The following is a 452,092-nucleotide window of genomic DNA, read 5'->3' as shown; positions in this document are numbered from 1 at the left end:
AAACCTTACACCCATAGAGAGAAGTGTTTAATCTACAAGCCCTCATATTCTGTGTCTCAAAAAGAGACAACAAAAGGAGGCTCTAGATTTTGAAAAAGCATAATTTGCAGAAGATTAATCAAAGAGGACTGACTGATCTCCCGTGAACTTGGGGAAGTACAGGATTGGATTCCACAAGATGAAATACATAAAATGATGATGATTTATGTTTGATAATTTCTTCTGCAAGGTTTAGATAACTCATGGGGTTGTAGTATGTATTTGTGCACCATGAACCCTTACCCAACAGGAGAAAAAAACAATGCAAAGAAACAATAGACACACAACAAAATATGTTCTATTAAAAAGGCACATAGTATACTCACAATGGATTTACTTAGATGTACTGAATCTCCCAGGTACAAATGATAGAGTGATTAGCTCTCCATTAAATTTATATTTATTATCTGTATTTGGTTTCCTTCAATTCAGAATATTAAAAAATATTTTTGTGTGTATGAACCATTTTATGCTATTTTTGATGTTGATTGTGATTGTATGCTTCAACATGTTAAAACAATTTCTGTGGTCGAATATAACATTCTGTGTAAAGGAAGCAAATTGTCTACTTTTGCCTGCCAAGTATTGTCTAACTTGTTTTATTTTTATTAAATGAACAGAGATCCTGTTGTAATTCTTTAATTTTCAGAATTAGGCACTGCTTCCGTTTTATAGCAAAAACTAAAGATAATTTCCCAATAAATGAATGAATAAAGTGAAAGTATCTTCCATGTATAAATATAAAGAAGGCTGACCAATAACTAGGAATGATACCAAAGTTTTAGTCAATGACTGTCTCAGTATGGCGGATTTAAATATAATTCCATGCAATAATCATCTGGAATAGTTTTTGTATTTGCATATTCCAAGTCGTCTACCACTGAAACAAACATGAAAGATCAACTCCAAACAGAGATCTTGGTTACTTTTCACAGGCACGTATGTTGAATGCTTGCCAAACTGACCAGCATACATTAAAACACCATTGTGACCTTCGGGGAAGCCATACTGAGATAGAAAAACAGATAATTGAGATCTTCTCAAATAGTTATAAAAATGTTCATAAGTATTTTTCAACTACCAATCAAAAACCACATTGTTCTGATAAATTACTCTCAGATGGAGGTTTAGATAGAGGAGTACAATTGTTCCCAGTTTAACAGACAATGTTCCCTTTTTATCTGCCTTGGCTTTCGTTCAAGCTTGTCAGAAATGATCTACATAAATGCATTATGTAGTTTCCTCAAATATTCAGACTGAATGCCCCAGTGTAATGTTTGAAGTTTTGTAAAATGGAATCGACTGCCTCATGAATGGACAGTTTAAAAACTGTAAAGTGGTTAAAAAATATGTCCAAATGTTCACGGAAAATCACATTAGATTTCCAAATTTAAAAGTAATAGTTCAATATAGATGTATTTTTGGTTCAGCTCGTTTTTTCTTCACGTATATCCTTCCACATCCTTTAGAAATTAAAGTTCAAAGTACCCCAAAGTTTAATTTATGCTTTTCCAATGCAGGTGCAAATGCCAGGAGGCAAGACACACAGCCAATTGTACATTCACCTTTTCAATACTGGTTAGTTGTCTTGACAATCAATGCTATCATTTTTAATATATCTCATTTCCTTGGTCTCAGCAAAACAGGGTTTTGAATTTATTAACTAAAATAACACTAATAGGTTTAGTCAGACAACTACAGAATTAGGCACACATCCAACTGAGATGAATATATCAAATATGGCAAACTACAACAGATTAATTGGAATGGACACTGTGGTGTTAGAAGTGAAGAGTCATACAGCGCAAGAGAAGTAATTTAAAATACAGACAGTTCAAAATACTCAGTTCCTACATAAACAATACAAGCTGAGGTGGGGATTAATTTTAACCGTGCTTCAGTGATTCATTAGTTTAGTGATCACAAACATGCTCCGTTCAAATTATTTTAGTTAAAGATTTTGTACAATGTTAGATCTTTAAGGAGAACCGGTTTTGTATTTGTATTTGGCTTGTATTTTCCAATGGAGATGTATGGATGCAAGGTATATAAAAAAAGAAAGTATTGAATTAATTGAAGGTTCCTGCTTGAAACTGTTCCATTAAGCTATTCTGCCAAACAAACTGATTGGAAAATCAGCTGGTTTTGCCCTCTTCCTCTTGTAGGAGACTAGATTGCAAATAAGAGCCTTTAAATAGCAAGAAATAAAGAGGGTTGGCAGCAAGTGAAAGGTGAAATGTGTTTCTGTTTTGAGTTCAGATACAACAGTATACACATGACTACCTTTTCCTGTGACCTACCTGATTATAATTCAGGTGTGTTACGCACTGGTAAGATCACTTTCATTTGTTAACCGAGTTCACAAGACTTTCGACATAGATATAAAACCATCTCATAACACGGGATTGTCTATGCTTTAGATAACTTCTACATCATGGGGAACATATGACCGATGCGATCTACAATGTTATCTGGAGAACTTTAACATTAAATTTGTGCTTGGCACTTCACAGCATTAGGAGCTGGGTTTAATTACAAACCGTCTCAATTATAGGCGAGTCGATACTTGATATTTAACTGAAGCCTGCATGTACACATTACATTCATCAGCAGTGAAGTGCTTCAGTAACAGATGGTGCAGACTGTGCAGGAATCTTAAATAATGTTCAGAAACGAACATCCCTAGCCTGTATCAAAGCAACATTTAAACTGAAACATTCACTTAAACGTATTGATTGATTCAGCCCCTCCCACATAGAGTACTTATAATAATAGTTATAATTGCCATCTTCTTTCAATATAAGTTGTTACACATCACAGCCCTATTGCTGTACACATACTCATTTTGAGTTATATCCGAATGGTCCTCTCTAAATTTAAAACTCTGGGCTGCCCTCACTTAAAGAGATATATGTCCATGCTTATATGAATAAATTAAACCTTCAAATGATAAAGACACCATTTAATTTAATATAAGCTATACTAAGCTTTATAAATCTCCCCACTGGGAATCAAAAACAAACATTCTTCTTAACTGTCTTTTTCATATGGGAAATTACTGCATCATCCCCATCAAAGTGTGTTTATTTGACTTTTTATGATACATAGTAAATAATAATAAAGTGGATGAAGACCATGTTGATCAACTGTCTGCCATAGCCGGGGAACAGCTTTAAACTGATTCAAATCCCATCAGGATCAGTGGGAAGAAGACCAAGCTTTCCAAGAAGAAGCCACAGACACTGACAACACAATGAGAATCTCTCATATATGTTTGGTTCCACGAACTGACAGTTAATCACATTCAACAACTAATCTAATAAATTCCAGATAACTTGCTGTGCGTCAATTTAGGCGAAGAGTGGATCAACAAACCATTAGACCATGAGCAGCGGAAAAACAATGAAAACAAAAAGTTTGGGATATGATCATTGATGTGTATTTGGACACTATTTTATTTTCAACCAGTTATAATAAATAGATATTGTGTTATTGACTGTTATTGATAAATCCAAAGATTCTGTTTCACCTGAAACAAAGTTTACATCATAAGAAGATGCATTACTTAATAATTTGTGCAGTCTTCAATCAGCATGGGATTATTCAAACTTTTAATCAGGCTTGTTCATGATTTTATGTCTGCCCTGTGAAATTTGCATCTGTCTGTATTGCTGTGTTTTGTTTTTTGGAGGAGGAGGAGGAGTACACAAACAGTGAATGTCATTAGAGTCATATCACACTGATTTGCTCACACATGTGAATGGTAATTGAGCTGTTGCTACTGAATGATACCCTTTAACTCTGCAATTTAAACAGTTATTACTTTTGACATTTAATGGCAAAACCAAGAGAATGGAATCATTCGAATTTAATTGTGTTGAAACGAACGCACTTTGCTTATTACTGCACACAATATGCTCACATTTACTAAAGTAGGTGACTGCATTGCTCACTAACTGTAATTATTGAGAGGAACCTTGTGGATCATAGCCTTGATGATAAGGCATTGAAATTATGAAATTGTTTTTATTAGGTTCTACAATTTTTGTTTAAATAGGAAAGTCTGTTTCTTATGATCTCTCCCGTGACCCTGAGAACCCACAATGCTGGTTTAAAGAACATGAGGGATATGACACAATTGCCCAGCCGTGGGAGAGAATGGAATTACATATGAAGCTGAAAAACAAACTTCTCCAAGGGGCATTCCCATGAGCTCCTGCATGGAAGGATTTTATTCTGATGAATAATAGAATATCACTTTAATACCAAATGGAGCTGGTATTGGTATTCTTAAATAAAATGAAAAGACTTTGTTCTGACTTCTATAAATTGAAACATCCTGCTTTTTTTTTAGATATGTATTAATAAAACATGGGTCTGATATAGCCCTTATTAAAGCACAATTATGTATTTAATTTAAGTGATTGATTTATTATTTGAAACCTTGATTGATTTTCTTCTTTATTGCTTCCCCACTGTTCTTATTGCCTGATGGCTTCCTGATTTACTGGTGGCTTTTATGCACCTGTATATAAAAACACTTGGTTCCCTCTCCTGCACCAATTTTAGATATGTTGTGTGAATGTTTTTAGACTGATTATCTGGTGAACTAGATAAGTTTATACTTCTCTTGAAAATAAGCTGTTATATATTTAAGACTAATTGTTGCTTCTATTCAAATATTCATCAAAATGCCCTGATTGTACTGCTGTATAAACAGATGTATTATTTTGGCTCAGTGTGTCACACTCAGATTTAAATAACTATTTTGGGGATCTAGGTTGTATCTCTTAAGTTAGAAACTGTTTTGTATTTGTGTAATATATCTTTTGCAGGTTATTTAGAAGACCGTTTACTAGTTGGAAGGTAAATGAACACTGCAAGCACTCCAGAGAAACACATGAAGGGTGTTTCTTTCCATATTCCTGGCAGGGGCAGATAGTCTGCAGCTTCTTGAACTTCTTTAACCAGAAGAACAATTGCTCAGACCTAGAGCAGTAGCACATCTGTTAATCAGAAGCCATATTTCCAGCAAGTGTTCAGAGCAGAATAATCTGTCTCACGAACGATGGCTCGCAGTGGGCGCATCTAGTCCAAGTGTCTTGCTTGAGGTCGCTGGCTGGTGAAAGGACTTTTCTTGTGGAAACGTATCTTGTACTAAGGGGGAAGGCATATTGAAAGCAAATGGCGAAAATAGTAAACATGACTCTTGGGCATGGTGACACACACCCTCTGATTTTGGTGTCGGCCCATTTCTCCCCTTAAGCAGTTTAATTGCTCCGCTGACTAAGCACCAAAAGTGCTGGTGTGTAGTAGTCCCACTGTAAAAGCTAAGTGTGCATTTCCATTCTACCAACTTTCACAGCTGGAAATTAATAGCAGTGGCAACGGTGGGAGGAAAATTATATGTGCAAGTACATGCATTAATTCATTCTAATTTGGTATAACAAACACCTAATTTAATTACACAAACTAAAGTTTAACAGTAAGCCACCCAATTAGATTGAAGAAAAAAAAGCTAATCTTATTATATTGTGGGGTTTTGTTGTCTGCAACATGTGGTCCTATGTTACTGAGGCAATTCCTACCTCTGGAAATACTGCTCCCCGTGCTGGTTTCAATTCTATAACCTTTCAGATCCCAAAATAATGAGCCAAAATGGCTCACACATGCACATTATGCCCGCTGAATCATTTTCCACCAAACCAATTTACTTTCATGATTAAATATTTTTTTCCAAAGTGAGTCACAAAGCCCAGGCAGTTTTGGACGAGACCGAGGAGCCTTGCAGTGTGTGTTCTGGTGTTGGACGAATGCAAAAGGAGAGTCGTTCCATTAAATCAAGTACGACTTAAAAAAGAATAGCTTTAATAGCAGGTATTTCCTGCCTCTTGATCTAGGCCGGCATAACACATTTCTCTCCACAGGGTTCGCTTTATAATAAGTTGCGGTTTGATGCCAGCAGTTTATTATTCAATTTTTAGGGCAGCTCAGCGCAAAAAAACAAGGATTTCGGCACCAATTTGTGGCACATGAGGGTGTCTGGCTGAAAAGAGGTTGACGGCCAAAAACTTCTTCAGCTTTCAGTAATGATCACTCCCACACAGTGTGGAGCTTACAAAGTGGCTGCGAGCAGATTTGAACTCCTCAGACATTCTTACATGAGGTACTTTTCATTTTGAGGGAGAAGAAAACAGGATGTGAATTTTAAGACCACACTTAAGGAGTTTATGGCTGAGAAACATTGTTCTGATGTGTTTCTAACCTTGTATACAAGGCGAACACTGAAAACCCAGCAATAAACGTTTGAAGAAAATATATTGAATTCATATGTGTGTCTATCCAATACGGTTTAGCTGAAATATGTCCAATGTGCTCTTTAGAGATTACATTTGTGGAGTGAAGAACAAATAAAGATATTAAATGATACAGAACATTTTCTTCAGCAAAATATAGATGTATTTTTATATAATGTATATACATTTTATGCCAAATAAAGATTAAAACTGAGTTATTCCAACTGAGTACTACTACTGTCCTATGTAAGGTTTCGATACTACTGGGCATTTATAAGATAATGGCCAGACCTAGGTGATGCCAGTATCAATCAGTTCTGTTTCTTTATGTTACATATGCAAGTAATGTCCATGGTTGGGTATTATTAAGGTTAATTTACACAAATTGCTTTTAGTGCTTTCACAAAAACTGCCTCTTTTTTATAGAAATCTTAGGAGGGTGATCTCTTTTCACAACTGTTATTCAATTGACCGCAGACATGTTATTGAAAGTGTATAGAGCTCTGAACTAACACAGGATGTAAACTTTCTTTTATTCATTATGAATATAAGATGTAGCTACACTGCAAACACAAAAGGGCAAAATGTTTGAAAAGACACAGGCAGCATCACTAAAGGCTGAGGTATACTTTACCACAGAGAAGAGCAAGCCCACCTAAATATCACGTTTCTAATTCCATCACGTGACCTCTGACCTCTTTGGAAGATTCATCCATAACTGGGGGGAAATGCTGCACCTTCAATTATTGTCAAAACATTTTCATACAACACAGATTTGATGTATCTAAGGATTTGCCTCAATACTCAATTATCCATCATACCCCTAACTCCCAGCCTTTACCAAAGTGCCAAAATAAGTTGTAGCACAAACATATCGTACAGTAAATTACCATTCTGGGACTGTTCACCAACTGAGAAAGAGAAAAAACAAATTAAAAAACATCAGCTATGAAGAAAAGTATATGAACTGTTCGTTAAATTGAATTCAACAAAATTGATCTATGAGTCACAAGAAAAAGGACAATAAGTACTGCACCAATTTTGAAGAGACCCAATTTCTCAGAGGCATGTTCCTTGGCGTTGCTTTGGTGCATATGATTTGCCCCGACATGAAAAGCAGCTGCAGAGGCACTGGACATGTGAAAATGTCCAAATCTTTAATTTGTGACATCCAGTACTTAAAAATAGGTAATGTGATATTTAAATATACAAGGCATCTGAGACCTTATTCAAGATTTCAGTTTTTCTCTGTTGAATTACTCGTTAGACCTTTTACTCCAACCCTAACCCTAATCTCAATGCTAACTGGAATATAATCCTGAACCCTAACCATGTCACTGAACCTATTTCCAATCATAACCCCAGCCTAACCCTAATGCAACTCTACTCCCAGCCATACTCTCAGAGCTGACCCCTAATCATAACCCTATCTTAAACCCTCATACTCACACTCCAAACTAACTTTAACCTTTAAACCACCCCCCCAGTCTATCTATCAACAGTAACTGCTTCATAATAAATGGATAAAACACATTTCTAATTGTCTTCCAGTCTCCCTGGACTGAAGACATTGCAATGCCAAGTGTAGCTCTGCTTAAGTCGAGGAGAAAAGCACAATCCAACTAATTTTGATACTTTTTATTTGTTTTATTAACTGAGCTGTGAAATATGATTTTAATAATGGTTACAAATGGCAGGACTGCTGTCTGGTAGATAAATACTTCAGTGCAGTTTATGAAAAGGCCAACCATCCTGGCAAGCCTTTTATTATTAACGCAATGTGTAAATAGTTGTGGCGTGCCTGTTATGAGTATTGCAAACTCATTCCATAAACCCTTGATTAAATCACTGTCCTGCGGTTTCACATAATTAAATAAAAGGCACTTTTAAATAGACAGAGTCTAAATGACAGGCAGACAGACACATGGTGCCAACGACCACGTCTGAAGTCGGATTTTCTCTGGGTGCTACATGTTTGCATGCCTGCTTGTTTGCTTTCTTTAATAGTTCTCTCAAGATTTATTTTTAAGATTCCAAAAGCAGAATGTTTGAGTGTAAAGAGTGGGCTGTGATACAGTTACTTTTTTTTTATTAACATTGGGACTTTTTAATCAGTATAACCCCCCCCCCGCCAAAACCAATGCTTCAGAATTGAAAATTGGAACGAGAAATAAATAGATATGAAGATCACTTACTGCGTTTCGGGACATTTAAAACACGGCTGTGAAAGAGCAGTAATTACTACTGCAACGTATTGTGGAAGGAATAAAAACTAAAAAAACAGGAGAGTTATTAGATCAAAGTAGTAATTTACATACAGACATCTTGCAATTAAGTTGTTGTTCTATGTCCTATATATGACAGTACAAAACGATTCCCTTTTTATGCTACTGTCGATCAAACTATAGAAAATAATATGTATTCTCGAATGTTCTGCATGTAAGGCAGTTGGATTGTAAATGTTTAGTTCTTGCTCGGTTGCCCTGGAAAGAGTTAAGAAATGTTGTTCATTGTCACATGATGTTAAGAATACCGACAAAACTTGATCCCCTAGTATGCACATCTTGAATGCAGATGTGGCGATACCACAAACACTTCAAAGTGCCTCCCTCAGACCAGCTCAATATTCTGACGCCAACTGTAAATGTCCTGGACACGCAGAGTGGAAAATATTAAACATTTCAAACAGCCTAGATGCTGCTTCAAAAACATTTTATTACAAATCCTGTGTGATTTAGGGAAAATCGCAACAACAGAGTTATCTCCATGTCTTGTTTCAAAACAAGACCAAAACCCAGGAGGCGTTAGTCCTGCGCACGCAGTGGCATGCTGTGCTAAATGAACCTGCTTAGAAAATGATTCAGGCAATTGGTGCATTTTAGTGTTTCAATAACACAATTATCATTCTATCCTGGTACTTCACAAGTATTTTTGACTGTTTTCTCAAGCCAAGCTTGGAAATGTATTTACGGCTTTATAAAAAACACCACCACCACCAAGATCAACAACAAAAAACTCATAAAAACAACCTCAGTTGAAAGAAACTTTCAAATAAGTTGGATTGTGTGAGGAATCCTTGTATAATTCAGTGTCATAAATAAGGCCCTAAAAGATGAACCCATGTATTGAAGATCATAACATGAAAATGAAAAGGCAACAGCTGTACAATACATAGCAGCATTTCCAATCAAACTATTCAGAATATAACATTTTTCTGCATGTTTAATGATGGATATTAGAAATAGCATGTTTTATATTATGGATTCTATTGGACTGAAGTTGACTTTCCTTCTTTTCAATTGACACTGAAAGGAACTTTGACCTTGACCATTGCAGTGACGGCATCTTCCAAAAATCCCTCACCGCAAACCAACTCGAAGAATTTGAGTTACAACAAATCATTTGAAACAGAACCATTGTCTGTTTACCACCAGTGGTTAAGACAGCAGAAAGTTGTTCTGGGAACTCTTTTATTAGGTTACACAATAATTTTTTATAAACGGAAAGATGTATAATGCAATTTACTGATCATGAGTTCAAAGTCTACTTTTACAGAAAATACAACTTGTCTACTGGTACAGAAACGGTATACTCATATATTCAAAAAAGGAAATGATTGTGGTAACGGTGCTACATAATTGTTTTAATAAGAAGCACTGATATTCCAGATGTGTATGATTTAGAAATAATAATAATAATAATAATAATAATAATAATAATAATAATAATAATAATAACAACAATAAGCTTTAGTAGCATTTATTATGATTATGACATTTATTATTCATAGTAGAAGTAGTAATGGTAATAATAGCTTAAAAGTAGTAGCGGTATTAGCAGTATAATAGGAAAAGGATACTTATAGGGAATGGACAAAGGTTCGTAGCACAAAAGCTGTGATTGTCAAAAGTGTCATAATGGTAACACTTTACAATAGGTCTCCCTAGATACAGTGTATTAACATAGAAGGTACTCAGTAACTACATCTTACTCATAAGAACAGTGTAATTATGCATTTGTTAACATATACTTAGTGTGTAAAAATGATTAATGGTACATGTAAGTACACATTTGTCTGGTAAGAATGCCTTTGGAGCTATACCTGGGCATGGCCCACGTTTTTCTTAATGTTAACAAATGCATAATTACAATTTTCTTATGAGTAACTAAGATGTAGTTAGTGAGTATCTACTATGTTAATACACTGTAATTAGGGAGACCTATTGTAAAGTATTGCCATAATAATAATAATGTATTATAAATTATACATTATTGAATCATAATAATAACAATAATTGTTATTAATAAGCTATGTCTATAAAGATATGATTTACATACTGGCTGGATGCCTGTTTAAAACTATTTATTTGAGAACATTGATTCACCAGACATGAGGAATTCAAATGTCTAAACAGTTTCCTCTGTAGTTTGTGTGTAAGATAACTTCTAAGATACTCTGAGATGTTTAATCTTTTTGTGGTCATTCTCTTCCTTGGCAATACTCATCATCAAAAGGAAAAGCAGCTAGAATGTGGCACATATATGTATAATTTTAGTCTTTACTTTTTTCCATCTGGGAATCACACACATCTCCAAGACAATTCCTCCTTCATGTTCGGTTTGTCTTTGCTCCTCGGCTTGTTGTTTCTTTTACCCACATGACTACAGAAAAAAATATTTTGCCTGATGGCTCTATTCATTTTGAGAATGCTGAGGGGTAAAGCCCTGCTTTGAACTTATAAAGTAAAAAAACACATTTTAAACACTGTGTCAGTGATGGTGATGTCAGAAAGTATTTATACAGCCGGTCTGTTTGGGAACGGAACTGGGCAGCACTGACATGAATGTAGACCTGGCTCTGAGACAGAATAAGTTTACAAACACTAGTATGTACAAAACACACTTGCAGTAACAAAACAGTAGAATAGTACTGTGTCCTGGTGTAAGTGGGACAAAAGCACAACATCATCTACACCAAGAGAGACAATATTTACAAACAAGTAAATAAATAAAAGCGGTGAATATTTCGGACAGCTAGGCATTGAAGAGAATATGCCAAAATCTTGTAACAGATGTTGTTAGAGGTTTCCGCTTAGTGTGGGTTTTTTCTTTCCCTCAATAAGCACATCCCTCATTGATAAAGATGTTAGCACTGGCTAAAATTGTCACATTGACTTGACTGGCATGTGGTAAATGAATGAATCTTTTGTGTATATAAGTGATATGTTAGAGTCAGTGTGCTAATTTTCTGGTCATGTATAAAATAAATACAGACATGAATCACAACTTGTTCTGTTGCTTGTGCCTCAGAGAAGGTTTTGTTTGATTATTGTGATGGGATTGGGAGGAGGGTGTTAACCAACCCACACAGACAGCTTTTGTGTGTGACCGCTTCATATGGAAAGTGTATTATTCAAGCCCTCCATTTCCTATTACAATTATTTGCGTTCACACAACACAACTGGGTTACCGCATATGCACACAAAGGATTGTGGTGTATAAGAAATACATTACATTCTTTAACACTGCAGTAGTAATGACCTACTGTATTATTATCAAGTTCTACCCAAAGCCATTGTGTTACTACAATGTACATAAATCCTTTCATAATTTATGCTATTCAAGGTTTATAAACATAATCAAATACTTTCTCAATCTGATCTAAAGTTAAATATAAAATGGACACCAAGAGAAAGTGATGACACACATAAACATTCCACTAATTCTGGTTATAAAAATAGTCTAAAAACTAAATAAAATCAAATATAGAAGAGATTAACCACAATTTATATAATGCAATCATCACACTATGTCAAAAAAGTAAATGAAAGGAAGCTATTGGCTGCAAAGGGTTTTGGAGCTACATATGAAACAATGCTCTGTACTGTCTTCTTAATAACAAAATTCACAAAAGTCCATATGATCAAATAACCCCTTCAGTTTATCTAGAAGCATTTACCCCAGAAACACAAACAGGCAGCAGTGATTTAATTATCTTGAATATCACAAGGATCCAAGAACCTGGTCTTCACCTAATTTTATTATAGGTCACCCAGAGCTTTTTAATACTATGTGACAAGTGTTCCCCTGCCATAAAACTGCATTCATTTCTGTTAGACACAAAAGTGCTGGGTCACTGATGCTCTTTTCTGAGCGTTTTGCTGTCGTATTAGAGTTTGTGGCGAAGCGACATTCCTGCATGAAAGGCTTGGATATTAAAGTATACATCGCAAAAAACAAATCATGGCAAAAAATATTATTTGGGGTATTACTTTCTGAGACCACCCTCCAAAAACATTTGATGTGGTAGAAATATTAGTCAGTCTTCACTGGGTCCAAATACAGCTTTTAATATTTTTCATCTGGATGGCAAAAGCTGATGTTTTAAATACCACATGTATAGCTCCCAAAAATTCCAGAGCAAGTTTGAGGCAACTGTTTACGCCAAATACATAGAATGAGGAAGGCATATGAGGAAAGGTGTTGCTAGATTGTGAAACATTCTCACACGTTTACTTCTATCGTGATAAAACGGTGTTATTGGTCAAGTCCTTCTAGATTAAATGAAATCAAAGCAGGGTGAATAGGATATCACATGAAGAAAAGGATTGTCTTCAGCTGAACAACTTTAATTGCACTGTATGATTATTGATTTTAAAGCCACTTATTTATGTTAATCTTTAAAACGACAAGAACACTACATTAATACAAATAAAACCTGGCAGTAGATTTAATGTAATCATATGAGAAATCACAGCCAAATGGAGATCATGGATGACAAGAGAATATGATGTTCTATATATATTGACATTAATTGGAAGGAATAAATACATAATTTTAATATCAGAATGTAAAATATGCAGCATTATATATATATATATATATATATATATATATACATTTTTAAAGATACTTAACATACACTTAGTAATTTTTACCATCTAAAAACATCAATTATTTTTATTTTAGACAAAGGCTGGGATTAAATTAAAATTTGGACCCACCTGCTGATAGAAAACTACAAACCTGTACTCAGAGGTGGCTTAATTTTTAATCAGATGGTTCTTCCTTCTAATTATCAATATAATCACAATGAAGTACAAGTTTATAGTTTGCTATTGCTATTTGCTGTTTCCCAAATTGGAGGATTTAGATGGTGAAGCCCTATTCCACAGTGAGTTTTGGGGAAGCACAGGGAAGTGAACTCCTTGAGAAAGACAGCCTTTACATTCCTGACATTTAGGCAAGCCCTGTGGCCTCACTTCAATTGAATAAAATTATCTGCATTACATTTTCCACAAAATACACAAGACATACTTTTTTCTCTTTTTTGTTTTAAGCTGTAAACATTTAATTGGGTTCATAATAAGCTCTAGGTAATAAATTTGCTGCCTGTGTGTGTTTGTTTGCGTGTGGTTGAACGGTGGAGTATTAAACAATGGCTACAAAAACATTGAATATGCACTAATCTTTAGGGGCAGAGATCACACAACATTACCTCCAGGACCAAGACTATTGCCAGCTCTTTTTCTAATTAATATATAAAATCCTGCATAAACTACTTTCAGAGCTAAAAAAGAAAGCAAGAAATACAGAGAGGAAAAGCCACACAGAGTTGCTGTTTGTTTGCCAACTGTGTCTTGCTGATGGTTACGATTTAGTAATCATAAGCAGATGTTCATTAATGAGTTTTTAAAATATCTCAGGGTAGGAGCTGGGAGGCAGCCCGGAGGGGTCTGATCTGAGTCTGGCTCAGGGTGAATGGTCTTTACGTGATGAGAAGTGTAGCAATAGATACCAGCTGAATCTGGAGATGGAGCAAAATATGAAACATCTATGCCAATGTTTTCATATTGATGGTGTTGTTTAATACTAATGGAACGACAGCAAGAAAATACATTTCGAAATTAAAATATACTAAAATTAAACACAACATTCAACAAGCAATTCTGAATGACCAGACTCTGTCTTTTTGAACCATAAGTGCTTAATCCCTGGTTCAAGTGGACTTCGAGTGGTTTGAGTGGACTGGGGTCTTTGTGATAAAAGATGAACACTGTAAATGAGGCGCATATGAACGTATAGCCATGGATATGTTTCAGCGGATGATGTCCCCCTGCATTGAATTAAGCAGCTTTCTGTGTTTCCCTTGAGAATACAGATAAAGATAAGTGTGTGAAGCCGTCCGTCCCGATCTGCTGTCGTCGTAAAGCACGCCAATGAAATCAAGCTACTCTGACAGATAGAGTTACTCAGCATGTCGATTCAACAGTCTCCTCACGGTGAAGTTGGAAAACTATATTCCATGTGCAGCGTTACTTTTCTGAACCAAAATAAAGCTTTTTACAGTTCCCGCATATATAAGTTTGGTTGCTAGTAAATGTTTTATTCTTAGGATCAAAACCAGAGAATTCTAATGATTGACCTCATAATGGAAGCAGAATCCTGGTGCTGTTGAAACGTCACCGTCCGCCTCTGAGACGCACAGACAGGAACTTATGATCAATCTTCGGGAAAGTCTCGACAGGATAGCTGGACGAACAATAACATTTCACAGGCACCAGATTCACATTACTCTTCCTTTTTTAATCCCAAAAGCATTATTTCACTGGGCATTTTTGACAGCTATAGGATCAACAGAAGGTATAGAAAATATTACACACAACTTTCAGAGCCTGTTATCAAGACCTATCAGTACAGTTTCCCAGCACCAGAACTGTTGGCTCGGACCATTTCTGATTATAAACAAACATGAATGCAGACTGTTTCTATGACAGACACGTACAGGATACAGATCTTCATTGAGTAACTGTTAGCTATCTGAACAGGCTTCAAGTCAGATAGACACTGAAGAGATGAAGTGATAGAATATATCTATTTCATTTTTCAAACCAATAAATTCAATATGTGCCAAGAAGGCCCCCTTCATGTATCAAAATATGGGCCACAAAAGTATGAGATGCACAGAAGTAAAGGAGCACATGTACGTGACTCAAACAGGATGCATTACAAAGGCTAAATCTTGGCTTGGAGTTCAGGAAAGCTGGCTGGATCATAGATTCATCTCATAAAAGATAATTGTTTTGTCTATCAAACAGTCTGGTTATTCATGTGTTTTCAGAACGCTCCCTTCATTTTGGATTCCAAGACAAATGGGTTTGGGGTCATTAGAAAAGTGTTTGTATTCTGCTCATATTCCACATGTGTCCCAGCACACACAACACAGAGACCGGGAAGGGGGGAATTGAAGAAACTGGGTGGGATCTTTCAGGCAGTCAATATAATTTTATAATGAACTGGCAAAAATCTTGATGCTAGGGAGAATAGATCCAAGCCTGAATTATTAGACAAAGCATTTGGCTTTAAAATCTGTTTATTTGTAAGTTATTTAAAGTGAAATGCTTGGTTGCGGCAGCTTTGTAAATTAAAAGATCTATTTTTGATTATATTTTTCACTTTTATAATGCCAACAATTTTGTTTTAATAGTGTTTTACTCAAACGGCATGTAATCCCCTAAAGATGGTGAATTTTTGTTTTAATTGTGTTTGGAGAAACTGAGGGAACAATTAATTTTAAATTGATTGGTGCTTCGCCCCTTTTAACCCTTTTTTGGAGCTAGAATTTAATCAGCTTTTCTGAATGGCACAGACTCACCCCCATGTGTCTCCAATCAAAACCTTACTTTGCATCTCTGATTGACTGACTGGGTTTATTACTTTGCTCATTTGCGTTGAAGTCCATTACTAAAAATATCCCTATATTTCTGTAAGATATCCATATAGATAGGTGTCAACATTGATAATTAGCATTACATTAACAATTAATTCAATATTAGCTGCATATTTTAATGCATCTACAAATAACAAAAGGCAGACATTTTTATAACCATACTTTCCTAATAGGCTAATAAGTTAATATTTTGTATATACAAAAGCAGAGAGGGAGGAATATTTACCCTTAAGATGCAATGCAGTTTCTCCAATTAGGGAGTTTTTACGAAGTCATATCTCAGTATTGTTTTGAGAAGTGGTGCAATTATGTTACTGACAAACCTTGATTGAATAATTATTTCCCTTTGTTACCTCAGTTATAATGAATTAAATACTTAATAAATGACTCTATTTCTAAAAAGTTTGTTAAACATTAAAACCTAGCTAGCCATGACCCTATCCCCACCGCTCAACACAATGGCTCTTGTTGTACCTGCATGTCTTTGCCAAACCCCGTATTGCTGATGGGCAAAATGTTATGATTACAACCAGATGTCTGCAGTTGCTCTTTCAGAGAAAGTGGTAAATCTTAAGAAAGAATTATTCAGCCAAACCCATCATAATGTAATTAGTCGATTACATGCAAGATCCATTAGGTATGATAGTCATACTTATCCATTGCAGATTAAACAATAATACTGTTAATGAAAACCCTGTTTAACATTTTAACATGAATCTCACTTTTTTAAACTTATGTTAATGCTAAAATTTGCAGTTTCTATTCCTTTGCCTTATGTGAAATCCTATATTTTCGCACTTTTTCCACATATAAACAACCTGTACCTATGTACATATACTGTTTGATTGACAATGCATTGACATTAAAACTCCATCATGGATATCATATAATTTCACAAAAGATCAATTTAAACTTGCAGGATAAAGGTTACATTACATACATGAATTTAGCCACAAGATTAATCGGATCAGGGAAAGATGAGATTATTCCATTAATCTGCGGCCAATGTCCTCCACTTCCATATACATTTTCTTGTATTAAAGGACAAGTTTTGTTGAAACATTTTGGTAGAAATGAAGCTTACCGACTACATTGTTTGAGGACATGCTGATAGACATGCATAAGGTATGTACATCACAGTTGTGTATCTCTTGTTTTTGCAGTTAATTATGTCACTCCATTAAAGATCACCTGTCAGGTAATGTGAATAACATTCTCATTCAAAGTAGGCCTGACTATTCACATGCTCAGCTGTTGTGTTTAGGCACAGCTCAGAGTAAACTTATTTCTGATATGTGACATCTTTTCCTGGATTCCATCCATTCGCTGATTAATTCTGTGGGGTTCCTTCACATCTGAGACACATTGTTGGTCTTCAGACAAGACGACTGAAGACTTCTCCAAGCCAAAATAGGGAGAAGTTTCCAGTATTGCAAATGTGCACCTTGCAGCAATGAAAAGACAGATGGGAATTGTCTGAAATTGTAAGAAAGTAAATGTTGTGGCCATGAACTCCAGCACAATGATGCAGAGAGTATTACTTCAACAGACAGTAATGCATTACAGAGTACAAATTTTATGCTGTGTTATAGACTACTTATTAGCCCCTCATGTGTCATATCTTCTTAAGTAAGAAGAGTGAGGGATCAGGGTGGGGGTGGGTTTGAGGTGTTTAACTCTAGTGCACACAACTTTGACTTGTCATCATTATTATTATTATTATTATTATTATTATTATTATTATATCTGGGAAGGCTCAAAGCTAACAGCAGAGTGGCATGCACATTGTGAAAAGCACTGTGCATGGAAAAATAAGATATATTTTTATTTGTAAAGAAGTTGTCAGTAACGATAGAAAAATAATGTGCAGGTACTAGTCGAAATATAACAGTATACTTTTTGGAATTTACAACTTTCTCTGAAATTGTGAATGCACAATATAAATGAAACAATGTGGTGATAAATTATGTTTTATCCATTTAATGTGCCAGTAACAGCAGGTTGTTACTGCTGTCATGTTAAATGTCAGATCCTGGGAGCTGGCAAAAGAAAGAAGAGGCATCAAATTGAAGCCAGCCTATGAAGCCCTTGAAATTGACCTCCACTGTTGTTTTCAGTTTCCAAGCAGAATAGCAAGGGTTAGAACTGGGAGCACTGTTTTCATGAGAAGCAGAACTTATTTTTTTATTTTTTTTATGATAATTGAAAACATAAAACTTTCAAATCAAAAAGTGACAGCTGGAGGATATTCAGCTTCCTCCTCTTTTTAAACTATGCGTAGGAACTGAGTGGACTTCATTACTTTATTTATTTAAAAAACACAAATGTTTTCTGTTAAAAAATAGCTGTAAATGTCCCCCCATGGTAGCACTGAGTTCTGGGGCTGAACCAGTTGAATTGCAGATAATAAGCCACCAGCAGATTAGCAGAAGCAAGTGATACAAAGTCTTCTGATAGTTTATGACATTTATTTATGATGTATATTTTTGGTATATTTGTTTGTCTTGTTCGAATGGATTTAGTGAATTGTAATTTGTTTATGGCATGTATATATATATATATATATATATATATATATATTACTACTACAGATATTGTAATTGCCTTTATAGTAATTAATTTATTATGGATGATATCAAACACGTAGAATTTTTTTTTGTAGTTAACATTTGTTTCTATTCTGTTTGTATGAGTGATCCTTAAAAGCAAGTCAAATGTATTTATTTACTTATTTATTTTTAAGCTTCTTCTTTCACGTTTTGCACTTCCACACAAAAGTAGCCATAATTAACAGTGAATTAGTTATGATCTGTTGAAAGTGTACGACAGTGTTGTAAAATGTAACTGTAATCTCAAATGAGATCACAATTAAATGCATTTGAGATCATTGTGTTAAAAAAGCTATCACCCCCCCACCCCAGCTCAAACTGACAAGCCTGACTCCCAACTCAGTGAAATGTGGGAGAGAAGTTGTGTACATAATGTCAAGGCAGGGTTATTACTCGAAACTCAGTACAGATGGCAGGACCAAGGGTCAGAGATGGAAATTAAAGAACAAATTCAGAACAGAAGTTAGGAAGCATGTTTGTGTAGAAAAGAGAGCTGGCCTGAATGAGGTCAGGGAAACCGAAACATACAGATCTTTTACAAAGCAATTAGGTGTACCCCCAGTGAGACATTAAAATGGGACGGTTTTGATCATGTATTTTCCTTTGTATCACCCCTTTCAAGGTTTCTGACATTTTCTGCTGAATTTATTTAATTCCTATAAATATGATTATTATTTTATGCATCATAAGTAGCAGGAATATTTGTTCCTTCTCTGTGTTTTCAATTTTAACAATGAATGGCTGAAACAAATGTGCGGTTTGGTTCTCTAATGTTCATATACTTGTATTTCATAGTTTTCTTATTCGTCACACTTTTATTCCAAATCCACATGGAACAGTATATCTTAATCTCTCCCTTTCAGAGTAGGATGTATTTCACTAACTCCTTCCTGTATATTAATACAAAATAATGAATAAATAAAGCTGTTAGCAAGAATGCAGCTGGAATTTTTTTCTTAACTAATAGAATAAATGACATAGATATGACAATTGCAGAATTCTCATTAGTCAATGCAGCTGAATGGAGTATGTTATTGTTGGCAGTATGCACAATCTTTACACAAGATTTTGTAATAGATATTTTGCTTAATCAGCTGCCAGTGTTGATACCTTAAACCTTTCTAATGTATTAATCTGATCCATGATAAGTATCTTGAATTAAAAAATGGCACAAAAACAGCTGACGTCAATCCTACAGAAAAACTTGGAACTAGGTTCCCCATAATTAATTAGAGGCTCACAGTTCTGATTTTTTTTTCAGCTTGGCAGTCTATTATATAAGTAATTTTCAGCTATGTTTTCATATATGTTTCTTGACTTCATAATTCATAATGGATGAAAGGAAAAAAATGTCACAAAATCCTTTGTCTCTGTGACAAGCTGTATCAGTTAAAAATGAAAAACAAAAAAACAATTGCAAGGCAGATAAAGCTGAAACGAAAGAAAATATAATATCAATAATAATAATACAAATTTCATGTGCAGTGCCTTGCAAAGACATGCAGTTGTGCCATTGTGTTGAGAAGGGGGGATAGGGTCATGGCTAGCTAGGTTTTAATGTTTAACACACTTTTTAGAAACACAGTAAATCATTAAGTATTTAATTCATTATAACTGAGGTAACAAAGGGAAGTAAGTATTCAATTAAGGTTGGTCAGTAACCTAATTGCACCACTTCTCAAACAATACTGAGATATGACTTCGTAAAAACTCCCTAATGGGAGAAACTGCATTACATCTTAAGGGTAAATATTCCTCCCTCTCTGCTTTTGTATATACAAAATATTAACTTATTAGCCTATTAGGAAAGTATGTTATAATCAAGATAAAAACAAAATGTTCAAAGTGTATACGTTTTTCAAAAAATTATTAAAAGGTGTCAATAATCAGGATATGTCTTATGACAAGCAGTAAACTGTGTTTAATGATTCCTCAATAATGACATATTTTTCATTAAAAAGTTTACAGTACACAAATAACCATTTAAAACATGTTATAACATTATTATATCTCCAAGAACCATTGTTCCTGTTTGACATGTTTCAAAACTAGTAGCAGGTAGCCTGCTGAATGCCATTATTGGGCTGTCAGAGATATTTCCTTAAAGTGTTTTGCTGGTAATTAAGCACATCTGTTCCTTAACTTTGTATCAACACTATGTGGGAAATATCACCAGTATTCAGTCTTCCTAGAACTGCAGAACCAGAAACCAGATTAGTTATTTCTCTGGACTTATTTCCCAGCTGCACACTTCCACACCCACAGTGGTGGACAACTCATCTTCTCTTCGACTTGAACCCTTGAACTTCTGAACCATTGCCTAGCACCGAGAGCCTCTGCCCCTCCAATTCAACAACAAGGAGGTTTATAGAGACCCCACAGAGAATCTGCAGTCTTTAGTCCACATCTCACAGAGCAGGTCCTCTCTGGCTATGCGTTCAGTCTGACTGGACATTTATAGACCAGGCTCAAAGCCACTGGCGTCCTAGACATGCTACAAAAGACCATTAAACCTCTTGCCATCTGGATCCCATGTACAAGCCTGTCTCCCTGCTCCGCAAGATTTATACCCTCCTGAGGTGTTTTGCGTTTAAAGCTCAGAAATAATTGGCTGCCAGATGTGAAAAAGATGTGGGGTTGGTTTTATAAGGAGCTGGTTTTATTGTTTTGTTGCAAAGAACACTTAACCACGTTCTCCTCTTCAAGATCTATGGCACTGTGTATCTTATATGTAAATCGGCATACTGTCTATTAAGGTATGCATCCTTCTTTCTGTGGACACACTTATTTATCTATCTGCAGTATCCTTTCAACTATATTCTAACTGTTTAAGTGTAACTTGAGCAAGAAAATGAAGGTGTTTATTAGTTACATATATTTCTCAATAGACAATGTTCCAGTCAGAATGTTGTGTATCCACTTTGGCTTTGACAACATGGAGGAGGTGCTTAGTGTAGCCTTTAAGGGTTCATCATCTTCTCCAGCACCTCTCCAGCTTGTATTGACTTATATATTATTCTACTGGATTGTGTCCTGAGGATTGTGATGACTAATTAAGAAGAGGTCCCATCAGATTTGTTTGTAGACTTGGATGTGTTCATTGGATCATTATGCTGTTGAAAAGTCCATTTGTGACAAAGCTTTTGCGCTAATAGTCTACGTTTCTAGAATTTGCCAGTGAAGAAAATCTGAGAGGAAATAAGATGTAAGCTGAGTGTGTGATGTAAAATGGCTGACATGATAATGTCTTGTAAAATATAGTTTATTTCTGCTTGTCCTTGGGGTGCAGTAATGTACAAGAGTAGGAGTGAACACTAGGAGCTCAGGATGATGCATTCAGCTGCCAGGCCCTGGAACAGTCGGAGTGCTCAGTCTGATGTAAAATGTTATGAAACTCTATTTCCTGTTTCCTGTCTGGATAAATTATACTGCTACGGCAACACCCCCTCCAGGGCTAAGGTACACACATCACATCAGATTTGTCAAACAGGGCTGCCAATTTGTATGAGTTAATAGGTGATATTCATAAGTTTTACTTTTTGAAAACGTAGCATGCTTTAAATATAGCTTTTGGATAAAAAAACAACACACTTTGTTTCTGTTGGCAAACTACAAAACTGCATAGAAAGCTAAATTTGGAGAATGATTCCTTTCCCAGCTTAGCTGTTTTTCAAGTGGAAACTGAAATATGTAAGGGTTTGGTCGCACCAAAACAGAATGTTTAAATGAAGTTATGAGGGGTAAAAACAGGGCATGAGAGCTTTAGAATGGCACTTCACAAATAAATGTATGAAATTAGATTAGAATTTAGAATAATGTATAGTAAACTAGTTATGCTAACTATTCTGTGGTCATAAGGTTGTACAATTACTAGGGTATAATTCAGTAACCCTTTTCAGATTAAAAGGATAGTTACACTGGATTTAAACGTACATTACATAACACATAGTGGGCCTGCTCAACACTAGTTATTCAGTTACAATCTATCTGCACTTTTTAAATAGGATTTATTATATCAAACATAACTAAAATATTTGTTTATGTTGAGCTCGTAAATTAGAAATCTTATAACTAGATTTTGTTATAAAGAAATGTAATGAATTCCACAAACAATAGATGTGCTATGTAATTGAGTGTACAGTGTTTTTTTTCTAAATTCCTGCATAAGCAAAGAATCATATCATTCAAAAATCTTCCAGTATGTGGCAGACCCATTGTTTTTGATGAAATGCTTTTGTTTTAGTTCTATTCATAAGTTGAGGTCTGCATTGCCTTTCTTTCTTCTATTTTATTCCAACATAAACATATGCATTGGCTTTCCCAGCCGATGGCAATAACTGTGAAGACTTGAGGAAGAACAAAAGCTGGAAAATAAAGTTATTCCATCAATGTTTTAGTTATAAAAAAAATTAAGCCCACACATTAGAACGCCTGATGCATTCAGTGGATCATGCTTTGGAAAAGCAAAAATATAACAGAAATAAATAAATGGCCATCAGTGTTGCTTTTTAAAATAAATCAGGAATGGTATGGCTACTCCCCCCTGTAATGGTCTAACTTTGCCAAAGAAATATTATTACTTACTCATTGTTATTTTCTCATTACAGGGCTGACAATGTCATCAGTCCACCACAATCATACTTGCTTTCCCACATCACAGCTATAAAAATCAGAACAACCTTTATTTAAGTGCTACTGGATGATGGTGGTAATAACAATAAAACGTGGATTGGGTTTAATATTGCGTGACTTTTTGTTTTAATGGCTTTAACCTCACTCCTGCCAACTTGACTTCATATACATTTTGAAAACAATTACTACTTTCTCAGTTTGATTTATATAGTGCAGTACTTTTTCGTTCTTTTTTTTTTATAAAAACAACTTGTTTTCATATTTTTTTCGACAGGCCGCTTTTGTTGAATTCCCAACCTAGTCCACCCTACCTCATTTAGCCCCAGATGTTCCATATCAAATTTGCAATTGTGCCAGTAATGTTTGGCACAGCAAAAAAATATTGTGACTAATGATCTTTAAAAAGCACTCCTTTCCCCCTATTTCTGCAAATAATATTAGATGTTAATGGGTTCCACTCCGTGTCAGGCCTTGGAGGCAGTGGAGTCGGGCTGCGGGTGTCCAGTGGATTATCCTTCAGAGTAACAGGCGCCTGGGCACCAAGTTACCCTCGGGCCAATGTCTGGGGCACTAACCTTTCCACTGTTGTTACAGCATTTCCTGGTAATGCTTCTCCAATGATGACGGCGCTTGATTTTGAAATGCAAATCAGGTACATGTCCCTAATAATTGAAACAAGAGAATATTTGATTAGAGCCATGGGGGGGATGAGAATGAACCTCAGTCTCCAAGGCATGTTCTTTTGGTAAAAGCATTTTTTGCATTTGCAAAAACAAGTTCATTTATTTTATATAAGCCAGGAATAGTGTAATTCTATCGCTCTTTGGGGTTAAAAAAATATGCTTGATTCATGTTTCCTTATACCTGAAAGTATTTTACCTTTCTTGGCCTTACCAAAAATTGTTTTGTTTTGCAATAATTTGGAAATTACTGTTAGACTGCTTGTCTTGACATTGTAGAACACAGCAGATGAACAGCCATACTTAAAATTCAAAATCACCAATTACTGTATTTAAATGGACACACACACACACACACACATTATAAATACATAATTGCTACTGATTACACATAATAGGTTTCAGATCAGATTTCCTTCCCATCTTTGTATTAACCATTGTTTGTCTAAACACAGTTCCAAGAGGATGTAAAAGCTTGTGTTTAGGAACACCAAACATTCGATATTTAATCAATATCACTAATGAGTGACAAACGAGAGACAATTACCCCTCAATTGAAGGGCCTCAACCTGCTACAGATAAGCTATTCATGAAAACAAGAAAAGTGTCTACATACATAGGGTGACAGTGCTGTACATTATTACTGGCATGGTTCTGTTATGGTTTCTATAATCTGTGAGGAAGGTCTGCTTTTTGAAATACTGTGCAGCGAAATGCGGGAGCCGAGAAAAAGGGCACATCACTCAATTTCCAGGCTAATCACACAACAAATTTTATTAACAAATTACTCATCTACTATTGCTCCCTGAAAGGATAAATTATTCATTGTGGCCTAATTATGTTTATCTTTTCACGGTCTCTTCTCTTACCTACAGCCATCAATTAGCCTTTCCCCCCTAGCAGTCGATTCCTTGCCCTTGTGGCCAAGCAGGTCAGAGGTTAATAAAAGAATGAGTCCAATTCCAAACTGCGTGAAGTCCACTGGGAGTCCTGGAATTTGAAAGAGAGGTATTACACTGCGCTTGCCAAGCAAAGGCATACCAGTGCATGTGGTAAAAGGAAGAGCTGATCAAGCGCCAAGCCTGGCGTTTCTGCAGTTTAGAAAGACACATTTTTAATGGGCATTAATAGGGGTATTTTTTATGAATGTTTAAACTGAATAGAAATTATCTTGCCATGACAGGACTAAGGAAAATTGACCATGGTGTTTTAAACAGAGTATACTTCATTATCAAATGAGCTAAAAATAGACATTTAGAAATAAATGTATCAACTCGCTCTACATGCAGAATGTCTTAAGCATTGTTTTTAAAGTATTATCTATTAATATAGTTCTTAAAGATTCCCACAATCAAAAAAATATTTATTTATATTACCAAACACAGAAAAAATTATAACTGAATATAAAAATTAAACGGATTGCACATTCTGAATCAGTAGCTTAATATGGATAGCGCTCTGTGTAATTCACTCACTTTCAAAACAAAATTAATTTCCCAGTTTCTTTCCCAGTACATTTTAATGAGCCTGCCACAATACCAATTACTTTCCCCACATCAGAACATGTTTTTGTTTTTTAGTTTTTAAATACCAAGGGTTTATAGTGATAATTACAATGAAACCTTTCAGTTCAATTATTGCATTGCGTGACTTTTGTGATTTTCTTTGCTTTAATGAATTTCACTAACACTCCAGCAAAGTTCAAATGCATTTAAAAAGTAACAAACATCAAGCATTCACTTTTTATTTTGTATGTGTGTGTTTGTATATATATATATATATATATATATACACACACACACACATCACCATCAGCCTATATCGAGCCACTGCTGGGTCCCCAAGATGTTTCCACTCTACAGGTTCAAAGTAAAAATAGCTTACTTTGACAATCTGATCTGTTCTTCTGACAATGTGTTCAGCCCATTGCAATCTTAAGCTTTTTTACTCTTTCAAATATGTTACATATTCATATATGAAAAAACAAATCAATTACAAATAAAAACCTGAAAGCTCTTCATTAGATAAGTATTCACTCCCTTTGTTATGACATTCCTACATAAGCTCAGGTGCAACCAATAAGTTGAATGAAGTCCACCTGTGTACAATAAAAGTGGTTCACCTGATTTCAGATTAGATACAGCTGTCTCTGTAAGGTCCCAAAGTTGGGTAAGTGCATTCAAAGCAAAGATACTACCATGAAGACCAAAGAGCTTTCAAAACAACTCCAGGATAAAGTTTTGGAAAGGCACAGATCAGGGGAGGGATTAAAAAGAACATTTAAAAAGCACTGAATATCCCTTGGAGTACTGTCAAGTCGATCGTTTAGAAGTGGAAGGTATACGACACCACCCAGAATCTGCTTAGAGCAGGCCACGCTTCCAAATTGAGCAGCTGAGCTTAAATGCAAAGCGTTATGACTGGTGTAAACCCAATACTGCATATCAACCAGGTAACACCATTCCTACTGTGAAGCATGGTGGTGGCAGCATCATGTTATGGAGATGCTTTGCAGTGGCAGGGACTGGGAAGCTCCTCAGGGTAGAGGGAAATAAATGAATGGAACTACTTAAAGGCAAATCCTTGAGGAAAACCTGCTTTAATCTGCAAAAGACTGGGATGGAGAGTCACCTTTCAGAAGGACAAAGACCCCAAGCACAGTCAAAGCAACCCTGGAGTGGCTTGCAGTGACGATACAGTGGAAAAGAGTTTTTGTTTTCACATATTTCTTCCCATTACTTTCTTCTCTCTTGCTTTAGTATAAAAAATTATTTGTGGGTCCATAAACCGATAGACCTAACCCAGAGTCAGTGAAGTGAGGTCATTACAAGCCACTACTGTATCGCAACAGTATGAAAAGTGAACTCGCCTCAACTGCATCTGCCTTGCTAACTTGCTCTGTCAGTCACTACATGGAGACTTGCTAGACATCTCATAGCACTCCTTCATATTCTAGCACGCCAGCTGCCTTGGTCAATGCACACATCTCTCCAATCACTGTAGATCCCAGTCAACTCAGGGATCCAACACAATGGTGTGATCTCCTATCAGTGTCATCTGTAATCTCCAATCTCTGGGGTCATATGAATTACATGAATAATTAACCTGTATCTGTAAAGCCATTCCTATGTCTCTACTTTCTTCACACCAAATAAAACTTTAGGCTTCTCTTTTATGGCTAGGGATCATACTAGCCGTTACTGTCATGCTGATATATGGTAATTATGAATATACTTAAAATTAGCCCTGACAATTGCCCAAACCCTTATTTTAGCCACCAACCAAATTGGAAATTATGCCCAATGCACAACTCAATCCCTTTAGTCTATTCAGTACAAATTAAACCCTAAACGAATGGACGTCTACCTCTTCTCATAAAAATAAATGCATGTATTCAGTTCATCCATAGTTACAGATAGTTAATTTCTAAAATGTACAAGTATGTCTACAAGTTGAAGGTCTGTGTTTCATGTCGTTATTTTTGTAACCATACCAAAAACAAATTCCTGCCTAAATGTTTGCTCAGGTACGCCCTGAAACTGGTAAAGTTGAATCATTCACACGTCTGCAGTCCTTGGCATTTGTTAACCATAAAAACCAACTAAAGAAAACGCCTGTCTTTATTTTGTGTGCAAAATAAATTGATACTTTTTTTACACTGAATATTACGTGTATATATGTTTACTGATTAGTGATCTGATTTATCTTAACTTTAATCCAAATATGAAGTTAATTCATTCTGGCAACTTTTTTTAAATCGAAAGTGCAACTCAGGCTTCATACAAGACACCACAAAGGGGTCCTAGATTGGGACCTGTACGTGGCAGCTGCTCAAAAATGGTTCCCTAGTAATGCGGAATTGGAGTGAAGCTGTTTAGGGAAATGTTTCTGTTTTGTTTCAACGGTTTGTGTGTTTTTATTTTTACTTGACACTCCGAGTTGCTTTGCTGGGGAGCCGTGCAGAGATGGCTGCGTGGGCGGGCTTCTCGGAGGAAGAGCTCCGCCGATTGCAGTATAAAGGTAAATAGTTGGAATAATTGCTGCAGCTTCCGTGTACAAATTCACCTCTTTACTACTAGAGGTGAAATACTGTAAAACATTACTGTAATACTGTAAAAAAAAAAACGGAGCAGATCCATACAAAACCTGTGCAAACTAACATTGATTGTCACATTTTGAGCTTGTTGTGTTGTTTCAGAAAAAAATATTCCTCTAAAACAAAAATGGGGGTGTGACTGTTTTCACTTATCAATACTTAACTTTTTTTTTTGGTCTTTCTTCTTTAACTCATGTTTCCCCCTTCCAGTTATACTGAACCGCACCTCTAGTTTGAATCCGTTTTCTGGTTCTTTATGGTAGCTTTAGTGACCTAGAAATACATTCCAGTAATGTATATAGGGCCTATCTCAAAGGTATCTTTTATATTAAATTGATCCAGCTGCACAGTGCACACCCAACACGTTTGAAAAAACAAACAAATGAATACATAATGTAGGACTCCACACTTGACATGCTATTCTTGTGCTCAAAATGCTTCTTCCACCAGCAGATCAGGTGGCACTGAATGCCTCCAGCCGGGGCCGCAGACCACCTCCGACCAACAGGAGCCGCCAGCAGCTGCAGCGAGAGAAGGCCCTGCAGCTGGCAACCCAGCAGAACGGCCCGGCTCCTCTACCAGCCGAGCAGCAGCTTGCCAAGCCCAAAGTGCCGGCCCTCGCCCAGAGTCCTCCAAAGACACACCAGGAGAATGAGGCTCTCCAGAGGAGCAGGAGCGTGGAGAGCGAGCAGGGAGCCCAGGGCCAACGCATGGCCCTTCCCGAGGAGGTTGCTCCACTTGCCAAGGAGCTAGAGAAGCAGGAAGTGGAATTGTTAGTAAGTCTAGGATATTTACAGAGTGACAGGTGCATTTGCACAAATCATAAATCATTGGGTGTTCGCAGAAACCAGTTGTATTCAGTTATATGCATTGTTGTCAGTTTACATTTTCCCAGGGATATATGCAGGAAGACATGGTTTCTAGTGTCTTTCTATTTAGTTAGAAATGGACATATCAGGGTTTCTGAAGTATTGATAATGAGTAATGAGACCAAAAGCAGCAAACAAATGTACTTGTGAGAGCTGCTGACAAGATGGAAAACATTTTCTTATGTGGCTGTTTTGCAGGTTACTGATGTGCTGTATTGTTGAGTTGTTTTTATTTTATTTTAATGAAGCCCCCTGTCTCGATTGTAGGAGAGAGAAGACTCGACTGGAGCAGCTTCAACAGGAACAACGATTCATGGAAGAGAAGAATAAACGCAAGAAAGCCCTCCTATCGAAGACCATTGCTGAGAAGTAAGAGGAGCATAGTTTCTCCAATGCTGTCAATGGTGAAAATGCTAAAAAGTGAAGGAAGTACATGCAGATTACTGTGGGTTTCAAAATTGATGCACTTTACATTTATTGTCTATTTATTGCATGTATTGATTATTTATACTAGTAGATTAACAAAGTGAATAAAGGTTTACACATTGTACCTTAATAATATTCATAATCTATTGATTTAAAAGTGATTTACATTCAAAATAGTTTTATTCATTTAATTTTCTTAAGCATTGAAAGTTCTATAAAGTGTGGAATTTAACCCAATTACCATTTCATTATATTAAAGTAATCTTCTTACAAAAACTGACTGCTTTTATTCCCTTTGTTTAAGGTCCAAACGGACACAGGCGGAAGCTATCAAACTGAAACGGATCCAGAAGGAGCTCCAAGCCCTGGATGACATGGTTTCCAATGACATCGGTATCCTGCGAAGCCGCATCGAGCAGGCCAGCTGGGACTACTCGGGTGCTCGGTGAGTACGGGAACATAAGTGTGGGATCTCAATTGCTATGACTAAGGTGTTTATAAGCCATTAATTTAATTTCCTTCTTGTACACAGTCCTACCACATTCACAATGCATCACTGAAAGGTCTTTTGTTAGTTTGAGGATTTGTAATTGTTTTGTCTAATTTCTCATCTATGAGCCAGATAATATACAAACTTTGACCCATCTGCCACACATGTACTTGATGATGTTTATATGAAAGCATCTGACATACATTTTGCTGCAACCACTGAGTAGAGGTTTCACGTTTTCTGTTAATATAATGGTTGTGTTTTAATCTGGTTGTAGGTTATACTAGATTTCAGTTTTCTTTTATTAACCTGTGCATATTTGACATCGGAAGAAGCAGAATTTGTCTATTGCATGCCAAGCCTAAGCCATTGTTACACGTTTCATTGTGATGTCTCATCGATTCCCCAAAAAATAACGCTGCCCCCTGCAGGATTTCCTTAAACGTCTTCAGCATCTGGTTTCTGGTGATTGTTGTTTTTTTTTTTTTTTTTTTTTTGGTGTGTGTGTGAGTCTTCAGTCAAGTTTAATTCATGGACTAAAATGAAAGGAAAAAGCTTTATTCTAACGCTTTTTCGCAAAAAGGCAAATGTGCATGCCCTACATACAGAAGGCGGCTGTTTGGTAAAGGTGTTGTCTTCCTGTCAGAAAGCGTTTTGAGAAGGCAGAGGCCGAGTACGTGGCGGCCAAGCTGGACCTGCACAAAAAGACCGATGTGAAGGAGCAGCTGACGGAGCATCTCTACGCCATCATCCAGCAGAACGAGCAGCGCAAGTCCAGGAAGCTGGAGGAGCTCATGAAGCAGCTGGAGGTGGAGGCGGACGAGGAGGGGCTGGATCTCGAGATCGAGGTGGAGAAGATGCTTCATCAACAGGAAGAGGAAGCGAGGAGAGCCCAGGCGGCCGGGCAGGAGAACATGCCGGCTGCAGGGCAAGCCACGGGTGACTGCAGCGATGGTAGTGCCCGTACAGAGGGGGAAATACCAAAGGACATTCAGCCTCCCGAATCAGGGAACGAGAAGGCTGGTCAAGACACTAAATTACAAAACACTAACTCTCATCATGAAGCTGTAGGCAATGAAGTAACTGTCTCTGTGTCGTGAGTTTAAAACAAAAAACCAAGGAGTCTAGCCAAATTTGATATGCAATTTAAAAATCACATTTAGTCTGTTTAAATGGGTACTGTAATTCACCTGAAAAACTTCACTTAACTTGTGCAGTAAGTTTTTCTTCAGTCATTTTATTAATATGTGGGATTTATGTAATCGAGTATTATTCAAAAGGATGTACAAAGCTAGCATTTGTCACTTCATCTGTCTTTTTGCATTTTCTGAAAATATATTTTGGATCCTAACTCACCTGGACATATTCTGACGTGTGAGCCTTAGTGTGCGGGTCAATGTTTTATGTGTGTCTTGCAGTTGGGTAACGATGCATGCACTTGGAGTAAGTGTTCCTTGATTTCCTGTTCTTGCTTGTGTAGTTTACTCTAGTAACATGAATAGAAGCATGTCCCTTGAAATGTTTTGGATATGCATTCTAGATGTATACTGCAAAATACTTCAACTTTAAAATAGTTTAACTAAAAGCATTTGAAAAGCATTATTCATATTAGAGAGATCCTAGATGAATAACCCAGTTTACACTTTGAGAATCTCTTCAGTTTGCTCATCTGTTTGAGATCCTTACACAATTAGTTTCAACTCATCGGGAAAATGTAAGCAGCAGCAACCATTTATTATATTAAATCAGTATTTGCAGACCATAACAAAAATGTATGCTTCCTTTAAGACTCTTACTCTTAAAGGCATTATTTGGTGGCCATCTCTTTGCCGTAATAGGTGTGGTTTTAGATTATATTATTGTGTACCGAAGTGTCCTTTTTAGTTCAAATGAATGTAATACAACTGCTTCCTGCAGCTCACTCATGTTGTGCGTACTGCATAGTTTTGTGTATCAAACCTTAAAGTGAGGGCATTTCTAGACAGAATATATGTATCGTTTGAATGTAGGTGTCTCCTTGGACGAAATGGAAAAAGTAAGTTTCATGTTTTAGAGAAGCTTGGGATACTCTAGGTTTTATGGTATTAGAGGTAGAAGCAGATAGGCAATGTACATGCACTATTTCTGCTTTTGTCAAGGGACTTTATTTCAAATGTTTTTTAAATTGATTATTGTAATATTCATGTGAAATTGTTTCGTCTGTAGATTGTTGAACACTTTATATGTGGATCTCGCACATGAAAATGGTGGCTATACATATCACTGTAAATTAAACGTAATATACACTTCATATTCGATTGTGCTTTGCTGACCACAGGTACATTTGAATTACTGACACCATTATTTAAGATCATGACCTTCATTGTTATTGTAAATTTCTTATTTTGTATAATAAAATGTACCTTTTTCTTCAAGTTAAAGGGCAAATTGGATTTATTTGTATATGCTCTGGCGATCTCAAAGTGTAAGACTTGTGTACATGGTTATTTTGAGCAACTGATTTTTCCTAATTATGGAAATGTAGAAACCTGTATGGATTATACACAAAGTTAAACCCCGGCAGACAGCCCAGTCTGATTTATTTTCATTCACCAAATCGCTTTTTAGCTTTTTCCTTTCTTTCGGTTTTAATAGAATTTAGTGAGAATGATTAAAACATGTCAACGGCGTCTTATTTTTATAACTTTCACATGAGTTTTATATATTGTGGAAAATGCCCATAGGATGGTGCCAACCTTTCTCAGGATTATTTCCCCAAACATGGCCATACCAATTTACACCTTACCCACTTTGAATAGTCCTACAACACCTAACACTTTCCAATAGACACTTTCTTTCATTCTGTGGTAGAGACCTAATATAAATGCGACTCTTATTTCTTAGAAACCGAGAATTACACTATATGATTGCACAGTATTTTATTAAACCTGTCTGAACAATGGAACATTTCCAAAATGTAATGAATATACAAATAAAACCCCTTATTATACACTGAGAGACTTGAGACCATTACGCTGGTATATTGGCGCATATAGATGTAACATTCCGCAGTGCAGTTAATTTTTGTACCAACCTTAATCAAGATTCAGAAATGTAATTTATTTTACTATTGTTTCTTATAACTCATTAAAGTCGTACAGTTTGCTTTTGGGGGTGTGCATTTCTCGGTTTATGTGCAACAGCTCTAACTCCCTGCTATCGTTTAGGTGTTTGCATACTTTATCTTGCATAGTTATTTTGAAAAGCTAATTAAATTCTATTAAAACGGATCATAATCATCAAACAGCATGCTTTTGCAAACGCGACAAACCATTACAATATATCATGAATTGTACTCGGAAGCATCTTTAGTTGGCTTCAAATGAAATTGTTCTCCAACTAGACAAAGTTACTGTCACTCAATTAACAATGTGTTTAGTTGTTGCCAGGCCTAGTTCTGTGAAAGATTTGAAAAATACTGTCATACTCATTTTTTCCTTCTGCCACTTCACATTTGTGTTTTCCGTCACAGTCTGTTATCAGGGTTTATGTAGCAATTGATCTCTGGCAGGTACAGCAATGTCAAACACAATTCATCAGACTCCCTGAATAGGAACCGTTATTTTGGTAAACCATGCATTTCCCATGCAAATGTAATAACCGTCTTCCAAAACAATAATCATCGGCGGTGGACGCAGAAATGGGGGAGATTAACAGCTTGATTATAATGAGTTGAATTTTCCTTGCTCTAATGGAAACCATACGCCGCAAGAACAGGGGTTGTGTGGCTTTAACATAAATTAGGTATCAAGGTATACGATTTTGTCAAATGTAGGACTGGACTTCAGAGAACGGCATTCCCGTCGACCTGCTCTGATTTATGTGGAGCCAGCGTCTCCAGACAGGTTGGAAAAGGCTCTGTAACCCGAGACCTGAAAAGATGGTGAGATCAACTTTTACAGAAAATCTCTGCCTCTGGCCATGCATTAGTTCTGGATTTTGGACTTTGACACGCTGTGTATACGACATGAATTATATTAATTGGATTAACATAAATCATTAATAATTAGGCACATTGTTCAGTTCGATTTTGAAGTGCAGCACTATAAACTTTCTTAACCTTCGGCATAGCACCAGTGATTTTATAAAGCACATTGTTTAGCTGTAATCTACTACTGTAAACGATCAATTAGGGGAGTTTGGTCTGTGATATGGATTTCAGGCATATGCGTATAAGCTTAATTTGTATTTTAAGTGCTTAAACCCTTACTGTAATCACGTGCATTTGATTTACAGTAAGTTGTTAGAATATTTAGATATTGCATTTCTTAATCATAAATATTACCTCATGAAAAAATGAATTTAACGCAAAAGTAACCTGCGATGATTAAACAGAAACAGTTTAATTATTTGGTAGGGTCACTCAGATTTGAAAAACCTTCAAATTAAGTTTAAAAAGGGTAATTTTGTAAAATAAAAAATGTAATATTTGTGTTGTCGCTTACGGTGTTCTCTTCTAGAAACAATATCAGTATGTATTGTTTAGTCACATTGTTTATGTGCGTGTGTATATTTTTTCTATATTATTTATCTGTATGCCCTATTTATCCTAAATCATAATAAAACGTTGATGTCACACATTTACTCCCAAGTTCTTGAAATTCAATTATATGACATTGCTTGGTTACTTTCAGTGACACGCGTTATTAAGGGCTATTGTTACAGTAATTACCATAAGGAATGCACTTCATTGTGTATATATGTGTTACTAGAATTGCATAAACAAGATCAAACTTATGAAAGGCATGCAATAGAAACCAACACAAAAACACAAACACCTTCGAGCCAGATCACTGAATCGGATTGAAAGCGAAGGGATTGTGGCCATGCACTGAGACATGCAGTAAATTGGTGTGCACGGTAGTTGTAATTTAATGAGCTATACTTATGCATTAGAGTGATGACGTCAGTCGTTCATAGCAATTAGACCTCTCGTAAATCGTGGAGGCACAGCGTCGAGGAAGGAAAACCTATAATTTTATGTAGTCCTTCATGTTTTTGTTATTCATTCTTACCAACATAAATGTTTCCTAAGAGTAGCATTGTCAAAACAACACAACATTATTGGCCCATCTACTTAAATCAAACACTAATGTGTGTGATCTGTTTAAAATTGCGTTAATTGCAGATCAGTGCATTTTGCCACTTTCCCACAACAGCAACAACAAGAAATACATGTTCTGTATGATGGGCTGAAATATCTTAAAGACGTGTTCGATTGATCAATTTATTGTATTATATATAGTAATTATATTAACATCATCTGATTGTGCTGATTAAGTTATCACTATGCGCAAATTGTATATTGACTATTTATTACCTACATATTATACATTTCGAACAATCTGCTTTTTAACAAGACTTTTCACTTAAGGTAGAGTGTAGGTGGTGATTACTGCATTTAAAGCCACGGATAAAATGACATTTATCACTTTCCAGTAATAAAACTGTCAAAACACGCCGAAATAGGAACAGGCGGTGTACATAATTCCAAGACAGGAAAATCAAGCTTTCACTCACATATTCTTGTTTTTGTAATAGACTGTTATAAATCTGGACTTCGTTTATTATTATTATTATTATTATTATTATTATTATTATTATTATTATTATTATCACTAGTAATTTTAGAAATACTGTTGCAATTGCATGTGTTTCTTTGGTACGACAATGGAAATTCTGCTTTACTGTTAAACTTAAAATGTAACTGGAAAAAAAGCTTATTTGTTTCAGATTTTCATTAAATGTGAAGAATTTGCGGTGCTGGATGTTTTTTTTGTATTATTAATTTATAACACAGTAAGAACAATAATATATATTATTACTGTTTCGGGTGATGTTTTAAGTATTAAAAGTGTAGGGTTGTAGTTAATCGTAGTAAAATACGCATTTTGCAATGTCTATTTTTCCGATTTCTTCCTTTTATTATTTAATATTCAGTTTAGATTAATGGCATGCTTTTGTTTATAATCTATATGTTAAAACTGCAACTTACTGTGCTATGATGTTTATATCATATTCCACACATGGAGATACATAACTATTATTATCAGTAGCAGTATTGCTTATAATTTTACTGATAAATTGATTCAGATTTTTTTATTACTATTTATATATTTCTGATTAGTTATTTTACTGTGGTGCCAATTTGTCTGCCTAGACTTTGATTTTTGGATTTGGTATTCAGTGACTTTTGGTGGGAATTGTGTCCCCGGAGGCAGTTATTGGACACCAAGCGGGTCCGAGCCGAGCTTCCCTTTCGGCCTGAAAAAAGCCACTTGGTTGACTATAGAGATTAAAGCGAGCCCTTCATGGTACCTATTGAAGCTGTATCAATGTTAGAAGTCAATACAACATTACAAGTCTAGTACCGCACTTGTGTATTGACACCCCTCGCTGTCACAGCTGGCAGCATCCATCAGTGTCCTCCCTGCGTCTCCGCAGGCCAGCCACATTGAGTAGAGATAGCTGTGATTGCTGACCTGTCCATCTGATTGGATTAGCACGTAGTTTTAAAACTGTCAAGTGTTACATTTATTTCCACCCAATTTTCTGCACAGAAACATCTGGAGCAGAGATGCACTTAGCGCAGCAGACAATAAATTGAACGAGCACTTAAGGGGCTGCTAGTGAAGTTAGGAAGGTAGTAGAGACCCCCAATACTAGGAAAGCTCAAGAATAGTTTTAATTTCATTTGTATGTTTTTATTCTCGTGTTAGTGTGATCGGGTTTAAAGTTCAATGTTTATCAGTTTCCTCAGTCTACTTTGATTTGTGTGTTTTTAATACGAAAAATACACCTTATGATACATATATTTTCTCTCTCTTTAAAGTGCATGCTTATTTTATTGAATATACTTGCTTGCGTGAACAGCTTACTATGCAAACGAGTTGTCATATTGGTTATGCGTTAGCAGTCTGGTTTCAGTCTGACAGGGGGGTTAGTAAGGTCCTTCTTATTCTCCCATGAAAAATCCCAGGCCATACTTATAAGTTAGTCAAACAATGTAACAAAATACTTTGTACTTGTTATTCACAAGTTTGATTCCCCAAAGATTGACGCTGACTATTATTTTGATTTGCAATGTATGCATTTGTTATTGGCTGACCTTTTGGATCTGGACAAAATCAGGACATGTATTAATTTCCTGTCAGTAGTGTGGGGATGTCTTTCAGACAGGCGTCAGGTTGGAGGGTTTATTCATGTTCAATTTATATATATATATATATATATATATATATATATACACACACACACACACACACACACACACACACACTTTCCTGGTCGTGAGAAATTGACCATTGCATTTCAGCTTAAACTGGTCAATATGTTGTTTGCAATATTATAGTATTTAGTTAATTTGTTAGTGCACTTTATCTAGAAAGATATAACTCTCAATTAAATATTTAACATCAGGGGATCTATTGGATGTTTCAGATTAAATTGTTGGTGCAGTGTAATTTCATAAACATAACTGGTATACATGTATATTGGTGTGACTACTGAGAAATACTAAATTGTTTCATAGTCTTTAATTAAATGTGCTTATTAATTAGTAAAAATAATAATAATAAGTGTACATTTCATATTGACCAAAAATAGACTGTTTAGATGTTTAAAGAAAAAACAATTGTACAAATGTAAAATTTACCAAAAACTAACATTTAGACAACCATCAACCTTTATACTAAATATGTAAATAAACATTGCGGTGTACAAAGTTATGCATTTATTTATTGGGTGTTTTTGCTTTTTGTTTTTGCGCCATCGGGCTAATTATTTCTCAATTCGTTTATTGTTCTGTAGGGCAGTGGTATGATTTGTGTAATTGATCTGCTCTGTAACTGTGAAATGACCTGCCTGTGAGTTAACACTGCGCAACAGTGCTGTCCAGTGACCCCTGGTGCTGATTGAAGACGCGCTCTGACCTCAGACAGCTTTTATTTCCCCAATTAGTATTAAAGCACTTCCCGTTTACTCCGCTTGCCGTTTAAAACATACAATGTAGAATATCCAATGGTACTTTTCTTATTGAAACTAGGAAATCCAAGCCATTTACTTCAACAGAGACTTGAAAACTAAAGGGCTATATAAAATTAAAGAAATATAACATTAATTCAAATTTATATATATATATATATATATTCTCCACATTTTTCTTCCTTGTATGTCGGTAGGGTAAAATAATATACTCAAATTCTGACCTTCCCTGTGTTACAACTAACATGATATAGCCTATAAAAAGACTGAAGGACTGAACATTTAAATGTCTAAATTTAGGAAGAGGGATAGACGAGTCGAGTTGTTTTAAGTGTTGATTAAATCTGAAAAGAATAGATTCTAAACTCGAAATGTTTTCAATGCAGTGTCGTGGGAAACATCCTAGAGTATTATTTTCTCCCTGTTTCTCCCAAGTTCATGTCAATTGAATCCGGGTGGGGGTTTGAAGCCTGAGAGAGGCTGCTCACAGTACAGCTGCCTATATTAATCTCTCCGTGTTCAACACTGACTCTAAACACTAATTACAAACTGCTTGTGGTCTTCCCACATGAGATAAATCTGCTGTGAATTAAATTACATATATCGTTTACAAAGCTCTGTATGAAATTAATTTACCCCCCAATTTATTGTGATCTGGAAAACCAAACTATTTTTGTTATGACCGGTGAATTACAACAGCATTGCACATATTTTAGTTTTTAACTAATTCATTTTTAACTTAAAATTGAGAGTACCTTTTTTAATTTTTAATTTTAATTTTGTTAACAGTTTATAAGGGATAATTCAGATTTGTGATTAGTCGGTTTCTCACTGTCTTATAATGCCTAGCTGATACCCACAGCTTTATACCTTTATAATTTATGACATGATGTTTGTGTATACTGTTAAATAATACTATGTGCTCCAAAAACGCTGATACTAGACTTCCCTATGATCAATATTACAGATTAACATTTTTAAAACATTTACAGAAATATGCAAGATGTAAAGCAAACAAATAAAGGTCACCCATATGAAATCCCGAAAGCTAAGAATTCATAGAGGTTTTCAGACAGTAAAACTGAGACGTATTTCATTTTTAACATGATAAATAATTTGAACTGATGTATCACTCTTTGTAGTCATAAATGTGATGTTTTTATTTTGCGTCTTCCCAACATGTATGTGGAAAAATACAATAAATCACCTTTATTTTATGAAGCAGTAAATAATACCGAAAATGACCTGCTTACCCATTGTCATTTCTCGCGTGTGACAATTGTGTGATAACATGATGATCTGGAGGAATAAAGCTCCAGTTCAGTGAACTTGACCCTTCCACTGTACAGAGTAGAGTTGTGCATTGCACTGCCTTTGCTTCTTTCATCATCTACCATTGCTCCGGTGTACTGAGTGTCTGTGAAATATTCATACGTGCCTTAATAAAAGTAATCTGTACATATTACGATTTTAGTGTTAAATGTAATCGTCTAAAATAACGCAATAAAAGTGAGGTCACGTAGGAGCAAAATATGATGTGCCCAACTTCATTTATAGACAGTTATCACGGTTTTTATTTCAACAGGTATACCGTTATAATGCCAGAACTTCTCTGGGCATTGAATGTTCATAATATGTATTTGTATTCTTTATATTATTATGATTATTATTAACAGCAATATCACCAACAACAGTAATTATCATAATTAGTTGTTTCTTGAATTATATATGAGGGCTGGATTAGTTATTTATTTATAAATAGGGAATTAATAGTTCTGTGGTTACTGTACAATCAAATTAAATAGGACCCTCCAACAGAACCAAATACACATATTAAAATGAGATAACGCTGTATCATTGACGTTTCTTGCCCATTGTATCAAGTTAAACACTTGTTAATTAAACATAATATCTGGTGGTAAGATGGTTAAGAGTGTCTCCTTACTTCTTAAATCGTATGTATCCTTTTAGATGAGGGATGCAGGATATGTTACATGTATTAATCTTCGCTTGTTCACGGCTGTCACGGTGCAGGCGCAGCTCACTGGAAAAGCAGCATACACAGCACACACACACACACACACACACACACACACACACACACATATATATATATATATATATATATATATATGTAAAAGTTGCTAACTGATATTTTTTTCAATACTCCTGTCGAGAAGCATATATATATATATATATATATAGAGAGATTGAAAAAAATATTAGTTAGCAACTTTTACAATATAGGGTCCAGTCCCCCCACAGTCTTTACAAGGACCTAAGGCAAATGCAATCACCAGAAAGATATAAATGGGAAATTAGATTATGGTATATTTGCTAATATTTCTGTTTGAAGCCTGAATTGTGAGATACTATTTTGTAATCGCTGAAGGAGCAGGGGTGCTCGAAATATTGTATGTCATTATGGTTTTGGGAATGCCAATTAGTCAACTAATTGACTATGTTTTCTTGTATAACCAAATATTATTATGTATACCATTTAAAATATATCAGCAAAAAGATCAGACGTGTCCACTATAGGCTAGTAGCTCTCGTCGAGGGAATTAGAAAAGGGAAAAACATGTTCTTAGCAAAGCAATTACACAATTTGCGACGTGCACCTAATTTCAAACGAAAACAAAAGCAAGATTTAGATCAATCATAGCCAACAGTAAAGGGTATAAATGTAAGAACAAATATGATACAAATGTGCGTCCTGCCATTGCTTTTAAATTTAAATTTATCGTTTTAAATTCCACTATTCTTATTTGTGTTGAGCCTGTCCCCCAGAAATCATAAACACGCTCTAAAGTAGGCCTTTAAATTATGAGTTTGCCTGCCTAAACCACAAAGTTAAATCATAGTTTTGTCAACGTTTCATTTAAACACATGCCTGCTTATATGTGTACACATTGGTAGCTACTCGGGATATAACCGTGATTACCAGAATTATATATATTGCTTTTTATAGTAATGGTCATTTCCGCGGTTAAGTTCTGTCCTGGACGAATATATTTTAATTTATATTTTAATATCAAGATTTCTCACGACGCGCAAAAAATTATGAACACTTACTCAAAATCACAATTAAATAATTTAGATTAGGCTGTCATTGAAACCACTCAAGTATGCAAATATTAAAGTTGTTAATAAAGCTGTTGTGTAAGCGATATTTGAGCTCATAAAGGAAGACTAATTGAAATTATTTAGCAAATTTCTCCAAATAACCCTGATCTCAAAACGCCCAGGAACACATTTTAAAATCCCAACATCTGTTGTATTTTCTTCATACAAACGCTTTTTAACGGTGTTGCAAAAATAAACATCCACATTTTCTGAAAGGTGCAATTAAAAAAGCTCGGGCCAAAGCTGGTTAATAAACTTCCTGCCGACTTATTTGACGTTTCCTTCCTTGTCTTTTGGGCGAACGAGAAAAAGAAAGAAAACTTTCTCCAAACACATGGTGACAGGGTTTTGAATTTGGGCAGATTGGTAGATGAAAAAGACAGACGTATTGTGCTGGCACCAACATGGGCGCTTAGGCTGAAAGGGGGAAAGGGGATCTGGAGGAAAACTAATGATGAAAAAAAAAAAAGAAAATTCGACTCCTTCCCAGCGCCTTAATTAAATGCATGGAAAGAACGAGAGAGCCACATCTGGTTTCAATCTGGATCCCTTTGATGGCATCAAGTGTTCTTTTCCCAGATCAGGGGCTGGAAGCTATGGGCTGTCTATGGCAGCTTGGAGCCCAGACTGCTGCCATTTGAACACATGGACCCCCTTCTCTCCTGTCGGGACCCTCTCTCCAAGCGCACGCAACCATTGACTTTTAAAATCTTCTTTCAACGAGGTCTTGGATAGAGGACACTGGTCCACATAGGCAAGCACGGTATTTCAGCGTTTGGCAGATAAAAAAACGAGTTGATAATTAGAGTGAGAACGTTAACCAGAAAGTGTATGGAAATGATTGTCTCCGATTTTGCTTTTACGCACGCAGCGCACATCAAAACAACACAAAATAAAGCTTAATGCGCTCCCCCTCTTAGTAGGCTGACAATAAAAACCATCCTCATTACTGACGTGCTTAAAAGCAATGCATTTATGTTTTCCTAAAGTTGCAACACAAATACCTTTTAGGTTGTTTTCGCTAAACCTGGAAACATGAACGGTGCATCATAATACGTCCAGTAGTCATGCATATTTAGAAATGCCACAAAGTGTAACAGTTGAATGCAAGCACCGAGGGCCTCCGCTTGAAAACTACCATTTCACTGCAGCCTGTCTATTTGGGATTCTGCAGCTTTTTATATTCTCTCTAGCCCGGAGCGGAAAGCTGTAGAAACAGCAGGAAACAAGAAAGTTGATTGCATTGGATGTGGAATTTTTCCAAAGTCTCCCTGCAGCTCTTATCAAAACATGCAAATGAGATTTCTGACTAGGATCTAAAACAAATCAGGAGGAGTTAATTCCGAATCAAAATAAGCATTGTGTTTGAAGTGGACCGAGTATCCTAACTGTCAGGTTCTCTTTATTATATTAGGGGGCGAGATGATAATTAGGTCTCCCTTACGAAACTAAGGGGCTCCTTGCCCGGCTCAGATGTTGCCAAGGTTTCCTTAAGGTCCTTAATCAGGGTGTTTTAGTGGTGATGGTGCTGTGTATTGTGTAAAGGGAGGGGTGGCTTGTGATGGAGAGAGGGGGTCTGTAAAACGTCAGAAACAGCACAAAGGCATTGCCACGTAATTACAGGCTCCTATTAGGTCGATCTACCCTCCCAGGGGTCTCAAATTTTCATTTATTCCCCGTTCAGGCTCCCCCTGCATGCCAGTCTGTGCCGTTTGAAGTGCCAGAGAGTTCCTTGATCCGACTGAGAGAAGAACTCGCTCCAGAAAGCGGCGATATCCAGCCTTCTTCCACGCAGAGTGCAGCGAGAGCGCTTACTCACTTGGACATCTGTTAGACATCATCTTTTTTTCTGTAACCTTAGTCATTCGTGCTTGTGAGTCAACGGGAGTAAGAAAAGAGCAGCTTCCCCGGGAGATGTTGTGAGATCCAGAGGTGCTGTGTGAGGGAGCGTATGGGAGGCTGTGTGCGTGGAGAGGGGCTGAAGCAAAACCTGCGCAAAGACTCGCGTTTGGTCCCTGTGACAAACTCACCGAGAGCTCAGTAAAGCGTCACTGCATCTGGATCTGTACAACTTTGAACTGAGTTTTTTCTTCTATTTTTCTTGCTTTTGTAAAGAAATTGAGTTGGAGCTGGCGCCTGCACGCTTTGTATGTAAGGAATAACTTTGGGGGGATTATTATTAATATTATTACATACTTTTCTTGTGTATTCTGTTTGCGTCATGACTTCTAGTTACGCACATGTAATGGACAGACAGCCTTCGCTATCTAGCCGCTTGGAGAGCCCGATTACGGCCAATCTGGAAAACCTACAGGCAAAAAAGAACTTCTCTGTGAGTCACCTGTTGGATCTGGAGGAAGCGGGGGAGATGGTGGGCACCCAGGCGGAGGAGAGCGCCGGGGAGGCGGGACGGAGCTTGCTGGAGTCCCCGGGGCTGACGAGCGGCAGCGACACCACGCTGCAGGAGAGTAAGTGCGCCATGAACTCCCCGGGTAATATCTGGGGGGCTCGGCTTGTGATTAACACCTTAACGCAGAAAGCATCGTCACATTAGCACATGCATGTCAATTAGACGGCGCCAAATGTCCTGACATTGGCGAGAAAGGCACAGGAGGCAAAATACACATGAGGGAGAGTTCATCAGAGAAATGCACTGTACTGAATACAGCTTGTATTGTAGAAAACGCCAAAGCTGCTTGTTTTTTGAAGGTCGTAGTATGGTCATGAGGTTATAAAAATGAAGAATATATATAAACACGCATCTTTCGGTTATAATTAATCCATGTGTATGTGTGTGTCTATATATCTCCACATACTAACATATATATATATATATATATATATATATATATATATATATATATATATATATAATTGTTTATTTCTTTTAAGAGCACCAAAGTGTGTGAAAAGTGTCATTTTGCTTTAGGCTTACAAACATATAAATATAGGCCTATTGTTTTGTACTAATATTGCTTTCAAACTGAATAGTAAAACCTGATGCAGTACATCATTCCTGACGTCTCCGCATTGAATAACTGTTAATTTGCCATGCACACTTTTATGTTAATTAAGTGTAGCGATGTTAGTGGATAAGATCATTGCTTGAAAAAACAACAAATCTGAGCTAAAAACGTGAGCATGAGGATATACTAATTTCAGAGTGAAGCATATTTGGTCTGTGAGTATGTTATGGTATCCTAGTGAGCCACGATCAAAGGTCAGAGTCAATCAACCTTAGAAGGCACTAATAATAGGCTAATAATAATAATAGTGTAAGTTATATTTATATTTAATTTGAAGACTTAACATATTTATTTATTTATTTATTTATTTATTTAACGACATCGAAATGGGAAAGCATTTTTGTACTTTATTCATTAACGTATTTATCTTATATAACTTCATAAAGTACAAAAATGCTTTCCCATTTCGATGTCGTCTGCAAAATACCTATTCAATTTTTTATTTTATTTTTATTGGACTTTTAGATGTAGAGCTAAAGTCAATGTGGAAGTAATAGAAGTGCTAAAACACCTCCGAGGAAGCAGGGCAGCGGCGTCAGTTTGGGTCTCTTTCACTTGTCAAACACTTCGGGAAACATAAACACAATCATTTGTAACAATTACCGTACCTGCAGAATGACTGCATAGTTATCCTAGGATCTACCAAGGCAAAGTGTTGGGGGTTATTATTGCAATAAAGGAAGGTGGTCTACCAGACAAAACACCAACCATTTATTTGTTTGTTTGTTTGTTTGTTCTTTAACCCCGCATTCTGTTCTGCCGAATGGCGCGTTTTCTCCTCATGTAGATTCAGTTCTTGATAGGAAAAGACAGATGTAGAAAAGCTACATAGGTTCAGGCCTATCAGATCTAGATTAGCATTTCCCCCAAACTGTTTTTGTTTTGGGAATGGAAATCAAGGGTTTTACGAGAGAGAGAAAATACTTTAAAAAATGATATATTCAATTATTAAAAATGCATACACACAAAACAATTTAATATCCTGATCTCATGTGAGGAATGCATCAGGAGCTCGTTTGTATTTTTGCTATGTTTTCCGAGAGTACCGTAATGGTTATACATGTTACTTTTTTTTCAGATTTAAAACTTGTTTTAAAGGGTTGAATTATCACAGGCCTGTATCTTGCATGGTCAGATCCAAAGTGCGTCCTGTTAAGCGATTGTATCTTAGTCAGGGAATCTCTGGCAAATTAATAGGTTTTAAATAGAGTTAAAGGGGTTCTTGTTTCAGTATAAGCTGGGCACTGACTCTTATCTTTTGCACCCTAAACAATAGGTTCTATACCCTATACATTAATACGACATATAACATTCTGCTATATATAATATTTTGACTTTATATATTAACGTCAATATCAATTTCATAATAACAATCTGCTTAATAAAATGTACCCAATGGTATTTGTACACAGGCTTCTAATTCCAGATTACAATCCACTGACACTTACTTATGATCATGAAAAATACCCTGTTAATAGGCTACATGTTTACATGCATTTGCAGGTCGGAATCTATATGCTTTTAATTGCATTGATGTATTTTTAAAGGTAATACTATTAATTTAAAATCTCCATATTGCTGTTAAACGACTGACATGTATTCGTACACGCCTTAAAATTGTAGGATACGCTTTTTTTGTGCACGTTTTAGGAGAAAGCGTAGGGAAAGCAGAAAGTAGGATAAAGTATGCTATGTTGGATTCAAATACGTTCAAAATTAATATAATGAGATTTAGAATATATACGTTATTATAAAAAAAACAGCGAAAAGCTATGTATTTCTTATTATTCCGTCTTTTGCTTCAAGTAGTCACTCATCTATCAATGATACTAACCTGGACTGTGAGTGAGTATTCATGGGCAATTCTAGAAAACGGACAAAACAAACGTAAAAGGAAATAGGCAAAGTTATGGATCTTCACAACATCTCGCTTGCTAAAAAATCCAAATAGTTTTTTATGCATACGTTTAGTAGAGAGTGCCATTTCAGAACAAAGTAAACCGAGATAGGGTACAAGTTGTTATTTGCCATTCCTGGATAGGTCAAATTTTGCTTTGGTCTAGGCCAAAGTTTTAATTAGCATTTCCCCTACATTTATACGACATTCAACTCAAAAGCATATTTTTTCTAGTTGTACTTGTTGAATGGTATTTATGCTAATCGAATTAATTAATTCATTTTAGTTTAAATAATTGCATTCTTTAACTATGAACATTATGGCTTGCACAAGGCCTCAGCTCTGTGTATAGGTTAACTTTCATTTTGTATATGTATGCATGCCAATCTCGGGATGTAATCACTGATGTCTTACAAATTAAAAAATATAAATGTCTGCTATGCACTCATAACATTCCGAAATAAAGGCTGCTCAGCCTGTGCTGTACCACTGCTAAGACTGAAGTAATGTCATATTTTTCCACAAACACAACTTGTAACAGACAGTTTTTCAAATTTCTTAGAGAAATACATACATCAGTACATTACAGGATAGTTTTACATCACTGCTATACGATTATTTTATTTAAATGTAAATGCTCTCCTAGGCCATTCGCAAAAGTTCAGTTTCAATTACTTACATTGGATGTGTTTCTGTGGAGATCTGCATTTTAACTGGGGATTGTTTCATTTAAATATAACATTTAGCCTAATATTATTTTCACATATGTAAGTTACATTTAGTAGTATGATTTGTTAAACGAACAACGAGAACACGCTGCAAGTCCTCCTGGCCGTTAATTAAGGAGTGGTTTGATGAGTCCACAGTGGACACTTCAAGTGCATCATCTCCAAAACAACCGTGGACAACAATATATACTGTAAGTTTATATTGAATGGCTTTAATGAACGTGGAAAACGTGTCAAATTTGTCTCGAAACATTGCACCAAAATAGAGGACCTGTTTTGGTTTTCAAGGAAATGGGTTCTATAAAAAGTAAAAAAATTGTCCTGATTCGTTTGTATAAGCCAATTTCGGGAGATGGTGATGGTAATTTCACTAAATTAGTCTATCCAGGGGAAGGGTGTAGGCTAGCTTGAACACAAGTAAGAAAATAACAATTGACTTTGTAAACCAAAACATATATCTGTATAGTCTACACCAAATTGTTAAGGTATGAAGTCTAGCCGACACGGTTTATACCATGAAAACAATCGAAATACTATTACAATTACGCTCAGAATGTCTTGTACTTGTAATAAATGTGATTCTGAATATGTTTGTAGTCTAATGATGTGCAACTATAGGTTTCTTAGTATTTCTTCTTTGATTTGCGTTTTTCCATAGTTCTTTGGTGCTCCAGCTTCCCTGCTAGGAGTTGTTCTGAATGATCTTATATCAGGAAATCCAAGTTAAATACACAGAGCTCTAATAACCATTGCGAACACTCCCAATTCCCAATAACAAAATGAATACTTTCCTTAAAAGAAATGAAACATTGGCAAACGCAGTTGCTTTTTTTCATTGAAGACATTTGTTTCGACGGAATTTACACCCATTTCCCATACCTATACAATGAAATCACGAATAAAAAATATTTTAAAAGAGTTGCCAAATTCTTATAGTAACCATAAATTCGTAATAAACAATCAAAATCAACAGATAATTTAATATATTAATAATACGGATTAAAACGTATTTAATTATTATTATTATTAGTAGTAGTATTAGTATCACAGTTATTGCTGTTTATTACCGCCACTACTACAACAATGTGAAGAGATCAACCTCAATGAGAAAAAACAACAACTGCCACCAAACCCTGTCCCTACTGTTCCCTTTCATCTCTGGTTTGTGATAAAGGGTCTTGGAGTTCAGAGTGGATCCATCCATCACCAGTAGACTTTTCCTCTCTTCTGTGAAGTTTTATTGGAGTGATTTAGGAGCTGATTGATGTGTATGAGGAGTGCGTCCATGGCAGGACTGCCTTTCTCCTGAGACCTGGTGTCTGCAGAGATTTGAGAAAACATCTCCGACCCTGTCTGCAGGCTCCTCCACCACATTGCTAAGCAGCCAGGCTCGTATAAAAGCAGGCGGCAGTTGACACAAAATGAATAACCCATGTGTCTTCCAATTTTTCGGTCTTTTTACAATTAGCCGGCATGACAAACGTCTTCTTCTATTTTGCAAGCTCTTTTGATTCCCTTCTTGTTAGCACGAATGTCCCCTGAACGTTTTATATAGGTTGTGTAACATTAAAGGTCTCTGGTTATTCTCCGTGTATGAATATAATTGCGCAAATTGAGCATCTGGAAAGAGAATAGGCTTCGTGGTAATTTTTTTGTATACTTTGTTGTTCTTTAAATGGGAAATTATGTTTTGTTTGTTGTTGTTCTTCTGACCTGTAGGCATTTTTAACTACACGTTTCAGCTCATATATAGATTTTCAAATATTGAGAATATAAATATTTTTATGTATGAAGTGACTGCATTCAAAATAAGACAAATAACATTTACATTATTTTTGAATTATGATAATATTAGTGCCAATGTCTTTGCAATTGAATAAAAAGACAAAATGGCTATGGAAGCGGGACAGCTACATTTATTACACCTATTGCTTTTTATGTTTGTAACGTTTGACTAATTGTATTGGGGGGGGGGGATAACAAACAAATATCCAGCCTAAATGGTTTTGCAGTTGCGAATTTTCGGAAAACGATTATATGTTCATACAATTATAATGAAGATTACAAAATGAACAAACAAAAAAAACAGCCGTGAAATATGATGTGATCTTCGTAGCTCAAAGAGATTTCGGTTGAATATCTAGCAGATTATTTGCCTACTTTTATCTATTTACTTGTTATTATGTCGGATGAGGTATGTCATATTTTCCAACTTCAGAACTACATATATTTTAATAATTCCCTGATGCAAGAATCGTTGTTACCTGGACGGTATATAGATTGTTTTATAGACCCACTGACCTTCTTTAATGTTTGTAACGGTTCTGTATCATACAGTATTAATGACATACTTAGAATACTTTTTGATTCAATCCACGTTTAGAAAGTGCTCTTGTTCGGTCCATGTGTAGGCAATGTCTACGAAATAAACACATACACGAACATATCTTCCCACAGTCCAGAAACTGCAGATTTCGACATTCATTTGAATATAAATATTCTAACAACAGTGACAACAAACTATACAAACTATTTTCCACAAAGGATGAATTGTATCATGTAGACATGTTGACCTATTCAATACTTAGACTGTAGTGTGTTTTATTTGCTAAAATAGCCTGAATAAAGACAATATTAAGACCAAGGTAAAACAAAGTAAAATATGCTACAGTATAGGTATGTTTTAGCAGGGTGCTTATATGAAAGCATTTAGTTTCAGCACTTAAACATGTATTTATTTGTGTATGTATGCATATATCTATTAATTTGTTGACTTTGTGTGTTATTGTATTGGCGGTGTAATTAGGGTTAGTAAAAATGCAAAGAAAACTGGGTGAGGCAACGTTTTGTTTGTTTACTGTAATTTAACAACAATAAAATAGATGTATTGTGTAAATCTATGGTTTTATATATATACATTGCTTTCTTGGCCTGCACAGAATATTTATAAAATGAAACATTTCTGTGTGCATTTCTAACATTTTATGCCTAACTGCAGTGTTTTCTGTAAACAGCAAATACATATTTTTTTCTGTCTAGTGTGTGGAGCAGGAATGTAACATTTCACCATGCAGGAACTTGAAAACAACCTCAAGTTACAGAAAAACATTCTTCTCTCTGCATGATTGCTCTGTCACCATGTTGGTGTCAAACAGTCTTGCTGTCTTGCCTGCCGAGTAATGCAGTTCCCACCACCGACCAGGACTGAATCGTAAAGAACCCCTTTGCAAACCAAACGTATAATAACTGCTTTCCACCCATCACCATTTCAATTAGCATAGCTTCATAATTAGATTAAACTACCCATGTGTAAGAAGACAATGTTGAGAAGTTATGTGACCATTTAATTGTCAAATGACAGTTCAAGTGTGAGGGCAGGACAACAGCAACCAAACAGCTCCATTCTTTCTACATAGTGCAAGCATAAATAAGAGTAAATTAATAACATACTTAAGAGCAGTACTCAAACAGTGATTATATAAATGAAAGTTGTATAAAATATGTCTCTTAATTAGTAATGAGAGCAACACACTTTTTACAACACAAGGCTAATATTGGAAATGGAAACTGTTCTTATATATGAAACCAGATTACATTATCAGATTTTACAATGGTTTTCCAGCTGACGTTTGTTGACAATGGTCTACTCTCATAAGACCCAAAATACTTTAACGTAACTTTTTTGATGTAGGCTATTGTTAGGCATTCATGTTTTTTTTTGTAAATTATATTAAAACCCCAGTGTCATACTGTTTATATTTTTTCTTAGATAGCTATATTATACTGTTACCTTGTTAGAAGGTTTCCAAATTTAAATGTATTACTGTAGTAGAAATTATAAGCATAAATTACGTGTGCTTTTTCAATCTTTTTCTGGATGCTGGGATATCAGTTACAAAGTCATTTTCAAATTTTATGCAGTACATAGGTTTTATATAATTATTCAGTAAGATGGGAAAAGTGAGACTTCGTAATGATAAAGTTTGATTAATACACACTCAGGTTTGCAGTAGTTAATATCTTATTATACAAATTGGAGACTCAGTGATGTGAATGTAGTTCGTACCCGAGGAGTTGTGGTTTGAGATTTCATTGACCCCATTTGGCTGTATCACTGTATCTCTGAATGTCTCAAAAGAACACAACGGAAACCGAAGAATAACATTTATTTAAAATCATATAATAATACATGTTCGAGATTTTACTTTCTTATACTATTCATCAAGTGGCCTATATTGCTGTCTGTGTAACTTTGACAGAGGAACACAAGCCAAGCGCGACGTGAAGAAAACTTTTACATAAAGCCCACGAGTGATTTGCATCTACAGAAACTCTTTTCTATCGATAGTATGAATTATGTTCTTCTTGTTTTACTCCTGTGGGACAGAGAAAAGTTGCTTCTACTTCCCTGTATCTATTTCTTTGTTGTATGTCTGCAGATACAGTCTAGCTCTGTAAAACATGAGGTTTTGATGCAGCTGGGTTTTCTCTCTCCGGTTGCAGATGACCAGTTGAACTCGGAGGAGAAGAAGAAGAGAAAGCAGCGACGGAACAGAACCACTTTCAACAGCAGCCAGCTTCAGGCCCTGGAGAGGGTGTTCGAAAGGACGCACTACCCCGATGCCTTCGTACGGGAGGACTTAGCTCGCCGGGTCAATCTTACTGAAGCACGTGTCCAGGTAATGTACACAGGACTAATTACATTGCACCACCTTCTCTGTTCTGTGTCTTAGCACCCTTGTGCTATCAAGCCTGATTGTGCTAGTATTTTATGAAATGTCTCTTTCTTCTTCTGCATATCTCAATGGTGGTGTTAACACATCAGCCTTCTTGTGGGCAATATATTCCAGGTGTGGTTTCAGAACAGAAGGGCCAAGTTCCGCAGGAATGAGAGGGCCATGCTTGCCAGTAAGAATGCCTCCCTCCTCAAGTCATACTCCGGGGAAATGACGGCAGTGGAGCAGCCAATAGTCCCACGCCCAGCCCCCCGACCCAACGACTACCTGTCCTGGGGCACGGCCTCGCCATACAGGTAACACCGCCACTCTGGAATTACAATGGCCACTGAGAAAAGTGTTTCACACTGTACTGAGCTCTTTATATTTCCCCTCTCCGTGACTGCCTCTCTCGCTTCATCTGTGTTTGTACTACCATTCTCTCCCACCCTCTGTAACTGATAATTTTACCCCCCGTTTGTGTCTTGAAGTCATGGCTATTTTATAAGCTGTCTATACCCTTTTGAATGCATCTTGCTTTCTCTCTCTCTTTCTCTTTTGATTGCATGAAATCTCTGCCTGAAGATAGAGACATGATGTGCAAAGAAATAACACAAATCTGGTTCAAGATGTCCAGATGGTCTTAACGATGGGCACCATATGCATTGAAACAAGAAGCAGAAGGTCTTGCATGTTAGATTAAAGCCATGCTAAATTGAACTGTAAATGACTGTCAGTTCACCTTAAATATTTCCATTGACAGTGACTAACTTTTAGTTTAAAAGACCATATGAACCTCTCAAACCAAACTGAAAAGCTGATAATTTGAAAACAATGCTCATAAATCAGTTGCTTTTCTCTCCGAAAGCCTCAATTATGTGTTTATTAACAATCAATGAAGAAAATATGTATTTTGGGCAGGATTTTTTGTGACTCTGGTGACATTGGTTTGATTTTTTTTAATCCCTTTGAAATCAAAGAGAAAATACAGTATTTTATGATGATGTTCTGGCAAAAAATCTTTATAAAGTCACATGTTAGTCAGTCAGGATAGTTTTTGGCACAACAATATCTATTTTTTTTCACATGACCAGAAATACGAAAGGCATGTGAAGCCATTAAAACAAGTGAATGCAGGCATAACACAGCCATCACATGTTCACAATTTATATATTTTTAAGCTGGTATCCGAGTCCGGAAGGAGTGCCAATGCGAGTTTCACAGAAAATGCTGCCTTCAGAATGCAAGTACTTTTTGATTTTATTAACTGTGGTTTATGTTTGTTTTTGATGTCTCTGATCTTTGAAAAACAAAACATGCTTTTAATTGTTTTTAGTTCCTTCCTTGTCAGAAGATTGTTCTCTTGCTTGTCTGCATTTTACATTGCTGCCGTAACCCCAGGTTATCTGTGTTGAAGCCTTTCTGTTAGCAAGTGACATCTTTGAGGCAGACGACATCTGGGAAAACAGCCTAAAATGCTTGTGACTCATTTAATAATTTCAATTATTTAATTAACTTGACACAATGTCTTCCCGAAAACAGGTGCTAACTTTTACTTAACTGACATGCAGTGTGTGCTTCAGATAACTGATAGTTTGCCAATTATATCTAATTGATTTATTTAGATTTTTTCACATGAATGATTTTTTGTATTTTTCACCCCTTAGTGCCATGGCTACCTACACACCCACATGCGCCAACACCAATACCACCCAGGGAATGAACATGGCAAATAGTATCGCCAACCTGCGCCTCAAAGCAAAGGAGTACAGCTTAAACCAGGTGCCCACGGTCAACTGATGGGAAACAAAACCCAATTTGGCACCAAGGGATTATTATTCTACCAGTTTCACAGAGAAGATACTCACTAGACTCACCAAACTCACAACCAAGGTTGAGGCCGAGTCCTTGGCTGGTAAAAAAAAATCCATCCCTTGGGAATTACAACGAAAGCTTTCACTCGCTGGTATGTCTTTCTATTGACAAATTCTTTCCAGATGCTTGTTGTACAGTGTGAGACTGAACAAAACTTGAAATGTCTGAGAACATTTAGTCTGTGGAAGATCAATACATGTTTAAGTTAGACATTGAAAATTGTGGATGCAGTAACTTTGATAAATTTGGAACGAACATAAATACTTTTTTCCCATTCTGAGCATAGAAATCCTCACCATTTAAATCCACAACGGAACAATTGCGGTAATTACTTTAGCCACCTGAGCAATTTGCATCTCTGGTCATTTCTGGAGACTTTCAAACGGAAACCCTTACAGCTGTTTACAACACCAGACATCGTACACGACGAGAGCCTCCTACCCCGCCCTCAAACACCTCCCTTTGGATTAAAATATCTGACGCAGATAAGCATCTGAAATCGCAAAAATGGACACCACTGGGAGCATAGAAGAACAATGTAAAGACTGGGAAGTTATAAACATGTTTTATATTGTTATTATTTTGTATTTCGTCTTTACATTTTATACCACTGACAAACACATTTCATCATTGCATTGTCCTTTATGTAATGTACATTATACAGGCAAGCTTGTAACTCATATTGAACAAACAGGGAAAACAATTACGACATACTTTTGAGCACAAGACCAAGTTGCTGTTTTTCTTTGTATTAAATCATTATATGTATCTAAGAATCCAATATAATAAACTGTGCAGTTCAAGCCATGTAGTGAAACTGTATTACACAACGTCTGAACTGGACGCGGTCATCAGTGAGAGGGAAACCTGTCAGCTTTGAAGTGCTGATAGCATGTGTGTTAACTTTCTGCAGCCTTGGAATGGGAAGACTAGAAACACTGGCCAGCTAGAAAAATGCACTTGTATTTTTTCTTTATCTGTGTTATCTAAATGATATATTCCCATTGAAATGCAACTTCTCTACAAGGGTCTGTTGCTGGCAACAGTGATGATATGAAGGAAAATGAATCATATAAACATGGGTTTTGCTAATCATTGTACAGTATTACAGCAGTACAGAAAAAAGGTCATTTAGAATAAATATCTATAAAATAATGTTGTTGTGTTTTATAATGACTCTATGATTTTATTTTAATAATACATTACAGATGCATAAACATAAGAAGAATAAAAATACATAATTAGAAAGTACATGTTTCTGTGTCAGTTAAAAGTGCTCTGTTTTTCCTGAGGGAGGTTGACATCACTTTGTGAGCTGTAGCCACTATTCGTATTGTTTCCATTATTTCCAACATAGTTTCAAAGCATTTGTTCACATGTTTTCTTCGGTTAAATATTATGTTTTAGAAACAGGAAGTGGTTTATAAAATGAATATTTCTCTTACACAAGGTAATAGACCAGGACTGACAGATGAGCGAGAAATATAACATTTTAAATCAGCAGAACAATAAACACTTTATTTATAATGACATACATGCATCTCTAGTTCTGACTTTTAGATTGAGTTCCAGATGATGCCAGTTTATATAGAAACAAGGGCTGAGGACAGATCTCTTTAAAGACCATGTGCTCACTGAAAGTACTGAGTCGTCCTCTGGTCAAGCTTTTGCAGATTTCGCTGAATGGAAATATTTATTTTAAAAACAACATTTTTATGATGCAGGAAATCCTTATTTCTTTTAAGTGGACCCTGTGGCCTCATCTGGTTTAAATGCTGCTGTAATGTTATTTCTGCCTAATGTTCTTCTGATATTGCCACTTGCATGTGATAGTTCATGCTTTCTCCGCACACCCTGATGAGAGCTGCTTGATGTTGTAAGCCAGCAGGGGAATTCAGCCTCCCTGGGCTTCATCTGGCCTTAAAAACCTCGTGGCAGCTGATCTTTTCTGTGCTTCTTTGATCTCAGACTTTTTAACTTTTATTTTTGGAAGAAGAAATAAATGTTTTTCAGAAATATGCAGGTTAATGTTTAAGCAGTATGCCTTCATTGCCATGTTTTTTTTTTCTCTCTCTTGGTAATTCATTAAAATGCATTTATAGGCCTATATATAAACCAACATTATGGTTTATAGACATTCTGCAGCAGGATATTTGCTGAATTAATACATTCATATCTGTAATTAGGTCCGTTTCTGAACTGCCCAAATTCTGAGTTGTGCAGTCTTTCTCATGACAGGCTACAGCTGTCAGCATGGGATTCCTGGTGCCATCAGAGCCAGCCCAGAGCGCCATCACCTCTCTCTCGTGTCTGGGTGCTGTTTTAGCTGATACGGCACTTTGAAAGGAATGCTTCACTTCCCCAAAACGGGAATGTGTGCCCTCTTGACATCACATCAAAATTATACCAGCTGTACAGCAGAAGCTTCTATTTGAAAAATGAGACACAATTCTTTCCAGTACATTTTAAAACGTATCTTACTGAGGGGAGAAAATGTTAGAGGTTTGCATATAGGTGTGGAGAAAATTTGGGTTAGAATCATGTTTGCCTGCTGTACACTTAGACAATAATGCATTAGAGAGCAAAATCCATGATCCTATCTTTACATTACATGGTTCATTTATACCAGTCCCGTTCATTGCAAGTATGTTTTTTACTATTAAAATCCACAGTTCAGGGACTTGCTGGTGGGTGGGTGGGTAGGGAGGTGCTTTATAAGCCAGTGATGCATCCCATTATTCCATCAGCGCAGGAAAGCAGTCGATTTGAATCAGGCCCAAGTCAATGAAACTCTGTGAGACAACTTTGGAGGGGCACTGCATGAGTTTGTGTTTTTTTGTGGGTGTGTGTATTTTTGAGTTTAAATATCACTACCAATTTCATTTAGTATTCATTCAGATGTTGATCATTATATGACCATATGCATTTCATATACTAACATTTTACAGCACGATTAAAATAAAATTACATGATAAAGGATATTGATGTGAAATTAAAAGTCAAGCTAATGGACAGAGAGACTGGAGAGACCTTTGGCGTAAATCATAACTGGTGTTCTTTAGTTAAACGTTGTTATAGATGTAATAATCATCTGGTGTCACACTGTAGCTTCTCCCTTAAAGAACCATCAATATGTTCAGCTGTTTTACATGTCCAGTGAGTCTCTCAGGTTCATATTGTTATGGCAAAAATAGTTTCAAGTCAGAAAACTAGAAAGATCACTTCTGGTGAACAACATTAATTTAACAACCCCCTTTGTTACAGAAATAAGGGGACTCTAAAGGCCAGTTGCAGTTGTTTTCACCATTACATAATTTAATTCACATTGCACATACAATACAGTTCATATTAAATAGCATTCCACTCAAAAAATAATAATAATTAAAAGGCTTGTGACAGAAGACATGTAAAATATGTATATTTGTGTTCTTAAGAGGATGGCATGTGTTTAAATGTGTTCTTTGAAATGAAGTTTAAAGATGTATTAAATTCAGACAAATATAGAAAAGGTTATGCTTTTTATTTGCTCCTCTTGCAAGGCCAAATTAGTTGATCTGAAATGCTTTCTTTTTAAATGTTTTAACAAGTTACTATGTGAAGCCAAATCAAAATGAAAGGAGACCCAAAGGGGCTATTGGGTATTGGTATTTATTTTGGAGCATTAGTTTATTTTTTTTCTGTGTATTATATCTCTAGCTTGCATAATTATCTCACTTGGAAAAAAATAAATATTGTTTTTTAACAGATGTATTAACAATACTAAATCATGCAGAGGCAACTTGTGTAGTTGCCTCGTAGGTCAATGTACTTTTTCACATGACACAGTATATTTGACATGCCTATTATTCAGGAATACTCCAGGACAGTGAGATTTAAATGATTTAAAAACAAGTGACACATATACATTCACAAAGGCAGTATTTCCACTCACTAGGCTGGTAGGCGTTCCTTTTTCCTTTCTGTGACTGGCAAGAATGAGGCCACAATATAATCCCAGACTGTGTCCCTGTGGTCAGGATTTTCCTGCGCTATTACCTTTGCTGGGTCTCATTCAGTAAATGTAATTCCTCTCTAGGGGGATCTAAAGCTGCTCCCAGCGCAGCCCATCTCGTGCCTCGCTCGCCGGACTCACGTCTCACCTTTCATGGCAAGGCCGGGTGACCTGGAGTGTTTCCAGATGTGTGTCGTTCCTGACCCTGGCCACAGCCCTCCATCAGCCCTGACAGCATCCCCTCGGACGCCCGGCTCCTTCCACTGGTGGATGACATACAAGGAGTTCACCTCTTCAACTCCACATCTGGAGCCCATTAGCAGGGAGACAGTTATAAAGAGCCTAGCTATGAAACAGATTCTATAGCGGGCGCGGTAGCTGATAGATTTGACTTTTTCCCAAAGCCAGCATAGACCACCTTCCCCCAGAATGTATTTAATTTCTTTTTAAACAATTTTAATTACAGTTTTAGGCTCTGGATTGAAACAAACTAACAGAAAAAATGCATTTTCACATAATCAGAAACAGTATGGTGATGGTCTTGAAATTATTTCATTAAACTGTGAGTGAAAGATTTCACAGATGTGAACAGTGTGTGGTAAGTATGAAATGGTCCAAGTTTGCGATGGAGAATGAAGTACTGTCTGCAAAGTCAGTGACTATTAAATCTGCTCTGGTCACCCAAATGTTCATTTGCTATAAATACATGATGCAACTAGTTAAAAAAAAGACATCTGTACATATTTCTATGCATATAATCAAATCCTCTCAGTCCCTGAAGTTGAATAGATATATTGACTAGATATAGATATAAATGTAAATAATGGATTCAAACTGCTAAATGGTCAATTTCACAGAAATATATTTGCAACTAAATGATTTAAATTACAGAAAGACTTAAATCTGAACACATGGATCAAAAAAGTCCCACATGTAAAGCAATCTGAAAAATGTGGGGGAAGTTCCTTTCTGCATTGTAGCTGATATTGCACAGTGTAGATTTGTCCAAGAATGTATTATTTTTGGAAAAACACATGTAATTTCACTTGTGCAGTCTTAACATGGAAACACAAGCAAGATGAATGTATACATGTGGTACCACTACCTCACTTACATCTATTTTTATATTATTTTTAGTCAAGGAAGTCATTAAAAAGGATGTTACTTTTTCAGCTTCAAACGCTAATTTCTCCTGAAGTAGTAATGGAAAATGAATGAGGCTTTGTATTGTGCATGTTATACAACTGTAATGCAGGATAAAAATGCCCAATTCTGAACCAAATGCATTACATGGAAGAGATCTTGTAATCTTTCTGTTTGCCACCATATTGTTGGTTCATTCCTTTCCCACTTCTGGCATGCGATCCGGCCTGTCTGTTGGTCTGCCAGAAGACTGTGGTCTCCTTCACTTCAGGCCCAGACATGGAGTGTAAATACCATGGGTGTTAGGTTTTGTTCCTTACTGTGCATAATCACCCCCACAAGACATTTTCCAATAGTAATGGCTATTAAGGGATTTTTAGGTACCCAATGTTGATGCCGAACAACTTTCCATTTTCTTGTATTACAATACAAAACTATAATTATATTTTTTTTCAAAGAAAAGGGATTATACTGTAATAAACATTTTAGCCACTCTAACCAGCAGCTGTGCAACTCCAGTATTGGATGAATTAGCATTTTCATTTTCTCGACCATGAATAGACCACTAAATACAGTACTGGGGGCAGCAAATGGCAATTATGGTAGCTGACATGACGTATATTCGAGACAGCGTCACCATATAATCATCTTTAGACTGACTCCAAGAAATGTATTTTCCCCTGCATTTGAACTATTTAAAGTATTTGCTTTTTCAGAGCTTTATTCTCAACCACAGCATAGCAGTGTATATTAAAGTTGGTTTGCATGGCTCGGTGCAAACTGTATATGCATGGTGGCCCAAAACAGAGCACTCTGTCACTCTTTTCAAATAGGCAGCTGGCATAACACCGCGCCATAAACTAGCTGCTCTGATGAGATATGGGATGAAATGTGAGGTAGTGATGAGAATATTGCAGAATGGCCTTCATCTGGGAAATACATTATCACAAGACTGCCACCCAGAAGGTGCCATCACTTTTGTAAAAACAACACCTGTGATTGGTCAGTACAAAGAGCAATATACATGCAATGTGCCAACCAGGAAAGAGATGAGTTTGCATTGTGGCGTATCTAATGGCTAAGTAGATTAAGTAGCAACTATTTTCAATTTCAAACTACGTTCTGCTTTTTTGGCCCACCTTTTTTATCTTGATTTATATTTTTCCTTTGGATAATGTAGGCCATTATTGGAATGAATAAAGCAATTCAGTTTTAATTTAGTAATAATGATGACTTTTATTAGGTTGAAGGACACCATATTGAATATGTACTTTCTGTGAAAGTGTATATATTTCACACCTTCCATATGATCAGAATTACATTTCAATTAGCGAGGAAAATGTTGATATTTGTATTAGTGTACTGAGAAATAAATTAGCTTGATCATATACACCAGTGATAAAATCCTGACCGTTCACTTATCCACTGTAACCTTTGTCCAAATGTCATCATTTCAGCGCCCTCTGCTGTTTACAACGCCTTGATGCCTCTTGATTCAATTCCAGTACTTGCAGATACAGGTGATTTTACAGGCCATGAGGTAAGTGTAATACTGAAATTAACTTCATATTTATTTACTTACTTAAAAAAATATTTATATTGGTTTCCTCTGAGACATTACTTTAGATGAAAAATGAAATGAAATGAAATTAAAGTACTACGAAGCCAAAAGTAGAAGAAAGATTTTATTGACTGAAGTGTTTGTTTATTTTGTTTAAAACGCCTTTCCATTTCAAATATTTGCCACTAATGAGAGGGAATCTATTAAAGCTAGAACGTTGTGATCTATGAAGCAATGTAACTCCTTGGGTTAGAAGAAAATGTGAAACACTATTGTTGTTGGAGTTTAAATGTCATTTACACCCATTTTCTGCCAACCAAAGTTATGAAGTTAAGGGGAAAAAGATGTGCTATGAAACCCAGGATATGTTTCTTTGGCAGAATTTTGAGATTCGGCTGGAGGCAGATTTGTGCAGATTCAGTTCTTTTACTTTTTAATATATTTTTTTAAATTGTAGAGGCAGGAGTTCCTGAATTTAATTTGATCCAAAACGAAGACTGGGTTCTTCACAGTCAAGAAAATATGTAATAATATTCTCTGGAAATGTTCATTATTGAGCCTGGGGGGGGGGGGGGGGGCATTCTTTCCCACTGTGTTTCTAATGGGCTTCAGGACTGTCCTGACAGGACCTTAGTGAATGATGTTATATAAGCCCAATCTAAAGTCGAGAATAGAAAAAGAAAAAAGAAAAAGCTTAACTGACATCTCTGACTGAAGAGCGCTTCTGGAACAGTTTTAGCACAGATTACATTGAACGACATCAAAGCAAATAACCGCAAGCCTTTCTATAGAAGATCTTGCGAGTTATTCACCAGGGGAGAATGGCACTCCTCTAATCAAGTTTTAATGTTGATGATAACAAAACAAATGGAAAGTAAATAACACTGTGACCTACTTATTAGGCTTCTGAAGACAATTAGGTACATGCTTTCACATCCCTCTATTTCTGAAAGACCTCCAGAGGCATATTTGATAGAGTTTAAAACACTCACAAAGCCATGCAAGCATTTTCACTATGTTGCTTTGGAACAGCAGTTTGAACATATTCCTTAATTGGATTAATTGTTAGTATACAAATATGTAAATTGAACTATATGCTAAAAAAATAAATGTGTATTTAATATTTCTTTCAACTCATATATCGTATGTAAAATGTGGGAATGTGTGTGCAGGGGAGGTCCAGACTTGTAGGTAGAGCGACCGGTTCACTGAATTGTTCCAGTTACAGAAAAGGTCCCCTGTGATAAACTTTTACAACTTATTACATTAAACACCATTTTGTTTTAAGTACGTATCAATTCAAATTCTTTCTTCATTCAAAATAAATAAACCCCAAATGTTCAATGGCTTTTATTTTTCAGACAGGTTCTTTTAAACCGGACTAAATCCGTGCCTGGTGTGTGTGCGTGTGCGTGTGCGTGTGCGTGTGTGTGTGTGTAAGTGTTAAGTACTTTTAGCTCCTTAAAAAAATGTACACGATTCCCAAAAGCAGTTGTAGCTACAATCATGCCTGTACCGTTCACTGAGCGAGCTGACAGAGCGCGCTGCCTGTAACATGTCACTCTTGTTTGTAGAGCTATGCAAGGAGTTTGAAACAGGCTGATTTGATTGACCTTAGCACTTAACTATAACTAATTTAAGTTACGGCACTTCCGAGCCTCATTATTCTTGGCTTTTCCCTGAGATGGCAGGATCCGGCAGGGCTGCAGTTCGCTGAGCAGGGCCAGCCCCAGGTTTGGTTTTGCTCTGTGCAGAACAGAGCGGCGGCTCCAGATTTACCTCTCAGAGGAAGCTCCACCACATTAAAACTCCAGGAGAAGGAAAACAAGTCGGGGCATAGGAGGACCTGAAGCAAGATGTTTTTCTAACATGGTACCCCAACCGTAAATCTCTGAAACCTTACCTAAAAGTACTAATGGAATTTATATCTCTCGGGGGGTTAACACCTTCCTTCTCATTAACTTCAGTCATTCATAACATGTAAAGTAGGCTCTCTCCAATATTCATTTCCATAACTCACTTTTACTGTGCACATTATTAGCACTCTTCCATGAAGCTTTGGCTTTCCAGTTTTGTCCCTCGCAGGTATCCTTAGTTAATACAAACTATTTGATTTGACTATTGTTCTACATGACACTTGCTCCGTTACGTGTTTAATAAGAAAATAACTTGGAGAAACTTGCTTTTTGACAGGGTTTTGTAGAAATCTTTGCAGTGTCAGGGAAAGGGACACTTGACTTCTGTTTTAGCCAACTCTGGGATCTGAAATCTTTAAATGGATGCCCCCAGATTTAAAAACAGAGGAAATAGGAAAGTCACAGTCTGAATGTCGACAGTAACAGGACGAAGCTTTCCCTGAGATACAAGCAACAAAGAGCACAATAAGTTTGTACTGAGGCTGTTCAGAGTTCTCACTATAATAATATAGGTACCGTCCCAAACTTGGAGATCTACAGAGTTAAAAACAACAGAAAAAGAGCTGGTGGACCAGACAGAAAATGTCACCAGTGCTTATTCAGCTAACAGTGTCATTAGCATTTGTTTTCTGTAACAGTGTCCCAGTGTACTTTTATATGAGTGGTTGTACTTATGTTATCAGTTGACGAGATTTATGGATTTCTGAACGTTGTAAAGTGGTTCCAGGAGTCCTTCTCCTCACGTTGACAGACGACCGAAAACAAATGTTGCAGGGATAAAGTACTCTACTGACCACTTCATGTCCCTCATCGTGGCTTTGGCTAAAGATTGATTAACTAATTAAAAACAATTAAAGAAACACTGCAGAGCTTAAAACAATTATTTCAGGAAGTATCCACCAAAGCAGGATTTACATCTAAAAATGGGCACTTGCTTTTTTTTTTTCTTCTTTAAGGAGCTTGTTTCCATACATAATGTAATTGTTTTAAGGTTTTGTAAACCCTCTGTGCGAACGGGGAAAGCTTTGAAATTAATATCATTGTCACATCTTTTGCCAGAGAAAATTCACTCCAAACATGGCAATTTGGAGCTGACGCCTGCTTGAACAATCTGACTTTAATTTTCCCTTCTGGCGGCCGCCTGATGGACAAACTTATTCATTTCCACTAACAGAGAGAGCAGGCAGCTGGCCATTGGAAACTGGACCCCAGAGTTTATTTTTTCAATTATCCATTAAGTGTAAGTGGCACAGTTAAGATGAAATATCTGCTGAAAGGAAATTTTATTATTATACAATTGCATTTAACTTAATATGTGATTAGATCGAGTAAAATAAATTATATGATAACAATCTACCACTATTTTCTTTTTTTTATTAAAACAAGATGAAACAGATTTGGGTTAGCCTTGTGTTTTTATGCATTCAGGCTGACCATATACATTGTCTTTGCTTGAATTTGTGAAAATAAAATAGTTTTTTTTCCATCTAATCTGCTTCACTTCATGATTTCAGGCTGAGGCGTAGGTATAATAAAAGTATAAAGCGTGAAAGATACACATTTCTTTATTGAAAGCAGATGCTGAGAGTTACAAATAACTCATTACTTTTATATAACACGTGGAGTCCTTTTTCAGACACCACAAAAAAAACTTGAAAATAGAGAAGAACACATAGAGTTTAAGAACAAGATTTGGCTTTGCATAGAAGGAGGTGGACTGAGAGTTAATCCCCTTCTTTATTTAGACTTGGCTTATATTGGCCAATACTCTGAAAGTCGATATGCCAAAATGTAACATTTTACATTTCTACTTCTACTACTCTTGTTCAAGTTGAAATTCCTTTTAGAGAACAGACTAGGGGCCGATATGTTTATGTGAGCTGGCACCCAGGAGGCACAAACAGAATTCATTAAAATAAAATTACTGTAAGTTAGATAAACACACAAAACAAAACCACCACCACATTGGGCTGAACCAACAAAACACAAATAAAGTCAAAGTGCTTGTGCAGTCAGCGCCTTTCTCAGTCCGTCTCTCAGTCTCTGTGGATCTCTCTTGGTTGGGCACGGGGGGCTCCTTAAAATGGGTGTGGTGCCAGTCTAGGGGGATAATTGACTAACACCAGTTGCTGCTGCAAAAGGCATTGTGTGAATTTCTGTACAAATGGAGCTGAGACCCAGCACAGGATTATGGCATTTATTTTTCTTAACCATGTTTTGTCACCTTGTACCCTGGTCCTGCGTCCCTTTATCAAAAATGCCATATCATTAAGATGTTTAATATGTTATTTTTAAATAAATATTCATTGTATAACCTAAAGACAGAGCAGGACTCTAAACTAACGGCACCGCTGGCTTCTATTCCATTCAGCGGAATTGACAGTAACAAGGGAACATCTTTTCATGACATGGAGGGAAACTCCTGTCCAGATGACCAGGCCGATGATTGGCAGCTTCACCCCCTGTTTTTTCTCTACCCAGACTCCTCAGGCCACTGGTGATGAAATCAGGGTAAATAAGGACGCTGTCATCGCCCCTGTTCCTCCCTGACAATCACAGCATTGAAAGGATGAACATTGTCCACCACATGACCCAGATATCATCAAGCAGCGACTTCTGTCTCCCAGTCCTGTCATCACTGGGCTGTTTTTGCAGTTTGCTCTGATGCTATACAAGATGTGATCAAATCAGCTTTTGTGTTGCAAATGTGCATCTAATTCCCCCTTTTGTGTCCGGCCCCACATGACGATGTTTTTGCTTGTGTGTTCAAAACAGGCTTTGCTGTCATCGCAGTTGCTCTCTTGGTTGTATGTTTCTGCTGCCCTGGATCCTACAGATAACAATATCGTGGCAATTAAATGTAATCTGGCATTTGATTTTATTGACTTTTTGTTTGCTATAGGCCACTGGCGTGACATCTGTAATATCAATAGAAGATTCAGTCTTTGTTTATTATGTGGGTAAGTGTGTCAAGATTTTCTCCCCTTTCCCTGCGGTCACACAACAATGCTTTAGTTCGATGATTATTAAATCCTTCAACAGCAGTCATGTTGCTGAATTTAAAAACACATGCTGTTTGTATTGCATAATTCTTTGCCTAAAATAAAGGTCATTTCTTTTCCTATTACATTGCTTTGATTCCTCACACAAATGAAGGAGCTCTTACTTAAAAACACTAGGCTTGAGTGACACCATGTCCGATTAGCTTTTCTGTTCCTTTTTTAACTCGGTAAAATAAAAATTACACCCAGAAGTAAAAAGTCAAACAAACACCTTAATTTTAAGTTAATCCTGGTTTCAAGTGGGAAAAAAAAATCTAAACAAAACATATTTAAGTCATCTGCTTTGAATACATTGAAAATTGCATCCAATAGTATTTTAATGATGCTTTCTGCCCATATGGTCTAGTGAGAGTTGAAGTTAGCAATGAGGTTCTGATTAAAGCTGATTAAGAGAACTGCCAGCACATTTCACTAACCCACTGGCCGGCAGCTGTGCCAGTTTTTAAATTGGATTCCAATGTGCGTGTGTATTTTATTTACATGTTAGATTAACAAGATTTCCTAATTCACATTTCAGCTTTCTAGAACTGGAATTACTGTCCTAGTTAACTGCGATTTACAAAATGGTTGTACTGTACATGTAAAGTGGTTTGTAAAGGTTAAATCATCTATAATACCCCTAACAAGTCTCCCTACACATGAACTGACACTGGTAGACTTTGTTCAGCATTTTCTAGGACACAGTCTACCCTGACTGACTGCCTCGGGGGTATCCCTCAGTGGCCCCGTGTTCACACCACACTTTGCCCAGGAAGAAGTATTTAACTCAAAAACAAACAAGAAAGGTTGGAGTGACTGGTCCTGCAAGATAACATTGGCTCGCAGTCGGGCGGCCCCTTGGGCAACCCCAGGGGCCACTCACAACCCGAGGAAAAAATGGAACAACAACGCTCCGTGGAAAGCACAGCTTATTTTGAAACGTTTCAATCTTGTTTTCATGGGGCGTCTCCAAAGAGAAAATAAGAAAGCAGAGACCCTTTTCTGTGAATGCTCAACTGGTGGTGTCTTTATGATCGTCGGTGTAAAGTGCTGAGGAAGTTAAACATACTTGAGTCATGATGGAAAGAATTCCCCTTCATCTGGAAATTCTGATCACTTTGTCTGGGAGTGCTGTTGAGGGGTGGGGGGGGATTGAGGTTACATTAATGTTTTCAAACATGTTGCTAGTACACTGCATGACTAATAGTAGGGTGGGATCTTCCATGCTTTCCTTGCCATGTCAAAGAGGAAAACAGTCCAATTTTATACTATTTTTCAGCTTTTTATCACTCTTAATCGTTTCAATTGATAAACAGTTAACATTAATGTGGCGTGATCATGTTGCAAAAACTTAAAAGGCCATATGGTGGAAACTGTCTTGAATTAATTCAGTTTTTTTTCCATCTGCGTATGATCGTACAACATTACTGTGCATTTCTGCCTGAATCCAGCTTGCTTTCCTATATTCCACTACTGGTTTTGTTCAGGAATGAGGATTTCTTATGTGGCACTGAGTCTTCTCTCTCCTACACCACAGCCCTTTCACAGCCCTGCTCTGAGCTGGGGATCTCGTCACCCAGAAACCTAAACTCCATCCTAGCCCTACTGAGGCGTCTCGGCACTTTCAGAGACATTTTCAGTGGAAACAATCAGACGCTAACCACTGTGACTCCAAGTCAGTAAGAATGTGTAATTCAGCAACATACTAATATATTCTTCATTGTAAAAGCATCACACTACTAATTTACACTGTTTTCTTTTTCAGTCTGGTCCCCCTTTTATGTCTGCTGATGCAAAATTACTTCTTCTAAATTACAGCTGATACACGGGAACCCTGAGTGTCCGTGGGTTTACAGCTTTCTTGATTTTCTGTTATGTGTGGACAAACCACAGACTGCAGTCAACTGGCATATCAAGCTGCCGCTGGATTGTGGGTTTGTGTGAGTTTTATGTCTTGTAACCCTGCAATCCTTCCGTTGTGTATTCAGATTGTACCGCACGTTAGGGAGAGGTCACATTAACACAAGCTCAACAAATAATAATGTGCTGTATAGGAGACCACAAATGTGTGTGTAAAACCATACTACACCGTTTACAGGACGTGTACGAGATCTCTGAGAAACCTTAAGCACTACACTATTTAATTCCTTACATGCATGAGCTATACTCTCATTTTGTTTGCCCTAAATAGTACAGGATTGTATTCGAACAAATGAAAGCTTTGGCAGCATTAGTATCTATGATATGGCTATACACATTAGTCTTTTATGATGTAAATTATTCTCATATGCCAAAGGGGAAATACAAGCGTAGTTGTGCAAGGTTGCTTCTCAAACAACAACTGAGTACTTCGTGAGCAAATCTGGTTTGGAGAAATAAAAAATAATTATTGCTGTTCTGGGGGGTTTCTCTCAAGACTTTCATGCCTGTGTAAAAAAGCTTTATGGTTTTGAATGTGGAGTCATGTGGGGATCCGGTAATAACAGCATGGCAGTGTATTAAGATCAGCAGTATTTGTTTCAGCCCGGAGAAGCTGGTTCTCTGAGGGGAGAGAGGAGGAATGTAATGCATTTCCCTTCGTGAGCTCTCTGCCAGCCTGGCTCCAGCCCGTACCATGTGATCTATTCCCAACAGAGTTTCCACGGAAACCAAGGAATCAGTAATTAACCAAATATGGGAAAATATTAACACAGACCCTTCAAAGCACTGAAATATCACAGTTTTGTTATGACACTTCTAGGCCTAGCAGCAGCCAATGGGTTACTAGCAATGAAAGATGCTTGGTTTTGATGATCATATCCAGGAAAATGTGTTTATTTTAGATAGGGGACGGACCACTTTCTGCTGTGAAGCACCTGAACCCATTTTAACCCATGTGCTTAAAGAGCAACATGTAGAGATCCAGCTTTTCTATAACACACCCCTCTGTGTTGCTACAGCTGCTTGAGTAACATAACTGTAATTGTGTTTGTAATTGTGTATAGTCATAATCCTGAGAACCTAGCCTACTCAGTATCATGTTGAAGATTCCTATTTTTGAGATGTCTGGGGGTTGGGGGCAATTGTTTGTGTTTTTCACACCAAGCCCCCCCAACCCCCCGTACAGTTCATTAGAGAAGACATTCGTTTTACAGGAATAAATCTGAATAAATCAATCCGATCTGACTGCAAGTCCAACTCAATCAGATCGGCTACTTTACTCATCATACGTGACTGGATATAACTTATACAGTATGAGAAATGAACAGTATGTCCTGAAAGAAGAGAATTTTTAAACACAGAACATTTCCTTCCTAGCAGTTTGTTGTTCTTGGTTCACCCAGGGCAAGAGCCAGATGAAAACAGCTGGAGCTGGAGCCGCGGTGTGGCTCCCCAAAGCTGGTGTGAGTTCTGGAGCCAGCCTGGCATACCACAGCCGTGCCCGGGTTACACAATCGCCCTCACCTGCATTACACAAGCACCAGTGCCTATTTGGATTGCATTAATCTTGCTTGAATGTGTCACATGCTTCTGAAGAAGGCCATATCTGCAACATATATCTACAAAAGAAAAATTCATTCTGGTCTTTTAAAGTCTTAGTTTACATAACCAGGGACTCACGTTTTTTCATTATAGTTCACACATTGTTGGCAGGGAATTTGGGCAGATGGACTCAATGCTTGCTGTGACCACAAGGTGGTGCAATAAAAGCATGAAGCGGCCTCTGGGCGACAAGTGATCTGGGAGCAGATAGCCATGCATTTTATTTCCTTGTTGTTTTAGGAAATGTCCCTGAAATTGAATGATGAAATACACAATTTAGGAAGGGAGGTATTTACAATGAAAACCATGTCTCTGCATATTATACACATTTATGGAGGAATGTATGAAACGTGTTTATGGAATGGAAATGTCCATATGTGAAACTTATTATGATTATTAGGCTAATTTATTACATTAAATAAGTATTTAACAAATTACTGTGAACATATTTGGAATAATACGTGATATGTACTTGCACTTGATATAAGTATGAAAACAATAAGTATTGTGATGAAAACAATATAAAAACAAAGAAAAAATATTTTACTAACAACAAATACAAATAATTGTGTCACAGTCACATCAATTCAACAAGGATTTATGGAAATTGTGGTAAAACTACCATTTACAAGAGCTTATTGTGCACAATGTGCTTTAGTCAGCTAGTGTTCAAGCAGTGAGCTGCATCCACATGGGTATTAGCATGACAGTAAAGTCTTTGCATGAGAATGCACAGCAGAGACAGGTATAGTAAAGCACTTACAAATCCACTTTTCTATGCATTTAAGTCGTTCAGTTTCAGCTTGACAGCACATTAAGAAAAGCTGTTGGAAGCTCACATCTGGCTTCAAACGTTAGAACATTGGGTGTAATCCCAGTTCATCTCTTGACAAAGTCTGTATATTTTACCTATTTTCTTTGTGACCTGAGATGATATCCTCAGAAACCGTGATTGGACTATTCCGGCATGAGCATTTCTCTCAGATTATGAGTTATCCAGCATCTACTGTATGTGGTTACATAACTTCATCTGCCAAGTCATTCACTGCCCAGCAGCTTTTATTAATTTATATGCTACTTTTCTGCAGAGATGTAGCAAAGCTAAAGGGAACAACTGTGGTCTTCAGCTGACAGTAATGTAAATAGGAGAAGAAATATATTAGGCCTATTTTACATATATTTATATGCTTTTAACATGAACTAGAAAATGAAAGAGAAACAGAAATGAAATCCATATTTACACATTCATCATTCAATAATATTTCCTCTGTATGTAGTCAGATATGTACAAGAATTGACACTACAAAGTCCCTGTCCTATCCATGACTTTTTGTAACACTCATTTGCATATTCATGTCAACATCTATTGATGGTGAACAATAGAAACGCTTCAGCAAGAGACACTAGAAAGTCTTGTCTTGGTGGTTTGTGGTAATTTGAAATATCTTTGATGCCAACCAGATCCCTTTATTTAAATTCAGTTGAACCATCCTAGAATTGTCTTGAAGCAATAACTTCAGCACACTGTAATAACTCATCTCAACTCTAAATTTTAAATGTAAAACAAGGCCTTAAGGTGTCCCTTGAAGATGTGTTGCAAACAGCAGCGAGAAAGAGAAATCTACCAGCCCTTAACATTTATATGTGCCAGTAATATGAAAAAAAAGAACTGCATTTGCTGGTCTTGGTTACTCTTGAGGATGGAAAGTATGTGAAACTCTATATCCATTTAACATTTTACAATTCAAAATCCAAACAAACAATTATGTCACCCTGTATTCAGCACACAGACTTTGTTTTTTTTAAATACAGAATAGGGCAATCTTATTATAGAGCGGAAAGTGTAAGTCATACTTAATAATCCGTAGTGCTAAGAAACCATAAACTCTAGTTACCCAGAACCCAGTTTTCTTATATAAATACTCACACATTATCCTAAAGGACAGGGGGCTACAAGTAGGTCACCGACACAAGAAAACATACAAATAGACCTAATTATTAATTATTTTATACATTTAACCAAATAAACCACTAAATAATAGAATCCAACACAAACAGAACACATTACCCCCCCCCAAAAAAAATACTAATGTAAGAGATGATGGTGTTTGTGAATTAAACAGAAATGCAAATATCTGTGGCTTTATTGAGCTGCAGCCTGTAGTGCTGTGGACGGTGGCTGCACTACACACGCTTCTCCGGTGTGACCGGGGCCTCTCGGCGCATCCCCCGGATTAGCAGGTGCAGGAGCCGGAGAGACGGGACACCCGGGCCGCCTGCACAATCAGCCTGCGTGCATCCTTAACACAGGGGGGTGGGGGGCTGTGTGACAATGAAATCAATGCTGCATCCTTAGTTCACTTCCAGGCAGCATCTCAGGGCCTCTTCAGTTCAATGATAGCTGGAGACACAACAATGCACCCGTCCTCCTCAGCAACGTGCGCACGGATCCATGGCTGGATGATATAGGGGGCCGGGGGGATCCTGCAAGGTTAGCCTAGCATTGGGCTAGGATGGATCGGACTCCTGCACAAGAGCAGTCCTGGAGGGGGCTGGGGAGGTAAGGACCGTGCGGTTCGGGATAAATACAGGAGGCAGTCACAAAAGCAATGCATGGCATGGACTGGAAATGGCTTTTTAGACGGCTGCACAATTTGAATATTTTTGCAATTCACGGCAGTGCATATTGATGTTTGTTTGTTATGGAGCAGAAGCGGATGTTTAATCAGCATGTGAGTGATTTGTGTTGCTTTTGTAAATAGGCAACGTTACATTGTATTAAATTGTATACAAATCAACATACCTCCAGTATGGGATGTGAGTGCGGGGGGCAGCATCTTCGGGGCCCTAATGCAAGCTCTGTTCAGATACCTTCAGCAAAAAAAGGGGTAGCGTCTCCTTACATTGAAAGCAATGTAAATATTGCATATTCTATTATAAAGCATAATTAATATAATTGATGACGACGTTTTGGTCAATGCATAGACGCTACCGTAATGTATATGATTATCTGTGCGACACTGTGGTCATTTTGGTCAATGTGTAACAACTGGACACTGGTGAAATGATAAGGGTTTTTGTATGTATTTCCCATCCCACCGGTTTCATCGTGTGTACTTGACGAGCAGAAACAACTCTTTAAAAAAACAAGCATGTGGAGCATGCAAACAGCTGGAGTGCTGCAGGTCACATGACCCCTTTGGTGTCTATTCTGCACACAATCAAAATCTCCTTTTAAGTCTATTTTCGGTTATTTTAATATTGAGATCATTATTTTAAAGTTGTGTGTTTACAATCATGCCACAAAGGACTGGTCGATATTCACAGTTAAACAAATCAGTCTTCAAGTGTAAGAAATGCAAGATAATAGATGTAGGTAAACGTCTTACAATGAACAGCAATGATCTGCTGTTGTGCAGATGAGAGATTATTAACTTGGCACTGATAGCTGTATTTACAATAACCCCCATTTGTTTGCAACAATAATATAAGTGCTCCTAGCAGAACAGATGCCCAGTTGCAGGAGTTATTATCTGGTCTGATTGTGCCTGAAGGGTACAGTGGGTATAAATTAGGGTCATAAAATAGTCTAATTTCTTTTTCTCTTTTGCCTTTTTTACTTAATCAAAATGAGTATCACTTGTGAACAACCAGTACATTAATTGAATTCTCCATCTTTTTTTCTTCTGCTCCTCAACAAATAAACAAGCGACTCATTAGTGGTTAAAATACTAGCATACAATTAAAACAATGCCTGCTGTGATTGGTTTATACTGTAAAAAATAATCAAAAACATAACCTACATCCACTTGCAACTCATGCATGTGGCAACCAATGAACTAAAAGACCTTTTGCCTTGGGTTTGAATGTTGCAACAGATCAGAATGTGAGTTTTCTTTATCGGTTGTGCCTGATGCTGTTAGGCAGAGAATTAGTTGACGCAGCAATATTGATATTTGGTCTGTTGATTTTGGGGGTTTACAAGATCATGGAGCAATAAAATTTGGCTCAGGAGGTCTAGTTTAGTGACAAACCTCTGAAAGTCTGAGCAATCGCAACAAAAAAGCACAAAACAACCTGGGAGAAGATCTGAATGTCATATACTTTCTCTCAAATAACGCAGAGACCGCTCAGAAGCTGATCAGCAATGATACAATTACAACTGCAAAGACAAATCATTCCAGAGTAAAGTATAGCAGTCAGATTAAACAAGACTGAAAAGAGATAACTGGGATTAGATCAATGGTCTTGTGATGAATTGAATTAATCAGTCTGTCTCTGTTGTGAGACCCAATTCACCAGTCTCTGACAGACTCCACGAGTAAACATATTTATTTTGTTCAATCCTCTCATGAAATAATGATAAAAGACTCACCAATAAATTAATCAGCTCAGGGGAAAAAACAAACTGGTCCTGTTTCTAATTAGTTTGTCTGCACTGAAGTCTTGACTGCACTTGGCGATATGCAGATGGTGTTATTGCTGAAAGAAAATCAAATCTCTTTCACCAATAAAAACAAAGACAATTTTAGTGCTGCCAATGCAAAAGTCCTTGAGTTGGGTAGAAGGTGCTGTCTTGTGATCTGAGTGCCTTTAAGATCCAGCGTAGTCGAGGTTGCAGCGGCAGGCTACTACAACAGCTGGGTATAAACAGCTGTTCAAACAGCAGGAGAGAGGCAGGCCTTTACAAAAGCAGTCAAGGTAATTATAGGGTCACTGCTATACTGGGGTTAAACATGCACCACACTTTCTGAAGCCTATCTTTGCAAAATCTCCATGAATCATCTCCCAAATTGAAAAGAAAACGACACATTAATGGGGAAAAAAACCTCACATACTGTTTATTATTGTCTCTTAAAACTAGGACTTACAGGTTTCTCTTGCCAGGAATGTTCCATGTGATAACTCTTGGGGTTGTGTCCAAAAACAACATGAAATAAAGTGTCTTTTAAATAGTTATACACAACTTTCTTTTAAAAATGAAAACATTTACAGGATTCTGAGAGTCCCGATTTGTTCAAAGTAAGTGTTCTTTATTAATGCAGTTGCTTTGATAGAGCGTATTTTTGGCTGCATTGTTTATGAAGCACATTTTAACTCTCCAATGTTACTGACAGCATTTTACAGACCGATAGCACCCAGCAGGAATGCTTTTAGACTTACAGGATCTCTCTAATCATTTATATTGGCCTGCAAAAGATATGGCAGTATTTAAATAAATGATAACTACGTGCGTTCATCGGTTGCGTTTGTGATTTCAGAGAGAATACAAATTACTAAGTGTCTAATTGTATTTTTTCCCTATCTAGTGCATGGGCATGAGGCATGATTTTTGTTGTTTTTAAAACAATATAGACATTCAAAAATAACTTAGGGGAAAAAGACATGATTTCCCTTTCAAACTGCCCTTTTTCATTTAGTATTTTATAGGAATAAGTTTCCCAGAGATGGGGATCTTCTCTACAGTTTGTTCCCATTCTTTTTGAACTGCAGCTTTACCTGACACAACAGCATGTCTGAACTTGTGAGTTGTGTTGTGTAGTATGTGCTCCACCTAGCTCTTTTTTTTCCTTTACCTCAGAAGCGGTAGAGACAGTAAAATAAAGTGGTTGTCCTTCATGCCCAGACAGGAAGGCTTTACACTAACACAGTCATTTCATTGGGTCGCAAGGTAGCCCCTCCGAACAGACTTGCCGTTCTCTGCTTCCTACCTACAAAGCCTCTCTGTGCTCACTATTCAGTTCTTGGAGCGCCTCTGAGCACAAACTGTAATTGACTCAGGCCTGCCACGTCAAATGACTTTGTTTTTCTGCTCTTCTTGTGTAGAGGCTCAACCCGTTAATTTGGGTAAACAATTTTAAAGGAGACAGGGAAAAGGAATACTTCTCATGTTTAATCAAGCACACATAGACGACTTGCCATCTCTCATGGCGGACGTTTGGTTTTTGTTCCATGTGCTTGTTTAACCACTGGAGAGCAGTCCTATGAGATGAGTGGCTTCTTGTACAGGGGAAGGTGAGTGTTAAAGCAGCTGTTACTCTGAAAAAAGGAAGATGAAATAATCTGAAGAATGACTGGGGAGTGTGACAAACTGGCATACGGCCATGCATGTGTGTGAAATGGTCTTGGGGCAACACGTTATACAGTTAAATGTCTCCTATTTCTTTGATGTACATGAGAACAATGATATATGTTTCTAACTACACAGTATCTAGGTTTATGTCATAAAAAATGCACAGATAATTTCAAAATTATTTTCCCTCAATATAACATATAATTGAGTCTTTTGTGTAGTGATTTTGTGAAAACTTTCAACTAGAAGGCCTTCCTTTTCTAAAAAACGTCAATTTCAACTTATCATTTCTGTAAAAACTGAAAGGGTATGTAAAGTGTATTTTAAATGGGAAAAAATGGCACTAAACGATTTGTCCTGGCAAAGGGTAGGATCTGTCATTGTCAATATACTATTTTTACCTTTACTGTTGTCAAAAAATCTTCAAAGTAAAAAGTCAGTATATTCAAAGCAGCATTATTAGGAGTATTTCTCTACTAAATGAGGGAACAGTGCAGAGTTTTTTTCTTTTGGTAATGGCTGTGAATTATTATCCCTGCTGAGGGGAATATTAGTTTTTAATTGGGAGCCATCAAGTGGAAAATTACATAGCAGTAAGTCCCGTGCCTGTGTGGGCCACATCCCCTCACTCCGGTTTCTGCCAATTCTTCTAATCAACAAGAAATCAATTGATCGTAAATATGGAAATGGCAGCTGGTTAAAAGTTTGAGTTATTGCTCATGTAAACGGTTCTGTTCAACGTCAGTAGACTTAATCATTTCAGGCTTCGGGGAGAGTTTCTGTGTGAAGCAGATACTCTGGAGGTGGCCGCAGCAGGTGGAGAGGTGGCGTCTTGAATACAGAACGCACGGGCAGCGTGTCTTTGCAAGCCAGACGCACTCTTGGCCGTCAGTGTGGTTTTGGGGCTTTGTCCGTAGGGCACCCCCTGCGGAGCGTCAGAAGGCAGGATAACAAAAGAGCATCCTCCCGAATTTGGCTGTGGTTCCTCCGGGGATCATTCACACTATGCTGAGGTACATGACTCACAGCTGTGTTTATCTCCAGGGAGGACGCAGGATCTGTGCTGAGCCTCTAATGGACCTAATCTAATTTAACTGTGACCCCAGATTAAGCTACTGCAGGACACCCAGCTGCAGCCGCCTCTCGAGTTACCGACTGCTAATCGTGGTGTGTCTGTCAGCGGGTCAAGGAGAAAAATCTTTGTCCCAGCAGCCTTTTCTCCCACAGACAGGTGTCTCCTTCCTTCAGGCGACGTTCTTTCAGCGTTCCTTTTTCTCGTATGGAGAAGAACCCTGCAGAGGAGGCATATATCACGTGTATCCCCTTTAGATGTCTAAAGTGGTGGTGCTATGGTTTACAACGTGATTGTATTGGTAATTCATAGCAGGCCTCCATGGATGACATGAGATAATGGACACAGCATTATCAGGTCCTCAGCTTGGAGTTCAAATAAGGTTTTGACCTGATATACATTCCATAGGAGACAGATCATGGTGACTTTCCTCCCAGTGAACACCCTGGCAAATGTGCTACCGAAGGACATTTTGTGACGACTGCAAAGTCATGTTTTAGTTGTGTCAGTGACCTGGGACCCAGCATAAGCTTTTCAAAGCTCGTTTGTCATCTTCATTTCGGTTTACAAAGCTAGCATAGCCACACCACTGGATGCTGCATTCAACTAATGTGTTTTAATAGTTGACCACGTGAATAAGCTTTAACCTTGCATAATAACGGGACGTGTTCATATTGTTAGGCTCAGGGCTAGAAAAGCCACTCTACTGCTAGAATATTACATCTCTGGGAAACACTTTCAAAATTATGCTTTAGATTGAAAACTAAACACAATTTACAGGCATTTATATCGAGTATAATAAGAAACAATATTAACAGCAAACAATTCCCTATGTATACTTTTATGAAATACGTTGGTATCTATTTTTTCTGAAATGTAATAGATAGTGAACACATTTAAACAACTGAAAAAACAAGCAGATGTGATGTAATATAAAGACCCCTGTGGATGCAGATATTGGTTATGTTTTGAATTAATATAGGTTTCATATGGTTTTCTTCCATCCAGTGACTGTACGACAATATGAACTGCATCTGCCTGTTCTGCTTCCCTTTTTAATGTTTGAAAATATACAACTGATGAGGCTTAAAGTTAAGATAAGACAACTCATCTGTGAATCAGTAAATCAGGTGACGGATTGTGTTGTTTTTTTCCATGTTACCAAACACCCTGTCATTCCTTGGTAGGAGGCAGAGTCCTCACACATTCCCGCGCACATCCCTGATCACTGCAGCTCACTGTCGTCTGTATTGCAGGGATTATCTGGAGAACAGGGAGGATCTGTCCAGGAGCATGAGCCACATGGCAGGTGAGAACAATAACACACACGTCTCTTCCTTTCAGATTCGTCAGACTTCAGTTTCCTACTTCATAAGTTCCCTTCTCTCTATGTGATTGGAACAACTGGGATACCTTAATTCATATTTATTTTGTATGTATTTCCACACATTTTCCCCTCCCCACGTAGTAGGATTGGTTTGGGATTACCTTTGCTTCTTAGTGGGTTTATTTAAAACCTAAAAAGAGTTGTAAAACACTGAATGGCACTCAATAATGCAAACACAAGAATGTATGTGTTGTTATCCATTTTGGTTGATCCAAGAAGCAAATCTCAGTGTTGCAAATGGCCCAGCTGATTTGGCACTAGCAATAAAATCAATAACATACCTTACAGGTAAAGTCACATGTGCCTCACTGCCTGTCTTGATTTGTCCTAGCATTATAGTATTATAATTTAGGCACTGACCTCAGTATTAAATTGGAATTGTCTTGAATTCTCAAGGAAAATGTATGGTGTACAGAAAGAGAAAGGCTTTTCGAAAGTCATTAAAGTTTCCCAGTCTCAAGTGATGTATTTTGATTGGCATCCAGCAAGAAAATAATATTAATTTTAAGCTCATTAAGATTTTACACCATTGTTATTATTCAATGACAACTCTAATTTGCTTTTGATATACAATACTAAAATGAAATTTAATCAATAAACATTCTATAATGAATATAGCGTTGGATTACAAAGTTTTATGTCGCCGCTTGGGACTTAATGTTCTCTGACCATGTGTTTGATAATTGTAACATTAATGTACCTGGTAATGTTGTGCAATTTGAGAAAGCGTCCAAGTCAGCGCCTATCAAACTCCAGAGTCTGCCTCTAGTATACTTTTTGCTGTTTTTAATAACATTTATTAATGTTGTGTAGTAAAGTTTAGTAACTGTAAGATGTTTAATTGCTGCCAGTGAAACCGTGATTGTGCCCCATGGGACCCTTCAGAAAACCACATCACGTCATTTTATCTCAGTGAGGTTTTCCTGGAATTATTTTTTATTTAAGAATTATTTGCCATCTGGCATAATGCAGTTCCAGTTTGTCTAAATATATATCATGAGAAAAAAACACTACAACTTTTCATCAGATTCACACTGAAAGGTGACACATCAAATACAGAACCTCAAGCTTAAATAAGTCCTTGATCAGTAAGTGTGGATGCAATTTAGAAATCATTTGTTAAGCATCCAGTTACACTAGTTTGTCCCATGGCAGCTTTCATCATCACTGCTGCAGTGCTGTTAAAGATGCGGCACCATAAAATATGTAATGACACCACAATATGTTCTCCGGTAATCTTAAATAGCTTAGTTATCATGCTTTGTTGCTCTGTTGTGCTTTTTTTCTTTATAAGTGCGTCCCTAGGATTTTGAACAACGTTTTAATTTTTATGGGACTTAACTTTTTTCTTTCGTCTGGTTTCTGCTGACAGATTTCCTAAGCGATGAGACAGAGAAAGGTCCTCCACTACAGACACACACCCTGAGAGAGTTTGAAAAGGTAGGGTTATATTTGCATAGCTGTGTTGCAAGACTTTTTGTGCGATCATATTACAAACATTTGAATACTTGTTATGGATTTCTAAAACCTATTATTCAAATGTTTCAAACTGTATGATCTGTCCTTGTATAGCGGAGCACTTTATATTGGTAATTGACCCCTTTAACTGTGAAGAGGCTCATTTGGGACATTTATATTCTGATGAAGACTTATCGGTGAGGCTGCTAATTCCCTGTCAACTTTGACTGATGCAGTACACAGCACACACAGTAATTTTGTGCACAATATTTTGTTTGGCTTTAAACCTCAGTCATATGTTTATTCCCACTGAAGGTTGGGAATCATTAAATGTCATTGTGAAAGCACATCAGTCTGCTTTTAGCATTCTGCTTTTGTCAAACTTGGACACATGAGCTTGTCTTTTGCAGTGAATTGAGAAGGTCACAGTGTGTCAATACATTTCTCTACCCTGCTGTAAAGCTGTCTATATATACATTCTGGGATTTATGCCAGTAATATTTATGATATTACTGTAATGTCACTCTGCAAAATTGCTCTTCAGATTCCTTAAAAAAAGCCTTTTTGAGAGAGTCAGTTTGTTGGCCCCACTTTTGGCAGCATCATTGCTAAATGGAGCAGTGCCCAAGGTTTTAGGACGGGATCATGGGTAATAAAATCTGACCTGGTTTAATAGGGGCACCAATCTACAGATTCCGATCAAGCAGGACGTAATGAATCATGGCAAAAGGTAATTTAGCAAATTGCCTCTACCTGGACAAAATGTGCTTTTGTTTTCATTTGAAGTTTGATTTATTTGTCAGAGAGAAAGCAAGGAGTAGTGCAGAAGGGAATTGGACTGATCTGGTGTCCTGGTTGCACATAATTGTTGGGAAGACATTACTTTAAATAATTATTCAGGCAGAAAAAGTGAAAAGATGTCAATAGTCACCGTTCAGCAGAGTATTCCTCATGCTTCAAAACAACATGCTGGCTCTGCATTTTGCTTTAGCATGGGCAAGAGCAGCCCGGCAGTCTTATTAACTTCAGACACACCATATGCTTACTTGATTTACACCAGCAAAATCTGCAAGAACAACACGGACACAAAACATCCCTGTTTGTCTGTTAATAAAACAAGAAGAAGGCAACATCACTGATTTGCCAAGAAGTCTCAATGTTGGAAAAAGGACACAAGACTATGAAATTGTATTATATTTAGCCTAAATCCTTTGAGAAGGGTACATAACTTTGTTATCTGAAAAGCATGATAGCTTAAAGCTACTTAATATGACTGTGGATGTAATCCATATTCCACTTTTGTATCAATTTATGTGTGTTTCATTTCTCTTCCAGTTCCAGACATTCTCAGCTGCCAAAATAACATTTTTAAATGTCAAACTACTTTAACCTGCAATAGAAAAAAAAAAAACTATAATGGCCTTCAATAAGTCTCATTACCTTTTAAAAAACAAAATTGGAACATATGGTTCCTATAAACGTGAATATAGATTTACTGTGAAAAATGTAAATTGGCATAAAGAGAAAGATTGCATATAATTTAGGCTATTAAAACCTCAGGACAAATTACAAAAGTAAACCACTGATTTAGGCTCACATGGCATTTTCATTCGTAATTCCTTTTTTGAGGAGGGGTTTGTTTGTGATTAAATTTAAAGATTTGTTTTAAAAGATCTGCAGGGTACTATATATAGCCACGTGAAATGATTAGACAAGTACTTTGTGTCTCAATTGGCATTGAGGTATTCATAGTAAAATGTATGCTTATATATTTTCATGTAGCTCAGATTGCTTTTGTGTAAGTTAGCAATACAGTACATTCTAGTCCAACCATTATTAACTGTTGAGATGACAGTGAAAACATAATTAAGTGTAAAGTCCAGTCCTTCATTTCATCAATCACCTTTAAATGAGCAATAGAATAAACATAAAATATACATTCTTTAAATGTCCCTGAAGATCCCTAATATGCAGAGTCATTCCATTAAATAGTTATAATGAAGGAACATCTGGGAACAATCCTTACAATACTGTGAAGAATGGCATTTGTTGCAGTTTCCCCATAGGATGAGGGAAAAGTCTGTTTTTATGATGTTTCCTTCTAGAGAAGTTCTGGAAAGCATCTTCCTGAAATCTTTCCTAATTACATTTAGTTAAGAGTGGGGGCTTCAAAACCCTTTTATGCTCCATTTTCTTGGAAGGCTGACTTGTTATTGGGCCTGTAAGGTTTACAGTAGGATTTGCACCCATAGGATATTTTAATTCTCAGTTTGGAGTTTTGCCTGATATCAGCTCTTACTTACAGACATGAAGATATTAATACTGACTTGATTTAGATGCATGGTCCAACTGACAACTTAAAAAATCACATGTGGGAAAACCTGAGAGATTTGTGTGAATTTAGTCCAGCAAACAGCTATCATAGAGTGACAGGAGAATATCCGATGACCACTTATGCTATTGAGAGGAACTATTGTAACTACCTGAAGACTCATGCCTTATCCTTTAATGTCTTCAAAGCAGTGTTGGCTATACCAGTGCATTCACTTCAAAAGGATGAGAAGGCAGAATGTTTATTTTCTTCTAAAATACATTTATTCTCTTTAAAAAAACAAAAAAAACATGTTTAGGCTCAATTTGTTTTATCGGTTTCTGTCACAGAAGCCTCCTTGGATCTTGGCACAGGCATTTGAATCGAGATGCGGTTCAGGATTTTAATCACATTCTCTTGTCAGTGGATTTTCTGGGAGATGCTGAGAGAAAAGTAGCATCAATCACCCGTGGACAAATTTAACAGATACCTAACCTGTGTGCTCTGTGTCACAGAAAAAGCCGAGCTGGGGTGGCAGTTCCTCTGTGAGCAGCTGCTGGGCACATCGCTCGCTCTACACAGTAGAGATTGTGTCTGTTTTGAATGGGTAACTATTAGCATGTGTCCGACACGGGATCTGGCCCGAATTATATTTCATTTTCTTCCGTTTCACTTAAATTCGTTTTGATTGGTGGGTTATTATTTCCTGACATGAGAGTGATACTTGATACACTTAGTCTAAATTGCTATCATTTTCAATATTTGCGGCGCAGGGGGATGTGTGGCCCGGGATTGTGTGTTGCACACTGCTGGAGAGATTTAAACAACAGTAAAGGTATGTGAGCAGAATTCAGATCACGATTAGGGGGCGGATAGGTCTGAATAACAGCAGCGCCACCATCTGGAGAACATTTGACTGAGTACTCAGCTCTTTGATTGGGAACAGAATAGGACAGGAGAAAACCCTATTTAATTGCTCACAGGCACCTGCAATACATTTTAACAGAACGGTTTCTATGAAATTGTTGTCAGGGTCAGAGACATACTGGATGGTGGTTCAAGGTTGGAGATAAATATTTTCAGAGGGAAAACTGTTTTTGAAACTACCACAAGAAACTAGACCAGACCAACCCTTTAGTTGACTTCTCCTGCATTGTTCCTTGAAGTGTCCTGCAGATTAATATCAATTGTTATTTAAGAATCAAAAGAGTCACTCCTTTCTGTCTATAGTCTGATGATGAAGACACTAATGCCAATATGTGAATGCAAATAAGGTTTTCATTTGTTCATTTCTGTGCCCTGCTTTGTGCCAGTCCTGCTGACGTCAAGCTACATCATTCTGCCATCAAGTGATCAGACACAAATTCAACAGATACGTTCTATAAGAAAGCAAGTAATTGGTGCTTAACTTTATCTTCAATAATTATATTATATTATATTATATTATATATATTATATATATATATATATATATTATTTATACTACCATTTATACTATTTTTGTTCTCTCTAATCTTGGCAACACCTTCCACAACAGAATTTCTCTTAATCAATAACAGAGATTGATTCTGTTTCAAATTAGACAGATACGTAATCTGGCGATGTGTCAAGCTGTCCCAAGACCAGAGCTGTAGACGTCTCCTTCTGATTCACTCTGAATACCAGCACTCGCTTTAACATCTTTGGGAAAAAAATTAAAACTTGGAATGGCATACTGAGAAAGGCTTTCTTAACAAAAAAAAAAAAAAACGGGTAATTATAGGTTTCCTGTAAGCTGAGAAAGGTTATTACCGTAAGCAAATGACATATTTTCCTGCCCTTTGCCTTCACTTCGCTGAGATCCTAAATGATTTAAATGTGTGGTGTTTCTGAGATGTGAACGCAACGCTCGCTGGCAGTGCATACCTGTGGTTGTCTGATCTCACTACCTGTGCTTTGTTGCGATTCCTAATGAGTCAGTGGAATAATTTTGTTCCAGATTCATCTTTGGCCATTATTTATTTATTTATTTATTTATTTATTTATTTATTTAAGAATGTAGTTAATTTTTATAAAAATATCCAAATGGCTAGTTATGTTATTTTGTAAAATTCTGTTACCTTTGTACTTGAGAAATTTAATGTGCACATGAAACTGTCAGAATCCTTTTATAGTTTATTTTATTTTATTTTATTTTTTATTATTGAAATATAAAAGCACCTTGGCAACTCTGTATGGTGTTTCTCAGAAATATAAACCTCAGTCCTGTTCCTTTTAGTACCCAGTTCATTATCAGCCTGTCAAAAAGTGAGGGAAATAAAAATTAGGATGTAGTGTATATTCTGTTACCATTCTTCTCTTTTAGACTTTAACAACATTAATAGAAGGTATAAGGACAAAATGAACTTGTATTCTGAGATTGCTGAGTTAATTAATTTATTTAATTGTGCGCAGACCAAACAAAGCAGTATATTAATAATAATTAATAATATAATTAATAATGAACACAATTCCATTTTTATTCTCTTCTATATGTGTTTGTTTATTTTAATTAACCAGTATAATATAGTGGACAGATAACCCTGCTTAATCACAATGAATCCATTTGTGTTTAAAAGGCAAGTTTAAAAATTGGGTTTTGCCTAGGGACATGAAGTATCAACTCTTTGCCAAGGATCAAGGTTTATTGCGATTTTTCTTTTGCCAGCTTTTGACGAAACACACTTCGAAAAGGCAAAATGAATGCCAGCATGTATTTGCAGTGCCCCCGGTCCTATTAAAACCATATAAATAAATAAAATGTTTTTTTTACAACATCAATTTAGTATATCCTCTGAAAATACTTTTATAGACTATGAAACATAACTTCTAAACCATCAAAAGCCTTGTAAAATGTCTAGGAATTGCTGCAAAGGATGTTGTAGGGTTATTACTTGATTTAGTATTCAGCTCTCCTTAAACAACAAAAAATGCTAACACAATCAGTATAGTATAATTAAACCATTAGTCAATACTGCTTCAATTATATTTAATTGGGGATTAATATGAAATAGCTGGATATTTATTTAAATTGCTTTGGTAAGGTGTTATTAATAAATCGTTCTGATTTCCCCATAGTAACAGCCCCTTACCATTAATTGCTTTTAATATGGAGGAATGTTAATTTAATATGAACTTTAAAGCAATTATATTGTAATGCCTTTAAAGCAGCATCTAGCTATCTACCTATGCATCTGTCTCTTTATTTCTGTAATTAATTAAAATAATTACAGTGAAACCCAGCTGTCTTAAGTTTCTTATGCTGGTAGTTGAAAATTTATATAAATAGCTTTAGCATAAGCAAACAGCAGCTTGTTGCTTACAGTAATCAATTCACCGGGCTGATTGGAGATGTTGTACACAGCTTTATTTGTATAAACTATGTAATGGAACTGAGAAACTGCCTTGATTGTTGGGACTTGTTTTAAACACAGACACTCTTTCATTTGTCTATTGAGGTGTATCATGAGATGTATTTAATTGTATTTAATTTAATATTTGCAAGAAGGATTCATTTACACTAATTTCTGATTTTCTTATTCTATGTTTAGAAGACAGAATGTTATATTTAATAAGGATTTGATTTGAGAAATGAACACTTACAGGTCCTTAAATAGGTCCTGTTTATGGAACAGATATTGAGTATGCTAGTTTGATAAGTGTGAGCTTGCAGGAATGACCACCTGCAACATCAAATGTAACCATATGCACAGAAACTGGATTGGGATTTAATTGGAAGGACCTGTGGCCATCAGCTTTTACTTTTTTATGAGCACAAGGCTTTTCAGAATCAGGATTCAGAGGCAGCTTTTTGGGCTGTGAACTAACCATGATTAATACCATGAAATGTCCTTTTATAGAAAGTAAAGGGAGCAGAAGTCCCATTGACCATCTCAAGCCCCAGGCAGTCATATCGGTAGTTACTGTCTGGTGAATAGGTCTGTTAGTTCAGCACTGCAAAATTGTGAGATACCGCTGGAGAGATCTGACTGTCACTTTATTCTTCTACTGCAGAGGCAGTGAGGAAAAAAGCCTGTAAAACGTATTCAGTATCCCTCCCGTCGAATCACTGCTTACTTGCTTTGCACTCTTCACACGTGCTCATATGTTTAATATTGTGTTCAGTCATCTGTGTCTGGAGCTAATCCACAACTCCACACACTCGGTCACCCTCTGTGCCTGTTACTCGATATCTGTGTCAAACGATCTGTGTGTTAAAATGGAAAAGCCATGATGCGAGTTAGGAGTGAGATTCTCAATATCTAGGCACAATAGTGCGATATAGTGCACAAATTATATATACCAAGTATCTACCCGGAGAGGAGTGTCCTTTATTTCTGTGTGAGAATTGACTTATACGGCAAAGACGAGTCCTAATGTAGCGCTGTCTGAATGGTTTATAAAGATTATAAAGTTTGGAACAAAACATTTATTTCAGTCATCTTCCATACCATAATCACAAGCTGGTAATTGCCTACAGCTAATCTATATCTGCATGTAGAAATCTATAAAAGCAGTCTGTAGAGTTATTATCCCCTTATTAATTTCTGTGCTCAGGGATATAACTCACTGCATATGGATAATGGAAAAAAATACATTTTATTGTAATGTACAATTAACAGGAGGATTGTTTTGCTGCTTAAGACAGTGGTGACATCACCGTAGCCTAGAGGACAGATATGCTTTGAAGACATACAGACCCCGAATTTGTGGTAATGCTCTACTCCACCAGTCAGCTGGTGTTTATTTATACGTACATGGTATGGAATTTCCTTTTTTTATTTTTTATTAAGGGAACAAAGCAATAATAATTAGCTTTGTTCAAACTTTCTTTATTTGAAACAGTTTTTAATTGTAGACAAAAAATATGGCGAGAAAGAAATCTGTTCTCTTAGATTGTGTTACAGTCTGTAAAAGTCAAGTGAGTCAGCTGTTATAGTTCACAATAGTTAACAGCTGAATGTGTTGAGTGATATTTTAAATGACTATAAACAAGGCTAATTAAGGCTTAGAAGTAGGCACTGATCTGTTATGTTAACACATTTCCCTAAAATTCCTCATTGAAAACTATTTGTTTTTGCAATTTTCTTGCTAATCATCATTTTGCTTTTCCTACTTCAAATTGAGTAGAGTTAAATATGCATTCATAACTAATTATGTATAATTATCTATATTTATACAATAATATATATTTATCTGGTTTGAGAAATAATAACAATACCATACAGCAATTAAAATAGGATTTCTACCCCAGAGTATAAACACAAAGTGTAAGTTAAGTTTGGATTTGAAAAGTGTAACCAGATAACCAGTGTTAGGATACTGTATAGGTAATATTAATGTAAATGCTATAGTTTACTATAATCAATAATTAGTGAGGCAAAGCGTTTAAACAGATAATTTCTGATGGATTCTGATTCTCAGAAAGAGAAAACAGACGTGTTTTTGTTTTTGTTTGAGTTGCCCAGGGCTGGCACAGCATTTTGAACACATAGAGGCTTAATGGTCTCCTTCATAGCTATTGAGGTATTTTCTGGTGCTCAGAGCTGGGCAGGACGTTGTGGACTGTGCTGAGCTGCTCTTTGTTCTGTTGCTCTCGGGGACTCTGGTTGCCCCTCAGAAGCTCAGGGATGGAAAATGGTCCAGTACAACCACAGCCCAGGGGCGCTGATAATTGAAAGAATAATTCACCAAGAGGAAATACTATTTGTTTTTGTTTTTTGTTATACAAGCTGTTCTAATGCCCCATGTGGGCAATTATATTTTTGATTGGGTATTCATGTCCAAACATATGCATAAAAGACCCCTTTCTGTTGCCTGTTAATTCTGCCTGTGAAGTGAACACCTGTCCTCTCTGTACTGAGGTAAACCCAGCAGCTCTCGATCCGTAAAGCGTCTCACAGCTGCCAAATCAAAACAACTTAGAGTCATGCCTGACCTTCGCTGGAAATGACCCAAAACCCCAGAGTTAAAGGTGAACCTACTTAAACCATTTCTGCTGGTTTGTGATGTACAGCGCCTAAAAGAGTTTTATATTTCACCTGTCACGTGAGCTCCAGCTGCTTATTATTTTAGGTGCAACTAATTCGGATCAGTGATTTCTGGACACATTTGATCCTCTGCGAGACGTCCACGAGCGTCTTGTCACATTTCACCCACTTGGTGGCTCTGATCTGGGATTCTGATGGGATTCTGATTTGTATTTTTGTATTTTCTTCTAAGAATAAAGCTGAAGTGCGTGCCTTGGTGATTGCAGATGTTCTTTCTCCTCTTCCAGGCCGGGATGATGTAATCCCCTATTGTATTGGATAATGTGCAGCGCCCTCGCCATTATTGAACCGAGCTCTACTTAATAATTCAGCACCAGCTGGTAACAGTAGGACTTAATGGACAGAGCTGCAGAGATGTGTGCTAGGTTTTGGGCTCCATCTGAAGGCTTAGCGTGGCTCCTGATGAAGTCATATCCTGTCTGGCTCCTGTACCGTAGTCACTCAGATCTCGCAGTATTAATGTTTGTGTAGGAGTGTGTGTTATGAAACGCTACGCCCTCTGATCTCGCTCCAGAGAAGCCTTTCGGGCCCGGGCCGATGATTTTCACTCTGGGAGTCTGTTTGGGCCGAGCTGGCCTCTGGGTTTCCAGTGTCAGGATAGAGAATCGCAGCTCTTGTGATCTTCAGCAATTTTGGCTGAGTCTGACACTCAGTACACAGTTAGATCATGTTATTTCACTTTAGAGTACAAGCAAATATGAGCCCAGAGGTGCCATTCAAATATGTGAGGATGAGACATGGGAGAAAGATATTTGAATGGTTACCTCAATTAAGCATTTTCTCTCAGGATATAATAGAAATACTGTGGGTGTAGAATTTAATGTTAACTAAATGAACTTCAAGAAACGTGCATGATATGTATAGCAGTATATATTTCAGAACCACACTTTTTGCCCTTTAAGTTTTGCTTTTTATGATTGATAAATGATTAAACCAACAGGGAATCACCAGTCATCCAGATGTAATATTTCAAATTAAATTCTATGAAATGGCTTCTGAGCACTAGATTAGTTTAAAACCTAGTCATACACTAGCAATATTTTTGGACAAAAGTCACCTGCAGCAACATCCAGTTTTTCTGTTAGGTTTATATTTAAAAATAACTTTGTTCATCTTCGGGAGTTCGGGAGTCTTCGTCTTTTGTTCGTCTTTCTTTGAATGTATGACATACTGTACATGTATATTCCTGAGCATCTGCCTGAACAGTTTACCTTAATTTGACCTCTGGGTATAATAAACTAAAAACCCTGTGTGCGTTAGTGTTCCTTTTCTTGCTGATCGTTGTGAGGGTCTATATTACGATTACCAGGCTGTGTGCTTATCCAGTAATGTAGGAATTTATACTACTGACATGTTCTTGGTCACCTGACTCTATAGAGGAACACAAGAACAGAAACCCACAAGATGTAGCTTGTGCAATGTGTGATGAACGTGGGACCACAGAGGGAAGCGATTTCCGGTGGGCCAGGTGAGTCAGTAACTGGCTGCTCCAGGCTGATTACTCCAAAATGGAAGCATCCACAGCTAAACATAACGTTTTGTATTTATGTATTTTTTTAAATTGCTCTGTATTGGATTCTGTTTCTTATTGACATGTTTATATTGTAAAGGATGTTAAAACAGCTGAAAAAAAGCTGCAGATTATTAATTCAAGTTCAAGATCAGTAAGGAACATATGAATCAGTTATCATCTGTCTGGTGTCGTCGTATCTATTACCCTAAGGTGTAGTGCTCTGGGACTGAGGCCATACAGTCTAACTCTGGATAACACAGGAAGAAAATAGTCTCTACACGATTCAGAGAAGCCAGTGAAAGTCTCAGCAAAACAGGGCGCTTGTCCAGCTGTTTTCTTCCTGACCTTGCATTAGTGTGAATGTAAGGAGCTGACAGAAACAAGCCCGATGACTGCCTCAGTCCCGCGGGGAGTATTGCACTCCATTATTGATGGAAGCAAAGGTACATTATCGTTTTATCACAGTACTGGGCGGGGACGTCTCACTTCCTGTGCTAGATATTACATTCCTGGTCACTAAACACCTCTGTAAAATGATTGAGGGGATATTAGGTGGGTCTTTTTTGTTGTCAAGAATGAACTTTTTTATTTTATTTATTATTTAATGAGTCTGAAAGTTCAATCACTGTCACTCGGCATTGCCTAGCTCGGTATGACAAGTCCTCCTGTTCTCCAGTGTTTTGGTTCAGTGGTCAATGTCTGGTGTGTGCCTTTAAGTCAAAACTAAATGGTTGTTAATTAGAACAATACAAAATATACAATATCACCTAATTGCAGTAGGTCAGTGAATTGGAGAAATACAGGCCATTTGCAATAGCTTTATTAGTGGATATACTACAAAATAAATCCAACAGGAAGAAAATACAAATTCCTTCTTTAGAATCAACCAGCAGTATTGACACAGATTGCTGTTGGTCAGAGAAGTTTGTCTCCAGTCAGTGAAAGCCTAGAGTTGAGATTATGTGTATCAGGATTTTCTCTCATGTTTAATGGGATTGGGTAAGGGTGGATTTTTTTGTCTACTTTTGACTTGGAATTATTATCTCAATAGCTGAATTAATTGCAATTAAATACTCAGCTATCAAAATAATTTGCCTGGCGCAACCCTGGGTTTCCTGGAATCGAATTTTCCTCTTTTTCATCGCTTTGAGGCATGTTGATAAAGCAGTTACAGCCGTGAAGATGGGATGAGTCAGAATATGTTTTTTTGGTAATTAAACAAAATAATTTTGGTTTTCTTTTGGGAATGTGTGCCGAGTTACTGGCAAGGTCAGTGGAAAGTTCCCTGACAGGCTGCTGGCATGCTGCGGAGGCCATCCCAGCACAGTGCCTTCACGCAATTGGCACTTACACACCCTCATCTGGAAGTGATTTGGGGTGAGAGAGAAAGAGGGAAGGAGAGAACGCTGCCTGATGAAAGAGAGAAAAAAAGCAGCCCCCCACAGCACCGCCTCGGCTCCCCCCCGGCCTCTGGCTGGCTCCGCCAATTAACCCCTTTCTATTGTTTGTGAGTAATAATATGCCATTGCATCAATCATTGCGCACATGCTGCAGCCTCCCGGGTGACTGGCGGACGCTGACATGTAATCGGACGCCCGCAGTCCAGGGAAGGCATGAAGGGATACATGGCAGAGCCAAAGCCTCAATTTGTTTGCCTGCATAAACTGAATTTTATTTAATCCCAAAAAAGACATCTTTCAGAAATGATTTTTTTTATTGTTACATCATTAGTGGTAAGACTTCAGACTGCATTTGATTTGGGGCCTGTTTAATTGAATATGAAAAATCCCATCTCCCGACATTCCCAACGGAGATATTATAGGGCTGCAAATTCACACATCTGAGATCGTGAAAGCTTAACAATTGGTCAGATTGGAGAAGAAACCCTGAAAATAATGTCTGTAAATTTTCTGGTCGATTTAATTTCTCATAAATAGTGAACTGGTGGCCGTTTGATATGTCAGCCTGAATGCTTGCAGCCTTGGTTCCTTTTTTCTTTTCTTTTAGAAAACTGAAATGTATGTAGAAAAAAAATTGGATTATGAATTAAAATTAAACTATTAAACTAAAATCAACTATTTACTTGCAGAGTCAAGAGATGCATCTGTAGTTTAAATAACAATATATAAAATTTGTTTTTATATATCTCACAGGCAACAAGCAAACAAATATTTATTAAGTCTGTTTCTTTACTGTTGATGACTATAGAGTAAACATAGACCTTACTGACCCTTTTTTATAGTGACTTTTGTGGTTGCCCTGTGTGTGCTTGTTTATTTTTAGCTTTTCGTGTCTTTCAAATATTGCATGATTCATTGTCATGAGAAGCAAATTACCCAGTGGGATCTACTGAAAACAATCATGGCGCTTACTTTATGTATTTGTTAGTATATGCTTTAATGTGCATTAGTAAGGACACTGTCTATAAATTTACTTTGTGTCGTGATAGCGTGATACAGTGAAACTGAATTGAAAACCTATGTGTGGGAAATGAAAATGCAGTTGAACGAATAACAACAGTATAAGGATGTAAGACATGAGCACAAGAACAAACATGATCAATTGAAACACAGGGAATGATTTATATTTAATCATATTTTAGATTCTTATGATTTTTGTTTTTGTTTTGCTTGGTAAATTCCGAAGCACTTTCCAGTATTAACCACAACAAAGAGTTGTAGTCTGTAAATCGACAAATAAAACAGTTTTGGTGGCATCTGTTTTGCAAATGTTGTCACCTGCTGTGCAAGACTCTTGTTGTTCCCAGTGAGAATAGAAAGAACTGGCAGATGGAGTTTTATCATCAATAAATGCCAATATTCTGGTTTATACGATAAGAGCATAATAATAATGTGGTATTTTTATCTTTTAAGTGCAATTAAGTAAATTAAAAGCAATCTGGGTTCATATCTTATTCAATTGTGTCATAATAAAGTCAATCCTTGTTGTTGAGCTGTACTGAAATGGTATTCTAATGATTGAAAAATGCAGTGTTTCTCTCTGGCGTGTTTGTTGAGATTGTGGCGTAATACATGCGTGACACACCAGCGTGTGATCGGTGTTCGGGGCAGGGAGAGGAGGCTGTGATAGCCTGGCTCTCGCTCCTGTGCTGTGTACTGAAAAACATTGTCTCTTAGGCGGCCCATGACTTGACTGTGGTTCAAAGGTGCGGACAGAAAGGGAGACATTTCACAGGATTTGTCGTTTGTCCTAAAACTACCACTCCAGCCCCTGGCGGAGAAATCTGAGCCATCTTTGCAGCTCGATAGTCACAGAGGAGACATCAGCAACCAGGCAGAATAGTGGAAAAAACATTCCAAGTGGCTGTATTTATTTAATCAAGCCTTTTTTTTTTTTTTTACATTTTCACAAGCATTACTCTCTTGATTGAATCCAGAAGGTCAGCACTACAAACACATCAATCTGGAGCTTTTCGATTCATTCATGAATTTCACTGAATGGCAGGAATCAAGATTAAGTTAATTTTCCTCACCTTGTGTTTTCGTATCTCCCTCGTTCTTTTCCATTTCTCTCGAATTCTTCTGTTACAGTTTGTTCTCATTTGAATCATGTGTCTGTTTTCAATGGCGCCACACCAGACATAGGATATTAGCTCCAGAGGGAAGACCTTCAAACAAACTGCCTAACCAGAGAAGACCAGATATCTTGGGAGTTTTATGTCAATTTTAATTCAGTTCTTTGTTTCTGTATTTGTTTTAGTATACACACTAATGGAGGTGAAAAGGACTGTTACAAACCATGTGTCTGGTCATAACCCTTCCCTAACGTGTGGGTGTGATGTCACTGAACCCAGAGGAAGATTTATATGATATATGTCAAGGTTAATATTATCATTACTTTGGCTTTAGAGTTGACAGTACAGTGTTAAGCGATAGACCAGCACTAGTGTTACACAGCACATTTCAAATTGGTACTCAGTTTTAAACTTGCCTTGTCAGGGGTGACTGAACGCATGTCCTAAACAATAAGTCAGTATCTTGTTGTTCTCCTTCAGAACTGAAGCATGTAAAGCAACAAAAATATCTGCCCCAGATCTGACACATACACAATGACACACAATTGAGGAGCATTAGATTTCACAACAGCTCCGTGTACCACAGGCTTGTGATCCGGGCCAGCAGTGAGTCAGAGGGTGTTTTGATCCTTCCATGAGAAGTTCCAATCTGGAACTTCTGGGCTTGGGATGGGACTTACAGTAAATCTGGGACGCCTACCTAAATATAGCTCCGGCACTGAGCATCTCTTATTTCCAGAAATTGATTAAGTTAAACAGCTTCATTTTGTGGAGTTACAGTGCCCCCCTCAGATTGAAATATTCAGTCTACTAAGCCCTACACGCTGATGTCTTTGTTTTGTGTTTTCTGGAGCCAGTACTCTGATTCCTATAAAAACAAAAACAAGAAAATCCCACTTGTCTTATTCTGAGATTCTTGGCAGTGCTTTTGTCTGAGGGTCAGGAACTTCTCTAACCTCACCATGGAATTTGGGAAGATAAAATAAAATAGTGTTACACTGCTGTGAAACTATGTGTCAAACTTGGCTAGAAATGGTAAAGCTAGGAATACAACGGTGTTGCTTTGCTTTGTTTTACTGAGTGTTTTAAAGATAAAGGAATATAGTGTAAAAGGTTTGCTGAATTAGAAACTCAGATTATCAGTTGTATTAGCTTGACAGAGTCTCAGTCATCAATATAGTTGTTGAAAAATGTAGACAGTGTATAGAGTTTATAGGATATAGGGTAAGGATAATTAGAGGGGTTGGACAAAGGTATGTAGCCTATGTTTCTGATGATGTTACAAAGCACAAAGGTGTGACTAGTGATTGTTGGAATTAAATATTATAATAATATTAAGTCACATGCTTCTTTATTGTCCACATAAGTATAACTGCTACAAAGTACTTTCTTTTTTTTTAATGATCAGTTTATTTATTGAAGGAAAAAAGGTCTCCAATACCAACTGGCCCTGTGTGAAAAAGTGAAGCAGCATCTCAAATGCACAATCTCGTGGCCCGCGTGGTGGGCCGAGCCCTGCCCATAGTGCCCGGGGCGGGGGGGATGTTTCTCCTGGCCCGCGTGGTGAGCCGGCACATATTAGCATACAATTCTCAATGAATCTCTGTTGAATGTATCATCTCATTGGCCATGAATGTGCAAGAATATTTTTTTGATTCTTCCGCCACCCCCTCCCCCCAACTTTATTGTTTATTTAATCACTTAGTAAAAAAAGTCTACAAACTAAGATACGAACATAAAATTGTGCGCATATAGGAGACCAGTTGGGATGCATCACTCATGTCCATGGATAATACAAAAAAAAGAGTGTTTGGGGTTGTGTATGTGTGCATGTTTTCCTGGTTATTGTTGGTGGTTATGTCTTTTCCTGTTTAATATAATCTGTTAACAGGTTTGGCTATTGTGTGATGCTAAGTTTGTGTCTGCTTTTCCAGTTCAGGAGTATAGTCTTCTTGGCAGTAGTTAACGCTATGAGAACTTGAGTTTTGTTTTGTTCAGGGAGGTTGAGTGTGGTTAGGTCTCTGAGTAGACATGTGGAAAAAGAGAGCAGGATACTGCAGCCCAAGAAAGATGATGTTTTGTTGATCACTTCTTGTCAAAAGTGTTGAGTCGGTGGACGGAGCCAAAAGGCATGAAAGTAATTGTCAGGGGTTTTCAGCGTACAGTGTGAACAAGTATCAGACCCTATGAAACCCATTGTAAACATTTTGTGCTGGGTAATGTGCGTTCTGTGAATGACTTTGTATTGTATCAGTTATGTGAGGGTGTTATTACTCACTGTAAATATATTCTTGCAGATTTGTGTCCCAGTCATTTGTCATTTTTGGATAAGATAATTATATAATAATAATGGTTTCTTGGAGAGGGTTAATTTGTCGATTGTTTCCATGAAAGGGGTGGGTTGTAGATTTTTATTGATTATATTAATTTTTTATTTGATAGCATTTTTTAATTGGAGATATTTTTCTTTACCGATTCCAAACTTCTGTTCCAAATCATTGAATGCGAGGAGGTTATTATTTTCAAATATATGATGTAAATGTGTGATACCTTTCCTTTTCCAAATGCTGAAGACTATTGGCGTTTTATTAATCAGGAAGTCAGGATTAGACCATATTGGGGTGAATTTGCAGGGTGTCATGATAGAATGAGTGATTTTGTTCATTTTCCACCCAGCTGTCAGGGTTGTGGAGATTACAGTATTTTTAAAGCAGTTATGATGTTTAACAGTTGGGCTTATGAAAGGTAAGTCATTAATTGAAATTTAATTGGATACATACTGTTCAGTTTCTGTCCATTGATTGATCTGTTTATTTGAGTATAGCCATTTTGTAATATATTGTAGTTGGTTAGCCAGGTAGTAATGATACAAATTTGGTGCATCCAGACCTCCTTGTAGCTTACTTTTATGTAGTGTGGTTAACTTAATCCAAGGTTTTTTATTCTTCCAGTAAAATGTAGTAATTATTTAATCTAAATTTTGGAACCAGTTGGTTTTGGGTTGTACTGGGACCATAGTGAAGAGATAGTTAATTTTGGGAAGAATAGACATTTTAACTGTTGTAATTCTGCCAATAGTAGAGAGTGGTAAGTTCATCTGTCAGTTCAGACCATCTTCTATGGTTTTTATAAGTGGAGTGAAATTGAGATGGAATAAGTCTGACAAATTGGTGGAGATATTGATGCTGAGGTATTTGATATTGCCAGTGGTGAATTGAAGAGCAGGCGTGTGGACTGCAGCATTCCAGGAGTCTCCACATAAGAATTGTAGATTTTGTCCAGTTTATAGAGTAGTCAGGTATGTCAGCGAATGTGTTTATGACTGTAAAACTTCTTGTATAGGATTTTGAAGGTACAATAATATATCATCTGCATAGAAGCTAATCTTGTGATTTGTACTGAGAGTTTGAATTCTAGAAATGTTGTCATTTTGCGTTATTGCAGCAGCTAGTGGTTCAAGAAATATAGCGAAGAGGGATGGAGAGAGTGAACATCCTTGTCTGGTTCCCCTATGCAATGCAACGCTTTGTGATGTAATTCCATTTGTGATGACCGACGCCACTGATGAGGTGTAAAGTATCTTCATCCAGTGAATGAAGGATTCTCCAAACCCAATGTTTTTCAGTGTTGCCAATAGATATGTCCAGTTCAATCTGTCAAAAGCTTTTTCTGTGTCTAATGACACAGTTATTGTTTTTAATTAAAAAAAAATGTTGTATTCATTAAATTGAATAGGCGACACATGTTGTTTGAGGAATGTCTACCTTTGATGAAGCCGGTTTGATTGCGGTGGATAAGCAGCGGAGTTACAGAGTCTAATCAGGTGGCTAGAGCTTTACTAATAATCTTAAGGTCTGTAGCAGTGTGGGGTAGTGCTTAGGGCTCTAAACTCTGGATTGAAGGGTTGTGTGTTCAATCAGCAGTTGGCACTGCTGTGGTACTCTTGAGTAAGGTACTTTACCTAGATTGCTCCAGTAAATGCCCAGCTGTATAAATGGGTAAAATGTAAAAATAATGTGATATGTTGTATCAATTGTAAGTCACCCTGGATAAGGGATAATCTGCTAAGAAATTGGGTAATGGGGTGATAGCTAGAGAACAGTGCTTGGTCTTTGTCCTGTTTAAGTAGTACTGAGATAAGGGTTGTGTTGATGTGTGGTGGAATCGTTGAGGATTGTTTAATTTCAGATGCCATTTTGGTAAATAATGGTGAGATTGTTTGCCAGAAATGTTCATAGAATTCTATAGGGTACCGTCGCCTCCTGTGGCCTTATTGTTTGACATAGAGTTAATTGCTTTTTTGAAGTCGTTTGCTATGAGAGGTGTATCCAACTTATCTGCTTGTTTTTTATTGAGCTTTGGGAGTGTTATGCTGTTTAAAAAGGAGTCGATAGCTGCTATGCTTGGTATAGTTAGGGAATGATATAAATGACTGTAGAATGTGTGGATTGTGTGATTGATGTGCTCTGGAGTTTGAATGATATTTCCCCCTGTGTCCTTGATAACTGGAATGGTTGATGGTTGATTGGTTTTCTTGGTTTTGCTTGAGTTGGTTTGCCAAATATTTTCCAGATTTATCATTAAATTCAGAGTTGTTATGTCTGAGTCGTTGTATCAAGAACTGTGTTTTTTTATTTAAAATTTCATTGAGTTTGAATTTGGTTTCTCTTCATTCGTTTTGAACTGTTTCTGTGGGATTGTTAGCATATGAGTCTTGTAGTAGTTTTTGTTCTAGATCATTTTCAAGTTTTCATTCTATTTTTTCTTACAGTGAGGGAAAAAAGTATTTGATCCCCTGCTGATTTTGTACGATTGCCCACTGACAAAGGAATGATCAGTCTATAATTTTAATGGTAGGTGTATTTTAACAGTGAGAGACAGAATAACAACAAAAAACTCCAGAAAAACGCATTTCAAAAAAATTATAAATTGATTTCCATGTTAATGAGGGACATAAGTATTTGATCCCCTATCAATCAGCAAGATTTCTGGCTCCCAGGTGTCTTTTATACAGGTAACGAGCTGAGATTAGGAGCACTCTCTTAAAGGGAGTGCTCCTAATCTCATCTCGTTACCTGTATAAAAGACACCTGTCCACAGAAGCAATCAATCAATCAGATTCCAAACTCTCCACCATGGCCAAGACCAAAGAGCTGTCCAAGGATGTCAGGGACAAGATTGTAGACCTACACAAGGCTGGAATGGGCTACAAGACCATCGCCAAGCAGCTTGGTGCGATTATTCGCAAATGGAAGAAACACAAAATAACTGTCAGTCTCCCTCGGTCTGGGTTTCCATGCAAGATCTCACCTCGTGGAGTTTCAGTGATCATGAGAACGGTGAGGAATCAGCCCAGAACTACACGGGAGGATCTTGTTAATGATCTCAAGGCAGCTGGGACCATAGTCACCAAGAAAACAATTGGTAACACATTACGCCATGAAGGACTGAAATCCTGCAGCGCCCGCAAGGCCCCCCTGTTCAAGAAAGCACATGTACAGGCCCGTCTGTTTGCCAACATCTGAATGATTCAGAGGAGAACTAGGTGAAAGTGTTGTGGTCAGATGAGACCAAAATCGAGCTCTTTGGCATCAACTCAACTCGCCGTGTGAGGAGGAGGAGGAATGACCCCAAGAACACCATCCCCACCGTCAAACATGGAGGTGGAAACATTATGCTTTGGGGGTGTTTTTCTGCTAAGGGGACAGAACAACTGCACCGCATCAAAGGGACGATGAACGGGGCCATGTACCGTCAAATCTTGGGTGAGAACCTCATTCCCTCAGCCAGGGCATTGAAAATGGGTCGTGGATGGGTATTCCAGCATGACAATAACCCAAAACACACAGCCAAGGCAACAAAGGAGTGGCTCAAGAAGAAGCACATTAAGGTCCTGGAGTGGCCTAGCCAGTCTCCAGACCTTAATCCCATAGAAAATCTGTGGAGGGAGCTGAAGGTTCGAGTTGCCAAACGTCAGCCTTGAAACCTTAATGACTTGGAGAGGATCTGCAAAGAGGAGTGGGACAAAATCCCTCCTGAGATGTGTGCAAACCTGGTGGCCAACTACAAGAAACGTCTGACCTCTGTGATTGCCAACAAGGGTTTTGCCACCAAGTACTAAGTCGAAGGGGTCAAATACTTATTTCCCTCATTAACATGCAAATCAAATTATAACTTTTTTTAAATGCATTTTTCTGGATTTTTTTGTTGTTATTCTGTCTCTCACTGTTAAAATACACCTACCATTAAAATTATAGACTGATCATTTCTTTGTCAGTGGGAAAACGTACAAAATCAGCAGGGGATCAAATACTTTTTTCCCCCACTGTATATGATGAGTATAATACGATTTTCCCTGTCAGGACTACTTTTAATGATGATGATATTTCTGGAGAATTGATCATTTCCATGAAGAACGTCCACTCTTTCTTGAAGAATGTGTCAAATTCTTCATCTTTAAGCAGTGACGTATTGAGGTGCCATCTAGTGGGAGGTTTTTGTAAGAGTCGATTGTTAAAAGTGGATGTGAATGGTGCATGGTCAGATATTGTAGTCTGGTATATATATTGAGTTACTAGGAAGAGATAAATCAGTGCAAGATAAGGTTTTGTGACCAATTGGATGTTGCAATCGCCATCTATCACAGAGACCGAGATCGTTACTATACTGCCTGATTATTTCTGCAGAGCGCCACACTCTGGCATGATTATTAGTATTTGAGCGATCTATTCGGCTAGTGGTTGTGTTGAAGTCCCCTCCAATTACAATGATTGAATCTGCGAAATCTAGTAGTTTTGTGAAACAATTATGAAAAAAAGATGGGTTATCATTATTTGGCCCATAAATACTTGCAATTGTGAAATTGTTATTGTTAAGTATAGCATTAATTATAATGCTAAGCCCTCAGGGTCTGCCACAGTGGTTTTATGAATTAATTGAATGTTTTTGTTAATTCATATTGAAGCGCCTCTTTTTTGTGAGTTTAAGGTTGCTGAGAATACTTGGTTTAAGATTATAACTTTAGACAATCAGATTCTGAGAGGTGGATCTCCTGCAAAAGGCATATATCCACTTGCAGTTTATTCAAGTGATTAAATATTTTATTTCTCTTTGCCTGTGAACTAATGCCCCCTCGGATGTTCCAACTCAGAAATTTAAGTGCTGACAATGTGTATGCGTAGTAAGTCTATTTGGGTGTATGTGAATGATAATGATGTGGTAGTGCAAATTGCAAACTACACACATATAAACATATAACATAGAAAAATACTATAACTAGACCTAGATAGTATAGAGAAATAAACAGTAGTAGAGAGATAAACAGAGAGCGAGAGAGTGATAGTAGTATGCAATTAGCAGGTGGATCATAATTATGAGTTAATCCCTCCCTTTGTGGTTTAAAGATTACATAATCTCTTTAAATACATCAGATGTTTGGGTCGTGTGATCAAGATTTGTTTGTTTATGCTTTGGCTGGTGTTCATGAGTGTGAGTGAAGACTTCTGGGTATTCATCGAATTCACATGATCTTAATAGTCAGAACTCGGTTCCTAGGAAAGGGCTGTTATTATGAAGACATTCCCATTCCCAGCTGTGCCTAGACTAGTCAGCTGTGGCTTTATCGTCCTGAATGAGCTCTGTCACTCCAGCTCCGCTTGCCCGCACCGTGCACCAAGGTCAGTCTCAAGGGAGAGCGTTCACTCAGATCAATCTCCTGTTACACCTTAATAGTGTGATTGGGAGCAGCTGTGCACCCCTGCCCCTGGGGGATTAGCAAAGGCAGAGAGAGAGAGTCTCCCAGGCAGTTGTTTCCTGAGTCGGCCAACGAGTGACTTTAAATGTGTAAGACCTTCTCTCTCTCTCTCTCTCTCTCTCTCTCTCTCTCTCACTCCTGGCCTGGGTGCAGGATCAGTTTACACACCACTTGTGCCTGTGATCCCGTAGGCTGCCTTTCTGCCTGCCAGGGATTCCTCAGATACCTCCCCAAAGTAAAAAAAGCATTGCCGGCTCCCCTCCGCCCCAAAGCAGAACATGGAGATAGCGAGGGCTGAGCTCTGAGAGGAGGGCCCACAGCCCCTCAGCGCCATGTGTGCCATTTTTTAGTGTGTGTGTGTGTGTGTGTTGTTGTCATTTGTAGGGTTAGGGAGCTTCTTTTTTGATTAGTCTGCGCTGTTATGCTGCTGGACTGAGGGGCTGCAAGATGCCCCCCGGAGAGACCTGTCATGTCTAACGGTTACCGTACTCTATCGCAGCACCTCAATGACCTGAAGAAGGAGAACTTCAGCCTCAAGCTCCGCATCTACTTTCTGGAGGAGCGAATCCAGCAGAAGTATGATGACAGCAGCGAGGATGTCTACAAACGGGTGAGTGATTTAGCGGGGGCAGGGTGTGGGGGGTGCGGTTTGTTGGTTTCCATGCAAGGGGCCAATCCGTTGCACTCTGTGACCCTTCTGATCGAAAGCTGTTTGGCTCTGGTCTTGTTGGGTTTGTTAGTTTAACAACTGAGAGCAAGTCTTGAAAAGGGTTGTGGTGCAACACTGTCATCAATCACACAGACCAGCGGTAGGCCAGGTTACAGGTATTTGTCAGAGAGATGGCACCGTTGTGTAGCACTTCCTCAGTCAGACCTAACACGTTCTTTAGTGTTCGTCATCATTGTTGTTTGTTGTGGTTTGTTTTCCAATTGTCATCTGGAAAAGGGCATCTGAATTTATTTACATTTAACCCTACAGCTATAGTTTCACTTTCACGTTTATGCCTTTATTTTTCATTCAGATGATCTCATATTTTGCCATGCTTCAATTCTACATTGTTTATCCGTCTTCTATGATCAATATGGCTCATTCATTCATCTTTTTTCAGTCAAAGACGAGAGATCGTTTCATAACATTGTGATATTGCTAGAAATGAGCCTGTTTTGAACAAGTGGATTGTCTGGCCTGGCACATATTTGAGAAGAGAGATCAGGATTACTCATCCATGAAGAGAGTCAAGGATCAGTGCAGACAGCCCTTGATTTTTCTACCTTTAAGTTAAAAAAAAAAAAATTGAATAGAAATAAATACATCAATACATTTCCAGTGAATAAAAGCAACACATTTTACCATATTAAGTGTTTACTACTGCGTAATTACATTATATACAGTAAAAATAGCATGACAATATTTCTTCTTAATGGTGTGACTGATGGCTTCTGCTGTTTTTTTATTGAGTTTGGTTGGTCGTAGTTATAGGCTCCTGCCGAGTTTGCTTCGTGGTTGGCCGCAGTATTTTGTGTTTGATGTACTGCTAAACCTACAGTGGACAGATATATAATATTATGGAAAGAGTCAGTGTTTATCTACTTATCTTAATAGCCAAAAGATCAATCAACCTTGTCATTGTGCCTGCCAAAGACTGGAAAGTCTCATTTTGGATTTCTGAATGCTGCCTAATCCCTTCTGAAGGGGATGATATTGAGTTGGTGAAGCAAGGATGACACTTTCTGCACAGCTGTTTTCTCTGTTTAAGCCAGTTGAGGATATTTCAGTTAATAGAAAATGACACACAGTAGAAAATCAGCATTCAAACCATTCAAACACAAGTATACTGACAAGTCATGGTCACTGACCGTGTCTTACTTTCCATCAGATCCCCCCGCTTCCTTTCAAGTGGGTAAATGATCTCTATTAGTAAATCAAGCAAACAAACAAAGTGAAAATGAGAGCGATATGTTTTCACACCATGGAATCTTTAATTTGCACCACAAACTGAAATATTTTTATATACATTTAAAACATGATAGACTATTATATGAAATATGATTTAAGATTTGGTGTAAAGAAAGGAAAGAAAGTGATGTGTTTCCTGCTCCACATTACCCTGCTACGGAAATGTTTCAGACCTGTATTGATCTCAGAAATGTATAACCCAACCCTTCCTTATTTCACTGAGCAATAGCAGAAAATAAGGTGAATAGGCATTGTCTTCGACAGTTTAACACAACTCTACCAGACCACACTCCTGAGGTCATGCTAACACAGACAGGGATTGTAGCATATCTGAACTGCAGTTTGAGTGACATATCAGAACATAACGAAAGATACACGATCTAGCACTACTCCTATAATGGGCTATACTGCTGCTATTCTTTTTATTTAGTTATTTTTTTGGTCAAACTCAATCTCTCTCTTATACAAAAACACGTGTCTGTAGCTGAAGCTGTTTGGGAGTATAGATTATTTTCCTTTTTCAACTGTTTAGAAAATAGTTAGCCTAGATCACTAAGTACTGCACACATTCTGTTTGAATTGGCGTTGCTGCCATTGTGATCAGATTTGTCTTCAATGGTTTCAGTTTATGTTGAAATGTGCCTTACCACTTCAATGACAACTGCAGCATAACTGTGTGCACTCAACAGACAATTGCAATGACTATGATAGCTTTACCACTTTAAGGAGTATTTCAATGAAACCGGTTCCCCAATGTGCTTGTTGTGCTTTTTGTGAATGGAACAGAGTGCTCCAGCTAAACCATTATACTCTGTGGACAATGCAGTGTAATAGTGAGAAAAATCAATATAAGGGATATACTTACATGCTGCTAAGAAGGCTATATTTAATATTGACCTTGGGTTTACCTTGGATGATTGATTTATAACATTCTCACTATCCTGAATATTGACTGAGGGGAAATCCTCTCCTATGAGGGATATTTTAAGACTATTAAACTGAATTTATGTATGAGTTACAGGGGAGCCAAGCCTTTTTGTTGTTGTTCTGTGCTGGGGTGAGTTTGCCCTTTCTGCTGTTCCTTTGTGAATGTGAGTTTGGAGAGTAAACACTTGAACACTTATCTGATGCTGAAAGCCCATCCACAGGGGCCACTGAGTAACCAGCCAATCGCAGATGGCTTCTCCCTTGGCTTAGTGATTGAGTTAAAAGTGGACGTGTTGCTGTGGGTTGAAGGGCTTTAAATGGCAGGTGGCCTGACTATAGTCTATTTTTAGGCTTTTAGAGTAAGGCTGTATGAAGGAGAGTAAAAATAGCATTCTACTAGAAGATAGATACATTGAATATAGCTATCTGCCAATTTGATTAAAAATATATATATATATTATTCCTTCTTAGTATTTTTTTTGCAAGTGAAACTTTGTAGCACATTGCACCAGCTTTGTACAGTGGTGTCTTTCTCGTATAGACACCAAACTCCAAAATTTAGGATACATTTTTTGTCATTAAAGCATGCACCTTCTTTGAAAAACTGTCCTTTAACTGCTTTGCCTCATTAACCAATGTTGTCAGTGACTACGGTCTGATCTGCTTAATGATTTCCATGCAAGACTTTTAGATATCAGCTTAGGGAAAGCAAGTCAGAAAAGACTATGGATGACATTGTGTGAATTTTGTTGTTTGTACAAAGGGTCATAACTAGATGCATGTGTACCTGATACTGAACACATCCCTGTGTCTCCTCCACAAAGGTCAGTATGTTCAGCCACACATCCATACAGGAAGCAGTTGTGTTTAGCTTGAACTACACAGATATTGTCTCCAGTGTCATTCAGAAATTGAAATGCTATTGAAAGATTAATTAATGGCCACTCATAGAAAAGCACAGAAGAGTGCAATTAGTTTGTGTTGAGTTTTTCAAAGCATCAATAGACAAACTTTCCAACACGGGTGTCTCTTATCACAGGTAAATAACAGAGCAGCTGCAGGCTCCGGCACCAGAACCCTGTGCTGCATTTCTGGCGTCTAATTTTAAAAGTGATGATACAAGTGAAAGATGTCCCATGCTGGTGTTAAGTGACACACAGTTAGCCAGCACAAACTCCCGTCACAGATAAATCAGGTGTCTGTTTCACAGTCTGCATTCAATGTGACAGGCTCTCTACACGGCACGGCAAAATGGCTCAGTTCACAGTTCTAGTGAAAAGGTTCTTGATGGAAATTAGTCACAACTTTTCAGTCAGTTTCTCACTGGCTAAGCAGTCATCTTACCTCCTGTGCAAAGAGATTTGAATTCAGTTTTGGTCAGATGTGTCCTGGGTTTTGGGAATTAACACAGTTAATGGTATCTTTAATTATATTAAAATTAATTTCACCTTGAAAATGAAATTGCATAGAATGAAAAAGATTGCATTTGATTCCAATTTTCCTTTCCTTGTTTTCCTTTATTAATTCTAATTTGTTGGCAGCAATAACATTTAGTCTACTTTTGCTCAATAACAGGAATTGATCCATGACATTTTATTATACTGTTCAGCTTGTGATTGTTTGAGAAGTCTATATATCAAGATGTCACACCATACAAGTATCTATATGTGTGTAGTTCTTCTACCTCCATTTATCCCCCCTGCTATCCCTCTGGGAGACACTTGCACCCCCACCACACATCCTCCATCATTTCTCACTGAGCACTGGAATGTGACAGCATAACTCCCTTTCAAACTGGAATGCACACACCACTACATTTACACAAGTTCAAACTCTTTTACAGTTCTCTGCTTGTTCCCGTAAAAGAAAACCCATTATGAAATACTTTCTAAACATAATTCATAATTCATAATTCATAATTGGTTATGGCAGATATAGATGCCACGAATGCATTATGTGTTAGTAATTACTAATTTGGTTTACAGTAAATCAGTGTAGTACTGATGTCATAAAGAAAAACATGACATTTCAAAACATACCGTGTGCCAATGGAAGGTTCATTTTTACTTCTTAAAGATGTGTTTTTATATATTATTCATGCAGTGACTGATAAGTATTTGCATACATTTTTATATTTATCAGAATCTACCATTCCAGTAACGATTTTATAATCTCAAGCCTGCAAACTTCTAATAATCGTGTTTTTCTGTTGCAGAACATCGAGTTGAAGGTAGAGGTGGAGAGCTTGAAGCAGGAGTTACAGGAGAAACAACAGCTCCTTGACCAGGCTTTGTAAGTCAAGGCCTTGTTCTTTATTAATGACACTTCCAGCTGGTTTATGTGCAGGTCTGATTTTGGAAAAGGGGTCTGGCTTCATTAACCTGAAAATAAGGGTTATCTTTAAATAACTGATTTTCCAATAACTCTGAACAAAAGTACTTCATCAATAAAGTATTTTAAGCCTCTGAGTGCTCAGGCAAAAGGAATATGGACAATATGCCAAAACGGTGTTCAGAAACCCATGGGAAATGCCTGTGATATTAACCATATTCCTGGTATTCTCCCTGCACAGAAGTACTGTACCATAATGCACTACCACTCTGCCAGTTTATGTCCCTGTGTGTTGACTTGGCAAATACGAAAGGTCAAAACCGATTTCTTGGCATGGCTTTGGGGTTGGGAGCTGACATCTGACTGAGCATAACACAAACCACCACATCTTGATTGAAGACAACAGAAGGACCTCTTTTACATGGTGATCACCGCCATGGTTTCTGTGCTGAGTGAGGAACTATTAAGCCCCTCTCTCTGCCAACACCCCAGCTGTCAGTGACACTGATCATGACTGTTAGATAGCAACCAGAGACCTAATGCATCTTCTTTAGGTAAAGACTGGTTGTTGTCAGCTCTGGTTTGAGGTATCTCTGAGTATTGTATGAACCTGTGGTTGCTGTGCTTAATCATTTAATAGGGTATGACTGGCTAATGAGGAAAATGCTCAATTTTATTCTTCCTAGATATTATGTTTTCATCACTAATATCAATCAATGAAGGTCCTGCATCTCTCCATTAGAAAGAAAGGTCAACCAGTCGGGGTGTCAAAATTTGAAAGGAAGAACATCATATTTTATTTATCCTCAGCGAGAACAGCCTGCTGATTGTGGTGCATTTGGTTTGTGGCAAGGTTGATCATTGTTTCTCACTTGTGTGTCAAATCAGTATGGTAAACATGGTTTGTCATTGTATAATAATATACATCATCACATGGAGTTGCAGTTACTTAAAAATACTACCCCCAGTTTTAATTTTGATGACCTCATGATGGAATAACTGGTTCTGGCGCCCGGTGACTGGTCTTATATTTGGCGGAGGTCTAGTTTAGCTAGTTGAGCTCAGACATGATACAGTTTTCGGAGTCCTCCATGTCCACTTGAACACAGGGCTATGTGGTGCACGTTTGAGTGCGTGTCCAACAGCTGCGGAAAGATGAGCTTCCTGTCGTGCCTTGCTTCTCTCTTAAACTTGAAATGCTCTGCTCTGGAGGTGTCGCTTACTGAGGAATTTCCTAAAGCCCGAATATATTTAAAGGACAGATAGTTTGCTTTACCCAGACTCTCCAAATTAGTGTCCGTTGCAGGACTGGGGGTTCACACTAAGATTTATGCAGTTTTAAACAAAATAAAACAAGTCATTTGAGCCATGAAAGTATGCTAGCACCTTAAAATTGTGCAAGCATTATTGGAACTGCTAGGAAAGTGTACAATGGGGAGTTTGACAGTTTTTAGTTAGTGCTTTTAGAAGTTCAAAGCAAGGAGCCATATCACAGTACTTTGCAAGAAACTGTCTATTCTCATTATGTTTATTTCTCTCTACCTCATTGGGAAGATAATGAATCCAGACCCATTTATTTTCAATTCTATGACAGTCAGTAAGAAGGTAAAGTGGAGGAAAGCCATTGCAACTCTGAATGTCTCCTCAGGTTCCTGTTGTCTTTTCTGGGCTGCAGTGTTATACAATAAAAGGCTCCACTCAGGTTACAGGTATTGCGAGAGGTATCTGTGGCCTTCACTCCTGTCTTATTTCTGACCGTTGCCTGACCCCCTCAGCTGAACTGACCAGCTAAATCTGGATACACACATGTCAAAACGATCAACATACTAAGGAAGCACTGTTTGGCTGTTCTCATCTAGATAAATAATTGATACTATCCTACTTAATATGAACAATGTTCTGCAGAGGAGTGTCCGGATTCATTATTGTGTATTGAGTTGTATTTAATTGTGTGCAAGTGATGTTATGTAAAATCTGAGAACTGAAAATCACAAATGTGAAAACAAAGTAAATTGCAATGCTTTTATTTGTATATATGTATTTGCAAATATAAAAGCAGAGATTATTATATTATTAGTAATGTATTATCGTATTCGTAGAGGAAAACTTCTAATTTTCCAAGCAAGCAAAATCCTCCAGATTTTGTTATTGAGATTCCTGGAAGATCCTTCAATATGTATCCCATGGAGGAAAAGAAAAAAATATTCTTGTAGGATTGTGGCTCCGAAACCCTGCAGCGTTTTTGGATTTGTACTGCAGAGGAGTTACAGGAAATATGTAGAATGGTTTTGTATGGTATGTGCCATTCTGAAGTAAGTTAAGGAAGCTCATACTGTGATTGAAGACAATATGAAGGAAGAGAATGGCTGATGAAATCCCCTGAGCATGGCTGTAGTGGTGGAGCAGACCAACACATATTAAAATCACACTAGCTGCAGAAAATGTTTACTCTGCTAAAGGATTAATACATTAAACTTTTCAAAATAATTACCAAGGAGTTCTTCTTATGAATGTCAGTGCAAGCGTGATTTAAACGGGAGATGTGTAGTGCTAAAAGGCATGAATGACTGCTGCTACCCAATTTGTTTTTAAGAGCAGCAAAGCTATATTTACTACCAAGGTTTGACTTCCCTTCAGGACAGAACTGTTCCCAATATAAAATCTGATATCATAACCTACTGATTATGTAGTACTGATAGAGAGAGTATTATAAACAAAATACAAAACATATTCAGTTTCATTCCCTTCCTATGTGAAGAGGATGTTGTTGAACAGGGCAGAAATTCGTAGTTTTGCCTGTTTAAGACGTACAGGTATAATCAGTAATTAATTAACCAATTAGTGCTTTGTCTGTCTATTTTTAAAGTCACATGCTTCTCTCTGCCTCTCTGAAAGGACAACAGCAGAGAGCCTAACCAATCACAATGAGGCAGAGCTGCAGCGACGATGTGAGGAGAGGCAGCAGGAGATTGATCACATGCAGGAGATCCTGGAGACCAAGATACAGCTTCTGCAAGAGGTACAGCGGCGCTGCGGCCTTCACTGGCAACGACATCCCTCGGGTCCGCAAGCCCTCCCAACACAGCTCCCGGGACTCTGCACATATTTCACATTCCCTGATTCTTTGCTATTATCCGTTATTAAATATGTAACCAATTTATTTGAAAAGGCTTTGTTTTTCCCCAGAACAATGCATTCCAGTTTTGTCTGTTGGACCTAAATGTTGGCACTGCAATACTGAAACAACACAAAACTCTGGAGATAGTTCACACCCCATTTATCTCCTTCTGATTAAGCTCAGATGCTTTAGAAATTGATGTCAGCTTTCACAATTTATGTCACCCATTGGGGCGAAGAGACGTGCCTTTCAGGATGTTATCAACTTTGGGTGGAGATTAGAGTCTATATGAAGTGTAAGATTCATAATTGACAGCTGTTTTTCTTATTTTGGCTTTATTAAGACTAATAAACTACATACAGAGACGATGTATGTATTATAATTCCCCTATTTATCATAAATATTAGTCTGAACAATGTGTTGTGTTAGTTTAGATGGGGTGGCTATAATTTATTATACAATCAGTTTCAATTTCTTTAAATACGAATCTTCGCTAAATTGGATGAAACTCCTACCTCAATAAAAATAAAATTGTAAGTCTATAAAACGTTACTTTTTATCAAAACCAGGGACAAGGATATTAATTTTATATGGGAGCAGTGTTGCATGAAATAGCCCTAAATGTGAAACATTCACCAGAGCCTGTCTAATACAATTTGTGCTATCGGTGTTTAGGCTGACTGACTCCCAATTCCACTGTGCTTTGTAGGAAGCCAAGCTAGCAAAGAGCGAGGCGGACAGGATGGCTGCTCTTGCGGAAGCTGAGACCCTGCGCTGCCTGTCCCTGGAGCGGAGACTGAAGCAGGGTTCCCCGGAGAGCACGGAGAGCCCAGGCCGGCTCCACCAGCAAGCACTGGCTGACAAAGACCGGTAGGGCATGGACGCTTAGGGACCGAGCTGTTGAGAGTATGCGTCTCTCATAAGAACCCAGTAACCTGAGCCAGTTACATATTTATCAAGTCATGTCAATAACATTTGTATCCTCTGACACCGATATAAATAACAAAACCCCAGCGCTGGCACTGAGAAACTGAGAAAGTTCTTTGTGCTGTGAGTCCAAAGCTTGTGAAATGAATCCTATTCCAAGAGCCCTGCGTTCAGAATGTGGGTCGAGCAGAAGTCAGCCCCACCGATGTGCCGTTATTATGTCTTTTCACACAGCCGCTTGGACAAAGGTATTTTTTCTCATGTTCACGTTTTCCTGCATGTCTCTTCCCCCTCTCTCCTCGGCAGAATAATCAACGAACTTACTCAGGAGTTGCGCGCCAAAGACGCTCTAATCACCGAGCTCTCGGACGAGAAGACGTTCCTGAATGAGAGAGTGGGGGAGCTGGAGGATCAAGTCCATGACCTCACTTCCTCTGTGCAGCAGAAGGAGAGGGATGCTGAGGTAGGCTTGGCTCGCTGGACTACTATGAAGTTTCAAGTCTCAGTTCACGTTTGCCCTCTTCTCCTCTGGGATTTAATGGCAGTAGCACTTACTAATAAGTTTCTTCCACACGTGTTCCATGAAGCATGATAGGGCAGAACAAGATATTCTCATATTCACTCCTATTCAAAAACTATTAAGAAATATAAAATATACGCCTTGTTTTTCTGTCTCTAATACCAGATTCCACTAGAGCACAGTATTGGGTTCGTGTGTGTGAATTATGACCAGTTGGTTCTGAGAGGCATTCTTGTGTGTGCGACCCGATGTGATGGTAACATACCTAGGGGCCACACACTGGCAGCCTGACATTCCGGTCTGCAATGTACCGGCCTTGGAAACCATTTTTTGTTTAGATTGAAGTATATATAGAGACGGGACTTTAAAATAAGGGTCTCCAGTTGTCACATACATTCTCAACAGGTACTTAAGTAGTGTGTGTGGTTGGACCCCTGCCTGGATTTAAACCACCATTGCAGGCACACCCCCGGGTGCCCAGTCTACACAGCCTCACCCACACAGTGATAAATACAGCAGACTTTCCCCTGACACCAAGTTCAGAAGGCATAATATCACTTTAACAGGGTTATAAACTATGAGCTCTGATACACATATTTATTTGATCCCACTTAAGAGATATAATTACACTTATTGTTCACTGCTATACATTTGTTTTCTGATTTGTTTACACATGTTCATACATTTTTCTGTCATTTCCAGAATCATCAGGATAAATTAGATTTACATGAGTTTGGTCTTTCGAATTTGTAAAGACAAACAAATCATCAAACAAACACAAAAAACAATGTTATAAATAAAATCTTGTAGTTAGTAATACATGCCTTTGCTGAGAACCTAGTGTGTTGACATTTCACAGGTCCTGATTTTTCATTTTCGTTTCATTTTGAAACTGCAAAGACATATAATTAGAATAGAATCCGCATATCAACACATGTAGTCCTTTTGTATGAGCGGCTCTGAGGATTTCTTGCTGGGTCAGTAATTTAGCTCCATCTGAGGCATAGTATAATTACAGCACTCACAGAATACAATTCTAATCTCACAGCACAGCAATTATTTGTGCCTCTGGGGCTTTGTTTTTTCAAAAGCTCGTTCTGATTTGATCCCGTGGCACACTTAAACACGATATTTGATCCATTTCTGTTTTCCATCTGAAGTATTTCTGTATTCCAAAATTAGAAATAAATTGCTCTAATGTGAAATAAAATTCACTAGTAAAAGACCTAGACAAAGCCATGCATTTCTTTAAAAAAACTGTAATATCCTGCTGAACATATTTTATTTTATTGGAATGCCTCTGTGTTTTATGTTAAATAAAGCAGTTCTAACATGTTATGCTATGTTATGTTAAATATGAGCAGAGATTTCCTGAAGAATGCTGGTTAAGACCATTAAGGCAGCCAGAGTCGTCATTCCTGGGCAGACAGTATTTAACATATGACAAGTCTCCCGTCCGTTGCTTCGCTACAGTATCATTGTTTTCTCACAATCAAATCTCTTCTCTCTCCCGACTGCAGTTTTTCCAGGACGAGCTGGGCCGGGAGAAGCTGCGTATTCAGCAGGAGATGCAGGTATGTGGCTCAGAATCCGTCACATCACGACCCTGTGGTGGAGAGAGCATGCCCTCTCCTGGAGTGCCTGAAGAACAGCACGGCTTTGCGAACAGCTGATCTGTTAGTAATCCTGTCGTCAGTGCAGGGAATGCTTTCTGTTTTAAATGTGCATGTTGACAGGAACTGTCCTTTTCCTTCTCTGATCTTCATAGTTTGTGCTTATTCATTCCGATTTGTCTCTGAAAAGCACCGTCTTTAATTCCCACAGTGCTAGAATAAATTAAACCATTTTTAGCTTGTGTATTTTTAAACTTGAAATAGAAAAAGTGCTTTAATCTATCTCATGGAAAACAGACAATATTAACAGGAACCTTTCATATACAAGACCATTGTAGTGCACACAACATTGAAAGGTGTGAACTTGACAATAGGATCCCACTTTCTGGTTAACTGGAAATAAATTTGTGTTAAAGAGTAAAAGGTTAAGGAATGTGGATGAAAACAATATGTAACTACCTGTAAAACATTGACCTCCTGCTTACACAAGACATTCAAAATTGAAAATATTAAGCATGAGTGAAGTCATTTATTTCCAACCAGGGCACTTATCTAGCTTTTCTTCAAAGCTCTTCATAAGATTCAGATTTATAATCACCAGTCCAGCCAGGCCCTCTCTGACTTGAGTTATTAGAGTTAATTGTATCATAACTTCATGTCTCCAATTGTTTTGCTTGTCTGTAAATGAACAGTAGTTATGTAACCTGCAGTTCTGCTGCATTATGTTGTACTTCTCTGAGACAAGTAAAGCTCTGCCCACGCGCCTGAAGCACTCACATGTAAATTAATGTTCTAGAAAAATGCAAATCATCTGGAAAAATACTGGTCAGGTCGCATTGTTATTACATATTCTTGTAGCCCCTTAAGCAAATGATTGTATGACATATACCAGCCAGGTGAAATGGAAAAACAGACCGTATAACAGGCTATGGATATGTATAATTTGTATTTGTTTAAGATTTGTATATATATATTTTTTTTGTGTATTTTTTTTTTCTCCTTCAGTCTCTCTCTGCTTTTTCATCAGATTGTGAGTCAAAGTATTGGCTTCTGGGTTGTGGGAATGATGGGAAAGAAATTATATCTATAAATACCATTTCCGTTTTCTTTTTTTTACATTCAGATGGTTTATGTTACAGGGAGATGTCTAATAGAAACAGATGACAAGTCATGTAAACGTAATGGTGTTAATGATACATGGACACACAATCAGATAAACAGAGGTTGAACTAAGCCCCTTTACCTAGCTGTAATTAAATAAGTCTCATCACTCCATTAGAAAATTGTCAAGTAAAAAATAACCTGACACAAGGTCATAGTTCACGCTGTTAGCTGTGACAGGAAGCCCGTGACCTCAGTGAACGCAGGCACACAAACCTGTGGGGAATTCTGCCTGGTACTCAGTATGTCACCACCAGCCTGATATTAGTCACTGAAAAACCACTAAGAACATTTTAAATTTGAGAATGTCTGTTTGTTTGACTTCACAGCAACTGATTGTGTTTAATGGGTTGATTTTGGCAACCAGAGTTCACATGGAACAGCGTAGTTAACAAAAAATAAGACTTGTTAGTTGCTCAAAAGAAAGGCAAAGGAAAAAATAGTTACTTCAACTTTGTATTAATTTGTTTATTTTGCATACACATAGATAGATTGAAAGGAAATATGTATTCACTCATCTGTTTTCAGTTCTTCTCACATTTTTCATGTCGTTATCGCTGTCGCCTTTGAAAGAAAACGTATCGTACATGAATTGCTCTGTAAGGTTTAGTAATTCCCACTGATTAGAATAAATAGATTTTTAATTACAGTTCTCATTGTTGTTGAAAGCTGGGCTTCAGCCTTGCCTCCTGTGGCTGGTTCAGACGGGCTAAGTAAGAGCTCTGGAATAAACATGAAGAAATGTTATAAATCATTTTTAACAGTATAAAAACAGTGAAATCTCAACCTGCTGGATCAGTGTAAACAGACGCTTTCTCATTATGAAAAATAGACCCGATTACAATAAGAGATTAATTTTTAAGTTAATGTTAGAGTTATCTGAGATGTTAATATCTTTATAATGTTATTTTCATTAACTTCTACACTTATTTAATGGATATATATATATATATATATATATATATATATATATATATATATATATATATATCACATATGTGTAATATATCAATGCAGCTGTCTTCCATTCACATTTTATTTAGCTAATATGTTTTTTAATAAGAGGTGGTTTACAATAGATGACTTGTACAGGTTTATTATTATTATTATTGTCATCAGTAGTACTAGTTTTTTAAATAATAATAATTATTATGATGATGATATTATTTTATGTTTTATTATGAATAATGTATGTGGTATTTTTAATTGATGTAATACACACATCTATCCCCAGGCATTCACCTCCAATGGCAATAAAACATGTCACTGCGGCTGTGGTTTCTCATTTCCAGCTGTCGGCCATTCCCTGTTGTGTTTTAAGTTCCTGTAGTTGTGTTGCTATGGCTCGATTGCATTGCTTCGCAGGCACGGCTCTTTGCCTCTGCTGAGCTGAGCCATTGTGAAGGGGCTTTCTTGCATCTCTGCACAAAACATGTGACCTTTCAGCTTCAGTCCGCCTCCCCTCACAGGGATGGGTGGATGAAAGACTAAGTGCAGCCCAGATAGCCCTGCCCTGGGGACCTGGGGAAAGGTTAGATTAATTGAGTCGCTGCGCTCTGTGGTACTGGCTACCTCGTGTGCAGAATAAGTCTCCCTCTTTTGCTACAACACGCGAACGGGCAGCTGTTATTGTCTAGTGGAAACAAAGAACTTGACAGGCATATGACAGAGCAATCTCTTATGCGCTACCAGTATTGACGGATACGGTACTACAGAAAAGGTACACAATCCATACGAAAATGAAAAGGTGTCTCTTTCCCAATTGTTCTTCAAGCAATGGAGCAGTAACAGAGAAAATCACATTCTGGAGCATACTGTACCGAAGTGAAATCCACCTCTATCTAAACTGACACTGCTCGTCTGGTATGCATTAGTTGAATTAATTGTTGATGATTAATTTACAGTATAGTAGTAGCATTGTGTTGTTGTTTTTCTAAGCTACATCCCAGCACAGTTGTTACAAAGTTCACAGTGATCTGCGGTAGCGTAACAACAACAAAAAACAAACGTTATGAAAAGAGGCCTTTCAGACAGTATTGCTTGTTTAGTTGAACATCACCCCTCAGGCTGTAATTAGGCATATTGGCAGCTTTAGGGAGAATGTGCCTCTTGTGGCTTGGAAATAATTGTTAAAGGGCTATGCAGGTTTTGAAACTGCATTTTGTTTCAGTTTGCAAATGCGCAAAGAAATAAAATAAATATGACTTTGAATTGTATAGTGTTTGGAATATGCTTTAGACAGAGACTTATTTTTTACATCTCCCTTGGCACTTGCAGTCATTTGGTTTTGTACATTTACTGCAAGGCTCACTAGCACACTTTATTGGCTGCATCTGAATTGTATATTTTTCTACCATTAGGTTGGCCCAAAATTCATACTAACTAAATAAAGAGCTGAAAGATATGGATCCTGTTCATCACAGTGATTAAGTATTCAATATTACTGATTGGTAGAAGAAAATACTTCTCTTATGTAAACTATATACTACTACTTGCTACTACTATTACTACTACTAATACAATATGCATGTTTATGCTTTGATTTGTATTCAAAGCTATAATTAGTATATAAACACGACCGTAATACATGTATTTATTAGTTTATCTGCATGTCTTTGTAGAAAACACGTAACCAATTTAAGAAGTGCGTTACCTTTAAATGTAACCGAGCATTTCACCTCTGCTCACGGTCGAGCGTATGCAAATCACTGGGACTCGGAGTGTACTAGTCATATGTAGGGGTGGCTGTGTTGTAGTATGGGTAAGTAATGTAACTGTTATATGAACTGCATGATGTGGTCAATGTGAATGCGTTTATTTACATATTAGTATAATTTAAAATTTGAATTCCATGTTTTCACAACTCTCATTCTTGGGTTGGTAGAAAATATGAGTTGAGAGCACACCCCTATTCTGTGCAATGGCGCGTCCCGCTGCCTCAGCGCTCTGCTGGTTGCAGGGTTGCCACATCATTGCTGCCTGCTGAATGGATCCATAGTGCAATGGCCAGACGACCGCCTCTTTATCTTTGCTGGTGAAAACAAAATCCCGAAGAGTGAACATAACGGGCTGGGCAGTGCTGTGCAGATAAGGCTTAGGTTTCAGCAATCACGGTTATCTCCGCTCGGGATTGCGGGATCAGCGGCGATGATGCAAACCTGAGCGCCGGTCCATCTTCACATGACAGAGGCGGGCGGAGGAGGGATGGCGAGAAATGGCATGTTTGCAAATCCGGTCCCGGGAGGCAAATGAAGAGATGTATGTGTTTGCGCACTTTATTTGGGGTCCTTGAGTGACGGCTCGTTTAATCCTCGTCGGACGCTGAAAAGCAGCAGTATTTGCATTACAGTGATGCACTGCCTGGCCACAAAACGAGCCGAAATGGTGTTGTTTTACTTGGACAGATTCATGATCCGCCTTGTCTGGTATTAAAAGGCGAAACGCTGCTTTTTTTTGCCTCTGGTAAGCCTGTCTTTTGTGAGTCTCCTCTCAAAGGTGGTGGTGACATTTTGTCCGCTGAAGATGTCCTGTCTGGCTCCTACCGTTTGCACAATCAAAACAATGGATTCACGATAAACACCCGACTTTTTGAGGGAAAGTTTTGAATGATTGCTTTTTGATCACTGATCAGTGATTTTGATGATTGCTTTTTAATACATATGTGTTTTATTCAACTAGTTTAAATGGCTCCAGGACTCAAGTGGACATACACCTTTGCATAGAAAACTGCAACTTCATTGGGGATCTTGCTCAGAAGAAAGGAAAACACTGAATTTCTCAGTTGGTTGGTGAGACTTCTGATTATTCATTCATTTGCCAGTTTGGTAGACTTAAGGCTCTCTGGCAAATAATACATCTCTATTTGAAACTAAATGGATTATCTGTTATAGAAATGTAGCCTCAAAGAAGACATTTGATTGCTTCTATAGCGCACAGACCTACTTTTGAGTTACCGTAGATTTGGGAACCTCAATGTTGGATTCCAGGATGAAGGACGTCTGCAGGATCTGTGCCCGCGAGCTGTGCGGCAATCAGAGGCGCTGGATCTTCCACACCGCCGCCAAGCTCAACCTGCAGGTGCTGCTGTCCCACGTGCTGGGCCGGGAGCTAACGCGCGATGGGAAGGGCGAGTTCGCCTGCAGCAAGTGCACCTTCATGCTGGACCGCATGTACCGCTTTGACACCGTCATCGCACGCATCGAGGCCCTGTCCATCGAGCGGCTGCAGAAACTGCTCCTGGAGAAGGACCGGCTGCGGCAGTGCATCAGCGGCTTGTACCGCAAGCACAACGGCGACGAACCGGCCCCCGAAATCAAGGCGGCCGACTGCACGGTCGACATCTCCGGCTTACCGGACGTCAAGTACAACGCCTTGCTCCAGGAGGACTTTGCCTACTCTGTATATGAATCTTGGGCTGAGCATGAGGAGCAAACGGTTGAATCGCACTACCACCACTGCCACATGTCCGAGGTTTCGGTGCATCGCTCCAGGCGGTGCCGAGGCTGTGCGGCCCTGCGCGTCGCCGACTCGGACTACGAAGCGGTCTGCAGGGTGCCCCGGAAACTGGCTAGGAGCATTTCCTGTGGGCCTTCCACCAGGTACTCGGCCAGTTTGATGGGGAGCATGTGCAGTGTGGAGCCGACAGCCGTGACCCCCGTGCCCGAGACGCCGCCAGCGACTTCTACCGGTGATAAAACTCTAGAAGATGCCGACCTGGAGAGGATGAGCCCCGGTTCGTCCGTGGAGTCCCTGGACACCGCTGTTGAAATGGGCCCGTCCGCTGCCAAGGAGGAGGAGGCCGAGAGAGAAATGAGGGAGGACCAGAAATCAGATTCCTGGTCCGAGGAGCATTTGGCCCTGCAGGGGCCGACTCCGCATGCCAACAGGCTGGACTTGGCCCTCAGCTTGGTGAAGAACTTTGAGTACCGGCCCATACAGAGCCCACGAGGCAGCAAACTCCCGATCCTGGTGAAATCGCCAGGATCTAACAGCAAGATTGCCTTCACAGACCTGACCGTCAGGACGCCTTACAGCAGTGGCTCCGAGTTTCCCACTCATTTCCAAGAGTTGGTCCCCCCTCGAATCCAGCACGATTTGCACCTGGAGTTGTCCGAGCTAGAGGAGCTATGGCAGGATATCTATGTGGAGTATATGCCCTTTCACTGTCAGGTATAAGAACCACTCCTGCCATTCAATGACCTGCTTACACCCTGACAACCTGTCACTGTACGGTGTACTTTAAAAAAACAATAACTGGTGTACAAAAAGCAGTACACTATGGTTCTCCTTGGGGGTTATAGTTATTGCACATAGAGAAAATTTCACCTTTTGTTCTGAGCTTATTAGCATCCTGTTTGACAAGCTATTCCTGAATTCCATGCATTCTGAGAGGAACGGCAAAGGGGACACCCTAAATCTGTGATTAGTTTCTGAATAGATGCTAATCAGTCATTATTACCTACCAATTAGCATGTGTGCCGACCTTAGGATGAAATGTATATTACAATACAAAATCATTCTAACATAACTGCGCAATAAAATAAAAAGTGCTGATTTGGTTACGTGACATGACCTCTGTGTCTTAAGAGTAAAGAGTAGTGATTGTAGCTAGACTTTGCATGATTTCTGGAGTACATTTCAGGATTCGTCCATAATCAGCATGCTGACTATTGCATATGATTGCAGGGAGTTATTGAAGATACTTGTCAACTAACAAATCAGTCTTTAATGAGCTTTAGAGTTATGTAGTACGTTTATAAAGTGTGTACAGATGGGCTCCAAATAATCAGTTCCTTGATTGCCCTCTCTAACGCGGTGTCGCCCTCATAACCATCCTGCCGACTCCAGCTTTGTCATGGCAACAGTTACCTCAGTGAAATGAGGCAATACAGTAATTATAGCCACATCCTCAGCCGCTAGTGCTCAGATCCGCCAGCTCCACCAAGACAGCCTTCTTCTCTGTTGGAAGATTGATTGCTATCATACAGCTCTTATGCACGGAGGGTTATAAAATTGATTATCCACCAGAGCCTTGTTGTTGTTTATTGAACAGAGTTCCTCTCATTGTACCTCCCACAAAGACTAGACCTCCGTGATGTAGTACTATAAACTATATTCACAACTGTCCTTCAATTGAACTCTGTCTGGCTAATAAGTCTTTAAACAGACATCAAGGGAAATAGCCTGGCAATACATTCTGTGGGCTGTCTAGCTGTCCAGGTTTCAACTCAGTAGAAGACTTTTATACAGATACCTGAAATAAGATTAAAAACAACTGGGTAAGATAACCGATCAGTCGGCTGGTCCTATAAGTGATTAAAGGATGTATATGGTGTGTAGATTTGATATAAGATCAGTAGTTTTCAAACATTTGTCGTAGTCTAGGGTGAAGACAATTTTAATTTTTTTATTTCCAGGAAACTTGAGTTGTATATATGTATGTATATAAAATGACAGGTCTCCTACGAATACAAATTAACACCTTTCGAACACATCCTATAGGTGTAGGCTAGGGTATTTGTCAGTTTTATAGTCACTGTAGATGCTGTTCAATTGTCCTGGTTGTGTTTCCTGTAATATGTAAAAAAAATTGTAAGATCTGTAGAGATGATAATGAGCTCTTAACTCCTCTGGGGCGTTTCGCATGATATTAATTATAGCTTTAGTCGCATTACTCATTATCATTTATTATATTACTCAATCCCCATAATATTTATTTCTGGTATTTTATTATAGATTCTTAATGCCTGCTATGTAGATGTTTTTGGACATAGCCAGGACCTGTGTGTGTCTTACTCAGACTTAAAATATCAAAAACAAGTTAATCACTACCGGGAAGATAGACCAGGTGTGTGTTCTTCACAACAACAAATGAACCCAAAGCGGGTTTTTCCAGCTCTGAAATGCTTGTTTCGTCGCGGGAATTAATGTTCTCATTCTTTTGGTTTTCCTGCAGGGAGGTGTAGTGTGGTAAAAAGCTGAGTGATTGAAGAGAGTCTGTGTATTCTGCTGGGGGTTGGACAGTTACAGAATGTAATCTTATTATACGGATTTGTCTCCTGTCAGCAAATTTGAATTTTATCTTTGCGTTATCCCTAATTTTCTGAATATTCCATACCCGTAAAGTAGGTTAATGTGGAGGGAAGGCTGCCTTGTGCATGTGATGTCCTATTTTCCCCCTGAGCCAGAGGCAGCACTCGGCACTACAGTGTACGATGAGGCCTTGTTTGTTTGGAGCACAATGTTGCTGATTTAAGTAACCAGACAGTTTTACCATGGGCACACTGGAAGATTTTTCAGTTCCCTTTAGAAAGAAAGAAGAAGCCAACTTATTTTGCATGCTCGTCTCATTTTGAAACTGAAATCTCTGGTAAAATGAGGTTGCGTAAAGATATGCTTATTGTAGGGGACTTCATGAAATATTCCTGGCAGGAAAAAAAACAACAGATAAGCTTCTTTCTGGCCTTTGCAGTGTGTTTGCGATACAAACACAACGAGGGAGAGGGTGAAGGACAGTGACTAAATAACGTCAGATGTTGTAACACACACTTCTGTGGAAAATAGGCTTTCCTCAGGAAGCTAAAGATTGGAAAATGCAACGTCATTACTTTCTGTTTTCACTGCCAAGTCAGAGATTGGGATGAATACAACATTTCTATCGCAGGGAGGTTTATATTCAGGACCCGGATTCAACAAATTCTTTCCGATTTGAACTGGAAGTTTTTGTGTAGTGAAAGGGAGAGCCCTTGTTATAGTGTGTTTACTCTCTTGACACTGGCATGTGCTTTGATAGTCTTATTTTTTCCAGTTCACTGATCCTGTTAGACCCTGTTGCGGTAGTTAATAGGGTCTGATAGTCTGTCACTGCCAATCAGGACAGGAGCAGTCTCTCCGTACCTTCAGCACTGCCTTTCAGATGCTCATAATGAGACCGTGAGGGGAACGACGCAAGGCAGTGTGCCATAGAGGTATCTGTTGTAATTGGAAGTGCTACATCCAATTTATTTAGTCTCCCTTAGACTGTATAGTCTTTCATACACTTAGTGGTGATCTTCAGCCCTTGCAGCGATTGGAGTCTTTGTCTGTAATGCTTTGGGATTTTGGATTGATGTCGATGTGATTGTGACACAATATAATTAAGGGATGGTTGTAATAGTTTTAGAATAATAAACCATAGTAAGATTCCTGATTAAATGCGTTGAGAGGCCCTCTCTTATTGGGCTTGCTCGCCTTGCCTTTCAGAACCTGATTGAGGAGCAGCAGAGCCAGCTGAACCAGTACGAGTGTGCGGCCGGGCAGTGCGTCAGCGAGCTGCAGAAAGCCCAGCTCCAGGTGCAGGCCCTGCAGACCAAGATCCACGAGACTGAGAACACGAATAAGGTATGCTGCTCTGTAGTGTTCAACATCCCAGTGATCCAGCAAATCCTACAGGTGTGCAGCTACCATTGAGCTGAAACACAATAAGAGGCTGTTGTTGGTCCATTGTTTTTGGTGATGCTCTAATTGAATTAGACTTTAGCCTTTTCTTCTGATCTCTGTGGTTCACCAGGATATGTTTGCTATGATAGATGTTGTTTTTTTCTGCACAGAAGCTGCAGGAGAAGCTCCAGGAGATGGAGTGTGAGCTCCGAGCCATCCGGCAAGCCGCCCAGAAACAGGAGCGCACCATCCAGGGGCTGAGCGAGACGGTCAGCACCAAGGACACGGAGGTGAGGGCTGCACAGTCCACAGCAGGAGAGAGAATCAAAGCTGTGTCAAGAGCTGTCATCTCTCAGGTGGTATTGCACAGATTCAGAGTTGACTCATTGGTGGGTGTCTGTGTGTTCCAGGCTGAAGAGCTGTACCGAGTCATCGAAGGGCAGAACGACACCCTGTGTAAACTGAGAGAGATCGCCCATCGCAACCAGCTGCAGCAGATGCAGGTAATACATCTTTCTGCACAGAGTCGTTGATCCTGTTTTTCCTTTATAAGATTCATAATAATGATAAAAAATAGATTGGGGTTGAGCTTAATAAAAGCGTCCCACCTGTGCAGATGTCTGATGGAGAGGGGGACCCTGCACAGCTGCCCCAGCTCCAGACTGAGCTGCTCGCCCTGCAGAACTCCCTGTTCTCCACCCAGCTGGAGCTGCAGGGCTCCCAGAGGGCCCAGCGGCACAGTGAGCGCCAGGCCGCTGCCCACGCCCGCTCTGCTGAGCGCCTGCAGAGCGACCTGCAGGAGGCGCTGCAGCACCGGGAGCTCACCGAACGGCACAACCAGGTGGGACTCCAGACTATAAGGGTTGAATACTAAACAGTTACCATTTTTATTTTATTTTTATCAACAGCTAGTGGTCTGTTTCTTTTCACATTTTGCCTCCATGTCTGAGTGAGTTTTGCCCCCTCAGGAGTTGCGCAGCGCCCTCCAGCAGGCCCGAGCAGAGCTGCAGACGAAGGAGCAGCTAGTGAAGGAGAAGGACAGCGAGAAGCGGCTGCAGGCCGTGGCTCAGGAGAGCACCATGCGGCAGCTGAGACTCTCTCTACAGGAGAAGGAGCAGCTTGTCCAGGTGGGGGCGTACATCCTCTCCATACACAGGCTTCCATTGAGAGGATCAGCCTCCCACTGGGACCCCAGGTTAATACCCTGAGATCAGCCTGATCCGGGATTACATTTTAAAGTGTTAGTTTTATTGGTGATGTGGCCTCTGCATCTGAGCTACTGCATCTGACTTCAATCCCTTCTCGCTGTCAGGAGAGCTTGGTTGCATTTTCATGCACAGCTGCATAAAAGTGTGTTCTTGTCAACCATATTACATTCCTCTGAGAACTAATCTCAAATGGAGTACAGAGACAATCAAAGATCTGAAGTCACATTCATAGGTAAAGGTGGACCTAAAATGACAGGTGGCCAGCTTGTAGTCACACCTGTAAAGAGTAACAGTGCTGCAAGAATAAAGGAGTCATGGGTGAATGCTGTGCTCTGCAGGTGCTCTGCAGGTGCCACCTGTCTTGGACAAAGAGTTCAGTTTTCCTTTTATACACACTTAAGGACACTAGTGTAACGTTTCCATGGGTGTGACACACAAGAGGCTATTGACGTGTGAATACTGAATGATGTGTTTTTTTTTATTTTGTGTTACTCTGTTTTCAGGAATACATGGATCTCCTGGATCATCAACAGGACTCCACTGAGAGTCGCGACACCCTGCTGGACAAACTGAGGGAGCGGATCAAGGACCGCGACCGAGCCCTGGAGGTACAGCATGCGGGCAAAACTGTCCAGATTGTCAAAAGTTTGTTTGGTTACATTTTGAACAGAACTGTACCACATTAAGTTATTTTTTTATAAAGATTATGCATGTTCTTGGATCGTAATGCATGGTGATACATACATGGGGGTTGTGGTATCAAGTGTTTATCTCGTGTTTTCCCAGCGTGCCATCGACGACAAATTCCGCTGCCTGGAGGAGAAGGAGGCTGAGGTTCGGCGGCTGCAGCTGGCCCACCGGGAGAAAGAGAGGGATCTGGAGAGATTGCGCTGCATCCTGTCCAATAACGAGGAGACCATCACCGTATGTGTAGAGCTCTGTTGATGGGCACGTGGCTGCATAATTTGAAATACCAGAGCATATTTTCACTTAAAACTGTGTGACGCCATGACAATCTCTGTGTGGCAGAGTCTGGACGGGCTTCTGAAGGTGAAGGAGCTGGAGTTGGAGCAGAGCTCGGTGTCCTGCAGGAACCTGCAGTGGTTGAAGCAGGAGACCGAGGAGAGGCTAGAGCACAGCCTGAGGGAGAGAGACGCCATAGTCGCCCAACTGCAGACGTCCCTGCAGAGCCGCACCAAGGAGGCGGAGGTACTGGCCCGACTATTCTTCGGCACACTGTTGTAATCAAGCTGCTTTGCCAGGTGTTGGTTATAATACACTCACTGATGGGGTGGAGTGCTAGCTTGATTACATTTTAATTGCTTCGTTCGCTGCAGGAGTTGACGGCGGTGCTGCTGAACAAGGTGTCTGTGGGCGGCGGTGAGCTGGCGGAGGAGCTGAAACTGCGCCTGCAGCTGAAGGAGCGCCTGTTCCAAGAGGTGCTGGCGGACCGGGCCCGGCAAGCGGCGCAGCACGAACGAGAGGTCCAGGAGCTGCTCGGCATCATCAGCACCAGGGACCAGCAGATCAGGGTAACGCATCCTAATAACTGACACGATAAGAGAAGTCGTCGAACATTTTCAGTGCACATCTTCCATCGGTGTAAATGTTACCCATCCTGAGGAATTGACAAGCTGAATTCAGGTGGTTGAAACCCAAACGTTCGGGGTCTTCCAGGACACGGTGGCGCGACTCACGCAGGTGATCGGCGAGCGGACCGGAGAGCTGCAGGAGCTGCGCAGACACCTGGCCGCCAAGGAGCGCGAGATGGGTGAGCTGAGCCGGGAGAAGGAGCAGCTCAGCTGGGACCCCCGCAGCCAGATCAGTCACCTGAAGAGCCTGCTGCGGGAGAAAGAGGCCTTCATCCAGGTGAGAGCTCCCTGCATCGGCACTGCCAATTTTAAAGCTAAATCTTGATTGGTGCAATGCATTGTGGTATACTTTTTATGAGCTGCACATTTGATATAATTTATTTTGTCCTGTAATCTATTTCTGGGCAATCCACGTTTGCTCTGTTGTCTTACAATTATATTTTTTTCCACCTTAATACAGGAGCTCATGCAAGGCAGTCCACATGACCAAGACGAGCCAATGATCACATCGAAGCCTGGGGATTTGACTCGTGGCAGCGAAGATGAGGGTCAGTCGCTTTCTCAATATAGGGGACTCATTGTAGGGTGTGAAGCTCTTCTCCCTTTTCTGTATCTTACTCTCCTATAATTTCTCCAGGGTAAGAATGCTGTAGACCTGTGGATGTATCCTGACAGATTGACTGCTTGTGTTCAGCAGTGTCATGTCTCCTGCTCTGTGTTGACAGGCCAGAACGAAGGACTGCAGAGAGACATGCAGGAGGTACAGGAGGAGCTCCAGCTGGTCCTGAGGAAAGAGCAGGAGGCCCAGGTAAGAGACCACAGACTACAGACAGTTCAAACAAATCCTGAGATCACAGGTTACATTTATCTGCTGTACAACGTTTCATAGAATCTGGTGTCTCCTTGTCAAAGCACTTAAGGATAGTAGTAGGCTGTGTAGGAACGTGTCCTCACCTCTTTGCGCCATTGATTCGAGTCTTTGCCTTCATTTTTGTCTCCAGCGGGAGCTCTTGGGTCTGCAGTCTGTCCTGGCCAAGCAGAAGGAGGAAGTTCAGATCCAGGCCTCAAACATCAAGTCCCTTACCTGCAACTTGCAGATCAAGGAAGAGCTTATCCAGGTTTGCCTCAGATACTGACCTCTGAAAGAGAGCGAGGCTGTGCTGTTCTCCGCCTGAGGAGTCTTGTGTGTGTGTGACTGTGTTTTCACTCGTGTTGAGTGAGGGATGGTGACTGGGCCTGTTGACGTGTGAAGCCTGTGTAGATGTTTGACTCTTAACTGTCTGGTCAGGACCTGCAGAGGCAGCTGGTGGATCCCTCGGGGTTACCTGTTGTGGAGCGGCTAACTCAGGAGCTGCAGGAGCTGAGACAGACCGTCGCTCTGCTGGAGACATCCGCTGCCAGCCCCAACCACCAGGTACTGAACGTACACCAAGAGGTAGGAGAGCTGGGAGATGTTCTTTGCTTTGAACATTATTTTATATATTTTTTTGGTTATTCTTCCTCCATAATCTGTTATTTGCATCCATCGCACATTGTTCCACACTATGCTGTTCCTCATCTGTATTCCCGAGTCCTGTTAGCAACACAGTGTATTTATAAATGCGCTTTTCAATCTGTGTGCTGAATCCGGTTGATGATGGTCTGTCTCTGCAGTGTGTTCTGGAGCATCTTGTGTCCGAATACAACCGGCTCAATGAAGCTCTGAAGACAGAGAAACAGCTCTACCACAGCTTGTCCCAGCTCCACACCCATGAGGACAGGTAAGCTTAACTCACACTTACTTTTTAGAGCAACTGAGTGTGGAAAAAATGCCTCTGAAAGTCACGACTGTAGGACAGGAGTTCAGAGTTCTTAAGGCTTAATTGATTTGTGTTTTATCATCAGAGTATGAGGGGATGGATTTAATGAATATATGTTTCCTACTGAAAGCACTAGATTGGTTTGAGTTATTTCTAAGCAGGTTGGTTTGAGGTGTGTCACTCTTCTCCCTGGCTCTCCCTCTCAGCTCTGAGCAGAGTCACGCCCTGCAGGTGGAGCTGAATACCGTGCAGGCACTGCGAGGGCAGCTGGAGGAGGCCCTGGCGAGGACCCACGGCGGCGCTCTGAGGCTGGGAATGGCAGCCGAGACGCACCCTGATTTTGGAGGTGGGGAACAGCAGAGTTTGAGGCTACTGCAGGAACTTGGCTCCCAGGCTGCAGAGGGGTCGGGTGGTCTATCTACCTAATGGGTTACGGTGGAGATGGAGACCCACTGTAGGGTGGAAGCATTACTAACAGGAAGTGCCTGCTCTCGACCAGTGGGTTTGTTTGATGGTTTTACTAACAGCGGTGACGACACGTGCAATTTCTATTTTTAATCATATTTATTTTTACATTTTTTGTTCGGACTGCCTGCAAAAGAAATTCAGTGCAATTACTTCCTATTTATACCATTTGTTTGTTCTGTGCTCTGTATTTATGTTCTGGCGAAACGCTTTAGAGAGTATGGCATGCCTGTTACACAGAAACATTCACCTTTTGAGTTATTTCCATTCATCCTTTCATGCACAGGCCAAGTTTCTTAATTTTTTGTGGATCGTTACAAATCACGTTTTAGATCGATTGCTGTAGTCTTTGTGTTTTTCTCAGCCTGTGCAGAGTTCAGAAGTGTAAATGAGAGCTAGCGGAAATCCTTTTTTTACATCCATTTAAATACAGTTGTCCACCACCCTCCCATTACCATGAGATGCAGAAAGGATTGCCAATTTAATGTTATTACCTTGTTTACTGACATTTGTTCTGCATACATTTTTTAAAAAATTGGTTTTATTTACAATACATCTTAATTTCTTCCAGATAAATTCGATTTAATTTTTTTAGCATATTAGGAATTTGAGTATCATGAAATTCTGTTGACCATATTGTGTTTGTGGCTTTTTAGTTTTGTCCCTTAGTTCAGATATTAATAGACAGAAGCACCAAATGGGTTACTCTAGAACAGGACTGAGCATTGTGCGTCAAAAGTGTATTAATCAAAATGTATTATTTACTAGTGCCACCTTGCCTTACATCCCAAATTGTGGTTTTCTACATTCTAAATTTCAGTTTCGTTCAAATGGCTTTCTGTTACTCTGTCCATTTTGATGTTGTGTTTTAGTAATCTCATAAATAAACTCATAAACTTGTAATTTTGACATGCTGATTTAGTGAAGCAGAACAGCAACACGCCTCCTTTTAGGATTAATCCTGCAAGCAAACATGGTGCTAGTCCAACCAGAACTCATTTTACATTTAACTTAATTTGTAAGCATAGGTTTGCTCGAAATATCCATTCCAACCTTTGTGTAAAAATAAAAATAAAAAGGGGGAGAAATAAATCTTTACCACCACTACTGACTAAAGCTGTGTTTCATATCGGTGTTGTGTGTGCTTGGAATTGGGTCAAAAAGGAACACCAGCTACATGTGATAGAAACAAATGTTTCCGCAAACCGTGCATTCGTTAGCGATCTTAGCATGCAGGGAAAAGCACTTTAGATGACAATGCATGCTTTAGTTTCTGCAATCCTATAAAATTTAGGTCAAAGAATTGTTCCCGTTTGGCTATTATGAGTTAATTTTCTAAAGCAAATGTAGAATGTGTGCATGTAGTGTATGGGGGAAAATACAGCAATTAAGTCATCATCTCTAGTTTGTAGCAACTCCGTTCAACTCCAAAACCTCTATAACATCCCTATGTGCCTGACTCTCATCTTTAAACACCGAAAAACATTATTTTCTTAACCATTGTGTTATTCTTATTGTCACAACAGCATGTAGTTGGGTGTAGAATCTCTGCCACCAGAGACACAGAAATTGCATGTCATTCTTACATCCTAAAGAGTCATTACTGTTTCAGCAGCCTGTGTCTAACTGGTACAACTGGTAACAAAGTATAAATATTATGTTCAGACTGTTTCTCTGTGGAAAATCTTTTTTTTTTTTTTTTTTTTTAATTAAAATACAGACAGAAAGACCAATCTTAAAAGAACGAATGAATTAATTGGAGAAATGACTGGCAGCACGTCCTTCACTTCTTTTTTTCGAGACTCCGGAAGTGTCTGCCTTTTTATTTTGAGAGTTGCATGTGTTATATGAAGGTTGCAGATTAAATCCTTAGTGTCGTTACATAAAGCTCATCCCTCCATCTGTGTGTGCGGCACCATAACATCTGTAAAATCTGTGGGGAAACGGCATGTCGAGTTGCATGAATTTCCAGTTTTGCATGGCGATTTTTCTGTTGGTTTTATATATCTATATTATAATTGTGTAACCATATTTATCTCTGGAAGCACATTGATTGTATTTCTAATTAATCTAAAAATATATATATATATATATTTAAAGGTATTATTTTGTATCTCCATTTGGCTTGTCTCACAGCAAGCAAAAACACCCTGCAGTCCAATGCCTATGAATTTGGGTTTCTCCCAACTATTGAAGTGTACATTTTTAAAATTGCCAAAGGCTGTCATTTCAAAATACAGGAATGTGTAAACAGAGCAGGAAAAATAAACAGCCTTTTGGATGCATAATAAAGACTGCTTTTAATGCTCACACCAATGCCATGTTGCTGGATCAGTGTAAGTACTGTAGGATCTGCAGTTACGAAGCTTCAGATACATTTTCATCGACGGCCGCTGGCGTAAAATGTAAAGGTATGTAACTCTTCCTCTGTTTTCTGTCCACTGCCTCTCCTTTCAAAGACAAAAGAGCACCAGTGTATATTAGTTCTCCTACGACATCATACAGAAAAAATATCCTTTTCGTATTTTACTGTATTCACTACACTTTGTGATGGGATCTTCCATTAATGTGTGTGAAGATCAAAATGCACAGTTTATTCATAAGCAATTAAAAACACAGTTCTTAAACCAAGCTTATCTGTATGATGCGTATTGTATCTTTGGCCAAACGCTTTAACACTCCAAGGTAATCCTTGCAGTTAATTTAACACTTAATGTAGTTTCAAACTTGCTCATATATAGGGTACATGAGTTCTCTCTGATGGACAATTGTAATGGTATTTAAAATGATTAAACAAAGTCAGGATGACTAAGGGGACCAGCAGTTTGAAATGGTTCCCTGAAAATGTGTAGTACACAAGCATGGATGACATAGAACACCCCCCCCCCAATTTATTTTGCTAATGTAGTGCACAATGTCTTTTAAACATGATGAATCATTCCATCATACTGATGTAATATCAGTAAATAAGCTATATTTAATTCAGTGAATTGGGTTACGCTTTATTTTTATTCTATTTTTGTAATTACAATTTCCATCCCGAATGATATGCATTGCTAGCACAGGGTTTCCCCTTGAAAATAAGTTAATGAATAACCATAGCAGAAACCATGACTCCAGGGGGTATTGCTAGACCTAAATTGACTAAAATGTCAATCTCAAAATTATTCGTGCAGAGTTTGAAATATATGCCTGTTGGCTATGTTTGACATGTCTTTCCACTCTAGTATTTTAATAGGCATGTTTAATTGTTAAAATAAAAGAGTGCTCTTTTCAAGCCCCAAGTGTTTCAAACCCCTGATTCGGTGTCTTCACTGCTGGCATCTCCTCCACCTTCATCGATAAATACACTGATGTGGTCAAGAGGTGTCTTCTTTCCTGCTTGTCCTCACCAGCTCCTGAGTTCGCAGAAGCTCTATAAATGAATGCCAATGATTAAAATGCCCTGAATTAAAGACCTGTGCTGGAGGAGAATGTCCGTCCCTTCCCTTCAGTAGTTAAAAATTGCTAAATGCTCTATTTGACACTAAAACTCCCTCTAAAGAAAACTGGGTATCATAAAGACATTTGCCAATTCATACGGTCTATTTGTACACTATGTTCTTACAGCAAGATATCTCTCAGTGAAACTATTATTCCCAGCAGCTCTTGCTCTTGTTTTAACTCCCAGACTTGAGTTGTGTTCCCTATTGAAACCTCAGATCTGCATGCACAGGAGTGCAGTGTACTATGTCACCCTCGGGCTTCACTGTGTGTTGCTCGCTGGTTTCCCGTCTTCATTGCCCTGAGGATAAATGACCAATCGGCTGAGATAACAGCACTCTTTCCCGCTAATGAGAACTGAACAGTCTGAGCATTTAAATAAACAGCCTGGTTCTCTGTGGGGAGGAAATTTATAAAGATTTCCTCTCTGTCTTTGAAATAGTTTGAGCTTGTGTTATGGCCAGTAATCTTTTTTTAACACTGTATGGTTAAAAGTTCAGTTGAAGAGAAAGTTCAGTCTGCTTTAAGCCCTGGTTGCATCATATTTTGTGCTCATTTACTGAATGTACTCTTGACTTGATGTAATGTAGTGTTATAACAGTGTCCCTTATAAATACAAGTATGAATGATTCATCCAAGATCAAGATTGTTTTTTATGTACTTCACTGTAAAACACAATGAACAGCAATTGGCTTTTAAAATAAATCTCTCTGGAGTCAGTCGTATGGAAATCATTCGCACAATAAAAGCGCATCCCATAATACTTTGCAAGTGGATACACTAATTAGGACCAGATCGCCTCAGGCTTTACACAATGAACAGCCCATGGAAATGTGCTATAATATCCTCTGAGTTCACTTATTTACACAAATGACACTTGACTGTGCTTGTTTATTTCTGCAGAGGAAATCGTTCTGAATGTCTGTTAAGATGTAGATTTCCTGTCTGTCTGGGAGAGGTCTGTTTGGAGCAGCAGAAGTGAAAGCTCGTCTGTAGTGGAGAGTTAGATTTAGTTTTTATATATATATATATATATATATATATATATATATATTTTTTTTTTTTTAAATGACAAATCACCATTGTTACAAAAAAAAAACATGATACTCAAAAAGCTTTTCGATTGTGCATTGGACAGTATACAGGGGAAGAGTGACATTCATGATTTGCATTATGAGATATGCTTATAAATCGTCAACATTACGAGAAATGTTTGAATATCTTCGTAACAATGTCCCTGTGTTGTCTTCTCAGAGCTCAGCACGGAGGAGGAAGATGAGGACGAGGAAGATGATGATAGTAGTGAATTCACAGACAGTATTGAGGAAGAAGAGAACTCAAAACTGACGGCTCTGACTCTGTCCACCAATCAGGTAGGGCAATAAACTCTCCCAATAAACTTTAGACACATAAGATTGAATTAATTTGTTCCAACCTGTCAAAACTTACTTACATGCTTCTGTTGGGTTAGGTTTCTCTCTGACACACTGAAATGTTTTAATGTTATATAACCTAGAGTGAGCTTAGCCCCTTGTTTTACCGCCACCCTCCATCAGTTGTTATTAAATCCGCTGAGAATGCTGGGAGTTTTTCTGTTTGGTTTTGTAACAGAAAGTTGGGATTGCTTGTGAGCAGGGACACCTGGCTGAAGGTCCCATGAGCAGATTGGCATCCCGGGATGTGGCGGTGGTTGAGCAGGGCCTGGTGGAGTTGAGAGGTGAGCTGCAGCAGCTGATGGAGCAGAAGAGGACAGTCAAGAGCGAGCTGGCGGAGCTGAAGACCCAGCTGGAGAACACAGGCTACGCCTCGCTGTCACAGATGAGGTACAACATCAAACACGCCTTGAACATCCTAGAGTTGGGCAGCTGAGTCGGCCACTTGGTAATTCGTGTCTGTATTTATATGACTCAGCAAATAAATAAGGAACAGCTATTATGACCATGGCTGAAGAACAGTAATGACTGTTATTGTCTTGTTGGTACTTTGAAACTAGAGTTTTTGTACTTTCAGTCTTTACTGTAATGTTTACTTTACTGTAGTGAATTTGTGGGTGGAGCTCAAAGTATGTTTATTGAGCAACCATGTTCATTTTCAAGTGTTTTCCCTTGGTGATATGTGTATCTGTTATCATATAAATTCACAGCCTGTTCTGGTCAATGGTAGAATAATGTATATTTCAAATTCTCCCCTTTTTGCGGCAATGCTTCTTGAAATATTAGGAACGCGCTGCTGAGTCTGCGGCTGGAAAATGATGAGCTGAAAGGTCTGGCAGGACAGGGCACGTGGGGAAGGTGGGAGAAGGGTGAGGCGGGCAGGCTGAGCCAGGAGGCGGACACCTGGGGCGGGAGGCTGGGCGGCACAGACGCCGTAGTGGAGAAACGGAAGGAACATCTGCAACTGAACTGCCAGATCCCCGAAGAAGAGGGGCCGGAGCTGGCGGGAAGCGTTGTCGATGAAGGGGACGGTCGCCAGGAGGAGCTGGGCCCGGCGCAGGGGAAGCGCTGCGCCCCGGTTGTGCAGCACAGAGAGGGCCGAGGGAAGAGGAGGTGCACCCGGCCTCACTCTCTGGACTTGGGGGCGTTGCTGTCCCACTGCCCCGGCCACCCCTCCACACAGGTAGGACCATAAATTGAACGTACTTCATTTATACAGTATGTGGCACGACAGAGAAGGAGGACCAGCTTAATATAAATTTGGCAAATGATGATTCATTTTATGTGTTTGTTTGTCATGTAGTTCAGCCTCTATCTTAATAAATGACTCCCTGTTGTGGGGGAACCTGTCACTGTGAGTCAGAGAATAAGAAAAGGGAAAATGAGTGTCATATCCAGTTTTTTGGAAGTCGTCAGCTGCCCACACCATCCTGTCACCCAGTGGCGCTTGGCTCAAAACAATCTGTCCTTTCAAAATACCCCCGGGACCTCACTGCCCCCGGGAATCGAGTAGCCATAGCTGCAGAGAGGCCGGGACTGTCATTTTTTTCATATACAAACACGCGGCCTGTCTCTCGCCCAATGTGGGGAGAGCTTTTGACCTTCAGGAGTTTGTTTTTCGCTGCCAGCCGCTGGTTTATGTAAACAGTTGCACAACTGGCAGCTGGGGCCGAGTTTAATGCCAATGGGTGGAGGAAAAAGGGCCTTTTTGTTTGCTGGGTACTCATGGGATGCAAAGGCAAAGGAAACTATTGTGAGCAAAATGTATTAAAGCATAATGGAAATCATAGTGTTTTGGGGATTTATTTGTTAATAAGCATATAGTTTACAACAATTATATTTTATTATGATCTTAATATGCTCAGTATATTTTTATTAAATTTGGGGTTTTATTAATATGAAATGTGTTTGCCTGCTTATGTCTTATATTTTGTCAGCTTTAACGGTAATCATGGCAGATATCGAACAGTTAAATAATGTATTGTAAACCTGTGCTTCTTAGATAAATGGTATATGAGAAGGCTGCCAACGAGACTCTTTGTTTCCCGGCTTGTGTTGTGTTGTGCGCCCTGTCTGACCTGTACTGTCTGTGCAGCCGGAGGTGAGCCCTGGTGGGTTCTGGGAGCACGTGGAGGTCAGTCTCCGGGAGCAGACGCAGCAGCTCCGCACAGACCTGGCCTTGAGTCGACAGGAGAGCCGGGATCTGCAGGAGCAACTGATGGTGTCGGAGGCCACGGTGCAGGCGCAGGCAGAGCAGCTCAAAGAGTACAGAGTCCTGCTCAGTGAGTTCCCTGTCTCCTGCCAAGTCTTATTTAAAAACACATTTGTTTTTGTTGGGTGGGTGTTGATAAAAAACATGTAAATTATTCAAAAATTCAGGTCATGGGTTTGGTTTTACATGTATGTACACTACCGGTCAAAAGTTTTAGAACACCTCAATTTTTCCAGTTTGTATTGACGTTTACGCAGTTTAATGTCTCGATGCACTCTGAAATTAAAGCATAGAACAAATAAATTGGAGATAAAAAAGAAATAACAAAATGTTTAACAAAATTTAACCCCTTAAGCAGAAAAACCCCTCTGGTACCCATGAAAGGGCACCAAATCCGTGTGCTTCTCTTTATCCCATATGTACTCTTCACTGTTGTGTTGTTTGCCAAGTGTTTGGTATCCCATGAAAGCTGAGAGTCTCAGGTCTGAGTAGCAATACAAAATCTTAGAAAATATTGACTATTATGACTTTCTGGAACCAGACAGTCTACTGATCAAAACAAGAGCATCTACGTTTTGGTAGAAGCAACACCCGTAGAGAGAGAAAAATCAGATCGAAACTGAGTGATCTGTGACTCTGAATGAGCGTGTTTACCCCCCGGGCTCTGAATGATGGCAGGCGACACGGAAACTGTAAATCTGTTGTGTTTGAGAATGAAACGCACTGGTAGCCAAGAGAATGAGCTTTCAAACGATTGTAGGAATACAGTGTAACTTCTATGCACAGGAGCTGCACGTAACACTGCCAAATAATGCTTAAGAGGGTGTAGTAACACAGTATATAACGCTTACATTTTTTTAACCTCTGGCAGTTTACCGCTTACCTTTGTACTGTTTCAGGTTATTCACTGGACTTGCAAAATGGGGGGTTCTAAAACTTTTGACCGGTAGTGTATATATTATTACACAATACCCTCCCCACCTTATTATTAATGTGAAGGGTCTTTTTGGAAGACAGAACTACAATTATACCTCAGGCTGTGCTGCTGTGTTCAGGAGGTGTGTGAGTGAGTGACTGACCGCTGTCTCTGTTTGCCTGTCCTCTCAGCCGAGTCTTCAGTTGAGCAGGACAGTAAGCAGGTACAGGTGGACCTCCAGGATCTGGGCTACGAAACCTGCGGACGCAGTGAGAATGAGGCGGAGAGAGAAGACGCCAGCAGCCCAGGTTAAAATGACATTACACAGAACTAAAAGTTAAAAAATAATAATTAGTCTCTTCAAGTGTTTTGAAAAAAATGCAATAATGATACTGGGAACACCTGCAGCAGATATTTCTAAAATGATAATTAAACCAATTGTCTGCATTTAGACATAACTACACTCTCATTTGATTATCTGTCACTTTAAATGACATGACGTAGTAAACTATGTTCTTCAGAATCCTCGGGAAAAGGTTGATGATTCCACATTCTGTTTCAGAATGAAGCTTTTAAGTATTTCCACCAGGGGGAGACCAAGCTATATGAAAGCATATTTTGTTGTGGCCGATGTTTTTAAAGTACAAAATGTGGTATTCTTTCTATGCTAATTCAGATGAAGATGTGGGGTTTATGAAGATGCTACATAATTGAAGAGCACTTTACAATACCTTCTAAATGAGGCCTAGTTTTTTTAAATATTTAAATTACAATAATTACATTGAATGTTATTAAATTCACACATTAAATCATTTTCTAAACTTAATCCATAAGAACTCACTTACTTATTATCTAAACGATAATAAATAATAAACTCACGTATGCAGTATTTATGAATGTTTATGAATGGATTATATGTTTCCCCTCCCTAAACCGACAGCCCCTAACCCGTACGATTGCTGTCCTCCCTGTAGAGTATGAAGACCTGGACGTGCACGGGCCTGCGTACACAAAGGGGCCCGAGTGCAGCCTGGGTCCGCAGCCGCTGCTGTCCTGGGTGGGCGTGGGGGAGCTGGGTGAGTGTGAGGACGTGGCAGCTCTCCAGCAGCATATCCAGGACTTGCGCGGCCAGCTGCGCCGCTCCGACAAGATAATCCGCAACCTGCAGAGCCGTGTGCGCTCCTTCTCCACTACCAGCGACTATGCATCCAGCCTGGAGCGCCCCCGCAAGGTCAACTGGAGCTTCCAGGCCTCCCCCTCCCACAGCGGCCTGGAGGAGGACGAGGGCTGGCAGTCAGACGGGCTGGGCGTCCCGCCGCCACAACCCAACAAGGAGCTGCAGGAGCTGGTGTTGCGCGTGGCTTCACTCGAGGCCCAGCTCAAGAGCTCCAGACTGGACAGCAAAACCTCCACTGAGGACCTCAAGTCTGCCACCTGGCCGGGGTGGGTGCAAATGAGCAGGATCTCTCACTACATGGTTCATTTTTTTTGCAAGATTTAGCCCATGTGTTGGCTTCACAAGCTGACTATAGACTCAAGCTTTAAAAAGAATACATCTTATGTTCAAATCAAATAATTTCTCAGTAGACTGGTCTCAGCTGAAGGTCACTGAAAGCTTGCTGTACCAGAAGAGCATTTCTTGCCATTTCTAACAGATGTGTTGCCAACAAAAACCCTCGAGGTGATCTGAGAAGAACATCTGCATTTGTTGTAAACATAACTATGAGCCAGCACACACTATTGAAAAGAAAAACTAAATGGGGATTGATCTTCCTTTACTCCATTAATCGTCTCATGTTTTCTATTATCCTGTTAATTGTCTCCTTTAATCAAAATGCGTCCTCATCAAATCATAGTGTTTGAACATGTGTATAAACAAGCGTAAATACTTTTGAGCCCTGATTTGCCCAGTTCTGAACAATTCTCAGGCCTACAACACTGCTGTGCCATGTCTCCCGGTTTAAAGACCCGCTCTCTCTTTCCTCCTTCAGGAAGTACGACTCCCTGATCCAGGCGCAGGCCCGGGAGCTGTCCCACCTGCGGCAGAAGATGCGCGAGGGCCGTGGCGTGTGCCACATCCTGTTCCAACACCTTGGCGACACCACCAAGTCCTTCGAAGAGCTGCTCCGTGCCAACGACATTGACTACTACATGGGCCAGAGCTTCCGGGAGCAGCTGGCGCAGAGCACGGCGCTGGCGGACAGGGTCAACACCAAGCTCAGTGGCCGTGAGTCACTTTTCAACTATTGTATGTTCGGCCTCTCCTTGGAACCCAAGAGGGGGAATCAAGGACCAAAACAAAAGCTCAACCACCTCCAGCCAATTACAAACTCCAGAATGTGTCACCTGACATGCTGTGTTGTGAAGTAATCGGGTTTGGAGTGGAGGTGGATGAGTGTTTTGATGTTATCTGGTCTGGACGCGAGTTAGACGACATAGTTTTTGTTGTAAGAGTGTTGGAAAATACACATGTATCCTACCCAGCGTCTTTTGTTTCCAAAAAGGCTTGCTTTCTTAATGATTAGGCTGCCACATGCATTTCATCTCACTGTGCCAGATTACAGTTGACCCCCAAAATATGTAATGCTTTCCCCCCCCCACCAAAAAATAAAAATAATAGTTTGGTAAAGCTCTCTCTCTATCGACAGGAGACCGTTCAGAGCTTGATGACAAGACAGGACACGAGTTACTTGCTCTCAGGTGGGTTTGTTTTACCTTTTAAATCTGTTTTCCCTCATTCATCCACCGATAGAGCTCTGAGGCTGATATTTCGTTAATCAGCAAGGTTTCCTGGAGTGTCAGGAAACTGTTCAAAGACAGTTTAAGCTCTTTAAGCTCATTATCAACTTAACCTCCCTCGTTGTCTGCCAAGATGGCTGTCACTTTGGACTTGATTTCCTTATAGCAAAGCTAAAAGAATGCACTTTGGGGGTATTTTATTTCTTTGTTTGGTCATTTATTTGTTTATTTGCTGATTGATTGATTTAAAACCCTGCCGAAGTGTTCATGGGTCGCCATTGTCTGTATCTTGTCTGTGTAATTCCGGGTTGTGTAATAGTCACCAGGCCAATTCAATAGCACAGCTGGTGATTGTTTGTCCTCTGGCTAGCTCTGTGATCATGTAGCTCTGCTGGGCCGGTGGGAAGGCGCGGAAAACATTGACTGGAAAGCTTGTTTTATTGTTGTTTGACTTGACAGGGACAAACACACATAGAATCAATAGTTAGACTGCCTGTCTCTTAGGAACTGATGTTGGCATTTCAGGATAATACATAACCTGGATATTAGTGCCAGACTTTACAGGTGAAGATGAAACTGAAATACCAAAAAAAGTCAACACCATTCAAAAGTGGCTTATTCCACATTTACACATTTACAGCACATTTAAAGTTTCAAAGCTGGTTTTCTAATTCGTTTTCCATATCTATGCTGAAGAAAAAACTTTAAAAAATCTGTCTCTTCTCCACTTTTGGAAGTACATTTTGCTATGGGTCAAAAAGCTTTCAAAAGCCACCCTATCTGTGTTCCTCTCTGTTTCAGTTAGTGATAAAAAAAGACCTTTCTGACTTCTCTCTCTGTGGCATTGTTTGCTGTTGAGGATGCTTTAATCTAAGGAGTCAGTGCTGTGCTGGATAATGTCATTAGTGGTCTCAGGGCTCGCTATGGGAGTCGATAATGACCTGGCTTTTGATTGGATAATTTTCTTCTCTAATAAGCCATAGCAGATTCCCGGAGGGATTTACTAGCTGATAAGAACTTTTTTTTTTTTTTTCACCATCATGCATCTGTTCTGGGCATTAGCCAGTTGACCAGGCTGCACTCGGCAGCTTACACGGCAGTGCAATGGAGTGTGAATATCTGTGCGCTGTTTTTATCTTCTGAAAGGATTCGCTCCTTTACAACTGATGAGCCCAGCTTCCTCAATACTCTGGAGTCAGCACATGGAGTCTTTATTTCAGGGGAAGAGGAGCGTCTTCACAGCTGCTTGACATTTTCCGGTTTTGAGAAAGGCTGATCCATTGATGACATTCAGAAACCTTTTCAAGCAGCGGATGAACTGGGTTTTGGTTTGTGGTTCACGGTGGCGTTCATCGAGCGTTCAGTACATAGAGTAATGTTTGGATGCGGCTCATGGTAGTGGAGTTGGGGTTACTGTTGTTTTTTCAGTTCTCTCCGTCTGTTGGTTTTAAGCTTTTCATGCATAAACTGCTGCATTCTCCAGTTCTCTGAAAGGCAGAACAGCGTTGCCCATAAATCCAGCTCTTTGGGGGTGCTGCACGGGACAGCGGCGAGGAAACGTGCCACAGCTGGTGTGAGCGAAAGACAGGTGGGGGGAGGTTTATTTCAAGCTGATTTATTTCACGGAGGTTTACCCAGAGGAGACGCATGTCACGAGGACACGCGGCATTGTCAGAGCGCCGCTTGCCGTCGGAGGAGCCGGCCTTCTGCCCCCAGTGAAAGGAGAACGGAGAACAACAGATCGCTTAAATCTGACCTTGTGACTTCGGGATGAAAGGAGACTGGAAAGGATCTTCCTAGCTGCGGGACATTTGTGCACTGTTTGTCTTTAAACTAGTTTTAAGATATTTTTAAACTAGTATCTGCACTGAAATTACAAATTATTTCTGCGTTTGTGCGTGTGTGCGTTTGTGAAATTACTTGTCGTTTAACCAAACTGAAGGTACAAGATTTAAATTGTATAAATGGTCTGTGTTGTCAAGCACTACTACACATGAGTCTTTAACATGGGTTTTAATCAGTTTAGGGTATTAGCTATTAGCAGGGAGGTTAAAGAGGTCAGGGTGAGCAGAGGGACACCTGAGTCACAGGGGTGAGAGAAAGTCATTTCTTTGAGAGAGACAGCACCCTTTTATAGAATTGAATAAATATGATTTTATTTTTAATTGAGAAGTTTTGGAAGAGCAGGTGCAGCTTTTGAATGAGCTTCCAATTTAAGATTGTATTTGTATTTTCTGGTATAGTGTCACAGTGACTTTACATTGGTACTTTCCAGATCTTAAAAAAAAGGATTGGTGAAACTAGGGTTAAATAATTTGTTATGGTTAAAAATCTGAATGACTTTATATTTGATTAGCCAACTGTGTTTAATGTTGAAATATATAGTGTCACAGATGTAGCTTTTATGTGGCTTTAGTATTTCTTTAATGCACTGGGGACAAAGGGACCTGAAAGCCACGACTTCCTTCAACTTGCTCTACATGAATGCCAGTGAAACCTCACTTCTTGTACGGTTGTTGGTTGAAAGAAAGTGCCTTCAAGGCTTGATTTCATTAGACCTTTCCTCCTCAATTGTGGAAGCCAAGTCTTTTGATTATTGTGAATAGAAATGAGAGGAAACACAAGGAGTTCTCCCAGGACATATACGGGCTATAATGCTTCAAGTTTCTTAAGGCTATAAGAGGCTCAGTGCGGTTCAGTGTGAGTCACGATAATCATCCAACAGTGCACTGCTGCTCCCGGCTCAGCACAAGAGAGATTCTGCAGGGCTGTGTTTCCCATTGGGCATCGCTGAGGAAAAACCACGGCAGAGAGCTGCACCGTGTCACTGACTCCACTGCGAGACGGATTTGGGGAGAGAGATCAGAAATAGACATTTCTCATTTCAAGGGACTCTCTGGATTGGTGTGATATTTCATTCGACTGGAGGAACGACTGCTCAACTCCAGGTCAATCAAGGAACACGACAGAACTGTGTCATTACATCCCTACCAGCCGTCTCCAAGAGCTAAGAACTCTTCAATTCCAGCGTTTTCCCTCTGAAGGGTTTTCGTTTATTAGCTCAGCCTGCTGGGGAGCTCATCCGCTGGAGTCCGGGGAAGCTGCAGGACGAGAGGGTCTGAAATGACTCGCTAGCCAGAGTGGATACTGTCAGGGCTGGCGATGGCCCCACTGTGGAAGTCCATGCTGTCGAAGAGCAGCCCTCTGTACCGCGAGTCCCTGTTCTCTTTCTCGCTCTGGGAGTGCCGCGCTCAGGAGCGGGAGTTGGCTTTTCTGAGGAAGCAGCTGGAGAGGGAGAGGAGAGCCCTGCACAGAGAGCTCGACAAGTAAGAGCTAACCATTAGAGACGACCGCCACCAACACAGCGGTTCTTGCGCGGTTAGCCACAGGGTAGATTCGTGCGCAGTGTTTGGTGGTGTTGGGTAGGGACAACAGCTTGAGAAATAATGTTTGTTTTCAGTTGGTCTTGTTCGATTTTAATTCTAAAAACCTTTTCATTGTGTTGCTTATCATTGTATGCAGAGGAACAAGTAAACACCTTTGCTCCAGAGTACTGTCCTTAGCCTTGGTTCTTAGCAGGATCAAAATGTGTCCTTTCAAGGGCAGTGACTTAAGATCCAATAAATCTGAGAGCACCAGTATTGTACATTTCAGTACTATAAAAAAAATAAAAGTAGGCTAGTTTTTCATTATCATTAGTTCATTACATAATAGTATATTATAGTAGCTATGGTATATTCACAGTAGCAATTACATTCATGAGGGACTAGCACCTGGAATACTTTCAGGAATTCTGCATTGTTTAAAAAAAAAAAATATATATATATATATATTTAAAACACGATAAAGAAACTCATGTGTTTGTGGTGACTCTTCCCAGGCTGAGTAAGGAGCTCCAACAGAAGGATAAAATCATCGACTCTCTGCGCAACAAACTGCAGCAGCGTCCCGACACGCCCTCCAGCAGCCACGCCTTCTCCGAGAGCACCGACCAATCAGACAGGACCTCCTTCGTGTCAGATGACCATGGCTCGACCAATGAAGACCTGGAGCTGTGCTCGGATGTGGACGGCGCCAGCGAGTACACGCAGGAGGAGCAGGGGGACAGAGAGAGCCCAGGGCAGGCCAGCACAGGTAAAGCAGACCCACCATGACCTTCGTCTGTCAGAAAAACATTTCCCATCATCTTTTCCTCAACTAAGTGCCATGTTTGCTTATTAAATCTTCTGTATTAATATTGGCTCATTTTTTTTCAACATCTCATTTGCATTTAGTCCATGCTTATATGTATACTTCTACATATAAGAATTGCATCACTTGTGGGAAAAGAAAAACATGTTTAATGTTTCATTTCAACCTACACTAAGTTTTTTTTAAATGTATACACATATATAATTTAATTTAAACATTGCTATTGTTATTCATTCTGATTCCATTAAAATGTCCCAGTTGTGAGCTGCGTCATTGTTTATCAGAGCACCAAACTGTACCATAGCACAGCTCTCGACGGCAGGTACCGTTGTGGTAGCACTGTGTGATTGTTCATTGAGCACCATTTTCTTTCAGATTCTCACTGTCATGGTGGCCCCCCACCACAACACCCATCTATCCCATCTTCCACCACTGCATCCCATGGGACTCAGTCATCAAACAGCAGTCCCAATTTGCCATGCACACAGTGTAAACCTTTGGAGCCCAACCCAGAACAGAAAGGTAGGATCAAAAGTGCAAGAGGTGGAGGCAGTCCTACGTCACAACTTAGTCTCTCCGCTAAACATAGAGGAGTTAAATCTGCTTTTTCAGGTTTGATATATTTTTCTGTTGACCTGCTTCTGATCAGTGATTCGTCAGGATTATGAATGTGTCTACAGACAGCTGGACGTTTATCTCAGCTCGGTGGTGCTGCAGTCCAATATAACTGAATTGCCCAGTGTCTGCCATCTCTTTGTTCTCCTTTGTTCTCCAGGCCTTAACTCTAGCCCCCCGTCCAGTGCTGCCCCCTTTCCTCAGCCTCACTACTGCCCTGACCCCTCAGGTCAGCCTGGTGCCCTGCCCTTTGACCCCCACCTGCCACTCCTCGGCCCCAGTTACCATGGCGCCGCCCCCTTCTCCCTGGCAGAGGTACACCAGGAGCTGCAAATGCTGCAGAGACAGCTGGGAGAAAGTGAGAGACTCCGACTTGCACGTGCGTGAATGAGTGTGTGTGTGATCACAGCGTGGGCGTGCTTGCCATGGTAACACACATGCTCCTCACGGCTAGGTTTGTTCTTCTGCCTGTGTAGGGGCAATGGATGTGCTAATGTTGGGGCAATCTTTGCACTTGAAAGTTCTAAGTTCATCAAGGGGCACACGTACCATTAAATGTCTGTCTGTTGGGTTGTGGCTAAAGCATGGCGGAAGCTTTCGTACGATTACGTACTACTGGTGCAAACCCAGCATTTGTAAAAACTCTGCATAGTACCGAGGAACGCCATGAGAAAGTATCCACCGAAGATACCACCCAGTCTGGGAGACTCGCCATCAGAAGAACCGCTAACTTACTTAGTGTACAAGCAGTGACAAATAGTTCTGACAATGATAACCAGAATATTTTCCCTGTGCTTGTTTTATTGCTTTATTATGTACTTCATATTGTATGTACTATTTGTTAAGTGATCATGGACTTCATTTGTACATAATTTTATAGTATTTTCATAACATATGGAACTATTTTTTATAAATGTATTCTCACAGTGAATGAGGTATGAGAGTATACTGACTAAAAGACAAGTTTACCACAGATCAGCCCAGTCATTTCTACATGATTGCAGAGTGAGAACAGTGGATTCAGTCCCGGGAGCAGATTGTACACAGACATGGTGTTTGATAATACAGGGTTGTTTTAATTAACCCTTTCAGGAATGGCTTTCCCATGCATGCTCAGCTAGTCTGCTGTTCTAAGTGTGAAGTGTGGCACACGTTGTATAGTCAACACTATTTGCTGTCCAGTATAAAACAGAGGTCAAAATTTTAATACCTAATATTATTAAATGTATTCCTTTGCCGAGCCGACATAAAGATTATGGATGACCTCTGCTCTGATTATATAAGACAGGAAATCATTGACATCAACCACTAATTATCCAAGTAGTTGTCATATAAATAGCCACAAACTAACCAAAGCATTCTGAAAAACAGTGTTATGCAATTAATTGTATTGTTTTATTGGAATGCGGTGCACATACAGCTTTTATTACTCAGTATATTCCTCATTTGCACAGACTTTATGCAGGTGGATGGTTGTTTTTGTTGTCTGATTTTTGTGTCACAACCGCTAACCTCTGACCTACGTCTTTCCCTTTCCAGCTGCGGCTTTTGCTGTTCCTCAAGTCAAACCGCTTCCTAACTTCCCCCTGACGGGCCACGCTCAGCCCGAGTGCTCCAGCTACCTCCCGCTATCCCATCATCCCTTTCACCAGCCCAAGCTCAGCATCCCTCCTATTGGCAATGGCATTCTGAAGGCAGAGACAAGCTTGCTGGGAAACAATGCCGTGTGGGATATGGCCCACCCTGTGAGGCCAATCAGAGCCCATAACTATGGCGATGTGTCTTCGGGATCGTCCGGCTATCAGTCCGGCACCAGCCACACAGGTAACGCACCCAGTGGCATCTGATCTTCCTGCCTCTTTCGGCTGTCCTAATGGATAAGGAGCTGGCCTCCTAAGTGAGGGATTGTGGGTTCGAGTCCCGTCTCGGTTGAACCTTCAGTTGTTTTTGGCCACTGTCAGGAAAGTCACTCTTCTACACATATCTTTCGGCTGTCTGATGAGAATTGTTAGTCAGGGATCGGTGTATGGTTTTTCAGGCGCAGATCTGATCGAGGAGCATCTGAACGAGATCCGAAGTCTGCGCCAGCGTCTGGAAGACTCCATCCGCACCAACGACCGTCTGAGACAGCAGCTGGAGGAGAGGCTGGCGACCGCAGGGAGAGACAGTGGTAAGAGGCTGTCTTTTTCTGCTGTCTGGTTAATTGACTGTTTGTTTGTAGTTATTGTGCTCCTTCAGTACTGGTGCTCTGATTTGTCTGTCCTCCTTCCCTGGATGTGCCGTCTTCCACAGGCCCTCCCACTAACATCTACATCCAGGGCCTGGAGTCAGTCAGTCAGCTGTCCAATGAGAACCGAGTCCTGAGAGAGGAGAACCTGAGTCTTCAAGCCCGTCTCAGTCAAGCCAACAGAGGTAACAGCGGGATCAGAGCTTGGATTGTTGATGTTCTGTACATGAGGGTTAAGCTTGCTTTCTATACTGTCGTACTCTTACCTTTAGTAGCTTGTGTTATTATTAACCAATTATAAAAACACAGTGAATGTGAAAAGAAAAATTGTTGTCCTCAGAAAGAGAAATTCAGACCCTCGTACAGCCCAATGAAAGGCCTGTGGGTGGGCGTGTCTGTGGAGTGGCTGTCAGGGTACCGTGCGCTGTGTCGTCCTCAGAGAGCACGGCGGAAGCGGAGCAGCTGCGGGAGGCGGTGCTGGCGGGCCGGGCGCAGCTCAAACAGCTGGAGCTGGAGGCAGAGCAGTGGAGGGAGGAGAGCCGGCAGCTGCAGGGCCAGAGCTGTGAGCAGCTGCAGGAGCTGCAGAAACTGCGACAAGAGAGACAGGCCGGGCAGGAGCGCAACAACAGGTAGCGAGGAGCAAAAGCCACGCCCCTTAACCGTAAAGAATAGTGTTAAACGTTTGTCTTTTTGGTTTAGTTAATAATATTATTCTTATTAGACTAAAGTTATAGGTTAAAATATTTGGACTATTAAGAAAACATAAATTCACACTTTTGGACTGCACAATATCCATGTACGTGGAGCTAGCAGGCCTCTGTACCCAGCTGTGTGTAATCTGAGCCCTGTGCTCCAGGTTGCAGCATGAGGTGAACCTCCTGCAGCAGCAGCTGTCCGAGAGCCACCAGCTGCTGCGCTCCCTGCAGTGTGAGCTGCAGGTGTACGACCGGGTGTGCGGCACTGGCCAGGGCCCACTGTCAGGTAAGCGCTGTGCTGTTGTGTTTTGTTTTTTGTTTGATGTTACAGAATAGTAATATTACTAAATGCTATCATAAAATAATTTCTGTGATTAAATGTGGTGATGTGCCATCATGCCCATTGTGCTGGCAGGGTATGGAGGGGAGGTGAAGTACCATGGGGCACCCACGGCCTTGGAGCTGAACGAGCTGCTGGCGGAGGTGCGCAGCCTCAGGGTGCAGTTGGAACACAATATCCAGGAGAACAGCTCCCTGCGGCAACAGCTGGAGCAACAGCTGGAGAGGAGCGGAGCCCCCAGCGAGCCGCGGCCCACCTCCATCTCCATCATGACCCCCCGCGATGGTGGCTGCAGGCGGCAGCTCTTCCAGGGTGAGAGAGCAGGGCTTGCGTCAGCACTTTGTTTTTTAAAAACATCTTCGTATTCAAGTTAATAATCAGCATCAGTGGTGAAACCGATGCGTGTCATTCATGTGCGTTATTTTCCTGATGTTGCAGATCCAGTGCCCTCTCCACCAGTCAGAGACACCGGGTTGTTCAACCCTGGATCTCCCTTCGCTTTGTTCTCAAAATCCACCGACCTGGAAGAACCTGACCTCACAGGGAGTGGAGGTATGGCAGGCACTCATACCCATCTTCATTTCCTCAAAACCATCATTTCAGAACATGTCAGGGTACTTCAAAGTTAAGTAAGATTTCTCTAATGCTCATAGTAGACTTCACCTCTTCTCTTTAGTAGATATTTTGAAGCCAAAGTCTGTGTTGGAAGGCGAGGCACCAGATGGCTCCTTTGCCAATAAGAATGGGCGCCATGCCATCGGGCACGTAGACGATTTCAGCGCTTTGCAGCAGCAGATCTTGGAAGGGAAGGTGCTGGTTCACAAGATGGAGGCCATGCTGCAGGCCTCCCTCAACACTGCCATCCTGGAGGTCACCTCAGACAAGGTAGCTGTGACCGCTGCTCAACAGCCCCACCGACACTGGGCTCGGTCCTTCTGTCTCATACCAGTCCCTTAACCCTTAATGTTGGTTGGCAGGCCCTGGACTACAGCTGTGTGAAGACGCTCCTCTCTAACGCGAAGACCTTGCGGCAGATCCTGGAGGAAGCCACCTCCCTCCTCAAGATGTTCTGGAGGGCTGCTCTGCCCAGCGGTGAGGGCTGCACTCAACACTTCAAAAAGGTCAGACTTGGATTCTTCACCCAGAGATTGATCTCACCATGTGTCCCACAGAGTCAGTGTCCCTTTTTTGATGTGTAACATGTACGTTGGGAGGTCAGGTTTCATGACCATCTCTTTGTCGATATGTACGGTCAATGAGACCTAGGAGCTCATTCTTCAGTCTTGTGGGTTGCAGGAACAGTCCATGAAAGAGGAGATCCACAAGCTGCGTCAGAAGATCACCGAGCAGGAGGGTCTGCTCCAGAACACCATCGAGAGGCTGAGGAACAGCAACCGCACCAAGGAGAGCATGGAGCATTTCATCGTCGGCCAGCGTACGTCACTCCCTCACTTTCCAGCCCCCTGCTCATCATGTCCATAAGAGATTTAGCAGCAGCTCCTTTATTTTCGATTCCTGCTGATATTGCACTGGTGACCTTTTAAATCAATTTGAGAAGATTGTTTTTCCGGCTATTTATTATTATCTGATGTGATCTTTATCACCATTTTCCAGCTGTTCTAAGGCCTATAAGAGTTGTGCTCAGTAAAACTGTCACCCCCTCTTGTGATGTCTAAACCTGTTGGAAATACCCGGCACTGTCAGCGCTGTAGGCCTGATGGACTTTTCTTTTCCTCTCCCATTTCTCTGCCCGTCCTGCGTCCCTCTGTGGCAACACTGACTCATAGTATGTTTGTAGTGCATTACTCTGTCTCAGTACCAGCGATGATATGATTCCCTCACAGTCTTTTTTTAGGCTTTTTTGCATTTTGTTTATTAACAGTGTCAAGGACACGTGATGTGCTGAAGAAAGCAAGGACGAATCTGGAGGTGAGCTGCAGTCCCTGTTAATTCTCCCTGTTAAATCTCATGCTTTAAGTCTGCAATGCTGGCTACTTTTATTGTGTCCAACCTGAAAGTGTGGATTGCATTTTTCTTTAACTGCTTTTACTGTAATTTTTATATTTTTTGAGCAAATATTACACATACAGTGAGGGAAAAAAGTATTTGATCCCCTGCTGATTTTGTATGTTTGCCCACTGACAAAGAAATGATCAGTCTATAATTTTAATGGGAGGTGTATTTTAACAGTGAGAGACAGAATAACAGCAAAAAAATCCAGAAAAACACATTTCAAAAAAGTTATAAATTGATTTGCATGTTAATGAGGGAAATAAGTATTTGATCCCCTATCAATCAGCAAGATTTCTGGCTCCCAGGTGTCTTTTATACAGGTAACGAGCTGAGATTAGGAGCACTCTCTTAAAGGGACTGCTCCTAATCTCAGCTTGTTACCTGTATAAAAGACACCTGTCCACAGAAGCAATCAATCAATCAGATTCCAAACTCTCCACCATGGCCAAGACCAAAGAGCTGTCCAAGGATGTCAGGGACAAGATTGTAGAGCTATACAGGGCTGGAATGGGCTACAAGACCATCGCCAAGCAGCTTGGTGAGAAGGTGACAACAGTTGGTGCGATTATTCGCAAATGGAAGAAACACAAAATAACTGTCAGTCTCCCTCGGTCTGGGGCTCCATGCAAGATCTCACCTCGTGGAGTTTCAATGATCATGAGAACGGTGAGGAATCAGCCCAGAACTACACGGGAGGATCTTGTTAATGATCTCAAGGCAACTGGGACCATAGTCGCCAAGAAAAAAATTGGTAACACATTACGCCATGAAGGACTGAAATCCTGCAGCGCCCGCAAGGTTCCCCTGCTCAAGAAAGCACATGTACAGGCCCGTCTGAAGTTTGCCAACATCTGAATGATGCAGAGGAGAACTGGGTGAAAGTTTTGTGGTCAGATGAGACCAAAATCAAGCTCTTTGGCGTCAACTCAACTCGCTGTGTTTGGAGGAGGAGGAATGACCCCAAGAACACCATCCCCACCGTCAAACATGGAGGTGGAAACATTATGCTTTGGGGGTATTTTACTGCTAAGGGGACAGGACAACTGCACCGCATCAAAGGGACGATGGACGGGGCCATGTACCATCAAATCTTGGATGAGAACCTCCTTCCCTCAGCCAGGGCATTGAAAATGGGTCGTGGATGGATATTCCAGCATGACAATGACCCAAAACACACAGCCAAGGCAACAAAGGAGTGGCTCAAGAAGAAGCACATTAAGGTCCTGGACTGGCCTAGCCAGTCTCCAGACCTTAATCCCATAGAAAATCTGTGGAGGGAGCTGAAGGTTCGAGTTGTCAAACGTCAGCCTTGAAACCTTAATGACTTGGAGAGGATCTGCAAAGAGGAGTGGGACAAAATCCCTCCTGAGATGTGCAAACCTGGTGGCCAACTACAAGAAACGTCTGACCTCTGTGATTGCCAACAAGGGTTTTGCCACCAAGTACTAAGTCGAAGGGGTCAAATACTTATTTCCCTCATTAACATGCAAATCAATGTATAACTTTTTTGAAATGCATTTTTCTGGATTTTTTTGTTGTTATTCTGTCTCTCACTGTTAAAATACACCTACCATTAAAATTAAATACTGATCATTTCTTTGTCAGTGGGAAAACGTACAAAATCAGCAGGGGATCAAATACTTTTTTCCCCCACTGTAGACCTGCTCCACTGGTATATCTTTCTTATCTCCCTGTCTTCCTGATGCCGTTCTTGTCTCTGCCCTGTTTCTTTCCTGAGTATGTCCAGAAGAATGAGTACCAGATTTCCTCCCTAAGCTCCTCCTCCCCCTGCCCTGGTAAAGGTACGGCACGCTGGCTTGCTCTGCCTGTGCCTGCGCTGGCCTCCCATCCCTACATCGCCACTTCCATCACTTCACTGGTCAGGGGAAGCATGGCAGTGCCAGTCAGTCTGACATCTTGACACGCAGCTCCACCTTCTGGACTGAGATAGCGCTGCAGTCTGACAGTGTGTAAATGCAGTCTCCAGTCAGAGCCCTGGATTGCCACTTGGCCGTGAATCTAGAACTGTATTTTGGGACTATATAGGGGGTCAAAGAGAGAATTAGTACATAATAAATAATGCTTACTTACCATTTTATTATTAACACCAAACCATTGCCATTTTCTGCTAATTTCCATTCTCCTACATTAACAAGGATCAAAAACAAAGCGGAAATTCACTTACAACCTGTCAAAAGCCAAGGCCTGTATTAATTTGATCATTTTAATCAACAGCTACCACAGATTTTCAGCTTTGCATGTTTATTTAATATCCAAGAAGCAAGGGTGTTGCACATAGGAACTGACTCATGTACCACAATCACGACTGTTTAGTCATCAAAAACTATTGAAGCCTGCAGTTTAATGAGTTCTCACATTTCGTACGAAGATAAGTGTCTCTGTACATGTTTTTGACCTCTTTGACTCAAATGCTGCTTCTTATAAACTTTACTACTATTTTTCAATCTAAGAATATTTTGATTATAAATATCCAGTCCATAAAAGTCTGCTTTAGTGAACACTGAGACTACATCACTAATGTTTTGTAAACACCAGCTTAGCTTTATTAATGGTAGATCAGCGAGCGCAAAAACATGTTCTGCTTCGGGGAGGAGCAGACAAATGTCCTGTTTGCAGTGTGGTGTTCTGTAGCTGAAGCACATAATTATCTTTACATAATCAACGTATTAACTAGTTTTTCTCCTTATCTCCAGCTGAAAGCCCAAGACTCCACCGTGAACGCCCTTCTGATTGGAGTTTCATGACCCCTCGGAAGCAGGAGTCGGCCAGGAAGAAAGCGGCCCATCGCTCAGCCAAGAAGAGAAGTGGCCTGAGCTTGCTTCAAGTTGTCACCTATTAATCTCTTTCAGGCTCGAGCAAACCTGTTTTCTTCAGCTAGAGTATTTCCCTCAGCAGGGAAAAAGAGAGAGCTTTGAGTGTAGTCTTTACTACACATACACACAAAACAAATGCTAATATATATATATATACACATATATTCTCTGCAAGATAAGACTGTGGAACACTAGGATTTAATCAATTAGCCTTGCAAACAATGGAACATTTTCATTATTGGAATTTCTTTTGCAAGGAAGGTGTGTCCCGACTGCAACGAGTTTCCGTTTTTCTCTTTTGTTTTGCAGTCTGCGGACAACTAATGTAGTTGCATGTTTTTTTTCAGCTTGTGAAAAAAAGCCATATATGCTAACCAATTAGCAGGTTTCCTGTTACTCTACTAATGTTGCTGCCATAGAAAAGCTGTTTTCACGTGGACATTTACGGTTGAAATAACCGATAAGTCTAACTGCATCATCTCAAGACCGAAGCCTGCTCAGAAAGGATTTTGCACACTCCTTGAAAGACTTGAGCAGATGATCCTATTAAAGGATTTATTTAATTTTTTCTGTTCTTTTTCAAGAATAAGGTGTTTGTGATCGTAAAACAGGAGCAAAGACAATTTCACAACCCTTTATAACCATTCTGAATCTGTGAAAGAACAGCTTGCAATCGGCTCCCCCAGTCCTGACGAGCATGTGCACTGAGGCTGTTCACTGACCGCTGGGGCATCGGCTTTGCCTGACATTGGAGTAACGTATTTATTTTAAGGCTAAGACCGTCAGTGCAATATTAGTAACCGACTGCTGACTGAACTGATATATACTTTTAGCAGTGCATCATGGGGGTATTGAAAGGAAAGCCTCTTGTTTGTGTAAAGGATCGCCAATACTGCCAAAGTTTGACCTGCTGACTTCCTTTTTGCCTTATCAATGTGTATTTTGAAAGCATGGCATTAAAATCAAGCCAGAATATTCACTACTATACTATCTTTGACTTACAAATGGAAAGATGTTTTAGGACTTTTAAAATGAAAAGGTAACCGTTAGACATTTGGTCCAATATATTTTTTTTAATCTGTATGCATTTACATATTGTTTAGCACTTTTAATTACAATGGACCAAGCTTAATTAAAAACATACATATAGCTTTAGCTTAAACACATTGAAGCGGTTGTGTTACGTGATTTGCAAAAGCTAAACCTAAGTGTTGCGGTATTCAAAATTAAGGAATCAAATAGTTTTAAATTTAAATTTTCTGTTTTAAATCTTGGTGGGGCTTGTATTCTTATACAAGGCATTCCCTTTACAGTTTCAATACATTTGATGTTTTTCCACATTAAATCAAAAAGCTGTCACAGACTTTGGCAGAGCACTGGTAAAACTGATGTGCTTGATTTTAACATCAGTCACATCATCACATTCAAAGGTGTTTCGTCAATATTTTAATTCATCCCAAAGTAGTTTCCTTTGCTGTATATTTTGCATTTTGATGCTGTACATAACCTGCTTCCAACTGTATTGCTTTTTGTGTGTGGCTTATGTATATTTAATATAAATCCAAGATGAAATACCAGGGTAGCCGTGCAATAGCATCTTTGTTCCTTTTCTGATGTATAACATCATATAGTTTTGCTTTATAAATGCCATAAGCTTTCTGATTCAGGTACAATTATCCCTGATATGTATTTGTTGAAGCTGAAGCCGGGCTTAATTAGAAAAATGTTTATGGACGCCTATACAGTATATTCCTTAATATATAAATGCTTTTCCCTTAGGTAATATACGGGGGGAAAGGAAATGTGCTATTCATGCCTGCTGTTGTTTAAAGCTCTTGGAATTGTTGCTTTCATTTTCTTGCTGTGATTGAGTTAGTGTGTGGCAGCGAGATAGAAAACTGCAAAATCCTGCTTGAAGTAGCTTGAAACCAGACAGTATGGCCTTGTTTGCCTCAAAAGATCACTGAATGCTACGATAAAACCACACGTGATGTGCTGATAATAGAACATGTTAAAAAGAGAAGTAAAAGAATATGCTATGTGAAGAACTGCAAGGTCAGTAAGAAAATGTAACGCTGTACAGTTGAGTGTAAACAAAGCCTTCTGCGTGTCGCGTAGAGGAATGAAGTCTCGCAGTTCTGTGTTGTGTGGGTTTCTGGCGTGTCTGTTTGAACCTTGTATGATATGTATATAATGAACGGAGAGCTGTTTGTTCAGTTGAGTGAAAAGACTGTTTACAAGCGTACCGACACAGGCCTCATTGGCGCTGTTTCTGAATCAAAACCAGCTGTGTTGTGTGTGAATTTAAGGATGTCCTGATAGCATTGGGTTTAAGGGAATAAATCAAGAAACTGTTTTTGTGCATCAATTTTCTGTTAATGTCTGTGTGTGGTGGTGGGGTGGGGGGGTGTTAGTGGTCAAAGATTCACATCATTTTTCATTTAGATGCCACTGATCAAAGTGAATGGATATTAGTAAAGACTGAAAAATTAATCCACCCATTTTCACCCAGTTTGTCTTATAAGTTGTAGGTTGACTAGATCCCCAAAAAATCATAATGTAATTATGCTATTATTTATCTTGAAAAAGGTGGTAGTGTTGTAATCTAGTGTGTCTAATCATGATCAACAATGCAGAATGGAAGGAAGGGCCACACTTTTGCTTGCATTGTGGTAAGTTTCTCAAAACGTTTCTGCTTAGGCTAGGTTCCTTCAAATGCACATTATTCCTTCATTTCTTATGCTATTTTCACCCAACAACTTCTATGTTTCAATTCCAGTGGTATTTCAACATAACAAATTCAGAAAATTGTAATATACTTTGTCTAATCATGATCAACGTGCCAAAAATCATTCTACAGTTTATTTTCATTCAGGTGCCACATACCTGTATTCCTAATAATGTCAAGATTAAAATCTCACGGGTCTAAGAAGTTCAAACCAGGCGAAAATGGGTCATCGTGTAAAGTGTTTAAATACACATCTGGAAAACAGTTGCAATTTAATAATTAATGACAATATTATCACAATCCATGTCGCTTTTTATTTGTAAATAACGGCAACAATTTAGCATTCTACATGTTTTTAAACAAGAACATTACAAGGCATAGTAACAGAAAAATGAAATTCAAGTTTTTGCTTACGTCAACCTAGACAGCCTTCAAGGTCAAGCACACACACATACCTGTTCCAGCTTTGCGGACCGTCTTTTGAGACTCTTGAAGTGAAAGATCGTGTTTTTTAAAGTATTGCTGTTTAAAGTATTCACTTCTTCTTATTAATCAATTATATATTTTGAGTTTGTTGAAAACCATTACATTTCTTTGGAATAGCAGTAAAAAGCTCAGATGTTCGGTCAACTAATTCGTTCAACTGGAATCTTAGTTTTCTCTATATTTAGTCATTGTTCAACAAACTCTAAAATACATACATACTGGAGAAAGTTATAGTTTAATTAAAAATGTTAAACTAGAATAAAACCCTGAATTACAAATGTCAAATGAAGGTATGAAAACTACTAAACAGTTATATTCCTTTCCAGGTGAGTCTTTCATCCAACTTTGTCTCTCAGTGTATTTCTGTGATTATATCATCATTAAAAACAAAACGCATGAGGATTATTTTGCATAATAAGCATGACAAAAAATATATATTATTGAACAGTTATGCTTAATACCTGAAGTAATTCATCCCTTATTCATTTGTGTCTCAGACTGGCTTTTTAAGGTCCAGACTTTCCCTTGAATATGGTTTCTTTTCCTTTTCCATACAAGACAAAGCCAAATTCAAAATAACAATAACCATATAGCATGGTGTTTTAAATATGTAACAAATAAATACACTACTCTCTATTTGGTGAAAAATTATTGCAAATCACTGCAATTAAATATTGTGGAGACCAAACACAAAAACATCTACAGTACAGTACAAGATTTGTCTGCATAGTTAAAGCTTATCTTAATATTTACTACTCACAGCATCAATAACTGCACAGATAAAGTGCTTGCAGCATTGTGATGAAAGGCAACAGCAGAGCTGGGAGAGTCCTGCCATTCAGATCTGGGCTAGTGATACTCTGATGAGTTTCCCTCAGTGAAGCAAAAATAGAAAAGTGCATCGCAAATTAATCAATCCAGTTACAAATCCCTACAGAAGAATCGAGCAGTAGAGCTGAGTACCAACAACTCGGCTGTGATGGAAATGCGAGCTCATTTCTTTGGTAATGTCTCTTGAATGTATGTCTCTTTCAGCAGTTAATACTAGTAACCAAATATTACGGCAATTATAGATTCGTGCTATGCATTGTAACATTTTAACTAGATTGGGCATACATCTGTAGAAAGCATAGCTATTTTGCATTCTGATATTAAGTAATATTTGTCTTTCTTATGTGGACATGGATCAAATACAAAATGTTGGTGTACTTCCAACTGCAGAAACCTTAAAAACATCACCACGATGGAGCTATAAACCCCTCAGATCCCCTCTGTAAACTGGTTTGTAGTGCAATCTCAGCAAACAGGTAATAATGAAGAAATATAAACATGCTGACCTAACTACGGACAATCAGATGGGCTTGTAGAGTAAAGAAGTGACATATTTCTTCTTGTATCTGTGTGTAGCACTGAGCACCATCACACCATCCTGCAAGAAAACAAACAATAAGAAATTAAATATATGAATGGGAAAAAAAACTGCAATTAAAGAAATAAAATGTATATTAAACAAAAACAATGAATGTCAATAAAGAACTAACAATTATTTTTCAGCATTTTACAAAATGCACATAAAAACATAGCATTGTTACAAAAATAAGTAACTTCACACAACAATACATGTGTTTTTGAGACATTTCCAAACTTCTTGTACCTTTATTGACAGAGCATATAGATGGTTGAGCATCACATGGTTTGGTTCAGGCAGCAAGGCAGGGTCACACTGAAAAATACATATTTCTATTTTAGAAGTTATTTGGAAAAGTGCCCTACAAACAATTAACGCCTATGCACAACATTAATTTACCATTTATTTTCTGTTATATACACATAACACAAAACAATGTATCACTTATTTTTAAAAGCTGAGATTAGGTTTTTATTTTTCATAAAATACTAATAGGGGTAGTTTTTGTTTAACTAACATAAATCACTATCAGAATACCTTTTATGAAATTGTATTTTAAGGCAGTCTCAATGACTGATTTATAAATTAAACAGAACAATCTAAAGTAGAATGCTAAAGTTCCTGGAGAAACCGTCTGCGTGTAACAGTATTTTAGTGTATTATACGAGTTGTATATGTGTACCAGTGTTTCCTACACCACTATTCTGGAGCATCACAAACTATATACGTTGCGATTATTTGTTTATAAAGGAATATTTTGAAATGATCTGTAACTGACCAACCAAAACGTTTTTCTTTTTCAATTTTTATTATTTAATTTTCATTCAATAATAGTTTAGCAATGTGAGCTGCAAAGAAAATGCCTGAACATTAGAATCCTTATAGCAGTGTTTTCCGGTCATAACTGCGAAATACAAAACGTATTAGACTATCTATCTAATTTATGGGTAATTCCATGATAAAATCAGCCTGGCCATGAAAAAACAGAAATGCCTATATCCAAATAATATCTTTCTCAGTTTGTACTAAAAGGAATATATGTGCATGCTGTATTATTTTGGTTCACTTACAGCCTTTCAAAGTAACAGTAGAAAAACAAGAAAGCAACATTTACAGAAGTCTAATTTTCATACATTTTTAAGTTTCAATTGTGGGAAAGCTGTTTTATGTATAGTTTTGTAAATATGCCCAATTTGAACTCAATTGGTATGTGACAGAAAGATAATACTACATTTTGCTGATAAAATGAAAATGTTATAGCAGTTTAAAATAATGGTGTTTACAAATTATGCAAATGTCACATCCATAACATTTTCTTGGTAAAGTTTTTTATGTTACGAGATTAAAAACAAGTTTACCGTTTATTAATAAAAATTGCAGAATGGATTTATTAGCGTTATGGATGTGACAATAATGTCCTAAAGTAATACTAAGCCTGATGATTGGAAACTAATGTCTTACAACGTAAAAGCAAAATACATTAAAATCACTAATGGTAGCACATTTTCATGCCATACTTGATGTATTATATCACACCAGAAAATCCCACCAGTCATTTGAATAGAGGGGTTAAGGCATAATTTGAAATGTTGTCGAATATTTGTTTTAAGATCACCCAAACACGTTCCTTAAAACTGAAAATACACACAATCTTAAAGGGGAACTCCACCAAAAATCCATAATTTCTCAGTTCACATATTCTGTGGAGTGAGATTATCATGTCCAGTCACAAATATCATTAAAAACTACATTTTATGGACATTCAATGGCCCCATCACCGTATTTTTCCAAAAGAACCATCAGTTTTCAGTCATAAACTGAAAAACTGGTCCTCTCCCGCCTGGACTACTGCAACTCCCTCCTGGCCGGCCTGCCTGCATCCACTACCCGCCGCTCCAGCTCATCCAGAACTCTGCAGCTCGTCTGGTGTCTCTCTGCCACGATTCGCACTCGCTACTCCACTGCTCCGCTCCCTCCACTGGCTCCCAATAGCAGCACACATTCAGTTCAAGACTTTGACCCTCACCTACCGCTGTCTCGACCACACTGCACCAAGCTACCTTCAGTCACTCGTCTCTCCATACATCCCCTCCAGACCACTGCGCTCCTCCAGTGCCAGAAGGCTAACTCTGCCTCCTCTCCACTCTCCTTCCTCCAGAGCCACTCCTTCTCATTCCTGGCCCCTAAGTGGTGGAACGACCTGCCCACCGAAGTCAAAACAGCAGAGTCCTTGACCTCATTCCGGCGCTTACTCAAGACGCATCTCTTCCGACAGCACTTGTAATATTAGTCCTCTATCCCTGCTAGGTAGCACTTCAGCTTATTATGCTCCTCGCGTTCTTGTTTTCCTCCTTGCTCCCTTTCCCGTAGCCCTTGTCTGTAACCCTACATCTTGACAGCACTTCGCTTTCACCGTCCAGGATGTAGGAAGTCTCTTACTGTACTTGTGTAAATTGTAATTGGAATCTGTAAAATGTATTATTTTGAATTGTTATGTTTTAGCTAAGTTGAATTTGTAATGATTGATGCCTTGTACTTCTCTGTATTTTTGCACTTATGTTGTAAGTCGCCCTGGATAAGGGCATCTGCCAAGAAATAAAAATAATAATAATAAATAATAATAAAAAGTTTATTTCACAACATTTCACTATTATTTTACATGATTATTTTATTTGAGGGACTGCCGTGTTGGCTACAGTGGAGCACTCTGCTCCAGCCTGCTTCGCTTGAATAAAATAATAGGGTGATGGGCCCATTTTAATGATTTTCTGAATATCCCATCAACTTCCAGAAAAGCAGCTCCAGAGTTATCACAGTTTTACATCCTTACAATTTAGAATGTTTTTTTTTGTTTTAATTTGAAAAAACATCAACAATATGCATGCCACCACTTTACAGGTTTCTGTGCAATAGTTTTTGCCTTGGTTTTCTAATACTTTGTACTTTGTTGTGATCCACAACTTGCTTCCTCATTGATGGTAGAAAGGAGGCGTGTTTGTAATCTGATTGTAAACTACAGTCCTTTTTTTTTTTTGGTAATCTCTTACGGACACCGACAGGTTCTGAGGTAATTAATGAGCTTAAAGTGATTTTTTTTTTATAAAGTTAATAAAGCCTTTTAATAAAGGTTTCAATACATTTTTTTCCAAAACAGTTCAGACAGCGTCACATCCATAACACTGCACTTCGTGTTATATTATGAAAATATTAAAAATCTGAGGTATTACTTAATATGATTTTGGGGAGCTGCCAAGTCGTCCTTATAAAATGGCATTAAATGTTTTGAGTGTAAGTTCCACAAATCACAGATTTTTGAGGATAAGTAAGTGACCCCAGCAATGCTTGTCCATTTCTGTCACATCCATAACACAAGTTTCTTGGAATGGTGAAACTTTTAACCTTGAAATTTGAACATGATAGAGTCCAAAAAACACATTATCTAAATTATCAATTGCATTTAGTTAGTTATTGAAATGAGTACAAAAATCCATAACGCTGGAATTGCCCTAATAAGATCTAAACGATTAACTTTTCCATGTTTCCAAAGCACACCCAACATATAGACTGCTGGTCTACATTTGGAAACACACCAGTGTGTGTTCTAGTTCCAGTTAATAAAAAATAAATAGCAATAGCTGGGTGTGTGTGTAGCTTAATAATATTAATGTGTTTGTTGCTCCTCTTTCCTTGTCTGTCATTGCTAGTGTCACAGAAGGGTGTTTGGCTTTTAAGTGGGTTAACATACCAGCTGTAGATTTGAGGTAGATTAATTGCACTGCACATATTCCACACTTAACAGTCTTTTAATTTACTTTGTCAAAGTATTTCCATGCAGAATTTCTCTGTGTGGAAGCCATTGGTCGCGTTCTTGAAGCGCAGATTTCCACAGATATGCTCAGATATGCGCAGATCTGTGCAGATCTATAGAATTCCACCAATCCCATTGGTGGAGCCACGCAGATCTGCGGAAATCTGCGGAAATCCGCACTACACAAACGCAACCATTGTCAGCCAATCACAATCAATCTTCATTACAGCTACATAGAGAGCCAATCAACAGTACAGGCTTTAACCCTGCTGTGACTGCGGTGACTCCACCCCAATGATACTGTCAATGTAACTTTTTCAATGGTACCAGAGCAGGGTTAAAATAAAATCAATATATACTTTTAACTATCAAAAGTTAGATTTACTTGTCGATGGTCAAATTTTTGACTATTTGGTCTCATCCCTACTTTAGATAGTGGGAATTAGTTATTTTTCTAGTTATTGTTTTTGTATTAATATCTATAGCACATTTATTATAATCAACATGTCTTACTACCTATTTGTGGTCTAGATTTATCCAGACCAAGCGGATAAGCTAGAATACAAATTCATAATTGCACACAAACTTAACATTCTACTCTTGATTTGTTGTCACACTAAATAAAAAATAAAGCTAAACTGACTTTCCTATGCGTCACCAGAAATAACCTTCTAAAAGCTGGTCTAAACACTGATGTGTACTTTAGTATGTGTTGTACTACTATAGTAAGTACTTGTAATGTATTACAGTATAATTTAGTTTACAGTATTTGTTGTAGTACCATAGTAAGTACTATAGTTTATTGCAAGGTATTACAGTATAATATAGTATAAAACAGTATACTATAGTATTTGTTGTACTGTAGAGGTACTAAAGTATACAACAGTATACAATAGTATATCACGTATTACTATAGTATAGTTTAACAGTGCACTATTAGTATATCACAAGTTACCACAATATACTATAGTATACAAGTCTATTATTGCATAATACAATACACTATAGTATTTTTTGTACTGTAGTACTATAGTAAATTACAAGGTACTAAATATACTGTAGTATAAAACATTATGCCATAGTATGTCTTACAGTACTACAGTAAATAGTATATAAATATATATATATATATATATATATATATATATATATATATATATATAGTATATAGTAAATACTATAGTATACAACAGTGTATTATAGTATATTACATGTTACTAAAGTATACTGTCATAAAACAGTGTACTATAGTATTTGTTGTACTACTGTAGGACGTACTATAGTACATTGCAAGGTATTACAGTATAATATAGTATAAAACCATATACTACAGTATGTTGTACAGTAGTAAGTACTATAGTACATCACAAGGTACTACAGTATGCTGTAGTATACAGCATTGTACCACAGTATTTCTTATAGTATCACATTACAGTATACTACAGTATAACGGTGCACTATGTATGTCACAAGGTACAATAAAGTTGAATAATTTCTTATTCTTATTGGTCTATGTAAGCATGACAAAAAAGTATTTAAAAATATGTAATACTATGCAGGTTAATATGATTGTAACTACACAGTAGAAGTAGAATAATTTGGCATAGGACCATCAGTAATATTATGTACAAGTATGCAGCTATTATACATGGCAGGTACGTTCATATTTTTATCATAGTATATAAGTTAGTATAAGTAAATGTAAGTTGTTTTTCATATTATTATTATTATTATTAACAATAATAAGAACAAAAATAGTAGTAGTAGTTGTATCAGCGGTAGTTGTTGTAAATAATATTAATCACAACAACAGAAAAGAGAGATTAAAGAGGCTAGATTAAATGTATCGACACAGTGTCAGTACTTAGACGGGATAAAATTAACTTTTTTGGCCACTAGCCACTGTGTCTGGTAGAAGGAAAAAACTTACCAGCCACTTGGTATTTTTACCAGCCAAAGGCAAACATCACCAGAAATGTATGAGGGCCCTTAAATGTGTGGTGAACATGTTAAAATGTGGCATTTATTCAGGTAATTAATCAATCACCATAACAAAAGCTATTTGCACACCTGCATAGACAAGACAGGTGTGTATGAGGGAAAAGGATCTGGATTGAAAAAACATGCTCCCACACAGTTTCTACTTGCAGGTGTTATAAGGTCTTTGATCAAAACATTTCATTCTATTGAATTATAACACTTGCTAGTAAAGACAGTGGAGCATTGTTTTCAAATTAATCAATCACATATGCAATAACATGGCAGCTAATGGGGATCTGTATATCATTTGAGAGGGGTTGTTATATGGTGGCACATTATTGCTCTTCATACTCCTCTTCCTCTTCAGTGCTACTCCATTCTCTAGGTTCCTGCAAGTCATTAAAAGGATTTCATTGGATTGGCTAGTTATTCATAGAGTCACGGTCTGTGGTTGGGTAAAAAAAATATATAAATCTCTAGGAATGATGACAGACAGTGACATCCTTTCCATTGGTCAATAGATGTACGCCAGCAAAGACACAGTGTAAACAAACCACACTCTTCTCTTCAGCAGAATCTCTGCTACGCAGGAAAAAATGCTCAATCACAAATCCATTCCCCATAAATGAATACGTTGTAATTGATGCAGTTGATGAATACTTATCTAACACAACAACATTGTTAAATAAATATCTATGTAAAAATACATCATTAGAAGACGTATGGAAATGGCATAATAACAGCAGACCTGTCAACTCTCATGCATCTCATGTCAGACTCTCAAATTGTTTCCCAACATTATCACAACTTATCACAAAAATTTCAAAATAACTATAAAGGTTGTGACTATTTGTTTTATAAAGGAATATTTTGCAATTACAGCTGTAATTGACTGACTTTTTCATTTTTTATACATTTTCATTCAATTGCCAGTTTAGCAACATGAGCTGCAATGAAAATGCCTTAACATTAGCATTCTTGTGGCAATGTTTTCTGGTCACAACAGTGAAATACAAAACGTATAAGACCTATATAGCTAGCTAATTGATACAATCCACTTCTAAACGATTGACTTTTCCTCTCCAAACCACACTCAGACAGCTGCTCTACATTGGGAAACATAACTGTGCATTCGAGTTACAGTGATAAATAGCAATAGCTGGCTGTGTGCGTATTCATGTGTTGTTGCTCCTCTTTCCTTTTCTGTCATGATTCTAAAACAGTTTGATCCAGGTACTTAATAAGTCAGTAATTATGACAATGAAAAGTAATTAAAAGTCATTATTACACATCCTAAACCACCCTACTTCTGCTTCATTGCTCTCCATGACATATGTCCTCTTGGACCAAAGACTGTCCAGATGACATATATTAAAAAGAACAAAAAACACATGATATTGCGGTTTGCCAAATCAACAAACATACCAACACTACAACTTCAACAAATTAATTTGTATTCTGAAACATACCAACAAATACTCTTTCAAAACTAAAAGTTGAGTTCCTGTACACTTGTTGGCTACCCGCCAAAGTGGCTGTTAAAATTGACAGGTGTAAATTTTATTCTCTGCTTACAGAGTATAAATGGAGGTCGAATGGCACATGAGCTTCACGTTCATGGACAGAGGTGCCACATGTACCGGGAGAGTCTAAAACGATTTTAAGTACTTTTCAGTGCATATTTTCACAGTTATAGGTGCTTTCTACTACTATGAAAAAAGGAAGGATATGTTTTAATATAAACAATATGATTATGACCTGCATACTTAATGTGAATATAGTTTATTGCAGAAAAACACTTAGAGTGGGTTAACTTTAAAAATATTTTTAATATGCAAACTTTCTAAATTAAAAGACAGGCATCTACAAGTATTACATTCAAAAGAGTAAGCATTTAAAGTAATATTAATAGCATAAGTACCATGTTAAGCCCTATAAACATTAAGCACAGTTGGTTATAATAGGGCTTAATATTGTACCAGTTCCATTACCTTAAAGGGCTCTCAAAAGCACCGAGGCTCTATGCACACACACGAAGACTAATAATCAGAAATAAAGCCGCATATATACAAATTTAATGCAATTATTAGAAGTGGAATAATTATTAATATATCATACAGGATTAAATGCACTTCTACTAATATTAATTATACAATATTAAGTGCATCAGTATAAAATACAGTATTATATGAATTGAATGTAGTATTATTAGATATATAGGGAGTAGAAGTATCAGTATAATAATGTATCATAAGGGGGAATTATATGGTACATACTTCTTTAAAGCATGGTAAAATCATATAAAATATGCTAAATAATAGGGAATTAACAGAGGTATGAATTAGAGCCCGACCAATTCTGTTTTTTTGGGTCCGATACCGATAATTGGGTAGCTAAATTTCCCGATTAGCAATATATCTGCCTATATTTACTTTTTTGTTAGCATGCAAAACAGACATTTTCTAGCTTGGACCCCTCAGATCTCTCCCTGACAGAGAGAAATTGTATAAAATATGCACTGAAGGCAGGATTTTTACATTTTACATAATAAACATTAATTTTCATCATAAATAACAACCACAAATCAAACACTGTAAAAATAAATTGCATAAGTTAGAATAAGGGAGAGTAAAGGAAAAATATAAAAAATATGCATGTTCTATACATTAGAACAAAGACCAAGGTATATGAGCAATTTCACACACAAATAGAAAAATGTGCATGTTATATACACTCGAGCAAATAAGAGTGTTCAGTGCTTGTCTAGCTTATATCTGCATTTTACACACGTCAGGTTCTCTCAGGTTCGCAAGCACTGTTGCCAGATTTTTAGACCAGTTTGGGGGGAAATTACAGAGAGGACCTGGCAAAACTGTTCACAAGTCCTCCATAGTGCTCATTACTGCCAATACAACAAGGGAAGGTTATAGTGCAAGCAGCACAGAACAGCTGCATTTGTTTAAAAAATATATATATTTAAAAATGCCCTCGAAAGTATTATTTAATTATTGAAATAGTTTTATAAATATCGTGTATAGTTTCAGTTTTATCCAGCTTTGTCTGAGAGATGCGTATTTCACTCATTTTCTTTAGATGTTTAACTGTGATCTGAGCTTGCTTGTTATTTGGAGACAATTTTTGTTTGCTGATATCCAAGTCAACTTCTTTAGCAAACATTTACTGTTTTTCTTTATTTTAATTACTATTGTGAATTTTGAAAAGCGATTTAACTAATGTTTCATTAAAAATAAGCCTCTATGCCATGGTATACTGTAATCTTCAGTTATGCCAAAAAAAAAAATGGAAAGCTGTACTGCATTTGAGTATCCATGGTTTTGATTAATCAAATATAATATATCAATATATATCCGTATTAAAACACAGTATAAACAAATGTAATGTATAATTATTATAAGTTGTATAAATAGTATCAGTATTAATATAATATTATTATATGTGGGAATCATGATATGAGAACCCACAATGGGAAATCCCAGTACGGCACGGCAATGCGCAGAGAACAGCACTGACTCTGGGACCTGTGACTGCTGATTGGTTATTCAAATTATAGATCAATGCTCAATGTTGATTGCATTGAATGCATTCCACCATTCAAGTCAATGGGAAATTGTGGGTTTTTGATCAATCAAAAAAGCACGAGCATAAAACTAGGTATCATAATGAACCACTGTATGAAGTTTGGTATATGTAGTAAAGAATTGTAGTAGTAGTAATGTTTAGGACTAACAGAAGAAGAAGAATAAAGATTGTGTAAGAGAACAAGCCTCTGCATGTTTTCAGACACAGACTAATAAGTATTTAAACGTAGTTCTTCACACATTCAAAATAAAATGATGCTGTTCGTTTTTCAAAAACATTCAGAGTTTCGCATACTCACACACATTCACACACACACACAAAAGAAATGTTAGAAAATGCTGGTGACTCACAGAGATGTTGGTGTCCTTGTTGAGGATGACCTGCAGGAGGTGTGGGGGCAGAATGGGCGGGTTTTTGAAGCGCTCTTCTGGACGAAACACATAGACGTCCTGCCCATAGGGACCCGGGGGGGAGCTGGACAGATCTGCACACAACACAGCTTATTTCCTAAAGTATGACTCATGTGGTACACCATGTTCACGAGTAAATCCAAAATAATGTTAATCAGAGCTGTAAGTATCACATGTTAGATGAAATACAAGCAATCCGCTTACCTGAGGAATCCGAGCACTCGAGGGAATCCACTTTCAGGGCGTCAAACACCTCAAAGTCAGATTTCTTCACCTGGATCAGATTGTTAATAGTTCCCATCTGGCTGGTAACCACCGGCTGTATAAAAAACATTGACATGCCTTCCCTTCATAAAGCAAAATACATGGTGCAGTGTCTAATGATAAAAACATGAGAATAAGATAGAGTGGCATCTGGCCTGATGATAACCTCTGAGGGGTCATGAACCCACTGTCCATCCACGAAGAACTTATACTGGTGCTCCCCTTCGAGAAGGTCCAGGATGGCAACAAAGTCATTGTGGCTGGAAAGGAAAGGTTGAGACATGGAAACTAAATTTACAACAATAATAAATTCTAATCATACTATATCATATCAATAATCATACTAATCTGATAATCACAGTGAATCATATCATACTTTCATCAGGCCTTGATGAACTAGCTCTGTTCCTTCAAACAAGCAAGACTGCAAAGTTGTACGAAATTACAGGATGGATAGTTTGTTTGTAGTTTGGTGTAATTGGTATTGAGGCAAGCAGGCAGGAACAACAAACCTCAAGTGGGCTGTTGAATGATTGCTTCCATACCTCTTGTTCAGGGGGATCTTGGTGCTCCAGTTATTAAAAGAGCCGGCAATATACACTTCTCTCCCTCCCCCTGTCCAGCGGATCACAGTTGGCCTGGCTTGTGGCCCTGGCTTCATAGGGTCCTCCAGGTCAGGCACAAATTGTAAGAACTCCTTTTCTGCTGAAGGCTTAAACATTTAAATACTTAGTTAGCAATAAATAAATATAACATTACTTGATAAGTGTTACTATAAATAGAGATATTGCAATGCCACCCGTCGGACCAAATGCCATGGGCACACTGCCAGTGTGTGTTCTACCACTGTTTCACTGGTACAGCATACTTACAATACAATTAAGCAATTTTAAGCCACCATTATACAAGTCATGGATTGTGTGCGTCTAAGATAACGCACTGTAGAAGGACTAGCCATCAGGCTGATGAGGTCAAGCATGTGTAAAACAACTGGACAAACAGCAAAACTCATTTGTAAAGAAGCTAATTTCATGAACACTCACAATATCAGCTCAGCAGAAAAAAACTACACATATAAAACAACTGAAAAACAGTCCTTTTCTAAAGGTGACAGCACACTTTATAAATACACAAGAATGTCTTCAGCATTATAGGCAGTGTCTTACAAAGAGTCAGTTTCAAGCAAGATGCTTGCGTTACATACCTTTAACTCCAGGGTGTGAGTGTTGAAGATGTTGGGGTCGTCAGTGCTGTCCAGCATGATTTTGCTCGGCTCTTGCTCTTTATGGCTACTGGCAGCCCCATCGGCACGGTGAGATTTTGCCCCATGGCGATCTCCTGAGACGCGGTCACTGGATGTGTTACCCATAACGTCCTGCACAGATTAGAAAAGCAGGAACATGCTGCTGCTGTTCTAGTCAGGTAATAAGTATGATGGTGGTAGAAACTGCATCTGAACACCAACAGGTTTTTTTCCCACAAGCTTTAAAAGACAGTAAACTATAATTGAAGGGATTACTTTTGCATAATACAGTAATTGTAGATTTCAATGCAAATCCCTGTTCCTATAGGATGATGCCACAGTTTATAAAACAGCCCTTAACTGCAGTGCATTCTCATGGCAAGCCAAGTTATCATTTAGAGCTATATTCAACTGCATTTCCAGATATCTTTAAGGTTTTTCAAATATCTTCAAGATATCTTGAAATAAATTAGAGATCTCTAAATGAATTTCAGATTTTTTTTTAATGTTTGAATGCTCTTTAAAATAAGATATCAGCAATTAATTTACAGATATCTACAAATGTCTTCCTGTGTCAGATCTGCATCTGAAGATCTCTCTAAAGGATAGCATGGCTTGCCATTCATTCTGGCTTTGAGATACTGTCTGCAGTGGCACTGTAACCCCAGTAAAGGTTAAATGATGTCAACTGATGTCGTTTCTATTTATTTTCCTCTAATACAGACCTAATTGGGACCTAGAGGGCGCCATAGAAAATGTGTTACACAATAAACTATCTGAAATTAAAAGCTGGCGTAATACTAAGTGCAAATAGCTCACACTTTTACTGAGGTATTTGGACAAGTAGAAGAAAATAACATGTATAACTGCGTGTGTGGCATTGTGTATTGTACAATACAATATACTGAGTATGTGGATGCTTTAAAAAATAAACAGAAACAATAACTGACAACTGTTAATAAGGGATTCACACTGAAAAACGAGTTTACTCTATCTGTAAGTATGCACGCCTTTCTGCAAACTTTGAAGGGATGGTTTGACAACTACGTATTCAAATACTGCTGCCGAACCAATAGCCTAACTGATAACTAATAAAGTAAACAGATACATGCATGTGAATAAATGTCGTTTTCAATCGCTGATCTCAGTGCTGTGTTTCAATGCGCCCATCTCGGCACAGCTCACTATATTGCTGCTAATCCCGTCGACGCCAGAAATGGAAACGTTTTGCAGCCACCCGGGTGACGTTTGTGTGCACTACTGTCATCCAGGTCTTAAAGGCTACGTGCCATTGCCCAGCTTTCTTTAAAAATAGTTGTCAGTAAGTTAACTTTCCTTTCATGGATCACTAAAACGCGACGCCCGTTTGCAAAAGCGGAATAACAGGCTGCAAATCGCACGAATATTTTAGCTACAACACCGCACACCGCCCGTCAACGAAGCAGTCTAACTTTAACCACGGTGAAAAGATAGAGTTGAACCTAAAAACACTGAAAGAAACGCATCTTACCGGCCAGCGATGTTTACAGCTGATTTCTGCTGCTCTCAGCCGACCTGTCCGCACACATCCTTCTTGTTGACAACAGCCTCCCTGCAACTCCGCCGATACGGGCAGCGGCAAGGCTCAAACTTTCAGTACTCACTGCATTTACCAAACGCGATGCAGCTACAAGTGCTCCTTTACAGGAACTACTGCAGTGACCAAACAATCGTTGGAAAACATGTTACTCAGTTTGTTGATTTATGGCCGCTAATTATAATAATAATACACAAGCAATACTCTTTTTTTTGTTCATGTATTATTATTATTATTATTATTATTATTATTATTATTATTATTATTATTATTATTATTATTATATTGGGCCTTTTTTTGACTTTCTTTCTTTCTGCTGATTGGCAATTTCTTAAAACTGTGATTTTGCTACAATTGTGTCAACTATTTTAAAAATAAATAAACGACAACAACAGCCAGAAACCAAAGATAAACATATAATTTGTATAATTGTCCATACCTAGTTCTTATATGCATATTAATCTAATTAGGCTTTTTGTCATTTTAAATAAGCATAACTGATACATATTCTGCTTGAATATCAAACACATATATATTCATTACTTCAGATAATCCAAAAATACAAAAAAATCTGCAGATGGATACCTGTGGCACACCATAGTTTTCAATTCATTATCTATCAGCAACAGACAAGTCTAGAAAACATATAGACGTGTATTTAATCATATAATTTAATCAGACCTAAATGTACAGCAATACAATCAATAATTTAATATGTTGTTGTTCATGTTAGCATAATGGAGAAAATGAGGTGTACAAGGTGTACGATGTGGCAAGGCCCAGGGATTCATTTAAAACGTCACCTTTAATCCTTATAGGAATCTTTCATTGTTACACACACCCTAACCCTAACCTTTATCTTAATGCAACCACTAAAACAAAATATACCCCATAATATTTTATTGCCACATAATAGACCACAGCACAGAAAATCTATGTGGACGATGTACCATTTACATAAACACTTTGCCTCAAGCGAGCTGCTCTGGCCGATGTTGGTGATTTAATGTATCCACTGAACTGCACAGATGGCACAGATGACAATCAATGAGTTTCAAGGGATTGCCTTTGGATAAGATTCTGTCCAATCAGCAGAGGGCACCGGGGACAGTGCTGCAAGTACCCAGGGCAAGACTCTGTACAAATGTCATTACTGTCTACTTTTAAGAACATTATGATTTACAGTGACCATACAGCCTGGGAAAGGACTTTTATTTTATCATATTATAAGGCTCTTGTGCTCATTTTTTTTTTTAAAGTAAACATAGCATTCAACTTTTATAGAAGTTCTGTTATGCAAGTATATTAGAGAACGTTGTGCAATAATGAATCATTACTTCCTTTTTTTTTTTAGCTATATCCACAACGAGGAAAGCAAATTCTAAGCCCTTATTGCAAAGCTATTGCCTTATTACAATCATACCACACATACCTTAACACAAATCTTAGTCCAAATGTGACCCCAGCCTGCAACTAATCATCAGGCTATGGCTCTCAACCATACTTATTGATAAATAAATAAATTAGATATTTATTCTCTCAATTTATTTTCATGTATATATAATGGTTTCTGATCTCTGCCTTGAAAGTGCTGCTGATGACAACCATATATTTTGTCTCATTTCACATAAAAAAAAAAACACAAACCACAGTTCAAACCACACATCCTGTCATTTGGTTTGTTGATAGTGGGAAAACAAATGTTGTCTATTTCGACTGTGTATTGGCACTACAACCCAATACTAGCTCTCACCTTGCTAAATTAATATTTTCAGTTAATATTATCCAAAATAATATTTTGCTGTTATTTCATTAATAATGCCTGTAATAGATACATATTTTTTAGATTGTGTGTCTTAAATGTCATCATTATTTGATGTTCATTATATTTTAATGCTTTTATCATATTTTATAAATAACGTATTGATGGACACAAGTGTTTTCAAGTGTGGAGAATAAATAAGCAGGCGTTTATATTTTATAGAGTCCATTAATAAAAGCGTAACTTAAAAAAGGGCAGTCTTATTGATACCCAGTATTTGATGATATTCAGTGCAACTCTTACGTAATATATCTTCCTTTCTGAGAGCATGCGTGAACCCATTCCAGCTACCTAAAGAAAGGAAGCCATGGTGGTAGTAGTAGTGGTAGTGGTGGTGGTGGTGGTTTTGTGAAAGTTCAGTTTAGGTTGTCAGTCATGTGAGTTTGGAGGGAAACAGCAATAAGCATCCAGCATGTTCCTTCAGAGAATCGGGGATCATAGCTTAATAAATCCCTCAGGTTACCTGTAAAACTCATCTAGAATACTTGTATGATCTGGCTTTGTGGGACTCACGAAAAATAAAACAAAAAACAAATGCTATGGAACATTATATGAAAGTATTCAGCAACTACAGGTGTATTTAAACTCTTTATTTAATTGCATTGATGTTAGAACCTTAATCATTCGCATGTAGACAAAGTTGTGATTTATCATAACATTACAGTGAGTGCACAGATCTGTCCGACCTGCTCTGCTCTTCTTCTGATTGCAGGGAAGGTGAGGGAACTCGACAATTACACAATCGTCAGTTCCTCAATATTGTGTTTACACTATAAAATAAATGTTTCAGTATCTAACCTTCTTGGAAGTCATTGGGTAATATCTAATACAGTATGATTTATTCAACATTGATTAGAACATTAAATGAATAACTAGATTAAAATGTTTGAATGATTTGGTTTTATAATGCACAAATCACAGCGTTTGATTGTGTATGTACAACACATTAACACAAGTACATTCATGTAAGCTAGAAACATAGAGGTCCAGGATAATTATATGAAGCACAAACCATATTATCCCATGATAAACATATTACTTTTATCAGTATTCACAACTGATTTAAATGGATTTATGTTATTTTCTGATATTTTATCAAAATGATACAAATATGGACAATATTCAGGATCTAAATTAAATACCCCAGTATCAGATAGAGAATTTAAAGAGAGATTAAAATTCTTATCTGTACGACCTCTGCTTAAAATGTTAAAATCATTTAAATTAGGTATTTCGGAAAACAAACGGATTTGAGACCATTTTAAAAGCACTGGAAGCAAATCCCTTCTGGTTAAACCTTTTAAATCACTGTTACACTGAAATACACCATAGCCAACAATAAACCTGGGTTTTAGAGACCTCATTTATCCTCAAGTCTCCCTCAGGACCTGAGAATAATTACGTCTTTTCCATTTTCTGATTGCATACCATATTATCAAAATAGTGACAACCATTTGCACTAACATGATGCAAGCAAAAGCCCCTTTGTTGCATGAAGCCCAAGGGATGGAAACGGACTGAAGTTCTCTGTCTTTCAGACTCTCTGGCGTTTCGCAGCGGTAGCCCTTAGGCCAGTCCACGATGGCCACTGAAGTGCTCTGACAGTATCTGGACAGATACCTTATGTTACAGTTACAGTCAAAGGGGTTGTAGCTAAATTTAAGCTCAGTGAGATGAATAGCACTGAGCTCTTCAACGGTGACTCCAGTTATTTTGTTCCTATCAACATACAGGAGTCTGAGGGAGCTCAGGGAGGAAAGATCTGCTAAGGACAATATTTTGTTTCCAGAGAGATAGAGTTCCACTAGATTATTCATCTTTTTAACATTAGCAATGACTGATATGGCATTATAGCTTATGTCTAAGACCTCCAGAGTGTCTGGAAGATACATAAACACATCGTCTGAAAGTTGGTTCCCTCTGAGGTTTAATCTTTTTAAGCTTCTAGTCCAATTAATTGCATATTGAGAGCCAATTACGATTTTGTTGTCACTAGCAGAGAAATTTACTAAGTACTTCATGTGGGATGTATAGTTGCCTAACTCTGACAGATTTAAAAATGTGTTTGTATCAATTACTAATGACTTTAAAGCAGGGAAAGGTTTGTTACAGCGTGGAAACAATGTCTCCTCTTGAAGAGTATTGTTGGACAGGTCTAAAGTCTCCATACTAAGGAGAGAATCTGAAATTAAACAAGGCAGGAAAAACATCCCACAATTTATAACAGAAATGGCTTGGACTTTTTCTAAGAATTTCTTCATGGTTGGCTGTGGCAGGAAGAATATAAACTTTGGATTGTCTAAATTCTTCAAAGAAAACCTTTTCAGCATCACTTTTTCAAAAGAATGAATAATGGGTGTACAGTTGGCTTTCGTATGGAGGGTGTCTAACGTCAGTTCTTCAATCCTGGAGTTCAGGATGACAGTGAGTAAAGGTGTGCAGTAGTTTCCATCTGTTGAAATATTCTGGAGGGTGAAAGACTTCAAATCTGAATTCAAAAAAATGTCATAAATGGGGATGACCTTTTCAATTCTCAGGAGATCAAGATTTGCCAATTTTAATGCTTTGGTGGAATTTACAATGTCTTTACCCATAGTTAACAGAACATCTATGTTCTGCCACATATTCACCTCCAGAGTGATCTTTTCCAGATCATGCAGTACTTTCAAAGACCGAGGTTCATATTCTCTGAAATCTCCAGTGATTAGATGGAATTCCTTAAGAGCGAGGCCGCTGAGTCCCTGGAAGCTGTCCTTCCCAAAAGACACAATGTCAGGATTACCAAGCTTCAAAACCTGGAGGTGTCTCAGGAGGGCAAAGGTATCTCCCAGCTGGATGTTATCATAGGGGTTGTTGGAGATGTCCAGGTGTTTCAGCACAGGCAGGTTTGTGAAGGGAAGAGCAGAGATCTCCAGAAGTTGGTTGTTTGAGATGTCAAGGTACTCCAGCTCTGGGTTGTCTTGAAAAATAAGAGGATCCACATTATTAATCTGATTGAACTGAAGGTAGAGCTTCTTTAGCTGCCTGATGCCAGAGAAGTCCTGCCTCAGTATTTTCTCAATGTTGTTGTGTGATAGGTCAAGGGTAGTGGTATCTGGTGGAAATGAACAGGGTTTGCTAGGGTAGTTCTGGGCTGAACAGTTCACTACAGTTTCTCCTTCAATTCTACCACACCTGGTGAGCAGAACGAGACACAGTCCCACAAATCCAACACTTTTGTTTGGTAGTTTCTGAATGTGCTTCATCATTCTGGCGACCTGAAAACAAGAACTGTTTCAGTGATCTTGGTTACAAGAAAATCTAAACAGATCATACAAATACAGAACAACTGTTTCAATAGGGAATGAATTGAGTTCAACAGTATACCATAAGTGAATGATCCACCTCTGGATTTGTAGCACGGTAATGCAATCAATCATTACCAGTAAAGTAAAATCAAAATCAAAATCTATTTTCTTATGGTACAGTAAATGAATACCTGTTTGGGTTCTAGTTTCATTACATGTGACACTATTTTATAATGCTTTGACTACATCTCTTTGGAGTCTACACATTTATTGAGAGCATATCTCATTAGTTCATTAAAAAATACAATAAACATTGGCTCACATTTTAATTATTCTGCATATGGCAAGCCGTTACATTTAATCCATAATTGCTGATAATTGCTGATGTGAATAATTCAGAGCACTCACAATGGCCTTCCTCTCATTGTTAATGTCTGACACTGCCCTGTTTACTGTTGAACAACCTCAGCGGTAGCCATTCTCTAATGGCATTTTCCCTGTTTATTTGTGTGTTTCTCCTGGTTTGTGCCATATATGCATGTATCTTATATCAAATGAAATAACAGGTTGTGGCCTTTCGTATTATAAGGGATAATCGGCTGACAGAGTACAAATAAAAACTCCATCATATGCAAATTATTCCTGTACACCATGAGAAATGGCCAATTTCGCCAGCCTGTAGCTCAGGCTAGGAGGACCCTACATACACCAGTCAGACATGGTTTGAAAGCTCCCTAGATTCTCTAGTCTCTACTATACTTTGTTTTGATAAACATACGATTTATTTATTTTGTTACTTAGTATGCATTATTGATATTTAAAATAGAACTGGATGTTAATTAGTATGCATTTTTGATATCAAGGTATTGCTGATATCAAAAATACAATTTTTATTAACAAGAACACAATTGTTGGTATCAAAAATACAACTGTTGATATAAAAAATACAATTATTGATATCAAAAATAGCAGATCATTCGTGAAATCAACAATTGTATTTTTGATATCAGAAATTGTATTTTTGATATCAGAAATTGAATTCTTGATATCAGCAATTTAATTTTTGATATCAGAAATTATGGGTTAAATGTCACAACAGCTTGCCATATCTGTATCACCTGATTGCAGTTAAATGTGTTGTTTTAATTGAGAGGATTTATTTATATGTGTGATTCTTAATCATTTTTTTGCCTTGCATTGTACTGTGATTTAAAAACATAGATAGATGCGGAAGTATTTTGTGTTGGAGCTGACAGAAATTGATAAAATAATAAAAAGGAACAGATTCTTACCTCTGTCTCTTGCAGGTTCCAACAGTTGTTTTTCCCTTAAAATGTGCACTTTTATGGTGTTTGCACTTTACACTTCTAACTGAATTAATGCTGTGTAAATATTCAGGGAAATAGTTCCTGTTCACAGTTTCAGTCTTGAGCTCAAACTATCCACATTGAAGAATCAATGTACTCTGGCAATGGGGATTGACTGTGGTAGATTTCAGTGTTTCTTCAATTCCAACATGCAGGGGAAGAGTGTCTTTGCAAGAGGGTCAACAGTCTTTTCAACCAATGTAAACGTCACAGTTGTCATAAATGAATGACACACCCACCCACACACAACATAGAAAATAATAGACACGCAAGGCTATGGCAAGCCGTTGTGACATTTAATCCATAATTATTGATATAAAAAAAATCAATTTTTGAAATCAAAATTACAATTGGTGGTATCAAGAATGATCTGCTGTTGTTGATATCGAACAATTTTATTCTTGATATCAACAGTTGTATTCTTGATATCAGAAACTTTATTTTGATATCAAAAATGAATACTAATATACATCTGCTAAAGGATTAAATGCCACAATGGGGTGCCATGAATTTCTGATATCAGCACCAGTATTTTTGATATAAAAAAACTATTGATTAAATGTCACAATGGGTTGCAATTCAAGGCTGCCTTGATTTACATATTCTGTTTCACACACTTTAACAGCAGATATTTATGAAGCACTGCTAGATGTACAACTCTTCCTGCTCCTGTTATAAGCTTGAACAATAGAGACCACAGAAAACAGAAAATAAGTTGGAACACGAAGCTAAGCACTTTTACAGCAATTTTGTAAACTTTCACTCCGATTTTCATTCTGTAGCAAATAGTAGGTTATTGTCTGTTATAAGTTATAACGTAGAAAGTTTAAATCCCTTGATTGCTTTACCCTTTTTTAGCTTAATTTTAACCTTTTCTAGAAGTAATAACTCCCATCTCCAAAATGTTTTCAAACTATTTAGTTAACAGTACATATTACTTCAAAATCTATTTATAGCATAGTTGGCTAAGTGATAAATGGCCCCTGCTCCTACTTGCTAAAATGCCAAAATACCCTTTTTGCAAGATTTTGTAAGGATGTATAATTAAAAGCGTTTTCTGATCATTTATGTAAGTTTTCCTAGAACAAAGGATTGGTGTAGATGAAACCAAGCCCACATGGTGGCTTTATCTTTTAAGCTTATAAAATTATTGTTGTAATTAAAGAATGGAGATATAATTTAAACATTGTAGAACAGATGTATTTACTACATACACCATGTCAGCTCTAACAAAAATGATTTGCTTTTAAAAACAGCAATTGCGATATAATGCAGTAAGATATAAGGCTGTATATACAGTGCCTTGCAAAAGTACTTAGACCCTTCCTATGGTGTCCCATTTTGTAAAACAAAATTATGCATACAAACGTTTTTCAAAACTTGAATGAGGTAAGGGTGAGATAAGTTCCAATAAATGTCAGAAAGGACTAAAGAGAAAAAAATGAAATACGTTGATTGCAAAAGTATTCAGACCCACTTTGGTGGAAGCACCTCCGGCAGCAATTATTAGGTAAGTCTATATCAACTTTGCACACCTTCTTAGAGCTATTTATGCCCAGTCTTCATGGCAGATTTGCTCAAGCTCTCTACAGTTGCTTGGGGATCACTTATGGACAGCAGTTTTCAAGTCTTTCCACAGATTCTCAATAAGATTCAAGTCAAGACTTTTACTGGGCCACCCAAGAACATTCACTTTCTTATTCTTCAGCCAATTCAGTGTAGCTTTGGCCTTGTGCTTGGATCATTGTGCCGCAGATTGAAACAGGGTCTTTAGCAGGCTGAAACAGGGTTTCCTCTAGTATTTGACTTTATTTTGCTCTATCAATTTTTCAATCAATCCTAACAAGCTTTCCAGTCCCTGCTGAGGAGAACCCAGCCATACAAAGAGTTCTGTGTATTGTTGACTGACGCACATTTTCTCAATTCTCAGCCATTGAACTCTGTAACTCTTTCAAAGCTGTCATTGGCCTCGAAGTGACATCCCTCACCAGTTTCCTCCTTGCCCAGTTTGGAGGGACGACCTGATCTAGGCAGTGTCTGGATGCTACAATGTAACATTTCTTGATGATTGAGTAGACTGTGCACAAAGGGATATTAAGAGACTTTGACTTTTTGTACCCTTCTCCCGATCTGTGCTTTTGAATAACTTTATCCCTGACTAGCTTTGAAAGCTTCATGGTTGAGTCTTTCCTTGAAATTCATTACCTGACAGAGAGGTGTTTTTATTCTGAAATCATGAGAGTCACTATTATTGCACACAGTCAGAGGCCATTCAACTAATTGTGTTGCTCGTTATATTCAAAATGTATTCAAAAACAAGAAGAAAGTTGTATACAATTTTCATTTCTTTGTACAACTCCTGGACTTAGTTCAATAGGTTGAGTTTTAGGAAGCAAAAAGTAGAACTGATTCCAATTCCAATATTGTTTCAGCTCAACTCGCTACTGTGACCGCTCACAATTCAGAAGGTTATTTCTTCAAATGTCTGTCTCACATCTGCTTCAAAGTAAAATTAATGTATGAATTAATTAATATTTGTGAACGTTTTACTTGCTACCAGAGTAACCAATATAATTACTTAATACAGTCCATAACCTTTTTCAGAATGAGAAGCATTTTCAGTTAAACATAGGTCTTCTTTGGCCTAAGGGTACTGGTGTCAGCAAGCTTATTTCTTAAGACAGAATTAATTGAAGAAATTATCTTGTAATTAATATTAGTGTGTTGAACAGATATCAGAACACATATCTGTGCACCTTTTAGATGCCCTTCTTTAGGCTGTCTTCTCAAGAATGCCACTTGAAAGATTAACGTACAGCGAATTATTGAACTGGATCCTTTTCAAGGGCACTGATGAGTAAGTCCTTGTTTGTAGAGACCCACTGAGTAAATGTCTGTGTGCCAGGACACAGTGTGAGTGTTAAAGCCACATTCATCTTCTGGGCTCCTTTCTTCCAGAACTCAAACATGTTACCAAAATCCTGGCCTCCTGCTCCTTTGTAGTTCTTCACAAATGTTGTCAGTGAAATCTGCAGAGAGAGAGGAACAGATTTCACTTAATCATGTGAATATCTTCATTGTTAAAACAAATACAGCCAGTTGACAAGAACTAACTGAAGCATTGGCTCTTTCATTTATATATGTATGCATGTATATGTACAGTCACCAAAAATTAATGCATCAATGTATAGAAAAGTCCTTGAGTAAAACCTGCTGCCCTCTGCAAGAAAGTTGAAATTGGGACAGAAGTTCACATTTCAGCATGACAATGACCTGAAGCACACAGTTAAAACTACACTTGAGAGGCTGAGGAACAAAAAGCTCAATGTCATTGAGTAGCCCTGTCAGAGCCCCAACCTAAATCCAATCGAAAGTGTGTGACATGACTTGAAGATTGCTGTCCATTAATGCTCCCCAAGGAACTTGATAGAACTTAAACAGTTTTGTAAAGAAGAATGGTCAAATATTGCCAAATCTAGGTGTACAAAGACCTATTCCAACAGACTCACAGCCATAATTACTGCCAAAGGTGTATTCTTAATACACCTCTATAACGAGGTTCTCTGGAGCCAAGAACTCTTACTGCACTACGAGTGAAACCGTGTTATATCCAACTTGCTTTGGCCTCGAACATTTTCATTATTAATAGTCAGCAAATCATTTTTGTTAGAGCTAACATAAACAGGAAGTAATTCTGTTCTACAGTGGTTAAATTGTATCTCCTTTCTTTAATTACAACAATCATTTTATAAGCTTACCTAAACGGATAATGTATAAACAACACAGGTACTGAACACTGCTAAATGCAACCAGGACTTGTTTTCATCAGACATCAATCATTTGGTCTGTTTATAATAATTAGGAAAACTCCCATAGAATATCAGAAAAAGCTTTTATTTACAAATCCTTGTAAAAAGGGATTTTGGCATTTTAGCAAATAGGAGCATGGGCCACTTTGTCACTTAGCCAACTATGTTATACGTACATTGTTAAGTAATATGAACTGTTAAATAGTTTGACATTTCTTTTGGAGATAGGAGTTTTTACTTAGAGAAAATGTTAAATTGAAGCTAAAAATGGTATTCAACGGATTTAAACTGTTAACGTTATAACTTTAAGACTTGTAGACAATGCTTTAAAGTGTGCTACCATTAACAGTGTGGAACACTGTGTGTAGGTAAGTGTAAAAAAGCCTAATTTAAATGCATGAAACTCAGGCACTGAAACAAACAAATGTGAAATAGTTCAAGGGGGTGTAGACTTTTCTATTCTCAATCTGATTATATAAAGGAGCCTCCTTTCACCCAGTGAGTGTTTTGTTTCATATTTCACCACATCTGGTTATTGGTTTTTGTTGTACGTGCAGAATGTAATACGTGCAGAAGCCAGAACACTGTGTACTTTGTGGTGATACACATAAAACACCTCACGGAAGGATGTTACAAATACATATAATAATAAAAACTATATATAGTGATAATAATTAAGTAACCTAATAACCAAACAATATTCTGCAATATTACAGGAGAGAAACGCTAATATTTGACAAGCAATAGTAATTTATTTTTGGCAAATTGCAAGATTTTTCTAAATATGAAGATTGTGCATAAAGAAGAATGTAAGGGTAAACAATTTGAACTGTTAATGTAGCTTTTGCGTGAACCGCTCTCACACATTCATGCCAGGAAGCTGAAACTTAGTTTGAGCCCTTATAACCCAGCAACCACACCAAGCCTTTTGCTAACCCACTTTCCTATCACAAGCACTAATGATTCATTTCATGTTGTAACAAATTGCACATAGTTCTCATACGTGAATACTTTCTAAATGTTGAATTATGTTACTATATTTCTTTAGTCAAATTATTTGCTTCAATAGAGTGTTTATCATCTCATAAATGAGTCTAACATAAAAATGAAAAATCATTTATAAACCGCAAATTTACATGTGATGGCATTTATAGATTGTAAATCCTTAGGAAAGTGATAAACCCCTTTTCTCTGGAAATTGAATGATGTTAAGAGAAATAAATTCAGCAGGAGGGTAGGTTTGGTCACTATGGTAAAGCCAAACAACTAACTCAGCAGCAGCAATTAGCAACACGACTGCATTTCAGAAATAAGAAACCTACCTGCATCATCTACAGTGAGCATAACAACAGCTAGAACCCAACCGTAACCGTTCTGAATTCCTCTTCTCCTGGACTGCCAAGATTAGTGCTTAATTGTACTGTATGGTTGTCAACACCAATGTAATAGAAGACTACTTCTGTAATAGTTGGAAATAAAGGGTTGAAAGGCAGTTGTGTCTGTCTACTACTAACCCTGGAATCCATGAATCGTCTGGGTTGCAAGTGGCTGGTTAAGATGGCTGAGTACTGATCAAGGGTCAGTTTATCAGCAGAGAGGAGACAGCTTTTTCCAATCCAAGTGCAGGAGTTTTTTAGTAACACTGCTACGATTGGCCCCACTTGTTTGACGCTGATACTGTCCATGGCTGTTTCTCCCACAGGAATCTCTATCAAGAAATATAAATATTATAAAATATAAAGTTGAACATGTCTATCTCACTTGTCAGGCTCAGTTTGCCCCAACAAATAGAACAAAAACTAAAATGATTATTAAATTATGACTTCATTAAGATAGGGTTGCCCCATTACCGATCTTGTAGAGGTTAGGACCTGCGCGTTTTGGCTTGAATGTTGTCAAGAAGCTTTCAAAGACAAAGGGGAGGATAAGCTCAGTCTTGGGCAGGTGGATCTCATTCATGTAGTCGTTGACGCAGGCCTTGGCATCCATGTGTCTGGCCGGGAAGCCGTAGCGCCGGTGTACGTGATGAGCCCCTTGGAAGACTATGTGTTTGATACGGTGCTGTTTACAAGCATCTGCTATCAAGTATCCCTGGTGGATTTCACTCTGGAAAAGAAACAATAACCAAGCCTGCTTTATTTTTCTTTTAATAAATATAATTAATTGTTTATTTTCTCTTTGATGACAGCTAAGAAGGGGTGTTTTTTTACTAGGAAAATGCAGAACCAAATCCCATGATACCTGTAATGGATCCTCATCTGTAAAATCAGTCGTAGTTGCTGCAAAACATGTATGTGCTCCTACAAAGGCCTCTTGAAGGCCTTCCAAGCTGTTGTAGTGGACTGTCACCGTCTGAGCCCCGGCCTCCCGCAGCCCGTGGGCCTGGGGGCTGTGTAGGTCCCTGAGCGCTGCCCGCACTTGGAAGCTGCCATCTTGGAGCAGGGCGAGGGCAACACTATACCCAGGCTCATCTTCAGCACCAACCACCACCACCGTTTCCATTGTCTCGAAGAATTATCTTCAAAGTTTCTGTTTGAACCAGTTGCAATTTGATGATGATGACGATAATAATAATAATAATAATAATAATAATAATAATAATAATAATAATAATAATAATAATAATAAACATCTCAAAGGAAAAGATCTCCCTTGCTGGTAACATGAAGAAAACACTGCAGCATAAGCAAAAGAAATTAGAATTAGAATTAGAATAAGAATAAGAATTAGAATTAGAATTAGAATAATAGCTTACCTATTACTCAATGTTTGCTTTCCCACTTTTGCTACTGCTTGCTGAAGGGTAATCCTGGATAGTTTATGGTGCTGCTCTAGCTTCCCCTTTGCAGCTATGGTAACTGTGAAAAGAAGGGGGAGGAGTGTTATTCTTCATCTGACAACCGTAAGAAAACGTCTGTGGTAATAGCTATGCATGAAGAGAACTATTGTTTAAAAGGGCCTGATAGGGCTGTTTGTGCAATAAAAACTTGTCATGTTTTACAGTGCTTGAAGTAAAAGCAGTACCAAAAAGTTGTGTGAATATATACAGACAGTAACACACCTATTGTGGCTGCTTTCTCAGAACTGGAAAAACTTCTCATGAATGGAAAACTATCATGGCTGTCTCAGCACAGTGTCTTAAGTCCCCATGAAGTAATCACTGGTCTACTTCCTCCATGCAAATGCGGAATGAAGAAACATTTCCTGAAACGGCCGCCTCACAGGCACTACAAGAGGATGTTGCAGAGCGGCACAGACAATGCCCACGAGTTGATCCCAGCTGTAGGGACGCCAACTCCACTCTGCTCAGTACCGGAGGATTATCACAGCCTGGCCGTAGACCATGTCTCTTGTGGACACCATCAGGCAGTGGGATGAGGGAGTAGCTGCTGCTGCTAAGAAGGATTGGGCAGCTGCTCTGAGGGTGTTCTCTGAGATAGGGGAGAAAAACTCAAAAATCTTCTTCAATATTGGCTGCCTCCACTTGAGCTATGAAGACCTGAATGCAGCTGAAAAGGTAGGCGTGTTGTGACAGTTGTATTATCTCTGTCATGTGTCCTCACTTCAGGGATATATTTTATGCATGACCATCTACACTTTGCAGGCTTTATTGTTTAGATTCCACATATTTTATGACTGTGTGTCTTTTATATTCAGGAAGTACTTAATGAAACATACAAAGCAGCTTTTTGTTTGATAAAAGTCCTTGAATGAGAGATTTTAAATAGGGAAGTGAATCTGAAAGGCTAAAAGAGTTACTTTGCTTGTTTATTTGGGTGTAATGTGTTCCCAAAAGAACAAAAACGAACACAAAATTAAATATCCTTTTGCTTAATACCCCTCCCCACCCTCGAAACAAAAATAAAATAAGAAATCCACTGCACATAACTTCCTTTTTCCTTATCATTCTGACTTCTCTAAGACCAAAGGGTACATGATAAATGAGGAAATGTATTCCCTCAGAAACTACGCTTTGTTTTATGGTCTTCTGCACCTGGAAACATGTGTTTTCTTGTCCCTCTTCTCAGGCTTTTGATAACAGTATCTGTAAAGATGAACACCTGGCCGTGGCCTTTTTTCAGAGGGGGATCACCTTTTACAAAAAACAAAAGTAAGTCTGTTGGTACTCAGATCAAAAGCCTAATACAAACCAGTGGGTGTGAATACCAAATACAAAATATAATACGAGAAAAAAACAGCAGCATGGATTTCCATCGTATTAAAGAAGACTTAAAGCAAGTAAAGGTTTGAATGTGTTGGTGAATCAGGAAGACAGATTGTGATAGACTTTCTGTAAGTATTGGTACATGATGTTGCATTATCCCATGACATTGTGACAGTGTATTAAATGGGATATTACATGAATAATCCCTTCATCCTTTCTCCCAGCTTAGTGCCATTACCACAATCCTGTAGTTTGCCTTTGACTGGATGTGACTCGACTCATCTTTTCATAATGTCCCCTGACTTAGGTTTGAAGAATCTTTAAGTGACTTTAAAAAAGCCTTCTCAGAACTACGTGGAAATCAGTTAATCGACTACAAACTGCTTGGCCTGAGGTACAAACTGTATGGCTGTGAGGTAAGGACTCAGCACAGAGCTTTTAGCACATCCTTGTAGTATAATGTTGTGTGGCACAATGCGGGATGTAGTCAGGGAGGTCTCTGCACCTATTTAAGCACCTCGGGTTCTCCTGTTCTGAGCGGGCGAGAGAGAGTTTTGATGAGAACTTGGAGTGTTTTACTGGCTAATCGACCAATTTCCGTACAATAACCTGATAACGAACAAAGTAACCCACAAGCCATCAGCCTGACGTTCCTCCAACAGAGTCCGTGGCCGGCAACCTGAATCCCGGGACATCCCGTCTCACACCCCCACCGTGTGTCACAGTAATAAGATAGATGTTTCATATCGGTAGTGCTCTTCTCATTGTAAGTGGAAAACCAAGTGGGAAGTTATTCATATCTACAACTAACCCCCCCCCAAGCATCACAAATTACAAATCTTCACAAGTCTTTTCACAATATGCTAAATATAAAACTAGTGGCATAATCTGACTCATGAAGAACAAGGAACAAAATCAGATGATAATTATATCTATGACACTCAAATTTGTATTCCTGAAACTGAACTGTAGCCTACAGAAACTGGTATATGTTATTCCCCCTACGTGGTATCAATAGTTTGCCTCTGGAAAACCTTTTGCTCATATGTTTGTCATGGGATTTCTCTCAATCAATCCCAAAGCTTACTTAAAAAAATGGAAGTCACAAGAGTCTGAGGAGTCTATGTTGGTGTCTACGGTTCCAGACTTCTTACCTCATCTGTGTTTCTCCCACAGGTCCTGCACAACGTGGCGCTGGTACATGCTCAGCTGGGAGAATGGGAGAAGGCCGAAGAGAACCTGCACATGGCGCTGAACCTCAAGACGGAGGCCAAGCACAGTCACATCGACCGAGCACTGGACTCCATTCTGGTCAGCAATTTTGGTATTATTGAGTTGGTGTAGACTGGGAATATTTAGCTCTGACACTTCTGCAGATTTTAAACTTAAAAAATGGGGTGGTAAGTAAGCTATTCCAGCTTAGCATAGATTTAAGCAAAGAGATCTGAAGGATGTATTTCCTTTTGGAAAGCTGTAAGCTCTAGGTCTCCCTAACAGCTGACGTCTTTGTATGTTCTTCCCTGTTGGTTTATTTCCTGAGCAGAAGCAAAAGCTTTTCAGTCTGGTGGAGGTGACTGTGGGGGAACTATTCAGACCCAACAAGCAGCACGTCGCCGAGCTGGATAAGAAGGACTACCTGGGCAAAGCCAAGGTGAGGGGACCATCCCTAAAGTAATTGTTTCATGAGCTGTTGAAACTGCAATATGGCTCGTCTTCAACATCTCCCTCTCTCTGGTTACTCTCTCTATACAGTATATGGATGGATGGTATCATATCTTAGATTCATTTCGAATCTCTTGCAATAGCACTTGCTCTTTAGAAACACTGAAAGTCAAAGCTGTGATTTCTCACCTTGCAGGTCGTGGCATCCATCATCCCCAAGGATGAGTTCTCTGGGTTCGCTCCTCTACAGCCCCAGGTGAGTCCACACCCTTTCTCTGCACTCTTGACTTTTTCAAATGATTGCTCAACTCGGACATTTCTAAATCCACCAGTGCTACAGTAAGTGTTGGGAGCTGCTAAAGATGGTGAAACACCGTCACTGCGAAGATTAATAAATTATTGTGCAAATAAAGTAAGTGGTCATGCACAGCGTAGTCGGCTTCCCAGAAATCATGACGAACAATTCTGAGCAGTTGATCAACATCTTGCGAAGATGTGAGTCTAATGGAAATGTTTGGTCATTTAATACAATTTAGAAGCAGACTATACGGATCTGATCTTAGTAAACACACAACAAATGGTCAGCAGTCAGCTTTCCAGGGTTGTAACGTACTATGGGACCAATGTGACATATTTACAAAATAAGAATGAGTATTCTTTACAACAAAACAGGTGGAAGAAGCTCCTTCCAGGCCCAAAGCCCCTGAAGTACTGAGGTAAATATTCAACAAAATCCTGTTACCTGCTATCAGCCCAGAAAGGACCTAGCTGCATACATATTCATACAAGGTTTACATAAATAAAAAACTACCAAACAAATGAACGAACAACTAAAGTATTAATGTCTCACTGATCGCTTTGAAAGAGATGGAGGAAATTGAAAGAAAAGTGAGATCCTATACTGCCCTCTGCTGTACAGTATGCAATAAAGGAATATGTTTACAGGCAAAAGTAATTAATTTAAAAAAGAGGAATTAGCACAGTGTCAATGACAGATGTGTTGAAAGATGTCTCTTAGTGAGGAAATATTAAAAGAACAAACACAATGTAACTGTTTCATGACTTCCATTGTGATGTATTGGGACTGGCAGTTGAATTTGCGGTCCTTTTACTGTGACTAGCTACTTATGCAGCAAATAATGCAGAATGATAAAGGAAAAAGGCACAATGGTGATTAACACATATCTTCATGACATAAAGGTGACAAGACCCTGAATTACAAGTAATGTTAAGGGCAAACTAAAGGTCAGAAGCTGTTGAAGCCTGCAACTGGATTAAGTAGCAGTACAAAAACATTGAATACTCATATATGAAGGTATCTAATAAAGCATAAACATACTTGATTGAAGAGGGAGACACTGTCCCTTTGTCCAAATGTCCCTCTATACCTGTGTCCCTCTGTGCAGAGCCCTGGAGGGGGAGCCCCACCGTGTGCTGTATGAGTTCCTAGCCGAGACCCCTGATGAGCTGCCTGTTGTGCCAGGAAACATCGTTTTTGTGCTGATGAAAGGCGTGGACAACTGGGCTACAGTGGTCTTCAATGGGAAAGTGAGTGTACCTGCTGGACTGATTGGATATTCATTTCACCTACATCTCTCGTGCAAAATGAAAACATATACAACAAAAAGGGAACAAAGATCTTCTATAGAAAATCTACTCAAACTGACAGAATATGAATTTGATATCAGGAAGTACAAAACAGAGCAGACACAGACGTAGCAAGTAGAATATAATAGGTATAATCGGACAGGATTAAAACAGGAAAAAGGTGCGTTTATTGATTTTAAAATGGCACGTCTGATGGCACCGTTTTCTGACCCTCTCCTGTTTCCATAGCGGGGACTTGTTCCTTATAACTTCCTGGATCCCGTGGTGTTAACACTTACATCAAAGCAAGGACAGGTAACTTTTGTGGACACCTATATTTCAATTTCTCTTCTAAAAGTATCAAAATATGTAAAATTAATACCTGTGCTGGTGGTTGTATAGGAGGGGAATCAAGCTGAAGACATCCCAGCGCCCCCCAGAGGAGAGCCCCCAGTCAGACCAGTGCGGATGACAGGTGAGCTACAGCAATGGTCCACCAGCAGCTTGAAATATATTCTTGCATTTATGATTGAATTTTTATCATGTTTATTAATTATTTCCTTACTACAGTGCTGGAACCCTCTATTCCAGGATTACCAAAAAAGAAAACAGACAAGCAGGTATAAAACTCACCTTGAAACCATTCATGGAAAATCAGTCAAATGTAAAACTTTGTAGTTCTATGTGAATATGTATTTGACAAGAAAAAGATGCATGCAAAATACAAAAACACAACTATTGCATTCACTTTTGCACTTGTAATTATTGTTGAAATGTAGTTGCAAATATTTCAATATATATTTATAAACAATTCCTCTTGGGTTAAACTAATGTAAACTGTATAAAGGAACATCAAAGTAAAGGGCAGACCAACTGAAAAACAAAAGGTTCACTGCCTAGATTGTAAATGGTTGTATTGCTCAATTGTTTGGAAGCAGTTGGAAAGAGAGAGAGGACGCAAAATCTGCATTGTGAAAGTGCACTTCACATACACCATGGCCCTCTCCCTGGAGCCAGGACTGCCATACAGCGTTGTTCTGGACAGAGTCTGCAAGAAACTGAACCAGCCCACTGGAACAATAAGCCTGAGGTAAGAACATAAGTTTTACAAACGAGAGGAGGCCATTCGACCCATCGTGCTCGTTTGGTGTCCATTAATAACTAAGTGATCAAGGATCCTATCCAGTCTGTTTTTGAATGATCCCAAATTGCCACATCGCTGGGGAGTTTGTTCAGATTGTGACGCCTCTCTGTGTGAAGAAGTGTCTCCTGTTCTCTGTCTTGAATGCCTTGAAGCCCAATTTCCATTTGTGTCCCCGGGTCCGTGTGTTCCTGCTGATCTGGAAAAGCTCCTCTGGTTTGATGTGGTCGATGCCTTTCATGATGTTGAAGACTTGAATCAAGTCCCCACGTAGTCTCCTCTGTTCCAGGGTGAAAAGGTTCAGTTCCTCAGTCTCTCAGTAGGACATTCCCTTCAGACCTGGAATAAGTCTGGTTGCTCTCCTCTGAACCGCCTCTAGAGCAGCGATATCTTTCTTGAAGTGTGGAGCCCAGAACTGTCCACAGTATCCAGATGAGCTCTAACTGGTGCATTGTACAGTCTTAACTTGACCCTAGCATTCTGTTTGCCTTTTTTTATTGCTTCCCCACATTGTTTGGAAGGGGAAAGTGATGAGTCCACATAGACTCCTATGTCTTTCTCATGCATTACTTCTTCCAGTTCTATTCCTCAAGTAAAAACAGAAATTACAAACTGCAAGAGGATGACATTGTATTGGAAAGGCATTGAATGTATATATGTCAACACGTCAACAATATGCATGTTATTTTTCTTTAGTTACAAGAAAAACGGAACAGACAAAGTGACTCTGGATGCGTCTGAAATGGAGAACGCTTGGAGAGATGTGCAGAACGGTCGTCTTACCCTTTGGTGCGAGTCGATAGAGGTGGGATTTGTTTTCAATCCTGGTTGAAGTTTAAAAAGTTACAAAATACAACAGAACATTCATATACACTTTGTAGTGTGGCCATACCGATTCCAATTAAAAGCAAACTTCTTTTTCAAGTGAAATGTTTACTTTGTATTAACTTTCCAATTAATTACAATTCTAGAACAAGGAGAACATGCCAGAAGAAGATAATCCCCAAGTAGTGGCCCTGTATTCCTACGAAGCCTCACAACCCGAAGATTTAGAGTTTAAGGCAGGAGATGTCATCAAAATCCTTACAAAAGGTGAGTATGTTGGGCTGAATAGTTATGTAATACAGATGACGATTTTCCCTCTTAATTTGGACATGTCCAGCAGAGCATTTTAACGTGTCGGAGCAATTTCCGGTCTTTATTTTATAATCCCTGGATTTGGCCCATCACTTTCATCATATTAAACTTTTTTCATTACACACAACCTGTCCTGGCCTAAAAGTGCATTCCAACATAGAAGAGGATGTTCAATATTAATTTATTAAGAACTGACATTCAATTTAATTTACCTGTAGCCAAGCAAATTCTTGGACGATCCACCTAAAAAACAAATGAATAAAAATAAAGGATGGGAAGAAATTTGATGAATGAATGAACAAATTAAGGCATAATTACATTTCTCCACCCCCCCCCCCCGACAGTGACTGAAGACTGGTACGAGGGAGAATGCAAAGGAAACGTGGGCCTTTTCCCTGCTGCGTTTGTGAAGCAATACGCCATTGAAGATCGAGTCATCTGACATCTACGGGCCAAGCTGACCTTTTCCTCTTTTCTTCACGAAAAAAACAATTTATTGCACTCCACTTTATTGTAATGGAATTGTCCATATACCTAGTATGCAACGTGAGCTATGAATTAAACATTCGCTGTATGTGAAGATTGCCCTTTTCTTAAAACTGCTTTTTGATCAATACAGACATCCTTGCCTTCAAATACAAGAGCATGCAACAATTAGACATCACTCTTCAAGAAGCTGATTAGGAGCACGGTACCAAATAGTGGTGGCACTGGTATATTTGACATGGTTGTAATACATTTCTAGGACTTCCCTAAAGTCCAACTTCTGTTTCAAGCAACTTTGAGGGATTCTTCAATGGTGATTCACTAGGAGAGAAAACAAGGCAGACAACTTTTAGGGAGAACATGGTTTACTTTATTAAAGGCATAGCCGATTCCAGCAATTGCTGCAGAATGTCTTGCACAGAAAGACAGAAAACACAAAAGCTTAGAACACAAACCAATTTCCGATGAGAACCCCCCCTCCCAAGCCCAGAACGGGAGCGATGGTGGGGGGGGGGGGGGGGGGGGGTCTTTCCCAAAAAACACGAAACATTCCGAACACCATATTCTCATGCAGAGGTTTTAAGTGATTCTCTCCTGGTACCTGAACCGGGTAACTGGGACATGGTTCTTGGTATGAATTATTAACTGTGCCAAGTATAATTCCCCCCCGCCCGCCTCCCCTCCCACCCCCCACATAGGTATAGTGCTGTACAGTTTGAACACTGGAATGTTATAGCTGCCCAAAATGCAGAGTATCCTGCACGTCATTTCTAGAAGGTGTTACTGAGGTGAACTTCCCAGTGGTTCGAAATGTTCAATAAATAATGATCTGATTTTAGTGGACACAGCACAGCAGGGAACCTAGAATTTGCCAAGCCATTATTATTATTACGCAAGTAAAGCCAGATCGTTCGGAGGTCATCTCCACTTGTCTCAGAATTAAGGTCGTTTCTATGTACACCTGAATATTTTCCAATCAGCTCTGCGACTGTGACTTCTGACCAAAATTAATTTGTGCCAGATCTCTCGCCCTCAAGAACACTCGAATTAGAAGCGAGCTTTAGCGAAAAAGAATAACTTCACCGCGGAAACAAGACCGTTAATTCTCAGATCCCCCTTTTGTTGAAAAAACAAATTCTCTGTATTCTCGGACCTGATTTTCTGCTGAAAGGTGTTTTCCGGACCTTCGCCTCGACATGTCCCAGCATCCAGTCCTTTGACTTTCTCATCTCAATTTTTTTTTTTTTTTTTTTTACATTTTGAATGCAACACGAAAAGCACAATCACACAGCAAGTAGACGCGTCATTTAAAGTTTTCTGTTCTTAATAAAATGTTTCTTTCCTACATGAAAATAAAAAGTACTAGCTTTCCCTCATACATATATGATATTCAGTCTTCTTTTACCCTTTAAATATGAAATAAAATGTATCCTTTGCTGCCTAGACTGTAAAGAAATAACCATCATATATATATTTTCTTAACCCTATACATCTGTGACCTGTTTGTTCTGAATCTGTGATAAAACTAGAGAATGTCACCATTAATTACACTTAGACTGTGGTTTCTATAGTGGCTGGGAAGTGCCAACCTGACTTACTTTATTTTAATTTTTTTAGGGCAGCTCTTAAGTGCGCAGAAGCACTCACTCATAAGTCTTGCCATCAACCTTACCATTTGCTCTCGGACTCGGCTTTGTGCCCCATATTGCTGAACCAGCAGCTTTGCTGGACCCATTTGCTTGTTTTTTTTTCTTTTTCTTTTTTTAAAGACAGTGCCAACCATGATAAACAAAAAACAAAAGAAAGAAAAATAAAAACTACTAACCAGGCACAAAGAAAGCCACCTAAAGCTGCTTACAAACTATTAAAAGAAGGCAGAACATGAACTAAATAAAGAGTCAACCTCTCCATAGGCTGTTAAGCTAGAGTAAAAATGTATAATCAAAGAATGCAGGGAGGGATGGGGCAGGAGGAGGAGGAACATTTAATATAAAACCCTGTCAGCAGTTAACTGCATTGTAAGCAGTAAATTATAGTATTTACCCAGGATTTTTTAAAGCTAGAATTGCTACAAAACAAAAATCACAAAATACAGTATTTAATAATTGCGATCTCTACTGCAGCTATTAACACTAACACCTAGATCTATTTTTTTTCTTTTTAAGCTAATGTTGCAGTGAATTGTGAAGCATCACTTACACAATGCCTTCCTTTCTTTCCAGACTGGGAGATGCCCCTTTTAATTAAATACATGTACAAAAGCATCTCCTAGTGCCCATCATTCAGTAGACAGGACATCGCATTTAAGGGGCCACCATTTCTACATTCAGATCATCACAAGCTGTTGTGTGTTAGGTAGAAATCAAGTGTACTCCTATTACTGCAATGATAAAGACGTTAATATACTCCATTTTACTTTTTTTTTTTTTTTTTTTTTTTACCCCCGGCGAAAGCATTCCTCAGTTCCAAAAAAGAAAATCAAGACTAACAAAATCTGTCTTTAACTTAACCAGCCCGCCCGCCCGCCTTCTTCCACCTTCTTCACTTCTCTATACAGTCCGACAGTCTGCGAGACTCGTACAACGTAGAGAAAACAAGAGTAGGCTCTGTGGATGAGTGGTGTTACGTAACTGAGTGAGACGGATGATGGTCCTTCCCCTGGAGGTTGTCAGGAAGCATGATAGTGTTCAGATTTTCATTTCCAATGTAGAAATCCGTTGGTTTGCTCAGCAGCAGCTTCGTGCACACTCAGCGGCTTGGTGGAGCTCTTACGGCTCTCTTGTCGCAGAGACACGGAGAGAGAGGAGAGGGCTGCCACCCGCATCGGGGGACCGTGTGGGTTGTTTACTGCGAACCCAACATGCCGTTAATTCAGTGGAGCTTGGTTTCACAAGTTCTGCCGTCCGTGCCTCTCAGTGTGGTGGGTTCATTGTGCCGTGCCCCCTCTGCTGCTTCTGCTTCTGTTGCATCAGCAGCTGCTCCAAGGCTGAAGGTCCGGGATGCATCATCGAGCTCGACCAGATCGACTGCGGGGCCAAACAACGCACTCGTTAGAAGTCGCCAGTGCTCTTTCGCCATCAACTGAACACATGACCTGCATGCTATTTTAGGTTAGAATTGCAACATGACAGGAGACTATCCTAGTTGTATGACTTAAGGCCTTTGCACACTGGATCCCATGATGCATCTGGTGTGGTTTTAACAGATCAAATGTGCTTGATGGCTAAGTCGTTTCAGATCTAGTGTAGACCGTTATGTTACGCACGATACTGACTATAACCTGAGGCAGTGCTCTATACACGATAATGATTAGGAAAGGCAACAGAAAAAAGTAAGTATGATCTACATATTCAAATCCAACACTGAAATTAATAGACGGTTCTCCCATACCTTCAGACTATCCAGGAGGACAGTGGAGGAGTCTTCCATCGGGGATTCCTGAGCCGCCCAGGTGCTGCAGGGCGCGCTGCCTTGGTGCCAGCTGTTCTCCGAAGCCGACGAAGATGCAGCCGGCAAATAATCCAATCCAAACCCGCTCACTGCTAAAGGCGAGATGCAGGATGAATTAAACGTGATGGAAACTCATCCACACATTCTGAGGTGTTAATCTGTAGAATTATACAGCACGCCAAGAACATCCCCACAGTTTAGAGATTAATTTTAACTGCAAAATAAGACCATGACATCTGCAATGCAAACCTTAAGACATTTATATTCATTTGAGATAGCACCTTCTATACATTCCACTAGATCTTTTCAGTTAAATATGCACATCCATAGATTCCTAATGATTCGTAACTCCCCAAAAGACACCCATAATATAGATATCCTGAATTTGCTTTTCATACCCTCTCACAACACTAATTAGTAATGGTGTCCCAGAACTTTAAATATTTAAAAAATCATGTTAATGCGATACATTTTACACATAACTGATCATTGTGTTTCTTCAGTAAGCAATACAATAAAGGTGTGAGCATCTACCTGACTTCTCCACCTTCCAGCGGTCAACCATCCTCCTGTCCCGGCTGTCGGGGGTCCCTATGGCTCCGAAGGTGGAGAAGGGGATGGAGCTGTGATTGTGCGTTGGAGGGGAAGATGGCAGGCTGCTGGGATTAGAGGAGTGAGGCGACTGGCTAGCTGGCGTCGAATGGTCTGCGAGGAAAATGAAACCGAGGAATAAAGAGAAATGAATGCAAAATCATGTTAGTAAAAGAGTAAATAAAAAGCCTGTATTACTGAACAATTCCTGCAATATATACCTGAGCTGGCGGGCAGAGATGGAGACCACGGAGTTCCTTCAAAGAGGGAGTAGAGAGATGGCTCCTGGTGCGCCAGTGATGAGGGAACGTCCGGCTTTGTGCTGGGTGCCATATTCTTGCCATAGGCCTCGCTGAAAATGCTGTTATTCTGATAGTTCTCCTAGAGGAGAGAGGAGGACCAAAATGTTACAGTGAAGCACTGCTACAAACCAGGAACATTTTAATAGGACTAGTTAATTATCCATGTAATCAAGAACTAAAGCTCTCCTGCCCATGCAAAAAAGAAAATGAAAACAAGCTCGTCTTTAAGAAATGCAAAACAAAACACTCAAATTAGCCTAGGGGTTGAAAGTGAAAGTGGAAGACACCTGTTTAGTGGTTATTCCCAAAACTCTACCTGAAGACGTTTGACAAACTGCTTTACTTGAAAATGTACTGTAAATATCAAAAAGGTATCCGTCAGTTTCCTCGGTCAACTGACCTGAATTGAAAATCCAGACAAAGAAAGAAGAGAAGAAGGCTGAGAAATCAGCTCGGATGGTCTGTCGAGCCTTGACTGGTTTGGCAACTAAAGAAGAAAACAAGAAGTACAGGCTTACTAACCCATAGGAACTGCATGGTTTATTGTGCTGACAGGATACTGTTTCCGGTATGTGCATGTTAAACACATAATAGAAAACAAATGCAGTTAAAACCCTGACCATAATAATCTACACTGAAAATATGTAAATCTCAAATTGATCAAGTCAGTAGCTCTAAGGGGATTTTATTTGATAAGAGAATAAACTAGTGTATTCGCTCACAATGTTTTTTTGCCTCGTCTCTCCAGGGGAATTTCTGTACCACAGTTTCAGAGAAGCAGTACTGAAACTACTTACATTTCCCACCATACACAATGCAGTCAGGTTTTTCCCTGTACAGTAACTCCACAACAACATTGTATGCTTTTAAACTGACCGAGATAAATGTGTGTCAGGGTTACTGAAAGGGCGTTAAAAACACACACATGCTTAAAAGGGATAGAATATTTAGCCAGAAAGGGGAAGATAATCTACATACAAAGATGTTTCTTCCAGGAGCAGTGCTAAGAGGGCCAGCCAAGGCCTGGTAGAAATCATGAGGCTTAGTAAAGGCCAGCTCTTCCTCCTCCTCAAAATCAGCTAGACTTTTTAACAGGTCAGGAGGCAGGAGAGTAGAGTTCTTGGTGTCCTAAAGAGACATGGATGGAGCAGAAGGAAAGAGGAAGAGAGAGAAGCAGAATCAGCTAGTAAGAAGAGCAGAGGAAGCAGAACAGGCTTGAAAGTAACAGGATGTTGTAAACGGGAGACACGACAGAGGATGAGATGCAGCTCGTAAGGATGGGAAGAAGGAGAAAAGCCTATGGAGTCTGGTTGACAAATGCAACTGGATATACATTTTCCCCCTATAGCCATAATTTACATAAAGTAAAAAATAACCGAGACAACAACATATCCATAAAGCAATGATGACTATATCAGAACCAAGTTAAACATTTATATATGAGCCTTTGAGTGGATTTCACACACAACAAAAGTCTATTTTCACCCATGGTGAAAAACTAAATGGCAGAAACAAGACAGTAGTGTTTGGGATGATAAAAATATTACCACTACCATAACAGGCTTAAACCGAACAATTAGCTTTTCAAACCTTGTGACAAGGAAAAATAAAATGTGCAAAGGATTTTTAAAGTATTGTAACAATGCAAAGGGTTATAATAAACAGAAGAACTGAGGAAAGGAATAAGGTTAGTAATAAGTATGTTGTGTGTTGAACTGCTTTACAAGAGTCTTGAATAATGATGCACAAAATGTTTCTTGCATCAGTATATCTTGAGGGAAAAAATAAAATAAAATCAGTTTGTTTTTTCAATACATTCAAATAGTTATTTTTATGTTAGTTTGCCATCAGATAAAAGGAACAGACTATATTTTGAGATTTAAAATGTTAAAAAAACATTATCTAATGCATTTAACAAGTAAATCAATCAAATTGACCAATTATTTCCGCTTTCATAAAATAGGCTGAAAATTGTATTTCTCTGCCAAAAATTACTTCTTGGAGATTGAAAGTGTTGAGAATGTTTTATTTGGATGCCCAAAGTCCAACAAGATTTCAGACACAGAGAGCAGGATCAGAGCCCAGAAATGGAAGATCAAGTCTGAAAAAAGCAGTGACTTTTAAAGAAAAAGGGATAGAAGCATTGCATAAATACCAAAGTCACATTGAATTCGGACTCATTTAGTTCCACAACAAGACTAGGTGGGATTTAACAAGAGCACCAAAGTCAAACAAAAACAGAGCCTCCTTCACCCGCAAATTTATTTCCCAATCTTGATTTTACAAACAATTCCTTATGGGGAGTGTAATTAACTAGACGCATTCGAGCCCAGCTCATTCGACACTATCCACATAGAGACAAATCAACGAATGCTTTCCATGTGCCAGATATGTTTGCCATTCATTTCTTGCCAGAGAGTTTGGATAAATCACTAGAAAACAATGCAACTGTCCTTCGATTTCAAATGTTAACCATAACAGCCCGTGTCCGTCTTGCAGGAAACACCATTTGAAGGACCAAATAGTTGATCATTTTCACTTCTCAAATAATAGATTTGCAAGGCCACAAAGACTGGTGCATTAGAAATAATGTGGCCTTACATTCCCTAAAACGTTTATATGAAAAAAGTAAATCCAAAGTATCTTACCTCAAAGGATGGCACCCTCGGTACACTGTCCTGATCCGTCCTAAACACCTGCTGACGTTTGACCAGGCGCTCGCTGTTGACTTGCTGTCCCATCATGCGATACGGAGGATCCCAATAGAAATCCTGCACTTTCACATCGGACGCATTCTGACCGAAGGGCTCGACAGGGAACTGCTTCATTTTCTTGTCTATGTTCGCCTGCTGTTGAGGAGGCATTTGGACTGTCTGCAGGGACTGCTCCAACAGCTTCAGAGGATCCTGAGGTGCCATGTAAAATGGCTGCTTCACAGGCATCTGAATTGGCACCTTCTGCAGGGAAGGCTGGGCCTGGTGCTGATTCCACAGCTGGCTGGACTGATCTGCAGCTTGCATGTACTAAAAATACAAACAAAACCATCTTTCCTACAACTGAAAAACAATTTGGAGAGAAAGTGTAAATGCATTTTCCAAATAGATTTTGGAAACCAGTTATTTCTGCTGTAAGAACCATCATTGACAGGCTACATCTTCATTATGGCACATGGCAGGAAAATGCTAAATATCTTAAAGGCACCCAGAAAGTCACGTCATATCTTTTTGTGCCATTAAACTCACCTGCTGCATCCCGGGATGGTGAGGTGGGCTTTTCCCCAGCTGCGGCTGCACAGGTTTTGTTGGCGACTGCTGTTGGGACATAGCCTGGACCTGTAGCTGTGCGGAGGACGGCCCCTGGGACTGCACAGATTGCTGAGGGGGACCTGTGGGAGGCTGCTGTTGACCCTGCTGTTGCTGAGGACCTTGATTCATAGCCCCTGGCCCGGATGGCCTCTGCTGACTGTAAGGAATGTGAGACGGCTTCCCGGCTTGCACCTGGGTGCCCGCCTGGGGGTGTGAGGCAGCTTGGAGGAACGTCCCTGGAACGGACACTCCCGTAGAGAAGGTGAAGCCCGGACTCATGGAGAACGCGACAGGTGGAGGTATAACGTATGCTGGGGGTGGGAACCCTAGAAGAGCCAAAATAAAATCACAGAAAAAAGATCTGCATTAACCAGTCAATGCAAGGATTGTTTTGCTCAGTTGAAGCGGAGAAAATGCAACTTCACGGTCACCGATGTCTCAATACGAGATCCGAGTACTCCATCGCTGGATTACCTGGCCGGCTGGGCAAGGGAGGGAAAGCCCCCGGGTGGTGAATGGGGATGAACTGTGAGGCGCTGCTGGTCTGAGTCTGGGTCTGGGTGACCGGTGTTTTCCTCGTCTCAGACACAGGGGTCTTCCTTATTTCAGACTGTGCTTTCACCTTGAAGACACAATCAAGAGTGACATGAAAAAGAAAATGCTTAGAATAGTATGTGAACAAAAAGTGAGCAGCTTTGTCCGGTTGGGATTTTTTAATTATTATTTTTTTACCTGTACTCCTACATTCTGCTTTCCTGCCTCTGAAGTCTTCTCATGACTGTTCTTCTTGGTTTCATTTTTTCTTTTGTTGTCTTTTTTCTGGTCATTTTTATTGGAGGCGTTGTTTCCTTTATTGAAGTCCCTCCGGTCCTTCATCCCTTCTTTCTGGTGATGGTTTCGGTTGAGATCTCGTATCTGCTCCCGTGGTTTAATATTCTCCTTGAAAGTCACCACAGGTTTCTCCCCGCTCTCAGAGCCGCTGTTCTGGGTCCGACCCATCGACAGGACCGACTTCAGGCCTTGACTGCCTTCGTTGGATGTCTGCTCTGCGTTTGAAGACTCCTGAAGAACAGGACCGTCTTTCTCGAGAGGCTCCTCAATGACCAGCTCAGGGATGTCAGTTACAAACAGAAGTATGCCGTCATCGATTCGGCACTGAATAAGACTGCAAGAAAGAAGAACCGAGTTAATCATTGGAATACGATAGTGTGAAACACCATTACCTGCATCATGCATTTATTTTTAGTGCGGTATAAAGATCAAATCAAATTTTCTGGCCCACAGGCACGTCTGATCTCAATTTTTTGTTATTTTATTCAAATTCTCTCAACTAATTTACTGCAATTGATGACACTAAATTACAGCAGAGGAGAACTCAACTATTTAGCATTTGCCAACAAACTATTTCATTTCAGGATATGTAGCTTATGAAATCTTTGTGGGAGAAACCAAGTAAATCAAATGTTAAATGCTAAATATAAAACCACAAGAAAACAAACACATACACACCTTGGCTGATTATCGGCTACCCACTTTCCCAGACAGATCAGCCTCTGGTGGCGAGCGTGCAATGGTTGCCCTTCCCTGTCCACAACGATACCCTGGTGACCTTTAGAGAAATCCAGGGTCCTTGAGCAAGAAAGAGTAGACATACAAGTATGACAACTGCAAGGAAAAATGTGAAATTTCAGATTAGACACCAGGCTTGTCCAATTAACAGCAACAACAGAAACATACCTTAGAGCAGGTCTGAGGGCCAAAAAACCTTGAAGCTCAAATTCCTCTGGGAGGGGCGTCACTGGAAAACAAACCGTTCAGAAAACATTAGTACATATGGACAACCAAAAAAAAAAGACCGCAGCCTAAATAAATGTTTTTCAGAATAGCTACACACAAGTAGCTCTTAAAACAATTAAAATATCCTAAAATCTTGAAACAAATGCATAAACAATATCAAATTTAAATAAACTACCTGAAGCGCAGGATACATCGTCTTCCTTCGGCAGAAAGCTGTTCAGAAGTGAGACCAACCATGGCCAAATGCTGCGGGGAAAAGTGAAGAGCACACACTTTTAAAATAATAAGATCACTAAATTCTCCAGAAAAGGAGTAGTGGAACCTATTCAATGATATAGTAGTTAATCTAGGAGTCAAACCATTAACAAGCTGGACTGCAAATGGCCAGTATCTGATGAGGAAAGACTCAAGAGTAATACGTACTACTGCCTCGCATCCACCGCACTATCATGAAAAACAGTCGGTCTGAGCTTCAGCCAGTCCAGAGAAACCTTGATCGCTGGCAGGGGACACTCCCCCATTATTTCCTCATGGTTTTTATTCAGCAGAGCACGGCTGCACATAACGCCAAGAAAAGACACTGAGGAAGAGAGGGAGGGGGGGTAGATCTTAAAGTTCACATAATTAACACTTTAGCACATGAAGTATAAAATAGTGTAGCTTTTAAGTATCAAACCACCCACTACATTGTGCTGATTCAAACATAAAAACCCTCCCATAAAAGATTACACTTCAGAGTGGGAGAAAGTAAATCCGGATTCTAATTTTAGTGCTGCTGTAAAAATCCATCTGTACAACTAATGACTTTGAAAATACCTACACGGATTATATTAAACAGAAACACTTACTAAAAAGTGCCAGTAGCTGAATCCAGCTGAGCTGCTCGTCCTGACTAAAGCTGTGCTCGTCGGACTCGCTGCTGAAGTCTCGCAGGTGGTGCAGCTCAAACAGGTTGATGACTGTGATGTGAACAAGTTGCTGAGAACTGAAGGCTTTTTGAAGAATGAGTCTCTGCCGAAAGAGTTTAAATGCATTAAACGATGTATACATTGCATCTAGGCTGCTGAAACCAAACATAGAAAGTCAGCTTAAACACGCGTGTAGGAAAAGTAGACCCACTTTTGGTGACCAAATGAAGATTTGCAATTACAGTAGGGGTTTGAAAATATTGCTAAATAGAACCATGTTTACATTAGACAAAAATACACATCAGTAAAAAGAGTATGAAAGGTAATTTCTTACCATTTAAAATCACCATAATTAAATCATACATTAGATTTTCCATTTTTAATTATTTTTCAACAATTCCACCTAAACTAATGATTAGAGCTAATGTAAATATGAATAAAATACTACTTAAAAATAAGTGTTGCCTTGACTGAACAACATTCAGCTGGTTTAGTACAAAAGAGATTGCCTTACCTGAAATTGCTCCTCCAGTTTCTCCCTCAAATTGTTCAGTTTCTCCAGACTCTTGCTCAAATACACATGACCGTGAAACTTAATAAAAGCCTTGATAAAATCTGACACACTCCATTTGCTTTTGACTTCATCACGGCTACAAAACAAAAGAGGAGGATTGGTATTAGCAGTGTATATTTAAGTTAATATTTACATGAACACAAACCAAGTCATATCCGTTATTTTTCTGACCAAAAAACAGAAAACGTATTTAAAATCGAAGCTAGTCACGACAATAGATAAAATGCATGTCCATCCTCAACCTTTAGATGCTAAATATAGATTATATGCCAGCAATTGAATACACCCCCCCAATTAAAGCTTACTAAAACCTTTTTCACACTGGCACTCTTCCCAGGTCAGACTCCAGACCCCGCCAGCCCCAGACAGATGCCTGCCTCCATTGTTGCAATGAAAAGAGCAAATCCTTTCTGTATATTTGTTCAGTTAATGTAAGCATTTATTTGATTTCATGAGTAAAACCTTTTACATCTTACAACAAGAAAAGAACTTCAAGTTACACGAAGCCTTCTAGTCTTAAATCTCAACATACCCATCTATTACCACAGTGGCCTACTGCACACAGCCGAGAACATCAACAGATTTTCTTTCGAAACATGAAAACTTTTCCAGAACAAGTTATTCCATGTACCACACCTTGGAATGCATCTTTGATTGTGTGTAGAAGAATGCAATTAAACAACTTTAAATTTGGCTTGAGTTGGGTGACACCAGGTGGAAATGATGGAATATGGGTAGAGAATGCCATTGTGGGTTTACAATATGGACTATATATGCGTGTAGCCAAGTTGCTATAGATCAATGAAAACAAAGCCACATTGCCATGAAACAGCCTGGCCTCCCTTCACAATTTGAGCACTAAGATATGTATACCCAATGTTTGGGGAAAGAATCCAATTGTGGCATTGATAGATAAATTAATTTTAAAACAGGCAACCTGGGAAGGTCATGGAAAACTCATTCCTTACCTTTCAAGAGCTTTAGAAAGAGCTTTCTGCAAGTTGGTAGAAGCAGCTGGAAAAGGAAATTTAACAGCAATACTCCTGCAGTAGTAGAAAATGGTTGTGAGGTGGTCTCCTTTCGAGGAAGCTAAAATAGCCAGCTGATTGTAAGGTTGACCTACATGGGAGACAAGGAAAATAAATGACATTTTCAACTTACAGCAGGTTATGATGGGGTTCATTTATCATTCAAGACAAGTATGTCAATGTTACACCATTTAAATATTGTATTTAAACAAGCACATATTGTTTTTGTATTCAATACATCTAAATAAGGTTTACATAATTTATTGAAAAGCTCAACTTCTTAAACATTTTAGTTTAGTTTTTTTTTTTGTCTGCTTACCATTTGAGGGTACAAGTTGAGCTGCATGTCTGTAATAGGACTCTGCCTGGCTGGTTTGGTTGCGGTATCGTGCTGCAAATAAAGAAAAATACATGACCAACCCCACAGGAAAACAAATACAGATAATGTCTTATGTTTTTACACAAATAAATGCATAACTGCACATACATTAAACTCTTAAGCAGCTATTATCTTACCAATGTCCCCAAGGTGGACTAGACAATGCTGGCAGATGTAGGAGCAAGAACTAGGTTGGGGTTTGACAATGGCGCTGGTGTTTGTCTGTTTATTGCTGATTATTCCAAGCTGCGACGATTTCACCCGACAAGGCAAATCCACATTGAACACGGTACACAACTCCTGTAGTAACTGCAAGAGACGGGAGGGGAAAATGACATTGAATATGGGATTTAGTCACCAAAATACTTCACAGTGATATGAAGTACAGAAAATGTGACTGGTTGAAATTCATCCTCAATATATACTTCACTTACTTGCGTGTAGAAGCCACTAGCTGCCTCAAGGAAGAGGGACAAATTGGCCTGCACTTCACTCCGGTTAGGGTTGGCTCTGTTCTTTGCCTGACTCTGTAGTGTTGTTATTTGATTTTTAAAAGCATGGTTCCATCTGAAAGACAGACCGCATTTTTAAGATTAGCTGCCCATTGTGCCCGCAAAACTTCAATCTGTGACCTTGTTATTCCAGCGGCACGGGAGGGAAATCTGGTGGAGCTGATACATCCTAACTGAACGGGAAGCCGATGAGTTATGGCTCATATCTCCTGACCTGAACTCTGATCTCCAGGCTTCACTGGCGGAGCAACAGTTGCTGCTTGCATTTCTCAAGGAAAATTACCTTAATCTCAGGCACGAGAATATTCAGTATCATTAACGCCAATGATCCATTCTAACTAAAGAAGAATTTCCAAATAAAATCATGACTGTAGATAAATGCAGGTTACGTTTTATCGTGAACATCAACATTCCTTCAAGTGACGCCAACCGATTACACATATTGAAGCAATGGTAATAACACGTCTGTGTGAAAACTAAAACACTGCTTACAGGTCTTGCTCGACTTTTTTGTCCAGAGCATACTCCAGGTCTGTCACCAGCATTTTCTGGTATAGGTCCTGCAGTGCCTGCCTAGATGTCCAGACCTCTGCTGGACCCAGCTTTGAATCTGTGGGAACAGAATATATTCAGAAACCATCACATACAGGTCTATAACAGTTAGATGCATTTATCCATCCATATATTGAATAACTCCTGCCTTTTGTAAGTTTAAATCATATGGTTTTAAGCTGCAACTCCAAGAAGGATATCCCAGCATGATTATTTGTAATTTGGACTAAGTTTGTGTTTTCCATTCAACTCAACATTACAACTTCTTCAATAAAATCTTCATAACCAGTGGACAAAGTTTTTCCCCATAACATTGGATGGTGTTCTGCAGAAGTGAAACAGACCTAACCAATGTGATGTTCTGAAAGAGTGTAACAAGAATACTTCCTTAAAATTACTCAAATGAAAGCAGGTACTTAAAATGTACATCACGTTGTCATACATTCAGCCAACCAACATCATGTATAGAGCAACCTTCTGTAAGAAATATATATTACACATACATGTATACATATACACACATTAGAATTAATTGAGGTAAAAAGATACAGCCAACAGCCACATTGAATGTTCACGTCTCTGATAATTAGGTCTGAAGCTTCAATAAGTAAGCCAAACACTGTTTAACTGTGAATCTGGACCCCTCCGGGTGAAGATAATGTGGGACCAAGCATCTCATTTCCCTAATGACTAACACCTATGTCAGCCACCATATCAAGATAATAAACCCTTCACAAAATAATTTTTTCCCAAGATCACTGCATGCAAAACAAAATATTAAAGGCACAAAGACAAAAGTGAATATTAGTTATTCAGAAGATTCTCAAAGTGAACTGTAAATCCCCAGTCCTTGGACAGACAATCTGAGGGAATGTGTTTTACGGCAGAAGTAAAGGCCATGTGAACGGGCATGCAAGACCAATGGAATTTATGCAGCAGCCAAAAACACACCTACAAGCGCGAGAAGGGCATGCACGAGCCCGAGGAGCGTAGATGCCGGGATTGTACTTCTGCAGTGAGAAAGAAACGCAAAAAACCCAAATCAATGAAAAACATACCTGTCATGTCAGCCTTCAGGGCCTCTGCCTGCCTGTTGAGTTACAAAAGCAAAAGTCAGATGATGCGTTAAAATTTCAGTAAAATGTTTCAAACAAAACATCCACTGATTACTGAAAATATGTCAATAACAAACTAGACAAACACACTTCTACTTTCTGTAAAATAAAAGCAGGCCTAATTACATTTAGTATAAACTAGCATTGGTATTTAAATATGCAAGTAAAACCATACAAACACAGTATTTTATATAGTATGGCAGAATAGAAAGCACCAGCATTTTCTTGCAGTCCACGGGCATTTTTCAAAATTTGGAATGTGAGAAATAACCATCTCCCTTCTGACTATACCTATAAAGTTCTCTCGTGCACAATACTGGAAATGGCTGTCAAAGGAGCAACTGGGAAAATAAGATTGAAGTGTCATTTCTTTCCAATCAGCAACAGACTTTCATTTGATTTCACAGTTCCATCTAGTATACTTAAGCATTTGGTTAATTGTGAAGTGTTCAGAATAGCTTCCCTTAGAAGGTAACTACGTGAGTGTAGGTGGACTCCTGGTGCATGCATTATTCATAGATTCATCTGTCCATGCAACTGCTTTCTAGGCTGTCTAGACATCTAAATGAAAATTATTCCTATTATCAAAAATAATTAAACCTGTTTTTCTATTTTAGAAGTATCGATTACATATTTACATTCGGTAAAAAATTATCTATTGAACAGCTGGGAAATTTTCGAAAATACTTCAATTGTATTATGTGCACATGATACAATTGAAATATATTTGCAATGTTCCTTTTTTCTGTCACCTGGTTCTTATTTTTTCATTTAAGTTAAGAGAGACATTAATTGGGACAAGTTTATTACCACTCTACTTATGATGAACAAATCATATTCTGCTGTTGGGGAAGAATACTTTACCACTTACTCCGAATTACTTTTGAAATACTATGGATTCATTAAATTCCCCCATTAAAGTCTTGCTTACAGAACAGCAATCATTCATTCATAACCGGTTCACTGAACCAAAACAGGCTTGTCTTAGAAACAAACTAATATTCATGGTTTATTGCAGAAGTGGACAAAGCTATAGAACTCAAAGGCAAGTCATGTGGTTCTGGTGTTTTTGGATACAATATCAGTACTTGCGATTTGTATATTATCTTAGTTTCTCCCGCTTTAACAATAAGATATCAGGTTTTTATACTCCAAAAATGAAAACATTGATGGGGAGCGCTTCTGAATTCTAGAATAATTTCTTTCATTATGTGCAAATTCAAATTATTCAGGCCAGAGGCAACAGCAAAAGTACGGCACATGTCATATGATAAACAGTAGCAGTTTAAAAAGTACCATATGCATTACACAAACAGGGCACTTGTAAAGGGTATACAGTTATTCTAATGAAAATACCCTGATCTGATGTAATTATCTAACAGAAGTAAGCCACACTCATTGGAGGCAGAATAAAAATAAAATAAAAACAGTACAGTGATGGGAGAAAATGATAAGGTTAGAGTTCACACAGAAGATCTCGGTGGCCTCGGGAATATTAACTTTCTGACATTTGAGAGTAGTATAATCAGCAGTTCATATTTCAACCTAACCTTGCCTAGCCTGAAATATACCACAATGCACAGAATAAAGTGTCAATGGTATCTGAAAGGGGAACAATAGTGATTTACTCAAAAACATACTATGCAACAGAATGACACATCAGCAATTTCAGAATAAAGAATACGTTCGAAATAAATACAAATCTGCATGAACAAAAGGAACAAAAACACAATCAAAATGCCTTTGCCTTGCAAGCAAATTTAAACTATCACCAGCACTAGTATTTGATATTTCTCAGTACATAAACACCTTGTGATTATTTGCTTCAATACAAACTGACATTTGGACTGTGTTATCCTTACTTTCATTTGCTGTATGTTGTACTGTAGTTTTTCTCCATAAGATCTACTACAGCAGGTTGGTAGGACTTGGTATTGTAGTTTGCAACTTTTGTTTAACCTGTAAAGATAGTGGGTATTGTTGCTGAATTTAGGTTGACTTGCAACCAATATCTGCCTAATATATCCTACAATGGAAACAATAACCTATTGTAAGATTAAGCATAGAGAAGTTTTCAACATTTCTCCAGCAGAGAAATCAGAAACAGTCCAGAAATAGACACTGCTCAGGTTTTCACATTGAATTTGAAATACAGAACAGAAACACAATCGCCGGCAGACAGAATGGAAGTAGCCCACTATTTGACAGGAAACGCTCGTCTGCTGCTCCACAATACCCGCTCACTATTTCGCAGCCAACCACTGCGGCAGTTTATTATTGCAAACACTAGACGTCTGTTCCTCGAAATTGGACGGTTACCGTAGACATTTCCTTAATAAAACCGTTTTAAAACACACCAGGATGGGTCAGTAAATTAATCTGAGTGGTAAAAGACGAATAACTAATGAAGGCCTGTCCACAGCCAGCCCGGTCTCAATCCGGTCCGAGCAGGACATCACTTTCCGCGCTGGGTCAGAGCCACGGTCACTGCTCGAGCAACTGAAAGGCGTAAGTATGCGGAGAAAAGGCAAGGATTAAATGTGTTAAGAAACCTGTGGTAACAAATCAACACTTCAGCATTTTGTCGTACGCCGGCCACCAAATCACTAGGCCACAGAGGAGACTCCGTGCCCTGGCTGTGCACGTCGGAGCCCGCTGTTGACAAATCGATACCGAGCACACTGCCCTCACTTCCCCGTCCGGGCCGTTTCAACGACCAAACCGTGCCTTTGGGTTCATCCGCTCTCCCCCCCCCCCCCACCCCCGGCCACATACCTACAGATCCCACCGGGTGGCAGATGAAAGGGAGCTGGGGTTTTTCGTGTGGGCTCAGAGAAATGGGTTCACATGTGATCCCCCGCTCCCTGCGGTTCTGCCGACAGAAGCGATGCTTTATGGAGTAGCTATAGTAACTTATATCGGTCCAGCACCCAAGTCGTGAGCGGGGGCGTGAAAAAAGCTGATCCCAACTAGCAGCAGTGCACGGACGAATCCACTGTGTTTGGCTGATTTTTAAAAAAATGTAGTATCCAATACAATGCATAGATGGATACAGACAGGGTGCATGATCCCCCTTTTCCAATATCCTCTACAAGCAATCCAATTCCCCTCGCACGCCTATATGCACTGCACTCATTTCACAAATAAAATCAGATGTGTCTGCGCCCGGGTTCACAGTCTGCACGCTTTTGCGTGGTTCATTCAAGATCAGATGCATGCTTTTTTACAATACGATGGCTGGGCTCAAACCGGGATTCACTTGCATCCCGACCCCTCGCTGGGTAGTTAGTTTCAGCTCGTCTGTGTGCGTCTAGCAGCTCAACCCAGAGGGGAAATTTGCACCTGGCTCTCCATGCCCATTTGCCCCCTCGAAAACAGAGCCCGACTGCTGCTCAATTATTCATTTCCTCCTCAATTCATTAGGCTTACATAACACCAGCGCCCGCTTCATTAAAAAGCCCTTTCATGGCCAGTTTAACAAGTAATCATGCTAATTACCTGTCATAGACGGAGCCCAGTCTAATGACAACCCGTCTCCATTTTCCCCCGTACAAGCGAGCAAAGCGCTCACTCTGGGGGGGAAATGAACAGCCCCAGCCGTCGTGGAGGTAAAGGCGGTGTATTTACCGTAGGTACTGGGCGCAGAGGTTCATCCTGCCGTGTCCCCGGCTTTAGAGAAGGACTGGTCCAGCAGAAGCAGCAGCGACTCCCGGCGCCATATTGTTCCTCTCTCCGTCACCAGCAGCGGCCAGAGCGGACAAACTTACCATCTCCGGGCTCCGGGGAGGGGAGGGGAATTTGAAACAAAACCGAGAAGAGAGGGCACACACTCGCCCGCCTCCGCAGTCACGATTACCCCCACTAGAGGACGTGAAAGTGTTTGCTTTGCTCCCGAAACGATGCGTCCCTTTCCGGTTTTATTTATTGCTTTCTCGCATGGTTCATCGCTCCAGGTCGAAAGGGCTGCAGCTCGTCCTCACGCTCCCGGTCAAAAACAACCCGATCTCGGCTGCTAAAACTGCCTGCTGCTGCTCGATCCCTCCTCCCCCCCGAGTGCTTCACAGACTAGGAGAAGTTGGGGAAACTGGCGCCATTTTGGCTCAAGCGCAGCATTTGGCTCCGCGGGTAAACCGGGGAGGTTCGAGTGGCCAACATGGAGAACCTGTAGGCGCAGTTTCTTCATGTCATTCTCTACCATCCCCGCCCATTTGTATGAGTCAGGCCGCAGAAGGCCCGGCGGAAATCGTCATTACACATCTCCGACATAACTCTGACACCATAAATGCAATTGCGCCAACTAGTGTCTGCAGACATGTCGCCGTCTACCAGAAAGGGAAACCAGCTTAGGCACCAGCTACCAATTACATACTGAGCGTTGTTTCAATCACCGATGTATCCACCGCTGACAACTGAACTGTACTTATAGATCACAAGGTGGCGCTCAACGAAGTGTTGTTAAAAAACTCGGTGAGCCACCAGACTCCACGACATAAAAAACCACCGTAAACATTGTGGACAACATGGCTGCCAATTGTGAGTCGTTCAGCCTGGACTGCGTGGGACACCACATTGAATATATTTTAGTAGACGTGAGCAATGATAAGAATACATTCTATGCTTTAAAAAAATGTAGACAAGCATGTGCTATTAAACGATGTTTTATAAATAACGTCAGCAAAGTACAAGATATTTTAAAATTAGGGGGAAAAAAAGAATATAAAAAATAGATGTTAAAATCAAGAAATTGTGATTTTCATCCTGTTGTCCAGTACAGTTAGGCGAGCTAAAAATTAGGAGATCAGCCAATAGCATAAGGCGCTGTAGGACGCAGACAATGCTAAACCTACGCATATGTGCCTGATATATTACTGGATATGTATTATTTTTATGGTTGCATGGAGGTAAAAATATCAGTAATAGATTGTAAACATTGTAGTAATAGTATAACAATTGTCCCAAGATTGTAGTGTGATGTACTGTGGTCAAAATACAGTAGAGCATAGTGTGGTGTAGCATTGTAAATACTTGGTAAAGTATAGTTTACCATGGTAAAAAATATATAATAACAGTGATAGTGTAGTGTAGTGAAAGTGTAGTGATACAGTGTAGTGTGATGTAGCATAAAAAGATACACACAAAGACATACACAGACCATATGGGCCAAAGACTGCACTCTTGTTCCCTACGTACCCCTCCCTGTCCCTGACTAATGCCCCCTGTCCTCAACGAATGCCCCCATCTGACATGGTATGACACACCATTGTCGTCTACAGCACTGACTGACTGATACGGACTAATGACTGATACACTAATTTGTATACACTATACACTAAACTACATCATGTAATGTAACATCTCCACATCTGAGGTACATATATATATATATACATATATTAGCATGGACACTAACCTTTTGTTAAGTTTACACAATGTATATTTTCTTATACCAAATAATTGTTTTCTGATTGCATTCAGGCAAAGATTTGGGTTTAGGCTTTGATTTACAGTTCCCATTGGAAAAATACTTACTTCATTGGAAGGTTAACAGTCTACCCCCCCACCCCCCAACAGTTTTAGATTAAGGTGGTAATAAAGTGAGCAGGTTTCATTCAGTCGTCTTTGGTTTGGTTGATTTGGGATGAGGAAGATACCTAACCCATTGTAAGTGAATAGCAAGAACTAAATAAATAAGACTGATAAGATGGACATATTACATTGTAAAGACCTCTACATGAAAGTAAACAACAGAGTAAATCTAAATCACTATAAGATTACTGTACGTCTCTAGCAAATATATACAGCACAATGTCGCAATAAGCAGAAGAAAAAAAAATGGGTATGTTTTTAATGATATAACAGGAATATTTATTCGTTTTCTCAGTATATTGTTACTTAAAGGAGGTTTCTCAATTTATCTGCTCCATGATTCACATGGGTGCAGTATGCCATCTACTGGAGAAAAATAGATCATTGCTTATTTCATTTATAATTTCTATTGTCAAAAAATACATAATCGTGTGGCTCAATAGCTAGAATACTCAAAAATAGCTATTTGTTGAGTCACTGAATGAAAAATACACTGATTAAGTGCCTCATTTCATTTTCAAAATGTAAAGATGCCAGTCTAATATTACAACAATACAACTAGGCTAAATTAGTTTTTACAACCCCATTATTCAGTGGTGCCCTAACATGGTGCTGGAGAGTGTCAGTCACCCTAAATTGCTATTTTACACAGACTGGAACCACATGGAAGTTATTGATCAATTAGTGAAATAACTTGTTCAATTAAGGGAACTCTGGACACTGAGGGCTGAAAAGGGTAGTTTATTTTCTTCACACCAGAGCTCTACATAGTCATTTTAAAGGTCACCTGCTTTATTTATCACATTGAAATAGTTCCAGATGTTAAGAAACGGCTGATTAAAGCTTAACTATAATAACTGTCGGATAGAGGTCCTTGAGGATTGGGTGAGGCATCAACACTGAAGTATAGGACTCTCTTAAGTGAAGAAATGAAAGAAACAAACAAAATAAAGATAACCAATAGCAAAGTGTCTAAGAATTGTTTTTTAGTATATTCCATAATAAGGTATTCACCAACTTAAAATTAAATCATTGACCACAAACACACTTCTGAACATTCAATAAATGAGCTGAATCGTTGTATTTTTATAGTAAGAGAGCTGACGCTGATCTTCCCGTTTAATATGTATTCTTCTCCACATTTAACAGCATACAATAAATGAACAAGTAAAGCGCAATAAAATCAATATGCTCCTAGAAAGTAATTATTTAAAAATGTTATTCAAACACCTGTGCAAAAACACACAATATACAGCCCTACATATATTAAAGTAGATTAAAGTAGAAATACTTAAAAGCAGACGTGCATAATGTAATGTACTTTCTTATCACCCCAGTCTGTTACTTAAATCCCACACAGGCTTTTGTTAAACGTGATTACTGACGAATAAAGCCAGCATTATTGTGAAAATCAGCGGCAGCACGACTTCACAGCACTATGAGACACAGCTTCCTCTTATGGAGGGATCAGAGCAAATGAGATGATCTCCATTCAGAGAAATTGTGCTCTGCTTCTTTCACATCAAAGGCAATTTTCATGTGTGTGTGTACTGATGAGAATAGCATGCACAGAAATACCTGTTCTAGTGAAACACTTATATGTCGCATTTCAACAATCTACGTCGTCCCTCCTTTCTTCCAGGCAGTAAACACCGCATTCTCGTCTCATCTGAATATATTAATGGGGAGATCATGGAGACAAATTAAAAAATAAACATCATCAATGTGGAAACGGTGCTGTGCTGTGCCTTTAAAGATGCAGCGGGGAGACAGAGTGACGTACTGCGTCTAGGAAGGGAGGCAGAGGTAGTGCAGCAGTCAGTCTGAACCTCGCCTTGCTCTGCTGCGGACTCAAACACGGGAGGTACATCTGCGCTGGACCCAAACCCGAGCCGAGCCGAGCCATGACCGAAACCACCAAGACGCACGTTATCCTGCTGTCCTGCGGCAGTTTTAATCCGATCACCAAGGGCCACATCCACATGTTCGGTAGGCTTTTGAATGCAGTTTTATGAGTGAAGCTGGGTTGGTTTTTTCCAGATGTTGGCTAAGATCCACCTCTGTGGGGAGGGTGCTGATCTGAAAGGTTTGGTTGAAATGATGTCTGGGGAACAAAATGAATGGACACAACCTCTTAACCATGTCGTGAGGTGTGTTCAGATCCTGCCCTTTGTTTTTCTTTGTTGGTCTGAGACCTTGAGTTGACTTCAGCCGCTGTCCAGACCTTGTGGTGCTGAAATGATTGCACCGGTAATTGGAAACGGGCGATGTCTGTAAGTGATTCCGTTAGAACCCGTTGTGCCGGTATGAGCAAATAAAACTTAACATCTTTCCGCACACACTGTCCAAAATGTGGATATTGTACGTGCACAACAAAGCACGCCAAATTGCAGTTTGATAGTAAACACCAGGAAGGGGGATGAGTGGTTCAAATCAGTTTTACAAGGGAATTGGTGGGATATATGTATAAGAATTTAGTATGCGGTATTAGACAATAGCAGACGAGCAGAGATCATCTGTGATGTATGTTAATTAGAAAAATATTGGGTTATTTAACTATTTTAACAGCTAAATAATGGTAAGATACGTGTCTTGGCATGCATGTTCAATGCTCTGGATTAACATGCATATATCTTAATATTCAGCAGGTTATTTTGCTAAATTGCACAACATAGTTTTCAACTGATACTGCGTCACTTGGAGTGAATTGAAGTCAGCATTGTTTACTTATTTACCTAAAAAGCCCTTGTCTGGTGTGCACAGAGATTCTTGTCGAAAACACCACCCTAGGACATTTTTAACTAGGTAGAAAGGAAATAAGCATCAATACCTGTATCGATATTTTTGTTTATTGGTCAAATCTGGGAAGATGCCAAAGTATTATTGGTATAATGCATAGGCTACTGATTGAATAAAACATCATTATATAGGCTGTTCCTCACTAAAATCAATAATGTTTTTAATGGAGATTACAAACCATGTGTCGGGCATTAAAATGAGATATTGAATTATAATAAATTAATACATGCATAAATAAACATATGACAATATTTAAAGTGTCACTGAAGTCAGAAATATGAACATAGTCATGTTAACATCAGTGTTTTATAAATGCAGGAACGCATATCATATTTCCAATCAATCTGGAACACTTCAGGTGAAATAGCCCAACTTTATACGATGATAACACATCTTGGCATGTTTGTTAGTTCTGAATGACCAAATTTCACACTTACAATATATCAGTGGAATAGAATGAGATGGGTAGAGGGGTGTATTATATAGTTGGCTGTTGGTAAATATAATCCAGCAGCCACTGTCATTCAGCCACAATTAATCCTGAAATTGAAAATTCTGTTTACGTAAGTGACCTGAGATTTAGCTGAATTTATTCTACCTAAACCGGAAACTATGTAGGTGGGTGATGTTGATGGACTCAGAATCTGTCAAGCTCAAATGTATCGCATTGCACACCATACAATGGCTGCAAACATCTCAATTGTCAGTTGTCTTGTATTTGTTCCACAGTGAAAATGGCACATAGGCTATTCTAGGCTATGCTTGTATGTATGACAATATGCAAAATTGATGAGTAGACGTCCATTCGACGAACACGTCGTTTGTATTTCTGTCATTAACATCGTTATAATCAATTATTCATTTATAATTCCTACCCGATCCTTTACATGTAGCTAAGTATATATTTTAATAAGCAAGCATATGTGTTTTATGAAAGGCTGGGTTGCAATTTTAGTAAATTGTTACATTCCTTGCTTGGAGATTCTAAATGAACATCATTAGCCATGACCAAGTAGCTATATATGTGCATCTAATAATTATAGGCATGATTGGTTTATTTTAGAAACACGTTATCTTGCATACACATCATTCATTGAAACTTGGACAAGCACACATACTAATAGGTACTTTATAATGATGATCTGAACTGGAGAATTACATAATTTAAGAATGGTGACTAACGTGTCACGCAAAAACAAAACATTTAAAGCTACAAGCTTAGTTTAAGGGTATATAATCCGTAGTTAATAGATCTCTGAAGGTGTTCAGCAGGTCTGCCAAGACTGAGCTTTCTCGTGGATAGGTAATTTTGTGTTTGTTAAGATTTTTTTATTCCTGGCTTTGAACTGTGAAATACTAAAAGGCTAACGTTTCTTTGTCATCAGAGACTTAAATCTATGCAAAGCCATTATTTAGTCATTCATTGATTGCTGCAAATGGGATTTGGTTTCAAGCAGATTTTCGTTTCAGACTATATGCAGATCTGGATTTTTTTGGAGAGAAGGGCAAGTTTTATGTTTACTTGCATTCTTTTATGTCACTTTCACATTCCTGTAAGTTAAAGGGAAATGTAGCCCTTGGTTTACTGTTTCCTGAAACTCCAAATAATCGTTTAGTCATCCATCCATTTTAAATAACATGTAAACTGTCAAATCATGGGTTGCTTAACAACTGTAAACAACAGCAACATCGTCATCATAATAATAAAAGCATACATTCAGAATTAATACAAATTAAATTGTAACAGTTCAGTAAAATCTATACAGTACAGTATATACGTATTGTGCACTCGGCTGTGCAATTATTTCGGAATAAACCAGTGTTTATATTATTGGCAATGGTAATATAATTTCACATCTTTTCAAGGCCACCCTTTTCATACTCTGGGGCTGTTTCCCTGTGGAGCACACAATGGCAGACTCCGTGGTTTCCTTGTATTTCTCCCTCATCATTCAAGACAATCAAGACGCACTGTGTGCCTTGGCTCAGTTCTTCAGCCATTTGTTCAGAGTAGTCATGTCTGTACATGCCCTAAAGGCCCCGTATTAAAAAGACGTGTTTCAGATTGGACTGTACTGAACATATATGTTCAAACGTGTCTCTTTTACTAAGGGGTTAGAACGCATGCAACAAATAAAAACATTTTACTTAATAATATTTATAAATATTACTCGTGGACTTTAGGATTATATTTAGCACTCTAGTTCCATCTTAAATTGGCAAACCATTAATTTGGAGTTCATACAAAAAATAATATTCTAATTTCCACAATGTGTGTCAGGCAAAATATGTTTTTATATTATATATAGTTTGCATTGCCTCATTCAATGTAGCACTGTTGCAATGTATACCCTTTATTATAGCTCTCACTGTACATCAGGCCACAGGTTTTTCGAACAGAACAGGACTTAGTGACATGTCTGATTTTCTCTCCCCTTTGAACATCAACACAGGGTTAAATAAAAAGGCAGCAACAACATTTTCAAGCAAAATATGTTCTTTAATACTTTCAGTTGAAGCATCTTTTACCAAAGCATCAACTTGCACATCCATGTTTATTTTTCTTGTTTGTAAATCTTTTTAAGCAACTTATGTCTGAGAAAAATAAACAAACCCATAACTAAGCAGTTACACAACATATTTTCTATCAAAACATGAAAATCATCCATTCACTGAATCAGCATTTTATGGCTACCAACAGAATGCCGGGTACTCAAGAATCAAGAAGTGCATTTCTTGTGGCAAAATTTTAGATATCTCTCAATCATCACAGTGAAATCTAAATCTTTTTTTTTATCCTGGTGTGGGATATATAAATGCTAGGGTTATTTTAGGTTTCTGGAATGTGTACTTACTGTTTGCAGAAAAAAAGACTTTTCCTTGATAAGGGTGCTTTCTACTCCATTACTTTACATAACATTTCTCCTTAATATTCATTCATTGTGCCACATTTGTAGCTTCATCCTTTCATCATAATATTTTTCATGTGCTCTAAAAGCAGGTCCTATGAGGTATCAATGGCTTCAGTGCACTGGGATTTCCGCTTAAGCATTGTTGTTTCAACTACAAATGAAGGCAAACTCAGTGATTAATACTATGCAAGAAATTAAGTTAAGTAAGAATTGGTATATGGTAAAAAGCCTCTTGGATTTCAGCCCAGTAATAGTACACTGGATAAATGCTAAGTATAAGTCTTCCCTTCCTGAATTCATTCTCTTAGTCCTGGCAACAGATAACTGTTTATGTATACTTGGCTTGGCATAATTTCAGGCCAATATTCAGAAAATTCAAAAGCAAATATTTAATAATAGAATCCTAACACCCACTTTGGTACTGTGAACTAGATTCAACCTAATTTTAGAAAAATAAGTATTAGTTGACAGAAGGAAAACTCAGCAATCCAAAACACTTAATCGGTTACCCTTAAAAGATAGTTATCAGACCGTTGTCTCCTACTACTAAATTTGGCAAGCAGAGCTATTGCATAACCCATCTAATTAAAGAAAGACATTGGAATTACTGGTACCTCACTGGAATTTAGTAACAAGCTTTTCCTGCCAATCTGTCAGACACCTTTTTTAAGATAAATGAAGAAAGGTTTAAACAATCCTAGTGTAGCTGGTTGAAGATGTCGGAGCATTCCAGGCAGAAACAGCCATTTAGCTGGTGCCAAAACCAGCTGGGGATGAACCGGTGGAGAGAGAAACTAAAGACTACAGCAATTGGCCAGTCAATGAGGGTCTATACTGAATCTTGATGTGCTGCGCTGAGAGGCGAGCTGGCATTTATCATGCCTGAGGCCAGGGAAGACTGGAATGTTTACTGCAAGCTGATGATATCACAGTCAGCAACTTTGGCATCTTGTGTGCTGCTGTGGGGCAGTGTCTGGAGATACTGTGGACTCTGCAGGCAGACAGTGCATCCCTTTAAACTGCGGTCTGCAAATACAGCGTATAACCGCTTTAACCAGCTGTTTGGCTTTGAATTTCTATCACAGCACACAGCTACCCCCAGAGATTAAAACAAGCTTCTGCTTTTCTCTGACCTATTTTTATAATCTGCCCCCACTGTCCATCTGACTGTCTCTTTTTGGACCCCTCTTCTAATTCAAATCACTCTGGAGACAAAAGTTTGTGAACTAGAAGAGTTATGTTAAGTGCCAGCAAGGCAGAACTGTGGGGAAATGGTTGTCTCTTGTACCTGGAGAGATGGAATTGATACAAGGAGGAATTTCCTTTTAAAGTAATTTGATGGTTTGACAAAGTCTTTTTGAATCAATCTTTCTACATACTTCATCATTCATTTAAACAACAGGCATCAAGAAGTCATCTATAATGGATGTGTTAACAATCTAAACAGATGGTTTGACATACTGATTTGAAGAAGAAAAAAGTCTGACAGAAATTTAAAACATAGGATGACAAATTATATAGTAAAATTAAGCAATAATTAGTTTGTGTGAACACTGAACCAGGCCAAGAATAACAAATGCAAATACGGAATTGTATAATTTAAAACTAAAATAATTGTGCTGAATATAAAACAACGTGTAAATAAACAATTTTAGGAATTAAAGTGAAGCAGCTAGTCTTATTAATGCATGGTCGTGTGCAGTGCTCTGAGTCTGGGTTTGGGTTTGAGCTCTTTGCTCTTTGGCCACACCAGTCACTGCTCCAGTACTTTATCCATACCATACATACACATTCGCATGTGTCCAGCATAAAAATAATAATAATACAGGTGTAAGGAAACACCACAGTCTGGGAAATGATGCTTCACTGGAAACCCAGGATTTCTCACAAGTAATGAAGGTGTCAGATTGTTATCTTTCGAGTCGAGGATACTACCCAAAGGAGGGAACCTTACCATGGGAACTCATGAAAGCATTGTCAGACTGACCTAACTACCTTTAACTAGTACAACACAAAGTGAAACTGCCTCTTTTTGTGACTCATTGTGACTTCTCCTGACTTGGGAACAAAAAGCTTTATTTGTCTAATATTATATTCATCTAAAAACACTGTAACCTTATTGCTAAGCGCTGATCTGATATATCATTAATTTAGTTCCTTCACAAGACAAGGCTCTGTGTCATGCTGCTTGCTTATTATACACCGATCAGCCATAACATTATGACCACCTGCCAAATATTTTGTAGGTCCCAAAACAGCCCTGACCCATCGAGGCATGGACTCCACTAGACCTCTGAAGGTGTGCTGTGGTATCTGGCACCAAGACGTTAGCAGCAGATCCTTTAAGTCCTGTAAGTTGCGAGGTGGGGCCTCCATGGATCGGACTTGTTTGTCCAGCACATCCCACAGATGCTCGATTGGATTGAGATCTGGGGAATTTGGAGGCCAAGTCAACACCTTGAACTCGTTGTTGTGTTCCTCAAACCATTCCTGAACCATTTTTGCTTTGTGGCAGGGCACATTATACTGCTGAAAGAGGCCAATGCCATCAGGGAATACCGTTTCCATGAAAGGGTGTACATGGTCTGCAACAATGCTTAGGTAGTTGGTACGTGTCAAAGTAACATCCTGAATGGCAGGACCCAAGGTTTCCCAACAGAACATTGCCTAAAGCATCACACTGCCACCACCAGCTTGCCTTCTTCCCATAGTGCATCCTGGTGCCATGTGTTCTCCAGGTAAGCCACGCACATGCACCCGGCCATCCGCATGATGTAAAAGAAAACATCAGAGCAGGCCACCTTCTTCCATTGCTCCGTTGTCCAGTTCTGATGCTCACGTGCCCATTGTAGGCGCTTTCGGCAGTGGACAGGGGTCAGCATGGACACCCTGACTGGTCTGCGGCTCCGCAGCCCCATACGCAACAAACTGCGATGCACTGTGTGTTCTGACACCTTTCTATCAGAACCAGCATTCACTTTTTCAGCAATTTGAGCTACAGTAGCTCGTCTGTTGGATCGGACCACACGGGCCAGCCTTCGCTCCCCACGTGCATCAATGAGCCTTGGCCGCCCATGACCCTGTCGCCAGTTCACCGCTTTTCCTTCCTTGGAGCACTTTTGATAGGTACTGACCACTGCAGACCGGGAACACACCACAAGAGCTGCAGTTCTGGAGATGCTCTGACCCAGTCGTCTAGCCATCACAATTTGGCCCTTGTCACAGTCGCTCAGATCCTTACGCTTGCCCATTTTTCCTGCTTCTAACACATCAACTTTGAGGACAAAATATTCACTTGCTGCCTAATATATCCCACCCACGGACAGGTGCCATGATAACGAGATTATCAGTGTTATTCACTTCACCTGTCGGTGGTCATAATGTTATGGCTGATCGGTGTATATATAATGCATTCCATTCCATTACACTTCAGTATAAGAACTGTCCAGTGGTGTAGAACCATGATAACAACAATATTCTATTTCCCTTTGGGTAGTATCCTCTCTCTCAGACAATCGTGGTTGAATTTCCAACCTATCGTTTAAACACTGTGATGATAAACTACCCATGTGAATTCACAGGAACAGTGTTTCTGTTTTTTGCTTGTTGGTTTCGTTTAATCTAATTTGGAAAATATGTATACATATTTCATAGGTACATTTCAAACTAAATAATGAGTCATGGAAAGGGGGAAAGTAAATACTGCAGTTCAGTATAATAAAAATGCAAGTGTTGGTCATGAAATGAGGACATTTTCAACAATTTGGTTAAAAAAATATATGAAGATCCATTTCAGATAACTGCATGCTGCTGAAACATATATGAATTTACTTGAATACATTAGCAGGCCATAAATCTGCTACATCGCTCACTCTCAGTTGTGTTTTTCCAAGCACTTACAGGAAAACAAAAAGAAATTCAGAAGTTTCCCTTCTTAGAATAAATAATGCAAAGCAAAGGAGAAGTCGGAAACGCACTAGAGATTTATGGATCATAAATTAACGTAGAAACAGAAGAGACATGCATCCAACCGGGCTCGTAAACAGAATGGTGAAAAATACATTTGTTTATTTTCTTTATTCTGTGCATTATTTGGATCAACATGTTCTCTGTGAATTTGAGCAATTGGACCAAGCAACAACAACTCGGCTTTACCTTAACATGATTTAATGTTTATTCTCACCTTTGTTGTGATGACTGCATTTAGAAAATACAGATGAAAGCATCAATGCAACACTATCGGTTATCTCCTCTCAAGAGGTAATCCTAATTTGTACAATTTCACCACAATATGATTTAACTGGAGTTGTCCAAGTCTGCAATTGACAATTCACAATTTTGAAAGCACTGAGAGAAAACTGAGATGTGTCACCAGTGAAATTAGAAAATCCAAATGTGAATAGCTGCCCTGTCAATACAAAACATACCTGCTTGAATGTCTGGATTTCAAATAAAAAGAGGCAATTTTTCAGAGCCCAAATCTGAGCCTCAAATAAATCTGTGGCTTTCACAGTCCTCTGATCCTGTTCTCCAGAGATGGAAGTGTGGGGGGCATAAAATGTTTCATACAGAAAATGCATGACAAATACGGTATGAAATTAAAGCTGGAAAGATAGTGGTGCATTTTCTGGAATCCCTGCATTAATATCCCAAATCCTCAAGAGCAACCTTTTTGAAGAGGCCCTCCATATATTGCTCTGTGCCATCTTAAAGAGCAAATTGCAGATTCCCAGAATATACAGGTTTATACATCTAGATGTCTTGCAACAACTGTTTAAGGAATGTCCCTGTAATATATATGTATTTCTTAATGCTGACATCATGATGAGTTCCAATATCAAAATGCAATCGCTTTTGAGACAACAACCTACATTCAGACACCAGGGGTATCCTTAAGGCTGATGTCAACTGCAACTGCTAGGATTTGAGCACAGCTTGAATCTTACTGTTTATTAAAGCCTCAGGTAAGATTAGGTCAATTAGAGGATTCTCTTTATATGTCAAGATGTTTTAAAACCTTTAAAAAAAATGGCACTTACATTTTACAATTATGATATTTCTAAGTGAAAGACTCCTGCCTTCTGCTCACTAATGAGAAAAAGGCGTTTCTAAGCAGCGATCATGTCATTGACAAGAAATAGCATTTAAAGGAAATTATTTATGCACCAGTACAAGAAATGGTTGGAGAATTACTTTGCATATGCATTACTATCACATGTCTAGCAATATAACAATAGTTTATTTTAGTATTTAAGTAAATTGCATTATGTTCTATGGGTCATCATTAATTCTTAACACGTGGTTGATTTTTCTTGTAGTTTATAATGAAAAGGGCATCGTACCCAATAATTCCCGTACACTGAACATCCATTTTGAAGTGTTACAATTTATCCGCAGAGGAGTCCGTTTTCGCCACCAGCAAATAAAACTGAAATAACCTGCCGAGAGAGAAAAGTGTGAATGACATCCAGAGGTGATTTACTGCATAGGTATTCTTTAAAACTGAAAGATTTAAATTAACATAATTAAGACCCACTTAGGTTGGTGATTGTGACACGTTCCTGGAGATAACATCTGAATGCTGTTCTCCAATTACAATTCCAGATGACTCTGTTATTGAGCTGGATTCTAGTTTAGCAGGGTTTTAATGGTGTGGATTGTGGAAGCGCATATATTATTTTTAATGAAGAGGCAGACATGGGGGGGGGAAACATGAGCCCTTCAAGATTATAAATACTTATTGGTATTGACAGATTCTGGCTGAGGGGGAGATCAAAATGCTACCATGCATGGTCTACCTCTAGGCACTCGCAGGGATGATAGACTTTGGGTTTACCAGCACCTGTCTGGGGTGGAGAACACGTCCCATTGAGAGTTGTGTAGGGCTCTGACTAACTCTAGCAATTTCCTTGAAAAACAATAATTACAATTGCTTTTCACACTTCTGTTGCCCCAGTTAATGTATGGGGATTTGTCTGAGTGCTTTTTTCTTTCTTCTAAAATAGCATGTACTTTCTATACAAGGTGCTTAGTCTGAAGGGTTGGAAAGTAAAATAACAGGGGAAAAATGTAGGGGGGGGGCAGAAATGATTACAATTCTTCAGCGTGCAACAGCATATTCACAGAGTGGATGTCAAGTTTCCTTTTTCAACCGGATGATTAGAAGCATTTTATTAATCTCTCCATTGTGAATATTTAATATTCAAATTAGTGCTAATATATATAAAAAAATCAGTTTTCTTTGAATTAAATGTTAAGGCGTTCACAAATATTTATGTATTATTTACACCAATACCTAACATTCCTTAATTAAAAAAAATAAAAATCTTAGTTGAGGAAAAACATTTTACAGAAACTATCCGGCAGAAAATGTGCTGAGAAGACCAGCCAAATGAGAACAATTGATTTATATATAATTACATATATTTATATACAAAACCATTTCTAAAATTTAGGCTATGAATTTCTGGGGTGTTCTTAATAAATCAGAATGATGAATTGTACTTGTGTTTCAGACACCTAGCTCACTCGATAAGGCCGTGGCTGTGTGTCGTATGACATGCTTCATCCCACATAACCCAATTTCTTTCTCATGTGGCAGCAGTAAATTGCATATTCCACCTGGCAGAGCACAGCCAGAAATCATGTATATTTCACAGGTTTCATCGCCATGTAGCTGCTCCTCCATGGCCTTACTGCCACGGCACTTGACTCAGTCCCTTTGTTAGTCTTCTCCCTGTGAATTTCTCGCATTTACATTAAAAACGTCAAAGATCCTCCAATCTTCATACCTGACTTGTGTCCTCATGTTTTTAACCCCAATTCACGGTCAATGTTTCTGCTGATAGTTTGTCTGAGATTTGACTTTTCACCCTCTAAAAACTTTGAAAGCTTCTACAGGAAAGTCAAGTTCTCCATTCCCTCTGTTATGTTGTTCGCAGTGCAGTTTCCTCTCACACCCTTATACTCTTTCTTCTTCAATGCATACTTCTGGTAGACATTTCTAGAACAGTAGAAAAGACCTTTACATTATTTAATACTTGTGATATTTAGAGGAACATAAGCATCTTTGTCTCCTTTTCTGGTGGAAATGTGGATTGAATATTAAAATGTTTGCATGTAGTCTGTTGTAGGGTTGCTAACTCATGTAGGGTATTTTATTATATGACAAAATGGCTTAGTTTCAGGATTGACTCATTAGTGACGTTGAAGTTAGTTTTTCTTTCTTTCTTTTTTTCAAACATCCATATTTACAGGAATTACAAGTATGTCGACAATTATGTAGCCTAATAACAAAATATAATTATCATTTCATATCATTATTCTGAACTGTGATACTGCATTGAAGTAGCAGAAAGCAATTCCACTGGTCTACAATTTTTTTAGAAGTCGTCTGCTTCAGGGATAAAATATTCTATTTATTATGGACATATGACCATTTAAACTACTGTTTGGCTACTATTCCCAAGATATTTAAGTTTTTACATTTTACGTCTATGTATAGTGTGAAGATCGTAGAGTTTTAATCATAAATTGTAAACCTAGGTCTTTTTGAGATCCCTTCCCTTTATAACTAATTTATCCTCTGCCATACACAAGTCAAGGGTCGTATATACTGACCCAGTAGCATATCTTGAAAACTAGAGCCAATCAACAATTTTTAAGTATCATTTTCATTCTCCGTGACCCAGAATTAGTCGAGTTTGACTACATTTATTTCAGAAGCATTTTGGCTTTAATACATATTAATTTCTTTGTTAACTTTTGTTAACTGTTGTTTAAAACTGAAACTAGTATCAGTCCTAAAATTATTGATAAACTACAAATAATAACAACAACAACATTATTATATTACTCATTGTATTACTCAACATATTAGCATACATAGCTCAATATAGTCTGGATGCAAGAACTGTACAGGATTGTTGTTCTTTGTGTTTTCCTGAATTCATAATCTGTTCCACTTGGAGAAATTTGGTCTCTCTCACCCCAGCTTTCTTAACAAGCTTGAAAGGGTTTATTTGGAAAGATGCCGCTGTATTAATTACCTCCTGTGATTGTGATGCAGTGGCTGTAGTCAGTGCAGATGTTTATGGAGTAAACCAGGGGTTGGGTGAAGCGATACAGTTGGCCCACAGTGCTCTGTGGTTCACCCTGATGCCCCTTCCTTATGAAAGCAGCAGGTGCTGTCAGCTGCTTTGGAAATCCTGATGCATCTAGAGATGTCAGGCAAAAACAAGACAGTGATTAGGAGTGATATTCCCCTCTCTCTCTGTCAATACTGTCTGCCGTCTAAGAGTGAGGTCTGCTTTAACAATTTGTATTCTGTTTGGTACACTTACTGCAGAGTGATCAGCAGTCTTTCACCCTACCTACGTTCATTTATCTTGTATATTTATGCTTTATTGCGTGATTAGACTTCTTGGAAAATGCCAAAAAGCTAAATTCCTACTTGACTAGCATCTGATGATGATGATTTGAGGACTAGCAGTCACGCGGGCTTTTGTGACAAATATGGCTACTCTCCTTTCCTCCTTCAGAAGCCGCCAGGTTGTGAACATCCCCACCTGAAAATGTTATTTCAAAGTACTGAAGAGGTTAAAGGGTTACTCATTCCAGGCCTTCTTCCCTCTCATTGATTTTCCCCTGCCATGTTTGCTTTCACAATACCCACCAAGGAATTTCAAGTAGCATATCTAATTTCACAAGTTCACAAATCTGCAGTTGATTGAATGCCTTTTTAGTTCCAAATCTGTTCAAAATAGATAGCGGGCTTGTTGGTAATCTGTAGTAAAACAAAATCAGATTGCTTCTTACTGTGTGCATAAAATAACTGTTGCTAGGTAACTAGAAATATTAATAACTTTCAATCGAGGAAGAATTTTGTGACCTAATCGGATTGTATTCACATTTGCTTTGTTTTACAGCAGGCTTTCACTTGCCCCCATAAATATTGAGACATGTATTACAGGGAAAAAGGCACCTAAAATGCATCATGTTTTCATGGTTTTGATTTTGAAATGCTTGGATAATGAAATACATGATTAAAACAATTTAGAGTTGATGTTAATGGTATAAAGTGATTTCAAACTTCAATCATGATGGTGACATAATAACTTATCTATTGGGATTCTTGGTGTAAACAGCATACTGAATGGAAAGAGACTGCATTGTACTGAGGCATCTGTAAAACACTGCTTGTTTTTTATGTGGCAGAACATAAGATATGTTATGCCATCTTTACTTACTATGATTGGCATTTGATTTATTTTTATGAGAACATAAAAGTTTTTGTATTTATTTTTTAAGAGGCAGAATTACAAGCAGATCCCACTAATGAACAACATACACACATTTATTGTACAGTGTTGAAAAAACAGGTAGTTAAAAATGATTGGGCTCAATAGCATCTGCTTGCTGCTTGTCACAGATATATTAAAAGTTCTATGAAACATTAAATAAACACTTAAGGGGGTTAATTTCAATAAGTAAGATGTTCCTTCACACAGAACAAACTTTGAGTCATTGTGTGACAGAAATTCTTGTATTCTTGAATGTCTGTCATGCATTTAACAATTTGATCTATTGTGTGTGTTTGTGTATGCCTAAGAGTAATTATATGGTTTATCAGTCTCATTGATCACATTACTCATAGACTACTACATTAAATGCAGCATAAGGATACATTATTAGAGAAAAACATATTTGTATTTGTTAATCACAGTCGGATATAAACCGGACAAAGAAAACATGTCCTGCCTACACAATTTCAGTCATTTAAACTGACCCCTGACTAACCTACAGGCAGCATTTCCAGAATGTTAAATCAGCTTGTTAAGTATCTGTGCTTAAACCTCCCATTTCACTGACCTCTGACGTACTCAAGGCATTAACCTCACCAGGCCTGCCAGTGTTTGTAGCTCACTACAGCTGTTCTGAGATATTAACCTATCAAAGGTTTAACTGTATGGATAGAAAACTCTGGCTTTACAAGCAAAGAAAACATGTCTTTACATCCCTCTTCTATACAAATCTTTAACGTTTGCCTTGTGACAAAAGCTTTTTAAAATAACCCAATCACATCACCTTCTACCTTCCCATCTCTGATGGTTTGTATCAGAAAACTGAATTATTAAATCTCAAAGCTGTTTTTCTTGAGAAGCTCATTTTCACAGGTTGAACCCTAAGGGAAGGAAAGTTTTTCGTAGTTTGATTTATTTTTAGCAGGGGGATCTGTGGGCAGCCAAGACATACATATATATTTTAACTGTGACTCATTCAACAGGTTTCTACAGCAATCTGTTTCTTTATTGTCCAGATTCCTTAAACTAAAAATGACGTCCATGACCTTACATCTAAAGGAGAGAATATACAATTTTCAATTCAGTTGATTTGTTTTCAGATATATTTTCTAGGCCACTGCTGCTTTAATTCCTATTCCTCTGATGTTTAGCATGTGGTAACAAGAAACTTTGACCCAACACATGATTTGTGTGTATTTTTTATTCCAAAAGTAATTATCTAAAAATCTTTGTAGTTAAATAACTGTATTCCTACCTCCATCTTTATCCCTAATTTAAGCATAGCTTCGAATTTAATATCTTCCTTTATTTTTCTTTGTCAGTGGACAAAATGATGAGTTTATTAATGCCAATTAATTATATAAACACCTAAATAAAATATAGATTTTTGATGTTGACAGGAGGGACCTTATATTATTCTATACACCAATGTATTGCATTAGTAGGTTACTTGCCCCTAATTAAAACGTACCATTGTCAAATCCTCTAATTTCTCATTTCCCGTGACATTTTTTAAATGAGACCTGAAATGAAAAATAAAATATTAAATAAATCCTACCAGAATTATGCAACTCCATACATCAGGAAGGGCTTGGGTTTCTTACTGAAAGCAAATTTTGCTTTAAGGATTACAATGGGGTGTGTGGGCAGAAGGGGTGGTGTGCCACACAACATTTTATATTCCGTAGTTGTGACTATGGAGAACATTCACCTCATGCAAACAAATTGGAAACTATCTCTAATTTTGCATTCCATACTAAATATTAGAATATAAAAAAAGCAATTACTTTTTATTACATTGCCTGGTTTAATTCATTACCAACACAGACAGACGACTGATATTGAACCTCAAGTCATTTCTCATGAAAGATTTGTTGTGTTTACACCTACCCGTTTCTACTGCCCGAGCTGACATTTGAAACAGCCTACAGCTTCAGGTGACCATGACAAAAAGTACTTGAAAAATGTGAAGGGCATTCATCATGTTGACGCATTAGCGTGAGAGAGCATATTGAACAGTCTTTGCTTCCCTATGATATGCAGCCGGATGAAAGAAGTTATGAGAAGCGAAGGCAAGACTGTTTATTAAAGTGCAGTTGACAAACGGCCTTCATGAGATGACAGATTTTGTCCTGGGCTCTGACAGTGCAATGCACAAATTAATTGAAATCGCAGAGAGAAGTCGATGAGAGTTCCTTTATGAGATTTGCACTCATTTTTATGTAACTTCTTTTCTGATTGTTGGACCATACTGACCCACATTTTAATGGCTACATTAAAATGTATAGAAAGCTATGCTTGCACACTGAAGTTTATTTGCAATCTGCCAGACAGTCTTCGGTGTGGACAGAATAGGAGCATTTTCACAAGTTTCATTCTGGTATATGGAATGAATCGTGTATGATTAATTATTGTAATTAATTAAACCTAACCACTCAAAGTCAAAATGATGTGGCCACCTGGAAATCTCATGAAAACCTCACAGAGAAAGATAACCTATATATAAATCTTTCTTATGCAAAAAAGCATTATGGTTATAGAGGTTTTAAGGAGATCTGATTGGGAATGCTTCAGTTCGAATTGCTCTGTTGAGATAAAGATAATGTCTCAGGTGGGCATTAAAATACTGAGGAGGAGATGCTGTCAGAGCGGTAGGAGAAAATATGCTAATCACTGAATAGAAACAAATCATTCCTTATACAACTAAAATATATTAAATTCACATTTGCACACAATAAAGCTTAAGAGAAGCTTCTTAAATTGATCATTAAAAGACACAATGCTGTGTAATTTTTGTCTTTTAAAAACCCAGCAGAGAAAATGAAAGAGCAATTTTTACAACACACAGTTTATTTGTTTACTTCCTGAGTTTTATTCTGCAGTTGCTGCTCTGAACCTCCAGAAGCCTCTCACTTGATTAAAACATAAACCTTTTTTTTTATTTCCTATACATCAGCATTTTGCCCAGGATGGCTGCAACACAAAGCTTTCCATTATTTGCAGCACATAATTGTCTTTTAATCAATAAGGCAGAACTGCATGCTTCAGAAGAAGCCAGAGCCCCATAAAAGAGCCTGTTTGGCAGCGTCTACAGCCGCCTTCCTTTAGAGGCGACTGGCTGAATAAATCACTCTTGTGTTTCTATAAAATGGTTCCTTCAACACAAGTCTTTGGCTGTCCTTGCTGTCTCCTCTTCCTTCACACGCTGTACTGTTTATAGCAGAGATTGTGCTGTTCTGTTCTGTTCAAGTCTTCCAGAGTCTTCTCTACAAGGTGTAACAGTGTTCTCATCTTACTAAAAACAATGTTTACTTAAAAAATGCATTTCTGTAATTTAAACATTTGTAATGATTCTTTAACACAATCTCTAATTGCGTGGTTTAATTCATTGTACAGGAAGGAAGCTTGTGAACTGATTTGTGCAGATTAATCGACTGATCAAATACTATCATTACCAAGGTGGATCTGGGATATGCAAGAGTATAGAAATGGTATTTCATGATGAAACAGTATTTATCTATATATAAATTAGTCTTTGCTTGCCTCCAATAGTGACAGTAAGGTTAGGTTTGGAAAATGGCTGCTCCTCCACAGTTATAAGTGAAAACATATGGTATCCATTAGTACAGTTATAGTTTCTAATACTACATGCAATATAAAGAGACAGACACTATAATTGCATAAGAATGTTTTATACAAGTATATATGACAAGTATAGTTGTTTTATAGCAGATAATTTAGACTAGCTTCAATCATTTTCCCCATCTTCTGTACTGATTTTAAAATATTACAGCCATTGTTTTCTTCTCCAGAATAATGTGCTACACTGGCGAAGTAACAGACTGTATTGGCTTTATAAAAATGTCATTTGTAAATGGTTTATTCTTTAGCATTATGAGATGCATAACAGAATGCAGGTTGTGCAATTTGTGTGCCATTCCACCGATTGTACAATTGAGTGTTTTCAATGGATGAGCCTTGATCCAATATTTTTTCAAAATTAGGCAGTCATTTTTTTTCAGTGTAGGCAAATGGAAAAATAATTATATGACTACAAAGTAGGGAGAGAGAGAGGAGTGAAAATGAAAACAGGATATTAAATATTGTTCCAACACTGCTGAAGTAGAAAAGCTGTGGTTTTCAGATCCGCAAAACCAAGCTTCTCTCTATTCTGAGACAAAGAGAAGTTTATCTTTCGATTAACAGAGGTCTGAGTGATCATGGAGTGAATTAGTGCTTAACTAAACCTTGCCAGCCACAGAGGGTGAATTTGGCTGCTGCCAGTCCCCTGCCACCCGCACTACAAAGAGAGAGAGAGAGTGCACTGACAGGAGGGAGAGACTGACATTTCCACAGGACACACGCTCACCAGGGGAAATGAACCAGGCTCCTGCTGACAGGAAATGTCATTTCCCAAGGCCCCCTGACAATGCTGTTTGTTGCTCCATCCCAAGCTGTAAAAGTACTGGACAGATGAACAGTCTATTTTTTTTATAATTATTATTAATCGTCTTATCGCTATATGTCTCTCTTAGTGTTTGATTGCAGGCTAGGCAGTTTGATCTATAAACTAGATAAAGTAGATTGTGAGGATCTTTATATGTATTTCCACAGTTGTCCAGTGTTGATTTGAAATAATGGTGATGTCTGTCTGTAACATTCAGGAAGGTGAATATTTTATCTTTAATATATCTGAGTATTTGTTTTTCAAACCTAACAATTTTCCAGGAAGAATTTGCATCCCTGTGAAGACTATAAAGACAGGAAAACAGAATATATATAGATTCATGTTTAAACGAACATGACAGTATCAGACGATCAGCCAGAAACTTCATCCAATATTTTCAAATTGTCATACAGTCTACAAAAATCGGGATGGAATCTGCCTGGAAATGGAAATAAGAGATAAAGGTTGTCTGTTTTCCACTTCAAACGTGTACTGTTCGGAGATGTGAAAGGCAATCTATGGACTGAAAAATGAAACGAAGGAGAAACATCCAACAAAGCGACCAATACCTAAAGTTATTCTGCAGTGACATTTGTGTCTCAGAATGTTTCGTAATGCTTTGAATCCCAAAGAATGCCATTTCTGTAGAATGATTAAAGACACAACAACAAAATACTTAGCATGCCATGTGGACTGCATTAGTGGGAATGTGTGAATGACTTTGTCCAAGCATGTTATCATTTGTCTCTCTAACATTGTGGCATTTACCACTCCATGAATCTCCTTGATTCAAGCTTTAACCTAAAAAAGACTGATTCCATCTGCGAGAGAAAGGCCTGCAAGTGGGAACTCATTTATTTTTAACTAACAATGCATGAATGGTTTAGATGTATAAGAAAAATCTAAGGCTTTAGCTTCTCCATGCAATGTTTGTGGAAGTATTTTGATTTGATTAAGTTAAAAATCAGCACACTTTTAAAAAACGGTATTTGCGTGAAGCGCCAATTAACCGATTGATCCGAGGGAACATTTCAGAGAGGTAAACACTCTGCTGATTCTGGGTTTTCTCACTAAAAGCAGAAACTGCTGACTTGAGTCAGAGCAGATATGCAAACTACAGGAAGCTCACAGAATATGCAAGTTATTATTATTTTTTTTAGTACCTATATATGTAAGTATGATACATTACTTTTACATGATTATGAATTACAAGCTTATGTATGAAGGGTAGAAGGGTCCAAGATTCAGTTTTCCTACACAGATCTACCTTCCCTTATTAGTGGTGCTCAGCCAGTTTAGCATGTGACCTGGAATTTAGTTACAATTGGCTAGTGGAAAATTCTAGACTCCTATCTGTCGTCTTCAGATTATAAGGTTCATCACCAGAATGGCTTTACATTATTTTCGGTCACCGCTGCAGAGCTGGCTGCCAAGGTAGGACTGTAGAATGGTAAAACAATTCTAATTCATTAACGCCACATGGCAATAGAGCAGCAGTGCAGAGCTTTAATGAAAAATCACCTCTGACTTCTGCCATAGGGCAGAAATGTATGGTACATACCATAAACAAAATTGATTTTTGTGATGATCACTTCCACTAGCCTATCATTTGGAATTAGATGTATGTCAGACATAAACAATATTTATAGATAATCTAAAATGACAAATTGGGTAGCCTACTCAGGTTTTCTCCCATTCTTCTGTATAAGCTCAATAAAGGGGATATTTAAATAACATATCTTTAAGAGATCTTAATACTTAGACATGCTAAATGTGATGCATAATGCCTTTCCACATAAATACCATTGAGTAATGTGTTCCTGCAAGACACCGCTGAGATGCACTTATGAGTGACAAATAGACTGTACAAAACAGTCTAATGATTCATTATCAAGCCAAAGGCATAGAAACATTGCCATCAATAAGTTGGGTCCCTCTAATTAAAGTGAAGTTTGTCATCAGAACAGTTAAAATATTCTAAGACTAAAAGTTAGTGTATATTATATAATCTCATTTTTGTTTTAAATGCATATTGTGAAGAAGCATAAAGCTGCCTGTAAATCACTTTTCACTATGTTCTGCTGTAGATTATGCATTTCACAAGATTCACACATCATGTCTAGCTGTAAGTACCATTTACTGAACAAGACAGCCAATATAATGTTGGTTTGCTTTGAAAACAGATAGTTTAACTCACACATGAGTGAAATGTCTTTCTTGTCATAAATGGCACCACCTCCAATCCTTTTACTACTTCTTCTGCTCGGGTGGGGACATTTAAATATGTCTACATTGATCAAAAAACAAGGTTGCAAATTTCTATTCAGAAGTTGTTATGTACACGTGTTATATTTACCAAAATAGGTTGCTACTGTTTAAAATTGTTCTGGTTAAACTGTAAATGGCAGCTATCCATTCAATCATTCATAAATTAGTCTAATGAAAATAAGAGTGCTCTGCTCAACAAAGTGTCTTTTGGATTATTGTTCTGCCCTGGCTATGACTGTGGTATCTTGATCTTGTTCAACATTATAAACCATAACCATAAAAGCTAATAAGTAATGACAGGAATTACTGAGGTAGAATGATCTCTTTAGTTGGTCTAATAAAATGTATTTTTTTGTCCTTGTTAATATTAACCTGTTTTTATTGTTGAGACTGCATGAGGGGCTTTTCAGAGCATGGAATAAATGGAACTACCTAAAGGTACTAAAATTAAGGATAGAGGACCACATTGATAAAATGTATTTTGACAGTATCTGTAACACAAGGAATTCAATGGCCTGTATAAGGTGAATTCCAACATCAATAGAGATAAAATAAATCCAGATGAACAATCATCCATCAAATGCAAAGCTCTCACTCATTCTGTGGTGGTCTTCGGAGAAAGGATAAGCTTTCCTTCCTCTTAAAGTAAGAAAACATACAGTGCCTATAAAAAGTTTACACCCCCTTGAACTTTTTCACATTTTGTTGTGTCAGTGCCTCAGAGTTTCATGCATTTCATTTTGGATTTCTTTATAAAAAAAATATAATTGAATATGTCTCAACCCCCCTGAGTTAATATTTGGTGGAAGTACCTTTTGGCAGTAATTACAGCTGTGAGTCTGTTGGGATAGGTCTCTACCAACCTTGCTCACCTAGATTTGGCAATATTTGACCATTCTTCTGTGCGTGTGTGTATATATACACAGATTCTCCTATATATTCTGTTGAAAGATTTCCAACCCCCTTAATACACAGATTTATTGTATGACAGCGATCGTCTAATAAGCCACTTTCTCCACTGCAGCTGCAACCTTAATGTCCCTCAGTGCAGATTTGTAGCAGAGGATCATTACACTGGGTAAAGTAGCACGTAACATGGTTATCCCCCTGCTGCAGCACATTGAGCTGAGTAGTAATGGTCAGGATCCAGGATGTTGACTTTATGAATTTGAGGCAGGTTAGATTGAATGTACAGCTTTACATTAAGTGCAAGCTGATAGCTACACAAGAATGTTTCCTTTATTTAATCGTTAACTGTCTGAATGCATTACGGATCACTTAAAGAAAATGTAAGGCTGTTAAATGCAGATAAGCTTCATTCAAATTCAAAACAGTACTTTTGTGTTTTACAAATGCAGGGCTCAGACACCCCTGAACACATAACTCTCTCAGAGAAATACACACTTGCACCCATTTTTGATAAACAAATAGTCTAAATATGATATGCTATATTAAACAGTTCATGATTAGATTGTGTATTTCTCCATCAGGAAAATATGTATTACTTCAACACAAAGTTAAATAACAAAACATAACACCCTTTTTCATATGTTTGGAACAGTAGCATGCTAGGTTAATAGATAATTCCACCTTACCCTGCAACACTATATGCACATTAACAGTATGAAATTGAAATAAGCCTTTTTCTATTACAGCTGGGAATAATGTATCGGTTTTATTTAACGAAACTACCAATGTGTGTAACTATAAATTGTTTTAAAGTACTATATAGACTATATGTGTAAGTCCTATACATATAATGATACACTGTTTTAAGGTTTAACATTTTTTTACTAATTTTATTTAACCTGAATTGATCAATACAACTTTAAAATACATTCTAAACTTAATGCAGTTATACTGCACACAAGAAACAAGTTATGACTTTGATATAAATACGATCTGATTCTATTCAGCTATTTCAACACAAGTGGCTCTTTTGTTCAGCATTGATTTGATACCATACTGAAATAAGTTTTATAAGCACACCCATCTTAGCACTGTTCATAGGCAATGCTGTTCCTAGCTCTGCAGGGAGCAGCAGAAATCAAAGTAAAAACTTAATCTGTACACACACTCCCCAGTATTTTTCCATGATTTTTTTGTTCTTCTTTTCTTTTTTAGCAGAGGAATGAATTGCCTAAGGCCATGGCAACCGATAATACTGACGGAAATACCAACATGGTTTGTTTCCATGAATAGACCATTCTTAAAAAAATCTATATAAAATCTGCAGTTTTGTGAAAGATTGAGAATGCAGTAATGCAGGGAAATACGACACATTCTCTCTTAAGCTTTAAGAACAGTTGAAAAACAGAAACTCTTAAATATTGGAATTAAGCTTTCATTATTTCAGCCTGGATTCATTAACAGGGCCTATGTCTTGCAATGGTCTTAAAAACACTGCTCTGTGGCATCAGATCTATCCCCTAAGCATCCCAGTGTCATGCACCATTGCTTACATATTGAGTGACAATTAAATAAAACAAAGCCTTACCCATTGTTAATTTAGATACAGTTGTGCTCTGAGGAGGTGGAAACTATTTGTCTGTTTTATTTTAGCATCATTACTGCCGAGGTATTAGTGCCACAGCGGTGAGACTAGTGGCACATTTCCCCTAATGCTGCCGCTCTGCTGTTCACACAATGACATTATTTCTCATTCTCGCTTGCTTCTGAATGTCTCCATAGCATACTTCAGTAGTTTCACATCACAATACTGGCACACATTCAAGCCTTTCCACAGGTCCTCAAGGTCAATGCAATATAAGGTCCAGACTTTTCTGCAGAGTTGCATTATTGGAGTCCATTTCAATGAACATAAATTACATCATAAGAACATCAAAGCTTCCACTGGAAGGGTAGTTCCTAATTACATGTTATGAGGGAGAGATAAATTGTAATGTACCTGGTAATTTGCTCTTTGCCAGGCTTGGTTCAAAAGTTAACCAGCCATAGAAGCTGTTTGTAAGACACATAATCTAAGTTATGATTTTTGTTGGTGCCAAGGCGACTCACTCAACAACACAACCCCTATAACCTGCTTCAACTTGCAGGGAACTCTTACGTAGGGCCAAAGTTGCATAATAGAGATTGATAATGAGATGTATATATATGCAAAATGCTTCTACTATATAGAATTATACAGTAAAAGGGACACCTGTACAGGAAATATTTACTTAAACAAATAGAAAATATCCACAAACATTTTCAGTGAAGCCCGGGAATAATATCACTCCTGGCGTAGCTTAGTGAGCCCATTGCTCTTAGTCACAATACAACTGAATGGCATGTTCAATAAAATCAATACATCTTCTATTATGACAACAATGTGTCAGAGAATGGCAAAAGGCACAATCTGAACAGGAGATTGTATAGCAAAATCACAAGTTGAGAGAAACATGTCAAACTTTCACGTCTCCTAAATGGTTCCAGAATGTGACATTTTATAACTCATTACATGACAATCAGACTCTAATCTGAAAATTGATCGAGCCACAGCTCCTGCTGCCTGGACTTTATCATCAGCAGAGATCCATATCAATGGAGGCATTTCATCCATCAGTGTTTGCTTTTCTTGTGGTTGCTCTGTGAATCGGCGGCCCACCACGCGTCAATGTGAATTGTTCCTGTGATTCCATGGACATGCCTAACTGGGGTATGCAGCCACGGGGTCATTTTATTCTGCCTCAATGTTCTGCCTTTGTTATATAAGTGGCTTGGCATCTACAGTTTCCAAACCCTTTTAACTAGATGCCATTGAGGTAAACTGACAGTTTGATCATCTGATGGTGTTTTGCTCTACAGGAAGATGAATGCTGACTTCTGCCATGCAGGATTATTATCTCTTGTTCCCTGTGTGCCTACTAAGCTTTTTAATGATCTGACCGAAAACACTTTTGTATTATTGTTTTATATGTGTATTAAATGGACATCTTTACTCTAAAAGTTATTATATATGCTAAGACATCATTTACATCTCTGGAAAACAGTTGTACATCATGAGGCAGCTGACCATTTATTTCACTTCCCTGACATTAACGGAAAAGCCTAGAATATAATTAAGCTTAAACACTGTCCTTAAATCTTCAGCCTGAAGATGAGTTTAAGCAGACCTTATCTCTTGCTGGTGAGCTCACGCAGAATTATACTGTAATTGTGTCCAGTCTAAACTGACCACCAGTCGTGACCAGGCATCCTTTTATTGTTCGTTCAGCTGTTCCCACGTCAGACGGTTGCAGAAGCGTCTCTAATTACAGCCCCGCAGTCTGGCCTATGACGGGACAGTTCGATTCAGTGCTCTCGTGGGAGACATTGCTGCCAGAATTACGTGTCCTCTCCTCCTTGGCGTTCAACACCCAGTCAGACAGATTGGCAGCTGCTGCAGTGTCTGGGGATTGGCCAAGCGCCCATACGTACAAGGGATTGTTGTTAATCTTGACAGAGGGTCATTAAAATTGGGCCCCTGTTTGGAGTTTCAATGTTTGCTTTCCTGATAGAATTTCTTCTCTTACAAGCTTCTTTTAAGGGATTGAAATGGAATAGAAGTTTGTGCAGTGTTTAATTTGATTTGAATTCAGAAGGTGTCCGTTCTTTGCAAATGAAAAAGCGTGTGAGATCAGGAACTCGTATTGATCGTGATACAAGTCCTCAGTCAGGGTAGAATTACCCAACTCCGTCCACTTTTAGGAGAATGTGTCTATTAAATGGTTACAACCAACCAGCTGCGGTTCAGCAGTTAATATTACATTTTCTGTTTCTCTTAAGCCTGCATTTACTGCACACAGCTTTTCAAAGATAGCTTGTGAACCTATCAACCTGTCATTTGTGGCTATATATTTTGTGCAAGATACAATTTGTTGTAGTCACTTTTCTTACCCATCTCTAAAACTGAAGATAAGATAGGACTGACTGTTTAAAAGCTCTTCATTTGAGACAAAAAAATGAAAGACAAGAGATTAATAAAAAAAACTAATATTTGCTACTGCCTTGGAGGGTTCAAAATGTTGTATTTTCTCTTTGAACAGCAAAAATATAATTAAGATCATAGTCAGCATACTATTCATTAACATAATACATTGCACTGTATCCAGTTGTATGCCTATAAAGTACAGTCACTTATTCTCCTGCACCCTGGAATCAAGCGCTACCTTAACATGAGAGGTAAACATTTTAATTGCTTCTGTGTGGCTCAGTGGTTGGTGAGAGATGAAGTCTCGTGAGGGCCTATGCCAGTGTCGCTGGAGTAACACAGCTAATTTCAACACAAGGGAACAGCTTGACTTGTTTTCAAGACAGAGGGAAGATTCTAGATCATGTTCCTCACTTTTTAAACCCAAAGGTGTGTAGATACCTCCACTGTCTAACCAGGAAACTCTTTGGTGCTTCTAAAAATGTCTCAAGGCCATTTTCCCAAGAAATAAAAAGGAAACACTAATTTACAGTTTCTAGCTGTGCTAAAGTCTGTTTTTCCCATGCTGAAGCTGAGCTTTGGATGCTTTAGAGATGTACATTTGAAATGCGGTGCCTCCATCTTGATTTGAAGCACCTAACCAGCCTGTGCCACGGGCTATACTCTTATTCCTTCAGTTGATTGGCCTTTCTGATGTGAATCCTCCTCCTCTTCTGTGATATTAATAATGCCAAGTTCTGGATGAGCTCTTTGGCTCCACGGTCTGCATGTCTAAATTAATTTACATTCCATGATCACATTATAATATTGAGTAAGATTTAAAAGGAACAGCATCACCTTAATTGACTTATATGTGCAGCAGGATTATTTGCCTTATTTGGCATGTATAATTACCTGAACTGAATCATGTGATTTCCATGGCATGTTTCCAGCTGCTGCTACTACTTCTACTACTAAATTAGATCTAATTAAATGTGCATATTTAAGAATTATACAAAACCTGAGCATAGAGCACAAATGTATATAGCAGAGAAACACAAACTTGTGCCTGACATTTCAAACATCTATGTATGAAATTACTGAGATGCTAATAATAGGATAAATGTATGCTCTTTTTTGATGGACATAGATAATTCCTCTGAACAATTCTCCTCCTGGGTTGCTCCCAGCAGTGTCCTGGATTATTCTCAAACTCCTGAAGCTTCCAGGATCACCCGGAAGGCAGGGAAATCTTAGTTTGACTGGCCAATGCATAGCTCCAAGCTTCACTAGAGGTGATTTACTTAACACAAATATCCACTTCAGAGCAATCCCACATGCAAGTTCAGCAGAATAACCCCTGGCAAATTGGAGCATTTTTTTTTTTTTTTCTTTACCATCTTTGGCAATATACTTGTTTCAGTGCCCTGGCACCACCCCCAGACTTTTAAGCACTCAGATAGTGCTGCTTAAAATAAGAACACATCAATTTCTATTTTGAGACAGAAAGAGAGTCCCTATCTTTTTCCATTTGCTTCCCTATTCAATTGGACATAATTCTGCTGGATAACTGTCAAAACCTTTTTTGATTTCTCTAAAAATCACTGCTCTATTTTAGTTTTCAAGACCTGTATGTGTGCACATTTGTCAATTTTTTCAAATCACTTGTCTTGCTTCATCACATACTTCACAACATGGATCCACCTGGTTGGGGTTTCTGTTCATCAGGATTTTAAATTGAAAAGATTTTCTGAAACACCTGAAGTATATATTGCCTTTGATGAGAACAAAAGCCTGTTCGACCCATACAAAACGCTTAAAATTGAACTAGTACAATGACACAGTGTATCAGACTTGAATAGACAGAGACATTTCTTTGATCACATCATGATCTATTTACAGTACTGCCTTGAGTCACTATAAAAGGCTTAGCAAATTAATTTTTTCAAAGTCTTTTCTGAGTCAGAACAGATAAGGTGTGTGCTTTTGCAATGTCTCTTTCTCTGTCTCAGATGTCTTAGTCTGTTGGGAACCATCCGTGGATAGAAATGAACAGTCTGAAAAACCTTTGGGAGATACGTATTTTTCCAGATATGCTAATGCTCCATACAACTGAATGAGCCAAACGATTACGAAATAAAGTCTGTGTCGTATAACCGATTAGTTTCAACCTTACTGTAGAGCAAAATACCTTAATCTCCATATAGTAACTGTGGTTTCTTGTCTGTTCCTGTAGAAAAAGCCAGAGACTACCTTCACAAGACAGGACGATTCATTGTGATTGGAGGCATCATCTCACCAGTCCATGACTCTTATGGAAAACCGGTAAGAACTCCTCTGATGGAATGAACTTCAGACCTTTCAGTTCAGTGCAGCTCAAGTGAAGCTGAAGAAACTGAAGTTGACTGGTGATACATGTTCTCTGTACAATGTGTACTGACCCTAAGGTTGATCTGTACTGTACATACTCAATAGTAACTGGGACAGAAGAGGGGTTAGGTTTATCGGCCAACAAGATGCATTTATAATGAGCTGGTAGAAGGATTAAACGTCTTTATCCTAAGTCTTTAAATCTGGGCATAAAGTGAATTCACTGTTACAATATAGAGATTTATTTTATTTAATCTGAAGCTGTTTAATTGGGGTTTATTTAATTCTCTACCTTCTTTCTCTCTAGGGCTAGCTGTTTAATCTGCAGCTAATAATATTCCGCTGTTGACTCACAGGGCCCGTTTCTGAAATGAATGCGAAGCTTGCCCCATTTCTTTTTTTTACCAGAAAGAAAAAAATACATTAATATTGTATGGATAAGGAAGAAAAATACTTCAAAGAAAGAAACACAGTAGAGCTGAAATGTTTCCAACCCATTCTGAAATGTTTTGTTTTTTGTGTATTGAAGGGAAGCTCAAATTTATTTTTCTTCAACTTGGTAGGCTAAACTACTTAGGTATTTTAAAGGAGAATTATCTGTAATTTCAGTATAATATCATCCCACTTTTGCCCTTGGTATGTACAAGGATTTCCATCTTACCCTTTCTGTAGTCTTTTTAATTTACTTATAAATACCATTTGGATTCCTTTTTGGGGTGTTCAATTTTGGTATCTTATATTTAGTTACCTTTATCAGGTACACTCACCTTTCTACATTTAGTATTGCTCTTTCATGTGGCTTTATGAAAATAGTAGAATGTAAATGTTTGTTCTACCTGCAGTTTGACACGTTTTATCCCAAAGCTGTTTTGTTTGTGTTGAATGCATTGCTTGTCTTTATTTAGGTTATAAAGCAGTCAGTCAAACTGTCAGACTAAGATACTCCTTTTGTATTGTATACTGTATTCAATACATCAATCTCATGGTACAAACAGCAGCTGTAAAGAGTGTCATGGTTAGGCTTCAAGCTGAATAAGACTGAATCAAAGATGAGATGTTTTCATGTCCTCGTGGTACCAAGTGACTAACACAAACAACACATTGCCTGCCTCACTTGCAACAGGAAATGAATCATAGTGTACAACTCTGAGATCAACCTTAATGATTTTAATTGAAGAACAACAAGAGGATGTATTTTACAAGTCCCTAAATCAATGTAAACTGAAGCTGCCATTTCTACACAGATCCAAAGACATGTTTCCTGATTTCTGTTAAATATTCTCTTATGCTACAATGTGATAGAAAAACTTCACATCAACCACATACCAAAGTAAAGACTGTTTTAGAAATGATTAAAGTATTTGGATTAAGAAAAGGTTGTCACTCCTTCTTTAATTAGTCACAGGACAAATACAAATCCAGTCCAACCCTTCATGGCCCTTAGCAAGATTAAGATTTTACCCTGACCTAATCAAACTGCTACGTCTGCTGGTCTGGATCGGTCTGCAATCTTATAAATGCGCCATTTAAAATATTTAATTATGATGATTTCAGTTAAATCCAGTACTGGCTAAAATTCAAGCATATCAGATTTATAGATTTATATATTCCAATAAAGCAAATGGTTGCCATATGTCTATTTATCAAAATGGTAAACACCGACTGCACATGAAAAGTATAGATTGTGGCCAGTGACTGAATCTGTGTCACATCCACCAAATAAACAATAACAAAAAACGGCAAGCCAGGTTACTGTGGGTCATTTCCGACTAATTTATCAATGTCCATTCTCTGAACCTGAAAACAAAAATCGGTAGCTTGTCTTAAACCTAGAAATTAAATCGATGGAGTAGCAGCAGAGTCTGAAGTACAATGACTCCCTAGATAGATCATTGCTGTCAACAGATGCATACACTTGAGCTTTGATGTTCTTTGGATGGTGCGGTCCTCAGTTCAGTATAGGGCAGGGTGAGATCCCTTGCAGAAGCCGCAACGTGCAAGGCAGTAGGCCGTCCCAGTGCCCAGCACATTGCTGTTGTAATGTAATGCTGTGCTGCAGGGCCCCGGGGCTGTGTAGCCTGGCAGCAGGGTCCTCACACAAAGGGCACCAGCCAGCTGTGGAGATGAAAGCACTGGGATGACAAGGGGACTTTTTCTCAGATACGGGAAGGTGGGGATTATCTGAAAACATTTTAAACCAGCTGCTCAGAGGGATTGATTGTTCTCTCCCATGAAAACTTCACTCACCACAGATACCCTCTTTTTCCCTGGTGTGAATTATGCTATGAAGGTCTTAAAATGCTTTCTAGGGGTCAGATGTGTCTTTCAATAAAACAGATCATCAACCACTGGTGCTACCTGTACACATTCAATCTGCTTTTTGAGAATGTTTTACAAGAAAAGGATACAATCAAAAGAGAAAGAAAAAGTGGAAATATAGAGACTCACTGCTTCTTTCAGTTCATAAACAACAATTACCCTGTCTGACACCGTTCAATCTATATGTGTGGCAGCTGGATTGTTGGTATCGCCCTATCTATCCCTGGCAGACACAGTGCTTTTTGGCAGGGCTTCTGCGTATCATGTCTATAACTGGTGTGTCAGCAGAAGTGTTCGAGGGCTAAAGCCAGAGATGATTTTTGGCCTGGGATCTGTAAAAAGTAGTCCATAAAACTCACAACAGACTAAATAAATAAATAAATAAACCAATCATGGCATAAGTGCCTTCACTAACACTTTAAGAAATGTCAGTCTTTCCAAAGCAGGGCCTAGAAATACACAGGAAGGGCAATTTGAGTGGATGGCAAATATTGAACTGCTTGGATAATCAGAGAGTTTTAGGATCATCAGTGATGGAGACACATCTACCGAGACAGCCCTAGAAGGACAACACATATTTGATTAAAAAAACAAAGCAATCTGTAACAGTTCTTTCACTCTGTTCTTTAGGGTCTGGTCACCAGCAGACATCGTCTGACCATGTGCCAACTGGCTGTACAGTCTTCTGACTGGATCAGGTGAGTGTTTTTCCTGCTTACAAGAATCCTATTTATTAATAATAATCCATTTAAATTGTAAAGATAATTATCTTCTTAATCTGCAGTGTGATTTACATGCCTCATGTCTATATTCAGAAGTAAAGAAAAATCAACCTGAATGCGTAATAGTAAAAAAACTAATCAACAGAGAGTTTCCTTTTTTTTTTTTTAATGTATGTGGCAGGAATTTCTAAATGTCTGAATTCTAGTGGCGTACTCCCAAAATTGTCAATGCGTGAAGGATAGGACAAACACTATCACTTCAGATACTGCATTAACAAGCATGCAAAACAATCTCATCAGAAACTTGATACATGGCCATTTCAAAGTGCCAGCAGCAGGAATCCATGAGGCAGCAATAAGAAGCCCTTACGTTTTTCACTGCAATATGGGGAAGATAATTTCATGGAGATTTCCCTGACCCATTAAATATACCTATCTTTGCCGAGCAGTTCTGCCCTCCAGTAGTACTCTACAATATTCCCCAGCAATTGTCTTTACAAAATGAGAGAATGGAAACCATACCTTGCTCATGCAGTGTTCTCTCATACATAATTATAAGAAATCCTACGAGGTTTATAGAATACAGTTTACCTGAATAGAATATCTTATTAGTTTATACCTGAAATCCTAAACCAGAGGTCAAAACCTAAAAAGAGATTAGGATCCACAAAGTATTTTTTTTCATCCACCACTGAATGAAATGTGCACAAAGCACAAAAAGGCACTTAACATTTTACAGATGTTTTTTGGTAATTAAATGGATTGGGACAGGGTTCAGCAGAGGTCAGGAATAGGGTTCAGGTGCTGGCAGTGACCTCAAATGTGCGTTTGATCGTCATGTTTTCTCTTCATTAAGACACTATCAGTTTTAATTTGTGGAGAGTTTTGTTTGCCAGCCATTTGCTTATTTTAGAAATTGTCTATAAAAGAGGATTGCCTCCCCAGAGTACGAGACATGATACTGTGATACTGTGATACTGCACGACTAATGCGTGTAAACTGGGGCAGGATTCATGATATATTCACAAGGCAGCTAATCCTCATGTAACATATTATGGAGCTAAAGCCTAAGAAGAAGAAAAAGGAGTCCTTTTTTACCCAGCAGTGGTCATGTGACTTGAATACTGGTGTTCTCTTTATTATAGACAGTATTAATAAGCACAGACTTCATGTGGGTTTCTGGTGAAGATCAACGTGTGAGTGGAGATTGGGGTGTGATAAAGTCATCCCTACAGGTGTTGGGCTGAGTTACCCTGCTGAAAGTTTTAGTCCCGATTCCTCCACTGTGTGTCGATTTAAGTTGGAGGGTTTTCCATTTTGAAAAACAGGGAAAACTGGCAAATGGCTGCTGCTAGTTTTGAAAAAAGCTGCTGGAAGCTCCATTTCATTGTTTTGTTCATATTAAACTCTTGTCCAGATGAATGAAAAAATGAGTATCTTAATTATACAATCTGTTACTACAAAGTGCACATAACAATGCCATTTTATAACCGACAAGTTCAATTCTGATTACCTGTAAAACTCTATTTACTACCCCTGCACAACCGCAGAAGAGCACTTAACTACCCAGCAGCCCCATTGACTGTGCGGAAAGGATTTATTAGTTATGCATTTTCATTTCTTAATTATAGTCTATAGCGGTGCTGCAAAATAGCTGGGAATGATTTGGTTTTCAATTAACAATATGTTTGGCACCCTCTCTAACAATGTGACAAGGCTTGTATGCAAATGTTGAATGACTTACTGAAATATCCAGAAAATACGAAATCACCTGATCAGATATCAAAATGATAACCATCAACAAGATCTCTAATATGGACAGATGCAAATAGAGAACAAAATGTTTATACAAAAGATAAATGTAGAGAATCCATGAAAATAACACACCACTAACTTTAAAAAATATGTATAATGAAGAAGGAAGAAATAGCCCAGTTCCATCTGTTGTTTTAGCCTTCAGTTGCTGTACAGAAGGCTGCTGTATTTCATTTTGATGTGCCTCTCTCTTCAACAAATAAAATATTGCTGCAGTGGCTGGGGGGGCCAGTGAATTCGGCACCAAGCTGAAGTAAACAAGACTCTTTCTGCATTAATATCCCTCCTTGATTTGATTCTGTCCCCTCACAGTCGTGGTATTTTGGTGAAACACCTCTGTCCTGCCCCTTATTAGCTGACCTTTCTGGGACACATGGGTCAAAGTCGAAGCCAAAGCTGTATAGTTAATTATGGGCAGTTTAACCTTAAGCACTGAGACACTTGCCTTGATGAGGCTGATTAGCACACAGTGTGATTGCGTTTAACCCAGGGCCACTGAGCATCATTAAGACAAACTTCACAGTTTTGAGTCACAGTTCCTTAGACAACTGTCGAATAAATGAGTAGTTGCAATGGATGACAGCATTGCTTTGGAAAGACACACAGTGTGTTATTCACACAGCCATTCATATCAAAGTATCCCAAGCACATTTTTAAAGCACAAAACTATGCACAAGTGAGACATTTTATTCAGGGACTAAAACAACTTGTGTAACAGCATGGATCATGTAGGTTTGCTTACTCTTCCTGTATCAAGATTTATTTAAAAAAATATATAGTGGAGTTTTTTTTTATTTCCCCCTAATGGCATCACCGGGGAATAAATTCTCAGCATGAAGATTTATTAGCAAAAGCTTTATTAAATTTCCTTGGCTGAGGAAAGATGTTTGTATGTCACATTCATTTTTTATTATTTGTTATCGTTTTATCAGCACATTTTTAGACTGTCTAACACAGTTCTTATTTAAGACCTAAACTTCAATTTAAAAAGTCATATGATAACATACAGAACAAAACTTAAAGTTGGTGTTTGTTTTGATCATTTGCTGAATGATTAATAGAGTAAATGGGCAAATATGCCTTTCTTAAAGACTACAAAATTGAGCAATGTCATAACTGAGACCAGCTGTTTGTTGTTTATTTATATATGTTTATGTATTTTTTTACAGTTCTGCTGGAAGTAGAAAATGGGCTTTTGGGACCATGTGCATGTGACTGATAAGAATTATGGGAAAATGTTCTCCGGGCAGTGTACTGTACTACCTCATATGTATGCTTGGTTAATCAAAAGACAGCCCATCAATAATTCATAGGCAGAGATCTTAAGTTGCTCGTGTACACTAAATGATAAATGGTAAAAAGGGCAGCCTATGCCACAAGCCATGAATGATGTAGCACGTCTAGCAGAAAAAAAAAAAAAAATGATGAGATTATCTGAGCACATTCTGAAGGCATAAGCTTTTTGATATCGATATAGATGGAATATTAGAAACTACAGATTAAGATGTGTGTCCGCAATACTAGTCACAAAGAGCACATAACAGGAAATGCATGATCTCAACTATGGTAACTTCAGTTACAGATTAATAATATTTTAATAACAAGTGTTATTCAATTTACAGTAATAAGGTGTTCAAAACAGGAGGGTTGTCAAAGCTCATACAATGTGGCCTGGGATGTGAACTGACCTATTTCAAATATTTAATTCTTTCAAAGTTTTATTTTCAGATTTGGGATTTGTCGGCACTTAATACAGGAAAACAATTACGCAGTCATATAAATATTCATAACTGTGATATCACATTTGCAGTGCCATAAAAAGACAATAAAAATTGCAACAAAAGTAACATAACATTATACAATTTGTCAGCTTGCCTAACATTTTAAAGAAAGAAGCTGATACCCACATATGTTTACAAAAAAGCACTGGTTTATATCTTTCTATTTAAGATTCACTGCATAATCCCTGCCAAAATGTATATTGCTATATACTCATATAATACAGATCAAGAAACTATCTTGTCAATAAGCAAATGCTACTTTCAAGTGACTCTACCTCCAGTCGAATCCACACTGCTTCCCTAGTCACAACTGCTATGAGGGTGAAACGTTTTCATTCAGTGGCCCTGAGAGAGAGAATAACAGGCGTGTTGAGGGGTCAAGGGCTGCTATGATCTGTTCCCAAATACATACAAATGGATGCATACATCGTGGAAACATGGCGTCGCATTAGTGCCGCTACAGGTTCATTACCTTTCTGGTGACTCTTAAAAAGTCTCTCTCTCCTCTGAGTGTGAAATGCCAGCTGAAGTACAAAAAGAGAGAATCTCATATTGCCACAGAAGTTTAGGAAAACCACAGGTGTACTTCTGTCCTAATGTACATATACATGCACACACACACACACTGTATATATACATGCAAATACAAGAATGTGCGTATATGTACAAACATTGAAAGTACGCGTCCCACGTTAAACGTCTTTATGAGACACAATTGGCTGCAATGGCTGTTACTGTTGCCTAGGCGACTGGCAGGGAGGTTCAGTAAAGGACTTTGCAGTCGATCGGCTGCTTTAGAGACCTCAGCGCTGTGCTGTGAATACATTCCTAGGAAAGAGCAGGAGCCTTTTGTGGTTTTATGTCATATAATCTGAAAGGGACATATTGTCTTCATGGAGATATAGAAAAATTGACATTTGACCAAAAATGTATCCAGAAACAATGCTGCAGACGATGGATGGATGGATGGATAGATTACATATATCTATATTATTCTTTTGGAAAATAAGATGTAAGCAAAGTGTGATAGTTCAATCTGTATGGATTTTAAAGACTATATTTTATTAATAGAAAGATGTATACAAAGATACATTTCCAACGCGTATTAACAATGATCATTAAATAAACAAGAACATCTATGTGCTGAAAGTGCTTTTTATGGTACAGTTGAAGCCCATGTAAATGTGACAGGTGAGTAAATGATTGTACAAACACAAAATTGGAAACATTAAATCCTGAGGTGGCGAATTTAATTTACCTAAAAATAAAAAATAAAAATAAAAATCTACCAAACACACTCCAATTTAATCAATACTTTGTGCTCAGAGGGGGAAGGTATAATCAAGAAGGTAAATCAAAGTGTGTTTCGCAAGACCCTATGAATTTGATAAATGTATGCAGAAGTGGAAGGATTCATGCAGTCATGCTTTGCAGACAAGAGAAAGCCAGACTGCTTCGCATTCAGATATGATGACATCAGACTAAAATATGAACTCTGAGGCACTTTGGAGTCTCGTGGTTCCAACTGTTCAACTGTCACTGTCTTCATCTCAGCGGGAGCCTGGTGCCTCAGTCACTTCAATAAAACAGCGTAAAGAGAGAGGAGCCTGGAAACCATTCACCAACCCCTGCTGCCCTTTCACAGACTTTAGCCCTGCTGAAACTTCTTATAATCTTTGACCAGCAATGTACAATATCAGTAGCATCTGCCAAACAATTTGTATGCTTTTAAAAATGCATATTCTTCTCAAAAACAAGCCGAGAGAACAGAAAAGGGTACACCCTTTATTAGAGGACGTTGAGGCAGTAATGTGGGGGGTAATGGAAGTCATTAGCCAGTAAAACATCAATCCAATGTAGCCTCTCTCTCCAGGGTGGACCCTTGGGAATGTTACCAAGACACCTGGCAGACCACGTGCAGCGTACTGGAGCATCACCGCGACCTCATGAAGGTAAGAGGCACTGTTTGTAAGCCTTATATGATTCAATATTTGAGTAGAAAGAGCTTCTTCTTTCACCACCCATAAGCCTAATTAATTTTTTTCATGCAGACCTGCCAGACTACTTTCAATTAACCAGAAGAGCTTCCAAACCCTGCATGTGTTCACCTCCTCAGACATCCCTTATGCTAATTCATCTTGCACAGCTTTCAAAATGAAATTGGTGCAACTCCTTGCCAATCCATTAATGGCAATTATTTAATTGACAGCGGGAAAAACTATTAGAATTTATTAGATTTAATTGCACACACTCACGCACTGCAGCTACACTGAAAGTGTGTAACGACTTGACAGTATTTGTAACTTGCAGTTATTTTAAGTTGCCAGTACTTTTGTATAGTTTGTGGACTTTAGATCATTTAAGTACCTTTAACTTTTGCATACGTTGGTTAAACTTAATGACTATAATTATGGACAATTAAATTAAATCAAATTACACATTTTTAACTCAACTTCTTCACCAAGTTGACTACACCTTCGTAAAAATACTTAAATTGCATTAAATTGACTTTTATTAGTTTGTTTTTTTGCAAGAGTTTGTGCTGATTGATCAGCAAAGTGGGAAGAAATGAGAACACTGATTCACCATGGATTCAACGTTCATGAACGCAGTGTTTTCTGGGTATCAAACCAAGAATGCACATGTACATGGATCAATTAACTATTTTATTTGGGCAAACTAAAATAAATTAATTTAAATTGACTTATTTATAATCATTATTAATTTTACTTAGTTTTCTTGTTTTGTTCAAACTTAAATATTTTAAGTAATTCTGATCTGTTACAATTTGAGTTTGATTTACTTAAGTGATTTTAGTAAAAGCAACAAAAACGGTAATATTTAGGGATATTTAATATGTATAATTTACTTGATCCACAATTAATGTTTAAAATGTCCACAAACGCAAACAAAATGAACGTCATACGAACTTCCAAATAGCTGTGTAGATACTTTTGACAAAAAAAGAAAAAAGTTACTGTTGACTGTGTAGCTAAATATGATCATGACAAATTACCCTCTCAAATTCGTGGTTCATGACAAAATATGTGAATTTTAATAGTTTAATAGAGTAACACTTTTTTGGTGAATCTCTACACAGTTGCTGTCTTTCATTCTATTTACAGACTAGCAGACTCCTGTTAGGATAGCACATTATCATTATAATGGAATTCCTTCACAACTTTATGCTGTTACACTCAATAACACATTTAATGTAATGTAACACATTTCGCTAATGTGCATATTTATTTTTAACTGGGGTTAAAAAGCTCTTAACATGCAATACATGCAATATTAGTTTGTCAGTTTTTTGTTACAGAAGCATTTAGTCTTTTCTTCCTACGGTCTGTCGTTCATGGTGAAACATAAAGAAATAAAAAAGCCACAAACACTATTGTTTTATGAATGACCCACATCCTCTACAGCATCCTGCTATTAGACTTATCCCCTCAACCTTCTTTCTGAGATTAGGGTTAGGCAGGGCTGACATCACACATGATTGTGTCACTTTTGGTTAGTTTTCTGTAGCTTCAAACGATCTGGCAGCACAAAGCGGATTTTGATGAAAGCCTTTATAATGGAACTCATCTTGCTTCCTATAAAATCTTCCTAGCGTGGACTGCTTCCTGAGGCAGATAATCTGACAATCAGGAATTTACACTCCGAATCTTGCATCATATCCCTAGATTTATCCTGATGAAGGCGTGTACGTGAGCAGGGTTTAGCCCACAGATTGCACTGGTCCTCGATGCCTCTCTTCGGTCTCTCCATATCAAGTAGCTTGAATACGGAGGCTTAGAAAATAGTATCGATATCTTTTTATACAAACGGACATGGCAGTATTTGAGTAACCACAAAGAAGGCACATGGGTGGAAAGTAATGGCTGGTCTGGGTTAAAGGATTCGAGTACCTCACAATGTCATTCTGATGGATGATATTATTAAGAATCAAAGTGTAGTCGCTACAAAATATTTTAAACTCGTTTGACTTCAATATAGATGTGGCCGTGGCTTTCATGAGAATAGCAGTTAGATTTAAGGATGCTTTTCTTTTCTAGACCAGCTTTAGCCTGTGTAGTTCATTGATGTTGCTCCCAAAGAGACCTTTTCCTGCCTGCAATTCACACTTAATTTGTACCTAATTAATTTAACAGTAATCGCCTGCACACAGCCTTCTGACTCCGAGTCTCCTTATTCCCCAGATTGTTCTGTACACCTTGCATACAACGCCATTTATAATTCTGTTTAAGTGAGGGGTTTTGTTGGAAAATTATAAAGCTTCTGGTGATACATTGAACCAGTATAAATAAGGTTTTCACAATTAATCTTTCAATTAACGTGAAAGTTGAAAAATCCCAGATGTTCATTCATTTCTTTAACATCCAGATATTTAGAGAAAAGACCATTCATTAGTCTAACACCTAAATAAGTGGTTCTCAAACCTGTCCTGGAGTACCACCTACCCTGCTGGTTTTTGTTTCAACCAAGCTCTCAGTTACATAATTGAACCCTTATTTGAACTGATAATTTCCTAAATAAGAGCCTTTTCATTATTTTTAACAGTAGGGGTTTTAAGTTAAGCATAACATTGTATAAGGAAATTATCATCTTATTAAGGAACCAATTGTTTATCAGTTACACAATTTAAAGAGTCAAATGTAACCAAATCATTTCAATTAAGGGTTCGATTATGTAATTGAGTGCTGGGTTGGAACAAAAATTATCAGGGTAGGTGGTACTCCAGGACAGGTTTGAGAACCACTGACCTAAATAATATTCATAATCTTCAGATTGAAGCATGGTATTGCATTGCAGGGTAGAAAAGAAAACAATTTTTAATTTGACCCATTCTATTAAATCAATACACTATGAGACCCATTTTAAGGCCAAACAGCAAGCAAAGATTAGCACCTTAGCAAAGATCAAAATTTCAAGCTAGCCCCACACATCTAGAAACACAACCCTAACTTTAACGAAGCCCTATGCTTACACTCTAACCCTAGCCCTGAACAAAATGTAATCCTAAATTAAACTCACTTAATTAAAATGCAAACATTTGTGTAAATTAATCAAATGAAAGCTCCCTTAAAAAAAATTAACTCTAACCATAGGACCCTCCCTCCCGTTATCCAAATCCCTTATTTAAATTTAGCGTTGTTAAATTGTGCAATTTCAGATTTTCCATTTATATATTTGCAGTTTTCATTTAATCCAAATCTTCATTTAATATGAACTGTAAATAGCCGTATTATGGAAAGCCTTCACTTTTTCCATGAAGATATAATATGAGGCCAACATAATAAGATGCCACCTACAGTCGGGCATCTTAAAGTATCATTATTGATTGTGGTTGTCCCACGGCACCTGTGTAAAAGTCTTCAAGCATAATTGGGTACTTTAGTATACAGCCTGAAGCCAGGAACCAGAATCAGACTGCAACAGAGACGGGGAGGTGGGAAACTGTTGGGGAAGCCTTGCTTTAGTCCTAAAATAATGTTGTGGCTGTTGCTATTAATATTATGTAGTGAAAATAAGTAGAACACCAGTTTTAATTTGCAGAATCCCCATGTTGTAAATTTATTCTGTTAAGAGTCTATCAGCACCTTGCCTGAACTTGCAACGGGAATCTCCTAATTGCTTTGACAACTTTGTAAATCCCAGCTTTGGTGTTGAAGCTGAGAAGAAAATTAATTCGAGTCTCAATTCCTTAGAGGGTGACGGGCTGCATCCTATCGAACGTGAATTCTCCATCAACGACTCCAGTGATTGGCCAGCCACAGAACGAGACCCGCCCCATCTACCAGAACACTAACAATACGAACAACAAGCCAACTGCCAGTAAGTCTCTTCTCATCTCCTTATAAAGGCATGCAGACCCGGGTTATGAGTTATGATACATGCACAGAGCCCTGTTTAGGACCCAGATTACATTTCAAAGGCGGGAAACATCAGTTATAGTATCCTAAATTCCATTTTAAAAGCAAAAAAACACAAGGACAAGGAACTGCGAATAAACTAGAGATTTTATAGAACAGGACTACATCTGACATCTGACCATTGGCACATAGATGGTTTTTGTAAAAATAAAAAAAAATCCAGTCAAACCATTGTTTTCTCGAAAGACTCAGCTTCAACAAGCTGACTGTGCTGCTCTTTCCAGAAACGCCTCCTGTTTTCAGTCCTAAATACACCATATTATAGGTTCAGGAGGATAAGAGTGTGTGCTGACTTGCTGTAGACCCTTCTGTGTTGTCTGGGGCAGCTCTCCGTAATGTGGCTGTGATTTACCTCTGCAGTTAAACTGCTGGGAAAGATGAGCGAGAGCCTGGGGAAGATCTGTTGTGTTCGCCCCCACATCGAGCGCTTCACCTTTGTGGGTAAGTAATGAGGTGCTGTTAAATGGCACAACTCTGACAACAGGTTTATTTTTTGACATTGAAGAGATAAGATTAATTTCACCAGCTATTCATGTGTTTTGTTACAATATTCTTTTCAGTGCTGGGTTTTTAACAGACGTATGTGTGTATGTGTGAGCAAATTTAAATGGAAATCTTCAGCAAAGGAGTTTATTTTGAAACGTGTTGCTTTACTTTAAACTTATATACACTTATATCAGACATATACCTGTGTGAAACAATGTATTATCATTACAGATGAGAATGCAAACCTTGGCACTGCAATGAGATATGAGGAGATTGGTGAGTACATCCTTCATCTTTTTATCCTTCTCTGAGATCAATAGAGTTTACTTTATTTACACAATTCCACAATCGGGGTATACATTTGTTAACTAGACAGAACCTGGATACCCTAAAAAAGACAATCTGTCAGGCTTCAATACAGCAAGTGAAACGCAGGCCACTTGATAATGTCTTCTTTGGGCTTATCCGATTCGTTTATTTGAAGGATTTTACATTATTTAATTTTGTTCTGCAACCACATTCAGTCCAAATTTCACTTCATTAAAAGTTCCTCACTGGTTTACATAATCGCAGATAGATACCTAATGTCATTTGTATTTGCATTTCATTAGTCACTAACTCACCCTGCTCTTACCTAGAGCTGCGCATCCTGCTGCTGTGTGGCAGTGACCTGCTGGAGTCCTTCTGCATCCCTGGCCTGTGGAAGGAGAGTGATGTAAGTTACACTAATTTGCTTCTACTTTTAATATAAGTTAATAGGTCATGTGAAGAGTGTCTCTTATTGTATAAGAAAACTGCGCGAGATCACATCTCTTATACAATAAGAGACACTCTTCACATGACCTATTAACTTATAGATCAGGAGAATTCTACTCACCTGATTACAGTGGTTCATTTTCCAATTGTGGACCGGGGAACAAAAGGCAATCATTCTCCTCAATCTGAGGTGATTTACTGTGAAGATAATATTGAGACTGAAAGTTGAACAGCTTGTCGATTTTATTTTTGCCTCTTGGAGAGATATGGAAAAGTAAAGTGTTGGAATGTCAGGGGTGTACCAATACCTGGAAAACTGACTCTCTCTTTTCCGTTTCGTGGTTGTGCGTCAGATGGAGGTGATTGTAGGGGATTTTGGGATTGTGGTGGTCCCCCGCGACGGCCTCGACACAGAACGGATCATGAACCACTCCTCAGTCCTCCGCAAGTACAAGGTAGGCTTTCAGTCTCCATGTCTCGAGGCATTATTCATTTCATAACTCCTTCAATTGATTGTCTCTTAGTCTGTCTGTCTGTGGTGGTTCTGCACAAATGGTTAGCTTGTTTTGCACATGTGCAGAACACCTGATAATAGTATGGTGTTGTTTTAATTACAAATGTAATACATATTTATTTGTGTGTTATATTAATTCTGAACTATTAGTTTTGATCATTTAACTTACTGGCACAATGTCAATGCCTTTTTGTGACTTTGTCAATGCTAAAGAATAACAAATTGTTGCAAATGAAAATGCAAAGGAAATAACAAATCTAAACTGCTTTAATGTATACTCTAAGTTAATGGATATATTTGGATATATCTTATGTGCAATATATTATTGAACTGATACATAATAGAGGAGTTGTGATTCTTTATATGAGTAGATCTCTAGCAATACGAGACAGGTTCAGAGGGAAGATAAGGTATGTAGATATTATTGATAAGACACAGTTTAATAATAATATTGTTCTTTTATCGTTTCAGGATAATATTATTGTTGTAAAAGATGACATGAACCACCCAATGTCTGTAGTCAGTTCTACCAAGAGCAGGTAGGTTGAAAACAACAACAAAACCTGTCCCAGTGCAAGACGGGCTCATGACTAACGTGCTTCCCGCTCTCTCCCCCTGCAGGCTGGCTCTGCAGCACGGCGATGGCCACGTGGTGGACTATCTGAGCCAGCCGGTCATCGACTACATCCTGCAGAGTCAACTCTACATCAACACCTCCGGATAGAGCCCGGCGATGGCGGCTCTGCTACGTGGAGAGGATCTCTGCAGACCTCTCCTGCTCTATCTCTCTGTGTAAAACTTATACTCCTCCTGCTCAACTGCTTTCCATGTACAGGAGCCTTCAGTGTCTCTGTCCCTCCTAACTGTATCATAGTGACTGACGGCCCTGCCGGGGGTACGGCACTGTACGAGACGGCACAGGACGCGTGGATCCCTTCCTGAGTCAAAGTTCTTCTGTGTGCGCTAGGGGCTGCTGGGTAGGGGAGGCTAAGGGGAGGGGTGGGGGGGCATGGGAAGGGGGTGCAAGGAATATTCTCCGAATGATACACTGTCGGCCTTCGCTGTTCATTTAATACTGTTCTTCTTTGACTGCATGCTTTACTATTTTTTCGGCATGACTGCTGTTATCGCAAATGTAGATTTATAGTCTGTGGTGAATGTGTTAGCAAATTACTGCTGGGAAGAGAAGGTAATCGAAGTGATCAATACAATGTGAACCCATCTCCCACTTACGTGTCCATTCACTGCGCTGGAGGCATTGTCCTCTCGTCACTATTCGCACCAGGAAATTAGTTTGGTATTTGTTTCTCCTTTAGTAAGTCTATATCACTGAAAATAAATATGAATACCTAATATCTGTGCTGTACGCGGAAAAATACGCCACAACCGAAAACAGAAATAGTGCTTTCCATCTAACTCCATTAAAAGTCATTTATTATACAGTCAGAAATTCAATTTAAATAAGCCCATCATTATCATCTGTTCAGAGTCACACAACAAAGTGCTGGATGCAACAATTACCATTTTCTGCACACAGTGGAAGTGTGCGAGTACCATTAATCTTTTTCTGCTTCATGGGAACAGTCAGGGAACCTGCTGCAAATAAAAATGGAAAAAAGAAAAGAGGATGTTCTCGGAAAGATTAACATAAATAGGCTCTTTATTTCTCATCGGTTCTTTGCAAATTTAAATTCAGCAATTTACAAATGTAAGGTCTAGGTCTTCATGTCTGTGGGGTGATTCCATTCGCAATACTGCCAATTTCATATGTGATGGCAGATTCATACTGTGCATCTGAGCGGCTGGTTATTATTATGTCTTAATTGTTCAGTACTGATTTTTGTACACGTCAGTCCGAAAGCGGAAAGTCTGAAAATCCTTAAATGAAATGCCAGATATTCACACCAGGAACAGACAAGTTATTATGTATCTTGCGCGTGAGGTAATCTGTTCAAAAGTGCGAGGAGCTTGTTGTTTACATTAATAAACGAGTTTGTCTTTGGTTTCAATTGATCGTTTTTGGATGAAATCTGAAAAAGCAAGGGCTAGTTTACACCGTGATCTAAATGAAACACAAACTGTTCTAAAACTAGGCTTCCTTTGCACTTGACAGGTGATGGCAGACAAATACCTATAAATGCTAGTTAATGAAAGTACACAATCTACATAACCAAGCAGTAGAAATACAACCAAATAATGAAAAGACAGACTGTGATCTCTGCATGTTGGTATTCGTTTTCAGGCCACTTTCCTCTCACTCTTGTTCTTCTTCCAACCTTCTTGTAATAATCCCCCTCACCCCTTGCACTTGCTCTCACTTCCATTAAACTAATACTCAGCTGTCCTACAAATTCACTACCAATCGAGCTGCATTTAGGTCTCACTTGAGTCACGTGGTCTGAACGTTTTTCCATCGATAGCGGGTCCACTTTCAAATAGCAGCATGCCTTCTAGAACCAACCAGTTTAGTGCTTCTCTGTCTCTGGCTGTTTCTATTTTCTATGATATGTATGTAACAATTATGGACTGTTTGATAAAGAATTTACAGAAAACAATGACAAAAGATTGTACAGCAGGGAATTTTTGACAGGATAAGACATACTTGGAGCACTTTTGTCTGCTGATTGGGAAAATTAGCACAATTTTGGATACCCAAACCACTGCAATACCAGAAATCAAATCTTTGAGATTGACATTAAGACAACTAGTTTCATCTTGGAGGATAAAACAACCACCACATACACATAAATAAACAATACTCAACATTTTAAGATCCTATAACAAGGTCAGCAGACTGAACTGTTCCTTCGGCCCAGTATTTCATTATCATATGGGCAATATAATTTGTGGATGTTTTTCTTGATTTTATTTGATTTTGATTTCATTTTTTGTTTTGTTTTTATCAGTAGGACATTGTACCCATTGACTTATGAGGCTAGTATTAAAACATATTTGACTGCTATTTGTTCTTAAGTGATGAGTCTGTTTAGATTAATAAAAGCTAAAAAAAAAAAAAAAACAAGAAAACAACATGATTCCTACTTTACGTTTTTGGAAAGTTTGAATAGTTCTCCATTTGTCCTACTGAAATTCGTTTTTTTTTTTTTTTTTTTTCTCAATGTGTCTTCAACCTCCGGAATAACTAGCTGTTACTTAATAATTATAAAACAGACCAGGAGGTCAACATGCATTTTAATTTCTGGTTAATCTCCTGCTTTTTGTATTCCTCCACGAAGTGCATAATTAAATATAATAATTAAATTAAGTGCCTCAGAGATAAACTGACACAATGGATTTGCTGGACCGTGGCTTATTCTCAGCATAGTTAGCTTGCAATCTCACCTAACTTCAGAGCAGATGCACTCATTTTAGCAGATATGAGCACATGAAGAGTTACAATATGAATGTAGAGGCATCAGCAAAATCACCTGACACTGATCTGACATAGTTTTGTTATGGACACCAACCAAAAAGCAATAGCAGCTCCCAAACTTCTGTGATAAAGTAATTTTAGACAAGATCTCTGATGAAATTCAGACCTTTTAAAAATGAATTCTATATGCCTTAAACCTTCCAGTCACTCTTCCCAAAAAGCGATACCATGCCTGTATACTTGCAATAAATACCAGGAGACGGGCGTTGTCTTTTTAGCTGGGAACAGTAATCTGCTGAGGAAATGTGAAAAAGCTGCCCATATGTATATGTCACACAAGCAGCCTGTCATATTTCCTACTTTTATATAAACCCACACGTACAGAAACACATCCACTTTTTGCCAGAAGTCAAAAACTCCCGCTCCACCTAGCAGTCTTTAGATAATGTTCTCTTTTTCAGATAACCAGGGTTGCATTCACAGCCTGACATTATCTTTCAAGTCGAGAGTACTACGCAAAGGGCGAGGGGTTACTGCATGACCTGCTCAGAGGTGCTAGCCTGTTAAGAACACATGATGATTAAATGGAAAAGGGCACAGGGAAAAACAGCAACCCGCACCCATCTCAACCCAGGAGCCCACCACCAGGCTCTACTGGATAAGCGCAACACCGACCGGGGCAGACCATTGCCTCTGAACATCACCATCAGGCCCTCGAGGAGCCGACAGCAGTGTCTAGTCTGGTAGGAGATTATATACCATGTCAGCATGAAAAGGTGTTAAGGGAAAATATGATCATTGAATAATTCATGTATTGACTTCCACTATTTATGAAAGCTTGTTGGATTTATGTTTATTTCCACAGGTAGGTAATATATTCTCAAATGATCCATTGAGTTACCAGAGAATATATAACATTTCACCTCAGTTTTCAATTAGAATTGTGCCTCTGGTGAAACAGGGTTCAAGTGCCCAGGTTTTTATGGTTGATATATAACATGGAACAATCCCTTGCAGCACAAACAGACAGGGCCACAGCTCACACAGATTATAACATTATGTGGCACTAGCGCTCTCGTTGCATATGGCATATTCCTACACTGATACGCAAGAGGAGTTAGTCCCCCAACAAGCGTAATCAAGTACAGCTCGCCCCACTACGCCGTACATAGAATATTGTAATTTAATATAAGATGTTTCTTATATTAAACCATACTTATTTATCCATAATACCATTTTAGAATTTGTTGAGCAGTAATTTGGACTACAGAAAAGTGTTAGATTCCAGTAAATTCAAACACAAGCAGATAAAAACAATAGCCGTCCATCAAGGCCATATAAAACCATGGAATGACAGTCCAATATTTACACACACAATCTTAATTTGGTTCAAAGAACTAAAATCTGTTTCTAATTTTCTCTAGATTAGTGTTCAACAAACTAAGAAATATTATAAATGAGCAATACATTTAATCAGCAATCTGTTTAAATAAATCAGCCAAACATAATTTTCAACTGAAGGGAGTGATAATATCATGAGGGACAGAAGTTGCTCCACGTTCTTTGCAAATAATGACAACTTTTAATTTAAAAAACAATTATCATTCACACAACATAGCAATGACAAAAATCATCCATCTTAAACTACTGAAGTAACAGATAGCAAATACTTTTTGGCGATTCTGTATCTTTACAGCATAGGTCTCGGTATAATGCATCAGAAACATTACATTATTCTATTTGTTTGTCTTCTGTATTTTATATATATATATATATATATATATATATATATATATATATATATATATATATATATATATATATATTAAATAATAGTATCCTTAGTATCACTTAATTTGTATTTACGAACATTTAGGATATTTCTTATTTCCTGAACATTTTTATCCTATTACATTACAGTGCATCAGGAGAAGGTGGTGTGTGTCTGAACTTGAGCTAATCTCTCCACAGGTAACTTCAAACACGCTTGATACTAACTCTGGAAAGCCGAAGTCAAAATGAACTCATAGTTCATCCAGTGCAGCAGTGCATCATGGGATCTCTGGAAAATAGTGGGAATGAACTAATCCTGCTCTACTCTTGAATAAATATGTCTTTACGGTCTCTCAATGGGTGGCGAGTTGTAGCATCCTTCAGGGATTGTTTTCTGGATGAGCTCCAAGTTTGCAATATCCAACAGGATGGTGTCAATGTCTTGGTTGAGGCCGTTGATTCTCTCCCGCTGTCTGGCTTCCATTTGCTCCAGTTGCTGCAGTCGGGGTTTAAGCTGACCGTTGACTTTTGATGAGGCATCGGCTAGCGATTCCTCCAGCTTTGTCAGCTTGGTCTCATCAATCCTGCCCGGCTGGTCTGAGAGGGGAAGGAGAAATTATGTAAAGGTCACGAACAGCCCTACAGAAACTCACAGACCTCTTTAGGGAGTGTCTCAGAAACTGAAAACATATTTAAATTGGACAGAGAACATAAACTTCATGTTATGTGGCATCTGTTAACTTTTTCGGAGATAGATTTGCCAGGTAATAAACTGAACCACAAGGTGCTTCTTCTGTGCTACACAACTTTGACCTCTTTCACCGTATAGAGTATCTTCAGGTATTCTGGACTGTACATACCAAAGGCATTCAGGAGGTTCTTGATCGTGAGCAGTGTGTCTCCCACAGCGTCCTTCGCTCTTACAGCTTTGTCATAGGCTGCAGATGCCTCTTTTGTAACCTAAAAAATAAAGAAAAAAAAATATATATATGTTTTCGTTCCTGTTGTTCCTTTTCCTCCCGTAATCGAATCAAAACAGAACAAGAATGACTGAATCGTAACACCAGAGGGCACTAAGCTCATTTTGGTTGACCAGAGGGTTGACTTTGTTTCTGAACCGGAGCATCCCGTACCTGTTTTGCCTTCTGGTTATCCTGGTTAGCTTTAGTTCTCTCTGTGTTCAGATCCCTTGTGACGGCTAACGACTGGGTCTTCAAATCATTCAGGTCATTTCTGAAGTTGGTGGCGTCCCTCAATAAGCCGGTCGAGGCTCTGAGAGTGTCTCGAGCTCCCTGAGAAAGAAAACGATCGTTCATTCAATTCAAAATAGAGCAACTAAAGAGCAGTTAATGAAGCATTTTTTAATGTTTACTCAGATATAATGCAAATGTATTTTCACAATATTGCTGAAAAAATGTGTTTAATTGCGAGTTCCTGAGGTGATGCATTCATCATCATACCTCCATGCGATCCACAACGTCTCCCAGTTCACCGACTTTCAGCATCACTTTGTTTATGGCATCGTCAGTGGCGTCCAGGATCGACTCCGTCTGGGTGTTGGCCTGAACCGCGTCTCCAATGATGTTGCTGATGAAAGGGATTCTGTTCATGGCTATGTCGGCTTCGGCCTTGTTGGTGTTAATCTGGCCATCAAACCCTTCGGAAGAAACAAAAGTTTACAGTCAGCAGTTTGCCGAAGATGTGCATTGATCTGAGAACTGGTCAAACTCAAGAAAGACATTGTTGCTTGTTGAGATATTATCATAAACCTACTGTTGTATATGTACACAGATTCCATGTTAGCTTTAATAGCCAAGCAGTGTCGTTTATTATCATTTTTTATGACAACAGATGACGGTGCTGTTCCCCTCCCAACCTTCAAGTATCTCTAACTCTGATTAGGGCCGCCCCTACCTTTCAGCTTGCCCAGCACATCCTCCACTCCATTAACATTCATCTGGATGCCTGTCAGAGAGGCAGCTGCTTTAGCCTTGGCAGCGTTCGCTCTTGCTAGCAGCTTATCAGGGATCTGCAAGAACAAAATGCCAAGTCATGAATAGTGTTTCAGCATGATAAGCTCCCATTCCAAAAATATATCTCTATTAGTTTAAATACATGTGAACAAGACAAGCACCAGCACAATTTACAATCACTGTCGTCGAATTGTTGGAAACTAAGTCCAATAGAGGGCACAAAATCTAATATCAAGAGCACAATTTATCCACCCTTTCCGAGTCTGTATGGTGACATGTAGAGACAGATACGCAGAGCTGTCTTCCTGTAGTGGTGTGGTGGTTCCTACCTGTTGTGCAGCTCTTCCCTTCAGCAGGAGATCCTCCGCCTGAGATCGGGCGTCTTTGACACCGTCCTGGAAGTTCTGGTAGCCAGAGAGACTGCGCTCGGCGGTGCGGCGAAGACCGTCTGCATCGCTCATCAGCTGTTCAATCTGCCCCTGACATCCGACAAGAACAAGAGCATATGAGACGCATACAATCTGCACGATCTGTACATAAGTCCAAAAGATCACACCAACACTATTGCAGATTTGATTTAGGAGTATTAACTTGAATAAGGCTGGCCTACAGAAGATTATATAACAATGCTCCCAACATAAATATGGCCCAACGTTGGCAATACTATGTGCTTTATAAAGCGGTTGTCCGTGAGAATGAAAACTGAGTGAATGAAGTGGCATACCTTGTCTGCGTCAGGAATACGCAATCCCAAAGCGGAGATCTGTCTCAAAGCGTCTGCTGCCGTCTTGCTTTCCTCTCCGGCAGCGTAACTCACACTGGCCGCCTGATTGTCCATCTCTTTGACTTTATCCACATCTTTGTTATACCTGTGTTGAGCAAAACGTAACAACATCAGATCTTTTGTGCTGCCGATTCAGTCTCCATTAGACACAATATCTAACGTACAATTCTCGTTTTACATTAGATGTAGGAGATTCGGGTCTCCAGAATCCAGAAAGAAGGAGGTTTAACTGGCATGCACTTGGAGAATCTGTGTCTCTCGTTATTGAACCCGCTTACCTTGTTCTCAGGTCTCCAATAACACCTGTAACCGTATTCTCTCCATTGATCACAGATCGCATCAGCGTCAGGGCTTTGTCTGCATCGGACAGACTGCCTTTGGCTAATTGTTCAATGGTCGCCGCATCCTCCCGGTGCCTGTGAAGTACAACACTTGTAAGCTGTGCACTTTCTTCCATTTTTCAGATATAGATAGCGTGGAAGATGGCTACTCACTTATCTGCCAATGTGGTGGCTTTGATGGCCAGGCCTGACAGACTGTTTGTGCCCGGCTGAATGTCCGCTGATGGGATTTCCTGCAAAGCGAACCAGAAAGATTGGGTTTTTCTGTGCAGATTTTAACAGAGAAGCAAACCTATAAACAGTGTAAATAAGAGAAAATAAAGAATTTCAGAATGCTTACTATTTTTCTCATTTCAGTTTTGGTTTTCTCAAGTATCCTCCTGGCCTCACTGATCAGCTGCTTTATGTCGGACACCTGACCCTGGTACTGCCGGGCCTGCGTGTTCATGTTGTCCGTGGTCTGAGAGACGGCCTGCAGGGTTCTGGACTGACTGGACTGCCTGCTCTTTACGTTAGCTAAACGAGTCTGCAGGTCTGTCCCCAAACCTAAGAAAGAAAATAGGTGGGGGGGGGGGTACTTAATATTTCTGTACAATTAGTCAGGAGGCCTAAGCAGTCCCACACAGGTGTGTTGAAATGTGAAACTAAATCTCATTGAGGCGCACTACATTGTAAGAGGCCAGCAGAGGGAGCCATGTTTCCATCGTGTTTTTGTAACAACCGGCGTTTAAAAACATCATCATCATCATCTGTGAATCATAAATTAAAATTGTACTTAAATGGGCCCTTTTTGTCTAATAACTTCACACAAACACTGCTTTACTGAGCTTTCTGTATCCTCAGAATTATTCTTCATACATAGTGTTCAAAAGTTAAATATGATACTATGATACAAATATTATCCTTCAAAAATCCACCAAATAAAAGCAACTTGCCTGTTAATTGTGCAGTGTCTTTCTCCATTTCTGCAACAGCTCTCTCTGCTGTTCTGAGAGCCCTTTCCATTTCTGCATTATTTACTGGCATGTTGCCACTTTCGATTTTTTTAAACAGCATTTCCACGTCCCTCAGTTTATTTGAGTATCTCTCGATCTGGAGAAGAAACAAAATACAGAATTCAGCATTAACTCCTGCTTGTACAGTGCCCTGCAAAAGTACTCACACCCTTCCTATGGTCTCCCATTTTGTGAAATTGCAAAATAATCCATACATGTTTTTTAACTTAATATTTTTTTCATAACTTGACTTTTTAAGGGTAAGGTGAATTACAGTAAATGTCATATGTCAGTTGCATACGTTTTCAGACCCCTCAACTCATTATTTGGTGGAAGCACCTTTGGCAGCAATTACAGCTACAAGTCTTGGTTTTTACTTTGGTTTTACAACTCACTGTATTTCACTTTTTCTTGGGCTGTAAAAAGAGAAAATAAAGCTCATGTCCTTGTCTTTGAAAACATGAATTAGATCAAAGACTATAAGGTCTGCACACCTGCCTTAAATCAAAGCCTGTACTGTTTAGTGGTACACAACAGATTGACAGAAATATGGCATTTTCTAGGCTTTCAAGTGTCATGTTTTTTTAGCACTGATATCGCAAGACTTTTCAGAAAGGATGGAAAGTTAACTGAAGATCCACTAAACGATCAGCTGCCGCAGCACACTGGCTATTACAGCTTCACAGACATTACCACACTGGCCAGGCTTGAGCCAGAATTGTTGTGTCTAGACTAGAGAGATTCCAGTCTGGCATCAAATGTCAAACAACCAGCACACCAAAATAAAGGCAATAGGTTTATCACTGCACCAACAGAAAATAATTAAGATTAATTAAGATAATTAAGATAAGTTTAGAGATATCTGCTATGATGTTTTTATGCAGATATCTTCACTTGCACAGATTATAATGATAATATCTTCACTTGCCAAACAAAATGTTTTCTGAAACATTTACATATTGAATAAAACAGGATGTAAAGAATCAGATATATTACACTCTTTGTTAATTCATATTACAGGTATAGACAGTCTTCAAAATTCACAATAAGCTTCCCTGTAAGGAGACTGCAGTTCTGCTGGATGCCAATGCCCTACCTGGTATTTCACTTGGTCGTAGCAGGCTGGGCATGTAGTCCGCTCACATTTGAGTCCCTCAAAGCCCTCTCTGCATTGACACTGACCAGCAGTGTTGCATGTGTTGGACCGAGACCCCAGGGGGCTGCAGTTGCAAGCTGTAGTGCATAGAAGAGCGCAGAAGAGTTTTGAAAAACAAATACCTACATGTTTACAAAGTGATGGTTTACCCGTATGTTGTGTTTAAACTTCTGTTGCCGACAGACAGGTTCCTAGTTACTAAGAAAATGTGTTTCTATCACCCTTGAGTTAACGCTTGAGAAATAAAGATATAATTTCTTATAAATCAAGTCTTTTCGAGGTGAAGGCTTAAGTAAGTGATTAGTAATTCTGTGGATTGCTCAGGGAGGAGACAGAAACCATGGGGAGACGCCCTTACGTGTGCAGATCTGAGCCGGGTCGATCAGAAAAGCTCTCCTGAAGAAGCCCTCCATGCACTGCTCACAGTAGAAGCCGGTTGTGTTGTACAGGCACTTGAGGCACTCTCCGGTCAGCCGGTCGCAGTTGCCCACAGAATTGATGTCGATCTTTCCGTTGCACTGGCAGCGCTGGCACGGTCGGACAGGCCCGTTCTTACCCAGGGGGTCGCCGTAGAAGCCATCTTCACACATGTCACAGAGCGCACCTGCCAGGGAACACGTGTTCAGAGTCCTGCAGCCCCGGCGTCTTTTGATTCCGTTTGTTTTTGTGATGTATGTTTACTTTCTAGGCTTGGCGTTCGAGTTACCTGTGATTCCCGGAGAGCACCGGCTGCACTTCACATTCAGTGTGCCAGGAGGTAATGAACAGCTGACGCCTCGGGCACATGGGCAGGGAAGGCAGGTACTGGGGTTCAGAGGGTTGTTGTAGTAACCAACGGGGCACGGCTCATCTCCTCGGTTCTCGTCACCAGAGTAGCAGTCTCCTGTAACAAGATAAATGTGTCACCAAGGTAGTCACATGCCTGACAGGTGATGTAATGAGTTCAATCTAATGCTCTAAAACCCTGCATGAATACTTCTGTGAAACGCTGCTGGCTTTGTCCGTCGTGCGTGCAGGGATGTTGCTCACCTGTCTCAGGGTCACAGCTGCCTCCTCTGCAGTCGCAGGGCACACACGCACTGAAGGGGCCACTGCTGGGGGAATTCCTCTTGTACCCCGGGGCACATGTCTCACAGAACTGCCCCTCGTACCCTGGGGGGCAGTTACACTTCTCTACCCACAAGACTGGGACCCCAGGCCCGCCGCGGAGAGCTGACATCAGCTTCACATCATCCAGGTAACCCCGGCCTGAAACCAGAGCCACACAGTCAAATAATTCAGACATCTAAGGCTGGAGAAGAACAGACCAGATACTCAAATTCACTCCAGCACTTACTGTTTTCCCCATAAGTCCCCCTGATCTTTATGGCGGTTAGGTTCTGAAGAAGTGTCTGGAACTGGAGAGCGGAGAGCCGTGGCTGCCATTTGCTGTCTGCTTGTTCATCAAGTCTGTAGTGTTGATGAAAAAGAACTTGAATTAGTACAGAGCATCAACTCAAAACATATTTAGAAATCTACATACGTCCAATTGGTCGGTGTCCTAAGTAGAATGAGGTTTGGCTTTCAGGTCGTACAGTTGGCCATCTCTTACCTGAAGGTGTACAGGTTCTTCTGACCACAAGGCAGGATCTTCCCCAGATCAGCCAGCGGTGCCGACACCCGCAGTCCTCCGCCCTCCAGCACCAAGTCCAATGGTGATGGCTGGTGGCGTCCTCTGTCCACTCTTAAAGCGAAGGAGAAGTTCTGGCTGTAGCTCAGAACCTGGTTCCCCAAGAACTTGTCTGTTCAACACAGGAAAGCAGGCGACGCATTAATATTAAACTTGCTGTTCACTATTAACATGTTAAAGTTCTAGGTGCTGTGTGTCTCTCCCCCTCAACTGTCCTCTGTGGCTTTACTCACCTGGAGCATACAGGTACACTGGGATGGCATCCCTGGAAACCACTTCAATGTCTCTGTGTTTATGGGACCAGCCGAAGTGTACTTTTGAACCCTGCTGATAGGCTGCCCGCCATCCGTCAGAACCTGGAGACAGCAGGACAAAGGTCACTCACAAATCACCCTTCAACACCGGGTAACACATGTGTGTGTGGGGGGGATTATGACTTACTATTTTCAAAAGTGGATGTGATGGCGTGAGCTGTGAACCCTTCTGCTGACGTACATTGTGTGGAGTGTCCATAACAGAAGCACGCCATGCATTCAGAGCGGTTATCAGTTAGCTGGCCATTGACACGCGACTTACATCTGCAGAAAGAAAAGGCAAAAAGCTTCAGTATATATTGGATCCATCTTAAAACTTTACATTGGCCCTACTTCTGGTTATAACACAGTTAAAACACATTTTCATGTCTTCCTTATGTCACTAATGCTATCATTTCATATGATAAGGTTTAGAATGCATATGAAATTAATAATAACACAAAAATCCACATTAAGTATTATCTACGCTTTGATGAAAAAGGTCCAAACATCTAAAGATTCAAAGGAGAAATAATTAAAGGCTTGTGATCTGTCAGTTAAACGAAACCAAAGACCTGAAATTCACTGAGATGAAAGTGAATGAAATGAAAAGTGACAGATTACATACTAAGGAGTGATCATTCGTACTGAGTGCTATGTGTGTTATGGACCAGTCTCACCTCTGGGCACAGCCAGCGTGCGTGACCAGGGCCCCGGACTGGCAGCGCTCACACTTGTCCCCCTCTACCCCGGGCCGGCAGCTGCAGCGGCCGTAGCTGTCGCACTCTGAGCTCACCGATCCTGAATTGAGCAACACAGAATATGTTGTTGTTATTGAGACATGGACTTCTTAATTTACAATGTATACATCGGATACAAGTAAGTTCTAAAAATCTGCTTTTGTTCTGACCAAGCTCATTGCTTTTCACTTTCTTGCTGGTTGTTGAGCTTAACATTAATCCAATGCTTCCTTTGAATAGTTAATACATTTGATTGTTTTGTTTAGATGCCAATAGAGAATCTAGTTTGTAAACTTGTTCACGACACACAACACATAGAGAACCAATCTACTCTGGATTGACCAGCACGTCTCCTGCCTGCATCACAGTGCAGACAGTCCTACGACCAGGTGCTGTCCCAGTCACCGTATATTTGTCTAGGGTGAGATCAGCTGATGACTCAACAGATCTGTTAGGTATATATTGTGCGATATAGGTGTTGGGATACAGGTTAAAATTAGCAAAGATAAACTGTTCTGCGTTAGATGAAACTGTGTTTGTGGTTTGTGATGAAGCACTGAAAGCATTTCAAACAGGATTTTGACGGCATGAGGTACAGGTCAACCTGCCACATCAACACAGCCCAGCCACCTCCCTACCCAGGGGCAGCTAGTAATTAAACACAATATTGACTTTGGTCTCTATCCACAAGGAGACATATTTGCCATTGTTTTTTTGGTCTATAAACATAGTTGCCTATGTTCTATCCTGTCTATAAGCAGCAAAGAGATTCATAATAACATGGAGAATTTCCAGAATGCAAGCACTCAGTCACAATGCATTACCTCCTCAACATGTTAAATGCCAATTAAAGTCTTGCAAACAGGTTATTTTCATTCTTTATATGTACAGAACGTTTTCGCTGCAATGAGGGCAATTAAAGACATTAGTGAAAGCCCTTGTGCATCATATCCTATAGCTCATGTCTACTCTTGATTTCCTCAGTGAAAAATGTGTTTATGGAGCTCAGCAGAGGAACTTTCATTAGGATTCTTGGGTAAAACTAAAGGAGATCAGATTAAAAAGGGATCATAACTTGCCTACAAAAGATAAGCACGTTTTGTTCAACTTACCCAAGGGATTGCAGCTACAGGCGTGACATCTGTCCCCAGCCCTCTGCTGGAAGTAGCCTGATTTACACCTCTCACAATTGCGGCCATCGGTGTTATCGATGCAGTTCAAACAGCGCTGCCCCTCCGAGTCCCTGGCACACTGAACAGCCTTGCCATTGCAATTACAATCAGCTGCAAAACAAAAATGCCCTCAGTTAGAATGGAAAGCTTTGAAACCATTACTTCAATTTCCCAGTTTCCTGGCAAAAGTTTTTCTCTGACACCCTTGAGTTCTCCATCTATGCTTTCACACTGTGTAAACACTATCCCTAATTTTGTGCCTCAAACTGCCAAGACTAATAAACATATTAAATAAAAACTTGTATTCATAACACAATTGCAAATGACACTATGGCAGGTTTCAATTAAGTAAAAACAAGAAGCCTGCAGCACTCAAAAAGCGACTTTCAAGTGTTTGTAGCACACAACTGGAATGTGGATCAAACATCTGATTCAATCCAGGCCTGAGCCTTTCCTATACACGAATAATGGTTCTTTACACTATGCCCCGACTTTCCTCAGCTAAGAAAGAACGTGTACTTCTATGTAAAATGATTTCAGTAATAGCCCAATTACTGATCTTGTGAAATATTTCGTATTTTTTAATTTGAGACCTTCTCTGTAAATGTATGTTTATTAAAAGTACAATTAAAAGTTGATATGGGTCAATCAACGTGCTTAAAGTCAAGTTTCATTAAATCTACAAAATAGCCTCTTGCATAAAGTACTTATTATTACGGGGAGGGGAATAAACGATTCAAAGTCACAGCTAGCACACTGAAAACAGAATAGTTGGTATTGAAAGATTTGCTCTTACAATGCACTTCCATAGTTAACTCTCAAAAGTGCATGTCAAAACACAAAACTGGTCCCTTTGCTCTTTTTGATAAAACTCAAATTCCGGTGAATAAAGGTAACGTCTGCCTTGACTGTGTTGACACACAAGACATTCCCTCTTGACTGTAGGGCACCACAGCTGACTCACAGCCCTGTTTGAGAGACCACACGCAGGCCTGCACTTGTCTGGCCACTTGGGCAGTGACATTTCCAAATCCCCTCTGAGGAGATCTGCACCCCAACTCAAGGGCTTTAATATTTGTGTGTAAGACATCCTAGGCATTGTCAAGCAATGTAAGCCTCTGGTTTAGCTTAAATACATTGTTCAGAGTCAAAAACATACTGTCAGCTCAAGCAGCTAGTTCCTTAAGTGCAAAATCCCACATAAAGACACAGTAACAACACCCTCGTAATAACTCGATGGTGGTGCCAGTTTAAGAAAGCAAGACTGGTCTCACCCGAAGATACTTGAACCATTTAATAGTTTGATTTGATCTAAATAGGAGGAGACAAGATGCTACCTGAAAACGTCCACATATTTAAGTAGAGCATGTCAATCAACATTTAGGGGTAAAAAAAATGCCCTCTGTATTGTGCAATGCTTTGCAAGATTGTTTTATCTTAAAAAAAAAAAACAGGACCGCAGACTCAGTGATCCAAGCCAATGAAAGCCCAGTATAAGCTGAAGCATGTGTCCGAATCCAGACCCCGACCAAGGGCCATGGGTTCAGGAGAGCTGAAGGTGGGAGGAGATATCCGAGAGAGAGAGCTTTTGTCATGAAGGTAAATGGGCAAAAAGTTGCTTTTCCAACGTTCAGAACTTCAAAGGGATCTGCCTTTTATCCGAGACCTCGTGTCCTAACAAGAGCAGTGCCTTCCCATTGTGCTCTGTCCCACAATCCCAATAAGAGCGTTTCCTGGGTGGTACGATGACCTGAGGCTCAATCTGGGGTTTAACTTATGTATCTTGTTGGTGTTTTTGGACCAAACCCAATGAGCAATTACCTTCTAACATCTTTCATAAAGAGATCGTGCCACCCTCCCTTGTCTGATTAGTCTCTACTGGCATGATCGCTTGTGTATAGAATTATTTCATTTGTTGGGCCTGCTAACACGTGAGTCTTTCCCTCGAGCACCCCTTACACAACAACTGCAGCTTGAACTATTGTCAAAGCTTGTGTGGAGCAACGTAGCATGGAATATAAGAATATATTTGGGTTCTTAAAGATCTCTATCTGACAGATTTGAAATTTCCCATGGGAGACATTAAGGAAAATAGTCATTTGATTAAACTAAGACAATCAAGCAATCAAAAAATATGTTGAACAACTTTTTGTCTTCGTCTTTAGACATATTCCCTGACGAACTCGTCGAAGTATAACCTGAATGACTATTATCTTTCAAAGCCTAAATGTGTTTGATTCCAAAAACAAAGTGAATATATTGTGGAGCTAAACCTTTTCAGAGGATTGGCAAAGTAAGTAACATCTGACACATGCAATAAAACTGTTAACTAGACATGAAGTACCTAATTTGATTAAAATGATAGTGATTGATTTCATATGAAAGGCTTTCAATTTCATATTAAGAAAATCATAATTACAAGATAACTGTGTAATTAGTGTTGCAAAATAAATAAACTATGGGAGCCGGCCAAGAAGTTGACCAAACTGGCACGGCTCTAGAAGAGAGTTGATTGGTGTGTCTGTGGTTCAGCCTACATAGCAGGATTGTGCCAGAAGAACACAAATTGCCTTGGATCACGGCACTCGGCACGCTGAGCTGTAGTGAAGCAGCTTGTTACAACAGATTTATGCATTTCAAGTCCATAATTGATTTTGGCACAGTGCTGCAACATATATAAAACAAAATAAAGCTGGAATGTATCATTAATATTTGCCTTCATCTCGCACAGCATGGTTACTGAGCTAGATAGAAACACTTACAAAATCTGTCCTTATAAATGTGTTAATTATTATTATTATTATTATTATATATACTGTGTTTTCTTGGGGGGCATAATTTCATCAGGTCGATATGAAGATAGTGATCATAAAATAACCAAATCTTTGCTCTGGTTTGTCTATCTACATTTTGCATTCACAAGACATTAATGTGATTATGTTAAATCACTGATATAATTCAGTTAACAGAGAGAGAAAAATATAACTATTTCAAAAGTTTGCCGAGAGAACAGGTCAATTTGGAGAATAATGATAATAACAACCAATAAATAGACATGACATCAAGATTCAGTTCAATGTTTTTGTTTTTCTGGTTGAACTTACATATTGTGATAATTAGTGATGATAATTGTATTAGCATTATTATTATTATTATTATTATTATTATTATTATTTCATTTTATAGTATGACACTTGATTGGAATTAATAATAATATTTAGTTGTATGTGGTCTTCCTTTAATCTAAAAATGAACAAGCCCAGCCATTCAATTTGTCAAGAACATCAAAGTAAAAAAATTATTATGACAATTTGGACAAATACAGAACTTATAGTTAGCTAAATCAGAACCATAAACATATACAAGTCAGCTTGGAACCATGGACAATCTTGACAGCATTCATTAAAACCCATCAATCCCAGGTAGACAATCACTGCCTCCCTCTATCAGTGTGTATTTAAATCAGTGTTGTTTTTTCCAAACTCGTTGTTAGCATTGTCCCAAAGAGATACAATTATTTCCATTTGAATGTCTATTTTTTATAAACATATTAAGGTTATTTTCTCATGAAACCATCCATATTGGGGAAATTAATAAGAATCACACACTTACGATCATATCGGAAGGTGCCAAACACCGCTGGCAGGGTGAGAAAGAGAAGCCCAGACCAAATCATCCACCCTGTCCTCATGTTGTAGTCCCTGAATTAAAGTTCTTGAAACTTGCAGCAGGAGTGGAAAAAAAAGATTAATAAAAAAGCAAAACTATCCTTTAATTCAAAGTGCTTTCTCCCCAGGTCCAGATATGTGACTTGTCTCCCTCGTCCTGGTTCACTGCTCTACTGTAGCATCCTCAGCTGGAGATTTATATGAACTCCCTCATGACTAATGTTGACACATGTTACAGGTAACCCTGTGTACTTTAACCTGAAGTTTATTTTTTGGTGATTAAGAAACCCAGCCCTCTGAGCTATTGTACAATAAAGTGAGCTACGTAAATAATGAAATTACAGACCTCCAGCTACAATATAAGAGTTGTAAGGGCAGTGCTCCTTGCATGTGTTACAGCCTGCACAGAGCTTGGTTTTCTGGCAGGGATCGCACGGACTATTCAAGTTTGTACCGCCTGTGGAAAGGGTGGGGAATACCAAGCCTGCATTAAATACCTTGTGAGAGATAAAGAAGAAAGTTCTCTTCGTTTTATAGCCCTGCTGAATTCCAGAAAGGATTTCTGACATCCTTTCTTTTCTTCTATATTTTGGTCATGTCGTTGGCCTCTGGATCAGGGCCAAGTTCCTAGTCCCATTTGAAACAAAGTGACTGTGTCTTTTTTTTTGTTTTTTTCACTTATGAACCAGACAGTTCATATTTTAAACTTTAAATGATTCTGCTAGATTTCAATCTGCTATTTAGCTCTGAGTGAGAGGCCATGTTCTTGCTCTTTAGGGTTCCTTGGGACAGCCCTGCTCCTGGAAGTGTTAATGCCACAGTCTGGGTCCAGGGCCCCAAGCCAGAGCCCACCAGAGTACTAATCTGTCAGCCATATTTTTGGTATTTCATTTCATGGCACAGAAGGCTTAAACAATTTTTATAGCCAACACACTCAAGGCCTTCCTAATGTTTCTAGATCAAATCATTGTTTGCCCATCCCTTCCTGTTTCAGTATCAATGAATGCGTCAATGAATGCTCTACCACTAGCCAGAGGAAAGGGGTAGCCTCTTCACATATTTTCACACTAAGAAAGTGGGAGTTAACAATATACCCAGCAATATTTTTGGTTTGTTTTGTTCCTGCTATACTAGCAAACATGCACATTTTTCCTTGTATGTATTGGTTCAATCTGCTGCAGCATTTAAACTTTCATTTAAAAAATGTAAGCCCACAGAGGATCCAATAAATATTTGTTAGCTGTGTGCAGGAGTAGTTATAGGACACAGTTTAAAGGCGGACACAGAACTAGGACAGAAGTCACACGAATAATGGTCAGATTACTATTTTACAGTGAGGTGCACATATGTATGTATGGTGGCTCCTATACATTGATACCTGTAGTAAATATAGCTAATAGCATCACTGTATTAGGAGATGTGACGTGTCTGAGCTCTGGTGCCAGCCGTGAGCTGCATTGCAATTAGCACCCTCACCTCAGCAGCGCCGACACAGCACAACATTGCCAGCGATCAAGAGGCCCTGAAGGGCTCTGGGGTTTATCCAACAGGCTTTTGTCTCAGATGACAATGTTCCCAATGGCTCCTTTGCCATTCTCATCCAAATCACCCTCAAAGCTTGACAACATTAAACTAGGCAAGTCCCACTTCAATAATTCATACGAGTACCATTCTTTGCCTGAAATTACTTTTCTCTTCCATATATCCTCGTCACCATAAAGTGTTATTTATAGTGCATAGCGCAGCACTGAACACAAATTAAGGAATACACAACATAACATGTGGAGAACCATCTCAGTAAAACTTTGTCCAGAAAGAAAGAATTTGTCCATATTGACATTGGTTTGCCATTACATTGGGACTAATGAGTTTAGCTTCACAGTTTCTTGTACTTTAAACATTGCTCCTGTTCTACCCTTTTTCCCTTTGTTGATTTGTATCTACTGTAACCAAGAGAAGCCATCAGTGGAATTGCCTATTTCATCAACAGAATACCATGTTGGTGAGAAACAGGATACATGAAAATATTGCCCTGGAGGGGTGAGGAGTTTGCTGCTGTCTGTGGTCCTGAGAGAAGTTCACCACACGGCTGAGGTTCCTCGGTCTGTGGCCCAAATTAATCTGCTGATTAATCAAACATTCCCAGTGGAATAAAACTATGAAAAGCATGTTTGAACAAAGAAGGACATTACTAACACGGTGATCATAAACCTCTTGCCACAGAGTTATTATTATCCTTTACTTATATTCTTCCAAGTTCTCCAAGTCACTGGGGACTGTGGGGAGCTGGTAACTTAACAGTAAACAGGTAAAATGTATGTTGTACTCCCGGAATTAAAAACACTAACTATATAACTGCTCATAATCCAAAACACGTGTACAGTGGCTTGCTCTCATGTGACATATATACTTTCCCCGTTGCTAACCATTGTTTTTAAACGAAGGAATGTGTAGATGCCAAATCAAGAGGACACCTCCTTCAAGACAAGTTGCTGCAAGCCTCTGTTGGATCACTCTGCATCAGCCAGCACTCAGTTTCCAGCATTTCTGTCATTTTTCCCAACAAGGGATTCACACAGTTACTAATTTCAGAATGTTGTCCGGGGCTTTTACTAACCCTCCCCCTATGTTCCTCCAAAAATGAACAATAACATGCATTCATACTGAAGCATTATACCATAAAAGGATTTCAGTGACATAGCAGAATATAAATGGCAAAGTGAGAAGCTGTTATAGGCACATTAAATGGTTAAATAATATATATCTGTATATTTCAAGATGTAGATCTGGACTACATGTGACTAACATGCTACACGTGTCCATTACGTAGGGCACTATGTGTGACATTTTTTAAACATATCCTAAGAATAAGCAATTTTTAGATATATTTAAAATTCAGTCAGCTGCTGTATACTTAACTTGTGTGTGAGAGAGAAAGATAGAGACTATCACTAGGATCTGAAATGTAAACTCAGCCAAAGTCCACTTCACTTTATTTTAACCCTCTCCTGGCAAATCTAAAACCTTGAGGTGCTGAAACAAATAACTTTGCAACCAGGTTTTCCTTGTGGTTTAATTATTGGCATGAACAGTTCTCCTGAGGTAATACATCATCACAATAACACTGATGATAAAGAAAAGAAAAACACTGCCAGAGGGGCTGAGTTCTGCAGGTCTGTGTGGAAACCTGATCACGCCTGTCTGAGGAAAACCGCCAGGCTCTTTCTGCACCAACACATGCTCGCTCCCTCAGATCGCTATCGCCCCGCCGCGCCTCGCCCTTCAAAACCGGCCTGAGTAAACCGGCTGAGCACTGACGCAGCGTGGCGCAGGGCGGGCGAGGCGGCAGGGTGGGACAGGTATGCGGTTACACGCAGGCTGAGCTGTCAGCCTCCCAGCCGGCCTCAGCCATGCCTCACTGGATTAGCTCACCACCTTTCATCCTGGCCCACCTTGGCCTTAGGCTCACCTGGTCCTCCACTTCCTTAACCACAAGATAGATAAAAACATTCAGACACTGGAAATAAACAAGGGATACATCTATCTAAGGGTTATTTATTTATAAAAATAAGAATATACATCTTCTCTTGACATGAAAAAGCATTTTAACTTGAATAAAGATCTGAATTCTCTGATTATACAGCTACAAGACACAACTGTCACGGACTCGTAATGTTTACCTTGATAAGGCAAGGCCGCTCTATGGCGTGTTGGTTAAGCTGTGACTAGCTCCTGTCTAGTCGGTCCTGCTTGTGGCACGCTGCCTATCTGAGCTGGGCAGTGTCACATGGACACAATTATAATTAAATAAACATTCAACACATTTCCTGTTGGGGAGAAGTTAAATTAGTATTGACTAGATCACATTCCTTGTAAATCTCACATGATCTTATTCAAATTCATTTTAATACGAGTCTTTGAACTGGAACAACAGACTGTAAGGAAATGACTAACATCTAAGCCAGGGGTTCCCAACCGGGGGGCAAATGTGGCCCTCAAGGATGTGCTGCGGTCCCCCAAAGCCAACCTTCAACTACCACTTTCTGAACTTGACTATATTTTGTACAGTTTCTGAACATTTTCTGTTACAAAATGCATCTGTAATTTGGGGGAAAATAATGAAAAAAACAACTATTTCATAAATGTTCCCTAACAGAAATGTATAGGAAATAAAAAGGTATGAATTGGGACATATTTAGTTTCCATCTGTGGTTAATCTTCTACTGTGGCCCCCCATTGAATGCAGCCTTCGGAAATTGGACCTCCATCACTAGACATCGGGAACCCCTGATCTAAGCAATGATTCCTTTGTTGCCATTTTTTTCAGAAGTCATATGCATTTGTGCATCACAGAAGAGTAATTTTAGCAGTTTCTGTAGCACACGACTGCCATAACATACATGCCATATCTAAACCCAAAACTCATGTTTGCATAATGTTGGCATTATTTTAAATTCTCTCTACAGTACAATACAACCTCATCAAAATTGTTGACATTATCAATAAGACTAACTTACAGCAAAGTCTAAGTTTACAATAAGGTCTATCTATACATGTAGTTGTGTTTAGTAAGGAATACATTTCATAGTGTGAGGAATAGACTAGGGAAGATTTAGTTATTTTTAAATTATAAGCTTGAATAAACTTAAGTGTTGAAAGGGACTAGTTGAAAGTTGGGCTTATGGCTAAATTTCACAATCAAATAAATAAATAAATAAATAAATAAATAAATAAATAAAATTTACAAATCCACCAACAACAGCAAAGCATACATCTCTTTTCCTAAATCTGGAAAAAATAAAATGCCATTTCCGGTCTGAAATGGAAATTCATTGAGAATTCTGGGAAGAGGATAAAGGATCTTTATACATTTCTTAAGACTGAATTAAGTAGCTTCCCAACAATAAAGCTTCTTTCTTTCTCATTTACTGAAATGATCCTTCTCCTGCGTTGCTCCCAGCTGCAGCCTAAAAATTAATCTGCAATTTGTGAAGACCTTGACCAGAAGTATTGTGAAGTGGTTGTAACCTTAAAGAAAATTGAGACGTGAAATTGCTGAAATCGAAAAGCTTAGAAATGTCCTGTAATTCAAATTAATAGACTGATTGTTGTTCCGTCTGCTCATTGTTAGGCAATACTTTGTGTTTTTGGGAATATTCATTCTAGACAGTTACCATGGGTTACACATGTTCACAACATGTTCACTAATCATTAACATCGATTTCCTGTTCTCTCAACCGTTCACCATCGTTGTAGATTATGGTATTTGGAGACCATTTGCAACCAAGCTTGGACTTCTTGACAACGGGCACAATGTTAATTGAAGTAAATATCCTGGTATATTTTGGAATCCACCCATCCCCTCAGTTCTAATAAGGGTACCAGGATGGGAGGAGAAAAACAGCAGTAAAACTAAACTGACACCTCCATGCTCCACAGAGGATATAACATTTTCCCCTACATTAGCATCATATCTTGCTCCAAATACAATGCTGGTTTGTCCGTGTTTCAACTGGCCACAAAACAGTCCCAACTGATTACAGCATAACTGTTATATATACAGTGGGGGAAAAAAGGATTTGATCCCCTGCTGATTTTGTACGATTGCCCACTGACAAAGAAATGATCAGTCTATAATTTTAATGGTAGGTGTATTTTAGCAGTGAGAGACAGAATAACAACAAAAAAATTCAGAAAAATGCATTTCAAAAAAGTTATAAATTGATTTGCATGTTAATGAGGGAAATAAGTATTTGATCCCCTATCAATCAGCAAGATTTCTGACTCCCAGGTGTCTTTTATACAGGTAACGAGCTGAGATTAGGAGCACTCTCTTAAAGGGAGGGACAAAAATTGTAGACCTACACAAGGCTGGAATGGGCTACAAGACCATTGCCAAGCAGCTTGGTGAGAAGGTGACAACAGTTGGTGCGATTATTCGCAAATGGAAGAAACACAAAATAACTGTCAGTCTCCCTCGGTCTGGGGCTCCATGCAAGATCTCACCTCGTGGAGTTTCAATGATCATGAGAACGGTGAGGAATCAGCCCAGAACTACACGGGAGGATCTTGTTAATGATCTCAAGGCAGCTGGGACCATAGTCACCAAGAAAACAATTGGTAACACACTACGCCGTGAAGGACTGAAATCCTGCAGCGCCCGCAAGGTCCCCCTGCTCAAGAAAGCACATGTACAGGCCCGTCTGAAGTTTGCCAATGAACATCTGAATGATTCAGAGGAGAACTGGGTGAAAGTGTTGTGGTCAGATGAGACCAAAATCGAGCTCTTTGGCATCAACTCAACTCGCCGTGTTTGGAGGAGGAGGAATGACCCCAAGAACACCATCCCCACCGTCAAACATGGAGGTGGAAACATTATGCTTTGGGGGTGTTTTTCTGCTAAGGGGACAGGACAACTGCACCGCATCAAAGGGACGATGGACGGGGCCATGTACCGTCAAATCTTGGGTGAGAACCTCCTTCCCCCTCAGCCAGGGCATTGAAAATGGGTCATGGATGGGTATTCCAGCATGACAATGACCCAAAACACACAGCCAAGGCAACAACGGAGTGGCTCAAGAAGAAGCACATTAAGGTCCTGGAGTGGCCTAGCCAGTCTCCAGACCTTAATCCCATAGAAAATCTGTGGAGGGAGCTGAAGGTTCGAGTTGCCAAACGTCAGCCTCGAAACCTTAATGACTTGGAGAGGATCTGCAAAGAGGAGTGGGACAAAATCCCTCCTGAGATGTGTGCAAACCTGGTGGCCAACTACAAGAAACATCTGACCTCTGTGATTGCCAACAAGGGTTTTGCCACCAAGTACTAAGTCGAAGGGGTCAAATACTTATGTCCCTAATTAACATGCAAATAAATTTAACTTTTTTGAATTGCATTTTTGTGGATTTTTTTGTTGTTATTCTGTCTCTCACTGTTAAAATACACTGACCATTAAAATTATAGACTGATCATTTCTTTGTCAGTGGGAAAACGTACAAAATCAGCAGGGGATCAATTTTTTTTTTTTTTTTTACAGTGAGGGAAAAAGTAAGAAGTTCAGGTGTCTGTAGCAACCCAAATCAAAATATTTTACTGGAGACGATCCCTGTTGCGCAATGTTTTTGTTTTTCCAGCTCAAGATGAATATCCATGAGAAGTAAAAAAAAAACATTAAAGTAAACCATCAGAGGGATTTTCAGACTTCTAGGTCAAATATTTGTTGTATTAATATTAAAATACAATAAAAAATGTATCACATTAAGTACTCTTAAATTACCATTCATCATCTTCTACTTTTAACTTATGGCACCTTTTGAGTAGTTCTTGACTTGCCTGCTCCTTCATTTTCACCTCAATTTACTGAAAGTGCTGGTAACTGTTCTGAATAGATCTCAAAGACAGGCTTTTATAGTTTCTGAAAAGCACAGCTCTATTAAACTATTACGACCATATTCATGGAACGGTAATGTCTGGTTAAATTTAAAAATCTAATCAAATTTACCAATGGTACATAATTCAAACTAAATCTTTCAATTTGCTTTTGCTATATTCAATATAAGCAGCTTGATTTTTTTTTCTTTGTTCCAAAACCAGGCATTCATTTAAATAACGAAAGATTTATAGATTATTTTTACTTTCAGACAATGTTACTTACCTGCTCTAAAAAATAAAACCCAACAAAAGGCTTCAAAGTTGTTATAATAAATCAAATTGGTGGTGTGACAATTAGGCTAATACATTTCAAAAAGCCATTCAACTTCCGGGGACTGGAGTAAACATTCAGAAACGGTGGGATTCTAGCTCTAATGATAGTTCGAGACTGCCGAGACATACGTCTCACAGAACTTTTTTTGATTTGGCTTCTCCTTGTCTGTTTTTTCCCTCAGTTTGCAATTTTGAAATTCTACATAATCTTTACTCCGAGATTTGTTGAACATACACAAAAACAAACGGCATGATATTGCTATTAAATATTCTCCAGTTACGCATATATACATCAATATTCTAGAACTAAACAGAAGTTATCTAGTGTTCATTTCATTCTGATTTCTGGAGATTTCAAAGGGTTTATGCTACACTGCCCCCTAGCGAACAAGGAGCAAGATCCCAAGTCTGCAGGAACACCATCACACGCTAACATGCAGCTCTTCCACACAGACACGCTGACCAGGTTTGTCACACGGCTAGAATATACATTTTGTAGCTAATGGTTCCATTTAGTAAGTTACAAATACACACCCTGGGAGAAGAGACGGATACAACATGGAAAACACCTCATCATTCCTGTATTAACACATTTTATTTATTTAAATGGTACAATTTGATTTACAGGCAAAAATAAAGGTCACGACCAAGGGTTTATCAGGCCTTTAAAAATGTCACTGTGATCTGAAAAGGTGTCTTGAGAAAAAAAACGTATCGGTAGTGCCCTATACAGCCAGCCTACAGAGAAAACTGTGCAACACACACCTGTATCTAAAAACAAAAAAAACAAAGATTACAAATACTCAAGACTTTATAAATAAGAAATACTGTTTTATACATAAAACTGTATAAGTGTTGCACATCTTTCCTTAACAGTGTGACTAAGGCCAAAGGCGTTAGAAGAGAAAGCACAAGATGTTTCACAATAGGAATGATGCTGATGGGACTGCAATCTTTTCCCTTCGTTTCTGCTGCAATAACAGGCTTCTCTTACACATGATTTCTGAATACCTAAAAGGATAAATAATTATTACAGTGTAGTTTTATAAAGGCCATAGCTGTTAAGCACAAGACCACAGACAATGCAACTTTTTTCGGCATTAAGAATAGCAGGGAAATTAAAGGTCTGTGTGGGTGCTAAACAGTTAAAGCCTTCAGCTTTCTATTATAAAAAAAATCAAAAGGAGTGATTATGTTTCAGGCACTAACTGTAAATATAAAGAATCAAGCACAAAATACGATGTATAGTTTTTCTGTGGTTAAGAAACACAAATGCCTCTTACCAACAAGAAAGGCCAGGCACTGCATGTCAAAATGACAGTGCAAATGCTTTTCAAACTATATTTTCAATGGTTTTCAAATAAAAAGGAATGAGCAAAAGGCTACTTATGGACAAAAAAGCCTTTCCTCACATTTTTATTTGGAAATGACTGAAAGCAAAGCTCGATAGTACTAAATGTGCGGTACAGACTCAAGTTAAAGAGCAAAGATTTAAGTGGTGTGAGTGATAAGCTAACAAAGTAAGACAAATACTGATTACAATGATTACTTGGCAGCTCATTTTTAGGTCAAGGATATAATTGCTGAGATAGTGAGATTAAGTTATGAAATATCAGGCATATCAATATAATGACTTCTACTTGAACTCAGAACAAATATAAAGAAAAACAAAATACAGGGGAGTTTTCGAATATTTAAAACATTGCCATTTCTTTTCTGAAGTCACATGGGTCATTTCAACTCTTTTCTGTCCTTTTTCAAATTTATCCCCCACTGAAATACAAATAAAACAAAATGGCAGAGCTATGAGGCAACATAAATTGAGCCATGTATACAAGCAAGCATATTATACCACAAAGATATTATGTCTATATATATATTTATATATATGCATATAGTATGTGGAAGTTGGGATTTGTTTGTGAAAGGACCTAAAGGTTGTTGGGTTTCTTTCTTAATCACAGTCAGTCCTGAAACATGTAGGCATATATTTACACAAAAATAACATTTCCTCACTCTATATCATAAAAAAAAACATTCACACAAAAATATAACATTTGAAATAATTAATAGCACCAGTGTATCAGGTAAAGTCTTGTTATGCAAATGTACAAAGTTGCATAGAGTGTTTATTTTTGCTTTTATAAAATGTTATTCTCTGCTTGAATTGCAGTACACCTGTATTAAGCAGCAGTTTCAGGAAATATAATCTGTAGTGTTATAAAAATAACTATAAAATAACATCCCGCTTAAGAGTTTCATGGCTCGTATTTTTCGTGAAACAGCGTTGGATTGTCTATTCTCTCTTCCCAAGTACATTGATGATTTTGTGACGATAAGACTACCTTTGTGTGTGTATGTGTGCTATAGAAGAATACGCTGAATACTGCATGGAGTGGATGACGGAGAAATACTATTTCTCCTACGTGATGGCAGGCATAACTAAGGAGTGATCTGAAGTCATCGGACACATCAAGAACAAACTGGATTCCTTCACTGCTGATTGTAGACACATGGTAAGTAACACTAAGATGGATCATGAGGAAAGGTGCATCTGAAAATACCTGAATGAAGCCCCTCAAAAACACCAAGATGTTTTAAAGTCTCACTGTAAAGGAGGAGACCAACCTAAAATTTATAGCTTATTTTATTCCATAAACTTTGGAAAAAATAAATAAAAACAGAGGTACTGTGATCGTAAGGACTTTCACAATAGTTTGAGTGTGGATTCTCCGTTGATAGTTTTTAGTTTGGGCTAGTGGGTTAGTATGGCCTTCCTCTGAGAAGAATACAAAAAAAAAAAAAAAAAAAAGACAGTTGTGGTGCAGTCAAGTGGGTTTGACTCTGGTGTCTCTCTTTACCTGCTGCACCGGAGTCGCGAGATGTGGAGAACGTGGATGTTTCGCAGGTTCTGCATCTCACTGTAGACTTAAAAATGTCCTCGTCTTTTGTTTTTGATTCAAACTTGATTTTAGGTTAAATAATCCTGATGTTTACCCAAAGGTTGGTTGATTTTTCTCTTGGGGGGTGGGGAAAAAGAAAGGGGTGTAAAAACGGTTTTGGTAAAACACGGCATTGTCACTTCAGATGGTTAGATAAGGGGAGTGGTGAGGCGTCGTCCCCAGCCACCTTTCTGTCGCTCTCCGGGGGTTAGGGTTTCTCCAGGGAGGGCGTGTTGAAACAGCCCGCCGGTAATGTGTTCTTGATGTCGTTGAGGTTATCGATGTCCGCCCTGATCTCCTTGATCTGCCGGTCGTAGTCTTTGATCATGTCCTCCTGGCTGTCGGCCACGTCCTTCAGCTCCTTCAGCTTGCGGTCCAGTTCGCTGTTGTTCATTTGATCCGTGGCATTTTTGAGTGAGCCTTCAATCTCGGACAGCTTTGTCTGGTCCACATTGTCGATGTTACCTAAAATCGGGAGAGAACACTTCAGCTGTTCATTTTGCACGAGCACATCCTTAAATTAAGATGATAAACCAGGTGAAGAACAATGTTTTACAAAAATATAAATATATTAAATCTCTGGAACACCTATTGTGAGAGCCATGTTGTTCTAACAGGGAAAAACTCTTACACCTTATGAGTTGTACAATTTTGTATGGAGACTCGGTAAGAAAGATGCATAAGATGCCGAATGGAATTAAGAAATGTTTTCCATTACTCTTTATTCATCTTAATTTCAATGTCTTAGAAATCACCTTCTCCTATATTTATCAGTGAGCTGTTTAGCCTTTTTGAAATTCGAAAAATTAAACTACAGGATGAATGATTGTGAATTTCGGTCAGAGAGATGCGCGTTTATGTGGACTGACACTCACCTAGCTGATTCATCAGGTCCGTGATCGTCTTCAGGAGAGTTTCGACTGCGTTCTTGGCTTTCTTGGCGTTGTCCTCAGCCTCCTGTGCCGCCTGTGAGGCCTATAAAACACAACCAAGCCGTCAGTCACAAGCCAGTGCCAAACGCTAAAGGATGCAAAAAACATTCTGAATGAATCCCTGCAGTTGGCCTTTGTTCACTGTATGTGAAGACCACACTCTGGAGACCCTGGGGTTCTGCTCTCACCATGCCTGCCATCATCATGTCCTGATCAGCCTCTGCCTTCTTCTTGTCCAGCTCCTGCTCAGCAGCCCCCAGTTGGTCCATCATATCTTTGACCTCATTGTCCAGCTTCATCGTGTCCTCAAAGGTCTTCTCGGCATCTAACTTGGTCTTGGCCGCGTTCTGTGGGATATGGTTTGGTTGTGCTGTTACTTCAAAACACTGGACACAAGACTTCAAGACTATATAAAACCAAGATCTACTGTCACTGACGTTGACGTGGTACTTTTAGTTTCTTAAAGGGTTCACATGTACGTATGAGGTTATTATACATGTCACCAACATTTGCTATATTTGATATCACTAAATAACCATCGTGTGATTTAGAATTTCATTTTTTGAGCTACAAATGACAAAACCTACATATATAAATTGTTACTAGGCTAAAAATATTCTCTACCTTTTGCACAGAACCGGCGATTTTCTCTGCCTCCTCTGCCTTGTTCTTGGCCTCCCTGGCGTCCGCTGCCGCGTTACCCAGAGCACCTTCTGCCTGCTTTGTCTTCTCGTTGGCCGCGATGATGGTGGCATTGATTGCTGGGATTTTCTTCATCGCGTCCTCTGCTGCCGTCTTATTGTCGTTCACTCGCTTGTCAAAATCTGAAAACAACAACATGCCAGGAAACGCATGACTCTGGGCAAAGGGTCAAACCATGAGATAAGAGGGTGGAGATTTAAATCAAATTACAATTAATGCTCACATTTCCAGGCACTTCTAAGATTTGCTCTTGTAGCAGAGGATGAGTGTGTGAATCGTAAGGCACGGAGAACATGATAGGAATTGTTAACCCTTCACTCACCTTTCAGGTTGCTGAGGATATCCTGGGCCTCCTGATACGTGGCCTTGCCCTTCTTTGCAGCTTCCTCGGCCAGGGCCTTGGCAGCGTCTGCTCGAGCCAGCAGCTGGTCTGCAGTCTGGAGAGAGAGAGGGGAAAGCTATAGGTCACATTTATGTGGATTGTGGCATGGTCAATTCTGATTACTGTGCCACAAACCAGTAGGAGACGGAGTCACAGAATAAGAATCTGAGGTTTGTTGCGAGACTACAAAATATTTTGTTGTGGTAAAACTAAACCCATGATGCAACTGGTGCTTTAGTGGGTGGAAACAATCGCATCATACCTGTTGCTCTGTCTTCCCCTTCTCTAGTAGCTTCCGGACTTCCACCTCCTTTCCCTTGAGATCATCCCGAAGGTCATTATATTCTTTCTCAGTCTTATCGATGAGTTTGTCAAGGTCTGCAGCCTCTTTCTTGATTTTGTTAGCTTCGTCCTGAAAGCAAAGACAATTGCCATCCTTAAAGAACTCCCTTCTGAGAACATAACACAAGGTTTGCAAATTTCCAATCCTTGAGACATACAGATACCGCAGAACTGGGTTTAATTCTGTCGAATCAAAATGCTTACCTCGAGGGCTTTGGTGTCCACAGGGGGCAGGCTGGTCAGGTTGGCATAGATCTGCAGAGCTTTGTTCCCGGCTTCTTCTGCCTCAGCATGAACCTTGTTGGCTTGTTTCTCTAGGTTTTTAGCCAAGTCCTTGGCTTCGTTGTACCTGCGAGTAAACATGAAATATAACCATTCAAATTCCACGTACAAGGGCATTTGATTTCTAAATCGTCCTCTCATAAGAACAGCACTGAGAAAACAGCCTCATTTGTGACTATTTCTGACCTTGGAAACCAGTCAGCATAATGAGATGCGATGGTCAGAAAAGGTATGTGGGTTACTCACTTTCTGTTCAGCTCATTAATGTCACTGTTAGTCTTGCCCTCGCCTTCAAGGGTCTTCTGAAGCAGATCATAGGCTTTGGTGGAGGTATCATTAGCTTCCTTCGCAATCTTCTCAATTTGATCCGCTTCCGATTTATGTCTGAGACAGAGAGAGAGCATTGTAACTTGCTTTCCTGCCACACAGTAACAGCCTTTACAGAAAAGTTAGGAAGACAACAATACTTCAGTTGTCACATCTTACTTTTCTGCCAGTTTGCGGGCTTCCTCGGCCAAAATGGTCATGTTGTTTGGATCCCCGGTTGACGTGGGAGGTTTGATGTCCTTCAAACATCAAGGGGAAAATCAAATGTGTAATTAGACACTGATATACAAGGATAAGCAGTATCTATCCTTAAAAACGTTGCCGAGTTAATTTAAACTACAAACACCTACCACTTTGCTGATAGCATCTTTAGCTTTCTCCAGCTCATCTCGGGCAGTTTCAATCAAGTTTTCTGCATCTCTGACGCGGTCACGGGATTTGTCTGCCAGTTCACCGGTATTGTCCACTGTTTTCCGGATATTTTGGAGTCGGTTCCACTGAGTAGTCAGTGTAGAATTTATTTTATCCAAACGGTCAAGAAGGCCTTTATCGACTTCTGCAAATTAAGTGTCAAAGTTATGCTTTTTTAATGATGCTTAAGGAATACAAGAATCATCAAGGCCTACAGTGCAAATGTGTAGACGGACGTGGTAGATCAACATGGGTTCACTTATTCAGAGTATTATTTATAAATATTCTACTTCACCTTAATCTTGATTATGTATCTTAATTCCTAATTAAACAGTTCTGCCTGCAAAATGATATCCTCACCTTTGCTGTTCTGTGCTTCTTGCAGAAGGTTCATGATGGCTCTCTCTGCCTCCTTCAGTCGGTCCTCAAAGACCTTGTCACTCACGGTCTCCTGATTTGAGCCCAAATTGTCAATCAAGTTCTCCAGCTCCTGTAGCTTCCGTCTCTGCTCGTTGACCTGTATAAAGTCGGGGGGGGAGGGTCAGTGATTTGAGTTTCAATGGCCATCCTCAAACATGAGGATCAGGATTGGCGCAGAGCTGTCAAGCATTGGGAATTGTGGATTTACAGAAAAGTGAGAAAAAAAAAAAAGACTGTGCAAGAATATTGTGTTGAATGTTTATTTGTGAGGAGAACAATCTTCCATACCTTATCCTTCACTAGCGAGTAGCAGGAGGGACACTCCTGACAGCCCGGCCGTGAGCGGTTGTAGAAGTAGTTTTCCTCGCACATGTCGCAGCGGATGCCCACAAATCCTGCTTTGCACTCACAACGGCCATCGTCCTTACACTGGGCACTCCGTGAGCCCTCGGCATCACAGTCACAGGCTGAATAAAAAAATAAAAAAAATAGTACTTTGCACAAAAGGGACATAACTGCCTTTCAACAGCCATGTAAGCCACAAAAGAAAACATTTTCATTAAAAAAAGGGTACTATTTATTTGCTGAACATTATCTTCCAGCACTTTGACAGAATTAGAGAGAGATTTCATGGCATGCCTCTTTCTTATGCCTTAACCATGGCCAGTTCTGGGTCATACACAAATCGAAAAGATTGCCAGTAGATTGAAGAAGAGCGGGATGTTTCTCTTACGTTTGCAACCAGAAGATCCAAAGCCAAAGAAGTTGACCTCACAGCGCTCGCACTGCTTGCCGGTGACCCCTGGCTGGCACTCGCACTGACCGTTGCGGATATCGCACTGACCACTGGTGGAACCGATTGGGTTGCAGTCACACCTGTTGAGCATTGAGCCATTGTGTTACAACCTGTGTTATTGTGCTGTATTTTATAAATTCATATTTTTATTTGCATGCAGCAGACCGTACAGTGAAGCCTGTTCCCTCACCTCTCGCAGCCCTGGCTGCTCAGCAGGTTGTAGAAGCCGGGCTCGCAGGCGCTGCAGTCCCGGTTGACGACATGTGGCAGACACTGACACTGGCCTGTGACCTGTGAGCAGCTGGTCTGTCGGTCCACTGTGCCGTAGGGAGAGCACGAGCAGGCTGCATGAACACAGGACATTTAGGGTGAAACACTGGGATGCTTCCTCAGGAGAGAGACTGCCTGGCTAAACATCTTCAATCTCAACACACAGCCACTTATTATAAACACTAGAACATTAACATCAGACACACGGATGAAAAATAACAGTTATGTGTTTCATATATCACAAAGTACAAGTAGAGGGATATCGGCACTGCACAAAACTATGGTTGGGGCTGTGAAAAAGCTCTTACGTTTGCATTTATCAGCCGGGTTGGTCGCAAGTGCGTTGCCGTAGAAGCCAGCTTTGCAGCGGTCACAGAAAAAGCCAGCGGTGTTGTAAATGCACTTGAGACACTCTCCGGTTTCTCGGTTACAGTTGCCCACCGCATTGGGGTCGATGTTGTCACTGCACTGGCAGGCACGACACGCCTTCACCGGCCCGAACTCGCCGAGGGGGTCCCCAAAGTAGCCATCGTCACACAGTTCACAGCGCTTCCCTGCAAAGGACAGGATACGGACAATTGCCATTACAAGAATAATTTTGCTTACACTTCCTTTAAAACTCAAACGTGATTTTTGGACTGGCGGAGGAAAGAGCAGTCCCACGAACTCAGGAGGAAGTGGGGTTACCTGTGGTACCAGTGGGGCAGTTCGTACACACCACCTCTCTCGTTTTGGGCACGACCGCGCAGGTGGAGCTGCCTGGACAGGGACAGGGCTTGCAGTCTGTGGAACTCCCAATGGAAGAGTCTCCATAGTAGCCATCCTTGCATCGCTCACAGCTGGGACCTGCCGTGTTGTGCTTGCAGTCACAGATACCTAGAGCAGAAGAGTTACTCCAGTAAGAAGCAGCAGGAATGGATATGAATTCCAGCAATGGCCACAAGAGAGCAGTCACCGACATTGAATGGGTCATGAAAAACTTGCTACAATGTTCCCATGTCCTCTTGTAATATCATTTGGTTTGTATACACAGCACACGATCAATACCAACGTGGAGAACAGGACGCTGCTTCTCTCTCCACTCACCAGACTCCGGGTCGCAGGTGTCGCTGTGGCCATTGCAGTTGCAGGGCTCACAGGGGCTGAAGGGGCCCAGGCTCGGTCTCGTCCTCCTGTACCCAGAGGCACATTGCTCACAGAACTGTCCCAGGTATCCCTGAGGGCAGGTGCACCTCTCCACCCACAGTGCAGGTGAACCGGGGCCACGGTGGGCCGTCATCAGCGTCACGTCATCCAAATAACCAGCACCTATCGCACAGCACACAGGAAACAGATTACATTCTCAGTGTTATTTATTCGGTTGTCAATTCCTTCACTTACACACCTCCAATTTGTGTGTAAGTGTTATCAGTGTTTTTGCTCAAGAAATATTCTGGTGTTTTGTCTGAAGCAAAAATGTCAATGTATGTAACCCTGATGTGTGGTTTTTGAGCATTCCCCACTTGCATTCATTTTCAACAAAGGTTTAAAAGTTTTGATAAACAGAATGGAGAATTCTCTTCGCATCTTTTTTGAACCCTGTTCTGAAAAAAGCAAATCCAATAAAGTCAATAAGTCCTATTCCTTACTGTATTCCTATGGAGGACAACATTTAATGATAGATAAATTAAATCAGAAAATATAAAATTGCCACAAGGCAACACGTGTGCTCAAGAAATCTAACATTTTATAACCTACATTTAAAACTATTTTAAGCTCAATTCCTTCTCTTATTTTTAAACATATAGCTTTAAAAAATGTATAACATGCATTACATATTTCAATAATTCATGAATTTAATCCAAATTTAATTGCAAATTAAGGATTTCAATGTGAAATATGCAAACCTACTTCTCTCGCTGTAGGTCCCCCGGATTTTGATGGATGTCAAGTTGTGAAGCAGTTTCTGAAATTCAGAGTGACTGAGGCTTGGCCTCCAGGGATAGTCTGTAGCATCGTGGAGCCTGAATAGCATTGTGAAAACATAACAAGATTCGTCACAAAACAAGAAAATCTGTGCATTTCTTATGGCTGTTGCAGATCATGGCTTTTTAGCTGAAGAATAATAAAAAGCACGGCTGGTGCATCAACTGTTTACATACGGTCTAAAAATAGATTTCCTATCTTTTGCTGCCCACCTGAACACATAAGTCTGTTTGTTCTCACTGGGATAGGCATTGCCCTGCGCAATCAGCGGCACGGCCACCCGCAGTCCCGCCCCCTCCAGCAGCACGTCCTCTGCCGACAGACGGGTGTCCCGCCGATCCACACGGAAACTCAGGGAGATGTTCTGCCCATAACTCAGCAGCTGGTTCCCCAGAAACTTCACTGCAAGATTCAAACAGGAGAAAGCATTAAATATGCCAAACTCCTAAACAGTACTAAATCAATAAATAGCACTGTAGCTCAAACTGTCACAGTGGTTTAATGAAGCATATAAAGTATACATGTGAAGTACCTGGAGCGACAAAGTATATAGGAAAGTAATCTTCTGAGATCAAGGAGATCTCTTGGGTGCTAGCAGACCACTGGACCTTGACACTTGATCCGTCGCGTTGCTGACCGGTCCATTCTTCATCACCTGGAGAACAGGGAGCACGAAGACACAGGCTGTTTTCACGCACTACTTTATCACCAAGGAACAGCCACTTTTTTCACCATCATCAAACATGAGAAAAATGTAATCAAGTCATTGGTCAGATTCTGATCTCCGTTTTCAGTAGGATGTACCGACTTCTGGTTCAAAAATTCTTCATACCAATCATATTTAAAAACACTTTCACGCATTTTAATAGAAGAAAGAAGAAAAAGTCCCTATCAAGGCCAAATAAAGCTACATGCTGAAACCTAATTTAACAGTGGAATGAAATCTGAGCATGTCAATTACACACGTTCTATACAGTGGGATACAACCCCTGGCATGTGTGGCTCAATTTTTTTTATAAAACATTCAAAATTACAAATACCGATAGTGATTTTTATTGTATTTTTAAAAAACAACAAATTCCTGGTCTCTCATTCCTAGCACCAGGATGCTCACAAAAAAAAGTAGTACAGTTAAAACAAACCTCTGCTGAAAGTGGAAGTGATTGTGTGAATGGAGTAGCCAACTGCGCTCTCGCACACGGACGAGTGCTGGAAGCAGAAGCAGGGGGTGCAGCCACGAGGGTTCAGGGGGTCCAGGTTAAAATACCCCAGTTTACACCTAAAAACAGAATCATTAAAATCCATATGCAAAGTTACAGTTAGAAAAAACACTTTGGAAACTGCCAAGTCATTATCAAAGGAAAACACCTTAAATAAATGTTCCAAAACTTCAAACAAACATTTGCAGATTCTAATTACTGTAAAGTTATTTCAATAATTTCAATATACAACTAATTCATATCTAAGTATGAAGTACCAGTTCTTTGACATCATCATTCCACAATGCACAGTAAATTCAAACTAACCTGACACATGCTTTTGGCACTCAGCTAATAATAGTTATGTCATCACCCTGGACCAACTGGGTGGCTTTACAATTCATGTGTCAGAGACAGTGGCTTTGAGTTTCCTGTTGCGCTGAAAATGGCCAAGTGCAGGTTTAAAAAGAGACTGTCTCTGTCTGACAGCAGAGAGGGGGGATTTTAATGGGTTCCAACACAATAGCAACAGTAAGTCAGTGGACCTTAGCTTTTGTCCTGCTATTTAAGCCCAAAGAAGGTCAGGCCTTCACAAGTCCACAGGGAGGCAGAGTTGATATTTACAGGCTATTTCTCTAGTTGGGTGGAATGTGCGTCTGATCATATTTTACAGTCACGGAAAGAACTATCTCCAGAATTATGTCACCGCATTATATTAGCCATAATAAAGACATAAATAAGTGTTTTAAATTAATGTGCGATTAACTTTATCTCGGCTTACCAATCCCAGCCAAAGTCCTGTTCAAAAGTAGGTTTAAAAACATGTCAGGTTCTAACCTGAATAAATATTCATAACAGTATCCAAGTCATTTTCCACAATGATCAGCTCAATAGCATTTGTTTAAATAAACGTCTCTGACTTAATGAGTGCATCGCTGGGTATCAGGAGGTTAACACATTTTCCGAGAAAGTTCTACAGTGCTCCCGTTTTTTTTTATGAATAACCATCTTAGTGTTAAACAGCTTGTGAATCTAATTACAGTATGTAGTGGATTATGCAGGAACTATAAAAGCCTTAAGTTCAAACAGCTGTTCGGCTCATTATTATTTTTCCGTTACAGTCTAGAACACAGGCCTATGCGAGAATGGGAAAAGCTGGCTTGATCGGTGCGGAAGAGCGCAACCCACAAAATAAAAGTCCAGTTTTGCACATCACTGGCCGCAGCGATCCAAGTGGCCCCAGCGGCAAGACTAGGGTATTCATAGCAGCAAGACTACATCCCTCTTAAGACAATGTTATTTTTTGAGTTTCCACAGCTTGATGTGAAAACAGAGCTGGGATAGTACCGGTCACAGCTGAAGCCCTCCACGTTGTCTTTACACTGGCAGCGTCCCGTCTGAACATCGCACTCCTGCGTACTGCCTGATGGGTTGCAGGAACAGCGTCTACAGGGAGGAGAAAAGATATATAAGTGTTTCCATTTGGCTCTACAGGAATGTTTTGAAATAAGTTAAAAAAAGTATTTAACATTATGATGTCAATGAATTTGGAATATAAGTTCCATTATAGTTCTGTAATGAAAAACAAAAGCTACCCATAACTCTGCTGTAAGATCAATGTCAAGGCGTTAGAAACCAGGACCCGTTTTAGCTCCAGCACTCACCTGCAGCCGGCCTCGGTGAGGGTGTGGTAGCCGGGCTGACAGCGGTCGCACTTGTCTCCCATCACACCCGGCTTGCAGCTACAGCGGCCGCTGTTATCACACTGAGTGCTCAGAGATCCTGTGGAGGCAGAGACCAGCCTTCGTTATGTAGTCCACACAAAGCACAAGATAGGTTACAATGTTCACAGGGGAAAATAATACAAACCCTTCCAAGGTTTAAAACAATACAACAAATGCATACTTGCGATATAAAAATGTATAAATAAGACCACAATGTTAGCAGAGCCGAGGTAGCCAGCTTTGGTAGGATCTCATCTGGGATTTGACATAATGGCTCTTAAAGCATAATGCAGGCTGTAAAACTGACCCATTAATATTGTACTCTTTGGCCCAAAATGTATTCATCTAAATCCCCATTCAAGAGACATTTAGATTAGACCTCCCAATTACTCTGTCCAGGAGCTTACTCTTCAATCCTTCATATAAAGATTCTGTGCTGTAAATCTGAACAGAAATGCATCTTGTGCTCCAACTCACCAACAGAGTTGCAGCTGCAGGACAGACAGCGTCCCTCCGCTCCCGGCCTGTAGTAGTTGTCCCGACAGCGTTCACAGTTGGCACCGTCCGTGTTGTCCGCACAGCCCCGGCAGTGCCCGCCATGCCCCGTGGCACGATACAGCTCAGGGTCAAAGAAGCACTCTGCAGACTTGCCATTACAGTTGCAGGCTAAAGGGTGTCAAAATAAAAAGCCTTCAGTGCAACTGGAGATTTTAGCATTAACCAAATGAGCCAATAATGGCAGTCTTTTTCTAGGTAAAGTACACAGTTCAGATGGTTTTACTTTTACTGTCCGGTTTTCCTGTAATACCTTAATATTCACCTTCTTGGAATATCTGAAGAATATTTTGTAGTACAAAGTTACGAAGGCTGTGGAAATGTATGACCTCCTACCCAACCAAATTAAATCCAGACTCAATGCATGTTTCTAGAGGGGTCACTATTCAGGTTGGCTATCCAAACGACAAACAGAATTCTAGAGTTCTGTGGGAAAATGGGTCGTTACACAGTAAGTAAATGACCACCCACACACCTGAGAGACGCATACATACCCAGACACTCATTGGGATTGTCAGCTGTGGCCCGCCTCCACGGCCGATCATTATAGAACGGCTTACAAACATTGCAGTCATCGCCTTCGGTGTTATGCTTGCAGTTGCACACCAGCTTCCCATCGGCGTTGTTCACACACTCACTAGAATGGCCGTTGCACTTGCACCTTAGATAGGACGACGAGAAGAACCCCAGAACATCAGTCACAAGTCGCCAGTAATAGACGAGTCTGTGAAATTATACATTTCTCTGCATCTAAAACTAAACCAGATTAAAAGCCATTTGCTCAGTCTGGTAACCTTATAAGAATGTTTAATTGAGTTTTAAAGACTGATGCATTTCACAGATCATCATTGCCAGAACACATTATGTCTATATAAAAAAGCAAAATCCCATTTGTTATAATTGATTATAATCAAAGAAAAATCTCCCCCCCAAAAATACCATTCAGGCAGGATTTGTTCTCTAAAGAATTTAAAGTCCTACGGATTCGATGTTGACTGTTTTCATGAGGCAGGTTGTGTCGATGCTGCTTAGTCTACTTTATTGTAAAATGTTAATTCAAAACAGGACTAGCTTTTCCCTGATTTGAACAACATTACCCCAGAAGGTGTTGTTTATTTTAAAAGAGCTGGTCGTCGGGACAGATGTTCTGCACATACACAGGCACTCCTGCTGTATAGAAGAACAGCTCAGTCACTTACATCTGGGCACTAAGACGTCAGACATCAGCCCAACTCACTCTCAACAGTGGTATGTACTTTACTACTGTAGGAACGATAGAATAAGCCTCTGCTGTTAGTCATTTGTCTGTATTATATGGCTAAGTACACAAAAGGAAAGCAAATATTGTGTTTTCCTTCACTTCAGTTGATCTTTCTACAGGAGAAGCCTGGCTGTGTCATTGTCCACAAACACCATTGTTTGAGTACTTAAGTTGCTTTGTTCCCCCCATAACTTTGGTATTCCGTCATTGTACATTTTACACCGATTACGCTGTGACAGAACTCGAAATCGAGTGGGAACTTGCAGACAGACACCTCGGATATAGTTTAAGGTGTTCCTTGGCGCCAGCCCATGGAAAAAGTGAGGTCCTGATCAAGACTGTGGGATTTGCTAAGATGGATGGTCATCTCCATCAACAAACTATTCTGAATTTCAAGAAACAATAAGTAAGTACGTGTCTGCGGGTGTGTAAACTGGGTGAGTAATGATCTCAAATGTATAAAACATGAAATCCCCCCCAAAAAAGGAGTGGGGAAAATTACATATGTAACATACATATCAGAGTGACATAGCAGTTATAATCACTCACCACTCATTTGTCTATTTCTTAGTGAATCCACCCACTACACCCCATCTCCACACACTATAATCCAGCGCTCCCAGTTAGGAATTTGAGGAATGCAGTTGTATGATGGAAGTCTGGTGGACTTTTCAAACAGATTAAGACAAAAATGCTCTGTAGCCTCATAGTTGTTAAATGTCGTTGTCTTTTTATTTTTTTGGTGTGTGAAATGTTATCCTTTGCAGGAAAATGCTGTTACACCTAATGGCAAAAACCTTGAACCGTAATGGAAGAAAGAAACATCTGCAGGCAGACAACAATAAGTAAATGGATATATCCTAATCCCTTTCCAAGTTAATCGATTTCACATACTTCCAACTCCTCTGCAAAGCGTTCTGCAGATAATGCGGACTTACAAAGGGAAACAGACTGTACGGAAAAGATTTAAAGTTTTATGACCGGAGAGAAATTCCATAATGTTCTGCTTTGTACATTTTGTCTTTCCGAGTTGTGGAATCTCGGTCCGAAAAGGAAATTTGTACTAAACAAACAGGCCCTGTATTTAATGGACTGAACCCATTCATTCATGTGAATGTTAAAACAAAGACATGTTTCAAGTAATTGTGAAATGCACTGTGAATAAACATTTTCTACTGGACAGCAACACAATGCCAATTAATGTACTAGGGTTTGTCGTTTTTTTTGCTCAATTTGTTTTATATTATTTAGAGATAAAATGTGATTAATAAAATAATCGAAAAGGTAAAAGTACTGGCTGTAAAACACGTTGAAGCAGACATAAAAATGCACCAATACAGTAATACAAACATACATAAGCTCACTTTTACGAATACATTGAAAACCAGGATTTTTTTTAGTGTTAGTTAATAAAACAATAAGTGATTGAGTCTCACCTTCCTCCCACTGCAAAGTCCGAGATTGCATAGTAGTATGATTTCAGGACCTTGGGATCATTGAAAACCTCGTCTCCAAATGTGTTGAGCCTATTCAAGGTCACTCTGATGTCAGTGGCGGTTACCCATTCCTGTTAAAAATAAATAAAAAAGGCTCAAAACAACTGGTTTAATAAGTTAGAATGTAAAAGGAGGTTGTGCAGATTTGATTGGATATTCCTTTATGTCTTCAAAGACCATTATGGCATTAAACAAACAAATGCCATCAACTTATTTTAAAAATGTGGCAGGAAATTATACATAAATTTGTGCAATTCTTTACCAGATAACTGATCCTCACCCACCTTTCTAATCTCTGTGGTGTTTACAGAACTGAAACTATACCCTGATATTCTTTTAGTGTCTGTGTATAAACAGATTGCAGGCTTTACACAGATGCATGTATTCATTCAAGGAGATCTTTCTGACCTTGAACAGATTGGAAAACTATGCGGCAACCCTCACAGTGGCAAGAAAAAAGAAAAAAGCCTAGAGCACTGACATCTGTTACTGCCATGTTGCACTTAAAGTGTGTCCAATTGCAACATTCATTTAAATGTATGAAGGCGATTTATTTTCCCACAGTTTAACAGCTTCTGCACATTAGTGTTGTTCCCCAAGCAAAATATAAAGCTCTTACTACAGTGAAGACAGAGCTACCAACATTGGTGCAACCTCCAAACTGGTCCCTATACACTACAATAATTCTGGTACATATCAGATACTGTTCAGGTACTGAGAGCTGTGAAATCACACAATTATTAATAGACCATTTATTGCTTGGAATTAATTGGAATGGGATTAAAAGGCGTGGAATTTGTCTCTGCAGGCAATATTATCAAATCCCAGACAACTTTATAAGAAGGGCATAAACAACTGTTATACATAAACCTTGTCAATATTAATTATTAAATTAACATCATTTAATTGTTCTATTAGCTGGGGAACTCCAGTATTTCTCAAACAGAAAACATGTACATTAAATATAGCAATTTATCAAGCTGGTTTTCCTCCATGAAGTAAACAACACCGCTCCATTCTGCCTAACACTAGCCATGTTCATTTAATTTAATCCCTTAAGTATTCTCATCTGTTCTCAAATGGTTTCAGAACAGACATCTGAATCTGATTAAAACCCATTGCTCAATCACTGTATTTACTACAGTCGTGGTGGAAGGAGGCAAATGAGGGGAAGTGATGCATCCGCCTCTTATCAGGATGGCGGCTGTGGCCAGCAGAGGGCATTTCTCATCCAGTCCTTGTTCACTTTTCTTTGATTTTTGCATTTGATACTATATCTAGAATTTCTGGCGAACAATGCTTTAATCAGAAAAACTGAACTGATCAACTATGACTATCCGACCTCTAGATTCTCAATTCAACGACAGATTTGTGATTGAACATATTCCATCAGGTTTTCTTCCCAAAGCAGTTAGCGTCTGAAGGGGAATAAAGAGTGTGTTCTTGAGAACTGGAAAAGCTACCCCGTGTATTTATATTTGGAAGCACATTCCTCTGTGCAAAGTGTCTAGTGCTGTGTTTATATTTCTGAAGTAGCATAAACCATGGCACAGTTTTTTCCAAGGATACATTCTTCGAGAGTACGTCAGGCCTTTTGGAGAGGTGTAGTAAAAGCAGTAGCTTCCTCTTGCTTCCCATATGTTTTAAAATATGAACCAGTCTCTGTTGATACAGACAGTCTCAGGCATTCTGCAGTTAAAAACTACAATATAGATGTATATTCCATACTTCCACATGTGTTCTATTTGCAGGAGTTCACACTAGACATTTGTCTTCTAATCCTCTCTTATTGACACATTTTCACATTATTATTCAAATCAAACCATCTTGAAGACATTATTCATTAACACTGAGGAGTGTTTCAATGTGAAGTCACCATCTCCCCCGCCTTCGTGTTTTTCCTGGAGTTGCTCAAGCCCCCAGCTGTCTAAAACAGGCTAGCAGATGTAGACCTATTTGCACTGTTGGATCCTCAAGTGGGCTGGAAGAACGGCAATGGTGCTCATGTGATGAGAGGGCCTGGGAAACGGGGCTCTTGGCTGTGATCGCAGCTGCCTCGGCACACAGGTGAGAAACTGTGGAGTTACGGCTTCATATTAACAGGCCTTCATCCCAAAATGCCATCACCACCCCTTACAGCACTGTTCACAAACTACTTCAGAGAGTAAAAGCTGTAGACACTAAGACCTGCACTTTTCTTATTTCATTTCACACTGGTAGTATACGATTATAAACAGTACACACAATTCTCCACTTATTATGACCATAAAAGTACACTTGGTTAGAGAAACTATTTTTAAATCTTGATGCCATTTTTGAAAATTAATGTTGATTCAGAGCCTCTCTGAAACCCTCACTGAAGAGCTTAAAGAGCCCCCTCAATAACACGCACTGAACTCTTCCCATCAAAAATTTTGCAACGGTATTTATCCCAGACAGGGATCTGGGTTTGGTATAAATAGCAGGGTGCCATTGGAGAAAGACTAGTAAGACAGTAACTGACTACTGGGCTAAATTTAAAGAGTGGTCAGAGGTACAGTATTACATAGGAAAATATCCAGTTCACTGCTTCTTCTGAAGATATTTTAAAATACCAGCTGACATTGTTCTTGGTTTCACTGAGGAGGATTCAAATAATTTGAGATAAGTTCAAACTGCTCCGGATTTGCCACCCCTTCCACGTCTGTGCCAAACGACCAGAGGCTCAGAACTCTTGGCCAGAATGGAGGTCTGCGTTAATAATCTAATTCTGATTTGTCTCCTGGCAACAATTTCATGAATAGTTCCAAACCCTTTTTTAACAATTATAAGTGAAGCTCAAACTCAGACAAAATAGGTTTGTTGCAATAGCAAATAAGTATCTTATCTAAGGATTAATCTCAGGAATTATTTAAGATTTCAAAAACTGTAAAGAAAACAACAGTAAAGTGCTTTTGAGAGAGCTTGTTTAGCTATTAGCTGGAGTTATTAAATGTCTGAAGTAGTGCCGCTTTATTTTACCATTAACTTTGTAGTTTGAATGTAAGAAACATTTATCTGTATTGCGTGTACATGAGACAGACTTTCTGTCTGAAGTAGCTACAATGATGTCGCTGTAGCCATCTGTGGCTAGACAGTGGTTTCTGTTGGGACTGTACTGATAATAAGATGGACAAAGAACAGTAAGTCTGTTACTTTGTAGTTTATTTTCCCAAGACCAGCAATAATTCCTTATAATGCAATTTTGCAAACACGTCACATTAGTACAATAGTCTATATTATTAAAAGTAATAATACCCTCCAAAAAACACTTAATGTTTCTAAAACAGTTTTGAAATGTAGATCAAACTTTATACAAATTAGAAGCATAAGTCACTGAAGCACAACATTTTGTGTAGGAATTCAGAAAGTTTAATTCTGGTAATTATAATCTCATTCCTAGTCTATCTAAGGACACCAGTGCAATACAGCACCTTATCCTATCCAACCTAAGGTCCTATTTCTTAATAATATGGATTACAGACATCATTTACAATTCATAACATCCGCTCTGCTTTTGATCGCTCACCCTAAGCAGTGGGCTTAGTTCTAGTCTGTGAGGTACAAACAGTGCCTGGAGGGAACGGTGTTTGTAGGAATCTATCTTTGAATAACCCATCCCACCCTTGCCCACACACACACACACACACACACACTCACAACATGTGGGGCTCCTGCTGTCCTGGGAATTACAGTCTCTAATTAAACAGCCCTATCAGCTTTGTATACATCTAGTGTTCCCTAAAGAGCATGGAAATTGACCCCTCAGTGCTGTGGTCAAATATCTCAAGAATGATTCTACTGCTTCAAGTTGCAGCTTTAACACTGAAAAGTTTCAGCCAAACACACTCATCATATGGGCATAAAGCATTTAGCAAATCTGAAAATGCAACCTGACCAGAAGCACATTCTAATGTGAATGCAGTACCTCTCCTTAAACATGACTCACTCCAAAATGAATAAGAAGTCCTTATCCAGCACAAAAAGGCTCTGAGCTCTCTCTGGCTCTATTTATTTTTATAAATCAAATGAGTCACTCGTGGAGGATTTATCAGACCCTATATTAAGCATGATTATCTCATATTGTAGACAATGCAGTCTGCACATTCTTTGATATATTTTTGCAACCATGCACGGTTAACATGTTGCAAGTCTAACTAAGGGTTTCCAAACATCGGTAAAGGAATGAAAACAATTTCTTGACAGTAACATTGGAAAAGAGATGAATATCTATTTGAATTATACCTAAAGGCAGGGTATCAAGTTCTGCATCCATCTAAGCAATCCACACTTGCTATAAAAAGAACCGTATAGAACCCTGCATTTCTATCTTTGACACAGAACTCTTGTATCCTACTGTGACAGAGAATTGTTTTCCTTCAGAAGTATGGATCTGACCCAATAGTGGGAACTAACTGCAGAAATTCAATGAAGCTAAACGGCAGGGGGTGGCCTAGCCTTCTTCTGTGAGACAAGCCTGATTGGAAGGAGTCCAACAGTCTCATCCTGCTGTCTGTGTTTTATCACCATGAGATTGGATCTGACCAAAAGTTACTTTGATTTCTCTGGCCTAGAGTAGATACAGGTAGAGAATGGCATGCAAGAGGAATCTACCAAACTTGCTGACAACAGCAGAACACTATCTCCCGAGACACAGAACAAGGCTGTATACATGACAGCATAATGCATGATGCTTTACTTGCTATGACTGAATGTTGTAATATATTATTCATATTATTATTTATATTATACATTATTCAAGGAAAGATCATATTGAAAGTAAAATTGATTCCCAATGAAACCTTACTAGTAACAATTTCTCTTCTACTACACGAGATCTCACTGAAGCAATTCCACCACTAGAGGACAAAGATGTGCAACTGTTTTATCAAGTTTTATCAAGAGCCGCTTAACTAAAATATAACTAAACATTCCTTAAAAACGTACCTCATTTTCTGTCCTATCACTGTCTGGTATTTGTGTCATCTTATTTTCATTTATGTATCCTTTATATTGTAATTAGAAACAAACATGATAAAATACAAAACTCTGGTGAAAAGGACAGTATTAAATGGACTGCAGTCATGCATAAAATGGGCCATGGGCCGAGTGTGCTTGCTATACGATATTAAAATCCCTAGTCGTGGGTGTAACACAAATCCTTCTTCTTATATCAACGTTGAAGAGCCTACAGTGATTTGAAATGCAGCTGCAATACTTACATTTCCATTTAAATACACATGGGTAATGGAAAACACAATGCTGTGTGTGTATTTGCAAATGTTCTGGAGGTAATGACACTAGTGACCTTTGAACACACCTGCATCTGCAGTAAACTGTAGTCATTACCTGTAGGACAGGGCTGTTGTCGAAGTTGTAGGCACTGGGCCGGCCCTCAAGTGTGGAGAAGGCCACGTTGCCCCCTGTCAACGGGGAAATGTCGCTGAACTCGTCCGTGCACAACGCCTGCTGCTCATCCTCGCCCGTCCTTATGAACGCACGGTTCAGCTTCTGGTAGGTCTTCTCGCAGGAGCCGCTGTAATACTGGTAAGGGAGCCAGGGCCCACTCTCACTGGTGCGCTTGTAGATGGCAAAGCTCTCCGGTCGGCTGGTGTGGAACTTGAGCCTCACATAAGTGATGTCAAAAGATTTGCCTGGGGAGAAACAACAAACGGATGAAGTACAGAAGACTTTTTTTTTTTTTTAAAGGAAATAAAAAATGTAAATTAAAAAATGTATAATTGCAATACTTTAAACACTGTTCAAATATTTCCGTGGATGTTAATATCCTAATCCTGGTACAATACTGGTTTATTTTTCTTTTTGGAGCTTTTAAGGATATCCATGAAGCCCAAAAATGAATGCCGTTGTTATAATAAGCCCCCAAAAGAGGCTAGTTCCTGTTAAAGCATACTGTACAAGTACAAGCAGGCAGCTTCTGGGGGAAAATACATCAGTCTATATCTGGAAAACTCAGTGGATGTGTTGAAGGAAAGTGTCATTTATTTAGGTCCTATCAAATAAGGAGATAGGGGGCCACAGTTTGTTTAAGCGATGAACTGTTTTGTCTGAATTAAAATATGAAGGCATCAACCCCCTTCAAATACGAACCAGACTACAAGTGGCTTTGATCTAGAAGCTCTTTGAATAAATAAAATACAAGTTGAAAATGTAGATGTCACCATTTCGAACACCAATATATTCCACATGTGTGCTATGGGCTGAACCTCTCGTTATTCCACCTAAAAGACTTCTTTCTCCTGAACCAAGAGAGAATTGTGCGTATCTTTGTATGGTACGAGTCACATTCACCACAGCAACACCACACAACTGGAATCTGGCAGACCTTGGTATGACTTTGGTCAATAGGTCCAACACAATCAGGTTTTGTTTTTTACCGTTGCTACAGTCACAAAGAGTTCAGGAAAACAAAAACCCAGTGTTTGTATAAAAAGTTGACCCAAAGTTATATTGGTTGCTTAACAAATTTTCACATGTACGAGACATGAATGGCCACCAGTTCAACTATTCTAGGACTAAATTATAGTGCTAGACATAGTGCTAGGACCCTTTAAATAGAAACATAAAAGCAACTCCTTGCACCCTAATTTAAACTGGGCAGTATTCATGTGTTAAATAAGTATAATACAACAACAAAAGCAGACATATATATATTTTACACCTTTTAATAATAAAAATATATAAAATATATGCATTGGCGACAGGTATGTTTGACACTGAACAGTCAACCACTCAAAACAGCTGTAGCACCTCAATCAACAGCTTGCAATATACTGTAAAGAATTAACAATATAATTTATGGACTTTAAACTGTCTAAAAGGTAAATTAAAACATTAACTCTTACCCTGCTATGGCTGGTAATGCCTACAGCAATGGGTTCTGGGTTTATATTGTGCCTCGCATGAACTCTGTGACCCCAGGCATGAATGGAGCTGGTGCCATTACACACAAACATTTACTCAATCACTATCGGTTCTGCTAAATCCATCTCTTCCATTCTTACTGAAGCACCAGTCACTCTGCAGGAGAACTCAATATTGAAGCTGATGTCATGGGAATCTGCAGACTTTTTAAACAATAGGTTAATGGCCTCTTTCCCCTCATCACAAAGACTAGTACATCACGTTCCTGCACCAAAGCAATTGGGACTTATGTTACAATGAGTCAACCAAAGGAATCAAATTAAATCGCTATCCAACTCACAGCTGGGAAACGAGTGAAATGCAAGCCTTTTTGTTTAAATATTGTTAGCACAGATGCTGTGGTTTTAGTGTAGGAGTATGATAAGATTTTGCTGGTTTAAAAAAAAGACATGTTAATGAAGCATTCTAGGAAGATACTAAAATTACAATTTTGAAGAATTAGAAAATCTGCCACTATAACAATAAAAAAACACAGTACATTAATGTGTCCTTCAATTGCATTTAGACATTAGCCATTTAATTTAGTAACATACATTCTAGTACAAATTACAAAGCCTTTCATTCTCCTTTAGCATTTCTTCTGAATACTGAATGATTACATTTTCCATTGGCATTCCAGAACAGTACAATTGAATCACATCAAACAGTTTCATTTTGATTCCTCTACTTGTGGGCAAGAAATAAAGGTCTTCATTAAATTTCTATATATTATTTCAACTCAAGAAATAGACTAAAGGGCTACCTGTGAAAATGACAGTGGGATTATACAGATTGCTTCAAAGAGTTGGGACCATGAGTAGAGAAAGAACATCTACCATGATGCCTGCGGTCAGACACTGCGGAGATCCCGATACCACCCACACCCTTGTCCCCGGCATGTCTCTTGGCTGGCAAGTGCGTAGATGCCAGCGCATTCAGCCGGTGTACCAGACAGTGAAATCGGACGCACTTTCTAAAAAAGCGTAAAAATGTAAATGGGAATTTGCAGTTCACTGGAAAAGTGCAGACTCCACGCTGATAAGAACAAAACAAAAAGGGACGCAACAGGCCGCAACAGGTCCTGCTCCTTGTAAAACATCTATCTGTACAGCTGTGTAACTCGGTATAAGGGTACCAGTGAGACATGTCTATCAGATGGAAGCAGAAAACCTCAAGGTATTATTCTTCATTACAAGGCATCCATTATCAGAACAGAAAAGATACTCATTAAAACACTGTCACATAAATAAATCATTCAGGTAAATAAATCTAATCTAAGAAAGACAAACTAAGCAGCAGCACCACAAACTGACACAATATAATTGTATCCTACATTTTCAGATACTAATCTCCTTTTCCTTTCCCAGCCTTAAGCAACAAGAACAAGACATTTTCCATCAGAGAATTAATGATAGTTATGAACATCTGTTTCTGATCTCATTCATAAGTAGTTTCCAGTGAACCATATCACATCTGCATACCAATTTGGCATCCAGCCTACATGAATAACTGCCTCAGATTATTAATCAACTATGGGGACTGCTGCATGACAACTGAGTTGACACCAAGTCTAATAAAAAGTGGTTTAACTATGTGCCCTAATAAAAGCAGAACACGTTTCTAAACCTCCAACAGATGTTTCAGAACGGTGATGAAAAGCATGAATGGCATTATTCTACCGGCTTCCAATCCTCCGCGGCAGCACGCTAACATGAACGTAAAGTCAAAAGGAATTCCGGCACTCCTTCAAGAACAATCGCTGGATTGACAAGCCAAGGAATTCCTGCTTTTATAGTACGAACAAGAGCAGGGCTGAGAAGACCCTGATCTTGTTTCAATCTTGTGTATGAATATGATCTAAAAACTTTTAATAAGAATCAGACTGAGTTGTCCCTACAGCTCACAGCTCATAGATTTTGAAACAATGAGTTAAAAACATGGAAGAATTTTCGTTTGGTAGTTTTAATTAAAATAATCAAACTCACTTGATAGTAGCTCGTATAAGCAGAGCCGGAACTGGAAAAATAGATAAATCACAAAGGAGATCATTTAGGATTTGTTAATAATTCTGGCCAAGGAAATGTCTGCCGGTGAGCATTGGGGAACTGCGGAGCACAAGCAGTAATGGATATTGCAGCGACTATGAAAAATCGTTTTTTTTGTTTTTTTTTCTCTGGATTCCTCTTGATAGCTTTATCCTCCCCCCATGCTGGAAGTGCATCTATGCAGTGCCTTGAGGTACAGACAGCTGCTTTATTTTTAATCTATAAAATCCCCTTGGTGTGTGTGTGTGTGTGTGTGTGTGTGTGTGTGTGTGTGTGTGTGTCTTTGGCCATGTGCAAATCTCACCAGCACTTGTTGATGTTCCAGCTGAGTGAGGCCGAGGCATGGGGTATAGTGAACTGACAGCGAGGAATGCACTTCCCCAGGCAATCTGATGCCAGGCTGGGTAAAGGCGGGCTTTCGTAGGAGACGAGCCCAGCAGCGGACAAGGGACAGGTAGGGAGGTGTGGTTGGGTAGGGTGCAGATCAATCACTCTTTTTCAGTCCCATAGATGACTAAACACCAATGTGTCGCACACATCCTGTTCAAATACCACACCAAAGGTCAGTCCATTGTCGAGTTCCTATTCTAACACAAATAGAAAGTGAATGAATGACTATGAACCTGATTTGCAAACTGCAGAGAGGATAGCCTAGATCTGGAACAAGTAAAGCAGTCTGAAAAACTTTTAAAAATATTCAAAATGACATTCACATATGTAAAAAATTATGATTACGAGATCCGCCTGAGAGAGACGAGACAAAGGAAATTGAAAACAAATGATCTGTTCACTCATGGGTTTAAAGGGCGTCTGACAAAACGTGACCCTCAAGATAGCCATTTAAGCGTGATGGCATCTTCAACAGGCTCTAAATCTGGAGCAGCAACATTTTACTGCCTTCCTTCCCTCCTGACTGCTAAATACAGAGCTCATTAAACTGAGCTGACAGGTCGCCAGTCACTGCAGGATCTCCTACAGCAGACTGAGGACTGAGGAGTCGGGACATTCCCAGAGCTCCAGTCACACAAGACTTCAGCACCATCAGCGACATACTGGGGCGAGCTTCCGACTGGGGCCAGGACAGGCTTAGGACAAGTGCTCAAGGGTTCAGTATGATTGCGGATTGTAATGGCTCCCGCTATTTAATGGCATTCTTTGGGATTTACTGCTGTTTTTAAAGTGTTTTTTTTTTTCTATAATCCCCCTAAAGGTTTATTATTTTAAAAGGACATCTCAATTGTAATAAAATGACTAATAATAAAACAATAAATTAACACATAAATGAAATGTCAGCCCATTTCTCACAGGTATTTTATACACACCCTTCAGATACCCTTTGGGTAGCGATTCCACATCTCGAGGACACACTCGAGAAACCAATACCCAGAAGGTGCTGGGATTAGCCTAAATAAAATGTAAATATCTTATCTTCGATTTAATCTGAAAATGGTACTCACTGACATAATAGCTTTACCATTGTTAGATTCCCAACTATGTGAATGAGAAATGTGTCAGTGTAAACAAACTACAAGACAACATGCTCATAGTTCATTTATCTCCGGAGTACAGTGATGACAGGATTTCACCAGATGCTGGAGGGCATGCTGCTAACTAATTTAACCAAGTTAATTACACACCAATTACGCTGGGCTATAAAATGTGATTTGAAAGATTAAATGCCTTGCACCAGCCCCTGCTTTAAGTTCATTCCATCTGCTTCCCTGACTCAAGACAATGCATACCTTGATCGTTAGATAACACGGCTATAAACCTATAAAGACTGCTCCAGTTGTCAAATCTGTCTGTCCTTTTACCAAGTAAGAGTTATCTTCAGCTGTCAAATACCAGCATTCCCAGAATTAAGGAAAAATCCAATACAGCTAAAACTAAGAAAGGGAAAAAAACTAACAAAAAAAACAAACAAAAAACTTATGAGTACTTTACAGTCAACAGATTGAGTCAGACACATTCACGTGCCTAATGCTTGGGCCATTAGTTATCAATATAACTTGCTTGGAGGATGTGTGTTTTATATTCTCAACTTAAGAAAGCTTGTTAGATTCCAAATGTGGGAATAAGAGGGGCAAAATGAGAGAGAAAAAACACCCTGCCATTCTCTGTAACTCTCCAATAAACAGCTACCAGTATTTGTTTTCAGTTCTGTACAGAAAGATTAATAGACTCTCAGGGTAGACCTTTGGTCCTGGTCTACTTCAGTTCAGTCTTGAGATTACTATAGATGTTCATGCAAAAGCCTTTTGGAATTTACGTTTCATTTATATGGAGATAAATTGAGCAATTTCTTAGGGAGACAGCAAAATTAATGTCTATACAAGGCTGAGTGTAGTGTCAGTTCTGAGCATTTCCTAAAGTATCCATTCCCTTTCCAAAACCCACATAGAAGCTCATCAGTTTACTCTGATCAAAGCAGTAGCTCAAACCCACAATCAAAGAGGAGTGTTAGAACAAATATTTCAGAGGATTAGTTTCCCCTTGACCACTTCTTGAACACTCCTGTATTTTTAGCTACTTATCCACAGAGACCCATGCTGTTAAATACAAATGGCTTCATACTAGGAGCTTTGACCAGCTTCGATTAAATGTTATTAAAAGAGAAGGAACAATAAATCACACAGAACCCTCTGAAAGGAGAACCTGACAACGAAAAAGGAAGCACCTTTGCCCGGAGCCAAAGAATGAGCCCCATTATGTAGTGAATCCTGATTACTAGGAGTGATCTGTAGCCGGAGCAAAGATCTTCTATTGCTTTAATTTGGTTTTACCCTTTAAATGACAGTACAATATATGTTGTTTAAAGGAAGCCACTTAAAAGGCTGTGAACTGTACCTTATTTAAAATGTACATAATTTCAGGACCATAATTTACAAAATAATTAATTTAGTTCATGGCTAAATTACAGAACCCTAAAAAACTAAACAAAACAAAACACTAATGCTGTAAAGCCATTCCTATCTTCATCTGTATCCCTAATTCAAACGTAACATTGCCAAATGTTCTAATTAATGATGATTAGTTTCTTATACAAATCTAAAACACCTAAATGATATTCAGAATCTTTATTTTGATCTGATTCTCACTTATCTAAATAAACTGGATGTTAAGCTTAGATACTGCAAATCAGCCTCCGTCAGGTCACTGGCTGGTAAAAAGCACCACATCATTATGAGCAGAACTGTGAATTACATAAACACATTTTGTCTATGGTAAAGGGCAAGAGCCATTCATTTTAGTAGAGCCTAAAATTTGTAAACAGACCACAACGTGGTTTCTTGTAACCCAGCCTGGTCATTAGTACACAAAACAAGGCACCAGAGTGCATTTTGTTAAGTGCAAAGCTACCCACAAAGACTACTGTAGAATAAGCTCTTGAGCCACGAGTCTTAAAAGAGGGAAAACTGCCAATAAAGCAGACAGAGGTTTGTGAGTATGAAGATATTACAGGAAATAAATGATTCCTGGAAAATTAAATGCATACAAACAGATTATATACACATATATATATATATATATATATATATATATACACACACACACACACACACACACACATACATACATACATACATACATATATATATATATATATATACATACACGTACATACATACATATTGTAAAACAGACAGCCCTGATTATGAATGTTCAGTCCTGTTGTTATTTTGAATGTGAGGTTTCCAATATTTAAATGTGTTATTCGAATACACTATGAATCATTTAATTAAATAAACATTTTCCACACAGGAACATAAATCCAATTAAAGGCAGAAGGGACATTCTCTGAGAAATCAGACCAGAGAGGAAACTGCCGGCACTCCTACGTTAGTTCATGCGCAACAGCTTGTTAAATTGTGCAACAAGATCTTCAACTGCCCCTGAGATTCCATAAATCCTGGCAGCAGAGACGTTGCTTTGTCCAAAATAAGATTTGAATTGCTAGATTGCTGTAGACATTTGTTTTCACTTTGAAAGTACTGAAATATGGTTCAAATTATCCACGGGCTAAATCATTTCATTTCAGGCCCGTTTTACACTTCTTAGTTTTACACTACTGTCTTTCTAAGCCGACATCAAATATAACAATAGAGGTGGTTTTTAATTACAATTTAAATTCTCTGTGGTAGAATGCTTCAAATGCTTGTCTTAAATCTTGGAATATCCCATTTACCACCCATGGTGAAGTTGCAGCACAGCATCCCCCCCAGAAAAACGGGTGTGAATGATTTATGTATATTATATTGTGTGTGTGTGTGTGTGTGTGTGTATATATATTATATATATATATAAAAAAAAAACACATACACACACACACGCAATTCACACATACATACATACTGTTCACAGCATCACAACACAAAACAAAGCTGCTCAGACAGAAAAACAGACTGCTTTCAACCTGCCGAGTGCTGATGCCCACAACAGAGCAAGCCACCACCTTCCCCAGGCAGCTGTCTCTGTACCCGGAAATACTCAATGTCTCACCGCGCTCCCCCTCCTCTTTTATCTGCTGCCAATGTCGGCAGATGTCATCCCGTACAAGAGGCCCTGGCTGCAACTGGTGGTCTACAACCGTGGCTGCTGTCTTCTGCGAACACTGTGATTATCTCTTCACAGCGCTCTGACACGATGCAGTCCCCAAAACTGAGACATCCTCAGATCCTCCGACTCCTGGATTTTAATATATCCTCATAATATTACAGAAAAGAAAATGAAGAGCCATTTTAAACCATCACAATAACCCCAGCAGATCATATTTCAAAGCAGCAATGAACAGTTCAGTTTAATTTTATACTCTATTCGAATTGATAAAATTCAGCTTATACATCTTGCAGCAAGAGCAGTAATGGATTTCTGCATGTTAAAAGGACTACAAAACTGGAAAGCGCAATATGTTGTACTAGCAATTCTATTCATTTTCTGTTTCCGACAACATGGCATATTCTTGGGTAATTTTTGGGGAAATCCTGATGGTTTGGTCCTTGCTTCTTCTCGGTCTAAGAAATGTGAGAAACATGGATAACCTAGCGGGCTCTCCCTTCTTAATAAATAACAGATTTACAATTGACAATGGATACTTGAAATAATGCCCTGGTTTGTTCAGATAATTAGATTGTCCAAGCAGATTAAAAGCTCTGAAAGCTGTTCTGGCCTGTAAATGTGGAGCACTTGAGTAGGAGAGAGAAAGGGGCAGATGTTTACTGGACAGCAAATTCCCTCACTCAGTCTAATTAGGTTTTCAGAGCCATGCATGTGAGGCAGAGGCACAGGTGTGAGACTCTGGCAAAGTGACATCACAGCTGCATATTTCATTTTTCAAGACCAGCGTAAGCGATCAGGTGCTTTATATCAATACTGCCACTGGCCAGGAAAACAACATCTCAGCATTTACCCTTTACTTAACAAAACAGGTCTGGATAGATTTACTTCATTAAATTAATTTGCCTAATTAGCGATTGTGATTGTAGCTACAGTCTATCCTCACAGACCATTAGAGCAAAGCGTGGAAGCTCTGTGGAGCTCCCAACTCCCCAGGGAGCTGCGTGGCTGGACCATGACACGGCTCAGCCCAATTAAATCTTCTCCCATTACCTCATGCATTCTTTACATAAAAATTAACAATGACAGCTTTGACTTCTGACGTGTGGGCATATCCACTTCGCTGTATACAATTATCTCCATGCCTGGGAGAAATGCAGAGACGTGTTCAAGAAACATCTGTTTAACTCTGGTCTCCTGCAAGGTCTAATAACAAAAATTAAAGAGGGTTACACTGCTAGAGCAGCTGGTGAATTCTGTATGCAAACAGACATCAAGCGCTTCAAAATCTGATCATAATGAACGACTGAATAATCAGTGTCATGTGGTTTTTCTTTACATATTCCAAAAAAAATTGGAAAAACTTGAACACATTCCATTCGAATAAGACAACTACACAACACAGTTTCATGAAAAATTCAAATTTCATCAACAGGAAATTGAGATGTCAATACAGCAGCTGTAGTTTGCAGTAATTTCATTCAAAATGTACTTTTTCAAACTGAAAGCCCACAAGACAATGCAGTCTCGACCATAATGGCTGATAATAGAACAGATTTCCTGAATAGACTTGTTCATAAAGCTTTTTTAAATGATAATGGGAAGAAAAACTAAATATTTTAACTTTAATCACAAGAATAAGGTTGCAGTTGAAAAACAAACAAACAAAAAAACTCCATAAATCCTTACACAAACATCCCCCAATAAACGCAGTTCCGTGCACGTAATCTCAGAGCAGTCATTTCTTATTCAAGCCGAAAGGGTGAGAACTCTAGGACAGAAGATTCCCCAGAAGATAGGATCAGCCAGCTGTGCACTGATACCAGTCCAGTTTAATGTCAGTGAACTGTACACATCATTCACCAGACAGCACATCTCAAACACTAAAATACGCACAATTAACTCATAAGAATGAATCGTAGGCTACTCAGACAGGATTTCTTCCATACACATTTTGTTTTGTTAATAGCTCCTAGTCAGAATAAAGCAAAAATGTAATAATGCTACAAAGTCCTTCTCATCATTGTTTATTACATGGTTCTCCTGCCATTTCAATGCAGATAATCCAAAGAATTTGGCCCTCTTTTCCCTCTTCTGACCCCCATATCCCCTCCCACATCTCTTCCTGTCTCTCTATCTCCTCCTGGATGCACCTGCCTCATCTGAAGCTCAACCTTTCCAAATCTGAACCCCCTCTTCTTTCCCTCCTCCTCTACACCTTTGACTCTAGGAGTCAACCTTGACCCCGCTGTCCTGCTCAGAGCACATCCCCACGCTGACACACACCTGCCAAACCGTCCTGAGCAACTACTAGACTCAGCTACAGTTTTGTATGGATTGTGCTGCTGCACAATTTTAATACTTTATGACATTTAAAAACTGTCCATAACACCAGTACACCAGTCTAGCTACTTGATGTTAAAACATAGATCAATCTTATGTAGTACTGTTAAAAAAAATTGCGGAACGATAAGCATGTTAACCCATCAAAACGACATACAATTATTTATCTGAAACAATTCTATTTCTCTGGTATGTAAAGAATTTCTAGAAGTCCCTTATATGAAGACAGGCAGTACTTGTGCTGGAGCACAGACTAGGAAAACATGTTGAGGTTTGAATAGAGTCCATTTAGAAATGATACATAAAATCAGAAGCCACTGCTGTGCTAATCCCCCAGCAAACTGCAGTCATTGTTAAACTGTAATAAACCATTTCCGGCACCTCGCAGGAGTGACAAATAATGCTCCGTTACAGAGAGGGTTGCCTTCATGTCCAACAGAGGATCCCTTTCACCATCCCCCCAAAAACAGAGAGATTATTCATCCCCATGATAAAATCACTATTTAAAGCAAATTGCTCTTCAAAAAACATAGGGCTAAAGCAAGTACTTGGCAAATGCTTTTTTCTTCATGTCTTAACAGTTGAAAGTCTGACCTTATAAAAGACACATTAACTTGTACATTCAGCTCCACCCTTCCATCCTAGCATATTATATGAGTCAGAGGATAATCATACATTTTATTATAGATTGATCATTTAACTCCAGACTCATTAAGCAGTATCCAGGTGTTTAAAGGTTTTCTCTGAACTTGGAGGAGAGAGGGGAGTAAGGAAGTCTCGTCTATGTCCTGTAGCTCAACAACATTCAGACAAACCGCTCATGGCACCGCAGACTTCTTCAGAACAGATATAAAAACACATAAAACATCTTGAAACCTCCCCCCTAATATTGGGATGATCTGTACAGTAAAAGGTTTAGGGTCAGTTTCAGCCTTGCTTTGTGACTCAAACTATTAGCTTCTCATCTCCCTTTACAGGCAAACTTTACACAAAACCCCACACTTCAAAGACATGCCTGGCTTTCAAGTATGGATAATATAGAAGACTATAAATCTACATTATGAGATAAATGCTGAGTTACAATTCTTTCATTGCTTTACAGCAGTACGTAACATATGCTGTGCGTGAAAAAAAATAAATGAATTGCTGTTCAAGAAACTGCATTCATGTGATAACATTCAATTGATTGAATTTGAAATACCATACACACACAAGAGGACATAGTAATATGTAACAGATGGAACCATATCACGTGCTTATCACCAAGATAAAACAATCCAGTCAGATGTCTCGTAGCATTGAAAACGCATTTTAACACCATCCCACTGCTCCGCATACCCAGACCACTACTCACAGCACTGACCATCTCCTCTCAGGAAACAAAGGATAATATTGTATGCTGGCAAAAGAATAAGTGAAAGTGAACACTTTTGCCTGAACCACACAAATTACATGGCATTGATTGCCTTCTCAGGAATGTTTTTCTTAATTTGTAGAGCTAAAAGTCTCCTCTTACAAGTGAATGATTTACAATAGTCAATTATATACATCATATAGGAAAGTCAAGATCTATAGGCTGTATGGAGATGATTTCTGAGTACAGTCATGTATACAATATCTATTCTTTATAATTTCAACTACAGACATGTAGTTATATTACAGAAGGCTAATCGTTAACAGTTATGTCATACTTTAAAGTAAAGTTAAGATGGTAAGGGGATGCATGTTTTCTAAATATATAGGTTTACTGTTTAGCTCTGACATGACCAAGCATCCAACTATAAATCTATTTTACAAATGAAGGGAAGAAAAAGATACACAAACATACTACATTCATAAATACACACGCATAGATGTTGCCACTTGATGAAAATATTGATAAGATGCACCAAAGTTTACAAAAAGGGAAGAGGCTCCATTAAACTTGGGAACCTTTTATTAAGTAAACACAAATCAGTGATTCATAAGGATTAAAAAAAAAAAAAGGAAACCTCTTTGCTTCCCATGGGTTCATACAATGAAATCGTGAAGTCCAAGATGCTTGTTTTAAATTAGATTCCAGACCTAAAACAGCTGCATAAACACTTACTGAACTGAGGCCAAACCACATGACCAGCGCTTCCCCTCAAATAGCAGCCCACACTGGGGATTATTTTAAGGATCCTTTCCATTGGAGTCCTGGAGACTGTCTCTCACAGAGACAGGATGGGGTTACAAAGGAAAAGGATCCTCTTCAGATCACTTCCTTGCCCATGTCCAGTCCTGTTAGATGTTCAATGCACATAGGATGGAAGACTAATCCACAGTATTAACCTCTGTCCCCACAATGCAGCACTATTTAAGATGTACAAAGTTGAATGTCAAAGATGTATATATAAATAAAATGTATATACTTATTTGATTTGTAATTAGTAATTTCCATTATACAGATTCTGAGGTTTTACATTTAATTAACTTTAATTCCCACAATGTGTTCCCATGTTTACTGCTCCATATCTCTAGCACTTATCTGTTTACATCTGTTTGTGAGCATTAAAATAAGGCACTCTAAATACCAGTTTCTAGAACAACTTGGAAGATCTTTCCATGCTCAGAGCAAGCAACAATTACTGTACAGGCATATGCTTGTCTTTGTACTGAAGCTCAGCATTTGTGGCAAGCAAAAGATCACAATATATAATAAAGGAAATCCTGTCCCTCAGGCATAATAAACCATTTCCTACTGTATATATGAAAACTGTTTAATACTTTTAAATGCAGAGCCAAACCCACAATCTCAGTACACTTGCTGCATTAATGTTGTCAAGGGTCTAGAAGTTGTCCTCTGCGATTGGTATTTATCCCTCATCCACATTTGCAGGACAGCAGAGGCAAGTCAACATTAAGATTTAATTAAAACAGACCAGCGTTGTGTTTTTGTATTTGAACATGTGGCTTAATCCCTACAGTAATGACAGCAATAAAACTGTAATATATCCCTGAATGAGCTGTAAGTTACCACCATTGTACATTTACTATTTATCCTGGGAGTGTAAGACAGGTAGACAGACAACACTGAGCTTATCTCTCTTCAGCTGAGCTCTTTCATCATGCAGGGATCTTCTGCCTTGATCTTCACCACCACTATCACGGCACCATGCGGAGAGGGTCTCAAGTCCTCAAATCACAAATTCCAATAAGAACAGCATCCCGTGACACTTATACACTAAATTCCACCAGAGGACTCTACAAGACATTGTTGTAAGAAATCAAATGAATAAAATAAACTTATGTTATCCATTTCCAACATGACAAGGATTCCCCAGTCCATCCAACCCATCCTAATCTTGGTGATGTCCAGACCATTTTAATTCACTAGTGAAAATTCCAGTCAGCCTCTCCCCCGTCTATTCTGAGCTGCTTTACTACAAACATCCTAGAGTAGCATAAATAAAGACTATTCAACCTTGATGCTACAAGCAAAACCAAGACGGATATAATGGAAAATTGCCTCCAGTCATAATTACTGGAGGACAGCCAGACAGCATACTATGATACTGGGAAAGATAAGTAAAAGGTAAGTAAGATAATTGATAAACTGCTAGTGCAAAGATTCCCAGGATAACCGTCTCAAGAAAAAGGCACTTTCAAAGGTTATTCTCCCTGATAAGTAGGAAGAGGTTTTCTCCCAAAAGAAATCAAAAACAGGTATTTAATTCTCATTTTTGTTAAACCGGTTGACTTTTCTGCTCATAGATGTAATCAAATTGTCTTTTGAACTTACATTTGTTTAGTCTAAATCTGGCTTCAGAAGACCGAAGAGAAGCATTAGGCTCGTCTGTTTCACCATGTGATCTGAGCAGAAACGTGACCGGAGATTAGGCAGCTTTGAGAAAATATATCCGTTTAAACATTTAGAATTAAAAAACTCCATACAAGGAAGTAAGTCAAACAGACAGAAACTGTAGCTATTCTAGAAGATCTGTGAACAAAGGTAATTAAAAAATAAAATTGAATTTACTAGACTTGTGCCCAAGTTGAGCAGGCATGTCTTCAAGGCAGTACTGGTTATTGGGAACCCAAACACATAGGGAAGATTAAACATGGTGAAACTGTACGTCTGCCTGATGATAACGTTAGGAATGCAAGTTTGTTCGAGGCAGGAGTTGTTCGTTGTAGATTGCAGTACAAGTTGAGGGAGACGGGTGTGGTTGTGTGTGTGGTGGTGTAATGTAGTGTTGGGCACGTAAAGTAATGTGGGAAGGTGAAGGGGTGAGGAATGAAGGGGAGGAAAATAAATAGAAAGGGGTTGTTTGTCAGGATGAAGTTGGAAGAGATTGCTGTAATGGAGACATGAAGTATGCAGTTGGGTTTAGGAGTTGTAGATGGAGTGGAGGTAATTTAGAAAAGATTTGAGAAAATTATGTGAATTTGAAATGTACGGTGTGAAAAGGGTTGTGAGGAAAGTGATCCGTTGGTTGGTAACAATATAACCAATACACGTCCTTGCATTGCGATGGCATGTCATGTGGCGACGCAGGCTGAGACCAGTCCATCAACCCTGCACATGCTTTGGTGTATAATGGGGAAGACGAACCAGTATAACTGCAGTTACGTTCAGTGAATCCATTGCAATCGCACAAGCACACTTCACAAGTACTGCAGCTATACAACCGCCACGTCCCACGCTGATGACTTCAAAACTGCAGGAGAAGAAGCCGCTGAAAGAATCGGCGGATAACGATTCTGGATCTCCGCACAAACTTAAAGCTAAACACACTGGAATACAAAACGAGAACATTCAAAGGACGGTAGACAGCCGAGAACTCAATGCGGTTGTGTATGAATGTAGTTAAATGTCAGTTGTTTACAATATATTTTGAAAGCAGTAGTTATTAGCATAAAACAATAATTATACACTATAGGGCTCCTATTTTAGAAAGGGGGAAAAAAATGCATTCCTTTCAAAGTGGCAACTCCGCAAAGATAACGTGCTTGATTGCATTGACTGATCCTGGCAGTTCCTGCATTGCCAGCAGCAGTATCCAAGAGATAGTCCTATTTGGGCTTAATCCAGGTGTTAAACGATGGCAAGGTATAATAAACTGTCGCCATCGACTCATTTCTATTTTGATTTTTTGCTCATGAAGCTCAGAGACCTTATCTGTTAACTTTCCTCTAGCATGCAATAATTATCAGTTATCAGTTTGTTTTTCTTTTGTAACCGTAACACACACACTTCACTGCCTACCTTAAATTGTACCAAACAAAACTGAAACTACTTTTAAGTACATACGTGCTTTGCTATGAACGCGTCTACCCTGAGATATGAGCACCAAAACAGCCGTCTTTATATTAGGAATCAGGCCCACTAAAAATAGCATTCCAGGCTCAGTGGGCCTGACAGCTCAGTGGCCCCCATCCATCAAGCTTGAGGCTCCGAGATCATTTCAAAATGGAAGGCACTAACTCAGACATATGAAATGCGCTGCCAAAACGGTTATTTCATTTGCCTAAATCATAAAAAGATATATTTTAAAATGTTCTTCATCTAATGAATAAATAATGCTGTTAATGGCTTCGGTGTGCGGCCCAATCACTGCTCATCTCCCATGAGTCACTCACCCTGCAATAGCTGCTTCATATCAAATGTATTTTCTTTTAAAATGTCTCGTCATTCTACAAAATATACCTTGTCCCCAACCTCTGGTCCTTCCGGAAACTACCGGTTTTCATCTTTTTCTTCTCAAAACATCTTATTTGTGGTCTGCAGACAGACTGCACAGTGTGGTAATTACAAAGCAAATTTAAACAAGTCCCAAATACAAGGCATTCTTGAATGGAATTGACTATAATCACGTTAAGAGCCCTGTAGCCCATAAGGATCACAGCCATGTAAAGAAACTAGCGATTCAAATAGATCAGAAAATCGCGGCACTGTCGGTTAACTCTGAAAATGAGATTATTCCTGCAAGTTTGGTCTTCAGTCGTGCAGCTAAACTATGCGATGTCACTTGTTTCAGCTAGCTCTCTGGGAAGGGGGTGGTGTTCTGTAATGAAATTTCACGGGTCAGATCAGGGTCACCTGACAGCCACAAAGAGCTGCTTCCTCTCGCAGTAGCGAAGGCCTCTGATTTCAGTCCCCCAGACGTCGTGGGTCCTTGTACATGACAGCCCCTTCAACATTTGATGGAGCCCAGGAATTCTGCTGCAAAATTAGCACACAAACTGTGCAAACGCTCTCTTAAATCACCAGATTTGGGGAGAAACTGACAAAATAAATAGATAAATAAATAAATGCTTACTAAAAGGCATCTAACAAGGAACCCAAAAAATAAATCAACGCCCGTAATTGCATAAATTCTTCTGAATGAATTCCTTTGAATGAATAACAGGACTTCAGAGCCATAGTGAAATCTGATTTTGTAAGTCTGTGGTTAAAAGAAGCCTTAAACCACATTGCAGTTTTAGTGGAAGATATTTTTCTAGTTTGTAATTACTAAGGCTGATAGCACCTCACTCAGACCTATTAGGCTAAACAGTGGGGTCTTTCCTGTCTCTCTTCTAAGAAATGCTTTGATTTGGCTCTTAGTGACTACCCACCAACCTGTTACCCGGCTTTCAATTAGCCCTGTTCAGCGAGAATGTAAGGTTTAAACTTCAAAGTAAACATTGATGAATGGAAAGCAAACAGCAGTTGTAGCTTAGCTTTGTGTTCACCACACAGCCACCTCACATTTCAAATCTTTCCTGTAACATCTCTTTAAAGTAGCTCTGAAGCAGTGGGCTGAGGGAATGCAAGACATGACTGGGAATGGCTGAACAAAAGGCAATCAACCCGGCCCCCAGAAAACAAACCACGACAACAAAGGGTTTTGTGAACTTAGTAAGGCTCTGAGAAGTTAAAAAAAAAAAAAACTTGAATTTTGTCTGGCCCTTACATCTAATCAGATAGGACTTTATTTGCTTTCGTCAGAGGGGCTGGAATAACCCTAGGCACTGTGTGGGTTTATTGAAAAGGGTTACAAGTTGAAAGTGCACTGCCACAGCAAAATTCCTGAACCACTGCATTTTTTCTTTAATAAGCTTTTCATTAATTTTCTCTGCCTTTCATCCAAAGAACAATAACTGCATACGAGTTCTGATGAAGGCCAAATATTCAGGGCCCCAGAAATACTTTGCCACACTGGCTAAGATTTTTTTTTTTTTTTCCTCTCTCAATACTGACAAATGAGCTTCATCTAAACAACCGAGTGAAATATATTCACATTAAAATCAGTTAATAACAAGAACTGGACTTAAAACAAGAAATGGCAAAGCAGAAGGACTGAAAAGACAGAATCCCTCAGTGTCTTACAGTACAAGGCTCTGCTCAGAGAACAGGTGTAGTCCAGACAGGTAACAGTCCAGACCGTGCTGGTTTGAAGATGGGCCCCATAATAGCGCACTATCCTGCCGTACCCACAGCGCTGCCCCTGAAGCTAACCGGACTCCTATGAGGCGCTCTGCTATCAATCACACTAGTCCTCCCTATGTTATCCATCTTCCATTTGTGCTGTGGTGTCACAGTGTCATAAGAAGCAGATCGTTTGACAGCTCAGATTTTAAAGGACATTTTAGTCATATTGGTAGCAGAGTTGAATAGCAATTGCTGATTGGGAAAGCAAAATAATTTCTTGAATGAAAATAATTAAGGTAAACTAGAAACTTGCATGCAACTGATCACAACATTAAAAAAAGAAACTCTACCGGCATTTAGAACATTTAAATGTAATTTAACATTTAACCTTTCCTTTACAAGATTAAGTGACAACTTGCGACTAAAATGTCTTTGATGGCTATTTTTAACAGAGCAAACTCATAAAGCCCTTGGTGTATTTTTTGACTATATCAACTAAAAATACACTTACAGTAACAAGCTATTATACCATGTGTGTAGAATATACTGTATAAAACTTTTACTTATCCATGAATTGTAATTTACAAACCTGTACCCCATGTAGTTTATTTAAGTGTCAGATGCCACTTTAATGACTTAAGAAAAATAAATAATATAGATATGGGGCACCAGCGAGATATTTTAAAATCTAGTTTGAAGATGGGCCACATTATTATTGTATCCTGCAAAAAGTGAGGGCCAAAACAGAGGAGTTTATTAACCTGATAAATGAATGCAAATACAGAATTCAGGAGCAAAACCAAACTGCAGGTATCTAGGTTTTCGGAAGTGCCTGCTGAGAGATTAAAGTTCGGAAGTACATCATATAAAGACAAGAATGTCGCAACACACTGGTGAATTTTCCTTGTTGTTTCAGAGGGAGAAAAGATGTTTGGCTAGGGAAACAAAGGAAGTGGCTGTGAGCCCTATTTCAGAGGCCCTTTCATGTCATTTGTGGAAGAATTAACTTCCCTTTCAATAGAGAGGAAGAAAAAATAGCAAGGGATAATCTACCGACAATACAAATATGTACATTTAGGTGTGATACACGAGAAGTTTTAGCAGCAAGTTCAATAAGTACAATAATCCCTTCCAAAACACATCAATGCACTTCGTCTGAACCTCATTGCTTATGAAACAGAGATAATTGTATGTCCCAGCAGATCCAGGTATTCAACACATTAATAACAAAGGAATCATCAGTGAATAAGATTGTAAATAAGTCTTTCTTTGGGCTTCTTCATAGATGTCCAAGACTATGATGAGACACTATCATGCTATTTACAAGGGCTGTCTGTGTAGTATCCAGCCGCACTCACTCCCTCGGCGTTGCGGCATCGAGGTTGACCCTAGGCACCGATTTATCTGGCCTTACCAGCTGAGAATTATTAGCGGCAGCCACACACAGCTGCTGCATTCATCACAAAAGATTCCTCCAGAACATATTTATTGGGTAACCAAAAAAAAAAAAAGAGGAGACGCTGCATGAGTCCAAGTATTTTGGAGAACCCTCTAAAGACCCCTGCATAACTCACAGCACAGAACTGGTAATTACAGAGAGCGAACATAAACCTAATGCTACAGATTGCAAAAGCTCTACGGCCCCACATTACACAGCTTTATGAAACGTTTCACTCTGATATAGGAATGGCTTTGTTTTTCTCCTAAATTTGGAATTTAATGAACTGATTTAATACTTTATAACACCTGGAGTATGAAAGCTAGAGAAAACACAACTGTGTAATGGGCATTTCGTTTCAGTCCGTCTCTCCCCGGAGAGACGGACTGAAACGAAATGCCCGTTACACAGTTGCGTTTTTCTACAGGGTCTGTTCTACAATTAATTGCATAAAAATGCTGGCTCAGTGCTAGTCCTCAGCCACTGTATCTGTCCACTGTGAGTTGGGCAAAAACATGTTTTTTAAGGAACAATAAGTCTCAATGTGCTTTTCTCTCCAAAGTCAGCAGGGCAGCGCTCCAAGAACAAATTTCTCTGCATGCTTCTTTGGATAGGAGCACAAACCAGAACAGCCACACATTTAATGTGATAGGGACATATACACATCACAGTAAGTAAGGAGTCAGTGGGATATAGAAACCCTGTGAACTGAATTACACCCAAAGTAATTAATTGCATGCATGGCTGTTCTTCATTGCATTTAAACAGCAGCTTCTCACAACCTTCTTTTTTCTTGCGTTTTCAAATTTATGACATGAACCCAGTAGTAGGTAGTAGTAGAATAAGCGTGAAGTTGTAGAAAAGGTCACTTACACAGGGAAGGCGTTTAAGACGTTACGACAAAGCTGGTGGGGCCTTGAAAGATCTGCTTATATGGCAAGAATAGAAATAGCAGCGATATGAAATAGGCCTTCTGAATACAGACAACACGACTGTAGGGGCTGGAGGACTGATCGGACCTTGCTTTTACAGTATGCGGGCAGTGGAACCCTTTTTAAACAGTACCATTTGTCTCAGCCTATTCTTGGTGATTACAGATCCAACACGTCTAATCCTTTAGGCTTTCCCTGAGGTTTGTTTAGGAGAAAGGGGGGAAACAAAAACAAAAACAAAGTCTTAATAACCATTTCCAACATAAACCATGATTTAATTATCAGTCACAGCTGTGTATTTAAATAAGAACATCTCCCTCCATATTTCTTTTAACATCCACACTTCACCAGAATGAAAGCAGTGATGAGAGAAAACCACATATAGCCTACCCTTTGTTTGGCCTGCCCAGGCAGGGCAAAAAGACAGTTAATGATTTACAGTTTTGAACAAGGTATGGATTTTACATTGAGCAATTAAACCAAAGGCATGGAAAAGGTAGTTAACTGAAAACTAGAAGTATAATTTTTCAGGATGTGTTTTTGTCCTTCAGCCATTCATTAGGAAAGAACAAATAATTTGTCTTAAAAGTAAGTACAGTAGATACAAAAATAACTAAAAATGGAACATTACCAACTTAAAGAATGTATCCTGCCAATGATGAGAAGCACCCAACACAAAATTACATTCCACGCAGGTTAGGTATTCATTTTTGTTGTTTCCTTTTGGTTGTCATTCAACAAAAATCCTCCTAAACAGCCAAGTGATTTTAACCACTGCAAATATTTTCAATACAGATCTCAGTTTTCAGTTAATTTAAATGCATTTTTGCTTTTGTTTCTTCTTAAAAACATAAATACATAAATAACCGTGATCAATAATTAGAGAAATTGAATTTAAGACAAACGAGAGTATGCTGCCAAATGATAAGCAAGACAAGTTACAGGCATTCACCTGGACAGTGTCAAAGATAGCTGATTTTCAGCCTCACTTCCTGCACATAAAGCTGCGTGATTGCAGGCCCCATCACAAGCACAAGTCAGGACCCAAGGACAGTCAAATCCTTTCACTACATTGTGCATTATTAAATCTATACAACTGCAGTAAGTGGTTTCCTTTTACAAAACTAATTTAATGAGACAAAACATTCAGCTCAAAACGATGAACAGTCCTCCCACAATAAATTCCCTTTGTTTGAGGCTCTTGACATAGCCTTGACTGGGATGGCATAAACCAGATTCGTTTGTGGGAGAACTTGAAGCATTCCATGCCTTGAAAGTAGTCAGTGAAGGCAGAGGTTCATTAGGGAATTAATCTCTTAAGCTTCATTTATGTACTGGATCGGTTGCCTAAAAAGTCTGAGGAAAGTCAAGATACTGTGCTTTTTAACAGCAGGTGTATTATTAAATAACTGGAGTTGATGTATTCTAAAGCAGCAAATATAGGCTAACAGTCACAATTTGATTACTCTGTCCCAATAGGATGTTACATTAAAACATTGAAATCTAAAGGTACCAATAGGATGCAGGATTTTATTCTCTGTTAAGCAGGTTTTCAAATTACAGAAGCTACAAATAAAAATGCAGTATTGAATACAACATGACACCACAATCAAGGTGGACACTACAAAGAAATCTTCCAAGCCTACGTCTAATTCTTTTGCTTATTTCTTTTTTAACATCTGTAGAATGTTGGAATTTAATATACATTTCACCAATGATGAAACAAAACATTTAACAGAAGTTAATTGAATCTTATTAAGCTAAACAGATTGCAATCAGTGTTCACCTTTAAAGAAAATGATACAGTAGGAGTAGAAGTTAATCCCTGCCTTAATGGGCATGGCCTGTTGATGCCTCAGGGAGGGTTATTTCATCTCTTTTATTAGCTGGTCTTAAAACTTCAATAATTGATGTCTTCACTTCATTCAACATTAAACGGTACAAAAACAAATCTCAAAAAAAGGTGTGGTCCTTACAAAAAGAATGTTAACGGAGTTGTAATTTGGTTAAGAATAAAAAAAAAAAAAATTCAAAACACAAGATTGTAAAAGGAAATTCAGTTAATTTCTCCACAAACTAATCACGAAGCAGTTTTACACTTTAATCTCTTACCAATTTCAGAGAATATATTTGTTTTTGCCAATCACAACAGATTTCACTCATGAGAACATGAAGCCGTCTATATTCAACGTAGAAACCATTGTCTATTTACATCAAAGCTTGGCCCGAAAAAGGATTGCCCTAAAGGATTCTGATGAAAATCTATTGCAGACGGAATCTGACATCACTTTCTACGTTTCTGTACCTCCTGCCATTAAAGAGAACTTTATTTTGTCTGAGGTCTTATTTTTCTTTGCTGTCCAACATTACATATTTTCAGTGCATATCTAAAATAAAGCTAATACTTGTATTATGGTTACTAATAAAACCAATCTAACTCTAGGATGAGATTTTGATTCCGGTCTTATTCTGCCATTTGTTTTACACTATAGCAGACTGATATGATTTATTGACAGAAACAGGTGTTCACTAGGAGATAAAGGACATTAATTCAGCAGTCTTATCTGTGGAGACTGCTTCAAACATTGCTTCAGGTCTACAAATAAAACAACTCCAGCTGTCAAACACTTAAACAATTTTCTCCCACAGCTTATCTTCTCAAGAACTGAGATTGCAAGGTGTTGGATTATTTAGTGTAGAACTACAGGTACAAAGTAGAAGAATTAGGACAGGCTTTTAAATTATATCAGTTAAATGGGAATAGTATTAATTCAGCCCATTCCGTTTTTACCACTGTAGTGACAGATTAACTAGGCTTTGTGGGAGAGGTATCTGTCTCAAAACTGTACACTATACAAATAATTGTTGTTTAAAAAATATAATCCAATTATAAAACCAACAGTCCATGGAAGAGTCTGAGCAGAGCTGGAGTAAGGTAAATGTTGCCTGCCCCGCACTGCGATTTTTTCAAAAGTAAAATTTCCTGCTGAAAGCCTCAAATGAGATGGGAATGTTGGGAAGTGAATTTGCTACTCCGAATCCCTGAAGAAAACTGTCCCCAAAATCAGCTATCTGTTGCTCAGGAAACCTGTTGCGCTTAACAAAAAACACTGTGGCGTGCCTAATTAGTGCTCAGCCGTTCCCAACAAGATACAAGCAACAGGGGAAAAATGGCTATAAATACATCTAAACAAAAGGGATATAAAGAGCAATAATATGTAATGTCTGTTATGCTTTAGAAAACAGTGACTTTTGCTTGCAAAAGGCGGGAACTGGCATTTCATAATCTTATGCCTATCAGAGAAACTGCTAGGGAAAGCGGATACGTTTTTTTAAGGTCTAAAGCATTGAGCTTTGAATTCTGTTTTATTCGGAGAGTATTTAACTGCCGGTTCCACTTCAGTTCTCAAGGGTTGCAGGGTCTCGTGGTTTCATTGCCCCTGAACGCTACAAAAATGAACCATACACTTGTGGCTCTTGAACTGTAGTATGATTTAAAGACGTCAATAAAACCTGCTGGACAGCAGCCCTTGAGGAGCAGAGATGGAGATTCTCCTTGGCATACAAAAATGGTGATTTTTGTTTTCCACAAGCAGTAGCCTATGAAACAGTAAATGTGTTAACTCATTATCACTGGATTTAAACCCCATGTGTTCAGAAGACATCAATATGTTTAAAGTAAGCTTCAAGTCAAACACTATAGGTTAAAAAACAATTCCACGAAAAATAATATATGTGAGTAAACTGGCGATAAAGTTTTATTGATAGTATCCTTAAAAGCAGATTTGTCATTGTATAACTGCAGTTAGCACATGAAACGAGCTCTCTGAAATCAATCACATTGTGTAATGCAAGCAGCTCAGCGAATGGCAACTTTAACTAGCTTTCTAAAAAATTAAAATAAAGACTGATTTCCTTAAAAGGGACAGGAAGCAGACCTGAGGGGTGCAATTAACAGACCCATGGCAGATGCCACTAGGATTTTAAACTCCAAGGGAGAATAATTAGCTTTATCCCACCCGGCACCTCCGTCACTGCCCCCCTGCAGAGACAATATCAGCATATTTCTTTAACAGGACTCCAGTCGTAAAGACACTAAAAGACCAACATCTTTTCAATATATAAATAAAAGATTAGTTTTAAATTCCTTCAAGAGGATAAAGCAGAAGTACAAGTTACTTTATTCTCCCTTAAGCACCTATTCACATTCAACTTAATAATTTACTTTATCTGCTGTGATTTATGGTGACTTGGCCTTACATTGAAACATGTTTTTGTTCAAGTAACACATATAAGCTCAATAAATGCATTTCCTGCTGGACTGCAGCCCTTTGTACCAAGCATTGAGACAACAATTTGGTCAAAAGATGCTGAGGATCACCATTTTCCTCTCAATTAAGCTCTTAAACAATATTGCACATGAGTTTGGTTTCTTGTTTTTACTTCAGAATTAAAAGCAATAAAATACCAAAAAAAAGTCCCTAGCAGAAGTCTGTCCATACTTCTTAAATGTTTCCACACTTAAGAAATTAGCAGTATGTCTTGATACAGGCTATGGGCTGAATGAAATTGTGAATTATCGACTGGATAAAAATGCATCTGCTACAGGTACATTTTGAAGGACGAGTCAGGAGATGGCAAACCTCCATCAAATTTTTGCAAGTTGATATTTCATGAAGAGGAAATATTCAATCTTGCACAGACACTACTACCCCCCCTCCCCCAGGTATTCAGACTATTAGTCAGTAAATGATTAACCATAGCTTTCATGTGTCATTAGGCTAAAGCAAAGAATGAACTTCACAGGTCTGATGAAAACAGATACAAGAACGAACAGCACTTCAATAAATGAGAGTTCACAATTTAAAAAAATAAAAAAGCTAAAACCATCCAGACCCTGACTTGTCACCAGCCGCAGATTAAATGTGTGAAAAGAGCTAGTGCTTTGTTTTTCGAGATTACTCAAAGGTGGGATACAAATACAAAACTCTACGTTAGCCTATAGGATTCATTAACTTTATTGCAAATTATTAGCCAGAGATGGAAAGCATTCAATTTTTACGAGGCAACAATCATCGGCTTTCAAATGTGTGTAAGTAAAGAGACAAATCAACATACAATAACATATTTGTCACTGTTCTCGTTTAATACACACATTGCAGTAACTCGTGCAGGATTTTGATTTAGATACCAGGCAATGTCTTTTGTGAAGTCCCTACAGAGCAGCCACTATGGGTGGTTTTTACAGCTACCAACAAAGCAGGTGAGGACGAGCAGTGTTAGAAAAACAAAAATAAGGAACTCCTGCATTCTTTCATTAAGTAATAAAATCCGAAGTGTTTTATGCAACAGTTAACACCATAAAGCAATTATAATTAGGTTAACACTTACACCTCCGACAACATGAGCATAAAGCAATGTAGATTACTCAAAATGAAAAGCAGATAAACTGTCTCCAGATTTCTTCGAATATGCAATGCCCTTATAGTATTGAGGCCCTGTTTTTGAACACCGCTCATCTGTGACTTGAAACGCTCCATCATTATGTCTCGAGGAACACTACCTGAAACTCAGTCCGTTAACAAACATTTCAACACTCATGTTTCTGTGCACTGCTAACAAAACTCTTAAGCGCCACAGCCTTCACATTTCCACAGGCCTTCAGATCAGATTACACACCTGTTTGAACTGCAGTAAACCTCAGGCTGTGCTGTGTAAATACATGCTTCCAGGACTGAGATCATACCTTTCAGCGCTTAACAATAGGCCTTACCTGACATTTTTTTTCGCATCAGTATAATTTGTAACAGCTGGCCCCTCTTTAGAGATGACAAGGGCCTTTGATGCGCAGCTTGGGAAAGTCTGCCGGGGACCCCAAGCGCCCTACTGCCAAGATGGGAGGCATGCGCTTTCCATTCGGGTTTCTAATCAGAGTTTTCCAAAACTGACTCCTCCGTGTTTTCCCACAGTGGGCTTTTTCCATCTTGAGGCCAGAAGACCTCTGCAGTCTAGCTGATTTCTAGTTCCCATCAAAGTTTATAGCTATTGTTCACAATTTACACACCCTCTGGAATGGCCCAAGAGAGTTGTGTAAAAAAATGTACATTTTGTATTTCACAATCCAGAGCAATGCACAATGTATATAGTTCCTTATGGCATGTAACAACAAAAGCATTATGTATGTACAGTACAGAACATGAACTAGATCTTTACACTTCTGCAATAAACACATACCTGGGAATCTGGGAGTATGTGGAAAACACATGGGACGGGGGGGGCAAAGTAAACGCACACAACTCTGATGTCAGCATATCAGCTGGAATGAGTGAGGGGAAATAAATGGCTCGCTTATTGGGTAGGCAGCACTGCTAGGCTTTGTTTCACATAACTAGAATCAGGAAGCTGAAAATGTTAAGTTGATTACCCTTAACCCCCCACCACTATAGTCATTAACACTCAACAGCTACATAGCAGGGATGCAACATTCCCTACTAGGATTCCCTGGATCACAAAGCCAACCCTCAAGGGTATTTTTGTTTTTCAAGCATGTGGCAATAATTGGATCTTGTTTGAGTAAAGAAAAACAAAAAAAGAGGCATCCTGAAGGAATGGTCTGGGCTCCCTAAAACAAAAGACACTCCTATGACTCAAGAGCACCAAAGCAATTCAAGCCTGTTGGGAATCATCCCGTTTACAATGAGCAATCCCTTTATTGATTTATTTTAAGGATCTTGGAATTCGCACTTTACACCTCAAGACACCAAAAGGCTGTGTGTTTACAGTAGCCCCCCCCCCCCCACCTTCTCCACAGAGAAAAAAGAAAAGGAAAAAAAGGCTGGAATGTATAGGAGAAAGGAATTCACCTTGAGTACATTCTTCTCAGAAACCCCTCACATGAACACCATACTCTGCTCTGCTACTGAACTCGTAATGCAGTTTAATAAAGTCTTATCTATATAAGTGGATTACACCGCAATACTTAGAGTGTTTAGGTAAACCATATACAGTGTTACACACAATAATGCAGAAAAATAACACATTCTGCAGTTCATATCAGTGTTTCATTGATGAATGACATGTGCATTGTGTGTATTTATACAAATGCGAGTCTGACGGGGAGTTAGACTAAATTATAAAATGTCAAATATGCATCTGGGTACAAAAAAAAAGCAAGTTCCAGAAAATAATGCAGATAATCCACTGGTCCTAGTTCTCGTTATGCATTTCGGAGTCGAGCGCAGAGGGCCTCATACCAAGTTGTCCGCGGGACAGGATGTCCTATGAAAATGCCAAGGTGTTACGTGGAGGGTAAAATGAGCACGTCGGGAGAGACTGAAGTAATTCATTAGGTTCCCAGATTCCTTTCATGAACAGTCATGTGTGCAGGAATTCCTGCAGTACAACTACAACAATTTATAGCTCTCGGCCATTTCAGCTCAGGCCTTCATTCCAGCCAGGATTCCTTATAACGTATCACAGCACAGGCAAAAACCTGCTGCCCCAAGGACAAATTGGTTAGTTAGAATTTACCTCCAGAGCACAATTTTGTGACATTTTCTAGGGGTTGGTTTTAAAATTGACCCAGGTTTCTGTTTTATCATAAAACGTTGCATTCAAATGATACACCTTTATTACACCAGATACACAACATCAGAAAACCATCTCAGATACAGGAGGCATCAACAGACAAAGACAGGTAGCACTTTTTGTTGTTGCAAGTTGTTCAGTTCCCCTCCACACTACCACTACAATGTGTTTGACTGTTTAAATTTAAAATCTAGGATGTCAAAACTATATTCCACACTACTTGTTTCTATACTCTATACATTTTTTAAAGACAGAAACCTCACACTACCAAATGGAGAGAAGAGGGGGCAAAACAAATAGTATTCTGTAATTCATGCACTCACTATTTAGTTTTTTTTAAAACAATGGTCTTATTGTTTGCTCTTCATAAGGTTAACTACTCCTTTATCAAGATGGAGATTTTAGAAAACCATATCCAAAAATCTCTTTCCACCTCATGAACCAACACTTGTCTTTTCAAGAAGACATTTAGCTAGCCATACAAACTGACCCTACTGCTCCAAAAATGATTACATATTTGCTCTCAGATATTCAAGACAACACCTTGTGGATTGCCTGCTTTGTTAGTGATGGCAAATGTAAACGTACATGGGAACAGATGTATATTTAAAAAGAAATCGCAGTAAATCTTGGGTTCATCTCTTCTCCCCCAGCCCCAGCCCCCTACCCTATTCCACTTGAATCTTTCTGAAATGCATGATGTCTGTGTCTGCAGGTCAGAGCATGCCTGCTTCCTACTGGAACAATCCCTAATAGGAAGTTCTGTGGTTTGCACATGAAGGCGATCAAAATCAAGCACAAAAACATGAAAACAAAAGCTTACAGCTTAAAGCCAAAGCTAGCTTCAGGCTATGCAGTGCCCTCCCCCTATAAACAGATGCAGGTCACACTTACTTGAGGGCCTTCCAAGCTTTTGTTCTAGTCGGACACTGCATAGAAACTTCCTAGATTTGCTTCCCACTTCCTGTCCACCAGGATCTACAGTGGCCTGCCAGTCTACCCAGCACCACTCTGTGCCACTAAGCCCAGCACTTACTGGCCAAGCAGCCCACATTGTAATGACAAATCAACCCAGAAAAACTTAAATACTTTTTCACTAAATTGATCTTTCATCTTTCCTTATTACTGAAAAATAAACACAAATCTATAAATACTGAATTGTGGCGCTCTAGCAACATGATTTGCCAACTACCTGCTATAGAATAAGTATTGTTGAAAATTATCCTTTATAGTTACTGGTTAGGTTTATGCAAAGATGAACCCCTGATTTGTTAAACAAAATTGAGACCATCAAATACAGTTGAGGGTCATACCCAAGCCAGATTGTAAACTAAACTTTCACCACAACTCAGCACACAGAAATACATCAGAAAGACAGGAGACATCACCACAGGAGAGCAGTTAAACATTGAAAGTGGACAATTAGAAAGAGGTTGTCAATAAGCTGCGATAAAAATAATGTACATATAAATTCCAAGGATACAGCCTGCAGTTAGGTCATTTCAACAGGAGCCAAATTTAAAATATATAAAGTTGTGTAAGGGACATGTTATGCTGTTGCATTAATAAGGAATATTCAGATAAAATAAAATGCTATAAAGAAATAGCAGCACAATTCACAGTGAATGTAAATAAATGGAGTTGGAACCATAATATGTATATTTGACCTATGACTTAGGTACAATAAAATAAGAAAAAATAATTTGAAATAAATGCAGTCGTTCAAATTGATTGGAAATTTGGCATGGTAAACTACTAATGTAGCAAGAAGGAAATGTATCAACTGAATGCGATTAGCAAGAGATGGCACCTTCCCTCTTAAAAACAAATCAATCATCCCACTTCAAATCTACAAGTTCATTTCCTTTGCGAGATGTGAGGGAGGAGTGAGAGAGCTGTGACTCTCCACCATTGTTGCTCAGGAGCTGCTGACTCGAGCAGATTGGCTGCTCTGATGTTCTTTTCCCACTCCCAGCATCACCTCCTCCACAATATCAGTTTGCTTAGGAAGCAGAAATTCAATGATTCGCGTAATGCGAACAATTTAATCAGTGAACTCATGCCTGTAGAGTGATAATAGGAAACAAGCAATTCCACATGCTATGCACTACCCCTGAACTTTCAGCCTCACAATCTTCATTACCCACCTTGCACCGCTGTCAATAGAAATATAGCTTACATGGAACCACAAAAATTGACTTTCTACTTCAGGTTTATAAAGTTGAGCTACCACAGGATGCAGGATCTAAACCAATAATCACATACCTGGTGATACAAACCAAAAGAAAAAGCCACAAAACTAACAAGATTAGAATTTGCCAAGTTCAGTTATTGGCTCGTCATGTTACCATATCCTCCTCAAACAACCCTCAACATACACTGTTACTGTGTAATAACTAAAGATTAAAATACGATAAAATAATCAGAAATGGGCTGAGCATAAATACCATAAAGCAGGTACTTCTGCTCATCAACATGGTTTCTAGAGCAAAAACACACACTAAACACACTAAACACACACTAAAACTAGGCTACACAGCCTGAACGCAACAGGTATGAACATATTTGTGCAGTTGGTCATTAAAGAGGCCTTCTCACAGCAATTCTCACATTCCAGCAGAGAAATCCTTGGGATCCAATAAACACCTGGGAGAGCTCATGATCTAGGATGAAACTTACCATACAAAAAGACAGTAAAACAGCCCATCTGTTTAAATACCAACAACAAACAGCAGGAAGCACCATTATCTTCCTTGGGATTACAGTCTGATCACAATTTGTTAACATAACTAACTTCAGTTCAGCATAAGATCAAAGTAGACTTTTCTTATTTTAATATTAAAAATGTTAGCAACTGGAATCTAAATTGTGATTGGAGACTGCAAGCTTATTTACATAATGTTTCTTATAGTAACCTTGTATTAACACTTGTGGAGAAGCTAAATCTTCATCGTACAATACACAAGAAAGGTCAGAAAAACAGTCTGTACACAGCACAATCCCTGTATGGATAGTTACCAAAATAAGGATTAGTTCCACCTTCTTAAAAAGAGGGGGGTTGGTAAAAGAGCTGCAATGAATTCCAAACGGAAAATGGAATAGATTGATCATTACCAATTTAATTCAGAGACTGTAATTTGAATTTCAATTGAATATCCATGGGTGAATTTGGAATTGGTCAGTTTGAAATGAGGTGGAACTGGAACGGACCCCAGCTATGGCATGTTGAATTCTGATTACAATCCTTCAGCTTTCCGCTTTTCTCCTTGTGAAGCGATCAGTAAGCAATCAAGGAGAAAATAAGAGAATCTGCAATAAGCAAGAACAAGCAATATGGAAACCACCAACTGAAATCACTATGATGTAGAGATATGGTTTCATGTATATGTTAACACTAACTTACTGTGAAATAATGCGCTTTATGGTATATCCCCAAAGCTCTACGTTAACTGCCGTGTCTTGTACTGTGTGACAATTGCATCCAGTAATCGTTGTGGGCAGCACTTAACCCACATTTTACAATGGCTTTAACCAGCACCATATGTTTACAACAGTCAGATTCTTTCCCTGTACGAGAGCATTTTTCCCAGAAGCTCTGCAAGACATTCCCATCAAGGCATACATTTATGTTACCATAGGATTATTAATTTGTTAAGAGATATTGAATTACAGAATAGTTTGGTTAAAGACACCTGCTTTCTTTTTGGATACAACTGCAGATACAAGAATAGTTTTTAAAGAATGTAAATCTTAAGGAACTTACGAAAAGGGTTCTTTTAGAAAACACCACAAAAAGTCCATTTGAGTGTTTCAATGTGGGAGCAAATTTACAAAAAACTTTAAAAACTACCAGAGCAAAATCAAACCACTATTAAAGTATGTGGTAGCAAAGACTACGTTTCCCAACAGAAATATTTTTAAGATATGTATTTACAACTATTTAACACAAATTTAGTTTACCAAGGGCTTTAAATAATGGGCCAAGCTGATAAAGAATGACAATAGGATAAACCATCTGGTTCATATTTAGTTTCCTCTGTAATTTGTAAATGTGTTTTAGGAGGCTACATTACTATTCGAATGTTGCTTTTAATTGTTTCCATGTGACACTGTGCTGAGGGGCTATAACGATGTCATTAAAGCATTTTAACAAGAAGGTAATGCTTGCATTAACTGACACTGTTCACCAAGCAAAGAGCACTTTTTTCCTGGAAAAGTCCATTCCCGTATTATGAACACTATATCCTTGCTAACAGCAAGACTAGACCAAATCAAAAGCCACCCAAGAACAGAAAATAAAGATGTACACTTTTGATGTATTGTTTACAGTGGCTTCTAACAATAAATTCAACCACAATAATTATATTATTACGGCTAATGATTCCCAGATGACAGAGTGCCATTTTCGCTTCAGGGGACAGAAAAGGCAATGCAATTAAAACAAATACACATGAATTCAACAACATTTAAAACCATTATGACCTCCCCCCCCATTTTTATAGGGAGACACTTCCAGTAACTATTGGACAGATGCAGGGACCAGTCTACAGGATAGGTTATGATAACTTATTAACATGTCAATGTTCAATACCTAGTGCACACTCTTTATTGCTGAATATTGGGAATTAAATAATCAGATAGTTTAACTTTGAAGAAAAGTGTATAGTTATGTTTACCCTGCACTGCTCTTTGTGTGGTTAGCAGGTGATGTTGCTTTAAGATTACCTTAAACGCAGCTACCTATACGTCGCCATCTTGGGACGTGTTTTTATTTCACCGCTTGGAAAAGGTGTTTAAAGATCAATTAGATGTCTGCCTATGCATGCATATACAACTATACACCTATAAACAGTGTCACAGTGGTTCAACTTGGCTACTAGAAAGGACTACGAGCCCTCAACTATTCATGTTTCAGCTTGCAAATCGTACATAATACCTTTTAAAGTCTGATTAAAACTGTGTTCCCCGAGGGCACAAGTAAATACCAGAGACCCAAATGACTGAGCTGCCCAGCAATCCCAGACTGTTTAATATAGACATGCTGGACTTCAGAAAATGCAGGATATGTGCCTTTATTCTTCTAAAAAGAAGTTGACCAACAAATTAGCCACAAACGTGGAGCATAGGCCCCAGAGTGGTTTCATCCTTACGTCTTGCATATTTCAATATATAGGCTATACAATACAATACAATGGCAGGACTCACAGACACGCCATCAACACGCATACCAGGGTTTTTAAATACACGGGAGTCACGGAGAAAAATGTTTCGGCCATCAACATGGGCTCAACTTTTCCTAGCAATGCTCAATAGAGAAACCGGCCAGGTCACCCGGCTGCGGAGGGGTTAATTAAAGGGTCGTTTCTCCTGCGAGGGGGGATGGGGCTCAAACCGAGGGTCTCCGTGTCAGGTTTGCCAATAAATGACATTATTGCACACGCGTGATAAAGTACAGTCTGTGGGAAGCGCGTCGTTTGTGTTAGTTTGGTGTTCATTATTGACAGCCTAGCAGATCTTGTGGATGTCGATGAAATACAGCCTTGATCATGTCAATCCCTCATACACAGGCCGCCTATATTACAACGATCCAGAAATCACGCACATCGACCTCCATTCCAAACGCAGCTGCGCAGCCAACGCAACCAGCTCATTACAAAGATGATGCCACGAATCGGTCGCAATAATCGCAACTGCGTCCTCTCCTCGTGTGAACTTGGTTAAAGTGTGCTTTAATAGAGGAAGACCAAACTCACGCCGTGCAAGTAGTGAATCCCGGTGTTATTGGGGGCGGGGGGGGGTACAGGCAAACCCTACGGCTGCGCAGATTCCCGCAGTTCTGCGCGGCTCCACCAATGGGATCCGCGCAATCCCGCAGCTCTGCGCCCACCTGCGGAAATCTGCCCTACCTGAGCGCGACTTGTGCTTCGCGGAAAACAACGGGGACTCTTACCCAGGTGGAGGGTGAGGTTGATGGAGTTGGGGTACTGGATGCCCGCGACCATGGTCTGGCTTTGCCACCAGGTGGTGTCCGCTTGGTTGTTGTAGTCGGTGAGGTAGACGGCGCCGTGGTGCAGCCGGGGGTCCCTGGCATCGCAGACATGGCAGGACTTGGTGACTCCGGTGACCCCCGTCTGCACGCAGTACTCTTCGGGGGGAGACCCGCAAGTGTTGGTGGCCACCACGGTGACATTGAAAGCTGCGTTCACAAACTCCGGCATGCAGCGCTGGGGGCGGCTCAGCTCGTCCATACATTCATCCATTGCCCCATAGCTGCACCCAGCCAAGCAAGTCAATGCGGCCGAAAGGGTCAGAAACCAATGCATTTTCTAATGTGAAAAAGGTATAAAAGCCTCTGCAATACAAAAAAGCAAAACTCCCACTCTCTCCCAGTTACAAACTGCCCCTCTTGTGAACAATCATAAAATACTAAATAAATAAATAAAACAATACAAAGAAAGCGTTTGTGTTCTGGCTTCTTCTTCTTCTTCTTCTCCTCCTCCTCCTCCTCCTGCTGTGGTTTTCTTCCTTCCTTCCTTCCCTCCCTCTCTCTCTCACTTCCCAACTCCAACTCTCAAACTCGGGGCTTGTGAGATGCGTCCAGCGCCATGAAAAAGTTTGCAAGGGAGAGAAAAAAAAAAGAAAAAAAAAAAAAAAAAAAAAAAGCTGCAAGCAGACTACACCCTGGCAGGCAGTGCGCAAGTCAATGCAACTGGGGGGAAAAAAGCTCTGCGTCCACTTCCGCCTGGGGGGGGGGGTGCTTTGATGGGAGGCCGACTCTTAAAAGGGCAACAAAGCCTTATTTCAGCAACCCGAGCCCCCCACCGCAGGCATGCATGTTTGCGCCAGGGGGTCAAAGGAAAAGGTTTTCTAGCTCAACATAACTTCTACTTAGCAGAAGTGTGCTTTTGTAGACAAGAGAGAGAACTAAAAAGAAAAATAGTCCTGAAGGAGTTGAACATGTTTCCCCACACAAACTAATTATACAATAGGGCAAAACTTTCACATTAAGCTCCTTGAGCAGGCGGATGCAAAGTAAAAGGTAAATCAGTGGTATATCCAAAATGACATACTGATCTAAGCACATGATAGCAGAAAGGAAATTGTGGACATAAATTCTCATTCTCTCTCTCTCTCTACATATGTGTATGCATACATAAATACACACACACACACACACACACACACATATACAGTCTGACATGATTTCTGCTACTGTTTTGAGTTAGAAAAGCAAACATTTTAGTCTTTTTAAATAAAGGAAAAGTACATCTTATCCTATTGTTTATTAGACTGTGAGATACCATGCGTCCTTCATCCGAGACTGGGTTAATTATACATGAATGCCATGCATCAGTTCTGTTGTTGTGTCTACCACTCATACAGGACAACACCACATCTGAACCATAACATAAATATATTTTAATACACCATCTGCGGCTAAAAAGTATGAAAGTGCCTTCTCGACAAACAAGACAATTAAACCCTGGGCTGTAATAAATGGTTTTGGACTTCTAAGCAGAGCTGAAATTGTCTGTAATATTAAATGTCCTGGAAGAACATTGTATTTAAGAAGATGCTAATTCAAACTGGCAATTCTGAGAGGCATATAATTGCATAACAAGTTATACAGAGAGTATAAGACATATTATGCCACCTGCTTTGTACATATGAAGTACAATTACAGCATTATGTCAGTATGCTTTATACCATATATTATTGAATAAGTGCTTGTTGTATTGGACAAATGTGTCACAGCCTCATCTTTGGCTCATATTTATAACACAAAAAGTGGGAGAAAGTGATTTTCTGAATGAATAATAATAAAAAATAATACTAATATTACTCTTATTATTATTATTATTATTATTATTATTATTATTATTATTATTATTATCGGTCTGTGATTCCTTGTATCACTCAGAGTAAGTCCTTGTCATTCCTTGTATAGGTCAGTCAGTCACAAAAGTGTCTTAGGGACAGAAAGTATGGTATGAGACAAAAGCATCACAGCCTCATCTTGGGCCCATCTTATAGTATACATGCTTTTTTTACCACTGCTGTTTACTGTGTAACTAAACTATTTAATGCACCTAAAACATGTAAAGACAGATGGAATAATTACGGAAAAGTGGAGATTGTTTTCCATAACAGCAGTAAGGAATGCCTGTGGGAAAGCGGACCAGTTATAAACACTCTCTTGTATCCCGTTTATAGTGTATGCACTTAATCAAATCTAAATGGAAACTAATAGACTGGACAACTCTGCCTTGGAAAACATGGCTAAAAATAAATATTTATGTCAGAAATTGGATAGCTTAGATTCTTCTGGGTATCGTGTTTCTGACATGATAGAAAATACACAGTTATAAAACCCGAATAACTATTTACAACACACACATTTGATGCAATGTTTTAAAAATGACTGACTATAAATTTACCCGATATGCCTACAAGACTAAACGCTATGAATCTAATTTTTGAACGGGTAGAGGGTAGTATTTATAGCGTCAATTTATATATTGTAAAGTCAAAACCCTGGAATTTCAGACCTTGAAATAAGATAAAGTGGTCGAATAAACTGCTACAATACTGACTCCATTTTGCCATCCTAACCTTCAATTGTAACATGCGAGTTGCTGATCAGATTTCCCATTGTGTTGACACAGTCCTAAATGATTAATCTTGAAGGAAAATTACATTTTATTGTTGTTTTATTACTGAAGGCTTCTATTTATTTATTGCATCCTTTGCGATCACAGAGATGTAGCATTTTATCATTATATCTTCTTTTGAACCACAGGAAAGCAATTTTCTCAATCAAATTCCTTGTGGAGTAAAGGCTTTGGAAGGATTTCCTTTTAGGCCATGAAAGAAATCAAGACTACTGCCATACAAGGCACGGTGGGTAATATTAATTAATACTACAAATATATAAAGTAAAACCATATTTCAAGTATTAAGTATTAAATATGTTTGTGTATTATCCAAAATCTTGTAAACCTATTGCATTTTTTTTTTAAGTTAGCACTGATTTCATTTATTAAAATCAACCAACCCTGCACAGTGGCTAAAATATGATATATTTGAATCATACGCAACACAAGCTGTACAACATATTTTTTTGTCGTCAACATGAAGATCTAACAGACGGTGAATCCCCCAATAAAAACATCAAACACTCAATTTTTAAATACTGCAATGACTTGACTGCCCTCAAAAGCATATTAAAATGTATGTACTTTTATTGTAGAGGGGCTTCCCTAAACAGTCAGCTTTTCCTCACTATACATAACCACCCCCTCCCCCCACTATCTGGATCCCACATCTGTGTAATTATCCTCAAAGGCTTTGTCTCCCTGTTCACACAACATCCGTGTGTCAGGGGGTGGGCAAAAGAATTGTTTGAAATTGATAACATAGTTGCATTTGAAAGGAGACGAGTGTCTTGTACAGAATCTTAAAGCACAACAATGGTCAATAATGATGCTGTCCACTATTTAAAAAAAGTGTCTATGTAGCTTTAATCTTCCTGTGGGATAGCCAACAATGGGAGAAGGGTTGCCACATTAGAGCGTGCTGACAATGAGTGTTTAGTCTATTCCCGCAGTCCCCAACTGCCCCCTGCCTTTCCCCTATGGGTCTCACACGACCGGGGGAGGCTGCCCTGCTCCAATCTTGATCGAAAGATAAGTGCTGATAGGACAGGCATGCAAATGACTGATGCTTGACACCTTGGTGGCACATGGCTTACAGCTCAGCACAGAGCCGTTTGCTTTTAGGAGAATGAAACTCAACTGTAATTGAATATGTGCATACGTTACTTTTAAAGTATCAGCTTGTCTTCATTGGCGAACTAATATTAGCAAAACAAGTACATGATTCATTGACTCATATGTGGCTGAATAAATACAATTGCACTGGGAATGCCAGCCAACTCAGTTCTCCTGTACATAACAAGTACTAGTTCAACATATTTAACATTAAATCAAATATTACATGTTCCAGAAGTCAACTATGACATCTGCTGGCAAACCTGCATCATTGCAATTGAAATGCTGTGTAATCGGTTGCTTTTCGACAATGTGCAAGAACTATCATAGTGCACATGAGTTTTACTAAGTGGTCCAAATGGAAAAGGATATAGTGTACAGTGGTAACAGCTTGGTCATATTTGACGTGGGGTAGTGGAGATATGTTAAAAACGTGGTGAAAGCATGGTAAAAGATGATCAAACTTAGTACGCAGAGGCCCTATTATGACTAATATGCATTGCAACGATTTTGCAACGATTTTCAACGAAATTCAAACGATTTCAAACCGCAGCTTTTGGTTGCAGCAACGGCATTAGAAGCCCCGCCCATCTCCAGGCAAATGCGCGGGCAAAGACAGCAGGCAGCTGACGACTCCATTCGCTAAAGGGGGGACGCCTCCAAGTCTGTGCGCAAGTGTCCCTTGGTTGAAAATATAAAAAGACACCCAACAAGTATCCACCTTATTTATATGCCCTGAAAATCGGTAAGTACATATAATTAAAGATGAAATGACTATCGTGTGTATTAATAGCGACAGTATCCGAGAAACAACACCCCCGCTGCAGCAAGTGGAGTAGTCCATCTTTCCTGACAGGCGGCCAGTGCATAAGTGGCGGTTACGACACGAAGGACAGTACCCGTCAAAGCGGCGCATTCAAATTGTCTTTAACAAACAAAAAAATATCAAATAAAATGGCGTCGGACCCACTTTCTGCACTACCACCGACGGGGGACGCCTTGAAGCAACGACGTTCAGCGGGAGTCGAAGACAAATCCCCTAACATGCCCGACAGGCCCCGGTTAACGCCTCGGTCCGACGCCTCGTCGAGGACACCGACCCCAGTCCGCCCGAAGATCGTGCCGGCGAGAAGGAAGCTCCTGACGCCCAACCCCGACGGGGAGGAATACGACGAAGCCACCGAGGAGGCGATGGTTTTGCCGCCGATTTACACCTCTGGTCGGCGGTATAGCCAGGCTGAGAGGGTCGCCCTGTACTGCGATCAAATTCTAGGCCAGTGCAAGGTGATGTAATGAAGATCGCGATATTTATTATTGATGAGATAAAAACATACCTACAATGTATACATACTGCAGCCTTACCTGTGTTTTTGATTTTAGGCTGAAGATGCCGAGGAAATTTTAAGCAAATATCTGATGGGAAAACTAGCAGCCAAAAGGTCTTGGGTGGGAGTTTGGACCGCAAACCCGGGGCTCTTCCTTGTAAACCAGTATGAGGATATATCTGATGTTGGTGTTCTGGTTGAAGTAGGTTTTTTCCACATATTCAAATTAGATATGAATGAATACATAATATGAAGAGTAAAGTGGAAAACTGGCCACATATATTAAAATGCTTTAAAAGAGGAAAAACAAAGTAACACGTGATGACACAGCAATGCAGTGTGTAGAAACGTGTTTTCAATGTTATTTTTTACTGTTTTGCAGGTTTTGGCTCCTAATTCATGTATAATTGCATCTAATTGATTTAGGTTCATGGCAAACCATGTCAAAGCAAGAGTCTCCCTCTTCAAGTCATGGTCTCCATAGCCGAGCCCTTCTCCTCCAGCGTGGCCAACCTGCCCCGGGATCTGGCTGAAGACGTCTTGACCCTACAGGACCACTGTGTTTCCCTGCTGGATGTGTATCCCATAGAGGCATCGGACCCTGCAGTGAAGGACATCGCCCAAGCCCTGGAGAACGCCAGGTATTTTATTTAGGAGTGACAGGAAGGTTTTGTTACAATTGTCATTTGATGTTGACCCTTTCTTCTTTAATGGCCTTTTATTTGTCATTAAATATCAGTTTTTCTGTTGTTTCCAAAAAAGCATGAACCAAATGTGCTGTTGGCTGTGCTTTACAGTCCAGATTGTTAGAAACTACATTGACTATACCATAACATTTCAATTTCATGATCAATACAGGTTTTTCTACGATTTCCTCTGGAGAGACTGGGATGAAGAAGAGGATTGTGACGACTACACTGGACTTATTGAGAAGCGCGTACAGCTGTGAGCATGAATTTTGAACTCATTTGAGGCCCGAAATGAACACAAATAGGAAGGGGACCACTTCATGCTGTTGAGCATAGTGTTCTTGTCATGTTTTTTATAAGCCAGCGATAACATCTTGTACCGTCCATGTATGTGGTTTACAGGCACTATGACATTGAGCAGGGGGCTGTTCCAGGATCCATCGGCGACCGCTTCAGAAGGACGCTGAGAAAGTACAAGAATAAAAGACTGGACCTCCAAGAGTATCAGAGCAGCATTAAAGGGAATCCCTCGGCAGGGGAGGCCGTTGAATGCTGGAAGAAGCACTTTGAGATCTTAATGCTCAGGGGCTTGCTGAAATTTTGGGAAGACCTCAACCTCAGGTAAAGAAAAACAAAATAAATGGTGGATTTTAATGGAATGCTATTGTATCTCTCATCTGTTTAATTATGTAATTATTTTTATAACCGCTTGGGATGCTGGAGGAGTTTGTGCTTTCACTTTAGTTCAGAGGAGACGCTGTGCTTTCCCAGGGCAAGAAAATGAACCGCATACCTGGTAGTGCGGGCATGTATTTCCCCGTTTTCTTTTTTTTAATCACAGATCATATGGACCCTGCCTTACAAGAATATCTAAACACAGACGACAGAGAGATTCAGGACAAGTTGTCACTCACATTGTTGCCCAGATGATGACAGCAGACATGGTATGTTAATATTGATCTCTCCAAACCAAAACATAAAGAACTAATGTTGAAATTTCCAAATTACCAGCCCTAATAAGAATGTCAGATTCTCGTCTCCAATCTATACATCCTGTATAGTCCTATCCCTGTGTGTATTCCACAACCATTTATTAAAACCTACAGAGGAAATGGAATCCAATCTTATCAGTTTAGAAGAGAAATCACTTTGCTCTGAGTCTTAATGGAGCACCTTTTTTTGTGGGTTCAGGTACAGAGCTTCTGTGCCGACACCCTAATTCAGCAGCACGCCAGTCTGTCCGCAGCGCTTAGCGCCTGCTTCTCTGGGGACACCGTGCTGCTCTTCCCAGGGCAATATCAGGCCCCTGCACTTGACTGTCTGGCAGATGACATCATTATTAAGGGTACAAGCATCCAATTTCAATTAAAACATACATCTACTTTAAATTTTTCATTCGATTAATATTTATGTTCTCTTTTACAGGAGCTGGAAACAGAAAAGATGTAGTTATTGTGTCAGATCCATCACAGTATAGCTTTGTGGCGTCTAAAGCTGCAGATGTCACACTGAAGAGCCTCACTTTGGTGCAGTGTGGCACCTGTGACGGCGCTGTGGTGGTGGAGTGTGGCCACATGACCCTGGAGGACTGTGTCCTGAATTGTGAAGGCACTGGGGTGTGTGTTCTGGCAGGGGCGACTCTGGTCCTGAAGAACTGTGAGATTTCTAGTGCTCAGGTAAGAAAGATGCACAAAACACGTTTAACCTTGTGAAAGAAGTGGCAATATTGAACCTCTCTCTCTCTGGCGATGGTTTGAATTCTCAACATACCTGATCTGTTCTTCAGTCATCTTCTGTTGCCATTGAACAATATGAAAGGTGGGGTGTAAAGTTTCTGTCCGAGTCTGATTAACTATAGTGGCTAGCAGTGTGACACTTCATTGTATTGGGTGATACCTTTGTGTATGTCTCTAGAGCACTATGAAATCCAGAATAATTTGATCATAAAGCCCACGATTTGTGCAATGGCATTGTTCTTGATATTCGTCAGGGAGCAGGAGTTGAACTGTATCCTGGAAGCGTTGCCGAATTGGAGGGGAACAATATTCATCACTGCTGCAACCTGAGCAAGAAAGACATCCTGGAGCCATCACTGGGAGGCATCAATATAAAGGTAATGCGAAAAATGTGTAATATCCTCCCACCCCCTTTATTATGTGGAAGTCACAAGACGAATGTGTCAATGGAAGTTTAACTGCAGAAGCTTAATCTTTTTCCCTTTAAAGTGAAACTGAACTGTTCAAAACATTCATCATCATCAATCAGGATGTTGTTTTCTTGCTGAAAAAGATTCTAGTAAATACTGCTACGCTGGCCCAAATTTTAGTAACACTGCAATAAAATAAACTTTGCATTATGAACACTGTTCAAATATTGAATTTTTCTGATACTTGTTGTTAACAGGTTCTCCCGGAGCCAGAAGTGAAAATGTTCAACAACCATATTCACAACAATCGGGGTTACGGAGTGGCCATTCTTATGCCAGAGAATCCCCATAAAGCACAGAAGGACGGGCCAGAGCATCTCGCAAGTGGGGAGAAGAGAGAAACTGATCCTCTCTCAAAGGCCCTGGAGAAACTCAATCTCGAAATGATTACTAATAAAATGGAAAGCAATACCATGGGAAGTTTTGGGGTTCTTCACAAAGATTACGTATGATTTCACAACGAGAGATTCTATCTATGTAAATGTTCATTTTAATTCGGTTAATGATAGTAATTGTGTTCTTTTAAGATTTGCGTTAGTTAGTCGTGGAGAACAATACCAGTTGGTCTACATACATATGAATGGAACTTATTTGATATTTTAATGACAATTTAATCTAGATGTTTGTGTTCAATTGCTGTTCAACTGAATGACAAAAGTGTTCATAGAAATTGAAACAAATTAATTTAATTTTAAGAACGTTCTAAACTCCAAATGCAGTTCTGATGTTATTGAAAACATGTATGTTCTGTGTTCCTTTCTGAAATACTACATGCTACACGCTCATGTATTAGTCATGTGTATAGCTGGAAGAGGCAATAATACCATTCCAGAAAAATAAATCTTAGATATTTATTTTAAATAAAGTTTGGTCAAAGTTAACTTATTGATCTACTGTATCATATCATTTATTGCATTCATATATAATCCTGGTACATCCCACAGCCTGGTCTTTGTTTCAGCTGAACAGAACAGAATGTCATATACAAGGAGGTGGAAATCTGGTATTTTACATGAATTGCAATGGAAAAGTCCTACAGCACTAACTTCATACGGAGTCAATCATTAACAAAAAACATGTTCTGAGGGAAAGTCTGACAGGAAGTAAACATAACCACTTCAACAGAGTATAACATGCTCTAGAGCAGAATTTATGAAAAACAAACAAAAGCTGCGTATCTTTTGTACACGGTTGCTTTCTAAAACCCCCCTCCCCCTCTGTAACCCCCGCCTCCTCCCCTGTACCCTCCACCCCTGTACCCCCCGTAGCCCGAGCCTCTGTAGCCGCCACCCCCACCTCCACCCCCTGCTCCGTATCCTCCCCCTCCGCCACCATAGCCGCCTCCTCCTCCTCTGTACCCTCCTCCTCCTCTATACCCCCCTCCACCTCCATAGCCACCCCTGTAGCCAGAACCTCCGCCGCCCTGGTAGCCCCCTCGCCCTCTGTAGCCGCCTCCTTCAAACCTCGGCATCTTGGGTGGCCGTGGCCCGTCCCCGAACCTGCGGGAAAGAGACACATCTGTCAATTACCCTACAATCTAATTTACAGCAGAGGAAAATCATGCCAATGTGGTTACGATGTACTCACAGATTTAAACTGAAATGAAAGTGAGCATTACCTGGCATTGTTCACCAGCAGGTTCAGGCCGGCAGCAGAAGGTTTGGAAATCTGGCGAATGAGGTTCAGCATGCGTTCATTCATGGGATCCATCTGTCTGATGTATTCTGGGTCTTTGGTGACTTCAACCACAAGGGCCTCCATTCCGGCCCTCAGAGCCGCAATGCAAGCAGCCACATCGTGAGACATCTTTAATTTGATCCTAAAGGGAACCAAATTATAGTATGATAGTTGGTTTTAATAGTAAAATAGTTTATGATTCTGTCACATGCCTACTCAACTACCTACAGAGGTCTGCACTCAATCGCAACATGAAACATCTAAAACAGAACTGGGAAGTCTTGATGAATATACAAAAAGTGTAATTACTACTTTAATCTGTGGATTAGGCCCCTTGGAATACGGTTCACAATACTTTCAGGAAAAGTGTACTTAAGTTACAGAAAATAAAGAAGTTACCATTCGTCAAGTACAATGATTTCACCATCTGAAGTGATTTTCTTTGAACCGAACAGAATGAGCTGCAGCGGGCTGACCAGAGTCATTCCTTTGGCAGAGATGGCCCTGGTCCTGATCTGTATTGTAAATATAAAAGGGCAAAAACATTTTTAACAGGATTAAAATATTTTATAACATAATTTTTGTCTTTTGTATTAATCATTTAATTGTCCTGATTTATGATTTGAGGATAAACATGAATCTTAAAAGCATCCACGATGAAGTTGGCAGTATATTCTCAACCCAAACATTCCTCTGTCAGCTCACCTTCTCTCCGAACACAAAGAAAGGCGAGGGATACTTCATGTCCTGGCTGCTAAAGGGACAGTTGACGGAGGACTTGTGGATTAAAGCGTTGCGCCCCTCGGTGGTCAGGATTTTCCTCTTCTCCTTGTGATAGCACACATTGGGGTACAAACCGAAGCTCAGCAGTGTGATCACCACATCCAGATTGTTGTCTGGTCCCACGTTATTGAACATCTGCGTCATCAAGCACTCTGGAAGGGAGAGGGGGAGAAAAATCAGCAGCTCTTCAGTTAAAAATATAAAATCCCTCTGTTTGTTTTTATTTTCTAATGAAGTCGGTTCTATAAGAAAAACCACAACGTTTACCTTCAGGAAATCCAGAGTTAATGAGGATATCCTTAAGCTGTACTTTAGCCTCCCACGTCATCCTCAGCGTGGCCATGTTTAGCCTCTTGTGTTCACAGAACCGATTCTCTGCATCTTCGCCACCCATCCTAAAAGACAGGACTTTCCTTAATGCCTATAAGCTCAAGGATACCTAGACTCACAAAACAATCCCAAAAGTACTATAAAGACATACTGTGCTAAATGGAAAACTGCTCACACACCTGGCATCATCCCAGGCCTGGAACACAGAGAGGAGGGCCACGTGATCGGAGTACCTCGTCCCTGAAAAGTTCCTGTGCACAAGGCCGAGGCGCTTCCCTTCATTAATGAAGGGCTCTGGGAAACAGGAAGCGGCCGATATGGTGCACAGAGCATCGCCAACACTGGAGGAAGAGCGGGGAGGAACAGATCACATTTCCGCTGAACTTTAACCACGATTTATGGAAGTGAATTAATCTTGTAAACTGAAAATAAAATCATGCTTATATATACAATACCAGTCAAAGGTTTTAGAAGACCTCAATTTTTCCAGTTTGTATTAAAATGTACACAGTTTAATGTATCAATGTACTCTGAAATTAAAGCATAGAACAAATAAACAATTGGAGAAATCATGGAATCGTTTTGTTTAACAAAACCTGACAAACCCCGCTCACTGTTGTGTTGTTTGCCAAGTGTTTGGTATCCCATGAAAGCCGAGACTCTAAAAATTAGGTTTTCCTAACCCCCCCCCCCCATTTACACCTTCCCCTTAGCATTCTGAAATGAGGGGATGGGGGGATACTTGGTCTGAGTAGGAATAAAAATCTCGGAAAATATTTATAATTATGACATATTCTGGAACCAGACAGTCTACTGATCAAAACAAGACCATCCATGTTTTGGTAGAAGCAACACACACCCGTAGAGAGAAAAATGTCAAGATGGAAAACAATTTTGCATAATTGGAGCTGAACTTCTCTGTGTTTCATAGAAAAAACACAAGCCTATTTGCAAAGAAATCCGATTGAAACTGACTGATCTGTGACCGTCTGAATGAGACCCCCCCCGGAGCAGACTGCATGTTTACCCCCCGGGCACTGAATGACGGCAGGCAACATGGAAACTGTGAATCGGATGTATGCGAGAATGAAACGCGCTGGCAGTGAATAGAATAAGCTTTCAAACGATGTGCGAATTGTAGGAATACAGTGTAACATCTGTGCACAGGAGCTGTGTAACACTGCCAAATAATGCTTAAGAGGGTGTAGTAACAGTATATAACTCTGAAATGTACATTATTTTTCAGTTTTTGGTAACCTCAACTTTTTTATTTTAACCTCTGGCAGTTTACCACTTACCTTTGTACCATTTCAGTATTCACTGGACTTAAACTGTTTAAATTTCAATAAAAACAGGATTAATGGGGGTGTTCTAAAACTTTTGACCGGTAGTGTATATATCTCGCATAAAAGAATATATACAATATCCACTATGAGACTCACTTGAAAATGCAGCCGATAATCATCATCTTTCCAAGGCGTGGTTCAATGGGCAGCTTGGCCAGGATCCTGCCCAGCGGGGTCAACTCATCATTGGTATCCAAAGCATCCAGTTCTTAAAAAAAAAAAAACATATTAAAGGCCACTTACTGCATTGAAAGGGGAGAGTGAATAAAGCCATTCAGTCACGCATTGAAAGCCGTACCTCTCAAAGTGTGCTCCGCTTCAATGACCGCATCCAAGGGAGGAGGCTCGATAGCTTTCGACAAGAAGTGCCCAATGGCCCCGAGCCGGAGGAGCTTGATGCTGAGGGCCACTTCGTGCAGAGGAGTACGAAAGATCTCCGGGGTCATGTGAGTTTCAAGTCTGGAAAGGAAGTTGACGCATTAAAAAAGAAAACAGAGGATTGTGTATTCAGTATAGATGTATTTATTCACTCGGCAAGTCATGAAAGGGGTTTGGACCCGGATTCACCTCTCAAAGCGCGCTCTGCTGCACAGGTGGAAACAGAACCCGGGTCTGACTCGGCCCGCCCTGCCCTTCCGCTGCTCCAGGTTGGTCTTGGACGCCCAGACGGTGGCGTAGTTTGTCATGTTGTTGTGCGACGTGAACAGTTTCACTTTTTGCCTTGAGGTTTAAAACACAAGAGTGAATAAGAAGTGTGATACAATGCAAGTACTGTGACCTTAAACAAGTTTTTTAATGGACAATAGTCTAGATAAGAGAACTGAAGGATTGAGCAGGCATAGCACTTACTTGCAAGAGTCAATCACATACACAACATCATTGATGGTGATACTGGTCTCTGCAATATTTGTAGACAAGATAACCTGTTAAATAAAAACATAAAACTATTTGTAGTATACTTTGCTAATACAGTACATGATTTTGTTAACTGATTATCTGTATGGTTACATTTCACAGACAAAGAACCCAACCTTGATGACATTATCAGGGACAGGGTCGAACACTTTGCGCTGCTCCTCTCGTGGGATCTGGGAGTGCAACGGCAGAATTTTGTATCGGTGACCCCCTGAGAGAGAGAGAGAGAGAGAGAGAGAGAGAGAGGGGAAAGAATGAGAGAATGTGATTGAAAGAAACTCAGGATGAGGTGAATTAGGAAATCCCAGGGTTTGAAGGCCTCTTACCAAAGTGTGGATTCATCTCCAGGTGCTTCTGCATTGAGTAGATGAGATTCCACCCAGGCAAGAAGACCAGCACGGCTCCGGGGACGTTGAGTGTCTCGATGTACTTCAGCAGGGCCTCGATCAGCTCGAACGGGGTCTCCTTCTCATTCAGCTGCGCCATGGAGGACTTGGTCTCGGGGCCGTATTCAGGTCCACACAGAACATTGCAATTCGTCTGGAGAAAGTGACAGAAATCAAATCGTAACACAATGTTCTGTTAAGGAACAGCCAAGTCAAAATGTCTTCGGTGGTTTCCTCTCAAATAAATGAAATAACTCCTCTTGGAGCTCCATGGCACACATGGGTCAAATGAAGATTAGACAACTGACTGAATGAAAGGAACAGTTTCACAAAAGAACATTTATTTGAATCCCATATAGCAGTTCATTCTAGTGTTAAATGTACCCACTGTATAAATAGGACAAATAAATTACCTCTTCATCTCCACCTTCTTCATCTTTGTCCTTTTTCTTTTTGTCCAATGGTGGAGGAATAAAATGAGTCATCTGGATACAATCCTCGAGAAAATACTCTAAACAAACCAAACAAAAAAGATTGGACAAATCAAGCATGCATTTTTCCATTAAATATATTCATAATTTGGGTGCATTTCTGAAGTGTTATTGTTGACCATGCTAACACACACACACACACACCAGGGAGATCTGGAAATCAATTTAAGCAGCATTGGAATGTGTGAGGAAACTGGATCACCCAGGAAAAAAAGGTCAGTTTCCAGAATATGCAAACTACACACGGACACACACCTGGGTCCCAGCAGCTGCGAGGTTAAGCGCTTACCATTGTGCCCCCACGCCAACCCAAACACGAACACACATCAAATTAGATCACACAAATATTTCATTATTTTATACTTTGTTTTACATAGGAGGCGCCTTTTCCCAAATAGACTGAAACTGAAATTGAAACGCTAAAGGGATAATTTGTTATACAAAAAACGTCAGAATAGTTCAAACCTTGAACTGGGAAAGTGCGTCCAAAGACCTCGATGACCGGGCAGTTGAAGTAGTATTCCCTGAACATCGTGGTGTCAATTGTGGCCGACATGAGAATGACCCGGACCTGAGGGTACGCCTGCACAACATCCCTCAGCACCACCATGAGGAAATCAGTCTGCAGATGACACGTTTGCAAAGCCGCTCATTGAATCATGCTTCTGGCAATATATTATTGTATTGTTCAATGTCAAAAGACTACCAACTATGCCCATGTATTTATATTATACATCCACCAAAACTACTGCCTAGAACCAATATTTGCAAAAGCAACCGGTTTTAAAAAAAAACATGGGTAGCCATCTTGCCCTGAAGCAATCTTGACATATATGACATTAAACAGGAAGCAAAACTCACATTAAGATCTCTCTCATGGATTTCATCCACAATCACATGACTTATTCCTCGGATACCTGATTCCAGTTTTCTCAGTAGGACACCTGCAAGTTTAAGGAAACACATTGATTACAAATGATTTCTTCTAGTGTCAAATAATTAAGTACTTTTGTTAAGCCCCTCAACTTCATAAAATAAACACTTTAGACTGATATGACATTCACTGTTATGAAATAAGAGCCACACACCTACTGTACAGAAGAGGATGCTGGCGTGCGGTCTGGGCAGAATGGACTCGAAACGCACGCTATAGCCGCAGCTCTTCCCAACATCCTCGCCTCGTTCACAGGAAACACGCTCCGCAACAGACACCGCGCTGATTCTGCGAGGCTGTCGGAGGAAACACGCACGATACGCCGCCATTGTGTTTGTAAACGTACATCTCTTGTTCAGACGGCTTAAAATCAATTAAGGTTGCTGTTCTTTCGTAACCTTACCTGCGTGACCACAATGTTGCAATCGGCAGCTTTCCCGTTCCTAATGAACTGATCCAGGATGTACTGGGGAACCTGGGTGGTTTTCCCACAGCCTGTCGCCCCTCGGATGATGACAACGGCGTTATTGTGGATCGTACTCATAATCTCCTCCTCAAACTTCTTCACGGGTAACTGTTCACGGTCATGCAGAATCTGAAATGTATGAAGCGTTACGTGAAAGTGAGGGTGATCAAATGGTCACCATATGCAGAGTAACACGCAGAATGAAGTTGAGGATTCAGAAGTGGCAGAGATTAAACGGGAAGTGTTCAAAGACCTTTTGCAGATCTTGATCTTCTTCCATCCGATACATCAGTTCATTTTGCAGATCGGAGCTGATTTGTTCTGGAGTGCACTGGACGGGAGGGACGAGAAAACTTCTGATTAAAAACACACGGATACAATCGACACCAATGTGTAATGTGCCCACCGTGCCATGACACACTGCATATAAAAGCATCACGTTAAGGAAGGATCTGCACTTACGAAGGCCAGAGGACCGTCATCGATGTTGCTGCTAGTCCAGGGGTTCCAGTTGACTTGAGGAGGGGACCACGGGACAACCCCAGCCATACCCTGCCGCTGGGAGGGCTCAAAATGGGAAATTTTCCCCTGGTTCAGTGACACTGGATTGCTTGAGTCCTGAGGCTAGAATAGAGAACCTCTTTTACAATTCAGGTGAATATGTTACCAATAACTAGAGAAAGAGATATTGCAGTAACGGATAGACAAGTAAACTAGAGTGATGAGGGGAATACTGAAATAAAGGATCTGCACACAAACAAAATTAGCATTTCACAAGTCTTACCACCGGAGGGATCTGAAGGCCAAGCTCCTGGACCACACTGCTCAGCTGCCGTTGCAAATCGTCGGCAATGTTGACTTCAAAGGCTTCCAGCTGGGAGAGGCAAGGAAAACGGTTTTACACACCGGTGGTACTCAACAATAATTACATGAAGGGCTGAAAATGTGATGTGTGTATTCCATCACACCATATCTGTCCGTAACATTTTTAATAGCATTTTCTTTTAAGCAAGGAAATGAAACGAGATTACATTTAATCATTAGGACCAGAGCTTTGAAAATAAATGCACTGCGTTTATTTTCAAAGCTCTGGTCCTCGTGATTAAATGTAATATCGTTTTGGTTCTTCGACACACAAACCTAACCCTCTCACCGTCTCTCCCTCCTTCTTTTTGGTTTGCCCAGTGTAAGCCTCAATCACTCCCAGGTGGTAAAGCTGTCTAACCAGAGACAGGGCACAGGACTGGGCAGCGAGCTTCTTGTTAGAGCCGTGCTCACGTCCGAAGATTTCTAGATTAAACGATCAATTATGGAAAGTCAGAAGCCATTGTCTAATAACATCACTGTAAACATCAATTTGGGGAAAAGAAGTTCCCACTCATTAAGTGAGTGAGTAATAAAATATATATATATATATATATATATATATATATATACATATATATATATATATATATATATATATATATACACACTCACCTAAAGGATTATTAGGAACACCATACTAATACTGTGTTTGACCCCCTTTCGCCTTCAGAACTGCCTTAATTCTACGTGGCATTGATTCAACAAGGTGCTGAAAGCATTCTTTAGAAATGTTGGCCCATATTGATAGCATAGCATCTTGCAGTTGATGGAGATTTGTGGGATGCACATCCAGGGCACGAAGCTCCCGTTCCACCACATCCCAAAGATGCTCTATTGGGTTGAGATCTGGTGACTGTGGGGGCCAGTTTAGTACAGTGAACTCATTGTCATGTTCAAGAAACCAATTTGAAATGATTCGACCTTTGTGACATGGTGCATTATCCTGCTGGAAGTAGCCATCAGAGGATGGGTACATGGTGGTCATAAAGGGATGGACATGGTCAGAAACAATGCTCAGGTAGGCCGTGGCATTTAAACGATGCCCAATTGGCACTAAGGGGCCTAAAGTGTGCCAAGAAAACATCCCCCCCACCATTACACCACCACCACCAGCCTGCACAGTGGTAACAAGGCATGATGGATCCATGTTCTCATTCTGTTTACGCCAAATTCTGACTCTACCATCTGAATATCTCAACAGAAATCGAGACTCATCAGACCAGGCAACATTTTTCCAGTCTTCAACTGTCCAATTTTGGTGAGCTTGTGCAAATTGTAGCCTCTTTTTCCTATTTGTAGTGGAGATGAGTGGTACCCGGTGGGGTCTTCTGCTGTTGTAGCCCACCCGCCTCAAGGTTGTACGTGTTGTGGCTTCACAAATGCTTTGCTGCATACCTCGGTTGTAACGAGTGGTTATTTCAGTCAAAGTTGCTCTTCTATCAGATTGAATCAGTCGGCCCATTCTCCTCTGACCTCTAGCATCAACAAGGCATTTTCGCCCACAGGACTGCCGCATACTGGATGTTTTTCCCTTTTCACACCATTCTTTGTAAACCCTAGAAATGGTTGTGCGTGAAAATCCCAGTAACTGAGCAGATTGTGAAATACTCAGACCGGCCCGTCTGGCACCAACAACCATGCCACGCTCAAAATTGCTTAAATCACCTTTCTTTCCCATTCAGACATTCAGTTTGGAGTTCAGGAGATTGTCTTGACCAGGACCACACCCCTAAATGCATTGAAGCAACTGCCATGTGATTGGTTGGTTAGATAATTGCATTAATGAGAAATTGAACAGGTGTTCCTAATAATCCTTTAGGTGAGTGTATATATATATATAATAATGGTAGGTAATATTTTATTCAAACAAATAAACTTGATTGATACTTACTTCTACCCAGTTGTCTTACAAAAATACTCATTTCAGCAATAAAACTCCTGCAATAATAAAAAAGTTGAGATCAGCATTTATATATACATTTCTTAAACACCACGCATTTTCAGTTCAAATGTTGTCTAAAATAAAATATAGTCTTCAGTTAAAAATAAACATTAAAAAATACTGGCTGGCAAGCTTGAAATGTCAGCTCAAGACTTATAATGTACCCTTTACTTTCAATTTGCCATTAACCTTTTCAAAGAAGGCTTCTGCTATACACCTGCATTGAATATATACATTTATATTTTAAAAAAGTCACAATTATTTCTCATGTAAATAACTGCATCTAAAAACAGAGTTGAACTAACAACTCATGAGGTGAAAAAAGTTTCTCCCGTTATTAAAAGCTATGGATGAAACATTTAATCGTAAGCTTCTGTTATAGCTTGAAAGATTTAAAAAAAAACACATATCCATTAGGTTATGGCTATAATGAATAGCAAACTCATGTACAGTATGTACACAAAGGAGGCTGTGATGTGTAATTGTTTAAACCAATGGAGAACTGACCTTTGAAGCAGAGCAGCTTCAAGAGACAGTGTAGGTTGCCTCTGAGAGGCTTATTATCCACCGATACGATCTATCTTGGATGTCAGTATGTTTCTCTGCCAGGCTTAGCAACGACCTTAGTCCCATCAGCCTTGTGTGCCTCCCGAACTCCTATTAGAAAGGTGACACCAGAAATCAGAACCTCGCACATTACTGTATTCCCCCCCCATTGGATGCAACCATGTGACTGCTTAGTGCAGCCTAAGTCATGTCACATGTTTTGTAACGTTACGGTAGGGATTTCTGGTGTTACCATCTCCACGATATTTTGATTAAAAAAAAAAAAAAGTAAATCGAGTAAAAAGGCACTGCGGTCCTTCATCTTAAGAGTTGCTCATTCATGAACTTACACCAACATTAATAAACACACTTTGCGACTAAAAGAACGCAAGCTTTAAAATGACAACCAAGGCATTTCTTAAAAAGGACTTGAGTGCTTCGAGACCTCCTGGGGGTTAGTGATACACCCAGGAAAGCTCTGTGTTTACAGCTGCCGGCCGAGAAACATACTGTCACCCCCGAGAGGCCAAACGAGAACCCAAAGCCGTAGCCAAACTTTCCAAATCAAAACCGCAATCAAATTTTTCCCAGCTAATCTCTCCCCATAAAAGCAAGAGAGACGACTGGCTGATTCGGACTTGTTAGGTTTGTTCTTTGTTTTCCACAGAAAGAAAGGCTGCAGCTTCAACACAGTATCTGAGAAAGACCGGTGTTTTCTTGTGATGGGAAACTAGAAGTTCCTTTTTTGGGAGTTATTGTAAGATTCAGCAAACACACATCTTACTGACTATTATCTGGGAATTGTTCCTTGTAAAACACTACACGAACACAAAATAATACATTTAACATACATTGTGAATTTAAAATCTACTTGAAGTGAAGTGCATGATTTCACAGATAAAAACATGTATGTTCTGCGTCATAAAACGTTAAATAAATGAACTAAGAAACATTTTGCAGCCAAAGAAACAGCAATAGATCCCCCAGACCTGTTGTGGTCAGGCCCAACTTGGCTGTATTTGTAGTCTGATTGGTTTTTTTCTTTCTGAAAGAACTGATTCAAACGCGCTTTAGCATTCTCCAGGGTCCAGTTTCCATGGAGTCCGGCATTCAGATCCACTTCTTCAGATTCCAGAGTCTTCGAGATGAGAAACAAAATTAGCACCGTGAATCACTATCTTCATGATAATTACAAGAACAACACTGTAGTTTCCATTTTAAGGTAAATCTGGGAATTATTAGTCGTACACAGCTTTACTCATTGACTATTAAAGCCTATATCAACACCAAATAAGATGCTAATCAATTTAATTTGTCAAGTTAAATTATGAAATACATCTGCAAAGATTAGCTACAAGTTGTGACAAGCACCATCATTAGCTAGTTGAATAACATGATAAATAAAGCTACAAAAATAACAGTAAACTGTGCCTTACAGCCTGCGCTTCTTGTTCCTCTTTCCTGGAATAATAATCCTTCAGATTGGCTCCACGATCCCACTGGGCATTGTTAACGCTGGAATATCCCAAACCAGTGACTCCTGGAACAGGCCGAGAACTAGGTCCTGCCTCGCCACCTAAGTCATTAAAACAAATTAAGAAATAATACAGGATTAGTTCAAGAGCCTATTTAATAAGTATTTAGTCCTGGGCAGCTTTCAACACTGGTGACGATTTATACTAATGCAATAATTTCATAGTATACAACTCAGAGAGAGTTAAATTGGAGACATTTATGTTGTTTTAAATATATAGCCTATATGATCAGATTTGACTGTTCTAATCTTGTGAATTTGTCTTTTTCTTCTGCATCAGATTTGCAAGACACTGGTATTCCTTTAGCCTTTCTTCTGCACAAAAAACAAGCGGTTGTGCTATCTCACCTTGCTCAGACTTCACAACCAGATGGGGAGGAATGGGTCCACTTGGAGGAAGGTCCCCAAAGCCGCCTCCGCCTCCGCCATCGGTGATGTCAGGCTCTGGAATACTTGCCTGCAAGATATATAGATAAATACCTGCCAGAAAGGGATCACTATCATTTGAAATGATGCAAACAAACTGACACTAACCCCCAAGGCAGGAACTTCGGCCGCGTTTACTTCTCCCATCCGGACGAGGTAATTGACAAAATCCCGTGCAGCGTTGGCTTGAGCATCCTTCTTGTTGGTGGAGTTCCCCATCCCCGTGTAGTTGAATCCTTCAACTCGGACCTGCATCCATTCATTAACATGCGATCAGTGCGTCTTGTAACATGTAAACGGCATCTCTTACACATGTACGAGACTTTGCTAACAGTGCGAAACAATGCAACAGCAAATCAGTATAATTAAAGGAATTCTGCACAAAATGTCCACCTCCAATGATGTGAGCTTCAGGTGTTTCATGTACGGTTTTGTGGCACATGATGTTGTACAGTGCGAGTTTCATTTTACCTGAAGAATCTGAAGATTGCACTGTTTTCAGAAAGCATTTAAGTGTATATATTACAATATTCCCTGACATAAACATCCCAGACTGGGTACAATTCAAATCCACACGTACTTCACACATGAACTTCTGTCGGTTCTTGTTTCCAGCTGCTCGAACATCATAGTTGGGGGTTATTTTCTTCTTCCCGCACCAGGCGTAGAGGAAGTTTTTGATGTCCCCCATCGTGCAGTCAAGGTTCTCCTGCAGAATACAAATATCAGGGTGAATATTTCCCTAAAATAAAGTGAAAAGTGAAGCTCAACATCATTCATTCATTAATCACATAACAGTTTTGGGTGATGCAGACATACTGTCTATAACACACACACACACTATCACAATGTACTTGCACAAGCTTGTTAAAGAGTCGATGCTTGCTTTTATTAGGACAATAATTAATATATTGAACAGCTGTTGGACTACAATCAGGTGGCTGTATTTCAGATTTTTGTGAACTAGTGTTCCTAATGATGTGTCAAACTAAGTGCACACTTGATCTTGATGCAGAATCGTATGCAGAAATGGAGGTCCGATTTGCGTGCAAAAATATTTCAGCAACAACCATGCAAAAGCAACAGTTGCATTAAAACAAATCAATCTTGTATGCTTTTACCCAAATCTCATAACACAAGCAGAAGAGCCTACCGGCGCAACAAGATAGGCCCCAATACGGTGTTCATTTACAGGTCTCGGGTTTCATTAGCGACACAATTTCTACCTGGCACGACATATTTCGTAGCGTTGTGCAACAATGCTTTCATAGAAACAAACAAAAAAACAAGCAATGAATGCAATTTAGAGCAAAACACAACTAACCGGAACACAGTCCTGCAAACAGACACCGATTTGCACGCCGTCAACAAAATGGATGACCCGGAAATGACCTCAGCAGGGGGCGTGGTCAAAGCGTGCAGCTGGAGCCAGACGCGCAGCGGACAGACTGCGCAGGCGTCGCTGCAGCTGCAGCTCTCTTACTCAAAGTGCACCCTGTCCTCTGCCTGTTGGGGTAATGCAGTAACATCAAACTGCATTTATCTGTCATTCGCTACCCCTAACATCGAGCCTGAATGATAAAAAGCATTCTGCCAAAGACAACGTGGAAAACACACATGCGCAGACTATCTTCTCCTGGAGCTGTCATTGCTCGGCTGCTGGTAGTTTGCAGTAGTTTGCAGGAATAGTTGACCTAATCCAAGATACAACACTTATTGTGCTGTAAAAAAACACGTATATCTAAAGCTAATGTACTTGAAGGAACGTTTACAAAGCGTGCAATATGGATAAGTAATCGATATGTCTTAGTCTACCTGGACTGTTTCACTTTAATGGTATTGTAATTATAAACACCGACATAATGGTAATATACAGTGCAAAAGTGTGGGAAACGTGTCAATCCGTTCACAGTGCCTGGTTTCCTATCAGCAGATCCGCTCGCTAGGGGTCTCTGTCTCTCGGTCTTGCTTTTCTCTCACAGTGATGTATTTTTGTTGCTTTAGTTTATCTGTAAAATGCCTCACCGTACAATGATATATGTAAAATAAAACAAACAAGCAAACAAACAAGAGGATCAAACCTGCTGGATAACTTCCTTATCTTACTAATTATGTATGTACTCTCTCTCTCTCTCTCTCTCTCTCTCTATATATATATATATATATATATATATATATATACAGTGAGAGAGAGAGAATACATACATAATATATATACAGACACACACACACACACATATATATATATATATATATATATATATATATATATATATATATATATATATATATATGTGTGTGTGTGTCTGTATAATGTGCTGAAGTGCTGAAAAATACAGCCCGAAACAGCTTTGAAAATACTTAATGTTCGTGCAAAGCCTGCATTAGTACAAACATAAATAATTATCCTTCTGCTTTCTGAGGCAACAAATACAATTTTAGTTTTCACGATTCTAATATAAAAGAAAGGAACTAATGTTGGAAATGCTGACAGTCCTTGGTTCTCTTAGCAAACTGTAGTAATTATTCTCGACATACCTTGCCCTGAGAAACAACCATTTGCACATTTTGCAAACTAACATTGTAATGCATTGCACATCTCTTAGTATAAGAGAAGCTGCTGTGTTCATATTAGCAAGGCATTCATCTTATCAGAGTTACAAACTGTGAAAGGCCATTCCTCAGAGGTAGGCTCATCTTTTATTTTCCATTTTTCTATAATGTGGGCTTAGTTATCTAACCAAAAGCCAGATCTAGTTTCTTTCCCATAGACATATCCATTTATCATCTTCATTTAAGACAGTTATGACATGATATGCCTACAAGACAGATTCTCTGCTTATACCCTTCGAGGAAATGATTAATTTATTCAATTTTTACAAAACCAAGTTTTATTAATTTCTATTCCTCCTACGAATTTTATTTATCAGGTTGGCATCTCAAAGACGATGAAAGAGGACATTCAAAATGTAAAAGCTGGAAAATGAAGATGGCAATAAGTCAAGTCGGTGGAACTGAGGACTATATATAATCCTGAGTGCTAAGTGGACCCATATGAAAATAAGCATAGTATATATGTTCTGTTTGCTATCCTAATAACACCTTGGCAACCGAATATGGAATTGGCCAGTTCACACACAGCTAAACACCCAGAGAGTGCAGAGTCATAAAAGAAAGCTTAAAGGACACGCACACAGCTGTTAAGTCCCATATCTCATTAAAGCTGCTCCAATGCGAAAAAAGCAAAACAAACAACAACACAAATGCAGGCCCTTTGTTTTACAATATTATTGATAAGTAACCAACTAATACACAGGAGCCCTTGAAGTCCTGTGACTAGAATTAAAAGAATGTATTATTTATTTATATCCAGTTGTATCTGATTAGCCATTAACAGTGGTGCAGGCTTGAAGAGCACACAAAGAAGATCGGCCTTAATTGGATTTCTGTGTCCTTCGTAAGATTATAATCCATAGCGCCTTGGCACCACATTTTTCTCAACATGCGTGTTTTTCTTCATCTTGATATCATAATCAACTGAAGATGTTAACTTAATTACCAACTCCCTCATGGGCAGGTGAAGTCGTTAAAATGGAAGTGCATGACAACTACTTTATTAGTACCCATTGATTTTCCGTTAAACTCATTTGCAAGTGTGCATGTTCACATGCATCCCTCACACAACAGCCGGGCTCTGTCTGGAACAATGCACTCTCTCGCTCTATGGATACTTCTTGTTTAGCCTTTCACTTATTGGCTAAACAAAGTGATATTTTAAATATGTCGCACTTAGTTATTCATCAAAAATCATCAATTTTAATTGTCAATAAAATGCTGACTTTTCTGTTTCTCTTAATCTGATAAACGTCCTCTTTTATGTTAAATAACTGAATTAAGAATCCAAAGCTAAGCGTACACACAGCAGTTTAGTCACAGACTTTTCCATCTATTCCAAGGAACATTTTTTAATTAACTTTTGTAAAATAGATTTTCAGAAAGGAAAAGCACTCCTAGATTCAGCATTTGGCAGAAATGTAAGTGGATCATTAGCATGTTTCTCACGCATATATTAATGATATACTGCTGTGGGGCCGATCACGTAGTATTCAGCTAATCTTCCTGAAGATTGATTTCTTTTTTCTGTGTCTCTAATGTAGAATCCATTCATTTGATCTTCATTGAAGTTATATTTAGTTTTTTGACCACATTGTGTTCATTATCCATATTTAAGTAATCTCTGAAGCAAATATTTTATGTTTTAGATCACTAAAACAATTTTCTATCTAGTAAATGCACACAAAGGCAATGATGAAGGTGATAGCAACAGTATTTGGAGACCGAAAACAAGAAAATATTAATTTAACAATCTGCCTTGCTATTAGAGTATTTGAACTTCTTTTTGTGGAAACATTTCTGAGAAGTACATACAGTATCAAAATTAGCTTTTGAGACCACTAAGTTCACACAGAGATAACAATTAATTTGTCTAATAATTCAATATTATTCTAAATCTCTATTCTGAACTGTGATGCTACACTGCTGTGCCAGATAGAAAGACTTGACATTCACAGGAGTCTTTGACAGCAAGCTGAGAAAACTTTCACTATAGCGTTGAGTCCACCCAACCCCAGCATCTGCTCGAGCAGTTGAGTGTTGCTCCGTGGGAAGGCCGGTTCCCAGCTGGCTAAGACATCGCCGGTGTCGACACTGCAGATGTCTGCGTTGGCCTCTGAAGGTGGGCTTTTACTGTTTAGGCCACTTAGGAGCCAAATCTCCTTTTACTATAGTAACATACTGTAAATACCTGTGGAAACTGTGGAAAAATCTATTCATACATGATGACAAAAATATACATTCAAAAGAGGGGTGTTTTTCAGTAAGTGGGTAGAGTGAAACTGTTATATACTTGTTGTGCAGAACATATATATAAAATGCAGCACTGAAAATATAGAGTGCTGTTGATTCTCTTTTGGGGCCTTTTCAGATTCGTGGACAGTTTGGTCAGCTTCTTCATCTTCCCATTACACACATCATCTGTTTTTCTTCTCTTTCTTCTGAAAATAATGAAAAGATCAGCATAAAAGCTGATTAGATTGAAATGGAAATGGAAAGTGGGGGGAAACAACAGCCAAAAAGCAATACATAAATAAATACATAAATTAATAATAATAAAAAAAATCTTCGGCATATTCATCATTTCCTTCCCAGGCAAAATCATTCATTATCACCCTGAAGGCAAGCTTAGTAACTATTTGCCTCAGAGGAAGAGGTCCTTGCAAAACATATTTAGTTACTGACCTAATCCATGAAGCGTTAATTTATTATCTTACAGCAAGCGATTCATTATCGTCTGGCTGAAGTGGAGAAATGAATTTCCACTTAATGGACTACAATTCTCCTCGGCCACATTAAATATCAAGCTGACAAATACAAGAAACGTATCCCTAAATGGATTTTGCTGCAGGTTTTCCTTCAAGGTGTGATGTTTGTGTGTTTGTGTGTGTGTGTGTGGGGGGGGTAGTTAATATTGTACATACCAAAAATAAATGTCAACCTGTAGCAAATTGAATGTTTGAAATGAATTCATGTTGGAGCATGAGCATTAATATTCTTGGCATGCTTTTAAAAGTATCAGTAACCTCTTCGATATATCCAGAGCTTTGCAAAAGCATATCAAGTCACAAGTCATCTGTAATCGCAATATTATTATTTAAGAAATCCAATTAAGCCCCAGAAGGAGTAAGACATTATCCAGTTTTGCTATTACAAAGTTGGATTTAATCCCCTTAAACTAATATCAATTCATTTATCAGCAAAAGCCAACAAGAAATAATTTACCCTGAACAAACAACCCACACAATTTAACCATGGAGAATACAGATTTTATATACTTTCCCCTAGTCTAGGTTTCTTTTGTTATAGAATTACAATCACATTTAAATAGAAATAATAATCCAATTACAGGCATTGATATATATCCTGTACACAATATTTTAAACTCATATTAGTGGGAGAGCTAGCAATTTAAAGTTTCTGGATGTTTGATTATATTTTTAATAGCGGTCCAATAAATAAGTGGTATTACAGTCTAGGGAAATTCATGTTGTATGAGGTTTTTATGAGTTGTGTTTGTTAACATAAACAACAACTAAAAGGAACTACACACTAATCTCCGTGCTTTTGTGCCCTTCATGTTTGGAGGGATTGAAGAGATGGTGTTGTGACATCATTGATCGGCTTCGCTCTAACCAGCAGGGTGAACATGTTGGACAGATATGACTGCAGACAGTAAATACCTTGAGGACAGTTTGCACAGTGACACCGAACACCAGGAGAAAACAGGGCTGACATGAGAGGAACAATTGCTGCCCTGGTCCACACAGACTTCCAAGGATGCATTCTTGAGGTTGTTTACCAATATTAAACATAGATAGTGGTCTGCAACGTGTCTCGTGTAACAGATTTTTTTTTAATAAAATACTGTTTAAACAGTAGCAGTGCTTCCTTTGCCCAATGAACTATGAAAGGTTGATTAAAACGTAACCTTGCACTGCCGAGGAAGGGTAAGGGATGTTGTCTTTCCTCGCTTTTATTTGTTTAGAGTGGCTCATTAGGAGCAATCCGATGGAAACTGGTGTGCAGGCCTAATTAGACTTGCTTTGTAGCAGAGAAATGAAATATTCAAAAAACATCTAATTAGGAACCAGTGATTAAAGATAATGGCTACCGCTATCAGTGGCCCACTATCAGTACTGAAGAGGCAATGATAACCTTGAGATGATGGAGCTTAATTGATATGGTCCATAGTTTACTTTATTCCAGTATCGCCTCACCTAGTCATTAGGGGAAACATAAAACGATTCGCATTTAAAGCCTCTAGTTGTGTTCTCTAACAACTGAAATGCCAATATACATGTATATTTATCATCATCGAGTCTGTCCTCTGGAAACATATTTAATGAATCACTAAATAGCACAGATGCCACTGAAATGCTTTGTCAGGGAAAAAAGCCTTTTTACTTTATTAAAAATGGGCTCCACCCTCAGCACATTTTCATCACAGTTTGCCAATCTGTTTGTTCATCTTCGAAACCAATGGGAAAAGAAAAAAGAAAACGGTGCTCCCATCAACACAGGTCAGCACAGAGAGACCCCACTCGAATAAAATGCAAAGGACAGTCCAGGATGCCTTTCATACAATCTTCAAAGTGCACTTTCCAAATTAAACACAGCATACCTTAGAGTCATATATGTAGACAGACAACCATTATAATAATACAGTTCAATGAAAAAGAAGTTCTGATATTGGTCTTGGTGTCATTCAGCATCACCCGCCAAATCAGTGCAATATAAAATATTCATCAAGGATCACATTTCCAACCCTATACACTCTTAAGAGCAACATATAATAAGAATTCACACAGAACAAAATGCCTCAGGCTAATGATTCATCTTTATGTTTGTACATTAATATTCCATCTCCCTAAGTTGTCACTTTTTAAATATGTGCATTACACAGCCTCGTTAATTACATTCTTTTTAAAATGATGTAAGACTTACTGGGTACAAATGATAAACTACTGTTTAGAATTCACCACGCATTTTTCACAATTATTACTGTACATACTAAACAGAAACACATGCTTTAATCCAGCAGGATGAATACTAAGTAAAGGCCCTGGGGCTGTATTTTATTATTAATTACACTTAACGGTTAATTATTATTTATTTTAATACACAAAAAACACAATATGCTTCAATGCAGACATGGAGAATGGAAATCAGTTGGATCCCAGTTCCAATCACAAATACTATTTTATTAGCATCACTATAGCAAATGCTATATCCACTTATTGATATTTCCAAGTTGTCTTTTCAGGCACCTTCGCAAAAAATATATTCTGTGTACATTCATTCAATATAAACCGAAATTATTGTCTTCATACACCCCTGTGATCCCCGACTGAAGTTTTGCTCTTGTGTTGTATTGCGCTCCCTCAAGTGTATATTAGGTAGTGGATAGACCAGGCTGTTAAATCATATTATATTAGTTTCAGTAAAAGAGTAAGTTGTGTTGAAGCAGTGCAACAGTGTTTTTTCCTCTCTACTGTAATATGTGTTTTGAGGATGTGGGGGCCGGGGAGCAGGAATGGGTTAATCCACATGCCTGACATTACACACATATTGATGGGGGAGTAGAGTAGCCTATTATTTGTCATATTTGTACAATAATTTAGGGATCGTAATTAGTTTTCTGTGCTTCCTTTTTTGTGAGCTGTGCAATTTGGCAAATCAAATACTGCTTCTGAAAAGGGAATAATCCTGTTACTATCGATTACCCCGTGTTTAAAGTGCTGAACAGTCCACTTCAGTGCCTTGGTGAGTAAATGCAGATTTGGAAGTATGGCTTAGTTTGTATTACAATAAGACCCGTTTTAAGTCACAAGTTATCTGTCTGGTGTGTTTCTAATACAAGAAAGCTAAATCTAAGACCACTTTGGAAACATTAGTCAGAGAAGTAGTTTCTGCTCTCTGATCTTCAAAGAAGGCTATATGTAGGTTGTTTTTTCTAGTATAAGGATAATTAATAAAACTAGAGAATTGGTTCCAAGTAATCCCCAGCCCAAGTTCAGACCTGTGTTCATTGTATCTTATATGGAGATCTACTCCCTTGCAAATTATATATATATATATATATATATATATATATATATATATATATATACTCACTTTAGGAGCTTCACTTCTTTTAAAACATTCCTTAGGTAAACCTTTCTTAAGATATATTTTGAAATGTCTTTGCATACCTGTTAGTATCAATTTCCTTCAAAGTGAATCACTGGTGTATTTATAATAAAAAATGCCACCGTTCTCCAAATAGCTTCTTAGGAACAACAAAAGTGCAGTGCCAAGTAAACGCGAGATCAATTAATTTAAATGAGTGAATGATTTATTTGGTGAAAGCCAGATATCCTCGTTTTCTCCATCAACTTTAGCCTGCAGCATTTCTCAGTAGGCCTTCGTAGCATCTTCACATTGTCTGGAACTCCGAATATGTTTTTCATCAAACTTAGTCATCATTTCTCTCTAGGAGGCATGAATTCTGTGGCTTTCAGTCTGAACATTCACCGAAATTAAACAAAAAGCTAATAATCAAGGCTGCTACAGGCTTTCTGTGCACTGTTGTTGGTCGCACAATGGCTGATGTATTTAACTAGAGTTTTCTGCACTTTGACCCATTGTTCACTTTTCAAAGCGTGGAAAACCCACCGTCTTCAGAGTTCTGATGCATAGATGTGAAAGCACTACTGTAAAAAGAAAAATGAGTAAAAGGAGGTGGCGGAAAGCTGTGAACCTTGACTGAGTGCACATTCAATCCTGAAAAATGTGACTTTTTCCCAAGATATACAGTCTCATAAAACAGTTCATGCAGAAATATAAAACAGCTGGTACTGAATTTTAATATCTCCGGAGAACAAAAAGGAGCACAAACTTCTTTGGATAGATTTTTTTTTATTGATTTAGTCCTTGGGTCTCTTTATGTCTCTCAATAACTATATAAATCAACTTAAAAAATCGTGGTTGTCCGACACTGCCAGGGAGAAAGTTTAAAACCTGGCTAACTGTAGCTCTAGTAAAAGGCAGCAACTTACCAGCAATGGAGAAAAAAGACTGATAACTGGATACACAACACAGATTACAGAGCAAATAGCAAAAAACTGACAATTTGATTTTCTCTGAGCAGTGTCCTGTTTGTGTTAGTTGCAGTTGGATACTATATAAAGCAATATGGATGTTCGAAATAAATGTCAGGTGTGTATTAGTTAAGAGTAGGTAGCTTCTTTAGGGAACAAATTGTTTTAATTAAAGAAAAAATTATTCACAATAGTCACAATAACTATTATCAAATTGTTTTGTTATTGGATGTTCAAATTACAGTATTTTAGAATCATTTTACATCAAACATGTTCTGTTATAGAACTACACTTCAGAAGTAATGAAATGTATGACCCCAAACTGAAATAACCATGAATTACTGAGGGACACCTCTAAAACAGACCATCAGTGAATATGGTTTAGAAAAGCACAATAATTGTTAAACTTGAATCAATATATCAAAAACCATTAAACCACATCGTTGTATAATTATAGTTAGTAACATTAGGGGACACTAGATTATTTAATCATGAGGCTACAGCACCAAACCTCTAGTGATAGTCAAGATCGTCACATTCTCTGAAGCGTAACGGTACAATGTTGTTTCCAGCACAAAGTCATCAGAAATTAGCTGAATGTCAAAGCAGTTCGGATATCATTTCCAAGGGTGCTGGAAAAATATCGGAACTTTTCCTGCAACACGTGTCCAGCGAGATACTGTATAATCACCCTGCAAAAGTTGTACACAATCATTTTATTCATTTACATATATTATATATCCTTATATGAGCAAAAAAAACTATATTTAGTACCTTTTCACTACAAATCCACTAACAATGGCCACACCACCTTTGCTTAAAATGTGAAACAAAGTCCATGTTTGAATTTGCACACAGTTCAACATATCTATTCATATTCAGTAAGTATTTGAAGATGGGTCTTAAGTTCAACCCTGTGAGGAACTCCCCCGAGCCCTTAAAGACCAAACACCGACACAAACGGAGAAGCACACTCTGGTTCTGCTCATGCCAGCTAACTGCACAGTTTGGCCGTCTCGTAATCCACGGCGTGGGGGAGCTTGGCTGAAAAAGCCTGCAGGGAGTCCCTGATTCTCACCACCTCGCTGGCTGACAGCTTCAGCCGGTGGCGCAGCAGACACGAGAACAGATCCAGCCGATGTTTGCCCAGGGGGGAAAGCATGTTCACGCGGTCTCGGATCTCCAGCAGCTGCAGCAGAGCCGAGTGCTGGGAGCCCTGCGTGTAGGGATAGTCCAGCTGCAAGATGAGGTCCCGGATGGCCTCTGGGTCAAAGGGCATGCTGTACCCGTAGGACTGGACACTGTTGATCTTCATGTAGCCCAGGTTCTTGGAGGGATCGATAAATTCCAGGGGCTCGTAATAAGTGGTCTCGTTACCATTGGAATTGGTGGACTTGATCCGGCTCCTCAGATAGATGTGGATCGTTTCAAAGAAGGTCTTCCACTTGTTGCCCAGCGTCAGGGTCCAGTTGGTGCACTGCGGGACGCCCTCTAGTGTAGTCCTCTCCCACTCGGGGAAACTGTTCTCGCCGACGGGCAAGAACCAGCTCTCGGAGTGACTCCCTCCAAAGGGGTTGATGTAGATGGAGAGGACGGGTTCCAGGGTACTGTTCCTGGTCAGGCAGATCTGGATGGTCAGCCCCAAGAGCATGTGGATCAGGTTGGACCTGTACTTGTTGCTCTTCAGCGTGAGGAGCATGCGCTTCCTCCAGGATGGGTCGAACCAGCTGTTGAGCCTCATGTCGTTGCTGATGAAGATGGCATGCACCTCGATGCGGCTGTCGTGTTTCTGCAGCAGATACTTCATCTCCAGGTCCTGGAAGTCCGTCTCCAGGCCCAGGTAGTGCTCGGGGGAGTCGGACACTTCTGGGCGGCAGGCACCGAGGCTGAGCACGTAGCCCGGATTGCAGCTGCCACAGATGGCCAGGCTCTCCTGGGCGCACGAGGAGCAGCCGGGGCCGTCCCCCAAGCGGCATGGCAGAGCACCCTGGCAGGAGTCCTGCTCCATGGTGCAGGCGCAGCTCTGCAGCTCCTCGTTGAAGGTGCCCGACAGGTTGTTCTCGTTGCAGTACAGGAGTGACTGGATCTTCTTCAACCAGTAAGTCAGAGGTCTACAGGAGAAATAGAAGTCAAGTTAAGATGTAGAATTTTAGTTCTCCTAAAATTCTGTGGGCGTGGCCACTCCTCACTCTCATCTGACCATGGATGCCAATGTCTAGTTACCGGCCACAGACATTAATTTTTACAGACACATAAAGAGGGGCCCACAGGCTCTGTTGTGTTTCATTATTGCTGGAGAAGTATAAGCAGGTAAACCTGAAATCAAAATCTCCTTGAGTTGGAGAGCATCTGTTAAGTCTCACAAGTGTAAACAGGGGAAAAGCAGCTCATTTTTTGTATAGCTTAGTCTTCTGCAAGCGCATCCTACAGAAGAAAATGAATCCCATCACAAAGCACAAAGACACATTTATTCATTTAATTTTCTTAACCCCGGCTCTGTGCAGGCTCTGACTCATGACGATGACTAATGCTGCTTTTCAATTCAGTCTTATTTTCAATCGCAGCTCCTCTGGACTCTGCAGGGTGTCTTTAAAATGGGTTTCTTAACCACTGGGGTCTTTATCTTCCTGTTCACAATGTGTATCATCGTTTTTTTTTGGACCCTCTAGGTTATACACAAACAGAATCCATCTTAAACGGGGTTCAGCACTTGATGTCTGAACAAGGGCTTGGAGGAAACATTTATGGTAACAGAGATAAGGACATTTTATCTGTGGTAACTTTCACGGACTATGATTACTTTTTAGTTGCACTAGTAAGTTAACATATAAGTACAACGACATAAAGGAAAATACACAATGTAACTGAGAATCTGATCGTAATGCCACGTTTGTTATATTTGTTAAGTGAAGGATGTATATACGTCTAATCTATCGTTCAGTGTAATACCAGCCCAGAGCACCGAATATGGACTGAACCCACCTTTCTCTGGGCAGCCTATACTGAGGCTGTTTGTCACAGCGCTTGCTGAGGTTAAACAGTTTCTGGACCATCTTCTGGGCTTTGCTGTAAATCTGCTTCATGCTGCCCTCTAGCTGCTCATACAAGTGCTGCAGGCTCATGTCCTTGGTCCAGAGCTGAAAGATTGTGGACATGTTCAGCAGATGATCGAGTGGAAGCCTCTTCACGAAGGATTTAAACTCACCTGAGAGAAGAAAACAACAAGAGTAAATGAAAGAGTGCAATCTGTTCTTACGAATTTAAGTTTAAACCAGGCACACTTTAATTCCACTTGGACTACAAGTGCATACAAATTAGAGCGAGGCTTCATACATTAGTGAAGGGGTGCTTAAAACTGTTTACACCAACCTCTCCTCAAGCTAAAGCACCTAATTAAAACAGAAGTTATGAAATGACACTGGATGTACTGTTGTTATACTGGCCATTATCACACGTTTGGGTGAGCTATGATTCCTTCAACCTGCATCATAATAAAAGTGAATAATTCTAAATTCTAACATTTCAATAAGCTATTTTGGGTTTGCAAGGTCAAAAACTCACAAGGTGACCTAGTTATTAATTTGCAGGTGCTCTTCAATAGATTCTGTAATTTCCAGAAATCTACTCATTCATATTGCCAACAGAACTGAAGCTGAATCAAGATTTCGAAACCTCTAATTTATTCATATAAATATCCTTGACACCAAGCATTGGCAGTCCCTCACCTGAGAGCTCAAAGTCCATGTTGAAATTGTTCCACACATCCTTGAGCTGAAGCAGTTTCTGCTCCATGGACTGGATATCTGCAGAAGGGCAGTTGCATTCTGGGAAGTTGGAGGAACAATGACACCAACAGTCATTGTCCTTACAGACAAAGTCTCCCTCTGAATTACAGGTGATGTAGCCAAGAGCAGCTCGAATAAAGCCGTCACGCAGGTAATGAGGAAGCAGGACCTGCAGACCTGTAGGCGAAAACAAAACACAAATACAAACATACTTCAATTTAAGACTGGGTTATATAAATTCAATGGGCGTTAAAACTGAAGACTTTCAAAACACTTTCCAAATGTGTAGAGTCAGGCACCTGCACAGCACTAGATTACATGTGAAGTATGGAAACAGATCAATATATCGAGTAAGGCATTTAAATACACCAGAGATGCAGCTTACAAGCCACATTTAAGATCCATCAATAGGAAAATGTGATGCAATCAATCATCTGTAGCAGAGCAGGCTAATTTACACAAGCAAATCTGCATACCAGGCTTAAACTCAGTTAAATTGCTTGAATTTGAAATCGGCAGAGAATTGTGGCTCAACTCTGGAAATCTGTTCAAACCAACAACAATGAAGTAGAAAAGTGTCTGTTCTTTGCAATCTGAGCTTTACCTTTAAATAAATCCCCTTTATTCCTTTAAAAGTATCCAAATAATACTGGATATATAAGTATAATGACTTTTTCATGTTTATAACTGATGTATATTTAGATTGATCTCTGTGTTTGGTGAACACTAGTCATTATTACTTTAGTCCAGAAGCGTTCTGACCCTTTTTATTCCGCTACATCTTTTGATACGGTGCTGCTGTACATAATGACTTTGCTTTGGTTAAAATGATTGCATGGGAGCAAGTGTACACAACACAGGACCTGATGAAGTCCATCTTGCAGAATAATGCATGAGCGATGCCTGTAGACATCTTCACAAGTGGAAGCTAGTGCCTCTTCCTCTCGCCCGGCCCTGAGATGAATGTTGATCTTTCTGCTCATACAAAATTCTGTTGAAAGCATCATCTGAGCATATGGCCAAGAATGATGCTGGATTCTCCGACAGCAATACTCAAGGTATCAAGCATTTGGATGAGAATTGAAGGTTTGGTTCGAGTATACTAAAATGCCACCCCAAACACTCGATCTGTTTGGTCAGACGTGAAATTAAATAAAGCCCACCGCTGAAGATGTCGGTAATTTCAATACCTCCGCTTCCATTTCTAAAATGAGAGAGTGTTTGTGTCTGCATCTCTCAGCAGTACTTCTCTCAGATCATGCTGTTAGGGTAATGTGAGACAGTTCTCCATCTCCTTGTCTGAATAGGCTTATTTTTTAAAATCTCTTCTCTACTCAAGCCATTAATCTTTGAAATTCTAGTCAGCTGCCGACAATGGCTCATGGTTAATGCATTTTTTTCCCTTCCAAAACACTATCCGCACTTGAAGAAACAGATCAGATTTTTTGTTTTCCGAGATAAAGACAGCCTTTGTCAAGCATATTCGTTTGACCCATCAACTGCACATTACTCATTACAAAAGTGATGGATGTCTTTTGTGAGATCCCTGTAAAGTGGAGGGGGACTAACCAGGGCCTTACTTACCTAGGTCCAATTAAGACAACGTATTTTCCTCTAATAATAATAAATAAATAAGTGAAACATCTAAAGCATTGTATGTATGCTAACACAATATTGACTTTTTACTCACTTGTTCATTTAAAAGACACAAATGCATATCAGTATTACATTAAATATTCTTTTAAACACAAAAAATATCAACCTTTTTTTTTTTTTCAAACAGCAAGAGGAAAGCAAGAGGCAGGGAAAACAACCTAAGCTGTATTTTTCTCACCGGATGACATGGATTGCAATTCAGATCATATTGTGTTATGCGCTGGCAGATATCTGTCACACTGTGAGTACCAGGCACTCCTCTGTGACGGAGAGAACGTTCCTGTTTTTAATGGAAGCAATGGAGAGAAGTGGATGGGCACCAGGTACCAGGAGAGCGATGTCGGAGGGGAATTCTGATGAGCTGACCGGGCCGGGTCTGTGTGTGGAGGCCAGCCAGGAGGGCAGCGAAAGTGCCTGCGCTTCAGGAAATTGGAAGCCGGTACAAAAGCCTCCGTTACACAGTGTTACTATGATTAAACGAGAGCCTAAGGACTTATAAAAATCGTATTAAGAATTTAGGCTACTACAGACAGCAGACCCATTTGTGCCCTAGGCAAACAGCAGAGACAGTTCTGTGGGATTCTGTAATGAATGGATCATAGAGAAATAGAAAGCAATAAAACTGAGCAGATGTCTTGTAATGGGGCTGCCTGATAAGTTCTCTCTGTACATGCACAGCGTGGCTGACCTGGAGAGGGAGGTTAGAGAAAATCTCCAACTTATGAAGCAGAGAGCAATCTTCCACTGATTCAGTAGATGTGTTTTTTACAGCACTGGCTGCTAGGGAACTTGGGTAACATAAAGAGCAGTTTTGCCACCAAGTAATCGCTCTTCTAGTCCATTTTGACACGGTGCAATGTCTGAAGGACACTGCTTGATAATTAAATCTGATGTAAGGCAATCTGTGCAAACCATTAGTGGGTTTTATACATTCTTGTAAAAGTCTGCAGCCTTTAAAGGAAGGAATGTGAAAATTATAATTCCACAAACTGTGAGCATAAACTAAAACAGAAGGCTAAAGAGAGAAGATAGATCGTTGAAAGCTTCTTAACGAGACACACAATACACTGATCGTATCCTGTCAGCAGGGACCATTTACACATAACAAATTAATTACCTGTTGTGAGCAAAACCGAAATCTTCAGCAGTATAGTCCTGCAAAATGTTAACTGCTGAAACGACATACATAATGACTGCCTTTCTGAATGACGAGGGTTTCAAAACCAGAAGTAATGTTTCGGTGGGTGCAGATTTCGGAAATCACAGTCACATTTAACCTCTGCGCACAGCTGATATTTCTAAATGCTAAGAAAAACGAAAGCAAGACACAATCCCCTCTGTGCCGTCAGACAAACGGGGACACGTTTTGGACCGAGTGAATGGTTGCTCTGTCTTGACGTGCCAGCCTTACTGTCGCATTTCTCGATCAATTAGCACAAAGACTGCGAGCCGTAGTGGCAGCATATCAGCGTGAGTAAAGTTGATAGGCAGGGAAGCGTCTCTGGCAGCTGCAAGCAGACTTTGCCAATTTCCATTAGATATTCCAGGGGCTGCTAACGGAGTGTGATGGGAGCAGGCACAGCGACTCCCCTCTGCATCCTAATTATGCAAAGAGACGATCGGAGGTGTGCCAGCCGAGGCTGATGAGCAGTCAAGCGATACGTGGAAAAAAGGGAATCTTGATTAAAACAGCAGATTTCATTTTATTTAAAATCGGCTGTTTTTTTAACCCCCCCCACGCAACATGAGCGGGAGAGGCGGAGAATTGAGAATGAGGATAATTCTGAGGACTTCGGGTACAATGTGTGCCATGATAAAGAACATTTTCCTTATATTCTCTGACGAAATTCCCAGTTAGGATAAAGTAGTATAGGTTGCAAAACAAAATGGTTAAACTTTTCTTTTTAAAATATAATTCTGCTTTAAAAGTGTTTACCAGCTGGGATCAAAATGAATTAGTTTACTTCAAGAGCAGCTGAAAACTACCTGCATTTTTTTTTTCCTTTAGCTGAACAGATTGCTTGTTGCATTGCGTTCAGAGTTAAGACTGAGCCAATATGCTGATGTCTGAAGCCAGACTTCCCTAGCACCTGTGCCAAAAAGGCAAAATCAACAACACATGTATTTACTGAGGTAAAAGAGACCATTTCTACATCTAGTCCAAGTGTTTACTGTATTTCACTTTTTCTAGTGCAAGTTTCTTTTGTTGCCCACAGGAATTCACTTCACTTCCTACATTCATTGTTAGTTGTATAAAAGCCTATTTTCCTGTATGGCTTTATGTTCTGAATCGATAACAACACAGATATTCAAAATGTTTTGAATTACAACTGTCTATTTAAAGGGAGATGTTTCTCTCCAACACTGAGTTCATCCAGACTAGCAGATGAGCCTATAGGATGTCCAGCTAGTCAATTTCGATACAAGTTTTATCTTTTACTTTTCAGTAACAATGTGATGCATTGTTTTTGGCATTGCATGGGAACAATGAATAACTCAAGATGTAGTCCTTATTGATACTGCTAGACAGATACAAAAAAAAAACAGACATCATCTTAGGAACCCTGGATCTAGATTTTCATTTGCCTGATGTCATTTCACACTAGGACTGGCTTTCTATTCAAGTTTCAAGTTGCCTTCCATGCCTTCGCGGAGCGTCTTTATTATGTACAGCGTGTGTGTACCTCAGCGCGAGGCGAGACTGATGAGCAGCAGAGGTGATTCTTAATAAAACAGGCAGATGTATTTTTCTTGTTAAAAAAAGCCTTCAGTCGTGTTTTGCTCGTTAATGAGAGAGGCGCTCGAGAGTGGGGCGCTCTTAGGATAGCTGGTTTGTGCAAAATGTGCAAGGTCACCTCTCTGAGTCTCAGCCTGCCATACAGTCATTAGCAAAGGCCAATTTGGCATTAGAGCAAATAAAAAGCTGCTTTGGACAAATATGGAGTATGGAGTCATATGGAGAAGTAATACTAAATATAAAAAGGAGAAGGATTAGTTTTCTTCTCTGTTTACTTACAAAAATGAAACAGTTTAATACACTCTTGTCGAAACCTCCTTTGATGCTCTGCTGAAGATGTGGTTGTCTGTAAAGGAGTAATAAGAACTTCTTAAACTGCAAAAACATGTCTTCGTTGCTACATAAAAGAACAGATCAGACTATAAAAAACGGTTTGACGCCATCTCCTTAGGAAATATTTAGAACACATTTTTGAAGTTCTTCTATATGAGGGCGTATGTGTCTGAATAAATACATATATTGTGGTGCGAGGAGAATCACAAAATGGTCACAAAATGAGAGAGTGAGTGAGAGAGAGAAACGGAAGAAACTGGTAATTGACCTTTGACTTTGAATATAAACGTTGATTGCTGTTTGCTGTGTCTTTGTTGGCATTACTGTTTTTCATGTCCGGCAACATCCAATAAAAGATGTTTTGTAACAGGGATTTGTCATCCAATGTTGTGTGCAGTGGTTGAGACAGGAATGGGTTAATAATAAACACAGAGCACAGCTGGTCAATAGATACTGGGGTCTGTGAAGGCTTTGCGGAGACAGTAGTGGAGGTATTTTCAGATCAAACACTGCGTGCCATTCTCCCCTTTGCCAATTCATATGATAATTGTGCAGATGGTTATTAGAGTGATTCAGAAAGGAAGGAAAAATAACAATCTGACTGCTAAATATGCACAGACAGAAATGAAGAAAACATCAACGGGGATTGAAAAAAATAGTACGTTTTAAAGTAGCGGTAAGGTTTTAAATGGACAGATTTTAGGTCACGGTATTTTCATAGAAATTGTATACAATTGAACATAATATTGGTATGTTACTCCCAAGGGATTCAGTGTGAAATACAATATTCATGGATTTGTTCACTTTTCAGACACTAACCTGACACTTGTTTTGAATTCTAAAAGAATAAGCTTCACTAAATTAACCACTATCAAATCAAACCTATAATGGCAAAGTACATTTTATTATTTACCATATTCCACATCCATTAGGCACAAAAAATCACTTCCAAACATTAAAACGATGACATTTCAGTGCATTTCAAGTCATTCCAGTTCAACCAGACTCCCCACTATCATATCAATTCCAAGATTTGACTTCCACCAGCCCTGGTCACCCACTTTTCACTGGATGGCTACTGTCTGGATGTGAAATTGGCTCTTGGATAGAAATATTGTTCCAGATTTGTGAGAAAAAAGCCAATACTAAACTGTGTTCCCCACCTGTCATTGTATTATTGTGGTTTTTCTTATTTTTCTTCTTATACAGCACTTATACTGCTTTGGTCACTGTCTTACATTACACACATATTGTTTTCTTTTTTGTTGAGACGCTGAAATTCGTTTTTTCCCCACATCAATTATGCTGGCCTAATTTCATGGCTTATTGGGACCCATCCTGTACATCTCAGTAGTTTTGTTACTGACACATTTTTAATGAAAGGCGTATACTGTACAGTCACATTACTTCCATTGCTGTTTATAGCCTTGTACTCATCTGCCGCCTTCATCACGAGCCTTGTTTCCCTCTCATGTTTTAATCAGATGGCTGGATTTCCTCACCTCCCTGCATTCTTTTATCTTTTTGAAAGCAAGGACGTCTTAAGTTTCCCCTACGTAAATTAAATGGTTTCTTTTTGAAACATCTGTTACAGCTCTCTCTATAGGGAGCTATGGTAGGTGGTATGGAACTGGAATACATGATTAAATGTTTGATCACAGTGGGACACCATGAAAGCTTCTCAATTTGAGAGTGGCTGTACTGCATCCTGTTGAAGGGGTGTCGTGAGTCTGGGGTGTTCCTCCAATCTGTATTGGGTTTATGGGCCTTTGTTCGTCAGGGGAGTGTTCCTCAGTGAATTGTGAACAGCTGTCAAACAGGAACCTGTCCTCCAATTCATGTAGTTGTTCTGGTGTTGTATTCATAGGGATAGCAGACTATAGGAGTCTACTGGCAGCAAATGAGGTTGGAATTTTAGTTGGCAGTTTTGCATTGTAGAAATATTCATCACAGTTCTAATTAGAGACCAATCAAACTTCAAAGTAATCTAAGAGGAAATGCTTATTATCCAGTCTTCTGCTAGTTTGAGGATTTTGCATGTTGCATGGCACTGCTGTTTTATTGTGAATTTTGTGAATTTATGTTAATCAATGTTTTGCATTCCTCCCCGCCATTTTGTTTGACAAGGCCACGGGAGTTCAATGGCTATGTGTCCACTGTACTCTGTTGTGTCATTCATCTCACCATCAGTATACCGATCACAATCTCTATCTTGTCTTTCAGCCACAGAGAAAGCAATCCCTAGAGGGTAGACAGGGTAACCCCCCTGAGAAAAGACAGGCTGTCCCAGAGAGAAGACCACAGACACCAGGACTAAATGATACACTTCTGCATTTAATTATTCTGTTCTCTGTGCCAAATGGTTTAATTTGACTTTTTAATTTAATAAACATTGTCTTGAGTTGTTGTTTTAACATTTGCTTTGTGGCAACTTTACCAAATAAAAAAAGATTGATTGAATTAATTAATTTACATATATATTGACTGTACTTTAAAACACGGCAAGTTTGCTTAACCAGGGCTTGTTCCTTCACAATTAAGACTTAACAAAATTATGATATCTTAACAAATTACTTTAGAGGAAAGAAAAAGGAAGAGGAGTTCAATCCCTACCTTTATAGGCACAGATATGCTTTGTTTTTATCAGCGTGGTAATTGAAAGTCAGCCAGGGCTCGAGCTTCAGACCCAGATAATACGTTTTTTTTCCATTTTATCTTAATTGTCTTATGATAATATCTTAATTTAAATTTATTAATTTAAGCTTCTCCCTTGAGCTCCGGAAAAGGAGGACCCAATGAAAAATCGTAGACTTGCTAATCAAGTTCACCACGAATGCTAGATCACAGCTTGTGGGGGAGAAACGTGGCATTTAAAATGTAGGTGGAGAAACATTCACATGAGAATTTAAATTATAGTTAATGTCCATTACAGCAGTTACGTGTAAAGGATTTTAACTTTAATCTGGGGTATGCCATTATCCTTTGGGGACTTAAGTAAACAACAACATTTATTTACTTAATTTACTTAAATTTACAGTTTATTCTGCAGCTTATTCCCCTCGCACCCACACATAACACTTCGCCTAGACAATTACTGTTGTTGTACACTATGAAAGTATTTTATCCTCTTCATAACTATTTGGATAAACACTGCAAAAAGCAATGCTTCACAAAGACCATAGATTTTAGTTAAAACGAAACTGAAAAGTCTATAATTGAAAAGAGCTGTTGATTTTTTTTAAACGTGTAAAAAAAAGTACAACTAGTAGGTAATGATTCAGTGTTGTCCAAATCAATAAACAAGCTGCACAGCAAACCACGGCTCTTAAACAAATGCAATTCAGTCACTGCTAACTAATGATTCCTTTTTTTGTAGGGTACACGAGTACAGATTAGTTCAGGCTACAGATGAGAGTGACCTTTCTCTAATGTGTCCCCCTCAGCCACATTACCTTGTAAATGGATTTTGTTTTCGGGGCTCTGAACTAGAACAGAGCTGACAGAGTCAAGGTTGTCGTAGTTACTGCATCCAAGAGGGCCAGTCCTGGTTTCGGTTACCTAGGGAACGAGAAAACAGGAAACAAATATAAGTTTCAAGGAGTCATTGACAAATGAAACAAATGTTTTTTATGCCATTATTATAGTTAATAATGTTGTCCACATACTTATGAATACTGTGTATATTAAGTTGCACACTAGCAACAAAACACTTACTTTACAGAATACTGAAATCATCTCACTACACCACTGCTTTAGCAGCCGTTTTAAGATTGTATGAAGGTTTTGTATTTAAAATAATAATTAATCTGTACTTCATTTGTCAGTGAGCTACAACAAAAACAAAGAACACCCCCACATTTCAGACAATGTCAAAGCTTGCTACTTGTGCTTATTAGTAATAAACAATGGCTCTGTGTTAGCCGAGGTAGGTGGGCCACACATCTTCATGAGAAAAATGGAAGAATCGGTAAATGAAACTGTACTGATGTTCCATGCCTCCTCACAGCTACATACATTACTGGCACTTCCCTTGCTGTGAATTAGGTTTTCTTTGCTTCAGACTCCTGAGCCACCACTGTGTTGAATATATACACCTCTGCACCGAGACATATTTCACAAACAGAATCTATTGCAATACCAACTCCTCATTTCCACACTACCAGGGGGATTATATATATGGTATATGAAACTTTACTACCCAAAAAATAAGATTTCTTTGCATCTGTGGAAAAGCTGCCCTCACAAGATCAGAAAATCAAACTACCCACCCCACCACCACCACCATTATTAATGCAAGACACATAACCTACATGCTTGAATTTATAATACATAGCAGCAACCTCAAGTTATCCCATTAAAACTGCCTTTTGACTTTTTAGCCATCATCTGTTCTTGTCACAAGAGGTTTTGTGGGTGGATAACATGATCCTGGAGGCAAGAGTGGTTTTCATATGTGGTTCACTTGCATTTCATTACACTTTGCATAATACCTGGCAATGTATGTCTCAAATTAGATTTTAATAGCTGAGTTGAATGGGAAATGTGGATGAGTACTTATAGAAGTCAAGAAATGCCAAGTGCCTCAATTGCTAAAGACCTTTCTTCAGAGGGCAGGATCTAGTTTGTACCCGGGCATTGTTATTAGCCCTCTGTGATTAAGGTTACCCAGGGGGTGTTACACAGGGTACGGTGGCCTGGGAGTTTGTTCTCATTACCAGGTGTATTTGACATGCCAGGTGAAATAACCCTGTCATCCTGTTGGCACTTGTGATTTAAAATTGGGAGAGAATAAGAAACCAAAAATGGTGATTCAAAAAAGAATAAATAAATAAAAGCCTGAGACAAACAGAAAGACATAATACAGGTAGATCCATGCATCAACACAAACAAGATCTAAATCCAACATTCAGCATGATTTACAATACCAGCTCGGATACTGGGAGGCTGTAAGCAGGTTAAGCTTGTATACAAAAATGCCATTTGGTTTGAGGATAAGCCAAAACAGATTTGTTACAACGCAAAGACGACTCACCTCACGGGGAAACGGTATAACACGGGATTCATTTTAAATAAAACGAGCAAATAAAAAGATGTGTAACAACAGTAGACCTGTTCAATTCTGACATATGTGAGGACATGGCATCCAATCTTTAATGACACAAATGAAGACATAAATATGTAAATAAATAAAGATTCCATTAGAAATCCATCCTGTCTGCCAGTCTTACTTCCTTGCGTAAAGGAGTACAGATCCCAGAGCCCTCCAGCAAACTGAATGTTATTTCCACCACCGGTACGCTTCAATAGGTCACCCTTGCTTTATTCATTGGTGGCAAAATAATTCATACTGTCAAGCTGTCCATGAAATACAAACGGCTGCAACCGAGCCTTTGATAGCAGCAAGAGGACCCCAAAATGACTGTTACATGTGTAATCCTGCAAGCCCTGTAGGAGTAGCTTGTGTAAAGGTTTTCACAACGCTCAACTTCTTAAATTATAATCTGTCTCTTCAAAAATCATAGTATTGGATGTGTCAATATATTACCCAGCAAACATATTCATCTTGTTCTAAAGGACTGCTGAAGTAATTCTTTTCACAAGCATCGAGGGTTGATGGTGCGTCCATTAATTCCCTACCTTTCCCTCCACCTATCTGTCTGTCTACACACTGGCTTCATCCGGTAATAACAACCAGAAGAAGAATATGAAGAAGACACTAATAACACTCTGGAGAAGTGCTGATATTTATGATAATGCATTAAAAATTTGTTTGCCAAGCGTGTTGCTAGTTTCTCCAGCACATACATCCATTGCTTGGACCCAGGCACCTGTGAACACGGGGACTGCCCTCTCTTACGCGACCTTTCGCAGACCTCCTCGCAACTCAGCAGTTCATTGTTCTGCATTATACACCTTTTTTTTCCCCTCCAGCGTTACACACCTCCCACTATGATCTCAAGCACCTTTTCCCACATTTTTAATTTATGACATCTGGTTCTGGCTCGTAATCACATTAATCACCACTGCTCCGCTCTCCAGTTCATGTTCTCCCATTTTACGCCATCGTTAGATTGAAGTGTGTTTGTGTGCTTCGTTTATTCTGCATTGTATCCTGCCAGGTGTAATTTCCAATGCTTCACTATGCAAAGTATAGTGCTTGACTTTATCACATTTGTGTGGTTGAACAGTGTACACAGTTTTTAATACTGATTACCCTTTTAATTCTAACCCATGGCTTGGTGTTAGCCTTTTATCAGATACGTAAACACAGTGTATAGTATTGTATTATGTTCTCAAGCCATTAATGTCATGTGATTCACTCTATTATTGTGATATTATTTGATCATTAACCCATTGTGAATTAATGTTTAAATCTATCGTTAAACAAAACAAACTCGTACAGAAACTCCATGTCTTAAATTGATATCACTAATTATTTCACAGGCCGCAAAATAAATAATAGCACAATGAAAACGTGACATAGCTTCATATAAAGAATGTACATATAAAGAAAACAAACATAGACATTGAGATTAAAACAAATGTGCCACTGAATGGTGTGAGGGATAACACAATAAAAGGACAGTTTCTGTTGACTGAACTACCGCATCTTCCCACTTAACTACATATCAACGGGACAGAACAAGGCAGGAGACAGAACGGAACCGCAGTTCATTTCCCAGGGACGCATATTTAAACCAATACTTGCTCTGTGGCTTTAGAAACGAACACGCCATTTCTCATTTAACCATTAAAACGAGAGGACAGCGAGGGTCTGAGAAGCAATCCGACTGTGGAAAGCACAAGGTCTTATTTAATGGAGCAGTAAAAAGAAAAAAACAATATATATAAAAAAAAATCAAAGAAAACTAAGACAGAGTGCCTACGTCAAGCCCTAATGCAGCTGCAGTTCTTATTGTGCAGCAGAATGGAGGTGATAATGGGCACATCCCAACACAAGTTCACTTTTCAAATCAGCGCTGACTCAAGACTGTCATTAATAGTGTGCATCTCATGGGTAAATCACCACGGGCAGCGTAGCATGCAGCGAGAGATAGTGTTTATACACAGATAAGGTCACAAGACTAGCATTCAGAACAGCTCAAACCTGATTGGACCTGTGGCCTGAATCACAGAGGAAAATGGTGCTGTTCACTGATCCCTGACCTCCCTTTCCTTAGCAGAAGATAATCGCCAGCTTGTTAATTAATTACTGCAAGCATTCACTTCTTGTTTTTTTTTCCCTCTCTCATCACCTCCTCCTTAGAGTAAGAAGCTTCGTTTTTTTAATTAGTATTTTTTTTCTTAAAAGGAATGGTAGGTAAAAGGTGGCACAGGAGGAAAATTCACTTTTTCTCCCTTTCCTCCTTGGTGACCTGGGCTCAGCAGATCAGAAAAACGTATTTTGCAGCAGTGTTCATGGGAAACGAGAGGGCAGCCTCTGAAGCTCAACCCTTTTGATCCTACCTCATTTGATCCTCTACCTTACCTTCTTGAAAATAATGATGATGAATGTAAAAATCGCCGAAACCAGCATTTTATAGACCCACGCAGGCAGAACATGGGATGGGATCTCAAGATAAGGAAGTGCACTGTCTGTGTTTGTTTTACACGTTAATGTTTGGTGTAGGATTTAACAAATCTTCCTATACATACTTAAACCACTGACCTCCTCTTCCGCAATTACCACCAGAAATTCAATTCAGATTTGCTTATATAACGAGACATGGCTATTTAATATAGATCCGTGTGCGATAATGAGTTAATTAATCTACACGACTGAGACTCACTCTTAAGCACTGTAAGATGTATCAGCACTTCGCATCTCTTGACCAACTTTCCATAAATAACCTGAAGTCTCTGAGCCCCCAGCTAAAATGAAAAGCCATTGTTGAGATGATGGATTATAATTATGTGGAAATTGCAGTTGGGACTCGCTGGGACAAGGATCTCTATTATTAGATGTAATTTTAATCACATTACTACCCAGAGGTCTTGGGTCTATACACCCAATCTCAGCACTGCAAAGATTAATTTAAGAGCAGTGATTGTTCACATTTGAAGACATTTAACTAGCCAGAGGCATTGACTTCCAACTTAAGTGGTTTTTATCCTCAGCCTTTTCAGTGACTACTTTCTGAAACATTTTATGCAATAATGCCGTGCACCCGGGAAAAATGGTTCAATTTTATCTAATGAGCAACAAACAGACGCTGCAAATTAACAGTCAAATGCAACAATGAGTTAAACGCTCACACTGATTCAAATCCCTCTGAACTGCTGTGGTTTCACATCAGCCATGTAAATCAAGGATGCGTGTGGTCAGTTGCGGCCAAATGCTCATTCACAAAAAAACAATTATGGCAAAATCCCACTTTATTATGACAATTACTGAACCAAAACGGAAGGAAATAATGCTAGTGATATCAGAACGTCTCCGTGCATTATACCCCAGTGAAAAACCTCAATGTAATGTACTGCTCTTGGTACTGGCAAGATAAAATAGCCTGACGCCCATGATAAGTAACACATTTACAGAGCATTCCCCTGGCAGGAGCTTTACACTTGGGCAAAAGCAAAAGCGATATGCTCATCATAGAACAGTTTCCCGGAGAGAAGTGCATCACAGATGACATCAATCCTTGTAGGACAGGATTTGACCCTCTGCTGTGATATATTCAGCATAGCCAGAACAATTGCACTGTATCCTTGAAAGCAAATACTATTTTAATCCTCTGCAGAGGGCATCACCCCAAGAAAATACAGAGAAAAAAGACTCTCATTGACCACAAAGCATCATCTTTGATCATACAAATATAGATAAGGAAATGTGTACATAGCCTATTATTAAATAAGCAAATTAAAGTTGATATCCACCAAATCTAGTTTTGGAAGCAAGTGCGGGAATATATATATTGAGCTTGTTATTTTGGGCTTTTTATACTGACTGGCCACTCTTGTATTGTATTCAAGCTGATAAGGCAGGACACCAATATTTTGTTAGATACTGCACTTGATATGTAGAACTATACACATGTACAGTACCGCAGTTCCTATCTCTACAATTATAAAACAACATCGTTTTCTTGGGACTGGTCATTCCCATCAGCACTTGCATTTGCAAGATCAAACCCGTGTTTCTGACAGATCAAAGCAGCTGAAGAATCGACTGTGCGTTCCTCATAAATGCTACAATGCACATTCAAAAGTGTCTACACGGACAGAAAAGCACAGATGTTCCAGCCATAGACAGAAAAACTCAAAAACAAAAGCAGGTATGTAGTGCCTCTCCCTCATTATAATCATTCTCTCATCTAAAGCAGCAGCTTGCCAGATATGAGGCATTGGATCAAGGTGTTCTTGCCAAGGAGGTTGATGCCAAGACATAAAAACGGGATTTATAATTAAAAAATACTGTTTAAGACCGTTCATTTGTGTAATTGCCACTTCATTAAAAACGCCGAAGTCAAGTTGATCTGCGGTTTGTCCTCTCTAGCAGTGTTCTGGGTTTTCCTCGGCCCAGAGGAGACTGGTGAAGGAGAACAGTACATTTCTGACAGTAAATACTAAATCACCGGGGAAATGTTCACCTGCATGCGCAATACTCCACACGCACCCACTCACTCAAACGATGAAGCTTCTCACACACCCAAATATAACTGATGGTAATGGATGGGCTTTTCATTTGATAATGAGTTAATTAATTTGTCGAACACCATTCTTGCCAGAGGCTACACAGCAAGGAGAGACGAATAAGGCTCTCATTATTCAGCTCCAATTTTCCATAAATAACCCGTTGTAACCAAGTCCCATTGAAGCCAAAAAGCAATTGTTATCATGATGGATTTTAATTGCGAAGTTATTGCAGGCAAGACCTTAGGGACAGGTTACACTTTTATATGCCACAATTGTAATTACACTAATAACAAGCAATAGCCCTGCATTACGGGGACAGCGTATCATAGCAAGACAATACCTATTTCACAGTCTTGGTTGAAAAACCCACAGATCCAACCTAAATTAAGTGGTTTCTATTCATTGGTGTTCTGGATTGCCAACATTTTTCCCTCTTTTGGAAGGTCAAAGGGTATCATCGTTCAAACACACCTCAAGACAGATCTGCTTAAAAAAAAAAAGATTAATTCTACTCTATATAAATACCTTAGTAAATGATCATCCAAAGCATTTAATTAATAACATTTTTTAACTTATGACCTCAGGGTTAAAGACTCCAAAATTAAATAATTGAAAAAATGGCCTGGAATGGATTCAAATGGGAACAGGATTTCACACAGCAATGCATCTTCTCCTCAGTAGCTGGAGCTATCTCAAGTGAATTATCTATTCCGTGTTCATACAGAAGTGGTGGCTGCAGCTGCCATCTGTACTCAGTCACATAAAGAAACCTTCTGTACTGATGGACAGTGTTTATCTTCAAAGTTTAAGTAGACGATTGAGCATACTAATTACTTTAGAAAAGCTGGCAAAAAAAAAAAGAATCACTCTCCTTTATTTAGAGATAAGAAACAGTGATACCTTTGATTAGTGTTTTACTTGGATGTCTCTCTAAAATAAGAACAAAAAAAACTCAATCTGATACATTTGTTTCTGATGCTTCATAATAACGGCATGTGTTAGCTTTGCTGTATTTAATTAAGCAGCATTGACAGTACAGGCTACAAGGAGAGGGGATTCTCTCCAGGTATGAAGTACTGGCACACATGATTACAAACCAACATGAGGTTTAATTTTACGATTTTGGTTAAACTGCAATCAATTAATTCGTAAATATCTGGTTCAGATGAACAGTGCCAGTACATTTATAAGATACAGTTTAATAAAAGAAGAAAATGAACCAAATAACTTTTCATTGACCATAATTCCTTGCGTTTAACACTGCAGAAAGTATGTAGTGCAAAGGATCTGCTGCATTAGCTGACTGTTTTAAATGTTAGAATGAGAGATTTAGAAGGAGAAGGTCTCACAATTCTATCCAGGGCTGAGGCTGTGGTTTAACTTGACTTTGTCTCTTCAAATTTGAAAATGTGATTTGTGGACGGATCTACAAGTGGATTGGGGACCCAGTGGAGAAATGCTAATCCCTTATCTAGTGAAGTGACAGCTACACTCACTCGCTACACCAAAGGTACTTAGCAGACTTCAGCATCCCAAAGCTGTCTATAGCCAGCTAAGTTGTATGACACTACTGGGTTTTCTACTGTTCTAGAAACTATAAATTACAAACGGGCCACTCTGTATACCCCTGCTGTGGATGAAGCAGCTAATAGGACACTCAAGCTGTTTTATTCAGTTAATATACAGGGGGTTTCCCATACCAAATGTCTATATGACAGATGTAGCTGTAGGGTTGGCATGACTTGGGTTCTGTGGCTGAGGCTTAATTCTTGCAAATTATTTGTGTTGCTGTTGTAGTTACTCCATACTTGAAGGCTCAAGAAGACATGATTGATTTTTCCCTTAAGGATTGTTCATTTCAAAGCCATATGGTTGTGCTGATCTTTTTACACAGTCAAGACAATTCTGACCCTTAAACAATTATCTGCCATGTGTGAGGCCCTGTGGTGCTAAGGCACAGGTAAGTATCTAAATCTCTACCAACAAGGAGGAGTTAACCATTCCACAGAGGCTTTAAAAAAGCACCTAGGTTCATTCAATTACAGTGGCTCTCAAAAGTACTCAGCCCCCTTGGACTTTTCCATTTTTCATTGTGTTACAACATGAAATCAGAATGGAGGTGGACTCCATTCAACTAATTACTAATTACTTCTAAAGACAGTTGGTTTCACCACAGCTCAATTAGGTATGTCATAGCTAAGGGGGTGATTACTTATGCATTCAATTATTTACTGTTTTGTATTTGTAATTTAGAACAGTTTGCAGATTATATTTTTCACTTTGACATTATGGACATGTTCTGTGTTGATCAGTGGCAGAAACTCCTGATTAAATCCATTCTGATTTCATGTTGTAACACAATGATATGTGGAAAAGTCCAAAGGAGTGAATACTTACTGTATAAATAACCACAGACTAAGCAGTAAGTGGTGCTTTAACATCTCAATTTATATGCCATCCCAGCACAGACTGTACACACATTTCATAGGTCCATCTCTGGAAATTCATTACATACATTGTTCATGCACATATACCAGGGGTGGCTAACCCTGGTCCTGGAGAGCCGCAATCCTGCAGGATTTCCAGGTCTCTCTTAATTACCAGTCAGTAGGTATCTTGAACACAGGGACATTTTGCCTAATTAAGACCCATATTTGGTTCAATTAAGCAGTTAACGATCTGGATAAAACAAAAACCTGCAGACCCTGCGGCTCTCCAGGACCAGGGTTAGCCACCCCTGACATATACAATATACTGTATATTTCTCCTCCATTTTACTTTTCACTTTTCAATTTTATTCATGAATATTCTTTCACAAGTAAATCATATTATTTTACAACAGTTTACCTGCAACCCCTGGAGTCTACAAATTTTGGCTGCCACAAGGTCAAATTGTCAAGTGTTCACGCTACTGCAGTGTTGACTCAACGCTATTTGTTCTGCGGGGAAGGCGATGCACAAGTGACCTCGATGACTGCTTTACAGCTGCTATTTCTGGAGTAACCAAAGGGAGTGAAAACTCACACAGAGGTTGAAGCTGCAGCAGGTATCCGGTAAGCAGTGAGTTAGCAGGCAGTTTGTTACCTTGATAGCTGAGGTGGCTATCTGAAGATGGTGCAGGCGTCGCAGGGTGCTCTCTCGGTCTATGAAATACGAGGCCGCCAGCTGATGCAAGGTCTCTAGGGTTGCTACAGTGCTGTTGCCATTGCTATCTTTCACACTACTTTCCTTACTCAGTTTCTTCTTGTTCACAAAAATGGTCAGAGACTCCTCCCCTGGGAAGAACAAGAAAGAAAAACGATTAGATTGGGGGCGTTCAGCAGTGCAACAGTAAAATAGGGCTTTGTTGAACTTCATACGGAATTTCCATTTCAGCTCAAGTCAGTTCCCAACGTCAGTTACATCAGCCAAGGCCTGGGGCGAGCTGATGTACACACGCATTATAACAGAGACCAGGATTGCACAAGCTTGCCAGTTGATATTAAATGATTATGCTGTGGTCTGCATTTTCAGATTTGCAATATATCTTCTTCACTGAAATGAGGCTGTTCTGTCATTAAATAATAATTATGCATTGCAGTTGGTGGCATTAGAATGAAACGATCGTGACCATGGGTAGGCCAAGGACTCGGATAAAAGAGCTGTGTTTAATCACGGCATTGAGATGCTAAACTGATCTAAACAGAGGCAAAAGGCATCATTAAACTGCTGAAACAGTACATTCATGGACTCTTGGATTCCCCTCTCCACAGATGTCAGAAATATAGCTGAGGTTTCACAATGCAGTGCTTGAAAGGGACACCCTGTAGGAACGCCACAGACTGAGACTCATTTCAATGAAGCTTTCTGATCTCTCATTTAGTCTAAGTTGAGGAGATACAAAATTCATGTGTTTTGAATATTTCACTGAATTACTACCAATGAGATGATTCTAAACAAAGACACTGAACAAGAGTAGATAAAGTCAAAATATTTGAAAAAAAGTGTTCCAGACTCCTTCTCTACTGACTCATCAAAGCAAATGCCCACCTGTCCAATTGTCTTTTGTCCTGATAGGTTAGAGATATCCGAATCGAGTGCTGCTCTCTATGCACTTTCTATTTACTAGTACAAGTGCGCCTCTATAAAGAGCTTCCCCTAAATTGCACAGTTACCCGTAAAACACAAATCACAAGCCATTAGATAGTTAAACCATGTTCCTTAAATTTTCTGCTCATCTACACGTTTTCAATAAAGTTTCACTGTGCCATAAAGATCTTTATATGCTATGATTAAATGTGTCGAAGTTCCTCAACTCTCTGGAGAATGTCTGGTTGTACTGCATGCCAAGAGAAAGGAAGTGTGAATACAGGACTGCTGCGGGAGAGCGCCGAAGCCCCAGAAACTGCAAGTGATCACATCACATTTTAAAACACTGATTTAGTTGGCAGGTTAGTTTTCGTAAGCCATGTTTTTCTGCCTGTGTTTTGTACTGCCCTGCTCTTAGCTACCCTGCAGCTGAGAAGAAAGCTGTTCTGGCAGTGATGAAGATCTTAAACAGTGTTTACATTTTGGAGAGCATAAAAAGCCCACGCTAGACAGCACTGACTGCAAACACTGCACAGGATGAACAACTCAAACTGGTACTGTCTAAAAAGATTATTAATAAACAGTGGGGGGGGGGGAAATAAAACATTGGGGACAGTTAGTCTTGGGCCATTTTGGGAGGGACATTTCAATATTTTAATCCCCTTTCATGTTTTTACTGACAGTCTCTCATTCTTCACTGCAACTCAGACCCTTTGTTGAAACACATTTTCCATTTTCCAGCAACAATGAGATGTGTGGGGTTGCCTTTTTTTTTCCAATTTGCATATTCACAATGTTTGCTGAACATTCACTGTGAGCAATGATGGAAAAGAAAAAGAGAGATGATGTAAGTGTAACATCACAAGCAGTGAGATCAGACTGCAGGGGTGTACTTTTGTTTACACATCTGCTTTAGGAGCCTCGCTTACACAGAGGCTCATACACAGCATGCTGCTGGTGAGCCAGGGTTTATTTCTTGTATTAGGACACACTGTGAGTGGATTGGACTTGGTGTTTCCAGGAGGTTTGAATGCGCCAAGAGAGCAGAAAATGAGGCGAGAGGGATTTCACTGGTCCTCACTCACGCACGTGTTACAGCACTGAAGAGTGAAATCTGATTTGGACATGCTGACTAGGAGACAACATGAGCAACATAAACAGTCATTCTGCAATGCTTACTTGTCATACTTGTATTGTGTTAATGGGAAGCCTACATTGGTATTTGCTAATAAAGAACACCTCTTAAGGGCAAAATGCTAAATCCAGTTTGTACATGCTATTCTTGGCCAGGTTTTCTGTTCTTTTGAACATGAAAGGCATTAACCATCAATTCTTGTGCGTTTCTATGGAAACTTTGAATATTTTCAGTGTACCATTTTAGGCAGACCAAAAATCATATCTGTAGAGAGACGAAGATCGGATGAATAGCCCCCACTTTTAACGAATGCGGAGAGTTACTGGCAGAGTGTTCATTTCACTCGGGAGCTTTCTGGCACAGGTTTGCCACGGCATTTGAAACACTGTCAGCCAGTCAGGCATGTCTGGTCCTGGCACAGCGCACCTCAGCAACTCCCCCCCCAGGGAGGGAGCAGAGCTGGCATGCACACTCAGAAGAAAGCTTAAGCATGGTGGGCTTACTATATCACTAAAACTGTAGACCAGTAAGATGTCCTCTTACCCTTTTAAAAGGATCAATATTAGATCTAAAAAGCTGATCTAAGGATTTTCCATTCTTGCTACTTCCACAATGATGGTAAACCCCTGTATGTTTCCTACAGTAAAGACCCAAGCTTCCTAATTGGCATGAGCTGCTGTGAAGGTACAATTGCATTATTTAGAAATAATGAGCAGGCCCATGTTAACTGAAGTGTACGGTATAATTGTGCTTGCTGAATGCCTCCCACCTTTACCAAGTAACACTTCAAATTGGATCCTCATATACATAATAGCGCCATCAGGCAGGCCTTCCCGTAGGAGGTGCAAAGAGCCTTATGCTTCGGCAGCAGGAGAAATAAAATATAGGACATGATCTACAGAGGCTGAGCAACATCCACATGAACTGCATACAATTACCACTTGCCAGGAAGGCAGTTTGTAGGCAGTTATTTCACAATGAGTGGGGGTTATCTAAATAATGCTCTCTTTATGAATACTCAGTGCGGTTGGACAAATGTAATAATTCAACTCACATACAGAGTGAGAGATAATCTTTGAGAGAGTCACTTTTACCTCAGTTGAAGCTATTAAGGGGCGTAAAGGAAGTGCTAGTGCAGAATTATTAATATCACTATAAGACAGAAATTACATTTCTGTGAGATTACTTTTTGACATAAAGCTGGACTTCAGTGGATCTTTACCTTTAGGAAAAGCAGATTCCCCTTTATATGTTGTAGTCATTTTTCTGATTATCTTAGATCTGTAATTGTATTAGTTTTACTATTCACAAATATATATCAGAAAACAAATCATGTATCAGTACTCTTTAGTTTCAACGTTGTGTTAGAAAAAATACATCACTGGATCCGATAAGGACCAAAGAAAACATTATCCGTTCACTTTGGGATTCAAATGAACAAAACAATTGTCTTGATTAGAAAGAGCCGTATCACTTTCTCCATTATGAAAACTGAAACTTGAGATGCCTGAGCTTTCAAATGCAAAATCAGTAAATCAAACACAAGCTCTCATCTCTTTACTAAAGATTTGTAAATGGGTTTAGGGTGTATTTGTGCAATCACCCAGAATTATATTTCCCACTTCACACTGAACTAGAAAGCTTTTTTTAAATCTAATTCCTCAGAGAAGTCGACACGTTCAACAAAACTGCTGGACCATAAAGATGAAACTCTTCTGTGTATTTGCAGGTATACTGGAGGATGGTATTTATGCATGACTTATTAAAGATGTTTTTTATGCTTTTTTTGTTGAATGGCCTTGACAGTCTTTCACAGATGTGGATTTAATTGTCTTACTTATTTGAAAGAAGTCTGTGTGTGAAATTCTACAGTTGCAGATTGAATAAGACTGAATAAATAGAGGAAAAACACAAAAGCGACTTCTCACATCAGAAAGCCACAGATCTTTTTAAAAACTTCTATCATACAAGTTTATTTTTGCAAAACAGATCTACACAACTTCAGAAAATGCTGCGACGGCACATTGTCTGATGGAGACTTCAATACATACGCCAAAATTGCAGAGGATGATTAGGAGACAATCTTTTGCCATGAATCACTCTGGGAAAAGACTGTCCACTACACAATATATCAGCATGAAAAAAAAGTGCATCAGGGATAGCTTTATGGATTCACTTTTCATACAGATGCATGCACAAGCTCATCGATCTCTCTTGGTCTTGCAATACATAAAAAATTCAAGACCTATAAAAATCATTGTCCGCCTTTTAGTCATTTTGTTATCTATGGCGACATGTAAAATGCTGTAATAAGTTTACCTCACTATGTATTATTTATTTGTCAGAGAAACATTGAATCAGAAAAACAAAAACATTGTTTACAGCTGAAATGAAACTCGCCGAGAGAAACAATGCTTTACCGTGTTGTAATTACACACTGTTCCTCCCAGTACCATCTAAAAAGGTGACAGCTAAGATGAGAAAATTATTTGAATGGTGTCTTGGTGGGTTGAGCAACTACATATTTGATTGCAGATTTAGTCACATCCTGCAAAATAGCCTGTATCCTTCGTTTTTATATTTTTATCCAAACACACTATATGACTGTGGAGTCTCTCTGAAATCATATTTCATAGAAGCCATTTTAGGGAATATTCTAAAATATTATTTTGTATTTCCACTGCTAGTTGCCTTGGGCTTTTCTATTCTACCAAGGAGTTATCTGCAAACAGGATCATTTTCAGATTAGTCTACTATAGGCTAGTTATATTCTACCCCTTGATTCACAAATGCATTTTCAATATGCGGCTAAATTCAAGACATTATCTGAATTTTAATGTTTTGCCTGATTGCAGTTATCTCTGGATTGGCCTGAAAAAAGCACAAAGCCCATCTCAGCGCAGGTTTTGGACAGATTAATTAATAACTCTGCTATGTTTTATCAAAGCTTTGTTCGGGGTGTCAAAAAATTATAATAAAATAGACAATAGAAATACTTTTATAGCATTTCTAGAACCAGAGAACAGCTCTACAAGAAACTATTTCTACTCTTTGTCTTTTATAGGCCACATTACTTTTTTTAATGATTTTGCATTTCATTCTCTCAGTTCCGGGCATAGGAGCGCAAATGTAGTTTCAGCAATGAATAACGATTCAGCAATAAAGTAAAAAATCTTGTACTCAGCTCAAAAGATAACACAAAGGTCTTGCTTTTGCAGGACGCTTATTGCCTTGGCAAACGAACACAAGCACATTCAAACACTGTTAAGTATTGCTCATTCTAAAATGGTATGCATTATTTAGATACTTAAGGACTCCTTCTGTAAGTTAAATGTGAAAAAAACTTATTTTTAATATTAAATAATGTGGCTACAGATTTGTATTCTCTGTAGTAAACATAATGGCTTGTATGTTAATCATCAGTGGGTGTTTTTGAATTTCCAGCTATAGAAGGGATGTTAATAGGTTTCAGCACAATGCTATTCATGGAAGATTAATCACAAACAGAACTTACATAAGTTGGATCATAATTGTATCTTACCTCCCAGTGTTGCAGAGAGCAGGAAGTGGGTTCCATACTTCTTGATGAGATTCTCGGTTATCTGTTGCAAGGTGGGCCGGCGTCCTAAGAGCCGGATACTGCTGATGAACTCCGGAGCCAGAGGCAGGGGGGAGCCCAGGAAATCCCTCCTCTCCACTGCCAGGCTGTTGACCTTCCAGCGACCAAACTCCCTAAACACAGAAAACACGCTCAAAATCAGAGCACCCAAGAGAACACAGAAGGGATTGGAACTTGTTTTATATTAGTCAGCTTACAAAACAGGACTTCAGCTTCACAGTGCAAACTCAATATGTTTTCAGAGGGAAAGTGTGTCTTTCAGATTGAAAACAATCGAAATAAATTACACAAGATGTCCTTTAAAAATGTATATTTCTAATTTCTGAGTGGAATTGAAGTTGGAATGCTTTGCACTGAACATGTGACTGCTGCTAATAATGGGAACTAACAACTTAATTTGAAAAGCAAACTGAATGAATGGCTGTGAATAGCTGGGTACATAAATGCAGGGATTCATTGTGTCTGGAACTTGGAGATAAGTTTCTTTGGGGGGGAAATAACGTTTTCTTTGTAAGCAGTTTACCTTAATTAGCAGTCAGCGTAGCAGGACATGCACAAACATGAATTATTAACCTAATTCAAGGCAAAGTAGGCTGCTAATAGCACAGAGTCTCCTCTGTCTTGAAGTACTAAGCCATGATGATAGAAGAGATTGTGTAACTGCAAATAAAAATGCAAAATCCAGGATAAATTAGTTTGATGCAACTAGGTATGTAATTAAAATATAATTAAAGGCAATTAAAGTCAGAATTCTACAATAGTTTAAAGCACAACAAACAGCTCCCTCTATGGTTTCTGTGTCTCAAGTTTGGAAAACGAAAAATCTGACAAACAAAAGTGACAGTTTTACTGTCATAAATTATCAACCAAAACCACTTCATGTCACCACACTTCAGTCTGCAAAGAAAATGCATAAAAGATAAAGGCATAAATCTTCATTTTATAGTGCAGCACCATACCAACACACATCATGTCAACCTACGGCGTTACAAGAGTACAAGAGAACACAGAAGATGCAACTCAAAATTAATGGTCCAAGGTAAAGAATATAATGCAAAGTCCCATATATTTGTAGCATTGCTCTTAACCAAAATGAAGCAAAAAATTAATCATCAGCGGGTATATTCTAAGTAACTAAAGCATTTTCTTCAGACAGTCTTTATCATGAGAAACCAGTGAAATGTAAGAAAAAATGCATTCCTAAAATGTACAACAATAACAATAGCTTCAGAAAATGGACATCCAGTTGAAATCACACTTCTGAAATGCAGGATATGTCCTATGTGCCGGCTAAGCTGGTTTCAAATCAAGCCTATGCCATTGCCATCTTTAGCAGGAAGTTGTCAGGAAACGGTGCGCAGCGAGCGAAGCGCCACCGGGGAGGGTGGGTGGAGACCAGCTGGGGCAGACGTGGTTCCTCCACACACGAGAGACTCCCATGACTCCTCAGGTGCCTACAGGTTCAGGGCCTTAGCTCTTAGGAGGTGCTCCATCTGTGACAAACCTTGTGATTGGTGTGATGGATGAATTGTAGGCATTGTAGTGCTTACAGTGTGAGAGACATCAGGTGGCTTTGATGGAGTGCGTTTCTGAGGGGAGATGCTTTGTCTAATCCTTTCTAAAGCAGTTATAGTGATGTGCAGAGTCCAGGAACTGGGGATTCCAATTTGCAGGTGAAAAAGGGAGACAATAACATATACACATACACTTTCAGCTCCAGGGTTGTGTTACAGTGTCAATAATATATAAGGCATTTAAGTGTTTGTGTTGGTCTCATATAAATGGGTTGGAATAAAAAAAGCAACGGAGGAAATGGCACCAAGTAATTGTATACCTTTCTTATTCTTCACTTGGTCTGTATAACTTGTTGATGTCCAAATAAATGGCAATGGACATCTTCAAGATCTAACGTTACCAAGAAAGACGGTCCGGCCCATTCTGCCAGGCTGTCGTTCCCTCAGTTAAGCAAGTACATCCAAAACCTTCATATAACCAACCGCTCACACTAAACATAACATTGGGGTTGTAAACTACTGAAACAAAAGTGATAATTGTATACCTCAACACTCTCTGGCAAAATAAAAAATTAATTAACAAGGGATCTCTCAGCACAACAAAAACATTCACAAAAGCCCATTTCATATAAATATCAACTACATCATTATCTTTCTTAAAACAGAAAACTGTTAAATGGGATTCTTGCTAGATTGGGCTATAGCAGCACTTTCCTGGCTGGGCTCCACGCATCTGTAACCTACTCTGGTAGACGCATCCAGAACTGTTGCCCATGTCATATTGTCTTATCATCGCTTGGCCCTCTCAATGCCTCTTCATCAGACTTTTCACTGGTCACTCTGTGGAATCGTGCTTACAATTGTTGTCCAATATGCAACTTCAGTGCCATGTAACTTTATTTACAGTTCCAGCCAAATTAAAGAATAATTACAGGATAAGAATGCAGGTATCCAGCCAGTTTGAAAAGCTGACTAAGGAGATGCAAACGAAAACCTGTAAAGTGCCCTCAACGCAATGGGACTTGGCAGGCAATTGGCAAACATTCAGCTTATCCATCTGGCCTGACACCGAAAGTAAAGGGCCTGAAAAACAAAGGGATAAGTGATAGACACTTAGCTTTTTCAGTGTGCTTTAATTAAATAAGCTGTTTGTAGGCCTGGACAGCACTTAATCCAAGTTTTGATCCATTGCGTGTTGATGGATAGCTCCAGCCGAGAGATTTTCAGGCAAGGGATAATGAAACAGCTTTTAAGAACTGATCGCTCGGGTCCCTCAGTGGAGATTCAGAATCGTAGCCAACTATCAAGTCAAAACTCACTTATTCAGACAGCGGAGACAATATAGTTGGCAACTGAGTTATTACTTGACAGTCATTAGAGTGTCCTTACCAACCATTAACTGCAAATTCAGGTGCATACAAAACAGGGAAGACATATTCCCCAGTGCAAATAAACCCTGCCCCTGGACTAGACCACAACAGGCAATGCTAGGACAACATTCAGGACATGAGAAAGGAGTAAAAAGTAGGCTTTTCGATTATTACTATCTTTTTGCACCCCTTTTCAATGTGCTCAATACATATTTCAAATATCGGATCCCCTTGTTTTAAGACTATCTCGGATTTTGGCATGGCGTCTCCATATTGGAAAACTGGGACCATTCCAAATGTTGTACTTCTAATAGAGAATGAACAGCCTTTTGAGCAACTTAGTGTACATGCTATCATAAAGCTGTTTATTCTATTAATTTCAGAGGGTTGGGACTGGCAGCCAAGCCACAATCTTGAGTCTTGGCAGCTTTCACTGAGGACCAGTTCTGGAACTGTATTTCAGCCACAGATGATATCCCAACAGTAAATGGATTAAAACAAAAAATCTATTCCACACTGAGGCCACAAAGATTATACATTCTCCAAAAAATATACAGATAACATAAGCACATGCACCCTGAGTTAACAAGCTACCCACTTGTGTGGCAAAAATGGCGTCCTTTCCCAAGCACTGCCCTGATCACAAAAGATTCACAGCACGAAATGCATTTGTTTGAATTACAACAGACACACAGGTTTAAGGATATCGAAAAACAATAACCAGAGAGACCTTTTGTGCAGCTAAATTTATACTCTCCTGATGCTGATTACAAGAGCATTTAGAACAGGCGGAAAATAAAGCAGTTAAAAGACTTTTGATTAGCAATGTAAGATTCTCTAATTTATAACTGATTAGCAATTTTGTCTCTCTGTGGTAGTCTGGCCAATGGTGATTAATTTTCTACAGTTTAAAATCTGTCAGTTGTCTGAAGTAAAGGGAACTTAATTCAAGGGCAACAACAACAACAAAAAAACATCACAAAGGAAGTGGATTGTTTTCCCGGCCTCTTATGGGCCACATGTATTTATTCAGAAAATCAGTGTCTAATCGTAACAATATGCCAATACAGTTTTGCAATACATTTCTTCATTATCATTCAACTAATCATTCGCCTTTGTATCTGCTCCATCAATAATTTACCATGAATTGGTTTCTGGAGTTTAAATGACGTTCTCCCTGTTTAGTGGTTGCCAAGATATAGCTAAAGACTAAGGGTGAATACCTTAATATATTTTCACATGCAAAATCTTAAAAAAAACAAAACAAACAAAAAAAACAACATAGTAGTTAAGTCAAATTTCAATCTATCCAAAAAGTGCAACATATCAAATTATAAAGTTACACATTTCACTTTGTAACACTGTACATAATTTACCAGTAAGGCCAGTAAAAGTTTGCAACAGTTTAAGGTGTCATTTATATCCAGGAAGCCCTGTGCGGAGAAGCAGCACAGCACAGATGGTTTGAAAAGCGGGGGCGTTGATTCCCTGTCAGACTAATATAATGGGTGCTATTTATGTTACAAAAAAGCAAGACTGTACAGGTGCCTTAGTGCACACAGAATTCACAGCTATTGATCTTCAATATGAAGAGGTTTTTAAAGGCAACTTACTACAAAAATATATATTAAATAGGAATTAGTATTCGTCGGAAACACTGCATTTTCTTGCATAAATGTATGCCTTTTTTATCTCATAAAATCCTACTTTTTAATTAATGTGCATCTGTCCTTTTAACATCATTACATTAGGCTAATTGGCAGCAGAACAAGTGGAACATGTCCCTTTTACACTCATAAGATAAATGCATGCAATTAAAGGTTTTATTCTTAATTATGACATCTACAGACAGCTTCACTTGAGGTCATTGCAGTAAAGTATCCCTTTTTATATGAAAATGTAACCATTTCGTTCTGCAAATTAATGTTCAGTTACCCAGAATAATGGAATGCAAAGCTGGAAGACTGATCAAAGTATAAAGTCTTTTTTATGAGAGGCAGAGATAGTCTTGTTCATTTAGTATGTATTGGATGGCCAGTGATTTAAGTACTTTTTTTTATTTGCAGACATTTTCACAGTATTACTATTTAATTTCCAAAGTTTAAAATCGTGTGTCTGGTCATGTGCTGCCAAATGACCAGATGAGTTAGCATTTCAGGTTTCTTTAAGCATGTGAGAATCCTTTAAGTGACACTAAAGCCTTTAAAAATGTAAAACACTTCACTTACTTTCACAGTTTCAGCCACTTTCTAACGGGTTTGTCATATCAATTATTAGGAGTTGCTACCTTTTAAGAATATGCCCCATTTCAAGTAAAACCTGGCGGCTGAGGGTTAGGGTAAGTGGCAGGACTTCAGAAGTCCTTTTATGAAGTAATAAAGATTATACACTTACACTAAGAGATAAAAAGGGCTCTTAAAATGTATATCTCAATACCAGGCAGCCAGCTACCGAGGTTCCCATATCATGTTGCACTTACCATTATATCATTATGAATCACACAACAGTGGGCCACGTAAAGGGTACCAAACTTGTAATCAAATACGAGCGATGATCAGATTGTGACTAACAGGAGTAACCCACACTGTCCAAGGCACTTCACGGATTAAAGAAAATGGGGAAACTTTAATTGAATGCTGTAATCTACCTGAAAAGCTTTGACACATCTGTCCTGTTATGAACACTTTTCTGTTGGCCAAGCAGAAGGGAATGCAGGTAATGCAAGTGCGTATATCTGGGGCCTGGCGTATTATCCATAAACTCCACATAGTCTGATTAACACTTCCAGTAGAGCTGGCAACATGCAACAGAGACTACTTAATAGAGGCTCATTAAACTTTTAAATGTGAGAAGATTTTCAGAAGTGTTTCATCCCCTATGACTGAGATGGAGACCCACTGACACAGGGAATGACTTATAATTCAATACTGGTGTCTTCTGCCTGTACATACATCTAGAATTAAGCTGTATTCGACTAGCAGTAACATTAACTATTTTAATATTTGTTTACATCACAAATTTGTGTGTGCAATACTGAATTGGCAATTTGGCAATCTCAGCCTGTTAAGGACTATTTTCCACCCTTGCCTTTGAAAATAATTAAACTTCTAATCAGGTGCAAAGTACTTAATCTTTCAATTATACCAAATAAACTAGGTAAGGACCTACCCTCCACGCATAATATAGTGCAAAATGAAAGGCAGTGAAGGCAGCTGATTTCTTAATTAATTACTATAATAATATTTTAGACATAATGTTTCCTTGTTTGATCTTCTATGGAAACCATATTTGAAGAGATCAAAAATAATTTGCATATTTTAATTGACCTACCTAGATATATTATAACGAGGAGTATAGAGTAAAGAGAAGTGGAGCTAGGCCAATACAAAAATAAGAAAATCACGAAAAAACTAAACAAACACACATTTTTAGAGAAGGAAAATTTCATTTCCATGTCATTATCAGCTCTAATATTCGTATGCACACAATATCTTCCTCATGATATTAAAAATCAGTGAGATGAACCCTACTGGGCCTTGACCTGCTTTTGACAGAAAAGTTTATTTTTTTTCATTCATAATCCCTTGTATTTATAATATAGCACCTATTAGACTGATATTAAATGAAGTCCTCGAGTCACCGCTCTTTGAGAAACACACAGAGTATGGCCTATCTGGAGGCAAAGGTGTAAATGTCAGTGATGAATTCTAAATTAGGTTAAGTAACAACTTTCTAGGCTGTGTGGGAGTCATACAGTTCCTCAGACTTCTCTGGAAACCAAGCGCAGGCATGAACCCAGTGGTGTAGTCAAGGGCATACACCATAATTTGAAGGGAACTTTGCGTAAACCCATAAAGATTTTGCATATACCCTCCTATAATTCCTATAATAAATTCTGTCATTCGTCCGCCATTTTGCGGTCGTCAGCACCCCCACCCCCAGATGACAATTTGCATGCGCACACCACTACAGCACTGCACGAACCCAAGCACTCGTTTCATGATGAAGAACCAATTGTTTCCTTGCTGCGGGAGGGAACATACCTGTATATCTTGTATCTGGTCGTGAAGCCTTGCCGGTATCTCTCAATGAAATCGGCATACTCCTGGGACTGGTAGAAGGGTCCCTTTTCAGACAGGAGCCAGTCCATGGGGCCAGAGTTGTCATGCTGACCCGAGGCCGTGGCCACAGCTAAAGCCCAGCAGTGCAAGCTCAAGGCTGTCCACTCCGACAGAACCATGAGAGAGAACCATCTAACAGCAGCAGCGCCAGTCCAGGACCATGACATGCTTCAGCTGCGGAGCTGGAACCATCATTCTCCTAATAATCCCTGGGGACCTGGATGGGGGTGCAGAATATAGTGTTAGGGTACTCTATGCAAGTGCTCTGCTAAACTCATCATAGATATTTCTTCTTCACATTACACATAATTTCCTGATGGTATTTCATAATAAGTGTAATGCTCACATGCTGTATGAACATCAAGCAACTAATTAATCATCACTCCAGTAATACATACATAAAAACGTATGCCACCAAGCATCTTTCTGAAAGTACCGTTTGCAATTTAATCTTCTGTACAATGTAAATTGAACAGGCAAGAACAAAAAAAAACAAATATTTGCTCATTATGTGTCAAAGTGGAAATGATGAAAACTGACATCACAATAAAATGGCCTAAAGAAGAACAAATTTGCCCAATGGAATCTGGCGAAGAAGTTTGCATTTCTGCCGCCACATTATGAAGTTCTGATCACAGCACAGACAGATTTGATTAACTTGCTTCACAGACAAGTAATACAGAGTGCCACCCGCGAGCTGCGCCGAACAGACATTAAGAGGATGTTTCTCACCAGTTTTAGATCACTGCCTTCCAACCGGTTCCTGTGAGAATCCTTTCAGAGAGGATTTCCAGTGCCCACAGGTGTCCATTCATTTTAATGAGGCTGTTGACAAGCTGCAGGTCTGAGTGGGCGAAGAAAACAACACATAAATATGCGCCTTCAAAACCTGATCATATAAAGAGTTCCAAAACACATGCAAAACTCTACGCTGCCATTATCAGACAAATGGAAAACACGAGAACAAATAACTTGTCAGTCAATCATAGCCTCTGAGCATTTCTTCTTTCGGGGGAAAAAAAAAAATGTTATTCACATTCTCGAAGTCTGTCTTTCAGAGCTTAACAAGAATGTCAAAGTCAAGGGTTTTCTCGACTTCTAAGGATTGCTTTCAAGATTAATTTGTTTATTTGCCTTCAACTGCAATCCTGTGGAATAAAGGAGGACTTACTAACTGCTCATTACATTATATATTCAGGTTATAACAGATTCGTACAGTAGCTACTTTTCTTTTTGGCGACAGGTGACCAGTAGATGACTGTAGGTCATATATCAGTCTTTCCTTTCATATCTAAACACAAACAGCAACATCCTTTTATATTCCTAAAATGTAATTTAAGAAAACTACTAGGATTCACCATCTACACCTTTATTTTAAAAAGATCAAGCACACTTTATTCACGTAGCCTATGTTTACTTCTCACTGAGCACTAAAAAGAGGTGCTTTCCCTGCTCATATGTTATTCTCTCAGAAATATCTTTATAAAGTATAGAATTTCAGAGGATTTGTTGTAATCCTCATTGCTTTAGGTATAATTGACTTTTTTTTTTCACTCCACCCGCACACAGTACTAAATTATGAATGAAGTACAGAAATACAGATGAAACAGAGTAAAGGGTACAAGAAATGATATAGGCATGAAATGAAATAAAATAAAATGACGAGAACACTAAAGACTTCTCAGTGAATACTAAAAAAGATAATAATTTTTGGTTAAACAACAGATCAATAATTGATACTTAATATGTTAACCCACAGCGTTTATGTCTCCATTTATGCCCCAAACTAGAAAAAGAACAAATACTGTTTCTTTGTCATACTGCAACAAATCAAATGAGCAAGACAGCTGTAAAATTGTGTTTCATGGCTTTGTAATTTACTACTCCAATTAGAAACGTAGTGTCTGTTCCACAACTGTACATTTTCTTTTGACATTATTACAGCCTTTGTGGCCTTCCTAGGATAGCAGGACACTTTATAGTATTTTTTTTTTTTTAAAAGAAAACATTAATGGAAAACGCTGCCTGCTGAAAGCCAACTGACTGACTTCTACAGCAAAAGTATATATAACATTTAATACAAATTTAAACACTATTGATTTTGTTTCTAGCACACAATAAAAATAATAATCACTGTGCACCCACATTTATAATCTCAGTTCCATCAAAGCAATTGCAAACTAAATTGGGCGACTGTTCCCTCTATAATTATGTTTACAAAAGAACAAAATGTAAACAATAGCTTTCAGTATGATTTTTCTTGCAATTGAAAGAAGATTTTGAAGGAGGCCCAAAGTTGAAAGTCCATTCAAATGCATATCTACTTTAAGGAGGGAAACAGCAGCTGGAAAGTAAAATTCAGAGATTCTAATATTCCCTACTGGCACGTGAGGACTATCCAATAAATATGTGTATAATGGATATTAGCCTTTTCCCCAACATTCAATTAGATTTATCTTCTAGAATTCTGTGCAAACACACTCTAAACCAGGGGATCCTGTTATATCTTTATTTGCTCATTCCTTCCCAGATTCATTTAAATGCCAGAGAGATACAGCTACATTTACCCCGTTTACATTTAAGAAGGAGTGCAATTCTATACAATATACTTTAATTTTCAATCACAATGTACAAACTACATAACTGAGTTTTAAACTAAACATCAGAAGGACAACCCCAGTTCCTTGGCTCATTCCACCCAGTGGGGGGGTTCTGACGGCCTCATGCTTAAGCCCAGGCCCTAGTTTCCCCAACGAAGTAGATTAAGGCCAGATCAATTCAATTTGCATTCTTCCATCTACACCATAATTGAGCTTATCCAAACTCCAGACTGACAGGATCCTGCAGCAGTGCGGAGACTGATTGTTTAATAACTCACATTGCAATTTTTGGAAGCCCTTGGTAACTAGCTATTATAATTGAAAACCATACATACTATTAATACAATTCATTCTATCAGTTAATTACATTGATAAGTTTGATAGCCATTACAAAACGCTAAATGATTAGTAGAAGAAGTAACTATGTTATTTCCCTTCATTTAAATATGCTTTATTGGCTATTAAAGTAAGTAATTAAAAATGTAGACTATTAACTCTAAGCGTATAGCATGCTTCCACAATACTATTGTTAAATGGTCTAGAAGCCATTTTGCTTAACTACTTTTTATATCATAGGTCTCACGATAGTTCACCTGTTAAATATGACCCCGTTTGTGAGGGAGAAACTAAGTTAAGTCATAAAAACTATGATATGTAGGCTGTGCTGATTCACCAACAGAAAACACATTGTTTCTCCCACTCCTGCCATAACCTTCTCCACAGCATTAGAATTCCACTAAAACGTACAAAATGAAATCCAAGGGATAACAGCCGCCACAAAATAGAGACCAGTTACATTTAACTAATTGTGACTGCTCTACTCATTCCTACCAACAAACAAGTGTGCTCCTTAGCTGCGGGCTTTCCTTAAGCTGCTGTCTGACATATAAAGATCAAGGACCCGAACAGCTGAAACATCACATTTTCACAGAGAGGAGGGGCTGCCTTCAAAAACTGTGGAAAATTTAAGGGAGCATAAAAATAAATACAGAAAAACACACACATATCTCGTTATCATCCTCATCAGCCATTATCGATCCACTGCTGGACGAAGGACTCCCCAAGATGTCTCCACTTATTTCGATTCCACTTGCATCTCTTTTCTAGGTCACACCAGCAAATCTTTTTTCACCTTCCCATCTTTTATGTAGTCTTCTTCTAGGTCATCTTTTTTTCACCATCTCCTGGGATCCATGCTATATCTTATCTTGTCCATCTTTGGTCTGTTCTTCTTGCAGTGCGTCCGGCCCATTGCCATTTCTATATTTTTGCTCTTTCAATGATGTCGCTTGCTTTTGTTGGTTCTTGGATCCATTTATTTGTTTATCTGTTATTCCAAGCATGCATCTTTCCATGCTTTGGGTTCATTTCCAGTTTCTGCATCATTCTTGTGTTTGGTGACCAGGTGTCAGACTGGTAGTATGCATTGATCAAATACTTTTCAAGCAAATGCGTAGATTTACTTTCAATGGCATATATATATGGTCACCTGTCTTATATATAAGACAATAGAATCAAGCAACTCACAGTACAAAAACAGGAACATTGATAAAACAATGATTAAATGTATGTTCAACATATCTGAGGAAATCTGCTAGGAAAAATCCATTGAAGAGAGCTTTTCTTAAAATATGCTTGAGATATTTTACAAATTACTGTTGTTTTTTCTTATCTGCACTCAGAAGCATGAATGCCTCAACACAATTAACAACACAACAAAAAGATGCTCCGTCACACAGATACACTGGTAACAATCTGTAGGCATATAAATTCCTTTCCATAACTTAATTCAAAAATTCAAAAAACATGTACTTTTTGTAATGTGAAACAGCCGAGCCTTGTAAAACGAATCCACCGTTTTTGTGTGTGTTGTTTTTTTCTGTAGCCACACGCTCCCATTTAGAGCCCTGACACTTCGAAACAAATTACATTTACATTCTACTGCAGATGGTAATCAAATTCATGTTTAAACTCTCCAAGGAAGTCTCTCTCGTCTGTCTGTAAGAGCGCACTGCCTTCGCCAGATTGATGTTTGGATGTTCAGATCAATCCAGGGAAAAACAAGCGGCCGTTTCAGTAGGCTCTGGGCATCGGATCCAGAGTGAGAATTCTCCATCTCTCAACATTAATATCTGTTCATTTCTTGCTTTGTCCACAGCGAGAAGCTTAGGAGTTGAGCTCAACTTCAATCTTGCCCTTGAGGCTTGTGTGTTTTTAAGGAGATCAGCCTTTTACTATCGGACATGCACTGACCACATTTCCTCCATCTCTTTGAAACAACCCAAGCCCATAACCATACATTCTGCTCTCTCCAGTGGAACCACTTGTAAGACCAACACCTCACCTCACCTCTAATGTAACTGTTCAAATAAGCTCAACTAAAATATACTTAGTATTCAAAAATGCTCTATGGGTGCTCTATGCATATATATGTATAACCACTCCACACAGAGAGTGTTGCAAACCTAATTATAACTAATAACTGCTGCGGCTGTAAATAATTAGCCAATGATTCCTTATTTGACGGCACTTGTCTGCTGTAATGAACTTGTTGGTTTCTCTCCTAGCTGATGTTCTGCCTATGCCTTATAGATAAAGCAAAGCACTGCAGCAAAAAGAAAAAAAAAATCCAAATCAAGAAACAATAGGCTCCTGGCTTAGCATCATTGGCTGCCATTTACCCTGTTTCTGCCAGTTTCAAAGTCCTGTTTTCATGTTTTTTGTGGGGCCTTTTTTGTAGCTTATATTTCCTTGTGCTGCACAAAGAAAACAACATTTGCTTCAATTGCTGTCTTAATTGATCACTTTTGCGTAGGGGTGTATTTTGTGCATACAAAAAAATAACAATAATAATATAGTTAATTCATATGGTTCTTGTTTTAAGTAAGCAGAAACACTATGATTGAAGCACTAAAGTAACTCAGATAGTAAGTAGCCTGTTTTTTGTTACTGTGTTTTTGTCACACCTTACCACAAATTGGTACAATTTGAAATGCCAAGACATTTAGTTTTAACATGATTGCCAAACATTAGTGCTTTATGCATAAATTATCTATTAACAAATTGGTCCAAGGGAATTAAAACCTTTGGGAAGATATGTATATACATTATATAGATTTGTTTCATAGGGAAATCTACTACAATTTCTAATATTTATAAATGTGTATTTGTTGTGTTCATAGCATCCTTATCAGAGCAAAAGCATATTAACTATTTGCAGGTCAATGCGCCACAGAGCATAATGAAAGCAGGGTGCAGTAGAGTCCATATACTTTTTATATTGTAGTATTTCACTTTAACATGAATTAGTCTATTTTCAACTTGACATATACATGTCTTCAGGTGAATACACATTAATTCAGTTAGATGTGCCTGACATTAAAACTATTTCTAAAGGGCAGTTTTTAATCTAGATATATAATTCATGTCTATTTACAGAGGTAAAATGTATTACAGTTTATAATGTAAAAATGCTGATACTGTGAGAAAACATCTCAAAAGGCCACAATGCAGTCCATCACCTTACTGCTCATGTTCAGTAATGCTTTAGCATGCAAACAACATATTGTATGACTGGGAACTTATTTAAAACTTTAAGGAACATGACAAAAACACATCAGCAAACGCTGTACAGAGTTATCATTTTGTGTAGGTTAATATTAAAGGTGATGTATTGTTGCCCTATGTTTTTTCTTTAATGTACTGAATCCGATGACGTCATATTTTATCGATTCCCATTAAAGGAGCAATAATACATAATCCAATATTGTGTTTTGGCTAATTTGTGGCAAATGTTTATTTTATGCACATGTGATTGTTAAACATAAAATATGAAAAAAAAAAAAAAGCTAAACACTTAATTAAAATCCCAGTGTAGCGCAGTAGATTAATCACACGTAAAAACACTTAGACCAAGTGGACTGACCGGTGGATTACTTTTTGTCAAGTAAAACAAAATGATTAATAGTTCATTTAAGAAACGCTTATGCTGTATCAGACAGAGCCCTCTTTCAAGAGAGAAAAGGCTGCCTGCTTATGTATGCGGAGCTGAAAATAACCTCGTAACTCTTTGGAGAGGATGGGGGCTAAGGTTTGTGATGTGTCCAACCTTAAAACCTACCATTACACGCTTTTCAATTAAGTTTTATTAGTAGGACATATACTGGGATGATGTACAATACGTCTATTTCGCCCTTTCTCTGGACACTTCACACACATACAATACAGGTCAAGTTATTATTAGGCTATTTCTTTGTACTGCGCTAGTGCTGGGTGTAAGTCCATGCCCAGAAACGAAGAGCCTGAGCGATAACATCCAAGTTGCAAAGCTCAATTATACAATGCAATTATACCAACGCTCATTGCAATGCAATAGCAGCACCCAATCGATCATGCCTATGCGTGTAAGCTTGTGGTAAAGAAAACGACCTCCTTTTAACAGTGAAACATGATTTTAAACCAGTCACACATACCTGAGTGGAGCAAATGCGCCGTCCGCTCCCCAGTCCTGTGTTCATGTGCCGAGATCCTCCCCACAGCAACACACACACACAGTAACCCGGAGTTGTCACTTTCACATGGCCACACGTACAGGCACACGTCCAGGCACCAGTGACTAGTATTCCCAAAATGCTGGTTCGTGGATTACTTGTGCGCTCTCATGTGCGTCTCTCTTCCTAACGATCACAACGCTGGTTGCGCAAATATGCGGTTCCCTTCACCTTAATCCTTCAGTACACAGGACTTTAACTGGAACAACAGCAACACAGGTCAAATACAACACTGCGGATACAAAGTAACTTTACGCAATGGCAACTTTGTGAGGCAGGGTCTAGATCTGAGACTCTAGTTGCACCGATTTCAATGCAGAGACAGACAAACCCTCCAGCGCATCGCCATCTGAGCCGCCTTTTCCATTACGCAGCGCAATGCTCTCCTCTGCCTCAGCCCAGATCCCCCACTTTGGTAACTAACAGGCTGTGACTGTCACCTCGGTTTTTGTCAAGCCTCTTTCTCATGCAAGGAGCAACTACCTTTCCAGTCCCCTTTTCCACCCAGCTTTTACCCAGCAAATCAGTTTAATTTACTTCTGCACCTCGCTGGCTCTGATTGGGCGCCTCGTACAAAGGAGGGCTTTCAAAAGAGCCCCTCGCATCATGTCCTGCTAATGGATTCGGGGCTGATGCTTGAGGGACATTAATTATCAAACGTGATCTTCTGGCTGGAGTGCAGTTACTTAAATGCAGTTATTTTGTTCAAGGACATATGGGGAAATGATTATAATAACAGTAGTATCCACAAGAATAACAGCTACAATAATACTGGTAACACTTTGCAATCATGGGCACCAGTTCATAATGGATTCATGTATGAATCCCACAGGAGTTACATATGAATGTCTCATGCACTTCCTCTGAGCTCTGGTGCTGATGAATCTGTGACCCTATCCCTAACCCTGACCCTAATGTGTTGGACTGCAGGACTCAGCATGCATGTGTTACTCCTGTGGTATTCACACATCAATCCATTAAGAATTGGTCCCCCATTATTGTAACATGTGACCATTATGGTAGTAGAATAAGTAGTTTAATAGAATTGAATTATAGGAAGGGCAGATTGAAATTATTAGTAGTGTTAACTGACTAGAGCGCTGTCTCAGGAAGAGCTTTTCAAGGAAGGAGTAATTCACACAGTTTGATAGACAAGGGACAAGTTATTTAAATAAAGCCTTGTGAGAAAAACAAATATAGCGTTTAAATAAATAAATAGTCCCAGTGAGACCTTCATTTTTCTGGCTGCTTGTTTACACAAATAACTAGTGCCAACCATATCTGACAAGCTTGAAGAGCAATGGCAGAGTGTCTTAGTGTCTGGAAGCTGTGACATGCTTATACCCATGGGCTTCCCCTACCAAAGTTGTAGAGTTTATTACAATAAACACACACACACCCACACACTAAAAGGGATAAATAAAACATGGTTCATTCGAACATGAAACACAGAAAGTGAAATTCTAATGACTAACACAATGGAATAATAATAATGGAAATTAATAATTTCAGACATTTAATTAGACTGTAAACACAAGCTAACGGGCACCTTCTAAATATATAATACATGTTGTCAATGTCCTGAGAAATGCTGATAAATGAATTTTGAGTTTTGTTTGCAAATTAGGATGCAGTCTGTCTTGTGTGGACTCACCAGGCACTTTAAGATTTTACAGTGGAACAACAAAACTGAATTTGGTATTGAGTGACATAAAATAAGTCATGCTGGGAGGCTTAAAGGAGGTTTAAAAATGTAATTGACCACCACGGCTGAGAGAAAGTTCAGCCTCCTTTCAGTCCAGGGCCTTGTTCCTCGTTAATGGACTCCTACTCATTAAGAGGTTTCAGTGCACAACCCAGTATGCACTGTTCACATGAATTTTCATAAGTAAATAAGTAATTATCCTGTATTTTTTATAGCTCTCTACTTCACTATATTCCCACAGAAACAAACAAGATTCGAGGTTTCTAGGTGTAAAAAAAACATAAAATGCACTGGTGAAAGATTTATTATCCCTGGAGTGTACGCCCTATGGCCTTGTTTTAACTTTGTAAAAATATGCTTTTCTGTTGTATTCCTTGGGCAGTTCTCTCTTAAAACCTTGATAGAATGATAAGCAGCCAAGGTTATTCTCTTTTGAGAAGCCAATCAATGAGACACAGTGATGGGCCAGGGAGGAAACCGTCTGCCAGATTTGGAAACCAATTGCTTATGGAGGTTTGTGAAATGTATAGATAGGATAAACTACTTTAAGTATTCAGGAAATATATACCAATCAGCCATAACATTATGACCACCTGCCTAATATTGTGTAGGTCTCAAAACAGCCCTGACCCGTCGAGGCATGGACTCCACTAGACCTCTGAAGGTGTGCTGTGGTATCTGGCACCAAGACATTAGCAGCAGATCCTTTAAGTCCTGTAAGTTGCGAGGTGGGGCCTCCATGGATCGGACTTGTTTGTCCAGCACATCCCACAGATGCTCGATTGGATTGAGATCTGGGGAATTTGGAGGCCAAGTCAACACCATGAACTCGTGATTCATCAGACCAGACCACCTTCTTCCATTGCTCCGTGGTCCAGTTCTGATGCTCACGTGCCCATTGTAGGCGCTTTCGGCAGTGGACAGGGGTCAGCATGGGCACCCTGTCTGGTCTGCAGCTACGCAGCCCCATACGCAACAAACTGCGATGCACTGTGTGTTCTGACACCTTTCTATCAGAACCAGCATGAACTTTTTCAGCAATTTGAGCTACAGTAGCTCGTCTGTTGGATCGGACCACACGGGCCAGCCTTCACTCCCCACGTGCATCAATGAGTCTTGGCCGCCCATGACCCTGTCGCCGGTTCACGCTTTTCCTTCCTCGGACCACTGTTGATAGGTACTGACCACTGCAGACCGGGAACACCCCACAAGAGCTGCAGTTTTGGAGATGCTCTGACCCAGTCATCTAGCCATCACAATTTGGCCCTTGTCACAGTCGCTCAGATCCTTACGCTTGCCCATTTTTCCTGCTTCTAACACATCAACTTTGAGGACAAAATGTTCACTTTGCTGCCTAATATATCCCACCCACGGACAGGTGCCATGATAATGAGATTATCAGTGTTATTCACTTCACCTGTCAGTGGTCATAATGTTATGGCTGATCGGTGTATATAGTGCCTAGCAAAAACTCTCACAGTTTTCACATTTTGTTGCTTTAAAGATTGCAGTCATGACACTTTGAAGAAGGAATAAATGTTATTTACAGAACCTACTCCACAATATAACTTGCTTCAATCTATAGTTTCCCTTTTCTGTCACGTCTGCAAAGTTTATAATATCATTTTCCCATAATTTATCTGGTCATCTTCTAGGTCTCCCATTGTCTATCTGATCTTCTTGCACTGTGTCTGGTCCATTGCCATTTGAACATTTTTACTCTTTCAATTATGTCACATATTTGTGTTTGTTCTCTGAATCTTTCATTTCTTTTTTATCTCTTTTTTTATTTCAAGCATACATTTTACTATACTGCTTTGTGTCATCCTCTGTTTGTGTAGCATTTTTACATTTAGTGACCGGGTTTCACAGCACTGGTGAGTGAGCACTGGTATTATGCATTGATCAAATACTTTTCTCTTTAGGCAAATGGGTAGATATATTTTCAACAGCGTGCTGTTTCTTCCAAATGCACTCCATTCCAATTTCACTCTTTTCTTGATTTCTTCCATAATATCTCTATCTGTGCTGATTTTTTGCCTGAGGTAGACATAACTTTTGATCTCTTTGAGTATCCTTTGATCTACTTACATTTTCTTGAATTTAACAAAGCTGTTAAACATGATTTTGGTTTTACTCAGGTTCATAGTTTTTAAATTTGAAGCTGCAGGTCCTCAGGTGTCAAATATGACAATTTCATCTGCAAATCATAATTTGTTAAAATAAGCTCTTTTACCTCTTAATATTCTTAATATTCACACATTAATTACATAAATTAATACTTTATTTACTAAAGGTATTCTGATTCAAATAACCAGATTTCTCATTATGTGATGTTCTGTACATTGTAGTTTGTTTTATAGGCTACATTTTATTTACAATTATTTTGTATTTGCGAAAAAGAAAACATACAGTGAGGGAAAAAAGTATTTGATCCCCTGCTGATTTTGTACGTTTGCCCTCTGACAAAGAAATGATCAGTCTATAATTTTAATGGTAGGTGTATTTTAACAGTGAGAGACAGAATAACAACAAAAATTCTGTCAGCAAGATTTCTGGCTCCCAGGTGTCTTTTATACAGGTAACGAGCTGAGATTAGGAGCACTCTCTTAAAGGGAGTGCTCCTAATCTCAGCTCGTTACCTGTATAAAAGACACCTGTCCACAGAAACAATCAATCAATCAGATTCCAAACTCTCCACCATGGCCAAGACCAAAGAGCTGTCCAAGGATGTCAGGGACAAGATTGTAGACCTACACAAGGCTGGAATGGGCTACAAGACCATCGCCAAGCAGGTGACAACAGTTGATGCGATTATTCGCAAATGGAAGAAACACAAAATAACTGTCAGTCTCCCTCGGTCTGGGGCTCCATGCAAGATCTCACCTTGTGGAGTTTCAATGATCATGAGAACGGTGTGGAATCAGCCCAGAACTACACGGGAGGATCTTGTTAATGATCTCAAGGCAGCTGGGACCATAGTCACCAAGAAAACAATTGGTAACACACTACGCCGTGAAGGACTGAAATCCTGCAGCGCCCGCAAGGTCCCCCTGCTCAAGAAAGCACATGTACAGGCCCGTCTGAAGTTTGCCAATGAACATCTGAATGATTCAGAGGAGAACTGGGTGAAAGTGTTGTGGTCAGATGAGACCAACATCGAGCTCTTTGGCATCAACTCAACTCACCGTGTTTGGAGGAGGAGGAATGACCCCAAGAACACCATCCCCACCGTCAAACATGGAGGTGGAAACATTATGCTTTGGGGGTGTTTTTCTGCTAAGGGGACAGGACAACTGCACCGCATCAAAGGGACAATGGACGGGGCCATGTACCGTCAAATCTTGGATGAGAACCTCCTTCCCTCAGCCAGGGCATTGAAAATGGGTCGTGGATGGATATTCCAGCATGACAATGACCCAAAACACACAGCCAAGGCAACAAAGGAGTGGCTCAAGAAGAAGCACATTAAGGTCCTGGAGTGGCCTAGCCAGTCTCCAGACCTTAATCCCATAGAAAATCTGTGGAGGGAGCTGGGAGCATTTTTTGAAATGTGTTTTTCTGGATTTTGTTGTTGTTATTCTGTCTCTCACTGTTAAAATACACCTACCATTAAAATGATAGACTGATCATTTCTTTGTCAGTGGGCAAACATACAAAATCAGCAGAGGATCAAATACTTTTTTCCCTCACTGTATATGTGTGCATGAAATTGCATTTTGGGGAAGAGAATTTTGGGTCTGTGATCTTATTCTGTTTCCATGATAACCACTGTACAAAAAAATGTCTTCATTTCCAGGTTCAGCAAGCAAGTCATCATATCAGAATATCACAACCAACAACCAAGTAGCCATGCCAGAAGTACGTCTTAATTTTGGCATCAATGACCTCCCATAAAATTGATTTAGATAATACAGATGTACACTCTGTATAGTCTGATACACATAAATAGAAAAGTATAGAATGGTATGACTTAATATTGTATGTATGAATGACATATCTGAAAAATATCTATCATATTTCTAGATGCACAGCATTCATGTTTATTCAGACTGCATTGTGTCCACTTTAATACCATGGAGGCACTTCCCATAGACTTTAAATAGGTTCACCAACTTCTCAGGTCAGACATTCAACCACTTTTTATTTATTCATACCTCACAATTTCTGAAGTCTGAAGACTGTGATGGCCAATCAGGAACATGGATGTTGTTCTTGGTCATAAGGTTATTGTGTTTATTATTATTGGATAGTGGATTGGATACCAAACTTGAACTTCTTGACAGAGGGGGGCACATTTTTATTGAATGTACACCTGCATTTTTCTCAGCTTTTCAGTACACTTCATCAAGAGTTTGAATACATTTGAAAGCTGCACTTTCACTCTATAAACTTACACTCCTCAGAACTTTCTCTGACTGCCAAGAGTGAACGATAAAGGAAGCATTTTTTTAAATAGAAAGTATCTTAGTTCAACTGAACAAAGTACTTATTTTGACATTTTTAAATTTGTGCTTCCAGAAATCACGATACATCAACTTTGTTTTTTTGAAGTGCAAAGTGTGGAAAATATATGCAGATTAATTGTTCCTTAGCTAGCTAGTGTTTACTTCTGATAGGATAGTACAGAACTTAATTGACTAAGGGAGTTTAAAAGGGCTCTTTAAATGCGTTTCAGTTCAAAACATGTAATTTTTACCTGCTTAATATCCTATGTTGTGTCTGTCTCCTGTACCTCTCTCTAATTTAGTTTCACCACAGATTTTTGAATGTCATCATGTTCTGCATTGCCAACGATGTTTGATTTTCCCTTAAACTGCAACAGATTTTTCCAGAAACATTAATCTCAAAGTAAACAGCTTCTCAAAGATTTGAACCAGATCCTCAGCTGTTCCAAAGAAAAAAAAAAAAAAAATCTCTATTCAGAAAATGTTACCTTAATTTGATAGAAAGTCATCACATCATTTATTTGATTAAGACGAGCGGTTAAAACTATTTATTATTAATAATTATTTATTAAAATCGTATTCAATAAAAATATGTATTTCTCTTTTAAAAGTCTTCAGGTTTTTCATATTTCCTATCAATTTTCTTTAAAATGCAATAGCACTAACACTAACATTTTTGTTTTAGTCTAAAAACTACTGACAACATTTCTCCCAAATTCCAAATACAAATATGAATGGAATGGAATGGCTGCCTTACATGTAGAGATGCTGATTTAAGAAAGTGGTCTCTTAATTTTTCCCAGAGCCATTACAAGACTCCTTTGTAACATTTAAGTGAAAATAATTACGCAAACTACAGTTTATTATTATTACTATAGTCATAATAATAATAATAATTAATATCACAGTCAATCCAGAACTCTTTCACTTGTACCTTGGTCAGATGGCTGCTATCGGTGAGGTGCTTATTCTCCACCTAGAGTATCTGTGGTTAATCCTACCGTATTAAACTCATACACGCCTGGGGAGTCATGTGGCTTATTTACTCAAATGTAATATTTCAAACCCTATGGGGGTGTACATTAAGCAGGATCATATACATATCCCACCAGATCTAAGAACATAATTTTGTATTTTCCACCCTGCCGGGAGCCTTGAGTTTAAAAAACTAAACATTATATATATACCTGAGAGCAGTAGGGGAGGCAAAGTCAATTTTCTAAATTTCTGCACCTGGCAGGAACTCTGAGAGAGACAAGTGCAATCACTCTGCTCTTAGATTCCCACCTCTATCAGGTTCGTTCACACCAAGTAGTCCGAAATCAAACAATATTGCAGTTCTCAAGTTTCGAGGGAGATGCTGTACCGGTTCAGTCAACCACCACAGCAAGTGAAGTGCTTTTAACTAACCAGGAGCTTTCATCAAGTCGACCGATAAAGGGTAGTCCTCAGAAGAAGAGTGCTTCACACAAATGTGCTGAGAAAGTTACTGAACTACATGATTGTGTCCAGCAGAGCAGGCACATACTTCATATTACTCCACATATGGTATTAATAATAATAAAACTGCTTATTGTACTAAGTGACTGAAAAGTAAGGAGAAAAAAGAGAAAATACTGAATGCCTAATGTTAAGATATAGAACAGTTAAGAAATGATGTGCTTATGATGTTTAATCCTACCATAAATAATTGCGGTCAGATTTGGAAATTACTTTAATGGAACTCTTTTCACTCATTAAAGGGAAAAAATCAGAGCACTGACTATTTAATTGCTTCCACAGGTGCATTGCTGTGTAGTAATCATCCTCCTTCTGAATACAGTTCATTTACATACCTAATCATTTGCATTTTGTGCAATTTCTGCATTTGCAAAGTAAAGAAAAGGTATATCCAGATAGAATATATATTTTTTAAACTAGTGGCTAAATCTTCAATACATATACTGCTCCATTAATGATTTTTGATCATTGCATTACAGAAGAAAAGGATACAAACTAATTGTTAAAGGGTTGCCATTTCCTAGAACAAACAATTAATTGTTATTTGCTCTTCACAGGCAATTATCAGCCAGAGAACTTGCAATGGCCTTAAGTCAAGAGGTTTTAGGAAACTTTAGTTAATGTTTTCAAATGATAATATCAGATGTTGTGAATTGGTTTTCCATTAAGAAACTGTGCAAATCTGATTTACAACTGTATGCTGATTATGTGAATGTATTTACAATTGATTTATGGATATTTGCAAGAAAATGAAAAAAGAATCAGTGCTAAATTTCAGCATTTTTCAGCAAATGTTAATCCGGGAAAGAGCTTGAAAATGAGATGAGGATATTTTATTGAAGAAAAACTTCACAGTACTGACGAAGAGTCTTTGATCATGGCTTTAGTATCTAGTAAAGAGACACTGCTTGATTTTATTTGATATAATGCATTGTGGCCTAGCTCCCAACACATGCCTATTATGTAAAGTATTTTTAGATTGATCTTCATGTAATGTACAACATAAGTAATTTATTGAATTGAATCAAATCTAACATCCACTTTGCAAGCTTTATTAGGTACAATAAGTGTATGCTACAGTGATTTGTTAGAAAGATTTTGCATAGGCATAGACGACAGACATCTGAAAAATGCCCACTGAGGACATTAAGTGATGGAAAAGATTAATTTATTACCTTTAGAATTATGCATTTTAATGACTTTGAAAAATTGACTATATTTATAAAACATCAGAGTTCATTAATTTCCCAGTAAATCCTAAATTAAACTTTGCATTAACGGGCATTGCTGTGTGACTAGAATAAACATCTTGAAATGGCCATTTCACTGATTTTTTATTTTAAAAATCCATTATATATCACTATACATTAATATATACACTCACCTAAAGGATTATTAGGAACACCATACTAATACTGTGTTTGACCCCCTTTCGCCTTCAGAACTGCCTTAATTCTACGTGGCATTGATTCAACAAGGTGCTGAAAGCATTCTTTAGAAATGTTGGCCCATATTGATAGGATAGCATCTTGCAGTTGATGGAGATTTGTGGGATGCACATCCAGGGCACGAAGCTCCTGTTCCACCACATCCCAAAGATGCTCTATTGGGTTGAGATCTGGTGACTGTGGGGGCCAGTTTAGTACAGTGATCTCATTGTCATGTTCAAGAAACCAATTTGAAATGATTCGACCTTTGTGACATGGTGCATTATCCTGCTGGAAGTAGCCATCAGAGGATGGGTACATGGTGGTCATAAAGGGATGGACATGGTCAGAAACAATGCTCAGGTAGGCCGTGGCATTTAAACGATGCCCAATTGGCACTAAGGGGCCTAAAGTGTGCCAAGAAAACATCCCCCACACCATTACACCACCACCACCAGCCTGCACAGTGGTAACAAGGCATGATGGATCCATGTTCTCATTCTGTTTACGCCAAATTCTGACTCTACCATCTGAATGTCTCAACAGAAATCGAGACTCATCAGACCAGGCAACATTTTTTCAGTCTTCAACTGTCCAATTTTGGTGAGCTTGTGCAAATTGTAGCCTCTTTTTCCGATTTGTAGTGGAGATGAGTGGTACCCGGTGGGGTCTTCTGTATTTGTAGCCCATCCGCCTCAAGGTTGTACGTGTTGTGGCTTCACAAATGCTTTGCTGCATACCTCGGTTGTAACGAGTGGTTATTTCAGTCAAAGTTGCTCTTCTATCAGCTTGAATCAGTCGGCCCTTTCTCCTCTGACCTCTAGCATCAACAAGGCATTTTCGCCCACAGGACTGCCGCATACTGGATGTTTTTCCCTTTTCACACCATTCTTTGTAAACCCTAGAAATGGTTGTGCGTGAAAATCCCAGTAACTGAGCAGATTGTGAAAAACTCAGACCGGCCCGTCTGGCACCAACAACCATGCCACGCTCAAAATTGCTTAAATCACCTTTCTTTCCCATTCAGACATTCAGTTTGGAGTTCAGGAGATTGTCTTGACCAGGACCACACCCCTAAATGCATTGAAGCAACTGCCATGTGATTGGTTGGTTAGATAATTGCATTAATGAGAAATTGAACAGGTGTTCCTAATAATCCTTTAGGTGAGTGTATATCTTTAATGAAACGTATGCATGTTTTCAGACTGGGGTTTCTGACCATTACCAATATTGTCTTTTACTTAACTAGACAGCAGAACAAGAATCACATGCTTCACAAATTTCAGTTAATGGAACTCACTGTACTCTCTGGAGTAAGAAATGCATTATAAATAAACTTGTAAAAATGCAGTAGTTTGTTCTCTGCTTATTAGCAAAAAACAACAACAACAAAACTCTTTATGTTCCTTGCTGCATCCCCATGACATACATATTCTCACACATCTTTTTTTAATGTGAATATTCTAAAACTCAATTTAAGCATTCTAAATATAAATGATATAAAATATCTACCTCTATAACTAAAAAAGCAAAGAGAAACAAATATGTTATAAAAGAGAAGCAAGTGGCCAGAAGCCTAGTTTATCTATAACATCTTGTCTTTTAAAAAAGACCAAGGCTTTTAAATCAACGTATCTCCAGTACTGGATGACACTTTGAATAACTCTGAAATTTCTAATTTTCCTCAATTCGACTCTGCTCTTGGCATTAGGTGTTAATGCTGCCTTTTCATTTCCACCCCAACTGATATTGACCTTGTTTAGCCACACCTAGCAAAGCAACCTCAGAAGTGTTAGGCAAGCCTGATCACCCCACAGCTAGAAATTCCCAGCTACAGATGAGCAATACCAATTTTCTGTTCTTTGCCCAAAGCTGACGCCGGACTGTAAAGTTTTAAGTGTTTCCAGTTTTATTGTATGTGATTCGTTTTCCTTATCAAAGTGTAATTCTTTGAAGAAAACTCTAAAGTAACCAAGGGATATGAATGCTTGCCTTCTAGCGTCATATTTGCTGTGTGCAACTGCAGTGTTTTGAGTTTTTGATGATGTCAATCATCAAAGCTGACCTTCAATCCTACCTGCCCTCAGGTCACCAATCCTCAGGCAGAGAGAATGAGTGTCAGCCTCCAATCTCCATTTTCAAACAGCAAAAATGATACAATTTGCTTCAATTTCTTGCCTTTGTTGCACAACAGAAAAGATGGAAAACCTTTGCCTTTCAAAGTGGAGGAGACAAATGGCTAAGCTGTGAAGATGAGACGTGTCTAAGAGTACAGTCATGACTCCATTCACACGAGACCTGTACCCTCGAGTGATTCAGCACTGGCACCTCATTTTAAATATTTTTTTCAACTTATTGAAAAACAAATGACATTTTCCTTTCATTTAAAAACCCGCGGTGCCTCCATCAGATTTTCAATATTCACATTTCACATGTGCTGTATATATATATCTTTCTCACATTCCTACCTTCTATTCCTTGGGTCTCCATGTCATTACCTGTGATATGTAATTTGAAAGTTAGTGCACCAATAACAAGCTGACCCATTGTAAAAGAATCAAGACTTTAATCTGAGTTTATGGTAAAAATGTCAGGTAACGTTTGTTCCCTGTAGAGATTTCTACTTAAACATTCAACACAGTAAGCACAATAATATATTTTTAAATGGTATTATACACTCACCTAAAGGATTATTAGGAACACCATACTAATACTGTGTTTGACCCCCTTTCGCCTTCAGAACTGCCTTAATTCTATGTGGCATTGATTCAACAAGGTGCTGAAAGCATTCTTTAGAAATGTTGGCCCATATTGATAGGATAGCATCTTGCAGTTGATGGAAATTTGTGGGATGCACATCCAGGGCACGAAGCTCCCGTTCCACCACATCCCAAAGATGCTCTATTGGGTTGAGATCTGGTGACTGTGGGGGCCAGTTTAGTACAGTGAACTCATTGTCATGTTCAAGAAACCAATTTGAAATGATTCGACCTTTGTGACATGGTGCATTATCCTGCTGGAAGTAGCCATCAGAGGATGGGTACATGGTGGTCATAAAGGGATGGACATGGTCAGAAACAATACTCAGGTAGGCCGTGGCATTAAAATGATGCCCAATTGGCACTAAGGGGCCTAAAGTGTGCCAAGAAAACATCCATTACACCACCACCACCAGCCTGCACAGTGGTAACAAGGCATGATGGATCCATGTTCTCATCTGTTTACGCCAAATTCTGACTCTACCATCTGAATGTCTCAACACAAATCGAGACTCATCAGACCAGGCAACATTTTTCCAGTCTTCAACTGTCCAATTTTGGTGAGCTTGTGCAAATTGTAGCCTCTTTTTCCTATTTGTAGTGGAGATGAGTGGTACCCGGTGGGGTCTTCTGCTGTTGTAGCCCATCCGCCTCAAGGTTGTACGTGTTGTGGCTTCACAAATGCTTTGCTGCATACCTCGGTTGTAACGAGTGGTTATTTCAGTCAAAGTTGCTCTTCTATCAGCTTGAATCAGTCGGCCCATTCTCCTCTGACCTCTAGCATCAACAAGGCATTTTCGCCCACAGGACTGCCGCATACTGGATGTTTTTCCCTTTTCACACCATTCTTTGTAAACCCTAGAAATGGTTGTGCGTGAAAATCCCAGTAACTGAGCAGATTGTGAAATACTCAGACCGGCCCGTCTGGCACCAACAACCATGCCACGCTCAAAATTGCTTAAATCACCTTTCTTTCCCATTCAGACATTCAGTTTGGAGTTCAGGAGATTGTCTTGACCAGGACCACACCCCTAAATGCATTGAAGCAACTGCCATGTGATTGGTTGGTTAGATAATTGCATTAATGAGAAATTGAACAGGTGTTCCTAATAATCCTTTAGGTGAGTGTATATAACAATGTGTGTGATTTTTAAACATTTTAAACATAAAAAAAAAAAAAATACTACACATCATGACAGTACATTTGCTTATGTTGAACTGGAAATTTTCCATAGCGTTTTTTTTTTTTTTTAAAGGTTTATGAAAAAAAAACACTGAAACTTTAAAAAAGAATCCCTTCGGCCTTCCAGACTCCCTTTCTGACAGGTAGGGTTATCAAAAGATCATGCATTAAAAGGTTGTAAGACCATGACAGAACGAGACAGAGGGAGAAATAGAGGAAGGCATTGCAGTAGCTGTCACCGTAACACTATAGACATTTTCCCTGCACCATTTCCTATTCTTTTTTAATATGCAGTGAGAGCGCCGAGGTCATGACTGTTCCCTACAGCCAGGAGACTCCAGATGAAAGGAGATTTGTGCTGTCTCCATACTAACACAACGCACAGGCATCACTGTGAGAGACACCTGCGGGGAGGAGAGGTGAGGCCGTCCGGGGGGAATGCTTGGCATTTTTTAAAACAGTTACTAGCTTATCCGTAATTGCAAATAGCCTTAAGTAATGCATACCATAATGCATGATAATGATTAAGATGACTAAATTATGAATGCTTATGAAGTATGAGAACTGAAGAAGCCATTGCAAGATTTCGTCTTAGATTACCACAACCTCTGTGAGAAGGATTGGCCACTGACTAACTAGCAAATTAGCAAAATGACTAACCACAACACATACAATACAATATTTGTTTATATTTAATTTTTCCAGGGCTACATTTTATTTTTTAATAGTCTTTTACATTTCAGACATTTAATAACAGTTAACCCTGTTGACTCGAATTTGTTTCCGCAGAGATTTAGAGATATACAAGCAATTTCTTCACTTGTTTTTCCTCAGCAAATCCAATTGACTATAAAAGTTGTCGGCGCTATCTCTGGCTTTATAATCAGCCGAAGCTAATAAGAGTGAGAGTTTGAGAACAAGCAGGGGGCGGGGGGGAGAGACAGGATGAGACTACTCAGCCTCCCTGGATTAGGCTGGACTTAAACAGAGTTTCCCCTTTGGGAAATTCACGAATCTGTCTGCATTCTGACAATTATTTTGCTGCCATGCCCCTGAATTGCTTCAGTACTTCTAAATTATGAAAAATCCAAACAGCCTGTTAAATGAAATGGCAGGGTGCTTGTAGCGTATCATGATCCTAAACTGGAACCTATCAAATATAGAGGGATTACTGATAACCAAAATCTATTAGGCTACTCCTTTGGCCTCAGCTTCCAAATAGGCCTTGACTGTTTCATATTTAGAAATATTGAGCATTAGCTGCAGGTAATGCAGAGCAGACAGGTGCTGTGCAGCATGCTCTACCGACCCGGACGCAGTAGCACTTTGCCACTGGAGCGTCACCCTGGGACGTGTAGTGTCAGAAAAGTGGTACCTTGTCTGAAGGTGATATGAGCACCACAACTTGATCCACTTCATTCCAGGAAGTAGTAGGCTGCAACAGACATCACAGCAATTTGAGGGTGGTGTAATGCTGTCAATATTTGTTACAATCATGTTTAATCTCCCGTTTTATGAAAGTACTAATTTCTGATGAGTTTTACAGTTGTCAGAAAATATAACATTTATACAAATATTTACATCTAATCCACTTTCTATGCACATACTGATTTTTATGAACGTTTCACTGCTACCATAAAGTGGTGTATTTATTTCTCATGCATCTAACAGTTTCTGATTTCACTACAGTAAAAAAGCCAACATTTACATTTAGACTACCACTAACTATAGTCACGTAAAAGGTCCTGATTGGGGTTTACTGTTTTGAGCAAATACAATGGTTCCACTTGTGAGACCAGTGTTGGGAAAGTCCAGTAGTTAGTCACCAGGAAATAACCTGACAGCAGCTGAAGTGGAAATGTTAGGAATAGACTGTGATTGCCACGGTTAGATTGTTTCATCACACAGACGTTATACTAACATGTGTAGTTTTGGCAAGAACCTACCATCAATGAAGAAGCAGTATGTCATGTTTTAGAGTGGACATTTCCAAGCTGGAAATGAGGATTTTAAAAGGCTTTGAAATGGGGAGATGCTTGCCATATGAGGATTTCAAACAGCAGCCCTTTGAGCTCTTCTGTACAATAAACCTCAATCAAACACAAAATAAAAAAAATAACTTGTGTTAGAATAGATTTATAAATGCCAAAGACGGACCATAAAACAGTGCAAGCAATCCCTATCAATGTGTCCACCAATGCTGTGCTGTGCCGCCCTGAGGGACAGACTGATTTCCCTCCCTGTGTGCACCACCACAGACCCCTGAGGTCTCCCCCCAATAACCATTAAGGTTCCCAGCAGCCCAAGCCTGTGATAAAGAACACATTGCTTTTCTGATGGCAAGAGAACTTTAAAGACAATACTCACCTATTTCTGTTTTATGTTCTGGGGCATATCTATGCTGCCTGCTCTTTCCATACATCAACATTGGACATACGTGTTCTACAAGAACATTTCATTGAAGAGATTTTGTATTACAGTATTTCCAAATGTGTCTTTTTAGTAAGTGCGCGGTATGTTTATATGTTGGATTTAACGGTTGTTATACATCTTTCTCTTGTAAATTATAATCAAGGAATTGATTCACGTTTCTTCACTTTGTTACAGATTATGTAAAATCATGCATTAAAAAAAAAAAAAAAAATATATATATATATATATATATATATATATCTGTGTGTTGCTAGGCTAGTGATTGTGTTTCCAGGACTGGTCTCAGACAGTTCGAATTGCTGGTGAATTCACAGTGGGCCGTGTGCAGCCTCCCTTCTCTCAGTTTCTTCAATGCGCTAATTAACATATCAGGGCAAAATTGTCTCGCATGAAAGGACCAATTAAGCATTGAAATAATCATCATTAAGTGGATTCAGGTATGTCAAGCTTTATAAATTAATAACAAATTAAATTTGCAATGGCAAGAGTTTACAGCTGGGAGATAATGCTCGTTATACCGGGAGATGATGGTTGTTTTACTGTATAAGTAGTATTTGGAAAACGGCAACTTTTGTCAATAGGATTTTCAGTTTCTTAGGAGCTTAATATGTAATTACTTATTAATTTATGCTTCCTTCGCAGCACCTAAAAATAGCAACTATAAAACCAAAACAAACAAAAAAATCTTAGAAATTACCAACTTCCCTCTCTAGATAATTATGCATGTATTCTTTGCTTTTGTAGATTTAGATGTCACTCGTTTTTATATTTTATTATCATAATTGAAACTGTCCTTTATCTCAAGCAAACAGACTGATGCATAGGCTCTAGCAAATGAAGTCCCCGAAGAGTGTGTGTCTTTTTTATTACAGCAGGTTCAGGTTTAAAAAAATCACATATGCGGAGATCTTGTGATAGTTCAAAACTCCCAGGCCAGTCCCTCAGTAACTTGCAATAAAACAACAGAAGAGTGCTTCACAACGAGGTGTCAAAATCAGGCTTTGTGTCTCTGATCAGGCAATTCTTCTGCAGCAGCCTCTGTAGTTGCTGACTGCATCCATAAATATATATTTTTCATTACTATGCACAAAGTAGTAGTAAGAGCTATTTAACCCTGACAAGCAATATTTAGTAAACCCCCAAAAACAGGCCTCAGTGTGCAATATATTTTAAACTTTATGGTAAAACAGGATTGGAGAACACGCCAACCCTACTCACAATATACACTCACCTAAAAGATTATTAGGAACACCTGTTCAATTTCTCATTAATGCAATTATCTAACCAACCAATCACATGGCAGTTGCTTCAATGCATTTAGGGGTGTGGTCCTGGTCAAGACAATCTCCTGAACTCCAAACTGAATGTCTGAATGGGAAAGAAAGGTGATTTAAGCAATTTTGAGCGTGGCATGGTTGTTGGTGCCAGACGGGCCGGTCTGAGTATTTCACAATCTGCTCAGTTACTGGGATTTTCACGCACAACCATTTCTAGGGTTTACAAAGAATGGTGTGAAAAGGGAAAAACATCCAGTATGCGGCAGTCCTGTGGGCGAAAATGCCTTGTTGATGCTAGAGGTCAGAGGAGAATGGGCCGACTGATTCAAGCTGATAGAAGAGCAACTTTGACTGAAATAACCACTCGTTACAACCGAGGTATGCAGCAAAGCATTTGTGAAGCCACAACACGTACAACCTTGAGGCGGATGGGCTACAACAGCAGAAGACCCCACCGGGTACCACTCATCTCCACTACAAATAGGAAAAAGAGGCTACAATTTGCACAAGCTCACCAAAATTGGACAGTTTAAGACTGGAAAAATGTTGCCTGGTCTGATGAGTCTCTTGTTGAGACATTCAGATGGTCGAGTCAGATTTTGGCGTAAACAGAATGAGAACATGGATCCATCATGCCTTGTTACCACTGTGCAGGCTGGTGGTGGTGGTGTAATGGTGTGGGGGATGTTTTCTTGGCACACTTTAGGCCCCTTAGTGCCAATTGGGCATCGTTTAAATGCCACGGCCTACCTGAGCATTGTTTCTGACCATGTCCATCCCTTTATGACCACCATGTACCCATCCTCTGATGGCTACTTCCAGCAGGATAATGCACCATGTCACAAAGGTCGAATCATTTCAAATTGGTTTCTTGAACATGACAATGAGTTCACTGTACTAAACTGGCCCCCACAGTCACCAGATCTCAACCCAATAGAGCATCTTTGGGATGTGGTGGAACGAGAGCTTCGTGCCCTGGATGTGCATCCCACAAATCTCCATCAACTGCAAGATGCTATCCTATCAATATGGACCAACATTTCTAAAGAATGCTTTCAGCACCTTGTTGAATCAATGCCACGTAGAATTAAGGCAGTTCTGAAGGCGAAAGGGGGTCAAACACAGTATTAGTATGGTGTTCCTAATAATCCTTTAGGTGAGTGTATATTTGTCTTCTCTTGAACCCTGAATGCTGCAGGTTTACTAGATGTTTTCATTAGCTCAAAATGTGCTGCTTGCCCTTATATCCTGTACACAAGTCAAACCCCTGTGCCCAATGGAGACCTTTTAGTGAATGATCTGCCACCGGAGTTCATTTGAAGTACAGCGTGCCAGACTAAAATCACACCGAGGATCTATTCAAGTGATTGAACCTGACACCCCTAAAAGTGGTGCATCTCCGTTACTGGGGTGCATTTGACGTTTAAGGGCCAGCAAGGGAGGATTTCAGCAAGTAATCTAATGAGAACAGAAAAGAGAATGAGTTTCATTGGATGTATGCTGAAACTATTGGGACAAGCAATATGCTCAGTGAGGATAAATCAGAATAAAATCAGACCAAAATAATGCTGGATGCGTAAGATCAAAAGGCAAGGATGCGCTGAATTAAAAACACTGTTGCACTGGCACTCCACGCAAAAGCCATGCTGAGAGTTTATTAAAGAAAACAGAGGTACTGTCTACAGCACCATCGACTGAGCCATTTAATTTATAATAAATTGCCATTTAATGACATTAACATTTAAACACAGCTAATTAAACATTTACTAGTGAGTTTGTTTTTACTAAAGATAAACATTAAGATCAATTCTGAACAATTATGCATAATCTGCATGCCAATTAATACATGATTTTAAGATTGCTGGTATACATTACGTTGCAATGGAGGCAAATTATTTCCCAGCATCTCTCCAGCTCTAAGGAAATTTCAGATGTTGCGAATGCTTTCATCGCTAAATTGCTCTCTTTCCAGTGGAGGTGAACTTGACGGTGATTGATGAGGGAGCCCTCTTTGTTAGTGAGGGAGAAAATTGGCAAAGTCGGGTTAGATGTTCTTCCCAATATAAGGCGGCTCTTATTTAAAATCACATATGCCTCTGCGGGCCTTGTGGTCAGGTCTGCTTTATTTGGATAAAACCCCCTTCAATCTTCACACGTGTACATTTTACTCCCTCTGGCATTATTTCCCCTTTTGTGTTTCTAAGATCCCTGTAGGTATGTACTTATGACACAATTTAGTTTCCAAAAATATATGACTTTCCACTACATTCAAAAAGTTGAAACGGTGTAGTTAAGAGAAATAAGGTCCAGACCTTGGTTTGTAATAATAAACACATATTATTAGTTTCATTATGCATTAAGAGTCCTATCAAATATTTAATTTATTGCAATCTATATTTAGAAGGGAAGCCTTGCGTTGTTTTGAGTGGATGCTAACGAGGAGTTAAAAAATAAATCTAATCATTTCCTACTTCAGGAATTGACATTTTCTTTTATTTTTTCTTGAGTGATTTCTTGTTTATTTTATACATCATATAATGTACTTCAAATATTCTATTCTGTAAATCTAAAGTTCGCAAGCTAAAACTTGACTTAGGACCATATACTAGTTAAGTTGTGTATTTTGTGTGGACCAAAGTTTGTAGGTGTGTTCCATGAACAGTAAAATGCTTAAAGACAGGTTTTTAAATTCACACTGAGCACATTTCTTGTATCTCTGAAAGAATTACTAATGTTTGTGCTTGTTTACTTACACATTTATTGTGCAATAATGAACCTTAATTTACTGTGAATGGAATTGGCCTATTATATTATGACAATTACTGCATACTTCCAAACCAAGCAAAACATATTAATTTCCATAAGGTTATTTTTCCTAAGCTGATATAAATTGACAGTTATACAGAAATGAAAAACCAGACACATGTGTCACTCCAGTCTTACCTTCCACCCCCAAATGATTAAAACCACTAATAACTGATTACAAGTCGTGAATACTTATATGTCTGCAATTTCAACATCACCAGGATTATATTAAATATGACATCTCAGAGGGCTCTGAGGAACACAGCAGCTCAATATTGACACTTTGTGGGGGTCAAATGCCCAATATGGTAATAAGACTGTAGCAAAACGTTGCGAAGATTTGAAACCGAATTAAAACAGACCTTTATCAAAAATTCTGCTTTAATACCAGGATTTCTAATGAGGATAGATACAGATATTTCCGAAACATCCCTGGAGCCCCGTTTATCAACACTAATTGACAGTTTAATCCACACGCACCTGAGAAGGGGGACGGTGGAACATATAAATCTGTTTTATAGCTTTCCCGAGCTTAGCTTCTTGGAGCTAAAGCTGCTCCCAGGAAAAGCCATTAACAGTTTGGTCCCATCCTGTGCTCCACAGAAACCCAGAGAAAAATGCACAGAAACCCTTCTGGGCCCTCCTTAATCTTTGGACTGCTCCTAGTCCCACATCTATCGATCCATGATTGTGACTTAAATACAGTAGGAAGCACACTGATAATAACCGTTTTGTGTACAAAGCCTCATAAATGAAATACTTCATTATGACTTTGCAGTTGGAGGTCTGGCCTGGTGTTGTCCTTTTTCCCCTCTGCTCTAAGCAGTGAATACCCCAGTCTTGTGTGATGTGTTTTTCTTTTCTTTTTATTTCTGTTTTGTTTTGTTTACTTGGAAGCATTAAGAATTGCCATCAGGCTGAAACAAAATGCTGTACTTTTAAAGGTATTTTCCAGTGCCTCAGCAAATTAAACTAAACAATTTTTTGGTACAATACACTTTACAAGCATCCCCCCTGCCCCCCCCTAAACTTACGCCTATGCCCGAGACTAACCTTTACACACACCAAAACATAACCCCAATTTCCTCACTAAACAAAATTATTCAAAAACAGTTCTCTAAAATATCTCACCGCAAAACTGTTTGTACGTTTCCAACTTTTTGTGATTTTTTCCAATTTTAAAAATGCATCAGATGTACATTTAGAACAGCTTAGGAACAGGGTCTCTTAATGGCTCATGCAAGGCACAGCTTTAACAGTATCTTTGTCTATCAAAAAACTTGGCCAAAAGTATTCGGCATCTGTTATCACATATTGGTCTATCTCTATTTATGTTTTCCTACTCTTATAGGTTTCAATTTTTTTTTATCATTGTGATCAAAACCTGGGAGACTGGCCAGGCAATGCATTGAACCAGTCATCTTGCCCAATAATGAATTGAGCAGACGCAGTATATATACACTCACCTAAAGGATTATTAGGAACACCTGTTCAATTTCTTATTAATGCAATTATCTAACCAACCAATCACATGGCAGTTGCTTCAATGCATTTAGGGGTGTGGTCCTGGTCAAGACAATCTCCTGAACTCCAAACTGAATGTCTGAATGGGAAAGAAAGGTGATTTAAGCAATTTTGAGCGTGGCATGGTTGTTGGTGCCAGACGGGCCGGTCTGAGTATTTCACAATCTGCTCAGTTACTGGGATTTTGACGCACAACCATTTCTAGGGTTTACAAAGAATGGTGTGAAAAGGGAAAAACATCCAGTATGCGGCAGTCCTGTGGGCGAAAATGCCTTGTTGATGCTAGAGGTCAGAGGAGAATGGGCCGACTGATTCAAGCTGATAGAAGAGCAACTTTGACTGAAATAACCACTCGTTACAACCGAGGTATGCAGCAAAGCATTTGTGAAGCCACAACACGTACAACCTTGAGGCGGATGAGCTACAACAGCAGAAGACCCCACCGGGTACCACTCATCTCCACTACAAATAGGAAAAAGAGGCTACAATTTTCACAAGCTCACCAAAATTGGACAGTTGAAGACTGGAAAAATGTTGCCTGGTCTGATGAGTCTCGATTTCTGTTGAGACATTCAGATGGTAGAGTCTGAATTTGGCGTAAACAGAATGAGAACATGGATCCATCATGCCTTGTTACCACTGTGCAGGCTGCTGGTGGTGGTGTAATGGTGTGGGGGATGTTTTCTTGGCACACTTTAGGCCCCTTAGTGCCAATTGGGCATCGTTTAAATGCCACGGCCTACCTGAGCATTGTTTCTGACCATGTCCATCCCTTTATGACCACCATGTACCCATCCTCTGATGGCTACTTCCAGCAGGATAATGCACCATGTCACAAAGGTCGAATCATTTCAAATTGGTTTCTTGAACATGACAATGAGTTCACTGTACTAAACTGGCCCCCACAGTCACCAGATCTCAACCCAATAGAGCATCTTTGGGATGTGGTGGAACGGGAGCTTCGTGCCCTGGATGTGCATCCCACAAATCTCCATCAACTGCAAGATGCTATCCTATCAATATGGGCCAACATTTCTAAAGAATGCTTTCAGCACCTTGTTGAATCAATGCCACGTAGAATTAAGGCAGTTCTGAAGGCGAAAGGGGGTCAAACACAGTATTAGTATGGTGTTCCTAATAATCCTTTAGGTGAGTGTATATATATATATATATATATATATATATATGCATATATGCATAAAGAAATCTGAATATTTCTCTTTTGGATTTTTTCATACATCCTACATTTCACTACAATTATCACCTGCAAGGCGGACCTCGATTGTTGTGCACAGGTATCACCGAACCCTTGTGGTAAGGCAGTAGTAATCAGGCAGTATGTCAGATAGCTTTACTACAGTACTCCTTGTGTGCGATCAATGTTCCAGTTAAAACAATCATTGTATTCAAACAATTAATTTTAGTTGTCAGTTGAAATGAAAAAAAAAACATGCAAGTTACAGCGACATCAGTGTGGCTCAATAATGCCCTTTCCATTATTCTTTCTGTGTCGGCAGGGAGCAGTGAGACCGGCTTAGTACTGGGCTTCCTGCCCAACCAGGCTGTTTGTAGTTTTATGCCTGCAAGGCATGATGTGTGTGGGGAGTAGAGCTCTGCGTCACGTGTGATGACAGTCAGGAGACTTGTGGCTTGGTTAGTGAGGCTCACTTCGGTGCTCATGACCGCGCAGGTCACAGGTTCAACATGCTAGCACTCTAACATGCAAACTGTTTCCCCGGAGATCCCGTGAACTGCCATTCAAGGCACTGGGTGGACAGAACATCTTTGAACTTGTAATGGAATTCCTTCCACGAAAACACGTCTGAATCATTCAAATGGCAACACTTTGGAAGGATCACTTGTATTAGGAAGGGACTCAGACTGGACATACATGGCAGCTGTATATCCGAACCTACAAACTTTAACTGCTGTGGACGAAAACAACAACTCAGATTTAATGCACTATGGAAGCATGGTGCCTGAATTATATTTGCTAAGCCAGTTAAAAGCTGATATGTTATAGTTTTATTTTACATAGTTAAAAGGCACCATTATTCCCACAGATTGTTCTCTATTCCTAATTGCCTTGACCAGCCGATAACGCGAGAGACACTAATGATAGCTACAGAAAGTATTTCTACAATTAATTTTCTATACTTTAAAGCACATTCTTTTCTCCTTCATCTCGGCACAGCTGGGTCCCTGAAAAGTAAGAGCTGTGCATTTGCTCTCACCACAAAAAAATGTATAATACAGATATTCATGATTTCTTTGATAAAACAAAGGGAAACAACTTCTGGAAGACAAGTTAGTTAAATATTTCAGACCTCTTCACGACAATGCAGCTGTTCATGCTTCATACCATATTTCGGAATATTCTGACACTTTGTTTCTATGAATACTGGCCTCATGCCATTCTAGTAGGAATGAACACGCTTTTTGCTTGCTGCTGTGTATAGGGATGAGCTTTCAAGAATGGATGCTTGTAGTTTGTTTTTAAATAAAAACACTCATTACATTCATGGAGTTTTCAAAGTGTTCAGGCTCATAGGTATAAATAGAAACTAAAGCAAAAAAACATTGGCCGAGAGACTCTATTAAACTTGATTGGCAAGGAATTACTGGTTTATCAAGCAGATCACGGTTTCATTTGTCAAGCTGAGGGTCAATATGAAAATAAATACATAACATTACATATCAAAACATTGGGCATATTATCCTTCAATGTGTTTTTCTAGACACGGACAACAAAATAAATATCCTCACGTTGAAAGCATTTGATTACTTTGAAAGTAAATGTATGTATTTCGAAAGGAAAAAAACAACAACTTATAAATGATATAATTAAGGAGGACCACAGCTTGTCTCAGAAGTTATCCTCTCCTTCTGAGCCACAGACTGTGGTCACAATCAATTAAAAGGCTGAAAGATTTCTTATTAGTATTGTCAAAACAGCTTAGATCAGCTTTCACAGGTAGAATTCCGGTAGCAATTTAATAGACACCTAATTAGAACTTGTAGCAGATCTTCCTTCTTCACAAATAGAAAGTAAATCAAATTGAAGCTTGTGAGCTGAAATGCACTGCAGCACTTGCTGAACAGATGAACATTAAACTAAATATCTTCTAGGTTAATGCATATATTTGTCTTTTTTCTATTACAAGTAACTTAAGATACACGGCTGCATTTATGTTACCCACATTGTTTAGTATATTTATATTGACTTTGTTTAACCTCTGACAGTGAATGACTGACTAACTTTCATCGCATTATCTTTGAATAAACAGCTCTATGTATATCTGTTTCCTGCATCAAATCATCATCACGATTGTTTTTCACAATACAGCACAACAGCTATGACTAACATCCTAGACAGTCACTTTGAATCATCATCTTAGATTATGCAGCTCTAACTACAGGTGTTGCCTATAATTTGATCACTTAGAATTGAGGTCACTGAGTCACATGACTGATTTTGCAAGACTGGCACGGCTAGGAAAATCACAATCACACAAAACAAAAACAGCAACAACAATATAAATGTATAGATGACACAGACTCACAGTCATGGTATAAATGCGTACAAAGTACCCATTATATATATATATATATCATGCCTGTTGAACGAATTATACATTTTCTTTCTTTTTCCAAACAGTGTTAACTTGCAGTAAAAAGACAGATTTATGTCACCCCTTGTGCACAATCTACCACCTGTCCCCATTGGAAGCGTACATCAAACCCCAGGGACTTCACAAGATGTCAAGAAGTAGTAATAACGTGTTGCTTATATATAGATTCATTTGTTGGCATGAAAGAACATCTGTCTGTATGCTAAGTTTGACCAGACACACAGGGAAATGTTTCCGTCCCTCTGGTTATCTGGCTGAATACAAACCGTAACAAGTTCAGACTCAGGTTAATGAAAATCTCACTGAGAAAACCTTCCGAATTTGCATTCTCTCCAGGAGGTCAGGACATTGCAAACTTTGGCCAATACCAAAAAAAATTAATAAATCACTTCTACCTAACTGTTTGCTAATGCATTTCCCTATTGAAATGGTTCTGAATTTTAGCCAAGATGCACTTTAGTCCGTTGGCAGTCCCACTGTTTGTGTTCAACACATAACAGTAAGATTGTCAATCCATGGCACTTATCAGCCATGTTTACTTGATGTATTTAGTGCTGAATTGTATAAAACATTGTACGTCGGAGAGCTAGGGCTGCAAAAACAGAACACGATTTGTGCATTTGCCTGTTTATCATTGTATCTGCAAAAGCACAGCATTTACTCATCTTTCACGTTCACTGCCTGTAGGGAATATTAACACACATTTGCTGAAATTATCAAACAGCTTAATCAAGAGTTATTTAGTGATATTTAAAGTAAAAAGAAATAATGACTCTAGTCTGATTTTTTCAGCTTATACTACCCTTTAGAGAATACAGTGTTTGTATCAGTATTTGCATAAGTTCTTTAAAAAACAAACCAAGTTCATTGCACAAACCAGGTTATTTTCATGTTAAATGGACCAACTACTGCCATCAATAAATGCACTATGAAAATGTGGGGATTTAGAATTCTAACATATGACCCTGAAGATATCTTTGTCTTTCCAAAGATAACTGAAGGGGAAAATTAGTGTTTCTTCTCAACTAAAACTAAATAAAGATATACATAAGTTGTTGTCATGTATTGTAGAGATAACCTATATGTTTTCTTAAGTATCACAGAACAATAAATGTAAACAAACAGTCGCAGATTAATGGAATTGTGGTTTTCAGCTTCATAAAACTGTCCCTAAATGGTTTGCTGAAGAGAGAAAAAACGCTTTCAAGTGGCTGTGCTCTACAAAATAAACTGCTCTCTTTGTAAATGTACAATTTCCATTGGCCATTACAAAACAAGACCAGAGGGAATGGATGATGATGCATTGGCTCCGTTTCAGGACCAGCACGAGGACAAGGCCATAGCAAGGACCTCCTCAAATCCCCCAAGTGGTTACCGTAATGTGTTCTTCAAATAACAGCATTCTTCTCTGTCACCTCAGGTGTGTTCCCTTTGTACAGGAGCCCTGATACCATTGTCTGCCATCCTCATTGGACACTTTATCAGAAGTCACAGGGCTAACAATCTGATGCTCTAACAATAGCAAAAATCTGCTGCTGCCTTTATTAAGCGAATGCTAAAGCACCCAAATCAATTTCAACAGTCATTGAGCTACAAAAACAGCAGTAAAATTGTGAACTTTCCTGAATTGCAATCCACAGCCTCACCCTGCAACATCAGACATCTGCTTGCAGAGATAATGGCAGAAGTAATTACGTGCATCGCGGGTTTGAATGGATTGAAAGCAGTGCATGCTGGCCCTAAATGTTATATTGTCATCATGCACTCTGGACAGAAAGCGGCTAGTACAATATTTCATAATCCCTGTCAATGCCGTAAAGCCAATGGATCACCAGAGAAGGAACTGGGTGCCTCAAAAACACCTGTCTCACCCAGACTGGAAAGGCAGCTTCAGTTCTCTATTGAATGATCAGCATTTTTCACCTTTGTGTATTGCCGTTCAATCTCCATTTTTTCATCCCTCCTAGCAGTTTCTGAATAAGTTCATTTTAAATTAGGTACTTTATATAAAAGCTGGCCTTCTCTTAGATTTATTAGTTGCTATAAACCTGGCACAGGATAATGTTTTATGTCCCGTAATTGACTGCAAAGATGATCTACAGAATTTGCCCTAAAACATCCTTAAACAGACTTAATGTGGACCAGAATGGAGTCTGTCACTTTCAATTACCTTGGCATTCTTACACATGCCCTGCTAAATGCCTGCAACTTCCCTCACCAAGCTGGGAAATAGCTGTCTGCAAGTACCCCCTAATGAGCTAACCTGTCTTACCAATCCAATCATTTAAGTAAACATGTTTTCAGTTTTTCGACAGAGCATTTAAGTAACACTGAAACATTTTCGCCTTGATCAAAGCGCATTCTAACTTTATGAATTCTGGTTAAGCCGCTACAATATAAAACACAATGTACTCTACAATAAAAAGGATAATCAATAATAAATCCACGGGAAAAAAGGCGCAGAGCAGACAGAATTCAGCTGCAGACTTAAAACACACTGAGACACTATGTATTAAGAAACTTGCTGCATCAATAAAAAATCGTTCTTTTAATTAACAAAACGATGGGATGCCAGCCATTATCTGAAACAAAACACTTCCTGTGAAAAGCAGATGTTGATTTTATATCCATCACGGTATCTAATGTCTTCAATGTAACACAAAGACGCCGTACATTTGCATTCATGGCAGGAAAGATGGAGAGGTATTCTTAACCCCCACATTATTTTAAAATGTATTGACATTTATTTCAGTATTACGACAATCTGCATTCTTCTGAGCACCTGGGAACGGAAAGAGATCTTTTAGAAAAGCACTGCCTCAAATTACACAATAGTTAAACTGGATTGTAATTCTTCAAATCACTCCACTAAACTGCTCTGTCTGAAGCTAATTTTATACTGAATATATTAAACGCCTGTAATTATTACTGAGAAATTAACAGTTGGATCTAAATACACACAAGATATACCACTGACATTGCATGACACACAAATTCCATACAGAACATCCTAGACCAATGTTCTTCACAGTCAAGTCTTTGAGTCCCACTTTTCCCATTTTCTGCTTGGCATTTTACCCGATTAAATAACAGAATTTCTTATTAATTTAATAGAACTGATTTAACTGTTTCCCAGGTCTAAAGCCGGTTATGATTTAAGGAGACCTATTAAACCTGCTGGACTGTTGCCTTCAAGTTGCCTTTGAACCACACTGTTCTAGATATATAAGAAGGCTTTTACAGTCATTAAAAAGTATAGCCTAGTCATTGCATTGCACTTAGATTTAATGTATCCCTATATTCACTTAACAGCTTTGGAATTCTTTATTAGCTTAGGTGGAGACCTGGGGACAAGCCAACAAAAAGAAAAAGAAAAGTATGCTTTATGTTCATTGGAATTAATATTGTTAGTGACACATTGGCGTCAGAAAACATCTGTCATAAAGGTAAGACGTAAGAGCACTTTAAGGAGTGTTTATAAAGATGCCTGAATACAATCTGAGGAAAAACAGCTTGTTTATGACAGGTAATGCCCAGTGTGTCCATGCATCAAAACAGTGACAGCTTCAAACATCAACAGGTGGACATCCAGTCATCCAGCTTTGTAGAGAATTGATTATGATCCCGTGTAGTTACCTGTGTACAGTGCTTTAAACTCTGCTCGACAATAAATATGTCTTTGTTGCTAGCATCAGTGCTCCTTTTGAAAGCTGTTGTACATATACAGAATGATCATATAAAGGTTAGATAATGCCCCATGTTTGGAGAAGAAAAATCCCTTTTGAGTGACGTGTGATCTCATTACTTAGAAGTCACAGGTAAGCAGCATGCTACTACAATTTGCTGTGTAATCCATTTATCCAGGGTATGGAGCATGACTTTTAATTAATCAGATGCTGAAAGTGCTGGATCTTTGAGCTGGGGCATATATATATATATATAAAAAATAGCAAGTTAGTTTCTTAGTCAACTGATATGACTGCTTACAGAGTGTACATGAAAGGTATAGTTCAAAGTGAAAAATGGTGCAGTTTCCATTCCAGAATTGGGTGCACTTTTCATATATGTTAACAAAACAGGTATCCAACCTTTCCTTTCCTTTCCAACATCACCACATTGCAGGACTTCGGCCCTGTGAGGCCCATAACTACATATTCTGAATTAAAACAGCAAGGAGACCTTATAGACATTTGTCCTTCATCTGCCATCTTTCTTGCCTTCTGTACTATCTGTCCAAGGAAATAGAACACTTGCTTTATTAGAGATATTTATATATGTGTGAATGAAACACATACATCTACTGCATTTAATAGGCAAACTATGTCATATTAATAGATGACAGTAATGCATATGAATAAAGGATTGTTTTAATTTCTGCTGAGAACATATGGTAATTTTAATCCTTCGATAAAAGGGAGAAGCCAGTCCAGCATATTCTTTTCAGGGAGTTTTAAAGACCTTGCTTTTTTTGAGGGAAGAAATTCACGCGGAGTGAAATTCAAGCTTATTCGTTTAAACAAAATTCAAATGAAGGCCACCTGTGCAGTTTCCCTTACAAGCTTTACATCTAGACCATTTCTACAAAGCTTGTTTGTTTGTTTCCAACCTAATAAACCAACAAAAACTACATATAAAATGCTTGATATACTGCTTATCCGTAACTTCAAAGAGTTACATTTGCTTAACGCATAATGTCAAATGTTTCTAGCTTTAAAGAAAATTACAGAAGTGATTGCTAATGCAAACATGCAACTTAATCTTAAATGAAACCTCTTAGACATTTAGGAAATCTGTGTTTTTGTGCATTCAAGATATTTTATCATGAAGGCCCAATAGCTACAGGCAATTTAAAAACAATTCCCTTTTAAATAGTACTGACATTTGTCAATCAGCTGATGTTTACAGGACTTTATCTTGTAGGTGTTTTGACATTTTACTCAATCAAATTAAGCTGTGTGTATTTGGAAGTAATTCACACAATACGTCTAACATTTTGCTATGCTTTTACAGCTTATTTAATCATAAGAAATATGTTTTCCTTTTTATTAATTTATTTTCCAACCATCTTTCTTTTCTCAAATGAAAATCCCAGCAACTGTATTAGCTATTTGAAAAATATCATTTTATTTATTTTTCATTTATGGGATCTAAGGTTTGCTGGGCTTTTAGGATGGGATTTGCATAATTTCTGATCAAGAAAAGAAATGTGACAATTGGATGTGTTTGGATTAAGACTGAGCAGGTTTGAACATCTCTAATAATTACAGCTTTTACCATTAAGTGTTGCCGAATGGCTAATCTACCCCACTGTTCACATTTCCTGCCGCAGCGAAGGGAGAAACTGAGAGTGACAATCGCTATACATGTAAAGACAGCTTAATGGATTAAGGTCCTCAGACAATTTCCCCCTTTTTGGCTTCTTCAATCTACGTTCAAAGAGAATGCTTGATTTCACTTTGGTATACAGCATGAAAGCACAATATAAGACTCATCTATAAAACGTGAGTTATTCCTCTGGGCTAAAATACCTAAAGACCACCTTTGAGCCAATGTATGCGGTTCTGTATTTGACTGAGTTCAGTATACTGTATATTCATTGAGGCCTACGCATTGTGAAGGGTCCAAGTGCTGATATTTAACATGCCTTTGATTGTCTGAGGCTTTATTTATTTCCAATAACAGGCTTTGAAGTAAGTGTGAATTGCCTTCACTGATAACTGTTGCCGTTCCACAGTTGTAGACAGATCTCTCTGCTGGTGTGATTTTATGGACGGTTCTGAGATAAACCCGAGGAGCTTTATTTCACACCTTTAAGTGGATATAGACATTAAAAAAAAGTCTGACTTTTATTGACACGATAATAAGATACGTCTCTCTAATGCTGCATGATCGGCTCCATATGCCAGCACATACTGTACTGTATAACATCTACATGGTTAATGTTTGTATCGACATTTTACAGCTTAACCTCAATTTATGGCTGAACTGCTGCTTATAACCACAGCATAATTACAAGCAAGTCAGCACATCCGACTGAGAGCCTGAGCCGAGCCAATACAGTCCCTTACCCCCAGGGGCAGGGCTCCGGTCACTGGGGGCAACACATATTAAAGGTTTCGGCTTGGAGCAGCAGTAGCTTTTAATTGTCCTGCGCTGGATCTGTCTCAGCGCACAATAGTTTTAATTAATCAGTCACCAGTTTTTCATGTGCTTATCCTTGGGAGCTGCTGGTGTTAAGAGAAGAGCTGAGACTTTGCAGACAGAACACAATTAATAACGAACATAATAAACATACCTGGTGGTATGTAGAGCCGACGGAGAACGTCCCGCTGCTGTTGGGATGGGATTATTAAGATCTGTGAGGTAGAACTCTTCATTCCTACCGTCAAAGAGGGAGCAATCATGTTCTTACAATAAAATAAATGATATTGTTTAGATTTTTTAATTTAACTGAGCTATAACTGGGAAAAAATATATATAGCTAAGATTAAAAGTATGAGTTCAACTGCATATGCCAATTATAGGAATCATAGTAGCTAATAGTATAGACCATGCTTAACATTAGGCAACTCAATCATGCAAGACTGTAAATAGAATGCAGAAACACAGAAGGGATTCTAGAACAAACTTGAATAAAGAGCAGCTGTCAAAATGGTCTATGGATAAATTCAGGCATCCAGACAACCTCAATAGACATATACATTACAAGGCAAAGGGTTTATTTGGGCCTAGATTTGATTTACTAAGGAAACGATGACCTGGCCATTGGAACCCATCCACTAGGAGCAATGCATGCTGGGAAAGTGTGCTGGTTCCTGGATAATTCTACTTGGTAAGATGGAAGTCAGGTATGAGATTGGATCTGTCCTCCTCCCCCTTCAGTTTAAACTCAGTGAGAATGACCAAAAAAACTCCCAATTAATTTGCTCAAAAGCTTTTAATGTATGTAGCAAATGCCGTGCATGATGAAGAAAAAGCCTCAAATTAAGATGTTTGTCACAGGCTGTTTAATTAATGCATGTGTAACCTTCTTGCTGAACACTCAGCCCATTATTTTGCAGTTGCAGCACATTACTATACATTTTTCAATATTTCACACAGGAATATAGGTAATTTACTTCCTTCTAAGACAGATCATAATAAAACACTTTCCAGGAAAAAGACGCAGCAAAAATAAATGATTGAGTGCATGCTGATCAAATGATACATTAATAAATAATAATTATAATCATATTATCAAAGGAAATGATTAGTGTGATATATATTTTATGACCAAAGATACCATCTAAATAATATTTCATGTTAGCTAAAACACACAGCAATTGTATAATAAACAGTTTCATGTCCAGATACAAAATCTGACTTGTCTACTCAACAGTGGGGAAGTGTGGCTGCCCCAAAATCTTTACGCATAATACATTAGCACTCCATAGCTTTGTAAATATGCCAGAATTTGGTATTGACAAATTCACTGGTGGAATAGTGATTTTTTTGGGCAGTAGATCCAGCTAAAGCCAGTCTTCAGATTATACAGGCATGATGGGATAGCTAGTGTTTTCCTCTGCTTTTCAGGAAAGCTGAGATAAGCTGCAGGGGGTTTTAAAGGAAGTTGATCTGGTACAATAAAAAATAAAAAAGTTTACATCACTAGCCTAACCAGAAACACTTTAATAAACAAGGGATTAATCTACTTCAGTTGAAAGCTTCCGTTTGTATTTTTATATGTTTTGTTCTCAAATATGTATTTATGTGTTTACATTGAAACACATAGTTTGTCATCCCAGTTGTTTTTTATGTGTTTGCTTGTTGGTTTGTGTTTTGTCATCATGCGTGTTTAGGCTGAGCGGCTGCTTAGTTCTATCGATCGATTGAGATCCTATTGAGGTTCAATTCAGTCATTAAGACATTTCTTTCCCTAGTTTTGTCTAATCACTTCAATTCAGAGACTGTTGAGGGGCAGCCAGAGGCAGAACATTTGTATTACCCTTGTGGCAAATGTGTTTAGTATATGAAAAACAAAACATTATCATAATACATACGGACCAGCTTTCATATTATTTTAAATACAGTTAAATAAGAATGTTTTTCTGTTTTTATATATTTATGCATGGCCAGTCTGTTTTTCAAGGATAATATTTGTTTTTATCATCACAATTTTTAAATTATGTTTTTTTTTTCCGTTTTATAGAAACTTTGAAGCAGAAATCAATCAAAACTGAAGCAGACATCCGCGATCTCAACTTCTCTCTCATGTCACTCTCTGTAAATGTCACTCTCTCAGATGTCGAATGAAGAGATAGACTTCGATGTGGTTTTAAGCCCACCTTGGTTCACTGACTAAGAAGGCCACTTTAAGTCTATGTTTACCAATAAAATCTGGAGGCAGTTTATGGTTGGAATTGGTATTCAGTTTGTAATGAATACTCACAGTGAATATGGATTACAACATATACCAAAAACACAGAATCACAGAGATGTTAAATAATGTAAAGGCCCGATTAAATATACAACACGTAGCATGGTTTGTTCCTCGATACCTACTTGACAAAGACAAATGCAGCAGTTAAACTGATAAAAACACTGCCTTCTGCCCGAGCGGTTATGAATCCGTTTTTCTTTTGCTTATTTAAAGTGCATTTCAAGACTTAAGATGGTAGATTTTAGCCTCTGGGTCCAGTGTGAGTCACAATACATCTCACACTAAGTAATGGACTGAAGCTTAAGGTTCTTCTTATGTCTTTGTTCTTTCTTTCTTTCTTTCTTTCTTTCTCTCTTTCTTTCTTTACCTGGAATCCAAGAAATCAAAACAACTCAGCTAGGGGTTGTCAGATGGCTGAAATGGTAAAATCTACTGCTCAAAGCATGGGCTTACTTTAAAGTCCAGGCTCTGCTAGTTTCTCTTTGAGTTGTGTCATTAGCCCAGTTGAGTCAGTTATCAGGGTTTACTTGGCCTGCTATACCACAGATTTATAAGTAGGGATTTAATGGTACTAAATTTGTACCTTTAAAAATGTATAGCAACTATTGGTCAGGAGCAAAAAGACTCAACATCAGCATGATCCATTTGCCCTTTTCTCATTTTCGTTCTTTCATTCATTTTGTTTTTGTGGAACAGCTCTAAACGGTCTCCAAAAGCGAAACTGATGTTGGCAGTTTATCCAGCTGTGGCCACGCACCTGCAAATCCAAAACTAAGCCCTCAGGCTGTACCAAATTTGGAGAGGTTTCATTATGTTCACATCAATCTACAAACCTCAGCTTTAACAACGGAACAGTATAATCAGTATTATTTTATAAAGTAGAAAAGCGGCTTGCTTAAAGTTTTATGGGGGATAAAGTTTCAAAGAGTATTAGCAGTGAATACGGGAGCCTTTGAAATGCAGTGTTAGCTTTTTGTTTTCCGGGATACAGGATATGTTCTACTTTTTCAACCGATGCACCAAATAACATTGTTCCAGTTCAAGGTATTTGATCTGAAAATGTACTGATATTAAAGATGGCTGTGTGGCTTTGTTTCTTTATACACCAACTAGCTCTAAGAGAATGGGAAAACAATACCAGTCATGATTGTGTTGATTAATTTTGTTTTTCCGTTTTTCACATAGGCCTAAATATCACTTGAATGTTGTACAAGCCGGGCCATTGATATAATGACATCTTTCTATTTGTAATAAAAATAAACTGAACAAAGAAAATAATGTTTTTATAATATTAAAGTGTAAGAAAGTTTGTCACACTATATTGTGCCTATTTATGTGTCAGATGTAAATGGACCACCCTATATAAGTTCTACATACTGTTCCTGCCTTTAAATTATTGTCCATGTCCAATGTAAATGACTGTCTTTGCTTTTAACTGCTATAATCATGTTATAACAACCTATATTATAAGAATGACAATGGATACTCCCAGCTCTCACTGCACATTGCATGGTAGTAAGAGAATGAACAGATACACACAGCCTCTGCACTAAACACCCTCTTAGCACAGTCATAATTTCAGTAATCCCACCAGACATTTCCCAGCATTTCTCATTTTTCCTGAGAAGACTACATATTCTGTCTAACTTGAGGGGGACCAGCTGACGCACGGTAATTATAATGAAAGTGAGGCGAAATAACATAATGCAAAACAGGAGCTCTTACTTCGTTGAGAGGTCCCATTCTCTTTAACATCTGAATCCATTAAAAGCTTTTACTTCAGACTCCCTAATTTCCATCCCTGCTGTACATACGCGGCACTGTGTGACAGCTTGACAGTGTAAAAATGCAGGGAGGCAATTTCACCACGCCTTTACGGCACGAAACAAAGGTGCCATTGCCAGAAGCATAAAGGAAGCTTCACATTAAAAGTTGAGAAAGAGATGATTTTCTCATTTAATATTTTCTTGCTCTCTTGCAGGTATATATAATTGTTTTGTTAGCACATAACAGGAAGCAATCATTCCTTTACAGCACCACCCTAAGTAGGACATTAAATCCTCATCTGCCTCAGATTAGCAGGCTTGTCCCATGTTCTGTGACATTGTTAAATTTAAGAACACGCTGATCACAACCTCCAGACTGAATGATAGATGATAGTGCTGTGACAGGGCGCTCTCCATGGCACACACTGAAAGGGGAGACAGCAATTGTGTTGAGCTATTCTGTCACCAAGAGCGATGCAGCAAGCGGGAAAAACAGAATTGTTACTTCGGATGCTGGAATGACAGCAAAAGATCTATCAGAAGAAAGCAGAGCGGATGGCTATAATACAAATATACTTACTCTCACTCTCCGTCTATTTCTCTGTCTCACTCTTTCGCTCTATAAATCTTCAGGGTTCACAATCAACTCGAGGGCTTTTAAAATAAAACTAAAAACAACATAGTATCTGCTTCAAAAAACTATTTTAATGGTGAAGAATTCCTCGGTGTAGAATGCATTTTACTGCATTTTCTTTGAGGAAAGTAAAATATGGGCTGCATCTTCAAGAGCCTTCAAACCCTTTTTCTCTAACAGGCACTTAAATATTTCTCCAGCACCTTGTTCGTTATGTGCTGCAAACTGATGGGCACTACCCACCGCAATTAGAGGTGTGTTGAGCTACCTGAATCTAATCTTTGTCAGCAGCCATGGAGCACAATCTGTCAGTGTTTAAGATTGGATTCAAATCCAGGATTTGTTGGCACTAAATATGAACACTTGAACTGGTTACATGCATAGCAAAATATCTAGAGGCACAATATTCCCCTCAGTGCCAAAACAACATAATGGCCCGGCACACAATAACATTCTGGTTGGTTTTAATCAAAATAGCAGTGGCACAGAATACTGATATACTACAATGTTCACTATCAGAGGCATTGTTCTCCTTTGCCCTAACTCTGCCTCATAGGTGAGACACAGATGAACACTTTGGGGAAAAAAGCATAGTATTGTAATGTACAAAACACAAACTTATAAAACACCATAACTTGTTTGCAAAAATACAGACAGTTATCAAAGCTGTTTCAATTCCAAAATAAAGGGAAAACAATTTTTAGTCAGTCAATCAATCAATCAATCAATCATGACTCAAACTAAACCAAAACATTTTTTGTAAAGCAACAAGTTATGTATGTATTTGTTTATTTAATTATTTAATATAGTATGGTAAGCTCAAATTGTGGATTCCTCGCTATAGGAAAATGTGTCCATTAACCTTGTGTTTGGGTGTGAAAATGATGTCAAAGAGAATACATAAAGAAATACATTCATACAGGTTACTGCATGTTCGGCAAATAAGTTTAAAACTAATGGTGGCTTTTATTAGCTATAGATGAAAGACTCTATTCAGCTTAGTTCTTTCCCTATCTCGAACATCATTACATGACTGACCTTTTACTGACTCTCTCTGAAATGTTTTAGTGAATTCAAAGAGCCGGATGAACATCTGGTAGGCAGCCCATCTCCTAAAGAATGTGTTTTCATATGAAGGACAAAGTTCTTTTGCTTCCTCTGCTTAACAAGCATCATTAATGATGTGGAAATAAAGGTATACTCATTATTCTCTATGACGCAATTAAGCAACACAATAAATGATCACACAGAAGGAAGAATGGAGATGGTCTTTGTTCAGATTCCACACATCTCTACCTAAAGAGCTCACGTTTCATCACATCAATTTCATCAACAATTAGAGCATCCCAAGACTACCACAATCAAGCACCTGTCAGCCAGATAATTTATTTAGCTTTTTTTTTTTACCCCTTTCTGACACTTCTCCTTCAATCTGTTATTTTGCTATTTTCCAAACTGTGAGCATGACTAGAAGGTTGTCCAAGTTATTTTCTGCAACACCTGACATTTGCTTTGAGCTTATTTGGAGATGACTCTCTGCCTATTCCATGCTACGCATGAAAGGGCTGTCGTGATATTGTGCACAGTATACATGACATAGTACATAATCACATCACATGGTGTCTCACTGCGTGTGGGTGTGGATGAGTGCGACATTAAAGAACAGCTTTTCGAACCGTAAAAGCTCTGACATTTACACTTAAAACCTAGAAATAGAAACACAAGCTGTAAGTGGACCAAAGTTGGTGGTTCACTCAGAGCAAATGGTTCTGTTTCGAGGTTTTGTTGGGCGCAGTACTTTTAAGTGGAATATTTCCTTTTAAAATAAGTGCTGGTATTCCATCTGATGTAAAGTCTAGGCCTATACTAGCCATGCTACAAAATATGAATGACATGAGCTTGAAGACAACGGTTGCCACAGCTGTGTTTCATATGTTTACATTGTGTTCCATGTTTATACATGCTATATCTCATTTACACAGTAATCTTTTTCAAATGTCTAGACATGTATACAAACCATTCTTTCAATTATTTACAAGTAAAGTGGCTCATTTCCAGCAGCAGATGACTAGTGGCCTGCCGATCAAATTACTAATCAAAGTTTCATACTGATAAAAACAAGGACATGTCTGGGAGATTAGCAAAACACTGTATCAACACACAGACTAAACAATTCCTAAAGTAGAGATTATGGTTCACGACGTTGGGGGATTCACATTTATTAATCATGTTTCCAGCTCATTCTTACTTTGACGAAGCTCTGGGCCTGCTCCTGCTCTCAATCCCCTTTAGTATCGGCTCTAGTCACTGAAGAGGCTAGTTTGAGACCCATCCTCTGGATTCTGCCTCATTGTTCCTATAAACTGTGGTTCAGTTAATCCCTGTTGAAAGGATTACTTTGACATTTCCTCAAGCCGATCATTTTAAGAGTCTTGAGATGGCAGGAGCAGTAAATGCCATGTTATCTCTGGTGCAAGACAGTGAAGGGGTTATAATTGAGTGTGACATAAGAAAGGTAAGAATGTATTGTATTTAACCATTAATACCCAGTGAATGTAAATTATGTATTTACATGTGTAAATGCCAACATTTACCCCAGTCAGGGGTTTCACAACCCGTAAGTTGCAGATCCACTTCATTAGGTCACCTGCCTAGCCCACTATTAGCTACAATAATGGCCAAAATGACTGTAGATAACAGTTGCTGTGGTGATCACCAAAATTGTACCACAACTTTTTTGTATTTTTGTTTATCCAGCTGAAATAAAAGCCTCACCCTAGAGGAAATGCACAAACCTGGAAAATGAAACCCTAATCCTAGCTAAACCAAAACGTAACTCTAGACTGAGCCCCAAACGACACCAATAACAGAGAATAAGTGTGAAATTAATACCAGTACAAATCGAAATCACTATTCAGTAGACGTTGAGATTACTCCCCTGCATGACATTGTCCCAGAGGTGCTCCCAGCGGAGTCCTGGAGAACCATTTCTAATTCCGGAAGACTCTAAAACAAACGGGATTGTTTGCAACCCCAACCATGCAAATGTTTACATGAAGCTTCACAATGGGGCGAAACCAACATGAATAAAACACCACTGTTTAATCAAATGAAGGGATTTAAATTGACAATATGGGGCAGATTTAAACAACACATGTGACCCACATATGTGATTTAAGCACAATGCTTAGAGGACTCTTTTTATGACTCTTAGAACATAAACTTTGATGATCCAGCTGTACATATACAATAGTCTCTACACTATTCATTCACTCCTTTCCAGATTGTAAAATATATACGCTTCCTGATATTTACTCTTGTCCCATATAATAATTGTGGTACTGTTGTGGATATTTAACATAACAGACAGCATCTGGAATTTGAACATCCTTAAAGTCCATGTCCAACTGACAATAAAACCATTTGCCTGTAACTGCTATAGAAATAAATAACTTTTGTTCATAATATATATTGAACTGCTTTTCTTACAATTTTTATACATATAAATTCCACACATAGTTTAAGGTATTTGATACGAATCTCTGGAATTTCATTTCTACAGTATCATCCTTATCATGAAGGCCTACTCAACCCGCTGCTGGTGACAGCGCTGAGTGGAGGCACCGGCGCTGCTGTGATGGATGGGGCCTCATACAGCTGAATAAGAAAAGAACAAAAACTAGATAATGAAACGTTTGCTGTGAAAGTTATTTCCGTCTGAAAGTCGATCATTTTGTAAGTCAGGCTGAGTTCTGCTGACTGTGGGCTACTCCTGAGAATATACTTAAACAGCCAGCATGGGGGGAAAGAAGAAAAACACATCTCAACACTTCAGTAACAAAAAAAAAAAAGAGTTCAACATTTACAAAACCAGCAGGAACGCAGCAACCATCAGATTCAATCTTTAAACACAAAAACAGATATATACATAAAATAAACACATATAAATAAGTGAAGTGGTCTGAATTTGGGATTTTGCTGATAACCATACATTCAATCTGCCTTTTCCGCTCGTATGTTGATTGCAGAGATTCAGAAAGAGGAAGTGGAGACCTGCCAGCCTCTAAAGCTACATGCTTCAGGAAGTGGAACCACTTACTTATTGGTTCATGCTGTCTACCATGTCATTGAACAGATGTCGCATATATTGTAATCCAGTTTAACTTCTATAAGTGTCTGAGAGAGACACCGTGCAGGCTTGGCGGCCACTCATTCGGATAGCAGCCAATTTATGAGGGAAATAAAACATGAAAAATAAACTTTAGACTATTTCAAGATATAATGTTTTATTTTGAAATAAAGTGTATTAGGGAATGGTTCATACTTGCAAATGAAGAGATTCTGAAATCATTATATCCTGCTAGATGTGAGGATTTGTACTGTCCTCAGAAATTGAACATGGATATTCCCCTGGGAGAATCTAAAAATAAAATAAACGGAGCCTCATCAGACAGTAAAATCAAAAAAGAAAACTGCCAAGATGCCCCCAGGTATTAAAGTCTTCCCATTAGGCAGGTGTTGTGCTACAGTATGAATGAATTTTCTGTAGTACCCGTCAACAAGTAAAGACTAAAGACAATAAATCAACCCTTTAGAATCCAGTGTGATATATATGTCACAAATATTTAATAGACTTATTTAGGTTAAATCTATTGTTCCAATTCAACATCCATTAATGTTTTACATATAATCAAGCAGTTATCAAATACCATAGGGAATATGCGTTTGTGTAATGTGCATCATAAATCAACATTTACCAATATTTTGCCAAGAATAGAGTTTCAGGACAAACATACAGGATATATAAATTAAACATTTCTGTCTCACAGCTGTGGTTGATTATAATCATTATATACCGTTTTCAAAATCATCTTCATAATGCCATGGTACCAAATCGTTCTGCTGGGGCCGCTTTCTAAGAGCTATCTGAGCTGTCTTGGATGTACGAAGAGTATGTACTGATGTCAGGTCCTGACACTTACTGACTTACACGCTAAAGCAGTGTATTATACCCATTATACTGTCCATATGGGAATCTTAATTATAGTTCAGCCAAGTGCAGGGGTTAAAGAGTAATGTTACAGTAGATCATCAAAGCTTTATAAACAAAATACTCAAAACATTGTGAGTAAATGTTTGTTACCATCAGTTACAGCGTTTTCAGCAGCTGTGTTATTATCACCCAAGACTGAAATCTCACTCAGTAAAGCCAGGCAGATAGGCAGTTTAGTTATTACAAGCATGTGTTTCGCTACTTTCTTCATTATGTGACGGTACTGATTTTTAAACCATAACCTTGTTTTGGATGTTAACCTCATTAATGATTTTGATGTGCTAGAACTCCTTTGTCTTAGTGGGTGTAGGCATAAATTAAAAGAAACATGGAAATTCTAACTGGATGGCCAAAAATGCTGATCTGATATCACTTTAGTTTAATTGCAGTAATGAATCATCCAATTTCAACGAGTACACCGCTGTAAAATTGGAAAAGGTATTTTACCTTCCCTCAACTTACTAGAGTTCTGAGCAAATACAGAAAAAAGACATGGACAATAAAAGTGGGCACACAACTCTGCTCTGAGGGTGTGACAGTACTAGTCCGTAGTCTACAAGCAAGACAAGCATGTCTCTTATCACACTGCACCAATGCCCTAACATGTCACAAAGTTATTGTGGCATTATAAAGATGTTTTGAGTCATACTGTGATTATGTAATGAGTAAATGCATTCCAAACATCAAGGTAGAGGAATTTTTTGCTTTATTTACTTAAGCAGTCTTGATTTACCCTTTACTGGAGTCAGTACCTTACAACATATCTACACAATTGTACATTAACTTGTGTCTGTAATACAAACATCTGCATCTTTTGAGTCCTGGCTAGAAACGTGAGTGTAATTTTCCTCATTAAGCCCCAGCTCATACATATATCAGAATAAATCCTATCAAAGACTGTTGGCAGCACGGCTGTCAATGGACTGGAAGCACATCCGTCACAGCTGGCCACCTCCGCCTGCTGCTCTCCGTGTGAACATCCTCGGCTGTGCTTCGCTCGCTCCTGGAGACCATGCTGCAGCCAGCGTTAATATGCCCTAAATCATCTTTCTTTATTAAATCCTACCTCTTTTCATCATCAGCACCTCCGTTTAGGACTCAAGGCTGTGATGCGCATTACCGACGTGTTTATTTTAATGAAGCTGCCGCTGCACTGAGTTTGCAACTCTTCTGGTCCAGTGGGGGAAAGAGAGCACAGGGTCAAACAATCAGTTTGATATCTTGCCTTGTGCCAGTTACTGTTGTCCAATATATCATTGCCAGCAGCTCCCTCATAAGAGCCCAATAAACACTCCCCAAGTCCCCACACTGTTTCTTCAACTCCTATTTATCTAAATACAAACACACAACCGGCTTGAGGCTGTCCATTTTTCTACAAGAAAACAGCTGTCAGGTCCCATCACTCAGAGTCCCGTATCATATTCACTCCACCTCCTAATCACATTATCTTAATTTATAGTTTCTCCCCAGGTCCTATTTCAGAGGTCTCTCCTATCTGTACCTTATCAAATAGAGGGGCTTTCATAAATAGCATGACATTGCTGGAGCATAGCAAAAACAAGGGGCTGCATGAGGAATGATATTAAAAAACGCCTCTGACAGTGAATGGTTCTGTAATGGACTACTCAGCCACCAGTGGGTTGCTCGTGGAGAATGAGGCTCAAATCCTACAACTGATCTGTCCTCGAGGCAAAAAGACATACATTAAAGATACATTAAAGATACCTGAGTATATAATTGCAAAGCATACTGAGATAAATACCCTTTAATTGCCATAAAGCAGAATTATCTGGCAAAACATCCAGAAAGAGGCACACTTCCAAAACCAGCGATTCCCTGATCAGTAGAATGATTTAGATCCCGTAAGGAGCTCAGGTCTCATGACAGCAACCTCCGATTTAGTCATAACTGTCATTTTGGCAGCCCAAGATGATCCGCTATGAACATAATTCAGGTATTAACCAGTCAGCATGGAGGACTGCTCATCTCAAATTGCTTCATCCATTCAAATGTATCACTGTGCCGCCATTATCTCTTGCCAGCATGGTGAGCTGAAATGAACTCCACGAATAGGGACAAGAACAGGTTGCCAACGTGGCCGATCAGATGTGGACAGATTGCAAAGGATTGGGAGCCACTGTCAACGAGCAATTGAGTTGAAATGAAAACAGAATTAAAATGAGTGAGATGTTCACAGCTAAATATAAACGAGACACAGGCGGTTTCTGATAACAAACTTTGAAGGCAGTTTATTTGATTTGAAGACAATAAGGATTTCTTGAGCTACAAAAAACATATCTGAGAAATTATTTAGTTTTACTGAGCACAAATCTGAGTCTGGAAGTAGAAACAAAGACTCCTGGCTCCCACATTCACAGTGAGCACATTGCATATTGATAAGGCATTTCATAAGTTTATATGCAGATGCAGTTGTGATGCAACGTTTATTATACTCTTTTCATAGAAAATAAAATGTATTAACCACAAAAGAGAAATATGGATTTGAATCTAAAGGACACTGCTGCAACAAATCTTTAAAAAATGCAGCACACTTTAATTAAATATTTGTTTTCATAACATTTAATGCTTCCTTAATTAAAGCCATAATTAAAATGGCATAATAATACAATTCAATGTTAAAATATTATATTTATAACAGTGCAGTGCAGGTGCAGTGAGTGGTTCTCTATATGTATACGTGTTAATGTGGAGATGTATAATCTCCCAGAGTCATACAGAATTACACATTCAGAGCATTACACTTCTGGCTCAATTTAACAACACATTATACATGGATTTACAATGTAGTGAAGTAGTCATATGAGATTGGGAATCACTTTGCAATACAGAACATGTCATTGGTCACCAAAAACATTGTATAGGTCAGAATAAAGTGAAATATGTACAGAGTTCTCATGTATTGTTATGCATATAGTAAACATGACTCTAAGGTGAAATATTTTTTAGTTATTGCCCTTTCCAACGAACTAATGAAAAATAACATTGAGTGTACAATTCCCACATAGAGGAAGTCTTTAAATCAGTGTCCTAACTGCATACACAAGCAATCCTAACATCTAATGTATCTAATCTAATGTATCTTCCTCTTCACAGTGACCCTCCTTGCCTCGACACCATGGTCATGTTGTGGCAGAGCTTTTGTCAACACAGTCACCTAAGACAGACTGTGACATCTAAGCTTTATTTCATCCCAGTGTATCAGGAAATAACTGCAATGGTATAAACTCCAATATTGCATCTTAAAGGTCATGCAAACCTTTAATAACAGAAAGGGTAGCAAGGCATAGAGTGAGATATTGTACTGTCATCTAGCCTATTTGTCTTGCAAGGGTAGTTGGAATACCTGGGGTTCATCAAGGAGACCTAATTAATTAACATTAGCTGAACAGTGGTTGCTGTTTAGCAGCACACTAACTATGCTGTTAAGAGAATTTGTAATCACTGCCATTAAATTATCTGAGCTGTATCTACTTTGATGGTGCCGTGAACCTAATCAGTTTAACCATGTGTCAGTAAAACCGCATTAAAGTTCACTCAGCTTTTCTAATTTTGTATCTTCTTGTTGCGCCAGGTCACCGATGCACCTATGCTTTGATTCCTGATGTTGCTATAGTGTTGGAATTCCCTAACAAGGAAGCTTCATGGCTCTGGTTTTCAAAGGAAATCTTATTACTTCCCTTTAGTCAATTATTGTTTCTTGATCCAGAGAACTCTTCCTACACGATGACTAATATTCTGCAGGCAGCATGAAATCTAATATTTAAGATAATCATGATGATCTTAAAGAAGAGCTTTACTTACATGAATCCTTAATAGATCATATACTGTAGCTTGAACGTGTGGAAACATAAAAGAAATGAGTTGCAAAAATAATCGCCACTAACCCAACAAATGTATTTTTTGCATTTTCAGACACATTTTCCAAACAAATAATCAAATACAAATCTCTTCCTGTTAGGATCTCATCTGCAGATATTGAAACTTCATTTTGTATCCGAATGCAAAATAATATTATATTATATTCAGCTTGCATGGATTAAAAGCTGTCTAATAAAAAAATCAATCTCTATTATGTTGATGGATAAGACTATAAATTTACTCCACACGCCATTTGCTTTTTATGTCCCGATTTCCATTACAGTTTGGCTAAAACATGCTCGATTCTTTTCAGAACATATTCATTTGGGAATCATCTGAATTTCTGAAAAGACACTAATACTGGAATTTGTATGCACCCTAACAAGAACTCATTCAGCAAATTAATTCAGTTACTCAGACAACACTTTATGCCTTTGGATATTGCTCAATAAAAGAGAATACATTTTGGAACTTTTCAGAATTAGTAACTCCTTGAACTGCGTCTGTCACGACCAATCAGAACGACGTCTCCGAAAAGTCCAACGTGTTCTTAAGGGGAACCCACATTTTCCCTTCCTTCTCCAAGGGACGTGCTATCAAATCTGCAATGCAAATCTCTTGACAGTCCTGAAAATGGAGACTTGTTCAATTGCGATTGGTCCTGTAGGTACGTTTGGCACTGGTTCCCATCAGATCAATTGAATGTGACAGGGACCATTGGAATGCCCAGCATCAATTTTGACCATTATTTTCAGAGGTGTCACTTTGATTGCATGTGACAAGAATGTAAAGAGTCAAATAGTGATCTTAAGGTAACAAACATTTACAACATAGTTTGGGAAGGCAGTAGTAGAACACAATCCTTTATATCCCACTTAAGACCCAAGGAAAGTGTTTAATTGCTTCAGTTAAATGAATTATTAGTTCAGTTAACTAATTTAGATCTCAGGTGGAATGTATGCCAGGAGACCTCACAGCCCTTGAGGATTTAAAGAGTGCTGCTGCAGTATATGTTTATCTGGGTACTTATAGATTGTGCAGGCACTGTAACCCTTCACTTCTGACTTCATAAGCACAGAAAACGGATTTCTAGAGCTGGAACGAGTTATTACCAACAATATTGCACAGGAGCTACAAGCACAGCTTCTTCAGGGAACTTGGCCAAGGCAGTAGGTCAATATCCCTGCTGTTTTTAACAAGTGTCTGGGGATCGGGGATGTCTGTGGAGCAGATAAGACCTCTGACCATGCAGAGCACCCACACAACATGCAGAGGCCTCAGCAGATGGATTAGGTCCATGTTATCCTCAGGCAGAATAATAAATGTACAATTTAAGTCCCGCAAACTTTGTCTTTCAAGCAATTATAGCAAAATGTGCACTGAGACTGCCAACTTACACTATTATTTGAAAGATTGCACTGTAAGTACCAGTAGGTTCTTTATGCAGAGAGCATTTAACATGTAAATGAAACAGAAAATGTAAAAATCAGTAAGTTCCTTTGAAAATGAGCCAAGGAGGCAGGTGTGATCTCTATTGTGTTGTGCGCATCCTGTTTTCATTTCCCCTGTCGTTCATCCCTTCAGTCTGAAGTGCGCAATACATGACTGTGTCTCAGATGGAATTAACCCTTTGGTGTACGTCATTAGGACTGAAGACAGAAGGGCATCTCTGCTCCAACCAGCTGTATGGTGACCAAGAAAACATGATGTTACCAAGCTTATCAGGGCAGGAAGACAGTATTTCATCCAAAGGATCTGCCCCTCTTTACACCAGTCTACCCCCCTGTAAAATAAAAACACTGACGCACAACCTCCACAAACCTACCAGTGCCACAGTGAAGAACAGAAGAAATGTTTGATATAATTCATTTCTTGGAGGCATCAAAGTCTAAATGAATTATTAATTTTGCAATTTTAGCAGAGAAGAAAACATAGCTAAATCAATAGAAAATAATGACACCCCAGCCTCTAAACCTGACTGCCCTCATTAATAAATAGTTCTACACACTGTCGACGGGACAGAGTCTGTGTTGGTCTTTATTTTTGTGTTAGAGGATACACACAGTCAGGCTCTGACTGAGGTGTACATATAGTCACAGAAACCTCTCACCTAGTGAGCATCCGGACCCTGCAGAAAGACAATCCATATCACTGGGACTATGATTAAAGCACAACAAAGATTAGCCCTGATCATGGCATGCTTTTTGTACAGCTGGTAGACAGAATGCCTAACAACATGACAGAGCTTAAAAGAATGAAGGGTTTCTCACATTAAGAATACTTCACTATAAAAACAGAACATCTTCCATGTTTAAAGTGGAATCCACCTCCACATTAGAAAATGCATTAGTGACAATAGTTTCATGGCAAGATCCAAAGAATGAAAGAGTTGGAAGTGTCCATCATATTATTAAATATGAAGACAACAAAACTGAGACAAAAAAGGAACAATATTTTAAGATGTGAACCTGTATTCAAGATAAGAGCCCAAGGAAGAATGCAGTAAGACAAATGTATTTAGTTTGTGTTAATTTAAACACAAACACAAAAAAATGGTAACACTTAACAATAAGTCTCCCTAGTTACAGTGTATTTACATTGTAGGTACTCAGTAACTACATTTGTAGTTACTCATCAGCAGGGCCAGACAAAATCTACGGGTGCGGATTTTTAAAGAAAAATCGCGGAATCCACTCAAGCTCGCAGAATTCACTCAAGCCCGCAAATTTGTGAAATTAAAGTATTACTTACTGTAACATAACAACAACATCCCCCAAGTAATAGCATGTCATGCAACATATACATAGTCTCTCATCTGCATTCTGACCAGTGCGCTCTGGAGCAGCATGTAATCTGACACCGGCCTGGTCAGCTGAGTTCCAGGGCTTTCAGAGGGCCTTGGGATTGGCTAGATATTCGTAGACTCATGGTCCGTGATTGGGTAAAAAATATAAGCTCTCTAGACTGATGACATTTACATAGTAATGTCCTTACCATTGGTCAATACTATGCCTATGATCTGCAGTTGTGCAAACGCCAGCAATGACGTAATGTAAACAAACCACACATGGTTCTTCTGAGCAGAATCTCAACTGCGCAGCTAAAAACGCATGTCTCTATCACAAATCGTTTGCCCATAAATTCATAATTTGTAATTGAATAATATTTATCTAACAACTTTGTTCAATAATTTTTAGTCTATGCAAAAATACCTTCCTATTAGAAGACGTGTGGAAATAATAACAGCAGCAATAAGCAGACCTGTCAATTCTCATGCATCTTGTGTCAGACTCTCATATTATTATTGTTTCCCGATATTATCACAACTTTTTATTGTCACAATTTCAAATTAACTATAAATGTTGTGACTATTTGTTTCTGAAGGAATATTTTACAATTACAGCTGTAACTGACCGACCAATATGTTTTAATTTTCATTTAATTGCCTATAGTTTAGCAATGTGAGCTGCAATGAAAATGTCCTAACCTTAGCATCCTTGTGGCAATGTTTTCCAGTTGTAACAGCAAAATACAAAATGTATATCTATGCAGCTAATTTATAGAATCTACTTAATGAAACAATTCACTTTCCCACATTTACAAAGCGCACTCAACATATAGACTGCCGGTCTACGTTCAGATACCTGTGTGCTTGAGTTCCAGTGAATAAAAAATAAATAGCAATAGCTGGTTGTGTATGCAGCTTTTAGGTGTGTTAACACACCAGCTGTAGATTTGTGGTTTAATTGCACTGCATATATTATACGCTTAACAGTGTTTTAATTTACATTGTCAAAGTAGAACTTCTCTGTGAGGAAGCCATTGGCCGCGGTCTTGTAATGCAGATTTACACAGATATGTGCAGATCTGCAGAATTCCACTGATTGTGCAAATATGGACTTTGTCAATTCAACTATTATATTTCTAAAACACTTCGATCCAGGTCATTAAAAACTTAAATAGTAGCCTAATGCCTGATCACACTAGCAAAATGTTGGAGCCCAAAAAACTTCCCGTCAGGTCATAAACATTTTTAGAAACCTAAAATAGCCTTTAATGATAAAAATAAGATGACCATAGGAACAAAACTACTCCAATGGATTGGATTTAGCATCCCTGCTGTAAAGGGCGTACTGGCTGAGTTTTTGTGTACATCTGTTTAGATCAAATAGCTGTGTTTCTTATTCTCAAAAGCAAATGTAAATATTTGAGAGTTACTTTATAGCTGGTAAAATATTTTAATTGTGTAAACACCACATGTAGTTGGCTTTAATTTAAGGCTTCAATCTAATGGATGTACATATTGGTTGTGTTACTGAGGTGTAATAAAGTTAAACTAATAATTAAAGTATTTATTTTGTGTTGTTGTTAAAACAATATAAAAATTATTAATGTAGATTTTCCGCAGAATTTACAGAAAAAGTTAAGCAGAATTTAGACTAAACTTCACAAGATTCCATCTGGGCCTACTCATAAGTACAGTGTAATAATGCCTTATTACAATGTCATTAATGTGTAAAAAGTGGCCATGCTAGATGGGCATCCTTACTAGACAATTGTGTACTTACATATAATGTTAATCATTATTATACATTAAGTAAATTGTAATAATGCAT

At 38.9% G+C, this 452,092-nt stretch overlaps 14 protein-coding genes across 36 annotated transcripts; 6 read left to right on the top strand and 8 right to left on the bottom strand.

The window, feature by feature from the left end:
- Window positions 1-27,798: 27,798 nt before the first annotated feature.
- gorab (golgin, rab6-interacting) lies at window positions 27,799-32,281 on the top strand. 2 transcript variants are annotated; one of them, XM_066692178.1, is made up of 5 exons: window positions 27,799-28,006; window positions 28,536-28,854; window positions 29,219-29,320; window positions 29,682-29,822; window positions 30,514-32,281. In XM_066692178.1, the coding sequence occupies exons 1-5, from the start codon at window positions 27,952-27,954 to the stop codon at window positions 30,965-30,967; spliced, it is 1,071 nt and encodes a 356-aa protein (XP_066548275.1). In that variant the 5' UTR covers window positions 27,799-27,951; the 3' UTR covers window positions 30,968-32,281. The 2 variants fall into 2 exon arrangements, with proteins under 2 accessions (XP_066548275.1, XP_066548274.1); XM_066692177.1 differs by having other exon boundaries at window positions 28,533-28,854.
- Window positions 32,282-42,585: 10,304 nt separating this feature from the next.
- prrx1b (paired related homeobox 1b) lies at window positions 42,586-55,276 on the top strand. 2 transcript variants are annotated; one of them, XM_066692154.1, is made up of 5 exons: window positions 42,587-43,483; window positions 51,170-51,345; window positions 51,517-51,698; window positions 52,563-52,624; window positions 53,049-55,276. In XM_066692154.1, exons 1-5 carry the CDS (start codon window positions 43,237-43,239, stop codon window positions 53,102-53,104), a joined length of 723 nt encoding a protein of 240 aa, XP_066548251.1. In that variant the 5' UTR covers window positions 42,587-43,236; the 3' UTR covers window positions 53,105-55,276. The 2 variants fall into 2 exon arrangements, with proteins under 2 accessions (XP_066548250.1, XP_066548251.1); XM_066692153.1 differs by lacking the exon at window positions 52,563-52,624 and having other exon boundaries at window positions 42,586-43,483.
- Window positions 55,277-74,140: 18,864 nt separating this feature from the next.
- On the top strand, window positions 74,141-151,690 carry pde4dip (phosphodiesterase 4D interacting protein). Of its 12 annotated transcripts, XM_066691720.1 has the most exons (49): window positions 74,141-74,445; window positions 76,832-76,884; window positions 78,335-78,402; window positions 100,100-100,210; window positions 104,700-104,776; window positions 107,711-107,834; window positions 108,643-108,803; window positions 109,167-109,323; window positions 110,901-110,954; window positions 120,396-120,533; window positions 120,743-120,862; window positions 120,983-121,075; window positions 121,189-121,413; window positions 121,541-121,699; window positions 122,284-122,388; window positions 122,567-122,704; window positions 122,810-122,989; window positions 123,118-123,312; window positions 123,458-123,649; window positions 123,833-123,920; window positions 124,098-124,180; window positions 124,374-124,490; window positions 124,661-124,807; window positions 125,026-125,132; window positions 125,378-125,517; window positions 130,374-130,492; window positions 130,731-130,942; window positions 131,339-131,735; window positions 132,648-132,834; window positions 133,872-133,988; window positions 134,655-135,123; window positions 135,672-135,907; window positions 136,329-136,380; window positions 140,300-140,553; window positions 140,986-141,132; window positions 141,386-141,583; window positions 142,765-143,049; window positions 143,264-143,395; window positions 143,518-143,637; window positions 143,892-144,081; window positions 144,309-144,433; window positions 144,563-144,799; window positions 144,926-145,039; window positions 145,164-145,372; window positions 145,465-145,608; window positions 145,784-145,922; window positions 146,370-146,416; window positions 148,239-148,302; window positions 149,215-151,690. In XM_066691720.1, exons 1-49 carry the CDS (start codon window positions 74,420-74,422, stop codon window positions 149,358-149,360), a joined length of 7,398 nt encoding a protein of 2,465 aa, XP_066547817.1. In that variant the 5' UTR covers window positions 74,141-74,419; the 3' UTR covers window positions 149,361-151,690. The 12 variants fall into 12 exon arrangements, with proteins under 12 accessions (XP_066547817.1, XP_066547811.1, XP_066547813.1 ...); XM_066691714.1 differs by lacking the exons at window positions 74,141-74,445; window positions 76,832-76,884; window positions 78,335-78,402; ... (4 more) ...; window positions 109,167-109,323; window positions 110,901-110,954 and adding an exon at window positions 115,126-117,323 and having other exon boundaries at window positions 124,661-124,786; XM_066691716.1 differs by lacking the exons at window positions 74,141-74,445; window positions 76,832-76,884; window positions 78,335-78,402; ... (4 more) ...; window positions 109,167-109,323; window positions 110,901-110,954 and adding an exon at window positions 115,126-117,323 and having other exon boundaries at window positions 130,755-130,942.
- Window positions 151,691-152,353: 663 nt separating this feature from the next.
- On the bottom strand, window positions 152,354-166,873 carry prkab2 (protein kinase, AMP-activated, beta 2 non-catalytic subunit). Of its 3 annotated transcripts, none has more exons than XM_066691721.1 (8): window positions 166,772-166,873; window positions 165,223-165,393; window positions 164,564-164,730; window positions 164,185-164,278; window positions 163,959-164,073; window positions 163,695-163,828; window positions 154,203-154,271; window positions 152,354-153,977 (listed from the first exon to the last, which is right to left on the bottom strand). In XM_066691721.1, the coding sequence occupies exons 2-8, from the start codon at window positions 165,385-165,387 to the stop codon at window positions 153,900-153,902; spliced, it is 822 nt and encodes a 273-aa protein (XP_066547818.1). In that variant the 5' UTR covers window positions 165,388-165,393; window positions 166,772-166,873; the 3' UTR covers window positions 152,354-153,899. The 3 variants fall into 3 exon arrangements, with proteins under 3 accessions (XP_066547818.1, XP_066547819.1, XP_066547820.1); XM_066691722.1 differs by having other exon boundaries at window positions 165,223-165,421; window positions 166,772-166,870; XM_066691723.1 differs by lacking the exons at window positions 152,354-153,977; window positions 154,203-154,271 and adding an exon at window positions 159,047-160,133.
- A 2,380-nt stretch (window positions 166,874-169,253) lies between these two features.
- On the bottom strand, window positions 169,254-173,733 carry LOC136714861 (toll-like receptor 2). The gene is made up of 2 exons (XM_066692486.1): window positions 173,239-173,733; window positions 169,254-171,916 (listed from the first exon to the last, which is right to left on the bottom strand). The coding sequence occupies exon 2, from the start codon at window positions 171,905-171,907 to the stop codon at window positions 170,030-170,032; it is 1,878 nt and encodes a 625-aa protein (XP_066548583.1). The 5' UTR covers window positions 171,908-171,916; window positions 173,239-173,733; the 3' UTR covers window positions 169,254-170,029.
- A 1,903-nt stretch (window positions 173,734-175,636) lies between these two features.
- On the bottom strand, window positions 175,637-179,982 carry LOC136714464 (nmrA-like family domain-containing protein 1). The gene is made up of 5 exons (XM_066691980.1): window positions 179,878-179,982; window positions 179,364-179,651; window positions 178,973-179,228; window positions 178,637-178,830; window positions 175,637-176,342 (listed from the first exon to the last, which is right to left on the bottom strand). Exons 2-5 carry the CDS (start codon window positions 179,622-179,624, stop codon window positions 176,136-176,138), a joined length of 918 nt encoding a protein of 305 aa, XP_066548077.1. The 5' UTR covers window positions 179,625-179,651; window positions 179,878-179,982; the 3' UTR covers window positions 175,637-176,135.
- Window positions 179,983-180,367: 385 nt separating this feature from the next.
- On the top strand, window positions 180,368-187,394 carry ncf2 (neutrophil cytosolic factor 2). 2 transcript variants are annotated; one of them, XM_066691979.1, is made up of 15 exons: window positions 180,368-180,639; window positions 181,151-181,233; window positions 181,595-181,703; window positions 182,464-182,598; window positions 182,831-182,938; window positions 183,146-183,205; window positions 183,622-183,665; window positions 184,356-184,497; window positions 184,786-184,851; window positions 184,939-185,011; window positions 185,107-185,156; window positions 185,475-185,626; window positions 186,374-186,482; window positions 186,649-186,769; window positions 187,159-187,394. In XM_066691979.1, exons 1-15 carry the CDS (start codon window positions 180,466-180,468, stop codon window positions 187,254-187,256), a joined length of 1,524 nt encoding a protein of 507 aa, XP_066548076.1. In that variant the 5' UTR covers window positions 180,368-180,465; the 3' UTR covers window positions 187,257-187,394. The 2 variants fall into 2 exon arrangements, with proteins under 2 accessions (XP_066548076.1, XP_066548075.1); XM_066691978.1 differs by having other exon boundaries at window positions 185,472-185,626.
- Window positions 187,395-187,647: 253 nt separating this feature from the next.
- smg7 (SMG7 nonsense mediated mRNA decay factor) lies at window positions 187,648-205,961 on the bottom strand. Of its 4 annotated transcripts, none has more exons than XM_066691974.1 (23): window positions 205,441-205,961; window positions 201,757-201,788; window positions 200,639-200,756; window positions 200,069-200,201; window positions 199,772-199,943; window positions 199,575-199,646; window positions 199,196-199,346; window positions 198,168-198,303; window positions 197,594-197,756; window positions 197,169-197,325; window positions 196,921-196,991; window positions 196,686-196,746; window positions 196,458-196,577; window positions 195,681-196,113; window positions 195,423-195,570; window positions 194,886-195,274; window positions 194,292-194,666; window positions 192,622-192,771; window positions 192,044-192,130; window positions 191,563-191,722; window positions 191,285-191,455; window positions 190,691-190,842; window positions 187,648-190,326 (listed from the first exon to the last, which is right to left on the bottom strand). In XM_066691974.1, exons 1-23 carry the CDS (start codon window positions 205,464-205,466, stop codon window positions 190,213-190,215), a joined length of 3,591 nt encoding a protein of 1,196 aa, XP_066548071.1. In that variant the 5' UTR covers window positions 205,467-205,961; the 3' UTR covers window positions 187,648-190,212. The 4 variants fall into 4 exon arrangements, with proteins under 4 accessions (XP_066548071.1, XP_066548072.1, XP_066548073.1 ...); XM_066691975.1 differs by having other exon boundaries at window positions 190,691-190,839; XM_066691976.1 differs by lacking the exon at window positions 192,622-192,771 and having other exon boundaries at window positions 205,441-205,959.
- Window positions 205,962-209,012: 3,051 nt separating this feature from the next.
- Window positions 209,013-251,703, top strand: nmnat2 (nicotinamide nucleotide adenylyltransferase 2). The gene is made up of 11 exons (XM_066691973.1): window positions 209,013-209,388; window positions 236,255-236,343; window positions 239,338-239,405; window positions 244,899-244,977; window positions 248,737-248,863; window positions 249,322-249,402; window positions 249,679-249,723; window positions 250,086-250,162; window positions 250,557-250,658; window positions 251,189-251,256; window positions 251,339-251,703. The coding sequence occupies exons 1-11, from the start codon at window positions 209,304-209,306 to the stop codon at window positions 251,439-251,441; spliced, it is 924 nt and encodes a 307-aa protein (XP_066548070.1). The 5' UTR covers window positions 209,013-209,303; the 3' UTR covers window positions 251,442-251,703.
- A 3,946-nt stretch (window positions 251,704-255,649) lies between these two features.
- lamc2 (laminin, gamma 2) lies at window positions 255,650-269,043 on the bottom strand. Its single transcript, XM_066691972.1, has 22 exons — window positions 268,599-269,043; window positions 264,927-265,097; window positions 263,755-263,875; window positions 263,223-263,359; window positions 263,015-263,137; window positions 262,704-262,893; window positions 262,449-262,561; window positions 262,142-262,360; window positions 261,819-261,995; window positions 261,471-261,716; window positions 261,053-261,189; window positions 259,897-260,053; window positions 259,302-259,507; window positions 259,115-259,194; window positions 258,899-259,036; window positions 258,561-258,705; window positions 258,166-258,315; window positions 257,778-257,892; window positions 257,324-257,520; window positions 256,997-257,155; window positions 256,724-256,823; window positions 255,650-256,460 (listed from the first exon to the last, which is right to left on the bottom strand). The coding sequence occupies exons 1-22, from the start codon at window positions 268,675-268,677 to the stop codon at window positions 256,207-256,209; spliced, it is 3,414 nt and encodes a 1,137-aa protein (XP_066548069.1). The 5' UTR covers window positions 268,678-269,043; the 3' UTR covers window positions 255,650-256,206.
- A 7,888-nt stretch (window positions 269,044-276,931) lies between these two features.
- lamc1 (laminin, gamma 1) lies at window positions 276,932-332,232 on the bottom strand. Its single transcript, XM_066691917.1, has 28 exons — window positions 331,531-332,232; window positions 297,729-298,033; window positions 292,302-292,432; window positions 290,099-290,265; window positions 289,527-289,715; window positions 288,990-289,107; window positions 288,673-288,771; window positions 287,269-287,405; window positions 286,659-286,781; window positions 286,339-286,528; window positions 286,052-286,164; window positions 285,248-285,469; window positions 284,849-285,037; window positions 284,470-284,715; window positions 284,082-284,235; window positions 283,829-283,971; window positions 283,384-283,562; window positions 283,036-283,192; window positions 282,615-282,820; window positions 282,424-282,503; window positions 282,184-282,321; window positions 281,860-282,004; window positions 281,576-281,725; window positions 281,254-281,368; window positions 280,854-281,053; window positions 280,418-280,576; window positions 280,173-280,272; window positions 276,932-279,762 (listed from the first exon to the last, which is right to left on the bottom strand). The coding sequence occupies exons 1-28, from the start codon at window positions 331,901-331,903 to the stop codon at window positions 279,506-279,508; spliced, it is 4,785 nt and encodes a 1,594-aa protein (XP_066548014.1). The 5' UTR covers window positions 331,904-332,232; the 3' UTR covers window positions 276,932-279,505.
- Window positions 332,233-335,762: 3,530 nt separating this feature from the next.
- LOC136714420 (testicular spindle-associated protein SHCBP1L) lies at window positions 335,763-340,302 on the top strand. 2 transcript variants are annotated; one of them, XM_066691922.1, is made up of 10 exons: window positions 335,763-336,095; window positions 336,731-336,877; window positions 337,102-337,316; window positions 337,534-337,620; window positions 337,767-337,985; window positions 338,206-338,308; window positions 338,556-338,709; window positions 338,790-339,040; window positions 339,355-339,477; window positions 339,768-340,302. In XM_066691922.1, exons 2-10 carry the CDS (start codon window positions 336,767-336,769, stop codon window positions 340,020-340,022), a joined length of 1,518 nt encoding a protein of 505 aa, XP_066548019.1. In that variant the 5' UTR covers window positions 335,763-336,095; window positions 336,731-336,766; the 3' UTR covers window positions 340,023-340,302. The 2 variants fall into 2 exon arrangements, with proteins under 2 accessions (XP_066548019.1, XP_066548018.1); XM_066691921.1 differs by having other exon boundaries at window positions 335,763-336,634.
- Window positions 340,303-340,402: 100 nt separating this feature from the next.
- On the bottom strand, window positions 340,403-353,634 carry dhx9 (DEAH (Asp-Glu-Ala-His) box helicase 9). 3 transcript variants are annotated; one of them, XM_066691918.1, is made up of 28 exons: window positions 353,538-353,634; window positions 352,794-352,922; window positions 352,322-352,462; window positions 352,136-352,244; window positions 351,690-351,829; window positions 351,243-351,391; window positions 349,657-349,703; window positions 348,052-348,188; window positions 347,683-347,772; window positions 347,361-347,522; window positions 347,152-347,229; window positions 346,836-347,027; window positions 346,587-346,728; window positions 346,360-346,442; window positions 345,964-346,120; window positions 345,421-345,518; window positions 344,948-345,161; window positions 344,738-344,832; window positions 344,556-344,629; window positions 344,274-344,426; window positions 344,005-344,165; window positions 343,803-343,914; window positions 342,540-342,701; window positions 342,298-342,425; window positions 341,953-342,182; window positions 341,647-341,762; window positions 341,189-341,389; window positions 340,403-341,069 (listed from the first exon to the last, which is right to left on the bottom strand). In XM_066691918.1, the coding sequence occupies exons 2-28, from the start codon at window positions 352,902-352,904 to the stop codon at window positions 340,769-340,771; spliced, it is 3,783 nt and encodes a 1,260-aa protein (XP_066548015.1). In that variant the 5' UTR covers window positions 352,905-352,922; window positions 353,538-353,634; the 3' UTR covers window positions 340,403-340,768. The 3 variants fall into 3 exon arrangements, with proteins under 3 accessions (XP_066548015.1, XP_066548016.1, XP_066548017.1); XM_066691919.1 differs by lacking the exon at window positions 353,538-353,634 and adding an exon at window positions 353,367-353,458; XM_066691920.1 differs by lacking the exons at window positions 351,243-351,391; window positions 351,690-351,829; window positions 352,136-352,244; ... (1 more) ...; window positions 352,794-352,922; window positions 353,538-353,634 and adding an exon at window positions 350,215-350,341.
- An 8,418-nt stretch (window positions 353,635-362,052) lies between these two features.
- LOC136714612 (BMP/retinoic acid-inducible neural-specific protein 3) lies at window positions 362,053-403,498 on the bottom strand. The gene is made up of 9 exons (XM_066692201.1): window positions 402,955-403,498; window positions 396,615-396,726; window positions 395,805-396,099; window positions 388,800-388,990; window positions 383,140-383,330; window positions 373,872-373,977; window positions 365,634-365,870; window positions 364,891-365,113; window positions 362,053-364,019 (listed from the first exon to the last, which is right to left on the bottom strand). The coding sequence occupies exons 3-9, from the start codon at window positions 396,047-396,049 to the stop codon at window positions 362,903-362,905; spliced, it is 2,310 nt and encodes a 769-aa protein (XP_066548298.1). The 5' UTR covers window positions 396,050-396,099; window positions 396,615-396,726; window positions 402,955-403,498; the 3' UTR covers window positions 362,053-362,902.
- Between the last annotated feature and the right edge of the window lie 48,594 nt (window positions 403,499-452,092).

Source organism: Amia ocellicauda, chromosome 19 (genome assembly GCF_036373705.1).
Source record: "Amia ocellicauda isolate fAmiCal2 chromosome 19, fAmiCal2.hap1, whole genome shotgun sequence".
Lineage (NCBI taxonomy): Eukaryota > Metazoa > Chordata > Actinopteri > Amiiformes > Amiidae > Amia > Amia ocellicauda.
The sequence above is the reverse complement of the archived record's forward strand: the minus strand, read 5'-3'. Positions and strand labels throughout refer to the sequence as shown.

Bases quoted from the DNA above. Each gene is read 5' to 3' on its own strand.
- lamc2 (XM_066691972.1), bottom strand. From the start codon at position 268,677: ATGAGGACAGGGTGGATGATTTGGTCTGGGCTTCTCTTTCTCACCCTG. The intron at 261,190-261,470 runs GTAAGGGCGTCT...TATGCACTACAG, and splicing joins CCCGGCTCAGATCTGCACAC to CTTGCAACTGCAGCCCCCTG. The intron at 257,893-258,165 runs GTAGGAACCACC...TTGTTCTTGCAG, and splicing joins AGGGAAGAGCTGCACAACAG to ATCCCTGATAAGCTGCTAGC.
- LOC136714420 (XM_066691921.1), top strand. From the start codon at position 336,305: ATGGCGTCGGACCCACTTTCTGCACTACCACCGACGGGGGACGCCTTG. The intron at 337,621-337,766 runs GTGAGCATGAAT...TGTGGTTTACAG, and splicing joins ATTGAGAAGCGCGTACAGCT to GCACTATGACATTGAGCAGG. The intron at 339,478-339,767 runs GTAATGCGAAAA...TGTTGTTAACAG, and splicing joins TGGGAGGCATCAATATAAAG to GTTCTCCCGGAGCCAGAAGT.
- LOC136714464 (XM_066691980.1), bottom strand. From the start codon at position 179,624: ATGGAAACGGTGGTGGTGGTTGGTGCTGAAGATGAGCCTGGGTATAGT. The intron at 179,229-179,363 runs GTATCATGGGAT...TTTCTTTTCCAG, and splicing joins CAGATGAGGATCCATTACAG to AGTGAAATCCACCAGGGATA. The intron at 178,831-178,972 runs GTAATGGGGCAA...ATTTCTTGATAG, and splicing joins TCCTAACCTCTACAAGATCG to AGATTCCTGTGGGAGAAACA.
- LOC136714612 (XM_066692201.1), bottom strand. From the start codon at position 396,049: ATGTCATGGTCCTGGACTGGCGCTGCTGCTGTTAGATGGTTCTCTCTC. The intron at 388,991-395,804 runs GTATGTTCCCTC...TTCTGTGTTTAG, and splicing joins ACCAGATACAAGATATACAG to GGAGTTTGGTCGCTGGAAGG. The intron at 383,331-388,799 runs GTAAGATACAAT...TGTTCTTCCCAG, and splicing joins GCTCTCTGCAACACTGGGAG to GGGAGGAGTCTCTGACCATT.
- nmnat2 (XM_066691973.1), top strand. From the start codon at position 209,304: ATGACCGAAACCACCAAGACGCACGTTATCCTGCTGTCCTGCGGCAGT. The intron at 244,978-248,736 runs GTAAGAGGCACT...TCAATTCCTTAG, and splicing joins ATCACCGCGACCTCATGAAG to AGGGTGACGGGCTGCATCCT. The intron at 250,163-250,556 runs GTAAGTTACACT...GTTGTGCGTCAG, and splicing joins GCCTGTGGAAGGAGAGTGAT to ATGGAGGTGATTGTAGGGGA.
- prrx1b (XM_066692153.1), top strand. From the start codon at position 43,237: ATGACTTCTAGTTACGCACATGTAATGGACAGACAGCCTTCGCTATCT. The intron at 43,484-51,169 runs GTAAGTGCGCCA...CTCCGGTTGCAG, and splicing joins CGACACCACGCTGCAGGAGA to ATGACCAGTTGAACTCGGAG. The intron at 51,699-53,048 runs GTAACACCGCCA...TTCACCCCTTAG, and splicing joins GGCACGGCCTCGCCATACAG to TGCCATGGCTACCTACACAC.
- dhx9 (XM_066691918.1), bottom strand. From the start codon at position 352,904: ATGGGGGACATCAAAAACTTCCTCTACGCCTGGTGCGGGAAGAAGAAA. The intron at 345,519-345,963 runs GTTTGAACTATT...TGGTTTGTTTAG, and splicing joins ACGCACTTTCCCAGTTCAAG to AGTATTTTCTCGAGGATTGT. The intron at 341,070-341,188 runs GTAATGCTCACT...TCTTTCCCGCAG, and splicing joins CTGCTGGTGAACAATGCCAG to GTTCGGGGACGGGCCACGGC.
- pde4dip (XM_066691709.1), top strand. From the start codon at position 116,127: ATGTTGGATTCCAGGATGAAGGACGTCTGCAGGATCTGTGCCCGCGAG. The intron at 125,518-130,373 runs GTGGGGAACAGC...TTGTCTTCTCAG, and splicing joins GACGCACCCTGATTTTGGAG to AGCTCAGCACGGAGGAGGAA. The intron at 143,396-143,517 runs GTAAGAGGCTGT...CGTCTTCCACAG, and splicing joins GACCGCAGGGAGAGACAGTG to GCCCTCCCACTAACATCTAC.
- prkab2 (XM_066691721.1), bottom strand. From the start codon at position 165,387: ATGGGTAACACATCCAGTGACCGCGTCTCAGGAGATCGCCATGGGGCA. The intron at 164,731-165,222 runs GTATGTAACGCA...TAAATGTTTAAG, and splicing joins CTCACACCCTGGAGTTAAAG to CCTTCAGCAGAAAAGGAGTT. The intron at 163,829-163,958 runs GTAAGCGGATTG...TGTTGTGTGCAG, and splicing joins CGAGTGCTCGGATTCCTCAG to ATCTGTCCAGCTCCCCCCCG.
- gorab (XM_066692177.1), top strand. From the start codon at position 27,952: ATGGCTGCGTGGGCGGGCTTCTCGGAGGAAGAGCTCCGCCGATTGCAG. The intron at 28,007-28,532 runs GTAAATAGTTGG...TTCTTCCACCAG, and splicing joins CCGCCGATTGCAGTATAAAG to CAGATCAGGTGGCACTGAAT. The intron at 29,823-30,513 runs GTGAGTACGGGA...TCTTCCTGTCAG, and splicing joins TGGGACTACTCGGGTGCTCG to AAAGCGTTTTGAGAAGGCAG.
- smg7 (XM_066691974.1), bottom strand. From the start codon at position 205,466: ATGAACCTCTGCGCCCAGTACCTACG. The intron at 197,326-197,593 runs GTAAGTGTTTCT...TCTCTTCCTCAG, and splicing joins TCAGCTACTGGCACTTTTTA to TGTCTTTTCTTGGCGTTATG. The intron at 191,723-192,043 runs GTCAGTTGACCG...TCTCTCCTCTAG, and splicing joins TGTCTGGATTTTCAATTCAG to GAGAACTATCAGAATAACAG.
- LOC136714861 (XM_066692486.1), bottom strand. From the start codon at position 171,907: ATGATGAAGCACATTCAGAAACTACCAAACAAAAGTGTTGGATTTGTG.
- ncf2 (XM_066691978.1), top strand. From the start codon at position 180,466: ATGTCTCTTGTGGACACCATCAGGCAGTGGGATGAGGGAGTAGCTGCT. The intron at 181,704-182,463 runs GTAAGGACTCAG...TTTCTCCCACAG, and splicing joins ACAAACTGTATGGCTGTGAG to GTCCTGCACAACGTGGCGCT. The intron at 184,498-184,785 runs GTGAGTGTACCT...CTGTTTCCATAG, and splicing joins CAGTGGTCTTCAATGGGAAA to CGGGGACTTGTTCCTTATAA.
- lamc1 (XM_066691917.1), bottom strand. From the start codon at position 331,903: ATGCATTGGTTTCTGACCCTTTCGGCCGCATTGACTTGCTTGGCTGGG. The intron at 282,322-282,423 runs GTAAGATGTGAC...TCTCTGTCTCAG, and splicing joins GCCCGCAAACTGGCAGAAAA to ACATAAATCGGAAGCGGATC. The intron at 281,726-281,859 runs GTAAGCATTTTG...CTTTGCTTTCAG, and splicing joins TGGACACCAAAGCCCTCGAG to GACGAAGCTAACAAAATCAA.